Below are 457,500 nucleotides of genomic sequence, written 5' to 3'. Positions count from 1 at the left end.
CAGGTTTGGTGGGAGGGCTTGGGATCCCATGGGAAAAGGGACCCACACTGGGGCAATTCCTGCAGGAATGACCCCATGGAAGTTGGAGCAGTTCCTGCAGGAATGACCCCATGGAAGTTGGAGCACTTCCTGCAGGAATGACCCCATGGAAGTTGGAGCACTTCCTGCAGGAATGACCCCATGGAAGAGGAAGCAGTTCCTGCAGGAATGACCCCATGGAGAGGACCCACATTGGGGCAGTTCCTGCAGGAATGACCCCATGGAAGTTGGAGCACTTCCTGCAGGAATGACCCCATGGAAGTTGGAGCACTTCCTGCAAGAAAGACCCTATGGAAGAGGAAGCAGTCCCTGCAGGAATGACCCCATGGAAAGGACCCACACTGGAGCAGCGTGATCCCGAAGGACTGATCCTGTGGGAAGTACCCATGCTGGAGAAGTCCATGGAGGACACCAGGGCTCAGGGACACTGAGGGCACTGGGCCGCCGTGGGGACAGGAACACTAGGGGGATAAGGACGGTGACCCTGAGGGCACAAGGACACTGGGGGCAAAGGGACACCATGGGCACAGGGACACCACAGGGACACCTCAGGGACGCTGGGGACACAGGGATGGCACAAGGACACTGGGGACACAGGGACACGGGTGGCACAGGGACACTACAGGGACACTGGTGGCACAGGGACACCACAGGGACACCGGTGGCACAGGGACACCACAGGACACTGGTGGCACAGGGACACCACAGGGACACCGGTGGCACAGGGACACCACAGGACATGGGTGGCACAGGGACACTGGTGGCACAGGGACACTGGGGACACAGGGACACCACAGGACACGGGTGGCACAGGGACACTGGGGACACAGGGACACCACAGGACACTGGTGGCACAGGGACACTGGTGGCACAGGACACTGGGGACACAGGGACACCACAGGACACTGGTGGCACAGGGACACTACAGGACACTGGTGGCACAGGGACACGGGTGGCACAGGGGCACCACAGGGACACTGGTGACACACGGACACTGGGGACACAGGGACACCACAGGACACGGGTGGCACAGGGACACTGGTGGCACAGGGACACCACAGGACACGGGTGGCACAGGGACACTGGGGACACAGGGACACCACAGGGACACTGGTGGCACAGGGACACCACAGGACACGGGTGGCACAGGGACACTGGTGGCACAGGGACACGGGTGGCACAGGGACACTACAGGACACGGGTGGCACAGGGACACCACAGGACATGGGTGGCACAGGGACACTGGTGGCACAGGGACACCACAGGACACGGGTGGCACAGGGACACTGGGGACACAGGAACACCACAGGGACACTGGTGGCACAGGGACACCACAGGACACGGGTGGCACAGGGACACTGGTGGCACAGGGACACCACAGGACACGGGTGGCACAGGGACACCACAGGACATGGGTGGCACAGGGACACCACAGGACACTGGTGGCACAGGGACACCATAGGGACACCACAGGGACACCACAGGACACTGGTGGCACAGGGACACTGGTGGCACAGGGACACCACAGGGACACCACAGGGACACCACAGGACACTGGTGGCACAGGGACCCCGGCTGGGCGCGGGGACTGCGCTCCCCCAATGGCCCGGCAGGGGGCGCGCGGCTCGAAGGCGCCGCCCCGCGGAACTACAGCTCCCAGCGTGCCCCGCGGCGGGAGCGGCCCCCTAACGGCGCTGGGGCGGGCGCGGCCCCGCCGCGCCTGCGCAGTGCGCGGTGACCCTGGGGGCGGCCGGGAAAGATGGCGGCGGCAGCCGGGCTCGCCTTGAAGGTGAAACTGGGGGGCGGCGGGGCCTGGGCGGCTTTGAGGGCGATCAGCGGCGTCTCCCGCCCTCCAGCCCCGCGCGGGGTCTCGGACCTTCCCCTTCCTTCCGATCCTCGAGGGCTGCGCCGACCCCGCCTTTCTCCCCCTTATTCCCCCCCAGGTGCGGCAGCTGAGTACGACGGCGGCGAGACCGGTGACCAAGCTGGTCAAGGTGAGGGGCCAGGGGCGTTGTCAAAGGGAGGGGGTGAAGATAAGGGGGCAAGGGTGTCCTGAAGGGACCGGGAGGGGTCTCCAAGCTGGTCGAGGTGAGGAGGTGGAGGTCGTGAGGCGATCAAGGGGGTCCCCGAGGTGGTCAAGGTGACAGGGCGAGGGGTCGTGAGGGGCTCAAGGCGGGTGGCCGAGATGGGCACGGTGAGGGCGGGCTGCAGGGGTGGCTCCCGGCTGGCCAGGGGGTCTCTCCCCTGCTCAGTGCCCGCCCTCGCTCCCGCAGCCGCCCATCCAGGTGTACGGGCTGGAAGGGCGCTATGCCACCGCCCTCTACTCGGCAGCCAGCAAGCAGAAGAAGCTGGAGCAGGTGGAGAAGGAGCTGAGCCGGGTGAGGGTAAGGTGTTCCACAGGTGTTCCCACAGGGAGGGTTCCCTGCTGCTCCCCAGTAGGGAGGGGGCTGGGCTCCTGTGACCTGTGAGACTCCCGGCTTGCTGGCACCTGCGCTGCCTGCCTGTGACCCTGGTGTTTAAATGGGATATTGGGAAGGAATCGTTCCCTGGGAGGGTGGGGAGGCCCTGGCACAGGGTGCCCAGAGAAGCTGCGGCTGCTCCACCCCTGGAATTGTCCAAGGATAGGTTGGATGGGGCATGGAGCAATCTCGGACAGCAGAAGGTGTCCCTGTCCATCCAATCTTTAAGGTCCCTTCCAACCCAAACCATTCCCTGATCCTCTAGCTGGAGCTGCCATTTCACTTCCCATCAGCTCCAGAGCCCTTTGTTGTCATTCCAGGAATGCCCTTGTTGCCTGCCTTGGCTGCTCCAGGTGGGCCTTGTGATGCCAGGAAAGCCCCTGGCGTTTGTCACATCCTTGTGTATCCCCTCAGAGTCTCCTGAAGGACCCCAAGCTGTCCAGTGTGGTGATGAACCCTCACACCAAGAGCTCAGTGAAACAAAAAGCCGTGAATGACGCCCTGGCAAGAGAGAAGATGTCCCCAATCACTGTCAACCTGATGAGTGAGTGACCTCTGGGCTTCAGGAGAGCATCCCAGCAGTGCCATGCACCGGGGTTGCTGGTGGCTGCTGGGATGTGCCTCTGGTGGTGCTTTGAGGCCTCGGTGCGTGGCTGTTTTGCAGATCTGCTGGCTGAGAACGGCCGCCTGTGCTACACCCCGGGCATCGTCTCTGCCTTCGGGAAGATCATGAGCGCCTTCCGAGGGGAGGTGGTGTGCACGGTCACCACGGCTCAGGTGGGCTGGGGAGCTCTGGCTCCAGGCAGCAGGGAGTGGGAGAAAAGACAAACCTCTCCGGGTTAAGGCTGCGCTCTGAGATTGAAGTACTTGCTGTGAGAGCAGTGAGGACATGTCTCACCTCTGCCAGGCTGAACAAATTGCTGCAAGGAGAGGGCTGATATCCAGCAGTTCCTGTTCCAAAATGAAAACTCTTCATCCCATTGCAGCTCAACAGCTCACGGTTTTCCTTCCTACGTGTGAACCCTGACAAAAGTCAGGCTGGTCTGCACGTAGAGCTGCCCCTGTTCTTTTTTCTAACCCCAGAATGTTTCGTGCAATCAGGAGAGCACAAAGTTCCTGTGCTCTCCTTGGGTTATCCCTCTTCCAGGATGCTGCCTTCCTGGTGGAAGTGTGTCTTCAAAGGGACCTGAGGAGAAAATTTATATCATTTGAGTATATATTATTATATAATTTATTGTATCATTTGAGTATTTTTAAGTCATTCATTTTCCTGCTCTTCTGTTCTTTTTTTTCAGCCCTTGGATGAGGCCAACCTCACTGAACTGAAAAGTGTTCTGAATGGGTTCTTGGCCAAAGGAGAGGTGTTGAAGTTGGAGACTAAGGTCTGGATTTTTGACTTACAAATAAGTGTCGCTAAGTTCATGTTCAGGGCTTCTGTGTCTCTGATTTTTACAAAAACAAAAATATTGTATTGAATCTAGTTGCTTTGTTACATAGTTCTGTGCTTTCTTGTAGACATGATGATGTTTTAGTTTCTAAAATCTTCACTTTAGAATGCAATGACAGCAAAATCATCCAAAAAAAAGGCCCTTTGAAAAGCTTTATTTTTCTTTTTTTTTGCTACTGTAAAACTTGTATCCTATGGTAACAAACTCCTGCTAATCAACTTTCTGTTCAATGTTCCTTCCTTAGACTGATCCATCAATCCTTGGTGGCATGATTGTCAATATTGGGGAGAAGTACGTGGACATGTCAACAAGGTCCAAGATCCAGAAACTCACCAAAATCATGAGAGAGACTGTCTAGAGAGCTGTCCTGGTCATTCCCAGGGAAACCTGTCACATGGAAAGAATAAAATTCTTCCTTCTCGTGGAGATGGTGCCCAGTGTTTTTGGTTGGGGAAGCACAGCCCTGAGGGAGGAAGATGCTGAAGCTGCCCTGAGTTTCTGTAGCTGTGGCTGAACATTTCGTGGCACGACTTGAAAATGTGGCTCACCCTGGGGAAGGTTGCTGGGAAGGACATGGAAAGAGCACTGAGGGAGCTGGTGAATGGGGTCAGTGCATGGAGGGTCTGCCAGGCTCCCCAGAAAACTCTGGGGGTCCTTCTGCACTGCCCAGACCGAGGGAAGGGGTGACAGGAAATGGCCTGAAGTTGCACCAGGGGAGGTTCAGAACAGTGATTAGAAAAACATTCTCTGGCAGATTGGTCAGGCCTTGGGATGACCTGCCCAGGGAGGTGGTGGAGTCTCTGGGAGTGCTCAGGAGGAGTCTGGATATAGCTCATGGGACATGGTTTGGAGTGATGAGGGTGGCACGGGATGATCCTGGAGGTCTCTTCCAACCTTGATGAATCCATGATGCACGTGAATATTTGGGCAAGGATGTTCACCCATTTATTCTGTCCACAAGGACAACCAAGTGTCTCCCTCCTCCCTTGCCCAAAATCCCACAGCAGAGTGTCCCTAGGCCAGCGTTCTCTCTGTGGGAGTGCCAGGAGGGAAGTTTGAGGACTTCTGAAGTCCTGAGAGAGGGGAAGGCAGGAATTCCCCTTTCGTTCTGCCTTTTCCACACTAAAGGAGACTCCTGCAATGGCAAAAGGAATTCTCCATGGTGGAGCTGCTCCAGTTCAGAGGAGAGGCCTGGGGAAGAGGACAGGGAGATGTACCAAGAGGTGTGTCAGCAGGAAGAACGTGTGACAAACCAAGAGATTTCCCAGTGGGAAATAGATGGGAGTGGGCAGCAGGAGATGGGATGGGGAGAAGAGGAGAGATGCCAGGAGCTGTCCCTGCAGAGAGATGTGAGTGTCCCAGAGGATTCCTAATGGGACGATGCCCGAGAGCTTCCCAGAGGGAAGGTGAGAGGTAGCAAGACCTCTCACCATAGGGACAAGATGTGCACTCCCACATCTCCCAGTGGGAAGACAGGAGAGGAGCAGGATTGTCCCAAGCGAGAGCCAGCAGTGACAAGGAGCTGTCCCAAGGAGCAGACGCTGCAGCCCAAGAGCTGCCCTGGTGGGACGATGTGAGTGAGCGAAAGCTGTCCCAAAGGGAGGAAGATGTGAGCAGGCAGGAGCTGTCCCAGTGGGGACACAACATCAGCTCTGGGCTCTGGGACAGACCCTTGTGCCCAGTGAGTGACGAGGAGCCTCAGCCCTGTCCCCCAGAGGGGCCCGGCTCTGCCAGCCCCGTGGGCACAGAGGTGGCAGCAGAGGCAGTGCCTGCCCCAACCAGCGCCTCTCCTTCCCTACAGAGTCCCACAGACAGGAGGAGGAGCCCCCCGAGGCTCCTGAGGCAGAAAAGGCAGCAGAGCCTCCTGCCCCCAGGGAGGAGCTGCCATCAGCAGGGACACAGAGCCCACCCAGTGTCACCCTCAACACCCTGGTCAGACTTCACTGGACCGAGATCAGAACATCTCCAGGGCGATCAGGAGCCAGGCCCTGATGGAGATCCAGGACCTGAGGCAGCAGCTGCAGGAAGCGAAATCCCTCCAAGAGTGGATGGCTGTAGAAGTAGAAGCAGTTCCAGCTGAAAGGGAAGGGAGCTCAGCGCCTGCCCCGCACAGCCCCCCCAGCCCCTGGCCTGCCCAGCTGCGAGCCCAGGCCCTCCGCGGGCAGCCGGCTGCCCCCAGGAAACGTCCCTCCCGCTTCAGGCGGGCGCTGCGGGGGCTGTTCCGCTGTCCCTGCCTGAGGCCACGGCCGGAGGAGTGGCACATTCAGGGCACCGAGGGCAGCGAGTGCTCCCAGAGCCTCCCTCCCTGCCGGGCTGCGGCTCTCACGGGGCTGCCAGCACCAAAGGGAGCTGGGGCCGGCAAACAGGAATAGGGAGATGGCGATGGAGAACACCAACACAAAGGAGGTGACAAAGACCACAAAGACCATGAAGAAGGTCTTTGAAAGATTAAGAAGATGATGAAGACAAAGAAGAATAGGAATTCAGTAATGCAGAGCAGAAGAAAAATAAGAAATATCGAATATATTGAAGAAGACGACTAATAGGGATAAGAATTTATGATATAAGACATGGAGAAGAAGGAAGGGTAGCCCCACTGCCAGCTTCTGGAATCCAATATTGTTTCGTGGTCATTAAGTTGGTTGCAGCAGGAATTTGCACAGGAGGCATTTTTACTGTGAGAACAGGAGCAACTCTGATTTTACTCCTTGTGTGCAGCAATGGCCCAGAAAGGGCCGGTGCTTTTCTAGATGCGGGCACACGCGTCTGAAGCGTGTGAGTCCTCCACTTGTTCCACTTCGATTCTGAAGCCTTGGACCCATGTGTTCTTTTTCTCCTTGATGCTGCTCAGTTGTGCTTCAATGTTTCCAAAAGAAGGCAGATGAGAGGAAACAGGGAATTGACATGTTTAAAAAGCAAGAACAACCAGTGAAAAAAATTGCAGATGAAAGATTTCTAAAAATAGTATCGTTTTTCTTTTATTAAATCTATTGTCAGCAGAGATGTTACTCCTAAGTACCTTTTTATGACTTTTGACCCAGATGTATTTATAATGGTTTATCTGTAGCATTTGTTATGCCTTTAGAGCTCCATGTACAACAGCCTAGTGCCACCGAAAGTCAATTTCTCTCCCTATTAGACTAAAACCCTGGTTTCTTGCTCCCAGAGTGACTGACCCCCGTGTGTTGGGTGTCCCATCGCACACCCCGGCCCCGCTATCTGCACAGGGGATTTGGCCCGGGGGCAGCCGTGCGGCGCTGCTGCCGCGGCCGAGCGCAGCCCTTCGGGCCGCTGTCCGGGTGCCTTTGGAAGGGCACGGACACAATTTCACCGCCGTGTGTCTTTGTGCCGCAGGTTTGTGCTGCCTGTGCGGGCGGAGCGGGGCCGGCGGGAGCCGCGCTGCCCTCAGAGCCCCTGAGGGCGGCAGCAATGGCGGCGCCGCTCCCTCAGCGCCCGGGCCCGGCCCCGGCGGGCGGGGAGCCCTCGGCAGCGCCCTGCTGGCAGCAGGGAGCGAGCCCCGGCCCGGCCTCTGTGCCCGGGGCAGAGCCGCAGAGGCCAGGGCAGAGCCGCAGGAGCTGCTGAGGACGAGGAGCCCCCCGAGCCTCTCCTGTCCCAAGGGGAAGATTTGAGACACCAAGAGCTGTTCCCGGGGGAGGACGATGTGAGCTCCAGTTCTGGGGAGAAGCCTGTGGGCACAGTGAAGGAGGAGGACACGCAGACTTGTCCCTCGTCCTGTGACGAGGAGCTGTCCCAGGTTGAAGAGGCCATCGAGCTCTCTGCAGGGGACAGCAACGCTGAGCCAGAGCTGTCTGAAGTGGAAGAGGCAATCGAGAACATTCCATGGGATAGCACAAGTGACCAAGAGCTGTCCTCAGTGGAAGAGGATACCGAGGTCTCTCCAGAGGACAACGAGTGACCAGGAGCTGTCCTCAGTGGAAGAGGCCATCGAGGTTGTTCCAGAGGACAGTGAGAGTGACCAGGAGGTCACTCCTCCTCAGTGGAAGAGGACATGGAGGTCTCTCCATGGGACAGCACGAGTGACCAGGAGCTGTCCCCTGTGGAAGATGACGTCCTGCTGGTTTCAGGGAACAGCCCGACTGATGGGGAGGTGTCCAAAGTGGAAGTGGCCATCGAGCTTAGTCCAGAGGACAGCACGGCTCTTTCCCCAGAGGGGCCCAGCTCTGCCAGCCCCGTGGGCACAGAGGTGGCAGCAGAGGCAGCCCCTGCCCTGCCCAGCGCCTCTCCTGCCCCAGGCAGTGCCATGGAGGCCGAGCCGGCCGCTGCTGCCCCGTCCGGAGCTGCTGAGGAGGCAGCAGCGGGGTCAGTGCTGGCAGTGCAGGAAGGAACGGACAACTCCAGTGAGGAAAGGAAATTTTGGCAATTCCTGGATGACCTGGAGCCTTTCCTGCTTGGAGACCCAGAGCTGTCCCAGGAAGCATCTCATGGTGAAGAATGCCTGGAGGAAGATCTGCCCCACGGGGAAGTCACAAGTTACCACCAACTCTTTGACTGGGAAAAGTATTTGGAGGTAGGCCTGTCCCAGGGAGAAGTCAGCAGCTCCCAAGACCCCTCGGAGTGGGAAGAATGCATCGAGCAAGTGCTGTCCGATGGAGATGTCAGCGGGTGGGAAATACTTTCCAACAGGGAAGAATGCATTGGCCAAGACCATTGCCAAGGAGAAGCCTGCATTGGCCAAGATGTGTCCAGCAGATCCTCAGGACACTCCAGTTGGGAAAATGACAGTGACATGGGGCTCATGTAGGAGAACTGGGAAGACGAAACTGAGCACGGCATCAGGACCAAGCCCTTGTGCCCAGAGGAGGATGAGTGGGACGATGATGTGAGCCTCCTGGAGGTGCCCCCAGAACTGGACAAAGAGCAGAAATGGGAAGTTTTAGCGGCAGCCAGGCTCGCAGTGGCCGTCCCTCGGGAGGCCTGGGTGGGGTGCCCAGCACAGGAGCCGTGCAGCCAAGGGCCGGCGCCTGCCCCGCACAGCCCCCCCAGCCCCTGGCCTGAGGGACGGCCCTGCTCCCCGGGCTCCCGCGGCTCCTGGAGCCGCTGCCCGCAAGTCCCGGCCCGTCCGTGCGGCCAATTCCTCGTGGCCTGGGCAGCGCGGCCGGCAAAGCCAGGGCTCTGCAGTACGGGGCCAGGGCTGTCGTGTGCCAGCGTGGCCAAAGCCTCCCAGGGCTCGGGGCACAGCAGGGCCCACAAGGCCACCAGGCCGGGGGCTGCTCCGAGCCAGTTCCTGTCTGCCCCGCTGCTGTTGGGGTGCCGGGGGTGGCCCTTTGTGACACAAAGGGCACAAGGTGTCACGGCCCTCTGTGATGTTGGACGTGGTGGTGGCCAGAGAGCCCTGTGACATCAGGGAGCCCCGCCCGGGCTGAGGGTGTCCAAGGGGCGCAGAGCCCTGGGGTGCCCAGTCCCAGGAGAGCCGCTCTCTGAGGAGGAAGCAGCTCCCTGGCTCTGTCTGCGCCAGACGCCGATAGCGATAGCGGCCGACAGCGACAGACGACGAGAGCGACGAGGGCAAAGCCAACTCCAACTCCCGGTCCCACAGCCCCTTGCCCAGCTGGCTGGAAGCCCCCAGCGGGCAGTGGTCGGGGGCAGTGGGCAGCTCAGTCCTGCCACTGGCACAGGCTGAGGAGGAGGAGAGGCCCCTCGCTGACATGGACCGAGAGCTTTCCCAGTGGGAAGATACACAAGAGACATCCCAGAGAGAAGGACCAGGAGTCCAAGAAATGTCCCGGCAGGGAGCCAGGAGCAGCCAAGAGCTGTACCAAGGCCAGGTAGGTGTGAGAGTTTGGGAAGTTTCCCAGTACAGAGATGGGACACACCAAGAGCTCTATGAACGGGAAGAAACCGTCAGAGCCCAGGAGCTGTCCCAGTGGGAAGAGGACAGGGAGATGTGCCAAGAGATGTGCGAGCAGGAAGAACGTGTAATAAGCCAAGAGATTTCCCAGTGGGAAATAGATGGGAGTGGGCAGCAGGAGATGGGATGGGGAGAAGACGAGAGATGCCAGGAGCTGTCCCTGCAGAGAGATGTGAGTGTCCCAGAGGATTCCCAATGGGACGATGCCCGAGAGCTTCCCAGAGGGAAGGTGAGAGGTAGCAAGACCTCTCAGCATGGGGACAAGATGTGCACTCCCACATCTCCCAGTGGGAAGACAGGAGAGGAGCAGGATTGTCCCAAGCGAGAGCCAGCAGTGACAAGGAGCTGTCCCAAGGAGCAGACGCTGCAGCCCAAGAGCTGCCCTGGTGGGACGATGTGAGTGAGCGAAAGCTGCCCAAAGGGCAAAACTGACCAGATGCTGTCCCCAGTGGAAGACAACATTGAGGTTGTTCCAGAGGATGGCAAAAGTGACCAGGAGCTGTCCTCAGTGGAAGAGGACATCGAGGGCATTCCAAAGGACAGCAAGAGTGACAAGGAGGTGTTCTCAGTGGAAGCACTCATCGAGGCTGTTCCAGAGGATGGCACGAGTGACCAGGAGCTGTCCTCAGTGGAACTGGCCATCGAGGGCATTCCATGGGACAGCATGAGTGACAAGGAGCTGTCCTCAGTGGAAGAGGACATCGAGGGCATTCCAGAGGACGGCATGAGTGACAAAGAGCTGTCTTCAGTGGGAGAGGCCATTGAGGACATTCCATGGGACAGCACAAGTGACAAGGCGCTGTCCTCAGTGGAAGAGGACATCGAGGGCATTCCAGAGGACAGCAAGAGTGACAAAGAGCCGTCCTCAGTGGAAGAGGCCACTGAAGGCATTCCAGAGGAGAGCACGAGTGGCAAGGAGCTGTCCGAAGGGGAAGTGGCCATCGAGGGCATTCCAGAGGAGAGCACGAGCGGCAAGGAGCTGTCCGAAGGGGAAGAGGCCATCGAGGGCATTCCATGGGATAGCACAACTGACCAGATGCTGTCCTCAGGGGAAGTGGCCATCAAGGTTGTCCCATGGTACAGCACAAGTGACCAGGAGCTGTCCTCAGTGGCAGAGGCCATCAAGGGCATTCCAGAGGACTGCATGAGTGACCTGGAGCTGTCCGAAGGGGAAGTGGCCATCGAGGGCATTCCAGAGGAGAGCACGAGTGGCAAGGAGCTGTCCGAAGGGGAAGAGGCCATCGAGGGCATTCCATGGGATAGCACAACTGACCAGATGCTGTCCTCAGGGGAAGTGGCCATCAAGGTTGTCCCATGGTGCAGCACAAGTGACCAGGAGCTGTCCTCAGTGGCAGAGGTCATAATGGGCATTCCAGAGGACAGCATGAGTGACCTGGAGCTGTCCGAAGGGGAAGAGGCCATCGAGGGCATTCCATGGGATAGCACAACTGACCAGATGCTGTCCTCAGGGGAAGTGGCCATCAAGGTTGTCCCATGGTACAGCAAGAGTGACCAGGAGCTGTCCTCAGTGGAAGAGGCCATCAAGGGCATTCCAGAGGACAGCATGAGTGACCTGGAGCTGTCCGAAGGGGAAGTGGCCATCGAGAGCATTCCAGAGGACAGCATGAGTGACCTGGAGCTGTCCGAAGGGGAAGTGCCCATCAGGGTTTTCCCATGGGACAGCACAAGTGACCTGGAGCTCTCCTCAGTGGAAGTGGCCATCGAGGGCATTCCAGAGGACAGCAAGAGTGACAAGGAGCTGTTCTCAGTGGATCAGGGCATCGAGGTTATTCCATGGGACATCATGAGTGACCTGGAGCTGTCCTCCGTGGAAGAGGACATCGAGGGCATTCCAGAGGACAGCAAGAGTGACAAGGAGCTGTCCTCAGTGGAAGAGGACATGGAGATTATTCCATGGGACAGCATGAGTGACCTGGAGCTGTCCTCAGTGGAAGAGGCCTTCGAGGGCATTCCAGAGGCCTGGGTGGAGTGCCCAGCACAGGAGCCGTGCAGCCAAGGGCCGGCGCCTGCCCCGCACAGCCCCCGCAGCCCCTGGCCTGCCCGGCTGCGAGCCCAGGCCCTCCGCGGGCAGCCGGCTGCCCCCAGGAAACGTCCCTCCCGCTTCAGGCGGGCGCTGCGGGCGCTGCGGGGGCTGTTCCGCTGTCCCTGCCTGAGGCCACGGCCGGAGGAGTAAAACAGATGAGGAAAAAGATGAAGAAGATGAAGACAAAGAAGGTGAAGAAGAGGAGGACAATGAAGACGACCGCTCCTGCTGGTCCCACTCCTCTGGTGTCGCAGCAGCAGCTGTTCGGTTCAGCTCGAGGGACTGAAAGATTGCTGCTGCAGCTCCTCCAAGCCAAGGAAGGGAAAAGCTTTTGGATGGGCCAACAAAGCCAAGCAAACCAAGCAAAACCAGATTAGGCAGAGTCCCGAACCAGAGCCTGGGCAGTGAGGCTTGGAAAAAGTGAGGCTTTGGCCCATCCAACGAACACAAAGCTCCTCCCTTCCCTGCCCCGCACACACTCAGCCCCGGGCCTGGAAGGTGCAGCTACCATTTCTTGGGCACAAAGCAGAGGCTCCTGGAACAGACTCTCAGCACAAACCACTCCAAGACAGTGGCAAAGACGACAAAGAAGACAAAGACACAGCAGACAATGAAGAAGACAAAGATGACATAGCAGATGAAGAAGACGGAGACAGTGAAAGAAATGGAGATGAAGAAGAAGACGACAAAGAAAAAGAAGACAAAGATGAAGACTAAGAAGACAAGAGGGAGAAGGCTTATTTAAGAATAGATAGAAGAATAGTGACAAGAATTTAGAAATACTTAGAAGAAGAAGAGTATTAGGAATAGGAGTAAGAATTTAAAAATACGTAGAAGAAGAAGAAAAAGAAGAATAGGAATAGGAATAAGAATATAAAAAATACATAGAAGTAGCAAAGAAGAAGAATAGTAGGACAGAGTAGGAAGGCACTCCCTTGGCACAGGCCTGTCCTGTTTCCCCTTGTCCTGTCCCTGTTCCCTGGGAGCAGAGTCCGACCCCCCTGGCTGCCCCCTCCTGTGTGGGTATTCTCAGCTCAGTCAGAGAGAAAGAGAAAGGTTTTCTAACCAGGGAGAGCCTGGGAAACAGTTGGGAAAGAATGTAAATCATTCTCTAATCTATCTTGTTATTCACATTGTTTATAGATACGTTCTGCCACTGTGCGTCATGCACTGCACACCAATGGTGGGGGATGTTTTTACTCTAAGACCAATGAAATCAGTCTTCTCTATGTTCTCTATATACAGAGTGGTACATTTGAAATAAAGAGAAAGTTCATTTTCTTAGCCTTCTGATCTGGAGTTCTTTATTCCCGTCCTGCTCAACAGCGTCACTCCTGTCAGGGGTACAGAGGGATTGTTCCTTTCCTAGGGCCTTTCCTCCTGCTCTCTGCTTTCCAAAACCAAAAAGGAATCACTGAAGGATGACAAATCCCACACAAGTAATTTTGCCTGGACGTCCATCCATTTCTTCTGTCCGCCAAGTGTCTCCCTCCTCCCTTGCCCAAAATCCCACAGCAGAGTGTCCCTAGGCCAGCGTTCTCTCTGTGGGAGTGCCAGGAGGGAAGTTTGAGGACTTCTGAAGTCCTGAGAGAGGGGAAGGCAGGAATTCCCCTTTCGTTCTGCCTTTTCCACACTAAAGGAGACTCCTGCGATGGCAAAAGGAATTCTCCATGGTGGAGCTGCTCCAGCCCAGAGGAGAGGCCTGGGGAAGAGGACAGGGAGATGTACCAAGAGGTGTGTGAGTGGGAAGAACGTGTGACAAGCCAAGAGATTTCCCAATGGGAAATAGATGGGAGTGGACAGCAGGAGATGGGATGGGGAGAAGACGAGAGATACCAGGAGCTGTCCCTGCAGAGAGATGTGAGTGTCCCAGAGGATTCCTAATGGGACGATGCCCGAGAGCTTCCCAGAGGGAAGGTGAGAGGTAGCAAGACCTCAGGACAGGAGAGGAGCAGGATTGTCCCAGGCGAGAGCCAGCAGTGACAAGGAGCTGTCCCAAGGAGCAGACGCTGCAGCCCAAGAGCTGCCCTGGTGGGACGATGTGAGTGAGCCAAAGCTGTCCCAAAGGGAGGAAGATGTGAGCAGGCAGGAGCTGTCCCAGTGGGGACACAACATCAGCTCTGGGATCTGGGACCGACCCTTGTGCCCAGTGAGGGACGAGGAGCCTCAGCCCTGTCCCCCAGAGGGGCCCGGCTCTGCCAGCCCCGTGGGCACAGAGGTGGCAGCAGAGGCAGTGCCTGCCCTAATGTCACGGTTTGACGCTGGCCCAATGCCTGTGCCCCCATGAAAATATACTTTTTTAACATAAATGCTGTGAGATGTGATCAGGAACAGAGCAGAGCAAACTTAAGCTTAACAATATAGGAATAAAAACTTTATTAAACTACTACTACTAGAAATGACACACATACTAAATCTAGGATGAAGACCTTCTAAAACTCTCTTCCTCCCCCTACTTAATTTTTAAAACTACCGTGAGACACTCCCCGTGATTCCTGATCAAGTTGCCACTTTTCAGATGATCAATATTTAGTTTATTAAGGGAGAGAGGAGTCTCTCTTGCACCATAGACCCCCCCCAGGAAACACAATTGCTACTCTTGTGTTTCCATGTCACACATGGCACTGCCTGGAGAAAACCTGTTAGTGTGACACTTTCTTTTTCATGTCACAGCGCTCTCACTGCTGTGCATGGGCAGACTGCTCAGAGGGCTCCTTTAAGGATGCTTTGCTACGGACTAAAAGAGACAACAGTTTAGCTTCTCATTTTGGGACTACAGTCCCCCCCTGTTTCTTCCTCCCCTGGGGCTGAGGGTTTAAGAACAGAGATCATCTTCTTCCTGAAGACAGAGGGCATCACCACACCCTCCTCAGCTTTTTTCTGTTCTTGCCATTTCTGTGTTGGTAGTTGCTGAAGCAGGTTTCTTTGGTTTACTGTTGTATTCCTTTAAAAATGCAGTCTCTATTGCAGGAGAATTTGGTTCAGTCTATGGTTAACAGGAAAAGTTGAGCTAAAAGTTACTCTATTATTTCCTCCTGACTAAAAATTTCTTCTTTTAACATTTCTGGTCTCGGACTGTCTCTCTTCTACTTTAAATCGAGGAGGAGTAATATTTTACAAAGCTCTTATTTCTTAGGATAGGGTTAAAAGTTCAGACTCCCCGGATGGCTGAAATTTCTGCCTAGAACTTAACTTCTACGCTGGGCACCTTCCCGCCCCCTTCTCTTCCTCCTCTGCCGGCAAACTCCAGGTACTGTCAAACTCTCTGTCTCTTTCCCTCTGGGGGGGAACAAAGGCAGCTCCGCTTCTCTCCACCCTTCTGTCTGCAGGAGCTGGCTCGGTTCCAGTCCTGCAGCTTTTTGGGTTGACCTCGACCAGGCTCCATGGCCTGCCCTCTGCCACCCAGCCTGTGGCTGGGCAGGGGAGAGTCTGCGCTAAAGAGAGACAGTTCCCCTGGGAGTTCTTGCTCTTAACCCCCTGTGCTCTCAGAGGCGTGTTTATACCTTCAGTGCTCACTCTAAATGCTAATATCTAACCCTGACTATTGACTGCTGTGACTACTAACTTTTTGAAAAAAATCACTTCTGTGTCAAACCATGACACTGAGCCAGCGCCTCTCCTTCCCTACAGAGTCCCACGGAGGCCGAGCCGGCAGCTGCTGCCCCGGCAGGAGCTGCTGAGGAGGAGGAGGAGCCCCCCGAGCCTCTCCTGTCCCAAGAGGAAGATTTGGGACACCAAGAGCTGTTCCCGGGGGAGGACAATGTGAGCTCCAGTTCTGGGGAGAATCCTGTGGGCACAGTGAAGGAGGAGGACACGCAGTTAGTGGAAGAGGACATCGAGGTTGTCCCAGGGGACAGCACGAGCAACCAGGAGCTGTCCTCAGTGGAAGATCTTTAAAAATAGTATTATTTTTCTTATATTAAATCTATTGACGGCAGAGATGTTGCTTCTAACTACTTTTTCATGATTTTTTGACCCAGATGTATTTATACTGGTTTATCTGTAGCATTTGTTATGCCTTTAGAGCTCCATGTACAACAGCCTAGTGCCACCGAAAGTCAATTTCTCTCCCTATTAGACTAAAACCCTGGTTTCTTGCTCCCAGAGTGACTGACCCCCGTGTGTTGGGGGTCCCATCGCACAGCCCCGGCCCCGCTATCTGCACAGGGGATTTGGCCCGGGGGCAGCCGTGCGGCGCTGCTGCCGCGGCCGAGCGCAGCCCTTCGGGCCGCTGTCCGGGTGCCTTTGGAAGGGCACGGACACAATTTCAGCGCCGTGTGTCTTTGTGCCGCAGGTTTGTGCTGCCTGTGCGGGCGGAGCGGGGCCGGCGGGAGCCGCGCTGCCCTCAGAGCCCCTGAGGGCGGCAGCAATGGCGGCGCCGCTCCCTCAGCGCCCGGGCCCGGCCCCGGCGGGCGGGGAGCCCTCGGCAGCGCCCTGCTGGCAGCAGGGAGCGAGCCCCGGCCCGGCCTCTGTGCCCGGGGCAGAGCCGCAGAGGCCCGGGCAGAGCCGCAGGAGCTGCTGAGGACGAGGAGCCCCCCGAGCCTCTCCTGTCCCAAGGGGAAGATTTGGGACACCAAGAGCTGTTCCCGGGGGAGGACGATGTGAGCTCCAGTTCTGGGGAGAAGCCTGTGGGCACAGTGAAGGAGGAGGACACGCAGACTTGTCCCTCGTCCTGTGACGAGGAGCTGTCCCAGGTTGAAGAGGCCATCAAGCTCTCTGCAGGGGACAGCAACACTGAGCCAGAGCTGTCCAAAGGGGAAGAGGCAATCAAGGACATTCCATGGGATAGTACAAGTGACCAAGAGCTGTCCTCAGTGGAAGAGGCCATCAAGGGCATTCCAGAGGAGAGCACAGGTGACCAGAAGCTGTCCTCACTGGAACAGGGCATCAAGGTTGTCCCACGGGACAGCATGAGTGACAAGGAGCTGTCCTCAGTGGAAGTGGCAATCAAGGTTGCTCCAGAGGACAGCACAAGTTGACCAGGAGCTGTCCTCAGTAGAAGTGGTCATCGAGGTTGTTCCAGGGGACAGCATGAGTGCCCAGTAGCTGTCCTCAGTGGAAGAGGATACCGAGGTCTCTCCTGAGGACAACGAGTGACCAGGAGCTGTCCTCAGTGGAAGAGGCCATCGAGGTTGTTCCAGAGGACAGTGAGAGTGACCAGGAGGTCACTCCTCCTCAGTGGAAGAGGACATGGAGGTCTCTCCATGGGACAGCACGAGTGACCAGGAGCTGTCCCCTGTGGAAGATGACGTCCTGCTGGTTTCAGGGAACAGCCCGACTGATGGGGAGGTGTCCAAAGTGGAAGTGGCCATCGAGCTTAGTCCAGAGGACAGCACGGCTCTTTCCCCAGAGGGGCCCAGCTCTGCCAGCCCCGTGGGCACAGAGGTGGCAGCAGAGGCGGCCCCTGCCCTGCCCAGCGCCTCTCCTGCCCCAGGCAGTGCCATGGAGGCCGAGCCGGCCGCTGCTGCCCCGTCCGGAGCTGCTGAGGAGGCAGCAGCGGGGTCAGTGCTGGCAGCGCAGGAGGGAACGGACAACTCCAGTGAGGAAAGGAAATTTTGGCAATTCCTGGATGACCTGGAGCCTTTCCTGCTTGGAGACCCAGAGCTGTCCCAGGAAGCATCTCATGGTGAAGAATGCCTGGAGGAAGATCTGCCCCACGGGGAAGTCACAAGTTACCACCAACTCTTTGACTGGGAAAAGTTTTTGGAGGTAGGCCTGTCCCAGGGAGAAGTCAGCAGCTCCCAAGACCCCTCGGAGTGGGAAGAATGCATCGAGCAAGTGCTGTCCGATGGAGATGTCAGCAGGTGGGAAATACTTTCCGCCAGGGAAGAATGCATTGGCCAAGACCATTGCCAAGGAGAAGCCTGCTTTGGCCAAGATGTGTCCAGAGGGAATGGCAGCAGATCCTCAGGACACTCCACCTGCGAAAACGACAGTGACACGGGGCTCGTGCAGGAGAACTGGGAAGATGAGACCGGGCACGGCATCAGGACCAAGCCCTTGTGCCCAGAGGAGGATGAGTGGGACGATGATGTGAGCCTCCTGGAGGTGCCCCCAGAACTGGACAAAGACCAGAAACGGAAAGTTTTTGCGGCAGCCGGGCTCGCAGTGGCCGTCCCTCGGGAGGCCTGGGTGGAGTGCCCGGCACAGGAGCCGTGCAGCCAAGGGCCGGCGCCTGCCCTGCACAGCCCCCCCAGCCCCTGGCCTGAGGGACGGCCCTGCTCCCCGGGCTCCCGCGGCTCCTGGAGCCGCTGCCCGCAAGTCCCGGCCCGTCCGTGCGGCCGATTCCTCGTGGCCTGGGCAGCGCGGCCGGCAAAGCCAGGGCTCTGCAGTGCGGGGCCGGGGCTGTCGTGTGCCAGCGTGGCCAAAGCCTCCCAGGGCTCGGGGCACAGCAGGGCCCACAAGGCCACCAGGCCGGGGGCTGCTCCGAGCCAGTTCCTGTCTGCCCCGCTGCTGTTGGGGTGCCGGGGGTGGCCCTTTGTGACACAAAGGGCACAGGGTGTCACGGCCCTCTGTGATGTGGGACGTGGTGGTGGCCAGAGAGCCCTGTGAGATCAGGGAGCCCCGCCCGGGCTGAGGGTGTCCAAGGGGCGCAGAGCCCTGGGGTGCCCAGTCCCAGGAGAGCCGCTCTCTGAGGAGGAAGCAGCTCCCTGGCTCTGTCTGCGCCAGACGCCGATAGCGATAGCGGCCGACAGCGACAGACGACGAGAGCGACGAGGGCAAAGCCAACTCCAACTCCCGGTCCCACAGCCCCTTGCCCAGCTGGCTGGAAGCCCCCAGCGGGCAGTGGTCGGGGGCAGTGGGCAGCTCAGTCCTGCCACTGGCACAGGCTGAGGAGGAGGAGAGGCCCCTCGCTGACATGGACCGAGAGCTTTCCCGGAGGGAAGGTACACAAGAGACATCCCAGAGAGAAGGACCAGGAGTCCAAGAAATGTCCCGGCAGGGAGCCAGGAGCAGCCAAGAGCTGTACCAAGGCCAGGTAGGTGTGAGAGTTTGGGAAGTTTCCCAGTACAGAGGTGGGACACACCAAGAGCTCTAGGAACGGGAAGAAACCGCCAGAGCCCAGGAGCTGTCCCAGTGGGAAGAGGACAGGGAGATGTGCCAAGAGGTGTGCGAGCAGGAAGAACGTGTGACAAGCCAAGAGATTTCCCAGTGGGAAATAGATGGGAGTGGGCAGCAGGAGATGGGATGGGGAGAAGACGAGAGATGCCAGGAGCTGTCCCTGCAGAGAGATGTGAGTGTCCCAGAGGATTCCCAATGGGACGATGCCCGAGAGCTTCCCAGAGGGAAGGTGAGAGGTAGCAAGACCTCTCAGCATGGGGACAAGATGTGCACTCCCACATCTCCCAGTGGGAAGACAGGAGAGGAGCAGGATTGTCCCAAGCGAGAGCCAGCAGTGACAAGGAGCTGTCCCAAGGAGCAGACGCTGCAGCCCAAGAGCTGCCCTGATGGGACGATGTGAGTGAGCGAAAGCTGTCCCAAAGGGAGGAAGATGTGAGCAGGCAGGAGCTGTCCCAGTGGGGACACAACATCAGCTCTGGGCTCTGGGACAGACCCTTGTGCCCAGTGAGTGACGAGGAGCCTCAGCCCTGTCCCCCAGAGGGGCCCAGCTCTGCCAGCCCCGTGGGCACAGAGGTGGCAGCAGAGGCAATGCCTGCCCCAACCAGCGCCTCTCCTTCCCTACAGAGTCCCACGGAGGCCGAGCCGGCAGCTGCTGCCCCGGCAGGAGCTGCTGAGGAGGAGGAGCCCCCCGAGGCTCTCCTGTCCCAAGAGGAAGATTTGGGAGACCAAGAGTTGTTCCCGGGGGAGGACGATGTGAGCTCCAGTTCTGGGGAGAAGCCTGTGGGCACAGTGAAGGAGGAGGCCACGCAGACTTGTCCCTCATCCTGTGACAAGGAGCTGTCCCAGGTTAAAGAGGCCATCGAGCTCTCTGCAGGGGACAGCAACACTGAGCCAGAGCTGTCCAAAGGGGAAGAGGCAATCAAGGACATTCCATGGGACAGCAAAACTGACCAGATGCTGTCCCCAGTGGAAGACAACATTGAGGTTGTTCCAGAGGATGGCAAAAGTGACCAGGAGCTGTCCTCAGTGGAAGAGGACATCGAGGGCATTCCAAAGGACAGCAAGAGTGACAAGGAGGTGTTCTCAGTGGAAGCACTCATCGAGGCTGTTCCAGAGGATGGCACGAGTGACCAGGAGCTGTCCTCAGTGGAACTGGCCATCGAGGGCATTCCATGGGACAGCATGAGTGACAAGGAGCTGTCCTCAGTGGAAGAGGACATCGAGGGCATTCCAGAGGACGGCATGAGTGACAAAGAGCTGTCTTCAGTGGGAGAGGACATCGAGGACATTCCATGGGACAGCACAAGTGACAAGGAGCTGTCCTCAGTGGAAGAGGACATCGAGGGCATTCCAGAGGACAGCAAGAGTGACAAAGAGCCGTCCTCAGTGGAAGAGGCCACTGAAGGCATTCCAGAGGAGAGCACGAGTGGCAAGGAGCTGTCCGAAGGGGAAGTGGCCATCGAGGGCATTCCAGAGGAGAGCACGAGCGGCAAGGAGCTGTCCGAAGGGGAAGAGGCCATCGAGGGCATTCCATGGGATAGCACAACTGACCAGATGCTGTCCTCAGGGGAAGTGGCCATCAAGGTTGTCCCATGGTACAGCACAAGTGACCAGGAGCTGTCCTCAGTGGCAGAGGCCATCAAGGGCATTCCAGAGGACAGCATGAGTGACCTGGAGCTGTCCGAAGGGGAAGTGGCCATCGAGGGCATTCCAGAGGAGAGCACGAGTGGCAAGGAGCTGTCCGAAGGGGAAGAGGCCATCGAGGGCATTCCATGGGATAGCACAACTGACCAGATGCTGTCCTCAGGGGAAGTGGCCATCAAGGTTGTCCCATGGTGCAGCACAAGTGACCAGGAGCTGTCCTCAGTGGCAGAGGTCATAATGGGCATTCCAGAGGACAGCATGAGTGACCTGGAGCTGTCCGAAGGGGAAGAGGCCATCGAGGGCATTCCATGGGATAGCACAACTGACCAGATGCTGTCCTCAGGGGAAGTGGCCATCAAGGTTGTCCCATGGTACAGCAAGAGTGACCAGGAGCTGTCCTCAGTGGAAGAGGCCATCAAGGGCATTCCAGAGGACAGCATGAGTGACCTGGAGCTGTCCGAAGGGGAAGTGGCCATCGAGGGCATTCCAGAGGACAGCATGAGTGACCTGGAGCTGTCCGAAGGGGAAGTGCCCATCAGGGTTTTCCCATGGGACAGCACAAGTGACCTGGAGCTGTCCTCAGTGGAAGTGGCCATCGAGGGCATTCCAGAGGACAGCAAGAGTGACAAGGAGCTGTTCTCAGTGGATCAGGGCATCGAGGTTATTCCATGGGACATCATGAGTGACCTGGAGCTGTCCTCAGTGGAAGAGGACATCGAGGGCATTCCAGAGGACAGCAAGAGTGACAAGGAGCTGTCCTCAGTGGAAGAGGACATGGAGGTTATTCCATGGGACAGCATGAGTGACCTGGAGCTGTCCTCAGTGGAAGAGGCCTTCGAGGGCATTCCAGAGGCCTGGGTGGAGTGCCCGGCACAGGAGCCGTGCAGCCAAGGGCCGGCGCCTGCCCCGCACAGCCCCCGCAGCCCCTGGCCTGCCCGGCTGCGAGCCCAGGCCCTCCGCGGGCAGCCGGCTGCCCCCAGGAAACGTCCCTCCCGCTTCAGGCGGGCGCTGCGGGCGCTGCGGGGGCTGTTCTGCTGTCCCTGCCTGAGGCCACGGCCGGAGGAGTAAAACAGACACGGAAAACGATTAAGAAGATGAAGACAAAGAAGGTGAAGAAGAGGAGGACAATGAAGACGACCGCTCCTGCTGGTCCCACTCCTCTGGTGTCGCAGCAGCAGCTGTTCGGTTCAGCTCGAGGGACTGAAAGATTGCTGCTGCAGCTCCTCCAAGCCAAGGAAGGGAAAAGCTTTTGGATGGGCCAACAAAGCCAAGCAAGCCAAGCAAAACCAGATTAGGCAGAGTCCCGAACCAGAGCCTGGGCAGTGAGGCTTGGAAAAAGTGAGGCTTTGGCCCATCCAACGAACACAAAGCTCCTCCCTTCCCTGCCCCGCACACACTCGGCCCCGGGCCTGGAAGGTGCAGCTACCATTTCTTGGGCACAAAGCAGAGGCTCCTGGAACAGACTCTCAGCACAAACCACTCCAAGACAGTGGCAAAGACGACAAAGAAGATTAAGACAAAGACACAGCAGACAATGAAGAAGACAAAGATGAAGAAGCATCTTGCAGATGAAGAAGACGGAGACAGTGAAAGAAATGGAGATGAAGAAGAAGACGACAAAGAAAAAGAAGACAAAGATGAAGACTAAGAAGACAAGAGGGAGAAGGCTTATTTAAGAATAGATAGAAGAATAGTGACAAGAATTTAGAAATACTTAGAAGAAGAAGAGTATTAGGAATAGGAGTAAGAATTTAAAAATACGTAGAAGAAGAAGAAAAAGAAGAATAGGAATAGGAATAAGAATATAAAAAATACATAGAAGTAGCAAAGAAGAAGAATAGTAGGACAGAGTAGGAAGGCACTCCCTTGGCACAGGCCTGTCCTGTTTCCCCTTGTCCTGTCCCTGTTCCCTGGGAGCAGAGCCCGACCCCCCTGGCTGCCCCCTCCTGTGTGGGTATTCTCAGCTCAGTCAGAGAGAAAGAGAAAGGTTTTCTAACCAGGCGAGAGCCTGGGAAACAGTTGGGAAAGAATGTAAATCATTCTCTAATCTATCTTGTTATTCACATTGTTTATAGATACGTTCTGCCACTGTGCGTCATGCACTGCACACCAATGGTGGGGGATGTTTTTACTCTAAGACCAATGAAATCAGTCTTCTCCATGTTCTCTATATACAGAGTGGTACATTTGAAATAAAGAGAAAGTTCATTTTCTTAGCCTTCTGATCTGGAGTTCTTTATTCCCGTCCTGCTCAACAGCGTCACTCCTGTCAGGGGTACAGAGGGATTGTTCCTTTCCTAGGGCCTTTCCTCCTGCTCTCTGCTTTCCAAAACCAAAAAGGAATCACTGAAGGATGACAAATCCCACACAAGTAATTTTGCCTGGACGTCCATCCATTTCTTCTGTCCACCAAGTGCCTCCCTCCTCCCTTGCCCAAAATCCCACAGCAGAGTGTCCCTAGGCCAGCGTTCTCTCTGTGGGAGTGCCAGGAGGGAAGTTTGAGGACTTCTGAAGTCCTGAGAGAGGGGAAGGCAGGAATTCCCCTTTCGTTCTGCCTTTTCCACACTAAAGGAGACTCCTGCGATGGCAAAAGGAATTCTCCGTGGTGGAGCTGCTCCAGTCCAGAGGAGTGGCCTGGGGAAGAGGACAGGGAGATGTACCAAGAGGTGTGTGAGTGGGAAGAACGTGTGATAAACCAAGATATTTCCCAGTGGGAAATAGATGGGAGTGGGCAGCAGGAGATGGGATGGGGAGAAGACGAGAGATGCCAGGAGCTGTCCCTGCAGAGAGATGTGAGTGTCCCAGAGGATTCCTAATGGGACGATGCCCGAGAGCTTCCCAGAGGGAAGGTGAGAGGTAGCAAGACCTCAGGACAGGAGAGGAGCAGGATTGTCCCAGGCGAGAGCCAGCAGTGACAAGGAGCTGTCCCAAGGAGCAGACGCTGCAGCCCAAGAGCTGCCCTGGTGGGACGATGTGAGTGAGCGAAAGCTGTCCCAAAGGGAGGAAGATGTGAGCAGGCAGGAGCTGTCCCAGTGGGGACACAACATCAGCTCTGGGATCTGGGACCGACCCTTGTGCCCAGTGAGTGACGAGGAGCCTCAGCCCTGTCCCCCAGAGGGGCCCGGCTCTGCCAGCCCCGTGGGCACAGAGGTGGCAGCAGAGGCAGTGCCTGCCCTAATGTCACGGTTTGACGCTGGCCCAATGCCTGTGCCCCCATGAAAATATACTTTTTTAACATAAATGCTGTGAGATGTGATCAGGAACAGAGCAGAGCAAACTTAAGCTTAACAATATAGGAATAAAAACTTTATTAAACTACTACTACTAGAAATGACACACATACTAAATCTAGGATGAAGACCTTCTAAAACTCTCTTCCTCCCCCTACTTAATTTTTAAAACTACCGTGAGACACTCCCCGTGATTCCTGATCAAGTTGCCACTTTTCAGATGATCAATATTTAGTTTATTAAGGGAGAGAGGAGTCTCTCTTGCACCATAGACCCCCCCCAGGAAACACAATTGCTACTCTTGTGTTTCCATGTCACACATGGCACTGCCTGGAGAAAACCTGTTAGTGTGACACTTTCTTTTTCATGTCACAGCGCTCTCACTGCTGTGCATGGGCAGACTGCTCAGAGGGCTCCTTTAAGGATGCTTTGCTATGGACTAAAAGAGACAACAGTTTAGCTTCTCATTTTGGGACTACAGTCCCCCCCTGTTTCTTCCTCCCCTGGGGCTGAGGGTTTAAGAACAGAGATCATCTTCTTCCTGAAGACAGAGGGCATCACCACACCCTCCTCAGCTTTTTTCTGTTCTTGCCATTTCTGTGTTGGTAGTTGCTGAAGCAGGTTTCTTTGGTTTACTGTTGTATTCCTTTAAAAATGCAGTCTCTATTGCAGGAGAATTTGGTTCAGTCTATGGTTAACAGGAAAAGTTGAGCTAAAAGTTACTCTATTATTTCCTCCTGACTAAAAATTTCTTCTTTTAACATTTCTGGTCTCGGACTGTCTCTCTTCTACTTTAAATCGAGGAGGAGTAATATTTTACAAAGCTCTTATTTCTTAGGATAGGGTTAAAAGTTCAGACTCCCCGGATGGCTGAAATTTCTGCCTAGAACTTAACTTCTACGCTGGGCACCTTCCCGCCCCCTTCTCTTCCTCCTCTGCCGGCAAACTCCAGGTACTGTCAAACTCTCTGTCTCTTTCCCTCTGGGGGGGAACAAAGGCAGCTCCGCTTCTCTCCACCCTTCTGTCTGCAGGAGCTGGCTCGGTTCCAGTCCTGCAGCTTTTTGGGTTGACCTCGACCAGGCTCCATGGCCTGCCCTCTGCCACCCAGCCTGTGGCTGGGCAGGGGAGAGTCTGCGCTAAAGAGAGACAGTTCCCCTGGGAGTTCTTGCTCTTAACCCCCTGTGCTCTCAGAGGCGTGTTTATACCTTCAGTGCTCACTCTAAATGCTAATATCTAACCCTGACTATTGACTGCTGTGACTACTAACTTTTTGAAAAACATCACTTCTGTGTCAAACCATGACACCGAACCAGCACCTCTCCTTCCCTACAGAGTCCCACGGAGGCCGAGCCGGCAGCTGCTGCCCCGGCAGGAGCTGCTGAGGACGAGGAGGAGCCCCCCGAGCCTCTCCTGTCCCAAGAGGAAGATTTGGGAGACCAAGAGCTGTTCCCGGGGGAGGATGATGTGAGCTCCAGTTCTGGGGAGAAGCCTGTGGGCACAGTGAAGGAGGAGAACACGCAGACTTGTCCCTCATCCTGTGATGAGGAGCTGTCCCAGGTTGAAGAGGCCATCGAGCTCTCCCCAGGGGACAGCAACACTGAGCCAGAGCTGTCCGAAGTGGAAGAGGAAATCGAGGACCTTCCATGGGATAGCACAAGTGACCAGATGCTGTCCCCAGTGGAAGACAACATTGAGGTTGTTCCAGAGGATGGCAAAAGTGACCAGGGGCTGTCCTCAGTGGAAGAGGACATCGAGCTCTTTCCAGGGGACAGTGAGAGTGTCCAGGAGCTGTCCTCAGTGGAAGAGGACACCGAGGTCTCTCCAGGGTACAGCACGAGTGTCCAAGCGCTCTCCCCACCAGAAGAGGGCATCGAGGTCATTGTAGGGGACAGCACGAGTGACCAGGAGCTGTCCTCAGTGGAAGAGGCCATCGAGGTCTCTCCCGAGGACCACATGAGTGAGCAGGAGCTGTCCCCAGTGGATGAGGCCACCGAGGGCATGCCAGAGGACAGCACGAGTATCCACAAGCTCTCCAGAGAGGGAGAGGACATTGAGGTCTCTCCAGGGTACAGCACGAGTGTCCAGGAGCCATCCCTGTTGTAACGTGTTTTGTTTAAAGTTCATGTCTGCCCCCTGTTTTCCTCCTTAATCCCCTCCTCTCCCGAGCTGCCAATCTTCCCAAGGCCCTCCCTAACCCCCTCCATTCCAAGTTGTCAGTCCTCCTTTTCCCCACCCCTTTCTCCAGAATGGTCCTTGTCAATCCTCCCTATCCCTACCCTTTCCAGAGTGTTCCCTGTCTATTTTCTTATACTCGACATCCTATTTGTTACTTTGTGTTATTCCACTCCCCTACTTTTCCTGATAGGTTTATAATAGTTTAGTCCCACCTTAGACCACTCCCCAGCTTTACCCTCATTGGTTAATGTTCCTGCACCCCTCCTCCTGAGTTACTGTATAAAATTTCTGTTCACTCCCCCAGGTCGATTTTGGGGCTCCATCTTGTCCATCCGATAAATACATTCTGGTTTACCCCAAGAACCGTGTCATTGTTATCTGTCCCTGCACCGAACCTGACGATAACTGCGGTTGCAGAACTCGCAGGGGGATGGTCGAGCCCCTGCACTCGCCGCCCAGCACGCCCCATGACGGCGCGCTGTGACACATCCCCATCAGAGGAGGGCATCAAGGTCATTCCAGGGGACAGCAGAAGTGTCCAGGAGCTCTCCTTAGTGGAAGAGGACATCGAGGTTGTCCCAGGGGACAGCACGAGCAACCAGGAGCTGTCCTCAGTGGAAGATCTTTAAAAATAGTATTATTTTCCTTATATTAAATCTATTGACGGCAGAGATGTTGCTTCTAACTACTTTTTTATGATTTTTTGACCCAGATGTATTTATACTGGTTTATCTGTAGCATTTGTTATACCTTTAGAGCTCCATGTACAACAGCCTAGTGCCACCGAAAGTCAATTTCTCTCCCTATTAGACTAAAACCCTGGTTTCTTGCTCCCAGAGTGACTGACCCCCGTGTGTTGGGTGTCCCATCGCACAGCCCCGGCCCCGCTATCTGCACAGGGGATTTGGCCCGGGGGCAGCCGTGCGGCGCTGCTGCCGCGGCCGAGCGCAGCCCTTCGGGCCGCTGTCCGGGTGCCTTTGGAAGGGCACGGACACAATTTCAGCGCCGTGTGTCTTTGTGCCGCAGGTTTGTGCTGCCTGTGCGGGCGGAGCGGGGCCGGCGGGAGCCGCGCTGCCCTCAGAGCCCCTGAGGGCGGCAGCAATGGCGGCGCCGCTCCCTCAGCGCCCGGGCCCGGCCCCGGCGGGCGGGGAGCCCTCGGCAGCGCCCTGCTGGCAGCAGGGAGCGAGCCCCGGCCCGGCCTCTGTGCCCGGGGCAGAGCCGCAGAGGCCCGGGCAGAGCCGCAGGAGCTGCTGAGGACGAGGAGCCCCCCGAGCCTCTCCTGTCCCAAGGGGAAGATTTGGGAGACCAAGAGCTGTTCCCGGGGGAGGACGATGTGAGCTCCAGTTCTGGGGAGAAGCCTGTGGGCACAGTGAAGGAGGAGGACACGCAGAATTGTCCCTCGTCCTGTGACGAGGAGCTGTCCCAGGTTGACGAGGCCATCGAGCTCTCTGCAGGGGACAGCAACGCTGAGCCAGAGCTGTCCGAAGTGGAAGAGGCAATCGAGGACATTCCATGAGACAGCACAAGTGACCAGGAGCTGTCCTCAGTGGAAGAGGATACCGAGGTCTCTCCAGAGGACAACGAATGACCAGGAACTGTCCTCAGTGGAAGAGGCCATCGAGGTTGTTCCAGAGGACAGTGAGAGTGACCAGGAGGTCACTCCTCCTCACTGGAAGAGGACATGGAGGTCTCTCCATGGGACAGCACGAGTGACCAGGAGCTGTCCCCTGTGGAAGATGACGTCCTGCTGGTTTCAGGGAACAGCCCGACTGATGGGGAGGTGTCCAAAGTGGAAGTGGCCATCGAGCTTAGTCCAGAGGACAGCACAGCTCTTTCCCCAGAGGGGCCCAGCTCTGCCAGCCCCGTGGGCACAGAGGTGGCAGCAGAGGCAGCCCCTGCCCTGCCCAGCGCCTCTCCTGCCCCAGGCAGTGCCATGGAGGCCGAGCCGGCCGCTTCTGCCCCGTCCGGAGCTGCTGAGGAGGCAGCAGCGGGGTCAGTGCTGGCAGTGCAGGAGGGAATGGAGAACTCCAGTGAGGAAAGGAAATTTTGGCAATTCCTGGATGACCTGGAGCCTTTCCTGCCTGGAGACCCAGAGCTGTCCCAGGAAGCGTCTCATGGTGAAGAATGCCTGGAGGAAGATCTGCCCCACGGGGAAGTCACAAGTTACCACCAACTCTTTGACTGGGAAAAGTTTTTGGAGGTAGGCCTGTCCCAGGGAGAAGTCAGCAGCTCCCAAGACCCCTCGGAGTGGGAAGAATGCATCGAGCAAGTGCTGTCCGATGGAGATGTCAGCAGGTGGGAAATACTTTCCGCCAGGGAAGAATGCATTGGCCAAGACCATTCCCAAGGAGAAGCCTGCTTTGGCCAAGATGTGTCCAGAGGGAATGGCAGCAGATCCTCAGGACACTCCACCTGCGAAAACGACAGTGACACGGGGCTCGTGCAGGAGAACTGGGAAGATGAGACCGAGCACGGCATCAGGACCAAGCCCTTGTGCCCAGAGGAGGATGAGTGGGACGATGATGTGAGCCTCCTGGAGGTGCCCCCAGAACTGGACAAAGAGCAGAAATGGGAAGTTTTTGCGGCAGCCGGGCTCGCAGTGGCCGTCCCTCGGGAGGCCGGGGTGGAGTGCCCGGCACAGGAGCCGTGCAGCCAAGGGCCGGCGCCTGCCCCGCACAGCCCCCGCAGCCCCTGGCCTGAGGGACGGCCCTGCTCCCCGGGCTCCCGCGGCTCCTGGAGCCGCTGCCCGCAAGTCCCGGCCCGTCCGTGCGGCCAATTCCTCGTGGCCTGGGCAGCGCGGCCGGCAAAGCCAGGGCTCTGCAGTGCGGGGCCGGGGCTGTCGTGTGCCAGCGTGGCCAAAGCCTCCCAGGGCTCGGGGCACAGCAGGGCCCACAAGGCCACCAGGCCGGGGGCTGCTCCGAGCCAGTTCCTGTCTGCCCCGCTGCTGTTGGGGTGCCGGGGGTGGCCCTTTGTGACACAAAGGGCACAAGGTGTCACGGCCCTCTGTGATGTTGGACGTGGTGGTGGCCAGAGAGCCCTGTGACATCAGGGAGCCCCGCCCGGGCTGAGGGTGTCCAAGGGGCGCAGAGCCCTGGGGTGCCCAGTCCCAGGAGAGCCGCTCTCTGAGGAGGAAGCAGCTCCCTGGCTCTGTCTGCGCCAGACGCCGATAGCGATAGCGGCCGACAGCGACAGACGACGAGAGCGACGAGGGCAAAGCCAACTCCAACTCCCGGTCCCACAGCCCCTTGCCCAGCTGGCTGGAAGCCCCCAGCGGGCAGTGGTCGGGGGCAGTGGGCAGCTCAGTCCTGCCACTGGCACAGGCTGAGGAGGAGGAGAGGCCCCTCGCTGACATGGACCGAGAGCTCTCCCAGAGAGAAGATACACAAGAGACATCCCAGAGAGAAGGACCAGGAGTCCAAGAAATGTCCCGGCAGGGAGCCAGGAGCAGCCAAGAGCTGTACCAAGGCCAGGTAGGTGTGAGAGTTTGGGAAGTTTCCCAGTACAGAGGTGGGACACACCAAGAGCTCTAGGAACGGGAAGAAACCGTCAGAGCCCAGGAGCTGTCCCAGTGGGAAGAGGACAGGGAGATGTGCCAAGAGGTGTGCGAGCAGGAAGAACGTGTGACAAGCCAAGAGATTTCCCAGTGGGAAATAGATGGGAGTGGGCAGCAGGAGATGGGATGGGGAGAAGACGAGAGATGCCAGGAGCTGTCCCTGCAGAGAGATGTGAGTGTCCCAGAGGATTCCCAATGGGACGATGCCCGAGAGCTTCCCAGAGGAAGGTGAGAGGTAGCAAGACCTCTCAGCATGGGGACAAGATGTGCACTCCCACATCTCCCAGTGGGAAGACAGGAGAGGAGCAGGATTGTCCCAAGCGAGAGCCAGCAGTGGCAAGGAGCTGTCCCAAGGAGCAGAGGCTGCAGCCCAAGAGCTGCCCTGGTGGGACGATGTGAGTGAGCCAAAGCTGTCCCAAAGGGAGGAAGATGTGAGCAGGCAGGAGCTGTCCCAGTGGGGACACAACATCAGCTCTGGGCTCTGGGACCGACCCTTGTGCCCAGTGAGTGACGAGGAGCCTCAGCCCTGTCCCCCAGAGGGGCCCAGCTCTGCCAGCCCCGTGGGCACAGAGGTGGCAGCAGAGGCAGTGCCTGCCCCAACCAGCGCCTCTCCTTCCCTACAGAGTCCCACGGAGGCCGAGCCGGCAGCTGCTGCCCCGGCAGGAGCTGCTGAGGACGAGGAGGAGCCCCCCAAGGCTCTCCTGTCCCAAGAGGAAGATTTGGGAGACCAAGAGTTGTTCCCGGGGGAGGACGATGTGAGCTCCAGTTCTGGGGAGAAGCCTGTGGGCACAGTGAAGGAGGAGGCCACGCAGACTTGTCCCTCATCCTGTGACAAGGAGCTGTCCCAGGTTAAAGAGGCCATCAAGCTCTCTGCAGGGGACAGCAACACTGAGCCAGAGCTGTCCAAAGGGGAAGAGGCAATCAAGGACATTCCATGGGACAGCAAAACTGACCAGATGCTGTCCCCAGTGGAAGACAACATTGAGGTTGTTCCAGAGGATGGCAAAAGTGACCAGGAGCTGTCCTCAGTGGAAGAGGACATCGAGGGCATTCCAAAGGACAGCAAGAGTGACAAGGAGGTGTTCTCAGTGGAAGCACTCATCGAGGCTGTTCCAGAGGATGGCACGAGTGACCAGGAGCTGTCCTCAGTGGAACTGGCCATCGAGGGCATTCCATGGGACAGCATGAGTGACAAGGAGCTGTCCTCAGTGGAAGAGGACATCGAGGGCATTCCAGAGGACGGCATGAGTGACAAAGAGCTGTCTTCAGTGGGAGAGGACATCGAGGACATTCCATGGGACAGCACAAGTGACAAGGAGCTGTCCTCAGTGGAAGAGGACATCGAGGGCATTCCAGAGGACAGCAAGAGTGACAAAGAGCCGTCCTCAGTGGAAGAGGCCACTGAAGGCATTCCAGAGGAGAGCACGAGTGGCAAGGAGCTGTCCGAAGGGGAAGTGGCCATCAAGGGCATTCCAGAGGAGAGCACGAGCGGCAAGGAGCTGTCCGAAGGGGAAGAGGCCATCGAGGGCATTCCATGGGATAGCACAACTGACCAGATGCTGTCCTCAGGGGAAGTGGCCATCAAGGTTGTCCCATGGTACAGCACAAGTGACCAGGAGCTGTCCTCAGTGGCAGAGGCCATCAAGGGCATTCCAGAGGACAGCATGAGTGACCTGGAGCTGTCCGAAGGGGAAGTGGCCATCGAGGGCATTCCAGAGGAGAGCACGAGTGGCAAGGAGCTGTCCGAAGGGGAAGAGGCCATCGAGGGCATTCCATGGGATAGCACAACTGACCAGATGCTGTCCTCAGGGGAAGTGGCCATCAAGGTTGTCCCATGGTGCAGCACAAGTGACCAGGAGCTGTCCTCAGTGGCAGAGGTCATAATGGGCATTCCAGAGGACAGCATGAGTGACCTGGAGCTGTCCGAAGGGGAAGAGGCCATCGAGGGCATTCCATGGGATAGCACAACTGACCAGATGCTGTCCTCAGGGGAAGTGGCCATCAAGGTTGTCCCATGGTACAGCAAGAGTGACCAGGAGCTGTCCTCAGTGGAAGAGGCCATCAAGGGCATTCCAGAGGACAGCATGAGTGACCTGGAGCTGTCCGAAGGGGAAGTGGCCATCGAGGGCATTCCAGAGGACAGCATGAGTGACCTGGAGCTGTCCGAAGGGGAAGTGCCCATCAGGGTTTTCCCATGGGACAGCACAAGTGACCTGGAGCTGTCCTCAGTGGAAGTGGCCATCGAGGGCATTCCAGAGGACAGCAAGAGTGACAAGGAGCTGTTCTCAGTGGATCAGGGCATCGAGGTTATTCCATGGGACATCATGAGTGACCTGGAGCTGTCCTCAGTGGAAGAGGACATCGAGGGCATTCCAGAGGACAGCAAGAGTGACAAGGAGCTGTCCTCAGTGGAAGAGGACATGGAGGTTATTCCATGGGACAGCATGAGTGACCTGGAGCTGTCCTCAGTGGAAGAGGCCTTCGAGGGCATTCCAGAGGCCTGGGTGGAGTGCCCAGCACAGGAGCCGTGCAGCCAAGGGCCGGCGCCTGCCCCGCACAGCCCCCGCAGCCCCTGGCCTGCCCGGCTGCGAGCCCAGGCCCTCCGCGGGCAGCCGGCTGCCCCCAGGAAACGTCCCTCCCGCTTCAGGCGGGCGCTGCGGGCGCTGCGGGGGCTGTTCCGCTGTCCCTGCCTGAGGCCACGGCCGGAGGAGTAAAACAGACACGGAAAAAGATGAAGAAGATGAAGACAAAGAAGGTGAAGAAGAGGAGGACAATGAAGACGACCGCTCCTGCCTGTCCCACTCCTCTGGTGTCGCAGCAGCAGCTGTTCGGTTCAGCTCGAGGGACTGAAAGATTGCTGCTGCAGCTCCTCCAAGCCAAGGAAGGGAAAAGCTTTTGGATGGGCCAACAAAGCCAAGCAAACCAAGCAAAACCAGATTAGGCAGAGTCCCGAACCAGAGCCTGGGCAGTGAGGCTTGGAAAAAGTGAGGCTTTGGCCCATCCAACGAACACAAAGCTCCTCCCTTCCCTGCCCCGCACACACTCGGCCCCGGGCCTGGAAGGTGCAGCAGCCATTTCTTGGGCACAAAGCAGAGGCTCCTGGAACAGACTCTCAGCACAAACCACTCCAAGACAGTGGCAAAGACGACAAAGAAGACAAAGACACAGCAGACAATGAAGAAGACAAAGATGACATAGCAGATGAAGAAGACGGAGACAGTGAAAGAAATGGAGATGAAGAAGAAGACGACAAAGAAAAAGAAGACAAAGATGAAGACTAAGAAGACAAGAGGGAGAAGGCTTATTTAAGAATAGATAGAAGAATAGTGACAAGAATTTAGAAATACTTAGAAGAAGAAGAGTATTAGGAATAGGAGTAAGAATTTAAAAATACGTAGAAGAAGAAGAAAAAGAAGAATAGGAATAAGAATATAAAAAATACATAGAAGTAGCAAAGAAGAAGAATAGTAGGACAGAGTAGGAAGGCACTCCCTTGGCACAGGCCTGTCCTGTTTCCCCTTGTCCTGTCCCTGTTCCCTGGGAGCAGAGCCCGACCCCCCTGGCTGCCCCCTCCTGTGTGGGTATTCTCAGCTCAGTCAGAGAGAAAGAGAAAGGTTTTCTAACCAGGCGAGAGCCTGGGAAACAGTTGGGAAAGAATGTAAATCATTCTCTAATCTATCTTGTTATTCACATTGTTTATAGATACGTTCTGCCACTGTGCGTCATGCACTGCACACCAATGGTGGGGGATGTTTTTACTCTAAGACCAATGAAATCAGTCTTCTCCATGTTCTCTATATACAGAGTGGTACATTTGAAATAAAGAGAAAGTTCATTTTCTTAGCCTTCTGATCTGGAGTTCTTTATTCCCGTCCTGCTCAACAGCGTCACTCCTGTCAGGGGTACAGAGGGATTGTTCCTTTCCTAGGGCCTTTCCTCCTGCTCTCTGCTTTCCAAAACCAAAAAGGAATCACTGAAGGATGACAAATCCCACACAAGTAATTTTGCCTGGACGTCCATCCATTTCTTCTGTCCACCAAGTGCCTCCCTCCTCCCTTGCCCAAAATCCCACAGCAGAGTGTCCCTAGGCCAGCGTTCTCTCTGTGGGAGTGCCAGGAGGGAAGTTTGAGGACTTCTGAAGTCCTGAGAGAGGGGAAGGCAGGAATTCCCCTTTCGTTCTGCCTTTTCCACACTAAAGGAGACTCCTGCGATGGCAAAAGGAATTCTCCATGGTGGAGCTGCTCCAGCCCAGAGGAGAGGCCTGGGGTAGAGGACAGGGAGATGTACCAAGAGGTGTGTGAGTGGGAAGAACGTGTGATAAACCAAGAGATTTCCCAGTGGGAAATAGATGGGAGTGGGCAGCAGGAGATGGGATGGGGAGAAGACGAGAGATGCCAGGAGCTGTCCCTGCAGAGAGATGTGAGTGTCCCAGAGGATTCCTAATGGGACGATGCCCGAGAGCTTCCCAGAGGGAAGGTGAGAGGTAGCAAGACCTCAGGACAGGAGAGGAGCAGGATTGTCCCAGGCGAGAGCCAGCAGTGACAAGGAGCTGTCCCAAGGAGCAGACGCTGCAGCCCAAGAGCTGCCCTGGTGGGACGATGTGAGTGAGCCAAAGCTGTCCCAAAGGGAGGAAGATGTGAGCAGGCAGGAGCTGTCCCAGTGGGGACACAACATCAGCTCTGGGATCTGGGACCGACCCTTGTGCCCAGTGAGGGACGAGGAGCCTCAGCCCTGTCCCCCAGAGGGGCCCGGCTCTGCCAGCCCCGTGGGCACAGAGGTGGCAGCAGAGGCAGTGCCTGCCCTAATGTCACGGTTTGACGCTGGCCCAATGCCTGTGCCCCCATGAAAATATACTTTTTTAACATAAATGCTGTGAGATGTGATCAGGAACAGAGCAGAGCAAACTTAAGCTTAACAATATAGGAATAAAAACTTTATTAAACTACTACTACTAGAAATGACACACATACTAAATCTAGGATGAAGACCTTCTAAAACTCTCTTCCTCCCCCTACTTAATTTTTAAAACTACCGTGAGACACTCCCCGTGATTCCTGATCAAGTTGCCACTTTTCAGATGATCAATATTTAGTTTATTAAGGGAGAGAGGAGTCTCTCTTGCACCATAGACCCTCCCAGGAAACACAATTGCTACTCTTGTGTTTCCATGTCACACATGGCACTGCCTGGAGAAAATCTGTTAGTGTGACACTTTCTTTTTCATGTCACAGCGCTCTCACTGCTGTGCATGGGCAGACTGCTCAGAGGGCTCCTTTAAGGATGCTTTGCTATGGACTAAAAGAGACAACAGTTTAGCTTCTCATTTTGGGACTACAGTCCCCCCCTGTTTCTTCCTCCCCTGGGGCTGAGGGTTTAAGAACAGAGATCATCTTCTTCCTGAAGACAGAGGGCATCACCACACCCTCCTCAGCTTTTTTCTGTTCTTGCCATTTCTGTGTTGGTAGTTGCTGAAGCAGGTTTCTTTGGTTTACTGTTGTATTCCTTTAAAAATGCAGTCTCTATTGCAGGAGAATTTGGTTCAGTCTATGGTTAACAGGAAAAGTTGAGCTAAAAGTTACTCTATTATTTCCTCCTGACTAAAAATTTCTTCTTTTAACATTTCTGGTCTCGGACTGTCTCTCTTCTACTTTAAATCGAGGAGGAGTAATATTTTACAAAGCTCTTATTTCTTAGGATAGGGTTAAAAGTTCAGACTCCCCGGATGGCTGAAATTTCTGCCTAGAACTTAACTTCTACGCTGGGCACCTTCCCGCCCCCTTCTCTTCCTCCTCTGCCGGCAAACTCCAGGTACTGTCAAACTCTCTGTCTCTTTCCCTCTGGGGGGGAACAAAGGCAGCTCCGCTTCTCTCCACCCTTCTGTCTGCAGGAGCTGGCTCGGTTCCAGTCCTGCAGCTTTTTGGGTTGACCTCGACCAGGCTCCATGGCCTGCCCTCTGCCACCCAGCCTGTGGCTGGGCAGGGGAGAGTCTGCGCTAAAGAGAGACAGTTCCCCTGGGAGTTCTTGCTCTTAACCCCCTGTGCTCTCAGAGGCGTGTTTATACCTTCAGTGCTCACTCTAAATGCTAATATCTAACCCTGACTATTGACTGCTGTGACTACTAACTTTTTGAAAAACATCACTTCTGTGTCAAACCATGACACCGAACCAGCACCTCTCCTTCCCTACAGAGTCCCACGGAGGCCGAGCCGGCAGCTGCTGCCCCGGCAGGAGCTGCTGAGGAGGAGGAGGAGCCCCCCGAGCCTCTCCTGTCCCAAGAGGAAGATTTGGGAGACCAAGAGCTGTTCCCGGGGGAGGACGATGTGAGCTCCAGTTCTGGGGAGAAGCCTGTGGGCACAGTGAAGGAGGAGGACACGCAGACTTGTCCCTCATCCTGTGATGAGGAGCTGTCCCAGGTTGAAGAGGCCATCGAGCTCTCCCCAGGGGACAGCAACACTGAGCCAGAGCTGTCCGAAGTGGAAGAGGCAATCGAGGACATTCCATGGGATAGCACAAGTGACCAGATGCTGTCCCCAGTGGAAGACAACATTGAGGTTGTTCCAGAGGATGGCAAAAGTGACCAGGAGCTGTCCTCAGTGGAAGAGGACATCGAGCTCTTTCCAGGGGACAGTGAGAGTGTCCAGGAGCTGTCCCCAGAGTAGGAGGACACCGAGGTCTCCCCAGGGTACAGCATGAGTGTCCAAGAGCTCTCCCCACCAGAAGAGGGCATCGAGGTCATTGTAGGGGACAGCACGAGTGACCAGGAGCTGTCCTCAGTGGAAGAGGCCATCGAGGTCTCTCCCGAGGACCACATGAGTGAGCAGGAGCTGTCCCCAGTGGATGAGGCCACCGAGGGCATGCCAGAGGACAGCACGAGTATCCACAAGCTCTCCAGAGAGGGAGAGGACATTGAGGTCTCTCCAGGGTACAGCACGAGTGTCCAGGAGCCATCCCTGTTGTAACGTGTTTTGTTTAAAGTTCATGTCTGCCCCCTGTTTTCCTCCTTAATCCCCTCCTCTCCCGAGCTGCCAATCTTCCCAAGGCCCTCCCTAACCCCCTCCATTCCAAGTTGTCAGTCCTCCTTTTCCCCACCCCTTTCTCCAGAATGGTCCTTGTCAATCCTCCCTATCCCTACCCTTTCCAGAGTGTTTCCTGTCTATTTTCTTATACTCGACATCCTATTTGTTGCTTTGTGTTATTCCACTCCCCTACTTTTCCTGATAGGTTTATAATAGTTTAGTCCCACCTTAGACCACTCCCCAGCTTTACCCTCATTGGTTAATGTTCCTGCACCCCTCCTCCTGAGTTACTGTATAAAATTTCTGTTCACTCCCCCAGGTCGATTTTGGGGCTCCATCTTGTCCATCCGATAAATACATTCTGGTATACCCCAAGAACCGTGTCATTGTTATCTGTCCCTGCACCGAACCTGACGATAACTGCGGTTGCAGAACTCGCAGGGGGATGGTCGAGCCCCTGCACTCGCCGCCCAGCACGCCCCATGACGGCGCGCTGTGACACATCCCCATCAGAGGAGGGCATCAAGGTCATTCCAGGGGACAGCAGAAGTGTCCAGGAGCTCTCGATAGTGGAAGAGGACATCGAGGTTGTCCCAGGGGACAGCACGAGCAACCAGGAGCTGTCCTCAGTGGAAGATCTTTAAAAATAGTATTATTTTTCTTATATTAAATCTATTGACGGCAGAGATGTTGCTTCTAACTACTTTTTCATGATTTTTTGACCCAGATGTATTTATACTGGTTTATCTGTAGCATTTGTTATGCCTTTAGAGCTCCATGTACAACAGCCTAGTGCCACCGAAAGTCAATTTCTCTCCCTATTAGACTAAAACCCTGGTTTCTTGCTCCCAGAGTGACTGACCCCCGTGTGTTGGGGGTCCCATCGCACAGCCCCGGCCCCGCTATCTGCACAGGGGATTTGGCCCGGGGGCAGCCGTGCGGCGCTGCTGCCGCGGCCGAGCGCAGCCCTTCGGGCCGCTGTCCGGGTGCCTTTGGAAGGGCACGGACACAATTTCAGCGCCGTGTGTCTTTGTGCCGCAGGTTTGTGCTGCCTGTGCGGGCGGAGCGGGGCCGGCGGGACCCGCGCTGCCCTCAGAGCCCCTGAGGGCGGCAGCAATGGCGGCGCCGCTCCCTCAGCGCCCGGGCCCGGCCCCGGCGGGCGGGGAGCCCTCGGCAGCGCCCTGCTGGCAGCAGGGAGCGAGCCCCGGCCCGGCCTCTGTGCCCGGGGCAGAGCCGCAGAGGCCCGGGCAGAGCCGCAGGAGCTGCTGAGGACGAGGAGCCCCCCGAGCCTCTCCTGTCCCAAGGGGAAGATTTGGGAGACCAAGAGTTGTTCCCGGGGGAGGACGATGTGAGCTCCAGTTCTGGGGAGAAGCCTGTGGGCACAGTGAAGGAGGAGGACACGCAGACTTGTCCCTCGTCCTGTGACGAGGAGCTGTCCCAGGTTGAAGAGGCCATCGAGCTCTCTGCAGGGGACAGCAACACTGAGCCAGAGCTGTCCGAAGTGGAAGAGGCAATCGAGAACATTCCATGGGATAGCACAAGTGACCAAGAGCTGTCCTCAGTGGAAGAGGCCATCAAGGGCATTCCAGAGGAGAGCACAGGTGACCAGAAGCTGTCCTCAGTAGAAGTGGTCATCGAGGTTGTTCTAGGGGACAGCATGAGTGCCCAGTAGCTGTCCTCAGTGGAAGAGGATACCGAGGCCTCTCCAGAGGACAACGAATGACCAGGAGCTGTCCTCAGTGGAAGAGGCCATCGAGGTTGTTCCAGAGGACAGTGAGAGTGACCAGGAGGTCACTCCTCCTCAGTGGAAGAGGACATGGAGGTCTCTCCATGGGACAGCACGAGTGACCAGGAGCTGTCCCCTGTGGAAGATGACGTCCTGCTGGTTTCAGGGAACAGCCCGACTGATGGGGAGGTGTCCAAAGTGGAAGTGGCCATCGAGCTTAGTCCAGAGGACAGGACGGCTCTTTCCTCAGAGGGGCCCAGCTCTGCCAGCCCCGTGGGCACAGAGGTGGCAGCAGAGGCAGCCCCTGCCCTGCCCAGCGCCTCTCCTGCCCCAGGCAGTGCCACGGAGGCCGAGCCGGCCGCTGCTGCCCCGTCCGGAGCTGCTGAGGAGGCAGCAGCGGGGTCAGTGCTGGCAGCGCAGGAGGGAACGGACAACTCCAGTGAGGAAAGGAAATTTTGGCAATTCCTGGATGACCTGGAGCCTTTCCTGCTTGGAGACCCAGAGCTGTCCCAGGAAGCGTCTCATGGTGAAGAATGCCTGGAGGAAGATCTGCCCCACGGGGAAGTCACAAGTTACCACCAACTCTTTGACTGGGAAAAGTATTTGGAGGTAGGCCTGTCCCAGGGAGAAGTCAGCAGCTCCCAAGACCCCTCGGACTGGGAAGAATGCATCGAGCAAGTGCTGTCCGATGGAGATGTCAGCAGGTGGGAAATACTTTCCGCCAGGGAAGAATGCATTGGCCAAGACCATTCCCAAGGAGAAGCCTGCTTTGGCCAAGATGTGTCCAGAGGGAATGGCAGCAGATCCTCAGGACACTCCACCTGCGAAAACGACAGTGACACGGGGCTCGTGCAGGAGAACTGGGAAGATGAGACCGAGCACGGCATCAGGACCAAGCCCTTGTGCCCAGAGGAGGATGAGTGGGACGATGATGTGAGCCTCCTGGAGGTGCCCCCAGAACTGGACAAAGAGCAGAAATGGGAAGTTTTTGCGGCAGCCGGGCTCGCAGTGGCCGTCCCTCGGGAGGCCGGGGTGGAGTGCCCGGCACAGGAGCCGTGCAGCCAAGGGCCGGCGCCTGCCCCGCACAGCCCCCGCAGCCCCTGGCCTGAGGGACGGCCCTGCTCCCCGGGCTCCCGCGGCTCCTGGAGCCGCTGCCCGCAAGTCCCGGCCCGTCCGTGCGGCCAATTCCTCGTGGCCTGGGCAGCGCGGCCGGCAAAGCCAGGGCTCTGCAGTGCGGGGCCGGGGCTGTCGTGTGCCAGCGTGGCCAAAGCCTCCCAGGGCTCGGGGCACAGCAGGGCCCACAAGGCCACCAGGCCGGGGGCTGCTCCGAGCCAGTTCCTGTCTGCCCCGCTGCTGTTGGGGTGCCGGGGGTGGCCCTTTGTGACACAAAGGGCACAAGGTGTCACGGCCCTCTGTGATGTGGGACGTGGTGGTGGCCAGAGAGCCCTGTGACATCAGGGAGCCCCGCCCGGGCTGAGGGTGTCCAAGGGGCGCAGAGCCCTGGGGTGCCCAGTCCCAGGAGAGCCGCTCTCTGAGGAGGAAGCAGCTCCCTGGCTCTGTCTGCGCCAGACGCCGATAGCGATAGCGGCCGACAGCGACAGACGACAAGAGCGACGAGGGCAAAGCCAACTCCAACTCCCGGTCCCACAGCCCCTTGCCCAGCTGGCTGGAAGCCCCCAGCGGGCAGTGGTCGGGGGCAGTGGGCAGCTCAGTCCTGCCACTGGCACAGGCTGAGGAGGAGGAGAGGCCCCTCGCTGACATGGACCGAGAGCATTCCCAGTGGGAAGATACACAAGAGACATCCCAGAGAGAAGGACCAGGAGTCCAAGAAATGTCCCGGCAGGGAGCCAGGAGCAGCCAAGAGCTGTACCAAGGCCAGGTAGGTGTGAGAGTTTGGGAAGTTTCCCAGTACAGAGGTGGGACACACCAAGAGCTCTAGGAACGGGAAGAAACCGCCAGAGCCCAGGAGCTGTCCCAGTGGGAAGAGGACAGGGAGATGTGCCAAGAGGTGTGCGAGCAGGAAGAACGTGTGACAAGCCAAGAGATTTCCCAGTGGGAAATAGATGGGAGTGGGCAGCAGGAGATGGGATGGGGAGAAGACGAGAGATGCCAGGAGCTGTCCCTGCAGAGAGATGTGAGTGTCCCAGAGGATTCCCAATGGGACGATGCCCGAGAGCTTCCCAGAGGGATGGTGAGAGGTAGCAAGACCTCTCAGCATGGGGACAAGATGTGCACTCCCACATCTCCCAGTGGGAAGACAGGAGAGAAGCAGGATTGTCCCAAGCGAGAGCCAGCAGTGAGAAGGAGCTGTCCCAAGGAGCAGACGCTGCAGCCCAAGAGCTGCCCTGGTGGGACGATGTGAGTGAGCCAAAGCTGTCCCAAAGGGAGGAAGATGTGAGCAGGCAGGAGCTGTCCCAGTGGGGATACAACATCAGCTCTGGGCTCTGGGACAGACCCTTGTGCCCAGTGAGTGACGAGGAGCCTCAGCCCTGTCCCCCAGAGGGGCCCAGCTCTGCCAGCCCCGTGGGCACAGAGGTGGCAGCAGAGGCAGTGCCTGCCCCAACCAGCGCCTCTCCTTCCCTACAGAGTCCCACGGAGGCCGAGCCGGCAGCTGCTGCCCCGGCAGGAGCTGCTGAGGACGAGGAGGAGCCCCCCGAGCCTCTCCTGTCCCAAGAGGAAGATTTGGGAGACCAAGAGTTGTTCCCGGGGGAGGACGATGTGAGCTCCAGTTCTGGGGAGAAGCCTGTGGGCACAGTGAAGGAGGAGGCCACGCAGACTTGTCCCTCATCCTGTGACAAGGAGCTGTCCCAGGTTAAAGAGGCCATCGAGCTCTCTGCAGGGGACAGCAACACTGGGCCAGAGCTGTCCAAAGGGGAAGAGGCAATCAAGGACATTCCATGGGACAGCAAAACTGACCAGATGCTGTCCCCAGTGGAAGACAACATTGAGGTTGTTCCAGAGGATGGCAAAAGTGACCAGGAGCTGTCCTCAGTGGAAGAGGACATCGAGGGCATTCCAAAGGACAGCAAGAGTGACAAGGAGGTGTTCTCAGTGGAAGCACTCATCGAGGCTGTTCCAGAGGATGGCACGAGTGACCAGGAGCTGTCCTCAGTGGAACTGGCCATCGAGGGCATTCCATGGGACAGCATGAGTGACAAGGAGCTGTCCTCAGTGGAAGAGGACATCGAGGGCATTCCAGAGGACGGCATGAGTGACAAAGAGCTGTCTTCAGTGGGAGAGGACATCGAGGACATTCCATGGGACAGCACAAGTGACAAGGAGCTGTCCTCAGTGGAAGAGGACATCGAGGGCATTCCAGAGGACAGCAAGAGTGACAAAGAGCCGTCCTCAGTGGAAGAGGCCACTGAAGGCATTCCAGAGGAGAGCACGAGTGGCAAGGAGCTGTCCGAAGGGGAAGTGGCCATCAAGGGCATTCCAGAGGAGAGCACGAGCGGCAAGGAGCTGTCCGAAGGGGAAGAGGCCATCGAGGGCATTCCAGAGGAGAGCACGAGCGGCAAGGAGCTGTCCGAAGGGGAAGAGGCCATCGAGGGCATTCCATGGGATAGCACAACTGACCAGATGCTGTCCTCAGGGGAAGTGGCCATCAAGGTTGTCCCATGGTACAGCACAAGTGACCAGGAGCTGTCCTCAGTGGCAGAGGCCATCAAGGGCATTCCAGAGGACAGCATGAGTGACCTGGAGCTGTCCGAAGGGGAAGTGGCCATCGAGGGCATTCCAGAGGAGAGCACGAGTGGCAAGGAGCTGTCCGAAGGGGAAGAGGCCATCGAGGGCATTCCATGGGATAGCACAACTGACCAGATGCTGTCCTCAGGGGAAGTGGCCATCAAGGTTGTCCCATGGTGCAGCACAAGTGACCAGGAGCTGTCCTCAGTGGCAGAGGTCATAATGGGCATTCCAGAGGACAGCATGAGTGACCTGGAGCTGTCCGAAGGGGAAGAGGCCATCGAGGGCATTCCATGGGATAGCACAACTGACCAGATGCTGTCCTCAGGGGAAGTGGCCATCAAGGTTGTCCCATGGTACAGCAAGAGTGACCAGGAGCTGTCCTCAGTGGAAGAGGCCATCAAGGGCATTCCAGAGGACAGCATGAGTGACCTGGAGCTGTCCGAAGGGGAAGTGGCCATCGAGGGCATTCCAGAGGACAGCATGAGTGACCTGGAGCTGTCCGAAGGGGAAGTGCCCATCAGGGTTTTCCCATGGGACAGCACAAGTGACCTGGAGCTGTCCTCAGTGGAAGTGGCCATCGAGGGCATTCCAGAGGACAGCAAGAGTGACAAGGAGCTGTTCTCAGTGGATCAGGGCATCGAGGTTATTCCATGGGACATCATGAGTGACCTGGAGCTGTCCTCAGTGGAAGAGGACATCGAGGGCATTCCAGAGGACAGCAAGAGTGACAAGGAGCTGTCCTCAGTGGAAGAGGACATGGAGGTTATTCCATGGGACAGCATGAGTGACCTGGAGCTGTCCTCAGTGGAAGAGGCCTTCGAGGGCATTCCAGAGGCCTGGGTGGAGTGCCCAGCACAGGAGCCGTGCAGCCAAGGGCCGGCGCCTGCCCCGCACAGCCCCCCCAGCCCCTGGCCTGCCCGGCTGCGAGCCCAGGCCCTCCGCGGGCAGCCGGCTGCCCCCAGGAAACGTCCCTCCCGCTTCAGGCGGGCGCTGCGGGGGCTGTTCTGCTGTCCCTGCCTGAGGCCACGGCCGGAGGAGTAAAACAGACACGGAAAAAGATTAAGAAGATGAAGACAAAGAAGGTGAAGAAGAGGAGGACAATGAAGACGACCGCTCCTGCCTGTCCCACTCCTCTGGTGTCGCAGCAGCAGCTGTTCGGTTCAGCTCGAGGGACTGAAAGATTGCTGCTGCAGCTCCTCCAAGCCAAGGAAGGGAAAAGCTTTTGGATGGGCCAACAAAGCCAAGCAAGCCAAGCAAAACCAGATTAGGCAGAGTCCCGAACCAGAGCCTGGGCAGTGAGGTTTGAAAAAAGTGAGGCTTTGGCCCATCCAACGAACACAAAGCTCCTCCCTTCCCTGCCCCGCACACACTCAGCCCCGGGCCTGGAAGGTGCAGCTACCATTTCTTGGGCACAAAGCAGAGGCTCCTGGAACAGACTCTCAGCACAAACCACTCCAAGACAGTGGCAAAGACGACAAAGAAGACAAAGACACAGCAGACAATGAAGAAGACAAAGATGACATAGCAGATGAAGAAGACGGAGACAGTGAAAGAAATGGAGATGAAGAAGAAGACGACAAAGAAAAAGAAGACAAAGATGAAGACTAAGAAGACAAGAGGGAGAAGGCTTATTTAAGAATAGATAGAAGAATAGTGACAAGAATTTAGAAATACTTAGAAGAAGAAGAGTATTAGGAATAGGAGTAAGAATTTAAAAATACGTAGAAGAAGAAGAAAAAGAAGAATAGGAATAAGAATATAAAAAATACATAGAAGTAGCAAAGAAGAAGAATAGTAGGACAGAGTAGGAAGGCACTCCCTTGGCACAGGCCTGTCCTGTTTCCCCTTGTCCTGTCCCTGTTCCCTGGGAGCAGAGCCCGACCCCCCTGGCTGCCCCCTCCTGTGTGGGTATTCTCAGCTCAGTCAGAGAGAAAGAGAAAGGTTTTCTAACCAGGCGAGAGCCTGGGAAACAGTTGGGAAAGAATGTAAATCATTCTCTAATCTATCTTGTTATTCACATTGTTTATAGATACGTTCTGCCACTGTGCGTCATGCACTGCACACCAATGGTGGGGGATGTTTTTACTCTAAGACCAATGAAATCAGTCTTCTCCATGTTCTCTATATACAGAGTGGTACATTTGAAATAAAGAGAAAGTTCATTTTCTTAGCCTTCTGATCTGGAGTTCTTTATTCCCGTCCTGCTCAACAGCGTCACTCCTGTCAGGGGTACAGAGGGATTGTTCCTTTCCTAGGGCCTTTCCTCCTGCTCTCTGCTTTCCAAAACCAAAAAGGAATCACTGAAGGATGACAAATCCCACACAAGTAATTTTGCCTGGACGTCCATCCATTTCTTCTGTCCACCAAGTGCCTCCCTCCTCCCTTGCCCAAAATCCCACAGCAGAGTGTCCCTAGGCCAGCGTTCTCTCTGTGGGAGTGCCAGGAGGGAAGTTTGAGGACTTCTGAAGTCCTGAGAGAGGGGAAGGCAGGAATTCCCCTTTCGTTCTGCCTTTTCCACACTAAAGGAGACTCCTGCGATGGCAAAAGGAATTCTCCGTGGTGGAGCTGCTCCAGCCCAGAGGAGAGGCCTGGGGAAGAGGACAGGGAGATGTACCAAGAGGTGTGTGAGTGGGAAGAACGTGTGATAAACCAAGATATTTCCCAGTGGGAAATAGATGGGAGTGGGCAGCAGGAGATGGGATGGGGAGAAGACGAGAGATGCCAGGAGCTGTCCCTGCAGAGAGATGTGAGTGTCCCAGAGGATTCCTAATGGGACGATGCCCGAGAGCTTCCCAGAGGGAAGGTGAGAGGTAGCAAGACCTCAGGACAGGAGAGGAGCAGGATTGTCCCAGGCGAGAGCCAGCAGTGACAAGGAGCTGTCCCAAGGAGCAGACGCTGCAGCCCAAGAGCTGCCCTGGTGGGACGATGTGAGTGAGCGAAAGCTGTCCCAAAGGGAGGAAGATGTGAGCAGGCAGGAGCTGTCCCAGTGGGGACACAACATCAGCTCTGGGATCTGGGACCGACCCTTGTGCCCAGTGAGTGACGAGGAGCCTCAGCCCTGTCCCCCAGAGGGGCCCGGCTCTGCCAGCCCCGTGGGCACAGAGGTGGCAGCAGAGGCAGTGCCTGCCCTAATGTCACGGTTTGACGCTGGCCCAATGCCTGTGCCCCCATGAAAATATACTTTTTTAACATAAATGCTGTGAGATGTGATCAGGAACAGAGCAGAGCAAACTTAAGCTTAACAATATAGGAATAAAAACTTTATTAAACTACTACTACTAGAAATGACACACATACTAAATCTAGGATGAAGACCTTCTAAAACTCTCTTCCTCCCCCTACTTAATTTTTAAAACTACCGTGAGACACTCCCCGTGATTCCTGATCAAGTTGCCACTTTTCAGATGATCAATATTTAGTTTATTAAGGGAGAGAGGAGTCTCTCTTGCACCATAGACCCCCCCCAGGAAACACAATTGCTACTCTTGTGTTTCCATGTCACACATGGCACTGCCTGGAGAAAACCTGTTAGTGTGACACTTTCTTTTTCATGTCACAGCGCTCTCACTGCTGTGCATGGGCAGACTGCTCAGAGGGCTCCTTTAAGGATGCTTTGCTATGGACTAAAAGAGACAACAGTTTAGCTTCTCATTTTGGGACTACAGTCCCCCCCTGTTTCTTCCTCCCCTGGGGCTGAGGGTTTAAGAACAGAGATCATCTTCTTCCTGAAGACAGAGGGCATCACCACACCCTCCTCAGCTTTTTTCTGTTCTTGCCATTTCTGTGTTGGTAGTTGCTGAAGCAGGTTTCTTTGGTTTACTGTTGTATTCCTTTAAAAATGCAGTCTCTATTGCAGGAGAATTTGGTTCAGTCTATGGTTAACAGGAAAAGTTGAGCTAAAAGTTACTCTATTATTTCCTCCTGACTAAAAATTTCTTCTTTTAACATTTCTGGTCTCGGACTGTCTCTCTTCTACTTTAAATCGAGGAGGAGTAATATTTTACAAAGCTCTTATTTCTTAGGATAGGGTTAAAAGTTCAGACTCCCCGGATGGCTGAAATTTCTGCCTAGAACTTAACTTCTACGCTGGGCACCTTCCCGCCCCCTTCTCTTCCTCCTCTGCCGGCAAACTCCAGGTACTGTCAAACTCTCTGTCTCTTTCCCTCTGGGGGGGAACAAAGGCAGCTCCGCTTCTCTCCACCCTTCTGTCTGCAGGAGCTGGCTCGGTTCCAGTCCTGCAGCTTTTTGGGTTGACCTCGACCAGGCTCCATGGCCTGCCCTCTGCCACCCAGCCTGTGGCTGGGCAGGGGAGAGTCTGCGCTAAAGAGAGACAGTTCCCCTGGGAGTTCTTGCTCTTAACCCCCTGTGCTCTCAGAGGCGTGTTTATACCTTCAGTGCTCACTCTAAATGCTAATATCTAACCCTGACTATTGACTGCTGTGACTACTAACTTTTTGAAAAAAATCACTTCTGTGTCAAACCATGACACTGAGCCAGCGCCTCTCCTTCCCTACAGAGTCCCACGGAGGCCGAGCCGGCAGCTGCTGCCCCGGCAGGAGCTGCTGAGGAGGAGGAGGAGCCCCCCGAGCCTCTCCTGTCCCAAGAGGAAGATTTGGGACACCAAGAGCTGTTCCCGGGGGAGGACGATGTGAGCTCCAGTTCTGGGGAGAATCCTGTGGGCACAGTGAAGGAGGAGGACACGCAGTTAGTGGAAGAGGACATCGAGGTTGTCCCAGGGGACAGCACGAGCAACCAGGAGCTGTCCTCAGTGGAAGATCTTTAAAAATAGTATTATTTTTCTTATATTAAATCTATTGACGGCAGAGATGTTGCTTCTAACTACTTTTTCATGATTTTTTGACCCAGATGTATTTATACTGGTTTATCTGTAGCATTTGTTATGCCTTTAGAGCTCCATGTACAACAGCCTAGTGCCACCGAAAGTCAATTTCTCTCCCTATTAGACTAAAACCCTGGTTTCTTGCTCCCAGAGTGACTGACCCCCGTGTGTTGGGTGTCCCATCGCACAGCCCCGGCCCCGCTATCTGCACAGGGGATTTGGCCCGGGGGCAGCCGTGCGGCGCTGCTGCCGCGGCCGAGCGCAGCCCTTCGGGCCGCTGTCCGGGTGCCTTTGGAAGGGCACGGACACAATTTCAGCGCCGTGTGTCTTTGTGCCGCAGGTTTGTGCTGCCTGTGCGGGCGGAGCGGGGCCGGCGGGACCCGCGCTGCCCTCAGAGCCCCTGAGGGCGGCAGCAATGGCGGCGCCGCTCCCTCAGCGCCCGGGCCCGGCCCCGGCGGGCGGGGAGCCCTCGGCAGCGCCCTGCTGGCAGCAGGGAGCGAGCCCCGGCCCGGCCTCTGTGCCCGGGGCAGAGCCGCAGAGGCCGGGGCAGAGCCGCAGAGGCCAGGGCAGAGCCACAGGAGCTGCTGAGGACGAGGAGCCCCCCGAGCCTCTCCTGTCCCAAGGGGAAGATTTGGGAGACCAAGAGTTGTTCCCGGGGGAGGACGATGTGAGCTCCAGTTCTGGGGAGAAGCCTGTGGGCACAGTGAAGGAGGAGGACACGCAGACTTGTCCCTCGTCCTGTGACGAGGAGCTGTCCCAGGTTGAAGAGGCCATCAAGCTCTCTGCAGGGGACAGCAACACTGAGCCAGAGCTGTCCGAAGTGGAAGAGGCAATCGAGAACATTCCATGGGATAGCACAAGTGACCAAGAGCTGTCCTCAGTGGAAGAGGCCATCAAGGGCATTCCAGAGGAGAGCACAGGTGACCAGAAGCTGTCCTCAGTAGAAGTGGTCATCGAGGTTGTTCTAGGGGACAGCATGAGTGCCCAGTAGCTGTCCTCAGTGGAAGAGGATACCGAGGCCTCTCCAGAGGACAACGAATGACCAGGAGCTGTCCTCAGTGGAAGAGGCCATCGAGGTTGTTCCAGAGGACAGTGAGAGTGACCAGGAGGTCACTCCTCCTCAGTGGAAGAGGACATGGAGGTCTCTCCATGGGACAGCACGAGTGACCAGGAGCTGTCCCCTGTGGAAGATGACATCCTGCTGGTTTCAGGGAACAGCCCGACTGATGGGGAGGTGTCCAAAGTGGAAGTGGCCATCGAGCTTAGTCCAGAGGACAGCACGGCTCTTTCCCCAGAGGGGCCCAGCTCTGCCAGCCCCGTGGGCACAGAGGTGGCAGCAGAGGCAGCCCCTGCCCTGCCCAGCGCCTCTCCTGCCCCAGGCAGTGCCACGGAGGCCGAGCCGGCCGCTGCTGCCCCGTCCGGAGCTGCTGAGGAGGCAGCAGCGGGGTCAGTGCTGGCAGCGCAGGAGGGAACGGACAACTCCAGTGAGGAAAGGAAATTTTGGCAATTCCTGGATGACCTGGAGCCTTTCCTGCTTGGAGACCCAGAGCTGTCCCAGGAAGCGTCTCATGGTGAAGAATGCCTGGAGGAAGATCTGCCCCACGGGGAAGTCACAAGTTACCACCAACTCTTTGACTGGGAAAAGTATTTGGAGGTAGGCCTGTCCCAGGGAGAAGTCAGCAGCTCCCAAGACCCCTCGGAGTGGGAAGAATGCATCGAGCAAGTGCTGTCCGATGGAGATGTCAGCAGGTGGGAAATACTTTCCGCCAGGGAAGAATGCATTGGCCAAGACCATTCCCAAGGAGAAGCCTGCTTTGGCCAAGATGTGTCCAGAGGGAATGGCAGCAGATCCTCAGGACACTCCACCTGCGAAAACGACAGTGACATGGGGCTCATGTAGGAGAACTGGGAAGACGAAACTGAGCACGGCATCAGGACCAAGCCCTTGTGCCCAGAGGAGGATGAGTGGGACGATGATGTGAGCCTCCTGGAGGTGCCCCCAGAACTGGACAAAGAGCAGAAATGGGAAGTTTTTGCGGCAGCCGGGCTCGCAGTGGCCGTCCCTCGGGAGGCCTGGGTGGAGTGCCCGGCACAGGAGCCGTGCAGCCAAGGGCCGGCGCCTGCCCTGCACAGCCCCCCCAGCCCCTGGCCTGAGGGACGGCCCTGCTCCCCGGGCTCCCGCGGCTCCTGGAGCCGCTGCCCGCAAGTCCCGGCCCGTCCGTGCGGCCGATTCCTCGTGGCCTGGGCAGCGCGGCCGGCAAAGCCAGGGCTCTGCAGTGCGGGGCCGGGGCTGTCGTGTGCCAGCGTGGCCAAAGCCTCCCAGGGCTCGGGGCACAGCAGGGCCCACAAGGCCACCAGGCCGGGGGCTGCTCCGAGCCAGTTCCTGTCTGCCCCGCTGCTGTTGGGGTGCCGGGGGTGGCCCTTTGTGACACAAAGGGCACAGGGTGTCACGGCCCTCTGTGATGTGGGACGTGGTGGTGGCCAGAGAGCCCTGTGAGATCAGGGAGCCCCGCCCGGGCTGAGGGTGTCCAAGGGGCGCAGAGCCCTGGGGTGCCCAGTCCCAGGAGAGCCGCTCTCTGAGGAGGAAGCAGCTCCCTGGCTCTGTCTGCGCCAGACGCCGATAGCGATAGCGGCCGACAGCGACAGACGACGAGAGCGACGAGGGCAAAGCCAACTCCAACTCCCGGTCCCACAGCCCCTTGCCCAGCTGGCTGGAAGCCCCCAGCGGGCAGTGGTCGGGGGCAGTGGGCAGCTCAGTCCTGCCACTGGCACAGGCTGAGGAGGAGGAGAGGCCCCTCGCTGACATGGACCGAGAGCTTTCCCGGAGGGAAGGTACACAAGAGACATCCCAGAGAGAAGGACCAGGAGTCCAAGAAATGTCCCGGCAGGGAGCCAGGAGCAGCCAAGAGCTGTACCAAGGCCAGGTAGGTGTGAGAGTTTGGGAAGTTTCCCAGTACAGAGGTGGGACACACCAAGAGCTCTAGGAACGGGAAGAAACCGCCAGAGCCCAGGAGCTGTCCCAGTGGGAAGAGGACAGGGAGATGTGCCAAGAGGTGTGCGAGCAGGAAGAACGTGTGACAAGCCAAGAGATTTCCCAGTGGGAAATAGATGGGAGTGGGCAGCAGGAGATGGGATGGGGAGAAGACGAGAGATGCCAGGAGCTGTCCCTGCAGAGAGATGTGAGTGTCCCAGAGGATTCCCAATGGGACGATGCCCGAGAGCTTCCCAGAGGGAAGGTGAGAGGTAGCACGACCTCTCAGCATGGGGACAAGATGTGCACTCCCACATATCCCAGTGGGAAGACAGGAGAGAAGCAGGATTGTCCCAAGCGAGAGCCAGCAGTGAGAAGGAGCTGTCCCAAGGAGCAGACGCTGCAGCCCAAGAGCTGCCCTGGTGGGACGATGTGAGTGAGCGAAAGCTGTCCCAAAGGGAGGAAGATGTGAGCAGGCAGGAGCTGTCCCAGTGGGGACACAACATCAGCTCTGGGCTCTGGGACAGACCCTTGTGCCCAGTGAGTGACGAGGAGCCTCAGCCCTGTCCCCCAGAGGGGCCCAGCTCTGCCAGCCCCGTGGGCACAGAGGTGGCAGCAGAGGCAGTGCCTGCCCCAACCAGCGCCTCTCCTTCCCTACAGAGTCCCACGGAGGCCGAGCCGGCAGCTGCTGCCCCGGCAGGAGCTGCTGAGGAGGAGGAGCCCCCCGAGGCTCTCCTGTCCCAAGAAGAAGATTTGGGAGACCAAGAGTTGTTCCCGGGGGAGGACGATGTGAGCTCCAGTTCTGGGGAGAAGCCTGTGGGCACAGTGAAGGAGGAGGCCACGCAGACTTGTCCCTCGTCCTGTGACAAGGAGCTGTCCCAGGTTAAAGAGGCCATCAAGCTCTCTGCAGGGGACAGCAACACTGAGCCAGAGCTGTCCAAAGGGGAAGAGGCAATCAAGGACATTCCATGGGACAGCAAAACTGACCAGATGCTGTCCCCAGTGGAAGACAACATTGAGGTTGTTCCAGAGGATGGCAAAAGTGACCAGGAGCTGTCCCCAGTGGAAGAGGACATCGAGGGCATTCCAAAGGACAGCAAGAGTGACAAGGAGGTGTTCTCAGTGGAAGCACTCATCGAGGCTGTTCCAGAGGATGGCACGAGTGACCAGGAGCTGTCCTCAGTGGAACTGGCCATCGAGGGCATTCCATGGGACAGCATGAGTGACAAGGAGCTGTCCTCAGTGGAAGAGGACATCGAGGGCATTCCAGAGGACGGCATGAGTGACAAAGAGCTGTCTTCAGTGGGAGAGGACATCGAGGACATTCCATGGGACAGCACAAGTGACAAGGAGCTGTCCTCAGTGGAAGAGGACATCGAGGGCATTCCAGAGGACAGCAAGAGTGACAAAGAGCCGTCCTCAGTGGAAGAGGCCACTGAAGGCATTCCAGAGGAGAGCACGAGTGGCAAGGAGCTGTCCGAAGGGGAAGTGGCCATCAAGGGCATTCCAGAGGAGAGCACGAGCGGCAAGGAGCTGTCCGAAGGGGAAGAGGCCATCGAGGGCATTCCATGGGATAGCACAACTGACCAGATGCTGTCCTCAGGGGAAGTGGCCATCAAGGTTGTCCCATGGTACAGCACAAGTGACCAGGAGCTGTCCTCAGTGGCAGAGGCCATCAAGGGCATTCCAGAGGACAGCATGAGTGACCTGGAGCTGTCCGAAGGGGAAGTGGCCATCGAGGGCATTCCAGAGGAGAGCACGAGTGGCAAGGAGCTGTCCGAAGGGGAAGAGGCCATCGAGGGCATTCCATGGGATAGCACAACTGACCAGATGCTGTCCTCAGGGGAAGTGGCCATCAAGGTTGTCCCATGGTGCAGCACAAGTGACCAGGAGCTGTCCTCAGTGGCAGAGGTCATAATGGGCATTCCAGAGGACAGCATGAGTGACCTGGAGCTGTCCGAAGGGGAAGAGGCCATCGAGGGCATTCCATGGGATAGCACAACTGACCAGATGCTGTCCTCAGGGGAAGTGGCCATCAAGGTTGTCCCATGGTACAGCAAGAGTGACCAGGAGCTGTCCTCAGTGGAAGAGGCCATCAAGGGCATTCCAGAGGACAGCATGAGTGACCTGGAGCTGTCCGAAGGGGAAGTGGCCATCGAGGGCATTCCAGAGGACAGCATGAGTGACCTGGAGCTGTCCGAAGGGGAAGTGCCCATCAGGGTTTTCCCATGGGACAGCACAAGTGACCTGGAGCTGTCCTCAGTGGAAGTGGCCATCGAGGGCATTCCAGAGGACAGCAAGAGTGACAAGGAGCTGTTCTCAGTGGATCAGGGCATCGAGGTTATTCCATGGGACATCATGAGTGACCTGGAGCTGTCCTCAGTGGAAGAGGACATCGAGGGCATTCCAGAGGACAGCAAGAGTGACAAGGAGCTGTCCTCAGTGGAAGAGGACATGGAGGTTATTCCATGGGACAGCATGAGTGACCTGGAGCTGTCCTCAGTGGAAGAGGCCTTCGAGGGCATTCCAGAGGCCTGGGTGGAGTGCCCAGCACAGGAGCCGTGCAGCCAAGGGCCGGCGCCTGCCCCGCACAGCCCCCCCAGCCCCTGGCCTGCCCGGCTGCGAGCCCAGGCCCTCCGCGGGCAGCCGGCTGCCCCCAGGAAACGTCCCTCCCGCTTCAGGCGGGCGCTGCGGGGGCTGTTCTGCTGTCCCTGCCTGAGGCCACGGCCGGAGGAGTAAAACAGACACGGAAAAAGATTAAGAAGATGAAGACAAAGAAGGTGAAGAAGAGGAGGACAATGAAGACGACCGCTCCTGCCTGTCCCACTCCTCTGGTGTCGCAGCAGCAGCTGTTCGGTTCAGCTCGAGGGACTGAAAGATTGCTGCTGCAGCTCCTCCAAGCCAAGGAAGGGAAAAGCTTTTGGATGGGCCAACAAAGCCAAGCAAGCCAAGCAAAACCAGATTAGGCAGAGTCCCGAACCAGAGCCTGAGCAGTGAGGTTTGAAAAAAGTGAGGCTTTGGCCCATCCAACGAACACAAAGCTCCTCCCTTCCCTGCCCCGCACACACTCGGCCCCGGGCCTGGAAGGTGCAGCTACCATTTCTTGGGCACAAAGCAGAGGCTCCTGGAACAGACTCTCAGCACAAACCACTCCAAGACAGTGGCAAAGACGACAAAGAAGACAAAGACACAGCAGACAATGAAGAAGACAAAGATGACATAGCAGATGAAGAAGACGGAGACAGTGAAAGAAATGGAGATGAAGAAGAAGACGACAAAGAAAAAGAAGACAAAGATGAAGACTAAGAAGACAAGAGGGAGAAGGCTTATTTAAGAATAGATAGAAGAATAGTGACAAGAATTTAGAAATACTTAGAAGAAGAAGAGTATTAGGAATAGGAGTAAGAATTTAAAAATACGTAGAAGAAGAAGAAAAAGAAGAATAGGAATAAGAATATAAAAAATACATAGAAGTAGCAAAGAAGAAGAATAGTAGGACAGAGTAGGAAGGCACTCCCTTGGCACAGGCCTGTCCTGTTTCCCCTTGTCCTGTCCCTGTTCCCTGGGAGCAGAGCCCGACCCCCCTGGCTGCCCCCTCCTGTGTGGGTATTCTCAGCTCAGTCAGAGAGAAAGAGAAAGGTTTTCTAACCAGGCGAGAGCCTGGGAAACAGTTGGGAAAGAATGTAAATCATTCTCTAATCTATCTTGTTATTCACATTGTTTATAGATACGTTCTGCCACTGTGCGTCATGCACTGCACACCAATGGTGGGGGATGTTTTTACTCTAAGACCAATGAAATCAGTCTTCTCCATGTTCTCTATATACAGAGTGGTACATTTGAAATAAAGAGAAAGTTCATTTTCTTAGCCTTCTGATCTGGAGTTCTTTATTCCCGTCCTGCTCAACAGCGTCACTCCTGTCAGGGGTACAGAGGGATTGTTCCTTTCCTAGGGCCTTTCCTCCTGCTCTCTGCTTTCCAAAACCAAAAAGGAATCACTGAAGGATGACAAATCCCACACAAGTAATTTTGCCTGGACGTCCATCCATTTCTTCTGTCCACCAAGTGCCTCCCTCCTCCCTTGCCCAAAATCCCACAGCAGAGTGTCCCTAGGCCAGCGTTCTCTCTGTGGGAGTGCCAGGAGGGAAGTTTGAGGACTTCTGAAGTCCTGAGAGAGGGGAAGGCAGGAATTCCCCTTTCGTTCTGCCTTTTCCACACTAAAGGAGACTCCTGCGATGGCAAAAGGAATTCTCCATGGTGGAGCTGCTCCAGCCCAGAGGAGAGGCCTGGGGAAGAGGACAGGGAGATGTACCAAGAGGTGTGTGAGTGGGAAGAACGTGTGATAAACCAAGATATTTCCCAGTGGGAAATAGATGGGAGTGGGCAGCAGGAGATGGGATGGGGAGAAGACGAGAGATGCCAGGAGCTGTCCCTGCAGAGAGATGTGAGTGTCCCAGAGGATTCCTAATGGGACGATGCCCGAGAGCTTCCCAGAGGGAAGGTGAGAGGTAGCAAGACCTCAGGACAGGAGAGGAGCAGGATTGTCCCAGGCGAGAGCCAGCAGTGACAAGGAGCTGTCCCAAGGAGCAGACGCTGCAGCCCAAGAGCTGCCCTGGTGGGACGATGTGAGTGAGCCAAAGCTGTCCCAAAGGGAGGAAGATGTGAGCAGGCAGGAGCTGTCCCAGTGGGGACACAACATCAGCTCTGGGATCTGGGACCGACCCTTGTGCCCAGTGAGGGACGAGGAGCCTCAGCCCTGTCCCCCAGAGGGGCCCGGCTCTGCCAGCCCCGTGGGCACAGAGGTGGCAGCAGAGGCAGTGCCTGCCCTAATGTCACGGTTTGACGCTGGCCCAATGCCTGTGCCCCCATGAAAATATACTTTTTTAACATAAATGCTGTGAGATGTGATCAGGAACAGAGCAGAGCAAACTTAAGCTTAACAATATAGGAATAAAAACTTTATTAAACTACTACTACTAGAAATGACACACATACTAAATCTAGGATGAAGACCTTCTAAAACTCTCTTCCTCCCCCTACTTAATTTTTAAAACTACCGTGAGACACTCCCCGTGATTCCTGATCAAGTTGCCACTTTTCAGATGATCAATATTTAGTTTATTAAGGGAGAGAGGAGTCTCTCTTGCACCATAGACCCCCCCCAGGAAACACAATTGCTACTCTTGTGTTTCCATGTCACACATGGCACTGCCTGGAGAAAACCTGTTAGTGTGACACTTTCTTTTTCATGTCACAGCGCTCTCACTGCTGTGCATGGGCAGACTGCTCAGAGGGCTCCTTTAAGGATGCTTTGCTATGGACTAAAAGAGACAACAGTTTAGCTTCTCATTTTGGGACTACAGTCCCCCCCTGTTTCTTCCTCCCCTGGGGCTGAGGGTTTAAGAACAGAGATCATCTTCTTCCTGAAGACAGAGGGCATCACCACACCCTCCTCAGCTTTTTTCTGTTCTTGCCATTTCTGTGTTGGTAGTTGCTGAAGCAGGTTTCTTTGGTTTACTGTTGTATTCCTTTAAAAATGCAGTCTCTATTGCAGGAGAATTTGGTTCAGTCTATGGTTAACAGGAAAAGTTGAGCTAAAAGTTACTCTATTATTTCCTCCTGACTAAAAATTTCTTCTTTTAACATTTCTGGTCTCGGACTGTCTCTCTTCTACTTTAAATCGAGGAGGAGTAATATTTTACAAAGCTCTTATTTCTTAGGATAGGGTTAAAAGTTCAGACTCCCCGGATGGCTGAAATTTCTGCCTAGAACTTAACTTCTACGCTGGGCACCTTCCCGCCCCCTTCTCTTCCTCCTCTGCCGGCAAACTCCAGGTACTGTCAAACTCTCTGTCTCTTTCCCTCTGGGGGGGAACAAAGGCAGCTCCGCTTCTCTCCACCCTTCTGTCTGCAGGAGCTGGCTCGGTTCCAGTCCTGCAGCTTTTTGGGTTGACCTCGACCAGGCTCCATGGCCTGCCCTCTGCCACCCAGCCTGTGGCTGGGCAGGGGAGAGTCTGCGCTAAAGAGAGACAGTTCCCCTGGGAGTTCTTGCTCTTAACCCCCTGTGCTCTCAGAGGCGTGTTTATACCTTCAGTGCTCACTCTAAATGCTAATATCTAACCCTGACTATTGACTGCTGTGACTACTAACTTTTTGAAAAAAATCACTTCTGTGTCAAACCATGACACTGAGCCAGCGCCTCTCCTTCCCTACAGAGTCCCACGGAGGCCGAGCCGGCAGCTGCTGCCCCGGCAGGAGCTGCTGAGGAGGAGGAGGAGCCCCCCGAGCCTCTCCTGTCCCAAGAGGAAGATTTGGGACACCAAGAGCTGTTCCCGGGGGAGGACAATGTGAGCTCCAGTTCTGGGGAGAATCCTGTGGGCACAGTGAAGGAGGAGGACACGCAGTTAGTGGAAGAGGACATCGAGGTTGTCCCAGGGGACAGCACGAGCAACCAGGAGCTGTCCTCAGTGGAAGATCTTTAAAAATAGTATTATTTTTCTTATATTAAATCTATTGACGGCAGAGATGTTGCTTCTAACTACTTTTTCATGATTTTTTGACCCAGATGTATTTATACTGGTTTATCTGTAGCATTTGTTATGCCTTTAGAGCTCCATGTACAACAGCCTAGTGCCACCGAAAGTCAATTTCTCTCCCTATTAGACTAAAACCCTGGTTTCTTGCTCCCAGAGTGACTGACCCCCGTGTGTTGGGTGTCCCATCGCACAGCCCCGGCCCCGCTATCTGCACAGGGGATTTGGCCCGGGGGCAGCCGTGCGGCGCTGCTGCCGCGGCCGAGCGCAGCCCTTCGGGCCGCTGTCCGGGTGCCTTTGGAAGGGCACGGACACAATTTCAGCGCCGTGTGTCTTTGTGCCGCAGGTTTGTGCTGCCTGTGCGGGCGGAGCGGGGCCGGCGGGAGCCGCGCTGCCCTCAGAGCCCCTGAGGGCGGCAGCAATGGCGGCGCCGCTCCCTCAGCGCCCGGGCCCGGCCCCGGCGGGCGGGGAGCCCTCGGCAGCGCCCTGCTGGCAGCAGGGAGCGAGCCCCGGCCCGGCCTCTGTGCCCGGGGCAGAGCCGCAGAGGCCCGGGCAGAGCCGCAGGAGCTGCTGAGGACGAGGAGCCCCCCGAGCCTCTCCTGTCCCAAGGGGAAGATTTGGGACACCAAGAGCTGTTCCCGGGGGAGGACAATGTGAGCTCCAGTTCTGGGGAGAAGCCTGTGGGCACAGTGAAGGAGGAGGACACGCAGACTTGTCCCTCGTCCTGTGACGAGGAGCTGTCCCAGGTTGAAGAGGCCATCAAGCTCTCTGCAGGGGACAGCAACACTGAGCCAGAGCTGTCCAAAGGGGAAGAGGCAATCAAGGACATTCCATGGGATAGTACAAGTGACCAAGAGCTGTCCTCAGTGGAAGAGGCCATCAAGGGCATTCCAGAGGAGAGCACAGGTGACCAGAAGCTGTCCTCACTGGAACAGGGCATCAAGGTTGTCCCACGGGACAGCATGAGTGACAAGGAGCTGTCCTCAGTGGAAGTGGCAATCAAGGTTGCTCCAGAGGACAGCACAAGTTGACCAGGAGCTGTCCTCAGTAGAAGTGGTCATCGAGGTTGTTCCAGGGGACAGCATGAGTGCCCAGTAGCTGTCCTCAGTGGAAGAGGATACCGAGGTCTCTCCTGAGGACAACGAGTGACCAGGAGCTGTCCTCAGTGGAAGAGGCCATCGAGGTTGTTCCAGAGGACAGTGAGAGTGACCAGGAGGTCACTCCTCCTCAGTGGAAGAGGACATGGAGGTCTCTCCATGGGACAGCACGAGTGACCAGGAGCTGTCCCCTGTGGAAGATGACGTCCTGCTGGTTTCAGGGAACAGCCCGACTGATGGGGAGGTGTCCAAAGTGGAAGTGGCCATCGAGCTTAGTCCAGAGGACAGCACGGCTCTTTCCCCAGAGGGGCCCAGCTCTGCCAGCCCCGTGGGCACAGAGGTGGCAGCAGAGGCAGCCCCTGCCCTGCCCAGCGCCTCTCCTGCCCCAGGCAGTGCCACGGAGGCCGAGCCGGCCGCTTCTGCCCCGTCCGGAGCTGCTGAGGAGGCAGCAGCGGGGTCAGTGCTGGCAGCGCAGGAGGGAACAGACAACTCCAGTGAGGAAAGGAAATTTTGGCAATTCCTGGATGACCTGGAGCCTTTCCTGCTTGGAGACCCAGAGCTGTCCCAGGAAGCATCTCATGGTGAAGAATGCCTGGAGGAAGATCTGCCCCACGGGGAAGTCACAAGTTACCACCAACTCTTTGACTGGGAAAAGTATTTGGAGGTAGGCCTGTCCCAGGGAGAAGTCAGCAGCTCCCAAGACCCCTCGGAGTGGGAAGAATGCATCGAGCAAGTGCTGTCCGATGGAGATGTCAGCAGGTGGGAAATACTTTCCAACAGGGAAGAATGCATTGGCCAAGACCATTGCCAAGGAGAAGCCTGCATTGGCCAAGATGTGTCCAGAGGGAGTGGCAGCAGATCCTCAGGACACTCCAGTTGGGAAAATGACAGTGACATGGGGCTCATGTAGGAGAACTGGGAAGACGAAACTGAGCACGGCATCAGGACCAAGCCCTTGTGCCCAGAGGAGGATGAGTGGGACGATGATGTGAGCCTCCTGGAGGTGCCCCCAGAACTGGACAAAGAGCAGAAATGGGAAGTTTTTGCGGCAGCCGGGCTCGCAGTGGCCGTCCCTCGGGAGGCCTGGGTGGGGTGCCCGGCACAGGAGCCGTGCAGCCAAGGGCCGGCGCCTGCCCTGCACAGCCCCCCCAGCCCCTGGCCTGAGGGACGGCCCTGCTCCCCGGGCTCCCGCGGCTCCTGGAGCCGCTGCCCGCAAGTCCCGGCCCGTCCGTGCGGCCGATTCCTCGTGGCCTGGGCAGCGCGGCCGGCAAAGCCAGGGCTCTGCAGTGCGGGGCCGGGGCTGTCGTGTGCCAGCGTGGCCAAAGCCTCCCAGGGCTCGGGGCACAGCAGGGCCCACAAGGCCACCAGGCCGGGGGCTGCTCCGAGCCAGTTCCTGTCTGCCCCGCTGCTGTTGGGGTGCCGGGGGTGGCCCTTTGTGACACAAAGGGCACAGGGTGTCACGGCCCTCTGTGATGTGGGACGTGGTGGTGGCCAGAGAGCCCTGTGAGATCAGGGAGCCCCGCCCGGGCTGAGGGTGTCCAAGGGGCGCAGAGCCCTGGGGTGCCCAGTCCCAGGAGAGCCGCTCTCTGAGGAGGAAGCAGCTCCCTGGCTCTGTCTGCGCCAGACGCCGATAGCGATAGCGGCCGACAGCGACAGACGACGAGAGCGACGAGGGCAAAGCCAACTCCAACTCCCGGTCCCACAGCCCCTTGCCCAGCTGGCTGGAAGCCCCCAGCGGGCAGTGGTCGGGGGCAGTGGGCAGCTCAGTCCTGCCACTGGCACAGGCTGAGGAGGAGGAGAGGCCCCTCGCTGACATGGACCGAGAGCTTTCCCGGAGGGAAGGTACACAAGAGACATCCCAGAGAGAAGGACCAGGAGTCCAAGAAATGTCCCGGCAGGGAGCCAGGAGCAGCCAAGAGCTGTACCAAGGCCAGGTAGGTGTGAGAGTTTGGGAAGTTTCCCAGTACAGAGGTGGGACACACCAAGAGCTCTAGGAACGGGAAGAAACCGCCAGAGCCCAGGAGCTGTCCCAGTGGGAAGAGGACAGGGAGATGTGCCAAGAGGTGTGCGAGCAGGAAGAACGTGTGACAAGCCAAGAGATTTCCCAGTGGGAAATAGATGGGAGTGGGCAGCAGGAGATGGGATGGGGAGAAGACGAGAGATGCCAGGAGCTGTCCCTGCAGAGAGATGTGAGTGTCCCAGAGGATTCCCAATGGGACGATGCCCGAGAGCTTCCCAGAGGAAGGTGAGAGGTAGCACGACCTCTCAGCATGGGGACAAGATGTGCACTCCCACATCTCCCAGTGGGAAGACAGGAGAGAAGCAGGATTGTCCCAAGCGAGAGCCAGCAGTGACAAGGAGCTGTCCCAAGGAGCAGAGGCTGCAGCCCAAGAGCTGCCCTGGTGGGACGATGTGAGTGAGCGAAAGCTGTCCCAAAGGGAGGAAGATGTGAGCAGGCAGGAGCTGTCCCAGTGGGGACACAACATCAGCTCTGGGCTCTGGGACAGACCCTTGTGCCCAGTGAGTGACGAGGAGCCTCAGCCCTGTCCCCCAGAGGGGCCCGGCTCTGCCAGCCCCGTGGGCACAGAGGTGGCAGCAGAGGCAGTGCCTGCCCCAACCAGCGCCTCTCCTTCCCTACAGAGTCCCACGGAGGCCGAGCCGGCAGCTGCTGCCCCGGCAGGAGCTGCTGAGGAGGAGGAGCCCCCCGAGGCTCTCCTGTCCCAAGAAGAAGATTTGGGAGACCAAGAGTTGTTCCCGGGGGAGGACGATGTGAGCTCCAGTTCTGGGGAGAAGCCTGTGGGCACAGTGAAGGAGGAGGCCACGCAGACTTGTCCCTCGTCCTGTGACAAGGAGCTGTCCCAGGTTAAAGAGGCCATCAAGCTCTCTGCAGGGGACAGCAACACTGAGCCAGAGCTGTCCAAAGGGGAAGAGGCAATCAAGGACATTCCATGGGACAGCAAAACTGACCAGATGCTGTCCCTAGTGGAAGACAACATTGAGGTTGTTCCAGAGGATGGCAAAAGTGACCAGGAGCTGTCCTCAGTGGAAGAGGACATCGAGGGCATTCCAAAGGACAGCAAGAGTGACAAGGAGGTGTTCTCAGTGGAAGCGCTCATCGAGGATGTTCCAGAGGATGGCACGAGTGACCAGGAGCTGTCCTCAGTGGAACTGGCCATCGAGGGCATTCCATGGGACAGCATGAGTGACAAGGAGCTGTCCTCAGTGGAAGAGGACATCGAGGGCATTCCAGAGGAGAGCACGAGTGGCAAGGAGCTGTCCGAAGGGGAAGTGGCCATCAAGGGCATTCCAGAGGAGAGCACGAGCGGCAAGGAGCTGTCCGAAGGGGAAGAGGCCATCAAGGGCATTCCAGAGGAGAGCACGAGCGGCAAGGAGCTGTCCGAAGGGGAAGAGGCCATCGAGGGCATTCCATGGGATAGCACAACTGACCAGATGCTGTCCTCAGGGGAAGTGGCCATCAAGGTTGTCCCATGGTACAGCACAAGTGACCAGGAGCTGTCCTCAGTGGCAGAGGCCATCAAGGGCATTCCAGAGGACAGCATGAGTGACCTGGAGCTGTCCGAAGGGGAAGTGGCCATCGAGGGCATTCCAGAGGAGAGCACGAGTGGCAAGGAGCTGTCCGAAGGGGAAGAGGCCATCGAGGGCATTCCATGGGATAGCACAACTGACCAGATGCTGTCCTCAGGGGAAGTGGCCATCAAGGTTGTCCCATGGTGCAGCACAAGTGACCAGGAGCTGTCCTCAGTGGCAGAGGTCATAATGGGCATTCCAGAGGACAGCATGAGTGACCTGGAGCTGTCCGAAGGGGAAGAGGCCATCGAGGGCATTCCATGGGATAGCACAACTGACCAGATGCTGTCCTCAGGGGAAGTGGCCATCAAGGTTGTCCCATGGTACAGCAAGAGTGACCAGGAGCTGTCCTCAGTGGCAGAGGCCATCAAGGGCATTCCAGAGGACAGCATGAGTGACCTGGAGCTGTCCGAAGGGGAAGTGGCCATCGAGGGCATTCCAGAGGACAGCATGAGTGACCTGGAGCTGTCCGAAGGGGAAGTGCCCATCAGGGTTTTCCCATGGGACAGCACAAGTGACCTGGAGCTGTCCTCAGTGGAAGTGGCCATCGAGGGCATTCCAGAGGACAGCAAGAGTGACAAGGAGCTGTTCTCAGTGGATCAGGGCATCGAGGTTATTCCATGGGACATCATGAGTGACCTGGAGCTGTCCTCAGTGGAAGAGGACATCGAGGGCATTCCAGAGGACAGCAAGAGTGACAAGGAGCTGTCCTCAGTGGAAGAGGACATGGAGGTTATTCCATGGGACAGCACGAGTGACCTGGAGCTGTCCTCAGTGGAAGAGGCCTTCGAGGGCATTCCAGAGGCCTGGGTGGAGTGCCCGGCACAGGAGCCGTGCAGCCAAGGGCCGGCGCCTGCCCCGCACAGCCCCCCCAGCCCCTGGCCTGCCCGGCTGCGAGCCCAGGCCCTCCGCGGGCAGCCGGCTGCCCCCAGGAAACGTCCCTCCCGCTTCAGGCGGGCGCTGCGGGCGCTGCGGGGGCTGTTCCGCTGTCCCTGCCTGAGGCCACGGCCGGAGGAGTAAAACAGACGAGGAAAAAGGTTAAGAAGATGAAGACAAAGACGGTGAAGAAGAGGAGGACAATGAAGACGACCGCTCCTGCCTGTCCCACTCCTCTGGTGTCGCAGCAGCAGCTGTTCGGTTCAGCTCGAGGGACTGAAAGATTGCTGCTGCAGCTCCTCCAAGCCAAGGAAGGGAAAAGCTTTTGGATGGGCCAACAAAGCCAAGCAAGCCAAGCAAAACCAGAGTAGGCAGAGTCCCGAACCAGAGCCTGGGCAGTGAGGTTTGAAAAAAGTGAGGCTTTGGCCCATCCAACGAACACAAAGCTCCTCCCTTCCCTGCCCCGCACACACTCGGCCCCGGGCCTGGAAGGTGCAGCAGCCATTTCTTGGGCACAAAGCAGAGGCTCCTGGAACAGACTCTCAGCACAAACCACTCCAAGACAATGGCAAAGACGACAAAGAAGATTAAGACAAAGACACAGCAGACAATGAAGAAGACAAAGATGACATAGCAGATGAAGAAGAGGAGACAGTGAGGGAAATGGATATCAAGAAGAAGACGACAAAGAAAAAGAAGACAAAGATGAAGACTAAGAAGACAAGAGGGAGAAGGCTTATTTAAGAATAGATAGAAGAATAGTGACAAGAATTTAGAAATACTTAGAAGAAGAAGAGTATTAGGAATAGGAGTAAGAATTTAAAAATACGTAGAAGAAGAAGAAAAAGAAGAATAGGAATAGGAATAAGAATATTAAAAATACATAGAAGTAGCAAAGAAGAAGAATAGTAGGACAGAGTAGGAAGGCACTCCCTTGGCACACGCCTGTCCTGTTTCCCCTTGTCCTGTCCCTGTTCCCTGGGAGCAGAGCCCGACCCCCCTGGCTGCCCCCTCCTGTGTGGGTATTCTCAGCTCAGTCAGAGAGAAAGAGAAAGGTTTTCTAACCAGGCGAGAGCCTGGGAAACAGTTGGGAAAGAATGTAAATCATTCTCTAATCTATCTTGTTATTCACATTGTTTATAGATACGTTCTGCCACTGTGCGTCATGCACTGCACACCAATGGTGGGGGATGTTTTTACTCTAAGACCAATGAAATCAGTCTTCTCCATGTTCTCTATATACAGAGTGGTACATTTGAAATAAAGAGAAAGTTCATTTTCTTAGCCTTCTGATCTGGAGTTCTTTATTCTCGTCCTGCTCAACAGCGTCACTCCTGTCAGGGGTACAGAGGGATTGTTCCTTTCCTAGGGCCTTTCCTCCTGCTCTCTGCTTTCCAAAACCAAAAAGGAATCACTGAAGGATGACAAATCCCACACAAGTAATTTTGCCTGGACGTCCATCCATTTCTTCTGTCCACCAAGTGCCTCCCTCCTCCCTTGCCCAAAATCCCACGGCAGAGTGTCCCTAGGCCAGCGTTCTCTCTGTGGGAGTGCCAGGAGGGAAGTTTGAGGACTTCTGAAGTCCTGAGAGAGGGGAAGGCAGGAATTCCCCTTTCGTTCTGCCTTTTCCACACTAAAGGAGACTCCTGCGATGGCAAAAGGAATTCTCCGTGGTGGAGCTGCTCCAGCCCAGAGGAGAGGCCTGGGGGACATCAGGTGTGGTCTCACCTGCAGGTCAGCACTTCATAGCTGTGCCAGGAGTGGAAAAATCGGAGAGAAAACAGATTATCCAGAACCACACTTATCTGTCTCATCTCACTCACTGCACTTGCAGGAGATTCTGGATAAATGATGCAGGGCAAGTGTAGGAAATCAGGAGGAACTCTGATTTTGCTCCTCGTGTGCTGCCATGCAGCCTTGGAAAGGAGAGGTGCTTTGTGCACGGCTGAAGCGTGTGAGTCCTCCGGGAGTTCCACACCCGTTCTGAAGCCTTGGACCCAGCTGTTGGATTTTCCCTGATGCTGCTCAGTTTTGCTTCAATGTTCCCAAAATAAAGAAGATCACAGGAAACAAATTTAAAAGTTCAAAAAGACGAGAGCAACAAGTGACAAAACTGTTATGTTTTTTCTAACATAGTTTTTTGTCTGCCTCTCTGAGATCCTTCCCCTGGCAGGGGTTAGAAAGCTGTTCTTGCCTTGGGATCTGAGTGCTGCGCTCAGCTTTGTGACGCATTGTAGCTGGGGTTTTTTTTTCTCTAGGGCTGAATCCAATTTCCATGGTCAGACGGGCTGGTGGGAGGAGCTGTTTGTGACCTTAACCAAGGAAGATGGAGAGAGAGAGAGAGGAGGGTCCAAGGTGCTGAGGGTGCAGAAGGACTTGAAGGGTGGGAGGCACCGAGGAGATGCTGCTTGGGATCCTCCGGTGAGGGTGGAGGATCAAGGGGAACAGGGCAGCTGCAGGTCTGGCTGCCTCTTCCACCTCTTATTCGGTGCTTTAGGAGATCAGAAATCATTTGGAGCTGAAGCAGGGGCTGGAGGAAGATCCTTCTGGAGGATTCCTTTGGTGCGGGCAAACAGCAGGGTCTGACACGGTAAGGGAAAAGAATTCCACTGAGATGTCCCTCTCCAGTCTTTCTTCCAGCAGCAGGAGTCCTTGCAGCTCTCTTTTTCTCCAGCAGCTCTGTCCCTCTCTCCAGCCTTCCCTCCTGGACCAACTCACTCACCAAATTTCCTCTCTTCCAGCACGCTTTTGCTTGGCTTTGTGAAAAACATCCTTAGTGTCCTCATTGGGAGATGGAGTGGGAAAGTGAATTTTTCCCAAAGGGCTGGAGGCACTGCTCACTTTCACTGTCTTCCCCGTTTGGAACTTTAATTCATTCTGCTTTAGAGACTTCACAGAACTGTGAGATTATGGGCAGGGTGGGGTGGAGGGGGTGTGGAATTGCCTTTAAAATCACTTTCCTTTTTATTGGTAACTGTTGTACCATACTGGAGCCTCGCAGAGAACTTGGTGCCCTTGTTAGAGACAGAGCAGTTGTAACTCATCTTCACATTCACAGCCACTTCCAGCGATTATTTCTCAGGCAGTGACAAAAGGAAGGACAAAGCCCTGGATTGTTACCCAACAAAAAAGGCTAAGAAAAGTCTTTTGCAAGGAAATCAGTCTGTCCCTGGTAGAGCATGAAGCACGTGCTCTGTGTTTGTACACCTAGAGCACAACAGCTGAAATTTAAAAGCAAATAACCCCCAGAAATCTGCAGTTCCCAGGTCTGGGCTCTGAGAATTCCTGACTTTGTACTCGGGCAATTCAAGAACGACAAAATAGAGAGCATTAAATTGGATTTTGTAGTGAGCTAAGGCGGTGTAATCCTGTCTCAGGAGCTCCAAGCATTCTAGGTGTATCACAGCTAGGTGTATCATAGCTCTGTGAACATCTTGCCTGGAATATTCTCCCTCAGTGTCACCACTTAGCTCCAGTTTGCCTTCGGAAGCTGCACAATGAATTAAACCCAGGGGTTGTGATTCCTCGGGAGGAGGCAGCGGCACTTGCTGGTGTCTGTGGCACCTTTAATTTATGATCTCTCTCTTGGCTGAGGACTGGTTTTTCCATTAGCACCCCCTTAAAGGTCACGTTCTGGGGTGCATTTTTCTCTTTGACATTTGTCCACATGCAGCCCATAGGGAGAAATTAAGTTTGCAGATGCGACCTATGATAACATTTCTGAAATAAATCCAAACTAGTCTGCCACGAAATATTGCTGAGGAACTGCTTGAAATGTCAGTGTGCCAGTGAGATGAACAGTTGTCTTTTATTGAATGTGCTGCCCTGCTGAAGTGTCCTCCAAGCAATTGTCCGTGGATAAAATCTGTCCTGAAATCTGCCTTTGCCATTTACTGCCGAGCATGATTGCACTCTTAAAAGCTTCTAGACCAACCACAGCATTCAGACTGAAATATGTCTATTAAATATGAAAAGGAGATGAAAAATTATATTTTTATTATTATTTATTTACTATATAGTTATATAATAAATTTATTATATAGTTATTTATTACATAGTTATAATCTATTTATTATATAGTTATTCATTATATAGATATTAATTGCTTAGTTCTGTCATATATTTTATATATAGTATATGTATATTATGTATATTATATATTTTATTATTTATATTATATTTTATTTATATTATATATAATATATTTATATTTATATTTATATTTATATTTATATTTATATTTATATATATTTTATTATTTATATCTATTATTGTCATTTGTTTATCAGATACAGATTTCTTTATTTTGTTTAGAAATAAATACATATATAACACATAAAATATATTAAAACATATTTTTAGAGCATTAGTACGACACTTTTAGCCCAGTTGTGCAAAGGACCTGATGAAACCTACTCAAGGCAAGATTATTTCATATCTGTGGGTGCTTTAGAGATGAAATCTTGACTCTGCTGGAACAAGTGGGGACAATTCCCACTTTGTTGTCCGTATCTCAACCAGATGTGACCAATGTTTGAGGGAGCTGGGGGTGCTCAGCCTGGAGAAGAGGAGGCTCAGGGGTGACCTCGTTGCTCTCCACAGCTCCCTGAGGGAGGTGCAGACAGCTGGGGTCGGTCTCTTCCACCGGGCAGCACTGACAGAACAAGGGGATACAGCCTCCAGCTACGTCAGGGGAGGTACAGGTTGGATATTAGGAAAAAAACAATCACCAAAAGAATAATAAAGTACTGGAATTGTCTTCCCAGGGAGGTGGTGGAATCACCATCTCTGATGTGTTTAAAAAAAGACTGGACGTGGCACTTGGTCTGGTTGAGGTGTCAGGGCATGGGCTGGACTCGATGATCCTGGAGGTCTCTCCCAGCCTCATTGTTCTGTGATCCTGTGTCCATCCAGCTGGCACAGCCGCCGTGTCCCGTGGCCTACGAGCACCTTTGTGCCACAAACTGGGTCAGTATCACCCAAAGGCTGTGGCAGTGGGATGGGATGCCTCTGTCCTCGGCTCTCTGCTGAGGGCAGTGGTGCTGCTTTCCTGCAGGGCCATGGCTGAGCGGGTGCTGGTGGTCGGCAGCGGGGGCAGGGAGCACGCCCTGGCCTGGAAGTTGGCCCAGTCCCCACACGTCAAACACGTGTTTGTGGCTCCAGGAAATGCAGGCACAGCTGGCCACGGGAAAATCTCCAATTCAGGTAAAAAGTGTGTGTGTGTGGCAGGGGATGAAATCCCAGTCCAAGCAATCGGCACTGCAGCAGCTGGGACAAACCAACTGGGCAGGTACCAGTTGCTCGTCTTTTAGTGGTGCCACAAATGATTGAGGGCACAGATTTCTTCCTCACTTTGTGCTTTGTTTCTGAATTTCACAGCTGCCTCCTAAAACACCCTGCTCTGTTTGTTTTTAGCCTTGCTGCTTAAGCTAGTGAGGCTACTGCATTTCTACACCTCATCTCTTCCACGTTTGTGCTTGAATTCTGTGACCAGTTCCAGTGAAACTTAACCCAGAACCAAAGGGCTCAAAGCTCTTAATTCTGAACAGAAACATCTCTGTGTCTGCCCAGGCTGCATCATCCAATTCTTTGAGTAAATCTTTACTCAGCTGATGAAATTGAATTTCTTTCCCAAACTAAAGTTTTATTTTCAAATAAAAAATAAAATTGTTATTGTTAAAATTCTTACTGTTGTGATAAAGAGCTTTTTTGTGATATTGAATTGTTACTGTTGTGATAAGTGGCTTATCACAATAATTGTTATTGTTGTGATAAGCAGCTTTTTAAAATACATCTTGATTACACATGGCAAGTAAGAGAGATTTAATCAGTTAGCAGATGTGTATTAAAATGTATTATTACATTGATATTCCACTTTGCTCTTAGTGGGCTGCTTCATGATTTTAATCACACTTTTAGGAGGACGGAAAAAAGACATTCTCATCTCCTGTCTCTTATTTAAGCTTTACAGTCATCAGTTAATCATTTTTTCCTTTCCAGCTGTATTAGTGAGCAATCACACTATTGTTACCCAGTTCTGCAAAGATCACAACATTGGGCTTGTGGTAGTCGGCCCAGAAGCTCTTTTGGCAGCTGGTAAGTCAACAAAATAATCCAATAAACCTAATTTGACAGAAAAAAATAGATAAATTGTATGATAATATTATAATATAATAAATGAACATAATGTAGTAGTATCAAATAATATAATTAGGTTGAATTCTGTTTTAAAGTGGGGGGGTAACCGTGGGAGTGCTCAGTAAAGCACAGAGCTAAGGAGCCCTAAAACCACAGGCTGAGAAGGGTCAGTGGATATTCAGAACCTCATCTGGAGGGTGAATGAATTCCCTGAGACAAAGGCAGGAGTAACAAGGGGATGACGGGAATCTCCTTTTGCCACACGGCTCCGTGTCCCCAAAGAGCCCCCCCCGTGGTGCTTGTGCTGTTTCTGTGGCTCAGGGATTGTCGATGACCTGAGGGCAGCAGGAGTTCGGTGCTTTGGGCCCTGGGCCAGGGCAGCCCAGCTGGCCTCCGACAGCAGCTCCAGCAAAGCCTTCCTGGAGCGCCACGGGATGCCCACGGCGCGCTGGAGAGCCTTCAGCACCCCGCAGGAAGCCTGCAGGTTCATCACCAGGTACCTGTGCTCCTCTGCCACTCACCTGTGCCCTTCTCGCAGGGCTCGGGGGTGCCTCAGCTCTCGCTCTTCTGCAGCAGCTCTGAATCAATCAGCTCTGGAATTAGAGAGAGCTGATGAGGGTGCAGGTGTGGAGCTGCTGCAGCCAGGCTGGGAGAGCTGGGGGGCTCACCTGGAGAGGAGAAGCTCCAGGGAGAGCTCAGAGCCCCTGGCAGGGCCTGAAGGGGCTCCAGGAGAGCTGCAGAGGGACTGGGGACAAGGGATGGAGGGACAGGAGCCAGGGAATGGCTCCCAGTGCCAGAGGGCAGGGCTGGATGGGAGATTGGGAATTGGGAATTGTTCCCTGGCAGGGTGGGCAGGGGCTGGGATGGAATTGCCAGAGCAGCTGGGGCTGCCCCTGGATCCCTGGCAGTGCCCAAGGCCAGGTTGGACACTGGGGCTGGAGCAGCCTGGCACAGTGGGAGGTGTCCCTGCCATGGCAGGGGTGGGAATGGGTGGGATTTAGGGTCCCTCCAACCCAACCTTTTTGTGATTCCACAATTCTGTGAGCTGCAGCAGGTTGATTTTTCTGCTCTGAATTCCCAGCTCTTCTTTTCCATCTGCTCCTTCAGGATACTCAATAAGTAATTTATAGACAAAAAATTGTAATAAAGAAAAATATTTCAACTAATCTTTCAATTAGTTAAGGGCTAAGAATCATTTCTACCCAGACAGATGCCAGCAAAACCCTCTCTGAGGATGATTTGGAAGGTTCTGGTCAAATATCCACAACGAAAGGAGAACAGTCCCATTTCTTTGCCTGTGGGTTGTGTTCCCAGACTCCTTGTCCTTGCTGCCAAGTGCTCCATGTGGGATAAACTCATGGAACCTGTGGAGTTTTTTAAATAAAAACTTTTAATAAAAAGGTTGGGAATAAAACCAACATTTTCACTGGTTTTGCTCTGTAAGAACACCCAGTTTATGCCACACGGAGACAAGGCCAACACCTTCTCTGTCAGCAAGTGCAAGGCTCCAAAGGGAAAACTGTCCCAGGTGTGCACAGCGAGATGGGGAGAAGGGGTGAGAGCCTGGGTGGCATAAACTGGGTTGAGGTTTAACCTAACAGAAATCACAGTGTGGAAAGGAGAGTGAAGTGTTCTTTTAGGAAAAAGGAAATTCAGCCCTTCAAAAGATGTTTTATTTGGCTGTTCACAAGCCAGAGGGTGAGTGGGTAAAGTTAAAATCCATTCATTACCAGGGTGACGCTTTGTTCTTTTTTAACTTCTGGATTTAGTTTGTGTTTCAGAGTAAGTGGGGGAATTCTGGAGGTACACTGGGAGTGTGGGGGGCACCCAGGAGCAGGTGTTTTCCCTGGATTCCCTGGATGCAGCAGGGATGTCTGACCCCCACTCTGCTTCCCTTAAAGCACAGACTTCCCTGCGCGCGTGGTGCGGGCGCGGGGGCCAGCGGCCAGGAAAGAAGTGACCATTGCAGCCAGCAAGGAGGAGGCCTGCAGAGCTGTCCAGGAGATTATGCAGGTGCAAAAATCCTTCATTAATCCCTGCCAGTCCAAATCTTGGTGCTCTGTACTCTGGGAGTTTGTAATGCCTGCTATAGGGGGCAAGAATTTTCATTCGACTCAAGAGTTCCCCTGGGTCTCCTCAGATTCCACCCGTGTCCCCCAGGCAGGGCTGGGAGATTTTGTGACTGAACTTTTGTTCCAGCCTCAGGTCCCACTTCTCTGCCCCTCCAAATTGTAATTTTTCCTTGTCTCCCAGGCCTGATAAGGAATATTTCAGTGTTGCTTCCTTGAGTCCAAATGAAATTCCATTGGCTTTCCCCACTGGCCTTCAAGCAAGCTGGCACTTCTCATACACATTGGTTTCTTTTTGTTAAAAGAAAATGAAGAGAGGTTTTAGGCAGTGGTTTCATATCTGCTCACTGGGGATTTCTTTTGTTTTGTTCTGTCTTTTACAGGACAGAATGTTTGGAGAGATGGTTGTTATTGAAGAACTGCTTCAAGGGGAAGAACTTTCTGTAGGTATTGATGGTGTGGTGTTGTGCTTTTATACTTTGGCATTATTGCTGTGCTTCTGTATAAACACCCAAGTTTATTCTTTAAAATTTCTTTCTTTGTTGTTGTTTTATTTGCACTTGGAGAAATTTATATCTATTGCATATATATAACATGCAATCCAAACCCTTTGTCAGGCTAACCAATGCATGTTGTCAGTAGATTTTTCTTCTACATCAACAAAGACATTGCATTTACAGTGGTTATTTTAGGGGGAAAATGTGGTTGGCTTTTTTTTTTTCCCCTGAAGTGACCCAAAACATGTTTTTATGGAATCTGCCTTGGTAATTCCTGTTTCATCTGTAACTTTGTGCTAATATTTAGTGCCTCTTTTAGGCTACTCACATGCCAGGGGACAGGCACGTGTCCATGTGACTCAAAATCTGATTCATCAAAAGGGAATTGTAATGACAGCCACCATTTCTCTTGGTAATTTAAACATGAGAAAGAAACAATGAATCCCTTCAGGTCATTTGGCTTGTAGCAGAATAAATGGATCCTATTGGATCTAAATGGATTCTGAGAAATTCTTTACTCAGAGGGTAAAAGGCACAGGGTGCCCAGAGCAGCTGGGGCTGCCCCTGGATCCCTGGCAGTGCCCAAGGCCAGGTTGGACACTGGGGCTGGAGCAGCCTGGCACAGTGGGAGCTGTCCCTGCCATGGCAGGGGTGGCATGGGATGGGATCTAACATCCTTTTCAGTCCTGGCTTCTGCAATTTCTACATTTTCCAGCAGAACTGAGCCTCACCCTGTGCCCAGCTGCGCTGTCCCTTGGGCCAGGCCGTTGTCACCGCTGTCACCGCTGTGCCTGTGTCTCTCCCCGCAGTGCTCCTGCTTCACCGACGGTGTCACCGTGGCCTCCATGCCCCCGGCTCAGCCCCACAAGCGGCTGCTGGACGGCGAGCAGGGCCCCACCACGGCAGGGATGGGAGCCTATTGCCCCGTGCCTCAGGTACAGCCCCTGCTGCCGCCCCAGCCCCTGCTGCCGCCTGTCAAAAACGCCAGTCACCTGTTTTAAACGTTTAAAAGTAATAAAATAGTCATAAAAATTAGAGCAATAAGAATTTGGACGGTCAAGAGTCAGGACAATGAAAAGCAAAGAATTCCGGACGTCAGGATGATTTCCTCTTGAAAGCACAGCTCACTGACAAAGGATTGACCCTCAAAAGCAGCAGCCTGTTGCATGTTCATATATCTCATACATGATGCATAAGTTCTTTTCAAACAAAGGGTGTTCTCTGCTTATCGTCAACTTCTTCCCCTTAATCCTGGTGGCTCCTTAAAGACGGAGAGGAGGTGGAAGGATGTTTGTCTTTTCCCATAAGGAGGCAGTAACTCCTAGTTGTCTTGTTGCTGTTATCTCTGTGCAAAGAATTTCTTGATTATCTCATCCCTTTCTTGAGCTAGTTAAAATATATCTTACATCACATAGTTTCTATTATTACACTGTAATCTAAAACTGTATCTACCACACTGCTTAAAAAGGATTCATACAGTACTACAAAACAACTTTCCAACATAACACATAGAGTATTCAATTTAATATTTGCCAAGAGCCAATCATTTAATCTGCATTTTTCACACTGCCCCAGCCCCTGCTCAGCACAGCCCCTGGCCTTTCTGGAGTGCTCACCCCTTAACAGTCGTTTTTTGGGGTTTCATTCTCTGGACCAGCCTCTCTTTTACCTCTTCTGTTATTCCCAAACCTTGTGCTCCTCTGCTGCCATCAGCATCACGTCAGGAATCCCTGCAGAATTCCCTGTGTGCCTGGGACCTTTGTGTCCTGAACATAACCTGGGGGTCCTGGTTGGTTCTTAAAGCACTGCTCCAAATAAGCTGCTCCACCACATTTGCAGTGTGTGTTTCTCCAAGGACAGAAACACTCTGACTGTGTCCAGCCCAGGGTGGTGAGATTCTGTCAGAGTCCAGCACATCCCTCTGGCTGGCTCCAGACCCTGGCAGGGGGCTTGGAGACCCTGGCACCAAGTCAAAAACACCTGTGGCTTCCATTTTAGCCTGTGGAAAAAGGTGTCAATTTTGTGTGAGGAATTACAAGCCACAAGGGTTTGAGCAGTGTAGTAGCTGAATTAACACAGGGTGGAAAAGCAGAATTTTGGGGTTTTTAGAATGAGGTTCAGGGGGTCAAGTTGGAGGGATTTGGGCATGTCCTGACCTTCTTTTCCTTTGTCTTGCCCTCCCTGTCTTGCTGTGATGGTGACACTTTTCTGTTGGTTTAAGGTAGAGACACACTGTCCAACAGAAATGACAGATATTGGCACAGTATTGTAAATACAGTACACAAAATTTTGAATATATAACGTAAACTCCACCAGGCAGAGTGCCATGGCCGACCTGCTAGGCAGAGCTCAGCAGGTCAGAGAGAGAATGTTCTAGCTAAGGGAAAATAAACAACCTTGAGAAGCTGATCCTACTCATTCAGACTCCTTCTTTGGCTGCACGGGCTGGGGAACGAGGACTTTTCCACTCTTGGGGTCATTCCAGCACCACAGACCCTGAGAGGATTCCACCCTCCAGGCAGCAGCAGCCCAAGGGAGGGAGCAGGGCTTGGGGTGGGACAGCAGCAAACACCTCAGGCACCTCCTGGGTCCTCCCAGCAAGGCCAGCAGATGCCAGCAGTGCCTCGTGGCTCTCATCTGCTTGTCAGGTTCCAGAAGCTCTCCTAGAGCAAATCAGGAGCGCAATCCTCCAGCACGTCGTGGACAGCTTGAGACAAGAAGGAGCAGCCTATGTAGGTGAGTGAGCACCTGAAAACCAAGGTAAGTCCCTATCCAGGTCACTTCCGTCATCAGAGGCTGCTTCTGAACTCCAGATGGTATTTGTTTTTAAAGAAATAACCCAGCTGCAGCTCATTTTTCATGCAGTGTTAAGCCCCACTCATGTGGTTCACAGCTCTGTGTTTGGGAGAGAGCTTTGGCCTTGTTTCCTTAAAACACCACGATTTTATTAAATATTTTTTAATAAAACAGATTGATTTGCAGTTCAGGGCAGAACATATACTTCAGTCCTGCAGTACTGCTCACTCCTACATACATCAATGTCCATTTTCTCCAGATCTTTATCCAGAGGCTGTTTTGGAAAAAGCAGGTGGTGCCCACAGGTGGCACTAAATGCCAAGGGCTGCTGTTGGCACTGAGGAGATCTCAGACCTCCAAAGAGTTGGGCTCCCACCCAGTTCTGCTTCTGCTTTTTGGAGCCTTTTTTACAATACCTGAGTAAGAGCGGAGTGGGAGTTGAGTAAGAATGGAGTTGGGTGCACAATGCCAGAGAACTTTTGCTTTGTGGGGTTTAAAATGTGGTGCCCTGCTCCTCAGGTGGCTGCTTGTCACTTTTATGGATATTTGGGAATTATTATGGCTTGCAGAACTCTTGCTCCTAACGCCTTCTGTTTTGCAGAATGCCCCAAAATGCTCTGTTTCTTTTAAAGGAGTTCTTGAAAGAAAGAAAGAAATGTTTAAGTTCATTTGCTTGGCTTTGTGTCCAGGTGTGCTGCAAACAGGTTTGATGCTGACCAAAGAGGGGGTGAAGATTTTAAACTTTAAATGCCAGTTTGGGGATCCCCAGTGTCAGGTGAGTGGAACACGCTGGAAAATTAAAGATGCTCCATTCTTTTACCTCTTACTGTTGTAGTTTATTTCTAGGGAAAGATCTGGATGTGAACATCTTAGACAATGTCTGAGGTAACTTAACATTTTGTCAGCTCCTGTGAATTATTAGTTAAAAAAACTGTTCCTCAGATTTTGTTTTTCTGGATAGAAGCAGAATGGGCCTAAATTCAAGTTCCTTCTACATAAGCTCACACCTTATGTTTCTAAATTTGTGACTGGTGCCAAAAGATGCTGCAAATTAAATTAAAAGCCAGAGTTTCCAACTCTACTGGCTTGGCACATACAGATTGTATTCCATCAGCTGAATTTTCCCTGAGGTGAATTTCAACAAGCAAGCAAAATAAAAATTCACTTACATCACCCTGAAAACTTTTCTACAGGTGATTCTCCCTCTGCTTAAAAATGATTTCTATGAAGTGATTCAAGCAGCAATTGATGGGAAACTCTGCAGCTGCATGCCAGCCTGGCTGGAGAACAGAACTGCTGTGTGTGTGGTCATGGCCAGCCCAGGATACCCAGGAGACTCTGACAAAGGCATGGAGGTAACAGGTAACTCTGGGAGTTAATTCTTGTTAATTACTTAATTACTTCCTCACAGGGCTCTGGGGTCTGGGCGAGGTGGGCATTGGGATATTCTGCATTCATGGAGGTATTCAATATTAGATATTAGAGATAGGTATTCAATATTCATGTAGATATTAGAATAGATATTCTATATACATATATTAGATATAGAGGTTCAATATTCATTTGGATATTAGATATAGATATTCAATATTCATATAGATATTAGATATATCTGTACATATATAGATATCTATCCAATATTCATATAGATATTAGATATAGATGCTCAATATTCATATGGATATTTGATATTGATATTCAATCTTCATACAGGTATTAGAAATATATATTCAATATCCATATAGATATTCAACATAGATATTGAGGATTCATACAGGGATTTAATATCCATTTGGATATTGGATATAGATATTCAGGATTCATGCACGTACTCAATATTCATTTAGATGTCAGTATCCATTTGGATATTGGATACAGATAGTGAGGATTCATACAGATATTCAATATTCATTTAGATATCAATATCCATTTGGATATTGGATATAGATATTCAGGATTCATGCAGGTACTCAATATTCATTTAGATATTGGATATAGATACTCAGGATTTATGCAGGTATTCAATATCCATTTGGATATTTGATGTAGATATTTAGGATTCATACAGGTATTTAATACCCATTTGGGTATTGGATATAGATAGTGAGGATTCATACAGATATTCAATATTCATTTAGATATCAATATCCATTTGGATATTGGATATGGATATTCAATATTCGTGTAGATATCAATATCCATTTGGATATTGGATATAGATATTCAGGATTCCTACAGGTATTCAACATTCATTTGGATATTGGATATAGATAGTCAGGATTCATACAGGTACTCAACATTCATTTGGATATTGGATATAGATATTAAGGATTCATACAGATATTCAATATTCATTTAGATATCAATATCCATTTGGATATTGGATATAGATATTCAGGATTCCTGCAGGTACTCAATATCCATTTAGATATTGGATATAGCCATTCAGGATTCCTACAGATATGCAATATCTATTTGGATATTTGATATAGATATTCAGGATTCCTACAGGTACTCAATATCCATTTAGATATTGGATATAGCCATTCAGGATTCCTACAGGTGTGCAATATCCATTTCCTCTGTTCCAGTACTCCTGGTTCAGGATCTCCTGAGGGTGTTTACCATGTTTACAAACAGAGGGAACTGTTGCAGAACCCTTTCCTGCCCTCTCAGCTCCTGCCCTGCCAGTCCCACCCTCTCCTGGTGTCAGCCCAGCACCTCAGCTCCTGGCCAGGGCTCCTGAATTTTGGCAGCAATTTTTGGCATTTTCTCTCTGGGGACCCTCCATCGACCAGGGACAAGGTCGTGCTCTGGTGCCTTAACCCTGGCAGGGTTTCTGACCCCCTGCTTTAATCACAATAAAGACAGTCAAATGAATGGAATTTGATCCATTCTTTCATTATTCCTTTATTTATTATCATTTTCTTATTATTTCTTTTATTCATTATAATTATATAATTTTAATTATTATTATTTAATTGTTATATTATGATTCTGTTATTATCTTCCATTTCAGAGTTTCATGGGGTTTATTAGCTTTTATTCTCTTTTTCACACTGAATCACGTATTTTTGGATGATGCTTCCAGGGTGGGATTGTTGGGGTGTCCTGTGCAGGGTGATCCCTGTGTGTGCTTCCAGCTCAGGATAATCTGTGATTCTCTCATTTTAATGGCTTGGCAAACTTTCTATTCTGGAGTATTCCTTAAAACAGGATGCAAAGGGATAGGATTGCAGCAGAGCCGGGGGGAGGAACCCCCTGAGCCTGTAGCAAGGAGAAAACTCTGCTTGGTTCTCGTTTCCCCAGGTGATGGCAGCAGTTCCTCCTGTTCCCTTCCCTCAAAATAGGAATCCATAAAAACCCCAAACCTTGAAGAGTTTTGCTTGGCTGGGTCAGAGCAGCCACCTGTGAGTGTTTGTGGAGCACCAGTTCCAGGCGTTGCAGGGAATTGTGTGGAGTGGGCAGGATGGAATAGCGGGGTAGAGCAGAGGTAACATCAGCACTGATGGTGTAATGTCAGGGAGAGGGGAGAATCCAGGCAGGAAATGGCTGTGGATTGAGATTTCCTGCAGGAAAACCCTGCACAAATCATCCACAGCTCCCAGAGAGAGCCCAGCTTTCCTGGCACAGGGCAGGGATATGAACTGTGGTGGCTCCTGGATCCCATATTTTTGTTCCTGAGGGATTTCTTTCTTTACTTTTGGGGTGTCCCAGATGTGGACACGTAGGAGAGAGCCCAGAGGAGGCTCCAGGATGAGCAGAGGATGGAGCAGCTCTGCTGGGAGGAAAGGCTGGCACAGCTGGCATTGTTCACCTGCACAGGAGAAGCTTTGGGCTGAGCTCAGGGTGGCCCTGCAGGGCCTGGAGGAGCCCCAGGAAAGCTGGAGAGAGACAATTTCCAGGGGATGCAGGGACAGGACACAGGGAATGGCTCCCAGTGCCAGAGGGCAGGGCTGGATGGGAGATTGGGAATTGGGAATTGTTCCCTGGCAGGGTGGGCAGGGGCTGGGATGGAATTGCCAGAGCAGCTGGGGCTGCCCCTGGATCCCTGGCAGTGCCCAAGGCCAGGTTGGACACTGGGGCTGGAGCAGCCTGGCACAGTGGGAGGTGTCCCTGCCGTGGCAGGGGTGGCATGGGATGAGCTTTAATGTCCCTCCCAGCCCAAACCAGTGTGGGATTCCTTGATGCTTTAGTGGATGCTCAGAAGGGGATTCCTCGGGCCCGTGCAGTGGGATTCACTGCCTTTCACTGATGATGCTGTTTCTCTGAAAAAAGCAAGGGTGAAAATTTCTGTTGTTCCTTGACTGAATAAAGGACTTCAATTTTCAGTGTTTTGTGCACAGAAGGTAATGGATCTGGGGAAGGGTCTGGAAAACACATCCTGGGAAGAGCAGCTGGGGAGGATCAGCCTGAGAAAAGGAGGCTCAGGGGGGACCTCACTGCTCTGCACAATCCCTGACAGGAGGGGCAGTGAGGGGGATCAGGCTCTGCTGCCGTGTCCCAAGGGAAAGGAGGAGAGGGAATGGCCTCAAATGGCACCAGGGGAGGCTCAGGTTGGAGATTGGGAAAGAAAATTTCCCTGGCAGAGTGGTCAGGCCCTGGGATGAGCTGCCCAGGGAGGTTTGGAGTCACTGGAATTGTCCCAGAGGAGTCTGGATGTGGCCTTGGGGACAGGGTTTGGGGTGATGCTGGGGTGGCACTGGGATGCAATTGGATGACCCTGAAGGGCTCTTCTCACCTCACCTCTGAGATTGTCAGCAGAGAATGCAATTCAGAACCCTCAGAGAATCCCCTTTGTTTTCGCAGGGCTTCTGCAAGCCAAGGAGCTGGGGCTGCAGGTGTTCCACGGGGGCACCGTGCTGAAGGATGGCCGGGTGGTGACAAGTGGTGGCAGAGTCCTGTCCGTCACTGCTGTCAGGCAGGACCTGATGGAAGCCCTGGGAGAAGCCAACAAGGGCGTGGCCACCATCCACTTCCAGGGGGCCACCTTCAGGAGGGACATCGGGCGCCGGGGGCTGCGGCTGCTCCGCCAGCCCCTGTACGTGAGCACAGCCCAGATGTTCCTCCCTGCCCCTCACATCTGGGCCACCTCAGCTGGGCCCCGCAGAAAAGGGTCGCTGCTGCTGCCAGCTCGTCCTTCCCTCCCCGCAGGGCCCTGGTGTTCAAGGACAGACAGGTAGGAGCTGGGAGCAGGGAGGTTTTGGGCCGTCTGCCACAAACACCAGCTGTGAGAGGCACCAGGGCAGGTAGGACTGGGAAGGATTTGGGAATTCCTTCAGTATTTTGGGTTTTTTTCCCCCTGTGGGTTGGGCAATGCACTCATGGCATTGAAACTGAGCTCGGGAAATTGGGCTGGGATCAGCACAAAGAAAAAAAAATTAATTTCTTTCTTGTTGCTCCTCTTATGCTTAATTAACAAATGCCTGGCTTGCCACGGAGGTGATTGTGCTTCTTAGAGGTGCAGAATGGAGACGAATATAATGGAAATAAATGAATAAATAAAATAATAGCAATTAAAACTCTGGAGCAAAGGAGGCTCAGGGGGGACCTTGTGGCTCTGCACAGCTCCTGCCAGGAGGGGACAGCCAGGACAGGGCTCAGAAAAAGGGACAGGAGGAGAGGGAACGGCCTGAGGCTGGGCCAGGGCAGGCTCAGCTTGGCCAGCAGCAGGAATTTCCCCATGGAAAGGCTGCTCAGGCCTTGGCAGGGGCTGCCCAGGGAGCTTTGCAGTGCCCATCCCTGCAGGTGTCCCCTGGAGGTGGCACTCAGAGCTCTGGGCTGGGGACAAGGTGGGCACGGGGCACAGCTGGCACTGCCTGGGCTGGGAGGGCTTTTCCAGCCCCAGGGATCTGGGGATAATTTGCAGTTCTTTTCTTTTTTGGGTGGTTTTATTTCCCATAAATCCAGCCCATGCTGTGTTTGTACTCACAGGGGGTCGTTCTGACAGAGGAGGCTTTGCTGCTTTCTTTGACCTGAAGGCATCTGGTTATGATGATCCCATCCTGGTGTCCCAGACCAAGGGCCTTGGTCCCAAACTGCAGGTAAGTGGCAGCTCCACTGCAGCAAAGCTGATGTCACCTGCTGTTGATTTTTATGATTTTTTTATTATTATTATTGATTTCTAAAATCATCTTTATCTCTGGGAATAGAAGACTTCTCTCTTTGTGGGTATAAGGTCTTATCATTTTTCCCTCTTTCTCTGTTTAAACTTATTATAGCTTACAACTACTTAACTATCTGTTAACTTTGCTATGGAGGCTTTTGTTTGATATCAGTTGGAACACTTTCTTCTCTCTATACTTTCATGTCTAACAGGCAAAAAGAGTTTTTCCCTATAGTTTTACAAGAGGTTTTCAGCCTTATGGTTAAGGCATTTCCTCATCCTCCCTATTTGGGATTTGACTTTTTCTTTGCTGACTTCGATGTCTTTATCTTGTTTCTTTACATGTTTGTATCTTGTTGTACAAGATACTTAGATGTTTATTAGTTTAAACTTAGATGTTTATTAGTTTTTATTTATGTTACAGTCTTACAAGTTGTACAAGGTAAAAAATGGAGTTGTATCTCTCTTTCTAGAAGGTTTTTTTAAGGATAAACTGTCTAATTAAGAAATTACACTTAAGTTATTTTTACTTTTAACTTAGTAACTAACTAGTGACTCATAATGTGGATTTTTATCTAATTACACAATACTACTTAAACCTATGAAGAAGAAAGTAAAGAAGAAGGAGTAGCTTCTGCTTTAAAACTTTTATCTATTACTATATGCTAAAACTTTAGGTTTTTTGCCATGTGATACTACACAATTCTATTTAAACTACACACTCATCATTTCAGTTTTATCACTCAATTTTGGAAGCCTTCTCCACAGTTTCAGGTCCAATGCAGTGTTCTCTTGGGGGTCAGTGTTTGTCAGCACAGGAAGTCTGAAATTCTCAGCAGCCAGGGTTCCAACAACCTGCCAGGGCTGCTCCAGTGCCAGCACCTGCACCCTCCTGAGCTCTGCAAACACCCCCGAGTCCACCTCAGTGGGCACCTGCACTCTGTAAATGGTTATTTGTGCAAGGCCTGGGCATACTTCATTGAGGATGTGGATGTTTTGTGGTGAAATGACAACAAACCCAAAATTTAGCTGAAAACCCGAGGCACTAAACCCCAGAATTTCTGCTATAAATGAGAGGTTCCATTGGCTTTGAGGAGGATCTGTGTGGAGGAGCACAGGGAGTTGTTGAAATGAGAACTGGCAGGCTCAGCCTAATAAATTGTGTGTGGAGGGGGAGAACAGATACCTCTGCCAGGGCACTGGGGAAAGGAAGGATGGAAGAAATAAACATTAAAGAAGCCAAGAAATAAAAAATTTTAATTAGCCAAGAGCACACAGGATAAGCTGAGTTAGGAATAGATTTATGTAGAGAATTGGGATAAATTGAACCAGGGGTATATTTATGTATTGAATCAGGATAAGTTGGCCTGGGGATTTATTTATCTATTAAATCAGAAGGTTTCCAGCCATCAGGAGAGTAGAGATCTGAAGCTCCTTTCACTGTCAAGCACAGCAATGTCCCTTGTTTCAAATGGTTTCTGCCTTTAATGCCAGGACAACGAACAGCAGGAGACTGAGCAGAATCACCCCAAAGGTCTTTGGCAGTCTCACATCCTCAGGCACCTCTGGGCATGAAAAAGTGACTGGTGCAGGCTCTTGTGGGTTTTTGTTCCAACTGCTTGGCACAGAGACATCCCCAGCTGTGCTCCCAAGGTTCTTCCTTGGCCAAGGAAAGGTTGGCTGCTGCCTGCCAGGATTGCTCCTGGAGCAGGGGCAGGGAGGTGCTGTCATGCACAAAGGCCATGGGGTGCCTGTTTCCACAACACTCCTCAATCCAGCAGCCAGGGAAATCAATCAGGAATCCAAGCCCAGGCTTTGTCTGGGTGCTGCTCCCTCACCATTTGGAATCCAGTGGTGTTTATTCCACGTTTTCCCCTCGCCCATCCCTCTGTCCTGGGCTTTTCTGCACAGGTGGAACTGTGTCAGTGAAAGGAACCTCCTTGAAACTTTATCCACTGATGATCTTAAAGGCCTTTTGCACCCTAAATAATTCTCTGATTTTATAATTCTGTGATCCCTGTGTAACCTTTGTCCCATGGCAGCCCTGTGAGCTGAGCAGGACATTCCAGGGTACCCCTGAGAGCTGGAAATGTCAGAACTTCATGGGAGCCACAACACCTGAGCCAGGTTTCATTACTTGTGAAATGCAGACACCCTGAGGACTTCTTCTAAATCCAGACAGCAGCTTCCCTGAGGGAACTGTCTGTGCTTTAGCAAAGACCTGCCAGGGCCTGAAGGGGCTCCAGGAGAGCTGCAGAGGGACTGGGGACAAGGCCTGGAGGGACAGGAGCCAGGGAATGGCTCCCAGTGCCAGAGGGCAGGGCTGGATGGGAGATTGGGAATTGGGAATTGTTCCCTGGCAGGGTGGGCAGGGGCTGGGATGGAATTGCCAGAGCAGCTGGGGCTGCCCCTGGATCCCTGGCAGTGCCCAAGGCCAGGTTGGAGCAGCCTGGCACAGTGCCATGGCAAGGGATGGGATGGGATGGGATGAGCTTTAAGGTCCCTCCCAACCCAAATCATTCCATGATTCTGCAATAATATTCCAGAAAGCAAACAAAAAAAAAATCTCCAAATGACAATTTCTAGGTAGCTATGGCTGAAATTCGAACTAATATTAAAAAAACCAGCAAAATAGATTTTTCTTTTTCTGTCTGCAAGAAAATGAGCTGTTTTCTCCTGATTTCAACCAGGTAATGCATCACGTTCTGTCTTCCATGTATGTCCTGCAGTGCTTCCTTTCAGAGAAAAGAAGGTTTCTGCTGATTTCAGTGATCAATAATGGAGTTTTTGCCTGTTTCTCATTCCCACCGTGTTTTGCAGGTTGCCCAGGTCTGTAAAAGACACGACACCATCGGGCAGGACCTGGTGGCCCTGTGTGTCAATGACCTGCTGGCCCAGGGGGCTGAGCCCCTCTTCTTCCTCAGCCATTTGGCCTGTGGCAAACTCGATGCTGAAGTGATGGAAACAATCAAAGAAGGAATAGCTGAGGCTTGCAGGAGTGCAGGCTGTGCTTTCCTGGGTATGGACCCTCCTCTCCTCTGAGATGTGAAGGGGCTGAGGTTGAATTTATCACCAGAGAAATGGACTTGGGAGGCAGAGGCAGAATGTAGCCCTGGAATTGTTGGTTTCTGTTTGGTGGGGAAAAAAAACAGTTGAGAATTTGTGCTTCAGTCCTTCCTGCTCTGTAAAATGGGTCAGCACAGAAAGATGGGGTTTAGTGTTTGTGCACTCGGATCCTTCTGCTTCCTTCTTTATCCCTGAACAAAGGAGAACAGAACTGGAAACTTCACATTCCTCAATGTCGATGTTTCCAAGCCCTCTCCCATCCTCGGGGAGGTGCCACGTGAGTACCAGAAACAATAATGACAAAACCACTTCTTCTTTCATGAACCTTTGTTTTGTTGCAGTCTTGAGGTGAAGGAACAAACCAAGAAGGATTTAAAAAAATATTTCTGAATCTTCTTAGGCTCTGTGTCCCTGGATGTGCTGCTGACTTTATGAGATGCCATAAATTTAAAGTGGTGTTACAGAAATGGCTTTGAGCTGAGGGAGGGCAGGGGATGGGAGATTGGGAATTGGGAATTGTTCCCTGGCAGGGTGGGCAGGGGCTGGGATGGAATTGCCAGAGCAGCTGGGGCTGCCCCTGGATCCCTGGCAGTGCCCAAGGCCAGGTTGGACACTGGGGCTGGAGCAGCCTGGCACAGTGGGAGGTGTCCCTGCCATGGCAGGGGTGGGAATGGGTGGGTTTAAGCTCCCTCCCAACCCAAACCATCCTGGGATTCTGTGAGTCTAAAACGACCACAAGCAGGAGGTGCTGACCCGTGTCTCCCCTTGCAGGTGGGGAGGTGACAGAAGTGGCAGCTCCGTGTCCCCCGGGGCACTGTGCCCTGGCGGGGTTCGCGGTGGGCGCGGTGGAGCGGGGCCAGCGGCTGCCGGGGCTGCAGAGAGCCGAGGAGGGGGACGCGCTCCTGGGGCTGGGCTCCGCCGCCATCCACGGCCGCGCCTTCGGCGTGGTGCGGAGGATCCTGCTGACATCCTCCCTGCACTGCTCCTCGCCAGCCCCGGGCAGCTGCGGGGACACCACGCTGGGTGCGCGCTCCTTCCTTCCCGAGGCGTTTGCAGGGCCAGGGCTGCTCCCATCGGGCTGGGCTCGTCAGCCTTTGGGGTCGGGCTGGTGCCCACTGCTCTGCAGGGCTGGGCAGCGCTCCTGCCTCCTTCCCCAGGCCTTCTGCAAGGACTGGCAGAACCTGTTTTTCATTCCCAAAAACACCCCACGACCTTTGAAACAAAGTCATTGAATTCAGCCTGGAGAATGGAAGGCTCTGGGAGAGCTCAGAGCCTTTCCAGGGCCTAAAGGGGCTCCAGGAGCGCTGCAGAGGGACCTGGGGCAAGGGATGGAGGGACAGCACAAGGGGGAAGAGAGGGCAACTTTAGGCTGGATATGGGGTAGGAATTGTTCCCTGGCAGGGTGGGCAGGGGCTGGGATGGAATTGCCAGAGCAGCTGGGGCTGCCCCTGGATCCCTGGCAGTGCCCAAGGCCAGGTTGGACACTGGGGCTGGAGCAGCCTGGCAGAGTGGGAGGTGTCCCCATGGCAGGGGTGGGATGGGGTGAACTTTAAGGTCCCTCCCAATCCAGCCCATTCTGTGATTTTTTTTTGTTCCAAACCTCTCCTGAGGTTTTAAGCAGGACTGAGCTGAGGCTGTTGTTTGCAGGAGATGTTCTGCTGACCCCAGGGAAGATGTTCAGCCCAGCTCTGCTGCCCGTCCTTCGCTCGGGGCACGTGAAGGGCTTTGCCCCCACGGCCGAGGGGCTCCTGGGGGGCATCTCCAGACTCCTGCCCGAGCACGTCAGCGCCGTCCTGGGTGAGTACCTGAGGTGCTCCTGTGGGACAGAACTCAGGCCCAGCACGGACCTGACCTCCCACCTTCAGCTGCAATCCTCAGAAATGTCCCTGCAGAAGGGAACAGCCCCAAGTGAGTCCTTCCCAAGGGGCTGCCAAAACCATTCCTATTCCAAGTCATGAGCCCCACTGTTTGGTGGAGAAGGGAAATTCCAGAGGAGATTAAGGGCAGCACATCTCTAGGACAAAAGGTGTTGGAGAAGATTATGTGTTCCTCAGGACGCCTCTCCAAACAAAATATTTTGACCAAATACTGAGGTTTGGTAGGGCAATAAATTTACACGATTTGCTCCACACACACGTGCATTTAATGCACTTTTTGGTAGCTTCCCCACCACATCTGTCATCTGTGAGTAAGGCAGGACTTTTTCTAATGAAGCCAAAATTGGGCAAAGAATTCAGAAGTTTGAAATACTAAAGAAAACCGTGTTCATGTGGGTCTAAAAATACAGTGGGGAGGGGGAAAGAAAGGTGTCTGTGTGTTGGGTTGTATTTCTCTAGAATGAAATTGGAAAGAAAGAAATTTCCAAGGCCAGGTTGGACACTGGGGCTTGGAGCACCCTGGGGTAGTGGAAGGTGTCCCTGCCCATGGCAGAGGATGGACTGAGATGGGTTTTAAGGTCCCCTCAGCTTGGCCAGCAGCAGGAATTTCCCCATGGAAAGGCTGCTCAGGCCTTGGCAGGGGCTGCCCAGGGAGCTTTGCAGTGCCCATCCCTGCAGGTGTCCCCTGGAGGTGGCACTCAGAGCTCTGGGCTGGGGACAAGGTGGGCACGGGGCACAGCTGGCACTGCCTGGGCTGGGAGGGCTTTTCCAGCCCCAGGGATTTGGGGATTCTGTGGCAGCAAGAATTGCTCTCTACCAGCTCTTGTGACACGTCCCTGTCCTTGCAGACAGTAAATAATAAATAATAACAAACATTTGTGGTGCCCACACACCAGTTTCCATCTTTCCCAGATGCTCTCAGCTGGAAGATCCCTGAAATCTTTGGCTGGCTCTACAAGGAGGGGAACCTCTCTGCAGAGGAGATGGCTCAGACCTTTCCCTGTGGGATTGGGGCTGTCTTGGTCGTGCAGAAGGAGCTGGCCCAGCACGTTCTCCAGGACATCCAGAGGCAGCAGGAGGCCTGGCTGATTGGGAAGGTGGTTGCCCCTTGTCACACAGGTGAGCAGGTATCCTCGTGGGACTGAAGAGACTCCCTGTTCCAAAGTCTGTGTAGTTCACACCACTTTCCTGGTGTTTCACTAGGCTGGAGGCTGCTGGACTCCTCCACATTTACATTTCAGTGTTAAATAAATGAGAAATGAGTTCTTCCTTCAGAGTGGCAGCACCTGGATAACCTCTTTCCCTCCCTGAGGCTTCAGAGAATCCCTGTGCTGATTGTTCCAAAAATCAGGGGATATTTTACCACACTCATGGTGATCAACTCCCCTCCTGTCCAGTCCTTCCCAACTCACACAGACCTGAGGAAAGGTTGAGGACAGGCCACAGCTTTGTACAGTCACGTGTGGTGATGGTCAGTCTGAATCCTGGTGTGTCACTGATTGACATCCAGCAGGACATGAACCAAAATCCCTCTGGAAAACCCAACTGTTTGGGCAGCCAAAATGTCACCTCAGCTCGTTTTTAGTATCCTTTTGCAACATGGGAGGTATAAAAGATGGGACTAATCCTTGAAAAGGCCATGCCTGGGCCTTTGTGAACAGCTCTGTGAGCAGCTAACACCAGAGACCAGCACAGCTCCTGAGACCTGGGCTGTTCAAGCACTGAATCCCCCTGGAGCTCTCTCTGTGCCAGCATAAACTCATTGCTGGTACAATTTCTTGTCGTTGAAACATTATTAATAAACTACATAAAGTCACTTTAGAAGGAAAGGTAGAATCTAACAGTTTTCCCATGTGTTTGGAGCAGGTTCTCACATTGAAGTGGAGAATCTTGCAGAGGCCCTGCAGCTGAGCAGCCCCCAGCAGCTGCTGGACACCAGCACTGCCGAGATCCAGCCCCAGCCCAGGAAGAGAAAGGTGAAGGTGGCTGTTCTTGTCTCTGGAGCAGGTGAGCTGTCACTTGTCCTGGCACAGAGAATGTCCTCACACAGGAGAGGCTGGTTCAGGTGTGTCCACCAGGCCTTTCTTCCAGTGGAATCTCCAGACCCCTCAAAGTCCAGGGTTTCACTTTGACTGCAAGTCAAGGAGTTGTGTTGCACTGCTTAAAAACTGAGCTTTATCAGTGCCCCCACCCTCAGTGCTGTTTGTGGATGAGCAGATCTTTGTCCAGGCAGCAGCTGAGAGCCCCTCCCAGGGCTGTGGTGTAGCAGAGTGGGGTTTGGGTGGTGGGTGCTGCTACCTATAATCCCCAATAAGCATCTCCTGTGGAAAAGCTGCTTGGGGAGGCATTCAGGCAAGGCAGCCAAGTCCACTGTGAAAACCACGTTCACCCTGCTGTGAAAATGTAAAAAGTTTAATAAAGGACAGTGGGAGACAAGGACCACAGAGCAAAGGTTATTACTCAGCCGAGAGCACCCCGTTACCTTCGGGGACACCCCTTAAATACCTTTTCATGACATCAGCCCTTTGCATATTCATAGACCCTTAGGCACAGTGAACTTCTCCCCAAACCAGTTTACATGTTCCAAGAATTGTTTGGCTTATCTCCTTCCTGGGTCCACTTTTTTAGAGCATGTGTATTCCTTGGTTGTGCTTTTAGTCCTTTTTTATCATCGCCTCCAGTTCTGGGCCCTGGCCCACGCTGCCTTCAGGCAGGGAGTGCTGAGGGCTGGCACATCTGGCCAGGTGTCCTCATCCTGTGTCCATTGGGTGTTATCCCATCCCAGCAGGCATTTTAACACAAGCACACCGATATCAGCTATTGCACTGAGCTTAATTACCAACAGGAATGAAAACCATCTCTTTGTAGCAAAGTTACTTTAGCACCACACATACAGAACCCACTTTGACATTTGTGAAAAGCCAACATTATCATATGAATCTACAACACCCACACACAGCTAGCTCAGCCAAGAGAGGCACAAGGGCCCTTTGCAGGGTCAGTTCCAGCGAGGTTTGTTTCAGCAGCTGAAGGGAAACCAGGGACAAAAATGAGCCCATGTGGTGTGCACCAGGTTTAAGCAGGGGATGGCACAAGGGGCAGGGCAAAGGGCATCGCCCTACGGGGAGGATGGGGCCGGTGTGGCAGCACATTCTTCTCTCTCTCAGGATTTTTTCATAGAGGAGCACAGAGAGAAAGAAAGAGAAAACAATTTCTATTTCTGCTCCTTGTTTTCCCCATGTGGAATGTGTTTGGAGAATTGTTTCCCTGGGGTGATTGCTTGGTTGGATTCTGGTGAGGATTGTTTGGGGCTGGTGGCCAATCCAACCCACCTGTGGCTGCACTCTCAGAGAGGGGCACGAGTTGTGGGTTAGATTTGGTAGTGAGAAAAGTAGGTTTGTAGTTTATCTCCTTTAAACAGTATATTAATGTATTATAGTATAGTTATAATAGAGAAATCATTCAGCCTTCTGAACTGGAGCCACACATCAGCATTTCTTCCATTTCTTCCCACTGGGTTCACCTGCATTTACAACAGGGCTGGCCACCAGGGATACCACAAGCAGTGAGGGAACAGGGAAAGGAGAAACCACGAGAATTTGGGGCATACGAGGAAGGGAACAGGAGGGGTTCATTGTTAAGCAAGACTCCACGAGGAAGTCCTTTCCAGCTGGGGGAAACTCTGTATAAAGTCTCTCCAAGGCAGGGCTCTGGGGATTTCCCAGCGTGGGGGCTGAGGTGTCCCCCACCCTCTGCTCTCTCCCCGCTGCAGGCACGGCCCTGCCTGCGCTCATCGGCTCCGCCCGGGAGCCGGGCAGCTGTGCCCAGCTGGTGCTGGTCATCTCCAACAGACCCGGGGTGCAGGAGCTGCGGAGCGCCGCCCGCGCCGGAATCCCCACCAGGGTAAGCGTGAGGAACGACCGCTCGCTTTTAAAGTGTTCAAAGGTTTATTGAAGCTTAACAAAAGTTACAGCAAAAGGACTAAATAAGGGGAAATTGCAGCGCTGGGAACTGCCTTGGTGGCTGATTCATCTTCAGGATGGATGCTCGGTCTTTGATACCCCTGGGGGTTGCATCAGCCACCCCTGGCCCCTCCTAAAGTCTGTCAGTCAGCTCTTCTTTGCTGGTTTTTGGTGGAGATTGCTTTCTTGTAGCCTGATTGGAGGTCAGGTGTTGTCATGCCCCCACCCAACAAGAAGCTTTTCCATTCCCAACTGCCCCATGGAAGGGGTGTATGTACATGGCTTCTTTCTACCTGTCCTGGACAACCCAGGGAACAATACAGAGGGGGGAAAAGAGGACTATGGGGACAACAGAGGACATCTAAACAATAATAACTATACATCAATAAAGCCTCTCTTAATATGCACACAGTATTCATCCCTTAATTGGGAGAGCTAATTGTCCCATTATCCATCGGTAACAGTAAGGACACATCCCCTTCTCCTTTTTATTCCCAGCTGCTGAGCCCGTGGCTGGTCAGGAAATGCTTGCTGAGTGTTGAGGTTTCATTTCAGTGTGAAACTTTCCCCGTGGATGCAGCACAGAGCTGGGAGTCCTCACTGGGCTTTTCCCAGCTTGGCAGTGAGTGCTGCATCCCAGGGAAGGGATTTCAATGGATGATTTGGGTCTGAGATTGCAGCCCATGAGCCCCAAGCTTTGGCTGAAATCAGCCCAACTTCAGGTTCTGCAAAGCACAGAAATGTGTTGTATCCTGGGTTTATCCCTCTTTGGAATCACAGAATCCCAGACTGGGTTGGGAGGGAGCTTAAATCCCACCCAGTGCCAGCCCTGCCATGGCAGGGACACCTCCCACTGTGCCAGGCTGCTCCAGCCCCAGTGTCCAACCTGGCCTTGGGCACTGCCAGGGATCCAGGGGCAGCCCCAGCTGCTCTGGCAATTCCATCCCAGCCCCTGCCCACCCTGCCAGGCAACAATTCCCAGTTCCCAATCTCCCATCCAGCCCTGCCCTCTGGCACTGGGAGCCATTCCCTGGCTCCTGTCCCTCCATCCCTTGTCCCCAAGCCCTGGCAGGGGCTCCGAGCTCTCCCTGGAGCTTTCTTTCTCTTCTCCAGGATGAAAACCTGTGTCTCACATTGTGCCCAGTCCCATACAAGTTTTCTCCTGCCCGTGAGCCACAAAGCAGCTCTTTGGGACAGGAATTTGTTCTGGTTGGTTCCATAAAAACTCCTGGCAAGGACCATCAGCATTGTTTAAGAACATTCCATGACTTGGGATGTCAAAGGCAGGAACTCCCCCTTCTGACATCGAGTGGGTTTGAGCAGTTGTTTTTGCAGCTGTGCACAGGTGGAAATAAACTCTGCTAGAGACTGTCCCTGCATGGAAAGCGTTCTGAAGCAGTTTCTTCAGCTCCTGAGTTGGATTCATGTGATATTTTTCTGACTCATGCCTAAAAAAAAAAAAAAAGAGTTACCAAAATTCCCTCCCATTTTCACAGGCAAGGGCACGAAGTTTTGTGAGCCCCTAGTTTGAAGGTCCGCAGGAGAGTCAGGAATCAGCTGGGGGCCTGAAAATGGGAGGTGGGGCAGAAATAAAGGACCTCCTCCTCCCCTTACCCAGAGAGTCTGGCCAATTAACTCCACTGCCTCGCTGAGCAGCTCATGCCAGTGCCTGACCACTCTTGAAAGGGAAAAATTGTTTCTAATCTCCACTCCAAACCTCCCCTGGTGCAATTTAAGACACATTTCCTCTCACCCTTTCACTTGGGACATGGCAGAAAAGGCCAACCCCACCTCACTGCACCCTCCTTTCAAATCATGGAGTGTCCTGGAATTCATCTGGTTTGTTCCTCACTGTTGCCCAAGCAGCTGCTCCCAATCCCACCTTTTGTTGTGTCTCACTGCTCCAGGTGATTGATCACAAATTGTACGGGAGTCGCTCGGAATTCGACAGCACCATTGACCGAGTCCTGGAGGAATTCTCTGTGGAGCTCATCTGTCTGTCAGGGTTCATGAGAGTTTTGTCCAGCCCTTTTCTCCGAAAATGGAAAGGTAAGAAATTAAATGTAAAAGAGAAACTAAAGCAGGGGTGGTTGGTCTCACCAAGATTCCACCGTCAGAGTTCTTTGTCCTTTGATTAAATCCCTCAGCCCTGCTGGCACTGCTGACATTCCAGGAAGGAAACCCTGTGCTTCCCTCTGGCAGTGGGGCTGTGGGAATTCTGAATATGGGATTCTTCTTCCCTTCCCTCTGGCAGTGGGGCTGTGGGAATTCTGGTGTGGGAATTCTGAATATGGGATTCTGCTTCCATTCCCCCTGGCACTGGGGCTGTGGGAATTCTGGTTTGGGAATTCTGACTATGGGATTCTGCTTCCCTTCCCTCTGGCAGTGGGACTGTGGGAATTCTGAATATGGGATTCTGCTTCCCTTCCCTCTTGCAATGGGGCTGTGGGAATTCTGAATATGGGATTCTGCTTCCATTCCCCCTGGCAGAGGGATTGTATTGGGATTCTGGCTGAGGATTGCCAAAGGAACCCCTTGTGCTGCCTCAGCAGAGTGAGAGGGGCAAAGTGGGGGCGTGGAGTGGCTCTGTGCCTTCCCCTGAGCTGGGGAGTCCTGCTGAACTCAGCCCCTGCAGTTCCCACTCAGAGAAAAATGGGAGAAAGATGGATTTATCCATTGCCAGGAGGGATTTCTCCCTCGCGTGGTGCCCTGCACACCCTGACACAGCTCCGTGTGTGCCCCAAGTGAGTGAGGGGTGAGCAGTGAGTGAGTGAGGGGTGAGCAGTGAGTTAGTGCCAGCTCCTGAGGCCTCACTCAGGAGTTACTCACTGACAGCTTGGACAGGCTCCTTTGGGAATGTTGCTGCATCCGTGCTCCTGGAAGAGCAGAATTCCCTCAGAGCAGAGCAGTGCTGCTCAGGGTTTGGACTGATGATCATATCTCATTTTAAAGAAAATTCCATTCAAATTATCTTTATTTTTTCCTTTTTTTTTTTTTTCTCCTCTCACACCGATGCCCAGGAAAAATTTTGAATGCTTCTCCATCACTTTTTCCACTCATCAAGGATGGAAATGCCCAGCAAGAGCCCCTGGAAAGTGGATTCAAAGTCACAGGCTGCACTGTGCATTTCGTCCTGGTGAGTAGCCTCACAACTGGGAAATTAGGGAAATTTGGAAGTTAGCAATTTGCTTTTTTTCCTTTTCTTCCTGGAGGCAGAAACAGACAGAGGTAACAGGTGCAGGAAGGGGTGGGGACCTTGGGATTTTTACCAGTAAAAAAAAAACAGGAAGAGTGGGGTTGCTTGAAGTCCTGTCTTCTTCCCTTGCATTTTGGGGTGGGTTCTTCCCATTTCTCCTCCTCCCAGGAGGAGAAGAAACCCTTTATTCCCGCACACCCGCACCCCGGCCCGTCCCCAGGCTCTCCCTCGCTCTGTGCCCGCAGGAGGAGCCGGGCGCCGGCGCCGCGATCCGCCGGGAGCCGCTGCCGGCGGGCCCGGGGGACACGGAGGCAGCGCTGGGCGAGCGGCTGCAGGAGGCCGAGCTCAGGGCTTTCCCCCTGGCCCTGCAGCTCGTGGCCAGCGGGGCCGCCTGGCTGGGACCCCACGGAAGAACGTGCTGGAGGCGGGAGAGACGGAGGCTGAGCCCGGAGGAGGAGCAGGGACGCGGAGCGGCCTCTGCCGAGGAGCCTCCGGAACGCGAGGGGCTCTGGGCCGGTCCCTGAGGGGATCTGGGAGGGTCCCTGAAGGGATCTGGGCAGTCCCTGAGGGTCCCTGAGGGGCTCTGGGCTGGACCCTGAGGGGATCTGGGCAATCCCTGAGGGTCCCTGAGGGGATCTGGGCAGTCCCTGAGGGGGCTCTGGGCCGGTCCCTGAGGGGATCTGGGAGGGTCCCTGAAGGGATCTGGGCAGTCCCTGAGGGTCCCTGAGGGGCTCTGGGCTGGACCCTGAGGGGATCTGGGCAATCCCTGAGGGTCCCTGAGGGGATCTGGGCAGTCCCTGAGGGGACTCTGGGCCCATCCTTGAGGGGATCTGGGCTGGACCCTGAGGGGATCTGGGAGGGTCCCCCTGAGGGACTCTGGGCCGGTCCCTGAGGGGATCTGGAAGGGACCCTGAGGGGATCTGGGCAGTCCCTGAGGGGCTCTGGGGAGGTCCTTGAGGGGATCTGGGAGGGTCCCCCTGAGGGACTCTGGGCCGGTCCCTGAGGGGATCTGGGCAGTCCTTGAGGGGATCTGGAAGGGACCCTGAGGGGATCTGGGCTGGACCCTGAGGGGCTCTGGGGAGGTCCCAGAGGGGATCTGGGCCGGTCCTTGAGGAGCTCTGGGAGGGTCCCCCTGAGGGGATCTGGGCCGGACCCTGAGGGACTCTGGGCTGATCCTTGAGGGGATCTGGGCCAGACCCTGAAGGGGTCTGGGGAGGTCCTTGAGGGGCTCTGGGAGGGTCCCTGAGGGGATATGGGCGGGTCCTTGAGGGACTCTGGGCAGTCCCTGAGGGGATCTGGGCTGGACCCTGAAAGGATCTGGGTAGGTCCCTGAGGGGCTCTGGGCAGTCCTTGAGGGGCTCTGGGAGGGTCCCTGAGGGGGACCTGGGGAGGGATCTGGGGAGGACCTTGAGGGGATCTGGCCTGGGGCGTGGGCAAAGATCCCATCCAAGATCAAAGGGGGTCCCTGCAATCTGGAGATTGCAGTCTCAAGGACTGCTCTGGGCAGTCCTTGAGGGGCTCTGGGAGGGTCCCTGAGGGGGACCTGGGGAGGGATCTGGAGAGGTCCTTGAGGGGATCTGGGGAGGTCCCTGAGGGACTCTGGGCCAGACCCTGAGGAGCTCTGGGCAGTCCTTGAGGGGCTCTGAGCCAGACCCTGAGGGGGTCTAGGTGGGTCCTTGAGGGTCTCGGGCTCTGCTCGTATTCCCTCCTCTTCCCTACTCCTCCATGTGCTTCTCTTGGATGTCTCAGTATCCCAAGTTCTGTTCCCAGCCTTTCCCCAAGATGTTAGTTTTTGTTACAACCCCTTGGAAAATCCATGGTGGGAGCCAGGCTGGCTTTTCAGGTTTGGAATTCCTTCGTTATGTTTTCAAACCTGTAAAGGAGAAAATGTGTAACATGGACGGGGCTCGAGCTGTAAAACTGATCTGGTGTTTCCAAGGGGAACTCATCCTTCCAAGGGATCCATTTCTGTGGCAGAGCAGCGGGAGCTTCCCAGAGTAACCCCAAACAGGACCTGCTGCTGCAAGAGTGGGACAACAAAGTCATGGAGCTGCTGGAGAGAGCCCAGAGGAGCCCCGGAGCTGCTCCAGGGCTGGAGCCAGGCTGGGAGAGCTGGGGGTGCTCACCTGGAGAGGAGAAGCTCCAGGGAGAGCTCAGAGCCCCTGGCAGGGCCTGAAGGGACTCCAGGAGAGCTGCAGAGGGACTGGGGACAAGGCCTGGAGGGACAGGAGCCAGGGAATGGCTCCCAGTGCCAGAGGGCAGGGCTGGATGGGAGATTGGGAATTGGGAATTGTTCCCTGGCAGGGTGGGCAGGGGCTGGGATGGAATTGCCAGAGCAGCTGGGGCTGCCCCTGGATCCCTGGCAGTGCCCAAGGCCAGGTTGGACACTGGGGCTGGAGCAGCCTGGCACAGTGGGAGGTGTCCCTGCCATGGCAGGGTGGCACTGGGTGGGCTCTGAGGTCCCTCCCAACCCAAACCTTGCCTGACTCTGTGAATTCCCATTTCACATCAGGCTCACATGGCAAAATATCAGAATCTGGATCAAGGTGCCTGTGATGGAGATGGGTGTTGGGTCTGGGACAGATCTCTCTGTTGGCCTCTCTGGCAGTGATCCAACTGCTCTGATCAATAATGTGATATTGATTCCCTGCACAGGCAGTGATTTCACCCCTCCAAGGCTTTATTTCCTCTGCCTTCCCTGGCTGGAGCTGTGTGACCTCCCCTCTGACCCACAGCTCCCAGACCATGTACAGCCCCTTCCCTCCTCCCCACTACAGCCCTGGGAATCAATTCCAAGGAAATACTTGTAGATAGATTTTTTTTTTTTTTAATTTATTAGGCTTTATTTCAAATCCCAAAGGAGAATATGCCAACATGGGACTACTGTCAGGATATCAGAACCCAGAATAAAATCACCTTTCTCTGTGTTAAAGGGGAGCTCCAAACCACCTCATCTGTTGTGTGTGTGGGAAACCTGATCCTTTCAGTAAGAACATTAAAATGGTTTCATAACTATATGAAAATATTAAAAGAAAACCACAAGTGTCGAGTTGCACAAAACCCCCAGTTGTTTTCCAAATGTTCATAATTCCTGGGTGTCCCTCAGTGTTATTCCAGGTGAAAACACTGGTCCAAGAATAAAGGCACTTCAGAATTCCTGAGGAATGTTTCACAAGCCAAGGACATCTTTTTTCTGCTCATGTAAAAAAATAAAACCCTGAATCTGAGGGGAATTTGTGGGAATTCACGTGGGAATGCTGAGGAAAAAAGGGGCAGCAGACACTGAATCCTGCTGGCATCTGACAGACAGCAGGTTCAGGTTTGGAAACAACAGGGTGTGTCAAGTCTGGGCCAGATGAGATCCACCACCATCAAACCAGGAAGCAAATGGAGAAAAATCCAAAAATTGGTGTTTTGGGAGGCCAGTTTTTCCTGGTTTGATGAGGTTTTTAGAGTGGAGGTTTCTGCCTTTGTCTCTCTTCCATCGCAGTTTCCCTCAGCAACACTTCCCAGCACAAGGAGGGTCCCTGTTAGGGAACAGCCCTGATGGCTGGCAAACAGCTGGATATTCACCAGCACTTCCACAGCTGGATATTCACCAGCACTTCCACAGCTGGATATTCCCCACCTGGCAAAAGTGTCAGTTAATCCCTCTGCTGGAGACAGGCCGAGTGAAAAAGGCTCGTACGCTTCCCAGCTGCCAGTCCATTGCTTGTGATTTTGTATGAAAGGGTCTCCAGCGTTGTCTCCAGTCCACCCCAGGGCTGCTCAGACCCACCTGGCTGCATTTGGGTTGTTAGGAAAGCGACGGAGAGAACCTAAAATGTTGGCCAAGGAAGTGATTAAAATTAGGACGCACTTACAGGAACCACTGCCGCAGCCTCTGGGAACAGCCCCGAAATTCCCATTGGTGGCTTTCCTGGGATTTGAACCTTGAACCGTGCGGGGCAGGGGAAGGGCAGAGCCCGTGCTGGGCCATGGCAGGCCCTGCTGGAGCTCGGCTCTACTTCCAGACGATCTTGCCCGCCTCGCCCACGCGCACGGCGCCGCTGGCCACGAGCTGCAGCGCGGCGGGGAAGGCACGGTGCTCGGCCTCCTTCACCCGCTCGGCCAGCGTGGCCTCCGTGTCGCCCAGCTTCACCGGCACGGCCTCCTGGAAGATGATGGCCCCGGCGTCCACCTCCTCCTGCAACAGCAACAGCAACACCGAGGTCAGGGCTGGCACAGGAGGGGAGGCCCGGGATGCCCCGGTGCCTCGGGGATCTGGTGGGGACTGGGATTTGGGATGGTGGTGAAACACAAACTTTAAGGGATTTAGAGATTTTAGAGGAGCTAAGATTTTAGTTAGAGGTAAGTGTTACTAGAGTTAATTAAAATAAAGGGATTTTGTAAGTAGGCCTTGATGAAGTTAAGAGTTAGTAGTTAACTAAAAATTGATTGCTTGTCAACACAATGTTTAGTTAGCTGGGTTTATAATGAAGAATATAGAAACTGACAAACAGCTTTTAGGAACATGAGACAATCGTGGGCCTCCTCTGTTCTGAAACCAATTGAGGACAGGGAATGGGAGTTCTACCAAGGTTCATTTGTCATACTTGCATTGAAAAGGTAGAAAGGTCAGAATGAGGATGGCTTCATTTACTTCCTCATTTTGGGACCCCTCCCCATGAAAGGGACCACCGACCCATTTCAAGGAACAAGCTACACTTGCCTAATAGCTTTTGGAATGATTAGCATACGAAGCGAGGAATGGGATGTACTAAATGATGAATATGTATTTGTGTTTTGGGTATTCAATTCTGGTGTGGATAAAAGGACTCTGTAATCATTGGAAAGGGGCAGTGTGTATTTGGGAGCTGTCCCGCATGCTGCCCGGCGCCGCAATGAACATACACTTCCTGACTTTAAACTGTTAGAGAGTTTTTGTCCATCACAGTTGGATATTGGTGCTAGATCAATATCCGTATTTCTTTAATAAATCAGTGTGATGAGGAGAGCAGGTGCTGGGGCTGACTGTGGTCTGGGAAGGGTTCAGAGGAGAGCAGGAGGGAGTCAGAACAGCAGGGAGCAACAGTTCTATTCCAGAAAAGCCATTAGCCAGGGACAGGAGGGGCTGGGCTGGGCAGGACATTCAGTCCAGAGGGGGAATGAGCCAAGGGCTGCACGGAGCTGGGACAGGGATCCAGGAGATCTTCCCTGGAACACTGCTGGGGCGGATCCCTGCTGGGCAGGGCTTGTTCCTCAGGAGCTGCCACACAGAGAACCCCCAAGTCATGGCATAGAGAGAAGAATGCAGTTTTCCCTTCTATCAGGAAAAATTATTCCACCCTCTTTTCCCAAGGGAAAGCAAAAATCCTGAGACAGATTCCAGCAGCAGAGGGAGAGGGGAGCCAGAGGAGAGACCTTTCAACCCTGAGAAGTGACCAAAAGGGAACCAATGATCCCTGGCCTGAAAAAATGTAGCTCTGAAGCTGAGAGATCTCTGCTCTTTCTTTACTTAGGGTCTGACCAGCATAAATTGTCAAGTTTTTCTCTGTTCCCACAAACATCAAATTACTCCTTAACAAATCTTGTGCCATTTCCAGTGGGATTTTTGTTTGTTTGTTTGTTTCTATTTGAACTTTTTCTTGAAAGCAAGAAACAAGGCAGGTTTAGGATAAAATCCAGGAACTCTGGGCCACGTTTAACAAAGCCTTTGGCTTAGCCAAGGCCTTATATTAACTATTCCCCCACACCAGTGGATGGAAGGCAGCAGTGGGATGCTTAGGGAAGAAGTTCTCTTAGGGAAAGCTTAAACTCCTGGACAAATTATTCATTTCCATTCCTTCTCCAGAGCCAGCAAACTACAGCACTGTACGGTCACAATAAAATCTCCACCTCCCCTAGATACAAAGTTCTGAACACAGAGGGCAGGCCATCAAACACAAGGGTTTAGGCTGTTCCCAGCAGGCTCTGAGGTGAGAACGTTCCAAGGGCAGGATTACAGAGAGCCAGGGAGGTGCAGAGGTTCAAAGGGAACATCTTTTGGGCTTGAGCCCAAAAGGTTTCAGGATTGCAGGACTGCAGGAGGTACTCACAGCCACGAAGTGCACGGTGCAGCCCGTGACCCTGACCCCGGCCTGCAGCACCAGCTTGTGCGCGTGCGCTCCCTTGAAGGACGGCAGCAGGGACGGGTGGATGTTCAGGATTTTCCCTGGGAAAGCAGAGCTGAGGTTATTGACTTTTAGCACTTTTAGGCTGCTCAAAGGGCCGTAACCAACAGAGGAAAAAAAAATCATTTGTGAATAGGATTTTTCACAAGTTTTGAAGATGCCAGCCCCAAGTGCTGTGGTGTCTGTGTCTGAAATAGCAGAGTGCAGTTACAATTAATGGCTAAACACATTTCCCCAGGGATTAATAATGACTAATTGGTGATGTAGCTGTCCCTTCCCTCAGGATCTTGTCCTTCTTTGATCACAAAATCCCTGGGGCTGGAAAAGCCCTCCCAGCCCCTGCAGCCCCAGCTGTGCCCCGTGCCCACCTTGTCCCCAGCCCAGAGCTCTGAGTGCCACCTCCAGGGGACACCTGCAGGGATGGGCACTGCAAAGCTCCCTGGGCAGCCCCTGCCAAGGCCTGAGCAGCCTTTCCATGGGGAAATTTCTGCTGCTGGCCAAGCTGAGCCTGCCCTGGCCCAGCCTGGGGCCGTTCCCTCTCCTCCTGTCCCTGTTCCCTGGCAGCAGAGCCCGACCCCCCCGGCTGTCCCCTCCTGGCAGGAGCTGTGCAGAGCCACAAGGTCCCCCTGAGCCTCCTTTTCTCCAGGGTTTCTATTACCATTATTTTATTTATTTAATTCTTTCTATTATCTCCATTCTGCTCTCCTCTCTTCCTGGCAGCACCTCGGAGACTCCCTGCCCATGGAGATCTGGGCAAGTTACAGGAGGCAAACGTCCCACCTGGTGTCCAGCAATGTCTCAGATACACTTTATATCTAAATAAACGTCTTTTTAAGCATCAGCATCTCCCTCCCAGTGACTTGAGCCCAAAAGGTTTCAGGGACAGTGGGCTGGAAACACCACCCTGCTCTTCTGTCTCCATTTCCCATCAGAATGGGACGTGGGTTCCTGTTTGCTTGGGTTTGTCTGGTTCTGTTTTCACCTGTCCTTTGTTAACATTTACAATTAACACTTCAACCTGTCCTTTGTTAACAGCTATAATTCACATTTCAGGGCTGTTAAGTTTCATAATTCCTACTCAGTGTCCTTGTGACTGAGAGAGAAATAAAAAGAGCAGCTTTGACCAAAGCAGCAGCAGGAATTTATTCTTCCTGGATAATTCGGGGGGGGGTCAGTGGCCAGGCATGGCCAGGACAGGGTCCTGCAGCTGGCCCAGCTCCCTGAGCTGAGCTCAGTGTCTGAGCTCACATTTCCTGGTCCCAGCTCAGGTTTTCAAGCTCAATCCAGTTCTGGACATTTAAAAGATGAGTTTAACTCTTCTGTCTGGAAAAAGTCTTTCCTTTTCTCTCACACCAGTCATGCAGGTAAAGCAAATCCTGCACTGTGCAGGACAACGGTCAGTGCTCTGTCCCTGAATCAGAAGGCACTAACATCCTTATTTGTACAAGATTCTGCACTAGAGGAAGTTCTTTCCTGGCCTCTACAGAGACTGTCTGCTCCAAACACATCCCTTGGAGTGAGAGGTTCTGCCCACAGCACAGGCATTTCCATCTCTGGACCCTGAGTGGAGACAAACAAAACCAGTTCAGCTGACTGGTTTCACCTGACAGCTTCAAAACCACAGCAAGGCCTCTCAGGAGTGCCTGCTTTGCTCTACTGATTTTAAAGAGAGGCTTGAAAAGTAGTTCAGGTGTGAAATGTTCCTGGCACACCCAGGGGAACACAAAAGTCACCAAAGAGCAGCGAAAGCTGCAAGGCACAGGCTGACCAGGCTGTAACCCTGGCCCCAAAGCAGAGCAAGCAGCAGCTGCTCTGTGTGCTCAGGACTCCCTGGGAAACACAGGAGGAGAGAAAAGTAGCAGCTGGGGCAGGAGAGCAGGCCCTGAAGGTATCACCAGCCTCTCAAAGAGCTGGAAAACTAAAAGATAAGTAGAGTGGAGTCACTGTGAATATTCTGGGCAAGCACAGCCTGGATCTGCCTGTGGAACACTCCATCCATGGACTCATGGCATGTGGCCTGGGATTGGCCAGGGCTTGTTACCCAAAACTGCAAAATGCTGCCCAGTTTGGAGGTTTTACAAGGATCCAGAGCAGCTCCTCTGTCAGGGGAAGGAATCCTCAGAGGCTGGGTGCTTACCTCTGCCCTGCAGCCCCTGTGTGCAGAGGCCCAAAGCCTTCACAGCCTTTTTAAAAATATTTCCTAAGAAATCAAAGACTACCAGACTTGTGTTTGCCCTTGGCTTCCTTCAGCCTCTGCACAAGTGCACTGCTTTTCCCTCTCATCCTTTTCTTTACAAGAGGGGAAGAGTCTCATTTCACAGAATCCTGGGATGGCCGTGGTTGGAAGGGGACCTTGAAGATCATCGTGTTTCACCTGGTGGCCTCTCTCTTTTTCCTGGTGACAACCTCTGAAATGCCTTTGTGCACATGCACAGCCACCCCAGGTGTGCTCACCTTCCCATTTCTTGACGAAAGGACCCGAGAGGATGCGCATGAACCCGGCCAGGCAGATCAGCTCCACCGAGAACTCCTCAAGGACTTTGTCCACGGCGCTGTCGAACTCCGTGCGGCTCTGGTACCTCGTGTGCTCAACCACCTGGGGCAGCCCAAAACACAGGAGTGTGGATGTGGTGGCAATTCCAGCAGGAAGAGCAGCTCCTCAGTGGACAGCTGACAGACAGAGTGGAGCCTGTGCTCCTCCCCACAAAGAGGGATCATTGGAACAAACAGGTTTGGCTTGATAAGCCCACAGCTCTGGATCCCAGCACTTGGACACCCTGGAACACCCTACAAATGCAGGGCTTTAAGCCATCCTGAAGTCTTCCAAAAATTTCACCCACTTCAAGGCCTCTGGCAGTCATAAGCAGTAGAATCTTGGCAAAAACTACACCAGAAAATCTTGGAAGAAAGGCTGATTATGAACTCCTAAACCAGCCCCTACCCCATAATCATGGAATCCCAGAATCCCAGACTGGTTTGGGTTGGGAGGGACCTCAAAGCTCATCCCATTCCACCCCTGCCATGGCAGGGACACCTCCCACTGTGCCAGGCTGCTCCAGCCCCAGTGTCCAACCTGGCCTTGGGCACTGCCAGGGATCCAGGGGCAGCCCCAGCTGCTCTGGCAATTCCATCCCAGCCCCTGCCCACCCTGCCAGAGAACAATTCCCAATTCCCAATCTCCCATCCAGCCCTGCCCTCTGGCACTGGGAGCCATTCCCTGGCTCCTGTCCCTCCAGGCCTTGTCCCCAGTCCCTCTGCAGCTCTCCTGGAGCCCCTTCAGACCCTGCCAGGGGCTCTGGAGCTTTCCCTTCTCCAGGTGAGCACCCTCTGCTCTCCCAGGCTGAGTTGTGTGTTTTCCATCCAGGATATATCCCCTAATTTAGGCAGGAAGAAGGCAGCACTACCTAACTTGGAGCACCCAGTCTTCAAGAGAAGCACCTGTTAATGGCCACCAGGGCCCCGGGGTGGTTTGGGAAAAGCCAGGGCTGCCCAGGTGACAGGGACAGCAGGGGCTGGGAGCAGAGCCCAGCCCAGCCCTGGGCTGCAGCAGCCTCTGCCCCTGTGCCTGTCCCACCCCTCCCTCCACAGCTGAACCCCCAGGGCCATCAGCTCTCCCACACTGATTTTTTTCCTGATAAAAACCTTGGGGTTGGCACTGGATGGGCTCTCAGGTCCTTTCCCAGCCAAGCCAGTCTGTGCCTGTGATTCTGTTTGTTCTTCCCACCACATTTCCCTCGTGCCCTTTGTATCCTCCCAAGGAGGAGCTGGAGCACCAGCACAGATCCCAGCACTATTCAAGGAGCAAAGCTCTGGGCCTCAATTTCCCCGTGTCTGTATTCAGCAGTGAAAAGTGACTGTAAAAGGTTTCCAAGTGACAACGGGATCATTTCAGATCTGCAACACAAAGGCAAGGCACACAAAATCCACGGAAGCTCAGGGAGCACTGGGATTCTGAATGATTCTGGAGAGCCTGAGGCAATATCCAGGGAGGCAGAGGAAGGTCCCACTGAGTGTGACCTCTCTAGTCCATTCAAATGAACCACCAGGTGATTTTAAAATTAAATTCACATCAAATAGGTTGGTACTTCAGTGTGCCCTACAGTCAAACAATTGACAAAGTTTAAGCTGTAACTGAAAGTTTTATGCTGGTTTAATGTAACAATTGTCCCCACAGCATCAGGATTGCTGGCAGAGGAGGAGAAAAGGAAGGATTTTGCTGTCAGCTACTTTGTCCCTAGGCACAAGTTCACCACAGACCAAAAAAGAAAAGCCAAGGCTCCCTCTCAGCCCATGTGTTACCCCAGAAAACTCATCAGCACCTTCCTGCTGGAGTCCCAGCCAATGGTGGCTAATCACAAAAAGGAAATGCTCACCCTTGTAGGAATCCCAGCTCTCTCAGCTTTCCTCAGCCCCTCCACACCAGGTTTGTTGGAGATAACCAGAACTATCTGTGCATAGCTGGTGTCTTTCTTCGTGCTGTTGATGAGAGCTTCCAGGTTTGTGCCTGGGGGAGAGAAAATAACTCAGGGATACTGAGAATAAATAGAAAGAACAGCTGGAAGAGGCTTTAAATAAGCAGCACTGTGGGGGAGACCAAACCAAACATCTCTGATGAAACATTAATCCTTTTTTAATTGATCTTGCTGGGAGCTGATGCAGACAGCTGAAGGCCTTTCCTGGCAGCTGCACTTGGAAACTGTAATTTATAGCACTGGATTGGTGGTCTTAGTGATTGGGAATACTGGAAATAGAACAGTTGGAGTGCCTACATGGCAAGAAGAAATTCTGATCTCTCTGTGAAGTGATGCTGCTGTTCCTACAGGGCACCAGAGTGGGAGCCTGAATCTGGACACATGCAGAGGTCTGGATATGAACTGAACACAGATGCAATTCAGTTTGCAGCAGAGGTTAAAAGAGGTTTGTGACTGACATCAACCCAGGCACAACATCTCTCCTGCCTGCTAGAAGCCTACCAGAGTGCCCATGGAGAACTGCAGGGATTTTAAATCCAAGCTGAAGTTGCCTTCTCCACAGGCTGGTTTCCACTGCAGCAAAGAGCAGAACTCACCTGTTCCAGAGATGAGGACAGCAACCTTCATTTTGCCTGTCTGGATCTTGCCCTGGATATGGCTCTGCACACACAGGGACCTGTTTGCTTGCAGGGCCCGATGGAGATTGAGGACTTTAACGTTGTCAGAGCCTGAGCAGGTACAAGGAAAAATCCAAAAACCAGCAAAAACAAAGTATCAGTAAAGGGAGAAACAGAGAGAGGAGAAAAGCACCTGTGGAAGACATTAATGAACTGTCAGTTCAATACCCCCACAAAAAAGGCAGGGAAGTGCCAGTGCAGAGGTTTTCACCTCAGGAAAACTCACAAGCGAGGGAATTTCCCTCAGCTCTTTCTTTCTGATTGTTTTCCCCCCAAGGAAGATGAAGCTGCAATCACCTTTCTGCAGGGACACCACTCTGCCAATGAGCCAGGCGGTCTCGTGTGCCTGGATGTCCCTGAGGACCTGCTGGGCCATGTCCTTCTGAACCACCAGCACTGCCCCAACCCCACAGTTGAAGGTCCGAGCCATCTCCTCCTCAGAGAGGTTCCCTTCCTTGTGGAGCCAGCAAAAGATTTCAGGGATCTTCCAGGTGAGAGCATCTGAAGAGAATTGAAAATACAGATCAAGAGTGGAAATTGCTACCAATGGACTACAATCATTGGGGTATTAAAGAGGCAAAGATCTGTCACAAAAATCCCCCACTGCCCCAGTTCCAAGCAGGTGAGGATGATTTACAGCAGCACAAAAATGCTTCTGGGCAAGGCCCTGGAAAGGAATTGCAAGGACAGGAAATTTCTCTCTTGTCATGTTCTCTTTTAAAATGGTTCTATCACAATTTCTACAGATTCATGGAATCACAGACTGGTTTGTGTTGGAAGGGACATTAAATCCCACCCAGTGCCACCCCTGCCATGGCAGGGACACCTCCCACTGCCCCAGGCTGCTCCAGCCCCAGTGTCCAACCTGGCCTTGGGCACTGCCAGGGATCCAGGGGCAGCCCCAGCTGCTCTGGCAATTCCATCCCAGCCCCTGCCCACCCTGCCAGGGAACAATTCCCAATTCCCAATCTCCCATCCAGCCCTGCCCTCTGGCACTGGGAGCCATTCCCTGGCTCCTGTCCCTCCAGGCCTTGTCCCCAGTCCCTCTGCAGCTCTCCTGGAGCCCCTTCAGGCCCTGCCAGGGGCTCTGAGCTCTCCCTGGAGCTTCTCCTCTCCAGGTGAGCCCCCCCAGCTCTCCCAGCCTGGCCCCAGAGCAGAGGTGCACATACACATAAATATTTATCAGTGGACAAGTGGGAAATTATTTATGTGCAGTTCTTGAGTTCAGAACTCACTATGAATTCCTTATTTTCTTGTACAACCCTGTGAGCTCTCACAACCTGTGCCAGCCATTTCCCTTTCCATGCCTCACCTTCCCCAGCAGTGAAACCCCTTTCCAGCACACCTGAGGGGAGAGTGCTGAGGATTAATGAAGCCAAACAGCAGGAGCTGTCCCTGAGCTCACAATCACCTCTGAATGCTAATTGAAAACTTCATAAGTATCATTTAATTAGCAGTAATTTCGTAGAGAATTGCAAATGGTGACAGCTGACTTGGGATTGCTGGTAAGGTTCTTTTCTTTTTGCAAGTGTCCTAAGAAATCCAATCCCAAACACCACCAGTGGAGGAAATTCAATGGGAAGCAGTCTTTCCACCACAAAGAGTTTTCACTGGCTCTGGTTCAGGTACAAGGAAAAACTCAAACATTTCTAGACAGACAAGTCCAGCTCCTACAGCACAAATCAGCTGGTGTGGCCACAGGCTTCCCCAGCAATCCACATTAACATGAGGATTTTTCCAGAGTTTCCTTCTCTCTCACCTAAAACGACACCAAAGGACTCTGGGAGAACTCTGGGGATGTTTTCCAGCAGGCCCCCTCCAGTGATGTGGGCGTAGGCTTTGACGTGGCCCGAGCGCAGCACAGGCAGCAGAGTCTTGCTGTAGAGTTTGGTTGGGGTTAACAGGAGTTCTCCTGCCCAGGGGAGAGGGAAAAAGCACGGAGAGAAATGGGAATCGATACAAAATGGGGGAAATCTCAAAATAGCAATTTGGATAGTAATGAGCATTGTATTAAAGAGAAACACAAGGTTCTACCTTTTTTTTTTAGCCCACAATTAATTATTTATCCCCCTCCCTTTTTCTTCCCTGCACACGTGACTCAGAGGAAAAGAAGAAGATGAAAACACGCTAAAGACGGAATGATTTTCTTTTTTGTGCCTGAGAAAAGTTTCAAAGGCCCAGACAAAATAACTGTGCCAGCTGTTGGGAAGCTCAGGAGGAAGCAGTACCCAGTGTCTGATCCCCGGAGACACCGACGCGGGAGGAGAAATCCAGGGAGGACTTCTCCACGATCTTCCTGACGAGGCTGAAGCCGTTGCTGTGGACCCCAGAAGATGCCACCCCAATGACCACGTCCCCCTCAGTGATCCTGTGCAGCTGGGGCAGCATCTGCCCTCTCTCCACGGCCCCCACGGCGAAGCCGGCCAGGTCGTACTCGCCGGGGGGATACATCCCCGGCATCTCGGCCGTTTCTCCTCCTGGGGAGCAAAAACACAGCAAAGAGGTGCTGAAAAAGCCTGGCTTTCATCATAGAATCCCAGAGTGGTTTGGGTTGGAAGGGATTTTAAAGCTCGTTTCATTCCACCCTGGCACGGACACCTCCCACTGTTCCACACTGCTCCAGCCCCAGTGTCCAACCTGGCCTTGGGCACTGCCAGGGATCCAGGGGCAGCCACAGCTGCTCTGGGTAAAATCCTGCCTTTTTCTCCTCTCTTCCCACTTTTCACTCCTTGCCCTGTGCTCCAGCTTCACCTGCTTTTTTCATTTCAGCTGTATTTAATAAGGGCTGGATCAAATGGAGGACGGAGGAGCCAAGAGGCGAAATGGGGAGAAGTGCTTGGCCACCCAACACTTAAATCCACAGTTAATTGTGTAAAACCAGGCAAGAGATGAGCCCTCACCCCCTCACTATCAGTGGGGTGATGAGTTAAATTTGTTGAGCTGAAGGTTCAGCTCTTGCAGAAGCGCCTGTGGAGTTTGAAAGTCTTGAAATGGAAATAAAATCTTGACATTTTGGTGGTTTCATCACAAGGTCTCACCTAACACAGACCTTGCTGCAGCATGAATGGGGTGATTATATTTGATAAATGTAGAGAACACCTTAAAACAAACATAAAGCTGACCAACAGTTCATGCAGGAAAAGAGTAAACCAGGGTATAAAGAGCTTCTTGTTCAAATCTTATAAACAGACCCAAAATGACACCCACTGAGAAAGGACTCGTGTTCCTAACTTTCCTAAAAAACTGGAAAGAAGGACAGAACCTTTTCTCAACATCTAACCCAAATCTGTAACTAAACCTAATCTAAATTTAACCTAAACTTTTAAAGTACTGTCTCCTTCCACTGTGATTCAGATTAAGTTCCCTGAAAGCAAAGACACGGAACACTTTGCTTTTTTACTCCTCCCAGATTCTTCCAAGGAGTAGGAAGCCAGCTACATTAAAACCAACTAAAAGACCTTGCAGAAGATTTTTCAGATCCCCCTGAGAAGTGTTCCTACCCAAAAGAGCACATCCAGCTTTCCTGCAGGCATCAGCAATTCCTGCAATGACGCCCTGAGCCACTTCCACGTCGAGTTTGCCGCAGGCAAAATAGTCCAGGAAGAAGAGGGGCTCAGCTCCCTGGGCCAGGATGTCATTGACACACATGGCCACCAGGTCCTGCCCGATGGTGTCGTGTTTCTGGCACTCCTGTGCAATCTGCAAGACACGGGGAGAAGCCTGGGATCAGCTCTGGGCCCCTGGAACACGAGGCAGGGGCTGGAAGGGACTGAAATCAGGAGCAGAGTCTGTGAGCAATGGACCAAAACCCCTCCAGGTGTTCTTTGAGGAGCAGCTTTGTTTATTATCATCTCCTAACTCTCTTCAGGAATCATTCCTGTCTCCACTGGCAAATCCAAAAGGCACTGAGAAGGAAACTGTGCTGCAAAAGGGCTTCTTTGCAGCCCAAACACAACAGCAAACGTGGGATTAAATGCTTTTCCCCACCAATTAATCTTTTTTGAGGGTGGAGATGCTGCCTTTGTGAAACAAAATTCCTGATTATATTAATAATATTTAAAACCCAGTTATTTTAGGCATCTTGTCAACTTCTGATATTTACTGATGATATTACCATATCAACTTCTGATAGTTGATATTATCATATCAACTTCTGGCTATTTACAGGTATTTAATTCTTTTGCCTGAAGAAGGGCAATTTCAGTTTCCATCGCCTTTTTAGAAATACCAATAGGTATTTTTACAAGACAGCTCTGTTTTCTGATAGGACATTTTCCCTTCTGTGCTGTTTTTCCTTCTTTGGCACGGATTTCCACCTTACCTTGAGTTTGGTGCCGACGCCGTCGGTTCCAGACACCAGGATGGGATCAGTGTAACCAGCTGCTTTCAGGTCAAAGAGCCCAGCAAAGCCTCCAAGCTCTGCATTGCAGCCTGCCAGCCAGGAAACGAGAGAAACAGCCCAGCTTTACTCCCAGGGGCTTCTCCAGCATCTCCACCACAAATTCTCTCCAAGGTTTGGCAACACCACTTTGCTTTGTCACCAGGAAACTTTTCTCTGTTATTTAGAAGCTCTTCACTGAGGAGCTCCTAATCTGCTTAGGTTGGCTTTGTCTTTTTAATTTAGCATTAGCCTAAGCCTAAAAATCCCCAACTTTGTGACTGAGCAGTCAATAATTCTGTAACTGACAGACTTCCCCCTTGCACTAAGTGTTCTTGTGAAACACAGGAGAAATTGTGGTAAGATTGTTGTACTGGTGTGAGAAAATCTATATTTTCCCCTCTATGTATATCTGACTTCATTAGAAGGTTCTCAGTTAATTTGAAATAGAAAGGCCACTTCATAAATGAATATTTTTAATCTGTCCAAAGAATTACAAGGACTTGCTAGGGCAAGATGTGCCTGAACCCCAAAAACAATCCCAAAAACAATCCCCAAAAACATCCAAAAACAAGGATGAATCCATGCTGATTCAACCAAGCAAAAGAGGTGTGTTCCACATCTATCTCAGGAATTCTACATTTCATAACCTTTCTAAACATTCATCCCCCCAAATGATGGAGTTCACTGTGCAAAAAATAATAATCCATGGAATCAAACTCAGTACTTAGTGGTGAAATTTTTGCTTGCATTTATCCTTACACAGTGCTGAACTGTGCCCTCTAACACTCCTGGCATTCAGGAGGTGGAGTTTAGAGCCATTTGGGGATTAAAAGCTGTGCATTTGGAATAAAATCACAGGCATTTGCTTACCACAGGTTTTCTTGTGTCATCTAGAAACAGGCAGGACACATAAATATGAGCTTTTTATCAAGATCAACTGGTAAACCTCACTGCCAAGTGACCAAAGCAGGAGCAGAGGGTTCCTGTCTTACCTGACCTGGATGTGGCTGCAGCAAAGGGTTTGATCTTCTGCACCAAAGTGTTCCCTGCTTCAATGTCCACCCCACTGTTCTTGTAAGTCAGGCCTCTGGAAGAGTGGGGAAAAATGAATGTATTTTCAAATAATATTTACTTCCTTACATCCCTGAGTGGATGAACCATGCAGAATCCCATCCTGCTGTGTGAGGAGGCGCTGCCAGGAGCAGTACATGGATAATTCCAGAGTTTTGAAGATGGTATCAGAGCACTGGGATCACACAGTCAAATCCCAAAATAAAACCAGCAACCAAAGCCCTGACAACAAGGTAGAATAGACCTGACTTTGCAAGGTTTGAATCCACACAGCCCATGGAATCCAAGCTGTGACTGAGCCCCACCTTGTCCCCAGCCCAGAGCTCTGAGTGCAACCTCCAGGCCTTGAGGTGTCAGTGGGAAAGCTCCAAACCAAACCAAGCACAAAAATGCACAGCTGGCTCAGAGCAGGGCTAAGCTCAAGTCACTTTTCCACCCACAAGTCTGAGGTGAATCAATAACCCCCAGGATTTTACAGCTGCAGTTAAAGGTTGCCTCTCCTTATCACTAGAATGATGCCACCACAGAAGCAGCCATGCCTCTTTCTTACTTCAATGGGCTTTCTGTTAAAGAATATTAAATATATTTCCTTCAAAAGACCCAGGTTCCTAAGGTGGGGCTCAGGAATCTCGAAGATGTAAGCTCTGGGTGGGGTTTATGTAAGATCAGCACACTGGTACAAACTGGTGTCACCTGTGTGTCCCCACAGCTCCCTGGGGACACGAAACACCAGCTCTTATTTACAGAAGGACCTTTCCATGCTGGGGACAGGGACTTTAATGACTTTTCACTCCAGCAAACACAGCTCGTGCCAGTTAAGCAGTTGTTATTCCCAGGCTGTCAATGGCATGAACCAGGTGCATCCCTATTTTAGATCCATCCCTATTCTCTCTCTCCTATGGATGGGATTCAGCCTGAAGTTTAAATTCTAAGGGTGTTGATTAACAAGGACAAATAAAACAAAACAACTGAAACCCATTTAAAATTGACTCAGCTGAAAAAAAAAAATCAGTTAATCCACAAACCCCATCCCAGGAACCAGGTCAAGAATTCAGCAAACATTGAAAAAGTCAGAGACAGACACAAATGCCTACAACTGCACTAAATGGAGTAAATATTTTTGTACTCTGCCTATTAAAACTTATTTTAAGATGTGGGAGGTTTTTTTTCTAGGATCAAAGGTATTTCTGTTGTGAAGATCATTGCTGGAGTATCTGGAATTGATAAGACTTCAAGTGCTAGAAGAACTGGCCCAGGAGAAAAGTTGCCAGGAGAATCCAAAGGTGTCTGCACTCACAGCATACCCCTGCCCAAAAACTGGCAAGAAGGCAAGAATTACCCCAGGCAGCTGTTCAGGCTGTGAATAAGACTCAAGGAAATATTAGCCTGCAACAACCAGAGATCAAAGTCAGCCCCTTTCAGTCTGATTATGATAAATGTCCACCAGAATTGCATCATGTTTTTAGGAGTATTTCAAATTTGTTAGATTTTTTATGTTGCTATCCGCTTTGATCCTTTAAATTGATCTTTAGTCCTTTGAATTTTCTGGAATACTTTCTATGAAGCATTCTGGCTATTTTCCTGAGGTGAAATGCCTCAGGACTGAATCCTGCCAGGCTGCCAAGAGGAGGTGAGTCCTGACTTGCAGAGCCATCCCCCTTCCTTCATTGAGGCCAAGGGGGACACTGGGGCTCGGAGCACCCTGGGAGAGTGGAAGGTGTCCCTGCCCATGGCAGGATCAGGATGAGCTTTAAGGTCCTTTCCAACCCAACCCAGTCTGGGGCTCTGGGACTGAAGCATCCCTGTTGTGCCCCTTCAGGAGCAGAAGGTGGAGCAGCCTCCAGGGCAGTGCCCCGGGCAGCGACTGCAAAGAGCCCCCAGGAGCCCCCCTGGGCAGGCAGGGATCCTCCAGGCAGGCATTCCAGGCAGGAGCCCTGCTGGCTGTGGCCCAGGAACTCGGTGTGGGAGGGAGGGAACTGCTCCAAGTCTCTCCTCTTGCCTCACTGACCTGTTTTTTTTTTTTTTTTAATGCTACAAATCCCAGTACCACCTTGTCACATCAATTCGCCAACAGATGCAGAGCACTTGAGAGAGAAAGAAGACTAAATACCAACACCCTTGTTCTTTTAGGAAGTTTATTGATCATAATTTTACAAAATACTAATCAGGATACACTGCCAGCAGCAACAGAATTGTCACTGAAGTGCTTCCCAGCCTACAAAATAAGCCCTTGGGAAAAGGTATGTTGGGAGCTCATTGGAGCAGAGCGGTTTCTTATTAGGTAAAAATGAGTTTAAAAACTGCAAGAAGCTTTTAGGAACATTAAAGAGACAACAGGAGTCCCTGCTATTAAAAAACAAAACAAACCCCACACCCATATGATCTCCAGAGTCTTACAGTAAATACTGTGCCAATTAAAGGAATGAGAATGGAAAGAAGTGATGAATCCTACCCTGTTGTTAGGCAGCTGTGCCAGTAAAATGTAAATCCCAACAAGTCAGTGGGTTCAAGGTAATTTTAACCATTTCTAAAAGCTAAAAAAGAACCAATAAGCCACCTTGAACTTTGTTAATATTTAAAATCACAGACTCTCCTGAGCTGGAAGGAACACACAGGAATCATGCAGTCCAAGCCCTGGCCCTGCACAGACACCCCAAAAATCTCTCCCTGGGCATCCCTGGCAATGCTGTCCAAACACTCCTGGAGCTCTGGCAGGTTGGGGCTGGGACCACATCTCATGATATTAAAAATCAGATTTCTGGACAAGACAAACCCAGAGCAAAAGCTGTGATCCAAAACAAACCCAGAGCAAAAGCTGTGATCCAAAGTCCAAGAAGCAGAAGCTGACCTTCCCTAAACCAGGCCTAACAACTGCAGCAACACAGGTCATTCCTGTGTGCTTGTCACTGTAGTTTAACTCAGATTTAGGAGAGTAAAAACATGGATCAGGCATTCAAAATATTCCTCCCTTGGCTGGTCTTGCTGAGGTTGAGTACAAGGATGGGGTTAAAACTTGTCAGGAGTTCCACAGAATATCAACAGCAGTTACTAACATCTAGCAGGGATGTGCTTAGACCCTTTTCAGCCCCGTTATTCCCACTTCAGGGATTTGGAATATCTACCTGGATTGCCTGAGGAAGGCTATGGCCCGGTAGCCAATGTCCCTCCTGTAGATGGCCCCCTGGAAGTGGATGGCAGCCACTCCCAGGTTGGCCTCCTGCAGCGCCGTGGGCAGGTCCTCCTTGATGGCCGTGACTGTGAGCACTCTGCCCCCACTGGTCACCACCCTGCCATCCTTCAGGGCTGTGCCTGCGTGGAACACCTCCAGGCCCAGCTGCTTGGCCTTAGCAAGCCCTGTGGGTGTTGTGAAAAACATCAGCTGTTGGTTAGAATGTTCTCAATGCAGAGAGATCGAGCACTTCGTGTCTGAAAGCCACAGTCAAAGTCAGGGTGATCCTGCTGGGAAATGGGAATAAATCTGTAAAAAGTACCTCTGGAGGAGAGACAAGTCTACCTGTGTGCTCAGGGATGTGGGAAGAGGTGTTTAGCTGACATCTGACTCCAGTTGGGGTTCTATGCCTCAGTGGCACCCAGAGCACAAAAGGTCAGCATCAGCATGACCCAAGAACCCTGATCAGAGCCACCTGACTGCAGCAGGTATTAAATATCAATGCTGTGCCAATATCAAATAACAACAGCGTGGAGGACTGAAAATACACCAAAATAAACTGGGGTGTGTGGAAATTCAGCTGCTCTTGCTGACCCAGAGCCAGGGTTTCTATGAATCTCAGTTCCAGTGATTCACCTTCATGCAGCAGGAGAGAACAGGGGGGGAAATGAGCCTCCTGCAGCTCCTCCTGCTCTATTTACCTGTTATTTCCAAACCCTTGGGATATGTCCCTGGATAGCCTTGACTAGCCATGACCACAGTCACAGCTGCACTGTCCTCTTTCCAGGCTGGCATGGAGCTGGCCAACCTCCTGTTGATCACTGCCTGCATAACCTCGTACAGGTCACTCCTCAGCAGGGGCAGAATCACCTGCAGAAACACACAGCAGCAAATCAAACGAGGTCATTGTCTCCCCTGGCCTTGAAAAGACACCAATGCAGCTGTAAAAGCAGCATTAAATATGCCCACATATTGTACTTTCACACATCAGACATGCAGTGTGTAATGTGAGAGCCCTTAAAAATACTCGTCCTTGGAGAGAATTTCTGTGGGTAAAAGAATTGCTGCATATGGAAAGGAAAGGGTGAGGACAAAGAACTTAATTGGTTCTGAAGAATAGAAATCAAGAGTTTTGTTCCACTTGTCAACAGGGAGCAAGGAAAAATCCAGAATCCATTCCAGAAAAGACAGGGAAGTGCTGAGCTCGTCTCAAGCTAACCTTTGCAAAGCCCAGACTTGAGTCCAGCCTACTGAAATGCTCTCTGGAATGGAACAATTTCCTAACAGACCTTCTGCCTTCAACAAACAACCCAAATATTTTAAGTCTTGGTGATTTAAAATTCTGATTATTCACCCCAAATCTGGTTAACAACAGTGGTAGATGGTCACAGATTTTACTCCTCCCATAATGCCAAATTGTACAAAATAACTCACCTGACACTCTGGGTCACCAAATCTGCAGTTAAATTCCAGAACTTTAGGCCCATCTTTGGTGAGCATTAATCCAGCATAAAGCACACCTGGGACAGAAAATGATACAAAAAGATCTCTCAGGAACTCACTTGTTTTGAATCTGTTGATAACAGGGTTTAAAAGGCTGCCACCTGTGCTCAGTGAATTTGAGAAAGGGTAAAAAGAAATCAGGCAGAAATAGTTGTCACAATTTTACAGCTTATTGTGGAACATTTTCCTTTCTGTTCCTCCTCACTTGAGGAATTATCCCCTGTTCATGACCTCTGTTGATTTCCATGGACTCTGAATCAAGGCTCTGGTATCAAACCCAGTTCTTAATAAATCAAAGCTGTTTCCCTTAACCTCCAGTGTGAGTTAGGCTACAAAGAGGAAAAAGCAAAATAAAAGGTTGTTCTCCTTATGATTAAAAATCCCAAAGTGTTGTACTCACCCAAATAGGGGACACCTTCTTTCCTCATGCCATCAACAGTCTTCTGAAGAACAGTCTCTCTTATCTTCTGCAGCAAATCTTTAGAAACCTAATAAAAAAAGGATTAGAAACCAGTGCTTGTAAAAAGGGAGGGCTTGGTTTTGTGTTTTTGAGAGCCAAGCAGAATTCTTGGATGGTCTCTTGGTCACTCCAATGGAAAGCTAGCAATGTTTTTCTCTCTATTTCTGCCAATAGAAGTTCCCTATCAAACAAACCCCAAACTACCTTAAGCCACAGCCAAAATTCACCATTAGCTTTGTTTGGCACAAAGCAAAACTGTGGGTTTGGGCCCTTGGTGCTGATGAGCAGCATCTCACAACACTTAAATCCCAATCAAATACAAGGTTGCAGACATAACACTGCCTACTGTATAATTCCAAGTAATTCAGTGGAGATGTCCTCCGCTCCAGAGAAATGAGTGGAGCTGGGATTTCACTTGGCCATGTCTGCTTTAGGCAGCTCTTTTTCCATCCCCTCCTGCTCCTCCTGCTGGAATTAAACATTCCCACAGGCTGTCAGGGACAGCTGGAGTGAAACATCCCCTCATCAGTCCCTTTTCCCTTCCTTATCAAGTCTTCCTCACCTGAGGAGCTGGGGAATAAGCTCCCATCCCTCCTGTGTTGGGGCCCTCATCTCCATCCATCAGCCTCTTGTGGTCCTGGGCCGGGGGCATGGGAGCAATGGTGACACCATCACTGAAACACAGGCACTGAAACAAGGACAAGAGTCAAAAATCCTGGGTATGGTCAAAATTAAAGGGCAATTAGTGCAGACAGAGTTGATTTTCAGTGTGACAAAGGGATATTTAAGAGGATAAACTCTGCCTCCCTGATAAAATAAATGATGGGGTTCAAAGCATTTGCCTTTTCCTCAGGAAGCAGGGACTCATTTTGTGTGACCTTCCTTCAGAAATCAATAAAACCTAGAAAAATGATACCATCAGCAGTTGCACTGAAGAGAAACACTCAAAAGGTTTTAAAAAAAATTAAAAAACTGAATGATGGAAATTACTTTTTCCTTTCCCCTCCCAGCCCCTGCCCCGGAAGGAAGGCATTACATTCTTTCAAGACTTCCTTTTCCTTGCTGATAAAGCTATTTACTTGTGAAATATTTATAAATTATTTATACAGCAGTTGTTTTTATCCTCAGTATCTCCAGAATAACAAGGCTGCTGGCATCTTCTGGAACTGGGTGATGTTGTGCACTCAAACTGGGTAATGTTGGACTAATGGGAGCAGTGCTCAAAACCAATTTACAATGCTAATTCTAAAACCAGCAAGGATCCAAAATAAGCCACACAGCTGTCTCTAACCAATACAATTTTATTTATAAGCAGGGAATGGTTTTAATCTAACTGCTAAAATCCTCCACACTGTAGGTGAAGGCACTTAGTGAATCCCAAACAATTTAGAACCAAAGTGTTACAGTGAGATGCACTTACAGAAATTTCTTCTCCTTCAAGAAGTTCTTCAACAACAACAGTTTCCCCAGCTGTGCCAAAACTCTTATCCTACAGTGAAACAAAATCTCTTTAGTTCTGTTTCAGTTTTAAACTACTGAAAATGCAACAAGAAATACGTATTTTTAATTCAGCCAAAAATGCAGCACAGGTTTGAGATGATGAATCCATTCTCCCCCCAGGGACATCAGCAGTGGTGAAATCCCTACTCCTCTCTTTATTCTTAAATAAATGCAGGGTTTGTTAGTGAATATTTTCAAATGGCAGAGGGTATTTGTGATTAACGAGCAATTCCTCATGCTCTGACTTCTGAAATTCACCCCAACAGCAGTGACAACCAAGTCTCCAGTCTGCACTTTCACTGGATAAAAAAGTGCAATTTTATACAACACATAGGAAGGGAGCAAGAATCTCATATGCCAGTGCAATGCTTGAACGCTGATTGCATGTTCTGGATAATTAAGAAATTAACAACAACCAGCCCACGCTGCCAAGGTGATTTTGGGGGTCTCTGGAAATCTCTAACTCAGAGGTTTTTTGTAGAAGACACTGGGACATCAGACATGAATTGTGCAGTGACCATAGAGCCCCAAAATGTGAGTGCAGCACCCATGCTCTGACTCCTGAAGCACAAGTGTGTCACAGAATGTGTCCCATGGATCAGCAGAGCTCCATGGAATGTCAGGGTGCTGTGCTGCTGACACCAGCTGAGGGCCTGAGCTGGGAGCCTCAGCTCTGTGCTCCTCACTGGGCAGATAAAATTACTTCACTTGGCCTCACTTCAAATCTTGATGCTCCAAATACATTTGTGGAATATCCTTCCTCAGTGTGAACTTCACTTGAAATAATCCCAGCAGAATTTGACTACACACTGAAGTGCTGTGCTTGGTCCTAATGGTGCTTGTAAAGATCCCTGAGGGGCACCTCCTGCACTGTGGGACCTGTTGGATTGCAGGAGTCTCATACAGTGGAAAAAAAAGGAATTGAATATATAAATAAGTGAAATAAGGGTGGCTTTTCATGAAGAATGATTTTATTTCAGCCTACAGGAACTGCGCCTCAAGCCATAAATACAACAGAGTTTCACAGCTGGCCAAATAAAAGGGTAAAAGGTTTGATGTCTTACAGCCACGTTCCTATTACATGAAATAAGGAACATCTGTGGTGCTCTGAGGTGGTGGAGAGCTGATTTGGTGTGAGACATTCCTTCTCACCTGCATGATTTCAGTGACAGCTTTGCAGGCCTGCTCCTTGGTCGAAGCCACGATGACTCCTTTGCCAGCTGCCAGGCCACTGGCTTTGACAACCAAAGCAGGGAAGGTGGCACTGCCAAGGCACAGCACAGACATTCAGCATCAACAGTCCTTGCAAGGGCATTTTGAACATTTCAAGAGTTGAAAAATCAAAGTACTTCTCAGTTTCATGGCAACCTTATTGAATAACACACAAATCACACCAGGCTCCTCTCGTTCTGCTCTGCCTGAGAAAGGTTCCTGCTTCTTTTCCCCACCAGGGAATTTCCTGACTGTTCATTACTGCTTTCCATTTGGGAATTTACTCTTGTATCATCTGGGGTCACCTGGCTTGCACTGGGATGAGCAGATCATCAGCTGCTGAGTAATTCTCCAGTTTTTTTTGGTGGAGAAAAGGGATAAGAAGCCAGCACAGATGGCTCTGGGCTGCTCCCTGCCTTTCCCCAGCAGGCAGACTGACAAAAAAATAACAGCTTGTCCTACATTCTCCTGGAAAGAACTGAACTTGCATTTCATTTTAGAGCAGGAGGAACCATTTTTCTCAGACTTGCTGCAGCTTGAGAGAATCATGGTAGGCAATCCTTTGAAACCTTTGCAAATGTTCTATCCCAAAGGTATGGATACCTGAGCAACCATGGATTGGTTTGGATATCCTGCACTCTGTCAGTAAGAATATGTCTGAAATGCCCAGAATTGTACCTGTTGATAAAGGCACATGCTGCTTTGGGATCAGTGAAGGATTTCCATCTGGCAGTGGGGATCTCGTGACGATCCAGAAAGGCTTTGGTAAAGCTCTTACTGGACTCCAGCTGAGCTGCCTTTGCTGTGGGGCCAAAACACTTGATCCCAGCTGCTGTCAAGTCATCCACAATTCCTAAACACAAAACATGTTATAAATCTCCAGATGCTTTGTGGGAGTCAGGCCAGCCAAGCCCAGGGCTGCACTGATTCCTTGGAGCAAGAATTCCAGGAATAGAAGTCATCTGTGTCTGCAGTGCCTGCTTTCCTCACTAGAACCAGGAGCAGTAACCCTGCACCACTGCAGGCCCTCAGGATGCACTGGGTTTGGGAAAGGATCACAATCCCCCCTTGGTTTATGACACCTTTGAGCTAAAAGTCAACGTGAGTCTGTGGTGAAGATGCCAAAAGGTTTAAGCAGAAAAACTACCAGCATGTTTATAATTAGTTTTTGTTACCAAGACTCAAATTATAATTATTTCAAAACATGAAAACTCCATAGGAAAACCAAAGCTGGCTTTCTTGCTCACATACTACCCTTCAGAAATTCCTTTTCACCTCGGCACAACTCTGGATTTTAGGGAAACTGCTCAGAGGATCTGTTTTCATACAGACTGGAGACACTGCTGAGTGATGCACAGATGAGGACTAAAATTTACTTTTCTTCCTAAATGCTGAAGGCTGTGATTTCCACCTTGTGTCTCTTACCAGCAGCAAGAGGAACCTCAGGACCGACCACCACCAGCCTGATGTCCTGGTCCTTGCAGAACTGGGCAACAGCAGCGTGGTCACTGACTGGAACAGCTGTTGGAGACACAAAACAGGGAAAAATCCCATCCAGGGGTGCTCCTCAGCACTGAGTCATCACAGAGTCATCACAGAGCATCACCAGCCTCCCCTTCTGGGCTGCCAGGTCACTGGGAGCCTGGAGGAGTGAGGCCCACACTGACAGAGACTCACCCAAAACACAGCCCCAAACCCCCGGCAAAGGCTCTGGTTGGACATCCACTGTCAGAGTCATAAATCACAGAACCATGGAATGTCCTGAGCAGAAGGGACCCCCAGGGATCCCCCAGTGCCAGACCCCCACCAAGCCCAGCCTGGGCACCCCTGGCAGCGCTGTCCAAAGGCTCCTGGAGCTCTGGCAGCCTCGGGGCCGTGCCCATTCCCTGGGGAGCCTGGGCAGTGCCAGCAGGCTCTGGGGAAGAAGAGCCTTTCCCTGCTCTCCAGCCTGAGGTGCCCTGGCCCAGCCCCAGGCGCTCCCTGGCTGCTGTCCCTGTCCCAGAGCAGAGATCGGAGCTGTCCCTGCGCTGCCCCTCGGGAGGAGCTGCAGCCCCGGGGAGCTCTGACCTCAGGCTGCTCCAGGCTGAGCTGAGCCAGGGACCTCGGGGGGCCCCTCCAGACCCTTCCCCACCTCCACAGCCCTGTCAACCCACCTTGCTCTTGAGAGCGGGGAAAAAAAGCTTTGGGATCCCCTGGGCTGCCAGCCAGCAAACTGGTCTGACCCCTAGGGACCCCCTTTTTGCCAGCACAAGCAGCATTGCAAAGAATCCAAGAAAACAAAAAAACCCAAAGGAAAAAAAAATATCATTTCTTTCCAGCGAGTCTCCTCCCTAAGGAGGGTCACTATGGAGCTTTACAGAGATAAGACCAGGCTGGATGGGGCTGGAGCAACCTGGCACAGTGGAAGGTGTCCCTGCCCATGGCAAGGGTGGCACTGGATGGGCTTTAAGGTCCCTTCCAACTCAAACCATTCCACAATTCTGTGGTTTTATGATCTTGGTGCCAGGAGGGTGTTGGGGATGAAATGAACAGCTGGTGGTAGAATTCCAACTCATCTTCTTTCTTCTTTCTGTCTTTAGGGCTACCTAAAAACTGCACTAAACTGAGCCCTCTGAAAGCAAGGGGAATCATAACTTTTTTTTTTTTTACATTATGTTAAACTTAATTAAGAAGGACACTGTGCTGTCATTATGGCTGAGGATGTGTGGGCTTGGGCTGTTACAACCATCATCTTTCCAAAAACAAACATTCAGTGTGATGACACTTGGAATGCCCCAAACTCTGCAAACAAAAGAAACGTCCTGCACCAAAGACAATCATGTCAATCCCATGATCCAAAAGTTACGCAAAAGGCCCTGCAACTCCCCTGGTTTATCATGAATAAATAAAGCCAAGGTCTGCAGAGGAGGGGAACACAGACCCAGAGAGCCAGAAGAGAGAGGAGCCCCATGTGGATTGGCTGCTTGTGCAGGGAGGAGACTGCACACACCAGGGCATGGTGCTGGCCAAGGGAGCACAGAATCCCAGGATTACCAGGGCTGGAGGAGCCCTTTGGGATCACCCGGTGCCACCCAGCCCCACCAGCATCACCTCAAACCCTGTCCCCAAGGGCCACACCCAGACACCTTTAGGACTCTGCCAGAGACTCCACCAGGCCCTGGGCAACTCCTTCCAAGGCCTGACCACTCTGGCAGGGAAAAATTGTTTCCAGTCTCCAATCTGACCTCCCCTGGTGTAATTTAGGGCCATTTTCTCTTGTCCTTTCCCTTGGGACGTGGCAGTACACTGAGAGCTGGTGGTCTCCTCCAGCCAGTTTCTGGGGTGTGATGAGAGAAGGGGATGACAGGATTTTGGTCAGTCCCACTGTGCTCTCCCTACCCTGGATGAATAAATTCATAGAATCATTGAACTCCAGACTGGTTTGGGCTGGGAGGGACCTCAAAGCCCACCCAGTGCCAGCCCTGCCATGGCAGGGACACCTCCCAGTGTGCCAGGCTGCTCCAGCCCCAGTGTCCAACCTGGCCTTGGGCACTGCCAGGGATCCAGGGGCAGCCCCAGCTGCTCTGGGCACCCTGTGCCAGGGCCTGTCCACCCTCACAGGGAACAATTCCTTCCCATAAAATTGTCTGATTCCACAACAGAATCTACATTTTGGTTATAGATTTACCCTATTCAGGTGGGGTGGGGGAACACCCAGACAGAACACAAATAAAAATCACCTCCTTGGCACCTCTTTGCAGCCCAATTATTTTGTTCCACCAACAAAGGCATTTGACTCCCGTGTGCAGCTGGTGCCAGTTGACTTCTGGCTCAACCAAAAGCACAACACACCCTGTGCCAGGGCCTCCCCACACAGGGAGCAATTCCTGCCCAATATCCCATCCAACCCTGCCCTCTGGCAGTGGGAAGCCATTCCCCCTTGTCCTGGCACTCCAGACACTCCTGTCCCTCTCCAAGCAGGGGAAGGAGAGGGCCTGGAAGTCACCCCAGACTTATTGCTGCAGGTCTGATCTCATGATATGAACAGTGAGTGTGGCACAAGATTTACACGATGGAGAAATGTCCTAACAACAAACAGGAAGGAACAGCTAGTGTTGTTTATCCATGATTTTAACTTTCCTCCCAAATGCCGTTTTTCTCGGGTTGTTGACTGAAAGGGGACATTTCTGTAGCTGTGTCTGACTGCTTGAAAAAACAGCTGAACATTCCTTTGGAACCAGACAGGAGGACCCTGGCCCAAGGCTTTCAAGGGTGGAGCTTAAATTTCAGAGCACAAGTTACACTGAGAGGTAAAATGTGACAGAAGGAGGTGTCAGGATGGTGAAGTCCATTCACAGACACACCTGTTCATTCAGCAAGCCATTGTCTGGGCTTCTGCACTAAAACTGCCCTGATAATCCACCTAAATTAAATATAAACCTGTATTTAGGCACCCAATCTAAATCCCACATTATTGCTGGAAACAATTACCAGCTCAGATCAACCACAATTATTTTTTTTTCTTACTTGAGTACACAGTTTGAAAGATTTGAGGTTATTTGTAATTTTCAGCTCACTTTCTCATGTTTCAGGAATCACCCAAGACCCAGAGCTGCAATCCTAATTAAAGGCAATCCCATGACCCACAAAGGGAGGATGAACTTTCAGAGCAAAGTCTTGATTATACCAAAAAAACTCCCAGAAACCAGGGAAGGAATTCCCCAGATATCCCAGGTATTGATGCCTACACAACATAACAGGGCTCATGTGCTCCTGTAAGGCAATTCCCCATTTTCCACCCTGAGTTAAATCAAGGCCCCAGTGACAGCGCTGGAATTCCTGAACAGGTGAGACAAATTCTTTCCTTAAAAACCCACATAAGTCAAACTCTTCATGAATTCTAGGTTCTTCCTGGGGTGGTGAAGATTTCTCTCCCAAGGCACAGGTGAGCCCATGTGCAGAACAAAACCATTTATTCCACATGGAAATTTCATAGACATGGCTCAAGATCAAGCATTTTCAACTACTGGTGCAATGTTTTTTATGAGATGAAAGAGAGAAAAAAACAAGGGGGGTTTAAAAAGGCACAGCTTGAAAAGAAGTACTTGAATTTCCATTCCACAGACCCTGCAGCCTGGCACTGACCCCATTTAGCACAAGGGTAAAGGGGATTTTTTGACTTTCTGATCTTGTCAAGCTCTTCTTTCCAGGCCTCTCCTCAGAGGCCAAAGAGAGCAAAAAACTGGAGTGAGGAGCTCGCTCACGATGCTGTGACTGGACAAAGAAATTCAGGACAAAGTTGTTTCAAAAGCTTGTAATTAAGCATTCCAAGGGAATTCTATTCAACAATTACCTGCTGTACAAGACCTGGCAGCACTCACTTTGTTTCCACATGAGACAACAACACACAAAGCTACTCCCACACCAGCACAAGTGCAGAAAATGGATGTGTCTGATCCACATTCACATGCATCCTGTGTTAACTTGAACTCCACACCTTGTCACATGTTCTGAAGGGAAAACTGAAGTTTTAGGCAGGTTAAAGCCCCTAAATCAGGATCTGTTGTGTAAAGGACACAGCAATCTCTGTGGTCTGGACTGGTCCTTTGGGTGTCAGCACCTCACACCAGGCTTTTTTGAAATGCAGCTCCAAATTTTGGATGCTCAATTTGCAACATCTGAAGCTCGATTCCTCAAAATTAATATCTATGAAAAGTCTCAATTAGAGCCATTCAGAGCTTAATATGTTAAACCAAGAGCTCCAAGCAAGCAGGCAGTACACAGAGAAATATTTGAAGCTAACCTTGATTTCTTAAGGTCACCAAGACAAAGGAATGAATTTATGCTCACAGTGACAGAGTGTTCTTGTCACAGGCTGTGGGGATCAGGGGGTTTCAACACACTTCTGAGAGCACAAGAGGGAATTTAGATGGCAACCACAGCAACTATCCTGAGCTGGATTCCCAGTGGAAAAGCTCTGGCTGAATCCTCCAAACCCAAACCTAAAGAATGAGACTTCACAGTCGAGATCTTATAAAATTAATTACACAACTTACACAAGGCTTTGTTCAGATACTTTTTTTCCTTTTTAACTGCATCTAAAATCTATTCACATGCCCAAAACCTTAAAAAATGGTAATCCATCATCATCAGCCATCATCAGTTTGTTTATGGGTTATGTTGATTTATGGGGTATTGTTTTAAGGATGAGTCAGTTAAAGGTAAAAGTTTTTATTATTTATTTTTAAAATTATTTTTATTTTTGAGAATCGAGATTTTTTGGGGGGGGTATAGGTTTTTTTTTTGTTTACATTTTTATAGGATTGTAGTTATGTACATTAACCAATAAATCTTAAAATTTAAAAAAAATCTTAAATTAGCAAACCAAAACCACTACACAAAAATTAATATTTCCACCCAGTTTCAAACTAAAACCACCACAATCATCATCATCATCATTTCATTATCATCATCATCACACTTTCACACTACCAGCTGTGATTTCACCTCAACAACATGCAGGTTGGATGACCAAATTTAAAAGTGGTATTTGTTTTTTGGTTTTACCTGAATTGGAGATTTTCCCGTGGCCAGCTGTGCCTGCATTTCCTGGAGCCACAAACACGTGTTTGACGTGTGGGGACTGGGCCAACTTCCAGGCCAGGGCGTGCTCCCTGCCCCCGCTGCCGACCACCAGCACCCGCTCAGCCATGGCCCTGCAGGAAAGCAGGACAAAGGAAAACAGCTGGAATTAGCTGGGGGAGGTGGGGAAGGCAGGAGCTCCAGGGACCATGAAGTGCTGGAGAACTTCATCAGATACACGCTGAACTTCATCAGTGATACACACGAAACCTCCAAGGCTGAGCTGACCCCGCGCACGGCAGGAACCCGTCAGGAAAAACCATCCTGGGTCTGACTGGAAACTGCTCCCACTTATACAGAAATCTGGGATAGAGGAAAAAACCCTGCTGAGTGCCCAGGCTGGGGTTTGCAGCCAAGAGAATCACAGACTCCCAGGATGGTTTGGGTTGGAATGGACCTTAAACCCACCCAGTGCCAGCCCTGCCATGGCAGGGACACCTTCCACTGTGCCAGGCTGCTCCAGCCCCAGTGTCCAAGCTGGCCTGGGACAGGGATGGGGAGTCCACAGCCTCTCTGAGCAACAATTCCTTGGAGAATCCCAGCCTGCAAAGGTCAAAGCCCTTCTGATGCACCCACTGTATGAACACAGAGCGTTTGGAGCTGGATGGGGCCACTCAAGAGATTTCAGAGGCAATGACTGAAAAGCTCTGAACACCTCATGGAAGTTACTTCCAGCTCTGGCTTTCCTTGGAGAGAACAACCACGAGGCCAGCAACAGGTGGAATTAAAAAAGGAGCTCACTCACACAAGATAGAATGGGGTATCCACTCCACTCTCCCATTCCAGTGAGGTTTGGAAAAACAAGTGGACATTCTGCTGGCCAGTGGGAGTGGGTGCATGGGTGACAACATCATCACCTGGGTGTGCACGCCCAGCTTACACACACGGGGCTCACAGCAAAAGTACAGCGTGTTCTCAGGAAGCCTCTGCTCCCTGAGATTTACTGCTGTGTGTGTACTCTCCACATATTTACTGATGGAAGAGTTCACTTACACTGACAAAATCCACTAGAATTCAGAGAAACAGTAAAGAAAGGAAGGACATAATTTATAAAGTAATTATGTATGTCCTTACTTGGAGCTAAAATAATGGTTTGGTTTGGCTGGGAGGGATATTAAAGCTCATCCCACTCCAACCTGCCTACCATGGCAGGGACACCTCCCACTGTGCCAGGCTGCTCCAGCCCCAGTGTCCAACCTGGCCTTGGGCACTGCCAGGGATCCAGGGGCAGCCCCAGCTGCTCTGGCAATTCCACCCCAGCCCCTGCCCACCCTGCCAGGGAACAATTCCCAATTCCCAATCTCCCATCCAGCCCTGCCCTCTGGCACTGGGAGCCATTCCCTGGCTCCTGTCCCTCCAGGCCTTGTCCCCAGTCCCTCTGCAGCTCTCCTGGAGCCCCTTCAGGCCCTGCCAGGGGCTCTGAGCTCTCCCTGGAGCTTCTCCTCTCCAAGTGAGCCCCCCCAGCTCTCCCAGCCTGGCTGTAGGGATCAGCTCCCATTCTCCCACTGCTGGGGGGAGGAACAGAGCCCAGAGAAGAGTTCAGGACAGAAGGAGCCACGATTGCCCCTGATGTAATCCCAGCACACACAACACACAACCAGGGTCACCCTCTCCACACAGCCGGTCACTGACCAGTGCCCGGGTGAGCTCAGAGCCCCCCTGTGCAGGAGGGCAAGAAGGGATGACAACACAAAATGTATCTTAGAAAAAGGAAAAAAAAAAAAAAAAACAAATCCAGGTGATTTCTAAGGGAAAAGCAAAAATTATCCAAAGTAGATTTTCAGATGAGGCAGGGATGTGCCTTGCCCTCACATCAGCTGCTACAGCTTGACTTGACTAAAGCTGCCCTGGTGAAGCAAAATATCTGCATTGGGCAAAACATCCCGACAGAATAAAGTCAAAGTAAATATGGGTAGAAGGACAAAATACAGAAAATTAACACTGAGTTGTTTGCTATCAATTAAAGAAGCCAGAGCTAATATTTAATGGTAGTTTCATGCTGGGGGAGACCAACAGGTTTGTAATCCAGTGTTGGGTCAAATGTAGATACTGCAAAGTTACAGACATGTTTTAATTATAAACCTCCATGATTACTTGCAATAAAAAAGCTCAGGCTAGGCTAAAAGTTATCAGTTATGGTATAGATGTTTGGGAAACCATATTATGCTCAACTCTTTTATGTTACAACTCGAGCAAGAAGAAAAGATAAAAGAATGAGGGATACAGCAAAGGGGTGGATTAGATAAATACAGTAATATAATAGTAAGGCAGAAGAACATTGATCACACAGCAGGCAGCTGTCTCCTTGAAGTTAAATGAGCATTGCCAGTGGTGTCCAGAGCCAGTGGCCACAAAACAGTACTTTTTAAGGCAAATTTTATCAGTAATAAGTTGAACTATACACAACATGATTAAAAAAAAAATTTAAAATTTTTAACTCTTAAAATGGTAAAAAAATTAAATTTAAAAACGTTAAAACTTTAAACCAGGATGATTTTAAACCCAAGAGAGCCCCTACTCACTGTGTGCTATGTGTACCAGGCTGAGGAGAGCAGGACTCAGGAGCTCAGAGGCACAAAGAGAGCAAAGATTGGCAGCCCCTGGTTAAAATGTCCCTGCCCCAACATTCCCACCCCACTGATGACCCTGCAGCCAGCCAATGGAAGGCACTCCAGCCATTCCAGCTGGGAACAGGGGACAGAAGCTTCCCTACAAAGCTCTAGTAGTGAGAGGCAAAAGCTTTGCAGGACAGGAGCAGCTCATCCTGTTGTTTCTGAACAGAGAAATAAATTCTGTTCCATCTCAGGTTTTTGTTTGTTTGTTTCTTTTTTCAGTTAAAAACTGTTCATTAACCAGCTTGTGAATGTTCTCTTTATATCTAAAAATCAGGATCTGCACTTTCACAATAAATAAAAATTAGTCTATGTAATCAGCAGCATGACAAATAAGGGGTATGATGCAAATTATCATGGAATGCTTTGGGTTGGGAGACCTTTAAATCTCATCCCATCCCACCCCTGCCATGGCAGGGACACCTCCCACTGTGCCAGGCTGCTCCAGCCCCAGTGTCCAACCTGGCCTTGGGCACTGCCAGGGATCCAGGGGCAGCCCCAGCTGCTCTGGCAATTCCATCCCAGCCCCTGCCCACCCTGCCAGGGAACAATTCCCAATTCCCAATCTCCCATCCAGCCCTGCCCTCCTTCATCTTAAGGCCCTTAAGAAATTCACACTGCACTAAGCCCACACTGCTGATCAGCACAGCCTGAAGACCCAGTGACACCGTGGCCACCTCAAGGGGCTCACCACGATGGCAACTCACTCCAAGAGTCACCTCCTTTTCTTCCCTGAAGTAACACATTCTGGCACTACTGTCAGATGAAAGAATTCATCACAAACAGGACAAAGCTTTCTGTGGGAGCAGTAAGCAGAACAAGCCATGTCTGCTACTGTCAAATAATATTTAATCGTTTCATATCAAAATGTGAGTGAAGATTAAGTTTCACACATTTGTTTTGAAGCTCAGTGCTATTTGTGCATCCCACTATGGTATCCTAGCAACTTTTATTTAGGAATGTGGCTTGAGAAGAACTTGTGGTGGCAGTGCCAGTTTTGGAGGCTCAGATGCAGCCATGGCAGCCTCTGTTTTATTTTACACTGACACTCAAAGATGTCATGCAAGCCCCTCTGCTGCCCAATGGGACCTCACTTAAAAAATGAAGATCCCAAGAGGCAACATTCCTTTTTATTTTTGTCACTAATCCAACAGTCAAAAATTTCTTCTCTAAAGAGCTGAAGTCATTCACAAGGTAGATATTTACTCGGGGAGGATTATCACACCCCCAGGATTTTTGGAAGCAACGTGTTAAAGATTCCAAACAGTGGGATGTCATTACCTTCTGCACCCATTGTCTGCTTTGGTAAAGAAGGAGGAGATGTTTCTGTAAAAGATGTTTTAAAATGAAGATAAGGGACATTTCAGAAGTTGTTAGATCCTTATATGACGTGAGAACAGGAAAGAAGAAATGAGTTAATCACTCTGTGTGTTCAGGAGGAGAGGAGGCAAGGACAGAGTGGAGACAAGGAGATTCCCAGAGCTTATCCATGAGGATGTCAGAACAAAGTCAGCAGGGAGAAGCATCAGCTCAGAGACCTTTATCCTCACTGCAGGGAGGCAGCTGGGGCTCTCCAACAAACCAGGGAATTCTTCCTGGCGAGCAGGGCCTGTGGAGCAGAGAAAATCAAGTGAGGCAGGCAAACCCCACAGTCCTGAGAGCCTTCCCCAACCCGATTCCTGCACAGGGCACGGGCAGGCTCCAAACACAGGGAGCAGTGACATGAGGCTACACAGGTGCTGTCCCTTCCTCAGTCCCTTCCCAGGGCCAGGAGCCACTGACCTTCCCAAACTCACCCTGTGCACACACCTGGGGGTTACACTCAGCTCCTTGTCTGCTTTAGGAACAGAACTCTGTAAGAAAACATAAACTCCTCAAGCAATTTATTCTCAAGTGTGATACAAGATACCTAAATATTCAATCTCAGCTGGGTGGAGTATTTTAATAAGGCAGTGCCTCATCAGCTCACCTCAAACTACAGCAGGAAAGGTGCAACTACAATCAGATCTCTGCAGTCCAGCACAAACAGCAAAGATCACTGCTTCACACAGTGTATGTTTTTTTTTTTTTTTTTAATTAAGCTCCAGTGCTGTTGGTTTCCTCTCTGCTCCTTTGTTTCCCAGCACTGGGATTCAGGAAAACTCATGTAGGCATCCAAGTTTCTTTAGATCAAAGACATGGTCCTTACCCAGAGTGTCTTAATTCAGGGCCAGGTTGGACAGGGTGTCTTAATTCAGGGCCAGAGTGTCTAAATTCAGGGCCAAGTTGGACAGGGCTTGGAGCAACCTGGTCTAGTGGAGGGTGTCCCTCAACAGGGCAAGGAGCTGGACCTGGATGAGCTCTGAGGTCCCTTCCAACCCAGACCACCCTGGGAGGCAATGAACTCCTACCCTTCTTAGAGCTGAGTCTGAAGAACGGCCCAGCATTTTCCCAAACACTACAGACCCAAGCCCAGTGTCTCTGTGAGGATTCAAATCCACAACTCTCAGCCATGGAGAGGAGCTCTCATCACTTGGCTTTGGGCTAAAGGACAAGGTTCATTCTTCCTCTTGCAGTTAGGCAGGAGAAGAAAAAAAAAAAAGAATTCTCACAGGAGACAGGAAAAAGCCCAAATTGGGAAGGCTGTGTAGTTCCCACTGAGAGCTGTGTGTTTTTGACCCTAGCAGTCTGTGCTGTTTATATTTTTTCATAGACCTGTTACAGGGTAAAAAATTCAAAAGAAGGGATTGGAGAAGAAGCCAAAACCTGCAACTTCCTCCTCTCAACTTCAATTCCCTCCTAGGATCCACCCTGCCATCCTTTACTCAGCTCCCAAACTCACCCACAGCCAGGCCATGTGGCCCCAAACCCCGTGGGCTGAACCCAGCTCTTGTGCTCTCCGAATTACCCCATGGGTTGAGTCTCTCTGCCCATCCTGAGTGCTCCCAGAGCTCGGCATGCAGGAGGGGAGCTCCGAGCCAGCCTTCCCAGGGGATCTCTGCCAGCTGCTGGCCCCCGTTCAGGCTGGGGATGCGCAAGCTGCAGGTTCAGCGACTGCGGGTGCACCGGGGGCTGAGCTGCCCTTGCCTGGGGCAGCTCCCCATTGGTCCCACCAACCTCTCCCCCTGCAAGCTCTCCTTCCCTTTCCCTCCCGCCTGTGCCAAGGGAGTGCGGTCACTTGGATCAGGAAAACAATGCTGGAAAGCTGACACCACGATGGTAAGCAGTGCAGCAAAGTAAACATGTCTGTGTGGGGTATATAAAGGAAATACTCCCAGCTTAGTGAGCTGAGGGGTGAAGGATCCCTGAGGGGTGAAGGATCACCACAGCGAGGACAAGAGAAGCAGCAGCACAAGGCAGCCAGGGAGGATGAAAGAGCAAAGCCAGCTGTGCCCTCGGGTCATCCCGATGGATGGAGGGACCAGGATGCACAGGTGGCTGTCGATTTCTTGGGGTCCAGAAGGTCAGGGTGACCCCAAGATTGTGAAGAGTCTTTGCTTCCCCAGCCCGTGCAGCCAAAGGAGCCTGGAATGCTCCGATTGTGCCCTCAAGGTTGTTTATTTCTCCTTATCTAAACATTCTGTCTCTGACCTGCTGAGCTCTGCCTAGCAAGGAGGCCATGGCATTCTGCCCTTGAGCCTCGGGTGGCTCCCACCTTATACACTCAAAATTACGTGTGCATGTTTACAGCTCCTGTACCAATACCTAAGATCTATGTTGGACAATGTGTCTGTACCTTAAACCAAGAGAAAAGTGTCACTATCCCAGCAAGACATGGAGGGCAAGGAGAAGGAGAAGATGGTCAGACATGCCCAAATCCCTCCATCTTGTAGCCCCTTGAACCCCATTCTAAAAAACCCCAAAATTCTACTTTTCCACCCTGTGTTAATCCAAATACCACACTACTCAAACCCTTGTGGCTTGTAATTCCTCATACAAAATTGACAGCTTTTTCCACAGGCCAAAATCGAAGCCCATTCTAAAAATCCCAAAATTCTACTTTTCCACCCTGTGTTAATCCAAATATCACACTACTCAAACCCTTGTGGCTTGTAATTCCTCATACAAAATTGACAGCTTTTTCCACAGGCCAAAATGGAAGCCACAGGTGTTTTTGACTTTGTGCCAGGGTCCCTGAGCCCCCTGCCAGGATCTCGAGACAGCCAGGGCAGCCAGAGGGATGTCCTGGACTCTGGCTGCAAGTTTGCATTCCCACTCCCACTTTCTGCCCCAGCCTGTCCCTGGTCCCAGGCAGAGACACACCAGGGAACCAGGGGCTGCTCTCTCTACATCCACCTCTCTCTGCATTTTTTTCCTGTGTGGCTCAGTTTCCAGGGGGAATTCACCGAGCCAAGTGTGCAGGCAGCTCTGAGGCACAACAAAAAACAGCCATGGCAACCAAACCTGCAAAATGGCCAGAATCCCACAAGGGAACTACAGGTTTAGGTTGGGGCAGGATTAGGCTCATCCTGAAGGAAAAAAACACAGCCTTAGAAAACTTTTCAATTCCTCAGACTTCAATACATGAAGAGCTGCTTAAGTAGCTTGGAGGCATCCAGAATCTGGTGGCAATTATGATTTGTAGTTAGAGCTTTGGGTTAAATAAGCTTGCTTAACTCATATGTGTTTTATTTAGGACAAATTCCTGGCTCTCACCTGGTCATATAGAATCATGGAAGGTTTGGGTTGGAAGGGAACTTAAAGATCATCTTGTTTCACCTCCTGCCATTCAGTGTGGTGCAGAAAACAAAATAAAAGAAAAAAAAAAGTCATTATTATATGTGTCTTTCATGGCCCAAGCTGAAGCTCTGCAAGACAGGCCCCAGACATACCTGTGTCCAGGTATGATCCTCCAAACAGCTGGATTTGGCATTTTTCTAGGCAAAACATTCCCTCGAGTTTTGCTGCTAAAAATAAATAGGATCATAAACTTTTGCAACCACCCCCATAGTACTAAATTGACACCTCAAGTGACGTAGGATGCTGGAAGTGCTCAGTGTTTTGTACCATGATGAGGGGGAGAAATACCCTTGAAATGCACTTTCTGTGTTATCCTTTCAGCTATATAACCAAAAGAGTGGCATAAGTATTAACTCTGCTCATAAATTCCAATATCTACTGGACAATTTTTTTTAAATGCTTAAAAAGTTGGTAAACCCCCAACTTTGCAAACAGCAGGGAAAGAATTCAAGCGAGTCAAAGTCCAAAAGCAGAGACGTTTGAAGTTTAATATTTACTTCAAGCAAATATTTCACCACTTTGGCCGTGAAGGCCAGGCCGTGACGGGATTGCTACGACGGCTGCGATAGATGATAATGCCACAGTTGACTCTCACAATTAAAATGCAAATATCATGTATATATGTTAGGAGAAGCTTTATAGATTTATAGCTATATATGTTAGGAGAAACTTTACAGATTTATAGCTATGTTTTAACCCCCCTTGTGTTGTTATCAGGGGGTGGCCTGGGTTTGGGAGGGTGGGATTGTTACTATGGCAGCACCTGGCCTATAACCAAGATTTGAGGAAGTGATCTCCACCACTTGACAGTGAAGGAGGAGTCGATGGGCAGAACTTTGGGAGGGGCCAAAGGGTTCAAAGCACGTGGCGGGGAAAAAAAAAATCCTTTGCTCCCGGCCGGTACTGTTGCATTTTGATAAGGTTTTAATAAACGTTTTAAATTTTTGAAAGTGTGTATCATTTCTCACAGGGCCAAGCCGTGATGGGGATTCCAAGAGGGCCACGCCGTGAGGGCCATGCCAGGAGAGGATCTGCCATGAAGGGGGTGCCCTGAGGGCCATGCCCTGAGGGAATTGCTGTGGGGGCTATGCTGTGAGGGCCAAGCCATGACAGGGATGCCATGAGGGGGGTGCCGTGAGGGTCAAGCCTTTGAGGGCATTTGCCACAAAGGAGATGCCGTGAGGGCCATGCCGTGAGGGCCATGCCCTGAGGGAACTGCTGTGGGGGCTATGCTGTGAGGGCCAAGCCATGAGGAGACTGCCATGAGGGCCAAGCCATTACAGGGCCACGAGGGGGATGCCGTGAGGGTCAAGCCGTGAGGGCATTTGCCATGAAGGAGATGCCGTGAGGGCCATGCCCTGAGGGAACTGCTGTAAGGGGCTATGCTGTGAGGGCTAAGCCATGAGGAGACTGCCATGAGGGCCAAGCCATTACAGGGATGCCATGAGGGGGTTGCCGTGAGGGGGGTGCCATGAGGGCATTTGCCAGGAGAGGATCTGCCGTGAGGGCCATGCCCTGAGGGAACTGCTGTGCGGGCTGTGTTGTGAGGGCCAAGCTATGAAAGGGGTGCCATGAGGGGAGTGCCGTGAGGGCATTTGCCACGGAGATGGAAGGAGATGCCGTGAGGGCCTTGCCCTGAGAGAACTGCTGTGCGGGCTATGTTGTGAGGGCCAAGCCATGAGGAGACTGCCATGAGGGCCAAGCCATTACAGGGGTGCCATGAGGGGGGTGCCGTGAGGGTCAAGCCATGAGGGCATTTGCCACAAAGGAATTGCCGTGAGGGCCATGCCGTGAGGGAACTGTTGTGCGGGCTATGTTGTGAGGGCCAAGCCATGACAGGGATGCCATGAGGGGGGTGCCATGAGGGTCAAGCCGTGAGGGCATTTGCCAGGAGAGGATCTGCCGTGAGGGCCATGCCCTGAGGGAACTGCTGTGCGGGCTGTGTTGTGAGGGCCAAGCCATTACAGGGATGCCACGAGGGGGTTGCCGTGAGGGGGGTGCCGTGAGGGCATTTGCCACGAAGGAGATGCCGTGAGGGCCATGCCCTGAGGGAACTGCTGTGCGAGGCTATGTTGTGAGGGCCAAGCCATGACAGGGATACCACGAGGGGGGGGTGCCGTGAGGGAATGTGCCCTGAAGAGCGGGGATGCCCCGTGAGGAGTGAGTGTCCCGCCATTTTGCGGTGCGGGTACGCGTACACGGCCCCGGGCCGCCCCCCGCGCCCCCAGCCCGGCGCGGGCAGCGCGGCGGCAGCGGCAGCCACACGCCCGAGCGAGCCGCGGCCGCTCCCAGCGCGGCTCGGTGACTTACTGTGCTCCGGAGAGAGGATTCGAGCGCGGGAGAAAATCTTCCGGAACTACAGCAACAAGCGAGCACCGCGCGGGGAGGAGGGACAACCTGTGGGCAATGTCTCGATGGGGTAATCCGGGGTTTCCTTTAGCACAGAAGTCCCTCAAGCTAGGGCGGGTGGGGAAAGGGAGAGAGGCGGCCGGAAGACCTTAGGGATGTGTAGGTTTGTTTTTTTTTTTTTACTTTATCCGTCGCCTCAGGGGCTGAGGGTCTGTGAGGGCTGTGCAAAGATGGGTTTTGTCTCTACATCCCTTAAAATACCACATGGGAGCAACTCATTAGTTTGTCCCACATTTGAACTTCTTGCTTTATGAAACCAAAGAGTATTGGGCAACGTTTAGTCTAATTTAGCATTACAGTTGTGCTACAATACTGTTTGTTGCCCTGATTTTTAAAAGTGTTTTCTTCTATAGTTCTTTTGAAAGTTTTAAAGTTCTCATAAAACTTCTTTAGCCTTCTGATAATGTTCACATATTTGAGAGTCAAAGTTCCCACACAATTTCATGTATAAATAGAATAGTTTCCATATTTCTCTGTGGGTGGAGAGAAATGATTGATTGATCTTTGGACCGGTGTGGTTGGAAAGGTGGTAATTCCATCCTCCAATCCACGGTCACGTTTGGAATTCTATAAATACCAGATGTTTGAATAAAACTGGCTCTTTTTCTCTTTTGAACTTACAAGCTTCTGTGTACTCACTTTGTGTCCAATAGTGACAACTGTTAATAAAAACAAGATTTGATCCACAGTTTTCCTCCCTTCAACAGCTGTAATGTGAGAACATCACTGTTCTTTGTAAAATACCTTAGGAAATAAGGTGTAATGTTAGTTTTTGCATATTTAAGCACACCCCAGACCAGACTCCTGCTTTGAAAGGGAAGAGTTGCACGGATAAATGCTCTAAGTAGTAGTGATGATTGTAGCAGAACTACTATTAGTAATGTAATACTAATGTTTTACTAATGTCACTAATTGAGCAGTACCAGCAACAATCACTGGTCTTGACAAGATGAAAGTAAAATATTTAATTAGTCTGAAAACCATTTGACACTGAAACTGAATAAAAGAGTTTAAATAAAGGGAGTTTATTCAGCAAGCAGAGATGGAGAGAGCAAGAACAGTTATTTTCCCCTAGGGCTGTGGATCCTCATGTGTACAAGGAGAGACTTTTTGTAATTATCACATTCATTTTGTTTCTATAGAGTCAGAGGGAAACATGCAGCACACACCGAAGTCCTTCTCTGTTTTTTTTGGGGCACCTTTCTTCATGTTTTTGACATGCCTGGTTGAGACAAGGCCATTTGCATCAGCTGAATTTAAATATATCTAAAATTGTTCAACTGAAACATTTTCAGTCTATTTTGATATCAAAAATTACATCGTGTTCTACCAGTAAATCTAACATATATTCATGTGAGCATGGTATGAACAGGTAAAAGGACTTCTTAAGTGTAACTACTTTATATTTTAAATGGAATAAATCAACTGTGACAAAAAAAAGTAAGCAAATTGATCCAAGTCACAGATTCATTTTTTCTCCAAAGTCAATATTAAGGCAGATCAGCAGGATATAGTGAAGACTGATGCTGCTTTTGAGGGGTCTTGCAAGTGATTATGAAACTATTGATGGTGAAAATTTTTAGACCCCAACAGTAATTAAACAGTTTTACTTGGGGATGCCACTCACCAGATCAAGTTTGGAGGTATTTTATACTTATTTCAGGTCAACCAACTCCCCTAAGTTACTACTACAGAAACTGTGTGTGGGGAGAGTCTTCCAGACGTAGGTTTTTTCCGTTTTACAGCCTGTTTGAACACCCATGAGATTAAAATTTTATTTGATTAGGGCATCAAGGGCAGCACTGAAGGGGTCCCCAAGGTGGCTGTACTCTGGACAAACTCATTTCGGTGCGTTCCATCACCGCCAGAAAAGCTCCGACTCCCCAGGCGGGCAAAAGGCGCACTTTATTTATCCACCTCCCTTCGGTTTCCCCCCTTTGTTCCTTTAATTTTCGCGGCCCCGCTGCCAGCCCCCGGAGCACATGTGCGTGTCACCGCCGGGCGGAGGGGGAGGGAGGGAGCGCGGGCGGGCGCCTCTCGCATGGAGCCGGGGCTGAGGGCCCCGTGGTGATGCAGCAGCAGCAACAGCAGCAGCAGCACCGCCCGTGTGCGGGCAGAGCCCCCTGAGAGCCGCCGCCCGCCCGGAGCACACGCGGGGCTCGGCCCCGCTCCATGGGCACCGATGGAATCTCTCCCGATCGCAGCCGCCGGCGCCGCCGCGCCTCAGCCCGCCATGGCCTCGGCCGGGTAAGCAGCGGCCGCCGCGGGGACTCCAGCGGCGCCGGGGAAGGCTGCGCGGCAGCCGGGGGGGACGGAACCGGCGGTCGTGGCCGCCGCGGTGCCTTTTCCTGCCCTCCGCGGGGCCGCGGGGGCTCGGACGCGGCGTACGGGGCGCGAGAGGGGCCGCGAGCGGCGGCGGCGGCGGGGCGGTGTGTCTGTGTGGGGCAGGGGTCTGCGCGAGGCGGCGGTGTGGGCGCGGAGCGCCGGGGACTGGTTTAATGCTTTCACCGGGGGACGGGGACACGCTCGGGGCGGCTTTGCCGGTGGCGGCGGCGGCAGGCGCGGAGCGCGGGGGGGGCGGCGGGAGCGCCACAACATGGCGGCGGCGGCTGAGGGGACACGAGACCTTCCTCCCCCCCCCGCCGCCGGAACCCGCCGCTGCTCTATGGCCCGTGCGCCGCGCTAGAGCGGCCGATCGCGGCCACACGCCGCCTCGGCCAATGGCGAGAGGGCTTACAGCGAACGCAGCCAATCGCGCGGGGGCTTACAGCGGGGACGTCAGCGCGGGCCCGGGGCCGCGGTGCACTGTGGGATGCTGGAGGCCTCGCGTCGGGGCAGGAAGGAAGGGGGGGTGTCATGGCGACGAATATCGAGCAGATCCTCCGCTCCTTTGTGGTCAGCAAATTCCGGGAGATCCAGGAGGAGCAGCAGCAGCAGCACGGCGGGTAACGGGGCGGTGGGGAGCGGCGGGGAAGGGCGCGGGGCGGAGGGAGACGGGTCGCGGCCTGAGGGTCGTGTCGGCGGCAACATGGCGGGGCCGGGGGGGTCGCGGCCGTGCGGGCGCCCTGAGGGAAGCACGGCCCGGGGGCCGAGAGAAGACGGTGGGGGGACGCGACCACTCGCTCTCTCCTCGGTTTCGGTGCTCTCCTCCCGTCGGGGCAGGCGCCTGTATGGTTTGTCTGATTTACGGCTAAATTTGCCGAGTTTATCTCGTAAAAGAAGGAAAACCTTGGAAAGAGCAAGGAAAAGCTGGAAGAGAGCGCAGTGCGTGTATTTATTTTGGGGAGGAAACCCCTACAAGGTCGTAGGAGCACGGGGGATGTGGCACATTCCAGAATGTTGTTTTTTTTTCCCCCTTGCGTCTTAACCTCAGCAGTCACAGAGTGTCGGGGCTGAATAAGTGAGAATTAATCCAAAGGCGGACTTTTCCCTAAGAGCACGCCTTTTTCAGGAGGCTGGAATACTGCTCTGAAGAGCTGGATATAATAAATGTGTGTGAATGACTAAAAATGTCTAAAAAAAAAAAAAAAGGCTTAAAAACGCTTGTATTAAATGGATTTTTTTTTTAATTATTATTTATTTATTTTTTTGGTTAGTGCAAAGGTGGAAGGCCAGCCCAATGGTGACACGATGCCAGCTGAGCAGGCCGGGCCTTCCGAAGCCTCTGGAGCTGCTGGGAGTTGTCAGAGTGATCAGATAGTGCAGAAAATAGAGGAAGTGCTCTCAGGAGCCCTCGGGACAGAGCTGCAGTGCAACCCAGGTAATAAAACTCCCTCTGGCAGATCTGGTCTTGGTAAGAAGGTTGTGACTGTGCCTAAAGTCAAATCAGTTTTATAGAGATGAAAATGTGCTTCCTGGAGCTGCTCCTCAGGCAAGTTGTGCGTTTGCTGTGAGTTGGTTAAATGTTTTCTCTGCTATGATTTTACATACATAGGTGGCCAGAGAAATAAATAATTATCCAAAAAAAAAAATTGAGCTGGTTATATGTAAGCATTGGTATGGGGAAAAGTTGGAGTTTTTTCTTTCCAGTACTGAAACAGATAAATATTTTCCATATGAATACAATTTCCATATGTATATATATGTCTATAAATTCAGAATTATTTTATATTTTATAATTATTTTATATATATCTACTCCAGAGTCACTGAACTGTTCTTAGTGCCAAAGCTGATGCTGATAAGAAGCAGTTTTTGCTTTGGGTTGGTTTTCAAGATTATTTTGAAAGAATATTTATTAAAAAACAGATTTCTGATGAACTGTTCAGTCAAAAGATGACTTGCTGTTTTAAAGTGTAGATACTTACATTGCAGGCTTCCAGAGGGATTTTCATGTGCCACTCTCAGATCTTGAATAAATTACTAGATTTTTTTTAAGGCTAAAATGTCACATCTGAGTGTCCCCTCTCGTGGGACTGGTCCTTGCTGTAAAATTTCTGGCTTTGGAGGGTTGGTGAGCTGATGAAGGCTGTAATTACTGCATTTCTCATTTTTGGGAGTTCAGACACAGGTGGCTGCAGTGTGCTGGGTGAGTACAGTTCCAGAGGCAGCACAGAAAAGTGTTAATTTCAGAGATTCTGCTGGCAGCGGTTTGGGATTGCTCTGGGGCTTTTTGCTCAGTGGTTTGTGTACCTTGAGCATTTTCAAGCTTTTAATTTATGCTCTACAAGCAGCACTTCAAGCTGACATGGGGAGGTTTGGGTAGGTTCTTGTTTGGTTAGTGTTTTTTGTTGATTTTGTTCGGTGATGTGATTTTTATTTTTGTTTGTTTGGTTTTTGTTTTGCTCTTGTGTGGAGGACTGAGGCAAGGTCACATGGTAATAAAGAAGTCAGAGGTGTTAACTTGGAAGTGAATAAACTTACCTGTGGCAAATGTTCCCACTGTCCATCTTGAAAAAGGACTTGGACAAAGGCATTGTGTGAATCTAATGAATTATCTTTGCAGAAAAGTTCATTTTATAGAACCCCAGAATATCCTGAGCTGAAGTGACCCCCAGGGATCCCCCAGTGCCAGACCCCCACCAAGCCCAGCCTGGCACCCCTGGCAGCGCTGTCCAAAGGCTCCTGGAGCTGTGGCAGCCTCGGGGCCGTGCCCATTCCCTGGGGAGCCTGGGCAGTGCCAGCAGGCTCTGGGGAAGAAGAGCCTTTCCCTGCTCTCCAGCCTGAGGTGCCCTGGCCCAGCCCCAGGCGCTCCCTGGCTGCTGTCCCTGTCCCAGAGCAGAGATCGGAGCTGTCCCTGCGCTGCCCCTCGGGAGGAGCTGCAGCCCCGGGGAGCTCTGACCTCAGGCTGCTCCAGGCTGAGCTGAGCCAGGGACCTCGGGGGGCCCCTCCAGACCTTCCCCATCCTCGTGTCCCTCCTGGTTGCCGGGGCACTGCTGACTCTGATCCTGCTGGCCATGGACCAGGACCCCCAGGGCCCTTCCCACAGCTGCTCTCCATCCACACAGCCAGGCTTGTCCAATCCAGCACTTCCCCTGTTAAACTCCACACGGATGGGGATTGCCAGTCTCTCTGATTTGTTGAGGTCTTTCTGCAGGGCTTCTCTGCCCTCAAGAGGGTCAACAGCTCCTCCCCATTTAGTGTCCTCAGCAGACTTAATTATCCCTTTGAGTCCTGTGTCCAGGTTGTTAGTGAACGGGGCTGAGAATGGAGCCCTGCAGAGCCCCACTAGTGAGTGGCGTCAGCCCCATGTCACCCCAGTCACTGTCACCATTGGTGCCCAACCCATGGGCCAGTTGCTCACCCACTGAGGAACGCAGTTCTCCAGCTGTGGGCTGGACATTTTGTCCATAAATGTGACTCTGCTTCACTCAATGCATTCGCAGCATTATTGGTGCAAAAACTATTTCTAAATTGCTTATCTCATAAATATGTACCTGGTATACTTCTGGAATCCCAAGTCACATTCATTTAACAGTATTGCAATTACCAAATGCTTTTGCAAGGTTTTGGGGACTGGAAAATAGTGAGCTTTGGGATCACAGATTCTAATTGGAGGGTCTGTGTTGCCGCCCTGGCCTGTATAAATAGAATCATTGAAAGGAACGTGCAAGCAGACTCCAATGTACAGCTCATATTTCACAGAAATCCCAGCAGGTTGCCTTTAACAAAGTGCCTTTCCCCTGAAAACATGGCGCTAGGGCTCCAGAAGGGCAAGAACCTAACAAAGGTTAAATCCAGAGGGAAGTGAGGTACGGAATTAAAAGGTGGTGATGGAAACCCTGGACTCCCTCTTTCCCTTCCCCATCAGTGATTATTTGTCCCTAGAGTCATCTGATTTTGTTACTCCTGCTGGAAGCAAACACTCTCAGAGGAACTTGCAGCTTTGCAGCTGCAGTCCTGCCTGTCCCAGTAGCTGTTCCTCCTGCAGTGCCTTAAAGTGGGTTTGGGATTGGGGCAAAGATGCTCTTTTCCCAAACTTGTTAGACTCTAGTGAGTAACTTGGTCAGTAAATATACAGAGGATTTCTAACACAGCAGCAACACTGGACTCACTCAGGGGTTAAAGTACAGCAGAGGAGAGTGGCTGGTCAGGTCTTGTAGCATAAATCCCCACTTCGGTAATTGGTTTGGAAAATGGGATTTTTTGTTTATCTTCATGCGCAGCATTGGGGATTTGAAAGCACATCTCCATCCTCCTGTTAGAATTTGCTGCCCCGCTGAGTGTGGGTGGAGGGACATCCAACCCATCTGCCCTGCTCAGGTGAGAGCCCACCTGCAGAGCTGCCCCAGCCCTGTCCCAGCCCAGCGGGGAGCTGGAGCTGCTGCAGAGAGCCCAGAGGAGGCTCCAGGATGAGCAGAGGGCTGGAGCAGCTCTGCTGGGAGGAAAGGCTGGCACAGCTGGCATTGTTCACCTGCACAGGAGAAGCTTTGGGCTGAGCTCAGGGTGGCCTTGCAGGGCCTGGAGGAGCCCCAGGAAAGCTGGAGAGAGACAATTTCCAGGGGATGCAGGGACAGGACACAAGGGAGTCAAAAAATTGTTTGGATTGGAAGAGGACCTTGTAGATTCTCTTGTTCCAAACCCCCTGACATGAACACGGATGTCTTCGACTATCCTGGGTTATTCCAAACCCTGTCAAGTCTGGCCTTGAACACCTCCAGGGATGGGACAACTTCCCTGGGCACCCTGTGCCAGGGCCTCATCTCCCTCACAGGGGAGAATTTTTTCCTAAGATTTAATCTAGCCCTACTCTCCCTAATTTTGAACCCACTGTTCCTTGTCCTGTCACTCCAGGCTCTTGTCAATAGTCTTCCACCACCTATACTATACTTCCAGGTACTGGAGGGTCATGGTTAGGTCACCTGAAGTCTCTCCAGGCTGAACAATGCCAGCTGTGCCAGCCTTTCCTCCCAGCAGAGCTGCTCCAGCCCTCTGCTCATCCTGGAGCCTCCTCTGGGCTCTCTGCAGCAGCTCCAGCTCCTCCCTGTGCTGGGACAGGGCTGGGGCAGCTCTGCAGGTGGGCTCTCACCTGAGGGGGCACAGGGACACAATCCCAATCCCAGTCCCAATCCCAATCCCTCTCCTGATCCCCAGCTGGGGCTCAGCCCAGGGCACTGGGGGCTCTGGGCTGGGGCAGGTCCAGCTCTCCCAGGGCTGCTCCATCTGCTCATCCCAGCCTGGATTGATCCTGGGGCTGTCCCAACCCAAGTGCAGCCCCTGGCCTTTTTAAACCTCAGCAGATTCTCATGGGGCACTTCTGGAGCTGGTCCAGGTGCCTCTGGATGGCCCCATCCTTTAGAGGTGTCACCTGCATCTTGGTGTCACCTACAAACCTGCTGAGGGTGCACTTGATCCTTCTGTCATTAATGAACATATTAAGTAACACTGATTCATTAATGAAGCTATTAATTAACACTGGTCTCAGTACAGACTCCTGAGGGACACCACTGGTCACTGATGTCCATTACGACTCCGAGTTTTGACCGCTATCCTCTGGATGTGACCATCCAAACAACTGCTAATGCACCTGACAGTGCACCTGTCAAATTCTTCATTCCAGTTTGGAGAGAAGAATGTTGTGGGGGCATTGGTTCAAATACATTACAGAAGTTCAGATAAATGCCAAGCTCTTCCCTTACCCACTGATGTAGTCAGTCCACCACAGAAGGTCACACAGGATTTTCCCTTTGTGAAGCTGTGCTGGTTGTTTCAAATCACGTCCCTGTCCTCCATGTGCCTTAGCAGAGCTTCTAGGAGGATCTGTTCCATGATCTTCCCAGCACGGAGCTGAGGCTGACAGGGTGGTGGTTCCAGAATCATCCTCTGTTCCCTTCTTCAAGGGAATGGCTTTTCATTGCCACAGGGCAAGGTTAGATCATGCATTAGGAGAAGAGTTTTCCCTATGAGAGTGGGCAGGCCCTGGCACAGGGTGCCCAGAGCAGCTGGGGCTGCCCCTGGATCCCTGGCAGTGCCCAAGGCCAGGATGGACACTGGGGCTGGAGCAGCCTGGCACAGTGGGAGCTGTCCCTGCCATGACAGGGGGTGGAACAAGATGAGCTTTCAGGTCCTTCCCAACCCAAACCATTCCATGACTATGATGCTACTTGGAAAGAGCTGTGTTCCCTCTGGACCTCTGTCCTAACTAACAAGATCTGGGTAATTTTTTGAAAGAAGTGTTGTTTTATTACTTAAAGTAACTCTGAGAGGTAGGAAAGAGAGCTGAAAAAGGAGTGTGTGCTGCTTGTGTGTGGTAGTTTAGTGAATTGGGCAAGGTTTGCAAGTTTAATTGTTTTGTACCTCTGTCCATGTACTTCACAACTACTCTGAAAGAATTTTTTATATGAAGTCTTAAAAATGTTTACAAGGTAAATGTCGTTTTTTCTAGATGTAGACAAAAATACTGTGAAAAATAGTACTCAGTCTACAAAAAGGAGCTCTACTGGTGAAGATGAGATTCCTAGGAAAAAAGCAAAGAAAAACAAGAAGCACAAAAGCAAGAAGAAGAAGAAAAAGAAGAAGAAAAGGAAGAAAGAGAAAAAGCATAAAAAGCAACCAAAGGAATCCAAGTTGAGTGCACGTCCCGGCGAACCTGCAGGCGTGCAGCCGGCCCCTCTCTTGGTGCCAGAGCAGTCCAGCTCCCAACTGAATGTACAGCATGGAGTGCTTGCAGATGCAAACCTGGCTGGCCACGTGCAGCCAGAACTGTGCTCAAAACCAACTGAGGGGCTTAATAATCAAGCTTTAGGACTTGTTTCTCATTCAGTGACTGATTCTCAGCAATCTGCAGAAAATCTTGGAAGTGGGGATGGGACTTTGTGTGCAGCAAATCCTCCATTTAATTTAGAAAGCATCCAGTCTAATATCGCAGAAAATACTAGTATAGCTCAAACTAGAATTTGCACTAGTGAAGAACAAATTCAGCAGTCCCATGAAAATATTTATCCTGTAGCTGTTAATGCCAGTGTTGTTGATACTGGAAATTATACTTGGTCCAGCATCCCATCTGGAATTGTCAGTAAATCAGAGATTCAGAAAGATTCAGTAGAAGCAGTAGGAGGTACAGAAGTCACTCTGAAATCTCAAGGCATTGGGGAAGTAAAAGCTTCAGACGCAGCTCTTGAGCCTGAGACCATGGAGGTGTTGACTTACTCAGAAGCATCTCATCAGTCTGTGTCTCAAAGGGCAGCACAGGGGTTGGACACAGCTCCAGAATCCGTGTCCTTGGCAAGTGCTGTGACAGCAACCCCTACACCTGCTAATTGGGCACATCCAAGTGCTGTGACTGTAGCTCACGTGGCCGTGGCTGGGCAAGAAGTGAAAATTCCAGAAACAACTGAAAAATCTCTGCACATGGGAAATGTGAGAAGTGTGGAGAGACCTTTGGAACTGGGGGCTGCGAGCAGAACTTCGGAGCCATCCCTGCAGCCCTCAGTTATATCTGGGAGTTTGAGCATGACGCAGGGCAGACCTGTGGAGGCTTCCAGTGTTCTGAAAGCAGGTGTACCTTTGCAGCATCCTGCAGCCATCCCTGTGACCCACATGGAAATAAGTGCCAAAACACCTCCAGGACCAGGAGCTGTTACAAAAATGAAGGAACCAGCTATGGGAAGTGTGAAAGCTTTAGAAACAACCATGGAACCTGTGGGTGTTGTAGCAAAAGATGTCAGAGCAGCTCATGAAAGTCTGCAAGGCAAAAGTGTGGAAGGTACCACTGGTTCTGCAACAGCACTGGGTGCATCAGGAATGTTCCTACAACATGGAGTCTTGGCAGAAACAAGGAGTGTGGACAGAACCCAGGGATCTGCACTTCCATCAGGATTGATGGGTATGAACGTGGCTGCAGAGGCAAAAGGATTAGGAGCGACTTCAGAACCCACAGTGGTTGTACAGACCTTCGTTCCCCAAACAGCTCCACAAGTCCAGGTGGCAGAGGGTTTTAGGAGTCCACAAGCAAAGGATTCAGAAGGTACTTCATTGCTGAGAGAATCAAGACCTGAGAGTGAATCACACGTGAGAGGTTTGGCACCTTCCCTGTCTTTGCAGAAGGAAAACACACAAGGTCCAGGAGGAATCCTGACACCAGCGGCTGTGGTGGAAGCAAAAACTTTTACAACAGCTTCTATGTCCTTACAAGTAGAAGGTGTGAAAGCTTCAGAAGAAGCTATGCATTGTGGGACTGTTGCAAGTCCAGGACTTCCTGCCTTAGGAAGGACTCCTGAACCTGTAGCTGCATGTGAAAGCGTGGAACCAGTTAGAGAGGCTGAGGCGTCAGCAGGGGTGATGCCATGGCAAGCCACAGCAGAGAGAGAACCTCTCCATGCAAGCCAGACAGAGAGTTCCATCATTGCCCAGTCACAGATCATGACACACACAAGGCCCTTACAAACTGAGGTGCTGAGGACGAGAAAGGATTCGGAACATGTTCCAGAAGCAGAGACAGGGAGCAGAGAAGCAATCCTGGAAACTGTGCAAACTTCAGAAACCAGTTCAGAATCTATTCAGGAACAAATAGTAGGTCATTCAGCAGCAGTATTGGAGTCTTTGCCCAGAGTGGAAGAAGATAGTATGGCATCAGGAGTACTGACAGGATTGCCAGATGTGCAAACTCAGGGATCTGCTGTAGAATATGAAATTGCAGCAAGGAGGACCAGCACACAAGGAAATGAGCTCTCAGAAATGGAGAAAGCAAAATATCTGGAGCCAGCATCAGAAGCTGGAGGAATGAGGTGGTTGGAGAGCATGAAAGAGTCTGCAACAGTAGAGGTGACAGGTTCTGAAACAGTTAAAGAGGTACCCATGGGTGATGCTTCAGCAGCTGTTCCAGAATACTTGCACGCTGAAAAGCAGCAAGATCTTCAAGTAGTTCTAGAAGCAAAACCTGCTGCAGAATGGAAGAGTTCAGGAGAGACTGCAGAAATCTTGGGTGCATCTGAAATAAAATCTTCTGAAGCAGTTCCAAAACCAGGGGATGTGAAAGGCCTGGAAACCACCCTGGAACATGAAGTGACAGCCGAGGTACAATATGTAGAAGGAGTACAGAGTCAACAGGTGGAGGATATGGTGATTGAGAAGGAAGATGCAGAGCAGACTCAAACATCTGAGCCTTTAGTAGCAGAAACAGTTTTTAGTTCTTCACATGCAGCAGAGGAAAAAGTTTCAGCAGAGACTCCTGTAGCAGAAACACAAGATTTGGAAACAGCTCCTCGGACTGATGTAGAGCTGAAAGATGCAGAAGCAGCTATAGGGTTGGAGGCAGAGACAAAAGATTTGGAAGCAGCCCCAGTACCTGAGACTGATGCAGAAGCAGGTTCAGAACTTATAGAGGAAGGCCAGTTGGAAGACACTCCAGAGGCTGAGGATGTCAAAGAAGCAACTCCTGAAGAGGACTCAGAGAAAAGAGACTCGGAAACATCTGATGTGCAACCAGATGTGGCAGCACGAATGAAGGAGACTCTCATGAGGCTTGAGAATGTTATTGAAAAAAGTAGTCATAGAACCAGTGAGAAAAAACATGATTCAAAGAAACAGAAAAGGAGCCGTTCCAAGTCTCAGTCCAGGTCTAGGAAGCGGAAGAAAAAATCAAGGTCACGTTCTACTTCCAGGCGTTTGACCTCTAAAAGAGCGCGTTCTAGGAGCAGAAACTATTCAGTTTCCAGAAAAAAGCATTCCAAATCTAGGTCCCGATCTGTGGAGAAGAGAGAGAGACGAATGTCTTCCCGGCGGTCCAGGCGTAGACGTTCTAGGTCATCTGACCGTTACAGGTCTAAATCCAGATCAGCAGAAAAGAGATTGTCCAGACGGAGACGTTCCAGGTCGTCTGACCACTACAGGTCTAAATCCAGGTCAGTGGAGAAACTGTCCTCCAGAAGGTCCAGACGCAGACGCTCCAGGTCATCTGACCGCTACAGATCCAAGTCCAGGTCAGTGGAGAAGCGATTGTCCTCCCGAAGGTCTGGGCGCAGACGTTCCAGGTCGTCCGACCGCTACAGATCTAAGTCACGGTCAGTGGAGAAGCGACTGTCCTCTCGAAGGTCTGGGCGGAGACGTTCCAGGTCTTCTGACCGCTACAGGTCCAAGTCCAGGTCAGCGGAGAAGCGGTTGTCTTCCCGAAGGTCCGGGCGCAGACGTTCCAGGTCTTCTGACCGCTACAGATCAAAGTCCAGGTCAGTGGAGAAGCGGCTGTCCTCCCGAAGGTCCGGGCGGAGACGTTCCAGGTCGTCGGACCGCTACAGGTCTAAGTCCAGGTCAGCAGAAAAGAGGTTGTCCTCCTGGCGATCTCGCCGCAGACATTCCAGGTCCTCTGACCGCTCAAAATCTAGATCCAGGTCTTCAGAAAAGGGAGGAGGCAAAGAATACTCCTGGAGGTTCAGACATCGGTCTGGTTCCTCTGATCGTTCAAAATCCAGGTCAAGATCTGTTGAGAAAAGAGGTCGGAAGGCATCTGTACGGAGGTCCAAACGTCAGCGCTCGAAGTCCTCGGATCGCTACAAGTCTCGATCCCGGTCAGTAGAAAAAAGGGATCGAAAGCAATCATCGCGGAAGTCTAAACGTCAGCGCTCCAAGTCCTCTGACCGCTACAAGTCTAGATCCAAATCAGTGGAAAAAAAGAAGGAATCCTCACGAAAATCCAAGCGTCGACGCTCAAAATCTTCTGAACGTTACAAGTCTAGGTCTAGGTCTGTCGAAAAAAAGCGCAAGGAGTCTTCAAAAAAATCCAAACGGAAACGTTCCAAGTCCTCTGACAGTGTTAAGTCAAGGTCCAAATCTGTAGAAAAAAAAGATAAGTTATCCTCAGCAAAGTCCAGTAGCAAGCATGCGGAGTCTTCTGAACTTCAGGAGTCAGCCAAAGGTCTTAATAATGATGTTCCTCAATCTTCTTTTGGAAGTGAAGATAAATCCTCTAATGGTCCCACATCAGTAGCTTTGTCTGATGAAGGAGTAAACGGCCCAGTGCTGCCACCATCATTTGGAAGTGGATTATCCAAAACTTCAGAGAATCTTGAGGAAAGCTCCTCATCTGTTGAGAAAACAGCAGATCTGCAGCATCCTGCCACATCTGAATTTGATACCTCCAAAACCCCAGATGAGCAGGAATTGAGATCCACATCTGTGGAAAAAACACAGGATTCAGAGCTGTCTATGACATCTGAAAATGGATCAACTGAAAAAGCAGCAGCTCTGGAGTCTTCATTGCCACCTGAACTTCCATACTCCACATCCAAGTCAAGATCCTCATCTGTTGAAAAAAGGGGAGATCTAGAAACTTCTGCAGTAGCAGAATTTCAAGTCTCTGCATCCCGTGAAGATGAGTCCAGAACTGCCCCTCTCAAAGAAGTAGAAGGTCCAGAGCTTCCTCCAGCACTTAAAAGAGACATGCAAATTCAGTCATCTTCTCTCCTGTCCGAAGGTGAGGTCTCCAACTTCTCTGATGGTCCTGAATCGCAGCACATCCCTGGTGAACACAAAGAGCTTTCACAGGTTCTGCAAGTACCTGAACGTGAGTCTTCCCAGCTGGCTGACAGCCCTGGAGCAGTGGAAGCTCAGAGGCCTTTCCTGCCACCTGAAATGATCCGCCCTGTGATCCCCGATGGCTGTGAGTCAGGCCAGATGCAGGAGCCGTCTCTGGCTTCTGACGGTGGACACTTCATGTCTCCTGATGGACACGGATCAGGATCCAGCTTCGCTGCACCAGTAGAGGAGCATCCATTGTCTGTAGACGAGTCCTTTAAGTCACCACATGGAAATGAACAAAGATTTTTATCTGTTGAAAAAGTCAAGACTCCAGATGTTTCCCTGACACCTGTGTGTGGTTCTGTTGAGGTGTCTGCCGACGTCATTTCAGTGTCTTCTTTTGAAGTTCGTGAGTCCAGATCATCTGTTGACAAAGCTTTAGACGGTCCAACACTTCCACAAGTGCTTGAGGTTGACTGCTCCAGATCTTCGGAAATGCATGAATCGAGATACCTAACTGGAAAAATAGACGGTGCAGGATCTTTGGTGATGTCTAAAAGTGGGATTCCCATATGCCACGATGGCCACAAAGCAAAGTACAATTCCTTTGAGCAGACAGAAAGTGCAGAAGTGTCAGCGGCATCTGAGCTCCGGTGTTCCATCTTACCTGAAGGCTATAAATTGACATCTGCTGCAGTTGAAAAAGTGGAGATCCAGAAGTCTTCTCTCTCACTGGAAAGTGGCTTCTCTGTGTCTGCTGACGGCTGTGAATCAGTGGGCACACCTGAAAAACTACAGCCCCCAGTGACTGCTGTGACATCGGAAGGTGGGATCGTGCTGTTGCCCGACAGTCACGAGCTGAGACCCGTCCCTGCGGAGAAAGCAGAAATGCTGAATTCATCCGAAGTGAAACACCTGGCGTCCCCTGATGGCTACAAGCTGAGATCTGCCTACAGTGAAGAAGTGCAGGTGCAGGAGCCCTTTCTGATACTGGAAAGCAGGCGTTCTGTTGCCTCCGATGGTCATGAGTTGGCATCCTCCACTTTTGAAAGAGCTGAGGAGCCTTCTCAAGTGTCTGAAAATGAGTACACAATAGGGCTTGATGGCCCGGAGTTGACATCAACCCCTGCTGAAAAAACAGAGCTGCGGAAGCTTTATCAGATGCCTGAAGAAAGCTGTCTGCAGTCCATCGACAGCCGGGACCTGCAGTCACCCTCTGCTGAAGAGACACAGGTACAGCAGCCTGCTCTGGTGTCTGAAAATGAACATGCTGTGTCCTGGGTGGGCCAGGAGTTGAGGTCCAGCTCTCCTGAGAAGGCAGAGATGCAGGAGGAGGCTGTGGTTCCTGACAGTGCTGTATCTTCTAAAGATCACAGATTGCCCTTGGCTGGAAAACCAGAAGTGCAGGAGTGTTCTCTGCTGCCTGAAAATGAATACAGTGAGTCTCCTGAGGGCCAGGAGGTGATGGCCAGCCCTGCTGAGAAGGAGGTGCAAGAACCTTCTCTGACACCTGGCAGTGAATATTCCATCTTCCATCAAGGCCAAATACTGCAGTCTGGCCCCACTGAAAGCACAGCAGTGCAGGAGCCAGTGCTGGTCCCAGACAACCAATACTCTGCATCTCCCAAGAAGCAGGAGCTGATCTGTGCTTACCCTGAAAAACCAGAGGTGCAGGAGTGTTCTTTGCTGTCTGAAAACGAGTACGAGGCATCCCCCAAAAGGCATCATTTAAGATCCAGTCCTGTTGAAAAAGAAGAATTGGAGGAACACTCTGAAGCATCTGAAAGTGAAAGTTCAATATCCACTGATAGCCAGGAGTTGCAGCCTGTTGTTGCTGAAAAAACAGAGGGGCAGGAATTGTCCTTGTCTGAAGGTGAATGTCCCATGACTCCTGAAGGTCAGGAGCTGCAGTCCAGCCCTGCTGAAAGAGTACTAGCCAAGGAACCTTCTCTGACAGCTGAACATGCTCTGCCACCTGAAGAGTACGAGTCAAGATCGGTGCGTGCTGAGGAAACAGAGGGTGTGGATTCTACTTTGACAGCTGAACGTGACCATCTCTTTTTCGAGAGCCAGGAGGTGAGTTTCACCTCTCTTCAGAAAGCAGATGCACAGGACCGTTCTCCAACACCTGAAAATGAACATGGAGCATCTCCTGATGGGCAGGAGTTGAGATTCACCACTGTTGAAAAAGTAGATGGTCCTGAACCTTTGACACTGAATGATAGAGCCTCCATGTCCCCTGATGGCAGCGACTTGAATTCCACCCCTGTTGAAAAAATGGATCATGCAATGCCTTCTTTAATGCCTGAAGGGGGCTCGGTGTCTCCTGATAACTGCAGTGTGGGCCCTGGTGAAGAAACGGGGGATCTGGAGCCCTCTTTGAGATCTGAGCGTAGATACTCCACATCCTCCTACCAGGAAGGTCACGAGCCGAGGTCTCCCATGGAGGAAGAGGGTCTGGAGTCCTCTGTGACTTCTGAACATAGACGATCCCCATCCCCTGAGGGCCATGACCAGAAGTCTATTGCAGATGAAGAAATGGATGATCTGGAGAGGCGTTCCACTTCCCCTGATGAGCACGAGTCAAGATCTAGCATTGGTGAAGAAGCAGAGGATCTGGAGCAGCCTTTGACAACAGAACGTAGGTGCTCTGAGTCCTCTGATGAGCACGAGTCAAGGTCAACCACTGGAGAAGAGGCAGAGGATGCAGAGACCTCTTTGGCAGCTGAAAGAAGAGATTCCACATCCTCTGATGACCGTGAGTCGAGGTCTGCTGCTGGGGAAGACGTAGAAGATGGGGAGCCCTCCTTGACAGCTGAACGTAGACACTCCACATCTTCTGATGACCATGAGTCGAGGTCTTCAGCTGATGAAGAAGCAGAGGATGTGACAGCTGAACATCGCTCTGTGTCTCCTGATGGACGTGAGTCACGGTCAACCGTTGGTGAGGAAGCAGAGGACCAGGAGCTCTCTTTGACAGCTGAGCGTAGACACTCCACATCTTCAGATGAACAGGAGTCAAGGTCTACTGCTGGTGAAGATGCAGAGGATGTGGAACCCTCCTCAGCAGCTGAGCAAAGAGATTCCACCTCATCAGACGAGCAAGAGTCAAGGTCTACTGCTGGTGAAGAAGCTGAGGATGTGGAACCTCTGACAGCTGAACACAGACGTTCGGCATCCCCTGATGGGGCTGAATCGAGGTCTACCACTGCTGAAGAAGAAGGAGAGGATGCAGAGCCCTCCTTGACAGCTGAACAAAGAGAGTCCACATCGTCAGATGAGCATGAGTCAGAGTCTTCCAGTGGTGAAGAGGAGGGAGAAGATGCAGAACCCTCTTTGGCAGATGAGGAAAAGCAGGATTCCATGCCTCTTGAGCAGTCAGAGGAACAGGATTCTTCCTTTGTCCCTGAAAGCAGACGTTCTGAGTCTTCCGAGCGTGAAAAATCCAGATCCAAATCTGTTGATAAAGCATCTGACAAGGAGTCTCCGCAGAGATCTGTAAGCAGGCACTCAAAGTCTCCTGCTCGCCAGAAGAGTCGATCCACATCTGTGGAAAAAACAGCAGACAAGGAATCCGTGCGGAGGTACAGACGGAGGCGCTCCAGGTCCACGGCTCGCCAGAGGAGCCAGTCAACATCTGTAGAGAAAACAGCAGACAAGGAATCCTCACGCAGGTCCAGGCGGAGACGCTCCAGGTCCGCTGCTCGCCAGAGGAGCCAGTCCAAGTCTGTGGAGAAAGCAGCAGACAAAGAGTCATCGCGCAGGTCCAGAAGCCGGCGCTCCAGGTCCTCCCAGCGCAGGTCCAAGAGATACGACGCAGACTCGCGCTCCAGACGGAATCGCTCCAGGTCAGCCACGCGGAGAAGAGCATCCAGGTCTCGGTCCAGCTCGTTGTCACGTTCCAGGCACAGGAGGAGAAGCAGGTCAAGGTCGGCATCGCGAAGGCGGCGCTCCTTGTCCAGAGACAGGCGCAAGAGGTCTCAGAGAAACAGATCGAGATCTACTGACAGGAGAAGGAGAAGATCCGACTCCAGAGACCGCAGGATATCGCTCCGATTGCGGAGCAGGAGTCGGACCCCTCTTCGCCAGAGGCGGTCGCGGTCCAGGGGAAGGAGACGGAGCTCCAGCAGGTCCCCGATCCGGCTGCGGCGCTCGCGGTCCTCGGGGAGAAGGCGCTACAGCAGGTCCCCCGACCGGCGCAGGTCCAGGTCCTCGGAGTTCTCCAGCAGATCACCCAAACGTCTTACAGACCTGGGTAAGTGAGTGCTTTATTTTCAGTGGTTCCATGCTGAGGTGGTAGTGGGTGGGTTTGCATTGTCTGATTGAGCTCTGGAGCATTCGTAAGGGATTTCTTAGAAGTCACTCTGTGCGTTAGTTCCAGGCGGTGACTTCCAGCAGGAAGTTTTATGTTGGAGAGGAATCAATGCTGAGCATTTGAATTAAAGCCTCTTTAGGGCCAGTTTTACCTTGGTTCTAAAGCTGTTGTACAAAGGTAGCCTGTTGCAGCCTCAAGGAACACTCTGAATAATAGTAAAGGCCAAGTACTTCAAGTACTTGTATGTAGGAAAATTTAGAATTTCCACTCCTGAGAACAAAGGTCATTCAGGTGCCAGTTGGAGAGTCCCAAGCTCTGTTGTCAGCTGTTCCCAGAACTCTCTCTTGCCTCTTTCCCATGGTAAGAACTTAAAGGAAAGAGAGACTTGTTTGTGAAAATACTCTCAGACCCGTCAGGTTGGAAAATAAAACAAAATCTTAAGAGCTGCATCTTTCCTCTGTGCTTGGAGGAAGAGAGGCTGTGTTGTTTCTTGAGTAATGAGTTAATAAGGGGAAAGAAGATTTGAACTGGGAGATCATTTCTTGTACAGTGTCTGAGGAAACCTGTGGTGGACTTGAGGCTCTGAACTTACCAGTCCTGCCTCAGAGTTGCCATGGAAACCTTCCAGTTAGGGAGTTACTTGCAAACTGGCAGAAGGCTTAATTTAATTTCATTTGCTATTTCTATGTTAGGGCTGTCCTTTTTCTCCTTATTAAAGGAAAATATTGCTCTGTTAACAGTTTTGCATCTGATTGTATTTTAAGCAAGAGCATGTTTTACTTACTCAGAGCTTGTTTTTCTGTTTGGTGGTAGCTTTTGGGCTACATCTGGGGAGAGGAGACTTCCTCCAGAGCGTTGAGAGCTTTTCAGAGGTAGATAATGAGGAAACTCTGGACTTTATGCTGTATAGGAAGGACTCAGTATTGCCAAAGCAGGAATGAATCAGTGAAGTAAGAGACATCAGAACTGGGGTGGTTGGAGGATGTTGTAGTTGGGACTGCTGGGTTGCATTTGCAGTTTCACTTGCCTTCTGCACAGTCTAGAGCAGCTTGGTACAATCCCGGTTATTTTCACAGAACATAAAAAATGCACAGTGCGGGTAAAATCTTGTTTAGTTTGCCAGAAACGTTTCTTCATTATTAAAACAAGAATCTATAAAAATAATGACTTCTCTGTAAAAAAAAAAAACAACACAAATCTTTTTAGACAAGGCCCAGCTGCTTGAGATCGCCAAAGCCAACGCAGCCGCCATGTGCGCGAAGTCTGGCGTGCCCTTACCCCCGAGCCTGATGCCTCTGCTGTCCCAGAAGAAGGATGACAAAGCCAACCAGAAGTCCTCGAGGGACACCCTGAAGGAGCTCACTGAGGTGAGGCACAACAGCAGCATCAAGCCTGGAAATGACCACACTGGGGTTGGTGACCTGTGGGAGGTTGTCACTGCGTGCTGCTGTCACCTGGGAGCTGCATTGTGTTCAGAATCCTGGAATCCCTGGGGCTGGAAAAACCCTCCCAGCCCATGCAGTCCCAGCTTGTCCCCAGCCCAGAGCTCTGAGTGTCACCTCCAGGGGGCACCTGCAGGGATGGGCACTGCAGAGCTCCCTGGGCAGCCCCTGCCAAGGCCTGAACACCCCTTTGAGCCCTTACTCTCACCACAGGTTTTTTTATTAAGTCAAAACTGGTATTTTTGAATTCTGTGGAAATGCATGAAATCAAATTATTTTGCTTATTTTTTTCATTTTGTACAAATTGCTGGTTGTCCTGCAGTCCTGTCAGTGAAATCCAAAGCTTTCGCTCCTGATTTTTTTGTTCTCGTGGTGTTAGTTAGGGTTTGAGTTGAAAGGAACTTCAAAGCTCAGCCTGTCCCACCCTCTGACATGTGCAGGAGCACCTTTCTCTATCCCAGGTTGCTCCAAGCCCTGTCCAGCCTGGTCTTGGACTTCCCTCAGAATGGAGAAAATCTGGAATAGAAAAGTGCCTTAATTTTTTTTTTCTAATTGCATCATGAGTGTGACAGTTCTGAAATTGCATTTACAGAAATAATCTGAGATGAAGCAGTGTCCAGGTGCTGAGAGATAATCTGCAGTTGTGCCTGGGCTGGGGGTGCAGAAGTACTGAGCAGGAGCTGAGTTGGTGCAGGTGCCCTGTGGTGACATCCTGGGTGGTTTTTCACATACCCTGACCAAGATCCAGCATAGCTTGTGCTAATTTGCAGGCCCCAAAATGCACTTCCCTTCCCTTTCCAACTTTGGAGATCTATTGAGTCATGTTTCTGTTCTTTTGACTCAAAATTGTCCACAGAAGCAGTGCAGGTGGTAGGAAATCAGTAAAGACATTTTAACCATAAAATTCTGGCCCCTTGAGAAAGTATTTTTGTCTTTGGTCCTTTTCTTCCTCTCTTTTCCCCTCTTGGAGGCTTCTCCCAGTTTGACTGTGTTATCCCCTCTGTGTTTTAGTTCTGTTGCACATCACATGGGGGTGGCTTGCATAGCTGGCCACCACCACAGTATTCCAGAAGAATCTGAGCTCTCTTGGAGCCATCACTTCTGACAGGATCCCTGCTCTGCCAGAGAACTGAGTCAGTAACCAAGGAGTGCCTGGCAAAGCCGTGGTGGTGTTGGGTAGTTTGTGTAGAATATTCAAAGTACCTCTATTGGTGCTGTTGCTAAAAGATTTTCCATTCCTGGTTTAGTAAAGAAAATCAATTTTTTTGATAAAAATGTGCTTTGTGAGTTTGGGTTGAAAGTTCAGGTTTGCTCAGAGCTGACATTTCCCTCTGGTTTATTTTTCAGAAATGCAAGAAGATTGCTCAGAGCACTGATGATGTGATAGTGAACAAGCCTCACGTTTCTGATGAAGAGGAGGAAGAACGTCCTTTCTATAACCATCCTTTTAAGCTGAGTGAACCCAAACCTATTTTCTTCAATTTAAGTGTGAGTGCTACTTACATTTTCAATGCTTTAAATCCTGGTTCTTTTTAAATAATGCAAGTAATTCTATAGAAATTTATCAAGGGTTGGTAATCTTGGTGAAACTGCTAGTATTTTTAAATCAATTTAAAGGAACACTCCCAATTCCTTCAAGATAAAATTGATAATCCAGTTTTACCAGTTGGTAATTGGTAAAATTGTGAGCATTTCTTCAAACACATCTGGAAATCAAATGCTTTGAAGCATGGATTAGAATTTGTTTAAATTTTGTTGAGGTTTGGGTTGTTTTTTGGGTGGTGAGTGGGTTTTTTTTCAGTTTTATTTGGGGTAGGGGGTTGTGCCCATGAAGGTCTGTTCTGATTTTGCAGGATATAAAGCACTAAAAAAGCTTTAATATGCTCAGCAAAACCAGAAGTAACATCCCTAGTTTTGTGTATAAATACAAACTTACAGCTTGTGCTGTACACAAAATAAGCAGTAGTGCACATGTTAGTAAGGTGTAAGGTAGAAATGGATTTAGATTTTATATTATATTGTTAGAAAAGGCTACAAAGAAACTCAAGAAACCTTGGAATTCTTCCAGGCTCCGAGGAGGAATGAATGCTCTGTCGTGGTTATGGGCTGCTCTGCCTCTTGGTCTTGGTTTTGACCCTTTTGATTTTGTTCTTTCTCTCTCCTAAAACCATTCCTATCCGTATTCCTAGGAGTTTATCCTGTATTATCCAGTGCTGCCAGCTGTGTTTGCCTCTTGGAAGGAAACCTGGCAGGGATTTCTGCAGGTTTTTAATGCATTAACAGCACCAAGCAAAACAAGACCATAGACATCGTCTGCTCGGAAACTCAGGCTGCTGCTCAAAATATACCAGAATTAGAAACCCAAATGCTGAGAGCTGTTTTCTCTCCACTCATGGGCAGCTTTTGATCACAGGCAATGTTTTGCTGCCCAGGATTTTTGCCTTGGAGCTTTCCATTCAAAATACCTGTGTGGCAGGTGGAGGTTGTTCTCAGTGTAAATGGGGTCAGCTGGGAGAGGAGCGTCAGGGATTTTGGGCTGCTGAAGTTGTTTTTAGGGGTTTTTCATCTTCTGTGACAGCACAATTTGTGGGTCACTTGTGCATTTTTAGGGCTGTGCCAAAATGATTAATTATAAAGGCTTATTACTCTTTTGTTCTGTAAAAACCAAACCCCAGGTGTTTGCAACAAAACCACCTCATGACTCTTGGGTGTTTTCAAGCCTTAACTTTTTCTCATTTTATTTCTTTCAGACTCCCAGCATAAAACCAGCACCACCACCCCAACCAAAAAACCAGGTCAGCCTGTCCAAGGAATTCCCTGTTTCCTCTGGGTCTCAGCATAGGAAGAAGGAGGCAGACAGTGTGTATGGAGAGTGGGTTCCCGTGGACAAAAACGGCAAAGACGACGGCAAGGACGATGTTTTCCCCAAGCCAGCCATTGAGGTAAGGAAGGCAAGGAGAGCATATCATATAAGAAAACCAAAACCATCACCTGGGCAGTCTGGGAAAACAAAAAAGGCACTTAAAAAGGTCGTGCCTAACACTGCACTAAGCTGAGGAGCTGGGCTCTGCAAATGGGGATGCTCACGTGGGCAGTGGTGGAAGCAGCCTCTACCCATCCTGCTTCTGGCAGCTGGTGGCTTCTTGGTCTCAACAGAATTTAAACTGTAGCTGGAAGATGAAAAAACTTCCTCGTTCAGTTTCCTGCAGGGGTTAATTAATAATACCTTGATTTGCACAATAATGTATGTAGCGCTAATTAAAATTGTCCCGCCAGTCTTAGAACAAGAACATCACACTGGAATGTAATCCATTAAAAATTGTAAGTCACTTCCTCTGGATGTATTGATTTTTTAGCTTTCCAGTCATGTTTTCTCCAATGGCTGTCTTGCACGTGGCCTTCCAAAGGAGAATCTAATTGTATGGATAATAAACTAAGAAAACCAAAGCAAGTGTTTTTCCCCTTGAAATTTCTTCTAAAGAACATTTTTGGGGGCTGTTGTAATTAAGTAAATTAAATATTTAAGAGAGATGTTGCTATTTTTAAGTGTGTGTTGCCTCAGTGCACCTGCAGCCTTGTTCTCACACCTTCCAAAGCCAAACCCCAAAGCCTCCCCATCAATTTCTGACAAAGCCATCTCAGCACTTGGTGCATTTTGTTTCTCAAGACCTTTCTGATACTGGTCAGTTCACTCCCTGAGGCACAGAAGGAATTTTCTTCTGGCTCTTCTACAGCACCAAAAGCACAGAGGATGTAACTTAGCCAGCTTTTTCATGGAATCCCTCAGAATTTGATGGTTGGGCACCCAGTTCCTTGTTCCCTCAGCACAGGAGGGAGCTGCACTTTGGGCTCTCCTGCTCCAGTAAAACCCTGAGATGTTTGTGCAGAATGTCATTCCCAGTTTCATTGCAGTAAATATATTTAACATAACTTCCTTTCCTTTCTGTTGTGTGTACCTTTATAAATGCCTGTAACTATGTTGTCTGTTTTTATATTTTGTAAATAAATATTTTTATTTGCCTTTACCTTAACTTGGTTTGTGTTAAGGGTGATTTCAGGGGCGTTAGCTCCCAGCAGGCTGCTCCATCCCCTGGGGTTTGGGAAGTGCAGGTACAGAATTGCTGTGTGTTTCTCCAGGGAGCCTGACAGGTAACACAGTGCTTCTCTGCTTAATTCTTTAATGTTCAGGAGGACTCTGTGGTGGAAATGGCTCCCTTGGAGCAACATGAGGCAGATCAGCTCCCTTGCTGGGGGAGTAGAGAGCTGGGGGTGCTTGGAACTTAAGTTTCACCTAGAACTGACCTCCATTTGTTGTTGCTGATTGTGCAATACTGTGACAGTTCTGGTGCAAGTCTTGACATGGAACCCCACACTACTGGTTTTGTTGCTGTGTTTCAACTCACATATTAGTTATGGGCTTAGTCTGAAATGACCCTGCTAATACATTACAGCTTGTTTTAATAAAACCTGATGCCTTAAAGTAGTTGTGTGTGGCCGTAGGAGATGGAGGGGAAGGTGTGGAGTGATCTGAGGGCTCACCACGTCTGTAGCAGGCAGAGACACCTCTGAGGAAGGAGTGTTTGGAAGTGTTTGGAAGTGCAGAGTGGCAGGGTTGGGCTAGCCCAGGTGACTCGTGCAGAGTGTTGGGATCTAAGGATGCAGTAAAAGCATTCATGGGCCTCCAGAGTGTGTAAAACACCTGCTTTTTATTTGCTTCAGGATTTGTGATTTGTGGGGGCAAACGAGAGAAAGGGGATCAGCCAGGAGAGCTCTGGGAGAGAACAGCACCTCACTTCCACCTGTTTTCCCTGACTCAGGAATAACAACAACTTCTTATACCTCAAGCAGAGATAATTTTGTTTTTTTCAAGATCCAAAGGTGCCACCGAGTGTCTTGACATAACACAGAGCCCTGATGGTCTCCAAAATGGAGAAGTGTTTGGGAATTAACCCAGCAGGGAATGTTGCTAGGCCCCAGTCCGGTAAAGCACTAACACACCTCTTTAGCATGGCAGTGGTCCCCTGTGGTTTCATGGACTGCTTCCATGCCTTTGTGTATTGCTGGATTGAAACTTTTGGTGAGTAGAAGAACTTTTATTTATCTCCTGGACCAGTTTCATAAACAGAACCTTACATAATTATTTTAATAATTATTTATGTGAGAGAAACTTGAAAACTTAGCCAGTGTGCATTTGAAACAGGCATTTTTACATCTATGCTGTTGTGCGAGGGGGTTGTTAGATAATATTTTAACTCTTCTTGTGCCTTTTTTATGTTCTGTGTGACAAGAAATAAGCACTGAACTCAGTCCATAGACACCTGGGACTTGAGGGATTTTAGCTCTGTTTTGGTCAGTGCCAGATATTCCAGCAGTGATCTTCCCAATAGAAACACCTTTTTCCTAAAGACAGGAAAAAAAAAAATCTTCAAATCAGATTTAATAGAGCACAAAAGCAATTCCTGTATTTGATGCCATTGTAGATGTTCATATCTGTCTCTTCCTTTCACTATTTACTGAATTCTTGACCAGGCTCCTGGTTTGTGGTTTAACAGTGTTTGTTTTGTTCAGCTGAGTCAATTTTGAAGCAGTTTCAGTTTCTCTTCCTGGCCCTTTAGTACAAAATGTGGATAGTGACAGCAAAAGAGGCAAGGCTTTTACAAAGCAAATGAAAATGAAGTTCAGGTTAACCCATCACCTTGATGTGTGTGTGCTGCATCTCTGATTATTGGGTTTCTTCTGTGCCTCAAACAGTCCCAGCCCTTCCAGCTTCTGCCACATCTCAAGAAATTCCATTTGTCTTTGTACACTCTTCCCTTCCTGCCTTCCAAACAGAATGATCCATAAAAATGCACATCCTGTGAGGAGCAGGTCACAAGGATTTTATAAAATAGCTCCACACCAGCCAGAATTCATTACAGCCCCAAATGTTGTGGATTTCTCTCCCCATGGCTTTGCCCAGAGTGAAGGTTTGCAGTGAGCTCCTGTGTGTATTTCACATTTTCACCAAGTGACTCTGCAGCGTCGTTTCAAATTTATTTTTCTTTATAGTTTACTGTAGTTCAGCAGCACAGATGTAGATAATTCTTTCCAAAGCAGTGGATTTTGTGAGATCACAGCCTGGTTTTACAGGATCCCTGGGGCTGGAAAAGCCCTCCCAGCCCAGGCAGTGCCAGCTGTGCCCCATGCCCACCTTGTCCCCAGCCCAGAGCTCTGAGTGCCACCTCCAGGGGACACCTGCAGGGATGGGCACTGCAAAGCTCCCTGGGCAGCCCCTGCCAAGGCCTGAGCAGCCTTTCCATGGGGAAATTCCTGCTGCTGGCCAAGCTGAGCCTGCCCTGGCCCAGCCTCAGGCCGTTCCCTCTCCTCCTGTCCCTTTTTCTGAGCCCTGTCCCGGCTGTCCCCTCCTGGCAGGAGCTGTGCAGAGCCCCAAGGTCCCCCCTGAGCCTCCTTTGCTCCAGGCTCAGCCCCTTCCCAGCTCCCTCAGCCCCTCCTGGGGCTCCAGCCCCTTCCAGAGCTTCATTCCTTTTTGGTTTAGGCTGAAGATGAAAATTTGAAACACTACAGTCAAGATTGTGGAATGCATCTGATTTCATGCTGGAATTACTTTATACAGACAAACTTTAGTATGACTTAATAGCAGAGTGCTCATGTGAGCAGCTCTGCATGGATTTTTAGTTAAATTGCATTTAATTCTGTTGGTTAAGAAGATCTCATTGAACAGTAAAATGCTTCTCTGTTTATTACACACCAGAATTTTTTGTGACAAGCAGTTCTTAGAAAATAAGTCATTGGTTATTTTGTGTGTACAGGTGATTATAAATTACCAGGGTGTTACAGTTTAAATTCAGATTTGTCTTTGTTCAGGAAAGCCCATCTTGTGTGGATTTAAGTAGTCCCAGGATTTCCATCACGTTGCCTATTTCTTTGTCAAGCCAACAATTCACTCTGTAACTCCACTTGGTAGCATTGATGCTCCAGCAGCTTTTTCCAGCTCAAGTGGACACCGTTGTGCTCTGCTGTGTTTTTACAAATGCTTTTTTTCCTCCTAGTGTGTGGACATAACCACAGCCATGAACGACAGAGCAGTGGCCCAGAAAAGGCTCAATGAAAACTCCTTTGACCTGGAGGCCATGTGCATGTTGAACCGGGCACAGGAGCAGGTAAGCTGGGGCCTTTCAGCAGCATTTTGGGGAGCTTGAGGAAAATCTGTGTTTTCCTTTCATGGCAGCTGGTTTTCCTCTCCTGTTTTAAGTTTGGAAACCCAGCTGTGGGCCAGTGTTTCAAAGTTCTGCACTTCCTAACACTGAGTTTTGATGAGCTCCTTTGTGTATTCCATGTTTTCACTCAAGTCACTCTGAAACATAGTTTCAAATTTAATTTTCTTTAATTTTTTTTTGTAGTTCAGCAGCACAGATGTAGGTAATTATTCCCAAAACAGTAGATTCAGCAGTTTTGGGGATGAGGAGACCTTGAACTCGCTGGAGTTGGAGCTCAGGTTTCAGGGTGACCATTCAGATGCTCAGATTTTGGCAGCACCTGCTTTCACCTGAGTGTCAATGAACACACCAAATACCAACAACACGATGTGAAAATTCCTGAGAGGCAGCAGAGAGGTGCAGAGGACAAACGTGGAGATGTTAGTGCTGGTCTCAGTGTGGGTTTTGCCGTTGCAGATCGACGCCTGGGCTCAGTCCAACTCCATCCCTGGGCAGTTCACGGGCAGCACCGGAGCGCAGATCCTGTCCTCGGACGAGCTCACCAACAGCGGGCCCCAGGCGTGGATTCGAAAGGTACAAGTGACACACACACACTGCTGGCTCAGCAGCACACCTGACAGCAGGCAAGGATTGCAAAATGCAAGACAAGTGCCTTCCCCTGTGGCACAGCGTGTGCCCAGTGCAGCAGGCTGGGCTCAGCCCCTGTCCCTGGGTGTCACAGCGAGGTGTGACCGCCGAGACACAGCCTGCCACTGACAGGACACTGCTGGTGCTGCTGTGCTGGCAGTGGCAGATCCCTCAGTGCCTCACTGGCTCTGGGACACGTCAGGCAGGGTTTGATCCTGCTGCTGTTCAAATCGGCGGTTTTTGACATCGGCTTCAGCGAACCGAGTCCCAAACTGCCCTTGTGTTTGCCTTGGTTCTCTCTGGTTGCTCCTTTGCCTCTCTGCGGATCACCAGGGTTTTCTGGGAGCCAGAGATGTGGAGGATTAAAGCAGAGTTGCAGTTAATAAGTTACTCTCACTCTGATATTGTTTAGGTACAGTGCAGTAGTTCCCTCTTGCTGTGGGTTATCACTGGCTGATTTTGGGGTGTGCTGCGTCCTCCATCCATGTGTTTTGTACATTACTCAAGCTGCATCTTTGCCAATGAACACTCAGCTGGTGCTCTGTCAGGAAGGAGATCTGAGGGGCTCAAGCAGCATCCACCTTCCAGGCACAAGGAACAAGGAGTTCAGCTGGTCAGTCTGGCAGGTGCTGCAGTTGAGTCTGTATCAGCTTGGGTTGGGACACCCTCCAAGCTGGGAGGTCAGATTTGAGGCTTAGGTGGAATTTTCCATAAAAGTTGGTGTCAGCTGAACACAAAAGTCTGGAATTACAATATCCTGAAAATAGAAGCATTTTTTTGCCTGGATTCACTAACTTATTTTTCCACTTCATATAGCCAAGCAGTGCAGAGAGCCAGGGAACAGAGATTTGAGTCACTGGCCAGATGGGAATCTTCTGAGATCTTGTCAGTGTTAATGCAGAATGTGCATGATAAAGCCTGCTTTTAACAACTATGAACAACTGAGATTGTAGCAAAATGCTGCCTTTGATGGAGACAATCCTTGTTCCTGGCAGAGGGAACTGTGAAGCACAGGGATGTGTTGGTGAGGAAGGAGTTTTTCCACTGGGGGGGCTTGGGAAGGAGATCAGCAGGGCTGTGAGGGGAGGGTTCTCCCTGTCTGCAGCACCTGGAATGGGTTCCCAAGGCCCTGGAAAGGGAGCAGCTCTGAGCAGCTCTTTCCCAAACCTCCTCCCTGGGGTCTCCTGTGATGGCAGTGACAGGAGGGGCTGCTCACAAGGGTGAAGTGGAAAGGGCCAGGTGTGATTTTCCTGTCCTGCAGCTTCACTGTGGGATCTGCTTTAAAGCAACCCAACTAAACAGACCAAAATAACAGCCAAAAAAAAACCAGATAAAAGCCCAACAAAATGCTTCATGGGAAGAGAGTGGGAGAAGAGTGTGGTCTGTGCTTGTGGACACGACTGCTGCAAGGAGCAGAGGAATGTTGGAACATTTTGTTGGATCTGGGCATCAGTGAGGCAGCAGCAGCTCTCCTGCCCTGCCCAGAGCTGGGAATGTGCTGTGGTCACAGTGCAGGCTCTGGGGCTGGGCACAGAGGAGGCTCCTGCTGGCAGCAGGAGGAGTTGGAAGGTGAGGGAGACGAGGGCAAAGTCCTCTCCCTGCTCTGGCATTCCTCAGCTGCTCTCCTGCTCTGCCAGGTTCCCCTTCCCTGACAGCCCCAAGAGCTGCCCAGAAGTGCCCTGGGGCTTCAGGAGTGGTGGGGCTGGGAAAGCCTCACACAGCTTCATGTGGACTCCTCCTGTGGCTGCAGGAGGATTTCACTGGAAGAAGTAGGCATGTGGTTCTGAATCCATGTTATCTTTCTCAAGGACACGAGTGCAAACCACCCATGAAATGCAAAGTACTGGTTGTGTGTTACTTGATCAGTTACTAAGTCAGGCTTGTGCTCCCTGTTTGGCCTAAAAACTGTATCTTAACATTGTATTTTTCACTCAGGCCAGGAGCTGGACTTTGATCCTTATGGGTCACTTCCAGCTCGGGCTCTTCTGTGTTTCTGTGATTTTTATCTGCAAGCAGGGCTCTGGAGTTTCTTGGGGGATGTTGTGTCTGTGAATGAATGCACATTTCTGGCTGAGGCTGTTTGCTGAAGGCATTTCCCTTTGGAATTTGCCATGGCAGGAGCTGTGACCATCCAGCACAGACTGAGCCTGTGGCAGCCACTGCATTTGGGTCTCAGGAAAGAAGGAATTAGAGCAAGCACAGACACTGGGTGTGACAGAGGTCACCACAACACCTGGGAGCTGGAACAGGGGAGTGACTCAGGAGGGCAGGAAGGGACTTAGGGAGTTTGTTTGCTGAGCTCTGTCTTCACTTTGCATTTCGTGGATTTCACCTGTTCTTGTCCTTTCCCAGTGACTCTGGAGAGGTAATATGCACTCAAACCAGACTGCCTGGAATCTCAATTTGGGAATTAGGTACTGCAGGGTTTCGTGTGGAGCACCGGGGTGGGGACACTAAGTAGCAATAAGGTTTATGTTTTTAATTCCTGGACTAATTCCTGGTGTTTATGTGCAGGGGCCTGAGCAGGGTCCATAAAAGAGTGATGTGGTGTAAGGTATAAAAAATTTATGAACAATCTTACCTTTTCCTTTGAAAAAGTGGCTTCTGTTTCAGTTTGTCACCATCAGTGTAATCAGTTCACAAATGTGACTCATCTTTTCTGAAGGTTGCTTCTATTTTTATTCCCTTTTTCCTTCCAAACACACTGTGCTGCTGAAGAAATGTCAGAGCAAGTGGTCAAACATTTTTTGGTTTTCCAAGCAAATTCTGTTGAGGTCTGTTTACTCCCCCTTTCCCAGACTCAACCCTTGGTTCTGGATTTATCAGCTCAATTCTGGAGCCTGAACTTGCTCCCCAAACCCGGGCTTGTGCTCAGGGGTGGCCCTGGGGAGCTGCTGGGTCACTCACTTGTGCTGATCCCTGGGGTGCAGAAAGTTCTGGGAAGTGCAAACCTCCCTTCCATTCTTGCAGGCACAGCAGAGCAGAGCTCCTCTCAGGGTGGAAGTGAAGCTGAGCCTTGTGGCTGCCCCTTGCAGGATTGCCAAGCTCCCCTCAGCCAGACCTGCTGTTCCTGCTGGGGACAAGGAGCTTTCCTTGGGAGAGGCTCACCTGGCAGAGCAGAGCAGCTCTGTGCTCACCAGATACTGCACATTGGGAAGGAATTCCTCCCTGGCACAGGGTGCCCAGAGCAGCTGGGGCTGCCCCTGGATCCCTGGCAGTGCCCAAGGCCAGGTTGGACACTGGGGCTGGAGCAGCCTGGCACACTGGGAGGTGTCCCTGCCATGGCAGGGCTGGCACTGGGATGATCCTTAAGGTCCCTCCTGACCCAAACCAGTCTGGGATTCCAGAGTAGGTGAGTTCTGTTGGAGTGGCTGCTGTCTTTCCCAGCCATTCCTTTTTCCCTGCTGTTCTGCAGAAGCTGTGAGCAGCACCTGCAGGTGCTTGGGAACACAGGGCTTGTGAGGCATCTGCTGGGGTTCTTCAGCAAAGGGTTCCTGCTCCTGTCTGTGGGAAGGATTGGGACTGCTGCTGAAAGGGCCAGAGCATCTTCCAGTTCAGCACCCAGCCCAAATTCCCTTCCTCAGGATCCCTGCAAGGTGCCACAGGGAGCAGATCGTGATCGGTACTCCAGGAGCCTTTGGAGCTCCCAGCGATGCCCAGGCTGGGATTGTTGGGCTGTGCAGGGCCAGGAGCTGGACTTGCATGGTCCTTGTGGGTCCCTTCCCACTCAGGAGATGCTGGGATTTAATGGGAAATTCTGCTGCCTGGCACAGGTTTTTCCAAAGTGGTGCTTTGGAGTTCAGCCTTCAGTCCAGCCCTGTGCTGGACCTGAACTGCCACCCCCTGCCTTCAAGGCTTGTTGTCTTTGCTTCCTAAATTGTTGTTCCAAAGAGTCACCCTGAAGAATCAGCAAGAAAGTTAATTAAAACTGCTCTAAACCCTCTGAAGGAATCAGGTTTTACCTTCTCTTTAAAGAAAGTGCTGACACAAGAATGTGACTCTTGAGTGCTGGCAGAATGGAAGTGGGATTTCATGGAATTTAGAGCACAAAATATAAGGAAAAAGGTATCAAATTGTCCTGCAGGCTCCCTCAAATTAAGATCAGTGAATGAAAGAGAAGTGCTTTTGTAAATAAAGAATTAGTTCTGACAGCAGTAACCAAATGCTCAGAAACCTGGGGGTTCTTGTATTCCATCCCCTTTAATTTGTATCTGCAGAGGTCCAGAGCTGCTCAGGAGTTTTTGGGAGACTCACCCTTGGATGGTTTTTAAAATGAGAAGAATTGTGCCTCTTGCTTCCCTGCTTTTGTGATCATTTCTGTTACTTCTGTAGTTTTCAATGAATTCCAAACCCGGAACCAGTTTTATCCCCACGCATTAAATCATGGGATGAAGGAAGTTTTCTGTTACTAAACTCCAAAAAATACAATGTACAGGTGGCATCAGAGGTTTACATTCACCTTATTATTAAAAGAAAAAAAAAAAAAAAACAAAACAACCCAGAATCAAAATGCATGAACTTTTTCCTTGCTGCAGACCTTTGCTTCTTCAGTGACCTGAGTCCAAGTGGGCTTCTCCTGCCTCCTTTTCCACTGGTACCAGAATTCCTTCCTCTGGCCTTTTAGTGGGATGCACAAGTATTTGTGTCTTCTGGAATTAAATTATTATTAATAATTATTATTATTAATAATAATAAATGTGTAAGTGATTGTTGTGCTGGTTCTGTTGGTCACATGAGAAGAGTCAGCACAAAATTCCTGCTGCAGTTCCCCTCCAGGATCCTGAATTCACCCATGGAAGGGGTGCTGTAACCAACGGCCCTTTGGAACCTAGAACTTCCTGTTTGCAGTTTCTGGAGTTTGTTCAGGCTCTGGTAATTCCTCTGTAGGAGCTCAGGGCTTTGACCAGGAACAGGAGATTTTGATTCTGTTCTGTCCTTGCTCCAGCCCTGAGCCAGGACATGTCCAGGTGTTTGGGAAAGCCGAGTGAGCCCGCAGTGACCTCAGCAGGAGCTTGCGCTGTGTCCTTTGTGAACTGAACACACCCCGTGGTGCTGGAACAGCCAGGGAGCCCAAATCCTGCCCTCCCAGCAGGAGCCAGCCCAGCTCCAGAGCCTGGAGGGTGCTTCTCTTACGGGATGTTCCTGGAAAAGACGGGAGGAGGGAGTGGGAGCTGAAGGAAGGGCTGTGGATGCTGTGTCTGAGGGGCTGGCTCTGCACCAGCCCCAGCTCTGCTCCTCCAGCCACGTGGATCCATGTGGATCCAGACAGGGATTTCCTGAGATTGGGAGCATTCCTGGCACAGCCTCCAGCGAGGCTTTCCTGTCACACTTCTGCCAGCCTCCAGCATGGGGGCTGGACACAGATGTGTGTTGGGAATCCATGGGAAACGCGTGGTCTGCCGAAGGAACGCCTGTGGCTTTGTTACCTGCCCATGGAACCAGGCCCCTGGGAGCCCTGGGAATCCAGGGACTGCCAGCCCTGCTCTGGTGGCAGCCCCAGGCCTGTGCTGAGCTCCAGGAGCTCCCAGGGGTGCCCAGGCTGGCACCGCTGGGCTGTGGGTGCAGGGCCAGCAGTCAGAGCCCCTGGTGCTGACGGGTCCCTTCCAGCTGAGGCCATCCCGTGATTCTGTGAACTCTGGGGAGCTCCTGCCCTTGCAAGCACAGCTCCAGAGGAAGCAGAGCCCCGAGTGTTGTGTGGGTGTGCCCGGGCAGCGAGCGAGCCCTGCCCGGCTCCGGGGCCGCCTCTGCTCCGAGCCGGGCTCCCCTGGTGTGCGGGAAGGCAAGCAAGGTTCTGCTGTGATGGAAATGCTTGACTTGCTTCTGGGGTCAGCGGGGGGGCACGAGAGATGATAGTTCACAGAATAACCTGTGAACTTTCACCCCTCTATATGGAAACTTGTTTCAGGGTCAAATCCTTGTAGCCGCCTTCTTGCCACGGTCAGTGCCAGCCCTACTATTCACAACACTGCGGCCAGCGAGGCCTAGGTACGTAACATTTAAGGAGTTTTTACAGTTCTTTACATCAAAGCAGATGTTTAAACTTTCTGTTGATAAGCTTTCACCGTTTAACAACTTTTGTTAATGCTCATTTGAAAGAATGTGACGACTGCTGCTGCTAAACTGGGGGGCCAAGCGCCTTTTTCCATTAAAATAAAGAGAGGGGAAAGCAAAACCTGTTTGTTCCATGTGGAATTTCAGAGTAGAACTTGAATGTGCAACTGCTGTGTAATGAATCAGGTGGGGAGAGGTTTTTTTTTTAGATTTAAATACGCCTGAACAGCCTGTGAATGTCATGACTAAATGTGCTTGTGTTCTGTTGGACGAGGAGGTGCCCCTGGCACAGCTGTGCCGGGATCCGTTCCCACTTCCCGAGCTGAGGAGATCTCTGGGATCAGAGCAGAGTCTTTAGAACCGGATGGTTGTCGCTTGATTAAACACATCTGTGTGCCAAGGGTCACTGCCACTTTGGGATCACCTTAGACTTTTCCTAAGTTGTTCTTTTTTGCCAAACATCGATTTGTGTCTCGTGTGTCCGCGTGAATTCCGGGTTCCACGCACTGGTTTGGGCTAAAAATCCACAGAGCTCAGGTGGATTTTTTTTTTTTTTTTTTTTTTTTTTTTTTTAATTGAGTCTGTGAAAAGTTGTTAGAAACATTTTTTGGAAGTTCCCACTTCATACTTAAAATCACAGCGCTAACTTTAGGCCTTGTTTTACTTCTCTTTTTCTGGATAGGATCAGTTCTTAAGAGCAGCCCCTGTAACTGGAGGAATGGGAGCTCAGCTGATGAGGAAAATGGGCTGGAGAGAAGGAGAAGGACTTGGGAAGAACAAGGAAGGCAGCGTTGAGCCCATCATGGTGGACTTTAAGACAGATCGAAAAGGTGAGTCCTGCCTCAGAAAGGTCTGGTGGCTTCTCAGCTCTCAGGCTGCCTGGAGGTGGCAGAGGCCCTCGGAAGCAGGAGGTGTTTCCTGGTGGCTTCACTGGCACCTGAACAGATTCTGGCGTTTTGCCTCAGGTTTGCCAAGGCCTGGACTCAGTCCAAAGCTTTGTCCTTGTGGAAAAGCTGCAGTGGTTCTTCTGGAGCAAGTGGCTGGAGCAGGAGCAGGGATAGAAGATGCAATAGTGGGGTCAGTTTTACAGTGGGGTGAGGACAGAGCTGAGAGCCCCAAAGCTGAGCTTTGTGAGTGACTCCCACTCAGGGCTTTGGGGCTTCCCTGGGGATTCTGCTCCTTTTTCCTGTCCCTCATTTCCCTGCTGTTCATCTCCAGCCTGATCCTGCTGAAGCATCTCTGCTCATCCTCAGGGCTGCTTCCAGAGGTTTTTGCCTCCACTTGACATGGAAACCTCCCCTGCTTTCCATGGTTTCCTGTCCATGCCACAGGGGAGAGCTCACCTGGTGCAGCGAGTCCAGGCAGTGGTGCTGCTCCTTCAGCTTGGCCACTGTGGCTTGTGTGCTGAGTGCTGATGGAGATCCTCCATCTGAAACACCTCTCCAAGTTCTGACTGCTTTAAATCCAAAATTCAGCACTCAGGGTTTCTAATTTAGTTGTTCTGCTGTGCATGGAACAAAACAGCTCCATGCTGAATGTGGCAGAGATTCCTGCTGTTCTCAAGATTTCTTCTGCACCAGGAGCCTTCAATCCCATCTCAAAGCAAAGGGTGGAAATACCCAGAATTTTCATTTCAAGGCCATTGGATGGAGCTTGGAGCAGCCTGGCACAGTGGGAGGTGTCCCTGCCATGGCAGGGATGGCACTGGGTGGCCTTTAGGGTCCCTTCCCACCCAAACCTGGGATGTCAGGACTCGTGTTGGCTTTTGGCACTGCTCAGAACTGAGCTTGGAACAGCCAAACTCCTCCTGTGTTTTTCTTCACAACCTTTCTGTGTGAAGAAAGAAATTGCCAAGGGCTCCTCCTGGCCTGTGAGAGTCATCTGAAACCAGGGCCAGCCTTCAGACAGCTGGGCTGTGCTTTGGATTTCCTGGCTGGCAAATATTGATGCTCATGTGCAGCCTTACCTGATATTCCCACAGAAGTTGTGCCTGGATGCAGAATTCCCTCAGCTCTTGGGCCACCCAGGTCTGTGGCACAGGGAGACAAGGGGCAGGAGGTGTCCTGCTCACAGACAAGAGGAAACATGATTATATATTACATCTTTTATTTATATTTAGGACAAGGGATTATATATTTAGAGATTATATATTGAGTACAAGTAGTTTTTCAGACATCCATGTTCTTGGGAATTTATTAGACATTTTTCAACGCATAAAGCGGTATTTTATTTTCTAAATATTAAAATTGATATTTTAATGATTATTAAAATTAAAAATTAATTATTAATTGGTAATATTATTAATAATATTATTATATAATATTATTAATAATATTGTGTAATATTATTATAAACATTATTAATTAAAAATCAAAGTTAAAATTTGAATAATTATTAAAATATCAATTTTAATAAATATATATGTATATTTATAAATATAAACCAGCCCCCAATAAAATACAGTTCCTGGTCACAGGAAGTGACTCAGGAGGCTGCAGCTTGTTTGAAATTCCCAGTTGAGGTCCCAGAGACTGGAGGGGGAGTGGAGTGTCAGTGACTCAGCAACAGGGAGAGAGTTTAATGAGGAGGATGAGAATCCCTTGCTAGGTTTGGGTTTAAGATTCTGTGAAGGGGGGAAAGCCTCAGCCTTCCCTTCAGGGATTGTCTCTGATGGCTTCATGGCCCTTGGACAGGCCCTGCCTAGGGGCTGCAGGAATATTGGGATGAATATCTGGTAAGGAGGGAAGGACTTTCCTGTAAAGCAAAAGAAACCCAAATGCCACCCAAAAAAGCTGAAGGAACAGGAAGACACTGGAAGCAATTGCAGTATCTCCCTGTCTTTATTCACCAAAGCCACAGCAGGAAAACTTGAGGTAAGAAACAAAGGAATATTGAAAGGCTGAAATCTGAGAGTGGCAAAATCCGTGGGGAGAAGCCTGAGTTTCTCTGATGGATTGTCACTGGAATTTCAGACATTTCTGGCAGTTCTTCAGTTCATTTCTTGGTCTTGTAAGGTTTTCAGAAGAACACTGTTGAGCTTTGGTGTTCGCCTGTGCTCCCTGCATCGCTTTGGGGCTGTTCCATGCTCTGCTGCTTCGTTCCCAGGTGGGATGGAGCTCTCAGCTTGGGCTGCTGGAACCCTGGTAAATTCAGAGAGCACACAGGATCCCTGTGTCATTCCTGCAGGAGGGGACACAGGGACATCTCTGGGTAATGGGAATGGTTCCTGTGCTCCTGTGTCTGAGGCAAACTGAAGGCAGGGGATGACTCTGGGCTGCACTAAACAAGAATGTTCTTCACTGTCTCCCTTGTTTGATTGTTTCTCCAAAGAGGGCACGGAAAACCAGGTTCCCATGGAAAACCAGGTGTTCCCTGGCTTGTTTAAGACTACTCAGAGTTTTCTCCTCCTGGCTCCAGATTCTTCCTGGGCCTTTGGGGGGAGAATGTGCTGAGTGGATTGGACAGAACGAGGTGGAGGGTTGAGAGCTGGGTGGAGTGTCCAGGTGTTGCTGTGATCCCTGGCTGTGCTGTGCTGGTGACTCAGGAAGCAGTGGGAATGGGGAATGTCAGCGTGCCTCTGTTGTTTGCAGGGCTTGTTGCTGTGGGAGAGAAGGCCCAGAAGAGGTCCGGCCATTACGTGGTGATGAAGGATCTTTCAGGTGAGATTCTTGTCTGGAATAATGCAGTTCCCAGAGGCTGGGTGGGCCCTGACCCTGCAATGTGTGTGTGCAGGGAAGCACCCGGTGTCTGCGCTGATGGAGATCTGCAACAAGAGGAGGTGGACGCCCCCTGAGTTCGTGCTGGTGGACGACAGTGGGCCTGATCACCGCAAACATTTCATCTTCAAGGTGGGTCTGGGCTGCCTGCCCCTGTGCTTGCTTTCCCTCTGCCAGGGGTGAAATCCATGTTTCTGTTTGATAGAAACACCTCACGGGGCTGGCTGAGGATGGTGGAGCCGTCTCGGTGCTGGAATGTGCAAGTCCTGTTCCTGGAAAGGCCAAACCGAGTCCCTGGAGCACTTTATTCTGGGATCCCAGGGCTGGAGCCCCTCTGGAGCCAGGCTGGGAGAGCTGGGGGTGCTCACCTGGAGGACAGAAGGCTCCAGGGAGACCTCAGAGCTCCTTGCAGGGCCTAAAGGGGCTCCAGGAGAGCTGCAGAGGGACTGGGGACAAGACCTGGAGGGGCAGAACACAGGGAGTGGCTTCCCACTGCCAGAGGGCAGGGCTGGCTGGGATCTTGGGAATGAGGAATTGTTCCCTGGCAGGTTGGGCAGGCTCTGGCACAGGGCTGCCTCTGGGTCCCTGGCAGTGCCCAAGGCCAGGTTGGACACTGGGGCTTGGAGCAGCCTTGGGCAGTGGAAGGTATCCCTGCCCATGGCCAGGGTGGAGTGGGATGAGATTTAAGGTCCCTCCCAACCCGAAGCCCGGTGGGATGCCACAAAACATCCGTGCTGAGAGGCAGCCAGGGGTTCCGTGTGTCCCTAAAGAACTGCCCAGACTGTGCCTGGGGCAGCCACGGCCCCCTCGCTAACCCCTGGTTCCCCCGTGCCAGGTGAGAGTCAATGGCAACGAGTACAGGCCCACCTTTGCCAGCCTTAACAAGAAGCACGCGAAAGCCACGGCGGCCACGGCGGCGCTGCAGGCCATGGGACTCGTACCAAAGGAAAGCATGGTCAATACCACCATGTTCAGGAGTGCCTCACACCGCTAAGCTTGGCTTTACTGGGACACTGGTTCTGAGCATTGTACTCTGCACAAGAAATGGTATTTGCCCCTCTCATGTTGTAAATACATCGGCGATTCCCACCTTGTAAAAACTGTACAGACACCCACAGGTTTTTCTTTTGTACCATCCAAATGTATTTAAATCATACTTAGTTTTTGGTATGTTTATATTGTTTACATTAGTGATGTAATTATTTCTTAAACGACTAAATCAGACGACAGACTCTGGAGGCATCAGAAATCCAGACCCTTGGCTGAAGCTCCTGCAGTTCCTTTCCTATCAGAACGTTGGCCCTTTGATACAGTTTTGTAGTGGCTGCAGAGTTCCCTGGGCTCGGGGGGGGTGCTGGGGACACCTGGGGGCCGTGCCCGGGCTCTGCCCCTCGGTGCCACCTGTGCCCCAGGACCGCCGGAGCCGCGGGCGCTGCCGGAGGGACGCGGAGGTTCGGACACGACCCGGCCCGGCCTCCTGGTGGCCCCAGGAGGGGGACCCGGGGCTGCTCTTCCCAACCAGTGAATCCACTGCCTGATGCTGATTGTACGGATTTGTGGTTCATGTGAATTTTAAACTCTTAACAAATCTACAACTGGATTTGGGGGGAGGGAGGGGGTAGAATGATGCTTCAATTGTTGTACCCAACTTGGTCAATAAAGCAGCACAAGTTCATAATCTTCACCCCTGGTCAGTAAACAGTAATTCCAATGGATGCCAAGCCAGGAAACAGGAATTTAAATACCCCAGAACGCCTTCGGCAAGAAACACACACGATACAGAAGTGGCTTTGTGAGGATTCTCAACAGCCATTGGGATGGCAGGAGCAGGCCTGGTTGTTTTTGTTTGCTTTGAACTTCGACGAAATAACTCCTTGGGATGAAATGTTCCCATAAGGATCCTCTGCTCTCAAGGGGCCTGATCCAGAGTTTGGGCAGTTGGACAGTGGGAGAGGATGTAGAAAGCTTTTCCTGCTTTTTATTTTATTTTTTATTTAAGAAGCATTAATCTTTGATCTGTGTGCACGTGGGGTTGGGGAAGGGGCAGTGCACCCTCCCTGAGGGATCTGAGTTAGGAGCAGGCTGCCAGGATTTCTGCACTGGGGTCGTTCAGGTGCTTGTCCCAGACAAGTCTTTGTGAGGTGTGAACCTGAGCTGGGTTTGGGGACAGAACAAACCCAGCCAGGCTGCTCAGGCCTCATGTGAGCGACCCTTTGGCCACGGGTCTGCGGAACTGAGGAATTCCTGTTACCTGCAGCCGTGTGGATCCCGTCAGTGTCACGGAACGCGGAGTCTCCTTGCTCTGCAGGGACAAGGGTTGGTGTTTCCTGTGCAGCAGGGAATTGGGGTTGGTTTGGAGACAGAAAAGCCCCTCTGAGTCTGTCCGAGCGCTCTGGAAATGCTTCAGTTGATCTTCATTTCATGGACGTTGTTGTCTTGAATTAAACTTTTTTCCCTTTGGCATCTCGCCTTCGGTCTCTGACTGCACGTGTGGAGCTTGTCCTGCGAGCTGCCTGGGAGGTGTGAAAACCCCAGGAGATCTGGGAGGCTCTGGAGGCGCTGGGGGGTGCCTGGCTCCACTCCGGGGCTGGGAGCAGCTCCCACCACACAGTGGCTTGGCAGAGCTCAAACCTCGCAGCTGCTGAGGGTTCTCCAATCCATGCTCTCCACGGCAGCTCAGAATTCACGGCTGGACACGATCAAATTTGGGAATGTACAAGCCCCTCTAGTTGTTTTGTTCCTTTTTCTGTAATCCCTGTTTCCCATGCATGAGGTAAAGACCTGAGTTCTCTCCCAGCAGCAGAGAAATCCAGTCCCGCTAAAGACTCCATTTGAAAAATGACTATTAGGAAAGATCTGGATTTCATGGCTTAAAGCTGGGCAGGGTTCTGTGTGTTCCCTGGGGCAGGAACAGCCCTGCAGGCCGGAGCTGGGAGCAGCTGGGATTTGCTCCTGGAGCCGACAGGTCACAGCAGTTCTGTAAAGCAATGGTTAATCACCAAGAGTCCCAGCAGAGCTGATCCCTGCTGGATGCCCGGGGCAGGACTCTGCCCTGCTGCGGACAGAACGGGGCTGGAGGCAGAGGAAGCTTTTGCTGGCCCAGGCTCAGGGGCTGCCCCGTGCCCGTGCCGGGTTTGCAGGGCTTTGCTCGGTGATCCCGGACCCCGAGGGGCAGCAGCAGGGAAAGCTGAGCTTTGCTGCCCACGGCTTCACTTCCAGTAAGAAACCCCAGATTATGGAAATATGGCTGGAGAGCACAAACACGAGTTGGTTCTACTTCCCACTCGGCTTTGGCGTTCCCTGCTGCAGGAATGTGCTCAGCCAAGAGCTGTGGAAAAGCAACACACTCCCAGGTCCCAGCCAGGAAGGCCTGGGACCCCTCTACCTGCAGGGAAACACTCAGAGGCCCTGGTCAGACCCTGCTCCTCTGTCTATGATCCATGGAATCCCTGGGGCTGGAAAAGCCCTCCCAGCCCAGGCAGTGCCAGCTGTGCCCCGTGCCCACCTTGTCCCCAGCCCAGAGCTCTGAGTGCCACCTCCAGGGGACACCTGCAGGGATGGGCACTGCAAAGCTCCTTGGAGGTGCCAAGGCCTGAGCCCCCTTTCCTCCTGCTCGGGCTGCAGCCACTTTAATTCCTCCCCTTGTTCCCCCCCAGGCTGTGGTTTGTAAGCCTGGGGTGGGTGTGGGAGCTCTGCTGAGCAGCTCTGGGGCCTCTGATCTCCATTCCTCCCTGTGGACTTTGAAAATGACCCCAACCCAAGAGGTGCCACACACCAAGGTGCAGCTACCGAGGGTGGCAGGGGGCTGTGAGCAGTCTGGGAAGGGGTTTTGCCAAGCATTCCACCCGTCCACAGGATCCCAGGAGGTTTGGGCTGGAAGGGACCTTAAAGGCTCATCTGGTTCCTATCCACTGCCCTGGGGGGTTCTAGTTCCAACCTGGTTATGAGTTCCTGCCCCAAGCAGGAGCAGAAATTCCTTGCTTGGAACAGAAGGTGTGTGTGCATGGGGAGGACCAACCTGCCAGGGGCAAACCAGACCAATAAAACCACGTTTTATTTTAAAAAATCTTTCTACAATAAAAAAAGATGTCCAAGGCCTTTCCCCTCCTTTCCTCCAAAGCCCTTGGAAGTGTTCCTGTGCAGCAGTTGTGTGGGGTGTCCCTCCTGCCCTGCCCCGAGCTCAGCCCCTGCAGCCCTGGGAGGGAGGGTCCTGCTCCATGGGCCAGCAGCGTTCCTAGGCCTTCCAGGTGTAGGCGTAATCCTTCATCTCCAGCAGGCGGATGGAGGATTTGCCCAGAGTCGGACACTGACGCAGCTGATCCAAAGTCTTGGGATGCAGCCCGCAGGCAGGCAGGTCCAGCTGCACGTCCTCCTGCGGAGGGCACGCACACACACACACAGACACAGATACACACACACACACACAGACACACGGGGTGAGCGTTGCTGTGGGAAGTGCCTGCAGCTCCAGCAAGCGCCGGGATCCCGCTGGGGCTCTCCCCATTTCCCCACTGCTGAGGCAGGACGAGCCCCAGGGCGATCCCGGCTATTCCCGTGCCGAGCCCTGCGAAGGGAAGCTCCCGGGTCTGCGCTCCCCGGCCCCGGGCGGCGCCGAGGGTGCGTCCTCACCTGGGCCGGGGCCGGGCAGGCGTTGAAGGCGGCGCTGGGCTCGTGGGGGCTGAGCAGGGCGCGGAAGTCGCCGCGCTGCGCCGGGCCCAGCACCAGCGTCAGGGCGTGCAGGGCGTGCGGCAGGACGGGCCCCAGCACCTCCAGGCTGAACACGTCCTCAAAGCCCCCCTGCACCCGGGCGCGGCCGCTGACAGTCCGAGCCTGAGGGCAGAGCACCGCGGTTAGTGCTGCACACACCGCAGGCAGGACGAGCTCTCACCAGCTCCGACACTGCAGGGCCACAGGCCCACTGGAAACAGAAACACTTCTCGATATTGTCCACTCCCTGTGCAATGCGTGAGGTTTTACTGTCCCTGTAACAACTCCTAAAATGTACTCCCTGCACGGCAGGGATGCTGTAGGGATTGGGAAGGGAAGTGCACAAGAACGGGATGAACTTCTCCGGTGGAACAAGTAGCTCATCCTGTTCTTACTGGGAAAGAAATTTGGGTTAGATATAGGGAAAGAATTCTTGGCTGTAGGGTGAGGAAGCCCTGGCACAGCTGTGGCTGCCCCTGGATCCCTGGAAGTGTCCAAGGCCAGGTTGGACGAGCCTTGGAACAACCTGGGATAGTGGAAGGTGTCCCTGGCCACGGCAGGGGTTGGGACTGGGATGATCCTGAAGGTCCCTCCCAGTCCAACCCATTCCTTGCAGGAACAGAAGGGGAGCTGTGGCTCAGGGGCTCCTCGAGCAAGGGGCTGGGATAGTCAGACCCCATAGGATCTGGGAAGAATCTTAACAGCCATTTTCCCTCTGGGCAGCTCTGCACAGCCTCTTGTCTCTCGGGAGGTGAGGAAAGGGAACGCTGGGATTCCAGTTCAGTGCAGGGATGCGTTGTAGGGATTTAGGAACAGGCTGTCCCTGCAGACAAAATGCTGACACAGGCTTTAGCCACAAAAATCCCGCCGTGCTGCCTGAGGGAAACGTCACCAAGTCCGGGTCTGATCCCCTGGCTAAGGAACGGCTTCCTCCCCCTTCCTGGAGCCAGCCGTGTCCCTCACCTTGAGCGTCTGCATGGTCCCGCCCCGGAAGGCCACCGGGGCCAGCAGCGTCGGGGGCAGCCCCGCCTGCGGCCCCGCCACGGCCACCAGGCTGCGGCAGCTGATCAGGAAGTTGAGCAGCGTGAAGGTGTTGCTGCCTCTCACCAGCACCAGCGACTCGGGTCTGTGATCCACCTGCACCTCGTGCTTCTCCTTGCGCCTGGGGAGCCGAGTCAAGGGAAAGCCACGGCGCAGCGGGAAGCATCCATGTGCCAGAAAGTTGGAGCGGTGAGCACCCCCACACCCCATCTGACCAAAACCCCCAAAACCAAACCCCACCCAGCTTTGCACCCATCCAGATCTGCTCTTCGGATATTAGGCAGCATCTTAATCCTGGCTTCAAATCCTAGAAATATTGGCAAAGGAACTGAAAAGAAAATGCAGTATCTCATAGCACGCAGGAACGTGAGGATTCCTATTTGGAAAACAGTTCACAAAAACTTCTACAGAACTTAAACGTGAAGCACGGCACTGTAACAGCTGCAGGGTTTTCTGGTGTCACACATCTGGAAGATCACAGGAAGGATACAGTTGGATAGAAATAGTGTCTGGTTTCTTCACCTTGTCTTGGACTCCCATCTCCTCAAGCCAAGAGAAGCTTCCATCATCATCATCATCGCTGGGAGCTGGTTCCCTGGAGACACAGGGTGAGCGTTAGGAGGGCAGTGCCTCTGAGGAAGGTTTTCCAAATGGACTGTGCAGGAGCCTTGAATTCCAGCACTGCACAACTGTGGGTAATGGAAAGACAGAAACTTCCACAGATTCAGGAGGGTTTGATCTGCAGCCTTGGAAGGAGCTTGGATTGATGTAAAAATAAACTACATTATTAAGTAGAATAACAGACATTAACAACAAAGAACAGACATTAAGTGAAAAATCATAAACTTATTTTCTATAGTTGTAAGTAAGAATATGCCTTAAGTGAGAAACTGTATTGATAAGATGGTGAAGGATTTATAATTACATTATAATTATATATTATAGTTGGTTATTTATAATTGGGTGTGGTTGCATAGAGTAACTAAGAGTTTAGAAGTTACAATAGAAGCATCTGTGTGTATGTGAGTTAGAAACCCATTGGATAAAAATATCCACAGTGCAGCAGAAGTAAGTAAAGGCAATAGGTTAGAAAAGCAAAACAAACCCTGTGGCAACTGTCTATTGGGTTAGAAAGTTCTGTATTGCCTTGTAACGAAGAAACTTGTGACTACTTTGAGCTACGGCCGAATGCTCGCCCCTCTAAAATCTCACAGCCTCTGAGATGGTGTTTGTCTGAGCAACAAACGGTTCTTAGCCCATCAATGGTCCCAGCCCTTTATTAGAAGCAGCGACAATGATACACAACATTGTTACTCACCCCGCATCCTCCACGCTGCTGCCCCCTCCGCGGCCCTCAGCAGCGTCCGTTTCCAAACTCTCCTCGGAGCTTCTCTGCCTCCTGGTTCTGCTTCCCTCGAGCAAAGGTAAGGAGAACTCTATGCCTGGGGCGGAGGAGAGGCAGCAGTGAGGGGCTGCGCTCCCGCCCTGCCCCGCGCCGCAGCCCGCGCCGCCCTTACCCTCGCTGCGCATGGCCTCGCGCAGGCCGCGCGTGGTGGGCGCCACGGCGGCCGTGGGCACGGCGCTGCCCGCTAGCCCCGCGGCGCGGAACAGCACCGAGAACTGCGCCGCGCACACGTAGAAGTAGGGACACAGCCGGGCCCGCAGCAGGTTGTACAGAGAGGTGAAGCTCAGCGACCTGGCAGGGGGAACGAACAGCGCTGGCACACCCGGCAGCTCTCCCCACTGTCGGAGAGGGAATCTGGACGAGGTGTGGAGGGACAGGAGCCAGGGAATGGCTCCCAGTGCCAGAGGGCAGGGCTGGATGGAAGATTAGGAATTGTTCCCTGGCAGGGTGGGCAGGGGCTGGGATGGAATTCCCAGAGCAGCTGGGGCTGCCCCTGGATCCCTGGCAGTGCCCAAGGCCAGGTTGGAGCAGCCTGGCACAGTGGGAGATGTCCCTGCCCCAGCAAAGGTTGAAATGCGATGATCCTTAAGCTCCCTTCCAACCCAAACCATGCCACGACTCTGTGATTAATTCAAACCTCCCTGTCTCACTCTTACCCAGCCCATCGGTATTTTGGCTGCGCTTACCAGTCACTCATGAGCACCTGCTGCAAGGCCTCGTCCTGCGCCCAAGGACAGGCCTTCCCAGCCATCCTCCTGTCGGCGCCGAGGCGGGGGAACAGCGGCAGCCAGGGCAGCGAGGGGTGCAGCCAGTAGACCAGGCTCTGCTGGAAGGCACAGCGCAGCTCCGTGCACAGCCGCGGCTCCTGCGGGTCCCACAGGGTTTGAGGGGCGCGGCAAAGCTGCCACCCACAGGGCTGCAGCCCCACGCTCCCGCCCGGCCCTCACCTGCACGCTCCGGGGCAAGGTGGCTTCCGCAGCCCTGCAGTGCTGAGCAAAGCCCTGCGCCTCCTCCTGCGCTTTCAGGTGCTCTGCCCAGGTGAAGGGTTGGGAGGACATGAAGAGGACCCGGGTTTTAATGCTCCAGTCCGCAGGGAACTCCTGTCTTGGCGAGGAGGGAGCTTTGGGTACAGCCACAGGTGAATGAAGGTCCTGAGCACACAGAAGCAGCAGAGTTAACTCGCAGAAAATCAAACCTGTTCACAGGCTGGACCAAAGGCACAGTTACTGTTTTATGTATTATTCTATTATTAATTATTAATTTTATTTATATTATTATATTATTTATTATATTAATTATATCATTTATAATATTATTTATTATGTATTTTTATAATTTTATTTCTCTTATATTACATATTATATTGTATTATTATTTTATTATATATTATAATATATATTATTATATAATATATAATAATATATTATATATTATTATATATTATACATTATATATTATAGTATTATCTATTATATTGTATTATATATAATATAATATAATATAATATAATATAATATAATATAATATATATAATATAATATATATATATATTATATATATTATATTATATTATATTATATTATATTATATTATATTATATTATATATTATATACTGTTTTATAATTTTATTTTATATATGTTATACATTTTTTCTATTATTATTTTGATTATTTTACTCAGTACCAGATTCTAACAAAAATACTCCATCCTATTGCCTATAAAACCACATGAGAGGGCTTGCACACGAGTCCTTCCAACAATATAAACTAGGAACAAATAAAATTATTATTATATAATAATAAATATATTTTTATATAGTTATAATTTAAATAAATTATATAATATTTATTATTATATAATTATAAATTATTAAAACTAAAAAGCCCTGAGCCTGATGTTTACAAAGACAAAAATTTCCATGCCAAAATGGTTATTTCATTTCATCCCCTCCTGGTGACTGTAAGGTCACATGCCGAAAAAATCCTGGGCACCTCCAAGACAGTTTGCTCTCTTTTTTCTATCCTTCTAATTTAGTTTGAACTTCAGTTTCTGTACCTAGAACAACATTAGAGAATGTCTATTGAAACTGTTTCAATTTCCAGGGCTGGTTTTCAGGAATTCTTGCTTTCTTATGTGCCTGATGAAGCGCTCCATTTCCGTAGCTGAAAACCAGAATGCAGGAGCTATCTGGTGAAGAGCATCCTCATCTCAACTACATATAAAACTAAGAAACAGTAAAATTATAGTTAGGAAAACCAAAAGACAACAACCTCCGTCCATGGAACTACAACAGCAGTGAGGTCAGGCAGAAGGCTGGGTTTTAAAGACTGTCACCAGAACAGAAATCAATGTAAGAAATTTCCTTGAACACTGACATTTTAGTACATTCTTTTACACAGAGATGAGCCACCAAATACCAAGTGAAAGAGTTTCAGATTTCAGTGTGCCCTGAGAACAGCTGGAATATTTCCAGCAGCGTGTGCCGTTCCATACCTGGCTCAGGGCGAGGATGTCGGAACTTTCAGCAGGCTCCGCTCTCCCGGGGGGCTTCTCTTCACAGGCCGGCTCTAAAAACTGAATGAAAGAACAGCATAAGGCACAGCACAAAGGAAGCACCGGGCTGATCATTTTAAAAACTGCCCTTGCAAATGACATTTCCCGAGTGATCCTCAAACCCCGCTCGGGGCGAGCACAAGATCCGCACCCAGCGCTGAGCAACAGCCCGAGCCCAGCAGGGCCTTGGAGGCGGCGGGGGCGAGCCCGGGGCTGCATCGGAAAGGGGCTGAGGGCGAGGGCTGAGAGCTGAGGGCGATGGCTGAGGGCTGACTGCGATGGCTGAGGGCTGACTGCGATGGCTGAGGGCTGACTGCGATGGCTGAGGGCTGAGAGCTCAGGGCAATGGCTGAGGGCTGAGAGCGGAGGACCCCGCTGCCGGGGCTCGGTCCCACCTGCCAGAAGGGCGCTGCCGATGGATCCCCGCCCGCCGGGGCCGCTGCCGGAGGCTGAGGGGCGGCCGCCGCCCGCCGCGGAGCGTTGTCCAGGCTGGAGAAGGGGTTGCGGCGGCGGGCGGCCGCAGAGCCCCGCGGGGCCGGGGCGGCGGCGGCTTCCGCGGCGGCGGCGGCGGGGTCGCTCCTCCGCCCAGGACGTTTGCGCTTCAGCCGCAGCAGCGCCGGCGGTTTCTTGAAGCCGGGCGAGTGCCCGGGCTCGGCAGGGGCGGCCATGGCCGAGCGGGGCCCGGAGGAGCCGCGTTCCCGTCTTGGCGCCAAAGAGCGCCCGCTCCGCCCCGGGGCGGTGCTGAGGGAGCGGCGCCGCCATTGCTGCCGCCCTCAGGGGCTCTGAGGGCAGCGCGGCTCCCGCCGGCCCCGCTCCGCCCGCACAGGCAGCACAAACCTGCGGCACAAAGACACACGGCGCTGAAATTGTGTCCGTGCCCTTCCAAAGGCACCCGGACAGCGGCCCGAAGGGCTGCGCTCGGCCGCGGCAGCAGCGCCGCACGGCTGCCCCCGGGCCAAATCCCCTGTGCAGATAGCGGGGCCGGGGCTGTGCGATGGGACACCCAACACACGGGGGTCAGTCACTCTGGGAGCAACAAACCAGGGTTTTAGTCTAATAGGGAGAGAAATTGACTTTCGGTGGCACTAGGCTGTTGTATATGGGGTTCAAAAGGCATAACAAATGCTAGAAAGGTATACTTAGAAATACACGTGGTTCAAAAGTCATAAAGAGGTAATTAGGAGCAACAATTTTACTTACAAAAGAATAAAAGAAAAACAATACATACTACTAAAAGATCTTTCGTTTGCAGTTTTGTCACTGCTTGTGCTTGTTTTTTTAAACTTGTTAGTGTCTTATTTCATCTGCTTTCTTTTGGGAACATTGAAGCAAAACTGAGCAGCATCAGGGAAAATCCAACAGCTGGGTCCAAGGCTTCAGAATGGGTGTGGAACCCCCGGAGGACTCACACGCTTCAGCCGTGCACAAAGCACCTCTCCTTTCCGAGGCTGCATGGCAGCACACGAGGAGTAAAATCAGAGTTCCTCCTGATTTCCTACGCTTGCCCTGCATCATTTATCCAGAACCTCCTGCAAGTGCAGTGAGTGAGAGGAGACAGATAAGTGTGGTTCTGGATAATCTGTTTTCTCTCCGATTTTCCCACTGACACAGCTGTGAAGTGGCCGTGTCCGTGGTTTGAGTGATCCACAGCGAAAATGAGCAACACGGCTGAAAGAGAAAAGGCATTTTTGCTCTCCAATCACAGCATGTAGGGAGGTACATGCTTCAAGGAAAACAAAATGCAGTTCCTTCCCCACTGCTGACTTTCAGACAGGCCACAATCATGGATAATGCTGGAGAGACAGATCTGGGCTGTGCTGAGGTTAACATGCACTGCACAGGGAGATACCAAAGGTTACAAGCTACACAAAGTGCCTCAAACATCTGACTCACACAATTCCACCAGTCTGGGAACTCTGGATTTGTTGCCTTAGTGCTGAAGTGAAGAGAAAGAGTTGGGGAAACTCCTGCTGTCAGTACCATGTCCTTCCCATCTGGCACCCTTGCCAACCTCGATAGTTTAGCCTGTCCTTCAATTGAGTAACAATTTTAAATGTGGACTAAGATCTTTAAGTGTAGCATTCGGTCTCAGTGCAGTCAAAAGCAAAAGGTAACTATAAAGCTAACTACTGGTAGGGGTTGGAGACAAAAAGACTAATAAAAACATCTTTTTTTTCCCCTCTTTAATTTCTTAGGGCTGGAAACCAACAGCGACTGAGTTTGCCTGTAGATATTTCTGACATTTTTAAGTGTGGCAGGCACACAAGATTTTTATGTCACGGCTGCTTCTTTAGAAGCTGCTGATGGGAACATTCTGCTCAAGGGAATTTAAAAACTCTGAAGTCATGGAAGCTTCAGAGACCATTTGAGCTGAGGTACAAAGAATGTTTAAATTCTGTTTGCTGCCTGCAAGTGTACGCTCATTTACTCCACAAATACATTTCTTTATCTTCCCCAGGCTGAGAAACCAGGAGCTGTGTGTCAGAACTGGATGACTTGTCTCTTTCTTGCTTGATTCTTCTGAACTATTTCCATAGAAACTTTGGCTTCATACAGTGGGATGGGTTCATCCAGCTGAGGCCTGAAATGAAACAGTAAAAAGTGCTGGTGAGCACACTCAGACCACCAGAAATATCACAGGACACACTTTACTTTCACTGTGTCAACCTCCCTCCTCAAACAAAGTAACAGTTTTATGGCTTTGCTCCAGTGCACAGAAGAAGGGAAAAGCCCTAAAGCAAACTGGAGCCACAAGTGAATGAAAAGAGATCCTTCTTGCAGGGTGGTGGGGAGGGTTCTGCTCAACAGCAGTTGTTATCCTGCTTTAAGGGAAGGGATCTTCCATTCCCACCTTATTGTGGGAGTCTTCCTATCTCCTGAAGCTCTGCTCAGGAGTGTTAGTGCTGGCAAGGGTTTTCTACTTCTAATGCTGAATTTAAAAACCCACAAAAATCTCTGCATCTCTCACCTGAAAATGCTATTTGATAATTTCTCCATGATATCTTCCAGGATGGGTATCCAAGAGGACTGTTAAGGAGCAATAGAGCTGGAGAGAAATCTCTTTACAATCACATTTTCTGATCACAGCCCTGTACTGATACAAACTCAGCAAGATCAAGGCAAAATGAAAATTAACCTCAATTTCAGGCTTTAGATCAGATTTTTGCACTTGTTTGTATATCAGAAACCTCCTTTCCTGAGACAGGATGCAGAAATGAAATATGGGATATTTCAATTACTTCCATATGAAAATATCCAGTATTTCAATATGAAATACAAGTGCAGCCTGCACTATTAGAACATTAATCACTGGCATTTTTTGTGCAGAATGAAGAGAACAGATTTTGGGACCAGGTAGCTGTTGTGACTGTTCATACAGGCACCCAATAAAAAGCCAAAATGAAGTTGGGAACACTGCAGAGGAGCACATTGCCACGTGAGGGGTCTGTGAGTTAATGACCACCAGCCAAGACTGCCCAATACATGGGGCTGTATTCAGTCTTTGTTTGAAACTCAAACAACAAGGTTCATCCTTCATTTTAAGGGCAATCAGGCTGATACTTGAAGCTCAAGTTCTTTTAAAAAGTGATCAATTTGTGATTTCTTCAGATGATAGTAATGCCACATGCTCCAGAATTTCACAAGTTCCTAAAGCCAAAAGCACCCAAACCTTCCAGGGCTGAAAATGCCCTGCCCAGGGAGCTCAGTGCAGCTGCATCAGCCTAAATATAGGAGATATTCCTTTTCCTGTTCCCAACCCACATTGTCCCTCCATAAATTTCAGGTACAAAACAAATCAGTACATTTTCTGTACATAATACTTCTGTACATTGCAAATAGAGAAAAAGTTAGGAAGCCAAAACACTTCCACTTTTGCAGTGAACATGAGTGCATTAACTTTACAGGTGATGCATCTAATGCCCAAAAGCACAACAACCAAAACAAAATCCAAAATGTCAAGTTCCTAAAATAAAAACGTATAGAATCAAATCTTCAATTAATTGGTTCAATAATGAATCAAAATACTGCTTTTTTTTTTTTTTTTTTTTCTCCCAGAATGGGTGTTTTGCAGCACTGCTTTTCCTGAAGCTTGTAGAGACATTTTCAAGGCCAGGTTGGACACTGGGGCTTGCAGCAGCCTGGGACAGTGGGAGGTGTCCCTGCCATGGCAGGGGTGGGGTGGGATGAGCTTTAAGGTCCTTCCCACCAAACCTCTCTGGGATTCCACGATGTATTTAAAAGGAATGCAGAGAATACCTTAAAACCTGAGTGTCTCTTACACGTTATCTCCACCTTTCAGCAGGGCTGCAGCACTGAGCAGAGGAGAACCTCTCAGTGGGATTTCCCAGCTGTACTTTCACTCCTTTGAGCAGTGAGAATTCCACAGCACCAAAGGATATTGAGATACTTCCCCTGCTGCACACTGGACAAGTTCCAGATCTCATCGTTCAGGAAGGACACTGTGGCTCCCTTCAGGAACAAGGAATGGCTGTCCGGAGGATCCAGCTGAAGCAAATTGGAGAAAAATGTTATTCAGTTATATTTTCCCACACAAAAATAAATAGAAGGTTAAATGGTTATTTTATAGAGATAGTTAAACCAAACAAAAAACACCCCTTGCTCTGTCTTAAAAGAGAGGAATCCTGTAACACTGACAGGTTGAAACAACACTTTTATGTGTCTGTATCTCTATTTTCTGTGGGACAATCTACTCCCTGCCACAGGCATCTTTACCTGCAGGTTCCTTTCCGTCGTTATCCAGCGTCCCCCAACCCCAAGCAGAGTGATGATGTCGTGCTTGTGAGGCAGCAGCTGGGATTTGGAAGCTGGTTCATCTTCAGCACTGTATAACCTCACTGGGGAGGGAGAATAAATTCCTCTGAGCTCAGGAGAAAATGTGGAAAATTCAATATGTATTTATTTCCACAGTTTTCACTGGAACTCTAAGGATCTCGGTTGTTTCAGCTAAAAATCACTGAAATACTCTGAATTTATTATTTTACTTATACCCTGAGTATTTTATATACTTTACTCAGAATAATGTTTTATAATAGCTCTGAAGTTACTATTCAGAGCAATATTTTGTTTATATTCATATTAAAAATACTATACAGTAACAATATAGACTGTAATATAGCCTATATTATACAGTATATAGTAGTATAATGTAGTATATAACATAATATATATAATATAGTATATAACATAATAGTATAACTTATAAATAATATAGTCTATTATACATAATATAGTATATATAAGATATAAATATATATAATATATAGTATATATAACATAATGCATAATGTATAGAACACTATATATAACAACATTATATTATATTATATTATATTATATTATATTATATTATATTATATTATATTATGTTATTATATTATTTAAATTTATAAAATATATATCTAGATAGTATTAGATATTTAGATAGTATTAGATATTTAGATAGTATTAGATATAAATATATATCAGCAGTGTGTTATAATATATACACAATATATAACAATAGTAATATATATATAATATCTAGTATAATAATATGTAATCATATTTTATTTACATAACTCTAAATAGTAACTGAGGTTACAATTCAGAGTTATGTAAATAAAATGCTATTACATATTATTACAGTAGAGTATGGAAGTTTTCACACGAGTTTTCACCTATTAGAGTTGATTTCCAATAGCGGTTGACAGTGCTGTTAATTAGGGTTAATTTCTGTATTCAAACAAGGCAGCATAACCAACGATGGCACAAGCTCTGCTGTGCAGAGGCATTTTTGAATTTCCCGTTTCAAAGAGAGGAAGATTCCAGCCCCGTTTAGCAGCTGGCTGGGAGGTTTGCAGCAGGGGGTGACAGAGGAGCTCTGCGGGACAATGAGATGCGATGGTCAGGGAGGCACAACTGCTCCCGTGTACCTCCGGCATCCAGGACGATGTCCACGCCCAGCCCGCCCGTCTCCTCCAGGCAGCTCTCGGCCACGTCAATCTTCCCGTGGGACACGTCGATCACTCGGGCTGCCAGAGCAGGACAGCAGCAAAAAGCACTTCAGATCCACGGGAATGCAGTTTAGGTGCTCAAAACTGAGAGCTCGGCTCCCGAGCAGCACGCGCAGTTTCTGCTCTCTGCAGGTACCACAAACGGGTTTGCAGCTACACCCAAAAAAACCTGGCACTTTTTTTAATTTTCATTTTCAACACAGGGCAAAATCAACACTAAAAATTATGAATGCAGGAGTTAATGCATGAGTTTGTTGGCCCAAAAGGATAAAAAGTGGCACTCTAAGGTTAGAAATCCTTCTCTAAGTTCATTCTTTGCTATTCTGTCCAAGCCCTGGCTCTCTTAACATTAATTAAATGTTTAGATGAAGGAATTTACATCTGCTCTTGAAATATTGCTGATCTGAAAGCCACCAACACATTTTCTTGTCCTGGCATCTATGATGCCCTGTTTATGGTTGGTTATAAAGATGAACCACAGAATCAGGAATGAGACAATCCTGGAATGGTTTGGGCTGGAAGGGACCTTAAAGATCCCATCCCAGCCCTGCCATGGCAGGGACACCTCCCACTGTGCCAGGCTGCTCCAGCCCCAGTGTCCAACCTGGCCTTGGGCACTGCCAGGGATCCAGGGGCAGCCCCAGCTGCTCTGGCAATTCCATCCCAGCCCCTGCCCACCCTGCCAGGGAACAATTCCCAATTCCCAATCTCCCATCCAGCCCTGCCCTCTTTTCAGGTAGAAGCCATTTTTAATATTATAACAATAACACAGAGAAGGAGCAGCCACAGGGTTTGTTTCATCATTACTTGGTAGAACAAACATTTATAAATTAAACAGGCCAAAGACTTCATAGCAAAATGAGAACTGAAAGAACATCCAACAAATGTGGAGGCCTGAGCTCTGATCTGCACTTACCCACCAAAGGCTGCCGGACTCCTGGAATGTGATCCCAGCACAGGGAGGGAAGGAAGGAGGGAGGGAAGCAAAAATGCAAGGAGCTGGTCATTAAGGATATTAACAAATCATCAATAAATGCCTTGGGCTTGGTTCTTTTTGTCCCTTCAAATCCCCAATCTAATCATAGGATGCATTCAAATCCCAAGTAACTTCCTCTTTTTTTTTTCACGGAAGTAAAATTATTTCATTGGAGAGAACACACAGTCAAAATTTACTAAAGATGCGATAATAATTAATTATTAATGATAGTCACATTCCCTATATGCAAATAAGCCCCCATAATATCCTTTTCTTCTTAGTTTCCTTCAGTCAAGAAGTTAAAATGTTTTCCTTACCAGGCTAATTTGACATGGTATTATTTCTGCAAATAATTTCACTTTTTGAAAATAATTCTGGTTTCACAGACCCAAAGCCTGGCAATAAAAAAAAAAAAAATAAAGGCCAGAGTTCTACCTGTTTGACTATTTTCTGATTTCTGTATAGCAAAAATATCCCATTTTGTTCCTTAACTCAGTACAATACTTCAAACAGTATTTATCAAAATCCCGGTCAACTTCCTTCCTAAAAAATGCTGGAAAAAATTCTCACCTCTGTGGAAAAGGCCAAGCAACAAACTGTAATATAACTTTCCATAATCCTTTGTCATTTATGTATTTCTCACAAAATACTGGTAAAAGAGTTCATTTTCTTCTGCTGTGACTTGCACAACTTCCAAAGTAACGTTTTTCTGACTGGCAAAACTTCAGTTTCTCTCCTCCTGCACTGCTGGGAGGCACAGAAACACCAGGATTCCACAGCCTGTTCCCAGAGTTTGCTCTGGGGGGTTCTAAGCAGAGGCATCCCCTGAGAGCTCAGTGTTGGTGGCACAGAATAAAACCTCACAAAGCAAACTAAAAGAAAAGCAGGAGGCACCCTTGGGAGCAGAGGGAATATCTGTGTATGTATAGATACTTTTCCTTGGGTTCTCTAACAGAAACTCATCCCACAGTTTATGGAATATTCTGTCTCCAGCCTGAAACACAGGCATTAAAATGTCAAAATTCATTAAAATCCCCTCCTTCATTCTATTATAACTTTTAGTCCAGAGATTACTTAAGACAAAAAAAAAGCCCCATCCTGTTGGTATAAATACAAATCCTGAAATATTACCAGGAACTTCTACTTCAGGCACTGGAATCACATTAATTAACAAACAAATCAGAAAGTCTCAACACTTTTAAAAGCTTTTTTGCTTTTGGGCTCAAACTGTTTCTCTCTTTAATGCTGTACCCAGGTTCTATTTCTTTCTTTGAAATAAAATTGCAGTTATCATTTTCCCCCTCAGCCATTCCAGGAAGCAGCTTGGTATGTTCAACAATGATAACACAAACTACTGGTCACTGAAAACTGCCAAAATCTAACCAAAAACCCACTGAACAAGCACAAAATTGAAAATTCTCCACCCACACACACAAGAAGCCACTTAGAGCTTGGCTTACTTAGGATCTATTTGACATTAACATTTTAAGAACTTAAAAATGCTGTAAAAAGTAACTCAGGACTGTGAGAATAAACTTGCTAAATCCTTTCCTAGCTCACAAATTTTTCATATAATTAGCAAAATACACCCATAAAATGTCACAAAAGGAAGTTTTAGGTCTTCTGTATTTCCTCTTTGGCCCTGTAACAGCTGGAGCGACAAGGCTCTGCATAGCAACAGCATTCCCAAAAATCTTCCAGTTCTGATGTCTGTCACGACTGCTAGTGCAGTAAAATATATAAACATAGAGACAGTAAAAAAGGCTGCTGAAATCAGGAAAAAAATAGGGTTTTTTTTTTGGGTCAAACTGCAAAAAAAAAAAAAAAGTGTTGCTATCAAGCTCCAGAGAAATCAGTCTGGCAGGTGCTGCAGTGGCAGCCCTGGGGTGCTGTGGTGGGTGCAGCTGTAACTGCACAAGGCTCTCCCCAAAGGCATTTTACAGCTGCTGTTCTGTAATTTCAGTGAATGCCAACAAAAATCATACTCTGAAAAATAAACCTGGCAATCACACTGCAGCACTTGGTATTTGCAGGAGGAAGTAGCAGGCACCAGTTTTAACCTTTTGCTGCAATCCAGCCAGACTGACAAGCCACCCTTTATTTTAAAACTGTCAGAATAAAGGAATATTCCACTTTCCTCCACAAAACACCATGGAAATGTTGGTCAGAAAAGATGCCAGTAGCTCCTACACAGAGTATCTTCTTTTCAGAGGGGAAAAACCCCAAACTTGAAGTATCAAAGAGAAGTCAGGGAAGAATGCAAGTGCTGTGTGTGAGGCCAAGCACCTTTAGAAAGCAGGAGAATGCAGAGCCTGTGCAGCTCCAGCTGTGGCAGTACCTGACACTTGACTGAACCCTTGTAGGAGAAATCTGAGGCTGCTGAGTGCTGGGTGTCAGGTGTGTGAGCTCTGGCACACACTGGGGTACTGGTGAGTCAGCAATCCTTCCTTCCACAGCAACCACTTCATCACATGGAAAGATTTCCTGAGCACTTAGGCCAAAAGCCAGCACTCAGCACTACTGGGAAGTACTGCCAGTCATTACAACTGAAATGGAGAATAAAAATGCCATTAAGTACACCTAAACCAGAAATTAAATACCTGTGGAGCACAGAACAAACCTGAAAACTATTTACTTAGACTATTCATCAATTTGTTTTTAATTTTTACAGAAGTAAGTCTCTAGACCTGACAGAAAAAGAAATATTTTGAGACATTGTTTAGGCCAAACTTCAGCACTGAAGGATAAAACTCACCCCCAGCAGGTCTGAGCCTCTCCAGGTACTGCTTGTCCTCCAGGCTGTGGGCAGTGGAGATGACTTTGGCCCCTCTGTGTTGGGCCAGCTGAATTGCAATGGTACCAAATGGCTGAGAAGAGAAAAGCAGGGTCCTTGATTAATTAATTCATTCATTTCTTTACACCAACAATTTGATCTTGTTTAAGAACAATTATATTGTAAAGGCCAGTCAGGAGAGTACCCAGAAATGAACTTACTCCTGCAAGAAAGCCACAGCTGAACCAAGAATTGAATATTCACAGATCTGCTTCTGTCCTAAGTGAGGCCAAAACAACTCTTCAGTGAATGAACTTTTAGTCAGTAAATGGTTCTTGTCTTCAACAAAATAGCTCAGATTCTACTTTAATTACCATAGTCACCTTCACTGCAGTTGGAACTCAGAGCTTGAAGGGAAAAAAGCTCCAAGGAAAAAGCCCCAGCCATGTTTATATTACAGAACCTTGGCTGAGGGAGCCCCACATCTTCATTAGCACTAAGAACTGCAAGATGCAAATCAAATTATTTATATCCAAGAAAAGGTAAAAAGCAGAGGTGGGAGAGGACTAAACAATAAGGCATTTTCCTGCAGTTATCCCTGAGGACTCAGGGCAAAACTGTGTCACTGTAGGACAGCAGAACAGCCTCTGTGCACCCCCACACTCCAGGCAGGACAATATTCCTGGTCAGGATGTCACATGGGAAAGCCCTGCCTGCAAACCCATGAAACGAAGGGCACTGCCAGCACTCCCAGAAAGCAGGGGCTGTGTGCTAAGGGACATTTGTGCAGGGGGAATCTGTGACCACTGCCCAGCTGCTACTCACACTTGCTCCATCCAGGATGAGGACACTGGTGCCAGGGAACACCTGGGCCAGGTAGTGCAGGGCCGTGTAGGCGCGGAGCCCGTCCCGGACCGTCCCGGCAGCCTCTGCCCAACAGACCTTCTCTGGCTTGTGAACTGAGGGGACAGGCACCAACCAACACACCAACCAACACACCAACACACCAACAAACACACCAGCAAACACACCAGCAAACACACCAGCAAACACACCAACACACCAGCAAACACACCAACCAACACACCAACACACCAACCAACACACCAGCAAACACACCAACACACCAGCAAACACACCAACAAACACAGCAACACACCAGCAAACACACCAACAAACACACCAACCAACACACCAACAAACACACCAACAAACACACCAGCAAACACACCAGCAAACACACCAACCAACACACCAACAAACACACCAAAAAACACACCAGCAAACACACCAACACACCAGCAAACACACCAACAAACACAGCAACACACCAGCAAACACACCAACAAACACACCAACAAACACACCAACCAACACACCAACCAACACACCAACCAACACACCAACAAACACACCAACAAACACACCAACCAACACACCAACAAACACACCAACAAACACACCAACCAACACACCAACCAACACACCAACAAACACACCAGCAAACACACCAACAAACACACCAGCAAACACACCAACCAACACACCAACCAACACACCAACAAACACACCAGCAAACACACCAACACACCAGCAAACACACCAACAAACACAGCAACACACCAGCAAACACACCAACAAACACACCAACCAACACACCAACCAACACACCAACAAACACACCAACCAACACACCAACAAACACACCAGCAAACACACCAACCAACACACCAACCAACACACCAACCAACACACCAACAAACACACCAGCAAACACACCAACACACCAGCAAACACACCAACAAACACAGCAAACACACCAACAAACACACCAACAAACACACCAGCAAACACACCAACAAACACACCAACAAACACACCAACACACCAGCAAACACACCAACCAACACACCAACAAACACACCAACCAACACACCAACCAACACACCAGCAAACACACCAGCAAACACACCAACAAACACACCAACCAACACACCAGCAAACACACCAGCAAACACACCAGCAAACACACCAACACACCAGCAAACACACCAGCAAACACACCAAACACACCAACAAACACACCAGCAAACACACCAGCAAACACACCAACCAACACACCAACAAACACACCAACCAACACACCAACCAACACACCAACACACCAACAAACACACCAGCAAACACACCAGCAAACACACAAATAGATGGTTAAAAACCCCAGCAGATCCCTGGGGGCTATTCAGCACAACCTGCCACAGTGAGTCAGGAAGGCTCCACCTGCAAACACCACTGACTCCTGTTTCCCTCTCGTATTGAGAAGCCATGGAGAGGATATTTTGCCATATTTTACACAATTAAATTAGGGATTCAATTTCAATATAACCAAGTTTAAGGGAGCCATCTCATAACTACTCAGCTGGAGTTCGTGGGCAGTCACAGAAATAACACAACCCAAACGTAGATTTTTAAAATCCCAGGGTGGTTTGGGTTGGAAGGATTTCAAAGCCCACCCAGTGCCACCCCAGCCATGGCAGGGACACCTTCCACTGTCCCAGGCTGCTCCAAGCCTTGTCCAACCTGGCCCTGGACACTTCCAGGGATGGGGCAGCCACAGTTTCTTTGTGAAGAGCAAATTCTGAGAAAAAGAATAGCTTGTTTAAGGTAACAAATCGTTGGAAGAAGAACAGGGACTCCCACATTTAGTATCCTACTCATTAAAGTAATCTATGACCAGAAAGAGAAAACTGGAAGCTCACAATAATTGAAAACAATGTTTCAATACTAGGCTTTCCCTGACCCTCATCCCTGAAAATTCCAGTCTCCTTGTTTCACCCCATCTGTTAGTCTGGTCCCAGGTGATATTCCTGGACTGAGTTAAAGGGAAGAATAAAGCAAATTTCTCCTCATTAAATTTTTTGACAGGTTAGGAAAAAGTGTAACAACAATGAAGCAACAGAATGGGAAGTTAGAAGAGAAATAAAAGGAAAAGGAAAAAAACAGGGTCAGCTTGTGTGGTTTAGGCCATCATGAACTGTGAAATGGTGACAGCAAAGAAAAAGCCCTTGAGAGCACTGAGTGTTCAAACTTCTGTGACTTGGTGGAGCAGCTGGAATTTTGGAATGTTGGAATGGAAGGAGTGTGCCCAGAGCTCCAAGGTAATGGGCTCCCTTTTAGAAAAGCTAAAAAAAGGCCACAGATACAGTAAAAATTATTGCTAGCAAACTGTATAATCTACACACCCAAATAATGCTCGTGAACCAGGATAACTTCACAGACACCAGACTCCTCAGAATCCAGGGGCAGAATTCCTGAGAAAAAAAAGGAACACAGACTTGAATTTCACACAAGCAATCATTCCAACAAAGCATTCTCCCAAGGAATTCCCTGGTCCTGTTTGGGTTCAGTCCACTCTTGGCAGGTTTAGGACAGGTAAGAGACCTTGGCCAGGTCCCAGCCTGGGGTGTCTTGGAGCATGAGGCAGTTCCAGAGGTGCTTCTACAGCATTTTGGGATTGAGGGAGAAAGAATGGGGACACCACAGAGTGCTGCAGAAGCAGAGGATGAACACACAGGAATGTGGAAGTGTTAAAAAGCAGGAAAAGGAAAAAGGAAGTGCAGGAAAAACAAACTACCCAAGGAAGGCAGAGCAAGCAAAAGCAGAGTAGGCAGAAAAAAAGCCCTCCATCCTGGTTATAACTGAACTTTTTACCTTCACTAGCCACAGAACTCTCCTGAACAGGAGGTTCTGGAACCTGCTCCATCTCCTGAATTAACATCCCCTCTATCTCAAGGAAAACCATTCTTTTCTTCCCTCTCCCCCACAAATCTCACACTCCATTTAGACCAAAGGGTTTTGCCTTGCAAATTTGGCTGCTGTGTCCAGTCTTTCACAGTTCCCATTAAAAATGTGCTTGTGCACACCTGGAGCTGTCTCCAGGGTTTCTCCAGGGAATAACCAGTCTCTAGGAGCTGCCTAGAGCAGCTCTTGTGCACTGAGGGAATGATGCAAGGACCACAATTCCCAAACACACACTTTCCCCACATCACTCTCCACTCTGTCCTACTTTCAGAACTTCAGTCATCCTCTAATAATTTCATTCAGCACACAAAATATAAACATGTGGGACAGAATGGCTCTAAGAAATAACTCCTCTCTCCTAAGGCATCATTCACAATTTGGTGGTTAATACAACATCATATTTCAAATCCTAAGGGAACATTCTTAGAACACAATTCCCATTTATAAGTTTATTCCTGTGACAGCAGTTTAATTTTGAAAATTAATGGTCAATTTAGCTTTACCAATTATTCTAACCTCGGCCATTCATTATAAAAAGATGACTGCTGGTGTCAGTTGAGGCAAACAAGCATTAACTTACCCACCACTTCATCATCTGGCTGGAAAAAGGTCACCTTGCTTCCAACTCACCATGGAGAGGTGAAAAGGAGGAAAGAAGGGAAGAAGAGAAATATTTATAGCAGGAATGGGATGTGCATTTGGAAGCCCTGGTTATCATTAGCTCACAAAACTGAAGATACACATTTCTTGTGAAAAAACCATAATTCTCTTGATGCTCACACATGCCAAGCCCAAATGCTGGATTCCCAAACTCTGGCACCTCAGCCACAAGGAGCTCCATGCAGGAACACACAGGTGGAGTCTGAGAGCCAGGCTGGACACTCCAGCTCAGGGGGTGACACCAGCACTGGGACAGCAACCAAGGAAGCAAAGAGCTCCTGAAGTGCCCTTTGTCCTGTGAAAAGCTCTTTGTCCTGGGGGGAATCCCTGCTCCCTCCCCTCCCTGGGCAGTGACACTCACTCACCTTCCAGCACAACTCCCGAAATTTCTCGCCCAACAGGCACAAGTTCCTTCTTCACTTTGATTTCTGACAGGAGCTAAATGAAAACAGTGCTGAGAGCATCCTTGCTAAAGCTCTATATTTATAAATGTATTACCATCTTACAGTGTTAGATCATCACAGGAAGCTTGGGCCATTACCAAAATGTTATCCAGGGGAAGAAAGTGCACACATTCCTCAGGCAGTATTAAACCATGGCACTGAATTCTGTATTTAAATTTAGAAACATATTAAAAAATAAAAGCAGGGAGGTACTACCAGCCGAGCCAACCTGTGACTTAAGAGTCAGATGAAGATAAAAGGGATTTACTGCAAGAGATCTCACAGCTGACAACTGATCTGTCTCCATGAATTAGGAATGACATTCCAGATGTTGTTTTAATCAGAGCTGTGCAAGAAGCCCAGCCCAATCCTGTGCCCACTGCCAGCAGCAAAGCCACAGCTCAGCTTGTGCCAGTCACCAGCCAAGGGCCAGGGGGGGCACAGACACCCCCAGCTCTACACAACCCCAAGGAAATACCTTTGTGTCCAGCCAGCTCAGAGCACAGGCCCTGACCTGCACCTTCACATCGTGGTCTCTGCTGGCAGGAAGGTTCTCCTAGGACAGATTTACAGTTGCTGTGTTAGACACTGGATGTGCCCCCAGGAGCTTCTCCAGCTCCTGAAAGCACTTGTCCACTTCTTAGACTGTTTTGTGGGGAGAGCAGGCAGGTTTTCTCAATGAAAAGGGGTTTACAGCACCATTTTGAGTACATGTATATTATTTTTATTAGTAGTAGTAGAATTATTATTATCATTATCGCCATTAGCATAATTAGCATTATATTATTATATTATTGTACTATTATATTATTATATTTTTATATTATTGTATTATTGTATTATTGTATTATTGTATTATTGTATTATTGTATTATTATTATTGCAAACTGGTCACTAGACCCTACTTATCATTATTATTATGTCTCTATATTATTGCAAACTGACCACTAGACCTTACTAAACCTCATCAGCCACTGGACATTATTTTTCTGTTGAGGCTTTTTTTCACTTTACCTGAGGCACAAATCCTGGCAAACCCACTGAGGGCAACATTCAAGTCCACAATGAAGTCCAAATGATGTCAAAGAAACAACCCCACTAAGAACTGGTGCTCTCACCCCAAGCCTGAGAGATTCCTCAAGCTCCAGTTCTACTTTTTCAGGGACTAGAGAATTCAGCCAGGAAATGTGGATCCAGGGCTCATTTTTCATGCCTACAAAGCTTGATTGTAAAGTCTGGACACCAAAACTGCAGAGCAGTGGCCTTGGCAAGGGCTGCCTGATGACAAAATGTACCTCCCCTGCCTTCCTTCCCCTGCCTGTGTGTGCCAGGATCTTACCAGTCCTTTCCCAAGCCTGCACAAGATTCCTGTGCCTCAGTTCCCCCGTGGCACTCAGCCAAACTCTCCTGTCCCCCTGCCCGAGGGACAGAGCTGTTGTGGAGGGAACTCACTCTTTCCTGGAACACAAATGTCATTTCCTCTCCAGGAGAATTCTGCTGACCATACAGGGCCTTCATAGTGACCTGAAAAACACAGCAACCAAACTGTGACATCTGCAGTGGCTGTGGGCAAACAAGGCACTAAAGCCCTGCTAAATTAAATTAAATTAAATTAAATTAAATTAAATTAAACCATTCTGGAAGAATCACAGCTGTTGTTTGCAGGCAGTTTGAGTCTCTGTGATACAGAAGCTCTAAACCAGAACAACAGGTTTAGTTGCCCATAACAGAGAAAATCCACAGGAGTGAGGATCACAGAATCCCAGACTGGTTGGGGTCTGGAGGGACCTTAAAATTCACCCAGTGTCACCCTGCCATGGCAGGGACACCTCCCACTGTGCCAGGCTGCTCCAGCCCCAGTGTCCAACCTGGCCTTGGGCACTGCCAGAGATCCAGGGGCAGCCCCAGCTGCTCTGGCAATTCCATCCCAGCCCCTGCCCACCCTGCCAGGGAACAATTCCCAATTCCCAATCTCCCATCCAGCCCTGCCCCCTGGCACTGGGAGCCATTCCCTGGCTCCTGTCCCTCCAGGCCTTGTCCCCAGTCCCTCTGCAGCTCTCCTGGGGAGCCGGGATTCACGGACGTGCCCCGGGCAGTTCAGGGGCTCTTTGCCACCCAGCCACACAATTCACACACTGGGCACTGCACAGGGAACTCCTGGGCGGGAATAGAGTGAAACTTACATGTGATTTCACCAAAAATCACCACTGGGGTTTCTGGCTCCTCTCCCGGCTCGGCCTTCCCCTTCCCGTGTTGTCCTCAACGAAGAGGAACCTTTAGAAAGGAAAAAAAAAAAAAAAACAAACCAAAAAATTAAAAACAAACAAACAAACAAACAAAAAAACACAAAAAAAAAAACCACAAAAAAAAACAAACCCAAAAAAAACCCAAAAAATACCAAACCAAAACAAAAGAAAAACACAGTCAAATTGAGTTAACAAGGAAAAAGGAAAGCAGGGGGGTAGAAAGGCAGGAAATCATGGCACCATTACTGCAGCTCTAACCCCTGAGGGACCACCCGAGACCCCCCCGCACGTCGGGCCTGTGCCCCCCCCACCACCCCCGGGGATCCCCTCAGCGGCTCCGAGCGAGCCCGGCCCGCACCGAGAGGCTCCAGCAGCCCCGGGATCCCCTCAGCGGCTCCGAGCGAGCCCGGCCCGCACCGAGAGGCTCCAGCAGCCCCGGGATCCCCTCAGCGGCTCCGAGCGAGCCCGGCCCGCACCGAGAGGCTCCAGCAGCCCCGGGATCCCCTCAGCGGCTCCGAGCGAGCCCGGCCCGCACCGAGAGGCTCCAGCAGCCCCGGGATCCCCTCAGCGGCTCCGGCTCCGCGGGACTCCCGAGCGCCGCGACGCGCCCGCGGTTGCCATGACACCACCTCACTTCCGCCTCGGCCTCAGGCACCGCCCCCCCGCCCTGCAGCCAATCATAGCTCCCGGTAGCACCGTGAGCGCTCGCGATTGGTCAGAGTGGCCGCCGTTCATCGTGAGAGCCGAGGCGCGATTGGCCCGCGCGGATGTCACTCATTCAGTGAGGCGAGGAGGGAGGCTACGCCCGGCGCGACCTCTGGGACATGGCCGGGGAGAGGGAGGAGACGCCACCTGCGATTGCCTCATGAGTAACTGCGTATGCACAGTACAGGCCCCTCACCGCTCCCCGAGCGCTGACCCCTCAGCCTGCCACAGCCGTGATTGGTCGGGGAGGCGGGGTCCTGCCGCTGTTCCTGCCTCTGATTGGTGCAGTGTCCCGCTCGTCACGCCGGGGGCGGGCCGAGACCGCGCGTCAGAGCGGGGCTGTCAGAGTTCTGATTGGCTAGAGGGGGCGGGGCTCTGCCGCGTTTTCGGTCTCTGATTGGTGACACGCCCTGTCAGTCACGCGGGGGGCCGCGTCCGCGCGTCAGTACGGCGGCCGCGAGGGGCTCCTCGCCCCTCCCCTCAGACGGGGCGAGGGCGGCGATGGCGCGTCCGGCGGAGGCGGCTGCGGGCGCCGCTCCGGCCCCTCCGGCCCCTCGGTGCCCTGGCCGCGGCCGGGGCTGTGACTAGGGCCCGCACAGACATGAGGTACGGCGCGGCGGGACGGGGGGCAGCGGGGGTCGCGGGCTGCGAGCGGCGGCCGTTCAGCCCAGGCCGGCGGGGGGGCAGCGCCGCCTCAGCCCCTCACGGTGCCCGGGCGTGTCGCGGTGCCAGGGCCCGGGTCCTCCTCCTCGCCTCGCTCGGTAGCCGGGGCGGGCGGGGAGTGATGCTGCGCCCCTGGCCGGGGCCGGCTGCCCTTGTGCCGCTGCTGTTACCGGAACGAGCGGCGGCACCGCCGCGGGGATCCTTCGGCGGCGATCACCTTGGTCCCGCTGCCTCCGGCCGCCGCTCCCCGAGCGAGGGGAAGGAGGAGAGCCCTGGGCTGGGAATGCCATTCCCTGGGAGCGCCATCCCTCGGGAGTGCCGTCCCTTACGGCTCGGCAAAGGGCACCGGGGGACGAGGGAATGCTGAAGGGGCGTCAGGGAGAGGAAGCCGGTCCATGGATGGGGCTGTGTCCCTGCGTGTGCCTCTGCCTCGGGGGAGCAGACAAGGTTGATATTGGATGATATTCCCTCTGGATATCTTTTGTTCTGCTTCAGCTGCTGCTTTATTTGGGGTGGAATAGGGGGTTTGCTTGTCGAAAGCAGTATCTTCTGTGAATTCCAGCCCCGTGAAGGGAAAACGCTTCCACGGCTCATCAGAGAGAATTGTTTAGTAAATAATTCCTGTTAGTGAACCAGCCGGCGTTCCAGGTGGGATAGTGTGGCCCTCGTTAAAACAAGTCCTTCTCAGCCTCTTCCCACTAGCCAGTTCCAAAGTGCTTTTTTGTTTGGAGCTTATATGGCAATAGATACTTAAGGCAATAGCTGTGGATATTAACTGAATATCTGTTGGAGTCAAGCTCCGAATGGATGCATTTTCTTAAACCAAAAAGCCAAACGGTATTTTGGGTGTTGATGGCTCTGGAGAGTGCTACTTCACACGGTCTTTCCTTCTTCCTTTTACCTTTTGTTGTAGTCACCTTTGACTTCCCTTGCTGGATATGACCTGGTGATGTTCTCAGCCAGGAAACTTCCTTAGGACCCGAGGAGCAGCTGGAGCTGGGCCAGGGCAGGGTTAGGTTGGGTTTTAGGGGAAGGCTCTTCCCCAGAGGCTGCTGGCACTGCCCAGGCTCCCCAGGGAATGGGCACGGCCCCGAGGCTGCCAGAGCTCCAGGAGCCTTTGGACAGCGCTGCCAGGGGTGCCCAGGCTGGGCTTGGTGGGGGTCTGGGCAGGGCTGGCACTGGGGGTCCCTTCAGCTCAGGATATTCCATGATCCTGTGATAGTTTATACCAGTGAATTGCTCCCAAATTCTCCTCTCTCTGTTAAAATGCTCCCCAGAGCCCTGTCTGAGGTGTGGGAGGAGCAGCCTTGCCTGTCTGCACGCCCAGCTGCAGCAGGGGGTACCTGCCTGTGGGTGTGAGCAGGTGTCACAGGTAGGGAATCCAGCTGCGTTTTCTGTTCCCTGGGGGCTCAGGGCTGGAAATGCCAGCAGGCTGAGGCAGCCAGGCTGCGTGCTCAGCCCTGGAGTGCCCTCCCTGCTTTTGGCAGCCTGACAGGGGTCATGTTTCGTGCAGACGAGCGTTTCCGAACAGTTTCTCCAGTGTCTGAGGCTCAGGCTTCCCCGGAGCTGAGTGGGCTGCACCCTGCACTCGCTGCTTCACAAACCACACTCCATTCTTTCAGCTCCTGTGTTCCCTCTCTGGTGTCCCACTGCCTCTCATTCCACATAAGATCCTTTGCAGAGTAGCTGTGTTTGCTTGATAATTTTCCATTATGTCCTGGTTCCTCGATAAAGTAAGAATTGGGGTCTGAGAGCCATGACCTGCAGTGCCTGTTCCCTCTCTCACTGCTGTGAGGCCTTTCCTTAATGCCTCTAATCCTGCAATTAGGATAGATTTGGATTCAGGAAGGAATGTGAATCTAGCAATGAAATGTTTCTGAATCGTGACGTTGGATGGCCTTTTATGGTGTGTCTTTGTGCTGTAATCAGGGATTGTAACTTTAGCTTTTAGTAGGATAACACCAGGGAAAAGAGGAATAGAAGGATAAAGAAAAAGAAGTTAAGGAAAATACAAGCAGTGGGTTGAGGAACGGGGAGATCAGTGGGGTGGAAGTTTTCTGGAAGAAACCCTTCCCTGGGAGGGTGGGCAGGCCCTGGCACAGGGTGCCTGGAGCAGCTGGGGCTGCCCCTGGATCCCTGGCACTGGGGCTGGAGCAGCCTGGCACAGTGGGAGGTGTCCCTGCCATGGCAGGGGTGGCACTGGGTGGGCTCTGAGGTCCCTCCCAGCCCAAGCCAGTTGGAATTCTGTGATCAGGAGTTCCCAGCCACAACCATTTCCCTGTGCTGTGTGCAGTAGCAGAGCAGGATGAGCTCCTTGGTTTGGGGGGCTCCTCTCAGCTGGGCTGGCTCAGAGTTGACGTGCTTGGAACCCACGAGATGTGCAGGGTTTTGGTTTCTTTTTACCATAAAATAACCCAGGGGCTGCCTCAGCTGCTGCTGTGTGCTGGGAGCTTTGAGTGCTCCTTGCTCTTGTGTTGGACACAGCTGCTGAACTTGGGCTGCCCCCTCCACAGCGACTTGGTTTTGTTTTTACTTGCCAAGCATGAAATTGGGGGGGGGGGGTGGTGGACAATCAGAAATGGGCTCCAGGCTGAGATCTGGTGATGAATGACTTGTGCACAGGAAACCTCACTGAGAGGTGCTAAAACCTCTGTGGGATCTGTGGCACAAGGAGTTAGCCTCTTCTAAAAGTGCACTTTTTACTCGATTACACTGGTTATTTTTGGCTGGCATTGTCTCCATAGGATTTTAATTGCAGATGGAAGGATTTGGAGCAGTATTTGCCAGGCCCTCATCCAGCAAACATAAACTGTGAGGTTTGGGACTGGTGGAGGTGTCTGGTGGATCCACCTGTCTGGAATGAACCTCTCTGGAGCTCTGTGTGTGGCAGGGCTGGAGGTGGTCAGGTTGCTGACAGAGAAACTCCAGCTTTAGCTGCAGGAAAGCACTAATTACTGATAGTAATTAGAAACTAATCTCTCCTATGTGAACAGGGCATTGTCTGTCCCCTCCAGAGGATCAGCTTCTTGACAAGAATAGAAAATTTCTATTTAATAGAAATTAAATAATTTTGAGAGGGAAGGAGTGAAGAGAGGTATCCTTGGGCATTCTCAGGAAGAAAGGTTATTCTATTTTTGCTGCAAAAGGTGCATTTTACAGCATTCCCTTCATTGCAATCAGTGAAAACAGAAAACTTGACTGACATGGTACATCCATGGTTTGGTTTTCTCATATCGAACTTGCATGTGTTGGATATTATATTTTACTTTTTCATGTGCTGTTTTTAAGGTAATTGAATTAGTGTTAGTGTCCAAATGGACATCTTTTCTCTGTGAACTCTGCTTTTCAATGAGTTTTGTGGTAAAACATGAGTCTGGAATTGTGAAATAATCGTGAGTGTCTGAAACCTCAGTGTCTGCTGTGTTTCTCTTCAGCAGCAGTTTCCAGTCCCCTGTCCCTGCACTGTCCCTCGTGGCTGTGTGTGCCCACAGTTGTGAGAGCTGACCTCTCCATCCTATGAGTTTGTAAGAGCAAGGTTTTGTGGGATGGCAATCCTGGAAAATCAAGGGCCTGCTGGTATATTCCATATCACAGGTAAATATATTGCTACTAATAGTGTGGATTAGCAAATCCTAATGACACTATTAAAATAATTCCAGTGCAGACACGTTGTGTCAAACGTTCAGGTTTTTCTTTGTGTTTTGGCCCTTCAGATTTCCATGGGGATTCTCTCCCTCAGTATCTTTGAAGGATCTAGCCCTGGGCATGACTGATTGGCTGTAAATGACTGGACAGGGGTTTAGCTTTGCATCATCTCAAGGTACAGCTTCACATGCTCCACAGAAATGCACAGTTTGTAGGAAATAGTTATTAATGCACAAATAATACAAAATACACAGAACACCTGGATTTAAACCTGTGATTCCTGAAGGAGGGTTCCCATGGAGCCGCCTGGAATGGTTGGCACCTCTCTGCAGGACTCAGAATGAACCTCCTCTGGAGCACGTGGGTTTCTGTACTTCCATACAGAACTGTAAATATTTACTGCATTTAAATATTCCTGTGAAAAAATCCAAACTGCCAGAGGGCAGGGCTGGATGGGAGATTGGGAATTGGGAATTGTTCCCTGGCAGGGTGGGCAGGGGCTGGGATGGAATTGCCAGAGCAGCTGGGGCTGCCCCTGGATCCCTGGCAGTGCCCAAGGCCAGGTGGGACACTGGGGCTGGAGCAGCCTGGCACAGTGGGAGGTGTCCCTGCATGGCAGGGGTGGGATGGGATGAGCTTTGAGGTCCTTCCCAGCCCAACCCACCCTGTGTTAGAATCACACCTGCTGGGAGTGGCAGTCCAGCTTTTCCAACTGGGATCCTGCAGATCTGCATGGCAGAGCTGCTTTGGGGAAACAAGAACTTTTAGTCTTTTCTGAGAGCACCTCTAGGTCTCTCTGTTTGAGCCCTTCGAAGCACTGTATGAGAGAAATGTTTAAATGGTGTCTGGTTTTGTGTTTGCAAAAGAGCCCCCACCCATCTTGGGGGGAAGGAGAAGAGGCCTCTCTTGTTTTCAGCCTCATGCTCCTCCTGCCAAGCACACACGGACTTCTTGTTCCTTGCCCTCCCAGCTGAACTGTGGAGGGGAGATCCAACCTTGGCTGCTGGGCAGGGAATTCAGCTGTGTCTGTGCAGCCTGAACAGCCTCAGCTGCCCAGGGGAAAGGCAGCTGCACATTCAGCTTCCAAAGGTCAGGGTGAGTTTGGGAGGGCTCTCTCCATGGTAATCTTTATATTGTGGTACAATTTAACACCAGCTTGTGTACTGGGAACTTGCTGCTTGTATCTTAAGTGTTCACAAGACTGATCTGAAAACTGGAGATAGAGCTGAGCCAATTTTGTGTTAATCACAAATTAAACACAGAACTATGTTAACCATGTCTTTATGGTGATAAAGCCTTTTATTCTAACTTCAAAAATACATTTTTTTATTTATATTACAATTTCAGATTCCTGAGCACCAGGCTGTGGGCTGGCCTGTGAACTGCAAGGTGCAATATTTAATAGTTTTTAAGTAAGTTTTGCACATGGCCTTCAGGTGTGGACAGGTTGTGGGGAATCCTGTGCTTTTGGAGAGGAGGTGCAGCCAGGAGCTCAGTTACCCAGTGCAAGTTCTAATAACTTCATAAATCTTCAGGGTATTTTGGGGAAGCACAGTTAATTCTTACAGAAAATCATAAGACCTGACAGCTTGAGAGCTGTGTTTTGTAATAAAATGCCAGTAATCCGGTCATGTACCAAATGGGATGATGTAATCATTGAATTTCTTGAGCAAAAATCCTGACATTTTCCTTTGAGTCACATGTGAGCCCCAGCTGGATGAACTCAGCTCTCTGGAGCTCTCAGACAGACAGGCTCCTGTGTAGAGTTGGTGCTTGGCTGTTTTGCCTGGACATTTGGTGTAATTCAATTTTTTAGAGGCAATTCTCTGCCCTGCACCTTTGCTGCAGCTGCTGCCTGTGCCTGTGACTGCTTTCCCTGCCTGCAGCCATCCCCATTCTTACCTGTTCTTCTTCTCTCCCTTTTGTCCTGCATCTGTATTTCTTCATTTTAATGGTCTCTTGAGTTTCAGCATTATCTGAAGGCTGGCAGGTGTTCTCTCCCTCTTACCCTTTGTATTTTAATGTTCATGGGTTTTCTTCTGCTGGGGATTGAAAGGGCCAATCCCAACCAGGAAAAGCTTTGTAACTGGAACTGGGTTGTAGAGAGATCTGAAATAGTTTTAAAATTTTCTTCCTTGTTAACACCTATTCTTCTGTGTGGGCTTGAATTGCAAACAACAGAATAAGCATCAAAGAGAAGAGGGCAGATTTTTTTGTTGGAATAAAGTAGTGTGGCATGAAGTTACTGTAGGTGTTCAGGGAAGTAGTAGATTTAAAAGCAGACAAGACATGTAATGAAGTTTCCCCCTATTCTTTTCCAACAGCTCCTTTTTTATTTTTTTTTAAAGTTCTGGTTTGTAAAGTTTCTATACAGAGGAAGAGTTCAAAGCATAAAAGTGTTAAAATATGTTTTCACATGAGGTCATCTATACTTAAATTCATGGCAGGACATTGTGGATTTTTGAAGTGTCTAAGGACAAAGTTTGGAAACAGCCATGATCCAGCTTGGAAACTTGTGCATGTTCTGCTGTTCTGTTCTCAAACCACACTGATATAAAGTGCTTAATAGAGAACAATCAGCAACCTGCTATTTAACACAATGCATGGATTTTAAGAAATGTGACTGAAATCGAGTTTTTGTGGATATCTGCTGCTGAGAAATGAGGTTGCTTCAAGGAAATGACAAATAATGCTGACATGGCCAGAGGAGGAAGGCAAATGCAGTTCATTCTTTGGGTGGTGTAGCACTGGATGCCGTGTGGGCATTACTGCTCAGCTCCAGCTGGCTGTGCCCAGCAATCTCTGGCTTCATTGGGATCAGGGAGTCTCTCTCAGCGCTGGAAATTCCCGTGGGCCCAGAGCCCTTCAGGTGACTTTGGTGGGACCAAAGGGGATGTTGGGCTCGTGATGAGGAGGTCCTTAATTGACGTGGGACTGAACCGGATGGATCCTCCCATTTGGTGCTTCTTGGTCTCTGACCCCAGCCTGCTGAGCTGCCAGGAAGCTGAGGTGTTATCCATGCTCAGAATGTGCTTCCTGATCACAGCTGTTATCAGAGTAATCTGAATGGAGCTGAAGCTTGTGCAGCATTTTCACTTTATCAGCTCCATGCTTTTTTTAGGTTGTTTAGTCACCATTTTGCAGAGTCAGAAGTGAAGGATGACCCGTAAATCCCAGAGCTCTGCACGGTGACTGGAAAGCTCTTGTGACACAGGAATAGGAAGTTCTCCAGCTGCAGTCTGGCAGGATTGTTTGGCATGGATTGTTTGGTGCTGCTCTTTCAACACAGCATCTAAATCTGAGGGCATTGCTTCGAACTCATGCTGTCTGCAAATGATGCAAGCAGAACAATTCTGCTTTGTGAGGAGGGAAAAAGCTGCATCCTTTAGAGTCAAGTGCCCTCAACGTTGCTCTGAGCTGCTGACAAATGGTATTGTATGGCTCAAAAAAATCACTTTATCTGTATTAACTACTGGGGATATTTAACCCAAAGAGTTTTAGAACTTAAAACCAAATCCCTGAATGCCTCTCCTGTCCCCCCAGCTTTCCATTAATGTGTGGTGTCCATTCCTGTTCTCTCTGGTGAGCAGGGACAGCACCCAGGGAGCAGCTGGAGCTGGGCCGGGAGAGATGTAGGTTGGATTTTAGGGAAAGGCTCTTCCCCAGAGGCTGCTGGCACTGCCCAGGCTCCCCAGGGAATGGGCACGGCCCCGAGGCTGCCAGAGCTCCAGGAGCCTTTGGACAGTGCTGCCAGGGGTGCCCAGGCTGGGGTTGGTGGGGGTCTGGCACTGGGGGGTCCCTGGGGGTCCCTCCCAGCTCAGGATATTCTGGGGTTCTATGATTTTAGGAAATCTGGCAAAGTTTTCTGTTCATCACACTTTTAATTTGAATACACTCTTTGTACAGCAAAATGTGATGTGGGATCTCTGAGCCTTTAAACATCACCATTTCCCAGAATTCCCAAATCCCTGGGGCTGGAAAAGCCCTCCCAGCCCAGGCAGTGCCAGCTGTGCCCCATGCCCACCTTGTCCCCAGCCCAGAGCTCTGAGTGCCACCTCCAGGGGATACCTGCAGGGATGGGCACTGCAAAGCTCCCTGGGCAGCTCTTTGCAATGCTGATGTGTTTGTCTTGTGCTTCTTGGTCAAACTGCAGCCAAACTCTTGAGATTTCAGTTGGAGAATTCAGAATTTCTCAGGTGAACTGGTGGGAGCTGAGCTGGTCTCACTCTGCTCCCACTTGTTTCTTGTGACAGACTTTGGAGTCCTTGCTGAGAGAGGAGGAGAACTGCAGGACTGAAAAGGGTAGGGGTCTGTAGCATTGCTTTTTCCTTGCTGCAATCCCCCCTCGCTTGGAGGCAGGCTAGGAGAGCTGGAGCTTGGAGGCAGGGTAGGAGAAGTGGAGCTTGGAGGCAGGCTAGGAGAAGTGAAGTGGAGCTTGGAGGCAGGCTAGGAGAAGTGAAGTGGAGCTTGGAGGCAGGCTAGGAGAAGTGGAGCTTGGAGGCAAGCTAGGAGAAGTGGAGCTTGGAGGCAGGCTAGGAGAAGTGGAGCTTGGAGGCAGGCTAGGAGAGCTGGAGCTTGGAGGCAGGCTAGGAGAAGTGGAGCTTGGAGGCAAGCTAGGAGAAGTGGAGCTTGGAGGCAGGCTAGGAGAGCTGGAGCTTGGAGGCAGGCTAGGAGAAGTGAAGTGGAGCTTGGAGGCAGGCTAGGAGAAGTGAAGTGGAGCTTGGAGGCAGGCTAGGAGAAGTGGAGCTTGGAGGCAGGCTAGGAGAGCTGGAGCTTGGAGGCAGGCTAGGAGAGCTGGAGCTTGGAGGCAGGCTAGGAGAAGTGAAGTGGAGCTTGGAGGCAGGCTAGGAGAAGTGGAGCTTGGAGGCAGGCTAGGAGAAGTGAAGTGGAGCTTGGAGGCAGGCTAGGAGAAGTGAAGTGGAGCTTGGAGGCAGGCTAGGAGAAGTGAAGTGGAGCTTGGAGGCAGGCTAGGAGAAGTGAAGTGGAGCTTGGAGGCAGGCTAGGAGAAGTGAAGTGGAGCTTGGAGGCAGGCTAGGAGAAGTGAAGTGGAGCTTGGAGGCAGGCTAGCAGGGCTGGAGCTCTGACCTTTCGGTGCCTTGGCTCGTGCTGGTGCTGGGCTCAGGGAGCTGAGCGTGTTGCAGGGGTGACGTGTTAGCTGGAACCTCAGCCTCACAGGCTGCTCTCTGTTCAGCTGCAGTCATTGCTGGGTGCTGGGTGGGCTCTGCTGGTGGCTGAATAATAAACTTTGTGCCCGTTGTGTCTTTGGGGCTTTTAAGGACTTTGGTGGAAGTAAGAGGCCAGGAGGATCTTTTGATGGGTGAGAAAGTTGCTGCAATCAGAAATCAGGTGAAGCATCTGAAATAATGTTGCATTTTTTTCCTGCTCTCTGTGCTTCAGCCAGGAAAATGTTATTCTGTAGCTCCAAGGAAATCAGGCTGTCCTGCTGCAGTTGCTCAGTTCCTAGAGTTTCTAGAATCTGTTATGGTAATGCCGAGTTCCGGCTTTCCCTGGATTACCTTGATGCAATCCTGGATTAAACCACCTGGGATTTCTTAGGGAAAGCAAAGCACAGTCTAGCTGGGGCAGGGCAGCAGCTACATGTGTGCAGGGAATATAATCATGCTGAATCTCTTCAATTGTTATGTTAAAGTGAGACATTCTGCTTGGGAAGTTCAAACCAGTGACAGAAATCGAGTCCTCGTGCTTAAAACACCCCCTACAAAATCCTGCCAGCATTATGAATGAAAAATGCTGACTCAGTCCAGCTTTGTGCACTGAAATGAGACCCAGGGAACTTGAGCACTGAAATTCTGGTGACACTTCATTTCCTTTTGTGGGCAGGTTTATTGTGCTTTACTATCATTTCCCAGCTTCAGAAGGGAGGGGAAAAAAAAGGAAAAGGGGAGAAATAAATTCTTATTAAAGAAAAGTTCCTTGAATCTTCCCCAGAGATCTTTGTGTGCAGTTCCTCTCCATTTGAGATAGCTTTTAGCTGGAGAGGTTTGGAGAGGCAGTAAATACAAGGGCACAAGGCTGCAGGTGGCCTGGATGCAGCAGGATGCAGCTCCCCAGGCTGGCTTTGCTGTGATGAACGAGTTCAAGGTGGCACCAGCAGTGTCTGGTTCTGTACCAGCCGAGGACAAGGGGCTGCCCTGGCTTTTCTGGCAGTCCCTGAATGGGTTGGGAGGGACCTAAAATCCCACCCAGTGCCACCCCTGCCATGGCAGGGACACCTCCCACTGTGCCAGGCTGCTCCAGCCCCAGGGTCCAACCTGGCCTTGGGCACTGCCAGGGATCCAGGGGCAGCCCCAGCTGCTCTGGGCACCCTGTGCCAGTTCTCTAGGACTTCTGTGAGGGAGCTGAGATTCCCAGGAGGAGCCAGGCTCTGGAGCTGGGAAAACACCAGGTGAGCAGAACAAACCAAGCGGGGAAATGGAATCCATCTCAGTCCCTGGAGGGGCATGGAGTGTCAGGACAAAGGGGAGAAAGCTTGGAGGCTTTAAGAGGAAGGAGGGAAGGGTTGGATGGGATCTGGGGAATTAGGAATTGTTCCCTGGCAGGGTGGGCAGGCCCTGGCACAGGGTGCCCAGAGCAGCTGGGGCTGCCCCTGGGTCCCTGGCAGTGCCCAAGGCCAGGTTGGACACTGGGGCTTGGAGCAGCCTGGGACAGTGGATGAGCTTTAAGGTCCCTCTCAACCCAAACCATCCTGTGATTTTGAACATTTACCTCTTGTGTTGTTATCCCTGTACAGTGTTATGAACCCAGGTGAATGCATTCTACCAATAATTCCATCTTGCATTAGCTTGGCTTTGTCTCTCATTAAAGATTAAAAACTTTATTCTGTGAAGATTTAAATAGAAGCAAAGCCTTGTTGTGATAGAAGGAAGGAGAGCTGTTACCTAGTTAGGTGGTTGCCACCTCTCTTTTGATTTGTAGACTTCTAAAATAAGCATTCCAAGGATGTGCACTTGGGCTGATTTATATGAGCCTAATATTAGACTTGATTTTCCTTATTTTTGCAAGTTACATGGAGGTTTGCTGGTTTGTGTTTGAGCTAGGGGAAAGCACACACACAAATTCTCAGGGTGCCTTGTTCTTGTTCTGCTGAGAAAAATGCTTCAGCTGAAGTGCTTGTTGGCCTACAGGAGGGAGGCTGGGTCTCGTTATGGCTCTGCACATCAGGAAACCTAGAGCAGGAGTGGCTTCAACTAAACATGGTGATAGCCAGATCCCTGCATTGTTCTGGGAGCTCACAGGACCCAGATTACAGACAGAGAATCCCCAAATCCCCGGGGCTGGAAAAGCCCTCCCAGCCCAGGCAGTGCCAGCTGTGCCCCGTGCCCACCTTGTCCCCAGCCCAGAGCTCTGAGTGCCATCTCCAGGGGACACCTGCAGGGATGGGCACTGCAAAGCTCCCTGGGCAGCCCCTGCCAAGGCCTGAGCAGCCTTTCCATGGGGAAATTCCTGCTGCTGGCCAAGCTGAGCCTGCCCTGGCCCAGCCTCAGGCCGTTCCCTCTCCTCCTGTCCCTTTTTCTGAGCCCTGTCCTGGCTGTCCCCTCCTGGCAGGAGCTGTGCAGAGCCACAAGCTCCCCCGTGAGCCTCCTTTGCTCCAGGCTCAGCCCCTTCCCAGCTCCCTCAGGAATTCTCCAGCCCCTTCCCAGCTCCCTTCCCTGCCCTGGACACGCTCCAGCCCCTCCAGGTCTCTCTTGCTGTGATTCATGTGCAGCTGCCACTGCAGAGCTGATGTGTTATGTGGCTGCTTCACCTCACCAGAAGATTCCCTGATGAACTCTCTCTTCCAAGGGACATGGAAATATTAGTAAACTTGGCCTGTTGGTGGGGGGAGTGTAACCAGTGTGGAAAAGTCTCATGGAAATGCTGCTCCCAAGGAGAGGGGCTGCTTGAGTGATGTCCTGGCAGATTAACAAAAGGTGCACACCTGGGTGTCTTTTTATCTGCTTCTGGTTATCAGATTTGTTTTAAACTGCCTGAGTTCTGTAGAGAACTCAGATTTACACTGTGTTTTGGATCACAGCAGCAAACAGAGTTTTCTTCTCCCACTAGGAATAGGCTAAATTGGTTGGGAAAGTATTTGGCATTTGTATCCAATTTGTTCTGTTTGAAAAATATCTCCACAGCTGGTTGCTATAGAACCATTATATTCCTTCCAGATTCAATGGTTAGTGTTGGATACAGTGGGGAAGTTATTGGCAAGGTAACTGAAAAAATGTGTGAAGTTCTTTGTCCCTGGGGACGGTGCTGGCTTAGTGCCTCCTTGCAGGACTCCTTTATTCCTGGTTTTCAATGGCTGGCAGGAGCAGTGCTGGTGGATCTCTGACCTCTGGCACTATGGATCTGGTTACTCATATTTTTGGCCAGGCTATTACATTTTAATGTTATAGCTCTTTTTTTTTTTTTTTTCTCTCTTAGATCTCAGTGTATCTGTTCAGTCTGTCCAGTCTAGGGAGAAGCATTTAAAAAATGATGTTTGTGTAAGTTTATTATGAGTCTCAAACACTGAACTTTGCATTGAAACCAAATTAAATCTCACTTGGAACTGTGAGATCGTGCTTGGAACATCCATGGTTCCCCCTCAGGTTCTTTTTCTGTGTGGTTTTTTTTTTTTTTTATAATGCTGAATTCACACATGATTTCTGTGTGTTACTGGGGCTTGATACTCTGCAACTGCTGTTTTCCACAGCAGATCAATTCTTCTGTCACACAGAGTGTTTTCCAGAATTCCATTGAATTCCCATGTGCAGTCCCCTGGAATAACAAATCTAAAGGTTTTACCTATCTAATCAAAGCTTTTTTAGTATTTGGGGAAACCAGCCTGAAAGACAGGATGTGGGCAGGGTGCTTCATGCCCTTCATCCTGTATCCCTGCAGGATTTGTTGGGAATGTTCTCTCCAGGGTTTGGGGGAAGCCACGTGTGGTGTTTGCCTGTTCAGGCAGGTGTGTTTGGATGGGTCTTAATATTCTGCATGTTTTATTTAGAAGTGGTCTAACAGCTTCCTGAACTGTCAGCAATGAAATGAATTTCAAAGAAAGACTCACAGAAAACTCTCCAAGTTCTGAAGTAGGTGAGCAAAACACGACACTTAGTCCTCTGGTAGCCTGACTTGGGCCCTGGCACAGGGTGCCCAGAGCAGCTGGGGCTGCCCCTGGATCCCTGGCAGTGCCCAAGGCCAGGTTGGACCCTGGGGCTGGAGCAGCCTGGCACAGTGGGAGGTGTCCCTGCCATGGCAGGGGTGGCACTGGGTGGGCTTTAGGCTCCCTCCCTGTGCAGTCTTTCTGGGATTCTGGGATTTCTGGCTTCAGCTCTGCCATGCCTGTCTGTGTTTCAGGAACTTTTGCCTCCTTTTCCATGGTGGTTGTTAGGAACCTCCCCAGAGTTCCCTGGCAGGTTCTAGTGCAGGTTGTCCTGAGGTGTTGCATTTCCTCCTCAGCCTGCAGAATTTGCTCTCTTGCCCAGTTTCTTTGTCTCATTCCAACCTGATTCTCCCAGCTGGTAGCTCCAGTTCCTGGAGGATTTTAACAGTGCTCTGACCCTGTCCTGGCTGCTGGCAGCCAGGATTTGGGAGGCCCCTGCAAGCTCTCATTTGAGGCTCTTAAACAGGAACCTTTCAGAAGGCTGAGGGAATGATCTCAGGATTGGAAGATGCTGATTTTTCTGCTGGGCCCGATTCAAAAATCTTTCTCCTTTGTTCATGTCCTGAAAGAACAAGAGGTGCTGCTTGTTTTTTTTTTTTCCTCCTTTCTTCCTACTCCTTGAGCATTCCAATTCCCAGCTGTCCAAGCAATGATTAAAAGGGCCACAGACAAACATATACCCCAATACTTGTGTTATTCCTTCATTTGTCCTCATGTCATTGAAATAATTAGTGAGATTCTTCAGGGCTGGAAGCCATGAGCTGTTGCCATATAGAGCTCCTGTAGCTTGAAAGTTGTCATGGATAATGTTTGCTGGAGAATTACAAACAAAAAGGGAAAAGAACAGAAGTGTGTGAGTAAATGGCCTCTTCAATGTAGAGTGTGAGGGCATTCTTGCTGGGGGCCTTAGTTGTGGATTATTTGCTGCTGCTGTTTCCTCCTTTAAACATATGAAGTGGCTTTTTTTTTTTAATGGACTTTTTTTTTTCTTGTGTAATTTGGGGTTTCCTGCTTGAAAGTTGCACCAGTCCAGCTGAACATTTGGAGGAGTGCTGAGTGCTTGGGTTCTCACACTGTCAGCAGCAGCATTTAATCAGATGAGAAATGAGGCATGTTCATGTAGTTTTATCTCTAAGGGTACTGAATTATTCATTTCTGTGAGAAAGCAAAGTGGATTTGATGTAATAAGTGCTCCATGGGGCCTGGTCTGGCTGGTCACAGCTTGGGAACTGAACATACCACCTGGAAAATGCTGTGGATCATCCTTGGCACGTTCAGTGCCTCTCTTGGTTCTGCATTAGGAAAGTACAAAGTGCTGCACTTGGGTTGGGACAGCCCCTGGCACCAGTCCAGGCTGGGATGAGCAGATGGAGCAGCCCTGGGAGAGCTGGACCTGCCCCAGCCCAGAGCCCCCAGTGCCCTGGGCTGAGCCCCAGCTGGGGATCAGGAGAGGGATTGGGATTGGGACTGGGATGGGGATTGTGTCCCTGTGCCCCCTCAGGTGAGAGCCCACCTGCAGAGCTGTCCCAGCCCAGGGAGGAGCTGGAGCTGCTGCAGAGAGCCCAGAGGAGGCTCCAGGATGAGCAGAGGGCTGGAGCAGCTCTGCTGGGAGGAAAGGCTGGCACAGCTGGCATTGTTCACCTGCACAGGAGAAGCTTTGGGCTGAGCTCAGGGTGGCCTTGCAGGGCCTGGAGGAGCCCCAGGAAAGCTGGAGAGAGACAATTTCCAGGGGATGCAGGGACAGGACACAGGGAATGGCCTCAAAGTGAAAAATTACAGGTTTAGATCAGATATTAGGAAAAATTTCCTCCCTGGCAGGGTGGGCAGGCCTTGGCACAGGGTGCCCAGAGCAGCTGGGGCTGCCCCTGGATCCCTGGCAGTGCCCAAGGCCAGGTTGGACACTGGGGCTGGAGCAGCCTGGCACAGTGGGAGGTGTCCCTGCCATGGCAGGGGATGAGCTTTGAGGTTCCTTTCCAAATAATTTTCTGATTCTGTGTATTAATTTTCCTGGTGTCAGTGGTAGTTGAGTGTTATTACCCTTTCCTTTCCCCAAAGGGGGACAAGTTAATTTTGAGGCAAATTTCAGATACCTTCCTTTGCAAGCAGCCAACTCTTCACCCCAGCAAGTTCATTTTGGTTTTCTCTTCACTGCAAGAACCACTAAACACCTGTGGTACTTTTCAGGAGAATTGCCAACTTCACTGTTGATTCTGAGAAAGGCTTTTTTGGCTGATGAAGGTTTGATTGTAAGTGCTTCAGTATAGGGTGGTTTTGAACAGTTGAAATATTGACAACTTAATTTTTCCTGTAAAATATCTTTAGGTTACACTTCTGCAGCCAAGTGACTGCCATAAAACTCTTGCTTGCTGTTTCAGAAGGTAATGATTGATGAAGTTGTGGATTCATCATTAGAATGCCAGTTTTCATTTTGAGCTCTCAATTCAGAAGGCAAATAACCAGCAATGTATTTTTAGTGTGCAGAGTTTATTTTGGAGATGTTGGCAGTTGCCAGCTCGTGGAGAATGCTGTGCTGTGCTGGAGCCAGGAGCTGAGCAGTTCCTGCTGACTGCAGTGCCAGCTGGGAGAGCCTCTGCCCCTCACGCTGCCCCAGCCCTGCTGGGGCCTTGGTTTGGTGCTGCAGCAAGTGGCCCTCGAGCCATCTCCTATGGAGTCACAAGACTGCTGCCAAGGCAAATTGCCCCTATTTTTAACAAGCCAGATGGAGAAATAAAGGAATCCTGATCCACAGTCAGGAGTGACAGCAGCTTCTGAAATCACCTGGATGAATTTGGATTGTTGGGTTTAATCCACTGCTGCAAGTGTGAGCTATAAATTGTGCCACGTGTTCCTCCTGTGCTGTAAGTTGTACAAACCTTTCATATCTGTCATTGTCAGGCACTGATCTCTGCTCCCTGTGAGCAGGGACAGGGCCTGAGGGAACAGCTCGAGCTGTCTCAGGGAGGTCTGGGCTCGAGATCAGGAAAAGGTTCTTTCAAAGCTGCTGTCAAGGCAAGTCAGACCCTAAAGGAAACTTGTGTCTTCAGATCATTGCTCTGTGGTGGGTGTAGCACCGTCTTCTGAGCAGGTTTGATCTCTGCCCAGAGGTGTGAACCTTGGAAAGCTCAGTCTTTGGGAGGTTTGACTGGAGTGCTGTAAGAGCTGTGGGAGTTGGAGGGAGGAAAGGGATGAGTTGTGTTTATACCATGGAGTTGCTGTATCCTGCCCTTCCTGCTCTTCATCATTCCTTGGCTCTCCTCTCCCTGACCTCTCTTTACTATGGTTCATCTCTTCACTTACCTTTTTTCTCTCCCTGCCTTTGCTGAGGAAACATCCTGGCTTGGATCAGCCCCAGTGTGTCCAGCAGGAGCAGGGCAGGGATGGTCCCTCTGGGCTGGCTCTGAGAGGCCTCTCGAGGGCTGTGCCCAGTTCTGGTCGTGCAGGAGAGACCTGGAGGGGCTGGAGCGTGTCCAGGGCAGGGAAGGGAGCTGGGAAGGGGCTGGAGAATTCCTGAGGGAGCTGGGAAGGGGCTGGAGAATTCCTGAGGGAGCTGGGAAGGGGCTGAGCCTGGAGCAAAGGAGGCTCAGGGGGGACCTTGTGGCTCTGCACAGCTCCTGCCAGGAGGGGACAGCCAGGACAGGGCTCAGAAAAAGGGAGGAGAGGGAACAGCCTTAGGCTGGGCCAGGGCAGGCTCAGCTTGGGCAGCAGCAGGAATTTCCCCATGGAAAGGCTGCTCAGGCCTTGGCAGGGGCTGCCCAGGGAGCTTTGCAGTGCCCATCCCTGCAGGTGTCCCCTGGAGGTGGCACTCAGAGCTCTGGGCTGGGGACAAGGTGGGCACAGCTGGCACTGCATGGGCTGGGAGGGCTTTTCCAGCCCCGGGGATTTGGGATTCTCTCTTGGGGATGCAGAGTTCAGGGTGGCTCTGTAGGAAGCAGCCTGCTGCCAGCACACAGCATCATTGGTAAGGATCAGGCTGTGACATCCCAGGAGAACAATTTGTGGGTGTACTTGGGCACTGATTATCAGTCAGCATGTTAAAAACTTGCAAATGTGAGGGTTTTAAGGAGGAGGTTTGTTTTCACAGCTGCCTTGGCTTTCTTCTTGAATCAAACTTGAAAGGTTTTTTAGATCTATTATGTTGGGAAATCAGCATCATGTTACAGTTTTGCAACTGGATTTTTTTTCCCAGTGCAAGGCTGCCCCACAACCTTGTAGCAAATTTTCTTGATTACAGGGAACTGCAAACCAGTCGACTTTTGAAGTACCCACAGGGGAGAAATTTGTGAGTTACAGTAAACAAACCTCCCCATGCCACAGATTTGTGACTTACAGTAAATAAACCATTAGCACTAACAACAGCCTTAATGTTCTTATCCTCTTGCAGGAAAGGAATTTTTATCCTGGAAAGACGTATTAAAGTGTTTCAGGACAGGAAAATGATTCTTTTCAGTGTTATTAACTGTCCAGACTTCCTGGGTCATTTAGAGAAGGACCATAACAAAATTTTCCAGAGCCAGCATGGAAAATGCCTGTGCACATGGTGCTTCTCCCCCAGCCTGCATCCTTCAGAGCAGCTCCAAGTACTTACATAGTGAGGATGAGCATCTCTTCCCTAACTGTTGGATACATGGGTTTTGGTTTTTTTTTTTTGTTTGTTTTTTTTTTTTTTAAGACCCTGTCTTCCATATCTAGATTTTTCCTTGGGGTTCTTGGCTTTGTGTGCATATCCTTGTTCTTTCCTGCATGGCCTGAAATGATTCCCAGCCCTTGGCAGAAATGCAGAGTACTTGGAGTCACATGGAGAGATCCTCAGTGGTTCAGTGCTGCTGCTGTGGGGCAGAGCTAGAGCTGAAATCTGGCTGTTCTCCCAATAAACTCTTGCCTTGACCTGTAGCTTTGTGTTGAGACAAACCTGAACCTCACTCTCTGTTTGCTTTGGGGAAATCTTCTTCCCTAAATCCTCACCCCACAAGTCCAGTGAAATACATGGAAAGTCTTCCCTTGTTTTGTGTCTGTTTTGCTCATTTCTTTGCTGGGTCTGAACTTGCCATTACCACTGGTAATGCATCCAGCAGGATTATTCCTGGCCTTGTATCTCAGCATTAGAAGAGAGCAGGGTTGGATGGGATACTGGGAAAAATCCTTCCCTGGCAGGGTGGGCAGGCCCTGGCACAGGTGCCCAGAGCAGCTGTGGCTGCCCCTGGATCCCTGGCAGTGCCCAAGGCCAGCTTGGACACTGGGGCTGGAGCAGCCTGGCACAGTGGGAGCTGTCCCTGCCCAGGTGCAATGGGATGAGCTTTAGTATCCCTCCCAACCCAAAACATTCAGTGATTCCTTTACCCTGGCCAGGGGTTGAAATTTTTCCAGTTGTTGTTGAGATGCCTGGTTTAGGTGGAACTGCTGGGAAAGCACAGTTGTCACCTGGAAAGCAAGCTTGGCACATGCCTTTACACAGCTCTTTTGTGCCATTTGAATGTACTTGCTGTCAATTAATAATTTATTTAATATAGAAATAGGATTTTTAAGTTGGTTTGTGCCTTTCAAAGTGTATGTGTATATGTTCTATATGTATTTACAGTTTGTGTTTTATCGTGCAGACTGTTTGTTCTTTCCCTTACCCCATTGCCTGGTTTTGTGGTCACACCTGGCATGGGTTTGCTCTTGTGTGAGAACTGGTTCTAAGCATTTTGAAGGGAATTGATCTCATGGAAGCAGGAAACCCTTGCTTTGGGATATTCCCTGTCTCATGCAGTGAAGCCCTTTTTGCTTCATTTCCTTAGAGAATGCTTAAGAACATTTTAAATAGGAGACAGGAGCTCTAGCAATGGAACTGCACCATGGTTAACTCCTTGTTTAGGCTTTATGCAGCCTATGCATTGACAATGTGAGAGAGTCCCTGACCCTCCCTATGAGCTGGTGCCTGCTCAGCCCCCTTTGCAGTGCAAGGAAATCCCTTGATTTTACAAATGCCCAAGGGCCTGTCCCTGGGAGAAACAGCCCAGGCAGTTTCTCTGTTTCTCCAACATTTGCATTTCTTCCCTATAAAGCTGCTGTTTCTTGTCTGCTGGACACTTTCTCTTCTTGGCCACCTGTGATCAACCAGTGTTGGAGCAGCAGGGCTAAGTGTGACCAGAAGGAGGGTGAATGACAGAAAGCCTGGTCTAAATGCCACAATTCAAGTCTGTTTGTGCATCTGAAGAGCTCCTCGTGTCCTGCAGGAGTTGAGAAAACAGAGCTTGGAAGAAATTCAGAGCCTGATGTCCTTGGGTGGGAGAGAGGAGCTGCCTCAGGCAGTGGTGATGTGGGCTGACACAGCTGCTGAGATGCTGATAAGACCTGCTGGATGCTGAATAATTCTCCTATTAAATGACTGGTTAGAAAATCTTCTTCCCAGATCTGCACCAGCAGAGCCCTGCACTTATGTAACTGCGAGAGTTCAGGAGAGCAGCTGCTTGCAGGGGACAGAGTGACCTCCCTGAGTCCTTCAGAGGACAGAGCCTTTGCTTTCATCACCAGCTGGAGCCTCTCCCTGCCCTGCCAGACCTTTTATCTGCTGGATGTGCCTCGGAGCAGGGGAGAGGGAATGGACAGCACATCCTGAACTCCCTGACTCGGCACTTGTGCTGACTCAGGCCCTTTTCTTCCTTCCTACCCTTCCTCCAGCAGAGCTGTTACTTAGTGGCAGAGTTGAGAGATGGGGAAGGTGAAGTGAAACAACTCAAGAATAGCCGATTTTCTTTTTTTTTTTTTCATTGTCCCCATTTCAAAGGATCAGCTCTAAAGTTGAGACAAGCACGTGGATTTTCACAGCATAGCTATGTGGGATTAGGTCAGGCCTACGAGTGATTAAAACTTGGGCTGGAAGGCACCACTGCTGTCCAAGCCAGACTTAACAGCTCTGAACTATTCCCTGGGCTGCTCTAATTCCTTTAAAAACATCCAGCTGGATTGAAACATGGGAGTTCCTGCAGAGCTGTGTCATGGGCATCTGTAGGAAAGGGAGGGAAGAAGTTTATGAGCCACTTCCCAGAATATTTCCATGATCTTCTTGACTTGGATGTGCTGCAGCAGTGTCCCCCTTGCTACAGGAGGTGGCCTGAGGTAGGTGGAATAAGTGTGAGAGTCGAAGCAGGAGTAAGGAAAGGGATAATCTGCAAAAAGCCATGTAATTATTTATTCTCTAACCTAATTGGGATGGTTCTTGCAGAGGCACTAACTGAAGGAAAAAGGTGAGGACTGGAGAGGTCAGAAATGTGGCAAGGGGAAAATGCCCACAGAAGTGATCCAGGGCTGCACTGGGCTTTCAAAGCAGCTGTGCTCTGCCCTCTGAAAGCTGGAGTTAAAGAGTTAAGGGTGGCCAGGTTAAAGGTGTGATGTGACTGTCAGACTGCTCTTAGAATAATGTACTCCCATAAAATTAGGATAAAACTGGCACTGAGGGGTTACAGGGCACTCAGACTCAGCCAAGGCTGGACTCAGGGCTTTGGCCACTCTTCTCTTTTGTTCCAAGAGTCTCCTGAGTGCCACTGCTTAGGGATCCTAGAGCCATGGACACAGCTGGATGGACAGCTTGGAAATAAAGCATAACTGTCTTCAGTTTATGGGATGGAAATACCAGAACCCATCTGCTTTACCTGCTTCTCTTGGTATTCATGGAGTCATGATGGGTGAGGTTGGGAGGGACCACAGTGGCCACTTGGTGCCACCTCCCTGCTCCAGCAGGGCCATCCCAGAGCACAGAGCACAGGGCTGTGTCCAGGTGGCTCTGGAATATCCCAGGGAGGAGACTCCAGCCCCTCGCTGGGCTCTGCTCCAGCTCGGTCCCTGCCCAGGGCAGCAGTTCTGCCTCCTGGGCAGGAATTGCTGGGCTCAGCCCCTGCCCGGGGCTCTGGGGCCATGGCTGGGCCTGGAGCAGAGCCTGGGGCTGCTCTGCCCTCCTGCACACTGGGACACACTGGGACACACTGGGACACACAGGGACAGACTGGGACACACTGGGACAGACACACAGGGACACACTGGGACAGACACACAGGGACAGACTGGGACAGACAGACTGGGACAGACAGACTGGGACAGACACACTGGGACAGACAGACAGGGACAGACTGGGACAGACACACAGGGACAGACTGGGACAGACAGACTGGGACACACAGGGACAGACTGGGACAGACACACAGGGACAGACTGGGACTGACTGGGACAGACTGACTGGGACAGACACACAGGGACAGAGTGGGACAGACTGGGACAGACACACAGGGACAGATGGACAGGGACACACTGGGACACACAGGGACAGCCAGGGACAGATGGACACCCAGGGACACCCAGGGACACACAGGGACAGACAGCCAGGGACAGATGGACACACAGGGACAGCCAGGACAGCCAGGGCTGAGGCCCCTCTCCCTGGGGCTCCTCTCCAGGCTGAGCAGCCCCAGCTCCCTCAGCCTCTCCTGGGCACGGGGGTGCTCCAGGCCCTTGCTCAGCTCTGCTGGATCTGCTCTGGGAGCTCCAGACAAAACAGACTTGGAGATGCAAGGGCACACAACACTCACATCCAGCAGAGTATCCTGCACTTCCTTGTCCTCCTTTCCAGATCATTCTTGAAGCTAATGTCAGGCTGCCATTAAGGTTGGTGTAGTTGTGCAAGTATTCCCAGCTTCCTAATTCTTGTCTTCCAGATTTTTGGGTTCAGTACTTTTTTTGAAGGAGGAGGAGTCAGAAATTGCCCACTGCCATTGTGTTAATGATGGTTTTAAACACACTCCCCCAAACAAGCAAAATGACGTCACTGCTGCACCTGTGTGAGTAAAGACAACTTTAAAAAAATCAACAAATTGTAGCACTGAGAAACTTCTGGAATTCCTGATTTACAGGGTCTTATGGTTCTGAATGAAGCCAACAGCTATTAAACTGAAAATAAAACAAGACACTAATTTCTTATTAAGGGGTTCAGAAACAGTTGAGTGATATGCTGGCTTTTAATTGTGTTAAATCTTTTAAAATGAGAGTCAGTCACCTCTTGAACAGGGTGCTGCAGTCCAGTCACAGTTCACTTGGGACTGGAATTGCTGGAGGAGCCCATGTGTGAGAGATCCTGGGATCCCTGGGGCTGGAAAAGCCCTCCCAGCCCAGGCAGTGCCAGCTGTGCCCCGTGCCCACCTTGTCCCCAGCCCAGAGCTCTGAGTGCCACCTCCAGGGGACACCTGCAGGGATGGGCACTGCAAAGCTCCCTGGGCAGCCCCTGCCAAGGCCTGAGCAGCCTTTCCATGGGGAAATTCCTGCTGCTGGCCAAGCTGAGCCTGCCCTGGCCCAGCCTGAGGCTGTTCCCTCTCCTCCTGTCCCTGTTCCCCTCTGGCTGCCCCCCTGTCAGGCAGATGATCTTTAAGGTCCCTCCCAAGCCAACCCATTCCACGATTCTGGGATGCAGAAGTGACTTCTCAGCAGTTTGATCATTGCCACAGCTGTTGAAAATTGTTTGCAGTGGGGAGGTGCTTTGTTAATCTCTTCTGGGTGCTTCATACAAAATAGAGGAAATGGCAAGACTTGACATTTGTGAAGGTTTTTACTTTCCTGTAAGGAACAGAAACCCTGGAAAGTTTTGCAAAGTGGTGACTGAGTTAAAATCTGATCTCCAAAGAGTCAGAATTCCCTGAATATCTTAAAATGCTTTTGTTTTCCAACATTGATCCAAACTTACCAGGCTTTGCTAAACCTCTCTGAGTCCCTTGACTGATCTTGGTCTAGAGGCTTTCCCATGGAACATCTGCAAACCCCAAACCCTGCTGTCAGCCTGGGACACTCATGTGATGTCCTGCTTGGGGGGTTTTGTTGTCATTTGGAATTCTTGGAGGATGTTGGGACTTCATCTGGTTGGGTTTGTCACTTTTTTTTTCCTGTGGGAGGAGGAAGGTGACTGATAAGTGGCCTCAGGAATTAATTCTGGCATTCAGATCGAGAATTATCTCATGAGGAATTGTTTAGGAATAGAAATGCTGGGTTGCATTTTAGGGAAAACAAAACCAGGATCTTTCTTGTGTGAAACGTATCTGTATAAAGACACACAGCACTGAAACAGCTCAATTATTCTTAATTTATACCTCCTGTGGTTTTATTGCAGTTTTCTCTGTAAACACGACCTCAGCAGAGCACAGATAACTTAAAATAGAAACTCTAATAAAGTTCTGAGCCATATTTTTAAAGTCCATATAGAATACACTGTGAAAGGAATTTTCATCTTTGTCTGACTCCTAGGAATAAATGTTTTTACTGGAGTTATCCTCAACCTGCTCATTTTTTTGAGGTAAAAGCTTTAAACATCAGTACTTAAATTTAGATGTGGTCTGGGATTTTATATATGTGGAGTTTTCTCTACATGGTTCAGTTTTACCTTTATGTTTTACCTTTATTCTAGGGTTACAGTTAGGTTATATATATACATATACATATATATATATATATATATATATATATATATATATATATAAAACGAATATGTATTATATATAACCTATATATATAAAACCTATATATATTTTATATATATATAATATATAACCTATATATATATATAAACACTGCTTGTGTATAGAGTATTGGTTTATGAGAAGAAGTAATTTGGAGTGAGAATCAAGAATTTAGGTATTTCTGAGCTTAGCTACAGCAGTGTAAGGTGGAAGAGAAAGCCCTGACAGCCGAGCAATGTTTCTCATTAGTTCTCATTAGTGTCTATAAAGATAATGGTGCAGGTGATAAAGTTCCAGTTGTACTGAATCTAAACTGGTGCTGCCGGAATACCTCGTGCTGGTGTTTGTTGTTCACTTTCCATCCCTGTGCCAGGGGACATCTCATCAGGCTTGGGGAAAGGCTCCTTGTGCTCTGAGCTCCATGGGAAACCGTGGATGGGGAGGCTGTGGAGTTTCCTCTAGTGCAAGGTGTCCTTGGCAAGGGACAAGCGAAGGGGTGCAACTGGATGGGCTTTAAGGTCCCTCCCAGCCCAAACCATTCCATGATTCTGTGATTTCACTCCCAGACTTTTTGGGCTTTCCCCCTCCTAGGTGACACAGAGGTCAACCCCAGAAGCCAGGAGATGTTCGGTGCAACTGGAACAACTTTCACAACCAGGGCCTTTCTGCCAGCCCAGAACAGCACAGGCCAAGGACCCTGAGCAGGGGGAAATCACAGAGAGCAGCTGTGGAATGGTGCTGGGAGCATTTCCCATTATTGATCCCCTGCAGTGCCATTGATCTGTCACTGCTCTCCTGACCTGGGAAACACCAACACGCTCCAGTGCCCCACAGACCTGCCAGGAGGGGACAGCCGGGGGGGTCGGGCTCTGCTGCCAGGGAACAGGGACAGGAGGAGAGGGAACAGCCTCAGGCTGGGCCAGGGCAGGCTCAGCTTGGCCAGCAGCAGGAATTTCCCCATGGAAAGGCTGCTCAGGCCTTGGCAGGGGCTGCCCAGGGAGCTTTGCAGTGCCCATCCCTGCAGGTGTCCCCTGGAGGTGGCACTCAGAGCTCTGGGCTGGGGACAAGGTGGGCACGGGGCACAGCTGGCACTGCCTGGGCTGGGAGGGCTTTTCCAGCCCCGGGGATCCTTGGTGGGAAGAGGACCTGTGGGATGGCTGCTGTGGGCACCATGCTGGGAATTGAAAGCTGGAATATTTGCCTTTTCTGGAGGGTTGGGAAGTACAGAACTCGTGACTGACCCCAGTGTTCAGTGGTTTATACCCTGTGGACGAGATGTGGGTCTCTGCTGTTCAGGGAAGAAGGGATTTATGTAGGAAGGAGCTGTTTAATGTTGGATTGGTTTGGCAAATCCCAGTGCAGCCGTGGCTTACGCTCTTTGATGACAGGCAAAGTTGAGCAGCTCAAAATTCCTTGTTGTGCTCTCTAAAAGAAGGATGAAGTATCAGTTGCATCTCCTGACTGTGGTGCAGAAGGCACCCTTTGAGGCAGTGTTGGTCACGTTTCATTGCTGGCATGGCTGTGCTGGTGTGGCCATCCTGGGCTGCCTTCCCCAGGGAGCTGTGTGCACTCCACTGCTTCCCCTGCTCGTCTCCCCTTCCTCCTGTTTGCATCATTCCTGAACTCGTTGGTCAGCAGCAACTGAATTTAGCAGAGTTCAAAAAATTGCTGAGGTGTCCAGGTTTATACAGATCTCAGTGGCTGGAGTGAAATCACAGCTTCCCTGAGGGAAGGACTGGCACAGAGCTCAGCTTATCCAGCCCGGATTTCTGGCAGCTCTCTGGGCGTTTGGTTCCTTCATGATTTTTGTTTTATCCCACTGTGGGTTCTTTCTTGGGGATGCTGGGAGAGACAAGGAAGGCAGAGGAGTGGAGGGAGTGCTGCTGTGGAACTGGTAGAGACTGGAGAATGTGGAAGGCACAGCTAAACAATTGGTTACTGTTTCAAAATAAGGTTGGAAATTCAGATGTCAATTCTGAGCCCTCACTGAAGTAGAGACCTTGAGGGGCTGAAGAGTGTCCAGGGCAGGGAAGGGAGCTGGGAAGGGGCTGGAGAATTCCTGAGGGAGCTGGGAAGGGGCTGAGCCTGGAGAAAAGGAGGCTCAGGGGGGACCTTGTGGCTCTGCACAGCTCCTGCCAGGAGGGGACAGCCGGGACAGGGCTCAGAAAAAGGGACAGGAGGAGAGGGAACGGCCTCAGGCTGGGCCAGGGCAGGCTCAGCTTGGCCAGCAGCAGGAATTTCCCCATGGAAAGGCTGCTCAGGCCTTGGCAGGGGCTGCCCAGGGAGCTTTGCAGTGCCCATCCCTGCAGGTGTCCCCTGGAGGTGGCACTCAGAGCTCTGGGCTGGGGACAAGGTGGGCACGGGGCACGGCTGGGACTGCCTGGGCTGGGAGGGCTTTTCCAGCCCCAGGGATCCTGTGCTGGTTTATTTGCCTCACAATACTTTACATATATATGATATTTTATAATATAACAACTGTGCCAGATGTTTGTGGGGATAAACAAAACCTGTTCTCCATCCCTGAGCCCTTCAACCCCAAAAACAGAATCACGAAGCGACTTGGGTCAGGGTGGACCTCAAAAGACCATCTGGTCCAGCCTTTGGGAGAGAGGCTTGGGGCCCCTGGTGTCACCTCAGTCATGCCCAGTGAAAGCTGTGCTGATGGGACTCAGGTGATCCATCAGCAATGAGCAGCAAACTCCAGCATATGCCAGCAGGGGAGAGATTTGCCTTTCCCTCACTTTGCTTCCCTGTCTCTCTGTCTGCAGTCAGCTTTGGTTTGGGTTTCAGCCTCTCACATTTAACCACAGTTCTCTGCTCCTTCTCTCCATTCCCCCAGCTGGCTCTGGTTTTTTTTCTTGTTTTCTTCTTTTTTTTTAACCCTCTGGAAATTCTTTGGAATAGTTTCTGCTTTCCTTGGCATCCAGCACGGGGCTGGTGTTCAGACTTCCCACTGCCTCTCCTCTTCCTCCTGTGTTCAAGGTAAAGGGGAGACAATTCCTTTGGAATCCTGGGCAGTCTGTGGAGGAGGCTCTTCCCTGAAGGGCTGAGCACTGTAAATGCTCTGCTGCTTCCCCTTGTGCTAGAAAGGAACAGATAACATGGAAACTGCCTGGGCTGTGAGAGGGGGGACTTCAGGGGCTTCTGCTTTTGAGTTTTCCCACTTTTTCTCTTTTTTTCTTTTTTATGGGTTTTTTTTTTTGTCTGTTTGTTTTTTGGTTTGGTTTGTGGGTTTTTTTTCTTTAAGTTTCATTTTGTTTTAGTTTTCTTTTTGCTTGTTTGGATTTTTTGTTTGGTTGGGTTTTTTTTTTGTTTTTGGGGGTTTTTTCCTCATTTTTTTCTTCTCCTTTGCCCCAGTTTTTTTTCCTCTTCTTTTTTTTTTTCCTTTTATTTTTTCTCAAGGTTTCCTTGCAGTCATAAAACCCAGCAGCATCACTGAGTTCTTTCCCACAGCAGAGAACAATAAGAAAACATAGGCAAAGATAAAAGTGCTGATCTTTCAGCACTTCAGGAATGCTTTTGGGAGAGCCCCACAGCTCAGGGAGCTCGTTCTGAACCCTTGGATCTCTGCACCTGGAATTTGAAATTTTTGGGATAACACTTGATGTGCAGGGAGCAGCATCAGCTGCCTGCCCTGGGCACAGGGCTTTGGAGTCACCTGCTTGGCCAAAAAAAAAAAAAAAAAAAAGGAGGAAAAAGAGTCAGGATTGTGTCCATCATTCCCTAAATTCCAACTGCTGGGGAGCCTGGCTGGCAAAAGTGCCAGGGGTTTGTGCAGGGACATCTGGGGAGGGGATACAGAGGAGGTTCCCAAGTTGGAAACCAGAAGAGAATGTGGGAAGTGTGAAAGGGGGATGGGGAGGGGAGCAAACAGCAATTCAGACAAAAGGAAATTGTTGGTGCAAGTGAATGCCTTTTCTTAGGGATATTGATAAATTTCTGCTGCTGTTCAAGCAGCCTAAATTATTCTCCTGATTCTGTTCCCCTTTGCCTTTCTGCTGTTGCCTGGAAGACACGAGTGGAATCTCACAGGACAAGAGGCCATGGCTCATTGTTGTGCAGCTCCGGTGCTGGTCATTGTCCCCTGGCTCAGGCAGCTCATGTCAGCCTTTGTGTGCAGCAAGAAAAATGTTTTTCCTTTTCTGTGTCCAGCTGAAATTTGGAGCCTGTGTGGTGGCTTTGTTGGCAGAGCCAGTGGTGCTCTCCTGGAGGCTCCACTGCACCTTGGGCACTTGGTGCTCCTCAGGTCTGGGGCTGGGCTGGGGACAAAGCAGGACACAGAGTTTAATCTTTATCATGTGTATGGTTTAAAACAAAGGGACCCTGAGCAAGGCAGGGCATTTGCTGTCAGCAATAAAAACCAGATCACTGATGTTGGGTTGCAGCACTTGGAAATGGAGCCAGTTTTCCTCCTAAGCAGGAGTTGTGACACTCAGGAAAGTCACAGAGCCTGGAGCAGCATCCCTGGGATCTGGCTGAGCTCTGCCCTCACTCCATCTCTGGCTAGTTATAAATAAATACTTATTTATAAATAAAGGCTGGTATTGAGGCCATTCTTAAAGCAGAACTGAAATGTAGCTGTTTGCTGGTAAGAAGATGCTCTCATAGATGCACAGGGAAGTGCAAAAATGAGACACTGAGTTTTGTATGTCCCAGTTGGTGTGGGAAGTATTGATACAATCCTGCTTCCTCACTACCTTTTTTTTTCCTTGTAGTAATTAATCATACAGAAAATATATGGAAAATGGAAGATACTGTGTTGAATATCTAATTTTTTCTTTCTTTTCCAGGCATCTATTAACAAGCTAAAAGTGACAGAACCATGGCTCAGTTTCCAACACCTTTTGGGGGTAAGTGGTTTCTGATGTGCTCTAAACTGTTCCTGTGTGCAAAAACTTGGCATAAACGTGTTCCTTTCCAAGGGCTTTCTCTAGGGAAGTGTTTTTGTATCTCTCTGAGCTGAGAGTTTCTCTGCTTTGTGGTGGCTCTGCAGACACCTCCCTGGCAGTGGGCACCACCTCATTCTGCTCCACTTGCACTGGAGAAGTGCAGATGCTTTTTCCTTTCAGGGTTCCTGGGCTTGTTAGTTGCTGAAAGGTCCAGCAGATGCCTTTGGGTGATATCACTACCAGTTTTTCCCTTGTTGTCCCATCACCCACATTTAGGTTGGAACACATTTTTTAGCTCTTCATTTGCAACTGGGGAAGTTGCAGCATCTGGAAATGCAGTGGAAAATGCAGGATGGGCCCTGGCAGTGCAGTAGGGACAGGATTTTTTGCTATTCACATGAAATCACAGAATCCCAGCCTGGTTTGGATTGGGATGCTCACCCCATCCCAGCCCCTGCCATGGCAGGGACAGCTCCCACTGTGCCAGGCTGCTCCAGCCCCAGTGTCCAACCTGGCCTTGGGCACTGCCAGGGATCCAGGGGCAGCCCCAGCTGCTCTGGGCACCTGTGCCAGGGCCTGCCCACCCTGCCAGGGAACAATTCCTGCTGTATAACTCACCCAGATTTCCCCTCTTTGGGTCTGGACCCATCCCTGTCACTCAGTTCCTGAGGAACAGTCCCTCTTCCTTGCAGGCCCCTTCAGATCCTGGGAATCCACTGGGGAGTTGAGTTCTGCAGCTGATCTGCAGAAGGGTTACAAAAGAGAAATATCAGTGCTGAGACAGAAACTGCTCTGGTTGCACTTACAGGGTGCATGTGGGCAGGCTCAGATGGGATCCTGGGGGGAAGAGGTGCCTTTGCAGGTAAAGGAACTGGAATTTCAGCTCTCTGTGCTCTGGGGGGCAAATGACCTCCCACCCTTGGCTTGTTTGAGGAGGCCCAGAATGCTGAGAGATAATTACACTCAGAAATAAAAGAGGGTGATTTTTAGGAAATGTTTCTTATTTCCATTTCTCCATTTCTTTTGAGCCAGGCAACCTGGATATCTGGGCTATTACTGTGGAGGAGAGAGCAAAACATGATCAACAGTTCCATAGTCTGAAACCAACTGCTGGATTTATCACTGGTAAACAAAGTTTCCACTTCTAATTTTGTTTAGTTGAATCTTAACTAGTGAGCCTAAATGTGTACAGAGCTGCCTGGGAGACATATGGGCATCATAATTAGAAAATTTGAGCAGGTATTTCTTATTTTATATCCCATTGTTCAAATACTTTGCCACATCAGCCCTAACTTTTCTGTTATTTTCTGATATTTTCTTTTCCCCATCCTGCTGTGGAAGGGAGTGATGGGTTCTTTGTGCCTGGGGTCAGCTCACCACGCTAATATTGTGATAAATAAAAGGTCTGATTAAATAAAGGTGTGTCAATTTAACTGAAATCAGGTTTAGAAATTCAGTTTGTACAGCACTGACATCAGCATGGTTGACCTCTTGGAAAGATCTAAATGCAGAACTGATTGAAGCAGTGGGAAGCAAAGCTCCAAATCAAGGAATTGCACTGATCCTAATAAATTTTCATCAAACTTTGGTCTCAAAGGCAATAGGAGGCCTCCTCTTCATTACTCTGTTTGCTTACATTGAATTTTCCTAGTGCTTTGTACATGATCATCAGTCATGGAGTGGGTTGGGCTTCTGTTGCAGATGTTTTTGCCTCCTGACTCCCCGTTCCCTCTGCCAGGTGTTTGGAGCTGGAGCTGAAGCCATGTCCTGTTTATTTTACAGGTGATCAAGCCAGGAACTTTTTTTTCCAATCTGGGTTACCTCAGCCAGTGCTAGCACAGATATGGTGAGTGTGGGGTGGGCACGGGGCTGTGTGTGGGGCACACTGGGGGCTGAGTCCAGCTGGGGCTGGGCTCTCCTGGGGTTGCCCAGGCTTGGGGCCAGCCCTGCTCAGGCTCTTTGTGGGGATCTGCATCCAGGGGGGGCAGTGCCAGGCTGGTGGATGTGGCTGTGCCCCAGGGCAGGGAGCTCTGCAGGGGGATCTGGGCAGGCTGGAGCCCTGGGCCGGGGTCAGCAGGGACAAGTGCTGGCTCCTGCCCTGGGGTCACCACAGCCCCTGGAGCACTCCAGTCCTGGGCACAGGGGCTGGGAATGGCCCTGGGGGTGCTGGTGGCAGTGGCTGGACACGAGCCCAGGGGTGCCCAGGTGGGCAGGAGGCCAATGGCCCTGGGCTGTCCCAGCAAATGGCATTTTGGAAGTTGGCAGATTCCAACCCTCATTTCAAGCTGCTGAATTCTTTCAGCTCTGTTAAAACTGACTACAATACAATTACACAATTGCTAAGCACAGTAATTAATAATAATAATGGGAGAGCCTAGGCAAGACCTGGAGTGTTAGCTACAAAAATGAAGATTGACATAGTCTGTTTGCATTGGATTTGGAGTCCAAGCTTGAAATTGGAAATTTTTGTCACTCCTTGGTGAGTTCAGCCAGATCAAATCTGCTGCCCACTACACAGCACAGACATTCCCACACTGCCAGATTTTCCTGCAGGACTGGAAGTGTTTCTGCTCCAAGTGCTTTGACCCTGCCAGACCTGCACCTGTGTGGAGGGACAGGAGCCAGGGAATGGCTCCCAGTGCCAGAGGGCAGGGCTGGATGGGAGATTGGGAATTGGGAATTGTTCCCTGGCAGGGTGGGCAGGGGCTGGGATGGAATTGCCAGAGCAGCTGGGGCTGCCCCTGGATCCCTGGCAGTGCCCAAGGCCAGGTTGGACACTGGGGCTGGAGCAGCCTGGCACAGTGGGAGGTGTCCCTGCCATGGCAGGGCTGGCACTGGGTGGGCTCTGAGGTCCCTCCCAGCCCAAACCATTCCAGGATTCCATGATTATTCATGGTTTGCATTAATAATATCACTACCAACACAGATACTGGTGTGAGACAGAGAATTAAAACTGATTTTCATTCCAGATTGGGTAAGAGGGATAGAGAACATTGGAGAAATCTGTTCCCTTTTCCTCTCTGAACTATTTGAGAAGGAGTTTATTGCCATTACAAAAACTTTTCGGGTGCAGTTAAGGGCTGTTAAAGGCAGAATTTTGCTCTGTCAGGAGAAAGAGGAGAATTATTTAATTGCTTTGGAAATCTGCATGCCCAGACCTACATGGTTTTTAAATAAAGAGCTTATTTTCTTTTCTGATTATCTTCATCTTACAAATATCAAAGCTGGACTGGTTGTCTTATTTGCTGAAGCCTCAGTGAGTGTTCAAATGTCCCTTTGGAACTTCTCTTGCCTCTGAATTAAACAAGGAAAGAAGTTTTGTCTTAAACAAGACATCCTTTCTCCAAAAATCTTCCATAGGCCTTGGCTTTAAAGAGGTGTTAACAAATCCAAACAGTTGTAAATAGTCTGACTAAGGATCTCTTCCTCTCTGAATTATTCAGTCTTCCAGGCTCTTGAGAGGAAGGGAATCATTCCACTCCCTCTGGAGTTGTCATAGAGACAAGACCTGCACATTTTTGTTAATGAAGCTGAACTAAAACTTATTCAAGCTGCCTTTCTAAATCATAAAGCAGCTCATGGACATTCCTTTCTGTCTCTTTTTTTTTTTTTTCAGTCATCTCTGAATTAAAACAAGTAAATATTTAAGTAAAACTCTTTATACAGATCCTTGAGTACTTTGGAGGGGGAGTTCTGGAGTAATGAGCCTGAAATCTCTGAGAGATGGGAGCTGCAGAAAAGTGCTCTTCCATCAGTGTTTGTTCCTGGAATAGCTGGGTTGGGCTTTTGGAGGTGGCATTTGATTGTTACTGGGAGAGAAGGGGAGCTACAGGATTCCTCAAGGAAGGAAAGTAATTCTGAGTTAAAACAACTTGTAAAACTCTGGAATTAATTTTCTCATCTGAGAAATCCCAGACTGGTTTGGGTTGGGAAGGACCTTAAACCCCATCTCATCCCACCCCTGCCATGGCAGGGACACTTCCACTGTCCCAGGCTGCTCCAGTGTCCAGCCTGGCCTGGGACACTGCCAGGGATGGGAGTCCCTGAGGAAGTGGCTGTCTGGCTGTCTGGGTGTGCTGTTCTGGAAGTGTTTTCCTATTCTTCATCATTCTACTGATTTTAGCTACAATTGACTGGAAAATGGGAGAAAAGCCTGGCCTGTGTTTGCTGAAGGATCCCTCACAGCTGGAGAGACACGAGGAACAAATCTGATCAATCCCTCCCCTCATTTCTGGGCCCATAAAAGCTTCCCCAGAATTCACAGTCCTTTGAAACGGCAGTTTTTATTAGCAGTGAGAATTCCTGTGTCCCTTGTACTCCTCATGCAAGGAAAGAAGTCTCTGGAACCTCAGTGAGCAAAGGAGTGAAATATTATGGTCTGCCATGACAGCTTCTGTGCTGTTCTGCCCTTCACCACCTCCAGACTCTCCAGGCTGGTGATCAATTAAGAAGCCTCTAATTGGGCTTTGAGCTGGGCCTGCAGTGGCTTGGGAGATAACTGTGCTTAAGCAGAATAATCTGCCTTTTTTTAGAGCCCTGAGGAATGGGGCCTCAAAGAGCATCTCCTGTGTGGCCTGGCCCCTGGAATGAAAGAACTGAAATAATCAGTGCCAGCTGTTCTCCATGCATTTGGAGTTATTTATTTTGTCAGGACAGAGTCGCTGGGTGACTTCCTTGTTCCTGACATCTGCTTCCCTCCCAGCCTTCCTAAATCTGTGTCCAAGGGTGGGCAAAGTGGGGTAATTCTGGGAGCTGTGGCTTCCTGCACATAGAGACCTGAGTGCTGCTCACTGCTCGTGCCTGAGGCACATCTGGGACTGTGCAACCCAGGGGGGAATGTCCACCTAAATCAGCCCAGATTTGGGAACTGCACGGTGATCCCTGCTTTAACACAGGGCTGTTTTCATGGATAGGTGGTTTGTGTGCCTGTGTTCACTTTCTGCACCTCATACATGCAAAAGTAATCAAGCTGGCTTTTCATTCTGCAGAAAGGATGAGAGAAGGGAGGAGGAAGAGATCCATGGGGAAGGATTTGTCAGCACCTGAGCCCTGGGGTGGTGCTGAGCCCACTGCAGCTCTTGTCATTAGATACAAACACAGGCCTGGCCTACAGAAGATAATAAATATTTAGCCAATGTTTAATCCATTTACTCTGCACTGGTTCCGGTCAGGCCACAAATGAAACAAATGCAAGGGCACCACATTGTCCCCAATTTCATTAGGAGCAGAAATTAGTGGAATTAGATGGTGTTTGCTGGTTCCCTGCATTTCAGGTGCTGCTTATTCCAGAGCAGCACAGTAAAATCCAGCAGCCTGACACCAACTTCTGCAACTAGAAATGGAAATGTGTCCTATTTTTGCAAGAAGAGTTTGTCAGACAAAAGCTGCTTTTTCTTTGCACTCTGTAAAACTGGAGAAATTCCGGGGGGTACATAGAACTCTCTGCACTGATATTTGTGCTGGTAATTTCAATAATGAAGCTGTTGGTGTAGAGTAAAGGAGTTCACAGAAGGTCAGATGGTGAATGAAAAGCTACAGCTGCTGATGTGAATTGGAGTTCAATGAGAGCAGTGACATCAGATGAAAGGTGCACATCAGATTTTCTGATTGCTGGGCAATGAATGTTTTCCCATGTGGGATGCAAAGATTTGCTGTGTCCCAGCAGGAAATGGTGCCTGGAGAGCCAAGGCTCCTCCAGGGTGATCCTCACTCTTCCTGCATTTTCCTGGTCAGGGATAGAACCCACTGAGGGTCTGTCTGTGCTTATTAACAGAAGGGATTTTATCTTATAAATCTAAGTATTTGCAGGTGTAGAAGCCACTGGTAAGACTATTATGGGACAGGCTGGGAGAGCTGGGGGTGCTCACCTGGAGAGGAGAAGCTCCAGGGAGAGCTCAGAGCCCCTGGCAGGGCCTGAAGGGGCTCCAGGAGAGCTGCAGAGGGACTGGGGACAAGGCCTGGAGGGACAGGAGCCAGGGAATGGCTCCCAGTGCCAGAGGGCAGGGCTGGATGGGAGATTGGGAATTGGGAATTGTTCCCTGGCAGGGTGGGCAGGGGCTGGGATGGAATTGCCAGAGCAGCTGGGGCTGCCCCTGGATCCCTGGCAGTGCCCAAGGCCAGGTTGGACACTGGGGCTGGAGCAGCCTGGCACAGTGGGAGCTGTCCCTGCCATGGCAGGGGTGGGAATGGGATAAGCTTTGAGGTTCTGCCCAGCCCAACCCAGTCTGGCAGTCTGGGATTCAGCATCTTCCAGGCACAGGTGTAGCACATGCTTTTGAAGGATATCAGTATCTGTGTCTCAGTGTCCTCTCCAGACTTTCTTTAAATACTTCTCCCAGATTTTAATGCTGTTTTTTAGCCCCATGGCATCAGATCTGGTGGATTAAGGCAGCTACACCACTGTAAATCCTTTCTTGGGAGTTCTGGAGGGGTTTGGAGTGTCTGTGATGCTGCTGGGGATCTAAACCTGTGCTGCTTCCTGCTGGGATCTGTCTCTCCGTGGGGGTTTTCAAGTTTTGGGGTTTTTTTTTTGGAGTGGGAGGATTTCCATTTTGCCACTACTTATACCTGGCTGTCTCCTTGTGTATCAGTTATAAATAGCTGTCAATTTTCACTGGGGCACTTTTGGGATAACTTCCACTTAGTTGCACAAAAGCTGTCTTTGAGAGGAATTTGATCAGAAATGAAGCTCTGCTTCAACCACACTGCCCAGGGCCACACCCATGACATAGAATAAATGCATGAACTTCAAAATCTGTGTTACCCCAGTGCTGAAATCTGTACTTAGTTCTTCAAACAAATGCAAAGAAATAAGCATGGTGTTGAAAAGTAAGTTTACAGCTATTTCTGCTACTGATGTGCATTTACTCAGGAGTTTTTGGTGTGCAGTGGCAGGAACTGACACTCTTCTTCCTGCTTCTCTCCCCCCAAGCTCCCACCCCTATTCCCTGCTGAGCTGGGTTTTCTTAGCTAGCAAGGCAAGGAACAAAAAGCAGACTGTTTAAGTCAGACTCCTTTCCCTGAAAGCCTATTCAAGGCCTAGGCTCAATGTTTCATCTTGAGTGCTATTGTTTAATTGAAAACACATTTGCACACTCGCAGATGGAGCGGTGCTGAGGGGAGTCACAGATTTAAAGAATGTTTTAAGTGGAGCTGAAGTACAGATTTGCAGACTCAGTGCTTTGCTTCTCTGTGGTGCTGTTATAGGACCCTGTGCTTTCATTGGTGTGATTTTTTAAAGTTTTTGTACAGCTGCATTTGTTCTGGGTGCTTCATTGTAATTCCTCCAAGAGTTGAAAAGCAACTTCAAAAATCTTTATTAATCACTCAAGGAAAGAAATCAAGGAGCTCTTAAGTTTAAATAGTGTCTTAGTTTTGGCCTGGCATCGTTTTGGGTGGAAATTAGTGAGAATCCCAAATCCCTGGGGCTGGAAAAGCCCTCCCAGCCCAGGCAGTGCCAGCTGTGCCCCATGCCCACCTTGTCCCCAGCCCAGAGCTCTGAGTGCCACCTCCAGGGGACACCTGCAGGGATGGGCACTGCAAAGCTCCCTGGGCAGCCCCTGCCAAGGCCTGAGCAGCCTTTCCATGGGGAAATTCCTGCTGCTGGCCAAGCTGAGCCTGCCCTGGCCCAGCCTCAGGCCGTTCCCTCTCCTCCTGTCCCTTTTTCTGAGCCCTGTCCTGGCTGTCCCCTCCTGGCAGGAGCTGTGCAGAGCCACAAGGTCCCCCCTGAGCCTCCTTTGCTCCAGGCTCAGCCCCTTCCCAGCTCCCTCAGGAATTCTCCAGCCCCTTTCCCAGCTCCCTCAGCCCCTCCTGGGGCTCCAGCTCCTTCATCAGCCTTGTATATCCACACTCATGTGAGCCTGCTCCTGGGGCAGGGCCTGAAGTTCCTAACTGCAGGATGTAACTGTGCAAACACTGTGTTTTGCAGGGCTCTAGCTGACATGAACAATGATGGGAGGATGGATCCCTTGGAGTTTTCCATAGCTATGAAACTCATCAAACTGAAGCTCCAGGGTTACCAGCTCCCGGCCGCGCTGCCGCCCGTCATGAAGCAGCCGCCCCTCGCCCTGCCCGGTGCCCCAGGATTTGGTAAGATCCCTGTTCTCCTCCATTTCCCTCATTGTTACCTGGGACTGCAGCAATTCCATTGTCCTTTTGCAGTTCTCCAAGAAAATTTTAGGGAAAAGTGCTTCTAAAAGCACATGGACTCAAACCCAGAGGTTGTGCATGCACTGAGACAAATTGCACTGGGCTTTTACCTGAGCTGAGCTCCTGTTTGCTTCAGGTTTGCACTGCTCCAAACAAAAAAATGGCTCAGGCAGCAGGGCTAGTGCATTCCAAAGAGCTGGAGTTGTGGTTTAACCTGTTGGCATTACTGAATCTCCAGGTTTGGCAAGATCTGCTCTGTTGTTCTTGAGTTTTTACAATCCCTGCACCTTCTGCTTTGATGAGCAGTGCTGCTCTGGTAGGAGCTGCTGGGGTGAAGTATTGCCAAAGTCAGCATCATTTTAGGAAAAGAGTAGGGAAGGTGGGATGGGGAAAGGAAAACAACCAAATAAAGCCAAACCTCTGACACCTTGGTCCTGTCATGGGAGGTTCTTTCCCTTTCTGCTTTAGGCTTTGCTGTGGCTCAGGGTTATTGGTGCTTGGGAATCATGGAATGGTTTGGAATGAAAGGGACCTTAAAGCCCACCCAGTGCCACCCCTGCCATGGCAGGGACACCTCCCACTGTGCCAGGCTGCTCCAAACCCCAGTGTCCAACCTGGCCTTGGGCACTGCCAGGGATCCAGAGGCATCCCCAGCTGTGCCAGGGCCTGCCCACCCTGCCAGGGAACAGTTCCTAAATCTCAATCTCCCATCTAAATGTCCTGAGGAAAGGGAACAGTGCCTTTGATAAACTGCTTGCAGCAGTGTGCTTTGATCCACTGTAACCCCCACAAGTTTTACAGTCAGAAGTAAAATTCTTTGGAGGAAGACAGTGAAACTGGGCAGAGCCAATACAGGGTTAAGTGCGAAAAGGCAAAAGGAAATGATCCCCCACAAAGCCCAGCCAAATGGGTGATTCCCCTGTTCTCATTCCCTGTAGATTGATGTGAGCTGTTTGCACACCCCTCGTTCTTCCCCTGGCACCACTGGCCCTCCTTAGCCCCCCTGGTTCCCTGCAGCTGTGCTTACCCTCAGCCTCTCCTTCCTGTGCTCTCCCATCAGCTTTGCCCTTTCTCATCCCGACCAAAGGCTGCAGCACCAACCCTGCAGCTTCTGGGGCAGCCTGGGGGCTCCTCCTCACCCAGGTCAAGGCACACGATTCCTTTGGTAGCAGATGCTGCTGGACAGCTGGGGGCAGTGCTGCCCCTGCTGTGGGGCTGTCCCTGTGCCCTGTGTCCCCTTCCTGTCCCTGCCGGGCTGGGAGGGCTGTGCCAGGGGCTGGGAGCTGCCGCAGGAGGTGTCAGTGTCAGAACCAACCTGTGCTTTTCTCGCCCGTAGGTCTCGGGGGCATTGCCAACATGCCATCCCTCACCACTGTGGCCCCGGTGCCCATGGCATCCATCCCAGTCGTGGGGATGTCCCCCCCGCTGGTGTCCTCTGTCCCTGCCGCCGTCCCTCCCCTGGCTAACGGAGCTCCTGCTGTCATCCAGCCCCTGCCTGCTTTCGCTCACCCCGGTACGCTGCTCTCACTCTCTGTCTCCTGCTCCTAACAGCTCCCCTGCATTTCCTCGGGACACGTGGGATTAGCCACTCCAGTGATGCCTTTGGGGAAGGACTGTGCTTTGCTTTAGCCCACTTGGCACACTTGGAGAAGAGCTAAAAGAAGGAATGTGGACATGGCCTCCCGCAGGAGTCCCTCGTGGTGAGAAAATAAAACAGCACTTGGAGAAATGGACTTGCCAGGAAGCTGTTGCCTGGAAATTGGGCCTCTCCTGTCTCTTTATAGCTACTGAAGTACTGCTCTTTGTTAGAGTGACTTTAATACTGAACTACATTTGGTTTCTAACGTGTACCAAAATATAATTTGGTATCAACAGGGTTTCCATAAAGCTGAGGAAGTAAAAAGATATGAGGGAAGTGCCCTTGTGTTTCCCGGTGTCGTGCTGGACTCTCTGATCTTTATATTGTTACAAAGTTCCCATCAGACAGTGCTTGTAACTTGATGTAGGAGCTGAATGAATGTCATGGGAATTGCCTAGTTCACTGTGAATAGCAATAAATCCCTGTTTTCTCTCTTCCCAGCCACTTTGCCAAAGAGTTCTTCCTTCAGCCGCTCCGGGCCGGGAGCTCAGCTCAATGCAAAGCTGCAAAAGGCACAATCCTTCGACGTGGCCAGGTGGGGCTGGGGCAGGGGGTTGGGTCCCCAGGGTTGGGAAAACTCCTTCCCTTTCCCCAAGTGCTCATCTGAAATAATAGTTCTGGCAGAAATCAGTTCTGCAGAGGTACCACTTCAGCATTCCGTGGGGTGCTGTGGCTTCACTCCACCTTCTTAATGCTCCAGGAGCAGGGAATCATGGAAATAAAGTCATTAACTACTAACAGTGCTGACATAACCTTCACTTGATTTTTAGAACAGCATTTGCTTCTATAAACAAAACCTGCATCGTGCACAGACGCTCCTGGTACTGGGAAAACAAGACAAGCAATGCATTATTTAAAATTAGCAACTGCAGGGTAATTGCTAAAAGCAAAATATTTAATAGGTCTCATATTTTAAATGCACTTCACATCACTGTTTCTTCTATATTCTTCAAGTTCTGTGTGAAAAATCACTTTAAGGGCTTTCAGATTATTCCAAGGCCTAGAAAAACATGTGGTTGGGCAAAAAAGTGTTTTTACCGTGTTTTAAAAAATGGATCTAACAAAATAAAACTTCCTGAGAGGAGTTAAGAGACAGATTTCCCAAAGTCCTTATAAATCATGTGCCTCATGGATCTATGGCACAGTTTTTTGCAAGAGGAAAATGGCTTGGGACACAATTAAATGATCTGGTTTTGTTTTCATTTCCTTCTGCAAGCTTGTCTATTGCCCTGCTATTAGATAAGTGACACTACTCAGTATTGGCAAATAATTTAAAGTCTTTCAAAACAATCCATTTTCTCTCTGAAACCTAAACCAGCCAGGAGCAGAAGAGGGATGCTCTGGTATAATTTCTGTGTAACACAGAAATTAAATTGTGTGGAACCACCAAATCCAGCAAAACTGAGAGGAATTCCTATGGGTAAAAATAAAATATTTGGCCTTTTTTCTTATTTTCATTATTGAAGGGACAGCTTGTTTTTGCTTTGCTCCCATGAAGGTGTATTATTAAAGCTCAACAGTTTGGAAATCAAAAATAGAAATAGAGACACTGGTTTGTGTCTTGTCATGTGTCTTGTCCTTTTTATAAGGTCAAAAAAAGGACAAAGTTTGAGTGTGCCTAAAGGCAGAAAAACTGCTTCTTGTTTTTCAGAATAAGGATTTCTCAGCCATCAAGCCTGGGAAATAAGAGCTGCAAATCAACTGAGCCTGTTATGGGAATGGATTAGAACTGGGAATATTACATTCCTCACTTGTTCCATTATGAGAAACTTTACATTCAAGTGTGGCCTTTTTGCACCTTTTTTTTCTACAATTCCAGTATATTTTACATTTGTTTTCCTTCATCAGCTCTATTTGGTTAAGAGAAAAAGTTAAAGGCAGAGTAAAATGTTATTCTGCATTTCCTATTACATGTTTAGGTAAATCTTGTAGCACCTCTGAAGAATTTAGGTTCCTGCATTCTCTGCCCCTAAATAAAAAAAGCAAAACTCTTTAAAAACAAACCATCTTCCAAGAGACTGAATTGGGATAAATGTTTGCAAACAGGAGGTCAAACCCGTGGTGGTTTCAGTAGTAGCAGGGAACATTAGATCATGGAATCATAGAATGATTTGGGTTGGGAGGGAACTTAAAGCTCATCAGTGCCACCCCTGCCATGGCAGGGACACCTCCCACTGTGCCAGGCTGCTCCAGCCCCAGTGTCCAGCCTGGCCTTGGGCACTGCCAGGGATCCAGGGGCAGCCCCAGCTGCTCTGGGAGACCTCAGAACCTCCCCACCCTCACAGCAAAACTGGGGGAAAGAACATTTTCAGGCATAAAACTTGATCTCAGTGCAGCACTTCACCCTCTTTGCGAGGGGGTGAGGCCCTGGCACAGGTTCCCAGAGCAGCTGTGGCTGCCCCTGGATCCCTGGCAGTGCCCAAGGCCAGGTTGGACACTGGGGCTGGAGCAGCCTGGCACAGTGGGAGGTGTCCCTGCCATGGCAGGGGTGACACTGGGTGGGCTTTGAGGTCCCTCCAGCCCAAACCCTGCTGTGATTTATGACTCTGTGATTGTTCTCATGAGCTTTACGAGATGAAATCTCCAGTTCTCCCTGTTCTCCCTGCTGTCCTTGCAGCTCTCCTGCCGTGGCAGAGTGGGCCGTGCCTCAGTCCTCTCGGCTCAAGTACCGGCAGCTCTTCAACAGCCACGACAAAACCATGAGTGGACACTTGACAGGTACTGGCACAGCTTCTCTTGTCTCTTTGTTTTGGGCTGTAAGAGCCAATTTAATGCCACTTAGGGTGTTGTTCACCCTAAGTAAGAGGCTCATCAGTATTTTTCTGTTTGAATCTCCCAGGTGCTTAATGGTCTTGTTTAGAAGCAAATATTCATTGCCACTGGGATCATTTCATCACCATCTTTCCTTTATTTTCTGCAAAGCTGACCGGGGAAAAGGGCACAGTGGGTTCTGTGAAAACTTGTGCAGCCATTTCCAGTGGTGGCTTCACCCACTGCTGAGAGCAGTGTCCAGTTCCAGGGAGAGACTAGAACTGGTCCCCTGGTTTGGTTTTGCCAGTTCTGGTGCATGTCATTGGTGTTTAGAGCTTTCTTGGGTTTTAATCTGAGGGATTTGGTTGCCCAGAGCAGCTGGGGCTGCCCCTGGATCCCTGGCAGTGCCCAAGGCCAGGTTGGACACTGGGGCTGGGGCAGCCTGGCACAGTGGGAGGTGTCCCTGCCATGGCAGGGTGGCTCTGGGTGGGCTGTGAGGTCCCTCCCAACTCAAACCAGTCTGAGCTTCTGTGGTTATTGTGCAGAAGTGAAGTATTATTTCTTGGTTATCTGGGGAGCCAAGTTCCTGCTGGTCACATCTCTTGCTTATGTTGTTAATATTTGTTTCCTTTTTAGGTCCCCAGGCAAGAACGATTCTCATGCAGTCAAGTTTACCCCAGGCTCAGCTGGCTACAATATGGTAAAATAAATGTTTCCATTTCCATCAAAACACAAACTCTTCTGAAACTCTGCACTAGAGCCCGTGGGGTTTTCTCCATTTTCAGTCTCAGTGATAAATCACATGTTGCTCTTTGTCATGTGTAACTTTATAAACAAAACCTGCACTTCTATGCCTTTACTAAATTATTCCACAAGAGCACCAGGAGCATCTTTGTGTGATGTTTTGGAAGTTGTGGTTCAATGCTGGGTTTTTAGGCAGAGCAGATGTTCAGCACCCTGTGCCTTCCACATCCCCTGATAGAGCACCAGGGAAACATTTACCTTTGCACAGGTGGTAGAACAGCAAGCTTAACCCAAGGCACACTTTCTGTGGGGTTTTGCTGCCTTTTCCATGGCTGTGGGAGGGCTGATTTCCCAGGGACTGGACTTACAGACCTGTACAATAATGGATTTTAAAAGCATTTGTCTTAGCTTCCCTTTTGCCTTCCAACTTGTTGTTTGCTGAACTTTATTATGTTTTTATTGCCCCATGGGAAGTTGTTCCTAATTAACTTCTGTCCTTTAGGAGTGTTTGCTTGAGAAGCATTGGAGCTGGCCCAGGGGCTCAGTGTGAGGATGGCAGTGGTGCAGTCACTCTGACAAGGCCATTCAGCTGCACTTGTTCTCTTTGCAAAGCTCTGGGAGTTGTGTTATAAATTAAAAACCACTCTTTCCTTCTCTGTTTCCTAACAAAGGGATAAAAACAAATCAGCCCGGTCCCCCAGCAGATGATTAACCAAGAAATGCTCTGCTTTTGCCAGCCTTGGAGCACTTGTGTGGGCAGGCAGCTGCCACCAGCTCACTGCAGGAGCTGCAAAAAGGACTCACTCAGCTGGGGCCATTGACAGCTGCCAGTGCACTGAGCTAAGGAGGGGATATTCCAGCTCTTGTTGCTCCTTTCCTGGGGCCTGCTCTGGGCTGAGGTTTGTCAGCCTGTGCTGGGGCTGGAATCCCTGACTCAGACACTCAAAGGGAAGAGTTGATGCTCAGCCTTTGGGCTGTCCTGGGAGTTCTGCCCAGGCATGGACCCAGCTGATCAGTCATTTCTGTGCATGCTGCATTCCCAGTCTCCTGGCTTGTTCCTGTGCTCCAGCCTGAGGAGTTCAGTGTCACAGGTGTGGCTTGAGTGAGGCTGTGGTTGTCTCCCAAATTTAAATCCTATCAGCAAAGTCCTGTGCCTTGGGACTTCTAAAGAAAGTATCACTTACTTCCCTTGGATTTTCACAGTATCATGGGAGATTTGCCTGCATGATTAGAGTGCAGCATGCTGGAGAAACAAATCCTGAGCTGAAGGGACCCACAGGGACCCCCAGTGCCAGCCCTGCCCTGCCCAGACCCCCAGCAACCCCAGCCTGGGCACCCCTGGCAGCGCTGTCCAAAGGCTCCTGGAGCTCTGGCAGCCTCGGGGCCGTGCCCATTCCCTGGGGAGCCTGGGCAGTGCCAGCAGCCTCTGGGGAAGGACCTTTCCCTAAAATCCACCCTAAATCCCTCCTGGGCCAGCTCCAGCTGCTCCCTGGGTGCTGTCCCTGGCTGTTAATTTTGTCCAACACCACCTTAACGGGGGTAAAATCATTTTGTGCCTCTGTTGGAGCTCTGCTTTGGGGCCACCCAGAGACATTACTCTGTAATTTTTAATATGTGCATAATGCCAGGGTGGGTTGGTGCTTGTCAGGACTAGAACATCAATGGCTTTGATTTCACTGCCAGTGGGTGCCCTGGAATGTGAGATAGGAGCCTCCAGGGAGGAAGGAGACCAAACCTAAAAGTTCTGCCAAACACCTGAGCTGGTTCTTTTGGGTGTTCATGAGGTGTTCAGGAGAACTCCACTGGTTAAAGTTTCTTCTGGGGCATGAGCTCCTGGCAACAGTCAGAGCAGGTGAAGGAGAAGCTGTGGCTGCAAGGCTGGATTTCAGACAGACAGCCATGAGAAATGGGGGAAATAGGGAAGCTTTTGGGGTTTGCTTTTCATTTGTTTTGAAAAAAACAAGCAGTGTGGAAAAAATTGTGAAAAATGTGAATGACATTGGAACTGTATATGTTGAAACAATGCCTTTGAACAATGCTTTTTAATATTTAATAATTTTCTTGCTTTATCCCTTCCCTTTAACAAGGAATCTCTCTGACATCGACCAAGATGGGAAGCTGACAGCTGAGGAGTTTATCCTGGCTATGCACCTCATTGATGTAGCGATGTCTGGTCAGCCACTGCCACCTGCCCTGCCCCCAGAGTACATCCCACCTTCATTCAGGTGACTGCTCACCCCTTGGGAGTCACCCTCCTGAGTTCTGTATGTCATTGGGATGGTTCTGGGAGTGCCAAGTACAGGAACTGAGCAGTGAGCCCTCACCTTTTGCCCTGTGAGAGCAGGGTTTGGGTGGGTGTTTATGCTGGCACACCTTCCAGACTTGCTCAGTCTGCCCATAGAAACCTAGATTTAAGTTCAGGCTAATACTCCTGTAGAGCAGTCAGAATGTACTGGAATTCCAGTATGGATTTGCACTGCACCACATCCAGACCTCCTTTGCTACAGCTGGGTTTGGCAACAGTGGGGTCACTCATCACTTCTCTTGCTCCATTTCACTTCTTTGTGGAGAAATAGATGGGAAGAAAGTAACAGCAATGAAAATAAGTGGTTATTTACTGTGTTCTTCAGGTATCCTCCTAAAGATTCCCAGTTTTTGTGTATTCCACCTGGCATCTTGCTTTTAGCTTGACTATAGTGAGCTCTTCCTCTGTCTCTGCTGGTTTTGCTGTAGTTTAAGTCAGCATTTCCCCAAACTCAGATTGGTTAGGGAAAAATCTCCCCCCAAGTGAGAGATCTTGGGGACAGGGGTGAACCCATCTGGAAGAAGAATTTGGGACTGGGATTCTCAGCTCACCAGTGAACTGCTGGGATCCTGGAAAATCTTGTTCTCCTGAGGCAATGCCTGAGTGAGACCCTCTGGGCAGCACTGAATGAACATTGAGTACCATGAAACATTACATCATTGCATTTAATTTGATCTCATCATTATCTCATAAATAGTTTGGCTAGGCCTGGGTTCTGTTAAGCACTACAATTCCTGTTTCCTTGGCAGAAGAGTCCGCTCTGGCAGTGGGATTTCTGCTGCCAGTTCAGTGTCTGTAGACCAAAGGTTACCAGAAGAACCAGCATTGGAAGAAGAACAGCAGCAACTGGAAAAGAAATTACCAGGTGAGCAAGGGAAAGCAAGGATATTTAGTGTGCTGTTCCAAGAGAGTTTTCCCATCAGGTCACAGCCGGGGAGATTACATGGGCTGACTGAGAAATGTCTTTCCAGAGCAATTTGGGACAGGTCGAGGCACAACCAAGACATTGCTGGGTCCAGCTCATTCCTGTGCCTGATCCTTGGGGTTGGTGCCACTGGAGATGGGAAGAGCCTTCAGGCTCCTCATCTCCTGCACTCCCCACCCAGCCCTTTGCAGCCCTGGCACAGGAGTGTAAGGAAAAATTCCTGCTGCCTTCATCCTCTGAATTAGGTGGAGCAAAGCTTGGCTGAGGTGCTCTGTGAAAGATCCCAATATTCCCACAGAGAGCTGTTTCCTTGGAGTCTGTTGTAACAGTGTGGGGCTTAATACAGATTTCAGCAGTTCCAGGAAAAGAACTAAAGGAAGAGGGGATTGGCAGCTGGGAAGGGACACAAACTGGAAAAGACAAGAGTTCAGCTGGTCCAGCAGGTGTTGGGCTGATGTGTCCAGCTGTGCACACTGGGAAGGCAATGTGGGCTCTCCCTGGCCTTGCATCCCAAAGATGTCCATGCTGGCCACACGAGGGAGAGAAACCTGCACTTTGGGCTCTGGGAGTGGCACACAGAGGGTATGAAAAGGAACAGAATGTGAAAGAGTGAAAGAATCTTTTGGATGGAGGTGCTGAGGAGTGAGGGGAAGGAGGGACAGTCCCTGGGACTGCAGAGGGATGTCAGGGAAGCTGGGCTGGAAGTGAAGCTGTTCTTTTAGGACAGTAGGTGGTGAGGATGTGGATCTACAGGAGTCCAGACTTCCTGAGCTCAGCTGCTCAAGAACCTCAACAATTTATTTTCCTGACAGTAATGAGTAATCTAATGAGAATAGCAACTTTAAGTAAGTTCTGGTCATTTGCATAATGGCCTTTTGATGATGTCAGCAGCTGAATTCTTTGCACTAATGGAAGTGTTGGCTCTTGGACTGCTGCTATTATTCAATGTGCTGAGGAATTCAGATCCATGTCCTCCTGGAGGATCAGCTGGAGAATGGTTTGTCTAACTTACTCCCCTTGCTGAGCTTTGTGGAGAAAGCTGGAGGCCTGAGGAATGGGAATTCCCTCCTTGGTTTGCTGAGGATGTGCCTTTGAGGGGATCAGCAACATCAATCTTTCATAGTTCTATTTCTCCAAAGTATCTAGTCTTATTTCCAAGGCCATCCTCTGAAACTTGTTTCGAGCTCCATCTCTCTCTCAACAATGTCTGTCCTATTCCATGGCATTTCTAAGTCAGCATTTTTTATCTCAGAGTCTGCATACAGATGCACACTGGGTGAGCCTTCTGTCAGGCCCTGAGAGCTCTCTACAAATCCATTTCCCACACTGAATCCATTTCCCATTTCCCACACTAAACCTCAGGCTGACCTGTGGAGCCCTGGTGGGGAGGTGCATCCTCTCCTGCTGGAAGGTGGATTCACTTTGCTGGGGATTCCTCTGGGTTCCTGTGGTTTATTTGTTTCTCAGTCAGTGGCAGAGTTTAACTGTCCTTTTTGCCCCGCGTTTCCGTGCACAAAGTGACGTTCGAGGACAAGAAGCGGGAGAACTTCGAGCGGGGCAACCTGGAGCTGGAGAAGCGCAGGCAGGCGCTGCTGGAGCAGCAGCGCAAGGAGCAGGAGAGGCTGGCCCAGCTGGAGAGGGCCGAGCAGGAGAGGAAGGAGCGCGAGCGGCAGGAGCAGGAGCGCAAGCGGCAGCTGGAGCTGGAGAAGCAGCTGGAGAAACAGCGGGAGCTGGAGCGGCAGCGCGAGGAGGAGAGGAGGAAGGAGATCGAGAGGAGAGAGGTAAGCTGGGGAGCACAGGGAGGGGCTGGGCCCTGTGGAGTCTTGGCTTCTTTTTTTAGCCAAGGTCAGGATTAAATGTGTGAGAGGGTATTTCTTGTTGGGACTCAGGTGTTTATCAGTTCTTGTCTCTGTCACAGTCTCACAAACCCTGAGTTCTGCAGCACTTCACTCCAACAAACTAAAAATGGAGCCCATCTCTCTCTCTACAAGGCCTTTTAAGGATAAACTGTGCAATTAAGAAATGACACCTCAATTATTTTCACTTTTAACCCAATACCCAACCACCCGTGCCTGCAATGGGGACTTTTTGATCCAATTGCACAAAACCACCCAAAGCCATGGAGAAGGAGGTGAAGAAGAAGGAGCAGCCTCCACCCTAAAACCTCCACCTTGCTTTCTATCTATTCCTGCATTCCAAACCCTTCAACTCTGAGTTTCCCACCCTGTGCTATCACACACTTCTATTCTAACTCCACACCTATCATCTCAGTTTTATTATTGAATTTTGGAAGCTTCTCCAGGGCCTCAGGTCAATGCAGTGTTCTCCTGGGGGTCAGGGCCTGCCAGCACAGAAAGTCTGGAATTCTCAGCACCCAGGGTTCCAGCAGTGCCCCAGCTTGGGAGCATCCAGGTGAGTGCTGGGCACTCGCTGTGGTGCTGCCAGGGTGGGGAGCAAACTTTGAAAGCAGGAACTAAAATTTCTGGGGTGTTAAAGGCAAGGAAGGGGCAGATTTTGCTTCATTTGTCCTGTGAAATGAATGGATGGGACACTGACATCTAGGACAACATGCTCCTGACCTTTCACTTCTTTAAAAATGTTTATTATTACTGTTATTATTATATTTGGTGTTAAGAGGGGAAAGGCAAGGCAAGGCAAAGGCAAAGGCAAAGGGAAAGGAGGACTTCTGGCATTTGTGATTTTCCAGGGATGAGTTCATTTCATAGAGTCCCAGAATGGTTTGGGTTGGAAGGGACCTTCAAGATCCTCCAGTTCCAACCCTCTGCCATGGGCAGGGATAGCATTCACCAGACCAGGTAGCACCAACCTGGCCTTTAATTTGTTAAAAGAAACACAGCCTGGTTAACCCAAAAATCTCCCCTTTTCTCCCATTGCCAAACCTTGATAGGTTCAGCACAGAAACACTTGGCTGTTCTTTGCAAAGCTACAGAAGGTCTAATGTTGGAGGTTGGAAAGAGATTTGAATATGTCCTAGAGAGTTCTCCCAGTCCTAGTATTAAACAACCTGTTAAATCAGCAAACTGGATCTTGGAAAACTGAGAGGGTTTCTGTTCAGTCACCTCTGTGATGCCTCAGGTTTAGCTTTTCTATTTTCCACGTTCTGTGCTGCTTTAGTGTGTGGGTCTGAGCTTGGTATCAGGGTATGGTGAGCTCTGTTCACAGAGCAGGGAGACAAAACAATTCCTGCTCCAGCTGGGCACCAAGGACAAAAGATCCAAAGCTCAGCCCCAGGAGCACAAACAGCGTGGGCTGGAGAGAGAAAAACAAGCAGGATGGGAGTGCCTGGGCTAAAGCTGGAATGGGACAATGAACTGCAAGGTGCAAATGGAGCAGAGCTGATCCCAGTGAGAGCCCCCGGGAGCGCTCGTGCATTTTGGGACCATTTTGGTTCCTCTTGGCTGCAGCCCTGGCTGGGCTCTGCTGCTGCCCAAGGTGGATCCATGGAGGAGATCCTTGGAATAAATCCCTGCTTTATTCTTTAGCTCTGCCCAGCCTCTGCTCTAGGGCAGGCTTGATAAGGCATCATCTGCTGGAAGCACCCCCTGAGCAATTTGTGTGTGCAGAGCCCAGAGCAGCCCCTGGTTTGTGCCAACATCCTGAATATCAGAATAGGAATATCCCAAATTCCAGATGCTGAATTTTGAATCTGCAGGCTGCCAAACGGGAGCTGGAGAGGCAGAGGCAGCTGGAGTGGGAGCGCAACCGGCGGCAGGAGCTGCTGAACCAGAGGAACAAGGAGCAGGAGGACATCGTGGTGCTGAAGGCCAAGAAGAAAACCCTGGAATTCGAACTGGAAGCTCTCGTGAGTGGTGCTGGAGCAGCTCACACACACACAAAGCACAGTGTGGTGGTGACTGTGCCCTGGCCGTGGTTGTTTTCTAGAATTTCCACCACTGATATTTCTCTCAGTGTCACTCGAGGTGTTTTTATCCCAATTGTGATGCCAGAAAATGTCACTACTTAGGAGAAAAGGCCACATTTTGTCTGGGGAGAACCTTAAAGCTTTTTCCTGAAAAAAAACCTATTTTTTTCAAATATACTGTCAATTTTCCTATCTCATCTGTAGAGGACAGACTAAAGATGTAAATGAGTTTTAAAAAAGGAGTTTTTAAAAGGAGTTTTTAGATCCAGACTTGCATGACCGAACATTATGGTAAAAAAAAAAAAAAAAACAAAACCCTATTAAATAGATATTTTTCTTTTCTTTTCAAGAATGATAAAAGAAACCAGTTGGAGGGGAAGCTTCAGGACATCAGGTGTCGGCTGTCGACCCAAAGACAAGAAATTGAAAGTACAAATAAATCCAGAGAACTCAGAATTGCAGAAATCACCCATTTGCAGCAGCAGCTACAGGTGAGAAAACATTCTCTAATTTTATTCTTAGCCTTGAATTCTGACCTCCTCAAAAGCATCAATATCCTGAGCAAACTTGGAATGCGCTGTTCCTCACACTTAAAGATAATTTATCATTCCTGTAAGTTCATGTCCTTCAGAGGTGTCTAGGAACTGCTTCCTACACTTGCAGGTGGGTCTGGGATTATCCTTTCATCCTCCTGGGCTCCGGGTGTGGGGAGCAGGAAAAGCTTTGGCTGCATTGGGGTGAGGAGAAGGAAATTGTCCTGTGTAAATTTTGCTGTTTGTGTGCTGAGGGAAAGAGCTGACTGCAGTGGAGTGGCTTGTTGATGTTTTGGTTTTGTTTTTTTTTTTAATTATAAAAAATAATGAACGTTGAAAATGGAAGCTCCCAGTGAAACCAGGGAGTTGTTGATCTAAGCCTGGCATTTGCCTTTCTTTCTGATGTCAAATTCTGCCACATGAGAGCTGGAGCTGAGGAGGTGTCTGCCTTCAGTGAAATAATATTCCCTGTAGTTTGTAAGGGTTTTTCAATGGGCTGTAGTGTTTGATTCAGGATTTTTTTCTCTTTATTAAGTACTTCACAGGGCTTGAAATTAATTCTTGGCTGGTCATGGGGCTCTCAGTGTGTTTGTACCACTTCAAAGAATCTCACACCTACAGAGCTGAGGTGTAAAACCTGGCTTAAAACCTAATCCTGCTGTTTTATTATAAAACTTAGTGATTAAGTTAAAAAGTAATTAGTTATTAAGTTAAAAATAAAAATAATTTAAATATAATTTCTTAATTAAATAATTTTTCCTTAAAAACCTTATAAAGATAAATACAAAACAATTTTATAACTTATTGATAAAATACTATAAAAGTCACAACTTATAAAACTATAATAGATGTAAAAAATAATAAACATCCAAGTCCAAACAGAAAATACCATTTCAAACACTTTCAATCCCAGCTGTAACACAAACAAACAATAAAACCACAAACCAACATTTAGTGGTGCCTCATGTGAGGATCAAACTCACAACCTTCAGATTATGAAACTGTTTTTTTGAGGGTCTCTGCTTTTTATAAAAATTTAAATAAATTTAAATGTGTTTCAATTCAAATATTATAATAATACTTTAGAAATAATTTTAATGATAAAAAATGAGAATAAAATAATTCCATCCCAGCTTCACTGCTGCTTTCCCTGGCAGTTGTTCTGTTGGGTTTTGGGCTTTGAGATGGCTTGGCAGCAATAGCTGTGGCTCTGTGGTGATGCCTGCTCTCATTGGTCTCCACCACTGATATTTCTCTCATTGTCACTTGAGGTGTTTTTATCCCAATTGTGATGCCAGAAAATGTCACTACTTAGGAGAAAAGGCCACATTTTGTCTGGGGAGAACCTTAAAGCTTTTTCCTGAAAAAAAAATATTTTTTCAAATATACTGTAAACTTTCCTATCTCATCTGTAGAGGAGAGACAAAGACATAAATGAGTTTTAGAAAAGGAGATTTTCATCCTCTAAACTCTCAAATAGGTTAAAAAGTCAGTATTGTCATTGTCTTTGTAGGGTGATGTATCTTCACTGGAAGTAGTTGAGTTTAATACTGACACTTGCTATGGGAAGATGAATTAATTCAGAGGAGTAATTACTCTTCAGCCTTTTAATTACTTCCAAGATGCAGTTTCATTAAACTTGTGGAAGGAGTGGTGTCCCAGTTAATGCTGGTGATGAAGATGTGTGCCAGTTCTCTGGCTCTCTGCTCGAGTGCTGCTCAGAAGGATCCTGCTCTCCAGACACCTTTGGAAACACCTTTGTGCTGTCTGGGGCTTGCTCAGTACTGCAGGGATTATTTACCTCCTTGGTGATTTGAAGAGAATTTTCCCTTGTCCAAGGGGCAGGAGCTGGGTTTTGATTTCCCTTCCACGTGGGACATTTCTCAACTCTTGGCCATTTCTTGTTGCACGAGTTTCCAGAGTTTGTGATGCCCTTAATTTCTTTCATCTGTTTCCTCAGTATGAGGCAGGGATGTGGAATCCATGTGGTGGGTGTTCTTGGCTAGATGCTTATTCCATGGTTCTCTGGGCTTTCAGGAAACAGGACTTGACCTTCAGGATGCCTTGGCATTCTCTGTCCTTGCACGCTCCCCAAACTATTTGGTGCATTGAGTAATCCGGGATGTCTGGAAGTGTTCTGGCCTTTACAAACAAAGCAGCTGATGTTGTGATCACATTCCACCCTCAGATGCTGCCCTGTGGTGCTTTTTGTACTTGGGGAAGGAGAATGGCTGTTTGGTGTTGATGAACGTTCTGCTGCTTGGTTGATCTGCAGCATTCTCAGAGCCACAGGAACACAGAGGGGTTGGGCTGGGAAGGGACCTTAAAGCTCATCCACCCCTGCCATGGGCAGGGAACCTCCCACCAGAGCAAGGCTGTATCTTGTGTATATTGCTGATTCCCATTTGTTCCAGACAGACAATGGTCCCAGGATGGCAGACAGGGAATAACCTGAGCTGAAGTGACCCCCAGGGACCCCCCAGTGCCGGACCCCCACCAGCCCCAGCCTGGGCACCCCTGGCAGCGCTGTCCAAAGGCTCCTGGAGCTCTGGCAGCCTCGGGGCCGTGCCCATTCCCTGGGGAGCCTGGGCAGTGCCAGCAGGCTCTGGGGAAGAAGAGCCTTTCCCTGCTCTCCAGCCTGAGGTGCCCTGGCCCAGCCCCAGGCGCTCCCTGGCTGCTGTCCCTGTCCCAGAGCAGAGATCGGAGCTGTCCCTGCGCTGCCCCTCGGGAGGAGCTGCAGCCCCGGGGAGCTCTGACCTCAGGCTGCTCCAGGCTGAGCTGAGCCAGGGACCTCGGGGGGCCCCTCCAGACCTTCCCCATCCTCGTGTCCCTCCTCTGGACACTTTCCAACAGCTTCTGGTCTTTTACTGAGACAGCCAGAACTGTCCCCAGCGCTGGAGGTGAGGCTGTCACAGGCAGGGGAGGATTGGAGTATCCAGCTTTTGGGATCTCCCTGAGGGACTGGGAGAGCTCTGTTGCTGTGTGAGGCCCTGCAGCTGTGAGGGACACATGCAGCTCCTCATAATCTAATCTGTAGTTTATCTGAATTTTGCTACTTGTGAATTCCTAAAGTCCTTGACTGTGCTGTGTGCTGTCTCAGGGTATTTTCTGGAACATCAGGAGCTCACAGGAGGCTGCAGTTGTTGCATAATGCTCAGAGATGAGCTGGGCACTGCAGAGCCCTTCAGGGTCTGGCAAGAGGAAAGTGGGACAGCCCAAAGCCAGGGCAGTGCAGTCAGTCCTGGCTTTAACCAAATTTAAAACTTTCTGTGGAATTGTGGGGTCACAGAATGACTTGTGTTGGGATGGACTTTAGAGCTCATCCAGTGCCACCCCTGCCATGGCAGGGACACCTTCCACTGTCCCAGACTGCTCCAAGCCCCATCCTGCCTGGCCTGGGACACCTCCAGGGATCCAGGGGGGTTCACAACACCCCTGGGGCTCACTCTGGTGTTCAGGGATCACAGGATGTTTATTCTTAGCATTGAGTGCTGTCCTTTGCAATCGTCCATGACAAATTGAAGCTGTCAGCTGCTTGATTCCTCAAAAGCCTGCAGTTCCAGAGAACTGCTCAGAGAAGTTCCAGGGTTTGTAGGAAAGATGGGATGTTGATACTCAGGTGCTGTTTCACCTCGTGCTGCTGAAGAGGTTTTGACAGCTTGAGCTGGGAGGTCCAGGCTTCAGAAGAGTGTGTGAGGTGGCACTTCATGTTCTGGGGAGGGCCAGGGTTCTGCAGGAAATGCATTGATAGCATCCTGCAAAGGGAGAGCACCTTCTGCAGGGAGCCCTGGAACACAGCAGTTCACAACCTTCCAGGCACGTGCTGAGTTTGAGAGGGATCAGAATCCTCTGCCAAGAGCTCAGCGTGGAGAGGTCGGGGACTCAGGGGCTCTCATCCCACAGGGCTTGTGTTTCATGGCTTTTGGCCAGAACATATTCCTTTAAAAGGAAAATCTTTATATTGTCTTCCTGTAAATATTTGTCTTTCTATTCCTGACCCAAGTTGCTAATCATTAACACTGTTATTAATATTATTAATTAACTATTAGTGGAGGGGACAGCCGGGGGGTCGGGCTCTGCTGCCAGGGAACAGGGACAGGAGGAGAGGGAACGGCCCCAGGCTGGGCCAGGGCAGGCTCAGCTTGGCCAGCAGCAGGAATTTCCCCATGGAAAGGCTGCTCAGGCCTTGGCAGGGGCTGCCCAGGGAGCTTTGCAGTGCCCATCCCTGCAGGTGTCCCCTGGAGGTGGCACTCAGAGCTCTGGGCTGGGGACAAGGTGGGCACGGGGCACAGCTGGCACTGCCTGGGCTGGGAGGGCTTTTCCAGCCCCAGGGATCCTGGGATTCTGTGTTTCATGTATTAAAACCAGAATTAAACATTTTGTAAGTTCTTGTTTGAACATTTCCTCAAATTTAGCCTTGTCTCTCTGCCCTCAGTTTTGGGTAATTCCAAGCTAAGCTCAATACTCAATGAGAATCAAATCAATTCCATGCATCCACTCTTCTGGGCTGCCTGGGATCTCTGGGGATATCCTAGACAGTGCTGGGATCAGATCAGTGACACAGAGGAGGGAAACAAGCAACAACACATCATTCAGTGAGGGAACCAGTAAAGCAGAAATGGAAATGAGAGGTCTGGTGGCTGCAGTTGTCCCTCACTCACCTCGGTGCCTGGTTCTGTTCTTGTTTTCCCTGCCCATGTCTGTGCTCCAGGAGTCCCAGCAGATGCTGGGCAGGCTGATTCCAGAGAAGCAGCTGCTGAATGATCAGCTCAAGCAAGTGCAGCAGAACAGTTTGCACAGTGAGTAGATTTTGGGGCATGCCTGAGCTGGGGCAGGACACGTTCCCTCATTGTAGTGTCCCCTGGAATTGCTCTTTGCATGTTGCAAGATGCAGATGAATGTTGCTTTCTGTGACCTAAACAGAAGAAAATACTGACTTGAAAATGTGTTCCAAACCAGGGGATTCCCTTCTCACCATCAAAAGAGCCTTGGAAGCCAAGGAACTGGCACGGCAGCAGCTCCGGGACCAGCTGGACGAGGTGGAGAAAGAAACCAGATCTAAACTGCAGGAAATTGATATTTTCAATAATCAGCTGAAGGTAACCCAGGACTCGTTAAGCCTTCCTGAATGTTCAGTTAATTATTTTCTAACCTGATTGTGGGGGGAAAAAAATGAACTGAAATGATTAAGAATGTCAGTTTGGGGAGCATTCTCAATCTGTCTGTTGAGGATTTTATTTAATTTTTATTTTATTTAAGAAAAATGCTGCTCAGCTTTCAAACTCAGGGTTTGAATCAATTTAATCTGCAGAGTCTCTTCAGGAGGAGATTTGAGCCCTGATTCCAAATCCATGATTGCAAAAATGAAATTACCAATTTCTGTGCTTTTGCATCCAGGAAGGGCAAGACAAGGCCAGCAAATCTGCTGGAATCAGGAGTTCAAATTGAAATCTTGAATAAAAGAGACTTGATTTTCTGCTGCCAGCCAGAACTGTTATCTGCTGTCTGTGTGCTCCTGCTTGTCTCTGAGTGTAGCTGCCTGTGGTTTGTGGTTTCATGTTTTACTACTCAGTCTTTGTTAAAAAGACTTTGTTAAAACTGTGGTTTTTTGGGTTTTTTTTTGTGTGTTTCTGCATTGGCAATGTCAGGGTTCTGTAGAGAGAAGTTGGAAATCAGTCTATAGTTACAAACTTTTAATAGCATTCATTTTTTCATAAAATATTCCAGTGTTCAAGTACTTTATCTGCTAATTCCACTGGTGGGTTCTCCTGAAAGCTGACCAAAAATGCTCAATTTCACAATGTCACAAATTGTGCTACAAGTATTCAGCAGGAAAATAACTGTGACAGAGACATGAATGGAGTTGTTATGAAAGTTGATCAACTGGGATTAAATCAACCAATTTAAGATGGAAGGTGGGGTTGAATTTAAGCAACAAATAGCTTGTTTCAATTGGAGTTATTAATAATTACAGGAAAAATTAAAAGTGAGCCTCTCTTTTAAGGGGGAGCTGAAGTCATTTTCATCATTTGAAGATGACTCTCCCAGTCTGAGACAGGGAGGATGGAAGGGGAGAATCTCTGCAGAGTCACACACAGAACAAACAAAATGGGCACAATTTATATTTAAAAGAAAATAGAATGGTCTAGCCCTTGCTTAATTGATCCTTGAGGTTTAAACCTTGCTCAGTTTTTCTTCATATGTGGGTTTTGGATAATCTTAGCATGTTGTGCTTCTTGGGTATTATTTTTTTTAATGGAGTCCTTTAAAAGTGATAAATTGAACCAAAGGATTAATTCTAAAATTAGTGCCTGTATTTTGTTTGATCATAAATTACCTAAACATAAATGGGAAAGGTGTGAACAGTCTTGGCATTGTGACAGCAGCAAAAAAAAAAACCCAAACCAACAAACCAATCACCCAAAACTCAGTCTTTTAAATATTGAAGGATTGCACCTCCCAGATAACAAGCTGATGATAATTATAAATGGAAGTTGCCCATTAAGCACAGATTTATCAACATGTGCCAGGAATGCCTTGACTAAAGGTAAATGATTTTGCAGTTTAACAGGAAAATTGGTTTCCATCAATTGATAAGGAGTTGTGGAGGCACTTCTTTGGGAAGAGCAGAAGGTCTCCTCTGGCCTGAGGAGATTTTGGGGCTCACCTGCCAGGAGGAGCAGATCAGGAGGAGCTGTCTGTGGGCATTTCTGCCTTGCTGAGCTTCCAGGGCTTTCTTGGGAGGGCTGAGATGAGGAGGGGCAGTCACAGAATCCCAGAATTGTCAGGGTGGGAAGGGACCTTCAGGATCACCCAGTGCCACCCCAACATCACCCCAAACCCTGCCCCAAGGGCCACAGCCAGACACCTCCAGGGGACACCTGCAGGGATGGGCACTGCAAAGCTCCCTGGGCAGCCCCTGCCAAGGCCTGAGCAGCCTTTCCATGGGGAAATTCCTGCTGCTGGCCAAGCTGAGCCTGCCCTGGCCCAGCCTCAGGCCGTTCCCTCTCCTCCTGTCCCTTTTTCTGAGCCCTGTCCTGGCTGTCCCCTCCTGGCAGGAGCTGTGCAAAGCCACAAGGTCCCCGCTGAGCCTCCTTTGCTCCAGGCTCAGCCCCTTCCCAGCTCCCTCAGGAATTCTCCAGCCCCTTCCCAGCTCCCTCAGGGATTCTCCAGCCCCTTCCCAGCTCCCTTCCCTGCCCTGGACCCGTACAGCCCCAGCTGTACTATGGAACTGACAGTGGGAGCTGAATTCAGACTTCTCCCTTTTATAGTTTCTCAAGATGTGCAAGGCATATTTTGGGGGGCCTGGAGGATTTTATAACTGGATTTAAAACCCTAAAAAGGCACATGGATTTTTGTGGGCTCAGCATGGAAGGGGTGAAGAAACCGCTCAGAAGCTGCTGAGTGCAGCAGTGATTCCATGGCTGTTGTTCTTCATGGAACCATGGAATGTCCTGAGCTGAAGGGACCCAGCTGATCAGTCATTTCTGTGCATGCTGCATTCCCAGTCTCCTGGCTTGTTCCTGTGCTCCAGCCTGAGGAGTTCAGTGTCACAGGTGTGGCTTGAGTGAGGCTGTGATTGTCTCCCAAATTTAAATCCCATCGGCAAAGTCCTGTGCCTTGGGACTTCTAAAGAATGTGTCACTTACTTCCCTTGGATTTTCACAGTATCATGGGAGATTTCCCTGCATGATTAGAGTGCAGCATGCTGGAGAAACAAATCCTGAGCTGAAGGGACCCACAGGGACCCCCAGTGCCAGCCCTGCCCTGCCCAGACCCCCAGCAACCCCAGCCTGGGCACCCCTGGCAGCGCTGTCCAAAGGCTCCTGGAGCTCTGGCAGCCTCGGGGCCGTGCCCATTCCCTGGGGAGCCTGGGCAGTGCCAGCACCCTGGAATTTTGTGCCCAAGGCTGGTGAAGGCTTTCCTGGAATCCTGGATTTACTGGGATTTGTGTGAAGTGGGGGTTCTCCACCCACGGGGAACACACCTCTCTCCTATCACATGATATATCAGTGATCACATCACTCCAAACCAGGTCATTATGAGCTCCCACAATTCTCACATACAATTACCTAAAAAAAATCAAAAATCTGCAACAAATTTTAGGAGCCACCACTGGAAAAGTGACTGACATTGACAATAGGTAAAAATTGGCTGGTAAATAATGCTAAATTAATAATTTCCCTAAATAGCAGAAGAACTTGTTGAGTTCTCAGTTCCTGGCTGTGTCCTGTGCTGCCTCCTGTGTGATTATCCATTTTCCAGGCAGCTGGATAATGCTTGCAATGAAATGGGAAATTTTTCAAATTGTGTCTCAACAATTCCACCACATCTGAGCTCTAAATATGACAAAGGTTTCTTGTAAATTAAGGGATAATAGGTCAAGATGGGAAGGATGGAAATCTTCCTTTTTAAAATACATTTTTATCAAACAGATAAACTACAAACTCTGGATTTAATCAAGGTAATTTAGTTTACCAGGCAACTTTTCCAAACCACAGCAGTTTACAGGATACTCTGGATTTGTCTCCGTGTTTTTGTGTTCTGTAGTAAGTGAATACAAGTGTTAAAGTACATCATCTTTGCTGTGTGTCTTAATATTATAGGAGTGATTGGGGAGATAAATGAGATTTTTTTTTTTCTGCTGGATCTTTTTGTCATCTCTCCAAAGCAACTGATTTCAATTCCTTCTGATGAGTCCTTTGGAGTGGGAAATATTCCTACAGTTTGGTGCATTTCCACCAACATCTTTCAGGCTTGGAAAATGTTATTAATATTTCAGATCAGGTCATTTGAATTGTGGTATTGGATATCTTGAGGTAGAACCACTTGGTTTCAGGAGATGGCTGGTGCTTACTTGGCTCATTTCAAATAAGGTTTGGGGCATTTTTTTGATACAAGATAACCATCTGGTGGATTGGGCTGTGTTTGGCTATAAAGTGACTGACTTTGTTACAAGGTTGAAAGTTTGGCCACTTTTTTGTGTCTTACAGTTGAAGGAAACTTTTAAAGTCTCAGCCTAGAGATGTAATAATTAATATTGATGCAGGTATCAATGAAATGGATCTGGTCACTTGTTTATTTTAGGATCATGGAATGGTCTGGGTTGGAGGGACCTCAAATCCCACCCAGAGCCACCCCTGCCATGGCAGGGACAGCTCCCACTGTGCCAGGCTGCTCCCAGCCCCAGGGTCCAGCCTGGCCTTGGGCACTGCCAGGGATCCAGGGGCAGCCCCAGCTGCTCTGGGCACCTGTGCCAGGGCCTGCCCACCCTCAGGATACAGAATTCCCAATTCCCAGTGTCCCTGGATCTAAACTGACCCTCCCAGCTCCAAGGACCTAATGCCCATTTCTTATAACATGCAAGAATCCAGAATTTCTTGCTGCTGTTCCTGCCCAAAAGCACGCAAGGACTGAGTTCATGTTTGTGAAATAGTCTTGCTGAGAATTCTTTCCCAGTGACCCCAGTGGGCTGAGCTGTGCCAGTGCTGTCCGTGTGTCCCGTGGCTGTCAGTGTCAGCAGGGCAGTCCTGCTCCCAACCCTCTTCACATCTCAGCATTTCTTTCTTCCAGTCAGTGGCAATGGAAGAGGCAATGCTGCAGTGCCTGGCTCTCCTCCTGGGCTGCATCCAGCACTTACACTCCTTCCCAAAGGTGTCCATGGCCTGCTCAGGCAGGACCCAGCTCTCTCTGAGTGAGGAGCCTCCTCCAGTTATGTGCTTCACTTTCCCTAAGCAATGAGTGTGCAGTGTTTCACTGAGTCAGGGTTTGCCAAGGGGTGCCAGCATCAACCCAAAACCAGAGAGAAGAGTTTAGCATTGGATTTTTATCTAATACTTATGCCTGCCTGAGGAGTGTGCCTTGAATTGCAACTTGGGCACAGCCCTAGTGAGTTATTTTTGTCTTTTGCTTATCTGGGACTTCAAGGGTTTAAATAAATTGCCTGTTTTGGTCACGATTTTCAGAATTTTTAAAAAGCAAACACTTGGATGGGAAGAATCCCTACACATCACTGTAATCTGTGATTCCAGGCAGGAGAGGGGTGGCAGCTCCCTTCCTTTGCCCAACAATCCCCAGGATGGGCTGAAGGGAGGAATTGTCTGCCAAGGCCAAAGCAGAGGCTTTGGGAGCTGGGGAATGGGGCAGGAAAGGGTTGCTCTGGAAAAGCTTCAGGGAGCACAGAACTGCAGGGCCCTTTCCCCTGGCATCAAATGCTCTGCTTGTCTCAGGGGGAGAAGATGTGATGGAAACCTTGGGTTGTAATCCCTGAACACCCCAAGTCCTGTTGTCTTTCTGTCCAAAAGGCACAATCAGGGCCAAAACAACTCCACTTCTGCCATGAAGGTGTTTGTAGCAGATGACTTGGCTGTGTGTAGTGAATATTGAAATGCTGTCATTCCTATTCAATAACATGAATGTGGCTGTGTTAACACCTCAAATCCTGCTTGTTGGCCTGTTTGGATTTAAATGCCAAGGTAACAATTTCTCTGCTTTTAAGGTAAGGCATTCCTTGCCCAGGAATGAGCAAAGCCTTGGGGTGTCTTTGGAATTGCAGCAGAGGAGGGGGAATGTCCAGCTGGGAGCTGTGTCTGTGCAGGAGGAGCGTAGGGCTGTGCTGAGCATCCAGCTGGAAATGTCTTGGCTGTTGAGGTGTTAGCAGAATTTTGTTCAGCTGGTTTCCAGTAGAGCTGTGGGAGATGCTGCCTCTTCCTCCCACTTGGTAAAACAACCTTGCATGAGATGGCCAGCACATCTTTGTTTCCTCCTGGCTGACCCAAAAGGGATGGATATGGGATTTTTTTCATCTCCAAAAGTGCTCCATCCAGTGCCAGCACTATAAACTAGGTTTGATTTTCTTAACACACAGTTCTGTCACAGAAAAAGCCTTTCACACAACACTGACCCAGCACACCAGCTTGGCTGGGGGGAATAGTGTGTTAAAATGTCTGTGGAAAACTTAAATGATTCTTAAAATGTCTCTTTAATTCCAGCTTCCCTGGGAACTGATTCTCTCTTTAATGATGCTGAGCTCAGTTTTCATTGAATTTAAAACTGAGGAGCATTTATGAAATAAAACTGAGACCTGGGCCACAAGGATCAGCTTCCCTTATGAAATTTTCACCCCTGTATCCAATGGGTTTGAATCACTTAATTTATTTTTTTTTTTAATGCAGTTTTCTCATTTGGGTCGGTGCATGAGGAATGAAAACTTCCTGTGGTTTATAGATTTTGAATTTCTGAAAAACTATCCAAATACTTCCAGGATGAACTGTTTCAGTTTTACCTGTACCATATTTTCATGATAAGATACCAATTTTTGAAGTGAACTATTTTCAGTGAAAATCCCCAGTGGTCATAGGTAAATTCTTCCTTTTTCTACTGTAATGCTGAGGAGTTCAGATGCAAAATTCCAGGTCATGCAAAGAAATTCCAGATAAAAGTTGGATTTGTGTTAATAGATGTTAATGCAGAGAACAAATCTTGAGGAAAACATTATGGTTTTATTATTATTATTTATATTCTAATTTTTTCAGGCAATTGAAGAAAAACTGACTTATGTATGAATAGTCTCTGTGCCATGACTCATCCCAAAGACATTCCTTAAGGATTTCAGTCTCCTGTGTAGAAACCAGCCCTGAAGGTTCTTTAGTAAATCAGCATTAATTGGCAAATGAAACTGATTAAGAGTTGCTGTTGTGAGAGCTCAGAGGGGAGATTTGTGTATGGAATTCAATAAATGGATTCCATAAACCAACAAACAAAACAGAAGTGACTGTTCAGATTAAGCCTTGTCCATTTTTCAGAGTCCCATTTAAAGGTTTTCTGGTTTCCTAACCCTTTAATGGATGAAAATAGGAAAACAGTAGGTGGTGTATAGACCCTGGGAATGAACCTGAAATATTTGCATTTGGCAGGACTGTGACTTTGAGAGATCCCCAACCACTGCCAGGTGTTGTCCCCTCACAGGGAACTATTTGGGGCCATCAGTTCTGATTCACAGAGTGGATTTTTATATCTGTTTGCCTTTTTTTTTAATCCAGGAGCTGAGAGAAATCCATAACAAACAGCAGCTCCAGAAGCAGAAGAGCTTGGAAGCTGAGAGGTTGAAACAGAAGGAACAGGAAAGGAAGACAGTGGAGCTGGAAAAGCAAAAAGAAGCTCAGAGGTAACAAACTGCTTTAGTGGAGCCCTAAATGTAACAACTCCCCTGGCATCTCCTGGAAAACATTCCTGTCTGCCCAAAACTTCCAGGGATGCAGGTGAGGTTTGTGTCCTCTAGTGCCACCCTCTAGTGCTTGGGAAGTGGATTGGTTGGCCAGCAGCAGGAATTTCCCCATGGAAAGGCTGCTCAGAGCTCTGGGCTGGGGACAAGGTGGGCATGGGGCACAGCTGGGACTCCCTGGGCTGGGAGGGCTTTTCCAGCCCCAGGGATCCTGGGATTCCATGAATTAGTTTTTTTCCTGACACTGTTTTTGGTCAGGAATTGACGTTGTCCTTGGACAAGGTCTGTTTTTTGCAGCACACTGAGTGTGTGAGGAGCAGCTGCTTCCCAGGCATTTGTCTCTAATCCTGAAAGAATTCCAGGAGTGGAATAGGCCATGGAACAGACTGGAGCACACTGGGCATCCTTCAGATCTTCAGAGCTGCCTTTACTGGGGCAAATTGTTTCCAGCAGAGAATATTTATTCTTTTCTTGGTGTCTTGTCCTCTGGTGGAGGGGAAGGACTTGTTAACTCTGGTGATTGGGAATGGGAAATATTCCCAATAATTCTCTGGAGTGCTGTGTAAGACTTGCAAATACTTCTCCTCCTTGGCCCTCAGCACGAGGAAAAGGATGGCCACATGTTCTGATTCCTGCTTTTCTCTTTCTGATTTGCCTGTTTGGAGTCTTACCTTGGGTTGGATCTTTAAAGTCCCTTCCAACCCAAGCCATTCCCTGCGTTTGTGATTTCTGGGAATCATTCCCAGTGTAAGGAGATGCTGGGGAGCGATTGATAACTCACCAAAATAAAGTTAGGGCATGGAAAAGCCCTAGAGAGGACACTTGGTACTGGAGATGACCCAAAAGCTTTTGGTGGCTTTGGTTTGAGTGGCCCTGTTGTCCCCATTGTCCCCCAGGCGGATCCAGGACCGGGACAAGCCGCGGCTGGAGCGGGGACAGCCGGAGGAAGAACCACAGTGGCAAAAAAAAATCCAGGAAGATGAGAAGCAAAAAAGGGAAGAACTGCCCAAGAAGAAGGAAAGTGAGGATAAGGGGAAACAGGAAATGCAGGAGAAGCTGAGTAAACTCTTCCAGCCCCACCAGGAGCCCAACAAGCCCGGCCAGGCTCCGTGGTCCAACGCAGGTAAGGTCCAGCAGCAGGGAGTGCTCTGGGGCAGCTCAGTTCTCTTCTCTTTTCCCATTTAACATAGAACAAGGTGGTGGTCAGGGCTGGATTGGGAGTCTTGTTAAAGTAACTAAGGCATGGATTGAGCTCCAGGCTCCAAAAATGGTTCTGTTAGGCATCACTGCTCTTCCCCAAAGGCTGGTGTTCAGCAGAGGGGCAAGGACAGCTCTGAGACTGTGGGGCAAGGGAAGGGGGATCTCAGCTGCAAGGAGCTGGATGCAAGATGTCAAAACTATTCCTGTCCTCCTTATTTTGGTCTGGGATACATGCCTTGGAATTTTTCAGAGTAAGAACAATATGTTGTTTAGTCACCCTTGTCCTCTCCTGCCTTCCTTTGTTCACTGGACCAATGACCCAAAATCTAAGATTTAATCTCCCTTTTTTGCTCTCCACACATTCACTTTCAGCTGAGAGCTTTTTCCGTGCATTGTATCCTGATTTTTGCCTCTATTGGGAATCCTGCTTCCCTCCTAAGTGGCTTGGATCCACACGAGAACTGCTTGGGAATGTAAAACTGGTTTAAATATTTGTCCAAAGGATTGCATCACTTTTATAACTAAATCCAGAGCAGCTGGGGCTGCCCCTGGATCCCTGGCAGTGCCCAAGGCCAGGTTGGACACTGGGGCTGGAGCAGCCTGGCACAGTGGGAGGTGTCCCTGCCATGGCAGGGGTGGCTCTGGGTGGGATTTAGGGTCCCTCCAGCCCAGGCCATTCTGAGGTTCTGTGATTTTCCCTGTTGTTTAGAGGAGAAAATAATAAGAAAGCTGTATTTAAACAATCAATTTTTATATCTCCCTTGTGTAAAAAGGGGATAAAGTTGTTCTGCAAACCCTGCCAGGTTTGGTGACTCTCATCTCCATTTCCACCCCATTTTCCAAGTGTTTAAAAATCAGGTGGTTTGATTTCTTCTCTCTGTATCTGTGTGTTTTTTTCCTTTGCTCAGAGAAAGCTCCTCTAACCATTTCTGCTCAGGAGGATGTAAAAATAGTGTATTATAGAGCTCTGTATCCTTTTGAATCCAGAAGCCACGACGAGATCACCATCCAGCCTGGAGACATTGTCATGGTAAGCAGGGCTTGGGATATTCCCTGGGAAAAGCCTTCAGCTTCTGCCATGGCTGGGTTCAATTTTATATGGCAAGAAAGGAAACTTCAAATCCCAAAACATCTGGTTGCAGGTGTGTTGGAAGAGAATAATTTCCAGTTTTTCAGGGATGTGGTCAGTGGGTTGTGTCAAACTCTGAAGCAAGGTTTGCTTTTGTCTCTGTAAGTTTTAATCCCCTGGTTAATGGCTGCAGGGATTAAGTGGATATTAATACTAATTAATCATTAGTATGTTCTTAACATACAGAATGAAAATTCCTGGGGGAATACTTTAATATTGGTCACTGGGGAAAGTGTATTCTCAACAGTGTTCTACCCAACAAAATTGATTTTAAGAGCTTTTACATTTTAGTTCAGTTTAGTAATGGTGGATTTTGTAAAAATACACTTTGTAGCATCCTCTAAATTGTAATTACTCTTTTTTTTTAAAAAAAAACTGTTCTGGGAAATGGAACCTTTTGGGGTTGGTTTGGCTTTTTACTTATTGGGTGTTTGTGGCCTTGGAATGGGCTTCTGGAAAATCCAACGTGAATCCTGGCTCAGTGTCACTGCTGAGGACTCCGAGTGAGGATACAACAGGTTGTAAAGCTGCAGGAAATGGTGTTGGAGAGGAGACCCTGGAGGCTGCTGGGAAATGCTGGGATGCCTTGTTTTCCTGGGAAATAGAGGGTGGCCTGGATTTACAGGTCATTCTGTGGGCAAGAGTGATCACTGCCAGGCAGACCTGCTGCAAAAATATCAATTTTCCCAAAAGCTGTGATTTTAAGAAGCATTTCACACATTTTTAAAACGAGATTTGCAGAGAAAATAACATTTTTCCTCAAAACATGTGGTTCTAGCCAGTTCTTCACATATTTATCCCTGTTCTTGCAGGGAAAATAACATTTTCCCTCAAATGTGTGATTCTGAGGAGCGCTGAAATCATTTTTGAATAGGGATTTGCAGGGAAATAACATTTTCCCCAAAATACACAATGCTAAAGAGCACTGAAATAATTTTAAAAGAGAGATTTGCAAGGAAATAACATTTCCCCCCAAAATATGTGATTCTAAGGAGCACTACATGTATTTTAAATAGAGACTTTGAGGCAATCTGAGTCTTATTATCTGTTGTTTATGGACTCAATTGTAACCCCCTCAGCCCCAGCAGGGTAGCTCCTCTCTGTTGCCTTTTTTTAAGTGATTTTGACCATAATCCCAGCAGGTTCCTGGGGGCTCTGCTGCCCTGCAGGAAGGGTTAAAGGGCTGCTCTGGGCAGCTGCTGTGGTCAGTGCTGAGCTGTGCTGTAACCATGCCTTGCTTTGCATCCCTGCTTCCCCTGGAGGTGAAAAGGGAGTGGGTAAGTGCTGCCAGGGAGCTCCTCGGGGGCTCCACTGACTCCCAAGCTGTTCTCCTGCACTTCCTTGGGTTTGAGCCCACCAGGAGTCAAATTAACCCAGCCCAGCTCGTTACCAAAAGTGCTTCAGACACCCTGCAGCAGGGTTTGCTTTTGATGCTGCCTTTGCCTCCTCCCCGTGTTTGTCCTGTGCTTCCAAAGGTGCCAGTGGTGCCTTTCCTTGGAAAAGAGCAATTTGCAAGCTCAGTGTTAAGGTGAGGCTGCCTGGTGGCATCAGTGCAGCTGCAGTGGAGCTGAGCTCCAGCTGGGAGCTTCCTGTGCCACCAAACCCCTGCTCCTTGGAGAACTCTCCTCACACCAATGGAGCTTTCCCACACTGGAACTCAAATCCTGACCCAGTTTGGGGCAGTGGTCCTGGCAGGCAGCGGGCAGGAGGTGCCACCAGAGCCCTGGGCTGGAATTCCTGGCTTGGGATCTCATCCTGGATTGGGATCTGATCCTGGGCTGGAATTCCTGGCTTGGGATCTCATCCTGGGCTGGAATTCCTGGGTTGGGATCCTGGCCTGGGATCTGATCCTGGGCTGGAATTCCTGGATCCTGGGCAGGGATCTGATCCTGGGCTGGGATCTGATCCTGGGCTGGGATCCTGGGCAGGGATCTGATCCTGAGCTGGAATTCCTGGGTTGGGATCTCATCCTGGGCTGGAATTCCTGGATCCTGGGCTGGAATTCCTGGATCCTGGGCTGGGATCTGATCCTGGGCTGGGATTCTTGGTTTGGGATTGATCCTGGGCTGGAATTCCTGGATCCTGGGCAGGGATCCTGCCTGGGATCCTGCCTGGAATGGGGTTGCAGAGCTCACTCTGTCACTGGAGCTGGGCCTTTAGCAGAGCCTGGGAATGTTCTTTCCAAGAGTGTAAACACCAACCCTGAGCCCTGGCTGAGGGAACCAGGGAGGAGGAGGATTTATCCAGGAAGGAAAAGGCTTTGCCAGTCTGGGGAGGGCTCTGCTCTGCCCTGCTGCTGGGAAGAGCCTGTGGCACCCCTGGGTCTGGTGCCATGGATTCCACAATTACTCTGGCTTTTTAATTCTCCCACTTTTTCATTCTCTTATCCTTTCAATGTACTTTAAATTTCTTCCACTGTAAGCTGAGATTGACTTTAATCCTGGCTATAGCTCAACCAAGCTTTTGTGTGGGAACAGATATTCTTCCTGAAAAAATCTACAATGAATTCTAATGACAGTTTCTCATCAGTTTTCTTAGTTATTGATTGCTGGAGTTGGAGTCAATCTTCTCTGTGATCCACAGAACTGAGGAGTTGTCAGCTGTGGCTCTAAAGTACAGCTGAATAAATAAAAACAACCTCCCACACACTGTAATTCACTATTCAGGTGTGCATTTGAAGTCTGGTTGTATTTTGGAAAAAATAATCTGGGATTGTTGTTGGGACTTGTGGATGGTGGTGTAAAAATTAAAGGAAATTGAAACAAACTAGCTTTAAAAAGATTCAAAGGAATTGATTTAAAATTTCAGTATGGTAATGCAAAACCAGATGTTGCTTGTATTTTAGATGAGGAAGAAACCAGAGCTGAAATGAATTATGAAGTTTAAATTATCCTTCAAAGTGCCTTTTCATGAGTGTGCATAGAGAACTTAATTGGGTTGAATAAACAGAGATCTGTATCCTCACAGGCAGTTTTTGAATTATTGCAGCTTCAAATCCTCTCCTGAAGAGCCATTAATTGCATGGGTCTAAAACCTTGTGGTTGTTTGGTTTTCTTTTTCCTTATGCCTGAAGAATCCCAGTGGTTTCTGTAAGCCTGTGGCTCACCTCAAAGATGCACTTTTTAGAGCACCTCCAGAACCCAGATTTGCCTTTGCAGTGCTCTTTGTTTCCTCTGTGTGGTGACTGCAGTGAGTCCAGCTGGGGTCACAGATCCCTGTGTGGATTTTTCAGCCCCTCGGTGCTTTAATCCCTTTGTCCCAGACCCCCCCTCAGCTGTGCCCTTCCCTCTCCCACCCTGCTGCTTTCCCATCTCTGCTGCAGTGGAAATTTTGCTCTGCACTGCAGGAAAAGCACAGGGAACCGGTCAGGCACGGAGTGCTTTCATTTCTGGGATTGCCAGGGGCTGAGAGACAGGAGGGGACCCAAAACCCGCAGGAATGAGGGATGGGTTTGCACCGGGAGGGGGAGGGTGGATGCAAATTCCTCTGGGCACGAGTCACCAAATGGTCCGAGGCAAAGGAAACTGGCAGCAGCTCCTCTGAGGAGCCCGGGAATCCCTCCCTGCCCTGGGCTGAGCCCCAGCTGGGGTCAGGAAAGGGATTGGGATTGGGATTGGGATTGGGATCGGGATCGGGATTGGGATTGTGCCCCCACAGGTGAGAGCCCACCTGCAGAGCTGCCCCAGCCCTGTCCCAGCCCAGGGAGGAGCTGGAGCTGCTGCAGAGAGCCCAGAGGAGGCTCCAGGATGAGCAGAGGGCTGGAGCAGCTCTGCTGGGAGGAAAGGCTGGCACAGCTGGCATTGTTCACCTGCACAGGAGAAGCTTTGGGCTGAGCTCAGGGTGGCCTTGCAGGGCCTGGAGGAGCCCCAGGAAAGCTGGAGAGAGACAATTTCCAGGGGATGCAGGGACAGGAGCCAGGGAATGGCCTCAAAGTGAAAAATTACAGATTTAGGTGGGATATTGGGAAAAAAAATCCTTCCCTGTGAGGGTGGGAGCCCCTGGCACAGGGTGCCCAGAGCAGCTGGGGCTGCCCCTGGATCCCTGGCAGTGCCCAAGGCCAGGTTGGACACTGGGGCTGGAGCAGCCTGGCACAGTGGGAGCTGTCCCTGCCATGGCAGGGGTGGAGCAGGACAGGTTTGACCTGACCCAAACCATTCCATGGGTCAGTGATTTCAGTATGGAAAGAAAATGAAAAAATAATTGTCAAGCCCTCTTGCATTGCAAGAAGTTCATTACTGCAGAGGAGATCTGGGTTGTTTTCAGTAAAATTCCCATTTGCAGGATCTGTTTGTTAACTCTCTGACTTCCTGTGTCTGCAGGTGGATGAAAGCCAGACTGGAGAGCCAGGGTGGCTTGGTGGAGAACTGAAGGGGAAAACGGGATGGTTCCCTGCAAACTACGCAGAGAAGATTCCGGACAGTGAAGTTCCAGCCTCTGCCAAGCCCGTGGCCGAGCCCTCTGCTGCTCCCAAAGTGTCTGTGCAGGAAACCTCCACCCCCCTGGGAGCTCCTGCCCCTCCAGAGGCTCCTGCAGCAGCCAACAACTGGGCAGACTTCAGCTCCACGTAGGTTTGGGTGCTGCTCAGCCCCTCTGTGTGGGGTCCTTTGGAACTGGCACTGAGCACAGAGCCAGAGTGCAAACTAAAAACACCTTCTGGGGAGTGGAAGATTCCTTTCTGTAGGAATCAGTTCAAGTTGCAGCCCTGTGGGACTTGGGGCTGCTCCCATCACACCTGCCTGGGCACAGCATGAGCAGGAGACAACCCCATGTGAGGATGTGGGCATGGGGGCAATCCCAAGGTGTTCACTTCCTTGGAATCACAGAATCCAAGACTGGTTTGGGCTGGGAGGGACCTCAAAGCTCATCCCATATCCCACCCCTGCCATGGCAGGGACACCTCCCACTGTGCCAGGCTGCTCCAGCCCCAGTGTCCAACCTGGCCTTGGGCACTGCCAGGGATCCAGGGGCAGCCCCAGCTGCTCTGGCAATTCCATCCCAGCCCCTGCCCACCCTGCCAGGGAACAATTCCATCCTCATCTGCCACTGAAATTTCCTCTTTCAGTGGGAACCCATTCCCCCTTGCCCTGCCACTTCTCTTCCTGATGAGCAATCCCTCTGCAGCTCTCCTGGAGCCCCTTCAGGTACTGCCACCTCCTAAATGCCTTTCTCCTACATTAGTTTCCACCAAGCCTTATTGAAAGCTTCCAACTTGCTTATTGTTATGTATCATGTGCTCATGGCAGAGATGACATGAAAAGGTGCTTTAATTCCTGGTCACAGCATTAGCAAACCTGATGGAATTGGAACACGTGCCCATCCCTGGGTGTCTTAATACACTGGGCACTTATCAACTGCAATTCCTTCTCTTTTGACCACGAAATCCAGATTTATAAACTGATACCTCAATGGGAGGCCCTGGCACAGGGTGCCCAGAGCAGCTGGGGCTGCCCCTGCATCCCTGGCAGTGCCCAAGGCCAGGTTGGACACTGGGGCTGGAGCAGCCTGGCACAGTGGGAGGTGTCCCTGCCATGGCAGGGGTGGCTCTGGGTGGGATTTCAAGGTCCAAACCCAAACCATTCCATGATTCTGTGTCTAAAGAAAAGGGATGTGAGAGGTCAGTGATGTGCAGGGGGGGAAGGTTTCAAACCAATTTTGGAAGGAATGATGGATTGTTTTTATTTCTCTTTCCACTGTGTGTAATGCAGCTTGCACTGCTTGAACTTCTGTTTGTAGGGACACAGCTAAGGACTGAGATAAAACCCTGTCCTTCAGTGGCAAGGACAAGGAGCTCATTTTGGGGGTTGCCTTTGAAGGTGAAGTTGTTGAAGTGGTTAACCAGTGTTCAGTTGCACTGCTGCACCTGGAATTGAGGTGCTGGATACTCATGGAAAAGAAATGAATGTGGAATGTTGAAATATTTGTTCTGCGTGTATATTTTTTTTTGTTCTTACTGTTAAAAACAGTAAGAATCACATTGTTCTTTTCTGTTTCTTTCCAGCTGGCCAGCAAACACCAGTGAGAAGGCAGAGAGTGATAACTGGGATGCCTGGGCAGCTCAGCCCTCGCTGACCGTGCCCAGCGCGGGGCAGCTCCGGCAGCGCTCGGCCTTCACCCCCGCCACTGTCACCGGCTCGTCCCCGTCCCCTGTGCTGGGCCAGGTGAGCTCCTGGCCTCACCCACCTGCTCTGAGCCAGCACAAAGGCTTGGAGAGCAAAGTGTGAACCTTGCCTGTGCAGTAAAACGCTCACCTGACGTGACATAGTGAGCACCTCCAGGAGGGGTGGCAGGGAGGGTCTCGCCTGCAGAGCTGCCCCAGCCCTGGGAGGAGCTGCAGAGAGCCCAGAGGAGGCTCCAGGATGAGCAGAGGGCTGGAGCAGCTCTGCTGGGAGGAAAGGCTGGCACAGCTGGCATTGTTCACCTGGACAAGAGAAGGCTCCAGGGAGAGCTCAGAGCCCCTGGCAGGGCCTGAAGGGGCTCCAGGAGAGCTGCAGAGGGACTGGGGACAAGGCCTGGAGGGACAGGAGCCAGGGAATGGCTCCCAGTGCCAGAGGGCAGGGCTGGATGGGAGATTGGGAATTGGGAATTGTTCCCTGGCAGGGTGGGCAGGGGCTGGGATGGAATTGCCAGAGCAGCTGGGGCTGCCCCTGGATCCCTGGCAGTGCCCAAGGCCAGGTTGGACACTGGGGCTGGAGCAGCCTGGCACAGTGGGAGGTGTCCCTGCCATGGCAGGGTGGCACTGGGTGGGATTTGAGGTCCCTCCCAACCCAGGCCATTCGCTGGATCTTTGATCCATTGCCAATATCTGGGGCAGGATTTAACACAAAGCAGTTTCTGGTTTGTTGGTCTGGGATGGCTTTTTTAGATTTTGGTGGTGCAGGGTCGGATCACTTCCTTGGGGCTTTCTTCACTCCCCTGACAACCTTCACTCCCAGGTGGGTTAAGTGGAATAGCAATGGCAAAGCTTCCCAGCTGAATTCTGTCCCTCTCTTCAGGCATTTCCTTTTCCTCAGTGGAACAAGATACTGTTCTTGGGAGCTCATGTGTTCTGGGAAGTGCTAAACATCTACCTCAGAGCAAAAAGAAATCAGAATGTGCAATGAATCAAGTGCAGCAAAGCATCATTTTCCATAAAATGGACCAGAAGTCCTGCCAAAGCAGCTTCACAAGGGTTTATTACATGTGTATCTTAAATAAAAGTAATTCATTTAATCTTGCATTGCATTCATGATGTGTTAACAGACAGAAATGCGGGAGGACTGTAAACATTTCTGGAATTACTTTGGGAGTTTAACTGATGCTTTAGTTGAGAGAGAGTCTGTATTTGTTGCTGTCTAAGCAGCCTGAGATATAATTCCTTAAGCACCTTTCTTGCTGAAGGTGGAGCATGGCTGACTCCAGTTTTTCTTTCTGCAGGGTGAAAAAGTGGAGGGGCTGCAGGCCCAGGCTCTGTATCCCTGGAGAGCAAAGAAAGACAACCACCTGAACTTCAACAAGAACGACGTGATCACCGTGCTGGAGCAGCAGGACATGTGGTGGTTTGGGGAGGTGCAGGGCCAGAAGGGCTGGTTCCCCAAATCCTATGTCAAGCTCATCTCAGGCCCCATTAGGAAGTCCACGAGGTATTTTGTTTGCTTTTCCAGTCCTTCATTTCTGTGCTGGGGTAGAAGGCAATAGGAGGAGCTGCACCACTGAATTTTAAAGTTTTACCCTGTAAAAGGGACCTTGTTTTGATCTGGAGGGTTTTGACTTCCAATCCTGAAAATTCAAGAATTTTTCAATTTCTTAATTGAGAAATTAAGAAAATAATTAATTATAATATAAGAAAATAAAAATTTAAGAAATAAGAAGACTGACCTCAATAAGAATAAGGAAATAAGAATAAGGAAATAAGAATAAGGAAATAAGGAGATTATTAAGAATAAGGAAATAAGGAAATGAATAAGAATAAGGAAATAATAATAAGGAAATAAGGAAATGAATAAGAATAAGGAAATAAGAATAAGGAAATAAGGAAATGAATAAGAATAAGGAAATAAGAATAAGAATAAGAATACTGACCTCAGTTCTCCTCGAGTCTTGCCTCACCAACAAAAGATTAATTAACCTTCTTAATTTTATGTGGCTTGCAACTGAAAAATGAGTGTATTGGACTTTCTGAAGTACAGCTGTATAAGTTAGAGCTCCTCTCTGCCCAAAATTAAAAAGTATTCCTCAAATCTAAATCACTTCTCATTATTCTTGGAGGATTAAACATTTAAAATCTCATTTTTTGTATTTTGAAGGCAACATTAGCATGAGGAATACAAATGAGAATGATTTTAGATCTTTTTTTTCCTGGGGAAAAAGAGGAGGCGCAGACAGTTCTGTATTTAAGGCAGTTGCTTAAATGTGACCATGACAGATCACTGGATTCAAAGCTTTATTTTGCACATTTACTCTCTTCTTTTAAAACCCAGGGAGTTGCTTGGGGGGGTGCATTTTATATTTGAAATATCGTCATAATTTTTCTGAAGAGATTGAATTTCTTAAATAACCATTATTTTCTTCTAAAGCATGGATTCTGGTTCCTCAGAAAGTCCTGCTAGTCTGAAAAGGGTAGCATCCCCAGCAGCCAAGGCAGCGGTGTCAGGGGAAGGTGAGTCCTGGCTGGCCTCTTACTCTGGATTGCACACAAGAACTCTGCTTTTCGCCAAAACCAGCAATCAGATCGTGCTCTTCAAGTGGTGTTAAAATCCAGGAGCTAATCAGTTTGCCTCTAGAATAATTTGGAATCATTGTTTTTAGAGTAACAGGTTTTGTATGTTGTGTATAGAGGAGGAATAATTTCACATATCACAAAAGATATGAGCAAATCCAATAGAAATAGTGGGAAAAGTACAAACTACAAAAGATATGAAAATATTCAATAGAAATAGTGGGAAAAGTACAAACTACAAAAGATATGAAAATATCCAATAGAAATAGTGGGAAAAGCACAAACTACAAAAGATATGAAAATATCCAATAGAAATGCTGAAAAAGTACAAAAAATATGAAAATAGCCAATAGAAATAGTGGGAAATGTACAAACTACAAAAGATGTGAAAATATCCAATAGAAATGCTGAAAAAAGTACAAACTACAAAAGATATGAAAATATCCAATAGAAATGCTGAAAAAAGTACAAAAGATATGAAAATATCCAATAGAAATAGTGGGAAATGTATAAACTACAAAAGATATGAAAATATCCAATAGAAATAGTGGGAAATGTACAAACTACAAAAGATATGAAAATATCCAATAGAAATGCTGAAAAAAAGCACAAAATATATGAAAATATCCAGTAGAAATAGTGGGAAAAGTACAAACTACAAAAGATATGAAAATATCCAATAGAAATGCTGAAAAAAGTACAAAAAATATGAAAATAGCCAATAGAAATAGTGGGAAATGTACAAACTACAAAAGATAAGAAAATATCCAATAGAAATGCTGAAAAAAGTACAAACTACAAAAGATATGAAAATATCCAATAGAAATATTGGGAAAAGTACAAAATATAAAAGATATAAAAATATATTTTGTAGTTCATACTTTTCCCCATCTTTCTAATTTTTTTTGCCATTGTTTTGGTAACATTTTCTGATCTAGAATGGGTTTTCACAGAGGACCAAATAAGCACCTCTGTCCATGTGTCCATGGTGTCAGGAGTTGGTAAATATTTTCATTTTCCCCAAAGCTCGTTCCCAGTGTTTCATTAGAGCTCTTAATGAAGGCACTGACAGTCACTTAGGGAATACTGGGATCTTTATGGTCAGCTCCATTTTAAAGGTGGGGCCTGGGGCACAGACTCAGAGTTCACAGATGTTTTTCTGAAGGGTTTTAAAAGGGGAATTCCTGGCTGTTGCCACCCTTCAGCTGCAGGGGAATGTCCCCACCTGAGCTGCCTTAACTCTTAATCCCCTCCAGTGCAGAGGCAGCTCAGAGGTGTGTTAATTAAATCACAGGCAGAGGAGATCAATTAATCAAAATGTAGGTGACAGGTGAACATTTGTGTGTGGTCCCTACAGCACACCTGAAGTTTCTAACTGCAATTCCAGGTAGTTTTAGGGACATAAGCATTTAATTTGTGTCTGGCCTGAGCACCACAGAAACTAAAAGGAGGGAGCAGCAGAGAAAAGGGAGAGAATCAGTTATTTCAAAGTACAGCTGCTCTGCTCAGTAGTTATTCCATAGAATCCCAGCTGGTTTGGGGCAGAAGGAACCTTAAAGATCACCTTGTTCTGGTTTTCCTGGTGTTTGAGGAGGAGGAATTGTGGGCATGCAGAGTCTTGTCCCAGGTGGGATATCTCTGGTCTTGTGTTTATATTAAAAAGGAACACAATTTTGTTTAAACACTTCAAAAAAGCTGTGGTTTGAGAAACAATAGAGCAGGGATTTAACATCTTCTGTTGAGAGGGTTGCAGAAAAGCTCATGTGCAGAAGGTGATTTTTAAGGTGTGTGCACTCTGCATCCCAAACTCTGAAAATCCCACTCATCAGCACAACCCAGAAACCACTGGGAAACATGTTTAACATCTAAATAAATGATTCATGTACATTTTAATTAAAATGGCAAGTTATATACAACCCCCCCCCCGAGGCAGCCTTTTGATAGATCCTATTCAGTTCTGACAGATACAATTTTATTCATGAAATATTGATGTTTCCGTGAGTAATAAATAATAAATTTGCCTTCTGCTTAGCCCTGATATGAGCAAGCTTCTGCAGGGCATCCCAGGGGGTGTCTCAGGAGTTTTCCATGTGCTGTATTCCCTTTTCCAGAGTACATTGCCATGTACACCTACGAGAGCTCGGAGCAGGGAGACCTCACTTTCCAACAAGGTGACCTGATCCTGGTGACAAAGAAAGATGGTGACTGGTGGACGGGAACGCTGGGTGATAAATCAGGAGTTTTCCCATCTAATTATGTGAGACTCAAAGATTCTGAGGTAGAGAAATGTTTTCTTTGGGGTTGTAGTGGTAGCTGCCAGGCAGGGCATGGTAGGGGAAATAAAAATGCATTGCAGATTTATTGACTGAGACTGGAAAGGAAAAACAATTACAATAACACCAAGAGTTGCTTTTTACAACTTAAAATATCATAAATAACTTGGGGGATCATCCATGAAAATAATGCCAACTTCAGTAGTGCACTTGGCAGTTTTTTAGACACTGATCAGAGCAGTCATGATTGTTTTATTGTCCTGGTAAGTTTTTAATGCCTGAGCTGTATCTTACTGCCATTATTTTAAAAAATCTACACAGTAATATTTTAGTCTATTACATTTTTTCCCTATCATTTCTTGCAATCTAGAACTAATTTTGCACCAAAACTTTGCTAACTACTGTATTTATTTGTCAGTTTTTGACTGAATAACAGAGGTTCTGTTTCATCTCTTTTTATCTTGAAATAATTCCACAGACCACATCCTTGTTGGGGTTTTTTGGGGTGATTTTTGCTTTCTTTTTAGGCATTCTAAAGAAAGATGTTCTCTCATTTATATGGCTTGAGAGGATAAGTTATCTCCCAGTAGGAATTAGTTTAGCTTCAGAGTTGGGTACACGACTGATCTCTTGGTGAGAAGGGTTCTGGTTTATATCTCTGGAATAATGGGGGGGGGTTAAAGATAAATAAATAAAAATCAGTGGATTTGGGGGATTTGGATGGTAATGCACAAGAACTCAGTGTAAGACTGCAGCACAGAGCCTGGGCAGAGTCACTCCTTAAAGCCATTCCTGCTGCTAGAAAAGCCACAGGATAAGAGCTGCAGTGAAATCTGCAGCTGTAGGAAACCTTTCAAGAGGAAATTTCTGCAGTGTCAAGAAATTCCAGCAGCATCCTCGGGGCCAGGGTTAAAAACCCTGTGGTTGGTGATGTTTAGTATTGCAGTCCTTGGGGAGGTGGGATGGGGGCACTGCTGGCAAATCCCTGTGCAGAGCTCAGGTGTTCAGTTCTGAGTCCCCTTTTGTCAGAGAGCTCAGTTTGGTGTTTCTGTCACCTCAGCTTGGCTGGGGCAGCAGCTTCACCCAAAGCTGCTCCAAGTGCCCTTTGTGCTGGTGAAAATCCCACCTTCAGCTCGAATCTTGATGGGAGAGGGAGGCAAAAGCACAGAGCTGGTGGAGCCCCTGCTGCTGGGATGTTGCTCCCATGCCTGCAGGACACGGATCTGCCTCCAAGTGGGGACCTGGGTTTTGCTCTCCAGCCTGCTCCCAGAGCCAGTTTTTGCAAGGATTTCAGAGTCCTGGCTCTCTGGGCTCTCAGATGTGCTGCTGTGCTTGGACAGCTGCCTGGGCTGGAAAGTGTTCTGAAAAGAGGAATAATTTCAAGTGTTCTGCACTATTGACAGAACCAAAGAAAAGCAGAGGTGATCTTTCAGCAGCAAGGGCAGAGTTTCTAGAAATGACTCAAAATCTCAATGGTTTCTACAGCAGAAGAATTTTTAAAATTTGTTCTTCTTTGCCCATTCACCTCAGGGTGCTAAAATAAACCATTCCCTGTTCCTTCAAGCTTCAGTTTATAAAAAAAGTGGGAAAGTCTTTGTTCTTCAGAGGAACAATGGCCCATTCTGAGGGTGTTCCTTGGGAGGGGTGGATGGATACAGGGTCTTATTCTGGACACTGGTGAGAATTCCCTCTGTGGGGCTGGCTTGGAAACACAACAATTTCAGGACATGTGATTATAAAACTTTGCATAGGGGTTCAGAAAATAATCCCTGAATGGATCAAGTTGGGATCTGAAGGGTCCTGCTGTACAGCACAATTGGCAAGTCCTTGCTGGGGATTATTAAATGGACAGAGCAAGCTCTGCTCTGCTGGCTCAGGAGACTTCATCACTTGTCACAAATTGCCCTCAGGTTTCAGGGAGAGTCCAGGAATGCAGGGTCTGTCTTTGCTGCTGTGTTTTCTCTCAGCAGAAGGAGTAGGAAATGCTTCTCCCTCTCCTGAGTGGGCCAGAAATGGGGACCATCCTAAACGTGTTATTTATGAATTTAGTTATTTCTTGAAGTGCTGTAAGACTTTTCCATGTGTTCCTTCTGCTTTTGCACCGAGGAGTCAGAGAATCCTCAAAGGCAGTTCAGACTCAGTCTGGCCAAGGTGGTTGTGAAGTTTCTATTTTGAAATCATCTCCGTTTCACAGAAAGGCAATGCCCCAGCCTGTTTGGTCTGTCCCTGTGTTTCTAATCCAGCAGCATGGATGCTGACCAGGGCATTTGGGAGGAGGGCTTCTCTGAAGGTCCTTGTTCTTTGCTGAGGAGGGCAGAGGGTGTTCCTGTGCCAGAAGCACTTCCCAGAGCAGGAGGAATTGCTGGGATCACCCTGGCAGGGCTTTGGCTCTTTGGTTCACCCCCTGTCCCCAGAGCTGCACTGGGGTTGCCCCCGATCCCCTGGGTCCCTCCTGGGTCCCTGCTCCGTGGCCCAGCTCACAGGGTGCAGGGAAGGCTGGGGATTTGGGGACAATCAGAGCAGTGCAGGGAGGAGAGGAAGATCTGCTGCTCCTGTGGGGTGTAACTGTAATAATCTGTGAGCTCTGAGACATCAAGGTGAGCTGAAGATGTATCTGCTAATCCATGTTAGAAGTGACTCACAGCCAGCACAGGGCTTTGAGTGGCCCTTTTCTCTCAGCCACTGAGCTGTTCTTCAGTTACTCCTCAGTTTAATTTCTGCCAGAATCCCCGGGTTTTCAAAACACCAGTTGACAGGGAGAATATGGAGGAGGAAACTGTTCTTTTCCACACAGGATTCTGTGGAAGCCTTCAGGTGGTTTGATGTTGGCTCCAAGTTTGTCAGGAGGATCCTGAAGGTGAAGTTGAAGGCAGGTGAAGTGTTGAAGGCAGGAGGACTTTTATGGCTCCCCAACATTCCTGGCCACAATCCAGTTTAGATTTCAGTTGCTGTTACCCACCTCAGACCTCCTTAGTGCAGGACATAAAACTGTCAGTGGCCTGGGAGGAAACTGCAGGAATTATTTAGGGGGCAGGAACTGGACTGATGTCAGGTTTTGCTGGATTTCTTGTGGCTGTTCAAAGGCTTTGCTTCCCAATCCTTGGAGGCAGATGTTCATCCCTCACCTCAGCCTGTCTGGGTGCAGGGAGTTGCTCAGGAATATTTGCAATCCAGCAATTTGGAGGGATGAAAACTTCTATTGTTGTTTCAGCTCTCACCTCCACAGAATTCCCATTCTGTAGATACACGGATTTGCAATTACAAATGGGATCTCCTTTGGAATTATAAATGGGATCTCCTTTGGAATTGCAAATGGGATCTCCTTTGGGATTACAAATGGGATCTCCTTTGGGATTGCAAATGGGATCTCCTCTGGGACTATAAATGGGATCTCCTTCGGGATTATAAATGGGATCTCCTTTGGGATTACAAATGGGATCTCCTTTGGGATTACAAATGGGATCTCCTTTGGAATTATAAATGGGATCTCCTTTGGAATTACAAATGGGATCTCCTCTGGGACTACAAATGGGATCTCCTTTGGGATTACAAATGGGATATACTTTGGGATTTGCAGCCCATGAAAAGGAATAAAAGTCTGCACTTCTGCATTAACAAATCATCCACTTCGTGCTTGGTATTTATTCCCAGGTTTTTATTGCCTTCTAAAATATTAAGGATTTCTGTAAGAACAGAGTTTCCTGTGAGTTTTTGACTCGCATCCTTGTTGAGTGAAGCTTTGTAAATAATTTTCGTGTACTGGAGAAAGAAACCTGAGTGCTAAACTTGCCTCTTGTTCTCCATTTCAAGGCTCCAGGAGCAGCTGGGAAAACAGGAAGCTTAGGGAAGAAACCTGGTGAGTCAAATATTGTGACAGCACCTTCTCTCTGTTCTTAAATGTTCAATTCAATGGCAGCAAAACCTTTTCCATGAAAATAGAGTGTTTGCTCTTGGTCAGCTTGGAGTAGTTTGCACTGATGAAAACCATTATAAAATAACTGGAATAAATACAGTTAATAAATAATGTAACTGTAATAAAAGAATTCATCCTCTAATCATTCTAGTGTGTCAATCACTAAATAACATGTAGCTAGAGAATAAAAATCTGCTTGCTCAGAAGTGAATGTGAGCTTCCTGCTGGATTGCTCAGCAGAGCAGTGGGAGCCTTTCCCCCTTGGCCCAAGCCCCTCTCCAGGTTTCTTAGCTGTGAAAGCAGAAGACAGGTGGAGGAATTTCTCATTAAATACAGGAGGTGCTGGCAGGAGAGTGGAAGGTTTAAACAAGGAAAAACCAAGAGCAGAGTCAGTGCTGGGTGAGGGCAAAGCCAGGGAGGAGTTGGGCTGGGAACACAGTTCTGCTGCTGGGAAGGGCAGGGCTGGATGGGAGATTGGGAATTGGGAATTGTTCCCTGGCAGGGTGGGCAGGGGCTGGGATGGAATTGCCAGAGCAGCTGGGGCTGCCCCTGGATCCCTGGCAGTGCCCAAGGCCAGGTTGGACACTGGGGCTGGAGCAGCCTGGCACAGTGGGAGGTGTCCCTGCCATGGCAGGGGTGGCACTGGGTGGGCTGTGAGGCCATTCCATGACTCCATGAATTTGTGTGCTAATCCCAGATCCAGGTTTAAAGCACCTTTATCACCCCAGGCCTGGCTCACACCTGCCTGGCTCCCCTGTCCCTGCCTCTCCTGCTGACAGCTCCTCAGGGAGGTTCTCTGCAGTGCCCTTGGATTGCTCCTCATCCTCCTCATGCTGCTCATTTTATCTCAGTTGCTTCTCTGATAATTTTTAATGTTCTTACTGGTCTTTTCCTTCTAAATTTCATGTCAGTCATTTGATCATTTCCATGCTGGGCTTCACCTCTCTTTGTATCTTCCCTGCACCAAAGCCCCCCTCAGTTCCCAGCCTTCCAGGCTTTGTGGGTTCCTCTGCCTCCAGCTGCCTCTGGAATGAATCCCTGAGGGATGAGCCATGTCCTGGATCCCTCAGGAAGCTTCAGCAGCAGCAGCCCCACTTTGTGGGGGTTGAAGTGTCCCCCTCACCCTGCACATGCCATGGGGACAGGGCTAAGCCTGGCTTTGGGAGGACACCAGAATTCCTGCAGCTCCAGGGATCCAAACCTGGCTTAACCCTGGGGGGACCACAATTGTTCCCTGGCTGTCCACAAGCACCGTGGGGCAGAGGAAACTCCAACACCTGCTTGGGCAATTCCCTGGAATGGTGAGCTCCCAGCTCCTCTGTGTCCCCTCGTGCTGGGAGGGGACCAGAGAAAGCACCTGTTCTGTGAGAGCCTCCATGGAACCGAGATTTCCAGAGAAATCCTCTTTGCTGCATTGGAAAACATTCCTTTGGGGCCAGGGGGGGAGAAATTCTCTGCCAGCCCTAATTTGTACCTCTTGCTGCAACTTCATTATTTTGTCATGGATGTGACTGCTCTCCTTAGGGAGCTCAGTGCAAAGATGTGTTTACTGGAAAACACTGCATTTTAAGAGCTGTACAGTTCCTATTATTATTATTATTATTATTATTATTGTCATTATTATTATTATTATCATTATTATTATTCTCTATTTCAAACATTTTTGATCTCCTACCATAGAGCTGCTGCACCTCTGGTTTATTACTTCTTTATTCCTGTAGTGTTCTGAACCTCTCATTTATTTTACAATTACCACATGTATTCATGGAAATACAGAAATCCATAACAATTTTATGGAAAGGAACAACACAGCCTTATAGCAGAATTAATGTTGGATTAAATGTGCTCAGATTTTTTCAAATTAACCTTTTCTTTCCTCCTCTGCTTCAACAGAAATTGCCCAAGTTATTGCCTCTTACACAGCAACAGGCCCAGAACAGCTGACTCTTGCTCCTGGCCAGTTGATTCTCATCAGGAAGAAGAATCCAGGTGGTTGGTGGGAAGGAGAGCTCCAAGTTAGTTCCTTTCTTTTTTTCCCTAGTAAAATCCCATTAAAAAAAAAGGTTTTTAGTAGTTGAAAATGCTGAATGTGCTGATGATAAATAAATTTGACAACGTTCTGCAGTGCAGCAGTTCCCAAAAAACACCTTTCCAGAACACCCCACACCTGCCATGCCTGGATTTGGGAGAGCAGCAGGAGCTCAGGGCAGGTTTGGCTGTTTGGACCCTCCCAGGTGTTTTTGAGAGTAGAACTTGACAGTTTGGTACCCCTGAAGGAGTTTCTGTTTGGCTTGGGGTTTTTAGAAGGAAATTTGAGATGGAACAATGCCATTGGTTTATTTGTGCAGTGCAGATCTCAGACTAATTCAGTTATTTTTAACACTTTGTACCTGCCCTTTTTGCCTTTCCTGGTGATATTTTTTTCATCTTTTGTGGAGAAATCCTCTTCCAGGATTCCTTTGGGGTTTTCTCTCACTGACCTTGATGCTGTTGGTAACTTTTAGCTTTAAAGAGTCTCCATTAAATGTATTTTAAGACAGAAAAGAAACTTCTCTGGGCAAGAGCTGCCACAGTTACAATGAGCAGCTGCTGGGAGGCCCTGAAACAATTCCATTTTGGCTGTGTAAATACTTTAATGTCTTACATGTGGTTTCACAATTGGGTTTTATTTTGTCAGCAATCCCTGACTGTTCTTTTTATTCTCCTGCTCCACACCTGGGGGGGTCACAGTGAAGGAAAATAAGGCAAATGTTTTAAGCATTACATTGCTGGTTTAATGCAGGGTTCAAAAATTTCTTAAATTATCTAAATAGGCTTTAGATCAAGTGTTTTCTTTTTTAGTAAAGATTTAAGACAGGGAAGAAAGTAGTTCAAGAATAGTAAATCCTTTAGATGACTCCCACCAAAGTTAACAGTGTGTTTTCCAGAGGCAGAATTCTCCTTGTCCAAAATGCCAACCTTATTCTAACACAAACATAATAAACAGTTAAAATCATCCTTGATTAGGTTAGAAGCTGGGATTTAAAGTTCTGGAAGAACCTTTCTTACTGTAAGGAATTTTTATGGGTTTGATTTGCAATGACATTGGATTTGGGGAGATAACAGGATGAAGTTTCCTGCTTTGGTGACACAAGGCATTGAAAAGCTTGGATATGTTTCTGTAGAATGCCCCTGTTCCTAAGAGACAGGGATTTTGCAATACAGTGCAACATGTTTCTGTAAAAGAAAAGAGGAGATTTGGATTCTTAATCTCTGTTTAAACTGTCACAATCTGGGGATGTATTAAAATGTAGCAAGTATTTTGTAAATGTAGGTGAACTTGGTGGAAAGAAATGCTGATGTCTGACAGTTCAGAAGCTGAATGATTTCTTTATTATAACTCTGCTATAATACATTAATATACTGTTTAAAGGAGATACTAAAACTACAAACCTACTTTTCTCACTACCATATCTAACTAACCAACAACTTGTGCCTCTCTCTGAGAGTGCAGCCACAGGTGGGTTGGATTGGATTGGATTGGATTGGCCACCAGGCTCCAACAATCCTCACCAGAATCCAACCAAGCCATCACCCCAGGGAAACAATTCTCCAAACACATTCCACATGGGGAAAACAAGGAGCAGAAATAGAAATTGTTTTCTCTTTCTTCTCTCTGTGCTCCTCTATGAAAAATCCTGAGAGAGAGGAGAATGTGCTGCCACACAAGCGTAAGGATGAACAAGTGTTTAATGAGAAATATGAATAAGGCTCTGTGTTAATATCATAACATTCAGCTAGTGCCACAGAAGAGCTGAGTTTTCCCTCCCCAAACCCCTTTTCCCCTCTGGGCTGGGCTGCTGCTGAGCTCCTGGTGCCTGCCAGGGCTCGGGGTGAGCAGGCGCTGTCTCCGCAGGCGCGCGGCAAGAAGCGCCAGATCGGCTGGTTCCCGGCCAACTACGTCAAGCTGCTGAGCCCTGGCACCAGCAAGAGCACCCCCACCGAGCTGCCCAGGCCTGCAGCACCCTCAGGTGAGCCCTGCCTGCCCCTGGCACCCCTTCCCTGCCTGCTGTGCCCGTGCTGGGCCTTCAGCTGGGAGGGGTGCGGTGTTCCAGAGCCTCTGGGGTGTTCCTGCATCCCCAAAGCAGCCCAGCCCTGCCCTGACTGTGGGACAGGAGCTCTGGGGTGTTCCTGTATCCCATCCCATCCCTGACTGTGGGACAGGAGCTCTGGCGTGTTCCTGTATCCCATCCCTGCCCTGACTGTGGGACAGGAGCTCTGGGGTGTTCCTGTATCCCATCCCTGCCCTGACTGTGGGACAGGAGCTCTGGGATGTGTCTCCATCCCCAAACCAGGCCAGCCCTGCCCTGACTGCAGCAGGAGCTGCAGAGGCTCAGGAGGATCCAGGGCTGGCACCTGAGGCTCCTCTCCTGCAGAACCCCTGGCTCTGAGGTGGTGTGGGACAAACCCCCATGGGGAGGGACCTTTCCTCCTGCACTGCAGGGTTTGGGAAAGGACACAGGAGCCACAGAACAGGAACATTTCCACAGAATCACAGCCTGGCTGGGCTGGAAGGGACTTCCCAGACCCCATTCCTTGGTCCTGTGTTTGTGGGACTGCTGCTGACTGGCCCCTCTGGTGGTTGTTACAAAGATCCAGAAAATGCCTCTCTGAAGCCTCATGGAATTCAGGTTTAGAATGGCAACTCAGCATTGAGACACAACTTTTTGCAAGGAAATAGGATGAGATTTTTTTAATGTTTTTTTGAAATTATTTCAGGTTTGACAATCCGGGACTTTCTCCACATGCTAAATTTTACAGAATAAAATTTTAGCACTTTTTGCAGAACATTTGTACCAAGCCAGCAACTTATTTCAATTTGCCAAACAGCTTCTCTCTTTTTGTAAATTGCAGTTAAGATTTTAATGTTCTGCAAAACCACTGGAGAGAACGTGCCAGCAAGGCTCATTAATAGAAGTCTGATGTCTGGTGAGAAACCAGAAGCCCTGTGGCCTGGCAAAGAGAAAACAGCAGAGAAATAGAGGGGATTATTTATTTAACTGAACAGTCCTGCTGCTTCAGAGAATTCAAGGAACTGCTTTGTCAGAAGTGAGCAGAACCAGCTGTATTCTGAGACTGGATGAGTTCCACTGCAAGGAAACAGAAAATCCCTGCTGGAACCAGTCCTGGGGTGCCAGAGCAGCCTGGATGGCCTGGGATGCTTTTCTCCAGTTCTGTTAATTTTCTCTTGTATTTTCCAAGATTTTTTTGTTCTAAAAACCTCACTAGGACAGCAAGGGCATCACCATTGGCTTTCTTTTGGATTATGCAGCTTCCAATAGTGGAAGTTGCAGTGTGTCCCAGATTTTCCTGTCCACTGACCAGTCCTGGTGGGGGGTTCCAGGCCAGGTTGGAACACCCTGAGGCAGTGGAAGGTGTCCCTGTCCATGGCAGGGGTGGCACTGGATGGGCTTAAAGGTCCCTTCTAACCCAAGCCCTGCTGAGATTCCATGAAACTCTTTGGGGTTTTTAAGTCCCTGGAGTCATTTGGGGGGGCTGAGCTGAGCCCCAGGGTGGGCTCTGGTCACTGCAGGGTCCTGGACACTGAGCAGGTCCAGAGGGGGCAGCGAGGCTGGAGAAGGGCTGGGAACACAAACCCTGTGAGGAACCACTGAGGGAGCTGGGGGTGCTCAGCCTGGAGAAAAGGAGACTCAGGGGTGACCTCAGCACTCTCACAGCTCCTGAGAGGTGGCTGTGGCCAGCTGGGCTTGGGCTCCTTCTCCAGGAACTGACAGAACCAGAGCACACAGCCTCGAGCTGCACCAAGGGAAACACAGGTTGGGTATCAGGAAAAAGTTTTTTACAGCAAGGTGATAAAGTTGTGGAGTGGCTGCCCGGGGAGGTGGTGCAGTCACCATCCCTGGGTGTGTTTGACAAAGCCTGGATGTGGCACTGGCTGCCAGGGCTGAGCTGAGGGGTTGGGGCTGGGCTGGACTCGATGCTCTTGGAGGTCTCTTCCAACCGAGGGATTCTGGGATTCTGTGAGTTCTGTGGAGCTGTCCTGAGCCGTGGGCAATGTCCAGAGGCAACCTCTGCATGTGGGCAGGGCCAGGCTGGAGAGCAGGGAAAGGCTCTTCTTCCCCAGAGGCTGCTGGCACTGCCCAGGCTCCCCAGGGAATGGGCACGGCCCCGAGGCTGCCAGAGCTCCAGGAGCCTTTGGACAGCGCTGCCAGGGGTGCCAGGCTGGGCTTGGTGGGGGTCTGGGTAGGGCAGGGCTGGCACTGGGGGGTCCCTGGGGGTTCCTGCAGCCCCCCAGGTGACCCCTGTCCCCCGCAGTGTGCCAGGTGATCGGCATGTACGACTACAGCGCCCAGAACGACGACGAGCTGGCCTTCAACAAGGGCCAGATCATCACCGTGCTCAACAGGGAGGACCCCGACTGGTGGAAGGGGGAGGTCAACGGCCACGTGGGGCTCTTCCCGTCCAACTACGTGAAGCTGACCACGGACACGGACCCCAGCCAGCAGTGTGAGTGTCCCCCAGTGTGTCCCACATGCAGCATTGCCGGGCCCCGCTGCCCCCGGGCCCCCGGGCTCTTTGAAGACCTTCTGTGCCCCCGTTGTGTTTGGTTGGTTTCGTTCCCATGCCCCTAGCACGTCCCCCCCGCCCCGTCATTTTTGCTCCATGCCTCGCCACGCCTGCCTCATTTCCCTAGCTTGAATTTGCTCATTGTTTTGTTTTGCTTATGTGTTGTTTTCCTCCTTTTTCTAGGAATCATATGTTGTCCATCCCCCACTCAGGCTTGAAAGTCCTCAAAGAGACCCACTATCCCATAGCAGTGCCCAGAGGGATGATGGGAGATGCAGCCTTGATCATGTGGCTTCCAGCATGATCATCTACTGCCTTCTGAGTCAAGAACACACTGCACAGCAGTCTTACCTCATTTGACATTTAGTTTTGCATGGAATCGCAATGGCTGAGTTAATTACCGACAAAATTAAACTGATTCAAAACAAAAAACAAACAAACAAACAAACAAAACAAAACCACACACACGCAAAAAAAAAAGAAAATAAAAATCAGAGGATAGTGGGTCCTTTTGTGGCTTTCAGAGTTACCAAACTAATTTTTCCACCTTTGCACAGGTGCTTTTGGTAGTTTTAAAAATTATTTTTTAAAGATATATTCTAGCCTTTTAAAGGAAAAGTATAAATTTAATTTCTTCATTGCAATTTTGTTTGTGCAAAAAGACCCACTATCAAGGAATGCTGCATGTGCTATTAAAATTGTTCCAAATGTCCATGAATTGGAGACTTTATGTATCTTTCTTTTTTATTGTTCACTTGTCCAGTGTTGTCAATGTGTCTCTTTTTTTTTTTATTATTTTAATTTTCTTTTTTTTTTTTTTTTTTTAATTACAAAAGAACAGAAGGAGTTAAAATCAGTTTAAGGAAGTTTAAATGTGCCCAGTTCCAGGTATTTTGTTGTAGTTCCTGTACTGTTTGTACCAGGTGGTGTTGTTGAGTGTGTAACCCATTGTGGGGAGGGGAAATGCCCTCCTCCCGTGCCAGAGGCAAACCTGCAGCGCTGTCTTACCCAGCTCTGTTCATTGGATTTTGCACATTACTTGTAGCTGCAAACAGTGAGCAAACAGCCTGGTTTGTGTCGTGTCCCTCGGTTTGTCACATTCCCGGGTCAGAATGGGTGGAATGTTCCCTCCTGGGGGTGCCAAAATTCCCAAATTCCCCCCCGGGGACGGCGCTTGGGCTTCTCAGCTGTGCTGTCTGTGGAACGCCACCTTCTGAACGAGTCATTTTCCTGACAAGAACGAATGTATAGAACTATCTCCCTGCAATTAATTTCCAATGTTTACATTTTTTTAAACTAGACTGTGGAATTTATACAAATTAATCCGAGGTGGAGCTTTCAGTGGAGTTGTAGCTGCGCTGTAGCCGAGCCGTGCCCGTCTCCGTAGCGTTTAGCGCCCGGCTCTTGCTGAAATGTGCTGGCAGTGCCCTCTCCCAGCACCTGGAGCACAACAGAGCCCTGCTACTAATGATTTACCACGGAGTTCCGTCCTGGTTTCTGTGTCCCACTGTCCCCGAGCCCCTGCTGGCACCTGTAGCACTCCCAGCCCAGCTCCCTGCTCCCGACCCGTCCTGCGGTGCAAAGGACAAGTGAAGCTCCTTATTCAGTTGCACTTCAGTATTTCATCACTATGAATGTAAATTATATAAATATATAAAAACCTGCAGCTTTAACAACTGTAATCCAGCCTTTCCAACTAGTTCCGTGTATAGAGAATTAAATCCTTCGTACAAAAGAGGCCGACACGTGTTTGTTGTCTCTTGCTGGGTCACACCGAGCTCGCCCCGAGGGCTTTGCCAGCAGCACAGCCTGGAGCCCTGAGCCCCTCACAGGGACGCCTGCCTGGCTTCTTGGAACGTGCTCTCACTGTAATTCCTCATCTTCATCGTTGTTCTCTGCAGCATTTGCCCCTCTGGCTCAGGGGGCATTGCTGGGGTGTCCTCGGACTCCTGGCGGGTCCCTTCCAGCTCAGGATGTTCTGGGATTCTGTTTCCCTACCCCGGGTTTCTACGTGGTACCAATCTGGATTTTGATTTTTTTTTTTAAATATTCTTTCTTGGTTTGCCATGGGTTTGGGATTTGGGATTTGTTTTATGCCAGAAACTCAAGTCTGAAAACAGTATTTAAATAGTAATACATCTTTCACTTCTACCATAAAAAAGTAATTCTTCTCCATCATGGCCACTTGCTGACAACTGCAGAAATGGAACAGCACATCCCACTTGTGATTTTCAGTACTCTCTGAGGGGATGGAGCCAGGTTGGACTCCACTCTGTCAATATTTTGTGCATTAACTGATATTTGAACGAGAGCCTCTGCCTCTTTTCCCATCCTGAGCTGCTGGGTTGAAAAACAGACTCGACTGAAAGCACTGGCCCTTGGGGACACTGTGGGTCCTGGGACTTCAGGCCAGAAGTACAGATTGAATCTGTGGTGAAATATTTGCAATGCTTCAGCTGTAGGGGATTCAGGTGCTGCTCTTTTCTTTCCCTTTGCATCAAGTGAGAGGAAAAACAGAGCTCCTGCAGTGCCCTGAAGGTGCAGGTTCTCCCCGTGTCCTCACGGCTGAGACTGGAGCCTGCCAAAATCACTGGGGGCAGCTTTGCAGTGACTGGGAGGAACAGTCTGGGGTTGTCCCTCTCTGACTCACAGAGAATCCCAAATCCCCGGGGCTGGAAAAGCCCTCCCAGCCCAGGCAGTGCCAGCTGTGCCCACCTTGTCCCCAGCCCAGAGCTCTGAGTGCCACCTCCAGGGGACACCTGCAGGGATGGGCACTGCAAAGCTCCCTGGGCAGCCCCTGCCAAGGCCTGAGCAGCCTTTCCATGGGGAAATTCCTGCTGCTGGCCAAGCTGAACGCACACAAGGCACTGCTTGTGCCAGGACTCCTCAGGCAGAAGAGCAAAATAAATCTCATGTACAGAGTCCCAGCCAAAGACACTCCCTTGGGGCTTGAGTGACAGATGTTGAACTCCCTGTAATGTTCATTTCCTCCCTGAGTCCCTAAGGGTGCTCTGCCAGCTCAGCAGGGAGTGTTTCATCCTCTCCTTCCTCATCAGGGATTCTCCTGAGCTGTAGGGAACAAAGCATTGCAGTGACTGCTTCACTTGTCTTTATGGACATCAATATAGAAAAATATATATAAATATATGTACAAGAAAGGGAGTCTGACAGCAGCTGGGGCTGCCCCTGGATCCCTGGCAGTGCCCAAGGCCAGGTTGGACACTGGGGCTGGAGCAGCCTGGCACAGTGGGAGGTGTCCCTGCCATGGCAGGGGTGGCACTGGTTGATCCTTAAAATCCCTTCCCACCCAAATTATCCTGGCATTCTGTGAATTGGTTCTTTGTCTTCACTTCCCTGTGCCAGGTGCCTTCTCCTGTTGCAGAGGAATTGTCACTTGAGGGATGGAGAGGAGACTGGAATTCCAGAGGCTGCCAATGCTGCTGGATTTTATTCTTCACTGTTTTTACTGCTTGTGGGAATTCCTTCTGTATTCAACTGCTGACAAAGAATTCCCATGGATGTTCTTTCAGAGAATTTGTTCTCTTCAATAGTTGAAATCTGTCCAAGGCAACTCTAAGTCTGAAATGTGGGTTTATCAAGAATGTTTTGCTTTATATTCAGGATCAGTTTTATTTAAACCTCAATTCTTTTGGAGCTTTAGTGGCTTCACTTTCTGTCCCCATGAGCTCACTGAGCACATTTTATTCCCATAAGCAAAATCACTGAAATTCTGTTTTTGTTCTCTGGTTTTAAAGCACTTCTAGTTCTTTGTGGTTATTGACTCCAGCTATTTAACTTGTTAAATAGCAACTTCTGTGCAGTAAAATCAGATGACAGATGACTTGTTTTTAACTTTATTTTAGACAACTTCAGTAGATTCAGGAACAATGTACCTCAAACATCACTGCATCAGTAGAACTGACACAGGACAGGGTGGCCAAGGGCTGATTAGCTAAACACGGGGCTGGGGTGACCTTTGGGTTCCAGGACATTGTCCTGGTGCAGTTAAAAATGAAAATGGTTTCACCAAGACTTCACTGCCCACCTGGGCACTTCAATGAGCAAAGCTCTTGAATTGAGCTGGGAGGGACCCCCAGGGACCCCCCAGTGCCAGCCCTGCCCTGCCCAGACCCCCACCAGCCCCAGCCTGGGCACCCCTGGCAGCGCTGTCCAAAGGCTTCTGGAGCTCTGGCAGCCTCGGGGCCGTGCCCATTCCCTGGGGAGCCTGGGCAGTGCCAGCAGCCTCTGGGGAAGAAGAGCCTTTCCCTAAAACCCAACCTAAATCCCTCCTGGGCCAGCTCCAGCTGCTCCCTGGGGGCTCTCAGGTCACGGGAGCAGAGATCAGAGCTGTCCCTCTGCCAGATGAAAGTGAAAAAGTGATAAAATGTTGTTTGATAAGAGGTTGGAACATTTAAATACTGCATTTGGTTCCCACATTCCTGGATGCCTGCACAGCACCTTTCTTTGTGGAATTCCCTGTGGAATGGGGCTGTGCAGTCCCTTCTGCTGCCTGTGACTCTGCTCCTGTGCCCTGAGTGCCCAGGGGCTCCCACAGGCCCTGGGTCACAATCCAGAGGTGAGGTTTCATTTCCTGATGTGTTCTGGACCATTCCAGGGCTTGGTCAGCTCTGGGATTTACATTTTTGGATGCATTCTTGCCCTCACATGTGGGATTTTACTGTCCCCAAGCAGCCTCTGGAGAGGGATTGGCAGAACCATGACTCAGGGAATGGTTGAGGTTGGAGCTCCAGCAGTGAGCACATCCTCAGGGGCCACATCCAAACCTTCTTTGAACATTCCAGAGAGGGCAATTCCACCCCAAAATAGTGCTGCAGGTTTTGAGTGGGACTGCCCAGATTTGTTTCCAGCTCCTTCCCTGCACCTCAGAGGGAAGTGCTCTGCTCTAACGGGAACTGGACACACTGGTCTGCTTGAGGAATTCCAAACCTGCTGAAATGGTGGAAAAGAGCTGAGAAATGGGGTTGGCCATTGCAGATGGAGAGATCTGTCTGAACCCAGACCATGTCCTCACCTCCTCACCAAAGGCCTGGGGTGGCCTCTCAGTGGAGGGTCCATGCCAGGAGATTTAAGGGGAATTGGTTGCATCTGAAACAGGTGCTAAGAAAGTTGAATGTTGAAATGCTGTGATTTAAATAACTCAGCACTGCTGAGGCCTCTCGTGGGCTGTGTCCAGTTCTGGTTCAAGCAGGAGAGACCTGGAGGAGAGACCCAAAGTCATGGCAGTGCAGTCAGTCCTGGCTTTAACCAAAATGAAAACTTTCTGTGGAATTGTGGGATCACAGAGTGACTTGTGTTGGGATGGACTTTAGAGCTCATCCAGTGCCACCCCTGCCATGGCAGGGACACCTTCCACTGTCCCAGACTGCTCCAAGCCCCATCCTGCCTGGCCTGGGACACTGCCAGGGATCCAGGGGGGTCCACAACACCCCTGGGGCTCACTCTGGTGTTCAGGGATCACAGGATGTTTATTCTTAGCATTGAGTGCTGTCCTTTGCAATCGTCCATGACAAATTGAAGCTGTCAGCTGCTTGATTCCTCAAAAGCCTGCAGTTCCAGAGAACTGCTCAGAGAAGTTCCAGGGTTTGTAGGAAAGATGGGATGTTGATACTCAGGTGCTGTTTCACCTCGTGCTGCTGAAGAGGTTTTGACAGCTTGAGCTGGGAGGTCCAGGCTTCAGAAGAGTGTGTGAGGTGGCACTTCATGCTCTGGAGAGGGCCAGGGTTCTGCAGGAAATGCATTGATAGCATCCTGCAAAGGGAGAGCACCTTCTGCAGGGAGCCCTGGAACACAGCAGTTCACAACCTTCCAGGCACATGCTGAGTTTGAGAGGGATCAGAATCCTCTGCCAAGAGCTCAGCGTGGAGAGGTCGGGGACTCAGGGGCTCTCATCCCACGGGGCTTGTGTTTCATGGCTTTTGGCCAGACCATATTCCTTTAAAAGGAAAATCTTTATATTGTCTTCCTGTAAATATTTGTCTTTCTATTCCTGGCCTAAGTTGCTAATCATTAACACTGTTATTAATATTATTAATTAACTATTAGTGGAGGGGACAGCCGGGGGGGTCGGGCTCTGCTGCCAGGGAACAGGGACAGGAGGAGAGGGAACGGCCTCAGGCTGGGCCAGGGCAGGCTCAGCTTGGCCAGCAGCAGGAATTTCCCCATGGAAAGGCTGCTCAGGCCTTGGCAGGGGCTGCCCAGGGAGCTTTGCAGTGCCCATCCCTGCAGGTGTCCCCTGGAGGTGGCACTCAGAGCTCTGGGCTGGGGACAAGGTGGGCACGGGGCACAGCTGGCACTGCATGGGCTGGGAGGGCTTTTCCAGCCCCAGGGATTTGGGATCTGTGAATAATTTACCTGAGTGAAGGGTGCTCTCCTGGTGTGCTGCTCCCTTCTCCTTAAGGATTTGGAGGAAAGCTGTGACATCACTTTTGCCTGCTCCTGGTTCCCTCTAACAGGACAGATCCGTGTCTCCTGTGACCTGGTCACTACAGCCTGGGCCAGCACGAGGCTTACAGGGAAGTGTGGCAGTGGCACTGCTTAGAAAACCTCCCCAAATGAAAAGGAATCAGCAGCTGTGGCCATGGATGTGGATCAGTGATTTCCACAGCAGAACCTCCCTTCCCAAAAAGCAGCATCTTGTTTTAGGCTCCGTGTTTGTCTTGGGAGACCCAGATCTTCAGGGCTGACTTTGTAAGGAAGAGGAACAACATCTTTACTCTATACAAAGAGATTTTAAATGCATTTCTGGAGCCCATTATTCTGCAGGGACTGTGGTGCTGGGAGGTCAAGGCACAGATCTGCAGTTCCAACACTTGTCTGTTGGTTCTCCAAGTCCAGCCAGAATGGCAGAATTCATGGATTCACTCTCCTGAGAACAACCAAATTAATTATTGTCATTTCCCCATCCTTTCCTGGCTTTACTGGATTGAAGCAAAGAATTGCCCAGAGCAGCTGGGGCTGCCCCTGGGTCCCTGGCAGTGCCCAAGGCCAGGTTGGAGCAGCCTGGCACAGTGGGAGGTGTCCCTGCCGTGGCAGGGGTGGCTCTGGGTGGACTCTGAGGTCTCCATCCCAAACCATTCCACGATTCTGTCATCTCTGCAATCCAGTTCACCAAAGTTCTTTGGCATCCATGAAGAACGAGCCAGACATTTCCACCTGGGAAGGAATCCACTTCTTCTTCAGTGTTCTTAATGCAAAGACAAGAAAAATCTCTGTGCTTGTGCACCTCACAAAGAAAATCCCCTACCAGGGCATCTCTTTGGGATGTTCTGCTCAGATTTGGGCTTTTTTTTTTCCCCCAAATACTTCATATCCAAAAGCAGAGTGTTTGTCTCTGGGCAGAGCAGCCCATTCACAGCCCAGCCACGGGAGTCACTAAAATGGTTCATTATTCAAAATGTCAGTGCTCTCTCCAAGGGCTTGGTGATGGAAATCACCTTCAGGCCAAGGATTTTGAACATCTTTGAACAAGGACTTCCCCCAGGAAAAGTAATTAAACACTTGGTTCTCTCCTAATGAAGCACTGGGAGAACTGGGGCTGTTTCTTAGGCCTGTGGTTTACGTGGTACCAAAGAAGCTGCTCTGAAATCAGGCATTTATTCAACAGAGATGAAACTTGTGGCTTTCGGAAGGGGCCAAAATTCATTGCTTTGGCATAAAGATGATATTTCTCCACATCTGCTTTTTATTCCAAAGTTTCAGTTGCACTTTGTGAAGGGCTGTGACATCCTGTGTCTCAAGGGAGCCTTGTCTGTGTTACTCTGCTTCCCACCTGATCCCAGCTCCATCCTGATCCCAGCTCCAACCTGATCCCTCCCAGCTTCAGAGTCAGAGAGGAAACAACCTTGACTGTCTGTATCTCCTTTTCTGGGTTTGTTTCATTTGGTTTTGTTTGGGTTTGGTTTTGCTTTGTTGGTTTTTTTTAATTTTTTTGTTTGTTTGTTTGTTTGTTTTTGTTTAGGTTTTTTGTTTTTTTGTTTGTTTGTTATTTTTAAGTCAAATCCATCATTCCCCTTTCAGGAGCACAGCTCAGTTAAAGCAGATGTTGCTGGTATTCCATGGAAATAATGGTGATACACCTGGACTTTCCAGTGGCATTGTCTGAGCTCCATTCAGGAAGCTAAAAATGCAGGAAATACTCCCTAAGTATTAACTTTATATGTAAAGAACTCAAAGAGTTACCTGGGGCCTGATGTTTCCATGAGAAAGTTCGTTTCCATGGGGAATATACTGAATTTGCTGAGGGGTGAGGGAAAGAATTCAACTGGGGAATTTTGGTTGTATGAAAATAGTTGAAACAGATCATTTTTAGAGCCAAACATTTTCCACCTGTTTGAAATCAACTTTGCTTTTTGAAATTCATTGTATTTTATGCAGAAAAGTAGCAAAAACTGGAAGAAAATTTTCTGTGTTCCAGTCTCAGAAGAACTTAATTAAGCTCAGCTGAAAAATAATGGCTTACAGAAGAAAGAATGGAATTAAATGTTCTGTCTAATTCAGAGTAGAAAAGAAAATTCAAGACTGTGGAATTGATATAAAAATCCTCCCATCTACAGGGGATCAGTGCAAGGGAGGTTTGCAATGAAAGGACAGAACTGATGAAGAGGAGCTCTCAGTGCCAGCCTTTCCCCGTGCTTTTAAATGTGAAGGAGAACAAAATCCACCCTTGGCTTGGCCCAGGCACCAGTGAAATCTGGGGATCTTTGCATGTCCTGGCTCAAGCCCTTCAAACATTTGGGAGCAGTTTTTAACTGAAGTGTGAAGAAGTGAAGAGGCCCTGCAGGCCCTTCCTGAGCAGGATTGCTGTGAGCAGAAGGGTCAAGGTGAACCTTGAACATCGAGCATCCATCAGCTGAGGGCCTCATTCCAAAGTGCCCCTTGGAGCATTAGGGTCACTGCAGCTCTTCCCTGGTTCCCTCTGGGACATCTCTGCGTTTTCCTCACACCACTTGGAGTCCTTTCCCCCTTTCTCATTGCCAGCCCCCCGTGTGGGATTGGAACAACACAACCCAAGGGGTCGGGGCCTCCAGGGTGAGGTTGGGACAGGCAGGCACAGGTGAGGGAGACTCAGCGTGGCCACCAGGGAGGAGTTCACACACAGAGATGGCTTTTGTTGTAAGGTGTTAAAAGGAATGTTCGGGGTCGCTGAGAGATGCAGCCCTGCGGGGGCTGTGCCGTGTGAGCAGTCGCGGACCCCAGAGCAGGCAGCAGCCGCTGTTCCCTCGGCGCTGCCGTGGCTGCCGCAGCTGCGAGCCCTCTGGCACAGCCCGCTGAAGGCCGGGTGCTGTTGTGTTTTGCAGGGTGTGCAGACCTGCACCTGCTGGACATGCTGACCCCCACGGAGAGGAAGAGGCAGGGCTACATCCACGAGCTCATCGTCACCGAGGAGAACTACGTCACCGACCTGCAGCTGGTGACAGAGGTGGGGCAGCTCTGCAGCCTCGGCTGCACCAGCCCCTGCACTGGGCAAAGCTCAGCTTCCACTGCTGCTCTGCCTGCCGGGGGCTCCCTGTGCCATCCTCATTTATCTCTGGTGGTGGAGATACAGGTACAGACAGAGATGGAGAGATACAGATACGGATCCAGAGAGAGATCCAGACAGAGACAGAGATCCAGATAGAGATAGAGATAGAGATAGAGATAGAGATAGAGATGAGATAGAGATAGAGATAGAGATAGAGATAGAGATAGAGATAGAGACAGAGATAGAGATAGAGATAGAGATAGAGATAGAGATAGAGATAGAGACAGAGACAGAGATAGAGATAGAGATGAGATAGAGATGAGATAGAGATAGAGATAGAGATAGAGATGAGATAGAGATAGAGATAGAGATAGAGATATAGAGATAGAGATAGAGATAGAGATGAGATAGAGATAGAGATAGAGACAGAGATAGAGATAGAGATAGAGATAGAGATGAGATAGAGATAGAGATAGAGATAGAGATAGAGAGATATAGAGATAGAGATAGAGATGAGATAGAGATAGAGATGAGATAGAGATGAGAGAGAGATTATAGAGATAGAGATAGAGATAGAGATAGAGATAGAGATAGAGATGAGATAGAGATAGAGATAGAGATAGAGATAGAGATAGAGATAGAGATAGAGATGATAGAGATAGAGATGAGATAGAGATAGAGATGAGATAGAGATGAGAGAGAGATGATAGAGATAGAGATAGAGATAGAGATAGAGATAGAGATGAGATAGAGATAGAGATAGAGATAGAGATAGAGATAGAGACAGAGATGAGATAGAGATGAGATAGAGATAGAGATAGAGATAGAGATAGAGATAGAGATAGAGATAGAGATGATATAGAGATAGAGATAGAGATGAGATAGAGATAGAGATAGAGATAGAGATAGAGATAGAGAGATGAGATAGAGATAGAGATGAGATAGAGATAGAGATAGAGATGAGATAGAAATAGAGATGAGATAGAGATAGAGATACAGAGAGATAGAGAGATAGAGATAGAGATAGAGATGATAGAGATAGAGATATAGATATAGAGATAGAGATATAGAGATTATAGATATTATAGAGATAGAGAGATAGAGATACAGAGAGATAGAGATAGAGATGATAGAGATAGAGATACAGAGAGAGATATAGAGATACAGAGAGATAGAGATGATAGACATAGAGATAGATACAGATACAGATACAGATAGAGACACAGGTACAGATACAGATACAGATACAGACACAGGTACAGATACAGATAGATACATATAGATACAAATAGATACAGATACAGATCGATACAGATACAGACACAGGTACAGATAGATACATATAGATACAAATAGATACAGATACAGATACAGATACAGATACAGATACAGATACAGCTGTGGGTGGGTGCAAACCATGGCAATCCCCTGTGCTACCAGCACCAAAATGCTGGTGTTTGGAGTGTCATTTTAGCAAAGCCCTTTTGCTCCCAGCTCTCAGTGTTTATTTCTCATGTACAAGTTGTGAAGTTTAAATGTTCTGGAATGAAGCACATTCCCTGTGCTCTGAGGGGGGTAGTGATACTGAGTGATAACTGAGCAGTGGGGTTCAGTTGTCACCTCCTCTGATTGCCTTTAGAGGTAGAAAAAAAAGGAATTAGTACAGACAGCTATGGGCAATTCTTTTGACAGAGAAGCAAAGTCCTTTTTTGAAAAAGTGTTCAAGATATGGAAAACTTGGGGCTGTCAGAGAAATCAGGTCTTCCATAGAAGAGTCCAAAGTAAAATCTATTTTCAGTTGCATTATCAAAGGAATGCTGGGATCTTTTGCAGGAGAGCTCTGCTAAAATTCCCAGGTTTCAAACAGATTATCCAGATCAGAATTAACACCAACACCCCTACAAATTCAGAGTATTCCCTGTTAAAGCCCCTCATACCTGAGGGTCTCCTTAGTCCAAGCCATCCCAGGGAACACCATGGAAGTCTGGGACATGGGGCATGCTGGGTCTGTCTGTACTTACCCTGTGCACTCTAAATGGCCTCTTCTGACTCCCCAGATCTTCCAGAAACCACTGATGGAGTCTGAGCTGGTCACAGAAAAAGAAGTTGCCATGATTTTTGTGAATTGGAAGGAGCTGATTATGTGCAATATAAAACTACTGAAGTAAGTTGGTTTTTTTCCCCCATAGTTCACAAAAGCAGAACCCTGGGCCTCTCCCCCTGCTTCTCCTTTTATCTGCTTGAAAACATTTGCCACTTACACAGATCCTAACCAGAAGGGCCACGTGTTTCTCCATGGGGGAAAAAGCAAACTGGGGGCAGTGTTTGCTGTGAGCTGTTGAGAAGAAGCCAGCAGTTCTCTGCCATTTGCACTCACTTGGTTCCAGTGCTGCAGAAGGCAAATCCACCTCTGCCCTGAAGAGCAGGGCTTACCAAGGCTTCCCACAGGACAGGACTTTCCCTGCCTGGTTCCAAAGGGTTTGTGCCCAGAGCACCCCTCTCCAAAGGCTCCAGGTGCTGCTGCCCCAAATCACTGCCAGGGAAACTCAGTGAGGGCACAGTTAAACCTGCACCTTGATAAGCAAAAGCATTAATAAAGTTCTTTTCTCTCCCTACTCAGCTGCTAATTTTCACTGAACCTACAGAGATTTTACAGCTTTGTAATATCTCCTTGTTTTTGTAAAATGTATTTGAAAATGGCCCACAAGGTGAAAAGTTGTGGCGGTGACAGGACAAGTGACAATGAAGGTCTGAGGTTTTTCTTTAGGAAACCAGGCTAAAAACTCTAAGAGATGGGGTTTTTCCCTGCCTCATTCACACATCAGTAACTCTCTTTCTAAACCAATAGAAAAGGAAATTACCCTCCTCTTTCTGTCACCTGTGATCTGGCATTGCATTAAAGTCAAGCAGCAGCAGGATGGCCAGGAGAGGGAAAGGTGTTGGCTGGGGGTGCAGCCTGGGTTATTTATTGTATCCTTGCAGTAAATCTTGTGGCTGATGTATTTATGGCTCTCTGGGTTTCCATAATGAATAAGAACCCACCCCTTTATTCCATAACTGAGGAGTGGCTCTTTGTCCAACCCCGTGCCCTGCTCCTGCTCAGGGCCCTGCGTGTGAGGAAGAAGATGTCCGGGGAGAAGATGCCAGTGAAGATGATCGGGGACATCCTGACAGCCCAGCTGCCCCACATGCAGCCCTACATCAGGTTCTGCAGCTGCCAGCTCAACGGGGCCGCCCTCATCCAGCAGAAGACGGATGAAGTGCCCGAGTTCAAGGAGTTTGTCAAGGTAGGAGAAGCAGCAGCCCCTGGGAATTCTGTGCATCTTCTCACCTGGCTGATCTACTGAGCCAAGGAGGCCCCACCTCGAGGGCTGTGTCCACTTCTGGGCCACTCACTTGAACAAGGACCTGGAGGGGCTGGAGCGTGTCCAGGGCAGGGAAGGGAGCTGGGAAGGGGCTGGAGAATTCCCTGAGGGAGCTGGGAAGGGGCTGAGCCTGGAGCAAAGGAGGCTCAGGGGGGACCTTGTGGCTCTGCACAGCTCCTGCCAGGAGGGGACAGCCGGGGGGGTCGGGCTCTGCTGTCGTGTCCCAAGGGAAAGGAGAGGAAATGGCCTCAAATTGCACCAGGGCAGGCTCAGAATGGAGACTGGAAACATTTTTGTCCCTCACAGAGTGCTCAGGCCTTGGCAGGGGCTGCCCAGGGAGGCTTGGAGTCACTGTCTCGGGGAAGGTCCCTGAGGTGGCTGGATGTGGCCCTTGGGGATTTAGGGTGATGCTGGTGGTAATGGGTGATGCTGGGGTGGCACTGGGTGATCCTGAAGGGCTCTTCCAGCCCTGGTGATCCTGGGATTCTTGTCCAGACAAGGCAGGTGAAGAAGTGGTGTAAAAACCACCAGGAGTTCTCCTGCTGATGTTGTGACCTCAGAGCAGATTTAGCAGAGGATTGGTGCTCATTTATTGCCTTCCCTTTTCCATTCTTGGAACCCCTCATTTTTCGGGGTTTAAACCACCTGACTAACCAGATTTTACCTCTCTAATGTTTCAGAGGTTAGCAATGGATCCTCGCTGTAAAGGAATGCCACTATCAAGTTTTCTACTAAAGCCTATGCAACGGGTAACCAGATACCCACTAATAATTAAAAATGTACGTTCCTTTGCACACATGGTGGGTTTGGTGCTGCTTTGCTTACACCTTAATTACAGGCTTGTTTCCTTATTTGTGTCAGGCTTTGTCACTGTGAGATTTCTGATGTGCTGGGGAATGTGGGATGTCCTTTAATACTCAATTCCAGTATAGAAAATGGGATCATTCCTTGGGCTTTGGCAAAATTATTTGATATTTCCATTTGAAACAGAGATGAAGCTTGCGCCCAAAGATCCAGAAGGCAGTGAGGGCTGAGTGAAAATTTAAAATTCAGATAACAGGAGCAACAAGACAACCTTGTGCTCATAATTGCCTTTCCCCTCAGTGCCAATCCCTCCCCATGGGCTGAGCCTGGATTGCTGCAGATTCCCCTGTGCTGATGGTGCTGGAGGATTTACAGCCCTTTCCTAACTTCCACTTGTTGCTTAACACTTCCCATCCCAAATAACACCATGGAGCATGGCCCAAGGCTTTCACAGGGAATTATGAATTATGGATGTTGGTGTTTAAGGGATTCCTTCAGCAGTTGTGGCTGCATTTCTGTATTTGGCTGCAATGTGTGTGCTTCTGTCAGAGAAGCCAGCAGTGTCCTGGAGCAAAGGCTGTGCAGGCAGGCCTGCAATCCAGCTGTTCCCAAACAGCATTTATATCCCATTTCTCATGTCTGTCAAGGAGGAAAATAAACGTGGGGCTGGCTCTGCTGGCAGCGAAGGCCTGGAATGGCAGTGTGGGGCTGACAGAGCGAGCGCAGCTGAGCTGTGGTGCCAGGAGCCTGACGCTGGCTTTGCTTTGTGCAGATAATAGAGAACACCCCCGAGAACCACCCTGACCACAGCCACCTGAAGCACGCCCTGGAGAAGGCGGAGGAGCTGTGCTCGCAGGTGAACGAGGGCGTGCGGGAGAAGGAGAACTCGGACAGGCTGGAGTGGATCCAGGCCCACGTGCAGTGCGAGGGCCTCTCCGAGGTAACCGCGGCTGGCCGGGGGCTGGCCACGCTGGCCACGGGGACCGGGGACACGGCAGCAGCCACCCCATCCCCTGTCCCCTGTCCCCACCTGGCCTCCTGCACGCCCTCCTGGCTGCTGCTCGTGTTCCTGCCCCTCAGGGCGAGCCCTGCTCGGGTGCCTGGCTCCGGAGCAGTCCTGGCTTCCGTGCTGCCATTTGCAACCACCACTTCCCAGTTTCCCAGTTCTTTGTGGAACAGTGGTTATGGGACTGCTGTATCCCACTCCAAAGCTGAACCTGCAGTGCTTTAAAAGCTAAATATTTAGAAATATTTTCTGTGATAAAGCTTTGTGTACATTTGAAAGGTCAAGAATACTGATCAAGTCTCTGCAGACTTTACAGAGAGGACCCCTGCCTCCCATGCCATGTTGTTTTTTATGGTTACGTGGCAAGTTTCTAGAAATACTGTGTTTGTGTGTCCTGCAAAAGGAGGGAAGATATTCTGATGGCCTTCCTGTTGTTGGTGGAGGTAACAGAGGCAGACAGATCACAACTTGATTTTCAAAGTATGCACTATTCTAGAAGGTAAAAAAATAATGAGCGCTGGTTGGTTCATAAAGTAGAAAAATTGCATTTCAGTTGAGGAAGTCTGACTGTTCTGGGAGAAAGATGGGTGTGACAATGTCAGCACATCCAGCTGCCTGCCAGCAGGAAAGTGGCTGCTTTTATCCTCTGTAGGTGGTGCCTGGCCCCAGAACAGCAGCTCCACACCCTGACAGAGCCTGTGGTGCTCGCTGCACCGTAACACCAGGAGCAGCCCCAGCCATGGCAGGGAACAGCCCAGCCTCTCCCTGTTTTCTGTCCAAGGGGTTTCCAGCCTGCCAAAAGAGCCCCTCCAGAGCCAGCTGCCCTTGGTGGGGAGAGCTGTGCCAAACCCTGGTGAAAATAAACCTGAAAATGGCACTTTAGGCAAGGGCAAGACTCTGCTGATCCCTTACAAGGCCTGGCTGAGTCTGGGATTGCACCAGTCCCAGTGGTCAGCAGCTCTAACTTGGGGTATTGTGGCCATCTGGAATCCTTTGGGGTGTTTTAAGGGGTGAAATTCAAACACAATTCAGAATGCAGCCCTTAAGGAAGCCCAGTCTGTGGAGAGGCTGTTAGCAGAGCTGCCGCTCATCCAGGACAGGTGCCCTGGCTCCGTCCCACCCCTGGAGGTGCATGTGCATGGCCAGGGGGCACAGATGCTTTTGGCTTCCCCCTGCCTGCCCAGCCCGTGCCCCTGTGACCTTCAGGGGACTCTCATGGGGCCTCCTGTGACTTGCGCCGCTTGTCGTGCTCGAGGCATGGCTCGTCACCCCTGTGACACAGACTGGAACCAGGACTCAAAACTGTATTTGGTCTCTTGCAGGGCAGCCCCGATTGTTTCACTTTATACAGTGCGTTGTTGTTCTTCTTCTACTTTTCGCAGCAACTCGTTTTTAATTCAGTTACAAACTGCTTGGGACCACGCAAGTTCCTGCACAGTGGGAAGCTCTATAAAGCCAAGAGTAACAAGGAGCTGTATGGTTTTCTCTTCAACGACTTCCTCCTCCTCACTCAGATCATAAAACCTCTTGGCTCTTCCGGCACAGACAAGGTCTTCAGCCCCAAGTCCAACCTGCAATACAAAATGTACAAAACTGTAAGTGCTGCTCCAACACAGGGATGGGGACAGGGCTCAGGAGCTCCATTCTGGGGGTGTGGGCAAGAGCCTTCCTAGAGAAGAGTTTGAAAGCTTTGGGGTTCAGGGGCTGATGGCAGGAAGGGTGGCTGTGTGCTCTAGTGAGATAAGAAAAGATGCTTTTGAGGTTTTGCTTGAATAAAACTCTTCCATGAGGGCTCGTGTGTTTGAGGGAGCGGAGGGAGAGCGGCGTTCACTGTCTGCTGTGCTTGGCTCTCCCCAGGAGTGTCCCCCAGCCATGCAGGCACCTCTGTCTTTGTCAGCTTTTAAAATTTTCTGCAGAAATACAGGAGGCAGAAGGGGGGAGATACTTGGGGCATGGCATAAACCTGCTGTGAGCTGATGTGTGCTGAATGCCCCCGTGCAGACTCTGCAGTACAACTCCAGCTCTGCTGATGTTTTACAGCCCATTTTCCTAAATGAGGTACTGGTAAAATTACCCACAGACCCTTCTGGAGATGAGCCCATCTTCCACATCTCCCACATTGACAGAGTCTACACACTCCGGGCCGAAAGCATTAATGAAAGGTAAGTGCCTTCGTGGGCCTTCAAAAAGTCTGGGAAATGTAGGATGGGAATGGTCGTGATGGAAACTTGCAGGGCACTTCCAAGCTGGATATTTTACAAGACTGGAAAATTCCTTCTTGGGAATATGGTGATCTGAAAAGGAGGGAGAAATAATGACTTTTTCTGAATTCCAGCTAGGCCAGTGATGAAATGGCTGAGGGTGGATGTTTAGGCTGCATTTCAAATTTTATGGTAACGTGAAGAAGGCAAGAGATGCAATTCTATCCTCTGCTGTTACCTGGGGTAGTGGCAGGTGTCTGCCCATGGCAGGGAGTGGAACTGGGTGAGCTTTAGGATGCCTCCCAACCCAAACCATGAATGTCCTGTGGAGCAGCATCTCTTCGTTTGGGGTTCCAAAATTGATCCACAGCCTCCAGATTCTCCCATGTTTTCTTGACTCAGGCTCCCTTGTATGTCACAGCAGTTCTTCTAAGCCCTTGAGGTCACTTAGTAGCCCCTCTGCCACCCTTTTTCTCTGTCAGCCTTCCCCCTCAGCCTCCTTCAGGCACAGGCTGGGATTGTTGGGGTGGACTCAGTGATCCATGTGGGTCCCGTCCAACTCAGGATGTTCTGTGATTCTTCAGCATGAAATCATTTCCCAGAAGGGCCCATTCACCACCCATGGACTCCCCAGGTTATGCTTTTAAAGTCCTGAGAGTCAGAAGAATTGGGTAGGAAATTTCAGGGACCAATCTCAAGGACACTGGCCACCTCAGCAGCAGCAGTGTCTTGTCCCTTCTGGCTCCAAGAAATCAGTTTATTCAAAGAAAACAAGGGGCTGGATGAAAGCAAACCTGTTCTTTAGATCTTTTGTTTTCTCACCAAGCATCTCCTGCTTGTGGCTCTCTTGAGCTTTCTCTGTGTGATGGGGTTTGCTGCCTTGGGATGGTTACATTCTGCAGGTGCTGTGAATTCCAGTAAGATCCCTTCCAAGCAGACAAATGTGGGATGACAGAGCCTGGGATGGGGCCAGAGCCTTGGCTGGGAAGGAGGGACAGCTTTAGTTTTGCCTGCTGTGCTCCAGCAGGGAAAAACAGAAATGGCATTTTGCAACTTTTTTTTTCTCCTTTCCTTCTGAAGGACTGCCTGGGTTCAGAAGATCAAAGCTGCCTCAGAACTTTACATAGAGACTGAAAAGAAGAAGAGGGAAAAGGCCTATTTAGGTACAGCATAGGATGTGGGGGTCTCATCTTCTCTGGAAAAGTCCCTGGGCAGGAAAATCCATTGGTGACATTTCTCTCTGCTCTTCTGTTCCACCACAGTTCGCTCTCAGAGAGCAACAGGCATTGGGAGGCTGATGGTGAATGTTGTTGAAGGCATCGAACTAAAACCCTGCAGGTCCCATGGTGAGTGCCTTGGCTTTCTTTGCTCCATCCAGGGGACATTCCCATTTGCCAGCCTAACTCTGCAGAGGCTCTGTCCCAGACACGATTTTGTTAAATGACATGGGTTTAATGAAGGTAAAATAGGCAGAGGTGACTTTGTGCAGCTGAGCCTGGTCCTGCAGTTATCCTACATGGGGCTTTTGTTTCAGTCTGGCTTAGTTTCCAGCACACAAGCCATAAAGTCCTGAAGGGAAGAGTGGAGGGTGCTCAGCACCCAGCAGAGTATTTATTCACTGTTATGTTAATGTAGCCCATTACAGAGGCAGTGAAGCAGAGCCTGGGATGGGGCCAGAGCCTGGGATGGGGCCAGAGGCCTGGTGTGTCCAAAGCCTTTCCCAGCTCAGCTGGCTGTTGGAGCAGAAGGAAGCTCAGGAGCAGGAGCACGCAGCTAAAAAAGCCCCGCTCGTTTCTGTTTGCTCCCATCTTCCCAGGAAAGAGCAACCCCTACTGCGAGGTGACCATGGGCTCTCAGTGCCACATCACCAAGACCATCCAGGACACCCTGAATCCCAAGTGGAATTCCAACTGCCAGTTCTTCATCAAGGACCTGGAGCAGGACGTGCTGTGCATCACGGTGTTCGAGCGGGACCAGTTCTCCCCGGATGGTGCGTACGGGGCTGCCCCTGCCAAGGGCATTTGCAAAGCTCTTTTTTGAGGAGGAGCATTCCTGCTGAGAGAAATCAGAGGGAATGGGCTGGGCTGGGAGATGATCTTTAAAGATACTCCAGATTTGACCCTCTTTGCATATTTAGGAGTCAACCTCGCTCCACCCAGTATCAGCACAAAAAGGCTGCAGCTCCCTGTGGGTTTTGAGAGTTCCTTTTCTTGTGCAGTTGACAACACCAAAATGTGATTTGTAATTCTGCTAAGACTCCAGATAGCTCTGGATGCTGCTTGCACACAGATGGAGTCAGGCAGGAGGAAGAGAAATGTCTTTGAGCTCCGGTTATGTGCAGTAACAGTAGCAAAAATGAGCCCAGGATTCCAAACCCAATAGAGTCATGGAACAGTTCAGCTTGGAAAGGACCTTAAAGATTATCCAGTTCCAACCCCTTCCATGGGCAGGGACACCTTCCACTATCCCACATTGCTCCAAGCCCCATCCAGAGTGGCCTTCAACACTTGCGGGGGTGGGGATTCCACATCCTCTCTCATTCTTATTTCATGAGCTGGGATGAACTTGTGGAGGATCACAGGGTGTATTTTGGAGTCACAATCTCTCAGGCACTGTTTGGATAGGACTGGTACTGGCTCACTGACCTCGTTACTGGGCTGATGACCTGCTTGGCTCTGTCATCTCCAGCAGGTTCACTCTCAGGTTTAACTGAGAACTTTGGCCTTCTGCTAACGTGTCATGAAATCAAGAAGTCCCTGGAACAAGGCAGCTGCGAATTCCATAGTGGGTTTTTCCACTTATGGGCCCATTTCATTTTAATGCTGCTACTGTTTAACATGGTCTGGCTAAATGCCCTTGTTTGCAGCTTGGCAGCCTTTGGCCCTCTTCAAGTGCACAACTAGAGTTGGACCAAAGGCTCATTTTCTCTTTTGTTGTATGTGGGTGGAAGTTCAGGTCCTTCTGCAGGCTCTGGTTTCTCTTTCCTGAGCATGCTGTGTTTCTGCATTCCAGACTTTTTGGGCAGGACAGAGATCCGTGTGGCAGACATCAAGAAGGATCAGGGTTCCAAGGGACCAGTTACAAAGTGTCTCCTTCTGCACGAAGTCCCCACGGGAGAGATCGTGGTGCGCCTGGACCTGCAGCTGTTTGACGAGCCTTAGGAGAGAGGGGCCAGTGTCAGAATTGAGCCAGAGTTCACTGCAGGAGGTGTCTGCAGAAGCTGTCACCGAGTCCTTGCTGGTGTGGCATGAAACTACTGCTCGCCCTTCACACGTCAGAGGGTTATCAAAGCAAACAGGAGCATCTTTGTGCCTTGATAATTCTCACTGAACACATGAATCCCAATTTAGTGAGGAGATCTCCCTCAATCTCTCTGTGTGGAACTTGGCATTGGTTTCCTGGGCTGGTGAAACAACCCTGTTGTTCCTTGTGCTGCAGTGGGGATGGCTGGCAAAACACATGGGTGGCTGTGCTTGCTCCAGGTGCCCTGCTCTTTAATTCCCCGTGGAAGAGGCAGTGTGGGTGTGTTTGGAGGCTTTCTGAGGGTTTTCCCCTTCAGGAGTTCTGTGCCTATTGCCTAGCAGAGTGGTGTGTAAATGTGAGTGAATGGAAGGAGCAGTTTTGCAGCAAGAAGATCTTTGAAGATCTTCATGATGTTACTGAAAAGACTTAGAAAATAAATAGTCTATATCTATTAAACAGAGAAGATTCTATTAACATACCACTTCATGACTTGTGTCGCCCCTGAAAATAAAAGCTGTCCAGGCCTTCTGCACAGAGATGAATTGCGCTCCAGAAGAGTCCAGCCCTCGGTCCCTTTGGGAGTCGTTGTCCCCAGGACTGTAAGTGCTGGGGCAGGAAGCCAAGGGTGAGGCACAGAGCCCTGCTGGGTGTCGTGTGTACCTCCTGGGTACTCCTTCACTGCTGCTGCTCCCAGGCTGAGCGTCACCTGCAGTGGGGAAGAAGAAACAATCGTGGCTCCAGCTCAGGAAGCGAAGTTCCAGCCTGCAGGGCCTGGTGTGCACAGCAGTGTGTGGTGCCCAGGTACGGAGCTGAGCCGTGCTCACCTGTGTGCAGGCAGGACACAGGGCCTCGGGGCAGCCCCGGGGGTTCAGGGCAGCCCGTCCTGCAGCTCCCATGGGTGGCTGCTGGATGTCACCAGACAGCTCGTGGTGGTGCTGCCGAGTGGGGAACCCAAAGATCCAGGGCAATGCCAGGGCTCTCCATCCGTTTCACTCCATGGATAACAACGTCCAGGCCCACGTCCCTGTTTGGCAAAGCTCACGGCTCCAGGCGGGCTCCAACGTCTACTTTCCCTCAGGCACATGTGTGAGTGCCCTGCTGAGTCTGGACTCAGGGGACAAAAGATCCCTGAGAGTCAAATTCCTCTTTGTTCTGCTTGGATTCCTTTTGTTCATGCCCTGCCACGCATCCACTGGTATTTTTGTAAGGACTTCATTCCGGATGGGAGGTGCCAGCCCGTGTCATTCGCATGTGAACGTTCTCGTGGAGCTGTTGTTAGGTTTTGGTGTTCCTTGCATGTCCTTTCAGTACTGGTTCCCACCTCTCCTGTGTCGGCGGTGTTCTCTAGCACTCCAAGTCTTATTGGTTTCCATTAGGAAATTAGGATATATCCATAACAGGTAGGTAGATCAGTATGGTAATAAGTGTAAACTGTGCTGGGAAGTGTCTGTGTATTATAATTTCCTAAAAGACCACTGTAATGTTTCAAGCAATGAGAAGGAAAAAAATGTATGTTGGAGGGACAACAAAGTTTACATTTCATACTTTTCAGAATTGCTTTATTATTTATTTATTGAAGATAGTGTAGAATTTTGTATCAGAAATGACAGACATACTTATGTATTTTTTGAAACAAGACAGAGATACACACTTTAGTTAGAAACTTTCAACTGACCACATTTTAGAGGGAGTGTGACTTCCTAGGCATGCATTTGTTTACCACTAACTGGCTGAAAACACGATTAAGAGAACTTTAAGTTTCTATTTTTCAATGTTGTTAAGAAAATTGTTTCAATTAAAATATGTAAATAGTACTAAACCCATGCTTTCCTAATTCCATATCAATACATTTTATTAAATATAATGTATATGAAAATACACATTGTTGTGGTAGGATAAAAAAAAGTGATAAAATCTATTACTGGAGTACCATTAAATGTCATTGTCTAACCTTTTATTGCTGTCCTAATTTTACTCAGTGCTGCCAACAGGGTGAACATTCATTTCAGTGTTTCACAAGTAGCATCACTTTTTTTGTTAATAGTGTCATTTCACCAGTATCAACTACAGTGACAGCTGAACTGGCTAACAGGAAAAAAAAATGTTGTGGCTGGAATGCAGAAACATTTGGGCAGGGTTTTGGAGGGAGCCCCAAGGAGCTGCACCTGCCTGAGGCTCATTTGGTGCTGGAAGTGGGGCACCCTTCACTCGGGGGCCCCTCTCAGATTGCAACGCGTGTCGTGGACATCAGAGAATCCCAGAAGGGTTTGTGTGGGAAGGGACCTTAAAGCCCATCCAGTGTCACCCCCTGCCATGGGCAGGGACACCCTCCACTGTCCCAGGCTGCTCCAAGCCCCATCCAACCTTGGGCACTTCCAGGGAAGTGCTGTAGCAGCCTGTAGGATTGCCCTGTTTTGGGGACCTGTGACAGAAGGAGCCCCTTCCCAGCCCCATCACTTGGGATGTCCCACTCCCCTGGATGCACAGCACTGCTGAACTCCCATCAGTGCCAGCAGGGGTTACTCAAACACTGATGAGGAAAGGCTGGAGTTTGGCTCACAGCCACAATGAATCCCCCATAATCAGTCCCGTGCTAAAGGGGAAGCTCATCGTGTCCCTGTGCATGGGGGACAGGCTGTGTCCATGCCCTGGTGACAGCGTCACTGCCCTTTGAGCTCGGTGGCACATCAGCACTGCCAGCTTCCCAGACAGAACTGTGCTTCCTGGAGTCACAGAATCCCCAAATCCCTGGGGCTGGAAAAGCCCTCCCAGCCCATGCAGTGCCAGCTGTGCCCCATGCCCACCTTGTCCCCAGCCCAGAGCTCTGAGTGCCACCTCCAGGGGACACCTGCAGGGATGGGCACTGCAAAACTCCCTGGGCAGCCCCTGCCAAGGCCTGAGCACTTGGAAATCCTGTAAAATAAAACCATCCCCAAGCTGGCCTTGGCTCAGAAATGCTGAGAGCCTGCCTGGGGCAGAGCTGATGGAGAGCTGGGCTGTAAAACCAGGAGAGGCTGCTCAGAGCTGGGGAAGGGACTTGGGCACCTGGGAGCCAGAGCCCGGCTCTGAGCTGACACTGAGCCAAAGAGCTGAGTGATTGCAGCAGGTTTTTTTCTAGAGGCACTTAATTATTCAGTGTTTTCCTAATGTGAGTTTTTATGAGGGCACTTTTTCAATGCTCATTTTACAATTTTTTTACCCCTTAAAAATAATTCAGTCACTTTTTGTTACATGTGAGGAGGATTAGGGTGGGAAACATTGTGGGTAATGGAGTTTTTTCTTACATATATTCTCAAAACTGAGATGTGACAAGTCCAGACTCTGACTCCAACAGCAGTATCTGGTTCCAGACTGCTCTGCTTGTCACGATGAGATCTCAGTCCATTCAAACCCAGCAGTCAAAGCCCTTGAAACAGGGAGAAGCTGGGAATCAGGAGAAATTGCTTTGAGGGCTGGCTCTGTGTGTACATTCCACATCTACCCTGGCTTTGTTCAGCCTCTCCACTCCTGTCCTACATGCACATTGCTGTAGCCAGAGTTCAGTACATGCTTATAGATATATATGTGATTATTGTACATACAGTATAAAAATACAGCTCTGTTGTCATTGTCAAATACCAAGTAAATCTCGCAGAAAAGCGTTTAAAGGCACCTGGTTTTGTTTGTTCATTTAAATATTTTAAAAGAGGGAGTGTCCTCAGGAAATTATTTTTCTGTATGTAGGAGGATGTATTTAGGATCTCATTAAAAAAAATAAAGAACTGCAGTGAGAGTCTGTTAAATGGCCCTAATTACTTGATAGAGTTGTCAAAGGCTCTGCTGTGACCGTGGGTCAATTCCTTGGCTGCCTGTAAAGCTGCCAAAGTGTCACTGTCCCTGGATTTAGGGGCCAGTTCTGGGATCTAACAGTGCTGTGCAAGCAAAGGGAACTGGGGCTTCCTCCAAGCCCCTGTCAGCCCCTGGGTCCAGCTCCTGCCCCTGCCCTGAGCACAGGAGAGGGGGAGAAAGAAGAAATAGGGACAGAGCTGCAAGCTCAGAGCTTGGTGAGCAGCAGGAGCTCTGCCCTCCCTCCATCCCCCAGAAGTGGCTGGGTGTCTGAAGGGTGATGGATGGGAAGGGAAATCCATCCCAGTTCCAGGAGCTGCTCCATGGAATGGGGACTGTGGTGTGACACAGGAGGAAGAGAAGGTTGGGTGGGGGACCACAGTGCTGGTCCAAGGGCCTGGCCCTGTCTCCAGTCCTGCTCTTCAGGGAATCACAGGATGCTTTGGGGGGGTCCTTAAATCCCACCCAGTGCCACCCCTCCCATGGCAGGGACACCTCCCACTGTGCCAGGCTGCTCCAGCCCCAGTGTCCAACCTGGCCTTGGGCACTGCCAGGGATCCAGGGGCAGCCCCAGCTGCTCTGGGCACCCTGTGCCAGGGCCTGCCCACCCTCTGAGAGGAGCTGCTCCCTCTTCCCCATCTCACCCTGGCTTTTTAGTGCACATTTTGCTTTTTGCCAAACAAATGGTATGGATTAATTTCCTTTTCTTTATCTAAGCAAACCAGAGAAAAATTCTACTGTTTGTAGAATTTGTATGATCCAAAAAATATGAAGGCATTATAAAAAATTATCTGGCAATAGAAGATAAAGTTACCCTTTCTTTCAAGAAAATGCAATTAATTTGTATTGTTCATTTACAGCATATTTAACTTTCCTCAGTAAAATATTTGTACTGTGAAGATGACTCCTTTTGGTTTTTAAGGCATTTGTAATAGGTATGCATCAGGCAGTACTGTTTCTCATAATGCAATTTTAACCTACTTCAATTGCTGCGAATGTCTTGTTTCCTCAGTCACTCCTGGTTAAACAATTCTATTTACAGACAAAGTATAACTGAACAAGAGTCCTTAAACTGTGTCCCCCTGTGTGAGGCCTGCTGCTGCTCCCAGCCGTGGTGGCACAGCTGGTGTGGGGCTGTGCAATGTCAGACACAGCTGAGATCAACCTTGTGCAAGTGAATGATGCAAGAATAAATGCAAATGATGCAAGAATAAATGCAAATGATGCAAGAATAACTTTTTAAAGTTTACCTGTGTGCTGTCACATTTCTGAGAAGTGCTGGAGAAGAGGCAGATGGAGCCAAGAAATCTGCAGACGAGGCGCTCTTCCCTCAAGCTCCAATCTCTGCTCTGGGACAGAAACAGTACCCAGGGATCAGCTGGAGCTGGCCCAGGAGGGATTTAGGTTGGGTTTTAGGGAAAGGCTCTTCCCCAGAGGGTGCTGGCACTGCCCAGGCTCCCCAGGGAATGGGCACGGCCCCGAGGCTGCCAGAGCTCCAGGAGCCTTTGGACAGCGCTGCCAGGGATGCCCAGGCTGGGCTTGGTGGGGGTCTGGCACTGGATGGTCCCTGGGGGTCCCTCCCAGCTCAGGATATTCCATGATTCCATGACTATTTATGCTGCCAGGCTCTCCAGGCACAGACAAGCACATTAGGAAAAAACAGCATTTTTTATTAATTTGTTGTGATCACCCACCCATAAGGGGAAGGAAGCACCCAAGAATCATAAATGCTGAGAGACAAAAGCAATGATAAAAGCTGGAACATCTACAAAATAATAAAAAACTTTTGTTAAATACTTACGATTATTTTTATCAATGTATTAATATTTTGTTAATTTGACTTATTACTACACAACTGCTACATTAATCCCAACCTACAATAAAAACATGTTGAAGTGAGTTTGGCATAAAGGGAAAGGGTGAAAGGGCAGAGAGAAAGGAAAAGATGAATTTAAATGGGACGACAGACAGAAAGACAAGGAAAGAAAGGGGAAAGAGATCATTACTCCTGGCTCCAGCATGGTTCAGGCTGATGGGACATCAGTCCTGGTTCCGGTGTTGATCCAGCTGGTGTGATTTCACTCCTGGTTCCAGCAGTGATCCAGAAGAGGGGACATCACTCCTAGTTCCAGCAATGATCCAGCTGTTGGGATGTCCAGGGTCAGGGGCTTGGTGGGAGTACCCTTTTATGGACTGGGTTCCCCACCCTGAAACGGGTTTCATACCTCTATGCAAATTGGGTCTCTTGTACAGTCAGCTCTTTCAGAGCCTTCTGGAAAAGGGTCAGCACTTTGGGGTCCTTGCTGCTCTTGCTCCATGGCCACCTCTTGGCCCGAGTCCTGCGCTTGCAGTGCTGGGTTGTGCTGATCTCCAGGAACCACCACCAGGACGTTTGTCCCAGCCAGGTGCTGCTCTGCCTCCACCTCCAGGCCCGGCCTGGTGCTGGTGTGGGCACTACTCTTCTGGCTGTGCCGCCAGGCAGGGACACCGGAACAGCCCCAACACCAGACTGGGACACTGGAACGGCCCCAATGCCAGACTGGGACACTGGAACGGCCCCAACGCCAGACTGGGACAGTGGAACGGCCCCAACGCCAGACTGGGACACCGGAACGGCCCCAACGCCAGACTGGGACACCGGAACGGCCCCAACGCCAGACTGGGACACCGGAACGGCCCCAACGCCAGACTGGGACACCGGAATGGCCCCCACACCAGAGAGGGACACCAGAGTGGGCCCTGCACCAGAGAGTGACACCAGAATGGCCCCAACACCAGAGAGGGACGCCAGAACGACCTCAACACAAGAGAGGGACACCAGAACAGGCCCCACACCAGAGAGGGACACTGGAATGGCCCCAGCACCAGACTGGGACACTGGAACAGCCACCGCACCAGAGAGGAACACCAGAACAGCCACGCACCAGAGAGGAACACCGGAATGGCCACACACCAGAGAGGGACACCAGAACAATGCCCACAGCGCCCACCTGAAGCGGGAGGGACAGTTCTCAGAGACCTGGCTCTGTGCCACTGTCACCTCTGCACTGAGAGGCTCGGGAGGCTCCTCCTCCTCAGCAGTTGCTGGCTTGGCACCTGTGGGACTCCACAGGGCAGGAGAGGCACTGGGCTCATCAGCATGGGCTGCCTCTGCTGCCACCTCTGTGCCCAAATGCCTGGAACAGCTGGGTCCCTCCAGGGGGTCTTTGTCATCCATCAAGCCCAAGGGTTTGTTCCAGATGTTGTCCTGGATGGCTTCGTCCCCTTGACACACCACTGGGACTCCTTTGGAAAGCACATTGTCACCGACACTGAAATCAACAGATGGCAGGGAGTCATCAGCCAACAGTTCCTGCCATTGGGCCTCCACCTTCTCCTTGCACAATTTCAGATGGGACAGTTCTTGGTGTCTGTCAGCTTTGTTCTTTTCCTCCTCCTCAGCACCATAATGGTTGGGGAAATTGGCTTCCAGCCATTCCAGCACCAGCTGATGCCTTGACACTTCCTCCAGTTCTGGCAGTTCAGGTGACGAGCTTGAATCTCTGTCCTTACCACCGAGCAGGGCCCTCCTTGTCAGCTCTTCATCCTCACGTTCTTCCCAGTTAGGAGAGCTCTTCATCCTCGTGTTCTTCCCAATAGGAGAGCTCTTCATCCTCGTGTTCTTCCCAGTAGCAGAGCTCTTCATCCTCGTGTTCTTTCCAGTAGGAGAGCTCTTCATCCTCGTGTTCTTCCCAGTAGGAGAGCTCTTCATCCTCGTGTTCTTCCCACTGGGAGAGCTGTTCATCCTCACGTTCTTCCCAATGGGAGAGCTCTTCATCTTCATCTTGTTTCCAATTGGAGAGCTCTTCATTCTCGTGTTCTTCCCAGTGGAAGAGCTGCTCATTGTCATCTGCTTCCCATGGGGACACATCTTGGACATCATAGTCTTCCCCAAACCACAGCTCTGTCTCGTGTTTGACGTCTGCTGGGAAAAGCTTCTCATCCTCGTAGTTAACCCCTTGGGACAGCTCTTTGTCACTGTCACTTGCCCCTTGGGGCAGCTCTTTGTCATGCTTCTCTTCACCTGGGGACAGGTCCTTGCAACTCTTTTTGTCCCCTCGGGAGAGCTCACTGTCATCTTCCACTGGGAACAGCTCCTTGTCACTGCTGATTTCCCCTGGGAAGAGCTTGTTGGCCTCTTCCAATTTGGACAGCTCCTCATCACTCGCGCTGTCCTCTGGACCAACCTCAATGGCTTCTTCCACTGAGGACAGCTCCTCATCAGTTGGGCTGTGCAGCAGCGCCGCACGGCTGCCCCCGGGCCAAATCCCCTGTGCAGATAGCGGGGCCGGGGGTGTGCGATGGGACACCCAACACACGGGGGTCAGTCACTCTGGGAGCAACAAACCAGGGTTTTAGGCTATTTGAGAGAGAAAACTACTTTTGATGGCACTAGGCTGTTGTACCTGGAGTTCAAAAGGCATAACAAATACTAGAAAGGTATAACTAGAAATACATGTGGCTCAAAAGGCATAAAGGAGTAGTTAGGAGCAATATCTCTACTGACAAAAGAATTAAGAAAAGAAAAACTATGTTATAAAATACTTACACAGTTTTGTCGCTTGTTGTTCTCATCTTTTTAAACTTTTGTTTCCTGTGATCTTCTTTATTTTGGGAACATTGAAGCAAAACTGAGCAACATCAGGAAAAAACCAACAGCTGGGTCCAAGGCTTCAGAATGGGTGTGGAACCCCCGGAGGACTCACACGCTTCAGCCGTGCACAAAGCACCTCTCCTTTCCGAGGCTGCATGGCAGCACACGAGGAGTAAAATCAGAGTTCCTCCTGATTTCCTACACTTGCCCTGCATCATTTATCCAGAACCTCCTGCAAGTGCAGTGAGTGAGAGGAGACAGATCAAGTGTGGTTCTGGATATTCTGTTTTCTCTCAGATTTTTCCACTCCTGAAACAGTTCTGACCTGCAGGTGAGACCACACCTGATGTCCCCAAGGCCTCTCCTCTGGGCTGGAGCAGCTCCACCATGAACAATTCCTTTTCCCATTGCAGGAGTCCCCTTTGGTGTGGAAAAGACAGAAAGAAAGGAGAATTGGGGGTCCCCTTCTCCTTGTCCATCTTCTCAATAATTTCTGTCATTCCTCCAGCACAGATGGATCCAGGGATCCTCCAGACAGGCAGCAGCTCCCTGGATGCTGTTTGCCACCCTTTGGGACAGTTCACTCCCATTGCAAGAGTCCTTTGTCCTCATCAGCTTCCCGTGGGGACAGGGGTTGGACATTACAGGCTTCCCCAAAGACAGCTCTTTGTCATATTTGCCTCCTTCTTGGGAAAGCTTATTGTTGCTGCTGTTATCCTGTTGGGACAGCTCTTTGTCACTGTCACTCTCCCCTTGGGACAGCTGTTTCTTGTGGTAGTCTTGGCCCTGGGATGCCTCCCAGTCACTCTGCTTGGCTCCTGCGGAGAGCTCGGTGGCATTTTCCCTTTGGGACAACTCCAAGGCACTCTTGTTATCCCCTGGGGAGAGCCCGGTGACATCTGTCCTGGGCACACCTGTTTCTTTAGTTCATCTTCCCACTGTTCTCTTCCCACTGGGACACTGAAGACAGACACCTCCAGCAGGAAGGTGCACACAGCAGTGTTCTGGAACAGGGATAACCCAAGGAGAACAAAGGAACAACAACCACTTTGTGCTCTCCTGATTGCATGAAACATTTTCGTGTTAGAAAAAAGAACAGGGGCAGCTCTACGTGCAGACCAGCCTGACTTTTGTCAGCCCCTGGGTTCACATGTAGGAAGGAAAACTGTGACCTGCTGAGCTGCAATGGGATGAAGAGTTTTCATTTTGGAACAGGAACGGCTGGATATCAGCCCTCTCCTTGCAGCAATTTGTTCAGCCTGGCAGAGGTGAGACATGTCCTCACTGCTCTCACAGCAAGTACTTCAATCTCAGAGCGCAGCCTTAACCCGGAGAGGTTTGTCTTTTCTCCCACTCCCTGCTGCCTGGAGCCAGAGCTCCCCAGCCCACCTGAGCCGTGGTGACCGTGCACAGCCCCACCATGGCCCATCTCCCCTCACAGCCCCACCATGGCACCTCTCCCCTCACAGCCCCACCATGGCCCATCTCCCCTCACAGCCCCACCATGGCCCATCTCCCCTCACAGCCCCACCATGGCCCATCTCCCCTCACAGCCCCACCACGGCCCATCTCCCCTCACAGCCCCACCACGGCCCATCTCCCCTCACAGCCCCACCATGGCCCATCTCCCCTCACAGCCCCACCACGGCCCATCTCCCCTCACAGCCCCACAATGACCCATCTCCCCTCACAGCCCCACAGTGACATCTCCCCTCACAGCCCCACCATGGCCCATCTCCCCTCACAGCCCCACCATGGCCCATCTCCCCTCACAGCCCCACCATGGCCCATCTCCCCTCACAGCCCCACAATGACCCATCTCCCCTCACAGCCCCACCATGGCCCATCTCCCCTCACAGCCCCACAATGACCCATCTCCCCTCACAGCCCCACAATGACATCTCCCCTCACAGCCTCACCATGGCACCTCTCCCCTCACAGCCCCACCATGGCCCATCTCCCCTCACAGCCCCATAATGACATCTCCCCTCACAGCCCCACCATGGCACATCTCCCCTCACAGCCCCACAGTGACCCATCTCCCCTCACAGCCCCACCATGGCCCATCTCCCCTCACAGCCCCACCACGGCCCATCTCCCCTCACAGCCCCACAATGACCCATCTCCCCTCACAGCCCCACCACGGCCCATCTCCCCTCACAGCCCCACAATGACCCATCTCCCCTCACAGCCCCACCATGGCCCATCTCCCCTCACAGCCCCACCATGGCCCATCTCCCCTCACAGCCCCACAATGACCCATCTCCCCTCACAGCCCCACAGTGACATCTCCCCTCACAGCCCCACCACGGCCCATCTCCCCTCACAGCCCCACCATGGCACCTCTCCCCTCACAGCCCCACCATGGCCCATCTCCCCTCACAGCCCCACAATGACCCATCTCCCCTCACAGCCCCACCATGGCCCATCTCCCCTCACAGCCCCACCATGGCCCATCTCCCCTCACAGCCCCACAATGACCCATCTCCCCTCACAGCCCCACAGTGACATCTCCCCTCACAGCCCCACCACGGCCCATCTCCCCTCACAGCCCCACCATGGCACCTCTCCCCTCACAGCCCCACCATGGCCCATCTCCCCTCACAGCCCCACAATGACCCATCTCCCCTCACAGCCCCACCATGGCCCATCTCCCCTCACAGCCCCACCATGGCCCATCTCCCCTCACGGCTGCGGCGCCGCTCGGGCGCCCCCTTGCGGAGAGCGGGGACAAGCGGGACGCTCTCCCACCCTGCTCCCTTCCTTCTCCGCTTTTCCCGCTCTCGCTCTCCCTCTCCTGCCTCTCTCTCTCTCGCCCCCTTTCTTCCCCTCCCTGCCTGTTCCTTCCCCTCTCTCTGCCTCTCTCTGTCCTTGAGCGCGGGGTCACAGCCGCGGCCCGTCCCCTCCTCTTCCTGCCGGCTCCTCCTTTTCCTGCCGGGCCCGTTAGCGGTCCGTCCCCGCGGGCCGGCCGGCGGCACCAGGTGAGGCGAGGGCGGGCCGGGGTCCAGGTGCGGGACCCTACGGAGCGGGGAGGGCGGGAGCGGGGCCGGCTCCTGGGGGTCCCAATCCGTCCCCCCTTTCCCAAATCCCAGCGGGGATCGCTCGGTTCCCACTAGCCAGGGAGCAGCGCTCCCTTTCCCAGCCGGCCCCCTCGGGGGGTTGCGGGTTCTATACACGGTTCTTTAAGACCGTGTATATTTTAAGACCGTGTATATAGGTTTATTGAAATCGGGGCTACCGACTTATGAGAAAGTCACTTTCGGAGCAATGATTGAATTTTTAAAATGTGCTTATTGATCATTCTCTTTAAGTAGTTTTATGGGGTTTTATGGCCGTATGAAAATCAGTTGTTATCTTTGTCTGCCGCCCAGACGGAGTGATATTACTGGATCATAAATAAAAGGTGTTAATGAGCTCCATTATCACAAGCTGATGATTTAATGCCTTACATGGATCAAAGGCAGCTGAAAATACTGAGGATTGATCCAATCCCAAGTACTTGTCCTTTTCCTTCTCTGGGTTAGGGCAGAAGGGCAGTTTGGGTTGTGCAGAAGATGTAAACTCTGCTTATTCTTTGATTAAGCTTGAGGAGTTGATTTGACCTAGTTTTTTTTGTTTGAAAATAGAGTGATATTTCCCTCTCTGTGTCTTTAGCTCCACTGATCCAGCATTTCCCTAAGGACTTCCATGAATAGGATTCAGCCAAGGATTTGGCTGATGTGTGACTGGTGTGTCCAGTTAGTGTTATATACTTCTACTTTGATTTTTATAAAGTCTGACTTTGTCACCTGCTGAGGTCTTGCCCTGGCTGTGTCCCCACACAACCCAGGATCATTAGAATTGCTGACAGAGTGACTCACTGCTATCGATCTGTTCTAATTCCAGGTTTATGCCCCTGCCTGGCACCAGCGAAGGAGGCTGGCCACTGCTGGGATAGAAAGGCTGGCCTAGTGAATCTATAACCTGAGTGCTGGTCCAGATGTCGCTGTGAAATACCAAAAATGTGCTGTGATGACCTCCTTTGCCAACGTACCAGGTCACAGGTCTTGAGGCATTGATCCAAGGGAGTAGGACATTGAGCTGTTGCTGAATATAGGTACAGAGGAGAAGGAAGGAATTTGTTTCAGTAGTTATTGCTCAGCATCAAGCTTATTTCCAGTTTACACTGGCATGAGTTTGATGAAAGGCAGTATAGGCAATAAAATAAACAATAGAAGAATAAAGGTGATAAAAATGCTTCCAGGGAATTCTGCAGTGCAAAACAAACCTGTGTTCCTGTTATGATACCAGGAAAAAAGTAAATTGTGAATTAATTTTCATTTACATTGTAATACTACTACTTCAATAGTAATTAATTAGAAATGTAAATTATTGACTTTAAGCTTAAGGAGGGCAGGGTTAGATGGGGTATTGGGAATTAGGAATTGTTCCCTGGCAGGGTGGGCAGCCCTGGCACAGGTGCCCAGAGCAGCTGTGGCTGCCCCTGGGTCCCTGCCATGGCAGGGGTGGCACTGGGTGGGATTTAGGGTCACTCCCAACTCAAACCATTCTGTGATTCTGTGATTTCAATATTAATCTGTAAAAGAAAGAAATACTGCTGAATTTTAGTAGGGATTTCTTTAATATATCAGGCTAAAGATAAGACTAATGCCATGGAAGTTCTTGTAAGAAAAGGATATTTACCATTATTTTTGTCCAAATGTGTCTTGGTTTTTTATAATGTAGCTGCATCTGAAGAAATCCCCGGTGGCTTTGTGTCATGCTGAGTAACAACATGGGACACTGTTTCATGGGACGGGGAGCCATGATTCCAAGGAAGCTGAAGCCGTTTCTCTGCAGGATGTTGTCGGGTTACAAACCCAAAAACGATGTCAAGGACTCTTACAAAATTCTGGAGCTGGAGGAAGGATGTTCCCTCGATGACGTCAGAAACTCCTATTGCAATCTCGCCAAAAAATACCACCCGGACAGCAGCTCCGGCATGGCCGATTCCAGGGCCTTCATAAGGGTGGAGGAGGCCTACAGGGTTGTGCTCAGCGACCTGTCAGGCAAACAGCAACCAGACCCCGGCGAGGAGGAGGAAGACCAGTTCAAATCCAAGTCCCTGCAGCACAGACACTACCTGAGCTTCGAGGGCGTGGGCATCGGCACGCCGAGCCAGCGGGAGAAGCAGTACATGCAGTTCCGCGTGGACCGCGCCACCGAGCAGGTGCTGGAGTACCGGCAGCAGCGGCTGGAGAGCCGCTATGCCGGCAGCGACCTCAGCAGGGCCAAGGACGTGCGGCAGAGCAAGAAGGTGAAGATAACTCAGGCGGTGGAACGGCTGGTGGAGGACCTTATCCAGGAGTCCATGGCCAAAGGAGACTTCGACAACCTCAGCGGCAAAGGGAAGCCTTTGCAGAAGTTCTCGCACAGCCCCCACATCGACCCCATGACCCACAACCTGAACAGGATCCTCATCGACAACGGCTACCAGCCCGAGTGGATCCTGCTGCAGAAGGAGATCCGGGAGACCATCGAGCGGCTGAGGAAGAGCATCGTGGCCTCCAGGAGGAAGCTCGGGGAGCCGATGACGCTGTCGGAGCAGAAGCAGTGGGGTCGGATTTGCGAGCAGCTCGCAGAAGACATCAGGAAATTAAACAAGAGAGTTGACAACTTCAACCTGGTGGTGCCCATCCTGAGCAGGCAGATGGTGCATTTCAGCACCGACAAGGAAATCCTCCGAGCGCGAAAGACTTACGAGGCAGTCGTGGAAAAGGTTTCTGATTCAGACAGGAAGGAAAACGAGGGGGAAGAGGGCAAAAGGTTTGGGTGGAGGTCTTCTCTCTTGAAGTGGTTAAAACTTACACCGAAATAATTTCATACTAATTCTTCTTGTCGTGGTTTTGAATGCACTTTATTAATGAAATGTAGCGCTAGAGAAATTTCAGGTTCACTGAAAATGTCAAATCCACACTGTTACACTACTTGAAGGAAATTTGGTTGTGTGATAAGCATTTGCATCATAAATAATTATTTTAAAATATTATTAAATGAAATGTGCCAGTTTGGGTTGTGGTAGAGTTAATTTTTCTCATCATTAGTCTGGGGCTGCGTGTTGGGTTTGGGCTGGAGGCAGTGCTGACCACTCCAGGGTGTTTTTATTGCTGGGCAGGGCTTGCACAGCACCTTTTGTGCCCTTCACACCTCCCCACCCCTGAGCAGCTGCTGGCTGGGTTAAACCACAGCAGCAACAAATCAGTTCTTCTCTTGCAGGCCATTTTCCTTCTGCTGAAATCCAAATTGATGCTTCAGCACTGGCCCTGATCACCTTTACAGGCTCTTACCACTTCAAAGGGGAAACAGAGGCATAAGAATAAGAACACATTAAAGTGGAGGCAAACGTCTTGCTGTGCCCTGTTTGACCTTTGCACTCTTATTTCAATACTTACAATACTCATGAATTTTTGGCAGGTTCTCTGCATATTTTTTAAAAGTACATTCACCTCTTTAAGGTTAAATTCAGTGGCCGTGAAGGGAGGGCTCTGGATGTCTTGGCTTGGAACGTACACACGCACAAGTCCATTTTTGCATCTTTAACACAGGAGGAGGTGTTGGAAATTTATTTATTGGTGAACACCCCCTGCCGCGGGCAGGGACACCTTCCAGCTCTGTGTATGAATGCTTATTTCCATCATTTATTCTTGTTTTTAACGAAAACTGTTAATTAAAGATACTTCCCTGAAGGTCCTTTGACGTAGTACTCTCAAAAACCCCACATTTTGATTCGCATTAGGATCTGCAGGAATTGGATCAGAATTGCTGTTCAGACCAGTCCAGTGGGAGATTTCAAGAGCAAATTGAATTCATGGCACAAGGGTAAATAGAAGCCAGTTTGCAGGAAAATGGGACCCACTCTGGCTCAGGAAGAGGCATCAGCACCTTCAACACCAGAGGTGCCATGAAGGGTGAATCAGCAGAGTGAGGGATTTTTAAGTTCTTAATAAAACCACTTGGGTTTAAATGGGGCAGGCGTGACCCGGCCGAGGCACTTTAAATCAGCCTTGCACTGATGTCATCAAAACCTGCCAGGCACAAAAACCCACTTCTGCAACATTTACAGGGACGACGGAAAAAGTAATTTCCACCTTAATTTTAAGTTCAGTGTTTCAGGGCTTGTCTATAATTTTGTTGCTCTGAGCTCACAAAGCCTTAAGAGCAGTGTTTAGTCAATTCTAAAGAACACCAACTACTGCACGCAGAAAATCCAGGAGAGAATGGCCTTGAGAATGAGTTTTTCTGGGTGACACTGGACTGTTAATTTGAACTTGATAAATGTTAATTTTATGATTGTGAAGAAGGGTGCAATCATTGCTGAGCCCAGATCCAAAACCACGTTGTTTATTCCCAGAACCTCCTATTTGTTGGTCTAATGACCACATGCCTTGTGGCTTGAAAGGCTTAAGTGACATCTTAATATGAAGACAAAAGATTATACACATAAATAAATAATTCTATATATTATGAAGATACAATATTTGAGGTATCAGTTTTTCTCAGGGTGAGGAATCTGTTTCTTGCCCAACAGGACAAGTGGGAATGGCTTGAAAGTGAAAGATTTAAACAAAGCATTGAGAAGAAATTCTTCCCTTCTCTAGGCACTGTAGGTGTTGAGTCCTGCTGGGGATTTTTCTGTTTCAGAGCAGTAACATCTCGGGATGAACGTGGAGACACAGAGAAGGGTCTGAGGAGAAACAAGAGCAGGGCATCTTGTAAAAGAAATACGTAAGTGATAAATCTTTATTCTTAGTGCACCCCTGAGGGAGCAGGGAGCGCGGTGTCTCTGGGCTCGGTGGAACACAGCGTGTGCGTGGAAGTTGAGGTTAAAAAGGAAGGAGAGAGGGCTCTGAGTACAATCTGATTCTTTCAATTCCACGTCTGTGAGGTGTGCCCTCTAATCCTCAAAATCCTTTTCTTTGCCCAGGGCTTTTATTCAACATCTGCCTTTTGTCACTTACTTGTTTTGCTGTTTTAGATGGGGTGTGTTCCGCAATGAGTTTATTGACGTGTTTTTTTACCCCTGTATTGCTTGTCCTTCCAACCCAGACCATTCCGTGACTGATCCTATGAATTAGAATTTATCCATGTTTATTAATTCTGCTCAGTTTCAATAAACCAGACACTGGACTGAGGTTTAAGAGCATTTAGGGGTGAACTTTATCTATTCCAACATGGGAGCGACAGTATTGTGCTGCTCCCGTGGGGCAGCTGTGAAAAACGCCAATCGCTTGTTTTTAGAAATTTTAAAAGTTTAGTGACAAAAAACGGTTATAAAAATAGTAATACAATTAGAGTAATAAAAATTTAGAGTTAGGGCAATTACAAGACAATAAAAAGCAAAGAATTACGGACGTCTGGATGTTTTTGGACACTAAACTACCAAAAACATGCCTTGTGAACAAAGGAATAACCCTTAAAAGCAACAGCCTGCTGCATATTCATACATCTCATACATGATGCATAAATTCCTTGCAAATTAAGAATTTTCCTGGTTTTTGTCAACTTCTTCCCCTTAATCCTGGTGGCTCCATAAAGACGGGAGAGAAGGTGGAAGAATGTTTGTCTTTTCTGATAAGGAGGCAGTAACTCTTTACGTGCCCTTTCTCTGTAATCTCTGTGCAAGGAATTTCTTGATTATCTCATCTCTTTCTTGAGCTAGTTAAAAAGTATCTTACATAGCACAGTTTCTATTTTAACATTGTGTTATAACCTAAAAATACATATATCTATATATCTATATATCTATAGATATATTTTTTATATATATTTTATATATATATATATAAATTAGACAGCAGAGCCCAGTGCTGTGGAACGGGGAGAACTGAAAGTGAAACTGCAGGAAATTACTGAAATAAGTGGGAAAAGGACAGCGGGCGTAGCAGAAATGTTCACACAAGCCCCTGATATATATTTTTATATATATATATAAAACCTAAAAACACACTACTTATAGCTTCTATTTTAACATTGTGTTATAACCTAAAATATATATATATATATATATATAACCTAAAAACACATTACTTATAGTTTCTATTTTAACATTGTGTTATCACCTAAAAATACTATATATATATATATCCTAAAAACACACTACTTATAGCTTCTATTTTAACATTGTGTTATAACCTTATATATATATATATAACCTAAAAACACATTACTTATAGTTTCTATTTTAACATTGTGTTATCACCTAAAAATACTATATATATAGATATATATAGATATATAGATATATATCCTAAAAATACACTACTTACGAAAATTAACACAGCGTAACTTTCTAACATTACACATACAGTATTCATTGCAATATTTGCGGAAAGCCAATCGTGAGACACGCACGTTCCACAGCAGCGGAGGAGGCCGCGGGTCGTTCCCGGCCGCGTGGAGGCGGCTCTGGGGCCTGAGGGCGCCGTGAGGGGGCGGCCATGGCGGGAGCGGCCCCGGCCGTGAGGGAGAGGGGCGGGGCCTGCGGGGAAAGGCGGGAGAGCGCCGGCCCCGCCTCTTCCCGCCCCGCCCCGAGCGGGAAGGGGCGGTGCTTGCGGCGTGCGGCGCCGCATTGACCAATCACACCGCTCCGTTCCTTACCCGGCCCCTGGCTGACGCGCGGCGCTCGGATCTGATTGGTCAGAGGGCGCGTCAGTCAGGGGGCTCGGTGCCCTCAGGCGGAAGCGTCTCGCCCGGGAGCGGGTACGTGCGGCCGGGCCGGGCCGGGCCGGGACAGGGACCGGGACCGGGACAGGGACAGGGACAAGGACAGGGAGCGGCATGGGGGGCGAGAGAGACAGCGGGAGCCGGGCCGCTCCCCTGGGACACCGGCACGTCCCGGTGTGTCACGGATTGTCCGGCCCTGAGGCCGCACCGCCGGTGCTCCGCGGGCAGCTGGGGTGTGTGGGGGGAGTTAACGGAGAAAATGGCTCGTTTTGTCCAAATCACAACGTCTTTGGTCGGGCCCTAAGGGCTCCTGGCGGGGCTCGTCCTGCCCCGTCACGGCCCGGTCCCAGGGCGAGCGCAGCGATGGGCTTGAGTCAGAGTCGGCCTCTGGAGAATTGCGAAATTGAGGTTTTGTGGGTTTTTTTGTTGTTTTTTTTTTTTTCTCTGCCTCCTCAAGTCTTCCAAGTTTAATAGCGCTCTTAAAGAACCCCCGCTGCGGGCAGTTCTGGGGCTGAGCAGCAGTAAAGGGATAAGTCATGGGTTGGGTTGGGTTGGGTTGGGTTGGGTTGGGTTTTGGGGACCCTAAATCGACCCTAAATCCCACCCAGAGCCACCTCCCACTGTCCAGGCTGCTCCTCAGTATCCAGCCTGGCCTTGGGCACTGCCAGGGATCCAGGGGCCTTGTAAAGAACGTAAATATCATTAATATCCCTTTTTAATAAGCTTGCCACACAGCCTTGGTTTTGTATAAATACTTAAAAATTAGACAGCAGAGCCCAGTGCTGTGGAACGGGGAGAACTGAAAGTGAAACTGAGGAAATTACTGAAATAAGTGGGAAAAAGACAGCGGGTGTAGCAGAAATGTTCACACAAGCCCCTGATATACTTTTCATCCTCCGTGCATGTGGGGAAATGTGTGACCTGAAGGGGATTCTGATGAGTTGCTTGTGGAGGGTACAACTTCTTCAAGGAAAACTTGAGTATTCTTCATGCCTTTAAGTTTCTTCCCTTTCTCCTTCTGTCTTTTCCTCTCTTTGGAAACAGGGGGGTTCTGTTCTTTACTAACCCCACGCTAAGGCATTTTTCTTCCTGCGGGCTCTTTGTATTTCCTTGCAGCTGCTTTCAGTGAACTCGGCTGGGGAGAGAAGGGCTGGATTTCAGGTGCAGACGTGGAGCTGCCGCGGTGTTTTCTGTCTGCACAGCAGACCGCGGGGTTTGCTCTCGGTGCTGGCACCTGCCAGGGGTGGCTTTTGCAGCTCCAGTGGTGCTCGCCTCGCTCGGAGTCTCCAGTTTGTTCCTGCAGATGTGTTTTTGTTTGCTGGGCGGGGTGGGGAGCGTTCCTGTGTGCCCTTGGGAGGGGAGGAGGCTGATGGAGGGAAGGACAAGGGCTTTGCCTGCGTCCTCCCGGGTGGAAGAGTTTAAACCAGAGAGTGACTCCTGAATTATCCAGGTGGGAAATTCCAGCTGAAGGCGTCTGCCTCCACCGGGGGGCTGTGTGTGGGGAGGCCCCTGGGCTGGCAGCTGTCCCTGCTAATCCTCCTGGGGACAAACCTCAGCCTTGTGCTGTCCGTGGAGCCTCGGCTTCGCTGTGGGGCTGGGATTGTAAATGCAGTTTATTGTTTTCTTCCTCTTTTTCTAAGGAATTGTGGAGAATTACGGGTCATGGAATGGTTTGGGTAGGGAGGGACCTCAAATCCCACCCAGTGCCACCCCTGCCATGGCAGGGACACCTCCCACTGTGCCAGGCTGCTCCAGCCCCAGTGTCCAACCTGGCCTTGGGCACTGCCAGGAATCCAGGGGCAGCCCCAGCTGCTCTGGCAATTCCATCCCAGCCCCTGCCCACCCTGCCAGGGAACAATTCCCAATTCCCAATCGCCCATCCAGCCCTGCCTTGCTTCAGCTTAAAGCCATTCCCTGTGTCCTGTCCCTGCATCCCCTGGAAATTGTCTCTCTCCAGCTTTCCTGGGGCTCCTGCAGGCCCTGCAAGGCCACCCTGAGCTCAGCCCAAAGCTTCTCCTGTGCAGGTGAACAATGCCAGCTGTGCCAGCCTTTCCTCCCAGCAGAGCTGCTCCAGCCCTCTGCTCATCCTGGAGCCTCCTCTGGGCTCTCTGCAGCAGCTCCAGCTCCTCCCTGGGCTGGGACAGGGCTGGGGCAGCTCTGCAGGTGGGCTCTCACCTGAGGGGCACAATCCCAATCCCACCCCTTTCCTACTACTTGTTCCCAACCTCTACCTCTCTGATTTGCTTCATGTCCCTTTTTTCCCACAGGGGTGTTCTCTTGAGGTCCCCTGGGAGGATCTCTCCCCTCCCCTGTATCAGTGCATTCCTTTTCTCTGCCCTGTTAAATCCAGGATATTTTAGCTGGATTTCTTGAACACCTTTTGAGGAGTGGCCCAGCCCTTTTGGGTTGTCCCTGTTACCAGAGCAGCTGGGGCTGCCCCTGGATCCCTGGCAGTGCCCAGGCCAGGTTGGACACTGGGGCTGGAGCAGCCTGGCACAGTGGGAGGTGTCCCTGCCATGGCAGGGGTGGCACTGGGTGGGATTTAGGATCCTTCCCAACCCAAAGCATTCCATAACTCCCTGCTTCCCTGCAGCCACTCCCAGGCAAGGCCCCTCAGCTCCACAGTGGGGACAGCAGCAGGAACCATGAGAGTTCCAGTGTGGGCGGGTGAGGAACTGGGAGGGGAAAGCAGGAATTGCTGCAAGAGAGGGACGGACACAGCTCTGAAGAGGAACAAAGAAAGGGGAGCCATTTAAGAGTGGAAAATGAGGAAGGGCTTCAGGAGCAGTTGTAAATCAGCTGAGAGAGCTGGGAAGGGGCTGAGCCTGGAGCAAAGGAGGCTCAGGGGGGACCTTGTGGCTCTGCACAGCTCCTGCCAGGAGGGGACAGCCAGGACAGGGCTCAGAAAAAGGGACAGGAGGAGAGGGAACGGCCTCAGGCTGGGCCAGGGCAGGCTCAGCTTGGCCAGCAGCAGGAATTTCCCCATGGAAAGGCTGCTCAGGCCTTGGCAGGGGCTGCCCAGGGAGCTTTGGAGTCACTGTCCTGGGGAGTGTTCAGCAGGGGTCTGGGCAGGGTTTAGGGTGGCGCTGGGTGGGACTGGATGATCTCAAAGGGCTGTTCCCACCCTGATGAGCCTGGAATTCTGTAGAAGCACAGCAATTCCCTGTGAAAGCTGTGGGATGAGCAGGGATCTGACCATTGCCAGGGAAAGGTGAGAGGAGAATTATTGAGGAGAATGACCAGATGGCTGAGCCCAGGTGCTGCACAAATTAAAATAACTTTGGGATTTGAAGCAGCCTCACAAGGGTGGGTTTCTGGAGGACAAACTTTTGGATCGTGTTCCAGGAGGTGACCTGTGTTTGTAGCATAAACAAACTGTTTATTGATTGATTTTTATTCCACTTCTTCTCACTGCTGTTATTAAGCAGAAACTGTTCTCCATCAGTCTGTGCTGTCACACAGTCATGAAGGACATTTTTGTTAGTCTTTACCAAATGACTAACAAATTATGAATTATAAATGAATTATGGCAGGTTGGGAAACGCAGAAGTTGACAGTATTAAAACAAATTGGAATGGTGCTAAGAGCAGTTGTGAGTCAGTGAATTAACTTTGTTTTCCTCTTCCCATATTTAAGGTTATCTGTGATCTTTTCTCTGTGCAGCAAGACCTTCTTTACCCTCAGAATCAGGGTTTGATTTGCTCAGTTGGGCTCTTTTTCTCTGTGTTAAGAAGGCAGTAAATCATATTATCTGTTAGATTGGAGACTGGAAACATTAGTGTTTAATTGAGACTCCCTGACATGACTTAAGGACCAAGTTCTGCCATAAGCTTTTGGGTTGTGTGGTGATTTTCTTTTGTAGTTCTGTGTAAGGGAGGTTGTTCTGTGAATGTAGCTCAGTACAGCATCAATAGAGTTTATCATGGAGTGGTTTGGGTTGGGAGGGCTTGAAAACAATCTCGTTCCCTCTCCTGCCTTGGCGGGGGCAAATTCCACTGGAAGGTTCTATATAAAAACCTGAATTCTGTAAAAACCCCCAGACTGTAACTCACCAGAGCTGTCCAACACCTCGAGATGTTCCTGATTGATACTGAGAGTCTGCCTGGAGCAGAGGCTGGACAGAGCTAAAGCAGTAAAGCAGGGATTTATTAAAAAGCCTTCACAGGATTCACCTTGGGCAGTGCAAGAGCCCAGCCAGGGCACACCCAAAATGGACTCAGAGTCAGGAATTCTCACACTTTTATAGGTTTTCCACTTCCCTATTGGGGTTCATTGTCCAATTCCAGCCCCAGGTGGTGCAGTCCCACCCTCCCAGATTGCTCCCCTCATTTTGCTGTTGCTTGCACTTTTTGGGGCTGAAGCTGCAGCGGTGTCCTTGGTTCTGGGGCTGGAAAAGGAATGTTCTGTGTGCCTGAGCTGTGAGGGGCAGCTTGCTGACACTCCATGTGGAGCTCGGAGCTCCACACTAATGCAGTGTACAGCTGCATAATGCACTACAGAATCTGGAAGGTGTGAAAGCCCAAACTGAAGGCATCAATCCTGACCTCACCCTTGGCTGTGTTTCAGGCACTCAGGAACGGCTGTTGATGGAAGAGTCCAGCGGAGAGTGCCGGGCCAGCGGGGCAGCGTGGGCCGTGGCCAGGGCAGCGTGAGCCGTGGCCAGGGCACTGTGAGCCGTGGCCAGGGCACTGTGAGCCGTGGCCAGGGCACTGTGAGCCGTGGCCAGGGCACTGTGAGCCGTGGCCAGGGCACTGTGGGCCGTGGCCAGGGCACTGTGAGCCGTGGCCATGGCAGGGTTCCTGGACAATTTCCGCTGGCCAGAGTGCGAGTGCATCGACTGGAGCGAGCGCCGCAACGCCATCGCCTCCATCGTGGCCGGGGTGCTGGTGAGCCACAGACAGTCACACTTGTGCCTCAGGTTCTGCCAGTTCTCCCTTTTAACTTCCCCAAAGCCAGCCTGTTCCTTCCAGGGCTCGCTGGGGGGTTGTCAGCAGCGTTTTCACCAAGTCCTGTGTGACGTTGCTGATCGTGAGCCACTTCTGCCCTCTCTTCTTGAAAAGAAATTCCCCGTGGATTTCCTGCAGAATTGGATCTGTTAGAACTGCTCTGTTCTGCACCGTCTCCATCTCATGTGTGTTTAGAGTCTGGATTCTTGTTCTTCAGGAGAAGAAGGAACAGGGAATTTCACGGAAATTGCACAGGGAATTTCATAGAATCCCAGAAGGGTTTGGGTTGGGAGGGACCTCAAAACCCATCCATGGCCAGGGACACCTTCCACTGTCCCAGGCTGCTCCCAGCCCCAATGTCCAGCCTGGCCTTGGACACTGCCACAGCTGCTCTGGGCATAAATTTATCCATACCCCACTCCTTAATTTGCACAGAAAGTGTGGCTGATTCCCAAGCACTCCTCTGAGAACAGGAACGTTGGGATTTGTGCAGGCACTGCCCATCGAGCACATTTAAGTCACTGTCCAGAACTGGTGCTTGTTAGAAGCCAGTTAAGGCACTGCTGTCCAGACCCCTGGCCTGCTTTCCCTGGCTGTCCCGTGCCCCCCAGGCTCACCCCCTGTGTCTGTGCCCAGTTTTTCACAGGCTGGTGGATCATGATCGACGCTGCCGTGGTTTATCCCAAGCCGGAGCAGCTGAACCACGCCTTCCACACCTGCGGGGTCTTCTCCACGCTGGCCTTCTTCATGTGAGTGCTGGCCACTCGTCACATAACCCCCAGGAGCTACACCAGGCTTAGTGACAGTGTGTCCAGCATGGATAAATCAGAGAATCAGGGAATGGGTTGGGTTGGAGGGACCTTAAATCCCACCCAGAGCCACCCCTGCCATGGCAGGGGCACCTCCCACTGTGCCAGGCTGCTCCAGCCCCAGTGTCCAACCTGGCCTTGGGCACTGCCAGGGATGGAGAAATCAATTCTTACCTCAATATGAAACAATTGGCTGCATTTCCCTCAGTTTTTACAATTTTTACAGCTGTTCCTTGCCCAAAACTTCCTCAGACGAGAGGGGTAACAATAGCCTGGCTCTTGTCGTGGAGATGTAAATAAAAGTAACAACTTTTATTGAATCACTCAATACTGGCAAAAAAAGAAGGATGACTTGGGATCTGTGACTACACAGAATGCCAGGGAATTTTCCCAGAATTTGTCATGTCTTAAAAAAAAAAAAAAAAAAAAAAAAAAAAAAAAAAAAAAAAAGCTGGGGTTTTACTTAGAACTCTGAATTGATTTTCTGTAATCTGAAGTGTATCTCCTTTTTTTGCCCCCAGGATAAATGCTGTATCAAATGCACAGGTGAGAGGAGACAGCTACAGTGATGGATGCTTAGGAAGAACAGGTAAATTAACTCTACAATGATCATTTACCTGCTGGGTTTTTTCCCAAGTGGTGGTGAAAGGAATAATCAGAAGATAAGGAGTAGGAGAGCACTTCTGTGAATTAATTTCTTTACAGAATTAACCCTTGGAGATGAGTGCTGGCTTTGTTAGAAAGGGAACTTGGTGAGATTCAATTTGTGGATGTCTTGGCTTCCTAAACTTTCCCTGGATAGCTCCTGGGAGAATTCAGTTCCTGCCTGGGGGTGGCTCTGGAGCAGGCATTCCCTAGGGATGTGTCACAAACATTTCCATTTCCCCTGTGTCACTGCTGTGGGTGTCCTGTCCTCTCTGCTTCCATTCATAATTCCCTTTCTATTTCCCATGTGGATCCCAGCAGCCTTTTCCATGGGATTGGTAAATTTGGAGGGATTTGCTGCTATTTGAAGTGGCCTGTGGTGCTTTTTTGTGTGTCATTCATGTTCCAGCTCCAGAGAAATTTAGCACAGGAATATCTTTCCTCCCCAGTGACTGAGCAGGTGGATTTTGTCCTTGATCCTTGTGTTTAACCCTTTCCATTTGTGCCTTTAGTGAGATCATGTGTTCCATCCTCCCAGAGGAGCAGCTGCATTGCCTGTCCCTGGGGATAAAATTTCACATTTCACTCTTCCCTGCAGGGGCTCGGATCTGGCTCTTCATCGGCTTCATGCTGATGTTTGGATCACTCATTGCTTCCATGTGGATTCTCTTTGGAGCATATGTTACACAGAGTAAGTTTGGGTATTTGCTCCTCTAGGAAAGTGCTTTTCTTGCCAGCTTTTGGCAGGAAATCCACAGGGATGGAAGCCTGTGGTCTCTGGAAAATCTGAGCCACAGCATCCAGGTTTTAGTCTGAGATTGACACTGGAATATCCTGTTAAACCCAGCACCCAGTAGCTGGGATATCCTGTTAAACCCAGCTCCCAATAGCTGGAATATCCTTTTAAACCCAGCTCCCAGTAACTGGAATAGTGTGTTAAACCCAGCTTCCAGTAGCTGGAATATCCTTTTAAACCCAGCTCCCAGTAACTGGAATATACTTTTAAACCCAGCTCCCAGTAGCTGGAATATACTTTTAAACCCAGCTCCCAGTAGCTGGAATATCCTGTTAAACCCAGCTCCCAGAATATCCTGTTAAACCCAGCTCCCAATAACTGGAATATCCTCTTAAACCCAGCTCCCAGTAACTGGAATATCCTCTTAAACCCAGCTTCCAGTAGCTGGAATATCCTCTTAAACCCAGCTCTCAATAGCTGGAATATCCTTTTAAACCCAGCTCCCAGTAGCTGGAATATCCTGTTAAACCCAGCTCCCAGTAGCTGGAATATCCTGTTAAATCCACCTGCCAGAACTAAAGAACTGAGTGTTTCCTCTGTTCCTCCTCTGCAGACACTAATGTGTACCCTGGATTAGCAGTGTTTTTCCAGAATGCATTAATATTTTTCAGGTAAGTTACCCAGGCAAATTCCCCTCTTTCCAAAGGGACTTTCCTGCTTCCATACATTGGTACTCCTGGAAAAGCAGCTCTGTTTTCTACTCCCTTTGCTGCAGAGCTGAGAGACAAGGTTTGGTTTGCCCCTGCCCAGGCTCTTTGCTCCCTCCCACTCCTGTTGGTCCAGCTGTCTGTGCTCCCTCTGGATGTGCAGCTCTGGAATGTGGGTGGCCAGGGATGCAGAGTTTTCTGGATGAGGGATTGCCAGTGTCTTTGGAGAATGGCAATCATTCACCTCTGTCCTACAATCCCTTGGCTCCCCTCCCAGCAGAGCCAGCTGGGGGATTCCATTCCCCTTTTCCAGACTATTTCACACCAATGGCCCAGGTCTCTGGTACTTGATATTCCCTGTATTTCCTTTCACTGGCTGAGCTTGCAGTTATAAAGAGTGAGAATTCCTTTTTGTAAGAGCATGCTGGTGTGTTTTGTAACAGCACACTGGATTTATTTCAAATAATATTATTAAATCTATCATGTAACAGTTGAAAATCGATTTGGAGTCTCTAATAACTCCTTTTAGCTGTGGAATGCATTTTGCAATCCACATATTTTATTAATAAAAGGCACTGAAAGTGTTGAACAGTGTCAGCTCCAAGATCAGTCACTGAAAGTTTCATCTCACCTCCTTTCTTCTTTCAATTCCTGGCTGATCCTTTTCCTTCCAGCCCCACAGCAGATGCTCTGCAGTGACCTGGGTGGATGGGCTCTGGGAAATGAGGGATATTCCTGCAGGAAACAGCAGCTCCTAAATCCCCTCTGGGATTGAAAAGGGAAACTGCTGAAGGCAGATTTTGTACCTGAAGTTTTTAGTCTTATTTAGAATCCCAGAAGGTTTGGGTTTGAAGGGACCTTAAATCCCATCCAGTCCCACCTGGGCAAGGACACCTTCCCCTGTCCCAGGTGGCTCCAAACCCTGTCCAGCCTGGCCTGGGACACTGCACGGGGCAGCCACAACATGTGGCATTTTGGAAATCCAATTGTGATATGGAGCTGATTCTCTACCACTTTCTGATTTGTTCATAAAAATGGAATTGTTTAGGTTTTATCCCAGCACATCCTGTCATGCTGAGCTGATTCCCAGGTGCCAGATGAGACTTGCTACTCTGGACTCCTGGAATTTCCTAACTGCCAGGCTCTTCCTTCAGAAGGGCTGTGAGAATGGGTGTTTTTCTCTTTGAGCTTCAGCTGGCTCCCACAGTTCCAGCCATGCACAGGAAACCAAATATAAACACCAAATCCTGATCTGACTAAAAGTTCAGGGCTGGGCTGTTGATTTGCACAGGGTGAGATTTAAGGATACTGTTATCATTACCCTACGCTGATTTTTATTTCCTTTTTTTCCCCTCAGCACCCTGATCTACAAGTTTGGGAGAACAGAAGAGCTGTGGGGCTGAGCTCCCTGCTGGCTCGGTCCATAGTTGCCATGTGGTTCTTGTCTGTAGATAATTCCCAGTCCTTTGTCCTTGGTTTGCTTCCCAAACTGGTGGAAGTGAGACAATTGCAGGCTCTGTCCGAAGCTCCTCCGTGGCCAGGACACGCTTGTGGATAAGTGCATAGGACAGCACCCATCATTTCAAAGGGAATGGCAGGCTGCCAGGCTTTCCTGCTGCAAGCTCCAGGCTTTCTCCTCCACATCCCTGCCTTGCCCATCAGCTTCCTCCTCTTCCAAAGCTCCACCCGTGTCCGGGGCTTCAGGGAACACTTAGTGAGCAAACAGGACAGAGCCCATCCCAGAGCAGGGGCCCTGCTGGGATAAGAGCTGATTTTAAACATTTTATATTATTGTTCAGGTAAATATAAAATAGATTTTTTTTTTCTTCTTTTGGTAAAAGGTTATGGGTTTTTAAGCAAGTCCCTACACTCAGCAGGTTGTGCATGGCAAAGCAAAGTGTTCCTGACTCGTGATGGCTCTGGCACAAAGGACATTTGCTGGCACCACAGTCCTTGGAATTAATTTCATGCTGCTCAGTGTAAGAGATACCAGTTGGTATTTAATGTATTTCCTGATATTAGAATAAAAAAACTCCAACAAACTGACGCCAGTTGTACTTGATATAAAGAATAAATGAGTCAGAGCAATGTAGCAACCTGGCTACTTGGGCAAGTGTCACTGTCTCCAGGGAAGCTGTTTGCTGATAAATGAGTTTTCCTGACTTTTTCCCTCTCTGCTTAAAAGGATATGGGATATGGATGGATTTAACCTTGTAATAATTTCAAATTTCAGTAAATTCTAGCAGTGACTCACACCCAGTTTTAGGGCTGCTACTGCCCCAGTTAAAATGTATTTATCTCTTACATTTTATGGCCGTTTCCATTAATGAATTATTGAAATCCAGTTTCATCTCAGTGGGGTGAAACAGAAAGTGAGGCTGAGGATGTTTGATGTCCCTGGAGTGTCCCTGTAGATCCATTTGCTGGGGTGAGTCCTTCTCACGAGTTCTCTGTGGTTTTTACAGCATTTGCCTCTCCCCTGGCTCCCAGGGCTTCTACAGCCTCCCCATATCCAAGCTGCTGCCTCAGTGGTGTCAGGAGCTGAGTGGAAATGCTGTGCTGGGAACTGGGAACTGTTTGTCACCTGCTCTGGGTGGGAATTGCTGCAGGGCCAGTTTGGAGCTGCCCTTGTGCCCTGGCTGCAGGAAGCCCATCCCACTGGTTGGAATTCCAGAAAGCTGCAGTAAAAGTGCACTCAGGTGCTCCAAACAGTGAATTTTGTACAGCAGCTCACCTTTGCACAAGGCCTGCCCCACACAGTAAAGGCAGGCTGTGGTCCAGGCCTCTCAGGTTGCTTGCCCAGGAGCTTGGGAATATTTGTTGGGTTCTTTAGGAGGTCAGGCCTTGAACTAATCCCTGGAACTACTCCCAGTGCCAGGAGCTTGAGCCTGGACTTGCAACTCAAACATGTAAGCCAGGCTGGGAGAGCTGGGGGTGCTCACCTGGAGAGGAGAAGCTCCAGGGAGAGCTGAGAGCCCCTGGCAGGGCCTGAAGGGGCTCCAGGAGAGCTGCAGAGGGACTGGGGACAAGGGATGGAGGGACAGGAGCCAGGGAATGGCTCCCAGTGCCACAGGGCACTTTTACACCTCACAAGCCAAGGGGACAGGGAGGGCTCAGTGACAGCAACCCTGGAGCTACTCCCACTAAATGCTTTTTAATTGTTTGTGTAAAAATATTTAACACCACGCTCCCTGACACAAGTCCAGTGCAGGGTTTATTCAGGAATACACACAGATATTCCCAGGGGGTTTTAACCTTGTTTCTGTCCTCTGGCTGAGTTTGGTGGTTCCTTTTTGTGAGCTGTGGGTGTGGGTGATTAAAGCAAACCTGGTGCTGACCTGGCAATGCCTACACGAGTCAGGCTTCCCTGGAGCTCCCCTGTCAGCAGCCTGATCCCAAGGGATTAGATCTGTTCTGCAAGGAAACACCTGGTGAAGCTTTTGGCAGCTGCTGGCCTGGGCTCTTCCTATAAAGGCTGGGGCACCTCAGCTCTGCCAGGGCCCTCCAACCAGGCACTTCCAAAAAAAACCCCACTTTTTTTATTGTTTTTTTAAACAATTAGTATCAAACCCAGGGGGAAAAAAATCAAATAACCCCTTTTTTTTTTTTAGTACAGAAGAGGTTCACTTGTTCTTTGTGCTTTATTGGACACTCCAGACCCCACAGGGGCTGATGTGGGGTTTAACCTGGGCTCTTCTGCTTTAAGGCACTAAAACCAGAACTCTCAGTCACCTTCCCTTCTGCTGGTGCTCAGCGAGAGGTTTTAGTGTCTGACAGTGACGGATACACGTTGGAAAAACCCGGGGCAAAATTCCTTTGGGGGCCTTTGTGGTGTGCAGGGCCCTGGCTGGGCTGCAGCAGCAGATTAATGCTTCCAGGAGGGTGGGAGGAGGCAGATAAGAGCAGAGCTCTCTGGGAGGGGCTCCTGGCACAGCTTCATGCCGAGGAAAGTACCCACACATTTCTTTTTAGTTTGTCCTGCACTTAAAATGAATCAGGAAAGCAGGCTGGGCTGGGTGTGATGGGAGTATTATTGGCAACAGAAACAAAACCAGCATAAATGGAATTGCAGCTCTTCACTCCCTGGAAGATCCCAGGTTATCCCACACCAATAAAGTGCAGTTATTCCTCCAAGCTGGGGTGGGGATTCACCCCTTTTATCCACCTGTCTCCAGGCAATTTAGTGTTCCTTTCCTTCCCCTTCCACGTTCCCTCTTCCCAGCGCTTTGGGCAGAGCGAGGAGCTGGGGGAGCTGGGCAGAGGCCCCTGGAGCATCAGGGTGTGTGTTCAGGATGGTCCTGTGAGCCCAGGGAATGTCCTGTGAGCCCAGGGAATGTCCTGGGACCCCAGGGAATGTCCTGTGAGCCCAGGGAATGTCCTGTGATCCCAGGGAATGTCCTGGGACCCCAGGGAATGTCCTGTGAGCCCAGGGAATGTCCTGGGACCCCAGGGAATGTCCTGTGAGCCCAGGGAATGTCCTGTGATCCCAGGGAATGTCCTGGGACCCCAGGGAATGTCCTGTGAGCCCAGGGAATGTCCTGGGACCCCAGGGAATGTCCTGTGAGCCCAGGGAATGTCCTGTGATCCCAGGGAATGTCCTGAGACCCCAGGGAATGTCCTGTGAGCCCAGGCTCTGTGTTCAGGATTCTCCTGTGACCCCAGGGAATGTCCTGTGAGCCCAGGGATTGTCCTGTGATCCCATGGTCTGTGTTCAGGATTCTCCTGTCACCCCATGGTCTGTGTTCAGGATTCTAATGTGATCCCAGGGTCCATGTTCAGGATTCTCCTGTGACCCCAGGCTCTGTGTTCAGGATTCTCCTGTGTCCCCAGGCTCTGTGTTCAGGATTCTCCTGTGATTCCAGGTCCATGTTCAGGATTCTCCTGTGATTCCAGGTCCATGTTCAGGACTCTCCTGTGACCCCAGGCTCTGTGTTCAGGATTCTCCTGTGATCCCAGGTCCATGTTCAGGATTCTCCTGTGATTCCAGGTCCATGTTCAGGATTCTCCTGTGATTCCAGGTCCATGTTCAGGATTCTCCTGTGATCCCAGGGTCCATGTTCAGGATTCTCCTGTGATCCCAGGTCCATGTTCAGGATTCTCCTGTGACCCCAGGCTCTGTGTTCAGGATTCTCCTGTGTCCCCAGGGAATGCCCTGTGATCCCAGGGTCCATGTTCAGGGCTCTCCTGTGATCCCAGGGTCCATGTTCAGGATTCTCCTGTGATCCCAGGGTCCATGTTCAGGGCTCTCCTGTGACCCCAGACTCTGTGTTCAGGACTCTCCTGCCAGCAGCCTCTGGACAGTGCTGGGGCAGGTGACACTCACTGCCCTGGCCCTGGAGGTGTTGGGTGAAGGATCCTCACCCTCCTGGCCACCTCCTTCTCCAAGCACAAGAGCCTGGGGCTCCTCCTCAGCAGGACTGTACAGCTCCTCCAAGCCATCAAAGCCAGGGTCCCTCAGGAACTGGAAAAAAGCACAAAATTCCAGGTTAGGTCCTGTTAGAAATCCCAGAGCCAACAAACTGCTCCAGCCCAGAATCCACAGCAGGAGCAGCTACCTGGACATCCCATCCTGGGCTTCCTTGAAACTACACTAAACAAGGAGAATGTTAAAAAAACCTTATTTCTGTGGGGAAAAGAAATAAATTATCCCTCCAGTATCCCTTCAAGTGAGTTAAAGCAGCTGCAGTTCCTCGTTGGCTCTTTGGGGCTATTTTAATAAATTTTGGCCAATCTTTCCACATCAGTTGAAATTCCTTTGAGTTAGGAACAAACCACTTCCAGCTGGGAGATCCTCAGCTGCAGGAATGCAGCAAGGGGGACGCCGGGGGCTGCCAGGCCAGTGGGAGCTGCAGCTTCTCCTGTCACCACAACCCCCTCTGCTCCCCTTCCCTCCAAACCCAACCCAGCAGCTTTCCCAGGCAATAAATCAAAATGAAGGCTGGTCATCAGAGCAAGCAGCTCTAGAAAAGTGGGACAAATTAAATCAGGTTTCAGTTCAGGCCCCACTTGCTCTGCAACTCACAACAAGGCCAATGAGCCACGGGATTACTCTTCCAAAAACCCAAACAGATCCCCAGCAGCCAGTTCCAGACAGGAGCAAAGCTCAGCTTGGCTTTCCTGCTCCCTGAGCCCCAGATCCTGCTGGGATATCCAGGAGTGTCCTGCAAACCCACAGGAGTGCCCTGCAAACCCACAGGAGTGCCCTGCAAACCCACAGGAGTGCCCTGCAAACCCACAGGAGTGCCCTGCAAACCCACAGGAGTGCCCTGCAAACCCACAGGAGTGCCCTACAAACCCACAGGAGTGTCCTGCAAACCCACAGGAGTGTCCTGCAAACCCACAGGAGTGTCCTGCAAACCCACAGGAGTGTCCTGCAAACCCACAGGAGTGCCCACAGAACTGCCTTCAGTGCCTCAGCATCCCCCATCGTGGGCCAGGAGAGGCCCCAGGCTGATCCCTTTAATAAATTCACATTTTCAGCACTCTGCCAGCTCCCTTCTTTCCCTTCTTTCCCTTCTTTCCCTTCTTTCCCTTCTTTCCCTCTCTGTCCTGCCCTGTGCCAGGCTGATCCCTTTAATAAATTCAAATTTTAAATACTCTGCCAGCTCCCTTCTTTCCCTTCTTTCCCTTCTTTCCCTTCTTTCCCGCCCCATGCCAGGCTGATCCCTTTAATAAATTCACATTTTCAACACTCTGCCAGCTCCTTTCTTTCCCTCTCTGTCCTCTCTGAATACCCTGCACAATTATTTTTGAATTATTATTTTAATACCCAGAACAACTTTTTTTTAAGACCCTGTACAGTTATTTTTAAAATAATTTTAAAACTCAGAACAATTATTTTTAAAACTATTTTAATACCTTGTACAAGGACTTTCTTGCTATTTTCATACCCTCTACAAGGATTTTTATTATTATTATTTTATTTTAATACCCTGTACAAGGATTATTTTATTATTATTAAAACCCTGCAAAAGGATTTTTTACTATATTAATACCCTGTACAAAGATATTTTTACTATTTTCATACCCTCTACAAGGATTTTTAAGTTATTATTATTTTAATACGCTGTATAAGGATTTTTTACTATTTTAATATACTTACAAGGTTTTTTTACTCTTAATACCCTGTACAATTATTTATTAATTATTTTAATATCTTCTACAAAGAGTTTTTAATTATTTTAATACCCTACACAATTTTTAACTGTTTTAATACCCTGTACAAGGATTTTTTTTTACTATTTTAATATTCTGTACAAGGTGGGTTTTTTTACTATTATTTTCATACCCTGTACAATATTTTTTTTACTATTTTAACATAATTACAGGGATTTTTTTTTTACTATTTTAATTATTGTACAAGGATTTTTAAATTATTTTCATACCTTGCACAAGATTTTTTTTTTACTATTTTAATATAATTACAGCAGGATATTTTTTTTCTTACTATATTAATAATTTTACAAGGATTTTTTCATTATTTTCATTTCCCGCACAAGCATTTTTTTACTATTTTAATATAATTACAGGGATTTTTTTTACTATTTTAATATAATTACAGGGATATTTTTTTACTATTTTAATGTAATTACAAGGTTTTTTTCCTTACTATTTTAATCATTGTACAAGGATTTTTTTCATTATTTTCATCCCCTGCACAAGCATTTTTTTACTATTTTAATATAATTACAGGGAATTTTTTTAATATTTTAATCATTTTACAAGGATTTTTTCATAATTTTCATACCCTGTACAATAATTTTTTTACTATTTTAATATAATTACAGGGATTTTTTTTTACTATTTTAATATAATTACAGCGGGTTTTTTTTTTTTTTACTATTTTAATCATTGTAAAAGGATTTTTTTCATCATTTTCATCCCCTGCACAAGCATTTTTTTACTATTTTAATATAATTACAGCGATTTTTTTACTATTTTAATCATTGTACAAGGAGTTTTTTCATTACTTTCATACCTTGCACAAGATTTTTTTTTGCCATTTTAATATAATTACAGCGGGGTTTTTTTTTAATATTTTAATCATTGTAAAGGGATTTTTTTCATCATTTTCACCCCCTGCACAAGCATTTTTTTACTATTTTAGTATAATTACAGGGATTTTTTTTTTTACTATTTTAATATAATTACAGGGATTTTTTTTACTATTTTAATAATTGTACAAGGATTTTTTTCATTATTTTCATACCTTGCACAATTTTTTTTTACTATTTTAATATAATTACAGGGAATTTTTTTAATATTTTAATCATTTTACAAGGATGTTTTCATTATTTTCATACCCTGCACAAGCATTTTTTTACTATTTTAATATAATTACAGGGATTTTTTTTTTTACTATTTTAATATAATTACAGGGATTTTTAAAATATTTTAATCATTTTACAAGGATCTTTTCATTATTTTCATACCCTGCACAAGCATTTTTTTACTATTTTAATATAATTACAGGGATATTTTTTTTTTACTATTTTAATATAATTACAGGGATTTTTTTTTTTTTACCATTTTAATCATTGTAAAGGGATTTTTTCCACCATTTTCATCCCCTGCACAAGGATTTTTTCACTATTTGAATATAATTACAGGGATTTTTTTTGTTTACTATTTTAATATAATTACTGGGATTTTTTTTTTTTTACTATTTCAATCATTGTAAAGGGATTTTTTTCACCATTTTCATCCCCTGCACAAGGATTTTTTCACTATTTGAATATAATTACAGGGATTTTTTTTTTACTATTTTAATATAATTACTGGGATTTTTTTTTTTTTTACTATTTCAATCATTGTAAAGGGATTTTTTTCACCATTTTCATCCCCTGCAGATGGATTTTTTTGCCATTTTGACACAATGCAGATGGATTTTCTCCCCTCAGTGGTCCTGTGACCCCTCTGAAATGCCAGCTGAGGCAGGAAATGATTCACTCTGGGCTCCTTTCCCCGTGCCTACGGAAAGCTGGGAATTCTCTCCCAGAGCCACGGGGCTCTGACACAGACAAAATGCTCACCTCCACCAGCTGCACACAAATAAAAGCTTTAAAAAAAGCCAGAATTTCATGCTGAGTAAGAATTTTTACACCAAAGCTCTGCTTGAGGGCTGCTTCTTGTGCAAGGATAAGAGAGGAAGAAGAGCAGGGCTGAAACCGCGCGGTTCAACCCAAAAATGTCTGAGCCACCAGCAGGGAAACGCCCCAGGGTGAGTTTTTCATCTGAGTCCTGCTAGGAAAAAAAAAATAAAAAAAAAAAAGAGAGAGGCAAAGCCCAGGAAGATCCTCTTGAGATCATCCTGAGGCGTCACAACAAACAAGCACAAAAATTAAAAAATGTAAAATGAGCTGGGTTTTGCTGGTCCTGCCCCAGCCCTTGTTTCACAAAACCTCCCTGGCCCAGTGAGCCCCAGCCCGAGCCCAGGGCAGCAGAGGAAGAGGAGCAGGATCAGCCAGGCTTGGCTTTTCCAGGAAAAGAGCACAGGAAAGAGCTTTCAGCTCAGCACAACAGGAAAGGAGTGGGAGACCACAACCAGAAAAGGCACATTTTGAGACATCACTTCTTCCTCTCGATTTCTGTTCAGCAACAAGTGCTTTTGGGGATGTTCCCCCGAGTTTCTCTTCTACAGGAGAAACCCCCCAGGTCCCCACGTACCTCCTTGAAGTGGGATGGGATTTCCAGAGGTGGCTGAGCCCAGTATTTGATTTTTTGGCGGCGTTTCCAGAGGAACAGGAAAGCAGCTACCACCAGATTTACAACCACGAACCCCAGGAGAAACAGGATGAGGTACCCATCTCGGGTTGCCTCTGGAAAAGAAGGGAAAAAATCCAAATACAACATGGCAGGTCCACATTTATGGAATCATGGAATGGTTTGGGTTGAAGGGACCCCAAATTCACCCATTCCCACCCTGCCATGGCAGGGACACCTCCCACTGTGCCAGGCTGCTCCAGCCCCAGTGTCCAACCTGGCCTTGGGCACTGCCAGGGATCCAGGGGCAGCCCCAGCTGCTCTGGCAATTCCATCCCAGCCCCTGCCCACCCTGCCAGGGAACAATTCCCAATTCCCAATCTCCCATCCAGCCCTGCCCTCTGGCACTGGGAGCCATTCCCTGGCTCCTGTCCCTCCAGGCCTTGTCCCCAGTCCCTCTGCAGCTCTCCTGGAGCCCCTTCAGGCCCTGCCAGGGGCTCTGAGCTCTCCCTGGAGCTTCTCCTCTCCAGGTGAGCCCCCCCAGCTCTCCCAGCCTGGCTCCAGCCCTGGGATCAAGCCCTTTATCCCATTTTACAGCAGGATTAGGGAGGAAAAGGAGAAGGTGCCACCCAGCCCCTCCATCCCTGGCTGAAGATTCCTGATTCTTTTGCCACGAATGCCACGTGTGAAGTCCCCGTGGTGCTCTCAGCATTCCTGACAGGCTGGCTGGGGCAGGGACCAGTTCAGGTGACCCAGGACTGGTGTTCCACCCCATCCCCCTCCACACAAATCCCCACTCCCATTCCATACCACTGAGGGCAGTTCTGTGACACTCTGGGGCACTTTGCTGCCCTTCTAACAAGTGACCTGAGTAGATCTTCAACTGCACTTGAATGCTGAAGCAATAAAGTGTTGACTCCTTTAGATTTCCAATTTGGAATAGTGTCTTGCTTTCACTTAGCTTCTGTTGGGAAGACACACACAGCAAAAAAAGGCATTACTGTAAAAACCAGGCCAGCTTTCAACACAAATATCCCTCCCCCACTGACACGTCTCATTCAAGAAACCAAATTTTAATTTTTTTCTCACTCAGCTTTCCCGAACAACAGAAACAGTGGAATATTTCAGTTTTTCTGGGAGTTTTGCTGCAGCTTCTGCAGCAGCTCAGGCAGGGAGCAAAACACAGAGAAATGGAGGGGAAAGTGAAACCACAGTGCCTCCTTTCCTGGCTCTCAGCTGAAGGTGTTCTGTGTGTGAGAAAAACACGCCGTGGTGCAAGGCAGGAAGGAAGTGGAGATGATTTACCAAGGACTTTGAAGCAGAAGGGGGTTGTAAATAATTTTTTTATTTTTTTGCTTCTGTTTTTTAAATGCTTGACTTCGGATTGATGTCATTTGGAAGCTTCCTCTTTTTAATTTTTTTTTTTTTTTAAGCCTGACTTAACACCTCCCCTGTGCCCCTGGCCTGTCCAAACACAATTCCCAGGCAGCACACGATGATCCCAAAAGCTCTGAGCCTCAGGATGAACAGGCCCAGCTCATCCCAGCTCATCCCAGCTCATCCCAGCTCATCCCAGCATGATCCTGCCATCTCCTCCTCTCCCTGCCCCGGGACCAGGCCCAGCAGCTGCTCCTGCAGCTCCCAGCCCAGCAAAGGAGCAGGGACTTTCCAGAGGTTCCCAAATGGCCTGAGAAGACTGTGGAATCAAATTCACCTCTGGCACCAGTTCTGCCCCCGGATGTGCAGAGGGATTTCATCCCTTCCCAAACAGAGGGAGGGAGTTCCCAAGTTTGGAAGTGCAGCAATGCCCGTGCCAAGGCCAGAACCTTTTCCCCGTGGTGACCCCCCCCTGGACACAAAGCACCCTGATTTTCTGCCCCCACTGCTGCCCTGCCAAGGGACACTGGTTCCCAGCCCGCACCAAGAACAAAGGGGAGAGAGAATTCTTACTTTTTCTGTGGGACTGGTGGTGTTCTCCCAGTAGGACACGAGGTACTGGAGGAGGTCCCCAGGCTCAGGGGGGAAGGGGGGGCTGACACTGAGGAGCAGAGAGTCAGGGCTGGCACTGACATTGTTCACCCTCGGGGGGCCCAGAGTGGCTGAAAACAAACAGAGAGAGCAGGGGGAGCCTGGTGTGCACAGCTGCCTCCAGCTCCACAGAATCCCCAAATCCCCGGGGCTGGAAAAGCCCTCCCAGTCCATGCAGTCCCAGCTGTGCCCACCTTGTCCCCAGCCCAGAGCTCTGAGTGCCACCTCCAGGGGACACCTGCAGGGATGGGCACTGCAAAGCTCCCTGGGCAGCCCCTGCCAAGGCCTGAGCAGCCTTTCCATGGGGAAATTCCTGCTGCTGGCCAAGCTGAGCCTGCCCTGGCCCAGCCTCAGGCCGTTCCCTCTCCTCCTGTCCCTTTTTCTGAGCCCTGTCCTGGCTGTCCCCTCCTGGCAGGAGCTGTGCAGAGCCACAAGGTCCCCCCTGAGCCTCCTTTGCTCCAGGTCAGCCCCTTCCCAGCTCCCTCAGGAATTCTCCAGCCCCTTCCCAGCTCCATTCCCTGCCCTGGACACTCCCAGCAAGCACCCCAAATATTGACAGCTTTTGCTCAGTAAAGGGCAAGCATTTCCTCACCTACTTGATGCATTTGCAAAATTTGCTTGACTTTTTCCAGAAATTCAGTAAATATTAGCCAATAGTTGATGCTCTCAAGTGTCTCAGTTTATCTGCAGTTACCTGCCATAAAATCATTATCTTTTCTTTTCCTTTGATCAGCCTGCCACACCTTCCATGTTCCCCAGAACCCCACTGTTTGGGCCCTAGATGGGAAGAGGAATAATGAGTTTTCCTCTCCTTGCTTTGATGTCTCCATTAGGATAAGCATGGTGACCTCCAGTGCTCCAAGGTGTAAAGCATGAAAAATACCAACAGAGCGCTGTCAGAAGCTCTCATTAACAGCAAAAATCACTCCTTGCATGCACCAGCTCCTCATCGTGCCTCCAATGCAGTGACTCTGATCCAGGCACTGAAGGAAGAGCCATGGATTTGGTTTTTGGGAACTGATCTCCAGGGCAGTGACACAACCCCAGAATGTAGCAAATCTTAGATCAGCAGCACCACACTTTCACACCAGAGCAGCTGGGGCTGCCCCTGGATCCCTGGCAGTGCCCAAGGCCAGGCTGGACACTGGGGCTGGAGCAGCCTGGCACAGTGGGAGGTGTCCCTGCCAGGGCAGGGGTGGGATGGGATAGGATTTAAGGTCCTTCCAACCCAACCCTTTTGTGATTTAAAGTGTGGCCTAGACACTTCTACACTGTACTGTAAAGGAATTGTATTTCTCTGAGCAATTTATCTTTATCTGAACCATTTGTACTTATCAGGACAATTTGTCATGACAATTTATATTTATCAGGATGCTTTATGTTTATCAGAAAAGGGATCTGTCCAGCAGGAAGAGGTGGTTTAGCCTCAGACTGCCACGAACCCGAGAGTTTGTGGGGTTGTGTGTGTGGGCAGAGCTAAGTAGGGAAATGAGAACATGGAAAATCCTCCAGCAGGAGAACACTGTGGCTCCTTGAAGGTTCAACCACCCCAGGAGGCTCAGGGGTTTCTCTGGTGACACTTGAGAGAGCAGAGCAGAACCAAACCCTGGGGAGGCCTCGGAGCCTTTGTGGGCAATAACAGCTCAATCCTCTTGATACCTTGGGTTCTAAGTTTCTCTGCTCTGTTTTGGTGTGCAGCTTTTAGCTTGATATGAAGTGTTACTAGGGTCTTTCCACAGGGTGGGGAAGACAAAACAATCCTATTCCAGCTGGAGACTCAAGGACAATCTCTCCACACTTCAGGCCCAAAGCTCAAACAACATGAAAAGAGGAGGGTGTGCAAGGAGGATGAAACTTCATTATTTGAAGCTATTAATTGGACAGGTAACTCCTGTATGCAAATGGACTAAAACTTACAAAAATGTGAGCTCTCCTGACCAAGCCCTCTTGTGCTCCCATCTTGGAGCCATGCGGGCAGAGCCACGACTGTGGCTCTGGTGCTGCCCTGGATCCCTGGCAGTGCCCAAGGCCAGGTTGGACACTGGGGCTGGAGCAGCCTGGGGCATCCCGTGGCAGGGGTGGGATGGGATGGGATTTAGGGTCCCTCCAGCCCAGTCTGGGCTCCCATGAGCACACACTGTTTATTTTGCATTCAGAAATGAGTCATTCCCCCTGCCAGCCTCCAAACCACTCGGGAAACCCTTCAGGAAATATCCCCTTTTCCTCCTCTCAGCTCGTGTAGCCTCTGTCCCAGCTCAGGGCACCGCTCTCCCAGCAGAGCCCAGGACACCCAGGAGGCAGCACAGCCCTTCCCAGGGCCCCGAGCACTCACTGTTTGTCTCTGCCACGAAGGGAGGGGTGTGCACCCACGCCGAGGCGCGCGGGCCCAGCTCGGCCCGCAGCCGCAGCAGGATCGTCCAGCGCCGCCGCCGCCGCAGCTCGGGGGGGAAGCTGCACCACGTCTGGGGGGTCTGTGCACAGCCCATCCCGCTCCAGGTGTCGTAGAACAATCTGCAGCAGAGACACGTTCCCTCAGGCTGCGGGGCAAGGGGTGAGCACAGCCCCGGTGAGCACAGAGCAGAGCAGGTGTGTTCTGGCACCAGTGCGGATTCTGGCACCGCGGGAGGGGTTTCACAGCCACTGCTGCCAGCCAGAGAGAAGGCTGGTAAGAGGATCCATGTTCACCCCTGAAAGAATTTTCTCAGAATTCACAGAACTCACAGAGTGACCGGGTTGGAAGAGACCTCCAAGAGCATCGAGTCCAGCCCAGCCCCAACACCTCAGCTCAGCCCTGGCACCCAGTGCCACATCCAGGCTTTGTTAAACACACCCAGGGATGGTGACTGCACCACCTCCCCGGGCAGCCACTCCACAACTTTATCACCTTGCTGTAAAAAACTTTTTCCTGATACCCAACCTGTGTTTCCCTTGGTGCAGCTCGAGGCTGTGTGCTCTGCTTCTGTCAGTTCCTGGAGAAGGAGCCCAAGCCCAGCTGGGCACAGCCACCTCTCAGGAGCTGTGAGAGTGCTGAGCTCAGCCCTGGGTCTCCTTTTCTCCAGGCTGAGCCCCCCCAGCTCCCTCAGTGGTTCCTCACAGGGTTTGTGTTCCCAGCCCCTCTCCAGCCTCGCTGCCCTCTCTGGATGTGCTCAGTGCCCCAAGGTCCTTCCCAAACGGAGGGGCCAGGACTGGACTCAGCACTCTACCAAGGTTATTGACATAGAAACCCGTTGCCCTGATTTTTAAAAGTGTTAGGTTTTCTTTTATAGTTCTTTTGAAAGTTTTAAAGTTCTCATAAAACTTCTTTAGCCTTCTGATAATGTTCACATATTTGAGAGTCAGAGTTCCCACACAATTTCATGTATAAATAGAATAGTTTCCATATTTCTCTGTGGGTGGAGAGAAATGATTGATTGATCTTTGGACCAGTGTGGTTGGAGAGGTGGTAAATCCATCCTCCAATCCACGGTCACCTTTGGGATTCTATAAATACCAGATGTTTGACTAAAACTGGCTCTTTTTCTCTTTTGAACTTACCAAGCTTCTGTGTACTCATTTCGTGTCCAATAGCAACAGAAACCAAGGAAGAAAGAAGGAGAAATAAGAGAAATCTGCAACTGCTCCAATGAGCACTTGGTTTGCCTCTCATGACCAATGAGTAAAGTGTAAACTTCTGAGTTTTGTAAGAATGTATAAAAAGCATGCATGCCTTAATAGAACCAGTTTGGAAAATGGAGTCTGGTGCTTTGTATTGTCTCTGTCTCAACTACAACATACCACCATCTGTTGAAACCAGCTGGGGCAGTGTTCTTTATCTCACCCGTGGTTAATTCCAATGGCAGGCAAAGATTTTAAGGTGATTTACCTGCCCTTGAAAAAGGGATATTTGGATTGGGCATGGCAAACACCAGAGGATTTGCAAATTGCATTATTGAACTTCTCAGGTGTCTGTTCTATTCACTTTCCAGGCTGTTGCAAGCAAAACTGAGCCTCAGAGGAAAACCCACGTTAAGTGGAGTGCCTTTAAACGCTGTAGCAGTATTTACTGGTGGCTCTGGGGAAACACACAAGTCAGAAGTAACATGGCATGACCAAACAACTAAAACCTGGGAATCAGACATTCAAACAGTCAAAGGTTCTCCTCAAGTTGTCAAATCAGCAGCAGTAGTTAGAGCTATCCCTCGTAACTCCAGGGGGATATCCTCTGTTAACGGGCCAGCTGTTAAAACCAGGTGGGGCAGTTTTCTTTATCTCCTCCACAACCCATCCCACATAACTCTGGGGGAATATCTTCTGTTCATGGGCCATTAATTATTAATTATCTTCTGTTCATGGGCCATTAATTATTAATTATCTTCTGTTCATGGGCCATTAATTATTAATTATCTCCCGTTCATGGCCACTGAGTGTCCCTGCATGGCTGAGAAAATTCCATCATCCCATGGGGAGAGGCTCTGCCCAGGGGAGGAGCCAAGCATTCCTACCTGGATACAATCTGAGGCTTTGGGACACCACAGCAGCCTTTGCCCCACTGCATTCCCAGAGGAGCAGCTTTCTGCCCCACTGCATTCCCAGAGGAGCAGCTTTCTGCCCCATTGCATTCCCAGAGGAGCAGCTTTCTGCCCCACGGCATTCCCAGAGGAGCAGCTTTCTGCCCCACGGCATTCCCAGAGGAGCAGCTTTCTGCCCCATTGCAATCCCAGAGGGAGCCCAGGCCCATCCATACCAGCCCTGGAGCTGCAGAGGAAAACTCCAGCCTTGTCCAGGATCCTGCTCCAGCAGAAGCTCAGCTGGCACTGCAGGAGGGCTGAGCCCCCATGGAATGGCACTGCTGCCACCACCCTGACCCACAGCCTGCCAGGGCCTGCTCTGACCCTGTCAATGGTTTGTTTTGTACTGTTCCATTTATATTTTAATTTTCCTACTAAAGAACTGTTATTCCTGCTCCCATATCTTTGTCTGAGAGCCCCTTAATTTCAAAATTATAATAATTCAGAGGAGGGGGTTTGCATTTTCCATTTCATGGGAGGCTCCTGCCCTCCTCAGCAGACACCTGGCTGTTCAAACCAAGACAACAATAAACCATGAGCACGGCAGTGCAGCCAGCTGGAACACCACCCCCCTCCCAGCCAGCTCTGCTGAGACAAGAACCTGTTACACAGCTGTGGCTTCACAAGGGTTAAACTAACGCCAGGGCCCACCCAGCCCCTCGGGATCTGGGGAAATTTAAATTGGCCAGAGAGAATCAGGAAAGGCTAAAATTCTGTGCAGCATTTCCGGGTGTCCTCAGGGCTTCAATCTCTCCTCAGCTCAGAGGACGCGTCATGGGCCAAGGGCCTGTCAGTCACCAGGAGATACACAAAAATATCCGTGATAAAAAACGCTCTTTCAGTCTGTGCTTATTCATTTTCAGGGTTTCTGGGGTTTTCAAAACCAGTTGTTATCCTGCATTAGAACAAAATGAGTTGGTTTTATTTACTGCTTACTCACGTTTTGTAATGGGCCGTGTATAACACCGAGCCATTCTCCACTGGGACAGGAGACCACCTCAGCAAACTCTGGAAGTTGTAGGAATGAACCTCCACATTTTTTGGTGCTGGCAAATGGAGAGAAGTTTCTAAAGGAAGAAGAGGAATAAAAGCAATTATTGAAACATTCAAGTGCACGGTAACGAAATGTTGCTCTCCAAATGCCATCACCATATATTAAATTTTCACTGCTTTGCAGGTAAAACCATTTCCCCTCCTTCTCCTTCTGTTTCCAGGGGCTCTGGCACGTTCAGGTGGGGCAGGCCCTGGCACAGGGTGAATTGCCAGAGCAGCTGGGGCTGCCCCTGGATCCCTGGCAGTGCCCAAGGCCAGCTTGGACACTGGGGCTGGAGCAGCCTGGCACAGTGGGAGGTGTCCCTGCCATGGCAGGGCTGGCACTGGGTGGGATTTAGGGTCCCTTCCAACCCAACCAGTCTGGGATTCTGTGTATCCATGAATTCCAACTCCCTGTTTTTATTCATTCCATAAAGAGCACAAAGCTGAAAGTACCAAGCCCAGCACAAAACCATAAACCCCACCCAGGCCCCCATGAAAGTCATAAATGAAGGTCCCAGAATCACCAAGGCTGGAAGAGCCCTTTGGGATCACCCAGTGCCACCCCAGCCCCACCAGCATCACCCCAAACCCTGTCCCCAAGGCCACATCCAGACTCCTCCTGAGCACTCCCACAGACAGTGACTCCAAACCTCCCTGGGCAGCTCATCCCAAGGCCTGACCACTCCGTGAGGGAAAAATTATTTCTAATTTCTGCTCTGCCGCTCCCCTGGTGCAATCTGAGGCCATTTCCTCTCCTCCTTTCCCTTGGGACACGACAGCAGAGCCTGATCCCCCTCACTGCCCCTCCTGTCAGGGATTGTGCAGAGCAGTGAGGTCCCCCCTGAGCCTCCTTTTCTCCAGGCTGAGCCCCTTTCTGCTATTCACAGCACAATCTTTTTTTTTTCTGGAAGGTTTTCCAGCCCTTCCAAGGTTTTCCAGCCCCTCCTCTGCCCACTGGTGACCACAGCAGCTGGAGCTCACGTTTGCCTCCCTGCACAACCCAGGTGGGCACCCTGTGCCAGGGCCTGCCCACCCTGCCAGGGAACAATTCCCAATTCCCAATCTCCCATCCAGCCCTGCCCTCTGGCACTGGGAGCCATTCCCTGGCTCCTGTCCCTCCAGGCCTTGTCCCCAGTCCCTCTGCAGCTCTCCTGGAGCCCCTTTAGGGCTCTGAGCTCTCCCTGGGGCTTCTCCTCTCTTTTTCTCCCCCGTCTGCCTCCTGCTAGCCCTGAGGCCATTCCAGTGAAACCAGCTGGAAAAAAAACCAAACCCATCAGGAAGAAGTGGTGGCCCTGAAGGAGCTCTGGTCCTGCCAGCTCTGGAGGTGATTTCTCGAGGCAGGAGAGGGCAGGAGCTCTGTGTGTGGGGAGGGCCCCGAGCCTGGCCAGCACAGGGGCCACCATCGCTGGCACAGGGGCCACCACCGGCCTCCAGCTCCTGGCCAGGAAGGGCAAAGCACAGGGAAGAGCCGTGTCTGAGGGACAGGAGAAGGACAGACGGACGGCCCAGGAGGGGGAGGAGGGAGGTGCCAAAAACACGGGCGAAAAGGGGCAGAGGCAGGCAGGGGCTGGAGGGCAGCCACGGGCAAGGAGGAGGAAGGGCTGAGGAGAAGGGAGGGAGCAGCCAGAGCCAGGGAGGAAGAGCAGAACCAAAAGCTCTGCGGGACTTGGCCGGGGCTCCAGGGTCAGCTCCAGCAGCCCTGGCTGCTCAGGGATCTCTCCTGGGAGCCCGCAGGGAGCAGCAGGGAGAAAAGCTTTCCTCCCGCACCCTCACAGCACGGGGGGCACAGGATAACCCGGGGATGGAGGGGCTTGGAAGGGGCTGCACAGATCACCCAGTGCCACCCCCTGCCACGGGCAGGGACACCTCCCACCCTGCAGCCTGGCCTGACAAAGAACCGGGACAAAATTGCCCCACAACACAGCAGGCGACTTCTTACTCTGAAGAACAGAGTCTCCTAAGCCACAGTCTGTTCATTTTTACATCACCGAGATCAGAGGATCAAGCACTTGAGTCAAATTCCTGGGAATTTGGATTCATGTTAAAAAGTTCGGGTCTTTTTGATTTCCACATCAAGTTGCATTAAACCCTAAGTCCAAAATACCAAATAATGAGTTGAGCTTTAGCTTTCCAAGAAAAGCCGTGGCTGCCTCATTCCTGGAAGTGTCCAAAGGCCAGGCTGAAGCAATCTGGGACAGGGGAAGGCATCCCTGCCCCTGTGTGTGACCTTAAACGTCCCTCCCACCCCCAAGCCTGGGGTTTCTCTCAAAGCTTTAATCTGTGTTTCTCTCAAAGCTTTAATCAGGCCTGTCATTAATTTCTCACAGGCCTGTCACATTAATTTCTCAGCCTCAGCTCTCGGGCAGTGCTCTCAGAACACACACACTGCCTTGGGCCACACGTGGCTGGTTCAGCTTTGCAAACCTCTGGGAGATTCCTCACAGCTTTTCCAAACCACCCACCGCTGGGCTGCTTGGAAGGCCCCCAGGGAGCCCTCTCTAAACTGGTGAGAAATTTTCACTTTCCAGTCCCACAGATCCTTTCTTGCACTCTCGCTGCTGGTCTGGCACGTGGTGAGGTATCTCACACCATCTGTGCCCTCAGACCTCTGCCACACACCCTTCTACAGAATCCCAGGAAGCTCTGAGAACGAAACACCACAGCCAGCAATTCCCAGCACAGCTTAAAAGTAAATCAAGAAAAGAGCGATGAAGGACAGGGGGGAGAGGGGATTTTGGGCAGGAATTGTTCCCTGGCAGGGTGGGCAGGGGCTGGGATGGAATTGCCAGAGCAGCTGGGGCTGCCCCTGGATCCCTGGCAGTGCCCAAGGCCAGGTTGGACACTGGGGCTGGAGCAGCCTGGGGCAGTGGGAGCTGTCCCTGCCATGGCAGGGTGGGATTTGGGGTCCCTCCAGCCCAGTCTGGGCTCCCATGACTGCACACCGTTTCTTCTGCATTTAGAAATGAGTCATTTCCCCTGCCAGCCCCAAAAACACTGCAGAGATTATCAAAGCCACCCCAGGGCTCATCAGCCCTCTGAGGGCTGCCACGAGGGTGCCACGAGGCTGAGGAGCTGCTTTCTCAGCACCCAGGGAAATCTGAATTTCTGTCAGATCCCTCCGACACCGGGCAGGGACTGCAGCTGCTGAAATCACACCCTCAACTTCCTACTCATGGCCCAGTTTGTGTGGCCTAAAATAACCAAATGAACACTTCAAACACAGCACCACGGCTCCAAGCACCCTCAAAACCCCAAACTCCCTCAGCCAGGGAAAGACAGAGAGGTCCCATCCTTCCTTCCCGCCTGGCAGGGGCTTGCACTGGGCTGGTTCTTTCAGAGCAGCAGCCTAGGAAGGCTCAGATTGTTTTTTCCTGCTGTGCAGAGAATTAATGGTATTTCAAACCACGAGTCAGAACTTTCACCCAGCAGAGTGTGAAGCCACAATCACAGCCAGTGAAAGCAGCTTGGCTCGGGTGACCCAGCCGTGTCCCAGCTCCTGCTGCTCCTCAGGGAATCCCCATCCCTCGCCCTGCATCAGCCCCCAGCAACCATCCTGCCAGCCTGGCAAAGCAGGAGGCTGGGCTTTGGGGGATTTTCTGTGACTTTTGCTGTTCCAGTGCACCAAAGTGGCCTCTCAGGGATGGTGTAAGATTCCTATCCATGGCACGGGGTGGAAGGAGACCGGCTACAAGGCCCTTCCCGATCCAACCTATTTTGGGATTCCGGGATTCCCAGAGCTCCCTGGGAAGTCCCTCGGCTGCTGATGGGATGAAGCTGGGCAGTGCCAACTGCAGGAGGCCCTGCCCTGCTTTGCCTCGGTCCAGCCAGCAGGTCTGGAACAACCAGAGAGCCCCGCAGGGCTCAGCAGGGCCAGGCTGGTCAGGCAGGCCGTGGCCACCACCGGGACACGGGACATGGGACATGGGACATGGGACAGGGGACATGGGACACGGGACACGGGACATGGGACACGGGACATGGGACATGGGACAGGGGACATGGGACACGGGACACGGGACATGGGACACGGGACATGGGACATGGGGCACGGGACATGGGGCACGGGATATGGGACATGGGGCACGGGGCACGGGACACGGGACATGGGACATGGGACAGGGGACACGGGACATGGGACACGGGACATGGGACATGGGGCACGGGACATGGGGCACGGGACATGGGGCACGGGACATGGGACATGGGGCACGGGGCACGGGACACGGGACATGGGACATGGGACACGGGACACAGGACGCGGGACATGGGACATGGGACACGGGACACGGGACATGGGGCACGGGACATGGGACACGGGACACGGGACATGGGACACGGGACACGGGACATGGGGCACAGGACATGGGACACGGGACATGGGACATGGGACATGGGACACGGAACACGGGACATGGGACACGGGACACGGAACACGGGACATGGGACACGGGACATGGGACATGGGACACGGGACATGGGGCACAGGACATGGGACACGGGACATGGGACATGGGACACGGAACACGGGACATGGGACACGGGACACGGGACATGGGACATGCTGGACTCACGGAGAGCCGCGGGGGGAAGGCACAGGGGACACCGGCCCCGGCCCAGCACGGCGACCGAGACCGCGCCCGCGGCCACGCAGAGCCCGCGGGCACCGAACCCCGCAAACGCCGAACCCCGCAAACGCCGAACCCCGCAAACGCCAAACCCCGCACCCCCGAACCCCGCATTCCCCCAAACCTCGCACTCCGCATCCCCTCGAACCCCGCAAACGCCAAACCCCACATTCCCCGAACCCCACGGGCACCCGAACCCCGCATCTCCCGAACCCCGCATCCCCCGAACCCCGCATTCCCCCGGCGCCGCACCCACCAGCGGCCGCGGCCCGCGCCGAGCCCAGCAGCAGCAGCAGCAGCAGCAGCAGCAGCCGGAGCGGGAGGGAGCGGAGCGGAGCCCGGCCCCGCATGGCCCCGCTCGGCCGCGGGTCCCCCGAGCGCGGCCGGGCCGGGCTGGGCCGGGCCGGGCTGGGGCGGCCGCACGCTCCGAGCCCGCAGCGCCGCGGCCAGAGCCACCGCTCCTGTCACCGCCCCCGCCACCGCTCCTGTCACCGCCCCCGCCACCGCTCCTGTCACCGCCCCGCACCGCTCCTGTCACCGCCCCGCACCGCTCCTGTCACCGCCCCCGGGGCTGAGCCCGGCCCGGCCCCGCCCGAGCGCCCTGCCGGCTCCGGGAGGGCAGAGCAGGGGAGGGCCGGGCTGTGCCGCGGTCCCCTGGCCCTGCCCTGCCCCTTCTCCTGCCCCTGTCCTTGTCTCTGTCCTGGCTCCGGCCCCTTCTCCTGCCCCTGTCCGAGTGCCTGCCCCGTCCTTCCTCCTACTACTACTCTTCCTCCTACTCCTACCTACCCCTGTCTTCATCTCCATCCCATCCCCGTCCCCATCCCCATCCTCATCCCCATCCCATCCCCATCCCCATCCCCATCCCCATCAATTCCCTATCGCTATTCTTGTCCCTGCCACGGCCCCTGTCCTTGTCCCTGTGGTTGATGTGAAGACATCTCGCCCCGGGTTTGTCCGGCTGCACTGGGCACGGCAGCAGCCCCTGGTGACAGTAACCACACTGAGAGACCCTGGTGACAGTGACCCAAATCTGCAGCCCCTGGTGACACTGACCACACCTGCAGACCCTGGTGACACTGAGCCAAACCTGCAGCCCCTGGTGACACTGACCACACCTACAGGCCCTGGTGACAGTGACCACACCGACAGGCCCTGGTGACAGTGACCACACCGACAGCCCCTGGTGACACTGACCACATCTGCAGCCCCTGGTGACACTGACCACATCTGCAGCCCCTGGTGACACTGACCACACCTACAGGCCCTGGTGACAGTGACCACACCGACAGCCCCTGGTGACACTGACCCACATCTGCAGCCCCTGGTGACACTGACCACATCTGCAGCCCCTGGTGACAGTGACCACACCTACAGCCCTGGTGACAGTGACCACACTGACAGCCCCTGGTGACACTGGCTGCACACCTCCAGCTGATGCCAGTGACAGCAGATTGTGACTGAAAACACTGCTTTGGTTAAAAGCAGCTGAAGCAGAGGGGTATTTCATGTGTCTCCTGAACACAATCGAAATAATCTCTCTTAAACACTTCAGAGAGGAAATAATATTATTATTATTATTATTATTATTATTATTATTATTATTATTATTATTGTCATTACCATCACTCATAGTAGCACTACTGTGTCAGCAGGACTGTGGCTGGCAGGACTGCCAGCAGAGGAATCCGAGCGAGCTTAGGGTGCTTCAAACACCTCGAATGAATGCAGAGGATGCTCGGCTGCCTGCGGGGTCCCCGAGCAGAGCCGGCACCGCTGCCGCGGGATTTCCGAGCAGGGAAAAGCGGCAGGAGCGGCAGGAGCTCACCTTCCGAGCAGCGGGGCGGGGTTGGGCTGCTCTGGTTCCCGGCTGGATGAATCACTGGATTTCGCTGCAGTTCAGCTCTTTCTCCATCCAAGGGGAGATTTCTGCCTGTCCCTTGGCCCCGGGGCTCTCGGGGCGTTTGCAGGGCGGGGCAGCAATAAAACAGGTGAGAATTCCCTTGAACAGCCTTTAACCCCGACGCAAGGGATGAACGCCGGGCAGGAGCACAAAAGCAGCCGGAGCCTGCCTGGCCGAGCTGCCCCGGAGCCTGCGGGGAAGGTGACACCTCCGCAGGGCTCTGCATTCCCTGGAGCCGCCCGAGGTGACACCGAGATCCCGTAATGCCCGGCCCCAGGGCAGGGCAGCAGTCCCGGCGCTCAGGGGGACTCAGGAACAGGGACAGGCTGTGGCAGTGCCGCCGTTTCCAAACAGGAACGCTGAACAGCAAAACAGAGCCCGCAGAGGGCACTTTAATTTGAGGGGCGCCTTCATTAATGAGGCTTTGATTGATGAAAGAAGCGTGGAGGAACTCGAAATTAAAGAGACTCGACTTGTGACTTGTGCAGTGGGGTTCCCCTCCTCCCTCCTGCTAAAGGACACTTTTGATGACAGAAATCCCAGAACTTGTCGTGTGTCTTTGCCCTTTGCCAAAGCAGAGGGGGAACTTGGGCAGGGTTTTGGTTTCAGCCCAGGCACAGCTTTCGGCCCAGCTCTGTCTTATCTGGAGCTTCCTGATAAATCACAGCCCAAGAAATGACTCTCCTGGAGCCCTCTCTGGTAGGAGGGAGGTCAAAGTGAGGAAAGGTTCATGGCAGATGTGGTATCCACCATCAGATGATGAGGGGTGATTTATTAAAACTGGAGCTTAAGGAGAATGGGGAGAATGGAGAATAAAATTATTTGTTGAAGACAGAGTGAAGAGAGAGCTGGGTTTAATGCAACATCCAATAAAAAAGAAAATAATATCAGTAATCCAGGAAATGTGCAGAACCTACAGGAGTCCAGGGATAATTCTGTGTATTGGCTTTCTTGTCTTTGAGCCTAGGGAGAGGGAAGCAAAGTCAATGTCAAATCAGACAGTGAGGGATAAATGAGCCCGTGATTTTCTTGCAGCCAAATTTCTGGCACAGAATCTTGAAAAAAAAAAAAAAAAAAAAAAAGAATCTACAAAAAGATAAGGAAGGTGCCCAAAAATAACGCAGAGAGAGAGGGGAAATGAATCCATTGCCAGACCCAGGGGCAGTTCCACATCAGGCAGTGATCAGGACGTGAGCAATTTTAGGACCACAGTGGTGTGGGAGAGAAATCAGCCCCTGCCTTGTGTTCCTCAATTGTCCCTCTGCTAAAGAACCACAGGCAACTCAGTCAGGAAACAAACAAGAGAGGAAAGCAGGAAGGATCCCCTGTCCTACTCAAATTACACTTCAGAAAGCCTTAAACAAATTCCAGACTTGTTATACCAAAAGCTCTACAAACTCTCACCTCATTCCTTGCCACTCCTGGTGCCTGCTGCTTGGATTTTTAACCTTCCTGGAAGAGAGACAGAATTGAGTTGTTTTATAGTGGCCTGACATGAAAAGGAGAACAATTCTTAGAGAAAACCCACATTGGTCTGGCCAGCCACAAACCCTCCCACTGCAAACGTTGCTGTGGGGGCTCTGCTGATGGTCGGGGATGATCTGGACCCTCATGTGCCAGCTGGGAACTCTTGGGGGTAGATGGAAAATTATTTAGATGTGTGAAGAGGCATCTCCAGTTCAATTTTGGTCTCAGTTTCCAGTCCAGCCCTGCCCTCTGGCAGTGGGAGCCATTCCCTGTGTCCTGTCCCTCCAGGCCTTGTGCTCAGTCCCTCTCCTGGAGCCCCTTTAGGTGCCACACCTACAGAGGGTTAAAGGAAATTACATCACCCTGGGAAGGGATTTGAGTTCTAATGGATGATTTTGAAGGTCCCCTGCAGCCCAAGCCAGCCTGGGGTTCTGTGATTTCACCAGGCTCAGGTGACACAGCCTGTGCCTGCAAAAGGGAGAGGTCTCAAAGAGATCAGGAAGAAAAAAAAGCAACTCCTCCCGCCCTGGGTTGTGTTGGATGTTCTGTGTTCTGACCTAGAGCAGGATTCTGGGTTTGCTGGTGAATTCAGCCTTTCCCAGAGCCTTTGGGCCCATTGTGTGCATGCATTTCACCATGTTGTGAGGCTCAAAGTAAAAAAAAAAAAAAAAAAAAAAAAGGTGTTAAAAGTAAAAAAAAAAATGTTAAAGTTAAAAAAAAAAAAGGGTTTAGTGATTCACTTACAGTAAATCTGTGATGAAATCGAGTCTGGGAGACAGAGGAAGTGCAGTCAGGCAGTGCCTGAGCAGAGCAGTTTCCATGAGCAGGGTAAACAGAGCTCTACTCATGTGAGAGATAAACAGCCCATTCTGCCAGGAATGAACTTGTCTGCCTGGGCAGCCTTTCTCAGAAGAGGCTTGTGTCGGGGCATGAAATTCATCCTGAATTTTGGATGCCTGGGCATGACACTGAGGGTGCTAAATAGCTGTAGGAACAAAAAGATCACAGGGGCCAAGGAAAGTTCCTCAAATGGTGACATTTAGGGGGAATCAGAGAATCCCAACCTGGTTTGGGCTGGAAGGGACCCTAAATCCCACCCAGTGCCACCCCTGCCATGGCAGGGACACCTCCCACTGCCCCAGGCTGCTCCAGCCCCAGTGTCCAACCTGGCCTTGGGCACTGCCAGGGATCCAGGGGCAGCCCCAGCTGCTCTGGCAATTCCATCCCAGCCCCTGCCCACCCTGCCAGGGAACAATTCCCAATTCCCAATCTCCCATCCAGCCCTGCCCTCTGGCACTGGGAGCCATTCCCTGGCTCCTGTCCCTCCAGGCCTTGTCCCCAGTCCCTCTGCAGCTCTCCTGGAGCCCCTTCAGGCCCTGCCAGGGGCTCTGAGCTCTCCCTGGAGCTTCTCCTCTCCAGGTGAGCCCCCCCAGCTCTCCCAGCCTGGCTCCAGAGGGGCTCCAGCCCTGGAGCAGCCCCGTGGTCCCCTCTGCATGAGGATCCCTCTTGGATCAGTTTTTGGTGGAGGAGTTTTCAAGGTGATGTGTGGGAAATTAAAGTGTGAATTTAAGGAACACACCCTAAGGCACCTCCTCTGATGGAACATTGGTTCTGGTAACAGAAAACTCACAGCCCCAGAGCCACCCCAAACCCTGTCCCCCAAGGACACATCCAGACACCTCTGGGACACTCCCAGAAACTCCACCAGACCCTGGGAAACTCATTCCAGTGCCTCACCACTCTGGGAGGGAAAAATTATTCCCAATCTCTGGTGTGAACCTCCCCCATTAGAAAGTCAGGGACTGGGGAAAGGTGGGCACAGCAGGGAAGTGAAGGAGCTTCCAGGAGGCCTCCAAGGGCCTTGTGGAAAACCCCAACACCCAAAAAAGGGCATTTTGCTGGGAAAGAGTGAAAAGAAATTCACTGTGACTCAGTGAAGGAGCTCGGCAGAAGTGAGAGGAGGTGAACTCTCCTGCTTTTATAAACAAGTCTGGACATAGCGAGGGAGGCAGGCAGGGGAAAGAAGAGATTTTCCAGGGGAAGGAGCCAGCACTGCAGGGATGTGCCAGCCCCAGCTGGGGCTGGGGGTCTGGGCTGTGGGAAGGGCAGCTGGGATTATATCATTTATACATTCACAGCCTTAATGCCAGCACGAGCTAAAAGAGGCTCTAAATGTATCCCCAAAATGCCCCTAAAATGCCAAAGTGCTCCAGATCGTTCAGCTTTCCAGGCAGGAGGTTTCCTGGGTGTGTTTTAGCTCCAGAGATGCAATGGAATCACTTTTTCAGACACTTTGATGGATCTGACTTTTAATTTGCTCTTACCAGACAGAGCTCAAAGCCTCAGGTACCAACACAGGTGTGCCAGGAACCCCCTCACCTTTCCCAAAAATACCTGGAGGGAAATGAACCCACCACTGAAGGGAAGGGAAATAAAGCTCCTAAAGCCAAGCAGAGCTGCCAGTGACACCTTTTTGTTGAGGAAATGTTTTGCTTTTGCTGCCCCAGGGAAAAGGCATCCCCAAGGCAACAGGGCTGGATTTGGTACTAAGGATGGGATTTCTGGGACTTCTCCCAGGAGCTGCAGGAAAGAGAAAACTAAGAACAATAACAATAGAACTAATTTAATTTTTTTTAATTAAAAATTATTTTTAAAAAATTTTAGAAGTTAAAAAGGGTTTTCCAAGAGCCTCCATGAAAAAAATCATGGTCCAGCCCAAGTTTCTTTAGTTCTCTGACACTAAGCACACCATGTGTTGCTTTTATTGAGGTCTAACCACCAATTACAGGAATTTTGCACTTAACTGTGGTGCTGGGATGGTTCAACATCACTGAAGAAACAGCCACAGCCTCTGTCTCTCTCTGTTAAGGATTTCCTGGTATTTCAGTTTTTCCTGTGTGAAGGAAAGAAAAACAAAAGAAGCCAATTGATGCTCCAAGCCCCAGTGTCCAACCTTGGGCACTGCCAGGGATCCAGGGGCAGCCCCAGCTGCTCTGGCAATTCACCCTGTGCCAGGGCCTGCCCCACCTGAACGTGCCAGAGCCCCTGGAAACAGAAGGAGAAGGAGGGGAAATGGTTTTACCTGCAAAGCAGTGAAAATTTAATATATGGTGATGGCATTTGGAGAGCAACATTTGGTTACCGTGCACTTGAATGTTTCAATAATTGCTTTTATTCCTCTTCTTCCTTTAGAAACTTCTCTCCATTTGCCAGCACCAAAAAATGTGGAGGTTCATTCCTACAACTTCCAGAGTTTGCTGAGGTGGTCTCCTGTCCCAGTGGAGAATGGCTCGGTGTTATACACGGCCCATTACAAAACGTGAGTAAGCAGTAAATAAAACCAGGAGAGAAGGGGGGCATTGAGGGGAGGTGAATGTGGCCAGATTCCCTGCATTCCCCATTCCCCTGGAATCATCCATCCCCATACCCCTGGAATTACCCATCTCCATTCCCATGGAATCATCCATCCCCATTCCCATGGGATTATCCATTCCCCTGGAATTACCCATCTCCATTTCTCTGGAATCATCCATCCCCATTCCCATGGGATTATCCATCCCCATTACCACTGAGCTCCTCTTTGGGGGAATCACCACCAGGGCAGAGCCACCCACCCGAATTCCCATGGAAGGAGGAGGAATTCTGTCCCTGGGCATCCCCAGCAGCACGGAGCCCTCATTAAACACCCCAAACACAATCCCAGCCTCTGCTCAGCTCTCCAGCAAAGCTCCCCACAAACCCTCCCAAATCCCACATGGATTCACCTCCCATATCCCACCTGGATTCACCTCCCAAATCCCACCCGGATTCACCTCCCAGATCCCACCCGGATTCACCTCCCAGATCCCACCCAGATTCACCTCCCAAATCCCACCCAGATTCACCTCCCAAATCCCACCCGGATTCACCTCCCAAATCCCACCTGGATTCACCTCCCAAATCCCACCTGGATTCACCTCCCAAATCCCACATGGATTCACTTCCCAAATCCCACATGGATTCACTTCCCAAATCCCACCCGGATTCACCTCCCAGATCCCACCCAGATTCACCTCCCAGATCCCACCCAGATTCACCTCCCAGATCCCACCCGGATTCACCTCCCAAATCCCACCCGGATTCACCTCCCAAATCCCACCTGGATTCACCTCCTAAATCCCACCTGGATTCACCTCCCAAATCCCACATGGATTCACCTCCCAAATCCCACATGGATTCACTTCCCAAATCCCACATGGATTCACTTCCCAAATCCCACCCGGATTCACCTCCCAAATCCCACCCAGATTCACCTCCCAGATCCCACCTGGATTCACCTCCCAGATCCCACCTGGATTCACCACCCACCAAGTTCTCTGCTACAATTTTATTTATCTATTTATTATCTCTTTATCTATTATCTATCTATTTTTAAATTTATCTATTTCTCACCTGGGATTCTCCATCAAGGATATGGCTCTGAACTAATAAAAACCTGTAATAATAGAGAAATAAAACCTAGTCAATTCTAAATAAATAAAATTAACAATATATAAAACAAAACCTAATCAATTCTAAATAAATAAATGAAACCTAGCAAGAAATAAATAAAACCAAACCAATTATAAACAAATAAAACCTAATAATAAATAAATCAATCCCAATCAATTATAAAGACATACATTTTAAAAAGCTAACAATAAATAAAACCTTATCAATTCTAAATAAGTAAAACCGCATCAGAAATAAATAAAACAACCTAATTATAAGCAAATTAAACCAAGTAAAGAAATAAACAAACCCTAATCAATTCTAAATAAACAAAACCTAATAATAAATGAAACCTAATAAATTCTAAATAACTAAAGCCTAATAATAAATAATTAAACCCTAATAAATTTAAATAAATAAATCCTCATAATAAGTAAACAAGCCCTAACCACTTATAAAAAATAAACATGTAAAACCTAACTATAAATAAATAAAACCTAATCAATCACAAAGAAATAAATAACCCCCAACCAAAAAAAAAAACTCAATCACAAATAAATAAATCAAGCCTAATCAATTCTAAATACATAAACCCCAATAATAAATAAAACCTAATAAATTATAAATAAATAAACAAAACCTAATAAGAAATGAATAAAACCCTAACCAATTCCAAATAGAACCTAATAAGAAGGAAATAAACCCTAATCAAATTTAATAAATAAACCCCAACAATCATTCAGGCCAGTCCCAGGATCCATTCCAAAGGCAGAAGTCCTGGGAAAGTGCCAGCACTGGGACCAGCCATGGAAAATCCTCCCCAGCTCCCTCAGCTCGTCCTAAACAACTCTGCACTTGTTGGCTTTCTCTATTATATACTGGCTGCTGCAAATTCTTATTTATAATAATAATTCTATTATTTAAATATGAATTATAACGACTTTGGTACAGTTTGTGCAGTTTGCAACCACTTTGTACTGCTTTAATACAGTGGAATTTATCACCTGGCCCTGTGCAGATTGTCTATTTTAGTGTGAAAAACATATCTATTATGTTTGTATGTGACAAACACATATATTACAGTTCAGATGTATGTGACAAACACATATAGTTCAGATGTATGTGACAAACACATATATTATAGTTCAGATGTATGTGACAAACACATATATTATAGTTTAGATGTATGTGACAAACACATATATTATAGTTCAGATGTATGTGACAAACACATATATTATAGTTTAGATGTATGTGACAAACACATATAGTTCAGATGTATGTGACAAACACATATATTATAGTTTAGATGTATGTGACAAACACATATATTATAGTTTAGATGTATGTGACAAACACATATATTATAGTTTAGATGTATGTGACAAACACATATATTATAGTTCAGATGTATGTGACAAACACATATATTACAGTTTAGATATATGTGACAAACACATATATTATAGTTTAGATGTTTATCGTTTTGGAGCCCTGGCTGCTGAGAATTTCAGGCTTTTTGTGCTGACAGACTCTGAGCTCCCAAAAAAAACCTCTGCATTTGAGCTGAGGCCTTGGAGAAGGCTTCTGAAATTGAAATATTGAATTAAGATTATAAGTGTGCAGTTTAAATAGAAGTGTGTAATATCACATAAGGGAAAACTTCAAGTTTAAAGTTTTAGAATATAATAATGTATATAAAACAAGAGAGACGTTTTAGAGCAGAGACTAGTCCTTCTTCACCTTTTTCTCTATGGGTTTGGGTGGTATTTCATTAAATAAAAAAGTAATAAAATTAAATAATTAATTAAATATATTAAATAAAATTTTAATTAATAAAAATAATTACACAATTTTTTAAAAAAAGTAATTCAATTAAAAAGTAATTAAATAAAAAAGTCCACATTGCGGACCACAAGTAGTTAGCTAACAGTTAAAAATAATTTAATGTAATTTCTTAATTAGACAGTTTATCCTTAAAACATCTTATTGGGAGAGAGATACAACTCCATTTTTAGTTTATTAAAATAAAGTACTATAAAACTCACAGATTATAAAACTATAATATAAATAAAAACGAATAAACATCTAAATCCAAACAAAAATACCATCTCATAGATTTAATCCCAGAAAAAAAAAAAAAGAACCTAAAACCTCCACATTTAGGCTTTCACTAAATATTCCAATGGAGACTGTGTGATGTGCAGTTGTTAAAGGCTTTTATTTGTGCAAGCCACTGACAATGGTGAGAATAACTCAGATAATTTGGGAAATAGCCAACAGTGATTCCATGGACCTGTGGAGAATTTTGTCTGTATAAAACAGCATTGAAGAGAAAATGCACAAGAATGCAAGGAAGGATTTAGCACTGACCTTTGGTTATCAAGAGCTGTCAAACCACACAACAGGGAACACCAGTTAGATTAATTTCACCTGCAGTAATTTAAGAAGATGGGTCAAGAACCAGAAAACTCAAAGGAATCTTTGAATATGCAAAATCTTCATCGACATGCATTTGACCAATGTGCTGGAAAAGTACATCAGGAAATTATTTTGAACTAACTGATGTGCCTCTGCCAAGCACCCAGCGCTGCAAAGGTCCCTTTTATCCCTTACTAAACTTTAAAAAGTGTTGAAGAGTGAGCCTTGCTTTCACAAGCTCAATGCCAGGACACGAAGCTTCTGCCCCATCAGCCTCCCCTCCCTGGGGCTGGGAGCTGATCTGAATTTACCCCACAAAACCAACGTGGATGGAGCGGTTCTGGTTTCACAAGCGCCCACTTCGAGGCATTTCCAGGTTATTTCAACATCCACACAGAGAAATCCAGCTTTTCCCCAGGGCATCTGGCAGGATTCCAACATTACCAGCATCAATTCAGTGAAGAGAATGACAGAATTAGGGAATCCTTCAGGCTGGGAAAGAGCTCCAAGCTCACCAAATTGGGAATATCCTGACCAAGGAAAAGGAACCCACCCCCAGGGCCACATTCCCCAGAAATACCTTGGAACTGAACAAATCCATTTTATTACACTTCCTTTATACGCTGAGATGAAGAGTTCTGTGAACTGTAAATTCTGGTCAAATCCTTTTCCCAGTATTTCTGGATACAGCTGAAAAATCAGAATGAGGCTGACTTGGGCATTTAGGAACTTAATTTTCCAGTTTAAATATTTGATACACAAACAAACAAATAATTTTTCTATTATTACGATCAAAATATTCATATTAGCTATTTAAATACCCACTGAATCAAGGAGTTTTTCCATCTCACTGTCCTGGTTTTGCTGCTTCTGGCCCCACTGGAAAGAGCCTGGTACAAGATTTTCTATAAGCACACTTAGAGCATAAAATACAATAATAATAACAATAAATATCCATTCACTATGATCCATTTGGTTCTGCATTCCAGAGGAAAATGGGGATTGCCTGTGAATTATCCTGCCTCTTTCAGGAACATTCACTGGGTGCTTTGCTTAAAATCTGGCAGTGAAATCCTTCCCATGAATTAACTTTTGTCCAAATCATGCCATTAATTCAATGTCTGTATAATTTAGATGGGATATTCCATTCTGCCCCTCACATTGGGTTTTTCAGGAAGGACAGCTCCTCATGGGAACTTCCCAAGTACCCACAGGGCAGCTTCCATGTCTCTACACCAAAACCACACAGAACCAAGAGAGGGATAAGAAGCAAATGTGCAAAATTTATTATGTTCTTCAATGAACACAGGGATAGGAAATTTATAAAATTAGGTAATATCTTCGAAACTAAAAAAAAAAAAAGTTACATAAACACCAAGAGTTCCTAGATAGAACAACAGCAGCCCATGGGATGCTCAAACTCAGCTGACTCCAAAGCAGTTTCTTCATAAAAAAATAAGGTACTTTAAAAAAAAAGGCTCCAGAAGACAGTGGAGTCAGCATGGAAAAATGGAATACGAATACTGAAATGTTACTGCAGCACATCCTGATTGTTTGTCCAAAGAAAAGTCTGTTGGCAAAAGAAGGAAAGCTCTGAGTGCCAAGCTCAGCTCCCTGCTAAAGGCATTTCCTAAATTCCACCGGGGTCCTGCTAATTCCAGAATGAGTTTGGAGAGACCCGAAATCCCACCCAGTGCCACCCTGCCATGGCAGGGACACCTCCCACTGTGCCAGGCTGCTCCAGCCCCAGTGTCCAACCTGGCCTGGGGCACTGCCAGGGACAGGAGTGAGACATGGAACAAGCACTGGGAACATTCCCAGCCAAATCCATGAGGAATCCTGTGTGGAATCCCTGTGAGGAACCTCCTGAGGAATCCCTGTGAGGAATCCCTGTGTGGAATCCCTGTGAGGAACCTCCTGAGGAACCCTGTGAGGAACCTCCTGAGGAATCCTGTGAGGAATCCTTTGAGGAACCTCCTGAGGAATCCCTGTGAGGAATCCTGTGAGGAACCTCCTGAGGAATCCTGTGAGGAACCCCATAAGGAATCCCTGTGAGGAATCCCTGTGAGGAATCCCTGTGAGGAACCTCCTGAGGAATCCCTGTGATGAATCCTGTGAGGAATCCCTGTGAGGAATCCCTGTGAGGAATCCTGTGAGGAACCTCCTGAGGAATCCTGTGAGGAATCCCTGTGAGGAACCTCCTGAGGAACCCTGTGAGGAACCTCCTGAGGAATCCTGTGAGGAATCCTTTGAGGAACCTCCTGAGGAATCCCTGTGAGGAACCTCCTGAGGAATCCTGTGAGGAACCTCCTGAGGAATCCTGTGAGGAACCTCCTGAGGAATCCTGTGAGGAACCTCCTGAGGAATCCCTGTGAGGAACCCTGTGAGGAATCCTTTGAGGAACCTCCTGAGGAATCCCTGTGAGGAATCCCTGTGAGGAATCCTTTGAGGAACCTCCTGAGGAATCCTGTGAGGAACCTCCTGAGGAATCCTGTGAGGAACCTCCTGAGGAATCCTGTGAGGAACCTCCTGAGGAATCCCTGTGAGGAACCCTGTGAGGAACCCTGTGAGGAACCTCCTGAGGAATCCCTGTGAGGAATCCTGTGAGGAATCCCTGTGAGGAACCTCCTGAGGAACCCTGTGAGGAATCCCTGTGAGGAACCTCCTGAGGAATCCTGTGAGGAATCCCTGTGAGGAATCCTGTGAGGAATCCTGTGAGGAATCCTGTGAGGAACCTCCTGAGGAACCCTGTGAGGAATCCCTGTGAGGAACCCTGTGAGGAAACCTCTCCTATCACCTTTAGCTCTGGACCTGGTGAGCCAAGCCCTGCCCAGGGCCTGGAAGAGCAAGGGAAAATTCCACAGGTTTGTGTCCAGCATGGATTGCCTTTAGCTGTGTAAACACTGGAGTAACTCCACATGGAACTCTGCTGGAGCAGGCAGGTTTTGCTCAGCTCACAGCTTCAAGTAAGAAGTGCCCAAAGCTGCTCCCGGCGCAGAGGGACAGCCCTGGGTGGGATGGGGACATCAGGGTCATTTCCAGCCAGGGCTGAGGAGCTCCCCCAGCCAGGGCAGCTCTGGGAACCCAAACCCAGCAATCCCGAAGGTCACAGTGTCCACCTGAGGATCCCAAAGGTCACAGTGTCCACCTGAGGATCCCAAAGGTCACAGTGTCCACCTGAGGATCCCAAAGGTCACAGTGTCCACCTGAGGATCCCAAAGGTCACAGTGTCCACCTGAGGATCCCAAAGGTCACAGCTGTCCCCCTCAGGCTGGGATTTCCATCACAAAGAAGTTTGAAGTGTTCGTGAAGTTGACAATCCCATAAAGGAATTCTGATTTCCCAAAGTTACATCATTTCCTTTTCCAGGGTTTCTTTGGATCCTTTGCTCCCGGAAGTGTTGTCGTCGTTGGAATAATTCCCTGAGTCTCGACTGCTCTGTTTGGAATGTTTGTAGTCTGTGAAAACAATCTGATTTCCCTCTTCTGTGACCATGGATTCAATCACACAGCAATTTTCCACAGATTCCTCTGCAGCTGACAGGTAAGGGCTGCTGAAGGGCTGTGCTCCAAATCCCTGAGGACAGAAGCAGAAGGGGAAGAGATGAACATCCATAAATAATAATTATATACTGATTTAAAGAATTAAATACTGATTCTGCTTAACACCACAGTCACACAAATGTGATTTATCAGATTCCTTACGGTGAAGGTGGGCAGGCCCTGGCACAGGGTGCCCAGAGCAGCTGGGGCTGCCCCTGGATCCCTGGCAGTGCCCAAGGCCAGGTTGGACACTGGGGCTGGAGCAGCCTGGCACAGTGGGAGGTGTCCCTGCTATGGCAGGGCTGGCACTGGGTGGGATTTGGGGTCCCTCCCAGCCCAAACCAGTCTGGGGTTCCATGCTCGTGTGGAGCAGCAATGTGTGGTTTCCTACCCCTAACACCCCACTTGGTTCCCTAAGGCTACCAACTCAGATTTAGGATGAAGTTTAGTTCACACAATCCCAAATCCCTGGGGCTGGAAAAGCCCTCCCAGCCCCTGCAGCCCCAGCTGTGCCCCGTGCCCACCTTGTCCCCAGCCCAGAGCTCTGAGTGCCACCTCCAGGGGACACCTGCAGGGATGGACACTGCAAAGCTCCCTGGGCAGCCCCTGCCAAGGCCTGAGCAGCCTTTCCATGGGGAAATTCCTGCTGCTGGCCAAGCTGAGCCTGCCCTGGCCCAGCCTCAGGCCGTTCCCTCTCCTCCTGTCCCTGTTCCCTGGGAAGATCCCAGCTCCCACCTCCCAGCTGCACTCACAGAATCCAACACTAAAGGGTGACTCCAACATTTTATCTCAGCCCTTTTCCTGCTCTCAGCTGTCAGTCACCGCAGAATTGCAACGTTTCATGGATTAGAGCCTGAGGAGGCCACGCAAGAATTAAAAGAAAATCCAAGTACAGAGGTTTCAGGACACACTTGAGTGTTGCCCTTTCCATTCCAGAGCAGGATCCCTGCTAAGCAGCACCTGTGCCAAGCTGACACTGACAAAGCTCTGGAGGCCACTGATAAAACCTCTAAAATGAACCCTGGCTGACCCATAACAGATAAACATCTTTTTTTCCCACAATATTTAAAGTTCATTTCCCTACAAAGAAGCTGTGTGATGACCGAGGAGTCAGGGCTCACCTCGATGTTCAGGGGGGGCTGGCAGGTGGGGAAGAACACATATTTGATTTTGCTGTAGGCTTGGTAGAACACAAAAACAAGAGGAGTGGCCACCAGCAGGACAAGCAGCAGGGCACCCATGAAAATCCCAAAATAGATCAGAGGTAAAGGTGTACCTAAAATTGGGAATAAAAACCATTCAGTCGAGGTATTCAGAACCAGGAGAAATTAAAGCACAGCTCCACACGTGCTGCAGAATTTATCAAATAATTCAACATTTCCACATCATAGAAACATTCCACAACATTTCCACAGCCATAGGCACCAGGGAAAAGTGATGCTGTGACAGTGTCTGAGTTAATTTTGCTTAAAGAAGCCACAAAATATCTCCCAATACAAGGACAGAGAATCACCAAGGTGGGAAGAGACCTCCAAGATGCTCCAGTCCTTCCATCACCCCAGCACCAGCAGCTGGGGGGGCTCACCTGGAGAGGAGAAGCTCCAGGGAGAGCTCAGAGCCCCTGGCAGGGCCTGAAGGGGCTCCAGGAGAGCTGCAGAGGGACTGGGGACAAGGGCTGGAGGGACAGGAGCCAGGGAATGGCTCCCAGTGCCAGAGGGCAGGGCTGGGTGGGAGATTGGGAATTGGGAATTGTTCCCTGGCAGGGTGGGCAGGGGCTGGGATGGAATTGCCAGAGAATCCCCTGGATCCCTGGCAGTGCCCAAGGCCAGGTTGGACACTGGGGCTGGAGAAGCCTGGCACAGTGGGAGGTGTCCCTGCCATGGCAGGGGTGGGATGAAATGATCCTCAAGGTCCTTCCCAGCCAAACCATCCTATGATTATCTCAACAAACTGAAAGGAGTTTGGTGGTACTAAAATTAACAGGCATCAGCAGCCACTTTCTAAGTAATCCAAAGGCCCTAACCAGGTCTTATTTTATGATCAAAGAATGGAAGATTTTCACTCTGGGGTATAAAAACATGGGAAAGGCAGAGCATGGTCTGCCTTGGAAGTACTGCTTGGATTTAAAGAGCTTCATTGAAATAGCAGGATAAGGGGAAGAGTAATAGCTAGGAAAATAGATTAAAATATTTATCTTTACCCCTATTCAGGTAAAAAGTAGCACTTGGTTCCTTTTAGGTTTGATAATACAGCAGTGAGGACCACAACATAAATGAATCCTGAATGTGAGCCAGGCATTGCTGTTATTACATTTGCTTGGCTTTAAGGCAGTTTGAAGAGTCAGAAATTTTCACAGTGTTCATACAATTTTATGTGGCTAATTATCTTCACCATGATTTGATTTTCTTTTCTGAGTGAGTGCAATCCCCCCCACTCTCCCCTGGCACCAAGATGAGCTTTCAGCCCTAACAAATCTCCTCACTCCTCAGCACAGGAGATTCATTCCCAGGATGACTAAGTTTCAAGGATAAAATACCCCTGATAATGTTTAATTTTGTGATTCCGTGCTCCCTCCCAAGAAGCAGGGCTGCGAAGTGAAGCTCTCTGCCCAGCCAGGTGCTCCCAGTGTTGGCAGGAGTTCTGAGTTCCCAGTGAAGGGGTAACAATCCCAGCTCCAGAGGGGGAATTGCTGCCAGGCTGTGCCCACCTGCAGGGGTGTGGATGCATTCCTGCTGGCTGTAGGCACTGCTTTTGTTGTAGGGCTCAGAGAAGGCCTGGACTTTGACACAGTACAGGGTGGAGGGGGACACATCAGGGACTGTGGCTATGGTCTGCTTCACCTCCTTCTGCTTCACCTCCTCCTGGCAAAAGCAAAAAAAAAGGGAAAAAGGAGGGATCAGATCCCGTGGGCAGCACAGGAATCTCAAACAGGTGAGTGAGAGCTGCAGCCTCTGCTGGAGAAGTGATTCTGTGAAATGTCAGACATTGCTGCAACCCCAGAGTCTGCAGGGCTGGAGAGACTTTCCAGCTCATCCAGTCCCACGTCCAGATGCCTCTGGAACATTTCCAGGAACTCCACCACCTCCCTGGGCACCCAGATTCAATAAAATAAATAAACCACCCCCTTAGCTCCTAAGCAAAACTCAGCAATCACTTCCTGGGCAAGAACCAAGTGCTTCACCCATTCTGAAATGTCACAGTTCCAAGTTTCCTGGAAACTCCCTCCTGCTGCAGTTTGCTTCCTTCTCTTCTGCTCCCCTCTTACCAGTTACTGTGAAATAGTTTACCCTAAGAACTATTCAAAGAACATGGAAAGATCCATTAAAATGTGAGCTACAAGGATGCAGGACTTCAGTGTTTGAGGAGCTTTTTCCACTACATTGCACACAGCCAGATCCATGGAAATGGAGGTTTTACCCCATCACTGGGATATAAAAATCACAGTGATCAGATTTCTACAAGAGTTACATAAAAATCTCAACCACTGGGTAATAAAAGTCACAGTGATCAGGTTTTTGGTAGAATCTTTCATTAAAAAAAAACCAATAAACTGACTTTTTAAAGACTGATATACCACAAATGTGCCTCTTTTGGAAAGGAGCTCCTCAGGGAGAACAGAAGCTCAGGATTTAAGTCAGAATCAATTTCATATTGTATGTAATTAGTTCACACCTTCATATCTGAGGAATTCTTCCAGTACAGGATCCTGTAGGACAAATCATAATGGTCCCTCATGACTTCCTCCTCAGCTCCTCCTGGAGGAGAAATAACGATGTGGAGCAAAGTGTCACTGAGGTCCAGCCTTACACCAGGAGGGCCAATTCCATCTGAAAACAATAAAATAAATAATTAAAATCCAACTAAAAATATTGCTTCAAAGACTGTCAGTGAAATCCATGATAATTTTGAAGAACCATACAGTTAGAAGTATAATTTCATAGTTTTATTCAGAATATCAAGTCCTGAGAAACATTTCAATTAATTTCACTATGTGCTTGTGAAATCCCCTCTCCAGGCTCCTGTCAGCTCATGAAGACATTTGGCACGAGTTTGCTGAGCAATGAGCATTACAGGAAAGCATTTCCTTACTTGTTTTCAGAGGATCCACTTTGACTTCCCTGGAGAAGCAGGATTTGTTGTGTCCCTCCCTGGCCTGCACTCGCAGGTAATAAAATCCAGAGGGGCTGATGATGGAGGAGAAGTTGCACCAGGTGCTGATGATGTTCTCACACGTGGGGACACTGAGCCACTTGTCTGAGTAATCATCATTGAGCTTCTTCCAGAACCCACTGCAAGAGAGAATCCAAGAGTTTTCATGTCAGCTCCCTGAACTCCTCAAGAAAATCATATTTGTTTGTGCTGCACTGGGCTCAGTTTTGAGCAAAAAGGCCTCTAGTAATAATAATAATAAAAAAAAAAAATCAGCATTTTAATATGAGGCATTTCTGAGTGGAACAATGAAGATAAAAGGGCCAGGAAATACAAATCAGGGCTTTAACCAAGCCTCAGCAGAGAAATGAAATGTGGGGTGGACAGGTTCTGAAAATCCAAATGAGAAGTTCTCACGTAGCTCTGTGCAGTCCATTGCTTTCCTGTCATGCCAAAGAATTCCCAAGGAATGCCAGGGGATCCCTCCTCTTCAGTTAGGTGTTGGCCACAATATTTATGCAACAGCTGGAGATTGAGATACAGGTTTATAGAGCTGCTTCTTAGTGGGATTTTATGGGTGTGATTCGATGGGATTTTATGGGATATGATGGGGGGTTTATGGCATTCCTTGTTTTTTGATGCAATATGATTTTTGTCTGGTTTTCTTTATGTGATACAGTGTTTTTTTGTGTGTGATACGATGGGGTTTGATGTGATACAAGGGTTATTTCACGTGACATGAGGGGGTTTTTATATGACTCGATGGGTTTTTTTATGTGACAACATTTCTTTTAATGTGACACAACATTTCTTTCTATGTGACACTATTTCTTTTTATGTGACACAATATTTCTTTTAATGTGACACAACATTTCTTTTTATATGACACAACATTTCTTTTTATGTGACACAACATTTCTTTTTATGTGACACAACATTTCTTTTTATGTGACACAACATTTCTTTTTAGGTGACACAACATTTCTTTTTATGTGACACAACATTTCTTTTTATATGACACAATGTGCTACCTTGGGTTTTCTCCCCTATTTGGGTCTGCCCAGAAGAAATCCAAGCTGCTGACAACTGAAACCTCCAACACCTGTATTTTTGCTCACTTTTACTCATCGAATTTCTTCACATTCGAAAAGCCACTAAGCAATTCAAGTTTCCCAGCTTTAAAAATGTCCCTCAGCATTCAGGAGCCCCTTCCATCAGGAGTTTAACACCCCCAAAAGCAGCCCAGTCCCCTGAAACTCCAGGCTCGGGTGTTACATGGAATTCTTTCAACAGCAATGAGCCATTCACGTTCCCATGAACACACAAAGCCAGCAGATATTTCATTTTCACCTCTAGAAACACTTGCAGAACACAACAAAGAGCATTTCAGGTGGCAGGGGTGGGAATGGCTGAACTCACAGGAGGTACTGCACGCTGTAGCTCACATCCTGGTTTTCCTGGGCATCCCAAAGCAGGTGGAATTTCATGTTCAAAGCCAGGACACTCAGGTTGGTTGCACACAGGAGGTCGTTCACTGCTCAGGGGGAAAAGGAAACTCAAAGTTACCAAAAAACTTCATGTTATGGACAGGGAATGGACATGTCTCGTGTCAATAATGAAAACAAAGAGTATTCATTATACAGATTGTAAGCCACAGGCTGTGATATGCAAAGCATCCTATCAAGCCTTTGATTAAAAAAATCAGCTAAAAATCAATTCAGAAAAAAAAATCAAAGTACACAGATATTGAGAGGAGAGGAAGAAACTGGTTTGGGAATAACATGAGGAGAAAAATGTATAAAATACACATCTGTATTTATTGTAAATTTTGATTTTTTTGTTATAGTATTTTAATTAAATATAAATATGACAATTACTTAATATTTTATTAAAATAATTAAAATGTGCATGTATCAGTTATTGTAATAGTTTGTTAAGATACACATATATTATTTTAATATTTAAAAATACATGTGTATTCTTTTAATATTTTTTAAAAACACAGATGTGTATTAATTAATATATTTTGTATATGTAGAAATTTTCATTTACCATCAGTTGCTTACATTTTGATGTACCATCAACTCATTATGATGGACCACCCCTTTCCAATCTAATATTTGACTTTCTGCAGTTATTTTTTCCTAAAATAAACATCTAAAAGCAACAGCACAGCACAGACAAGAATTTAATTTTACATAACAAGGTGGCAAACTGCCCCCTCAAAGGCTTTCTTCAGCAGCTGTAACAATCAATTCACCAAGGATTATATAAAACCAGCATTTTTTTAAGCTCAGCTCAACTTTCTGTGTATTCATTGAGTATCCCAGAGGCTTTTGGGTTTTTCACCTCCTGATTCAGCCACTGATTGAAAAATAAGAGGTTTTCCAAAGCACACAAAGAAGATTTTGTTCCAAATTAATGGCAAAATTCACCTCATGGCAAAAACGTTTCTGTATTATTAAAACTCTACCCTTGACATCTTTTATGTTGATTGAGAAGGGTAAATGCATATAATACATATATCTATATACACACATATATATAAATATATATACACATATATACACCTCCCATATATGTTTTTTTTTTTTTAATACCAAAATGAGGAGGAATTTGGCCCTTCTGCCTATTTCTGTTGCTTCAGAACAACTGACTGTGTGCCAGGTTTAACAGAAGCCATCATTTGCAGATAAGCTGATTTCCTGGGTACCTTTCTGGGTGGTTTTCACACAGCTGATGGGGCTGAACAAGCCTTCCTTTCCCTCCCTGGGGAGATTTGCTTGGACTTTGAAGCAATAGGTGCTGTCTGGGGCAAGGTCATGAATGGTGTCAACAGGGAAAATGGTTTTACTCTGGAGCTGGAAGAAAAACACCAAGAGCTGTGAGGGGAACTGTGCTTCCCCAGGACCATCCTGAAATGATCATTTTGCAGGGTTTCAGCCCATTTGTATCATTTGTACCCCACCTAAAGAGGTAAAACAGAGAAAGTAGGGCAGTGTTTGAGCTGGAGAAATCCCACAGGGAAGTTTGCAGCTTAGCCAGTGTCTGACAGGAACATTTTGGGATCCTTTGCCATGGAAGTGGGGAAGGATTGGGCATGCCCAGGAGTTCACCCCACAGACATTCCAGAATGGAGCAGGACATTCCCATCCCTCCATCACCCAAACACTCCTCTCTCCTCTGCTTTTGGTTTCCCACACCTGGTGGTGACTGACCATACACAATTGTACTTCTGGGCCTTGTGCTCCTTTGGTGTGGGTAATCCCAAAATCCCAGAGGTGGGAAGAGCCCTCCAGGGTCACCCAGTGCCACCCCAGCATCACCCCAAACCCTCCCCAAGGCCACATCCAGACTCCTCTGGGACAATTCAGTGACTCCAAACCTCCCAGGGCAGCTCAGCCCAAGGCCTGACCACTCTGCCAGGGAAATTTAATTCTGTCTTTAATCTGATCCTCCCCTGGTGCACCTTGAGGCCATTCCCATGTCTTTTCCTCATTCCCGTGTTTCCCTCTGGCTGTCCCCTCCTGGCAGGAGCTGTGCAGAGCCACAGGCTCCCCCCTGAGCCTCCTTTTCTCCAGGCTCAGCCCCTTCCCAGCTCCCCCAGGAATTCTCCAGCCCCTTCCCAGCCCTGGACACGCTCCAGCCCCTCAAGGTCCTTTCTGAAGTGATGATTTAGATCTGATCTCCCAAAAGAACACAGATTGCCCTTCGATCCCTGCTCTAATTTAGATGACTCTCACTTCCCTAAAAAAGATTAAAAAGGAAGAGTTTCTCTCCTGCTCCTCACAGGAGAGCTCTGGGTGCTCTGCAGGACACACATTCTGCCTTGGAAACCAGTTCACAATGGCAACACCTCAAAAAAGTCCCTGGATCAGGGCAATCCAAATAAAACAATCCTATGGTAAGAACAAAATCATCCCACCAAAAAAAAACACCTTTCCCAACTTTCAAACCACACAGGAGCAGTTACACAGTGACAGAACCAAACAATTCCATTTCAATTAAAGTCCATCTCTGACAGCTCTGGTAAGGTTAAATAACAAAAAAAAGTGCTCATACCTGAGCATGAGATGAGTTTTCCCAGAAGACCAGGTTATATTTAAAACTCAGATCATTGATCCACATTTTTTTGCTCTGATTTGCTTCTGGAGGAGAAACCCTAACTTTTATGACTCCATTTGTGGACTGCAATTCCAGTCCTGGTGGACCAATCTGAGCTGCAAATATGGAAAGAAAAAAGAAGTTAATAATGTCTACTTTGAGAAAATACACCCCAAAAGCAGTATACAATAATAAACCTAAAGTACCTGCCTATGGTATCTATTTTTAATTCTTTTGAATAATCACCCACAGGATCTTAACTTTTCATGACTCAGGCAGTTTCTAAAAGAAATTTAACCTAAGAACCAACTACCATCACCTGGTTCTAAAAACAGTTAAAATTATATATTACCAGCAAATGTTTTCAAAAAAAAAATCAGTGTAAATTATTCTAAATCCTGCAAGGCAAGAGACTTAGCTCAGTGCAATAAATCCAACATCAAAGGAGGGCTTCAGTATCACTGGAACTGCTGAAAAGCCACAAACTTCCCAAAAACAGGGCTCTTGGAGCAACCTGGTCTATGGAAGGTGTCCCTGCCTGATGGGATGGGCTTTAAGGTCCCTCCCAATCCAGACCAGTCTGGGATTCTACAAAAATCTACTGTCAAAAAGGACTTTTCCAAGAAATAATCTGGGAAAATACATAGTGACAGGAAATTCAGTCAGGAAACCAGCACCACTTGGAATAGTTTTCCCTTTCCAGAAAAGATAGAATTACAGCATGCCATGACCTGCAGATGCCTGGTCTTATGTTCCTGTTGGGAAACTCACCCAGTCCTGCTGTTACCAGCAGTGGAAACCACACTTGGTTTTTCAACAATCCCTCATTCCAGACTGCTTTGGGTTGGGAAGGATATTAAAGCTCATCCCATGCCACCCCTGCCATGGCAGGGACACCTCCCACTGTGCCAGGCTGCTCCAGCCCCAGTGTCCAACCTGGCCTTGGGCACTGCCAGGGATCCAGGGGCAGCCCCAGCTGCTCTGGCAATTCCATCCCAGCCCCTGCCCACCCTGCCAGGGAACAATTCCCAATTCCCAATCTCCCATCCAGCCCTGCCCTCTGGCACTGGCAGCCATTCCCTGGCTCCTGTCCCTCCAGGCCTTGTCCCCAGTCCCTCTGCAGCTCTCCTGGAGCCCCTTCAGGCCCTGCCAGGGGCTCTGAGCTCTCCCTGGAGCTTCTCCTCTCCAGGTGAGCACCCCCAGCTCTCCCGGCCTGGCTCCAGCCCCGTGGCTCCTCTGGGCTCTCTCCAGCAGCTCCAGCTCCTCCTGCTGCTGGATCTCAGGGCTGGAGGCTCTGCAGGTGTGGTCCCACCTGAGCAGGGCAGGGGAGCAGAATCCTCCCCTGAGGTGCTGAAGGAAGCAAAGTGTCCCCAGCATCTCCGGGCTCGTACCGACGTGCTCCGGCACCATCTCCAGCACCTCGGACCACGGGGACACCAGGGGCCCTGCCTGGGCCCTCACGCGCACGTAGTGGGCATCGTAGTACTCGGAGATGGCCGAGGAGATGTCACAGCCCGTGCCAGCCACAGCCTGGCACCCCGGCAGCTCCCGCCAGCCCGTGTCCTTCTGCTCCGGCCTGCGGGACAGAGAACAGCCTGGGATAAACAACACCCCGGGATAAACAACACCCTGAGAGAAACAGCCTGGGATAAACAACACCCCGGGATAAACAACACCCTGAGAGAAACAGCCTGGGATAAACAACACCCCGGGATAAACAACACCCTGAGAGAAACAGCCTGGGATAAACAACACCCCGGGATAAACAACACCCTGAGAGAAACAGCCTGGGATAAACAACACCCCGGGATAAACAACACCCTGAGAGAAACAGCCTGGGATAAACAACACCCCGGGATAAACAACACCCTGAGAGAAACAGCCTGGGATAAACAACACCCCGGGATAAACAACACCCCTGGATAAACAACACCCTGAGAGAAACAGCCTGGGATAAACAACACCCCGGGATAAACAACACCCCGGGATAAACAACACCCTGAGAGAAACAGCCTGGGATAAACAACACCCCTGGATAAACAACACCCTGAGAGAAACAGCCTGGGATAAACAACACCCCGGGATAAACAACACCCCTGGATAAACAACACCCTGAGAGAAACAGCCTGGGATAAACAACACCCCGGGATAAACAACACCCCTGGATAAACAACACCCCTGGATAAACAACACCCCGGGATAAACAATGCCCTGAAACAGCCCAGGATAAACAACACCCCTAGGATAAACAACATTTCCAGGATAAACAACACCCCGGGATAAACAACAACCCGGGATAAACAACACCCTGAGAGAAACAGCCTGGGATAAACAACACCCCGGGATAAACAACACCCTGGCATAAACAACACCCCTGGCATAAACAACACCCTGAGAGAAACAGCCCAGGATAAACAACACCCCGGGATAAACAACACCCCGGGATAAACAACATTTCCAGGATAAATAACACCCCCAGGACAAGCAACAATCCCAGAACAAACAACACCCCGGGATAAACAACACCCTGAGAGAAACAGCGCAGGATAAACAACACCCCGGATTAAACAACACCCCCAGGACAAGCAACAATCCCAGGACAAACAACACCCCAGGACAAACAACACCCCAGGACAAACAACACCCCCAGGACAAACAACACCCCCAGGACAAACAACACCCCCAGGACAAACAATGCCCCAAGATAAACAACACCCCAGAATAAACAACACCCCCGGGACAAACAACACCCGAGAGAAACAGCCCAGAATAAAAAACACCCCCAGGACAAACACCCTGGAATAAACAACACCCCCAGGACAAACAATGACCCAGGATAAACAACACCCCAGAAGAAACAACACCCCCAGGACAAACAACACCTGAGAGAAACACCCCAGAATAAACAACACTCCCAGGACAAACAATGCCCCAGGATAAACAACACCCCCGGGACAAACAACACCCCAGGGACAAACAACACCCCCAGGACAAACAACACCCCCGGGACAAACAGCCTAGATTAAACAACACCCCCAGGACAAACAATGCCCCAGAATAAACAACACCCCTGGGACAAACAACACCCCCAGGACAAACAACACCCCCAGGACAAACAACACCCCCAGGACAAACAGCCTAGATTAAACAACACCCCCAGGACAAACAACACCCCCGGGACAAACAGCCTAGAAGAAACAACACCCCCAGGACAAACAACACCCCCGGGACAAACAGCCCAGAATAAACAACACACCAGGAGAAACACCAGCCCCAGGACACACAACAGCCCGGGATAAACACCCTGTGAGAAACAAGGCTGGCTCTAAAACGTGGAGGAGTTCAATAAGGGACAGAAGGGACAGTGCCCAGCGCTGGGGCCTGGTGAACTGCCAGAAGCACAGGTCACCCGTAACCACTCTCAGCTCCTCTCACTGCATTGCTCAAATGCATATTCATGAGGATTATACCTATTCAACGTCCCCTTGAGTTTACATGCTCCAGGAATTCTTTATCTGAGTTCCACCCCTGGCCTCATCTCCTCAGAGCACAATGCAGATGGGATTTTGAGAGTTTTGTGTTTTGTTTCCTCACGAGGCCCCCTGCTCTGTGGTTTGACAGTTATTGATAGCCCAAGGGGCAGTGGTAGATTTTTCTTTGGTGCTATTTGTCTGCTTCTTTTCAATGTTTTCTTATCATACAGACATTCTAGCCATTTTTACAAGTACTTTCAATCAATATTAGCTATTTCACTATTGAAAGGATATTTCACTATTTGAATAGATATTTCACTATTATCAGTTAGTTACAAGAATAAAGGCATTAGTTATTATTTCACAACTACAATTTGTATTATTTTATTAATTTAATTTTTGTTTTAATTTTAAAATTAATTTATTATTATTAATATAGTAATACATATTAATAAGTAGTGATATTCATCATCATCATTATTATTATTTCACAACTACAATTACTTCTGCAAAGTTAATGTTATAATACACAGTGCATAATATTTTGCAAAAGCCTAAACTAGAATATGTATTTATCACACTAAGATATACGATCCACACGGGGATTAGAGTATTAACTATAAAAGGCTGACAAATTATACTATATCAAAAGCAGTTTAAAAGAGATTACAAACTGTACTATATCAAAGTAATTTACAAAAGCCAATAATAGCAAAATACAATAATGGCATAGTTATTTATAACACACCTCCAGGATAAATAGCCTGGGATAAATCCAACCCACAACCACTGAAATTATTCTTATTTTCTTCTTAACTTTAATAAACATCACCCCTTTTCATGCTGCTTTATCAGCAGTGCAATCAGTTTTATCTCCTTGTAAATTATCCTACAACTGCCAGAACACAGAATTACATCCTCAGGATTATTATATTTCCTAGCCTGGCAAAGGTTTTGTAATTCATGGGAAGAAATTTTGAAGTCCTGACAAAAGTGGTTAAAGGAGCATAAAACCAACAGAACTCCACTAATTATAACATGAGTCAGGAATGGAAATTAAGGGAAAACAAAGACACAGAGGTGAAAAGTGGAGTTCAGCAATAATCAGGTTTTCAGCAGCTCTTTTTAAATCAATACACGTCCACACCTCAGTAAAGAAAGAGATTTATAGAGACATTTAAAATGTCCTGGCCAAAAAAAGGAGGCACAGACTTGAAGCAACAATTGTTTATCCTCAACTCCTACCTTGTCTTTCAGACCAGTCTGACATTTAAAAAAATAAAACTATTTTCAAAGCAGCTCTTCTTGTCTACCTATTGGAAAAGAAGAACTGTTTTTTTTAAATCCCAAATCCCAGAATGGTTTGGGTTGGGAGGGACCTTAAAGCCCATCCTGTTCCACCCCTGCCATGGGCAGGGAACCTTCCACAATTCCAAGTTGCTCAGAATTTCAGTAATTTTATCTCAGAAATGTTTTTCAATATTTACTTGTCAGGGAAGTGCCACAAAATGCCTGTGCTAATGTCTGCAAAAGAATTGGGGTATGGAACAACTGAAGGAAACCAAGGAAATATTTAAGAACAAACCTTAAATTGTTTCATCTGGGCATTAAACTTGCAGCTGAGACAGGTGGGTTAATGAACAGTGAGAAATTACTTGAAAATTACACTGGAAATTCCCTCAAATCCTCTGTGTGCGGCCACAGCTAGAGAAACCAAACAAACCAGAGACAAAATAAACCCAAATTCCACTTCTGAGTGTGGCAAGAAACCTTCTGCAAGCGCCTTGCTGGTGGTTCAGCAGCAGCAGCAGCTCTCCTGTGACGGGGTCTGCTTTGCTTTGGAATGACCCCGAGAGTGTAAAACTCCTTGTTCCCCAGGCTGTGCAGCTGAAGGAGAAGTCTGGACTTAGAGGTCTCTTCCAACCTCATTACTCTGTGATTCTGTGAATGCATGAGGTGGAGTTCTCAAGGTTGTTTGTTTTTCCTTATCTATAACATTCTCTGTCTGACCTGCTGAGCTCTGGCTAGAACAGAAGCCATGGCAGCCTGCCTCCAGCCTCGGGCAGCTCCCACTTTATGTACTCAGAACTACCTGTAGTATGTTTACAATAACGTGCCAATATCTAACATTGATGTTGGACAGTGTGTCCCTATCCTAAACCAACAGAAAAGTGTCACCAGCACACCAAGACATGGAGGGCAAGACAAAGGAGAAGAAGGCTAGGACATGCCCAAATCCCTCCATCTTGTACCCCTGAATCACATTCTAAAATTCCCAAAATTCTACATTTTCACCCTGTGTTAGTTCAAGTATCACACCGCTCAAACCCTCGTGGTTTGTAATTCCTCACACAGCGTTGGCAGCCTCCCCCAGGGGCTAAAATGGGAGCCACAGGTGTTTTTGCCTTGGTGCCAGGAGGGCTGCCCTGGCGCTCCTGGCGTGCCAAACACGCCGATTTCCCAGAGCAGGGAGACGAGCTGGGGCCAGCGTGGGCAGGGAGCTGGCTGCCAGGGCCGCACTCACCACTGGAACTGCGCTGAGAAGGCGACGCCGCGCCCGCCGCCCGCGTAGTCCCAGCGCAGGGAGAAGTTGGTGTTGACGGCGCGCACCCGCGGCCGGCCCGGGCTCGGCAGGCGGCTCTGGCCTGGGGACACGTCCAGCGCCAGAGAGGGAGCGGCAGGAGGGAATGGAAATAAAAATAAAAAAAAAGTATTGTGAGAAAGAGACGATAGAGTATTAGGAGAAATTAAAATGTTCAAATGAAGTATTACGACAAAAAAGCGAAAAAAAATATTAGGATAAAATGGAAATAAAAGAAAGTGTTACGAGAAAAAGCAAAGGAAATGTTAGGAGAAAATGGAAATAAAAGAAAATATTGTGATAAAAAGAAAATAAAATATTAGGAGAAATTAAAATGTTCAAATGAAGTATTACAACAAAAAGCGAAAAAAAATATTAGGATAAATTGGAAATAAAAGAAAGTATTATGATAAAGAGAAAATAAAATATTAGGATAAAATGAAAATGAAATGAAGTGTTATGATAAAAAGGAAATAAAATATTAGGATAAAATGAAAATAAAATCAAATATTATGATAAAAAGAAAATAAAATATTAGGATAAATAAAATGTTAAAATGAAGTATTACGACAAAAAGCAAAAAAAAAATTTTAGGATAAAATGAAAATAAAAGAAAGTGTTATGATAAAAAGAAAATAAAATATTAGGATAAAATGGAAATAAAGTATTGTGATAAAAAGGAAATAAAATATTAGGATAAAATGAAAATAAAAGAAAGTATTATGATAAAAAGAAAATAAAATATTAGGATAAAATGAAAATGAAATAAAGTATTACAATAAAAGGCAAAGAAAATATTAAGATTAAAGTTAAATAAAGTGTTAAAATAAAGTATTACAACACAAAGAAAAAAAAAGGATAAAGTAAAAATAAAAGAAAGTATTATGATAAAAAGGAAATAAAATATTAGGATAAAATGAAAATAAAAGAAAGTATTATGATAAAAAGGAAATAAAATATTAGGATAAAATGAAAATAAAATAAAGTATTACGATAAAAAGCAAATAAAATATTAGAAGAAAAAATTAAGATAATATTAAAGTAAATATTACTATAAAATAACATCTAAAACAAATAAAATATGATAATTAAAATAAAAAATAAAATAGAATAAAAATCAAAAATAAAATGAAATTAATTAAATAAAAATAAAAAACCAAAATAGATATAAAATTAAAATAGAAAAGAAAAATTAATGAAAATAAAAATTGCATGAAATAAGAAAAACACAATAAAATATAAAATAAAATTTAAAATTTAGATATAATAAAAATGAAAATAAAATACAATCAAATTTAAATAAAATGAAGGGAAAAATGAATTAAAATTCAAACAATAGAAACAAACCAAAACACACTGAAAACCCAAAATAAACTGAAATAAAATACACCCTTGACCGCGCCATTCCCGTTTTTGTGTTCCTATTTCCTCTGCAGCCATTGGTTAGTGCCTTCCCAATGGTCCCAATTTCCTGCCTTTGGCAGAGGCTCCTCATTGCAAATCCCTTCCTTTTCCTACACGAGCTCCCTGTCCTCAAAGGGGATGTGTGGAAAAGCAGAGTGACTGAATTCTGCAAAACCCTTTGGGAGAATTGAGTGGGATCCACAAGATTTTGGGGAATAACTCCTGAAAGCACAGCAACATGAAAGGCCAAATAATTCAGTTAGACTTTGTGGCTCCCACTACAGAATTTATTCCCACAAGGCAGGAATTTGTTGCTCTTCTGACAGAGTAAGACAAACGCAGAGAATGCCAAAGGATGCTTGCTTGGAAAATAAGAAAACAAAGGAAAAAACAGATTTTTTTTCCCCAGATATTTATCCAACTTCAGCCAAAACCCTTGTGACAACAAGGGCCACACAGACTCCAACTGATAAAAACATGATTAAATTCCAATTATTAGAGTAATTTTGTCTGCCTTGGGTAGAAATTCAAATATTTAGTGTATCTTTCCCATCTTTTCAAATCCTTAATTCATAGAGCACGAGGCTTTGCAGTACTCCTTGTTAGACCTCAGCAGGTCAGATGGGAAAAAGGAGGAGTGGGAGCAGGAAGAACCTGTCCAGATCCATGTTCTGAGCAGAGATCTAAAATCTCTGATTTTAAAGATCTTTAAGATTTTCTGTGTTTTAAGCCAGGCCAGTGTTTTGTACAGCTGGAAAATACCCCAGGAAGGTTATTTTCAACACAACTCCCCACCAAGAGAAAGCTGAGTGGCAGCAGCAATTCTTGAAGTTTTCCTTTTAAGCCAAATTTCCAGCTTCCTGAGGGAGTTTTATTGTTCTCTTCTGTATTCCTTCCAAACTGTTCAGCTTGCTTGAAGCAGTGAAAAAAAAAAATCACAATGAAATGGATGAGGTCAATTAATGGAGGTCTAGTTTATATGAGACATGACCTAATCTTTTCCCTCCAATTAGCACTGCTGTGCCCTGATACTTTTGGGGTTTCTAAAAACACCCAACAAAACAATGCTGTGTAATTTATGTGTAGGATTTTATATTTTTTTTTGCAGGCGTGATATTTTAACCCTCCTGTCTTTGCCCTGCACATTCTCCTGTTCAATACCACTGCACTTGTTTCCTGGAGTCAGATCCAGTTTCTCAGGATACTTCTGGATGTTCCACCCTACAGACAGGAATATGTGATCCAGCCATCCACCCTTTCACCTATTCCCCTTAATTAATTCCACACATCATCATTTCCCAATGAACAGCTATGCAGGAAGGAAGGAGCAAACTCAGTGATGCTCAATCAGCAGAGAAATTTGGTGATTCAGGTAGTAACTTGATGTGCAAAGAAAAACCTAAAAAACAACACTTCTTCCTGGCTTATTTTATTAATGATTAAAAGCCAGACATTTCAAACTAATTCCTGTTTGTCCACTTGAGCATGATGACACTTTGGTTCTGAGAAACCATCATAAGGGATTAGACTTATGTGGAAAGAAGAGATTAAAAACCAGAAATGCTTCCAGCACATCTGCCTATCTCTTTCCCCTGTCAAATTCCAATAAATTAAACCAACCCAAACTGTTCTAATACAGAGAAATTACTGCTTCACTCGGGAGATGTTCAGCAATATTGTCAGTAAACGATGGCTGAAAACAATAATGATTATATAACAAAATCCATTCAGCAGCAGAAGAAAGCAAGAAATGGCAACACAGCAAAGCCCACTGTTGGGGGAAACCCCAGGAAGAGCACATGATGATGCTTACGACATCCCTGGGTGCAGGAGCCAGTGGAAAATTTCAGTCAACGTTTCAGTAGAAGGAGGAAGAGGAGGCCCCTTCCATGTGACACCAGGAAAGGCTCTGAGGGACCTTGATATGCAAAGAAAGCCAGAGCCAGAGCTTTACCCTGGAGCAGCAGCACAGGGAACAGCTGGGCTCGGCACAGGGGAAATTGGAATTATTGGAATTGGAACTATTGGAATTCCAGAGTTAGGATCACCCACTGGTTGGGGTCTCAGAGCCCACCCAGTGCCAGGCTGCTCCCAGCCCTGTCCAAGCTGGCCTTGGGCACTGCCAGGGATCCAGGGGCAGCCCCAGCTGCTCTGGCAATTCCATCCCAGCCCCTGCCCACCCTGCCAGGGAACAATTCCCAATCTCCCATCCAGCCCTGCCCTCTGGCAATCTAAAACCATTGTCCCTGGTCCTGTCACTCTCTGCCTGTATAAACAGTCTCTCTGCCCTCCCTTGTAATGCTTCACAATCCTTCCTCTTCCAACAACAGGTTTTGGGCAATAGTTGTTTTTTGCTGTGTAAGGAAAAAAGACAGGGCTCCTGCCCTGCGAGCCAAAACCCCCATCCTGCCATTCCACCTCTCATTTCCTCATTTAACCTTTAGGCTCTGCCAGGCTCTGACTTCCAAGACAAAGAAGGGGAATCCAAAGCTGGTTTTCCCACGCCGCGGCTGCAGCCGCTGCAATTCACCGGGAACGGGTGGGACAGGCATGGAGGAGAGGGACAGTCCGGAGGGACACGGGGGACGGGACACAGGGAATGGCTCCCAGTGCCAGAGGGCAGGGCTGGATGGGAGATTGGGAATTGGGAATTGTTCCCTGGCAGGGTGGGCAGGGGCTGGGATGGAATTGCCAGAGCAGCTGGGGCTGCCCCTGGATCCCTGGCAGTGCCCAAGGCCAGGTTGGACACTGGGGCTGGAGCAGCCTGGCACAGTGGGAGGTGTCCCTGCCATGGCAGGGCTGGCCCTGGGTGGGATTTAAGGTCCCTCCAACCCAAACCCCGCTGTGATTCCATGGCAGCCCTGCAAACACGACGCATCCTCACCGACACCGTTATCCCGCCCCGCATCCCCGCAGAGCTCCGGGAGCGCAGCGGGACCCGCGCCCCGCTCGGCCCCGGGGAGAGGGCCCCGCACCGGCCCCGCTCCCTGAGGGCCCCCGGACCCACCTGCGCAAGCCAGCGGGACCAGGAGTAGGGGCAGCACGGCCGCCAGCCAGAGCCCGCCCGGCACCCACAGCCGCCGCCGCTCCGCCGTCCATCTGCCCCTCGGCTCCTCCGGCTCCTCCGTCCATCCCTCCCCGGGCTCCTCCGGCTCCTCCGTCCATCCCTCCCCGGGCTCCGCCGCCGCTCCAGCCCCGGGCTCCGCCATCCAGGGCAGCGCTGCCGGAAGCGACGGCGGCGGCGCCTGCGCGGAGCGGCCCGGGCGCTCTGAGGGGCGGTCAGGGCTGCGTGAGGGCAGCCCGGGCTGTGTCGGGGCTGTGTGAGGGCTGCCTGAGGGCGGTATTGGGGCTGTGTGAGGGCGGTATCAGGGCTGCGTGAGGGCTGTGAGGGCTGTGTGAGGGCGGTGAGGGCTGTGTGAGGGCGGTGAGGGCTGTGTGAGGGTGGTGTCGGGGCTATGTGAGGGCAGCGCGGGCTGTGTCGGGGCTGCGTGATGGTTGTGTGAGGGCTGTGAGGACGGTGTGAGGGCGGTGTCGGGGCGGTGTGAGGGCTGTGAGGGCGGTGTCGGAGCTGCGTGAGGGTGGTGTCGGGGTTGTGAGGACGGTGTGAGGGCGGTATCAGGGCTGTGTGAGGGCGGCGTCGGAGCTGCGGGAGGGCGGTGTGAAGGCTGTGAGGGCTGTGTGAGGGCTGTGAGGGCGGTGTGAGGGCGGTGTCGGAGCTGTGTGGGGGCGATCAGGGCTGTGTGAAGGCAGCCAGAGCGGTGTCGCGGTTGTGTGAAGACTGCCAGAGCGGTGTCGGGGCTATCTGGGGGCTGTGTCGGGGCTGTCTGGGGGCTGTGTCGGGGCTAGTGAAGGCGGTGTCGGGACCCCCTGCGCCTCCCGGAGCTCGCGGTGCCGGCCCAGGCACTGGCAGGTGTCACAAAGTCACAGCACAGCCCGAGCTGGAGGCGATCACCGGCCCTGCACAGCCCTTGGCACAAACGCAGGGACGGTCTCGGAGCTGCTCCAGGGCTGGAGCCCCTCTGGAGCCAGGCTGGGAGAGCTGGGGGGCTCACCTGGAGAGGAGAAGCTCCAGGGAGAGCTCAGAGCCCCTGGCAGGGCCTGAAGGGGCTCCAGGAGAGCTGCAGAGGGACTGGGGACAAGGCCTGGAGGGACAGGAGCCAGGGAATGGCTCCCAGTGCCAGAGGGCAGGGCTGGGTGGGAGATTGGGAATTGGGAATTGTTCCCTGGCAGGGTGGGCAGGGGCTGGGATGGAATTGCCAGAGCAGCTGGGGCTGCCCCTGGATCCCTGGCAGTGCCCAAGGCCAGGTTGGACACTGGGGCTGGAGCAGCCTGGCACAGTGGGAGGTGTCCCTGCCATGGGTGGGCTCTGATGTCCCTCCCAACCCAAACCATTCCATGATTCTGTGATTGTCTGGGGAGGGAGAACTCTCTCTTTTGCTGCAGTTTGTCCATTTCTCAAATGTTCGGTTGAATGCTGCAGCGAGCATTAAATGCAGTGTGAGTGTTACAGCCCCTGAATTGGGGCTTGGGTTCAGCTCCCTTTTGCCAGCCACAAGTTCTGATCACAAGATTAAAGAGCTCCCGTTCTTTTTTTTTTTCATATTTTCCGTGAGCCTGCCCAGCTGCAGGCTTGGGGAGGTAAAGTCAGGTGTTCACCTTTCACTTCCCACCCCCTCAAGCACAGACTCCTCAGTGGGCAGACCAGTGTTTTCAGAGAGGAGGATTTGAAACTCTGGTGGGCAAAGGTCTGTGCCCTCAACATCCTGGCTGTTATAAACAGGACAGGCTTTGCTTCTCAGGGAGAGCACAGACTGACTTTTGGATAAAAATGTTCCTGGCTGCTGCTGCCTCTTGTGCCATGGGCACACTCTGAGCACATCTGCTGATCTCAGGTCCCACATCCCAGGACGGGTGAGGTTGGGAGGGACCACAGTGGCCACTTGGTGCCACCTCCCTGCTCCAGCAGGGCCATCCCAGAGCACAGAGCACAGGGCTGTGTCCAGGTGGCTCTGGAATATCCCAGGGAGGAGACTCCAGCCCCTCGCTGGGCTCTGCTCCAGCTCGGTCCCTGCCCAGGGCAGCAGTTCTGCCTCCTGGGCAGGAATTGCTGGGCTCAGCCCCTGCCCGGGGCTCTGGGGCCATGGCTGGGCCTGGAGCAGAGCCTGGGGCTGCTCTGCCCTCCTGCACACTGGGACACACTGGGACACACTGGGGCACACTGGGACAGACTGGGACAGACTGGGACACACTGGGACACACTGGGACAGACACACTGGGACACACTGGGACAGACTGGGACAGACACACAGGGACAGACTGGGACACACTGGGACAGACAGACTGGGACACACTGGGACAGACAGGGACACACTGGGACAGACACACTGGGACACACTGGGACAGACTGGGACAGACACACAGGGACAGACTGGGACACACAGGGACAGACTGGGACACACTGGGACACACTGGGACAGACTGGGACACACTGGGACAGACTGGGACACACTGGGACAGACTGGGACAGACAGACTGGGACACACTGGGACACACTGGGACAGACTGGGACACACAGGGACAGACTGGGACAGACACACAGGGACAGACTGGGACAGACTGGGACAGACAGGGACACACTGGGACACACTGGGACAGACACACTGGGACACACTGGGACACACTGGGACAGACACACAGGGACAGACTGGGACACACTGGGACACACTGGGACAGACACACAGGGACAGACTGGGACACACTGGGACACACAGGGACAGACACACAGGGACAGACTGGGACAGACTGGGACAGACACACAGGGACAGACTGGGACAGACAGACTGGGACAGACTGGGACAGACTGGGACAGACAGACTGGGACAGACACACAGGGACAGACTGGGACAGACACACAGGGACAGACTGGGACAGACTGGGACACACAGACAGGAATGGACAGACAGCCAGCGACACCCAGGGACACACAGGGACAGACGGACAGTCAGGGACAGATGGACACACAGGGACAGCCAGGGACACACAGGGACAGACGGACAGCCAGGGACAGATGGACACACAGGGACAGCCAGGACAGCCAGGGCTGAGGCCCCTCTCCCTGGGGCTCCTCTCCAGGCTGAGCAGCCCCAGCTCCCTCAGCCTCTCCTGGGCACGGGGGTGCTCCAGGCCCCCAGGACTGCTGAGATCAGTCCTTGGCTAGAGCAGCGTGCTGAGTGTTGCAGGGCACTGAGCCAGACTCGGCCTGTGAGGGTTGTTACCTCCTGCCCCAACAGCTGATAAGGAAACATGATTGTGGCATTTCTTTATGTAACCACACCTCAGGGTAACCATTTTGAACCGAAAATGCTGAACCAGTCTGGCACTGCTAGAACCATTTTATAACCTAGTAAATATTTGCAGTTTGTCTTCTGCTGAGTTTGAAGGCGATTTCCTCACTGATGTCATAGAAGAAAGGAGCAGAAGGTGGTGTTGCCCAGCCTGTAGGAGAGCAGTGCTATCTGCAGAGCACAGGCAGCCAGGGGAGGACACTGTGTGTCCCTGTGGCCATTGATGTCTGTCCCAAACCACTCCTGTGACGGAGGAAACAAGGCCTGCTGGAGTTTGGGCTCTGCTGGGTTTATTTTTGTTGGCTGACAGACAAAGGAGACACAATTTGGTGGTTTCTTCTCATGTCAGCTCTGGAACAGAATGAAAGGGGCAAATAGAGCATTTCATCTTGTGTGAAAAGTGTAGGAGCAGTGGTCCAGGAAGGAAGGACCCCAGGGGGCCCAAGGAGGGATTGGATCTGTCTACCCCTTCCCAACGGATTTTTGTAATATCCCCTTCTCAGGCAGTATCACCTATGGGGTTTATTTTTTGTTTCAGCATTAGAAAACTTTCCTTGTCTCAGTTTTATTGCAGTCCTGTAACTGCTTTCAGCTCCCTCAGGGACACAGAGCACAGGTGAGTCATTCCCAGCACTCAGAAGCCTTTCCCATTTTTTAACCCTCTCATTACCCTGCCATCAGACTTCTTTCCCCAGGCCACATAACAACATCTCCTCTCTGTTCCTTGTCCTCCTCCTGACTCCCCAGCCCTGCTCACAGCTCTCCACAAGGCCTCAGCAGTGCTGAAGAGCAGGAAGGATGTTCTTTGGGGTCAGGCATTGGAATGGTTTGCCCAGGGAGCTTTGGAGTCACTGTCTCTGGAAGTGCCCCAGAGGCCTGGATGTGGCCTTGGGGACAGGGTTTGGGGTGATGCTGGTGCTGAGGTGGGACTGGGTGATTCCAAAGGGCTCTTCCAGCCATGATGGTCCTGGGAATAGGCTTGGAAGGACAGAAGTGTCCTAGGTGGCATCGACCAGGCTGGAAGAATGAGGAAAGCCTGGCAAAAACCTCTTTTTACAGCCTGTGGTGCCTTCAAAATGTGTAATTTTGAACACATCTGCAAGTTCCATCTTCATGGAGAATATTTAGAATCCCAGACAGGTTTGGGTTGGGAAGGACCTTAAATCCCAGCCAGTGTCACCCTGCCATGGCAGGGACACCTCCCACTGTGCCAGGCTGCTCCAGCCCCAGTGTCCAACCTGGCCTTGGGCACTGCCAGGGATCCAGGGGCAGCCCCAGCTGCTCTGGCAATTCCATCCCAGCCCCTGCCCACCCTGCCAGGGAACAATTCCCAATTCCCAATCTCCCATCCAGCCCTGCCCTCTGGCACTGGGAGCCATTCCCTGGCTCCTGTCCCTCCAGGCCTTGTCCCCAGTCCCTCTGCAGCTCTCCTGGAGCCCCTTCAGGCCCTGCCAGGGGCTCTGAGCTCTGCCTGGAGCTTCTCCTCTCCAGGCTGGAATTTCACAGTGATCAGTGAGTTCTGCCCTGTTCAGGGGAGTTCCAGACCCCAGTTTCACCCTTGGGTCAGCACGGCTGTGGATCCAACCCACTGCAAATCCTCTTGTCAGGACACTCACCCAGATGGGAAAACCAGGTCTCTCTCTGAGGAACTGTAACGTGCTTTGAAAAACTGCCACAGAACCAGAGGAGCAGAGAGGAGGGAGTGGAAATTAGAGAGGAGAGTTGAGTGACTGCTGGCAGAGTTGATGGGAAAATGGAAAAACTGGAAGTTGTTGGTCAGATTCTTTGGTGCTTTCTCCAGTGGGGAATCCTGGGGCTGGTGATGCTCATCAGTGATGCTGGAGTGAGGATTTCCTCTCTCAGGCTTCCCCAGGGGCTTCTCTTCTGTCTTTGTGTTGCCATCATCATTCCATGCCCTCAGTGTCTGCAGTAATGGCTTGAGGCAGTGCACAGCAAATTTCAGGAACTCCAGTCCCCAGGGAAGGGATATTTCCAGTACATTGCTCACAAGTGGTCCTGTGGGTTATTCACAGTTCCTCCTGTAAAGCAGCTCTTTTTTCACAGCAGCACAATCTCAAGGGAAGAGCCTTGCTCCGCATCCCACTTATTCAATAACACTTTTCTAGGATGATGATGAATCGTAGCAAATGACATTTTGCCAGGTGATAATGGATCTTTCTCAGTCTGCGTCAGAAAAAAATAAAAGGCATGAAGGTACAAGCACAAGTGTTTCTGGTTAAGAATCAATTTAAAAGCTTTTCTAGAGCTTGGGATGGATTTTTCTGAAAGCCTCTCTGGCTCTGCTGTTCAGCTGGACTCCTTCTGGATTGGGGGGGGGGACCTGCTGGGCAGGGAAGACCCCAAAGTTCCCAATAGGAAATAGGGAGAGACAAAAATGTGGAGCTGGGGGGTGACTGTGTCCCTGAGCCCTTGGCTGGTCCTGGGCTCTGGTTCCTCTTCCTCCCTCCACTCCCATGACTGGAATTCTCTGAACTGTTCCTTTCTGCCTTCCCTCATTGCCCTCTCCTGGAATCTGTTTTACTGGCCACAAGCTCAGACTCTTCTCCTTCAGTTTTCCCCACTTCCCTATTCCTTAACCATTCCACTTTTCTTCACATTTCAGGTCTGAAATCTTCTTCCAAGCACTCCCAGGCCTTCAAGGGGTCTGTTTTTCTTTCTGGCTTTGCCAGAACACGACGTACCAGAGTGAGCAGCCTCCAGCATCCCTCTGTACTTTCAGCTGACATCAGCACATGGTTAAAGTTCACCTGATTTATTGACTTGTCATTGCAATGTCCACAAGCCCAGCTCAAGATGAACTCTCCTGTGAATTGCTGCTTCCTTCTAAATTATTGCTCCTGCTCTAAATTATTTCTTCCCAGTGGGGCACCCAGCCCATGTGGGGACAGGCAGAGGCTGCCCTTGTCCCCAGGCCTGGCTCATGTTGTGACTCTCACGGACGCTGTGGCAGAGGCCTCTCACCTACAAAAACCTTGCTGGGCGTGGGGCAGGAAGATTTCTGCAGCAAGGCCAAAGTGCACATCAGCCTGAAAAAAACACATCTGGGTTGATTTTAGCAGCCCCTAAATCCTGGAAGTGTCCAAGGCTGTGGGGCAGGGACACCTTCCACTGTTGTTGGGGAGGCTGAAATGGGAAAACCTTACAAATATGATTGCCTGGCAAAAGATTTACAAAATACAGGGAGTGAGAGCAAGATTGAGATGAGAACGAGCTTTGAGATGTCAGACCTTGGCTGCTAAGCAATTAGTGAACAGTGGTGTGGCCAGTGGAAGGGAACTGCCTTTTTTTGACCCACAGACAGATCCAAGGGTCAGACAAAATGTTCTGTCTCATCCCTCAAAAATGTATGGTTTATCCCACACCTGTAACCCTCCCCTGAAGTATCTGTAATCCCACTGGTCAAGTCTTATCCCGCACCCACTCTGAAGCCCCCTTGATAAGGTGTGCCCAGGAGAGCAGAGCCCCTTTTTCCTTCCCTTCCCTGCTCTCTTGGACCCTCTCTTGGCATCCTCTCTCTCTCTCTCTCCCTGCCCCCACTCCAGGGCTGTGGCTGCAGCTCCGAGCAGGGCCCCACAATAAACCCTGTACCCCAAGACCTGACTCAGAGATCTCTTGTCTCCCTCTGTCCAGGGGACCAGCGCTCCCTACACACTGTGCCAGGCTGCTCCAGCCCCAGTGTCCAACCTGGCCCTGGGCACTGCCAGGGATCCAGGGGCAGCCCCAGCCTCTCTGGGCACCCTGTGCAATGATGTCCTTGCAGACACTTGTCCTGCTTCCATCTGAACTCCCAATATCCCCGAGCAGCCCAAGCTGTCATTTCTCTTCTGCCCCGGTTTGCCTCAGCAATGAGGCTGCACTGAAGTGGCACAGCCTTATCTCTGCCTTATCAGCCCTGAGCAGAGCCTTGGAACCTGTAAGAGGCCGTCCAAAGTCCCTCTCATTCTCCTTTTGCCTTCTGATTGCCACGAGGAGAAACCCTTCCCTCACTGCAGTTCTGGCTTGGAGGGAGCAGCAGTGCAGGTGCAGCTGCTGTACCTTAGGTCAGCTGTTCTGAACTAGGCCTGGCAAGGACTTGGCAAGGAGTTGGCAAAGACCTGGCACGGACCCAGCAAGGAACAGCCTGCTGCACATTTGTTCACTCTCCTCCTTTAAGCTGAATGAATTTTTGGGGTGACTCTAGTGGTCTCTCACTGAAGACCCCTCATCTGCCTCGTTACCACTGTGACTGACAGAGATTGAAAACCCCCTCCCAAGGGCTGAGACTGAGACCCCTGCCACAGGGAGTGGGGAAGAGGATGGTGTGACCACCCATGACATGACCTGCTTCCCTTCAGTAATTTAAATTGACTTATTCTCCATCGTGTTCGTCCTGCCTCGGTGCTTTCAGTGGACTCACCTGTTCCCTGCAGCGATCACAACAGACTCTCATTGTCCTGCCTGTTCCCCCCTCTTTCCTCTGTGGACTATAACTGCACCCCTGAGCTGACCAGAACTTCGGAGACTCCCCCGACACGACAGACGGATCCCCATCGTCCGGACCACTGAGGATCTCGCCTGTGTTGGTAGCTATTCCCATACCCCTCTCTCTCTCTCTCTCTCTCTCCTTTTATCTCCTTTCTGATCCCCACTATCGCATTTACTGTTCTGGCCCCTAATAAAGGTGCATTTGTTGTGATTAACTGACAGTCCCCTGCTGTTTGCCTGTTTGCACTTTTGGGATCGGTGAGAAGAACCATCGCGACAGCCCGCACAAGCGCCGATGGATTCCTGCCACTGACGGGAACTCGCTGCCTCCTGGGCACAGCAGCTGCTGGACAGGGGAAAGTGGCTCCAGGAGCACTGAGGGAAAGGCAGGGATCTCCAGCCCCTCCTCAGCTCCACGTGCAGCGGGCATTTTGCCACTCTAAAAGCCAAAATAAAAGGGAAAACAGGGTGGAGAGAAAATTTATAAAGAAGCTGATGCTGTGGGAGGAGGGACAGGGAACACACAGGGAGCTGGGCTTGTTCCTTGGAGTGGTGATCCAGACACAGGATCAGCATTCCCAGAGCAGCCTTGGGGAGAGGTGCAGAAAAGCACCAGTTAAACAAAATACCTTGAAAAAAAAACCAATTCCATGAATCCCATATTCCCCATGAAAGCAGAAGATGACCAAAGTTAAAAAGTGCAGAAAAACCAGATACAGACTCCATAGAATCCCAGAATCCCCAAATCCCCGGGGCTGGAAAAGCCCTCCCAGCCCAGGCAGTGCCAGCTGTGCCCCGTGCCCACCTTGTCCCCAGCCCAGAGCTCTGAGTGCCACCTCCAGGGGACACCTGCAGGGATGGGCACTGCAAAGCTCCCTGGGCAGCCCCTGCCAAGGCCTGAGCAGCCTTTCCATGGGGAAATTCCTGCTGCTGGCCAAGCTGAGCCTGCCCTGGCCCAGCCTGAGGCCGTTCCCTCTCCTCCTGTCCCTTTTTCTGAGCCCTGTCCTGGCTGTCCCCTCCTGGCAGGAGCTGTGCAGAGCCACAAGCTCCCCCCTGAGCCTCCTCTGAGGAGAGCTGGGAGATGAAAACTGATGGAATCAATTCCCGATTTCTGCCTGCAACCACTCCCAAAAAGGAGATATTTACACATCAGGTAACAAACATCCACCCCCAAAACTCTGCAATTCCCACATAAGGCTGAGATGACACAACTTCACTCCTGGAAGGCTCCTTTTGGTGACAGAATTTAATTTCTCACTCCCACTTTGATGCAATAACACAAACCCAGTCAATGCCCCTGCAAAGGTCCCACTTCTGCCCCAGTGCTGGGTACAGCCTTTACCCCCCTGTGCAGGTGAGGCTGGGCTTGGAGTCACAGCTCCCTGGATTTTTAGAATTAAGAATACACATCAGCAGATAATTAAAATGAACCTAATTTAACTCCCACTTCAGCTGCCAAGTTTCCCACAGCCATCAGTTCATCCCACCCTAAAAACTTCACAATTTTGCATCAGGGAAGAATAAATTCCATATAAAGATGATGCCAACGGGGATATCCTTAAAAACACATCATTTCTCATTAGAAAGAAATAAACCAGATCAGGTCTTTCCTTACAAAATACTATTTTCTTTTATAAACATTTTGATTAGTTTTTGCAATAAATAGTTCATCAAAGTTAAATTAATTAGTATTATATATAAATATGACATTTCCTTTTTAGTGTCATAATCAGTGCCGGAATTGCTACAACTCCTCAGGGAGCCACAACCAACAGTGGCAAAAGTTATGGATCTTTTAATTCCTCATTTAGAGCCAAGTTTCTTGTACTTAAAAAAAATAAAATTATTCTGTCAAAAGTCTGTGACCCCGTGCTTGTCTGTGGATTTTTCCTGCTGGAGAACAGCAATGAGATAAACCCAAAAGTCCATTTGCTTCTCCTTTTCCAAGAAGAATGAGGAGGGTATTTAGGCTTTTCCCGAGGCTGCTCCCACTCCTGAGTCGGAGTCTCCTTGTGCAGAGTCCTGAGGGAGCTCTGGTGTCCCGCTGGCCTCATCCCCACTCCCTTCACTGAGGGTTTGGGATTGCTCTGAAATCACTGTCAGCTCGTTGTAAACCAGCAGCTCTTCTCGTGGAAGGGGAGGGAAAGGCTGTGGAGCACTGGGAGGTTTGCTCAGAAACTGGGAAACAAAGAGGAAGTGAGGATTAGGTCTCTCCAGCTGTCCCATCCCGTTTGCTCAGAAACACGGGGATTATTAAACAGCACTGGGATTGTTCTGCACACATCAAGTGGATTTCCCAGGCTTTACAAGTCCCACAGGGCCAACAGTGTCATATCCTCCCTAAAATCCTGTTCCAAGCTTGGGTACAAGAGGGAAGTGCCTTTCAAGAATAACCCCAGGGCTCAGAGTCTTGTTGGGGACAGAAACTTGGAAAAAAAAAAAAAAAAAAACCAAAAACCAAACAGTTTTGACTGGGAACAAGCACTAAATGGTAACTGGGCTGTAGGGGAAGAGAGATTTGTCAAGAACCCTTCCCTCTGGCAGTGGGAGCCATTCCCTGGCTCCTGTCCCTCCATTCCTTGTCCCCAGTCCCTCTGCAGCTCTCCTGGAACCCTTCAGGCCCTGCAAGGCCACACTGGGGTCGCCCCAGAGCCTTTCCTTCCCCAGGCTGAGCAATCCCAGCTTTCCCAGCCTTTCCAACAGAGCTGCTCCATCCCTCTGCTCATCCTGGTGCCCTCAGATGAAACAATTCTGAACTGAATCTGGAATGAGAAACCAGCTGCTCTGCCAGGAGTGCTGGGCACTGCAGATACAAAAATCAGCACAAATATCCTCACTATCACACCCTTTTCTACCAAACTGGCATTGGGAATGTTGTGGCCCAACCCTGCCATTGAAACATCCCCCTAGTGAAAGCACTGCCTTGGCCAAAGCACATTTTAGGAAGGCACAGCTGCCCTTTGATTCCTGGGACAGCACCAGCCCAAAGCTCTCCCTGTCCTTAGAGACACCTGGAGCAAAGGAGCCTCGAGGCTGGATGGGAGATTGGGAATTGGGAATTGTTCCCTGGCAGGGTGGGCAGGGGCTGGGATGGAATTGCCAGAGCAGCTGGGGCTGCCCCTGGATCCCTGGCAGTGCCCAAGGCAGGTTGGACACTGGGGCTGGAGCAGCCTGGCACAGTGGGAGGTGTCCCTGCCATGGCAGGGGTGGCACTGGCTGGGCTTTAGGGTCCCTCCCATCCCAACCCAGTTGGGATTCTGTGATTCCATGACACTCCTCGTGCTGAGCACATGTTCAACCTAAAGCAGGAGCCAAAATCAGCGGCAAACCCGGGGGTGCTGAGCTCTGAGTGAGTGAAAATGAAAGCCCCAGAGGAACTGCAGGCACTCAGGAGAGCACAGGCTGGTACAGGAGCTTTTTGTGCATCCTTGTTTCTGGGAAGGGATCCTGCTGCAGCCTCTTTGTCTTCTGGCTGTGTGACAGGGGCAGTGGGTCCACATCAGCAATGGCTGCTGTCACTGCTCTCCTTTGAGCTGGAATTTTCAGACTCCATAGAATCACAGATTCCCAGAATGGTTTGGGTTGGATGAGACTCCAAAGCCCTTCCCACCCTGTCCCTGCCATGGCCAGGGACACCTTCCATAGCCCAGGCTGCTCTGGTACAGCTGATCTAGCCCAGCTTCCTTCCTCGGCCACTTTCCTGAAGTTAAAACTCGTGATTACACTTGTGGCAGCACTTTGCTGCAGGAGAAAAAAGGAGCTGGTTTAAGTCTAAAAGGAGGCAGGAGAGACAGAGATTTCTGTTGCTTACTGGCTAAATGAGGAACTGAAGTTGACACCTGGTACTCTCTCGGTTCAAAATCAACAAACCCATCCTGTTTCTGAGCCATAAAAAGCTGGTGATTACAAATTACAGGTCACTGACCATCAGGTGCCAGTGAGAGGAGGCAAAATAAAAGAAGCTCTAAATGTTTTGGCACTGAGAGCCTTGAAAAAACAAGTGGCTCTGCTGGAAAGGCCAATTTTAGTCAGGAAACAAACCTCTTTCAAGTTTTTAGTGTTAGTCAGGAAACAAACCTCTTTCAAGTGTTGTGGGAAAATGTAGGATGGGCAGAAAACATGTTTGGAGAGTCTGTACAGATAAAAACTGGAGAAGAAACAAACGATGGCAGCTGTGCCCACGACCAGCATGGACCCCACCAGAACAGTCACGATTATCCACACAGGGGTTACACCTGCCAGAGACAAGGAAAAAGCCAATTAGAACCCTCATTATTCACTTCTGAGCGATTATTCTCAAAGGATTGCCTTTCTCTGTGGAATGTGCCCAAGGCCAGGCTGGACACTGGGGCTGGAGCAGCCTGGCACAGGGGGAGGTGTCCCTGCCATGGCAGGGTGGCACTGGGTGCCCGTGAGGTCCCTCCCAGTGTGGGCCCACGATGCCCCAGCTGCCAGGTTACCGTTGTGGGTTGTCTGCTCACAGAGCTCCCTGCTCAGCTGCCCTGCCTTGTTCCACTCGGGAATCAGCGCCTGCACTCGCACACAATAAACTGTCCATGGCTCCAGCTGGGCCAGGATCTCTGAGCTGTGCCTGGTGTCCACCTGAGCTACCTGCAAACACAAAAACACAGGAAGTGTGACATCAGCGACTCAGCTGTGCAGTTAGCTAAGGAAGAGCCAAGGAATTACAATTACAATTACAACTGTGCTGAATTACAGTCACAACCACTGTACAACCGTACAACCATCCACAGCACTGAGCTTTGGGCTGTTTCCAGCAGCACTAACGAAGTTTTAGGCTAATGAGGGATGATAAATGAGATCTGGTGGCAGCCAGAGACTGTCATCCAAGCAAATGAGATCAGCTAGGAGCACAGTTACACACAAACACCATCTAACTGCAGAGGAAGCAAGTGGGATGGAGGAACAGCACAAGAGGAAAAGGCCTCAGGTTGTGCCAGTGGAGCTTTAGATTGGATATTAGGAAAAAAAATTCACTGAAAAAGCTGTCGAGCCCTGGAATAGGCTGCCCAGAGCAATGGTGCAGTGCCCACCCCTGGAAGTGTTAAAAATGTGTAGATGTGGCACTTGGGGACAGGGGTTAGTGGTGAACACGGGCTGCTGGGTTAATGGCTGGAACTGATGACCACAGAGGGCTCTTCCAACCTTCCCAACTCTGTGATTCTGTGATCTGTCATCTAGACAAAACCAAAAAAAAAAAAGAAAGAAAGAAAATATTTCTGGGAGCTGTGAGGTGGCTGAGCAGCTGAATTTGCTGTTCAGGAGCAGTTATGCCCCTGTAACTGCAGAGCATCCCTCAAGAGGAACAGGAGACTCTCCAGGCAGGTTCCAATCCTGGAGCAAGCAGCCACTCACAAATAAGCTGTGGAGTTAGCCAGGCTCTGCCTGCTGCCTCTCTGCTCCCTGGGGAATGGCCCAGACTTGCAGCTGGAAGTGCTGCAGGCAGGGACTCCAAGTGCAGCTCTGCTCCTCTGGTGAATGCAGAGTGCAGCCCGGGGGCAGGAATACCTGCAGCCCTCGGGAGGCTGGGAGTGGCAGACCAGGCTGCAGGGTGGGAAATGGTGAGCCCTGGGCTCTGGAACCGAGTGGCAAAGCACTGTGCAGGTAGCAGACACAAATCAGGATTACTCCTGCTGGACTCCGTGATGTAAATCTGCACTGATGTACAAAGCACTCAGTAACTGGCACTGGGGTCTGCTGCCCAGAGGCTTCCTGTTTGCCTGAAACAGAGGCCAAAATGCTCTAATTAATACATTATTAATGATCTTTCTCCATGCACTGTGCATGGAGGAGCACAACTGCCTGTGGAAGAGGCTGGCCCTGAGAGGGAGAAAGGGAACTGCAGTGGACACAAACTGCAGAGCTGCAGGTGGCCACAGTGAATAAAAGCTTTACCTATTTTTAGATATTTTTGGGGGTAAAAAGCCCAAAATCCCACTGAGGGGGAAAAAACACAGGGTTATTGATAGTTATGGAAAGAGAAAATTCTGTCCATGCTGCTGTGTAACTGCACAACTCCTGCATTTACTCTGAGTCCCAGCTGTAGTGAACAGACTTGATTAACTGTAATTAGTAATTAGTAGAGATCCATTTTTACTCTTGAAATCACAGAATCCCAGACTGGTTTGGTTTGGGAAGGACCTTAAATCCCACCCATTCCCACCCCTGCCATGGCAGGGACACCTCCCACTGTGCCAGGCTGCTCCAGCCCCAGTGTCCAAGCTGGCCTTGGGCACTGCCAGGGATCCAGGGGCAGCCCCAGCTGCTCTGGCAATTCCATCCCAGCCCCTGCCCACCCTACCAGGGAGATTCCCAATCTCCCATCCAGCCCTGCCCTCTGGCACTGGGAGCCATTCCCTGGCTCCTGTCCCTCCAGGCCTTGTCCCCAGTCCCTCTGCAGCTCTCCTGGAGCCCCTTCAGGCCCTGCCAGGGGCTCTGAGCTCTCCCTGGAGCTTCTCCTCTCCAGGTGAGCCCCCCCAGCTCTCCCAGCCTGGCTCCAGAGGGGCTCCAGCCTGTGCCAGAGCCTCCAGGATCTCCCAGGACGTTCCCAGGGCAGCGTTTTCCAGGCCAAGCTGAGATGAAGCAGGGAAGCAGCATACCCAGGAAGCAGAGGCCAGCTCTGTGTCTCTGCTGCCCTTCTTCCAGTAGAGGATCCTGTACCTCCAGGAGCCGTAGTAGAGCCTCAGGGGCCACCTGTCCTGCTCGTGCTCCGCAAAGGGCCCCGAGACATCCACGTGCAGGGCCCCGGACTCCGACTTCAGCCTCACCTCAGGGGGGCCAATGCTGGCTGCACAAGGCACAGAACAGGACAGGAGGGGATTCAGCTTCAGCTGGACATTTGCACCCAGCCCAGAAGTCACCTTTTAAATCACACAGTAGAAGGAAGTGATTTCTTCCCCCTGGGTCAGGCATAAATTAGTGCTTTCCTCACAGAACCGCCCTGGACGTTGATTTTGTTTTTGCAGTTAAACACCAGGAACCAAGGCAGCTCTGTTCCCACACCCTCGAAATGAACTCAGTTCCCTTTTGCCAGCTGTGGTGGCTCCAGGAGAGGAAGGACCATTTCCATGGCTATCGCTCACTTCTCCTTCTGGGCCAAACTGCCACAGCATCTGTCTGTCCTGAGCAGACCCTCTAGAAAAGTGTTTTATTGGGGGGCTTTGGTTATGATCAGCCTGAAAAATGAAAACATTTGAATTATTTCTGCCTTGTGCAATCAAGATTTCTTGGCTGAAAATTAACCTTTCTCTGTGAGAATGTTTTTTTTTTTTTTAAGTTAGAAAAAATAGAAATTTAGCTTTTTATCTGGCAAAGAAATGAATAAGGAAGTAACTGAATTTATTTAGATATACAGGAAGTCTGGCTCCTTGAAGACAACTTCTCCCTAGCTGGGAAATAGAAATGTTCCTTATTTTAAGAGAAAATTATGCTTTGTTTGAAAATCTCCTCCAAAGAGGTGATCAAAACCATAACACTGAACCTAAATCTGCTTTCTGCCAGTGTTACAACTAAGATTTTATAGTTCTATGTAATTAATGACAAAATGTTATTAAATTATAAAACAGAAAATAGAAATGTTCCTTATTTTAAGAGAAGATTATGCTTTGTTTGAAAATCTCCTCCAAAGAGGTGATCAATACCATGACAGAGAACCTAAATCTGCTTTCTGCCAGTGTTACAACTAAGATTTTCAATGTAATTAAATGTATTAAATTATGTAATTAATGATAAAATGTTATTAAATTATAAAACAGAAAATAGAAATGTGCCTTATTTTAAGCTAAAATGATGCTTTGTTTGAAAATCTCCTCCAAAGAGGTAATCAATACCATGACAGTGAACCTAACTCTGCTTTCTGTTACAACAAAGATTTTGTAGTTCAATGTTGTAGGAACCCTGGGTGCTGGGAATTCCAGACTTTCTGTGCTGCCAGGCACTGACCCCAGGAGAACACTGCACTGACCTGAGGCCCTGGAGAAGCTTCCAAAATTCAATAATAAAACTGAGATGATAGATGTGGAGTTAGAATAGAAGTGTGTGATAGCACAGGGTGGCAAACTCAGAGTTGAAGGGTTTGGAATGCAGGAATGGACAGAAAGCAAGGTGGAGGTTTTAGGGTGGAGGCTGCTCCTTCTTCTTCACCTCCTTCTCCATGGCTTTGGGGGGTTTTGTGCAATTGGATCAAAAAGTCCCCATGGTGGGCACGGGTGGTTGGGTGTTGGGTTAAAAGTGAAAATAATTGAGGTGCCATTTGTTAATTGGACAGTTTATCCTTAAAAGGCCTTGCAGAGAGAGAGAGTGAGCCATTTTGTACCCTGTCAGTGAAATACTGCAGAACTCAGTGCTTGTTAGACTGTAACACAGATAAGAGAAATTAAACATCTAAGCCTGAATGTGAAAAAGCATCTCGAGCGCCTTCAATCCCGACCTCGTCAGAGGCAGGAAAAGGAAGCCATGAGCAGCCCAACATAATGAAAGGATAAAACACCCTGCACCCCCTAGCTCCTCTCCCGGAGCAGGCAGCACTTTTTGGGAAGAACGGGGAAAGGCTCACTGTCATCCATGGGCTTGAAGGTGAGGGTGACCCAGGGGGAGTGCAGCTCTCCTGCCTCGGCCCGCAGCTGCAGCACGTAGCTGCCGTAGGGCGACAGCGAGGACACGTCACACCAGGGCAGCCTCAGCCCCGTCCTCAGCGTCTCGTAGGTGTCCCCAGGGTAGTAAATGCTGCAGGGAACAGAAACAGACGGGTGATTCCAACTGGCTAAATGGCTTTAAGGCAGCAAAGCTGTCAGTGGGAGCAGTTAGCACTGGCGGACACAAAAACGGGTGTAAGACGCACGCTAGGGATTTTACACCCATCTGAAACATAAACTTTAAGGGATTTAGAGATTTTAGAGGAGCTAAGATTTTAGTTAGAGATAAGCCTTACTAGAGTTAATTAAAATAAAGGGATTTTGTAAGTAGGCCTTGATGAAGTTAAGAGTTAGTAGTTAACTAAAAATTGATTGCTTGTCAACACAATGTTTAGTTAGCTGGGTTTATAATGAAGAATATAGAAACTGACAAACAGCTTTTGGGAACATGAGACAATCGTGGGCCTCCTCTGTTCTGAAACCAATTGAGGACAGGGAATGGGAGTTCTACCAAGGTTCATTTGTCATACTTGCATTGAAAAGGTAGAAAGGTCAGAATGAGGAAGACTTCATTTACTTCCTCATTTTGGGACCCCTCCCCATGAAAGGGACCACCGACCCATTTCAAGGAACAAGCTACACTTGCCTAATAGCTTTGGGAATGATTAGCATACGAAGCGAGGAATGGGATGTACTAAATGATGAATATGTATTTGTGTTTTGGGTATTCAATTCTGGTGTGGATAAAAGGACTCTGTAATCATTGGAAAGGTGCAGTGTGTATTTGGGAGCTGTCCCGCACGCTGCCCGGCGCCGCAATGAACATACACTTTCTAACTTCAAACTGATAGATCAGTGCTAGGTCAATATCCATATTTCTTTAATAAATCACATCTATAAATCCAGGATAAACTTAGGGGTTAAAATCCTACTTCTGTAAAAAATGCCCATGTCCTGGTAGGGTCACAGCACTGCATTCAGCAGGCAGGAGTTCAGAGGAGCCAGCAAACACTCAGCCAGTGCCACGGCAGGGCACTGCTGTCCCACTGGGACTCTGCTCAGAGCTGTCCCCAGGATTTGCACACGGGAAAAGCCAGAGAAAAACAGGGCTGGGAAGTGAGCAGGAACTGCTTATGGAACAGAACCACAGAAGGTTTGGGTTGGAGGGACCTCAGAGCCCACCCAGTGCCACCCCTGCCATGGCAGGGACACCTCCCACTGTGCCAGGCTGCTCCAGCCCCAGTGTCCAGCCTGGCCTTGATCAATACATGATTTAATGGATGATATTTAATAGGTTTTATTCTTTCTGCTTTGCATCAAAAGCCTGCCCAGAAATGTGCTGATCAAGGGACCATGGCTTCAGAACCCAGAAAAATCTCCTCTCAACTAAGCATGAAGAGAAGGCTCTGGGCAAGGCTTAGAGCTCCTTCCAGTGCCTGGAGGGGCTTCTAAAGAAAAGGGAGAACTTTTATATGGGCAGAGAGTGCCAGGAGCCAGGGAATGGCTCCCAGTGCCAGAGGGCAGGGCTGGATGGGAGATTGGGAATTGGGAATTGTTCCCTGGCAGGGTGGGCAGGGGCTGGGATGGAATTGCCAGAGCAGCTGGGGCTGCCCCTGGATCCCTGGCAGTGCCCAAGGCCAGGTTGGACACTGGGGCTGGAGCAGCCTGGCACAGTGGGAGGTGTCCCTGCCATGGCAGGGGTGGGATGGGATGGGATGGGATGGGATGGGATGGGATGGGATGGGATGGGATGGGATGGGAGCATCTGAGAGATCAGGGAAGGGCAAACACACAGCACAACCAGGTCTCTTCAATCACAGAAGAGAAAAACCACACACAGAGCCAGTGACACCCAATGTCAGAATGTGTTTGTGCTTCCAAAACAAACAGGACAAAGCTGCCTTGGGTGTGAATGCCCAGGAAATGCCTCTGCCCTGTCCTTCAGCTCAGCACAAGCCTCTCACAAGCTGAAATAAAGGGACAGCTCCTGGGACAGCAAAGTCCCTGAAATAAAGGGACAGACTGTGCTCTGCAAAGGACACAAATCCCAAGCACACAGAGCTGCAGGAGGTGAATGAAAGCCAGCCCAGCCCAGCCCCACCTCTTGGACCGGACAGTGTAGGTGAGGTTCCCTCTGGGGAACCTTGGTGCATCCCACTGCAAGGTGCTGTGAAGATTGACTGAAGTAATTCTCACGTTCTGGGGCTCTGGGACCATTCCAGAAACTGTGGGAGGAAGCAGAACCAACATTTCAGTGTTTGCTCCAGCACTTGTCACTCATCCAAAATCTAAATGCAGCCTCTGCCTTGCCTTAGGTGCTTATTCAAAAACTGAGCCCAATTAAATTCATTTAAATCCTGATGCCTCTCCTGCCTCCTTATGCAACAGAACAAATTACTGGCACCAGTGACTTCCAGTAAGTGCTTGTGACACCAAGGTTTCTTGTGCATGACTGAGCTGCCCAGCACTCAGGGTGTGAACTCTCCCTGAGATTGTCAAAGCCCAGTTTTCCTAAGCAGTGCTCCAGCAGCACTGTGGGAATAGCAAGGGCGTGGGGACTGATAAACAGAGATAAACCAGAAGCAACTCTGAAGGTAAGTGAGCTGCTACATATAATTAAATGGAATTAACTATAATTAGTCAGTATTATTCACAAGGGGCAAAACCCCAGCTATTCTCCTTTCTTGGAACTGAATCAAAGAAACCCTAAGCTAGTGTAAAGTATCAATGAAAAGCCCATTACTGTTATGATTTATTCTTACATAATTGAAGGTATTGAGGCTAAAATAGCAAAGATTCCAGCCCATTACTGCACCACAAATGAGCAATGCAAACAAACCCTGACAGAGCAGAGCAGCGCTTAAATGCCACAGGAGTCACACCTGATGACAGGCTCTAAGAGAAATAACACATTTTCCACGCCTGTGGTTTGCAGAATCTTCAGGGCTGGAAGAGACCTTTAAGGTCACCCTAGCAGCCCCTAATCACCCCTGAGCTGTGCCTCAGCTGATGCAGAAATTAATGAAATTCCTGTGTCAGTGACCCCCCTCTGGCAGGCAAGAGTTTAAAATCTGAACCGGGCTTAAACAAAACCTGTTCCAGGCTCTGGTCCTGCAGTGTTACCCTTGCACCCAACAAATAAATCAAACACAGTGCACATCACAAACACAGAAGTTCAAATCCCACACTGGTTTGGGCTGGGAGGGACCTCAGAGCCCACCCAGTGCCACCCTGCCATGGCAGGGACACCTCCCACTGTGCCAGGCTGCTCCAGCCCCAGGGTCCAACCTGGCCTTGGGCACTGCCAGGGATCCAGGGGCAGCCCCAGCTGCTCTGGCAATTCCATCCCAGCCCCTGCCCACCCTGCCAGGGAACAATTCCCAATTCCCAATCTCCCATCCAGCCCTGCTCTCTGGCACTGGGAGCCACTCCCCTTTCTCCTGGCATTCCATCCCTTGTCCAAAGTCCCTCTTATTTCTCTTGGAGCACTCTCCCTGCTCTGTGGATGAGGTCTGAGGCAGGCAGGCAAATTCCCAGGGAAAACCACATTTCCTTGCCAGGCTCACTTCCCTCACAGTGCTGCCTACCTGAGAAGCCTCCAGGTAAATCGCTTCACTGGGCACTGTGGATCCAAAGAGATGAGGAAATACTTCTGGGGTTTCAGGTTTGTGCCCAGCCCTCCCAGCCCAGGCAGTGCCAGCTGTGCCCCGTGCCCACCTTGTCCCCAGCCCAGAGCTCTGAGTGCCACCTCCAGGGGCCGCTCGGTTCCTCACCGCCCCCGAGGAGCCGCGCCGGGCTCGGGGCAGCGCGGAGGCGCCGCCGCCTCAGGCGCCCCTCGCTGCCGCTCCCCGTGAGGGCACCGCCGCCCGCCGTGCCCGCGGCCAGGCGGCACCGGGAGCTCTCCCCGTCCCGCCCCGTCCCTCCCCGGCGGACTCACCGCAGAGCAGCAGCCCGCCGCAGAGCGCGGCCCGCAGCGCCGCGGCCATGGCGGCTCCCTCAGCCGCGGCGGGGCGGCCGCGCCATGGCAGCGGGAGCGGGGCGGCCCCGGCACCACGAGCCCTTCCGCTTCCCCACGGGGCGGAGCGGGCACCGGGAGCCTCGGCACCCCGAGCCTTTCTGCTCCTCCACAGGGCAGAGCGGGCACCCGAACCCTTCCGCTTCCCCACAGGGCGGAGCGGGCACCAGGAGCCTCGGCACCCCGAGCCTTTCTGCTCCTCCACAGGGCGGAGCGGGCACCCGAACCCTTCCGCTTCCCCACACCGGGAGCCTCGGCACCCCGAGCCTTTCCGCTTCCCCACAGGGCGGAGCGGGCACCGGGAGCCTCGGCACCCCGAACCCTTCCGCTTCCCCACACCGGGATCCCGGCACCCCGAGCCCTTCTGCTCCTCCACAGGGCGGAGCGGGCACCCGAACCCTTCCGCTTCCCCACAGGGCGGGCCGGGCACCGGGAGCCCCGACACGCCGAGCCTTTCTGCTCCTCCACAGGGCGGAGCGGGCACCGGGAGCCTCGGCACCCCGAACCCTTCCGCTTCCCCACAAGGCGGGCCGGGCACCGGGAGCCCCGGCACCCCGAGCCTTTCCGCTTCCCCACACCGGGAGCCCCGGCACCCCGAGCCTTTCCGCTTCCCCACAGGGCGGGCCGGGCCGCCTCACACGCCGGCCCCCTCATACGCCGGCTCTGTACCCTCCCCCGCCTCAAACACTTTGGGCTGCTCAGAGCGGGGATTTTAAATGTCATAAAAATATTTTAATAGGAATCAGTAATCGTACAAAAATGATATAAAAATAAATTGGGGAAGTGTGTTAATGCCTCGATCCACTCTTTCGTCAGCTGAGTGTTCCTGTCTCTGCCCCCATTGTTCCACTTGATCAGCGTTCTCTGCACAAATAGAGCACCCAGCCAGCAGAACAGGCTTCCAAAAATCCAGTGACAGAGATAAAGAATTTTAAAAAATTGTTAAAGTGGTCTGGTTGGGAGAGCAGCCTTCCATTGTGCCAGGCTGCTCCAGCCCCAGTGTCCAACCTGGCCTTGGGCACTGCCAGGGATCCAGGGGCAGCCCCAGCTGCTCTGGCAATTCCATCCCAGCCCCTGCCCACCCTGCCAGGGAACAATTCCCGATTCCCAATCTCCCATCCAGCCCTGCCCTCTGGCACTGGGAGCCATTCCCTGGCTCCTGTCCCTCCAGGCCTTGGAAATTGTCTCTACCCACCTTCACAGGGAACAATTTCTAAAACAAAACTGCCCTCTTGTCAGTTTGAAGCCATTCCCTCTTGTCCTGTCCTTCCATCCCTTGTCCAAAGCCCCTCTTTTGGAGCCCCTTTAGGCACAGGAAGGGGCTCTAAGGGCTCTTTGGATCCTTCTCCAGATGAAGGCCCCCAGCTCGTTCTGTAGGAGCCCACACTCACACCATGCTAATGAAAGGACAACATCTCTGTGCTCAGTCCAGAAATAAAAGTTGGACAACGCTGGTCCCTATGTTATAGAGTAAAAGCAGTTCTCCCTTCTTCATCTCCTCATGTACCCCGTTACTTGCTCCGTGTCCGAGTCCAAAGAGTCGCTTTCCTCAGAGGAAGAGGAGCAGTTTTGCCACTCATGGAAGCCATCGGAACAAGGTGCTCCCTGCTCACTTCCCGTGTCCTCCAGCAGCTTTTCCTGCAGAGCATGAGCACAGTGCCAGGCACCTGCATCCTGCTGGGCTGGCACATCCTCCAGGGTTCCCAGCAGCACCGTGTGCAGGCTGATGGTGAAGCACTCACTGCTGCCCTGGGGCTGGCAGCTGTCCCCAGAGAGAGGGCTCAGGAACTCGCTCCTGGCCTCTCTGTCCCCTTCAGGGCGCTCCTGGGGCTCGGCCGGCGTGTCCCCAGCCTGGCTGCTGCTGTGCTCACAGGTGCTGCTCACTGAGTACTGCCTCAGGCTGCTGGCGGTGTCACAGCCCTGCGGGACGCTGGCCCTGCCCAGCCTCTCCCGCCTGGCGTAGTTGTGGTCACACAGGGCACTGCTGTCACTGTCACTGCTGTCAGTGTCACTGCTGTCAGTGTCACTGCTGGCACTGCCTCTGCAGCCCCTGGCCTTGCTTTTCACCTCTCTGGGGATGATCTCCACAGAGGCCAGCGTTTCTGACTCGGACACCCAAGGTGAGTAGGCCAACTTCCTGATGCATGCCTGGAAGAGTAAAAGGAGTTAAATCAACTCAGCCACTTTTGCACATATGCACACAACACCATGAAAAAAAAAATAACCTCCAGCCATGAGGCTGTCAAACAAATAGTTCCCTCTGTGCCAGTTTGGGATTTTTCTGCAGAGTTCAGGGTATCTAGGATCATTCCTTCTTTTCCACTGCTGAACATCACAGAACCCCTGAATGGTTTGAGTGGGAAGGGATCTTAAAAGATCATCACATTCCAATCCCCTGCCACGGCAGGGACACCTCCCACTGTGCCAGGCTGCTCCAGCCCCAGTGTCCAGCCTGGCCTTGGGCACTGCCAGGGATCCAGGGGCAGCCCCAGCTGCTCTGGGCACCTGTGCCAGGGCCTGCCCACCCTCCCAGGGTGAGCTGAGTCTTGTCACTCTCTCAACTCTTGCAGTCACCTCTATCATGGCTGAGCAATTTTCACATCCTTTAGAAATTATCTTTTGAAGCAATCTTCACCATTTTAACATCCCAAGCCCTGTCTTCCCTCTGCACTTCAGAGGATTATTCAATATTTGAAGCATTCATCATGTTGACAATAAAAAATAAATAAACCTTAGTCCTTAGTAATGTGTTCAGCAATTGTTGGGATGTGAGTGATGACATAGCAAAGGACAGAAACATGGAAAAAGTCTTAGAAAAAAGTGATACCCATCTGCTCTGGGTATGTTTGTAGAAAATGAAAAACATTTGTGCTGAAAAACTCTACAGAATTAAATGTCTGAGACTGTAAAAAATAGAACAAGCAAGAAGAGATAAAATATAGGAACAAGAAATCTTATGTTTTTTGCTTGAAATTTAGTGGCAATTCAATCTATGGAAATAAATTAGCTGGCTCTGGACTGGCTCCCTCTGTGCTTGATCACAGAAAAAGTCCAAGAGAGATTATTTTATTATTATTAAAGAGTGGAACAACTTCTCCTCCAGTCTCTCCTCACAGGACAGCTTCTCCAGTCCTCTGCTCACCCCTGGCCCTGCTCTGGGCCCACTCCAGCCTGTCCACACCTTCTGTGCCCTGTGGGGACCAGAACTGGGTGGAATATTCCTGGATGTTCCCCCTGAGCAGGGTGGGACGATCCTCTCTGTTAGTATCTTGTCACAGAAATAGCAAGAAATGGTTTTGAAGATTTGTTCTGAAGATCAGGCAAAACTTAGCAGCCCAGAGATCACCTTTGACTGAGGTAAACTGCAAATGCAAACATTCTGTGCTCTTACAGAACTTGTACCTAAAGCACAAGATTGCAAATTCCAGCTGTTAAACTTCCTGCTGCCAGGCAGAAAGGGCAGATCCGAGTGCTGTTACATACCAAGGTCTGAGGAAGGGAAAACTTCGGGAAAATAAAACCTGCTGTGTGCACACACTTCAGGACTGCAGCAATTATCAGTGAAACACAGAGAGCACCGGCCACTGCAGCTTCATGATACCCTGGAGTGAAAAATTCAAATAAACACACATGGAGAAGTGTCCCACCACCACATTCCAGATCTCCCAGTCACAGCAGCTATTAGGGATCATCAATAATTTTGGTTAGAAGGGACCTGTGAAAGTCAAATTCAAAACAAGACCAAATCCCAAATTAGCATCAGGAGTTACAAAAGAAGTGACTCCATCTTTCTGCAGAGTTAGTGGAGATCTGTATGGCTCAGGGGATTGCCAAGAGATCTGCTGCCCCAAAGTCGGTGGGGTTTTATATTTCACTCCTCAATACCCACAGTGGTTCTCTCTTGGAATGCTTCTCTCTGCCAGTGAGGCTCTGAGGGACAGCACCCAGGGAGAAGCTGGAGCTGGGTCAGGAGTGATTTAGGTTGGATTTTAGGGAAAGGCTCTTCTTCCCCAGAGGCTGCTGGCACTGCCCAGGCTCCCCAGGGAATGGGCACGGCCCCGAGGCTGCCAGAGCTCCAGGAGCCTTTGGACAGCGCTGCCAGGGGTGCCCAGGGTGGGCTTGGTGGGGGTCTGGCACTGGGGGATCCCTGGGGGTCCCTTCTGCTCAGGACATTCCATGATTCTGTGATCACTTGTTTTTTAGGACTGAACTGGAAGTGTCCCTACACCAAAAGAACACACTGCACACCCAGACCAGCCCCCTGCCCCACAGCTCCCTTACCCTGCCGAGCCTCCGAGTCCGTGGTGACACATTTCCAGGGGGAGGGGACAGAATTCTTGTTCAGGGATGCACTGACCCCCACGGACACACAGTAATTCCTGCTGGGATACAATTCCTCGATGACAGTACTAAACACCTCTTCAGTGGTTCTCTGCCGTGGCCTCTGCCATGAAAAACAATGTTTTGAAGTCAGTTACTGGCTGAAAGGAGCCCCTGCTCACCCCTCCACACCTGCCCCCCTGCAGTGAAAGGAAGCTCACATTCTGCTGGCCATGCTCTCTCTTTTCTTCTAAGCAATCTATTTTTATGTTTCCTTTTGCTTCTATTCACATACTTGGTTTTGGGAACCTGTTAACCATCAGAGCCATTTATGCCCTCTGTGTTCCCCCGCTAAAGCACAACTATTCCCAAATTTCCCTACCTTATGCTCTCCATCCTGTGATTTCAGTGTGATGTCATAATCCAGCTCTTCATAGATATCAATTAAGGACAGCAGCTTCCCCTTGGCTCTGAAGTGAGAGGCTGGCAGCTTTATGGTGACATTGATGCAGTTTGGACAGGAAGTGATATTCACTTCTGGTGGTCCCAGAATTGCTGTTGGAAAACAAGAAAGAGGAAAAAAATGATGAAAAAAATACACACTTTATCCAGCACCAATTCCATTTCTGTGATTCAAACAGAGCTGGCTCAGCACACTCCAGAGAGGTCACTGCTGTAAATCCACAAGGCCTTGCAACATTTAACTACCACAGCCAAATCATCATTTCCCACATGGCCAGATTTCAAAGGGAAAGGAGTGGAAGGAAGAAGCAGAAAGGGGACAGAAGCTTTGCTCCAGCTTCACAGAAATGTGATCTTTGTGTTTACCTGAGATTGAAGCTGAGGTTAAAGTACAGAATGGAATCCTGGAATGGGTTGGGTTGGGAAGGACCTCAGAGCCCACCCAGTGCCACCCCTGCCATGGCAGGGACACCTTCCACTGTGCCAGGCTGCTCCAGCCCCAGTGTCCAACCTGGCCTTGGGCACTGCCAGGGATCCAGGGGCAGCCCCAGCTGCTCTGGCAATTCCATCCCAGCCCCTGCCCACCCTGCCAGGGAACAATTCCCAATCTCCCATCCAGCCCTGCCCTCCTTCAGCTGCAAGCCACTCCCCCCTTGTCCTGTCCTTTTTATTAAACCAGCTGCTCAGGGACTGCAGGGCTCCTCCTCAGGATGTTCTCCTTCAGTTCTCCTTGTCCCATTCCCCTCATTCCCTGCAGTGTTCCCTCATTTCTGACTCTGCAAGGGGACACAGCAGCTGTGTTTGTTCCCTCATTTCTGACTCTGCAAGGGGACACAGCAGCTGCCTCTGCTGAGCTCAGGGGAAACATCACCAGTTCATCCTCCACAGATCTCCAGCTGTTCCTCAGTATCTGCCTCTGTTAGCTCAAAACTCCATTTTAAGCAGAGCCAAGGGTGAAGCCACCTCTGGCAATAAAGACAAGTATCTTCAGCAGGGAAAAGGGCAGATTGATGGACAAACAATCAATCTCTTCCCTACACCTGGTGCAGACTTGGCTTTTTTTGACTCAACATTCACTATTTGAACACACAAAAACAATGTTGTTTTTTAAGTTATGTACTTTACACAGTCAGGAGATTTTTACTTGGTGTTTGTCAATGCACAACTGTATTTCCTTTACATTTATAATGCATTTATTTCAAAACCAGAGCCTCGCTCCTTTACCAGAACTACTAATCAGAACTACTCATTTTAGAAACTTATCTTTAGGCTTTGTAACAGATATATGAAACACTACATACAAATAGCCACCAAGCCAGTCGGTGTGGAGTCTTACAGCAAAGGCAGCAGAACATAATTCAGGCATCAGCTGCTAATGAAAACTACAAAAAGAAGAAATGCAGAGAGAGATCTTACTCTCAGTGAGCGGCACGAAGCGCAGCACAGAAGAATTGAGCACCTGAGCTCCTCCAGTGCTCTGAACAAGTGCAGAGTACTCAGTGGATGTGTCCTTGAACTCCTCTGTCAGCTCACAGGAGAGCTGGGCAATGCCTGAACACTGCCGAGCACTCATCCAGCCCTGGCTCCTGCACAAAAGAGCAAGAGACTCTCAATTCTCTGATGTGAGAAGTCATGGGAGTATGAGGAGGGCATTTCTCAGGAGAAAAAAAAAAAACAACAAAACAACAACAAACAGAAAAACTAAGAAAACACCAAGAAAAACAGAGAAAACCTCAGCCTTACTATTTTCACAGAATCCAGGATCCCTGGGGCTGGAAAAGCCCTCCCAGCCCATGCAGTGCCAGCTGTGCCCCGTGCCCACCTTGTCCCCAGCCCAGAGCTCTGAGTGCCACCTCCAGGGGACACCTGCAGGGATGGGCACTGCAAAGCTCCCTCCTCTTTGGGTCAATAAACCTTAAAAGCAGAATTTGTGCCTCATTTTGCGAGACTTGCCTGCGGTGTCTGTACAGCACGTTGTAGGATGCTGGCACAGCTGGGTCATGTTCTGCCTGCCAGGTCAAAATGTGCTGGAAATTGTGGGAGTCCATCTGGAGGTTGTAGGGAAGCCCCTCCAAAATTCTTTCTAGAAAGGAAAAAATAATAATAAAAAAAACCCAACCCCAACAAACAACTCTGAGCTTTGCAACAATTCTAATAAATAAACCCATTCAGAGCAGCTCAGGATTTGCCCCAAGAAGCAGCCACAGGGGAGAGCTCAGCACAACAGACACAGCAATGCACAGCGCTGTGCACATGGAGTACATTTCTCTTTCTCCAACAAGCATGAAGCTCCAAAATGATGACTGGTGAGGATGTGCAAGCCATGAAATGTGTTAGGAAAAGCATTTTAAAGATGGTAACACTCTTACCAGGCAGGCTGCAAACAGCTGTAGACAGAAAGGTGAGGCACACTGGAAATGAAACTCTGTATTAATGCATTGGTGCATCCACAGGACCTGACTTTTATTTCAAGTATTCATGTGCAACAATTGGGCTCATACCCAGTACTCCCAGGTGGAACTGTTACTTTCTTTCACATCTTCCCAGACTTTCCTACACTTCCCTCCTTCTCCAGAGCCTGGGAGAAGTGTCCATGAGCCTGGGGCTCTGAGGAGGAGCTGGCTCCTGGGTCCCGACGCTGCTCCCTCCATGTGAGGTTCAAGACACAGTGTCAGCAAAAACACCCAAGATGTCCTCATCAAATCATGTCTCAGAGGACTCTGTATTTCAAACACCTTTTCAAGCCATCCCAAGAATTTTAGAACTGATCTGGGAAAATATTCCATTATTGCTTGACCCACCCCTCATGGATCCCAGAATGGTTTGGGTTGGAAGGGACCTTAAAAAACACCCAATTGCACCCATGCCATGGGCAGGGACACCTCCCTCTGTGCCAGGCTGCTCCAAGCTGCCCTTGGGCACTGCCAGGGATCCAGGGGCAGCCACAGCTTCCCTGGGCAATCCTGCCTCTCCAGAGGTCCCTACATGTTCCTGTAAAACCTCCCTAGGAGGCTGTGACCTGTGATGCAGGGTCTCTCTGCATCCAGGCTTCTTTTCCTTGACCAGCCTAACTTCTCACTGCTCCCATCTTTTCACAGTGCTTCAAAACACTTGAACTTTTTGTTCTGACTCTTCTAATTTTTTTTTTCTCAAAACCCTTCAGCCTCCCTTCTGCTTTGAGTGCAACAAGGAGAAACTTCCTGTTCTTGCTTTAAGGCATTTTGTGGTCATGCCTCTGACTCAGATGCTGATTCCCACACTCAGTTGGCCAAAGCAGTCACTACTTTAATTCCAAACACATTTCTTCTCTGTTTTACACGAATTCCATGGGAAAATCTGGAGAGTTCCTTATCTTCCACAAAACTCTCTTTGTTCTTGGCCTGTTGTGTTAAAAAGATGTACCACAGTCACCATGACTGTGAAAAGAGAAATCTGGGCCTTGAATTAGAAAATTTAAATAATCTTTATGGAGATCCACAAATAATGGGTTTAACTGCAACTAAATGTAGAACAATGGATTTCTTGACAGGTAGGAAATCACCCATTTGGAAAAAAACATCCAGTGGGGATAAATAAAGCAATATTTTAACTATCATTACCTGAACACAAGCTCAGATTTGTAATAATTTGTGTCTGCTGAACTGCTGCTGTATTCCAGTTAGCATTATTTGATTTTTCACTGCCTCATCTCTACACAAACCAAATTCCTTTCAGTTCAGAGCCCCCATTGCCTCTGAACTTTGTTTCAACAAACAAGTTCAGCAAAGGAAGTCAAACAGTTGCAAAACTGTTTGTGATACACTCAAACAAAGGAGACACAGCCAAGACAAATATCTTAGAACAAGTAACTGGGAAGGTTCAGCCTGGGGAAATACAGATGGTCTGGAAACTGCGTGGGGAATCTTCTTCAGCATCTTGGCCTATGTGGAGTTTCTACCAGCCCTGGCAGTGCCCAAGGCCAGGCTGGACACTGGGCTTGGAGCAGCCTGGCACAGTGGGAGGTGGCCCTGCCATGGCAGGGCTGGCACTGGGTGGGCTGTGAGGTCCCTCCCATCTCAAACCAGTCTGGGGTTCTGGGATGATGATCTGATCCTTTTTACAGAATTCAAGGATCCTAACAAACCCTCTTCTCACAACAAGCACAGCTCAGCCAAACTGTGCTTGTTTCACCTGCTGATCCAGAAACTGAGGAGTGCTGGGAAAACTCAGCATGAAAAATAAAAACCCTCACATGTAACTGAGAGTTCCTGGATGTGCAGGGAGGCAGAACCATGGAATCATGGAATGGTCTGAACTGGCAGGGACCTTAAATCTCACCCAGTGCCAGCCCTGCCATGGCAGGGACACCTCCCACTGTGCCAGGCTGCTCCAGCCCCAGTGTCCAACCTGGCCTTGGGCACTGCCAGGGATCCAGGGGCAGCCCCAGCTGCTCTGGCAATTCCATCCCAGCCCCTGCCCACCCTGCCAGGGAACAATTCCCAATTCCCAATCTCCCATCCAGCCCTGCCCTCTGGCACTGGGAGCCATTCCCTGGCTCCTGTCCCTCCAGGCCTTGTCCCCAGTCCCTCTGCAGCTCTCCTGGAGCCCCTTCAGGCCCTGCCAGGGGCTCTGAGCTCTCCCTGGAGCTTCTCCTCTCCAGGTGAGCCCCCCCAGCTCCAGAGGGGCTCCAGCCCTGCTCCTGGTTTATGCACAGAATGCAGCATGCAGGGGGAACACAGGAGATCCTGACTCTGGGAATTACTCCAGGGAGAGTTCTACAATACCAGGATGGTTTCTTGTCGGAGTCCAGGACAGAATGCCATGGCTGAGCTGCTGGACAGAGCTCAGCAGGGCAGAGAGAGAATGTTCTAGAGAAGGGAAAATGAACAGCCTTGAGAAGCCGACCCTGCACATTCCAGACTCCTCCTTTGGCTGCTCGGGCTGGGAGAAAAAAGACTTTTACTCTCTTGGGGTCATCCTGACACACAGACCCCCAGACTTCCTTACTTCATGAACTCAGCAGGATTATTAATGAACTGATGAGCTCCCTAATGCTGCTCTTTAACCCAAAGGTTCAGGTACTTACCAAGCTGACAGAGAGGCACTGGCACATCCATTGGGGTTCTCATGGAGATTAACAAACAAACCTCTCTGCTTGCAAAAGGAACATTTTGCTTCCGTTCCTACAAATACATGCAAAACAAGCACATTTCACTAAATTATCACAGTAAATTACCTTAGTAAATGATTTTTGAGTAACCCAAGGTTTCTGTACACAGTTGTTTTACACTCTGCAGTGTCTGAGGGAGGGCAGTGGTCACTGGGGGAGTAACTGGAAGAGTTACTGGGGGGGGACACACTGATCTTTATCATTTTATGGCAATTTTTGTCCATTTTCTTGGCAACAGCACTCCCCTTTTTCCACAGGGAATGGGCTCCTACCACTTCAAATAAAGCAGAAACCACTGTGTGATTATTTATATTAACTTTGCATTAAGATAGTATCTGAAAATTCAATGCCACTCACTCCAACTTCATTAATACAATGGAAACAAACCTTACTTGGCTTTGTTTGAAAAATACTCATCACCATTGTAAGAAACATTTCCAGAAAGAGAAAAGATGAATAGGGAGCTTAAAAAAATTAATTATAAAGAAGTTATTAAGTTTATGTTACAATTTTTGTGCTTAAGATCTATTAAAATAATTCTTTTCACTGTTATATTTTACTCTATTTAACATCCCTATAATATTAATATCCACAGGACCTGGTTTTGAATTAGCTGGGCAAAGGTATATCTATTTCTAAAGAATCTTCCCCTCAGGTTTAACAAAAATTAACTGCTTTTTAACTTAACATTATTTGCAAATACAACTGGAATTGTTTTCTCTGCAGAACAACCAGTTTAAAAACATGCCAGAGAACACTCTGTATATTCATATATTCATATATAACCCTGTATATTCATACATTAACACAGGACAGAAGTCATCTGTTAAATTCAGATTAACTAAAACCCCTTATCTGAGATGTCAATCTCCCTGTGCTCAGAGTTCTGGCAGGAGTTAGGAAATCACTGATAAATGTTAGGAACTTGGCTCTGTGCAACTGACAATTCCACAGCCTCAGGGAATGCTCTATCCCCCTCACTTTATTACTTCATTCAAGCAAAAGTCATTCCAAAGAGCAGCTGCACCTGCAGGCTGGGGTTTTCCAGGCTGTTCAAAGTGTTCCCTTCAGGAGAAAGCCTGGGGGATGCTGGAGTCACTTTTAAAATGATTTTCTTTCCCTGTTAACCCTTGCAGTTCACAGCAGGCCCTGTCCAAAGCACTCCCTGCCCAGAGGGATGTGTGGTGTGTACCTTGGATCCTTGCTGGCCATGCTGCCAGGACAACAATCCCACTCTGGGAATCACAGCAGGCCCCCGTGTGCCTCTGGCTGCTGAACAAAGGAGTCTCCTACACGAGGCATACTCAAAGCCAGCTCATCTGTTCAGCACCTTCCAAAGCCTGAGAAAATGTGATAAAATGTGTTCATCTCCAGGATTCCACAGCTGTCTAAAGCTGGATGTCCTCTGCAGATCTATCACTGGAGATTCCAGGGGAAAACCATTTCTGCCAGAACTGTGACGAGCTTTTGCTACTCCTCCTCTTCAGAGCTGCAGCAGTGCCTGTGGAGAGGCCATGGAGACAGCAGTGAGTGCAGGCCCTGAGGCCAGGCAGTGCCCACAGGAGATCCCCGGGAGCCCCAGTGCTCCCACAGCTCAGGGGACGCTGGCACAGCAGCCACAGCTGGAATCCCACACTGGCAGGGGCTGGAGGGACTCTAAACCTCATCCCATCCCACCCTGCCATGGCAGGGACACCTCCCACTGTGCCAGGCTGCTCCAGCCCCAGTGTCCAACCTGGCCTGGGCACTGCCAGGGATCCAGGGGCAGCCCCAGCTGCTCTGGCAATTCCATCCCAGCCCCTGCCCACCCTGCCAGGGAACAATTCCCAATCTCCCATCCAGCCCTGCCCTCTGGCACTGGGAGCCATTCCCTGGCTCCTGTCCCTCCAGGCCTTGTCCCCAGTCCCTCTGCAGCTCTCCTGGAGCCCCTTCAGGCCCTGCCAGGGGCTCTGAGCTCTCCCTGGAGCTTCTCCTCTCCAGGTGAGCCCCCCCAGCTCTCCCAGCCTGGCTCCAGAGGAGCTCCAGCCCTGAGATCAGTTTAGTGGCTCTCAGGTTCAGGCTGGATGGGGTTATATTTGCTTCCAATCAGAAAAGAAAAAAAAAAAAAAGGCAGCTTTGAGGTTTAGAAAGTCAGTGGCTCATATTTCAGAAACTCTCCCCCAGTTCCCTGGAACAAGCAAATGGTCTATTTAATTACATAAATTAGCTTATGGGAATACTGAGAGAGGCAGAGAGACCGACTGACAGCAGGGATGTCTGCAGAGGAACGTTCAGAGCCTGCACGGGACCTCTGAGACTGCCCAGGCAGGGCCACCTGCAGCAGTGACACAGGAACGTGGCCAGGGGGTTTGGGATGTCTCCAGAGAGGGAGACTCCAGCCCCTGCCTGGGCAGCTCTTGCAGGGCTCTGCCCCTCCAGGGAAGGAAGTTCTTCCTCAGGCTGGGCTGGAACTGTTGTGGTTCAGTTCCGGGCCATTGCTCCTTGTCCTGCCACTGGCACCACTGAGCAGAGCCTGGCACCATCCTGGCACCCTTGGAGCTCTGTAAAATCCTGAATCCAGCCGTGCCAGGGAACCACGCTGTACCTACAGCATTTTTCCCACCCTCAACTGCTGCGAGACTTTGGATAAACCACTCCTAATGATATGGAAATCACTTAACCTCAATAACCCAAGGCCATTTCCAACAGCCCTTTACCCATGAGCTGCCACAGTGCTGGGGAGGAGACAGCCTCAGGCTGGGCCAGGGCAGGCTCAGCTTGGCCAGCAGCAGGAATTTCCCCATGGAAAGGCTGCTCAGGCCTTGGCAGGGGCTGCCCAGGGAGCTTTGCAGTGCCCATCCCTGCAGGTGTCCCCTGGAGGTGGCACTCAGAGCTCTGGGCTGGGGACAAGGTGGGCATGGGGCACAGCTGGCACTGCCTGGGCTGGGAGGGCTTTTCCAGCCCCGGGGATTTGGGATCTGCCCCTGAGCGGGGGACAGCGAACCTCGCCTGAGACAAGGGGCGCTGCAGAGCCCACGGCAGCCGCTGCTCCTCACAGACACCAGGCCTGGGTGCGAGTCCCACACCGAACCCATCCCCAGGCACCTCCCAGGCTGCGGCCGGGGGCAGTGCGGCGAGCGGGACGCCGCCAAGGGCGAACCCGGCGGGGTTTTTGGGGCTCCGTGTGCGGTTCAGGGGTTGCCGCACGGGCCCGGGCCCCACGCGGCGCCAGCACAGCACTCGAGGAGCCCTCCAGGAATCGCCTGGAGCGGCCGGGCAGCGGCCCGGACCGGCTCCCCTCAGCCGGCCGAGGGAGCGCGGCCCCGCTCGCCTCAGGGAACCGCTCCATTGTCACCGCACGGCCGCGCCCAGGGGCTTCGCGGGGACACGACAGCGCGCGCACCGCCACCTTCCAGCCGTACCTCGCGGCGGGGACTCCCCACGGGGTCCGCTCCGGCTCCTCATCGCTCCTTATCGCCCTTTATCGCTGCCCATGGCGCCGCCCCGATCCCCGGCGCTGCCGCGCTCGCCGGCGCCCAGCGACAAATGGCGGTGGGGACGGGGCGAGGGTGACCCCGCCCCCTCCGCATCGGCCACGCCCGTGCGCGGCTGAACCACGCCCCCAAACAGACAAACCACGCCCTCATCAGTATCAGACCACGCCTCTGTTCGTTAAGCCCCGCCCCTCACTCTCAGGCCCCGCCCCGCGGCGCCATGGCGGCGCTCCCTCAGCGGCGCCGCTCTGTCCCCGCACCCGCGGAAAGGCCTTTGCTGCTTTTATTTCGGCTTCTGCCGTTATTTCCGTCTCTGCCTTTATTTCAGCTTCTGTTACTCGTCCGGGCCCGCTGTGCGGTGTTCGCTGTGCCACAAAGCTGCGGGAGCGGTGGCTGATCCCCTTCCGTGAAGTCGCAGCAAGTTTGGGTTGGGAGGGGCCCCAAATCCCACCCAGTGCCACCCCCCTGCCATGGCAGGGACACCTCCCACTGTGCCAGGCTGCTCCAGCCCCAGTGTCCAACCTGGCCTTGGGCACTGCCAGGGATCCAGGGGCAGCCGCGGTTCCTGCGGTGCCACGGGAAGGGCCCTGTAGATATCCTGGTCCATGGGCAGCAGGATCAGAGTCAGCAGTGCCCTGGAGCCAGGAGGGACAGCCCTGGCCTGGGGACACCAGGGCCACCATCGCTGCCCAGAGGGAAGGGATTGTCCCACTCTGCACTGGGCTGGGGCAGCCTCACCTCCAGCGCTGGGGACAGTTCTGGCTGTCTCAGTAAAAGATCAGCAGCTGTTGGAAAGTGTCCAGAGGAGGGACACGAGGATGGGGAAGGTCTGGAGGGGCCCCCCGAGGTCCCTGGCTCAGCTCAGCCTGGAGCAGCCTGAGGTCAGAGCTCCCCGGGGCTGCAGCTCCTCCCGAGGGGCAGCGCAGGGACAGCTCCGATCTCTGCTCTGGGACAGGGACAGCAGCCAGGGAACGCCTGGGGCTGGGCCAGGGCACCTCAGGCTGGAGAGCAGGGAAAGGCTCTTCTTCCCCAGAGGCTGCTGGCACTGCCCAGGCTCCCCAGGGAATGGGCACGGCCCCGAGGCTGCCAGAGCTCCAGGAGCCTTTGGACAGCGCTGCCAGGGGTGCCCAGGCTGGGCTTGGTGGGGGTCTGGGTAGGGCTGGGCTGGCACTGGGGGGTCCCTGGGGGTCACTTCAGCTCAGGACATTCTGGGATTCTGTGATTCACTGTCCACCCTGTGCCAGCCCCTGCCCACCCTGCCAGGGAACAATTCCCAATTCCCAATCTCCCATCCAGCCCTGCCCTCTGGCACTGGGAGCCATTCCCTGGCTCCTGTCCCTGCAGGCCTTGTCCCCAGTCCCTCTGCAGCTCTCCTGGAGCCCCTCCAGGGCTCTGAGCCCCCAGACCATTCCATGGTGTGTCCACAGCCCAGGGTGTGCTGTCCCTGGCTGTTCCCTGCCCTGAGGAGCAGCTCAGGCCCTGGCAGTGCCCTGGGCAGGGCAGGAGCTGTTTGAGGAAACTGCTGAAATGCTGAATTTCCTGTGCACTGCAGCCTCTGCCCTCTTGTTTCTCAGTTGCAGAACAAAGTTACAGAAAAGGAACCTGGAGAGTTCGCTGCGATTTCCCTGGTACCCTGAATCCAGCCTGATTTAAATCCAGAGAATTGTGGAATTGCTTTGGTCGGGATGGACCTGAAAGCTCCTCTGGAGCCTCCCAGCAGCCCAGGCTGCTCTCTTTGCTCTCAGTTTTCTTTCTGGAGGGCAATGGCAGAAGCATTTCCTTCTGTGGTTTAGGCTATGATGTCTGGGTTTGGAGCAGAAATCAGATTTCTGCTGAGAACGTCGTCTTGCACAGCCTGCAACATCCTGTTGTCTACTGTTCCTGTACCACAGGGGCCTTCTGTGTGTGTTGTTGTCACTGGGGGTTTCAGCTTGCAGAATAATTGCCACAGTCGTTGGTAAAAACTACTGTGCCCTTTGCAAAGAAATGGAGAATAAAAAATACGTATTTATATTTTTGCTGTCTTGATTTTTTTCCTGTGTGGGCTCTTCTGAAACTTCAGTGCATCCAAAACTAGGAGAGACTGCTCCTTCCCTCTATTTTTTAAAATTTGTGTACTATTTTTTTTTTATGTTCACGTTTTGCAGTCTTGGCTCAGAAAGAATTTTAAAATGTGCAAGATTTTGAGAAGTATTTCTCTACATTTTCCCAATTAAAAAAAAAACTGGGATGTGTCTTTCTTTGGCCTGAAGGTGATGCTGTTTCTCTAGGAAAAAGTACTGGAAAAGCCACTGGGAAGTCTGGTGGGAAATACCTGTGTTAAAATTCAATATACACCGATTTATGCTCTTTGTCTTGGCAAGTTTTCATCAACCCTTTGGAAGATTGGGTTCTGTCTGAGCACCACCTCAGTTTATTAAACCCTCCAGTATGTCATGGATCAGCACACTCAAGATAAAAGCCAGTCATTAATTTTTTAAAATTGTAATTATTTTTATTATTAATGCACGTCCTTCCCGTGTGCTGCTGGCCCTGTGCTCAGCCGTGCTGCCAGGTTCGTGGTGGGACAGCTGAATAAAGTAGGGATTTATTAAAAGGCCTCCATGTGGGGGAGAGGTTTTACAGCGACTCCTGTGAGCCAGAGAGAAGTCTGATCAGAGGATCCATGTTCACCCCTGAAAGAATTTCCTACCAAGGTCACTGACACAGAAACCAAGAGAGAAAGAAGGGAAAATAAGAGAAACCTGAACTGCCTGTTCCAATGAGCACTTGGTTTGTCTTTCCTGACCAATGAGTAAAGTGTAAACTTCTGAGTTTTGTAAGAATGTATAAAAAGCATGCATGCATTAATAAAAACAGTTTGAAGCCCTCTGAAAATGGAGTGTGGTGCTTTGTATTGTCTCAACTGCGACATCCACGGATCCACCTTGGGCAGCACCAGAGCCCAGCCAGGGCTGCACCCAAGAGGAACCAAAATGGTCCCAAAATGAACCCAAGAGGAACCAAAATGGTCCCAAAATGCACGAGCGCTCCCGGGGGCTCTCACTGGGATCAGCTCTGCTCCATTTGCACCTTGCAGTTCATTGTCCCATTCCAGCTTTAGCCCAGGCACTCCCATCCTGCTTGTTTTTCTCTCTCCAGCCCACGCTGTTTGTGCTCCTGGGCCTGAGCTTTGGATCATTTGTCCTTGGTGCCCAGCTGGAGCAGGAATTGTTTTGTCTCCCTGCTCTGTAAACAGAGCTCACCATCCCATAATATGAAGCTCAGACCCACACACTAAAGCAGCACAGAATGTGGAAAATAGAAAAGCCAAACCTGAGGCATGATTTCCCCCCTTTAGAGGCTTGACCAAGCCTTTACCTTCTTGAGTCTCTATTCTAACGATCTACTAATAATGGGTATTTAATAACAGACAAGTACCTAACAATAGTAAACAGCTAACAATAACAAACATCTAAAACAGTAAACATCTAACAACGTATAAATATCTAGTAGTAAATAGATATCTAACACTAGATAATTACCTAGGAACAGTAAATACCTAACTCTAGATAAATATCTAACCACAGAAAATAGCTAACAACAGTAAGCAGCCTGGGACAGTGGAAGGTGTCCCTGCCCATGGCAGGGGTGGAATTAAATCATTAAATGATCATTGAGTTCCCTCCAAGCCACACCATTCTGCATTTCTATGATTCCATGACTCTTTAACCCAAATTCTGTGTGAATTTGTGGCACCTCAGTGAAGCAAACGAAGCTTGCAGGGTTTGCAGTCAGCGGGGCAGAATCTCTGGTGACTTAAACTCATAAAAAACCAGCGCTGAGCTAAAAGACCATCAAATGCTGTCTGGGGCTGCTAAAAACTCATAACTGCTCTGGGTTTTTTTTCCTCAGATTACTCTGTTTTAGAGTAACTTCAGTCATTGCTGGTAAAGAGCTGCAGGAACTGTACAATCCTGGGTGTGACAGCACATTATTCCCAGGGTGGCACTGCTGGGAATTCCAGACTTTCTGTGCTGCCAGGCACTGACCCCCAGGAGAACACTGCACTGCCCTGAGGCCCTGGAGAAGCTTCCAAAATTCAATAATAAAACTGAGATGATAGGTGTGGAGTTAGAATAGAAGTGTGTGATAGCACAGGGTGGCAAACTCAGAGTTGAAGGGTTTGGAATGCAGGAATAGATAGAAAGCAAGGTGGAGGTTTTAGGGTGGAGGCTGCTCCTTCTTCTTCACCTCCTTCTCCCTGGCTTTGGGTGGTTTTGTGCAATTGGATCAAAAAGTCCCCATTGTGGGCACGGGTGATTGGGTATTGGGTTAAAAGTGAAAATAATTGAGGTGTCATTTGTTAATTGGACAGTTTATCCTTAAAAGGCCTTGTAGAGAGAGAGATGGGCTCCATTTTTAGTTTGTTGAAGTGAAGTGCTGCAGAACTCAGGGTTTGTGAGACTGTGACAGAGATGAGAACTGATAAACACCTGAGTCCCAACAAGCAATACAACACCTCACACATTTAATCCCAACTTGGCAAAAAGAAGCTGAGGCTCGACGTGGCTCGAGTGGTTTCCAGTGCTCTCAGACAAACACAAGCACGGGAACATGCAGTCAGTGCTACCCAAAGCAGATCTGCCTCAGCTGGGATTTCACAGCCCGTGGCCTTTAAATCCCCGTGGGTTAATCAATATGGATGGCAATTGTTCTCAGTGCACACACCAGATGAAATAACAATTTATATTTCTCCTGCTTTGCTCTGCCTCCTCACGAAGGTGGAGCACAGAAACAGCAAAATGATACAGTAGTGGTGGTGGAGCAGTTGGATTTGTTTTGTTCCATAGGAGGAGGTGAGAAATGAATTTGTGGGAAATTAAAAAAAAAAGAAAATGTAGAAAGTCAAAAAAGAACTTAACCCGACAGAATCCTTTGGGAGGAGGGTGCTGGAAAATCCCAACCACCTTGGTTTGGGGGGCATGTGAGGACTGGACCTCAGGGGGTTTTATTTATGTTCTCCCTTCTGTAAACTTCTGGGAAGCTGGTGGATTTCCAGTCCTGGGAAGCTTTTGCTCAGGATTTGACAGAGTAACATGGAATGTACATGAACAAGCCCTGAAGGATGAATAAAGAGGCTGAATAAAGGGGATGGATTTTCAGCATTTCAGTGTCCCTGTGGCCCTGCAAGCATTTACTTGATCTAACTCACAGGAATAGTCTCAGTGAAATAAATGACATTATTAAATGAGTGTGAGTAAAGGGGCTTGGTATGGTAGAGAAGGAGTAGAGAAAGGTGCAGAAGGGGTGGAGAACTTTAATTTCCAGTGGGAATTTCAGCCTCCAAAAGCTGCTGGGCCCTGGACATGGTGTGGCACAAGGGTTTCTGCTGCTCGCCCTGGTCTCTGGCTGCTCCTGTTAAGTTTCAGGTTGGGTCGAGCTTTGTTTGAGCAGATGGGAAATGAGCCGTGAGCAGAGCCCTGTCAGGATCACAGAATTCCAGAATCAAGGTGGGAAGAGCCCTGCAGGACCATCCAGCCCCACCAGCATCACCCCAAACCCTGTCCCCATGGCCACATCCAGACTCCTCTGGGACAATTCCAGAGACTCCAAACCTCCCTGGGCAGCTCAGCCCAGGGCCTGACCACTCTGCCAGGGAAATTTTCTTTCCCAATCTCCAACCTGAGCCTCCCCTGGTGCAATCTGAGGCCATTTCCTCTCCTCCTTTCCCTGCCCCTCCTGCCAGGAGCTGTGCAGAGCACCGAGGTCCCCCCTGAGCCTCCTTTTCTCCAGGCTCAGCATCAGAGAGCTTTGACTTCTCCAGCCTGCCCTAAAGGTGGGCTTTAGAAAGTGCTGGATCTTCTCAGAATCCCAGAGTCAAAGCTGGGAAAACCCTTCAGGATCACCCAGTGCCACCCCAGCCCCACCAGCATCACCCAAACCCTGTCCCCAAGGGCACATCCAGACTCCTCTGGGACAATTCCAGTGACTCCAAACCTCCCTGGGCAGCTCATCCCCAGGTCTGACCACTCTGTGAGGAACAGAAATGTTTCTAATCTCCAATCTGCCCCTCCCTGGTGCCACTTCAGGCTTCTCCTTGGTGCTGTCCCCGGGGGCAGGGCAGGGCAGGAGAGGTGCTGTGGTGCCTGGCAGGAGCTGCACACATTTCATTTCTGCGGGCATCTCCTCCCTGCGGTGGAACAGGAACCTTGAGCCCCCCTGTTTGAGCTGTGCCCTCCCTCGATGCTTTCCTGGCCCTAAATAACCAATAATGGCACAGCAGAGCCTTTTGATCCTGAGGAAATGGTCGTTAATATTCTAATAATGTCATTAACAGCGTCATTTGCAGCTCAGCTGGCAGCAAACAACTGCTGCCCTCGTGTCTCCGTGGGATGGGGATTTCCACCTCGCCGTGAAGATGAATTTCTGTCAGCCCTGCAATGGGAATTCCAGGAGAGAACAGGTGGGAGTGTGGGAAGAGCCCCGGGGCTGGGAGGAGCGGGGTTCAGCAGAGCCAGGGCAGAGAGGTTTCACCCCTGGGGTGAGTCTGACCACGTCCACACTCCTGGAAAACTTTCCTGAAGGGCTGAGCTGGGATGGGGCATCTCCCCTCCAGCCCTCTTTTCCCTGCAGACCTCTGCGGTGACTCTGGTTTTTTGTGGTTTTTTTGGTTTTTTTTTTTTGTTTGTTTTTTTTGTTTTTTTTTTGTTTTTTTTGTTTTTTTTTTTTTTGTGGGGTTTTTTTTGTGCTTTTTTTTTGTTTTGTTTTGGTGGTTTTTTTTTTGGTGGGTTTTTTTTGGTTGTTTGTTGGTTTTTTGTTCTGTTTTGTTTTGTTTTTTTTCTGCAGCTCGTTAACCCTTTATTCCCCCCAACATCTGAGGTCTTTGCCACCCTTTTAAGCCTTGTAGCCTCCCATGCTTGTGGAGAGCAGCAAAACCCCCACTGTAGCGTGATTTGGTGGTTTCCCCTTCCCCTTGAGTGGGTTTTTTTTGCTGCAGTGAGGATGGGAGGGAGCATTTTGGCCACAGCAGGACCCAGACTGCTCTGGCTGTAGCACTCAGTGGCTGCAATAATGTGAGAGTGACCTGGGAACTTCACCTTTCTCTTTTTTTTAGCAGAACGGGATGAATACTTTCAGGCCTTGAGTGGAAAATCATTGTTTAGCCTGATCCCACTCTTTATTTTGAGGAAATAGTGCAGACTTCTGCCAGAAGATGGCAATTGGAAACGCTCATTGTAAAACTCCTCCTTTAATTTTACAATTTGAAACACCTCCTAATAAAAGGATTTATTGTACTGGGGACGTGTTGTTAATTATCATTAGACCCCTGCTTTTGATGAATGCTGCTAATTAGTTTCTGCCCTTGACTTTTTCCAATTAAGGAGTGGATGCCTTGGTGCTAAACACGTGGGCAGATTATCTAATTAGACGAGAGGAGCAGGGGCTCTCTTTGTAGGGAATTATTGGGACTTTCAGGAGTTGCTCGGGCTCTGGGGGTGGCACAGGAGGTGCTGGGGCTGCAGGGAGCAGCAGCTGGGTGCCTGGGAGCCTTTTGCTGCTGGCACTTTGTGAGAAATAGATTTTTCAGAGAGTTTTCAGGGCTCAATAGAAGGTTCACACAGCAGGTATTCGTATATAAATTCTGAGATAAGGGATGTTGATTCAGAAATGCCATGGAATAGGACAGATTGCTGAGAGAGAAAGGAAGTTTAAAAAAGAATTTTTTACAAGTAAGACTGGATCCTTTGGAGAAACAGAACTATGAAAGATGCATTGTAGTGGGATCCATGAGGGATAGTTTTAGATTATTAACTTTGAGGCATTTACAGCATGGTGTGGCTAAAGCTGATAGGCCAATAATGCACTGATAATGCACTGTAATTAGGAAATGGCTTCTGATTGTGATGGCATAAATTATAACATCTGTATTGTCTCACCCTTCTCATGAGACTGAAAATGGGATAAACGTTTGTAAAACACCTCTCAGTTAACCCATCTCTGGGCCAAGAAAAGGGTATTATCCAGCAAATGGGTGTTTTGTGTGAGGATAGAACTCATGAGTAATTGTCTTGGTTTACACGTGCAAGAAGTGAAATAATCTGTGATCCTCTGATAGAAGAAATTCTCCCGTTCTGTTCTTCCCTTCTCTTCCGAAGGAGGGGCTGGAGGGCACTGCTGGTGCTCTGGGGATCCTGGGGGTGGTGGGTCTGGAAAAAGGGGGCTCAGGGGGGCCACAGCTCCTGACAGGAGGGGCAGTGAGGGGGGTCGGGCTCTGCTGCCGTGTCCCAAGGGAAAGGAGGAGAGGGAATGGCCTCAAATGGCACCAGGGAGGGGCAGATTGGAAAAGAAAAAATGGCACAAAGGAGTGGTCAGGCCTTGGGCTGAGCTGCCCAGGGAGGTTTGGAGTCACTGGAATTGTCCCAGAGGAGTCTGGATGTGGCCTTGGGGAGGGTTTGGGTGATGCTGGTGGGGCTGGGGTGGCACTGGGTGATCCTGAAGGGTTTTCCCAGCTCTGACTCTGGGATTCTGAGAAGATCCAGCACTTTCTAAAGCCCACCTTTGGGGCAGGCTGGAGAAGTCAAAGCTCTCTGATGCTGAGCCTGGAGAAAAGGAGGCTCAGGGGGGACCTCGGTGCTCTGCACAGCTCCTGGCAGGAGGGGCAGGGAAAGGAGGAGAGGAAATGGCCTCAGATGGCACCAGGGGAGGCTCAGGTTGGAGATTGGGAAAGAAAATTTCCCTGGCAGAGTGGTCAGGCCCTGGGATGAGCTGCCCAGGGAGGTTTGGGGTCTCTGGAATTGTCCCAGAGGAGTCTGGATGTGGCCTTGGGGACAGGGTTTGGGGTGATGCTGGTGGGGCTGGGGTGTTGGAACCCTGGGTGCTGAGAATTCCAGACTTTCTGTGCTGCCAGGCACTGACCCCCAGGAGAACACTGCACTGACCTGAGGCCCTGGAGAAGCTTCCAAAATTCAATAATAAAACTGAGATGATAGGTGTGGAGTTAGAATAGAAGTGTGTGATAGCACAGGGTGGGAAACTCAGAGTTGAAGGGTTTGGAATGCAGGAATAGATAGAAAGCAAGGTGGAGGTTTTAGGGCAGAGGCTAAGAAAAAGAATCCATTTCTGGGGTGGCACTGGATGATCCTGGAGGGCTCTCCCAGCCCCAATAATTCCAGGATTCTGGGATTTACACCTTTAGCAAGACAGCCCTTAATTGTGATCTCTCTTTCCACAATCCACTGAGCTCTGGGAGCAGCTGTAAAGTTGTACCTCTCTGTCTTGGTTTGAACAGCCAGGCGTCTGCTGAGGAGGGCAGGAGCCTCCCATGAATTGGAAAATGCAAACCCCCTCCTCTGAATTATTACAATTTTGAAATTAAGGGGCTCTCAGACAAAGATATGGGAGCAGGAATAACAGTTCTTTAGTAGGAAAATTAAAATATAAATGGAATAGTACAAAACAAACCATTGACAGGGTCAGAGCAGGCCCTGGCAGGCTGTGGGTCAGGGTGGTGGCAGCAGTGCCATTCCATGGGGGCTCAGCCCTCCTGCAGTGCCAGCTGTGCTTCTGCTGGAGCAGGATCCTGGACAAGGATGGAGTTTTCCTCTGCAGCTCCAGGGCTGCTGGAGATGGGCCTGGGCTCTCGGGGTCTGGGTGTCGGGATGACCCCAGAGTGTAAAAGTCCTCGTTTCCCCGCCCCACAGCCAAAGGAGGAGTCTGAATGAGTAGGATCAGCTTCTCAAGGTTGTTTATTTTCCCTTCTCTAGAACATTCTCTCTCTGCCCTGCTGAGCTCTGTCCAGCAGCTCGGCCATGGCATTCTGTCTGCCCTCAGGGCAGTGTTCACATTTTATACCCAAAACTCCGTGTGCCGTGGTTACAATAACGTGCCAATGTCTGTCATTGGTGTTGGACAGTGTGTCTGTGCCTGAAACCAACAGAAAAGTGTCACCAGCACAGCGAGACATGGAGGGCAAGGAGAAGGAGAAGAAGGTCAGGGCACGCCCAAATCCCTCCATCTTGTCCCTTTGAACTCCATTCTAAGAAGCCCTAAAATTCTACTTTTCCACCCTGTGTCAATTCCCCTATCACACTACTCAAACCCTTGTGGCTTGTAATTCCTCACACAGAGTTGGCAGCTTTTTCCACGGGCTAAAATGGAAGCCACAGGTGGTTTTGACTTCATGCCAGGGTCTGGAGCCAGCCAGGGCAGCCAGAGGGATGTGCTGGGTTCCCACAGTGGTCTTCCTCTGGGAATGCAGTGGGGCAGAAAGCTGCTCCTCTGGGAATGCAGTGGGGCAGAAAGCTGCTCCTCTGGGAATGCAGTGGGGCACAAAGCTGCTCCTCTGGGAATGCAGTGGGGCAGAAAGCTGCTCCTCTGGGAATGCAGTGGGGCAGAAAGCTGCTCCTCTGGGAATGCAGTGGGGCAGAAAGCTGCTCCTCTGGGAATGCAGTGGGCACAGGCTGCTGTGGTGTTCCCAAAGCCTCAGATTGTATCCAGGTAGGAATGCTTGGCTCCTCCCCTGGGCACAGCCTCTCCCCATGGGATGATGGAATTTTCTCAGCCATGCAGGGACACTCACTGGCCATGAACGGGAGATAATTAATAATTAATGGCCCATGAACAGAAGATAATTAATAATCAATGGCCCATGAAGAGAAGAGATCTCCTGGAGCAAGGATTGGCTGTGGAAGAGATAAAGAAAAAACTGCCCAGTGAACAGAAGATAATTAATAATTGATGGCCCATGAACGGCAGAGATCTCCTGGAGGGAGGATTGGTCGTGGAAGGGATAAAGAAAAAACTGCCCAATGAGCAGCAGAGAACTGCCCCAGCTCTGACAGATGGAAATTTCCAACCTAAGACACCAACTTCCTATGTTGCAACCTGTGGGAGCTGCAGGGAACTCCTGTGAATTTTTGTTGATTTACATCGAGTATTTACTCCAAACCAGCACGTTTTGCAAGTTAAATGCAGTTAAATTCACATGTTAAATGTGTTAAATGCAGTTTATTCCATTTAGTGCAGTCAAATATCGCAGACGTTCACAGATTATTTTCACAGCTGATTTTGGTGCTATAAATTTGGATGGCCAGCGTGACCATTGCTTCAGAGCACTGGGAATTCTGCATATGGAATGCCCTCTCCAAGTGCAGAGTGCTCCTGAGCTGGTGCTGCCCTGTGCTGGAATTTCCTGATCCCGCCTGTAAAACCAGGAAACCTCGTGGTCCTCGTTTGCACAAACATCTCCCCTCACCCTTCTCTGTAATGCAGGGAAACCCAGAGAGGATTAAAAATAATGAAGGTTCAGATCATTTCCAAAGGCTAGAGCTTTGCAGATCCCGGAATTCAAAAAGCATTAAAAAAAACCCAATACATTTCTTAACTTTATTTTAGAGTAACCTTAAGAACATCTCTTAGCTTTGGAAATCAATTTTCCCCTTATTTCTATTTCTATTTCTATTTCTATTTCTATTTCTATTTCTATTTCTATTTCTATTTCTATTTCTATTTCTAGTATTTTATATTTATATTTATATTTATATTATTTATATTTATATTTATGTCCTTAGACTTGGGGGACTTTAGGCCTGTCCCTTATCCCAATTTCTCCCTAAATTCTCCCTAAATTCTCTCTAAATTATCTCTAAATTCTCTCTAAATTCTCTCTAAAATCTCTCTAATTTCTCTCTAAATTATCTCTAATTTGTCTCTAATTTCTCTCCTTCCCTGTGCCCCAAATTCTTCTCTGGGATACGACAATAATGTTTCTGCCTTTCAAAGGGGACTTTTCTCTCTTTAGCTTTGTTTGATGCCAGTTCTGCTTTGTAAATAAAATTTTTCAGCCGTTCCATCAAGTTAGGTCTGCCTAAAAATTAAAAAAAAAAAAAAATTGGCAGAAATAAATGGGATAAAAAATGGGATTAAAAAAAATGGGATAAAAGTATTTCTCAGAGTCTGTGGGAGAGTTACCCTGCATGTGTAATCAAGGCATTATATTTAAAATCTGTTTATTTTTAATCCTCTCCACATCTATAAGTGGCTCAAATAACTGTGGCCTCTTGTGTTGCCCAAACCAAAGAAAATTTATCTCAGATTATTAATATTTTTTTCATCACTGCAACTGTCACAACACGTTGTGAAAGTGTGGATTCAGAACAACCCACAGCAGGTTTTTGGGAAAATGGATTGGGATGTCTTTGTACTTGGAATATTTCACGGGATTCAAGAAAAAAAAGCTCTTTTTGGAGGGAGAAAATATTATTTTCATTCGTTGCATTTCATTTTTGGGCTTTTTTATGCTGTGAGTTTGGATTTTGTTCCTGGGGGAAAATGTACTTTAATTAAAAGATAAAGAAGAAATCATTTTTGTTGCATTATTTCTTGTTGTGCTGTAACTACTGGAACAAATCACGCTCAGAGTCTGTGTTTTCTTCCAAAAGTTACCTGGCTTTAAGCTGGAGGTCTGGTAAAATCCAGTTTCTCTTGAACAATCACCTTTATTGGTTCCTTTATTCTGTTTTCCATGGATCAGGCTGATAGTTCTGTCTTAGCTTGGATTTATCAGGGGCATTTGATGCAATCTCAATTTAATGCTAAATCCCACAGACCTGAGACTTGGCAGAGGGGCCTCCAGCAGTTCTGCTGTCCCAGAGCTTTCATTCCAAGCTTTTGCCTGGATGAGTTCAGTTTGACAGCAGCAGGGACAGGGTTCATGTTCCTTCAATCAATTAACCCTGATAAAATAGATTTAATACTCAGATCTATCTCTTCTGGGGGTTTTTCTCCTTGATTTTCCTTTTCAGCACCTCTTCCTAGTGGGATACACTCACAGTCAAGGCTAAAAAGCCTTGAATCCTCTCAGAGAAATTCCTAAATTTAGCCTTTGCTAAACTCTGCCTTCCCTGTGCCTGTGGTGCAGCCCAGATTTCCAGGGATGAAGGGAGAAGATGGGAAATAAAGGTGCTAGATTGATTTTTTCCCCCAGAGAAATGGCACCTTACTGAGGCAAGTCTTGTGTGTTTAGTTTAGAAATGAAATAATTTCCCTTCTCTGAGCCACGAGTCATTTGAGTGAAGGAGAGCAGGATCCATTCCACAGCCCAGCCAGGGTTTGGGGTCTGTTTGGGGACATCCCTCTGGTGCTGGGCATTTCCCCCCTTCCTGGAGCCCTCACCCACTGCTGGCCGTGCTTTTCCTGCACAACTCTTTTGTCACTTCCACTGCAGGTGTTAAATGTCCCTGGAAGCCTTTAAAGGGCTTGATGGCCTTTTTATCCCCCCTGAGCAGTGTGAGGAAAAGAGAGAACTCAGCAACAAGTTCTGGGTTTTGTCCTCGAGTCAGAAAGTCTCGTGTCACTCTCTTTGGCTCATAAAATCATGGAATCACACAAGGTTTGGGTTGGAGGGACCTCAGAGCCCACCCAGAGTGCCATGGCAGGGACACCTCCCACTGTGCCAGGCTGCTCCAGCCCCAGTGTCCAGCCTGGCCTTGGGCACTGCCAGGGATCCAGGGGCAGCCCCAGCTGCTCTGGCAATTCCATCCCAGCCCCTGCCCACCCTGCCAGGGAACAATTCCCAATTCCCAATCTCCCATCCAGCCCTGCCCTCTGGCACTGGGAGCCATTCCCTGGCTCCTGTCCCTCTCTTTCCTCACTCCGGGGAGCTGCCCTTTGCCCCAGGCACGGGGCTGCTGCTGGGGCTGCCCATCCCTGCCCCTTGGCAGAGCATTGTCCTGGATTTTATGGCCGGGTTGTGTCTCCTGCAGCTGCTCTCCTGAGCAGGAATTCTCCAGCTGCAGACAGAGCTTCACCTCCATCCTGTGAGCCCAACGCAGCCAGCTCCCTCCGAGGCTGGCAGTGCCACCAGTCCTGGCCCCTCAGTTTGGGAAGGACGTTGAGATGCTTGAGAGTGTCCAGGGGAGGCAGCGAGGCTGAAGAGGGGCTGGGAACACAAACCCTGTGAGGAACGTTTGAAGGAGCTGGGGGTGCTCAGCCTGGAGAAGAGGAGGCTCAGGGGTGACCTCATTGCTCTCCACAGCTCCCTGAGGGAGGTGCAGACAGGTGGGGTCGGTCTCTTCCACCGGGCAGCACTGACAGAACAAGGGGATACAGCCTCCAGCTACGTCAGGGGAGGTACAGGTTGGATATTAGGAAAAAAAAATCACCAAAAGAATAATAAAGTACTGGAATTGTCTTCCCAGGGAGGTGGTGGAATCACCATCTCTGATGTGTTTAAAAAAGACTGGACGTGGTGCTGTAGTCTGGTTGAGGTGTCAGGGCATGGGTTGGACTGGATGATCTTAGAGGTCTCTCCCAACCTCATTATTCTGTGATCCTGTGATTCTGTGATTCTGTGACTCTGTGACTCTGTGACTCTGTGATTCTGTGACTCTGTGACTCTGTGATTCTGTGATTCTGTGATTCTGCGACTCTGTGACTCTGTGACTGTGACTCTCTGACTCTGTGACTCTGTGACTCTGTGACTGTAATTCTGTGACTCTGTGACTCTGTGATTCTGTGACTCTGTGACTCTGACTGTGACTCTGTGACTCTGTGATTCTGTGACTCTGTGATTCTGTGATTTTGTGATTCTGTGACTGTAATTCTGTGACTCTGTGATTCTGTGACTCTGTGATTCTGTGACTCTGACTCTGTGACTCTGTGATTCTGTGACTCTGTGACTCTGTGACTCTGTGACTCTGTGATTCTGTGACTCTGTGACTCTGTGATTCTGTGACTCTGTGATTCTGTGACTCTGTGATTCTGTGATTCTGTGACTCTGTGACTCTGTGACTCTGTGATTCTGTGATTCTGTGATTCTGTGACTCTGTGATTCTGTGACTCTGTGATTTTGTGATTCTGTGATTCTGTGATTCTGTGATTCTGTGATTCTGTGACTCTGTGATTCTGTGACTCTGTGATTCTGTGACTCTGTGATTTTGTGATTCTGTGATTCTGTGATTCTGTGACTCTGTGACTCTGTGACTCTGTGATTTTGTGACTCTGTGATTCTGTGACTCTGTGATTCTGTGATTCTGTGACTCTGTGATTCTGTGACTCTGTGATTCTGTGATTCTGTGACTCTGTGACTCTGTGATTCTGTGAATGTGTGATTCTGTGATTCTGTGATTCTGTGACTCTGTGATTCTGTGACTCTGTGATTTTGTGATTCTGTGATTCTGTGACTCTGTGACTCTGTGATTCTGTGATTTTGTGATTCTGTGATTCTGTGATTCTGTGACTCTGTGACTCTGTGATTCTGTGACTGTGTGATTCTGTGATTCTGTGATTCTGTGATATGTTCCACGGAGCTGTTTGGGTTTCCAGCCGTGGCAGAGGCAGCCCCTGGCCCCTCATTTCCATCCAGCCCGGCGTTAAATGCGGATTTGCAAGGAGGGCTGAGCAGGAGCTGGAGCACAAATCCCAGCAACAATGGGGTGGGATTTGTGCAGCCTCTGGAGCTGTCCCCTCAGTGGATAGCAGAGCATTAACTCCTCGTGGGTGAATGTGTTATTGACTCGGAGTAAACAGCTCCTTTGAAAGGCCCTACAAAGTGTTATTGGCCAATAATCCACAGCAAACAGACAAAGAACGACACTGTGACAGTCGGGACAAAAGGGACGGAGAGGGGGACAGATAATGAATCATTAATGACCTGTGCTGCTCCCAGGAGCTGCCTGAGGGAGGTGAGGGGAGGGCTGGAGCTCCTGCACGGGCTGGGGATGCCAGGCGGGCTCTGGGGACGCTGAGGGATGGTTCCTCTCCCTGGGGATGGTTCCTTTCCTCTCCCTGGGGATGGTTCCTTTCCCTGGGAATTGTTCCTTTTCTTTCCCTGGGGATTGTTTCTTTCCCTGGGAATGGTTCCTTTCCCTGGGAATTGTTCCTTTTCTTTCCCTGGGGATTGTTTCTTTCCCTGGGAATGGTTCCTTTCCTTTCCCCGGGGATGGTTCCTCTCCCTGGGGATTGTTCCTTTCCCTGGGAATGGTTCCTTTCCTCTCCCTGGGGATGGTTCCTCTCCCTGGGTATTGTTCCTCTCCCTGGGGATGGTTCCTTTCCTCTCCCTGGGGACAGTTCCTCTCCCTGGGGATGGCTCCCTCCTGCATTCCCAGATCCAGAGATCTTCCCAAGGCTCCAAGTACGGCCTTGTGCCACAAGGTTTTGGTTTGAAAGGCAAGGCCAGCAACAGAGAGCTGGGGAAAGGAAAAGGTCTCCCTTCTTCTCCTTTCTTCCCCTCCTTTCTCCTTTCTTTTCCTTTCTTCTCCTCTCTTCTCCTTTCTCCTTTCTTCTCCTTTCTTCTCTTTTCACGAAGTTTCCTTCAGTTTTTGCCTGGCTGTGACCTCCTGCGGTGGCTGTGGCCCACAAGGACCAGACTTGCTCAGGTTGAACTGATCCCCACCCTGCCCTGCTGTCTGCCGATCCCATACATCTGGGCTCTGCTCACCTGCATTTAACAGAGGAGAGAAGGGAAGATTCCTCATCTTTTAAACAGTACAAAACGTTAGCAACTAATTAATTTTTACCCAGCGTAACAGAAATTTCCTGGTTTACCTTAACAGAAAACCCCAGACATTCTAAGGGTGTTGGCAATTCCCCTCTAGCAAAGATCAGCTCAGCCCCCAAATGCCTGATTTTGGAGGGAGAACAAAATCCTGAGCCCATTATGAGTGTGCAATGACTCCGAGCCATCCCCAAGGGCGTCTCTAGAGCTGCCACATTCCTGAATTGTGCAGGGTAATGCAGAATCCCAGAAAGGAGAACCAGAGGGTCACTGAAGGTTTGGGTTGAGAGGGACCCCAAATCCCACCCATTCCCACCCCTGCCATGGCAGGGACACCTCCCACTGCCCCAGGCTGCTCCAGCCCCAGTGTCCAACCTGGCCTGGGCACTGCCAGGGATGGTGAGAGGAATGGCAGATTTCTCTTTCCAAACCAGCTGTGGGCTGCTGGTGGATAAAACTAGCACTGAGAGATAAAAGGAACAATGGGAAGGACTCCACTGACTGATGAATGGAAAAAGATAATTTGGCTTTACAAATAAGCTCCAGGTTTGCTGATAAATGAAATTAGGCACTGAAAGATGAAGGAAACAATGGGGGGAAAGCCTAAATTCCATACGAATAAACAATTAAAAGGTGGGTTGTACATCAGAGGAAATCTCTGGTAGCAGTCGTATCGGGAAGTCTGAACCTCCCAAGTACCTCAGGCAATGGGGGAAAGAGAGAAGGGAAATGTGGCCGGGAAATTGGGATAAAAAGGAGGCTGTGCCCCCCAAAAACTGGAGGGGAATGCCCCATGGCCTCTGCCTTTATTCGAATCAAGGAAAAGGACTCCTCTGTCTCCTTTCTGGACATCAACCTCAGGTGTTTGTGCATTAATTTTCCTGACAATGGGGACCCCAGCCCTCCCTGGGCAGCCCCTGCCAAGGCCTGAGCACCCTTTCCACGGGGAAATCCCTCCTGAGAAACCCCCTGTGCAACTCCCAACTGCTCCCATGCATCCCTGTCATTCCTTCATCAATTTGTAAATTTAAGATTTCCAAGCTGGCCAGCATGAGGTGTGTGCAGGAAGGGACTGAGATCCATTATTTTGAAGGCAAACCCACGCTGGTTTCCTTGTTTAGGAATTCAGATGTGTGAGGGATTTTGAGACTCTCCTTAAAACGATTTTATTTAAGCTGAGAAAAAGGTGAAGGACAAAAGTGAGACGGCGACTGTGAGTCTGAAAGGTGGCAGATGCTCAGTGTGAAACGGGGGCACTGCCAGCCAGGGCTGACAACCAACAGCTCCTGCAATTTTGGGATGATTGCGGTGCAGTGCCCATCCCTGGAGATGCCCAAGGAAGGCCTGGAGGTGGCACTCAGAGCTCTGGGCTGGGGACAAGGTGGGCACGGGGCACAGCTGGCACTGCCTGGGCTGGGAGGGCTTTTCCAGCCCCAGGGATTTGGGGATTCTGTGAAAGGGGCACATGGGCACTCACTGACGGTTCTGGCGTCTGGAAGATGAGGAGAAGATTGTCCTCTGCTGAGGTGAGGAGCCTCCCTCCAGCCCACCCTGAATCCCTGCGTGCTCCTTGGCTCCATCCCTCCCCATCTGCCTCGGAGCTCCCGGACTCACTCTGCAGCTCCTGACTTCTGCTGGAGCAGGGACAGCGCACGGCGAGGCCACCGCGGGTGGCGCCTCCCGAGCGGCGTTTTCCTGGCAGGATTTCAGGTGCAGAGCCGCTCCCGCCCTTGTCCTTTGGGCTGGGGGGACACTGCGGTGTCAGCAGCGATGGGGAGGAGCACGGGGACGGAGCACAGGTGACATCCCGGGCTGGCCACTGCCGCGCTGAGCCCGGGGCTTTTCCTGGCCGGGCTGCTGGCCAGAGAGGCCCCTGTGCCGTGCGGGGATGAAGGCTGCGAGCCCGGGAAGCCCATCTGTTCCAGGGACAGCGCGAGTCCCCGCTCCCCTTGGCAGGCGGACAGCAGCTCCCGCGGGCTGTTCCAGAGGATGGACGGGCAGTTCCCGTTCCTGCCCTGCCGTCCTGGAGCCGCCCGACACTGCCGTGGGCTGGAATGAACCGGGATAACGCCCGGCACGGGGATAACGCCCAGAACGGGGGAATAACGCCCTGCTCAGGGAAATAAAGCCCTGCACAGGAGGATAATGACCTGCACGGGGGGAATAAAGCCCTGCACAGGTGGATAATGCCCTGCACAGGGGGATAATGCCCTGCATGGGGGAATAAAGCCTTGCACAGGGGGAATAACGCCCGGCACGGGGAATAACGCCCTGCTCAGGGGAATAATGCCCTGCACAGGGGATAATGCCCTGCTCAGGGGGATAATGCCCTGCAGAGAGGAAATAACACCCTGCTCAGGGGAATAACGCCCTTCACGGAGGGAATAAAGCCCTGCACAGGGGGAATAACGCCCGGCACGGGGGGATAACACCCTGCTCAGGGGATAATGCCCTGCACGGGGAGCCTGCAAACAGCTGCTCCTCCTGCCCTGCTCCCAGCGCCTCCTGCCCTGAGCTCTCCCTGGGGGCTCCTCTGCTGCAGCTCCACAGAATCCCCAAATCCCCGGGGCTGGAAAAGCCCTCCCAGACCAGGCAGCCCCAGCTGTGCCCCGTGCCCACCTTGTCCCCAGCCCAGAGCTCTGAGTGCCACCTCCAGGGGACACCTGCAGGGATGGGCACTGCAAAGCTCCCTGGGCAGCCCCTGCCAAGGCCTGAGCAGCCTTTCCATGGGGAAATTCCTGCTGCTGGCCAAGCTGAGCCTGCCCTGGCCCAGCCTCAGGCCGTTCCCTCTCCTCCTGTCCCTGTTTGCTGGGAGCAGAGCCCGACCCCCCCGGCTGTCCCCTCCTGGCAGGCAGGCTCTGTATTCCCAAAGCCTACAGGATGCCTGAATTCCCCCTTTGCTGTTGCTCTGCTCACAGAATCCCAGAATCCCTGAGGTTGGAAGAGCCCTTCAGGATCCTCCAGTCCCCAGCACCACCATCACCACCCCTTCACCCCATCCCCAAGGGCCAAACCCACCTCCCCAGGGTTTGCTGAGGACGTGGGAGGAGATCACAACCCGTGTGGACAGCCAGGCCCCTTGTGAGCTGCGCTTGAGGAGATCCTTGTGCAGCCCACAGCATCCCAGTGCTGCCCCTTGGAGCCCTTCCTGCTCTCCCTGCTGGGAGCAGCAGTCACCAACAGTGAACAGGAGGGGCTGGTACTTCTGGGATGCTGAACAATCCCCTCAGTGCGACAAATCCTTGTTTGAAACGTGACTCTGTGATCCACACCCAGCTCTTCGGGCTTGTTAGAGCTGTGAGGCGGGGAAGGGTCTGGGGGAGTTGGGTGCCCACCTGAGGGACAGCTCCGAGCTCTGCTCTGGGACAGGGACAGCACCCAGGGAGAAGCTGGAGCTGTTTGGGTTGGATTTTAGGGAAAGGCTCTTCCCCAGAGGCTGCTGGCACTGCCCAGGCTCCCCAGGGAATGGGCACGGCCCCGAGGCTGCCAGAGCTCCAGGAGCCTTTGGACAGCGCTGCCAGGGGTGCCCAGGCTGGGGTTGCTGGGGGTCTGGATCAATGATCCCTGGGGGTCCCTCCCAGCTCAGGATATTCTGGAATCACTCGTTATTTGTCAGGATTGGAACCGGGTTCCTCAAGGGAACAAATCTGGAAGAAGTTCAAATCTCCCGAGCGGGAAGGGACCCGCAAGCATCGCCCAAGTCCCGCTCCTGACTGACTCCACTCCTACTCCTCAGCAGGGAGTGCTGCAAACATAAGAAAATGCAACACAAATGTTGCATGGAAGTTAAAACATGGAGTTCTGCACTTTGTTAGAAGTAAACAAAGCAAACAGCTCCATTCTGAAATCTGAAGTAGTACTGAGGAGGTGTGAGAAATAAATTCGTAAGAAGTTCTCAAAGCCTGGCAGAGGGCTCACATAAGAAACATCTCTATGCAAACCTTGAGATAAGAAATGCTGACTTAAAAATACCATAGAATAAGACAGATATTGTTGAGAGAGAAATGGAAATAGAAACAAGTTTCAAAAGACAGCCTAACAAAAAACCAAAATACTTTAGAAAAATAAAACTGTAAAAAATATGTTATTTTTCATAATGTAGAATTGCAAAAAGTAATTTTAAATAATTAACTTTAAAGCATTTGTAGTATGGTGTGGCAAAAACTAATAAACCACGAAACACTTATATTGCAATTAAAAAATAGTTGGCTTCTGATTGTGATGGTGTGAATTACAACATCTCTATTGCCTCACCCTTCACGTGAGCCTGAAGATGGAATAGAAGTTTTGAAAACACCTCTCAGTTGCCCCGTCCCTGGGGCAGGAAAGGGCCTGATCTGTGAGGGCAGTGCCTCGCAAAGCTCCTGGGAGTGCTCTGAGCAGGGCAGGTGCTGCAGCAGCTGCACTGGAGCTCTCAGCTGCAGGGAGGTGTCCCAGGAGCTGAACGGGGCGCAGCACAGAGCTGCATTTCCTCCTGTGGGGACAGAACCCCCAGCCTGCCCGGGCCTGCCCTTGCGGCCACGTGGGACAAGTCCCACAGGTCCCACAGTGTCCTGTTTGCTGCTCTGGGCTTCCTGTGGCGTCAGCATGGCTGAGAAACACCAACATAAATCACCTATTTCCACATGCACCCTATTTCTGCACAACCCCTATTTCTGCACAACCCCTATTTCTGCACAACCCCTATTTCTGTATAACCCCTATTTCTGTAGAAACCCGATTTCTGTATAAACCCGATTTCTGCACAAACCTATTTCTGTATAAACCCTATTTCTGTATAAACCCTATTTCTGCACAACCCCTATTTCTGTATAAACCCTATTTCTGTAGAAACCCGATTTCTGCACAACCCCTATTTCTGTATAAACCCTATTTCTGTATAAACCCTATTTCTGCACAACCCCTATTTCTGTATAAACCCTATTTCTGTAGAAACCCGATTTCTGCACAACCCCTATTTCTGTATAAACCCTATTTCTGTATAAACCCTATTTCTGCACAAACCTATTTATGCACAAACCCTATTTCTGTATAAACCCTATTTCTGCACAACCCCTATTTCTGCACAACCCCTATTTCTGTATAAACCCTATTTCTGTATAAACCCTATTTCTGTATAAACCCTGTTTCTGTAGAAACCCGATTTCTGCACAACCCCTATTTCTTCACAACCCCTATTTCTGTATAAACCCTATTTCTGTATAAACCCTGTTTCTGTAGAAACCCGATTTCTGCACAACCCCTATTTCTTCACAACCCCTATTTCTGTATAAACCCTATTTCTGTATAAACCCTGTTTCTGTATAAACCCTATTTCTGCACAACTTCCATTTCTGCACAACCCCTATTTCTGTATAAACCCTATTTCTGTATAACCCCTATTTCTGTATAAACCCTATTTCTGCACAACCCCTATTTCTGCACAACCCCTATTTCTGTATAAACCCTATTTCTGTATAAACCCTGTTTCTGTATAAACCCTATTTCTGCACAACCTCCATTTCTGCACAACCCCTATTTCTGCACAAACCCGATTTCTGTATAAACCCGATTTCTGCACAACCCCTATTTCTGCACAAACCTTATTTCTGCATAAAACCTATTTCTGCACAAACCCTATTTCTGCACAACCCCTATTTCTGTATAAACCCTATTTCTGTACAACCCCTCTTTCTGCACAAACCTTATTTCTGCATAAAACCTATTTCTGTATAAACCCTATTTCTGCACAACCCCTATTTCTGTATAAACCCTATTTCTGTATAAACCCGATTTCTGCACAACCCCTATTTCTGCACAAACCCGATTTCTGCACAGACCCTATGTCTATATAAACCCTATTTCTGCACAACCCCTATTTCTGCACAAACCCTATGTCTGTATAAACCCTATCTCTACACAACCCCTATTGTCACAGTTGAGACAGAGACAATACAAATCACCACACTCCATTTTCAGAGGGCTCCAAACTGTTTTTATTAATGCATGCATGCTTTTTATACATTCTTAAAAAACTCAGTTTACACTTTACTCATTGGTCAGGAAAGACAAACCAAGTGTTTATTGGAACAGGCAGTTCAGGTTTCTCTTATTTTCCCTTCTTTCTCTCTTGGTTTCTGTGTCAGTGACCTTGGTAGGAAATTCTTTCAGGGGTGAACATGGATCCTCTGATCAGACTTCTCTCTGGCTCACAGGAGTCGCTGTAAAACCTCTCCCACAGATACATATTTTGAAGTCATAATGTGTTATGCATATTGGAATTATGGGATGGTTTGAGTTGGGCCTCAGAGCCCACCCAGTGCCAGCCCTGCCATGGCAGGGACACCTCCCACTGTGCCAGGCTGCTCCAAGCTTGGATGAGCAGGGTCACTGGGCTGGCCTGCAGTGACCTGAGAGGTCACCCAAAGGAGGCCACAACTCCTCAGGTGTTGTTGATGTCGGCGAACCCAATGGGAAGAATGATGATGTCTAACTCCATTTCAGAAGGCTAAATGATTGCTTTATTATAATTATGTTATAATACATTAATATGCTATATAAAAGAGGATACTAAATACTACATGCTACTTTCTCTAACTATCATATCTAACTAACTCCCAACTCGTGACCCTGTTCTCCAGAGCCCAGACACAGGTGGATCCGATTGGCTCTCAGACCCAAACAATCCACCATGATCCAACCAAGAGCTCACTCCAGGTAAACAATTCTCCAAACACATTCCACAAGAGAAAAACATGGAGCAGAAATAGAAATTGTTTTCTCTTTCATTTCTCTCTGTGCACCTCAATAAAAAATCCTGAGAGAGAGAGAAATGTGCTTGCCACACTCAGGTGCCTCACAGCCCGTGGCAGGCGCAGGTGCTGCTCCTCCTGGGCTGCTGCTGCAATAAACACAAGCCACGGAGCGCCAGGAGCCGGGAGCAGGGCCGGGTGGGGACAGGTGACACTCCCGGGGAGCTTGTGAAGACATTCCTGCACTTGTGTCACACAGAGCTCTGCCAGCCTGTCCCCGAGGTGCCCGAGAGCCACGGGCTCAGAGCTCCCAGCCCTGTGGCTCTCGTGTGGAGCCCTCGGGGGTTCAGGCTCACAGCAAGGGCTGGAAGGAGCCACGTGGAAGGCGTGTGCTGCTGGAGGGGTCCCGTGCTCTCTGTAAAACACGTTTTGTGCTTGGAGGAGCCATGGCCTCGCAGAATCCCCAAATCCCTGGGGCTGGAAAAGCCCTCCCAGTCCATGCAGTGCCAGCTGTGCCCCGTGCCCACCTTGTCCCCAGCCCAGAGCTCTGAGTGCCACCTCCAGGGGACACCTGCAGGGATGGGCACTGCAAAGCTCCCTGGGCAGCCCCTGCCAAGGCCTGAGCAGCCTTTCCATGGGGAAATTCCTGCTGCTGCCCAAGCTGAGCCTGCCCTGGCCCAGCCTGAGGCCGTTCCCTCTCCTCCTGTCCCTTTTTCTGAGCCCTGTCCTGGCTGTCCCCTCCTGGCAGGAGCTGTGCAGAGCCACAAGGTCCCCCCTGAGCCTCCTTTTCTCAAATCTCAGTATAAAATCACAAGTTTAGGTTGTGCCTTTGCCCTGTCCTGCCTCTGCCACGGAAGGGAAATGCAAACCTCTCCTGGGTTTTGCACCACAGGGCTCCTGCAGCAGAACAGGACCAGTCTCTTAGGAAAAGCTTTGAGTCCAAAATTTGTTTGCCTAAAAACAGAACAGTTGATTTTTCAGGGTATTCCAGCTGCCCATTCTCTGCCATCATTTCCCTTTCCCTGTGAAGAGGTTGGGAATGAAACGATTCTGTGGGAGGTGTTGGGATCCCACTGGCAACAATCAGCACATGTTCTGAATGAATAAAATCAGGACATTCTTGCCAAGTAGTTTCACAAACGCTCAAATATCGTCAAACAAAGACTTAATCTGGGCTCAAAGACACGTATCTCAGCAGATGTGTGTAAACCAGATCAAATCCCCTGGGAACAGTACTTAGGAGTTATTCTTAGGCGTTGGAAGGACAAGGATGGTCCATCTGTGAATTTATTACACGAGATGAGAAGCATCAGATGAAAGTCATTGCTGGCCTGGAGGACAGCCTGCCTTGATTTTTCAGGAAGTTTAGAGGTCATTCCTAAAATCTCGGTTTAATTACAGTGGAATCCCTCAGAACCTGAGCAGGAAATGCCGTGTGGAGCCGCTCCTGTCCCGGGGTGTGGCACAGGTAATTCTGCTGCTGGATTCAGTGGGGCCAGCATTCTGTGGAGGGACTGGATCACTACAGAAGGTTTTTCTGGCTGTACTGATATTTCCTCCCTTGTCAGAAGAAATAACTGGCAGGAGCATAAATGTTTGAGGGATTGATGATTTTAAAAGGTGTGGAAGGATCCTGGCACAAAAGTCTCTGTGGTGCAGAATGTCCAATATTATGGGGGATTTTTAATTTTTCCATACAAGGTGCCAGATAAGAAAATAAAATATGAAACTACCTAGAATTGTAACATTTAAAAATCCTCTTAGACCTGGAGATTTTTTAGAAACCTTTGGGAAGAAAGAGTTTAAAACAATGCTTGCTTCTGTATCCACAAATGTGTGGGAGAAGGACAGGACTGTGGGAAGCTTTCCACACGCCAGAGCTCTGGGAATGGGAATCAAACCAGGATTTTAATCTGATTGCAAAGGGGGTGCTGCCTTTGGAGGCCAAATCAGTGCTAAGAGTTCAGGTAAGGTTTGGTCAAAGAAATGTAAACAGATCCCAAATCGCCGGGGCTGGAAAAGCCCTCCCAGCCCAGGCAGTGCCAGCTGTGCCCCGTGCCCACCTTGTCCCCACCTTGTCCCCTCTGAGTGCCACCTCCAGGGGACACCTGCAGGGATGGGCACTGCAAAGCTCCCTGGGCAGCCCCTGCCAAGGCCTGACTCCCTTTCCACGAAGAAAATTTTACCTGAGTAAAAAAAAAAATCTTCCTGAAAAGGCACCTTGATCCTTGGTAATTCACCAGCACAAGGTTTGAGGTAAATGCTTCCACCCCACTCCCTCTGCAAGGGAAAGGGATGAGGACACTCCTGTGGCCACTGAGTGCCATCGCAAGCCGCTGCCATGTTCTGGTGGCACATGGGCAGGCTCAGCTTGGCCAGCAGCAGGAATTTCCCCATGGAAAGGCTGCTCAGGCCTTGGCAGGGGCTGCCCAGGGAGCTTTGCAGTGCCCATCCCTGCAGGTGTCCCCTGGAGGTGGCACTCAGAGCTCTGGGCTGGGGACAAGGTGGGCACAGCTGGCACTGCCTGGGCTGGGAGGGAGACTTTTCAGCTCCCTTTTCCAGCCTCAGGGATCCCACAAATTCCTTTTCTTTCTACGCTTTGCCTGGATAGGGAGAACAGGAATTTAGCTCCATGTCCCTTGGTGTTTGTTACACCTCTGTCCTCAGTGACCTGGCAGGAGACAGAAGCAAAGTCCAGGAGCTCACCTGATCCTGCCCCCTCTCAGCTGTGATTCTTCAGCACCAGAACAACCCTGAGACTGAGAAATGGCGAGCAGGAGAAGCTGAGATCGTGGCTGTAGTCATTTTATATATTAAAAAAATGTATTTATATTTTGGAAAAGTGTTTTCAAATCGCTGTCAGAGAAAGGGTCTTTAAATTCTTCACACTGTTTTACTCAGGGGATTGCTTGTGACCAGGGCAGACTTGAAGGAAGCTCAGATGTGTTTTGTGGGATTTTTTCTTTTGCTTCCATTTAAGTAAAAGCACTAATCAAGACTAATTACACCTTCCTCAAAGGCAGAGGCTCAGCAGCAGCCCCGGATTTGAAATCCCTGCATTTCTCCCGGCAGGGCTGCACCAGTTACACATCGGTGATGGTCTGGAGGCTGGGAAATTTGGGGATCTGCCCCGGGAAGCTCACCCTGTGCCCTTGGCTCTCACATTCTCCTGTTGCAGCGCCCATTTTAGCGCTGCTTTGACACCCTGGTTGTTGAAGGGAACGTTCTCTTCTGTCCCAGGGATCCTGCCTGTCCCAGGGCCCTTCTTGAGGGATGGGCACGGAGTGCGGAGTCACAGCGACGAGCTGCGGGGTGACCTCAGCTCATGGGGGTGACCTCAGCCTGAGCCCACAAATTCTCCCCGGTTTGCAGGACCGGGCTCGCCCCCTTTCTGTGCAGAGGGCCGGGCAGGAGGTGTTAGCCCTGCTCTCCAGGGATTTCCGTGCTCCCCGGGCACACCCAGCCATCGATGGCCGCGCGTGGGATGCGCTAACGCCGCGGGTCCCATCGCCGTGCGCTGCTATAGGCGAGTTATTTTTAATTTAAAAAGCGTTTCTCCAAGTGACTGAAGGGCTTTTCAGCCTGGTCTCAGCCGTGCCCTGCCGCGGGGCCGCTCCGGTGCGCGGGATCCGCGGAGCCGCGCCGAGCGCTGCCTGCTCGGTGCGCTGAACGGCGCGGATCCGATCACACCGCGCTGCTACAGATGTTTTATTTTTAATAAAAAAAGCCGTTTTCAGGCGGTTTAAGAGGGCTTTTATCCCGGCGTTCCCCCCGGCGCTGACGCGGGGCCGCCCCCGGCGGTGTGCGGGATCCGCAGAGCCGCGCACTGTGCACGCAATGCGCGGTGCGGCGCGGATCTGATCACTCCACACTGCTACAGATGACTTATTTTTGATAAAAAAAAAAAACGATTTTGAGGCGGTTTAAAGGGCTTTTATCCCGGTGTTCCCCCCGGCGAAGCCGCGGGGCCGCTCCGGCGGTGCGCGGGATCCGCGGGGCACTGCGTGCACAATGCGCGGTACGACACGGATCTGATCACTCCACACTGCTAGAGATGATTTGTTTTTAATAAAAAAGCCGTTTCCAGGTGATTTAAGAGGGCTTTTATCCCGGCGTACCCTCGGCGGTGTGCGGGACCGCAGAGCCGTGCACTGTGCACGCAATGCGCGGTGCGGCGCGGATCTCATCGCTCCGCGCCGCTAGCGATGATTTATTTTTAATAAAAAAGCCTCTTCCAGGTGATTTAAGAGGGCTTTTAGCCCGGCGTACCCCCCGGCGGTGTGTGGGATCCGCGGAGCACTGCATGCGCAATGCGCGGTGCGGCACGCATCTCATCGCTCCGCGCCGCTAGCGATGATTTATTTTTAATAAAAAAGCCGTTTCCAGGTGATTTAAGAGGGCTTTTATCCCGGCGTACCCCCGGCGGTGTGCGGGATCCGCGGGGCTCTGCGTGCCCAATGCGCGGTGCGGCACGGATCTGATCACTCCACACTGCTAGCCATGATTTATTTTTAATTAAAAAGCCGCTTCCAGGTGATCCAAGAGGGCTTTTTAGCCTGGCGTTCCCCCCGGCGGTGTGCGGGACCACAGAGCCGTGCACTGTGCACGCAATGCGCGGTGCGGCGCGGATCTCATCGCTCCGCGCCGCTAGCCATGATTTATTTTTAATAAAAAAGCCGCTTCCAGGTGATCCAAGAGGGCTTTTAGCCCAGCGTACCCCCGGCGGTGTGCGGGATCCGCGGAGCACTGCGTGCCCAATGCGCGGTGCGGCGCGGATCTGATCACTCCACACTGCTACCGATGATTTATTTTTAATAAAAAAGCCGCTTCCAGGTGATCCAAGAGGGCTTTTAGCCCGGCGTTCCCCCCGGCGCTGCCGCGGGCCGGGCTGGCAGCTGGCGGCTCAGCATGGAGCGGCGCGGCCGGCCCGCGGCAGCTGCAGCTTCAGCTGTTCCCGGCCGCGGAGCAGCGGCCCCGGGCCCGGGTCAGCGCCGCAGCCGGGCCCGCCTGCCAGGCCGGTGTCAAGCTGCCACTCTCGTCCCGCTGGCTGCCACCTCCCCGGCCCCAGCCCGGCCCGCGGGCCAGGGGACGCGCCCGTCACGGACGTCAAGGATGCCGCGGTTGCGGCGAGCTCGGGCAGCTCCGGGCAGTTCGACTTTTGGAGTTTAGGGTTCACTCAAAGCTCAAAAAAAAAAGAGAAAGATAATTCCGCCGCCGTTGGTGCGTGCGGGTGATGCAGCAGCAGAGGATCCGCGGGGAGCCGAGTCTCCAAATCTAACAGCGCACGGCTTTATTAATTGCTTTTAAAAAATTATACTCTGAACGGCGACCGAAGTATTTTAGAGAGAGCTTTTGGTGTTGTGGAAAACCTGCCAGGATCTCAGGCAGTGGTGCTGATGATCCCTGCCCAGCTCTGAGACACTCCGTGGTGTTAAATTCCTTTCTCTCATCACCAAACTCGTCACTGTAATGTGGCAAAAATCAGGGGTTTACGCCATAATATTTATGTAATATTTATGTAATATTTATGTAATATTTATGTAATATTTATGTAATATTTATGTAATATTTATATACATGTTTACAATAGTTATACAATATTATTATACAATACGATGTAATTATACAAAATCCATATAATATTTATACAGTATTTATATACTATATAAATATTTACGTCGTATTTCTTATTTCAATATGTAGAAATTACCCACACTGATCTTTTAGCTGCTCATTGCTGCACCAAAGGACCGGAGTGAAACATTCAGGAAAGCCCTGGAATGATAAACCCAGTTTTTGACTTCACCATTTGGCCATTTTCTCCCGCAGAAGTTAATCAGGAGGCTTTAAAGCCTCCCAGTGAAGTCTTTTTGACACTGCCCAGAGGGTGCTGAGCACATCCTCAGGCACAAAACGCCTCATCCATTCCATCCTAAAATACTAAAATGTTTTTAAAATGAAATATCCTTCTTCTCCTTTGTCAGGATAATCTTTAACCGAGTAAATAAAACCACAAAAGGCAAATAAAGAGAAATCCTGGGCGAGGCAACAAGAAGAAGCTTTGTGATGGGGCAGCTTCAGGTCTGCATCAAAAGGCAACTTCTTCAGATCCTCAGCACTGAAGGGGCTCTGGGTTTATTTACCGAGGGATCAGCGGGGATCTGGGGATCAGCAGGGATTGAAGCATTGCCCCTCTGCTGCCGGGGGTGTCTTTAGGAACAGATGGGAAAAGGGGAAAAGGCCACTGTGGAATGGGGTTGAAGGACGTGCCCGCTCGAGGTGCTCCCCAGGACCCCTCCGGAGGGCCTGGGCTGGGGAAGCTGTGCTGGGATCGCCTCCCAGCCCTGGGTGCACCAAGGCAAGCCCGGGAATTCCTTATGTTTCCATCCCTGAGCAAAAGCTGCGTGTTCCAGGGTTTTAAAGCCACGTTCCAGTTCCCCTCAGCAGCCCTGGAGTTGCGTGGTTGTGGTCACCAGCGCAGCTCACTCTTATTTAACTGCTGTGCTTTAGACCGGCTCAAGCCCTGGAGCTGGGGCCGAGGAGCACCACCCTCCCCTGCAGATCCCATCCCTGATTCGGGTCACTTTCCTCCTGAGCACCATCCCAGGAATGCCAGGGGCTTGTTGGTAAAATGATCCAGAACTGATTTTTAGAATTTGTCTGCATCCAGCCCTGTCCCAGCCCAGGGAGGAGCTGGAGCTGCTGCAGAGAGCCCAGAGGAGGCTCCAGGATGAGCAGAGGGCTGGAGCAGCTCTGCTGGGAGGAAAGGCTGGCACAGCTGGCATTGTTCACCTGCACAGGAGAAGCTTTGGGCTGAGCTCAGGGTGGCCTTGCAGGGCCTGGAGGAGCCCCAGGAAAGCTGGAGAGAGACAATTTCCAGGGGATGCAGGGACAGGAGCCAGGGAATGGCTTTAAGCTGAAGCAAGGCAGGGCTGGATGGGAGATTGGGAATTGGGAATTGTTCCCTGGCAGGGTGGGCAGGGGCTGGGATGGAATTGCCAGAGCAGCTGGGGCTGCCCCTGGATCCCTGGCAGTGCCCAAGGCCAGGTTGGACACTGGGGCTGGAGCAGCCTGGGGCAGTGGGAGGTGTCCCTGCCGTGGCAGGGTGGCACTGGGTGGGCTCTGAGGTCCCTCCCAGCCCAAACCATTCCATGATTCCATGACTTTTCCACTGCAGAAGAAAATAAAAGCAAAACCTGTGAGAGCCTCCAAGCACCATCCCTGAATCCCTTCCAGCTTTGCCCTGCTGGGGTGCATGGGTGGCCTGGTGAAATCCTGGGGAAAATCCGTTTTGCCAGAGGGGGATTTTCCTGCCTGGGGCAGAGCCTGAGATGTGTGCCTGGTTCACGCTCCACGTCTTCCTCTGATTTTTTGGGACCACCTCGGTCAGTGTGAACCTTCCAGAGGCTGCAGAAAGGTGGGATGTCCCCATCTCCAGGGCACAGGTGACCCAGAGCTCACAGGAGCCTTTCCCCTGAATCCTGCACTAAATTCCCACACAGGGAATCCTGCCTTGGAATGCCCTGGCTGGGTTTTACCGGAGGGTGGGATTTAGGTTGGAAGGGTTCCAGCAGGGCCAGATCTGGGATCAGAGCGAGCTTTGCTCAGGAAGGGCTGGAAAAGCCAGGATGGATCCAGCACGAGCTCCCTGGGGAATGGTTTGACCCAGGGAAAGGCGGTCAAGGGCAGGAGGGGAGGAGTGACGGGGTGTGGAGTCTCCTGGAGCCTGTGGGCAGCACCTGGAGCTGCAGGGAGCAGGTTTGGGAAAAGGAGCCTGAGGGATAAAACTGCATGGCAGCCCATGGGAAGCGAATTCCCGAGGGAGCCGTTGTCTCAGCAGTGCTGTAACAGATGTCTCGGGGGAGAATTCCCGTTTTCCAAAACGCAGGGTCTCCGTGGAGAACCCTGGAGCAGGGAAACCCCTGAGTTCAGGCACGATGGGGGGTGCTGGTGGAAGGAAATTGATCCCGATGGGTGGAGGAACGTCGTGGGATCGTAATAAGGGAGATTTAGCTCAGAAATTGCCCATTTTTTTACAATATCTCTGTATTATTTAAAAAAAAATAACCCCCCGGAACGCATTCACAGAGTATCAGGGAATTTCTTATCAAGGGACCCAGGAAAGCTCCGTTACAATCATGACACGGATGTGCTGGGCACAGAAAAACGCCCGAATTTTGCCCTGTTTTTCTTTATGACATCACTTATTGTTACAGCTGATCTGCTGTTCTCTGGCATTATTGACTATTTTTTATCTGTATATTTATCTGGGTTTTTTTTTTTAGGACCACTTTAATTTAGGAGCTGAAACTTAATCCCCTTTTAATTCCTCCACTCCTCAGGACAGGGAGCTGCCTTGCAACGCGTGAAGAAGCTGCGTGTTTAAGAGGTCTGGAAATGTGGGAATTTCCCCTTCGGCTCCAAGATTAAGGAGCGCATCCGTTTCGGATTTGCTGGGAGCAAACCCCGGCAGCAGCGCGGCGATGCCCAAACCCCGGCGATGCCAAAGCCAGCCCGGCTCGGTCGGAGCATCCCCGCGGGGCATCCCCGCTGCTCCGGCTGCGTCCTGCCCGGCCCGGCCCTGCCGGGGACGGGGCTCTGCGCGGGGATCTGCGCCGCGGATTAACGAGCTGCGGAACTTCCCAGCTGCTGGAATCAGTGGCCCCGCCGGGGCCGCTGCCCGGGCGCGACACCGGCCGAGTGGCACCGCGCCGGCACCTGCGGGAGCGCGGCGCTGCCCGCTGGAAACGCCCGGTCCCGAGGGAATGGAGCTCCGGGATGGCGCAGGAAAGTCCCGGTCCCGAGGGACCGGAGCCTCGGGCTGGAGCTGTAAATTCCCGGTCCCGAAGGACCGGAGCTCCGGGCTGACACTGGAAACTCCCATCCCTCGGGAGCGGAGCCCCGGGATGGCGCTGGAAATTCCCGGTACCGAGGGAGCAGAGCCCCGGGCCGGTGCTGGAAGCTCCCGGTACCGAGGGAGCGGAGCCCCGGCCCGGTGCTGGAAGCTCCCGGTACCGAGGGAGCGGAGCCCCGGCCCGGTGCTGGAAACTCCCATCCCTCGGGAGCGGAGCCCCGGCCCGGTGCTGGAAGCTCCCATCCCTCGGGAGCGGAGCCCCGGCCCGGTGCTGGAAGCTCCCATCCCTCGGGAGCGGATGGGGACGATGCGGAGCTCTTAGCGCTCAGATGAGGCTGCCGAGGGGCAGCTGGCGGAGCCGGGGCTCAATTAAGCAGCACGCGCTAATGAGGCTGGGCCAGCCCGGCCGCGCGGGGGGCGAGCGGCGGCGACAGCGACACGGGAGGGGCCGGACACAGCACCGGCACCGGCACCGGCACCGGCAGCGGCAGCAACAGGTCCGGGCCGAGCCGGTCCGGCCCCGCGAACTCGGGTTCAGGGCGCGGCTGAGGGGAGAGCTGGGAAGGACACGGCAGAGGTGGAAGGTTTGTCGGTTTTTCCCTAGGGACAAATGAATATTCCGGGGAAAGGACAGAGGGGTTTTAGGTGCGGAACACGGGGGATTTTGTTCCCTCCACGGCCCTGGCACAGCGTGCCCAGAGCAGCTGGGGCTGCCCCTGCATCCCTGGCAGTGCCCAGGGCCAGGCTGGGCACTGGGGCTGGAGCAGCCTGGCACAGTGGGAGGCGGCCGCGGCTGGAATTTGGGGATCTTTAAGGTCCCTCCCAACCCAAACCACCCCATGATTTCATGAGTAACTCCGTGAAAAAAAACTTCAGGAGTTCTCAGGTGGAGGCTCCTAAAAACCCGCATATGCAGCATTGCAGTTGGACTCGGTGATCTTAAAAGTCCTTCCAGGCTAAATGATTCCATGAAGAATTTCATTTCCTTCTCCTCTAAACTGCCTGACACCTTTTCCCTTCCCCGTGTCCTCCCTGCCGAGCGGGGGGAGCTGCAGTGACAATCACAGCCCAACAGAAACCTAAATATCTGCTCTCCAAAATACTGATTGTGCAGCATTCACGGATGGCAGTGAAGCTCGAAAAAATAATACCGATAATTCTAATTTTTCAGATGAGATCATTTTAAATGAATGCAAAAGACGTATTACATAAACCCCTCATCATTATAGAAAGTAAATTCTGGGTGGTTTTTGTTGGTGGTTTTTTTTTTGTTTGTTTTGTTTGTTTGTTTGGTTTTTTTTTTTTTTGTCTTTCTATGTCACTCAGCAGTTTGCAGGTAGAGAAGAGACCAAGATAACCCCAGAAAGGATTTTTAGTTTTAGCAGGACATAAATCAGCATTTTCCTTTGAACGAACCTTACAGTGAAAGCTGCCACTTCCAATCCAAATTTCCAAATTTTACCTCTTTTAATATTCTTTAAATTTCCTTTATTTAATTTACTTCAATTATTTTTTTTTAAATTTTCATTCCACCATTCATCTTAAGATGCTTTGCAGCTGATTTCCAGCTGTGGGTATTTCTGTGTGCGTTGGGTATTTAAAATTCTGCAGTAGAAAATTTTCTGCCAAACTTTAGTTTTCCCTAGATTTTTTTTTTTTTTTAATAAAAGGTATTTTATGATTTTGAAAACCATGGACATTTCTTCCTGGGAGATAACAGTCAAAGCTTGAATGTCCCTTTGTTAATGGCTGTTACTCTTTACCTGGAATGCCTTTAAATTATCTCCGTGTAAACCCAAATATTTCCTCAGATCTTCAGGGGATTCTCCACTCTGGAGCATTTTCGGCTCAAAATCCCTTGAGCTCTTTTGTTTGCGTGAGGGTTTTAGAGGATTGTCCCCAAAAAAAAGGTGACAGGGAGATTTTCCCAACCCACCTGTTGCAAAAAGACCATCAGAGACTTTGGAAAATGGAATTATACGGGATAAAACGGAATTATATGGGATAGAGTTGAAATCGGTTCAAGACTCCCCGGGGTTCAGATAATCCCAGGATAAAGTAAAAACTTCGGGCCCAGCTCCGGGAGGGAATGGTGCTCCCGGACTGACGTGTCCTGCCCAGCCTCTCAGCCAGGACCAAAGGGAGCGTTTGGGCTCACAGTGGGATTAGATAATGGAGCAGCGGTGGGAAAACTCTGGAGAAGGGCCATTGCTGAGCTCTGCTTCGGGGAGTGAAAGGAAAATTCCCCCGTGGAAACTTTATCCCAAGCTCCCGGGAAGGGCCCTGGGGCCCGGCCAGCGATGGGAGCCCTCGGCTGCGGGACCAGGGGCTGCTCCCTGCGGCTGCCTCGGGGCCGAAAAATGGCTCAAATCGTTCAGCTGAGCTTCTGGGATGAGTGGGGTGAGCAGGGATCCAGCGAGGAGAAAGAAATGGGGAAAACCTCTGAGATGCCGCTGGGAAGTGGTGCTGGGCTGAGGCAGCGCACGGGGCCGTGGCTGCTCTGCTCCTGCCTGGAAAAACATCCTGCTCCATCCTGCAGGAACATCCCTCCCCTGACTGCAGGAACATCCCTTCTTCTGCATGCAGGAACATCCCTCTCCATCCTGCAGGAACATCCTGCTCCTGCGTGGAAAAACATCCCTCTCCCGCCTTCAGGAACATCCCTCTCCATCCTGCAGGAACAAATCCCTCTCCTGCCTGCAGGAACAAATCCCTCTCCATCCTGCAGGAACAAATCCCTCTCCATCCTGCAGGAACAAATCCCTCTCCATCCTGCAGGAACAAATCCCTCTCCTGACTGCAGGAACATCCCTCTCCTCCCTGCAGGAACAAATCCCTCTCCATCCTGCAGGAACAAATCCCTCTCCATCCTGCAGGAACAAATCCCTCTCCATCCTGCAGGAACATCCCTCTCCATCCTGCAGGAACATCCTGCTCCATCCTGCAGGAACATCCCTCTCCTCCCTGCAGGAACATCCCTCTCCATCCTGCAGGAACAAATCCCTCTCCTGACTGCAGGAACATCCCTCTCCATCCTGCAGGAACATCCTGCTCCATCCTGCAGGAACAAATCCCTCTCCATCCTGCAGGAACAAATCCCTCTCCTGCCTGCAGGAACATCCCTCTCCATCCTGCAGGAACATCCCTCTCCATCCTGCAGGAAAATCCCTCTCCTGCCTGCAGGAACATCCCTCTCCATCCTTCAGGAACATCCCTCTCCATCCTGCAGGAACAAATCCCTCTCCATCCTGCAGGAACATCCTGCTCCATCCTGCAGGAACATCCCTCTCCTCCCTGCAGGAACATCCCTCTCCATCCTGCAGGAACAAATCCCTCTCCATCCTGCAGGAACAAATCCCTCTCCATCCTGCAGGAACATCCCTCTCCATCCTGCAGGAACATCCTGCTCCATCCTGCAGGAACATCCCTCTCCTCCCTGCAGGAACATCCCTCTCCATCCTGCAGGAACAAATCCCTCTCCTGACTGCAGGAACAAATCCCTCTCCATCCTGCAGGAACATCCTGCTCCATCCTGCAGGAACAAATCCCTCTCCATCCTGCAGGAACAAATCCCTCTCCTGACTGCAGGAACATCCCTCTCCATCCTGCAGGAACATCCCTCTCCATCCTGCAGGAACAAATCCCTCTCCATCCTGCAGGAACAAATCCCTCTCTTGCCTGCAGGAACATCCCTCTCCATCCTGCAGGAAAATCCCTCTCCTGCCTGCAGGAACATCCCTCTCCATCCTTCAGGAACATCCCTCTCCATCCTGCAGGAAAATCCCTCTCCATCCTGCAGGAACATCCTGCTCCATCCTGCAGGAACATCCCTCTCCATCCTGCAGGAAAATCCCTCTCCTGCCTGCAGGAACAAATCCCTCTCCATCCTGCAGGAACATCCCTCTCCATCCTGCAGGAACATCCTGCAGTGCAGAGGGCTCCGGGCAGGCAGTGCCAGCTAATCCAGCTCCACTCCTGACAGGAAAAAAGGCCGGAGTGGGGTGAGGCACTGGGTGACCTCCTGTGCCAGCACAAATCATGGATGTGGGCAGGAAAAATCTTCAACACCACAACTGCAAGGAACCAGGGCAGGGGCAGGAATGGGAAGGGGGAGCTGCCATAAATCCCAGCCTCAGAGCCAGAGCTGCACCCTGCAGTGTCCGTGCTCCTGCTCGGATCCCAGACAGGGCAGGGTCACCGGTCCCCTCCTGTGACACAGCCAGGCTGGTGCTGCCTCCCAGCAATGCTCTGCAGCTCCCAGGCCTTTGAGTTCCTGCCGGCAACCCACGGGCAGAAATCAGGAGCAGTGGGAAGTCCCAGCCCAGCTCTGTGGGGTGGCATCTGCTCCTAAACTTGACCTGTGGCAGCTTTCCTGGAGGTCCCAGCTTTGGGACACCGATCCCATGGCCCTGGTGGGTGGCACAGGTGCAGTGGCCGTGAGGAATTTTCAGCGTCCAGATTAAAATGACCTCCCACAGGGAATATAATCCTAATTTACAGCCCAGCTGTGGGCATTATTGATGCATTCCCCTCTCTGCTTGCACGGATTTGATTTCTGTTCTTATTCCATCCTGGTGGATCTGTTATCGAACTTGAGCAAGGCCACTCTTCCAATTTAAGGAAAAAAAAAAAAAGGGGTGTGTTTGGTTAAAATCCCTTTTTGGAGGGAAGATTGGGCAGTTTTTACTGCAGAGCTGTCACCACCTGGATGGATTCCAGCACTCTGGGAAAGGAGAGGGACGGGAAGGAGAGAAATGTGTACCACCAGCATGAGGGGCTAAACAGTGGGAAATGAGTGTTAAATCTCCTAATGGATAAAAATGTGGAAGATTATAGGGATGAGAATCCTGAAGAATATGGCTGCATTTTGGGAATCAGGTGCTTGTTGGGCACAAGCAATTCCAGATTTATTGGCTGTGCTGGTTTACACCAGGGCTGAGCAAGGAGCCAGAAAGTTGGGGAGTTATTCGGCAGAAAAAAACAGGAATGGGAGGGGGTTTGCATCGTGTCAAGAGTTGGAATAAACATCTGTGGGCAAGGACAGCATGAAATAAACTCAGCAGAGGGGAGTCCAAGAGCTCTGGCGAGATCTGGCATCTGAGACAAAGCCATTCCGGGAGCTCGGTGTGACTTTTCTGCTCGTGAGGCTCCGTTTTGCAGCAGAGCCTTGTGAAAAGCAATCCGGCTGATGCAGCAGGAGCTCCCTCGGTGCCATCCCCTCGCACACTCTGCGGGCACTGCCCTTCCTCGAGGGAAAACTTCCTTCTGGGAAAGGGGAAAACGCCCTCAGCTCCAGACTGAAACAGCAAAGCACGAGGGTTTTAAAGGGATTTAATCGGCCCTTCCCCAGCTTCCTCTGCTGTGGAGAGCTGAATATCCCCGCGTTTAAACAGCAAAACACAAGGATTTAACCATCCCTTCCCTGTTAATTCCTCTCCTTTGGGGATTTGAAAACCTCGATGGAAAAGTTTTTGCTTTGGGTTGAGTGGGAAAGGAGCGAGGGAGGTTTGCACACTCCGGGAAAGGAATAAAAAAAAAAAAAAAAGTGAAATTTATCGTTGCTTCTGCCCAGTCTCAAACCAATCCCCGCCAAGTTCGGGCTCAGCCGCGCTCCTGGCCTGAGAACGAGCTGTCAAATTACCCTGGTGGGAAGCGGCACCGGGTTTTGTCCTTAATTGCCCCGGGAAGGCCGGGCTGCGACAGCTGCGGTACCTGGCTGGCCGCGGCTGCTCCCGCAAAAAGGCCCCATTAAGGATGGTTTGTTAAACAGTGACTGATAAGTTGTTATCTTTCAGCATCTCCGGCTAATTAGACACCGCGAGCCAAAGTTAATTTGGTGGAAAACATTTCTCGACTTAATGACATTTATGGGCAATTAGGCGCGTTGCAGCGAGAGCACACATTTACATTCCAGCCTCTTTCCAGAGCCTAACAAGAACCCACCGCTCTCTCCACGGGAGATCCGGGGCTCCCTGTGGGATTCTCCCGGCGCAGACACCGCGGGTCCGCTTGTTTTTCTGGAAACAAGGTAATGAGGCACAGCCAGAGGGAGCAGGAGGGGAAATAAAAGCGTTTCCCCTGCTCAGGCTCCTGTTGGCACGGCCAGAATTGTGCTTTGCTCTAGGGGAGCGGGGCGTCAGTGACCCCTGAGGAACGGGATCCCAGAATGGCTGGGCTTGGGAAAACCTCTGAGATCCCCGAGTCCAGCCCTGGCCAAGCCGGGCCCTGCCAAGCACCAGCTCCTGGAGGTGTTGGTGCAACATTTGAGAGAGGATTTGGAACAGCAGCACGTGAAACTCACCTGGTCCAAACTTACCGAGGGGGGTGTAATGGGGTTTGTTTCCTTCTAATTCCCAGGAAGGAAAATGAGTGTGGGCCTTGGTGATTACAGAAACATGGAATCAGCAGGGCTGGAAGAGCCTTCAGGATCATCCAGTGCCACCCCAGCAGCACCAGCAGCACCCCGACACCTGAGCCCTGTCCCCAAGGCCACATCCAGACACTTCCAGCACAGGGACACTTCCCAAGCCAGCCCATCTCAGACCCTTCTTGCCCTCGGGCAAGGGCAGGGCAGGATTTCACAGAATCCCAGAATGACTGGGTTGGAAGAGACCTCCAAGAGCATCGAGTCCAACCCAGCCCCAACCCCTCAGCTCAGCCCTGGCACCCAGTGCCACATCCAGGCTTTGTTAAACACACCCAGGGATGGTGACTGCACCACCTCCCCGGGCAGCCACTCCACAACTTTATCACCTTCCTGTAAAAAACTTTTCCCTGATACCCAACCTGTGTTTCCCTTGGTGCAGCTCGAGGCTGTGTGCTCTGGTTCTGTCAGTTCCTGGAGAAGGAGCCCAAGCCCAGCTGAGCACAGCCACCTCTCAGGAGCTGTGAGAGTGCTGAGCTCAGCCCTGAGTCTCCTTTTCTCCAGGCTGAGCACCCCCAGCTCCCTCAGTGGTTCCTCACAGGGTTTGTGTTCCCAGCCCCTCTCCAGCCTTGTTCCCCCTCTGGACACATCCCAAGGTCCTTCCTTTGGGAGGTGCTGCCCAGCTGGCACCCCCTGGCACGGGCAGGGGCTGATTTTGCCCCTGTCCCTCAGCAGGAAACACCGGCAGAACTGCTGCTGCTGCTGCTGCTGCTGCTGCTGCTGCTGCTGCTGCTGCTGCTGCTGCTGTTCCCAAAAATTTGCAAAAGCCTGGAAGTGGCAGGGAGGGCCAGAGCCGCGTTAGAGCTGGGATGGGTCAATGGCTCCAAAGGTCACGTGGACCGAGGAATCCTGGCGGTGGCATCCCTGTGGCCCAGGAGTTTGGGCTAAAGTGCCCCGTGCCAGGGTGCCCTGGGGCTCGCCCTGGACCACCCCTGAGGGACCCGAGGCCACAAGTGCAGAGAGGGAGAAGCCAAATGTCCGCTGGAGCAAAAAACATCTGTGTCCAGGGCAGGGAACCGAGCTGGGAAGGGGCTGGAGAATTCCTGAGGGAGCTGGAAAGGAGAAAGAGAAAAAGGGGAAAGAGAAAAAGGGGAAAGAGAAAAAGGGGGAAAACAAAAAGGGGAAAGAGCTGGGAAAGGGGCTCAGCCTGGAGAGAAGGAATGGAGGGAAGCAGAGGGGAGAGGAGGGAAGGGGAAGGGGCAGAGGGAAGGGGAAGGGGAAGAGGCAGGGGGAAAGAGAAGGAGCAGAGGGAAGGGGCAGAGGTAAGGGGAAGGGGCAGAGGGAAGGGGAAGGAGCAGAGGGAAGGGGCAGAGGGAAGGGGAAGGGGCAGAGGGAAGGGGAAGGAGCAGAGGGAAGGGGCAGAGGGAAGGGGCAGAGGGAAGGGGAAGGGGAAGGGGAAGGGGAAGGGGAAGGAGCAGAGGAAAGGGGAAGGGGCAGAGGGAAGGGGAAGGGGCAGAGCGAAGGGGAAGGGGCAGAGGGAAGGGGCAGAGGGAAGGGGAAGGGGCAGAGGGAAGGGGAAGGGGCAGAGGGAAGGGGAAGGGGCAGAGGGAAGGGGAAGGGGCAGAGCGAAGGGGAAGGGGCAGAGGGAAGGGGAAGGGGCAGAGCGAAGGGGAAGGGGCAGAGCGAAGGGGCAGAGGGAAGGGGAAGGGGCAGAGGGAAGGGGAAGGGGCAGAGGGAAGGGGAAGGGGCAGAGGGAAGGGGAAGGGG

General features: G+C 50.1%; 17 protein-coding genes and 3 long non-coding RNA genes across 50 annotated transcripts; 11 read left to right on the top strand and 9 right to left on the bottom strand.

Moving 5' to 3' along the window:
• The first annotated feature begins 1,752 nt into the window (after positions 1-1,752).
• On the top strand, positions 1,753-4,372 carry ATP5PO (ATP synthase peripheral stalk subunit OSCP). Its single transcript, XM_053931441.1, has 7 exons — positions 1,753-1,828; positions 1,983-2,033; positions 2,313-2,423; positions 2,913-3,042; positions 3,163-3,275; positions 3,794-3,880; positions 4,191-4,372. The coding sequence occupies exons 1-7, from the start codon at positions 1,799-1,801 to the stop codon at positions 4,302-4,304; spliced, it is 636 nt and encodes a 211-aa protein (XP_053787416.1). The 5' UTR covers positions 1,753-1,798; the 3' UTR covers positions 4,305-4,372.
• A 14,051-nt stretch (positions 4,373-18,423) lies between these two features.
• Positions 18,424-21,634, top strand: LOC128781659 (uncharacterized). Its single transcript, XM_053931399.1, has 2 exons — positions 18,424-18,838; positions 19,546-21,634. Exons 1-2 carry the CDS (start codon positions 18,719-18,721, stop codon positions 21,631-21,633), a joined length of 2,208 nt encoding a protein of 735 aa, XP_053787374.1. The 5' UTR covers positions 18,424-18,718; the 3' UTR covers position 21,634.
• Positions 21,635-29,022: 7,388 nt separating this feature from the next.
• On the top strand, positions 29,023-33,366 carry LOC128781650 (fibrous sheath CABYR-binding protein-like). Its single transcript, XM_053931386.1, has 2 exons — positions 29,023-29,440; positions 30,147-33,366. Exons 1-2 carry the CDS (start codon positions 29,321-29,323, stop codon positions 32,235-32,237), a joined length of 2,211 nt encoding a protein of 736 aa, XP_053787361.1. The 5' UTR covers positions 29,023-29,320; the 3' UTR covers positions 32,238-33,366.
• Positions 33,367-38,355: 4,989 nt separating this feature from the next.
• On the top strand, positions 38,356-43,560 carry LOC128782016 (uncharacterized). The gene is made up of 5 exons (XM_053932082.1): positions 38,356-38,485; positions 38,600-39,426; positions 39,851-40,144; positions 40,852-42,989; positions 43,416-43,560. Exons 1-5 carry the CDS (start codon positions 38,356-38,358, stop codon positions 43,558-43,560), a joined length of 3,534 nt encoding a protein of 1,177 aa, XP_053788057.1.
• A 15,358-nt stretch (positions 43,561-58,918) lies between these two features.
• Positions 58,919-63,140, top strand: LOC128781669 (uncharacterized). The gene is made up of 2 exons (XM_053931426.1): positions 58,919-59,326; positions 60,033-63,140. Exons 1-2 carry the CDS (start codon positions 59,207-59,209, stop codon positions 61,998-62,000), a joined length of 2,088 nt encoding a protein of 695 aa, XP_053787401.1. The 5' UTR covers positions 58,919-59,206; the 3' UTR covers positions 62,001-63,140.
• A 3,392-nt stretch (positions 63,141-66,532) lies between these two features.
• On the top strand, positions 66,533-93,031 carry LOC128781646 (trifunctional purine biosynthetic protein adenosine-3-like). The gene is made up of 22 exons (XM_053931374.1): positions 66,533-66,824; positions 66,913-67,061; positions 67,857-67,952; positions 68,316-68,490; positions 69,896-70,007; positions 70,447-70,506; positions 71,370-71,495; positions 73,209-73,296; positions 74,046-74,131; positions 74,550-74,718; positions 78,166-78,397; positions 78,511-78,605; positions 79,291-79,400; positions 82,283-82,481; positions 83,300-83,551; positions 84,176-84,325; positions 85,318-85,524; positions 86,272-86,412; positions 88,178-88,308; positions 90,275-90,416; positions 91,388-91,503; positions 91,809-93,031. The coding sequence occupies exons 2-22, from the start codon at positions 66,917-66,919 to the stop codon at positions 92,085-92,087; spliced, it is 3,111 nt and encodes a 1,036-aa protein (XP_053787349.1). The 5' UTR covers positions 66,533-66,824; positions 66,913-66,916; the 3' UTR covers positions 92,088-93,031.
• A 1,695-nt stretch (positions 93,032-94,726) lies between these two features.
• Positions 94,727-132,506, bottom strand: GART (phosphoribosylglycinamide formyltransferase, phosphoribosylglycinamide synthetase, phosphoribosylaminoimidazole synthetase). Of its 3 annotated transcripts, XM_053931352.1 has the most exons (26): positions 132,423-132,506; positions 130,205-130,279; positions 130,029-130,094; positions 127,190-127,246; positions 126,932-127,002; positions 122,707-122,855; positions 117,586-117,681; positions 116,839-117,013; positions 116,101-116,212; positions 114,869-114,937; positions 114,011-114,136; positions 113,389-113,476; positions 112,920-113,005; positions 112,187-112,355; positions 111,439-111,670; positions 108,238-108,332; positions 107,186-107,295; positions 106,365-106,563; positions 105,093-105,341; positions 104,624-104,776; positions 103,162-103,365; positions 102,784-102,915; positions 102,089-102,219; positions 100,170-100,311; positions 97,641-97,756; positions 94,727-95,749 (listed from the first exon to the last, which is right to left on the bottom strand). In XM_053931352.1, exons 6-26 carry the CDS (start codon positions 122,849-122,851, stop codon positions 95,567-95,569), a joined length of 3,012 nt encoding a protein of 1,003 aa, XP_053787327.1. In that variant the 5' UTR covers positions 122,852-122,855; positions 126,932-127,002; positions 127,190-127,246; positions 130,029-130,094; positions 130,205-130,279; positions 132,423-132,506; the 3' UTR covers positions 94,727-95,566. The 3 variants fall into 3 exon arrangements, with proteins under 3 accessions (XP_053787327.1, XP_053787319.1, XP_053787335.1); XM_053931344.1 differs by lacking the exons at positions 126,932-127,002; positions 127,190-127,246; positions 130,029-130,094; positions 130,205-130,279; positions 132,423-132,506 and adding an exon at positions 125,304-125,391; XM_053931360.1 differs by lacking the exons at positions 126,932-127,002; positions 127,190-127,246; positions 130,029-130,094; positions 130,205-130,279; positions 132,423-132,506 and adding an exon at positions 123,527-123,543.
• Positions 132,507-133,887: 1,381 nt separating this feature from the next.
• Positions 133,888-171,462, top strand: SON (SON DNA and RNA binding protein). Of its 4 annotated transcripts, none has more exons than XM_053936356.1 (12): positions 133,888-134,768; positions 136,118-136,281; positions 141,345-150,665; positions 151,932-152,092; positions 153,515-153,655; positions 154,918-155,109; positions 159,217-159,327; positions 159,841-159,957; positions 166,745-166,892; positions 169,653-169,721; positions 169,795-169,910; positions 169,984-170,705. In XM_053936356.1, exons 1-12 carry the CDS (start codon positions 134,704-134,706, stop codon positions 170,590-170,592), a joined length of 11,214 nt encoding a protein of 3,737 aa, XP_053792331.1. In that variant the 5' UTR covers positions 133,888-134,703; the 3' UTR covers positions 170,593-170,705. The 4 variants fall into 4 exon arrangements, with proteins under 4 accessions (XP_053792331.1, XP_053792332.1, XP_053792330.1 ...); XM_053936357.1 differs by lacking the exon at positions 133,888-134,768 and adding an exon at positions 135,333-135,466 and having other exon boundaries at positions 170,614-171,462; XM_053936355.1 differs by lacking the exon at positions 133,888-134,768 and adding an exon at positions 135,333-135,466.
• A 2,351-nt stretch (positions 171,463-173,813) lies between these two features.
• DONSON (DNA replication fork stabilization factor DONSON) lies at positions 173,814-180,245 on the bottom strand. Its single transcript, XM_053936366.1, has 10 exons — positions 179,881-180,245; positions 179,426-179,506; positions 177,879-178,082; positions 177,618-177,796; positions 177,044-177,222; positions 176,845-176,968; positions 176,017-176,121; positions 175,449-175,647; positions 174,408-174,608; positions 173,814-174,150 (listed from the first exon to the last, which is right to left on the bottom strand). Exons 1-10 carry the CDS (start codon positions 180,151-180,153, stop codon positions 174,013-174,015), a joined length of 1,683 nt encoding a protein of 560 aa, XP_053792341.1. The 5' UTR covers positions 180,154-180,245; the 3' UTR covers positions 173,814-174,012.
• A 1,406-nt stretch (positions 180,246-181,651) lies between these two features.
• Positions 181,652-197,318, bottom strand: CRYZL1 (crystallin zeta like 1). Of its 4 annotated transcripts, none has more exons than XM_053936371.1 (15): positions 197,300-197,318; positions 196,336-196,426; positions 195,605-195,676; positions 194,631-194,708; positions 194,075-194,147; positions 193,630-193,674; positions 192,491-192,559; positions 190,074-190,207; positions 189,231-189,342; positions 186,416-186,436; positions 185,419-185,517; positions 184,220-184,341; positions 183,886-183,991; positions 182,454-182,499; positions 181,652-182,066 (listed from the first exon to the last, which is right to left on the bottom strand). In XM_053936371.1, the coding sequence occupies exons 3-15, from the start codon at positions 195,668-195,670 to the stop codon at positions 181,967-181,969; spliced, it is 1,071 nt and encodes a 356-aa protein (XP_053792346.1). In that variant the 5' UTR covers positions 195,671-195,676; positions 196,336-196,426; positions 197,300-197,318; the 3' UTR covers positions 181,652-181,966. The 4 variants fall into 4 exon arrangements, with proteins under 4 accessions (XP_053792346.1, XP_053792344.1, XP_053792345.1 ...); XM_053936369.1 differs by lacking the exon at positions 197,300-197,318 and adding an exon at positions 196,757-197,032; XM_053936370.1 differs by lacking the exon at positions 197,300-197,318 and adding an exon at positions 196,934-197,025.
• Positions 197,123-304,909, top strand: ITSN1 (intersectin 1). Of its 6 annotated transcripts, none has more exons than XM_053936360.1 (39): positions 197,123-197,275; positions 225,828-225,887; positions 226,959-227,051; positions 227,709-227,772; positions 233,854-234,014; positions 235,411-235,587; positions 236,155-236,248; positions 238,331-238,431; positions 239,101-239,164; positions 241,296-241,433; positions 242,263-242,378; positions 243,957-244,219; positions 246,112-246,261; positions 246,672-246,812; positions 251,566-251,653; positions 251,814-251,953; positions 258,896-259,020; positions 259,974-260,200; positions 261,186-261,307; positions 265,726-265,970; positions 267,405-267,564; positions 268,820-269,025; positions 269,959-270,041; positions 272,213-272,379; positions 276,185-276,230; positions 278,181-278,302; positions 280,183-280,297; positions 282,603-282,794; positions 292,172-292,293; positions 294,393-294,499; positions 295,439-295,622; positions 296,381-296,479; positions 297,277-297,444; positions 298,893-299,105; positions 299,551-299,672; positions 300,792-300,874; positions 300,974-301,057; positions 301,528-301,701; positions 302,724-304,909. In XM_053936360.1, exons 2-39 carry the CDS (start codon positions 225,860-225,862, stop codon positions 302,870-302,872), a joined length of 5,133 nt encoding a protein of 1,710 aa, XP_053792335.1. In that variant the 5' UTR covers positions 197,123-197,275; positions 225,828-225,859; the 3' UTR covers positions 302,873-304,909. The 6 variants fall into 6 exon arrangements, with proteins under 6 accessions (XP_053792335.1, XP_053792334.1, XP_053792340.1 ...); XM_053936359.1 differs by lacking the exon at positions 197,123-197,275 and adding an exon at positions 197,546-197,709; XM_053936365.1 differs by lacking the exon at positions 197,123-197,275 and adding an exon at positions 197,546-197,709 and having other exon boundaries at positions 298,833-299,105.
• A 9,058-nt stretch (positions 304,910-313,967) lies between these two features.
• On the top strand, positions 313,968-317,460 carry DNAJC28 (DnaJ heat shock protein family (Hsp40) member C28). Of its 2 annotated transcripts, none has more exons than XM_053936368.1 (3): positions 313,968-314,393; positions 315,298-315,448; positions 316,138-317,460. In XM_053936368.1, the coding sequence occupies exon 3, from the start codon at positions 316,172-316,174 to the stop codon at positions 317,267-317,269; it is 1,098 nt and encodes a 365-aa protein (XP_053792343.1). In that variant the 5' UTR covers positions 313,968-314,393; positions 315,298-315,448; positions 316,138-316,171; the 3' UTR covers positions 317,270-317,460. The 2 variants fall into 2 exon arrangements, with proteins under 2 accessions (XP_053792343.1, XP_053792342.1); XM_053936367.1 differs by having other exon boundaries at positions 313,972-314,393; positions 315,298-315,508.
• Positions 317,461-318,896: 1,436 nt separating this feature from the next.
• Positions 318,897-320,921, bottom strand: LOC128784600 (uncharacterized). 2 transcript variants are annotated; one of them, XR_008429551.1, is made up of 3 exons: positions 320,718-320,921; positions 319,410-319,515; positions 318,897-319,135 (listed from the first exon to the last, which is right to left on the bottom strand). It is a non-coding gene; the product is annotated as an uncharacterized LOC128784600 (long non-coding RNA). The 2 variants fall into 2 exon arrangements; XR_008429550.1 differs by having other exon boundaries at positions 320,757-320,921.
• A 150-nt stretch (positions 320,922-321,071) lies between these two features.
• Positions 321,072-331,003, top strand: TMEM50B (transmembrane protein 50B). 3 transcript variants are annotated; one of them, XM_053933270.1, is made up of 7 exons: positions 321,072-321,150; positions 325,681-326,000; positions 326,697-326,809; positions 327,391-327,458; positions 328,113-328,205; positions 328,864-328,921; positions 330,315-331,003. In XM_053933270.1, exons 2-7 carry the CDS (start codon positions 325,902-325,904, stop codon positions 330,358-330,360), a joined length of 477 nt encoding a protein of 158 aa, XP_053789245.1. In that variant the 5' UTR covers positions 321,072-321,150; positions 325,681-325,901; the 3' UTR covers positions 330,361-331,003. The 3 variants fall into 3 exon arrangements, with proteins under 3 accessions (XP_053789245.1, XP_053789238.1, XP_053789248.1); XM_053933263.1 differs by lacking the exon at positions 321,072-321,150 and adding an exon at positions 321,266-321,288; XM_053933273.1 differs by lacking the exon at positions 321,072-321,150 and adding an exon at positions 321,443-321,522.
• On the bottom strand, positions 330,311-351,326 carry IFNGR2 (interferon gamma receptor 2). The gene is made up of 7 exons (XM_053933251.1): positions 351,151-351,326; positions 346,175-346,301; positions 343,020-343,198; positions 340,610-340,758; positions 339,470-339,623; positions 338,624-338,775; positions 330,311-334,418 (listed from the first exon to the last, which is right to left on the bottom strand). The coding sequence occupies exons 1-7, from the start codon at positions 351,242-351,244 to the stop codon at positions 334,227-334,229; spliced, it is 1,047 nt and encodes a 348-aa protein (XP_053789226.1). The 5' UTR covers positions 351,245-351,326; the 3' UTR covers positions 330,311-334,226.
• A 6,108-nt stretch (positions 351,327-357,434) lies between these two features.
• Positions 357,435-361,952, bottom strand: LOC128783797 (uncharacterized). The gene is made up of 4 exons (XR_008429246.1): positions 361,733-361,952; positions 361,105-361,258; positions 358,693-358,735; positions 357,435-357,531 (listed from the first exon to the last, which is right to left on the bottom strand). It is a non-coding gene; the product is annotated as an uncharacterized LOC128783797 (long non-coding RNA).
• A 463-nt stretch (positions 361,953-362,415) lies between these two features.
• Positions 362,416-383,671, bottom strand: IFNAR1 (interferon alpha and beta receptor subunit 1). 10 transcript variants are annotated; one of them, XM_053934879.1, is made up of 15 exons: positions 383,413-383,671; positions 378,945-379,065; positions 374,339-374,523; positions 372,906-373,063; positions 371,557-371,704; positions 370,263-370,377; positions 368,784-368,983; positions 368,367-368,521; positions 367,402-367,555; positions 365,816-365,970; positions 363,679-364,728; positions 363,533-363,595; positions 363,314-363,448; positions 363,067-363,238; positions 362,416-363,029 (listed from the first exon to the last, which is right to left on the bottom strand). In XM_053934879.1, exons 1-11 carry the CDS (start codon positions 383,612-383,614, stop codon positions 364,501-364,503), a joined length of 1,821 nt encoding a protein of 606 aa, XP_053790854.1. In that variant the 5' UTR covers positions 383,615-383,671; the 3' UTR covers positions 362,416-363,029; positions 363,067-363,238; positions 363,314-363,448; positions 363,533-363,595; positions 363,679-364,500. The 10 variants fall into 10 exon arrangements, with proteins under 10 accessions (XP_053790854.1, XP_053790851.1, XP_053790853.1 ...); XM_053934876.1 differs by having other exon boundaries at positions 363,067-363,302; positions 363,351-363,448; XM_053934878.1 differs by having other exon boundaries at positions 363,067-363,302; positions 363,375-363,448.
• Positions 383,672-388,070: 4,399 nt separating this feature from the next.
• IL10RB (interleukin 10 receptor subunit beta) lies at positions 388,071-404,626 on the bottom strand. Of its 4 annotated transcripts, none has more exons than XM_053933203.1 (8): positions 404,131-404,626; positions 403,826-404,092; positions 401,990-402,113; positions 399,810-399,979; positions 397,855-398,042; positions 395,695-395,845; positions 395,312-395,469; positions 388,071-388,933 (listed from the first exon to the last, which is right to left on the bottom strand). In XM_053933203.1, the coding sequence occupies exons 1-8, from the start codon at positions 404,624-404,626 to the stop codon at positions 388,808-388,810; spliced, it is 1,680 nt and encodes a 559-aa protein (XP_053789178.1). In that variant the 3' UTR covers positions 388,071-388,807. The 4 variants fall into 4 exon arrangements, with proteins under 4 accessions (XP_053789178.1, XP_053789198.1, XP_053789190.1 ...); XM_053933223.1 differs by lacking the exon at positions 388,071-388,933 and adding exons at positions 392,463-393,412; positions 403,476-403,510 and having other exon boundaries at positions 403,826-404,537; XM_053933215.1 differs by lacking the exon at positions 388,071-388,933 and adding an exon at positions 392,463-393,412 and having other exon boundaries at positions 403,826-404,487.
• Positions 404,614-417,348, bottom strand: IFNAR2 (interferon alpha and beta receptor subunit 2). 2 transcript variants are annotated; one of them, XM_053933229.1, is made up of 10 exons: positions 417,236-417,348; positions 415,027-415,335; positions 413,751-413,847; positions 411,055-411,096; positions 410,639-410,768; positions 410,102-410,271; positions 408,606-408,778; positions 408,185-408,347; positions 407,387-407,505; positions 404,614-406,051 (listed from the first exon to the last, which is right to left on the bottom strand). In XM_053933229.1, exons 3-10 carry the CDS (start codon positions 413,791-413,793, stop codon positions 405,395-405,397), a joined length of 1,497 nt encoding a protein of 498 aa, XP_053789204.1. In that variant the 5' UTR covers positions 413,794-413,847; positions 415,027-415,335; positions 417,236-417,348; the 3' UTR covers positions 404,614-405,394. The 2 variants fall into 2 exon arrangements, with proteins under 2 accessions (XP_053789204.1, XP_053789213.1); XM_053933238.1 differs by lacking the exon at positions 411,055-411,096.
• Positions 417,349-417,516: 168 nt separating this feature from the next.
• On the top strand, positions 417,517-419,320 carry LOC128784011 (uncharacterized). Its single transcript, XR_008429330.1, has 2 exons — positions 417,517-417,728; positions 418,882-419,320. It is a non-coding gene; the product is annotated as an uncharacterized LOC128784011 (long non-coding RNA).
• Positions 419,321-457,500: the final 38,180 nt, after the last annotated feature.

This window comes from Vidua chalybeata, chromosome 2 (assembly GCF_026979565.1).
Source record: "Vidua chalybeata isolate OUT-0048 chromosome 2, bVidCha1 merged haplotype, whole genome shotgun sequence".
NCBI lineage: Eukaryota > Metazoa > Chordata > Aves > Passeriformes > Viduidae > Vidua > Vidua chalybeata.
Note: the sequence above shows the minus strand (reverse complement) of the source record. Positions and strands in the feature narration are given on the sequence as shown.

Excerpts from the sequence above, each read along its gene's own strand:
- ATP5PO (XM_053931441.1), top strand. The coding sequence starts at position 1,799 with ATGGCGGCGGCAGCCGGGCTCGCCTTGAAG. Across the intron at positions 1,829-1,982 it reads CAGCCGGGCTCGCCTTGAAG|GTGCGGCAGCTGAGTACGAC; the intron begins GTGAAACTGGGG and ends ATTCCCCCCCAG. Across the intron at positions 2,034-2,312 it reads CGGTGACCAAGCTGGTCAAG|CCGCCCATCCAGGTGTACGG; the intron begins GTGAGGGGCCAG and ends TCGCTCCCGCAG.
- LOC128781659 (XM_053931399.1), top strand. The coding sequence starts at position 18,719 with ATGGACCGAGAGCTTTCCCGGAGGGAAGGTACACAAGAGACATCCCAG. Across the intron at positions 18,839-19,545 it reads AAGAGCTGTACCAAGGCCAG|AGTCCCACGGAGGCCGAGCC; the intron begins GTAGGTGTGAGA and ends CCTTCCCTACAG.
- LOC128781650 (XM_053931386.1), top strand. The coding sequence starts at position 29,321 with ATGGACCGAGAGCTCTCCCAGAGAGAAGATACACAAGAGACATCCCAG. Across the intron at positions 29,441-30,146 it reads AAGAGCTGTACCAAGGCCAG|AGTCCCACGGAGGCCGAGCC; the intron begins GTAGGTGTGAGA and ends CCTTCCCTACAG.
- LOC128782016 (XM_053932082.1), top strand. The coding sequence starts at position 38,356 with ATGGAGGTCTCTCCATGGGACAGCACGAGTGACCAGGAGCTGTCCCCT. Across the intron at positions 38,486-38,599 it reads GGAAGTGGCCATCGAGCTTA|GCAGTGCCACGGAGGCCGAG; the intron begins GTCCAGAGGACA and ends CTCCTGCCCCAG. Across the intron at positions 40,145-40,851 it reads AAGAGCTGTACCAAGGCCAG|AGTCCCACGGAGGCCGAGCC; the intron begins GTAGGTGTGAGA and ends CCTTCCCTACAG.
- LOC128781669 (XM_053931426.1), top strand. The coding sequence starts at position 59,207 with ATGGACCGAGAGCTTTCCCGGAGGGAAGGTACACAAGAGACATCCCAG. Across the intron at positions 59,327-60,032 it reads AAGAGCTGTACCAAGGCCAG|AGTCCCACGGAGGCCGAGCC; the intron begins GTAGGTGTGAGA and ends CCTTCCCTACAG.
- LOC128781646 (XM_053931374.1), top strand. The coding sequence starts at position 66,917 with ATGGCTGAGCGGGTGCTGGTGGTCGGCAGCGGGGGCAGGGAGCACGCC. Across the intron at positions 73,297-74,045 it reads AGAAGGAGCAGCCTATGTAG|GTGTGCTGCAAACAGGTTTG; the intron begins GTGAGTGAGCAC and ends CTTTGTGTCCAG. Across the intron at positions 88,309-90,274 it reads GCGCCGGAATCCCCACCAGG|GTGATTGATCACAAATTGTA; the intron begins GTAAGCGTGAGG and ends TCACTGCTCCAG.
- GART (XM_053931352.1), bottom strand. The coding sequence starts at position 122,851 with ATGGCTGAGCGGGTGCTGGTGGTCGGCAGCGGGGGCAGGGAGCACGCC. Across the intron at positions 106,564-107,185 it reads GCGTCGGCACCAAACTCAAG|ATTGCACAGGAGTGCCAGAA; the intron begins GTAAGGTGGAAA and ends CGTGTCTTGCAG. Across the intron at positions 100,312-102,088 it reads GAGCTGGGATTCCTACAAGG|GTGGTTGAGCACACGAGGTA; the intron begins GTGAGCATTTCC and ends GGGCTGCCCCAG.
- SON (XM_053936355.1), top strand. The coding sequence starts at position 135,378 with ATGGCGACGAATATCGAGCAGATCCTCCGCTCCTTTGTGGTCAGCAAA. Across the intron at positions 153,656-154,917 it reads CTATTTTCTTCAATTTAAGT|ACTCCCAGCATAAAACCAGC; the intron begins GTGAGTGCTACT and ends TATTTCTTTCAG. Across the intron at positions 166,893-169,652 it reads CTTTAAGACAGATCGAAAAG|GGCTTGTTGCTGTGGGAGAG; the intron begins GTGAGTCCTGCC and ends TGTTGTTTGCAG.
- DONSON (XM_053936366.1), bottom strand. The coding sequence starts at position 180,153 with ATGGCCGCCCCTGCCGAGCCCGGGCACTCGCCCGGCTTCAAGAAACCG. Across the intron at positions 176,122-176,844 it reads AGCAGCGTGGAGGATGCGGG|GGAACCAGCTCCCAGCGATG; the intron begins GTGAGTAACAAT and ends CTGTGTCTCCAG. Across the intron at positions 174,151-174,407 it reads CCTGCCCGGCCCCGGCCCAG|GAGGACGTGCAGCTGGACCT; the intron begins GTGAGGACGCAC and ends TGCCCTCCGCAG.
- CRYZL1 (XM_053936371.1), bottom strand. The coding sequence starts at position 195,670 with ATGAAGGCCCTGTATGGTCAGCAGAATTCTCCTGGAGAGGAAATGACA. Across the intron at positions 193,675-194,074 it reads TTCGGGAGTTGTGCTGGAAG|TTGGAAGCAAGGTGACCTTT; the intron begins GTGAGTGAGTGT and ends CTCCATGGTGAG. Across the intron at positions 182,067-182,453 it reads TTATCAAATAGCATTTTCAG|GCCTCAGCTGGATGAACCCA; the intron begins GTGAGAGATGCA and ends GTTTCATTTCAG.
- ITSN1 (XM_053936365.1), top strand. The coding sequence starts at position 225,860 with ATGGCTCAGTTTCCAACACCTTTTGGGG. Across the intron at positions 246,813-251,565 it reads ATTTGCAGCAGCAGCTACAG|GAGTCCCAGCAGATGCTGGG; the intron begins GTGAGAAAACAT and ends TCTGTGCTCCAG. Across the intron at positions 299,106-299,550 it reads AATACAAAATGTACAAAACT|CCCATTTTCCTAAATGAGGT; the intron begins GTAAGTGCTGCT and ends GATGTTTTACAG.
- DNAJC28 (XM_053936368.1), top strand. The coding sequence starts at position 316,172 with ATGCTGAGTAACAACATGGGACACTGTTTCATGGGACGGGGAGCCATG.
- TMEM50B (XM_053933270.1), top strand. The coding sequence starts at position 325,902 with ATGGCAGGGTTCCTGGACAATTTCCGCTGGCCAGAGTGCGAGTGCATC. Across the intron at positions 326,001-326,696 it reads CCATCGTGGCCGGGGTGCTG|TTTTTCACAGGCTGGTGGAT; the intron begins GTGAGCCACAGA and ends GTCTGTGCCCAG. Across the intron at positions 328,922-330,314 it reads AATGCATTAATATTTTTCAG|CACCCTGATCTACAAGTTTG; the intron begins GTAAGTTACCCA and ends TTTTCCCCTCAG.
- IFNGR2 (XM_053933251.1), bottom strand. The coding sequence starts at position 351,244 with ATGCGGGGCCGGGCTCCGCTCCGCTCCCTCCCGCTCCGGCTGCTGCTG. Across the intron at positions 343,199-346,174 it reads TACACGGCCCATTACAAAAC|ATTGTTCTACGACACCTGGA; the intron begins GTGAGTAAGCAG and ends TCTCTGCTGCAG. Across the intron at positions 340,759-343,019 it reads CTTCGTGGCAGAGACAAACA|CCACTCTGGGCCCCCCGAGG; the intron begins GTGAGTGCTCGG and ends GTTTGTTTTCAG.
- IFNAR1 (XM_053934877.1), bottom strand. The coding sequence starts at position 383,614 with ATGGCGGAGCCCGGGGCTGGAGCGGCGGCGGAGCCCGGGGAGGGATGG. Across the intron at positions 370,378-371,556 it reads TGTGAAAACCACCCAGAAAG|TGAACGACCTCCTGTGTGCA; the intron begins GTACCCAGGAAA and ends CCCCCTGAGCAG. Across the intron at positions 368,984-370,262 it reads TACAGCGTGCAGTACCTCCT|TGGGTTCTGGAAGAAGCTCA; the intron begins GTGAGTTCAGCC and ends TCTCTCTTGCAG.
- IL10RB (XM_053933203.1), bottom strand. The coding sequence starts at position 404,626 with ATGACATTTAAAATCCCCGCTCTGAGCAGCCCAAAGTGTTTGAGGCGG. Across the intron at positions 399,980-401,989 it reads TACACTGTCCGGTCCAAGAG|CATTTACTACCCTGGGGACA; the intron begins GTGGGGCTGGGC and ends TGTTCCCTGCAG. Across the intron at positions 395,470-395,694 it reads TGAGCAGACAACCCACAACG|GTGTAACCCCTGTGTGGATA; the intron begins GTAACCTGGCAG and ends TGTCTCTGGCAG.
- IFNAR2 (XM_053933229.1), bottom strand. The coding sequence starts at position 413,793 with ATGAGAACCCCAATGGATGTGCCAGTGCCTCTCTGTCAGCTTG. Across the intron at positions 410,272-410,638 it reads GTGCTGTACAGACACCGCAG|GAGCCAGGGCTGGATGAGTG; the intron begins GCAAGTCTCGCA and ends TCTTTTGTGCAG. Across the intron at positions 407,506-408,184 it reads GGACTCGGAGGCTCGGCAGG|GGTATCATGAAGCTGCAGTG; the intron begins GTAAGGGAGCTG and ends TTTTCACTCCAG.